This window comes from Carcharhinus amblyrhynchos, chromosome 1 (genome assembly GCF_965287045.1).
Source record: "Carcharhinus amblyrhynchos chromosome 1, sCarAmb.v2.hapA, whole genome shotgun sequence".
Classification (NCBI taxonomy): Eukaryota; Metazoa; Chordata; class Chondrichthyes; order Carcharhiniformes; family Carcharhinidae; genus Carcharhinus; species Carcharhinus amblyrhynchos.
Window position 1 is genome coordinate 37,150,449 of NC_137324.1, and position 567,676 is coordinate 37,718,124.

General features: G+C 42.0%; 4 protein-coding genes and 1 pseudogene across 12 annotated transcripts; 2 read left to right on the forward strand and 3 right to left on the reverse strand.

Moving 5' to 3' along the window:
• Positions 1 to 9,101: 9,101 nt before the first annotated feature.
• LOC145351113 (U2 spliceosomal RNA) lies at positions 9,102 to 9,243 on the forward strand (annotated as a pseudogene).
• An 85,450-nt stretch (positions 9,244 to 94,693) lies between these two features.
• Positions 94,694 to 391,177, forward strand: LOC145356518 (putative E3 ubiquitin-protein ligase HERC1). Of its 7 annotated transcripts, none has more exons than XM_080209293.1 (78): positions 94,694 to 94,905; positions 130,278 to 131,219; positions 132,996 to 133,091; positions 138,186 to 138,365; positions 145,263 to 145,574; positions 153,002 to 153,098; positions 157,582 to 157,725; positions 158,971 to 159,098; positions 161,161 to 161,305; positions 164,489 to 164,660; positions 168,862 to 168,996; positions 171,997 to 172,162; positions 177,530 to 177,655; positions 179,908 to 180,117; positions 180,207 to 180,359; positions 181,962 to 182,094; positions 183,525 to 183,716; positions 188,936 to 189,148; positions 191,205 to 191,378; positions 193,705 to 193,816; positions 197,443 to 197,569; positions 199,664 to 199,814; positions 201,631 to 201,913; positions 202,331 to 202,424; positions 203,899 to 203,950; positions 205,080 to 205,315; positions 206,272 to 206,481; positions 206,710 to 206,830; positions 222,526 to 222,763; positions 223,797 to 223,969; positions 238,260 to 238,415; positions 239,165 to 239,262; positions 242,198 to 242,293; positions 244,372 to 244,539; positions 249,443 to 249,682; positions 254,869 to 254,952; positions 261,797 to 262,329; positions 266,073 to 266,857; positions 273,329 to 273,542; positions 279,199 to 279,359; positions 282,093 to 282,194; positions 286,701 to 286,914; positions 287,645 to 287,772; positions 292,966 to 293,198; positions 293,847 to 294,112; positions 294,815 to 294,870; positions 296,663 to 296,851; positions 297,715 to 297,886; positions 302,197 to 302,467; positions 303,443 to 303,656; positions 305,521 to 305,774; positions 308,304 to 308,428; positions 310,375 to 310,502; positions 311,118 to 311,324; positions 312,845 to 312,975; positions 315,053 to 315,252; positions 318,871 to 318,979; positions 322,608 to 322,754; positions 323,073 to 323,174; positions 329,134 to 329,307; positions 333,730 to 334,014; positions 337,955 to 338,020; positions 339,310 to 339,435; positions 343,581 to 343,719; positions 350,250 to 350,431; positions 350,869 to 351,024; positions 353,543 to 353,665; positions 356,371 to 356,473; positions 358,691 to 358,860; positions 361,712 to 361,850; positions 364,056 to 364,225; positions 365,020 to 365,189; positions 372,826 to 372,991; positions 373,219 to 373,295; positions 376,523 to 376,775; positions 378,320 to 378,472; positions 381,333 to 381,638; positions 390,267 to 391,177. In XM_080209293.1, exons 2-78 carry the CDS (start codon positions 130,293 to 130,295, stop codon positions 390,450 to 390,452), a joined length of 14,427 nt encoding a protein of 4,808 aa, XP_080065419.1. In that variant the 5' UTR covers positions 94,694 to 94,905; positions 130,278 to 130,292; the 3' UTR covers positions 390,453 to 391,177. The 7 variants fall into 7 exon arrangements, with proteins under 7 accessions (XP_080065419.1, XP_080065880.1, XP_080065491.1 ...); XM_080209754.1 differs by having other exon boundaries at positions 305,569 to 305,774; XM_080209365.1 differs by having other exon boundaries at positions 287,645 to 287,766.
• Positions 391,178 to 396,248: 5,071 nt separating this feature from the next.
• Positions 396,249 to 501,062, reverse strand: LOC145356878 (long-chain-fatty-acid--CoA ligase ACSBG2-like). Its single transcript, XM_080209887.1, has 14 exons — positions 500,861 to 501,062; positions 486,413 to 486,727; positions 478,311 to 478,570; positions 477,809 to 477,897; positions 451,446 to 451,566; positions 446,316 to 446,402; positions 445,839 to 445,988; positions 440,465 to 440,635; positions 437,128 to 437,309; positions 433,289 to 433,522; positions 421,140 to 421,357; positions 411,697 to 411,836; positions 404,505 to 404,751; positions 396,249 to 396,640 (listed from the first exon to the last, which is right to left on the reverse strand). Exons 2-14 carry the CDS (start codon positions 486,642 to 486,644, stop codon positions 396,564 to 396,566), a joined length of 2,208 nt encoding a protein of 735 aa, XP_080066013.1. The 5' UTR covers positions 486,645 to 486,727; positions 500,861 to 501,062; the 3' UTR covers positions 396,249 to 396,563.
• Positions 501,063 to 507,915: 6,853 nt separating this feature from the next.
• Positions 507,916 to 518,587, reverse strand: LOC145357113 (adenosine 5'-monophosphoramidase HINT1-like). The gene is made up of 5 exons (XM_080210296.1): positions 518,395 to 518,587; positions 517,002 to 517,157; positions 515,186 to 515,290; positions 509,586 to 509,658; positions 507,916 to 508,206 (listed from the first exon to the last, which is right to left on the reverse strand). Exons 1-5 carry the CDS (start codon positions 518,494 to 518,496, stop codon positions 508,115 to 508,117), a joined length of 528 nt encoding a protein of 175 aa, XP_080066422.1. The 5' UTR covers positions 518,497 to 518,587; the 3' UTR covers positions 507,916 to 508,114.
• An 18,971-nt stretch (positions 518,588 to 537,558) lies between these two features.
• taf1c (TATA-box binding protein associated factor, RNA polymerase I subunit C) lies at positions 537,559 to 563,777 on the reverse strand. 3 transcript variants are annotated; one of them, XM_080210086.1, is made up of 14 exons: positions 563,580 to 563,777; positions 560,313 to 560,409; positions 557,870 to 557,979; positions 557,364 to 557,459; positions 551,481 to 551,551; positions 550,279 to 550,526; positions 548,627 to 548,755; positions 546,350 to 546,458; positions 544,978 to 545,049; positions 544,259 to 544,394; positions 543,235 to 543,363; positions 541,489 to 541,666; positions 540,696 to 540,833; positions 537,559 to 539,177 (listed from the first exon to the last, which is right to left on the reverse strand). In XM_080210086.1, the coding sequence occupies exons 1-14, from the start codon at positions 563,718 to 563,720 to the stop codon at positions 537,937 to 537,939; spliced, it is 2,895 nt and encodes a 964-aa protein (XP_080066212.1). In that variant the 5' UTR covers positions 563,721 to 563,777; the 3' UTR covers positions 537,559 to 537,936. The 3 variants fall into 3 exon arrangements, with proteins under 3 accessions (XP_080066212.1, XP_080066133.1, XP_080066296.1); XM_080210007.1 differs by having other exon boundaries at positions 546,350 to 546,467; XM_080210170.1 differs by lacking the exon at positions 563,580 to 563,777 and adding an exon at positions 562,695 to 563,328 and having other exon boundaries at positions 546,350 to 546,467.
• Positions 563,778 to 567,676: the final 3,899 nt, after the last annotated feature.

The following is a 567,676-nucleotide window of genomic DNA, read 5'->3' on the forward strand; positions in this document are numbered from 1 at the left end:
GGCTTTCTCAAAATTCAGGTCGACCTTTCAATTCCAGATATATTAATTCCACCAGCTGCCATGGTGAGATTTGAACTCATGAGCCCAGAGCATTAGTCCCAGCCTCTGCACCACCATCTTCCCGCACATTTATCTGGCAGTCTCCCCACATGGTGATGGTGCCACCTAATGCCCAGCTTAGAGTCATAAAGGTTTACATCATGGAAACAGGCTCTTGGGCCCAACTTGTCCATGCCGCCTTTTTGTTTAAAGCCCTAAGCCAGACCCAATTTCCTGCATTTGGCCCATATCGCTCTACACCCATCTTACCCATGTAACTATCTGAACACCTTTTAAAAGACAAAATTGTACCCGCCTCTACTACTACCTCTAGCAGCTTGTTCCAGACATTCACCACCTTCTGAGTGAAAGAGGGTCCATGGAGGATATAGAGAGTTCAGAGCATCATAGGGAAATGGCCATCAAATTGGTCATTTAATTAGTTTAGTTGGCCACCCACTTCCAGCTGGTGGACAGCCACATCATTGAAGATCCCACCTAAGATTATCCAGTGGTTGGTCTCCCATTCCAGCCTTCCCCCACCATTACACTGTGTCTCCTGCCTCACATTCTCCAAAAGCCGGTGAAATCCAGCCCATTGATTTAATAGATGAAATGAAAAGAAAATTCAGAGACATTGGAAGGGAAAATACTGAACGGGAATCAAGAGTAAAAGGGAGGAAAATGTGATGCCAAAAAAAAAAGTGTTTATAAAACTAGTTTCTTTTGCCCATTCAAATTATTCACCAAGAAGGACTGGAAAATGATTAGATGCAATACCCTTCAATTTTAGTTTCCAAAAGGAGTTCTGAATCTTTTTCAAGTCCTTACTGAGTTATGAGTGCAATGAAAATGATTAGTACATTGAATTGGCATCATCAGCCCACTGCAAAAGCAAGCCTTCTGCGGAAAGGATTCCAATCACAACTCTATTCGCTCTTTTAAAGATCTATGTAGCTGTTCATGATATTCAAAACTTTTCCGTTTTTCTTGTATTAAGCTTGTCTTGCAGATAATTATATTAAGTTATCAACACCTGCCTAAACAAATGGCCTCTGCATCTTAGTGAAGGCTGTGTTGATGTTTCCACTAAGCCAGTGAGTAGTTAAAAGCTGCAGGCCAGAAAAGCCCTAGGGCCCCATTTGACCATTATGATTCTAAGTACTGGGAAAACTTGAAACTGGGAGTGTTTCAGATCCAACTTACAGACCCGCTCTCAGGCGCCTCCATAAGCACTCTGCCTGTAAAAATATCAGCGAGTCCAAATTGCGCTGCACAAGCCTGTGGGTGGGGCTTAATGTGCCCAGAATCCTGCAGCTCTGATAGGTGCCTCCAATTGCATCTGCGCAAAAAAGAAATGATAGAAATCTGCTCTCCTGTCACATCCCTCCTGGGTGGGATAATGCCTCCCTTTGACCCCCACAGACATTGCCCCATCCCCACAACGTTACTGACCCCCACATCCCCCACCACCCAGATCGAACACAGACCACTCCCCTCCTCACCAATCTCAGGCAGAGTGATCCACTGTCCCCGTTCCTCCTCACTGATCTCAGGCAGTGAGCCACCCCCCTCCCCGATCAATTGATCACAAGCAGAGTTGCAGCGGACACCCCCTTCCCCCCTACCAATATCAGGCAGAGTGATCCACCATCCACATTTCCCTTCACACTTCTCAGGCAGAGTGATCCACCTTCCCACGTCCCTCCCACTGATCACAGGCAGAGTTGCAGAGGACCCCCCTTCTTCCTTCACTGATCACAGGCAGAGTTGCAGCGGGCCCCCATTCTCCCCTCACTGATCACAGGCAGAGTTGCAGCGGGCCCCCATTCTCCCCTCACTGATCACAGGCAGAGTTGCAGAGGACCCCCCTTCTCCCCTCACTGATCACAGGCAGAGTTGCAGAGGAACACCTCTGCTCCCCCCCGCCCCATTGATCACGGACAGAGAGGCAGTGACTCCCCTTTCTCCAACACCACCCCCCCCAACCCCACAGATCCCAGCAAAGGGGCAATAGAACCCTTCCTCCCCCACTGATCACAGGCAGGGTGGCAACGGACCCCCTTTCACACTCACGACCGTTCTCTGCTTGAGATCAGTTGGATGTTAGGCACTTACTTCCTCACTAACCCTCACTGATGGAGCGCCCAAATCAAACTTTTGTGGAGCATGTCTGTTTCACACCGATTCCGGAAGGGAGAAGGCGGTGGTAAAGGGGGAAGTGCAGGTAAAGCTGGGCGTGCAGTTCATTAAGTCAATTTAAATGCATGCAAATGCTACACTTAGCCTTTGTGTGCTTAAGTTTGGTACGTGGTAGTGGCTGTCACTGACGGTGTGGACGTGTGGATGTTAGCTTAATGATGCAATCACAGTTGTGACACCCCAGCAATTAAATTGCTGACACCTCAGCTCAGCTCAGCTGCTTCACAGCTCCAGGGACCTGGGTTCAATTCCCAGCTTGGGTCACTGTCTGTGTGGAGTTTGCACATTCTCCTCATTTCTGCATGGGTTTCCTCTGCCTGTTCCGGTTTCCTCCCACAGTCCAAAGATGTGCGGGTTAGGTTGATTGGCCATGCTAAAGTTGCCTTCAGTGTCCTGAGATTCATAGGTTAGAGGGATTAGTGGGTAAATATATAGGGATATGGGAGTAGGGCCTAGGTGGGATTGTGGTCAGTGCAGGCTCAATGGGCCAAATGGCCTCTTTCTGTGCTGTAGGGATTCTATTCTGTTCTATTAAAATAAATTACTCTGTTTCTATGTTAACAATTTCAAACTGATTCTCAAAGGACTCACACCTTCAATTGTGGATAAAAGAAATGTAACCCAACACATCACATCATGGAGGATCAGCCTGCCTGGGATTTTAGAAAGTGAAAGGAAAAATGGCTGGAATTTAATTCCCTCCCGTCAATGAATTTGGTAGCAGGGGTGGGGATGGGAGGGTGTAATTTAATCAGATAGGTGGGCGGTGGGTGGGGTCCCCACTGACTTCCCACCTCCACCCCAATTAAGCCTGTGGGAGGAAGTCCAGTGGGCGACATTCCTCTCCTCCCTCCCCCACCCCCACACCCCCAGCCATCGATTACTGCCATGGTGGTCAGGGAGCTCACCATGTAGAGGGTATGACAAGCAAGCCCATGATTGCATGTTCTCAGGGGATGTCCTTCTGGTTGAGGGGTCCAGCATCATAAAGGGGGAGCCCTACCAAGAACCACAGAGAAAATGCTGGGAAATCTCAGCAGGGCCTGACAGCATCTTTAAGGAGAGAAAAGAGCCGACACTTCGAGTTAGGCGACACTTTGTCAAAGTTCAAATTTCTTTTGGTTTCGATTCCAGCATCTGGAATAATTTCCTTTTGTTTTCTTACCAAGAACCACCCTTGCTGCCGACTCCTGACCTTGTGACCTCCCTTCCATCTCCCCATCACTCACCTTTGGCCTGTGAGAACATAAGGCCTCAGCGTTTTGTTCTGGAGCTTTCGCCTCTTCTACAAGAAAGAGCAAAAGAATAGCTGCCTGAGTGGCATTAATACAGTAGGGCTTCCCCATAGGATGCAAAGTACCCTTGCTGGTATTCAAGATCCCTGTCACCTGCATCAAATATTGCCCCTTATATCTGTCGCATTATAAAACTTCATCAAAAGGTAATTAAATAATAAGATGACAAGAGTGTTGCAGAGTAAACTGGTAGATCATTAGATGTCAACTTTGGATCTAGGTCTGATTTGAATGTTGTGTGCTTAAGGCCAACTCCAAAGTGTTAACACATAATCCAGGCTGGCATTTGACATTTCAGTGCAGATGAAGAGTGGGCAGCACAGTGGCATAGTGATTAACTCTGCTGCCTCACGGTGCCTGATACTCGACTTCAATTCTGGCCTCAGCTGTCTATCTCTGTGGAGTTATAGGCCGGGGAATTATAGGCCGGTTAGTTTAACGTCTGTTGTAGGTAAAATGTTAGAATCCGTCATCAAGGAGGAAATAGCGAGGCATCTTGAGGGGAACTGCTTGATAGAGCAGACGCAGCACGGTTTCGTTAAGGGGAAGTCGTGTCTGACAAATTTACTGGAGTTCTATGAGGATGTGTCTAGGGCAGTGGATAGAGGAGAGCCGGTGGATGTGGTCTTTCTTGATTTTCAGAAGGCATTTGACAACGTACCTCACAAGAGGTTATTGCAGAAGGTCAGGGGACATGGAGTTGGGGGTAGGGTGTTAGCGTGGATAGAGGACTGGTTGTCAAATAGGAGGCAGAGAGTGGGGGTCAGTGGGTGCTATTCGGATTGGCGGATGGTGACTAGTGGAGTGCCCCAGGGGTCGGTGCTGGGGCCTCAGCTTTTTACCATTTATATAGATGATCTAGAGGAGGGAACCGAGTGTATGGTGTCGAAATTTGCTGATGACACCAAGATTGGTGGAACGCCAAATTGCGCAGAGGGTGTGGAGAGTCTACAGAAGGATCTAGATAGGCTGGGCGAATGGGCCAGGAAATGGCAAATGGAATTTAATGTTGGCAAGTGCGAGGTGGTCCACTTTGGTAGGAATAATGGTAGGAAGGACTATTACTTACGTGGAGAAAAACTGCAGCAGGCGACGGTGCAGAGGGACCTCGGGGTCCTTGTGCATGAGTCGCAAAAACCCGGCTTGCAGGTGCAGCAGGTGGTCAGGAAGGCGAATGGGATGCTGACCTTCATAGCGAGGGGGATTGAATATAAAAGTAGGGAGGTCTTGCTGCGGCTATATAGGGCATTGGTGAGGCCGCAACTGGAGTACTGTGTGCAGTTTTGGGCGCCGTACTTACACAAGAATATTTTGGCCTTGGAGGGAGTGCAGAGGAGGTTTACTAGGCTGATACCGGAGTTGAGGGGGTTGAGCTATGAGGAGAGGCTGAATAAACTAGGCTTGTACTCGTTAGAGTTTAGAAGAATGAGGGGAGATCTCATTGAGACGTATAAGATGATGAATGGGATGGATAGGATAGAGGTGGAGAGACTCTTCCTGCTCAGAAAGGACAATAGGACTAGGGGGCACACCCTCAAGATAAAGGGGGGGCAGTTTAGAATGGAGTTGAGGAAGAACTTCTTCACTCAAAGGGTGGTGAATCTCTGGAATTCTCTGCCCGTTGAAGTGGTGGAGGCTACCTCGCTAAATATTTTTAAGAAGCGGGTTGATGGGTTTTTGATAAGAGAGGGGATTAAGGGTTATGGGGAGAGGGCGGGAATGTGGAACTGAGCCACGACAGATCAGCCATGATCTTATTGAATGGCGGGGCAGGCTCGAAGGGCCAGATGGCCTACTCCTGCTCCTATTTCTTATGTTCTTATGTTCTTATGAGTTTGCAAGTTCTTCCCGTGCCTGCTCAAGTTTCCTCCCACAATCCAAAGACGTGCGGATCAGGTTGATTGGCCATGCTAAATTGACCCAAGTGTCAGTGGTACTAGCAAGATAAATATGTGGGGTTCTGGGAATAGGGCCTAGGTGGGATTGTGCAAACTCGATAGGCCGAATGGCCTCCGTCTGCATTGTAGAGATTCTACGGGCCCGATTTTACCATCAAATTGTGCCCATTTTTGGGTGCAAAAACTTGGTAAATTCAGGCATGAGGTGAGTAGCATGATCCAGGCCCACCTCCGCGCTGATTTCCCCCTTTATCAAGGCCTGAAAATGGCTGTGATGTGCATACATTTAAATTGACTTAATGGGCTGTACGCCCAACCTTACCAGCACTTCCCCCTTTACCACTACATTCGTCCATCCAGAATCGGCGGAAAACAGACATGCTCCACAAAAGTCTGATTTGGGCACTCCAGTCAGTGAAGAGGTAAGTGTTGAGCGTCCAACATCTCTCTGCTTGAGACCAGTGAGGCTGGAGGAAGCATAGGTCCAATGGGCTCTTTGCTTTAGATCGGTGGGTGGAGGTCTGCTGCCACTCTGCCTGTGATCAGTTTGAGGGAAGGAGGGTCCACTGCCCCTCTGCCTGAGATTGGTGGGGAGAAAGGAGGGGAGGGTCCCACAATCAATTTAGGTGGCAGAGGGGGTGGGGCGATAAGGGGGTCAGTAATGCTGTAGGGATGGGGCAATGTCTATGGGGGCCAGGGGGAGTCATTGTCTGGCCCAGGGGGGATGTGGCAGGGGAGCCACATTCTATCACTTTTTTTTTGTGCATGTGCAATTGGAGGTGTGGATTGGAGCTGCAGGTTTTTGGGTGCATTAAGCCCCTCCCCGGGCTTGTGCAACATGATTCAGAATCGCCGATATTTTTGCAGGGTGTGTATAAGAGCACTTCAGAACGGCTCTAAAAGTCAGATCTGAAACACTCCCAGTTTCAAGTCCGCCCAACACTTAGAATGAAAATGGTAAAATGGGACCCTATGATTCTATAAGAGTGGGATTCTCCGACCATTCACACCAGCAAGATTCTCCTGTCCCAATGCAGTGAACGCAGATTAGATAAAGAGCCAAGTTCTCCGTCCTCTCTGGCAGAGATGACAGGGGTGTGAATTCTGGCCATGGTCTTTTGGTTGAGCTATTAAAGTAAGATTTGTGCTTTAGTGTGGCTATAAAAGAACCATGGCACTACTGAGGCAAGAACAGGGCAATTATCCCAGTATCCTGGCCAACATTTATCAATCAACCAACAGCTAAAACAGATAAACGAAAGCAAAACAGATGATCTAGTCATTTATTTTACTGCTGTCTGTAAAACCTTTAGCGTGTAATTTGGCTGCCGCATTTCCCCACTATAGGAATTCTAAAGTACTTAATCGGATATCTTGATATTGTAAAAGTTGCTATATTCCTTTTTATTTGAACAATACTGATTAAAATGAGCAGAGTTGTTTTAATGCAATGTCATTGCAAAGGCAGTTTGACAAAATTACTCAGCCTGAGCTGGGAAATGGGAATCTGCTCCAGGAGGAAAAGATTCGTACTTACTGTGTTGCAACATATTTTCAAGCATTAAATAAACACCACTGACATGCTGATTCATTTAAGAGCTTTCTGTTTGGACATTTGACCTGACCTATGCCCTGAAATTATTCAGGGTCAAATTATTGTGCGCTATGGTTGACAATTTCATCATAAGACAAGGGATTGTTGTTTATGAAATTTACTAGTTTAAAAAAACACACAAAAAATTTTAGTTTTGATTTGCAATATTATATTTGCATTCATTTGGGTTTTTCTGCATGTTTTGTTTCTTGTGTGAAAACTGCCTGCTGCCCTAACTTTAGCATTAAAATGAGATAAAACTCAGGTATGGCTTCAATTGGGAGAAGGTTTATTCCATAAAACCAAAGCATTCCTTTACCAACAGTCTTGTGAGTGACAAATTTTGCCTTATCCATTCTCATTTCTTGTTAAATTATGAGAACAGATTGCATTAACTCAGTTTGCATTGCTTTAAGTTTAAATAGTTGTGGGGTTATCATGTTGAGATTTTTTAAATGTTATAGAGAGCTGATTTACTCTGATTGCAAATCTAAAACAATGAGACATAATTCTAAAATGTTAAACAATACAGGTGCAAAATCCGGAAATATTTTGCTCTTTAAAGAGTAGTGGAAATCTGGATCTCTCTCCAAAAGGGGTGGATGGTGGATCCTTTGAAATTTCCATGACTCAAATCGACAGATTCTTAGTTAATGATGTCAAAGGAAATGGACCAAATGGAGGTAAATCTCTTTGAGGTGTATATCAATCCTCATCTCATTCAAGGCAAAACAGGACCACGGAGCTAAATAGCTTCCCCATATTCTTGCGTTATTATAAACCCTTTAGTCCTCTCAATGAGGGTGCATTGATGTTCGGTTCTTTACATTCAGTGGGCTCATGAACCATCAAACCAATGCATATGCCTTATCTCCCAGAAGTCATCCTGGCACTTCACTGCCTTCCCCTCATGCCAGTGTTCCTCATTATAAATATGTTGCGACAATTCACTGACAATTGGTATTGCCATGCAGGATTCATTTCATTATTCACAGAAAATTCAAACATTAACATGAAAATCATCTTCCATTCAAGAAATTTAGTGGTTCCAAATAGGACCAGTGCAACAATGGTGTCCTGGTGATGAGTGGCTGGGCATACTTCGGCCTGGACAATTTAAGTTCCTGGTTGGAGATTAAAAAGTGCATGCGGCATTCAAGTTGAGAACTTTATCGTAGAATCATTACAGTGCAGCAGGAGATCATTTGGCCAATCAAGCCTGCACTGACAACAATCCCACCCCACATATTTATCCTGCTAGTCCTCCTGACACTAAGGGGCAATTTAGCATGGCATCATCTTTGGACTGTGAGAGCAAACCAGAGCAAACACACGTAGACACAGGACAAACGTGCAAAGTCCACACAGGCAATGACCCAGAGTGGAATTGAACCCAGGTCCCTGGCAATGTGTGGCAGGAGTGCTAACCACTATGCTCCCATGCCGCCAGAGGACAGAGTCATCCTGTTACTTGCTTGGGGCTGCAATTCACCATTCAGATGGTGACACAGCTCAACTAAGGATTCTTCAACAAAGCAAAATTGCCAAAGCTAAACTCTTCACTCAATCTCCTTGAGGACAATTTGCTCATTGTGAAGAAGACCTGGTTGATTTTTCTCCAATGTTGTCTCAGTTTGTGTTCCCTTCTCTTCCTCAAGCGTGAGTTAGCAAAAGAGCAAATTCCCACTGGGAAATTCATATTCCACATAATTTATGCACCTTAACAGTTTCTTCAAAAAAATTATGCGTTCTCCACATGCAGGAGTAAGGGACAAATGTTTTTCCAGGTAGTAAGCACCTTTACGTGAATCATTTTCACTAAAGGGGTGTGCTCATGATCCAGCTTTCTCCCTTTGTCTCATTTATTAGCATGCAAGTTACATTAACGTCCTGTGTAACGGGGCTAGAATTAACAGGAATTTGAACAGCTATTCACATGCACCTAATCTGCATCTTTCTACCAGTGAAGAGGCTGACAGAGAAAGAGGCTACTCCAACAACCATTGGAGATTTCAGTAGGATTTCAGAAATAAGCTTGATACCTTCAGAAACTGCTCCATTTAGTATAAGGGTCTGTCTTCTCGGCCTTTTGGCTAAGATCAAGTGTCGTATCACCATGCTGTACTTGGTTGAAGTCATTAGGTTACATTTTAGCTTCATTTGAAGAAATTTTTAAACACTGCATCTCGGCCTTTTGGCTAAGATGCAAATGAGATCAAGCATTAGAAGAGGAGCATTGCCTACTCCAATCAACTTGGATCATGTAGATCAAGCCCAAGACAGCAAGTGAGAGCCCTGTCTTGTCAGCTTGGATCAGGAATGTCTCACTTGTTGAGACTCTGAATCGGACTTGATTTGAATGAATTGGATTTAAAAAAAGGTCTGGCACATTCAGGGATAACATGGGACTAAGTACAGTACCACCCACACGGTGATATTAGAGAAAATACATGACTCACACCTAGGCATCAGCCTCATGTTGGACAGAGCTGTATGCACAAGAAAGCATGGAGGCAAATCTTACTTGAACAATTTATTCTATATATGTACATAGATCTTGCAGTTAATAAATACATACAGTTAACCTACTTAAGTTCACAAAGACTTCATTAGGACCTACTGAATGGTATTCAACACCCTACCACACTCACACCCAAAAATACAATCACAAAATCTGGATACACCAACATTAGACCAAAACACAGTATAAATTCGCTTTGCTCTATTTCTATTGTTGGTATGCCTACGATGCCACTTAGTTCATTTTGAACGAGCAATTCTCATTTTGAATGAAGTGGCTGAAAGCTATGAAAATTGTAAACAGAAGACCAAAAGTTGAATTTTTAAAGTATAAATCCTTTTGCTTTTTCCAATGAATTCTGTGCCTATTTATCTCAGTACTGGGATTGTTTGAGAGGGAAAAAATGATCCTTTGAACCTTCGAAACACATCCTAAAAGTGCTGCGCATGAATTACTTTGAAGTACAGCTAAGATGATATGTAGGCAAACACAGTAACCACTTACTTGCAGCACGATTCTGCACATAATATCTTGCTCCAGAGCCAGTTGATCTCTCTTTCTGGTAATGCTAGTTGAACAGGGCACTCAGAAAACTCACTTTTCAGAATAGTACAATAGGAACTTCAACATTCATTGACTAGGTAGATGCAGCTACATTAGAAACACGTTAGAAACTCAGTGGCAAGTGGTTAGCACTGCTGCCTCACAGCACCAGGGACCTGGGTTTGATCCTAGCTTGGGTCACTGTCTGTGTGGAGTTTGCATGTTCTCCCCATGTCTGCGTGGGTTTCCTCCCAGTCTGAAAGACATGTATTGACCCAAACAGATGCCAGAGTGTGGCAACTAGGGGAATTTCACAGTAACTTCATTGCAGTGTTAATACAAGCCTTCTCAAGGATGACAATCACAGCTTCTCCAATCTATTCATTATCGAAGCCCTGGAATCGTTCTTGTAAATCTTTTCTACTCCTTCTCCAATTCCTTTTTAGCATTCCTGAAGGCCCATGTGTGGAATTGGACACAATACACCAGTTGAGGTTCTACCAATTGCATAATAGTTCAACATAACTTCCTTGTTTTTATACTCAATACTTCTTTTCAGAAAGGCCAGAATCCCAGATGCTTCTTGACCACTTTCTCAATCTTCCCCTGAACCTTCAAAGAGTTGTACACTTCCAGGCTTCTGTTCCTGCACCATTTTAGAATTGCAGCCCTTAGTTTTACTTGCTTTCTGTATTCTTCCTACCTGGCCTCACAGTGCCAGGGACACAGGTCCGGTTCCTGGTTTGGGTTACTGTTTGTGTGGAGTTTGCATGTTCTCTCCGTGTCTGCGTGGGTTTCCTCCGGATGCACTGGTTTCGTCCCACATTCTGAAAGATGTGCCGGTTAGGTGCATTGACCCAAACAGGAGTTGGACTGTGGCAACTAGGGGAATTTCACAGAAACTTCATTGTGTTGTTAATGTAAGCCTTAATTGTGACTAATAAATAAACATTTTGCTCTTAATTAAACAGGACTTTGTTAAATAATAAAATTGAAATCAATTTTTAAAGTATTGGAATTTCTTTGTTTAAAAAAATTCTATTGTGGTTGGAGGTTAACTATAGCCAGATAGTTTTGTTCTCACTGAAGGCATTACTTTGGGGTGATCAGACAGACATGGACAAATGTAGGATTATGGTGTTATGGTGTTATAGCCCCATTTCGGCTTCAGCTAGGTTCCTCTCCTGCAGCACCATCTTCCTGAATTTGTTGTATAATCTCATATTTTACTAGTTGTCAGATGCAAGAGATTCATTGAATTTCCAATCAATATTTACTTAGATTTAGAACAAGGATCCTGATGCCAATAAGATCCAAGCTTGGCTTGTGTAGTCCTGTAGCTTCTGGTTTCTTTTTATTTGAGAGGCACCACGTAAAATGAAATATTAAAATGGATGAAAGCAACATATGTTTCCAAAGCTATTGATGTTTTGTGATTTCATTAAAAATTAAATTGTTTTATGCATTATTCATGAGAGCAAAAATTCCACTTTTGCTTTCTGCTAAATCTTGATAATGTCAAGTGTTATGATGGCCCTACTTTGGCCAACAGTGAGAATCTTTGCAGTGTTTTGGCTAACTTTGGTTAATAGTGATAAGTTTTGCGGTGCACTGCAATGTTGTGTGATTTTAATTGATTAAAATCCAACAATATCTCCATGTATACTTGAGAGTCTAGGCCTTAATGGCTCTCGCCAATGAGTGCTGGAGTTCATTTGATCAGGTAATTGGGTACATTGCTACGGGTGATATCTGATTAGACAAATTGAAACTCCACTTATGTAGATTTTTTACTTGTTTAGCTTCAAAATTCATTAAGCATTTTCATACACATTGGCCTAGATTCTCCGGCATCCCAGCATGTTTCCCACTGACTGAAAGTGGCGAGCCTCCCATCCATTGACTCTCTACACTTCCTGCTGACTTGGCAAAGCAGCCAGCATAATTAAAGACTCCACCCATCCTGGATATTGTTTCTTGCACCTTCTTCCGTCGGGAAAAAGATACAAAAGCCTGAGATCACGTACCAACCGATTCAAGAACAGCTTCTTCACTGTTGCCATCAGATACCTTGTATTAAGCTGATCTTTCTCTACAACCTAGCTATGACTGTAACACTACATTCTGCACTCTGTCGTTTCCTTCTCTATGAACGGTATGCTTTGTCTGTATAGCGCGCAAGAAACAATACTTTTCACTGGATGCTAACGCATGTGACAATAATAAATCAAATCAAATCAAACCAAATCAGCTATTCGCTAGTGGCAGGATTCTCTGGTCCCACCACTGTCAATGGGAAACTCATGACTGGCACTGGCAGCGGGTCCGGAGAATGCTGCTGGTGTGAAGAGCTGGAGATATCTGGGCGTTGGATGCCTAGCTGATCACAAAAATACAGTGAGGGTGATTTTGAGCCCACCCTGTCCTTCTGAGGAAATGGCAGTGCGTGCTAAAAATCCATAGAGTGTGATTCACATTGGCAAGCTTTCAAGTTCCAATCTCACCGGCCCCTTGCTGGTGGAGTGGTGCCAAACACACCGCAGGACCTCAAAGATATTAAACTGCATGTTTAATACATTAGCATGTCATTAGCAAGCACTCTGTCCAGGACATCCCCCATTACCAGATGTTCAATGAGAACCTAGATGTGAACATGTTGAGTGGGTCTCCCTGGGGTTGTAAAGTTAAGTAAAAACCCCGGGGGAGAGGGACACGGCCAGGCAGTGGCCACACCCCTTGGCACAGATTGGCACTGCATGTTTAACATGGTGCCAACTGGTGGTGCCAACCTGGCAGTGCCAACCCATGTCAAGGGACAGGCCCCAGTGGAAGTTTCATGGTGGGCAGTACTGTGGAGGGGCAGGGGGGATTTCATTTAGCTGAGGCAGCTGGGGCAGATGGAGACGTTGGGATTGCTGATAATGGCAGTTGGGGGAAGGGGGCTTGGGGGGGGTTATCAGTTCAGATTGTGGGCATGAGTGAAGAAGATGCTGATGATCGGAGGTAGGAGAGAAGGGGCCTGTGATCGGGTTTGGGGATTAGAGAAGTGCCGATTGGGATTGGGAGGAGGGCTCGATTGAAGTTTTAGGCAGGTTCTGATTGGGGTATCCTTCCTGGTATCCCAATTGTTTTTTTGCCAGCATGCTGCACCCCCATCTCCCCCTCCTCCCCCCCCCCCCCCCCACCTCTCTTCATGACATAGTGATTTTCTTTTGGCATAAGTGTTGCAAGATCTAGAGAAAAAAACCAGCTGTTTTTTCTGCAGAGAAACACGTTGGTTTTCTCACTGGAAACAACACTCTGCCATCTTTCGGTAAGATTTTGCCCAGTAAATGGAAGATCATGGAAGAACCAGTTTAGCTTACTATGTAGATTTTGCCTTCTCACTCATGTCATTCCGAAATTGTGACAAAGGAATTATCATGCTGGCAAAAATAATGCTCATAAGCAAAGAATTTTTGCAGAATGTTAGAAGACTTCAACATTTTAATTTGCTTACATTATTCCTGGCAATAGAATGAATTGGAAAATATTGAATTTTTCATAAATGTTGTTCCTCTCCTTAATTAGAAAGAAATAATGGCTGCCTTCAGTTGCAAATTTTTGCAACCTCGCCAGACTTATTTATGTAAATGTGAACCATCATAAATGAACATTCTTCCTTACTGACGGCCCCAGGAGACATTCTCAATTACCTTTCATATCAAGGCAGGAAACTCGACAGAAAATACATTTCTAGAGAATTACTCAGGCACATTTTCAATTAGGGAAATCTTCATCATTGCAAGACACTTTTCCACCTTCTATAATCCACAAAGAAATATGCATGTTGAAGATAATGTCAACCATTAATAGGAGTTAAATGTTTATGGTACTGCTTTATAGCAGGGTGAAAAAAAAATCTACGTCAACCCACAAATCAAAATATTCAGCCGCTTCTGCACCAATGGGCACGATACAAGGAGTGAGGTCGCCATATACACTCATGTTTAATTCAGGGATATCAGACACAGGAGAGTTGCAACCTTTCAACATACTGTTCAAGAATTGAGGAAATAATCTGTCAATTTAGTGAAAGGTTTGGTTCAGACATCAAGTCAATAAATCCATTCTTAATTAGTGAGGCCTGCACAAAACAAAATGTCAAAGCTGCTTGCAAAAAAAAATCAATATTAAATCTGAAACCTTTGGAGATTGACTTGGAAGTGCAAAACACATCCACATGCCAAGCCTGCCCCCAGCAGGTTATTGACAGATTACTGTTTACCAATTGCAACTATTTTGTCAAGATTTTTGACTTTAATTTTACTGTGCACTTAAATGTGCTTAAACGCTGAAATAATGCCTAATCACATTGATTATCTAGCTATAAGTCAAAGAAGCCCTTACACACAGCAGTACAGATTGCACAATCAATGACTCAATGTAAAGGGGTCCATTTTGTTTCAATGTACAATTAGTAATCATGGTTTATATTTACTAATTAGTTCTTTCTTATTAGTGGACAGCACGATGACACAATGGTTAGCACTACTGCCTCAGTGCCAGGGACCTGGGTTCGATTCCCATTTGGGTCACTAGCTGAATGGAGTTTGCATGTTCTCCCCGTGTCAGCATGGGTTTCCTCCCACTGTCCAAAGATGTGCACATTAGGTGGATTGGCCATGCCAAATTCTTCCTAAGGAGACCCAAACAGGTGCCAGAGTGTGGCAACTGGGGGATTTTCACAGTAACTTCATTGCAGTGTTAATGTAAGCCTACTTGTGACTAATAAATAAATAAACTTTATTAAAGTTTTCAATTGTACCATTAGCCATCAGATTAAGAAATGTTCACTGTCTTTGAAGAAAACACAAGGTCTCATAATGAGTCAAAAAGGTGTTTGCTTAATGAAAAAGATCCTGAATTCCTGATACTTCCAACCACAGAAATCTACTGCAAATGTATCACTTTATCTATTGTAAGTGTGGATGTCGATCTAAATATTTAAGTAAGAATATTTCTAGGGCTCAAAGACCTTTATGGCAATAAGACTGTGTTTAGTATGAATCAGAAAGGTATTCTGCAGGATTACTTGATTTAGCTGAGTAACTCATACAGTTAAATGCTTCGGGAGAATATTAAATACTTCCATTAACAAAATGAAAAATCAGAGGTCTGAAGATTGTGCAAAGTAACTGAGCACACAATGAACTGAAGATAATCAGACAGAGATCAGACAGAGAGAGATAACCTTCCCCCCCTCTGTCTGATTATCTGGGACTGAGGAAAAGGAAAAATAAAAAATAGAGAAGGTTCCGATCATAATGTTGGAGAAATTGGATAACATCATGTGAAAATTGGGAAGGGAAAATGTGGCTACAGGCCAAAATGAAGAAAACAAAAGGATGAGAAAGGATAAAATTAGAAGATGAGAGAGGAAAGTTGTTCTGGAATCACACGCAATTATAAATACATTACAAATTCTAAATGAGAGTTGTTGCAGGAATCTCTCAGCCCTCATATTCTTATGTTCTAAATTCTAAATTTGATTTGATTTATTATTGTCACATGTATTAACATACAGTGAAAAGTATTGTTCCATGTATGCTGTACAGACAAAACATTGTTCATAGAGAAGGAAACGAGAGATTGCAGAATATAGTGTTACAGTCATAGCTAGGGTGTAGAGAAAGATCGACTTAATGTAAGGTAGGTCCATTCAAGAGTCTGACAGCAGCAGGGGAGAAGCTGTTCTTGAGTCGGTTGGTACATGACCTCAGATTTTGTTTCATTTTCCCGAAGGAAGGAGGTGGAAGAGAGAATGTCCGGGGTGCGTGGGGTCCACAATTATGCTGGCTGTTTTGCTGAGGCTGCGGAAAGTGTAGACAGAGTCATTGGATGGGAGGGTGGTTTGCATGATGGCTTGGGCTACATTCATGATCGTTTATAGTTCCTTGCAGTCTTGGGCAGAGCAAGACCATACCAGGCTGTGATACAACCAGAAAGAATGCTTTCTATGGTGCATCTGTAAAGCTGGTGAGAGTCGTAGCTGACATGCCAAATTTCCTTAGCCTTCTGAGAAAGTAGAGGCGTTGGTGGGCTTTAGTAACTATAGTTAAATTGCCAATCAAAGACAGCCAAGAAGACGGTATCATGGTGCACATCTTCCAAATTCACATTCAGAGAGAAGCTTTATCTGTGGAGAGTGAAGAATGAAAATTCTGATCTGTGCTGTGTGCACTTTTCTGACCAAAATAGTTTAACATCATTCAAGCAGGCATTTGTACTTTTGACATGGACTCTTTCGACATGTGCTTTGGGAGAAAGGTACCCCTTCAGGGTGATCTTATGAAGTTGATTTCCAGTTTTCATGTAAATAAAAACAAGCTCGCAGCAATCTACTTTGTAGCTACATTGTTTCAGCAGAGCAATTCCCCCAGTGCCAGTACTACCTGAGGGTTCTGAGCAGAGTACAGAATTAGCAACTGTAAACTCAAAAGTTCACTATAATAAGTGCTGCAATTGAAAATAATTAATCTGTTAATTACTGGACTGGCATCAGTAAAAATGACCGTGACAAATGGTACTATTAAACTGCTCACTAATGCCCTTTCGGGGAGAATGGGGGGCGCGGTGGGGAGTCTGCTACTCCTACAGACTGACCTCGTGTGACTACACTCCCACACGATGTGGTTGACCCTAAGTGTTTTCAGTGCCACTAGGGATGGGAAATAAATACTGCCTTGTCAGTGTCATCCCACATCCCAGGATTTGAAAATAAAATTCCCATGCCTGGCAGTGAAACAGAGCACTGATAAATCCCACAGTTGGATCTAAGTGTGAGAACAGGGAAAAAGGAGAAAATTCATGCATGTGCGTAGGGTTCTGCTGACCAGCTTCCTGCTGGGACTGATGAGGTAGTCAGCTAATACATATCATTAAATTATGAATAGTGAAATAGCAAAGCACCAGGGTTTGATTTTGACTTTGAAAACTTACCTTTTTCCATTATGGCCTCAGTAAGTTTCTCTCTCCAATAAGAGAAACATAGAAACAAGAAGCAGGAGTTGGCCTATCAGCCATTTATTTTGATCATGGCTGATCATCAAATTCAATACCATGATCCCTCTTCCCCCCACACCTCCATATCTCTTGATCCCTGTAGCTTCAAGAGTTTTATCTCATCTCTTCTTGAAATCAGACAATGAAACAGTGTACTGATGTACGTCCGCCCACAGACTGCAATGATGGGGTAGCAATGAGAGTGGTTTTCTGGCAAAGTGATCAGAATTTCTGCCCAATATCATCAGCAAGAGGTCAAAACCATTTTGGTGGTCCACTCTCATTTAAATTTATTGCATTCCCACACATTCCCAGGAGTGATGTTCAGCCCAACTAACTGGAAGGTGTGATCTCCAATGGGCCTAACATATGAATCACAAAAGTTTAGTATGTAGAATTAGGAAAGCTAATAGAATGTTATTGTCTATTGCAAGGGAAATTAACTATAAAAATAGCGAGGCTGTAATGTGGAGCTAAAAAGTTTGCAAATGGATATTGATAGATTATGGGAGTGGATCAGAATCTGGCAGATGGAGTTTAATGTGGATAAGTGCGAGGTTATCTATTTTGGCTGGAAAAATAAAAAGGAAAATTACTATCTAAATGGGAAACCGATTCAAAAGGCATCTGTGCAGAGGGATCTGGGTGTCCTTGTTCATGAGTCTCAGAAAGTGGATATGCAGGTGCAGATTGCTAAAAGAAGGCAAATGGAATCTTGGCATTTATTGCAAAGGGTTTAGAGTATCAAAGTAGAGAAGTGTGGTTACAATTGTATAAGGCATGGGTAAGACCACACTTGGAGTATTGTGTCAAGTTTGGTCACCTTCTTTGAAGAAGGTTGTGATGGCACTGAAAATGGTTCAGAAGGGGTTCACTATATTGATTCCAGGTTTGAAGGGGCTGTCAAATGAGGAGCGGTTGAGTAGCTTGGGATCGTACTCATTGGAGTACAGAAGAATGAGGGGGGATTTGATTGCTCAGTGGGATTGTTGAAGTAAACGTTAACCAAATGTTCCCCCTTCTAGAACAGTCTAGGACAAGAGCTCATCATTGTAGAGTAAGAGGGGGAGATTCAAGACAGAGATAAGGAGAAGCTACATCTCACAGAAGGTTGTGAACCTATGGAACTCACTGTCCAGTGAAATCATCATGTCTTGTCCTTGTCGATGGAAACCAGCTTTAATCCCTGCTGGTGGGAACCTCCCCTAGTGGAGGCAATACCTTTCCAGGCTCACTATTGAAATTGAAATTTAAATTTCTATATGATAATCAATTTCACACTGATTTCCAGCACAAGGCTGATTACATTGTAAAAAAATGGCTTGGGAAATTCGTGATTGACTGGACGCTGGTTGCGAATCCCACTGCAGCCCCCCGCTGAGAATTCCCATTCCACTGCACCACCCGAGTAGTGCAGCGGGCTGAGAAAATAATTCCCAACATGAATCTACTGCAGTGGAGGGAACGTAAGCTCGTCTTGTTCTCTTTCAATAGCAGGAAGGTAGACAGTGCACTCAGCCTGAAGGAAGGTGACAGACAACGGCAACTCCCAGACCATCATTGCCGGGCATGGCGTTAGTATTTCAAGCACTTCAACAACCTGACCCAGACAGGCAACCTGAGAACTATGTTTTCCAATCTCTATTTCTCTGCATATAATTTTGGCACAATTCTTCCCATTCCTGCCATAACCCACCATCTTCCCACACCTCCCCCACAACAATAACCACCCCCACCCCTGCAGCACTTGAAACATACCCCTTACAATTACAAAAAGAAGCTTTTCAGCGAGAAGCCATTAGTACAGACCAGCACCATGGTCAAAAAAGAGCAATAACTCGGCTAATCAAAAATTGCCTAGCATGTGCTTGCAACACCTACATATTGCAGCAGGAAGTTGGGTTCTGAGAAGAATTAATTAGAATAGGGCTGCAATAGGGCATTTATTTCAACATAACACCAGTGCAGGAAGAATACATAAGACACTATTGGGTCAGTCAACTCTGTTTCTAAGTCTGAATATATTAGATTGGTTGTGCAGTGCGTTGAGGAAAATTGGACAGACTGGAATCAATGGGGCAGCACACCTAATTTTCCAACTATTAATTTAAGTGAATAGCAAATTGGCAGAGTCCATTACACTGGCGAGATCCTCTCTGTTTGAGTCCTCTAAGAATACTTAAACGGTTAAAGTATCCCAGCATCCTTTCTCATAGCATTATTACTGTTCGGGGAAAAGGAAGGAAAATCTGTCTTTTATCTCTCGGTATGAAACAAATGACAGTTTGAAAAAGCAAAAGCTGTAAAGCTAAACACCGAGATCAAGAAGACTCACATCCTGATTAAAAAATAGCTGCCAAGCCACCAGACACCACAATAAAAGATGAAGATTTCTCCTTGCACGAACAATATAACAAACAGATTTTGTAGGAAAGAGTCAGATACCGAAAAGATTAGTAGAGTAAACAGCTATACTTGACCTCAGAAAACATGGAACTACATATAAAATTATTACAATATTGTAGTCTGCCTATGTTATCCGACTTTTAATTTAAACACCTTGCAAGCATTCCAGTTCAGTAAGACAAACAAGGACAATACTTGATTCTTTAATTCATTCAACTATATTTCTTTATTTAATACTTCTGGTACCAACTCAACAAACAGTTGCAACTCATTAACTCTTTACTGGACTTTAACACTTTACTGAACATCAACTCTCAAGTGAACTTTAACTCTTAACTGCACACTAACTTAACTGAATATCAACTTTAACTATTTAATAAATATGACAGAATTTAGGGAAAACCTTGGCCAAGAAATATTCTTGAGGTAGAATCTGTTTTCTTCCTTGAAGCATCCTTCAGGGTACATGACTTGTGATGGTTAGTCTCTATCGAGTTATCATTGCGAAACAAAGGACTGCACCTCTTTTATCCACAAACCTTTCACTTGCTTCCAGAAGATTCTCTATGCAACCAGAAATCGATCACATGGCCCAAACAATTAAATTACTTGCAAATGACACCATTACTCTTAGCTCACTTGACATGTTTCGCACATAACAGCAATAAACTGAAACCACAATGTCTAAATCAAATGTAAACAACTCCCCTTATTTGGCCAATACTGGAGGCTTCATATCACAGCTTCCAGACCAGAGCCTTACTCAGAGCAACTTTATGACCCATATGTGGTTTTAATTTAAAGTTGACCAAAAATCCCAGCATGTTTAACTCTCTGCCAAAAAAGCCATTTTAACGCCATTATTGCTGTTAAATCATTGTTGTAGCCATTCTTTCTCCATCCACACCTAACGTTAATACCCAGCGCTATCCCCAACCAAGTACACAACATTCTTGAAGTGGCTGGGAACCATGCAGTCAGTCTAGCGGGTGGAACTAATCAGGTTGGGTATGGGAACCAAATTGTGTTGTTTGCATGTCATTTTTTTTGTCATTGAATATAGTACTGTAGAATTGTTATATAAACTTAACATAGATATTAGTTAACATAAATAAAAGCTTGTTATAAAAGCCACTTGGCTTACAATCATGAGCAGTTACCAAACCAACAATCCTTTGTTGCAACAGTAATCATGAGAAAATCCACAAACATCCTCCATGTATTTTTATTACCATTTTTATTGTTTAGGTAATGCTATAGGTCAGCTTTAAGTAAAGTTTGTTTTGCTCAGAGGAAAAATCTTCTTCAATGTTAATTGCTACATTTATTCTCCTTTTTCACCAGAAAGTGGTGTGTGCCTAAGGATGTTAAAGGTGTTACATGAATGAATGTCATCATAGTTTTAAGAAGGCTGGAATAGAATATTTTCATTTAGGTCAAACTAAATCACTGGGAATGAGTACAAGTGGGTTTGCCTGTCACTGAATCCAATCATGGGCTCTGCTATGTATCACCAGTCACATGCAGCATATTAAACAAAGCTAAATAATTATAAGTAACATATGCTGTTTGATACGCCTAATTTTATGATCTGTGGCTCATTTCACTTATTTTGCATTTCATTGGCTAGTGTAACATAATAACAAAGTTTGCTAGTTATTAAAATAAGAGGGCCAATTTTACAGCAGGAAGCAGTGTGTGCCAGTAATATATAATCAGAAAAAGCAAGCACTCAGCCCAGAATTGTCAGACCATTGATGAAATAGCATAGACATCATAAAAGTCACCTTTTTAAATGTGTCCCGTTGACTGCTAATACCCCATGCTAGAGTCATAGAGGCTTACAGCATGGAAACAAGACCTTCAGCCCAACTTGTCCATGCCACCCTTTATTTTTAAACACAAAGTTGGTCCCAATTGCCTACATTTGGCCCTTATTCCCCCATACCCATCTTACCTATGTAACTTATTAAAGGACAAAACTGTACCTGCCTCTACTACTACCTCTGCCATCTTGTTCCAGACACTCACCACCCTCTGTGTGAAAAAATTGTTCCTCTGGACAGATCTGCATCTCTCCCCCTCACCTTAAACCTATGCCCTTTTGTTTTAGACTACCCTACCTTTGGGAAAAGATGTTGACTATCCAGCCGATCCATGCTAGCAGCATGCATTTAAAAAACAACCTTACGATATTAAGTTGGAATATAATATTTGTTGCAAAATTCAAAGCCTTTCAATCTATTTTTAAATTCATTTACAGGTGTAGGTGTTACCAGCTAGGCCTGCATTTGTTGCCCATTTGTAATTACCCTTGAGAAGATGGTGGTGAGCTGCTTTCTTGAACCACTGCCGTCCATGTGGTGCAGGTACCTGCACAGTGTTGTTAGGAATGGAGCTCCAGGATTTTGACCCAGCAACAGTGAAGGAATGGTTGGATATATGTCCAACAGATTAGCAAACCTCCTGTTATAATGGTCATAGTGAGTGAAAAATTGGATGGAAATTTCCTTTTTTGACGCTGAGTACTGACTTGGGCAAGGAATTCAGTGTGTAGCCGTAGCTGGCTTTTCTCACCATATTGCCCAGCACTTAGAAGAAAAATATCCCAGAGGTGTGATCCATACCATCTTGTTGGCAGGACAGGGCCTGAAAAAGACTGCAACATCCAGGTTTCCAGAGATCCACACATCCTTTTTATTGAGCACTCCAACCTTTGGTTAAGAACAAAGAAGAAACCCTATCCCCATGCATACGGAGACTCCCCATGTACACTCAGTGCCCCTCCCCCACCCATGGGGAATACCCTACATACACTGAAAGCCCCTCCCCATGCTCTGGGGCCCGGCCATACACTGGTAAGACCCTCTTGCTGGGAAACCCCTTCTCATGGGGCTCCACAGAGGCAGCCTCAGGTACTGTTCCTTGGCACTATCCCCGAGCATCCTGGCATTTCCCCTTGGCATTACTGCCTAGATTGCAATGACAAGATGCTGTGAGCAGTGCAAGGGTACTGACCTGGTATGTCCTTCTCTTCCTGGGAGCCTTATTTACACTTATCTATCTGTTCTTGCAGCTCCCTTCTCCTGGTTCATATATTTTAAAACCAGGGAGATCCCAATGTGGGGGCGATGACACAGCAGGGAAGTGCACTGATGACATTTAAATGATGTTCCCAATTTTCCTGGGCAGGAAATCCATTATACCGATGGCAGGGTGTGAAGGTGATCTCGTTTTTGGTCTCTTGTGGGATTTTGTACCCATGTTGCTGTTTATGCCCACGTCACTCTTGTACCCACATTGCTGTTGGTAGCTATATCACCGTTTGTGCCCATGTTTGTCCTGGGGGCAAAATCCCAAGATTTATGTTTTGACGGAGGCGAGCATTGATGTGTGAATATGAGGGAGGTGGATACTCTCAAACACTTTTTTTTAATAGTTTTTTTTACGTTTATTTATTAGAGTCACTAGTAGACTTACAATGAAGTTACTGTGAAAATCCCTAGTTGCCGCATTCTGGCGCCTTTTCGGGTACACTGAGGGAGAATTTAGCATGGCCAATGCATCCTACTAGCATGTCTTTTGGACTGTGGGAGGAAACTGGAGCACCTGGAGGAAGCCCACGCAGACACATGGAGAATGTGCAAACTGACGTGACCCAAGCTGGAAATCAAAGGCGGGTTCCTGGTGCTGTGAGGCAGCAGTGCTAACTACTGTGCTACTGTGTCGTCAGCATCACAAGAATAGATTACCTGTTCAGAATATGATGAAGAGCTCCAATTGAATGTTTTGACCACACAGGGTGAATCATATTGATTCTGGGTGATTTTGAAGTGTTGGTGTGTCATTATGCCACAAGTGAAAAATGGTACCAGCCATGGTTTTAGCAAAAAACAGGTCCCAATTTCTTACATGGTTCAAACCAAAGGTGAACTAATTTGGCAGTACCATGCTGACCAAATAAATGATTTCTCTGCATCATCTCCAGAAGTATCAACTTCTTTAGCCACTCGTGTTATGAGTGCTACTATGGAAAACATAGTTGAATTTGAGTTGCCTGATAATTGTGTCTTTGCTGCTATTTTACAGTAATGCAAAATTAGTTTGAAGCAAAGAAATCGCTATTGAAGTTCCAAATCGTACTCCTTGAGTTAAGAATAACCAAATTCCAGAATACTGTAAACAACTGAAGAGGAATATATGCCCTCCTGATTGACTTTCTTATTGACTGTGTATAATGATTAATGGTGCATCGTATTGTGTCTAGAGTATTCTTGATGCTATGTATAACATTGTAGTAATGTGTTGTCATGGCCACAGAAGAGGGAGGGATGTTAAATATTCAAGTGACTGGATGATTGCTTTAAGAGCTGGTCACATGATTTGATGGTGATGTCATTGGGTGATTTACAGACTCTTGTTTAGTTTCATTTTCTGCTCCGTACATGCAGGAGCTCCTAGAATGAACCTCTCATTGTTAGCTTGAACGTGCAAACCACATCTTTTCTTTTTGTTTAAAACCCGCAACCACAATCACACTTAGGTACACTTATGCCAGGATATCCTATGTGTGGACTAGTGCTTCAGCCTTTTGAAGGATGCCATGCCCACTGACTTATTGATGCCATGGTTGAAAGGACTAGACTATGTGTAGTTGCTTAAGGATGTGCGCTAGTGGAGTGATGATGATCACATTTTGCAGCAGCCACATGTTCCCTAGGCTACTGCACCTTCCAAGGATGACCCCATCATAAGGGATGAAGGTGACTTATGCCGCCGCCTTGATAATTATGAGACTGATGACCTTTTGTGATATGTTGACACTGACAACAAAGGTTTTGTTGTGTTGCCTGCATCAAAGCATGAAGAGAACATCATGAAAACTTGTCTTCACCTTATTCACCTTGAAATCTTGTAGCTGTCATGCTGTCGTGGGCATTTCTGCTAAATCATGCCCATGTAATGGCATCCTCACTTGGCTTGTCTGAATCATTGTCTCCTTCAGATTCATTCCCTTCCAAGTCCTCCTCATCCAAGGAGACATCTAGTTGCTCCATGTCTCCCTCTGGCAACACATCCTCCCTTTGCAGAGGACAATGATGATGCTGAATACTGTGGTGAGTATTGGAGAGCCCCCCACCTGGCCAGCCCAATCATCAGAATCACATATTCAAGAGGCCAATAGTCTGTTCTAATAGGACATTGTGGTTAAATGCACATCATTGTATCTCTCCTTAGATCCACTCTGTGGCTAATGAGCAGGCAGCAATAGCCACATCATCTGGGTGGACATTCCTTATCACCAAGGAGTCTACCCTCTAAGCATTGAACTCCCTCAAATATTTCTAGTATCTGTGAATGATTTAAAATGTATGAGTTGTGTGTGCTCCGTGGGTACCTTGCAGCAACATGCTGCATCTACTTTCTGTGATCATAAATCAGCTGGACCATCAAAGAGTGAAATTCTTTCCTATGAATGAATCTCACTGGCTGCTGTAAGGAAGCCCTTGAGGTCAATGGCATCCTGCAATTGTGGGGAACTCTGAGATCGTAGCCAATCCCACAGCTCTGGCACCCCAGCTTGCTTTATCCATGCAGAGCTGCACATGGTGACTTTAATGGAAAGGGAATCTGTCAACTTCCTTATGCATTTGAGTGTCACTGATTGTGAGATTCTGCAAAGGTCCTGGAAGAATGTGCTTGCAAAAATGTTCAATGCAGTGGTAATCTTCAGATCAACCTGGAGAATGTGGCAAATATGAGCTGCCACAACCCTAGACAAGCCAAGTTGCTGGCAACAGCCTTTCACTCATAGAAAAGTAAACATAGAAACATAGGAACGTGGAAAATAGGAGCAGGTCCTTCAAGCCTATCCCACCATTCATTATGATCATGGTTGATCCTCTAATTCAGTAATGTGTTCCCGCTTTACCCCATATCCCTTTATCCCCTTTATCCCAAGAGATATATCTAACTCCCCTTGAAAACAAACAATGTTTTGGTCTCAACTACTTATTGTGGTAATGAATTCCACAGGCTCGCCACCCTCTGGGTAAAAATATTTTTCCTCATCTCAGTCCTAAATAGTTTTGCCTGTATCCTCAGACAATAACCCTGGTTCTGGACTCCCCCACCATCAGGAACATTCTTTCTGCATCTGTCCTGAATAGCCCTGTTGGAATTTTATAGGCTTCTATGAGATACCCTCCTACATTCTTCTAAACTCTAGTAAATACAATCCTAACTAACTCAATCTCTCCTCATACCATCCCAGGAATTATCGCAATGTATGAGCTTTATCTTTTGTAGACTGTCCTGTCAAACATCTTTGTTTTGGTTCCTCCTTGTTGACATCTAGATCTTCCTGACTCTTGTGAAAAGTGTTCTCTGATCTGTGCCAGTCAGCCATTGGCTGCTCTTCTCCTCATCCTATCAAGAAGGTGGCATTGGCTGTAGGCTGTATTCTGTACTCCTGCTTGTATCTGTGAAAGGATACAATTGAGCTAGTTCCCATTGAATGGTCTCCCTCCATGTTCAAAGCAGGAATGCAGTCTCTAATCCACTGCAACATACCAAGGCCACTCCATGGAGGACAACAGGTGGCTGAGCTTTCCGGGAGATTGTCATCGACTTCAGGAAGCGTAAAGGAGAACATGCCCCTGTCTACATCAACAGGGACGAAGTGGGAAGGGTCAAAAGCTTCTAGTTTTTAGATGTCCAGATCACTAACAACCTGCCCTGATCCCCTCATGCTGACTTTATAGTTAAGACTGCCCACCAACATCTCGACTTTCTCAGAAGACTGAGGAAATTTGGTATGCCAGCTACAATTCTCACCAGCTTTTACAGATGCTCCATAGAAAGCATTCTTTCTGGTTGATTCTTGGTATAGTTCCTGCTCTGCCCAAGATCACAAACAACTACAAAAGGAGGTGAAAAAGGAGGTCCAATCCATCAGACAAACTAGCCTCCCATCCATTGACTTTGTCTACACTTCCTGCTGCCTTGGAAAAGTAGCGAGCATCATTAAGGATCCCATGCACCCTGGACATTCTCTGTTCCACCTTTTTCCGTCAGGAAAAAGATACAAAAGTCTGAGGTCATGTGCCAACCGACTCAAGAACAGCTTCTTCCCTGCTGCTGTCAGACTTTTAAATGGACTTACCTTGCATTAAGTTGATCTTTCTCTACTTTCTAGCTTTGACTGTAATGCTACACTCTGCACTCTCTTGTTTCCTTCTCTATGAACGTTATGCTTTGTCTATATAGCGCACAAGAAACAATACTTTTCACTTAATACATGTGAAGATAATAACTCAAATCAAATCAAATCACATTTATAACAAGGATTTTAATTAAAGTCCAAAGACCCAGTTCCTAGGATCTACTGTCAGTTGGTTACCCTAAAGGACCTTGAGAATAACTATTGATACCGATCCTTATGTTTATGTCATGACTACACACGTAGTCCTTTGCCATGGCCAGGGCACTGGGAACGTGTAGGACATTTGGGCCCATACTGTCTCTGCGCAGAAGACATGGCCATTTATTGTTTGGTCCTACATCCATTCTGACATGCCTGTCTGAGGATCGGATGCCAATTGAGACTATGCACCACAATATCTAAACTTATTGGCCAGAAGTTTATCTTCCCACCAACCACAGAAGTCAGAGCAGGCAACGGGCAGACCATGGAAAGGCGCATTGACCTTGGGTGAGATTTTATGGTTTTGGAACAACCGAGGCCAAAAAGTCCCACCCACTGTATTTCACCTGAATGTGCACCAATAATAAAGGAGCCAAGTTTGCTCATTATGCATTAGATTCTCAAATCTAACACTCAGTTGAACGGTGGTCTCCATGGTTTGAGCAGGACATTTATAAGATGCCTCTGAAGACTTTGGCAGATAGGATTAAGGAGAATCCTAAGGCGTTCTATAGGTATGTCAAGAACAGAAGGTTGGTTAGGGCAAGATTAGGGCCAGTTACAGACAGTAGAGGGAAATTGTGTGTGGAACTGGAAGAGATTGGTGAGGCATTGAACCAATATTTCTCTTCGGTGTTCACGCAGGGGGACATGAATATAGCTGAGGAGGACACTGGGTTGCAGGGGTGTAAAATAGACAGTATTGCAGTTGATAAGGGGGATGTGCTGGATATTCTAGAGGGTTTGAAAATAGATAAGTCCCCTGGTCCGGATGGGATTTACCCTAGGATTCTCTGGGAGGCAAGAGAGGTGATTGCAGAGCCTCTGACTCTGATCTTCAGGTCGTCGTTGGTCTCTGGTATAGTACCGGAGGATTGGAGGATAGCGAATGTTGTCCCATTGTTTAAGAAGGGGAACAGACACTTCCCTGGGAATTATAGATCGGTGAGTCTTACTTCTGTTGTGGGCAAGGTTTTAGAAAAAATTATTAGGGATAGGATTTATAGTTATTTGGAGAGTAATGAATTGATTGGAGATAGTCAGCATGGTTTTGTAGCGGGTAGGTCGTGCCTTACTAACCTTATTGAGTTTTTTGAGAAAGTGACCAAAGAGGTGGATGGGGGTAAGGTAGTTGACGTGGTATATATGGATTTTAGTAAGGCGTTTGATAAGGTTCACCATGGTAGGCTTCTGCAGAAAATGCAGATGTATGGGATTGAGGGTAGTCTAGGAAATTGGATCAGGAATTGGCTAGCAGATAGGAGACAGAGGGTAGTGGTTGATGGTAAATATTCGTCATGGAGTTCGGTTACGAGTGGTGTGCCTCAGGGATCTGTTTTGGGGCCACTGCTGTTTGTAATTTTTATTAATGATCTGGATGAGGGTATAGTTGGGTGGATTAGTAAATTTGCTGATGACACCAAAGTCGGAGGTGTGGTAGATTGTGAGGAAGGGTGTCATAGTTTGCAGGGAGACTTAGACAGGTTGCAGAGCTGGGCCGAGAGGTGGCGGATGGAGTTTAATGCGGACAAGTGTGAGGTGATTCACTTTGGTAGGAATAACAGATGTGTTGAGTATAGGGCTAACGGGAGGACTTTGAATAGTGTGGATGAACAGAGGGATCTAGGTGTATGTGTACATAGATCCCTGAAAGTTGGGAATCAAGTAGATAAGGTTGTTAAGAAGGCATACGGTGTCATGGCGTTTATTAGTAGGGGGATTGAATTTAGGAGTCGCAGCGTCATGTTGCAACTGTACACAACTCTGGTGCGGCCGCACTTGGAGTACTGTGTGCAGTTCTGGTCCCCACATTACAGGAAGGATGTGGAGGCTTTGGAGAGGGTGCAGAGGAGGTTTACCAGGATGTTGCCAGGTATGGAGGGGAGGTCCTATGAGGAGAGACTGAGGGATTTGGGGTTGTTTTCGCTGGAAAGAAGGCGGCTAAGAGGGGATCTTATTGAAACATATAAGATGATCAGAGGTTTAGATAGGGTGGATAGTGATAGCCTTTTTCCTCGGATGGAGAAAGCTAGCACGAGGGGGCATGGCTTTAAATTAAGGGGGGGTAGTTATAGGACGGATGTCAGGGGTAGGTTCTTTACCCAGAGGGTGGTGAGGGACTGGAATGCCCTGCCTGCTGCGGTTGTAAATGTGCCTAGTTTGGGGGCGTTTAAGAGATCCGTGGATAGGTTTATGGACGAAAAGGGATTGGTTTAGATTAGTGGGTCATTGTCTTTTTTTAACTGGTCGGCGCAACATCGTGGGCCGAAGGGCCTGTTCTGTGCTGTAATGTTCTATGTTCTATGTTCTATGTTCTTCAAATGGTCAAGAATTGCTATGCATCAGCCTCCCTACATGCCCAGAGACTTCTCACTGATTAATTTCTTTCTAGCTTGTTTTCCTACCTGCGTCATTGTAAGATGAGATTGAAAATAGTATTGTGGAAATTCATCCTGGGACCAGCTTCCAATGCTCTTCCCATCACTCAACAATTTCCTCCCATCCTCCTCCATACTCACCACCTTTAATTCCCCTTCCTCCTATCTAGCCTCCCCCGATACGCTTGAACCCATCATTGTTCATATGGATATTTTTGTTCTACCCCTTGAATTCTTTGATTTGATTTATTATTGTCAAATGTATTAACATACAGTGAAAAGTATTGTTTCTTGCGCACTATACAGACAAAGCATACTATTCATAGAGAAAGAAAGGAGAATGAAGAATGTAGTGTTACAGTCATAGCTAGGGTGTAGAGAAAGATCAACTTAAAATGAGATAGGTCCATTCAAAAGCCTGATGGCGCAGGGAAGAAGTTGTTCTTGAGTTGCTTGATACGTGACCTCAGATTTTTTGTATCCTTTTCCTAACAAAAAAAGGTGGAAGAGACAATGTCCAGGATGCATGGGATCCTTAATTATGCTGGCTGCTTTGCCAAGGCAGCAAGAACTGTAGTCAATGGATGGGAGGCTGGTTTGCATGATGGCCTAAGCTTCATTCATAACACTTTGTAGATTCTTGCAGTTTTAGACAGACTAGATACCAGAAAGAATGCTTTCTATCGTGCATCTGTAAGGGTTGGTGAGAGTCATAGCTGACATGCCAAATTTCCTTAACCTCCTGAGAAAGTAGAGGCGTTGGTGGGCTTCCTTAACTATAGCGTCAGCATGGGGGGATCAGAACAGGTTGTTGGTGATCTGGACACCTAAAACCTTGAAGCCCTCAACCACTTCTACTTCATCCCCATTGATGTAGACAGGGGCATGTTCTCCAATACGCTTCCTGAAATCGATGACAATCTCCCTCGTTTTGTTGACATTGAGGGAGAGATTATTGTTGTCACACCAATTCATCAGATTCTTTCTCTCATTCTTGTACTCTGTCTCATCATTGAGATTCGACCCATTAACATGGTGTCGTCAACAAACATGAAAATCAAGTTGGAGGGGAATTTGGCCACACAGTCATAGATGTATAAGGAGTATAGTAGGGGGCTGAAGTTACAACCTTGTGGGGCACCAGTGTTGAGGATGATCATAGAGGCGGTGTTGTTGCCTATCCTTACTGATTGCAGTCTGTCAGTTCAGAAGTTCAGGATCCAGTTGCAGAGATGGGGTGGAGGGGAGCCAAGTTCCAAGCCATGGTGCTTAGAGAAACGTTTTGTAGGAATAATAGTGTTGAAGGCTGAACTGTAGTCAATAATAGGAGTCTGACATTGTTATCTAGGTGTTCCAGGGTTGAGTTCAGGGCCAGGGAGATAGCATCTGCTGTTGACCTATACAGATGAACTGTAGTGGATCCAGGCAATCAGTGAGGCAGGAATTGATTAGTGCCATGACTAACCTTTCAAAGCATTTCATAATGATGGATGTCAGAACGACTGGGCGACAGTCATTAAGGCACATTGCCTGACGTTTCTTTGGTACCAGGATGATGTCCCCACTTCCTTTGTCAACCAGACCCCTTTGCTCCTTGAGGCTACATGCACCTTACTGCCACTGGTCCCCATCTCAGCCCCCATGCCTGCCTCACCATTATCATCTACCAGCTTACAGAGCCCAGGTGTCTCTGTCTCACAATACCACGACTCAAACTCCCATGACAAATGCCTTTGGTAGCTGGCCACACCCTCCACAGCATACTGTGCATGACTGTCACTGCCGACTCCCCCAAGACTGGGACCAAGAGATGTGTGCATTGCCGAGCCCTCTGACATCATCTGTAAAAAGCATTCTGTTCTATTCCCCTGAAAGTGCGGCCTCAGCCCCAGGACAGTCTATTCAATGAGTCTCTGACAGTGTGGTCCCAGTCTTTGACTCTTCCTTGGACAGTCTTATAACTCTTGCTCCAGGGCAGTCTTCAAATTTTCTGTTCTCTTCCTTGGGCACACACACACACAGACACACACAGACACACACACACACACACACACACACACACACACACACACACACACACACACACACACACACACACACACACACACACACACACACACACACACACACACACACACACACACACACACACTGTCCTGCCTCCATCTCCCCCTCCCTGATAGTCTGGCCTCTCATGCACAGCCTTGATGCAACTTGTGCTACAGGGATCCATTACTCACTGCAGTGCTCCTATAGGTGGGTGAAAGCAGCTCTCCTGAGGCTTGCCAAGTGGACATCACCTTTGTACAGTTTGCTAGCACGAGGGGGCACGGCTTTAAATTAAGGGGGGGTAGTTATAGGACTGATGTCAGGGGTAGGTTCTTTACCCAGAGGGTGGTGAGGGACTGGAATGCCCTGCCAGCTGCAGTTGTAAATGCGCCTAGTTTGGGGGCGTTTAAGAGATCTGTGGATAGGTTTATGGACGAAATGGGATTGGTTTAGATTAGTGGGTTAGTGTTTTTTTTTAAAAGCTGGTCGGCGCAACATCGTGGGCCGAAGGGCCTGTTCTGCGCTGTAATGTTCTATGTTCTATGTTCTATGTTCTATGAAACAAACCAGTTGGTAAAGCATTTAATTTGGAGGGGAATGTAACTCCAGTAAGTTGGCCAATTATTGAACATTTAAGAAATGCAAATAAATGGAGATGTGATTCCCCAACATGGATCAGTGAGAAAGTTTTAATCCACCATCAAAGTGGGAGAACAAAATTCCAAACTAATTTCCTGTGGCAGGAAACTGACTTTTTCCATCATGACAAATTTAGTACGCTTGTCCACTAAAATTCCTGCTGTTGGACGGACCAGAAATTTCCTCCCAATATCTGGTTAGATGGACAATATTAATTGGTTTGTCAGTATTTCCAACATTTCAAGAATAGATTTAGAAAACTGCTGGCTACAAACTCATTTACAATGATTTTGGGGCATGGGTCATAATTTGCACATGCACTTAGATTGAGGTGGGCAACTTACTAAATCCTGCACTCACCTTATCTGAATGATTGCACTGTTTGACCACATGTAACAGGCAGTCTGCACTTTCTTAAGGACAGTGTTTTAAAGGTAACCTGACTAAAAAGATTGCTGCAATGGAAATTCATAGAAACCGGACATCAGGGCAGGTAGAGGATCTTTAGTGATGAATGTGGCAATAGATGCATAGGTTACTATAAATATCAATTTTTCAAGCATAATGCCATAATTAGTTCACAGTTTCTGTTATGCATGTTGGGGCTGCAGCCCTTTTAAGGGAATGGGTCATGTGACCCTGGGTGTCTGGCGATCCATCGGGGACCGCCCTGGAAGGGCAACAGGAGTTGGAGAGTGGAATGAGTGAGACCTGCAAATAAATACCTGAGTTCCCCTATATTTGTCTGTGGAGTCAGTTCTTGGGATACACCCCAATAGCCGAATGCACAACAGTTTTAGGTGCACAGGATTGAACCTTATTCAGACAGAGGACCCTTTCTGTTACATTTAAATGATGGCTTATGAATCACTCAGAAAGCTCTGTCGTCATTCATATCCAACATCTTTCTGGTGTGGGACACCCCGCTGCTTCATTTCTGCCCTCCATTTTGGATCAGCAAACCCTGCAAAGGCATCGCAAGTCCTCTCCTCTTGTTCTTCTAAAGTTGTTAACATCCAGAAGCATTTTTAATCAATTAATACCAATTTAATCTTCAACGGTGATTTGGGGAATGATTGTGTCTCAAAGTTCAGGTTGCATTTTACATGAATATGCATACAAAGATATTAATGGCATTACAAATTGTACACCTGGCTGAATCTTTATATGGTCTTTTGGACACTAAAAAGACTGGAAAATAATAAATTCCATTCTTCAAGGGGGGATTGGCACAACCCTGGAAATTGTAGACCAGTTAACAGCATGTCAACAGTGACAAAATACAGGTGCTTACTGTAATAGAAACTATTTTTAGATGGTTTAGTAAGACTGAGGAAATAAACAAGTGTTAGCATATATTCCATAAAAGGGAAACTAGGTTTAGCAAGCTGATGCAATACTTTGGAAGGTAACAGTCGGCAATATCTGCATTGAATTTCTGGAAGCATTGCACAGGTTCAGAAATTAGAGTGTGCATTGCATATTCTTTTAGGTTCAACATCAGCTGTCACGTTACATTCTCAACAATAGGGAATGTATTTCCATTGCTGAAAATCCAAAAAGGCCTGTGAAAACTGTCTGCAGCAAGAGTGGAGCCGATATTTACAGTGGCAGCGATATCTGAATCATCAACAACCAGAGGTGAGATGCCTGAAGATTGGAGGATGGCAAATGCCATGCTTTTGTTTAAAAAGGGCTGCAGGGAAAAGTCTGGGAACCACAGGCCAGTGAGCCTCAAACCTGTAGTGGGTAAGTTGTTGGAAGGTATTCTGAGAAACAGGATCTACAGGCATTTAGAGAGGCAAGGACAGATTAGGGACAGTCAGCATGGTTTTGTGAGTGGAAAATCATGCCTCACAAATTTCATTGAGTTTTTTGAAGGGGTAACCAAGAAGGTCGATGAGGGCAGCGCAGTGGATGTTGTCTACATGGATTTTAGCAACGCCTTTGACAAAGTACCACATAGTAAGTTGTTGCACAAGATTAAATCTCAAGGAATCCAGGGTGAGGTAGCCAAATGGATACAAAATTGGTTAGATGACAGAAGACAGAGGTTATAGAAGATTTTCAAACCAGAGGCCTGTGACCGGCGGTGTGCCTCAGGGATCAAGTCCACTGTTTTTCATCATTTATATTAATGATTTGGATGAGAATTTAGGAGGCATGTTTAGTAAGTTTGCAGACGGCACCAAGATTGGTGGCTTGGTGGATAGTGAAGAAGGTTATCGAGGATCGCATCATGATTTTGATCAATTGGGCCAATGGGCTGATGAATGGTAAATGGAGTTTAATTTAGATAAATGCGAGGTAATGCATTTTGGTAGATTGAACCAGGGCAGGACTTAATCAATTAATGGTAGGGCACTGGGGACAGTTATAGAACAAAGAGATCTAGGGGTACATGTTCATAGCTCCTTGAAAGTGGAGACACAGGTGGACAGAGTGGTGAAGAAGACATTCGGCATGCTTGATTCCATTGGTCAGAACGTTGAGGACAAGAGTTGAAACATCTTGCTGAAGTTGCATAAGACGTTTGTAAGGTCAACTTGGAAAACTATGTTCTGGTCACCCTATTATAGAAAGGATATTATTAAACTGGAAAGAGTGCAGAAAAATAACAGCTAGATTGCTGTCAGGACTTGATGGTGTGAGTTATGAGGAGAGACTGGCTAGACCGGGACTTTTTTCTCTGGAGTGTAAGAGGCTGAAGGGTGGTCTTATAGACGTCTATAAAATAATGAAAGGCACAGATTAGCTTGATAGTCAATATATTTTCCCAAAGATAGGGGAGTCTAAAATTAGAGGGCATAGGTTTAAGGTGAGAGGGAAGAAATACAAAAGGGTCCAGAGGAGCGATCTTTTCACACAGAGTGGTGAGTGTCTGGAACAAGCTGCCAGAGGTAGTAGTAGAGGCGAGTACAATTTTGTCTTCTAAAAAGCATTTAGATAGTTACATGCGTAAGGTGGGTATAAAGGGATCTGGGCCAACCGCAAGCAATTGGGAGTAGCTTAGTGGTTAAAAACAAAGAGGCAGCATGGACAAGTTGGGCTATAACCCTCTATGATTTTATGACTCTGTAGCAGGATTTTTAGCTGGGGTGCAGTTCTGGTCTGGGTTGCCTTACGCACCGTGAAGTTTTCAATGCCTTTATATTTAACAGGTTTCCCTGTCCAGAAAACAGATTTATTGGTGGGTTTGGTGCCCTGTTAGACAGGGGGATACTGCAGCAAAGGGCACAGCCCGAGACTAGGTAGGTTTTCTGCTGCTAGGTGATCATAATGAGATGTTTGGAGAGCCAGGGGCTGATTGTGGGTTCAGAAATGGAGGACAGAGATGGAGCTTGGGGAGCAAGTGATCATGGGAAGAGGAAGTGATAATGAGGAGGGGGTCAATAATTGCAGCATTGGCTTTAGTCATCACAGACTCATCATCATAGAATCCCTATTGTACAGAAGGAGGCCATTTGGTCCATTGTTTTGCACGGTTCTATCACAAGGGTATTTTACCCAGCCCATCTGCCCCAGATGAATACCCGTAACATTCGTCATGGCTAATCCATCTAACCAACACATCTTTGGACACCAAGGAGCAATTTAGCATGGCCACTCCACCTAACCTGTGCATCTTTGGACTGTGGGAAACTGGAGCACCCAGAGGAAACCCATGCAGACACAGGGTGAACATACAAACTCCATGCAGTCATCTGAACTTAGGTGCCTGGCCATTGTATTTTTCAAGTTTTACCATTTGCAGCAGTGAATTTTTAATGTATTCATTTTTTTCTGAATCAGCAAGTTTCTGCAGTCCTCTGATGCAGTGAATGAGCTGGCTACAAAAATGATTATACTGTTAAGTCTTACTTACACAAATAAGGTGATGCTGACTGCAGAGTGAAGGATTCTGCTTGGATAACCTCAGAGTTTCACAGATCCCTCGGGTCTTTTTTGCGACTTCTTCATCAAGATAAAAACACAACTTTCCTAAGTGACATATACGAAATAAATGAAAAAAATCCTATAAGTAAAAGCAAAAAATTATGCAAATGTTGCAAAAAAAACCTCAATGAGACAAATATTAGCCTATAAGAACATAGGAAAATGTAGCAACAGGCAAAATACTGGCATCCACTTGATTAGCTGCAAAAACTAATAATCTATGAAACTAAAACTCTAGCTTGCTCCATCCATATTAGTTGCATTACATTGATGACACTAAGCTTAATAATACAGGCAGAAATACCACTAGGCCATTGCCTTCCAGCTGTTTAATGACAATTCTGCAACATTCACAAACAATCCATGCCCTGCACTGTTCTTTCAATTGGACTATCCAATGGATTTTACACAGGTCAGATTTCCAATACCAGATCCCATTGAACAAACTGTGCAACTGAAAACAAACACTTTTGAATATATCTTTCAGATTTCTCACTGTTATATCATGGCTGCCTCCTCTGCAACACCACTCTTTAACCCGTGTAAGGTTCTTTTACAAGTGATGCTAAAATGATTTTCCATGTTGCCTGTACTACGGTGTGTTTTTCCTATTGTTGCTTCAGGGGTTGCTGTTCCTGCATTAGAATTAGTGCTTAAGTTGCTTTCATTGGCCTGTTTCTTCTAAGAATATTTTTTCCCTTTATCTCAGCCTTTTGGCTAAGATCAAGCATCAGAGTAAGACCAAGATGGGGAGCAATGCAATGCCTTATCTGTCAGCTTGGATTTTGCTTGTCTCTCTTGTGGGGACCATGAATTGGATTCAATTGGATTTTGAATTTGGTTTTTAGAGCAAGCAAGGAATGGATTCAGGTTTGCCCAGTCCACTCTGAGCATTAGCTTTGTAACTTTAAAGATGGAGTGTCCCAGTTTTCTCCCACAGTCCAAATGTGTGTGGGTTAGGTGGATTTAATAATTCTATGATTCTATCAACACTCCAATAAAATGCCTGAATAGCTTAGGTCAATATTATGGGGCAGAAATGACCACTGGAAATAATCAAGGATGATCATTTGATTTGTCATATCCTTATAGTCCATAGAATCCCTACAGTGGAGAAGCTGGCCATTCAACCCATTGAATCTGCACAACTCTCTGAAAGAGCCCTTTACCCAGTCCCAACACCCATCCCCATAATACTGCACATTTACCATGGCTAATCCACCTATCTTGCACATTTTTGCACTGTGGGAGGGAACCAGAGCACCGGGAAAAAAAACCCAGGCAGTCACAAGGAGAAGGTGCAAACTCCACACAGTCACATAAAACCGGGATTGAACCTGGAGTAGTGCTCATCACTGTGTCACTGTGCAAACCTCTGTCTGTTACTTTAACAGAGATATTTACCTCTGCATAATAAATGAATTGTCTTTTTAGACAAAAGACTGATCAGAGGAACATTGCCTGAATGTTTTGGGCATATTCCCACTGTTGTTATAAGCAGTAATCTTTGTGCTAAAACCTGCTGGATTATTTGCAAAGGCATTTTCTTTTCCATTTTAGTCCTAAATTAGAACTGAAACATTTTCAAGGCACATTACAGTTGCCAATGCAGTTCAGGCATTACTTCGCCAATCATATCACTATATATTCCATTGTTGAAGTGACTCATAACTCCTTTTCCCAAGTGGCAAAATTCCTGGAAGTGAAACCTGAACTGGTAACAGGCAATGAAAATGGTGCTTCAACTGCTTGTAATTCATTTTTTAAATGTTTTCTTTACTTCCATTCCGATTTTAGTTCCTTAGATTCATTGGATTCACACCATTTATTTGCAATTACTAGGCCTCCATCCTTTAAATCATGAACCTTTATGGGAGATTTCCAGAATTGTATCTTTGGCAAGAGTCTTTACAGTACAGTACAACTGTCCACTACACAGAACTGAAGTACAACATAATGCGTCATTTTGCAAAAAGCAGACCACGTTCATCTCCTAAAAAGGGCCATAACTGGATTTTAATTGAGTTCTTTTGTTAACAATTTTCAGATACTCCATCTAGAAGGTTAATATTTACTTAAAAACATGGCAACATACGAACTCCTTATTCTCACTAAAAGGGACACAATCCCGTTATGAGGAATTTTGTTTACTGACAAGGTGTTGAATTGTTTCAATAATTTATCCCAAACATTGAAAGAATAATCAAATGATCTGATAAAATTAATTTGTTTTGAGCAAAGTTGTTTTAGTAGCTTGGAAAATTTTTAAAAAGTGACCTTTGCCACTTCCTGACTCACCTTAAGAAGGAGCAGCGCTCCAAAAGCTCATGATACCAAATACCATGAATGGCACGGTAGCACAGTGGTTAGCACTGCTGCTTCACATGCTCCAGGGACCTGGGTTCAATTCCCAGCTTGGGTCACTGTCTGTGTGGAGTTTGGCCATTCTCCTCGTGTCTGCGTGGGTTTCCTCCCACAGTCCAAAGATGTGCGGGTTAGGTTGATTGGCCATGCTAAAAATTGCCCTTAGTGTCCTGAGATGTGTAGGTTAGAGGGATTAGTGGGTAAATATGTAGGAGATGGGAGTAGGACCTGGGTGGGATTGTGGTCAGTGCAGCCTCGATGGGACAAATGACCTCTTTCTGCACTGTAGGGTTTCTATGATATCAAATAAACTGGTGTTGTGAGAGTTCTTACTCTCACAACACCAGTGGCAGAGGTATTTTGCAAACTAATCTTTTTGGAAATGTGTGAATCAGCATTATCTTATAGTTGTTTTATGATCGCAGAGTAACTTAACTGAACGTTCGTGACCCAGAGCGCAAGGGGACATCATTAATGTTGAATACAATATGTCTTAGAATGAGATGGCAATATAAAATGTTTAAGCTATTCGGCAGCTGAGGTGGAGAAAACAGATGAGTTTACATTTTGGGTGTGGGACTGGCTTTAATCTTCTGTTTTTGTTTCAGATATCAAGCATTTAAAAAAGGTTTTTTTTTTGCGGGGGGCTAGTTGCTTTTTGTTCATAGGATTTAAGATTAAGTGATTAGACAATGGCTGGATAAAGCAAGCTTTATTTGAAAAGCTTGCAAATCGAAGGCAAGGAAAGCAGGAGAGGTACAGAGCTTTTCAGTTTTGGGAGAATGGGCTAAAACACAGGACAGTGCAACATGTCCAAAGCAAAAATATGTCTAGAAGCAAAAACAAGGCTGAAGATCACTACCTGAATGGCTGTAAATTGGGAGAGGGGAGTGTGCAACGGGACCTGGGTGTCCTTATGCACCAGTCACTGAAGGTAGTCATGCAGGTGCAGCAGGCAGTAAAAAAGACAAATGACATGTTGGCCGTCATTGCGTGAGGTTTTGAGTACAGGAGCAGGAATGTGTTGTTATAATTATACAGGGCCTTGGTGAGACCACACCTAGAATATTGCGCGCAGTTTTGGTCTCCTTTTCTGAGGAAGAATGTTCTTGCTCTGGAGGGAGAGCAGCGAAGGTTTACCAGGCTGATTCCGGGGACAGAGGACCTGATGTATGAGGAGAGATTGACTAGGTTAGGATTGTTTTTGCTGGAGTTCAGACAAATGAGGGGGGTTCTCGTAGAAACTTATAAAATTCTAACAGGACTAGACACGGTAGATGCAGGAAGGATGTTCCTGATAATGGGGGTGTCCGGAACCAGGGGTCAAAGTCTGATGCAGGATAGACTATTTAGGCCGGAGATGACGAGACATTTCTTCACCCAAAGAGTGGTGAGCCTGTGGAACTTATTACCACAGGAAGTAGTTGATGCCAAAACATTGAATGTATTCAAGAGGATAGTTGAATAACATCCTACACAATAAATTGAATGGTATAGCACTTGGGGCGAACGGGATCAAAGGTTATTGGGTCAAAGCAGTATTAGGCTATTGAATTGGAGGATCAGCCATGATCGTGATGAATGGCAGAGCAGGCTCAAAGGGCCAAATGGCCTTCTGCTTCAATGTTTCTATGTTCCTACATCTGATTTTAAAACAGTGAGGCTGCAGCATGAAGGAAGATTATGTAGGAATTGGTGTATTACGGCAGAGGTAAAACAAGAGTGAAAAGCACAATACAACAGATTAAAAACATGTACTAATGAAGAATATATTGTGACCTTATTATTTTCCAGTAGTCAAATAAATAAGAAATAACCATGGCACATTTACCAATCCTTTAGTGAGGGTTCTATATATACATTGACTAGAGATGAAAACCGCCGGTGAAATAACAAGGGTTGAAATCAAATAAAGCCACAAACTCCCTGAAATGATTTTAAAAAATCAAAACATGGTGAATGAAGCTAAGGCTTTAATATATTATTTGTCAACTGTTATTGTTATAAACCATTTAATTTATCATGTATGATGTCATTCAAATATCCTGAATCCAGTTACAGAATCTAATCACTTCCTAGATATCCATTAGTCTCTATTAAATGTTGCTTGTCAAAGGTAACCTGGTGAATTTACAGGTTCTGTTCTATAATCTGTTGTTGAAATTAATTATGCTGTTGGTCTGACATTTCCAACTTCAATCCTCATCATGAATTTTACGTCAAAGAAACAGACAACAAAGAGTGAGGAGAACTAATTTCAAGCAATGATCCAATATTGGGAAAGATAAGAGACCCTTCGGTATTGATCATGGTAATGAACTCAAACTTGGCCCAAGTCAATTTCATCGCCTATGCCCTTCCATCAGTAGATTCTCTATGGCCTTCTTTCACTCAGAAGGATGGATTATCCTTGATGTAAAGGTGGTGTAGCAACTAACAAACAGTCCAAATACAGATTCCGCATTTGGAGACTTAGTCCAATTGCTTTTATTACCATTTTATTCTGTTAACCCATCTATTGCCAATCTCCAATTTCAATATTTGTGAAAGCTAGCCTGTACAAAAATAGACAGAATTTAATGGAGCGGGGGTCTGGCATCCTCCATAAAACCAGGCAGTACACCCACCAACCCAACCTCCAGGGCCACCAAGGGAATTAAGTCCATAATTGACATCAAGAGGTCTACCTCTAGAGAGCACCATCGCATGCTGGACATTTCATTGTAACACTTCCCACAAAAGGATGGAAATCCTGCCTCAAATCAAATCTGTAACGTGTTTCACCTTCTTCAGGGATTCATAGAATCATAAAATCCCTACAATGTAGAAGAAGGCCATTCGACCCATCGATTGGCCACAATCGCACACAGGCCCTATTCCCGTAAACCCACTCATCTTAAAAGTTTCTTTATTAATTACAAGTAAGGCTTACATTAACACTGCAATGAAGTTACTGTGAAATTCCCCTAGTTGCCACCCTCCGGCAACTGTTCAGGTCAATGCACCTAACCAGCACGCCTTTCAGAAACCTACCTTCTACCCTCTAACCCCCTACATGAAGAGGCAATTTTCCACAGCCAATCCACCTAACCTGCACATCTTTGGACTGTGGGAGGAAACCAGGGCACCTGGATGAAACCCACACAGGCATAAGGAGGAAGTACAAACTCCACTGAGACAGTCACCCGAGGCGTAAATTGAACCCAGGTCCCTGGTGTTGTGAGGCAGCAGTGCTAACCACTGTGCCACCATGCCGCCCCCTGGACCCTTGAAGAAAGCAAATTGCAGGTGGGGCAAAGGGTGCAGGGAGGGGTTGCTGGTGGGAGGAGGGCAGAAGGGGTTTTGGAAGCGAATTAATTCTTCACCCACACCCCATCCCACCACACACTCTACCCCAACCTAATGCTGATTCCCTCAATTAGTCCAACATGTCTCTTTGAAAAAGCAACCCGACCATTGTGGTCTGCAGGCAAACTGGACAATATTAGCTTGTTAATCCTCCCTCACCCACCCCATCCTGCTGCCTATGGCAAGACTTCTGCCTGCCACGAGTGAGTATTGGATTTATTCGGTGGGGAGTAGTCTGAATCCCCATTTGGTACCATTTTGCCCAATAAAATTTCTCTGGACTCGCCCAACATTTTCATAACTGTTCGAATTGTATTTAAATTAATCAATGCTATTTCTCAACAGATTAGTCCTGTGCAATTTCATATCCAGAATGTTTTAACATTACTCCTGGATAAAATAGGTATTTAGGGATATGGGCCAAATGCAGGCAATTGGGACTAGCATAGTGGTTAAAGAAAAAGGGTGACATGAAGAAGGTGGGCTGAAGAGCCTGTTTTCATGTGTAAACCTCTGACTATTCCAATGTCAAGTTGTAAATTTCAGTAAGAAGTTACTTATTCCCCAAATTTACACCTTATCATCTGCTTTGACCAATGGAAGTGCTTCTATAACCATTCAACCCAGAGGGAAGATGGAACTAAAGAAAAGACACACTGTGGCCTCCTGTCATTGACAGAAGCAATTTTTAATTATTATTTTTAATCATAATATCTCAATGTAAACTAAGCATCCAGTAAAGCTGACAAAGTCATTTGGAAATGACCAAGAGGATTAGGAATCTTCATTAATTAAGCCCCGAAATAAAAGTGTTTTACTGGTCAAACTGGAAGAGGTAAGAGGTTTGACCTTCCAAAAGACAGGCATGGGAATATGCTCAGCATAGGCTGCCCTATTGAGCAAATAGTGAGCCGTACCGTTCACTGAAGCCATTTCCTGAGAGATAAAATATAGTAAATGTAATCTTTTCCTGTTCTGTAGCTAAATTTAGTTAAACACTTCATCGTGGAACTTGACAGTGACATAATGGCAAAGTAGCACTACCAAACAAACCATGAAAAATGTCCTGTTTCTAATTAATGGAGATTCAGAGAACTCAAAATTTAGCTTTAACTTAAGTGATCACCCAAAAAGTCAATCAAAACGGCGGAACAGTGGCTAGAACTGCTGCCTCACAGTGCCAGGGACCTGGGTTCAATTCCGGCCTCAGATCACTGTCTGTGTGGAATTTGTACATTCTCCCTGTGTCTTCATGGGTTTCCTCCGGGTGTTCTAGTTTCCTCCCACAGTCCAAAGATGAGCAAGTTAGGTGGGTTGGCCATGCTAAATTGCCCCTTGGTGTCCCAATATGTGGAGGTTAGAAGGATTGGTTATGGGAAATGTGTGGGGCTTAACAGGGATAGGGTGGGCGGAGGGCCTGGGTAAGATACTCTATCGGAGAATTGGTACAGACTCAATGGTCTTCATTTTACCAACATGGCCGCCCTGAGATCGGGGCGAGCAAGGCTCACAGAACAGCATTCCCCGTTGGCCTCAGCCACGATCTTATGAACCTTGGCACAGTAGCACAGTGGTTAGCACTGCTGCTTCACAGCTCCAGGGTCCTGGGTTCAATTCCCAGCTCAGGTCACCGTCTGTGTGGAGTTTGCACATTCTTCTTGTGTCTGCATGGGTTTTCTCCGGGTACTCCGGTTTCCTCTCACAGTCCAAAGATGTGCAGGTTAGGTTGATTGGCCGTGCTAAGAAATTGCCCCTTAGTGTCTAGGGATGCATAGGCTAGAGGGATTAGTGGGTATGATATGTAAGGATATGGGGGTAGGGCCTGGGTGGGATTGTGTTCAGTGCAGACTCAATGGGCCGAAGGGCATCTTTTTCTGCACTGTAGGATTCTATGATTCTCAGCTGTGCTGGGGTAACGGGCCATATGGCCTCCTTCTGCATTGTAGAGATCCTATGGACAAAGTGAAGTTCCAATCACATGATTGGAATTTCAAACTGTTCCCCCATCCGTCACTTAAACGCAGCACAGCCTAATACCATTGGCTCACACCTGAAGAGGTCCCTGTGTGGATCACAAACTTGGGAAGGTGGGTTAAGTATGGAAGAGAAACACATCAGCACAATGATCTTGTCAGGCCTCCTAGCCAAGAATTCCTGATGGCTAAAGGGAGGATATATCACAGACCAAAGCGATGCAGCAAAACACTAAACTATTAAGAAGGCCAATCATTAAATCAAGCCCTTTCCTTCCAGACAAGCAGAATGAAACTTTCAAGGCCATGATTTCATTCTAACTCACTTAGTGTGCGCGTAGAGGTGAGTAACCATGGATTAAATCTCCCAAAACATAAAGCCATTAAGTGTCAAGAAGAACAAATTACAACCATTTATCTGAGAGTGGAATCTATATGAGATAGAACCATAAATGCTGGAAATCTGAAACAAAATACGCAAAATCCTGGAATTAAACAGTAAGTCAGTCAGTATCCTAACAAGAAAATAGGTCAATATTTCCAGTAAAGCTGAACTCTGTGGATTGTTTGTCGATAAATATTTAGTTACAGTTAATCCAATGGCACAGAATGCACTGAGAGTCAGCATCCACATTATGGCAGAGACCCAGGGATAGACCACAATAAATAAAATAGAAGCAACAACATGGGTAATTTAAACACAATGCCAAGAAGTGAACACAAGAAACTGAACATACTGGAAAACCTCAGCAGGTCTGGCAGTAAACATGGAGAGAGAATAGAGTGAAAGTTTCAAGCCTGGATGACTCTTTGTCAGAGCGGATAGTGTGGCTTAGAATAAAGTTCTGAATGACTCATAGAATCATAGACTCAGCCTACATTTCTGTGGCTTGTGTATCACATGAACATTTCAATGCTCTGCCCATCAGGGACGTAATTGAAAGGCTCGGTCAATGCCATGGAAAGCACAAGAACAGAGATTGTGTTTTATAACCAGCATTTTAATTCCAAGATTAGATTCCAGCCCTGAAATCATCCCCTGCTGAGGGTTATTATTATGTATAAATCTATCATTTCCAAATGCCCACTTCTTTCACATAATGAAGAACATTTAACAAAAATGTGACTGAAGTAGACCAGCAGAACAGCAGTCACTTTCTCATATCGGTGCCCAAGGACAAAGAGAAAGGCACTAACATTATATTTCTATAACCGTATGGCATATCTATATCAAAAATAACTACAACTGTCATGTATTCCTGCTCCAATAACAAATATTTTCCTGTTCTTACGTCTGAAGAACCTATTAATGGTACACGTGGCCATTGAGAAAAGAGATCTTTCTAATTTCTAAATTTGTTGTGGTTTTTCATAAGGTTTTAATGAGTAATTTAAGTGAAAATAACCCATCGGGGCACCCAGGAAATAAAACTCTTTAACAGAGGAAGGCATTAGCTTAGCAGCAGTGACATCTGGTGGCCAGAGCATGTAAGTGCTGTTTTCCACGCTACACAATAATTTGCTCAGGATTTTCAATATAGTTTCTGCATAATCTGCATCTGTCTGTTTTGATGGACAATGAACAGATGTGACAGGACGCTATGGTGGCACAGCAATTGGCATTGCAGCCTCTCAGCGCCAGGGATATGAGTTCAATCCTGGTTTTGGGGTCACTGTCTGTGTGGGGTTTGCACATTCCCCTCCGTACCCCCCTCCTACCCTCATGTCTTTGTGGGTTTCATCCAGGTGCTCTGGTTTCCTCCCACAGTCCAAAAATGTGCGGGTTAGGTTAATTGACCAAACTAAGGTGCATGCTTGATGGGCTGCATGGCCACTTGCTGCACTGTAGAGATCCTGTTTCTATGATTCTAAATACTTTGTCTGTTCTCGTGCCCATTGATCAAACAATTGGTTTCAACGTAATTTTGCTGCAGCTATGGTAGAAACCTAAATAAACGCTGGAGGCACATTCACCCAGGGCAGACACCACTGATTTCACCATGTTCACAGGATTAGGGTTTATGGGACCAGAGAAAGCGAGCTTTTGGCACCGTGGTGGAGTGTCTGGAGTTTCTTTCCGGTTTCAATTTTTGGCTGAGACATTAAACCCAAGACCTTTCTGCGCTCAGATAAAAGTCCCAAAGCACCATTTCAAAAAGAAAACCAGGGAGGTTATATCGTGTCCTGGCCAATAACTATAGCTCATCCAGATTCTTTAAAATAGATTATCTGCTCACTATCACATTGCTGTATGTGGGGGTTAGTTGGGCACAAAATGGCTGCCCTGTTTCCTACACCACGATAGTGACTACGCATCAAAAATCTCTCATTGGCTGTCAGGTGGGTCACCCCAAGGAAATGAAAGGGGCTATATAAAAGCTGGTCAGTCTTTCCTATTCTCTTTCAACAGGCTGCAGGGTGGAGTCTAGCTGGCCCCCAAGGATCAGGTTTATGAAGAGCTAATTTGAGTAACTTCTCTTGTAATTACGGGATGTAAACAACATTTGGGGCCTAGGAAAGCAAAAGTAGTTCCAACCTATAAACAGAGTTATAGCTGGGGGAAAGGAAATTATGATGCGGTTAGGCGAGACTTAGGATGCATAGGTTGTGGAAGGAAACAGCAGGGGATGGGCACAATCGAAATGTGGAGCTTGTTCAAGGAACAGTTACTGCATGTCCTTGATAAGGGTGTACCTGTCAGGCAGGGAGGAAGTGATCGAGCGAGGGAACTGTGATTTAATAAAGAAGTTGAATCGTTTGTGAAGAGGAAGAAGGAGTCTTATGTCAAGATGAGACGTGAAAGCTCAGTTAGGGTGCTTGAGAGTTACAAGTTAGCCAGGAAGGACCGAAAGAGAGAGCTAGGAAGAGCCAGAAGAAGACATGAGAAGTCTTTGGCAGGTAGGATCAAGGAAAGCCCTAAAGCTTTCTATAGGTATATCAGGAATAAAAGAATGACTAGGATAAGATTAGGGCCAGTCAAGGACAGTAGTGCGAAGTTGTGTGTGGAGTCCAAAGGGATAGGAGAGGCGCTAAATGAATATTTTTCATCATTATTCACACAGGAAAAAGACAATGTTGTCAAGGAGACTACTGAGATACAGGCTATTAGAATGGATGGGATTGAGGTTCATAAGGACGAGGTGTTAGCAATTCTAGAAAGTATGAAAATAGATAAGTCCCCTGGACCGGTTGGGACTTATCCTAGGATTCTCTGGGAGGCTAAGGAAGAAATTGCAGAGCCTTTGGCTTTGATCTTTAGGTCGTCATTGTCTACAGCAATAGTGCCAGAAGACTGGAGGATAGCAAATGTTGTCCCCTTGTTCAAGAAGGGGAGTAGAGACAACCCTGGTAATTATAGACCAGTGAGCCTTACTTTTGTTGTGGGCAAACTTTTGGAAAGAATTATAAGAGATAGGATTTATAAACATCTAGAAAGGAATAATTTGATTAGGGATAGTCAAAATGGTTTTGTGAAGGATAGGTCGTGCCTCACAAACCTTATTGAGTCCTTTGAGAAGGTGACCAAAGAGGTGGATGAGGGTAAAGCAGTTAATGTAGTGTATATGGATTTCAGTAAAGCATTTGATAAGGTTCCCATGGTAAGCTTTTGCAGAACATATGAAGGTATGGGATTGAGCATGATTTAACAGTTTGGATCAGAAATTGGCTAGCTGTAAGAAGACAAAGGGTGGTATTTGATGGGAAATGTTCATCGTGGAGTTGAGTTACTAGTGGTGCACCGCAAGGATCTGTTTTGGGGCCACTGCTGTTTATCATTTTTATAAATGACTTGGATGAGGGCATAGAAGGATGGGTTAGTAAATTTGTGGATGACACTAAAGTCGGTGGGGTTGTGGACAGTGCGGAAGGATGTTGCAGGTTACAGGGGGACATAGATAAGCTGCAGAGCTGGGCTGAGAGGTGACAAATAGAGTTTAATGCGGAAAAGTGTGAAGTGATTCACTTTGGAAGGAGTAACAGGAAAACAGAGTACTGGGCTAATGGAAGTTACTTGGTAGTGTGGATGAGCAGAAATCTCAGTGTCCATGTGCGTAGATCCCTGAAAGTTGGCACCCAGGTTGATAGGGTTGTTAAGAAGGCGTACGGTGTGTTCGCTTTTATTGGTAGAGTGATTGAGTTTCGGAGCCATGAGGTCATGTTGCAGCTGTACAAAATTCTGTTGTGGCCGCACTTGGAGTATTGTGTACAGTTCTGGTCACCACATTACAGGAAAGATGTGGAAGCATTGGAAAGGGTGCAGAAGACGTTTACAAGGATGTTGCCTGGTATGGTTGGGAGATCTTACGAGGAAAGGCTGAGGGACTTGACGCTGTTTTCATTCAAGAGAAGAAGGTTAAGAGGTGACTTAATAGAGGCATATAAGATGATCAGAGGATTAGATAAGGTGGACAGTGAGAGCCTTTTCCCTCGGATGGAGATGGCTAGTACAAGGAGACAGAGCTTTAAATAGAGGGGTGATAGATATAGGACAGATGTCAGAGATAGGTTCTTTATTCAGAGAGTAGTAAAGGCGTGGAATGCCCTGCCTGCAACTGTAGTGGATCCTCCAACATTAAGGGCATTTAAATGAACATTGGATAAACATATGGATGATATTGGAATAGTATAGGTTAGATGGGCTTTAGACTGGTTTTACAGGTCAGTGCAACATCAAAGGCCAAAGGGCCTCTACTGTGCTGTATGTTCTATATTCTAACTTAAATAACAGTAAGAAGTCTCACAACTTTTAGCTTTTGGAGTGTGAAAGCTTGTGATTACAAATAAACCTGTTGGACTTTAACCTGGTGTATTGAGACTTCTTACTGTGTCCACCTCAATCCAGTGCTGGCATCCACACATCATGCGACCTAAAAAACTGCACAGCAATGTCTAGAGCATTTATGATTTTCAATCTTCACGGCTCAAATATATTTTTCCTATGGAGACCTAACCTGCAAATGTAATTGAAAGATAACATTTAATATAAAATTTTTATTCTTTATGGTACTTCATGAAATCACTTAATTTTAATTCATTCTGAGAATGATTTATGACAGGCTATTTCTACAGCACAGTATGTTATCCACTGGCCAGTAGTAACACTTAAAATGGAAAAACTCAAGGGAATCATTCAGGCAGTGTAATTAGAGAAATAAAACACAAAGGCTGAAGACCTGAATGACCCACAGTATTCTATGTCAGGAATGGAAGAAGTAGGGAGACTGCTCCAGACATTCTTTCTGGTTGTATCACAGCTTGGTATGGTTCCTGCTCTGTGCAAGACTGCAAGGAGCTACAACAGGTCATGAATGTAGTCCAATCCATCACACAAACCAGCCTCCCTCCCATCTATTGACTCTATCTGCACTTCCTGCTGCCTCGGCAAAGCAGCCAGCTTAATTAAGGACCCCACCATGCACCCCAGACATATTCTCTTCCATGTTCTTCTGTTGGGAAAAAGATACAAAAGTCTGAGGTTATCACCAACCAACTCAAGAACAGCTTCTTTCCTGCTACCTTCAGACTTTTGAATGGACCTACATTGCATTAAGGTGATCTCTCTACACCCTAGCTATGACTGCAACATTACATTCTGCACTCTCGTTTCCTTCTCTATGAACAGTATACTCTGTCTGTATAGCATGCAAGAAACAATACTTTTCTCTGTATACTAATATATGTGACAATAATAGATCAGATCAAAATCAACAACTCGACAAAATTTAGTTTGATGAAAAGACCGCTGTGTTTTCCAGCACCTAAAAAGTGAGTATTCAATTGCAAGTATTCAGCAGTATTGACAAAATAATCTCCTTCATTTGGAATAATATTGTAAACATAGTACAACAATTGTTCTGTTTCTATAACTAGAAAATGCAGCAATGTCAATCAGCTGCAACATTTTTATACATTTGAATCATGAACAACAAGGTTGGAAAATGCTAGGACATTGACACATTGATGCATGGAAATAATCTGCCCACAGATCATTAACTCAAGCAGTAGAGTAATGTAATATATTTAAGTGGTTGCATGATTACTTTAAGAGCTGCTTGCATGATTTGATGGTGAAGTCATTGTGTGTTTCACATGCTCCTGTCTTAGTTTCATTTTCTACTTTGTACAGGCAATAACTCCTGCAATAAACCTGTTATTATTTTGAATATATGTATGAAAACCACATCATTTTCTTTTTGCTTAAAACTCACAAACCCTAACATAGTTGGGACAACCCAAAAGTAAAATTGGCGATGAGTCATGATTTTGATTGTTGAGAACCTCAGGAAAAGATCCTACCTTAAGGAAAAAAAAATTGCTGCTCCTCAGAGTTCTAATATTAGGAACCTACCTCTCCACTCCCTGGTAAAGAGGCAGCACTCCAAAAACTCATGATTCCAAATAAATCTGTTGGACTTTAACCTGGTGCTGTGAGACTTCTTACTAATATTAGAAGGCCAGGCAAAATCAACAACAGGATTAAAGATTGACGTGCCAGTGAAGGAAGGCCAAATAAGGAAAGAAAAAGGAAAAACAAATTTGTGCATTTATCGGGAGAATAATACAGTTAGACTCCTCTAAGCTGCAGGGTCGGATAGCACTGGGTAGCAGCAGAACAGGAGACTCACTATGCAAGTGAAAAAGGGTGGAAACTCTGTGTGGAGTTTTCTCCTGATCAGAGAAGGGTGAGATTCCATGCAGTAAATGCCATATTTGAAAAGGGATGATCTGCTGGAGCCACTTGGGAAAAAAAAAGTTTATTTATTTGTGTCACAAGTAGACTTACATTAACACTGCAATGAAGTTACTATGAGAATCCCTGAGTCACCACAGTCTGGTAAATACAGTAGGAAGTCTCACAACATCAGTTTAAAGTTCCACTGAAGAAATCAAGTGGCGGGCAAAAGCATTGCCCAGCTGATGGCAACCTTCAAAAGGCTGGCACAGTGTTAGGAATGTGCAGAATCATTAGAAGATACTCTTCAAAATCATCAGTATGTGAACTCCAAAATGAGGTTCTTATCTAAAGATGATTGCTTACTGAGCATGCTTTGTCTTTAAAGAAGCAGTAGAAATCAAGTGCCGATGGAGATAGCTGCTAAAAAGGCTTCACAATTTGGTGAAGGAATGAAGATCTTACAAATTGGGAACTGCCCATAAGAAGTCAAATCATCAATAAGCACATCACAGATATGTCAAAATGGGTCATTCAGTGAGTGAATGCTGGAGCAAGGATAATCAATGCAATAGCTCTGGCAGATGGGTCAAATAGGGCTGGACCAGCTTCCCTTGAGAAGAATATTCAGAAGAAGAATCTGGATGCCTTCATGAAGAACAAGATGCATTCTACAAAAAGAATTTTCAACATGGAAGAAAAGAATTATGGTTGTGAAGAAGACAATGTCCAGAAATATGATGAAGGACTCAAACTGAATGTCTTACCCATACAAGGTGAATCACAGATTCTGGGTGATTCCAAAGTTAAGCTAAGATGAAGGCCAATACTGGTGCTGCTATATATTTCATTGCTGAGATTACATAATAAAAACTGAAGCATCTTCATTTAAAACCATTTGGTGTAACTTTAAGAGCATATACACAGTTGAGATTGTGCTAATAAAAGATTACATCATGGTCATTGTGGCATTGAGTGGACAAACAATAGTGTTTTCTGTTCATTGTAATTTTCCAGCTCTATCTGAGAGATCATGATTGGAGAAGACAAAGATTAACTGGAGCGCTGTCAGACCAGCTAATGTCAAAACAGACCAACAATACCTTTTGATAACTACAAGAATGTATTTGAAGACACTCTTAGCTCAATGAAGGAAGTTCAACTGAAACTCAAGATAAAGCCTAATAGTCAACCAAAGTCTCAAAAGCAAGTTCCATATGCAATTCATCCAAGGTTGAAGAATAATTAGTATGACAAATTAAACCTGGTGTGTTGGAGATGGATATAACGAGTGACTGGGCTACCCCTATTGTACCTGTCATGAAATCAAATGTTTCAGTTCGTAACTAAAGTGATTTTAAATAAACATAAATCTAGTGTTGTGTGCTGATCAATATCCACTTCCATTAATTGGAAGTTTATTTGCTGGGTTATCAGACGGGCAGAAAAACAGCAAGATTGATCTTTCACAAGTGTATTTACAGAGTGCTGTAACCATTGACTCTGAACCATTGTTAACTATCATTGCTCATAAAGATCTTTTTCATTTTAAAAGATTGCCTATTGAATCAACATTTGCACCAGTCCTATTCCAGAGACTGATTGATGAGATTTCAAGAAAAACTGCAGCAGGCCACGGTGCAGAGGGACCTTGGGGTCCTTGTGCATGAGTCGCAAAAACCCAGCTTGCAGGTGCAGCAGGTGGTCAGGAAGGCAAATGGGATGCTGACCTTCATAGCGAGGAGGATTGAATATAAAAGTAGGGAGGTCTTGCTGCGGCTGTATAGGGCATTGGTGAGGCCGCAGCTGGAGTACTGTGTGCAGTTTTGGGCGCCGTACTTACACAAGGATATTTTGGCCTTGGAGGGAGTGCAGAGGAGGTTTACTAGGCTGATGCCGGAGTTGAGGGGGTTGAGCTATGAGGAGAGGCTGAGTAAACTAGGCTTGTACTCGTTAGAGTTTAGAAGAATGAGGGGAGATCTCATTGAGACATATAAGATGATAAATGGGATGGATAGGATAGAGGTGGAGAGACTCTTCCCGCTCAGAAAGGACAGTAGGACTAGGGGACACAGCCTCAAGATAAAGGGGGGGCGGTTTAGAACGGAGTTGAGGAAGAACTTCTTCACTCAAAGGGTGGTGAATCTCTGGAATTCTCTGCCCGTTGAAGTGGTGGAGGCTACCTCGCTAAATATTTTTAAGACACGGGTTGATGGGTTTTTGATAAGAGAGGGGATTAAGGGTTATGGGGAGAGGGCGGGAATGTGGAACTGAGCCATGACAGATCAGCCATGATCTTATTGAATGACAGGGCAGGCTCAAAGGGCTAGATGGCCTACTCCTGCTCCTATTTCTTATGTTCTTATGTTCTAAGTGGTCTCTCTGGTGTACAATGTTATTCTAAATTACAGGATCCAGTGAACAGAGCACTTGAATAATTTGGAAACATATTGTAATTGTCTTCAAGCACATGGTCTGCATAACAAGAAATAAAAGTATGACTTTTTCTACATATTGGTCCAGTATTTGAGTGACATTATTGATAGTAAAAGCCTACATGAAACATTTTTGAAAATGGAAGCTCTTTTAGAAGTATCATACTTAATGAATGTGATGCAGTTGAAGTCCTTTCCAGGATTAGTAAATTATTCCAGCACATCTGTCCTTAATGTAAACATATTATTGAAGCCATTGCGTAATCTACTATGTGTGAAACAGTCATGGGACTGGACAACAGAATAAGAGAAAGCATAAAAGGACGTCAATGTTTTGCAGAAGTCTGAAGTATTGGATCATTTTAATCTGAAGCTACTTTTACTGCTTGCTTGTGATACTTCACCTTACGGAATAATGCCTTCAGGAGAAGAATGCTTCATGTACTCTGACTAGTGCTGAATCTAATTTTGCTCAGCTGGAAAAAGCAACATTGAGTATAATTTCTGGTGTAAAAAGGTGTCATTATTTATATGGTCATCATTTCACATTATTGACTGATCATCAACCCTTAACTACTAGTTTTGGCTGGCATAAGGACAAACATTTGCCAGCTGTTAGTTAATTGCAAAGTTGGTCATGGACTTTATTTGTGCACTCCTACAATAACTGGAACTTATGGTATGCACCTTGATTTGAAACCATATGTGTCAAGAAACCTTAAGTTGACTGTTCAAGGTGGGTGTCCATTGGGGAATTTGAATGATCATTCCTCCTAGTCTGCATGAAAGAGTTCTTGAACAACTATATGAATCATGGAATTCTACAGTGCAGAAAGAGGCCATTCAGCCCAATGAGGTCTGCACTGACCACAATCCAACCCAAGCCCTATTCCCATAACCCCATGCATTTAGTCTAGCTAGTCCCCTCTGACACTGAGGGGCAATTTAGCATGACCAATCAACCTAATCCGCACATTCTTGGACTGTGGGAGGAAGCCGGAGCACCTGGAGGAAACCCACGCAGACATGGAGAGAATGTGCATACTCCACATAGCCAGTGGCCCAAGCCAGGAATCGAATCCGGATCCCTGGTGCTGTGAGGTAGCAGTGTTGACCACTGTGCCACCTTATACCAGGATGAAGGATATCCTGGTATAGTCCAAATGTAGGAATTAACACAGTTATTTTTGGTGGCCGGGTCTGGATGCTCAGATTGAAGAAAAAGTGAGATATTGTCAATCCTGTACACAAATAATAAATACATGACCATTATCTCCTTTACACCCTTGGGGGTGGTTTAAAATGCTATGGCAATGCTTGCATATAGATCTTGCTGGTTTGTTTGATGGTTACATGTTCTTAGTCATAATTGATGAACACATACAAAATGACAAGAAATTATCATGAGACAGATTATAACTAAACAACCCATTGAAAAACTTGACAAAATTTCTGCGCAATTTGGTAAACTGGAATAGGTTGCTAATGATAACGGTTCACAGTTTACTTCACAAGATTTTGAGGATTATCTCAATGTAAAATGGTAGTCAGCGTATAAAATCCATACATTATCATCCATCAACCAATGGATTAGCTGAAACATTTATACAATCCTTAAAACATTCTTTAAATGATTCAAGGGAACAAGATTTTTTATCACATTGTGTGAATAGCTTTTGGGCTACTCATGCAACTACCCAACGTCCACCTGCATTATTATTCATAAAGAAAACAGTGAAAACTATGTTTGATTTGTTATTACCTCGATAGTCCTATGGTTCCTGTTTTGCAGAGCCATAAATCCAATTACTGCCTTCGAAGTATCACTTGTCTCAGGCTGACACTGATTTCTGGTGTTAAGGAGAAACATTTGCCCTCTGAAATTATTGTAGTTATATCTGATGAGGATTTTTACAAAATAGCTTTCAGGTGCCCAAGAGTTGACAGCTGGCCCACCATTGCAGCCTTTGAAGAGCATGAACAAGGGCAGATGGTTGTATAATAAAGGATTAACTCTAACAATAGCGACTGAGCATGTGTATATGGAGCTATGTCACAGTGTGGTCGCTCATTGAGAGGAGATGAGTGTGAAACATTTCAGAGAGTAGCTCCAGCTATGACTTTGCGCAAATAAGCATGTTGTACTGGTGGCAACCCTTCTGAAAGTCGGTAAAAGTAACATTCATGGACATTCCCCTGTCTAATATTTTGCGACCTCTTCAAAGTCCAATCAGATTTTGCAAACATAATGTACAAGTGCCATTGCTAACATGTCAGTGTGCCTTGTCACCAGTGAGATGACAAGAGACAGGGCTTCATCATCTTCATTAGTGAGTGGAACTTGGCTTTGACAAAGTACTGGGATTTCCAGTGTTGCAGGGGGACTAGTGACTGCACTCACATGACTCTGAGCGGCACTTATCATCATGGAGATTACTGAAAAACCAAAGGCTACCAGTTCCTGAATGTATATTTGGGGTGCGGTCACAGTCAGAAGATAAAATTTGTAAATGTCCGCTATCCTGGTGGCAACTGCAATGCTTTCATCCTTCAGCAGTCCTTCACCATATTTGATCAAATTTGACAAACCAGAGACTGGCTGCTTGGTAACAAGGGCTTCCTGCTCCATATTTAACTCATGATCCCCTCCCTTCAGCAATTATACATGTCCAGCAGTGCATGACAAGAGCCATGCTGCTGCCAGGAATGTTAGAGAAACCACTGGCATTCTGAAACCACTGCTTGGATCTGACCTGATGATGGAGCAAAAGTCATTGATAAAGCAGGTGAAGATGGTTGGGCCTAGTTCACTTTTGAGGAGCTCTTGCACTGATGTCCTGGAACACAAATGACTGACCTCCAATTACCACAATCATCACCCTTTGTGAAAAGTAAGACTCCAATTAAAGAAAGGGTTTTCCCCAGTGATATCTATTGACTCCAGTTTTGCTAGGGCTCCTTGATGCCACACTTGGTCAAAGGCAGCCTTGATGTCAAAGGCAGTCACTGCCACATTACCCCTGGCACATCCACCGTGCTATTAGGAAGGGGGTTCCAGGATTTTGACCTAGTGACAGTGAAGGAATTGTGGTATCTTTACAAGTAAGAGTGATGTGTAGTTTGGAGAGAAACTTGTAGATGGTGCCCAGGTCTGCTAGGTAGAAGTCATGGGCTTGCAATGTGCTGTTGAAGGAGCATCTTATAGATGGCACATGTTGATTCAGCAGAAGGAACTCTTCAGTTATAGGCAATAAAATGAAACATAGATGATAGGAAGAGGCCATGTGACTCTTTGAGCCTGTTCTGCCATTCATTAAGATCATGGCTGTTCAGTTCAATAGCCTAATCCTGCTTTTCTTCCTAACATTTGATCCCATTTGCCGCAAGTGCAATCTCCAGCTGCCCCTCGAATACATTCAATGTTTTGGCATCAACTACTTTCTAAAGTAATGAATGCCACAGGCTCACCACTTTTTGGGTGAAGAAATGTCTCCTCATCTCCATCCTAAATGATCTGTCCTGAATCTGCAGACAGTGATGCCTGGTTCTGGACTCCCCCACCATCAGGAATACTCCCTCACTACCCTCTCTAGTCCTGTTAGAATTTTATAAGTGTCTATGAGGTTCACCCCCTCATTCATCTGAACTCCAGCAAAATCCTAATGTAGTCAATCTCCTCATACATTAGTCCTACCATCCCTGGAATCAGCCTGATAAACCTTCGCTGTACTCCCTCAAGAGCAAGAACATCCTTCCTCAGAAAAGGAGACCAAAACTGTGCACGATACTCAAGGCATAGCCTCACAATGCCCTGTATAGTTGCAATAACACATTCCTGCTCCTGTACTCAAAACCTCTCGAAATGAAGGCCAACATGCCTTTTGCCTTCTTTACCACCTCCTGCACCTGCGTGCTTATCTTCAGTGACTGGTGCACAAGGACACCCAGATGCCATTGCACACTCCCCTCTCCCAATTTACAGCCATTCAGGTAGTAATCTGCCTTTTTGTTTTGCTTCCAAAGTGAAAAATCTCATACTTATCCAAATTATACTGCATCTGCCATTGATTTGCCCATTCACCCAAACTGTCCAGATCATGCTGAAGGATCTCTGTATCCTCATCACAGTTCACCCTCCCCCATCTAAGTTGGTATCATCTGCAAACTTTGAAATGTTATAGTTTGTTCCCTCATCCAAATCACTAATATACATTGTGAATATCTATATCAACTGGTTCCCCCTTGTCAACTCTACTAGTTATATCTTCAAAGAATTCTAACAGATTTGTCAAGCATGATTTCCCCTTCATAAATCCATGCTGACTCTGCCTGATCCTGCCACTGCTTTCTAAATGCTCTACTATAAAGTATTTCATATTGGATTCAAGAATTTTCCCCTTTACCAATGTTAAGGTTACTCGTCTATAATTCCCTGCTTTCTCTCTACCTCCCATTTTGAATACTGGAGTGACATTAGCTACCCTCCAACCTGCAGGGACTGTTCCAGTGTCTATAGAATCCTGGAAGTTAATCATCAATGCATCCATAATTTCTACAACCACTTCCTTAAGAACTCTGAAGTAGATTAACAGGCCCTGGGGATTTATCGGCCTTCAATCCCATCAATTTTCCTCGCACCATTTTTCTGCTAATATTGATCTCCTTCAGTTCTTCCCTCTCACTAAATCTTGCATTCACCAACATTTCTGAAACAAAATCTACTCCAACTTTAAAAGTCAAAGACAAAGGTTTAATAAAGAAACATCATTACTCCAACTCTTGAGACCTCCCTCCTAACCATTCCAAGCTCTGACAAATACCTCCAGCTTCTTATTTATACTGAGTCAGTTGGACAGCTGACTGCCACACCATTATGTCGTTGGTTACATACTTTGCTGGGTCAGCTGACCCTTACAGCATGTTACCATTGGTCACTACAACAGATCCAAGACTACATTTTCTAATAGTACCCACTGCTGCCACACTGTGTATTGGTAGTGGAGGGAATAAATGTTGAAGATGGTGAAGGTGGTGCTGTGTCACTTTATCCGGGATGCTGTTGAGATCCTTGAGTGTTGCTAGAGCTGCACTCATCCAGACAAATGCACAATTCTATTACACTCCTGACTTGTGCCATGTAGATGGTGGACAGGCTTTGGGGAGTCAGGAGGTGACTTACTCATCACAGAATTCCCAACCTCTGACCTGCTCTTCTAGCTCTTCACTCTGTTGGTGAGCAGGTTATGGCTGAGTAAGTGTGACTTGATAATTCTGTCAAAGACATTTTGCTAATAATTGAGAGTAGATTGAAGGGGAGATAATTGGCTGGGTTGAATTTATCCCTGCTAGTTCACCTAAATCTAGGGGTAATTTAGCACAGCCAATCAACCTAACCTGCAAATCTTTAGGCTGTGGGAGGAAACCGGAGCACCCGGAGGAAACCCCACAAACATGGGGAGAATGTGCAAACTTCGCACAGACCGTGACCTGAGGTTGGAATTGAACCTGGTTTCCTGGCGCTGTGAGGCAGCAGTACTAACCACTGTACCACTGTGCCGCCCCCAGTGCTGAGCCTAGTCAGGAAAGAGTTTGCCACAGTGACATCGCTTTAATTTAAATTCACCATAAAATATGTATGTACAACATAATCTCTCAAAAAATTTCTACAAGCAGTAGAAAGAAAATAATTTAGATACATCAGTTAGTGTGTTCTGACTGTGTGTCATTAGCACCTCCCATTTTATTCAACATACTTGACCCACAAGTGATTTAAGCTAAAGACATTCATATAAATTCTTGATCAAGTTCCCCAGGGTCAAAAGGTGGTGAAAAATAGAAATAATTGTGTTGAAACTTAGGACATTTTTATGATTTAAGAATTTTCTATTAAAAAATTATAACTTTGATTTGATTTATTATTGTCACATATATTAGTGTACAGTGAAAAGTATTGTTCCTTGCACGCTATACAGGTAAAGCATACCTTACATAGAGAAGGAGAGGAGAAGGTGCAGAATGTAGCAGTACAGTTATAGTTAGGGTGTAGAGAAAGAATAACTTCATGCAAGGTAAGTCCATTCAAAAGTCTGACAGCAGCATGGAAGAAGCTGCACTTGATTCGGTTGGTTCAACAAGGTTCTTCACTCTGATCGGTGTGTAGATGGAGGATTGATTAAATGCTATGATCACTTAAATAGCTAGTGACACATTTTGTACATATGTTCCTCCAAATGAATATATAATAAAAGCAGAAAAGAGCGGTGCAAACAACCAAATCTCAGGAATTTTACAAGAGTTGAGAGTTTGATATGATGATTTAAATAATACTGATTTTTTTTGGAAAATAACAATCCAAATTTTTTTTTGAAATAACATAGAAAAGGTTTTTTTATTTTCTGAATCACCTGGGGCATTTTACATTTAAACCCCTGGAAAACAGCAAAACATTTGGTAACTGCTCTATTAAAGTTTCCATGTTCAGCAAAAATTTTCTCAAGTCCTGTAAAACTGTCACTGTTGCTCTCAGTTGCTCCCACACAAACTTGGAATATATATTTGCTAAAAAGCAGGAATATACTCATGAGACAGAAAACTTCAAACAAAAAATTTGTAATTATTGCTTCCGTGATTAAAGCAATCCCCCGTAATAACATCTTGCACTGTCTAATTGCCAGGAATGAATTGAGCAAGGCTCACTACAAAGTGGAATTATGTTCTGTTTTGAAAAGCAGTCGTTGTTCTACCCTTAGGAACACAGGGCTTGTAAACTGTGACCGCCATGCCAGTCTTTTTACTAGCAAACTCATAAACCATGAAGGTGCATGTTCCTATGTTTATTTAAAATAGAATTAAAAGTTAACTGTGATTTCTGTACAGCTTCCAGCTGGTGGCATGTTTTAACACCTGAAAAGGACACTGCAACTTTTTGTTTCCAGTAAGAGTATAATTTTCCTAAATCTAACCTGAAAAAAAAATTCTAACCAAATTGAAACAAAGCCAAAGCTGTTCAAGTGTGTCAATGTGTACTTTATGGTTTGGGTACAGAGTTTAGAAGGGGGAAAAAATGTAATGGTGGCACAGTGGTTAGCATTGCTGCCTCACAGCGCCAGGGACCTGGGTTTGATTCCCAACTTGAATCACTGTCTGTGTGGAGTTTGCACATTCTCCCCATGTCTGAGTGGAATTCCTCCAGATGCTGCACTTTCCTCCCACAGTCTGAAAGGTGTGCTGGTTAGATGCATTGGCCTGTTATATTTTCCCTCAGTGTACTTGAACAGGTGCCAGAATGTGGCAACTAAGGGATTTTTTACAGTAACTTCATTGCAATGTTAACGTCAATCTATTTGTGGCACTAATAAATAAATTTTAAACTCATCTGAAAAGATTACAGTCTTCAATTTGAAGACTCATCCTTATTATTTTAAGTGTAATCACGGGCAACAATTCCTTCCTATTGTTCAGTCTCTGCAATGCAAACTCAACCTATTTCATTAACAGCAATAATTCAAACTGTACTATACCAGCTCCCATTTCTTATGTTCTTATATTCTGTTGTGGTTCTGAGTTCACAATATACTTTTGATGAAGAAGCTCACTTTTTCAATCTTTATTGATCCATTCCATATTGTTCTTCACCTCATTCATTTTTTCTTTCATTCCGGTGGCATGGATCAGGAGCTCAAGCAACTCTTGCCTGGCAGATAATCCCTCAATTCCTCTTCCACTTCAATTTCTTCTGATCCTCCCTCTGCTACTTTCACCCAATGCCAGATTTTCAGCATCATCCCACTTTTCCTTCTCTGACCATGTAGTGTCTTTCAAAGATGGACAACCATAAAGTAGGTTAACACATGAATATTTTATTAAGCTAAGTAACTATGTACAGAGCGTGATATAAAGGCCGCTGTAGTCCATGATTCCAGACTCCCATCTGGCCAGGAAAACTTGTGCTCCAGCCCTAGGGTTTGTGCGTTTCAGCCAGATTAACCCAATGAGTTACAATACCCCTACATCAATAAATAAGGGCATTCAGTCTCCGACCTTCGGGTAAGCATTCTCCAAGGTGGCTTTCAAGACACATGACAATGCAGAATCACTGAGCAGAAACTGATAGCAAGTTCCGCACACATGAGGACAGCCTCACCCAGGATCTTGGGTTCATATCACACTATGTGTAACCCCCAACATATGACCTGGGCTTGCAAAATCCTATTAAGTGTCTTGGCTTGAGACAATTCACACTTCTTTAAACTGTGATTAAACCTCTCTCTATTCACGTTGCCTGCATCTGTAAAGACTTGATTACCTGTAAAGACTCACATTCCAACCATTATCTTGTAATTGCATCTTTGTCTGTATATGCCTGTTTGTGAACCCAACTCTCCACTCACCTGATGAAGGGGCAGCACTCCAAAAGCTCGTGCTACCAAATAAACCTGTTGGACTTTCTCTTGGTGTTGTGAGACTTCTTACTGTGCCAACCCCAGTCCAATACCAGCAGCTCCACATCATCAATAAATTCTGACATTTGATGCAAGAACAGAAAATGCTGGAAAATCTTAGCAGGCCTGATAGCACAAGACCATAAGACCTAAGAGCATAAATAGGCCATTTGGCCCATCAAGTCTGTACTGCCATTCAATGAGATCATGACTGATCTGACAACTCCACTTTCCCGCCTTAACCCCATAATCCTTGATTCCCTTACTGATGGAAAATCTATCTCAGTCTTGAACATACTTAATGGCCCAGCCTCTATAGCCCCCTACAGGAAAGAATAACACAGATTAAATATAGTCTGAGAGAAAAAAAACCTCCTCACCTTTGTTTTAAATGGATGAGGTGACTTCTTACTGAGTGACTTCTTACTTGGAGGAGGGGGGAGGTGGGGATTGGGCTGTGTCAGGTCACTCTCATGCCTGTGTGGGTGGGGGTGGGGGTGTGACCCATTATTTGGATGTTGGGGGGGATGATGCCCCCTTTGCTGAAGAGCTGGTGGTGCTACCTGGATCCTCAGGCCCTACACACCAGATCCTAGCTGGTGATAACCAGGAACAACCAACCACCACCCCCCCCACCCCCCACCGCCACTAACCCCTGGTGCATTTCCCACTGAAGATGCAAGTGAGTGGTGGGTACAGTGAATGGGCCATCAAATCTGCTAATTGAATTACGATGAGCAGGTTTGCATATTTATCAGTTTGCCGCCCCCTATGTTTTGCTCGATTCACTGGGCCATCGTGATTCTTGCTGGCAGTGAGTGAGCCCAGTGGATCCCCTCCTCCCGCACCTTCTTCCACCATCTTCACCGTGTGCCTTTTCACCAAGTTTTCTGTCATCTGTGAACTTGGCAATAGGACATTTGTCTAAATCATTGATAGAGACAGTAAATAATTGTGGCCCTAACACAGATACCTGTGGCACTCCATTACAGTTACAGATTGCAACCCCTGAAAATGCCTCTCTTTTCCCAACTCTTTGGGAAGACTCTTACCAAAAAATATGGCAAAGTGTTTGTTTTGGTGAGAAAAGTGGCATGTTTCTCTTCAGATCTTACCACAATCTGTCACAAAAAACACACTGTCATACGGGGGGGTTGGGGCCTCAACACACCATCACAGCTGAGATCAGGGCACCAGGTTTAAAGGTTGCCCCAATCAAAGCAAAAATAACCTTCGCCAACTCACCCCCATCCCACCTCACCAGGAGGCCTCACGGCCCCACCTTTACCTGATCGGAGCCAGCATTTACCCTCCCCCCCCCTCCCAATTGGAGCCAGCTTTTATCACCCCCTGCCCCTTGGCACAGGGTGGCATTACCAGGTTCGCACTCCAGGGTGACATGAACACAGTGCCAACCTGGCAGTGCCAAATTGTACCAAGGGGCGATGCTGGGGGCATTGCTAGGCCACTGCCTCTCCCCCAAGGACTATGTTCACTATTATGCCCACAAGGAGACCCCCACGACGATCTAATGAAGCTGACACTAAAATACCTTCCACAGGAGTTCACCCCCATTGTGCTGAGGGCTCTTTACATCCCACCCCATGCAGATGTGAAGATCGCACTGGACGAAATCTACACCACTACAAATAGCCTTCAGAGAAACATCCTGAGGCCTTGTTCATTGTGGCCAGGGACTTCAATCAAGTTAAGTTCAAGAGCTACTACCAAGTTACCACCAACACATCTCCTGTTCCACCAGAGGCCCAAACATCCTAGATCACTGCTACACAAATATCAAACATGCTTACTGCTCTATCACCCACCCACACTTTGACAAATCAGACCACAAAGATGTGCTCCTGCTCCTGGCTTACAAAGAAAAGCTGAAGCAGGAGAATCCATCAAAAAAAGTCAGCTAATGTTGGTCTGAGGAATCGAATGTTCTCCTACGGGACTGCTTGGAGTCAGTGGGATGGTCGGTGTTTAAAATCTCTTCGACAAGCCTGAACGATTACGCCATTACAGTAACTGACTTCATTAGTAATTGTGTAGAAGACTGCATGCCAAAGAAGCAAATTCGTGTGTTCCCCAACTGGAAACTATGGATGAACAGGGATATCCACTGCTTGCTCAAGTCCAGGCCTGAGGCGTTCAAGTCAGGTGACCCTACCCTATAAAAGAAAGCCAGATACGATCTAAGGAGATCCATCAATGATGCCAAAAGACAGTACCGGACCAAGCTAGAGTCCCAGGCTAGCCACACCGACCCCCGTCAACTATGATAAGGACTGCAAGGCATAACAGGCTACAAGATGAATGCTTGTAAAATTGCCAGCTCCAGTGCTCCCCTCCCTAATGAGCTCAATGCATGCTACGCCATTTGAGCAAGAGGTCAACAAGAGCATGCTCTTAACCCTGGAATCCCTGGATGAATCTATATTTGGGGTCACCATTGCAGATGTCAGAGCAGCTTTCTCGAAGGTCAACCCACGGAAAGCAACTTGCTCGAAAGGAGTACCCGAATATGCACTCAGATCCTGTGCGGATCAACTGACATTCATAGCTGACATTGTATTCATAGACATCTTCAGCCTTTCTTTACAACAATCTGAGGTCCCTATCTGCTTCAAGGAGATGACCATCATCCCAGTACCTAAGCAAAACTAAGCAGCTTGCCTTGATGGCTATCTTCCGGTGGCTGTGACATCCATCATTATGAAGGGCTTCGAAAGACTAGTCATGGCACAAATCAATTCCAGCCTCCCAGGTTGCCTGGATCCACTACAGTTCGCCTACCGCCGCAACAGGTCCACGGCAGACACCATCTCCCTGACCCTGCACCCAACCCTGGGGCACCTAGATAACTAAGACACCTATGTCAGACTCCTATTTATTGACTGCAGCTCAGCCTTCAACACCATTATTCCTATGAAACTCACCTCCAAACTCAGTGGCCTGGGCCTCGGCTCCTCCTTCTGCAACTGGATCCAGAACTTCATATCTCAGTTATGAAGTTTATAAGATGTTAGGAGGTATAGATAGGGTGGATTCTCAGAGGCTATTTCCCAGGGCTGAAATGGTCGCTACGAGAGGACACAGGTTTAAAGTGCTGGGGAATAGGTACAGAGGAGATGTCAGGCGTAAGTTTTTCACTCAGACGGTGGTTAGTGAGTGGAATCGGCTGCCGTCAGTGGTGATGGAGGCGAACTCATTGGGGTCTTTTAAGAAACTTCTGGATGAGTACATGGGATGTAATGGGATTGAGGGTTATAGATAGGCCTGGTAGGTAGGGATATGATTGGCGCAACATGTGGGCTGAAGGGCCTGTTTGTGCTGTAGTATTCTATGTTCTATGTTCTATACTGCCAAAGCTTTAAAGTTCACTGGTAAACTCATTTGAGATTTTAGGAATGCAGTAAGCAAATCTCCATTTTCCCCAAATGGAAAGTGTTACCATTCTAGGAGCAACGATGAAGTAATGGTCCATTCCAGAATGAACTGACACTCCACAAACTCACCATGAGACACTCAGAAACTGCATTCCACAAAGTGTCACTCATAAAACTGATCACAGATTTGAAATATATCATGGGCTAAATTTTACCAAAAAAGGCAGCTTTGCTTCCATGAGAAAACATGTCTCTCTCAAAGAAACCGGTCAGTATACTCTCCAGATCTTACGACACCCTGCCAAAAAAAATCAAGGGAGTGTATTTCACGCCATCATATGGGAGGCTGCAGGGGACAGTCCTCAACACACCAGTGAAACCCATCTGCAGAGTGATCAGGATGGTATCTTCATCTGAGTAAACCAAGTCACTCCCCACTCCCTAGACCTTCACGGAGGTCTCGGGGCCACCCTCCCCACCCCTGATTGGAGTCAGCACTTGGAGTCTCTCCCCCTCCCGATCATTGGCCTCCCCTCCCCATCCCCACCCCGATCATCAGCCCCTTCTCCCCGATCATTGGCTCCTATCTTCCATGACTTCCACCCCCCTCGTCCAACAGACTGAGTCTGCATTCACCTCTACCACTTTGAGACCAGAAGACCATAAGATCTAAGAGTAGAATTAGGCCACTTGGCCCATCAAGTCTGCTTTGCCATACAATCATGGCTGATTTTTTCTTATCCCCATTCTCCTGCCTTTTCCCCATAACTCCATTCTAAAAGTAGAGGGCGTGGGTTTGGGATGAGAGGGGGTAGATGCGGGGGTGTCTGCAGGGGCAATTTTTCCGCGCAGAGTGTGGTGGGTGTCTGGAATGGGCTGCCAGACATGGTGGTGGAGGTGGCTGCAGTTTTGTCTTTTGAACGGCGTTTGGACGGTTGGATGGGTGGGGTGAGTGCGGAGGGATGTGGGCCAAATGCAGGCAATTGAGATTAGCTTTGGGGTTTAAAAAAAAGGGTGGCATGGACAAGTTGGGCTGAAGGGCCTGTTTTCATGCTTTATACCTCTATGACTCTCACAGACCACAATCAGTAAGGATAGGCAACAACACCTCCTCCACGATCATCCTCAACACCGGTGCCCCACAATGCTGTGTTCTCAGCCCCTACTATATTCCTTACACATCTATGACTGTGTGGCCAATTTCTCCTCCAATTCAATTTTCAAGTTTGCTGATGATACCACCACAGTGAGTCGGATCTCAAACAATGATGAGATAGAGTACAGGAATGAGATAGAGAATCTGGTGAACTGTGCTTCGACAATAATCTCTCCCTCAATGGCAACGAAACGAAGGAGATTGTCATCGACTTCAGGAAGCATAGAGCAGAACATGCCCCTGTCTACATCAATGGGGACAAAGTGGAAAGGGTCAAGAGCTTCAAGTTTTTAGGTGTCCAGATCACCAACAACATGTCCTAGTCCCCCCCCGCCAACACTATTGTTAAGAAAACCCACCAACGTCTCTACTTTCTAACAAGACTAAGGATATTTTGCATGTCAGCTACGGCATTCACCAACTTTTACAGATGCACTGTAGAAAGCAATCTTTCTGGTGTATCACAGTTTGGAATGGCTCCTGCTCTGCCCAAGACCACAAGAAACTACAAAAGATCGTGAAAGTAGCCTAATCCATCATGCAAACCAGCCTCCCATCCGTTGACTCTGTCTACACTTCCTGCTGCCTTGACAAAACAGCCAACATAATTAAGGACCCCATGCATCCTGGACATTCTCTCTTCCATCTTCTTCCATCGGGAATAAGATACAGAAGTCTAAAGTTATGCACCAGCCGATTCAAGAACAGCTCCTTCCCTGCTGCCATCAGACTCTTGAATGGACTTACCTTGCATTAAGTTGACCTTTCTCCACAACTTAGTTATTTCTATAACACTACATTCTGCACTCTCTCGTTTCCTTCTCTGTGAGCGGTATTCTCTGTCTGTATAGCGCGCAAGAAACAGTGCTTTTCGCTATATGCTAATACATGTGACAATAATAATTCAAATCAAATCAAATTTGTTGTAAATGGCTGGCGCACTCTGAATATCTGATGGGGATGGGGGCATATCCTGGAGACAGTGCTTGCAAATGCTGATGTATTAAAATGAGCATCCTGGGGTCCCATGGCATATTTTACACTATTTTGGAAGATTGGATCTCAGAAACTCACTAGCGCAAATCGCACTTTCTACGTCTCTCTGGATTTTGAGTGAACATCACTATTCCTGCGGACAGACAGCGGACTCAAAATCACCTCCAACATTTTTGATCTGATTTAGTGTTGGATATTAGTACAGACAGTGCGGAATCTGTATGAATCGAGTTATTGATCTCTACTAAGATCGTAAAACAATGCTGTCTTCTGTGTTCAGAGAATACTGACTTGGAACAGTTGATTTTAAAAACTACAAGGAAAACTGAGACTTTTGCAACAAAACCACAGGCATTTAAAAAATGAAGATTGCATGCTAACTTAAGAAATTGTCTCATAGCTTTAAAATAAATAATATGTTTTGTGTTTCACTCATCATCTATGGCCTCCAGACTTTCCAAAGTGTTTTACTGTTGATGTGCTGTATGTGGGTTTGAAGAAGTCTTTTGATAAGGTCCCATGCAAGAAGTTAGTAACCAAAATTAGATCACATGGGATTGAGGGAATTATATTGGTTTGGAATAAGAATTGATTGATGGCTGAAAACAGGCAATAGGAATAAATAGGTCATTCTCAGGGTGGCAGGCTGTCACTCGAGGAGTGCTGCAAGGATCAGAGCTGAGATGACTGTTGTTCATTATTGATATGAATGATTTGAATGTGGGGACCATTGCAACATTTCCAAATTTGCCAATGCCACAAAACTAGGTGGAAATGTAAGTTTCTGAGGTGGAAACAAAGAGACTTGGACAGGCTAAGTGGGCAAGAACATGGAATATAATGTGAATGAAGGTGAAATTATTCACTTTGGTATAAAAAAAGAAAGGCAGAGCTTTTCCTAAATGGTGAGAGGTTGGGAGGAGTCAATGTCCAAAATAGATTTGGGTGTACTTGTCACTAAAGCTAGGCACGGTGGCACAGTGGTTAGCCCTGCTGCCTCACAGCGCCAGAGACCCAAGTTCAATTCCTGGATGAGTCACTGTCTGTGTGGAGCCTGCACATTCCCCCCGTGCCTGCACGGGTTTCCTCTGAGTGCTTCCTCCATCCACAAGTCCAAAGAATGTGCTGTTTAAGTGCATTGGCCATGCTAACTTCTCCCCCCAGTGTACTCAAAGGAGCGCCAGAGTGTGACAACTAGGGGGTTTTCACAGTAACTTCATTGCAATGTTAATACATGACACAAATAAATAAATAAACAGGTGCAGCAAGCAACTAAGAAGGGAAATGGTATGTTGACTTTCATCACAAGGGAATCTGAGTGCAGGAATAGTGATGTTTTGCTGCAATTATCTAGAATCTTGGTGAGATCACACCTGGAGTAATGTATACAGTTTGGTCTCCTTGTCTAAGGAAGGATATACATACCAAAGAGAGACTGCAACAGAGATTCACCAAGCCAATCCCAAGGGTGGCCATATTTTTCTAATAAGGAGAAGTGATGAAACTGGAGCTGTATTTTCTACAGCTGTCATTGAAACTTACAAATTTCAAAGACAGTATAACAGGATTAACGTAGATCGGATGTTTTCCTGGCTGGTGAATCTAGATCCACGGGACACAATCTCATGATAATGAGCAGAGCAGTTAGGACTGAGATGGGCCAACCGTTCACGTTTATATATTAACAGCTGCAAGGTTTTGAATTTCTATGGGGTGATTCTCCCAAGAGGGTTGAATTGGTGAGAAAACGAGTGTAAACTATGTGCAATGCAGAGGTCACCATCGTGAATGTCATTAAACATTTGGGGGGACCAAATTCACACCAAAGAGCCTGAAATCAGCAGGATGAGCAGGAACCCTCGCACGCACGCATCGCTGGGAGATTACTGAAAAGACCTCCCAGCATCCAGGTCACTGCCCTTCAACCTCCACAGGCATCACTGGCCTTGTTGCTGTCCCCCCCCAACACCCCCACAGACATTGCTGGCATCATCGTTGGTCCCCACAATTCCCCCACAGACATTGCTGGTCTCATCACTGCACCCCCCATACAAACACCACTATCCTCCTATCTTCCCCCCCACAGACATCGCTGGCCCCCCTCCCTCCACAACACACAGACATGGCTGCTGGCTCACCCCATGCCCCCATGGATATGGATAACATGAGTGCCCCATCCCTCCATCCCTTGAACATACTGACTTCATTGCTGCCCTGCAGAGAACTTGCATTACGCTGACATGCACAAATCCAGCTTGCAAGCATTCCCTCTCTTGAATGGGAGCCCTGAGTATAGCACCCTCCCTGGACACAACAACTTATTGAATGGCAGCCGATCAGAGCTGTATACAAGCTGCAGGAATGGACAAACAGCCAGCCACGCCACGAAGATGTCTTTGAGGAAAGCAGCACCAAGATTCACTGAGGCCAAGCAGGACCACCTGCTTGATGGGGTGGAGGAGAGGTGTGAGTGGATCGTCTCTGGCTAGAGCCCTCGCACAAGGGCTGCATCTGCCATGGCATTATGGGAGGAGGAGGCAGAAGTGGTGAATGCCAGGAGCCTGATATCGCACTCTGGCCAACAGTATCACAAAAAATTGTGTGATCTTTTTCAATCAGCAAGGGTGAGCGAGCATCCCATTTGGAACCTCGTACATGCTTGGCACCTGAAGGGCAGGCAACAAGGCACCCTTCTTCCATGAACAGAATCTAACCCCTTTCCCGCGCCGTTCAACGAGCACCTTTCAGTGGTGACTTATTTACCTGAAACTGCCATCACAATGTCTGAGACACAGACATGCATTGCACACCATGCACTTCAATATATTAATGCCAGCTATCCACCTTACGTTCCCACAAAGAAAAGCATACATAACAAGCGGGAAACGGCACAGACTGTTGGTGGTGTTGACCAGCATTGAAGAATATGCCATGGAGCTGGCAGGGAGAAATAGGTCATCCTGAATGGTGATGGACAGCCAGGCTACTGTCCAGCATGCAAGTGAGCATCAGCATAGCCCTCAGCCTAGGTCCTCCTTGAAGTAAGTGCAATGCTGCATAGAATGTTTTACCTCCCTTCCCCTAATATGTGCTTTTTATTGCAGCTCTAGGCCCAGAGGAACCCGATCCTTCAGGTACTGGCGCCCCCTTGCTGTTTCTTCAGAATGGACTCTTCAAATGTAGATAATGAGAATATAACAAAACTTACACCAACTTTTAAATCAAAGAAAGGGTTTAATAAAGAAACTTCATTTCTCTCGACTTGGGCCTTGTCCTGGACCACTCCAAGCTCTACACAATTCCACACAGGTTCTTATCCATAGTGAGTCAGCTGACATTACATCATTCTGTAATTGGTTCCATGGTTTACTGAGTCAGCAGACCGTAACATCTTGTTACCATTGGTCATATGATATCCAATACAAAGTTGTCATCAGTTACATTCTAATAGATTCCCTTTATTTTTAATTTAATTTTTTTCAAAATACTTTAAGACAACCATTCTCCAGTATTGTTAATAACTTTGCAGTACCTGCACTCCTTTTTATTAAACACTTGGATACCTGTAGGTTTGCACCATCACAGTTAAGTTTGGAAATGTTCTTGTTTTCCTACATTTGTTTAATGCTGGCCAAATCAATTCTTAGTCATTTTTCTATTACACTTTTTGTTGAGTGAACAATGTCCCATTAAGACCGATTGTCCACACTGGTACTTTCTTACCCAATGTGCCCATTAAAAAAATTCTGTTAATGTGTAAGACAAATGTATCCTTATATCCAATGCCTCCACTGTCGCTAGGGTTTCAACTGTCAATTTGCTTTTGACTACCCTTTTTGTTTTCTTTGCTTCCCAGGCCAAGAGACAACATTTTCCTTCCTTACCTACTAGGAATATTATGAATCCAGTACCGCTTGAGTGTCCATCTGACAGGTTGGCATGTGAGGCATCACTAAACACAACCAACTTCATATCTTCCAGTTCTCCTAGTGCTGGGAATTTAATCACAAATTCCTCGAATTTTAGCTTTTTAAATATTTTATTAGCTTGCAAGATCTCTCTGTGGCACGCCTCAACATATTACTGAGCTCTTGGACATTATAGCTCCCATCTGGTCTTGTCTGTGTGCATAGCCAATTTAACTGTCCCATCATACTCCTCAACAACTCTGTTTCTTTTTCATTGGCCTGTTCCTCTTTTTCCATTGACCTTTCTCTGGTGATGGGAATAGGATCAATACTGTTTAGATATTCCTGTTGACTCACCGTTATACCAGAGGTACTTTGTCGGATATCAAGACCAAGAAATCGAAAGGAACGAGCTGCTTGACTCCCTACTTTAAATTCTGTTTTCAGCTTCTCCATTATCCTTTTTTCAAATTCTCTGTGCCACCCCATAGGAAATCATCCACATGCATCACAAAAATTCCAGTTAAATCTTCCTTTAGCCTTCCAGTCAAACATTGATGAATCTGCTTTTAACTGGACACAGTTAATTTTCAGCAAAACAGATCGTACAGAGAAATACCAAACCCTTGAGGCATCGCTTAACCCATATATGCATTTGTTCAATTTCCACAAATATCCCATTGTTTTACTTGCCTCTTTGGATGGCCTGAAAAATATTTTTCTCTGAAATGTTTCATGCTGCAGAAATGCTGCTTTGATATCAATTGATTTACACATCCAATTATTAGATGCTAGAACAGCAAAAAAAAATTCAGCGTCACTTCCCCTGCTGTGGGTGAATCAACCCTAATGTCTGTCCCATCCAAATGTTCCTCATACCCACAGACTACTAATCTGACTTTAGCTTTATATGTTCCATCTTGCAAAACTTTCTCTGTGCAAACTCACTTATGCGACAAAGCAGGCTACCCTTCATTTGGTACCTCTCCGTACACCCCAAACTCCTTCCAACTGTCCAGCTGTCTTTGTTTGGTCTTTCTTACTTCCATGAGCTCCATTGTGTTTGCAGCTATCAATACTTCCTTATCATGGGGGTTCCTACTCCTATTTTATCATTGGTTTGATTTCTAGCCTTCCTCGTTAAGCTCCGGCCTCTACTGCTGTATCTGTTTCTGTCAGGGCTGCTACTCTCTGACCACTGTTTTCTGTCGACACACCTTCAGGCACAGATTCATGACATTTTCCTGGGTTCACGAGTGCTTAGTGTCTCATCGTCAGGACTTAAGTCTCACTTTTTTTGCTTCCATCTGTCCACCACATTTTCCCAATCTATAGCTTTGGCTTCTTGCCCTCACCTCTGGATGTTAAGCCAATGTTTGTACTTTCCTGAGGCCTTTCCTGTTTCCCGATTATAGTGACATCGTTCCACTCACTTGACCCCTTCAGGTATGTATGATACCACTGTGCCTACTTTGGGTAGCTGGACCTTTGAAGTAGCAGCTTCATTCCCTGCTTCACTGGTATTTTGTTGATCATCAGATTCCCTCTCATCTATTGTTGACTGATCCTCATAATAGCTCTGGGTATGTGCATGTGAGGTACAAGGTGCCTCCTGTACTTCTGCATCTTGCTCAGACGCTCCAAATTCATACCTGAGTACACTACTCTCAAAGAGTGGGCTCATACTGTCTGGTTACTGTGTTGTAATATAACTACTTTGCTGTCTGTTCCTATCACTTTTCCAGATCCTTTACACCCCTTTTGCCCCACTTTTATGGGAGATCCTAACCCATTAAAGTATACCCCCACTGGTATTATGTGATGTCTTCGGCTCTTCTTATCCATTCTGAAACCTCAGCCTTATCAAAGGCCTTTCTCCCAGCATGCCTAGCATTTAAGTGTGCAGAAAACATGGAGCTAATGTTTGTCCCTTCTAGCATGGGGGACCATCTGTTAATACTGATGGCAACTTTGGATTCCTCCCATATACCAACTGTCAAATAGGAGGCAGAGAGTGGGGGTCAATGGGTGCTATTCGGATTGGCAGTTGGTGACTAGTGGAGTGCCCCAGGGGTCGGTGCTGGGGCCTCAGCTATTTACCATTTATATAGATGATCTGGAGGAGGGAACCGAGTGTATGGTGTCGAAATTTGCTGATGACACCAAGATTGGTGGAACGGCAAATTGCGCGGAGGGTGTGGAGAGTCTGCAGAAGGATCTAGATAGTCTGGGTGAATGGACCAGGAACTGGCAAATGGAATTTAATGTTGGCAAGTGCGAGGTGGTCCACTTTGGTAGGAATAATGGTAGGAAGGACTATTACTTACGTGGCGAAAAACTGCAGCAGGCGACGGTGCAGAGGGACCTCGGGGTCCTTGTGCATGAGTCGCAAAAACCCAGCCTGCAGGTGCAGCAGGTGGTCAGGAAGGCAAATGGGATGCTGGCCTTCATAGCGAGGGGGATTGAATATAAAAGTAGGGAGGTCTTGCTGCAGCTGTATAGGGCACTGGTGAGGCCGCAGCTGGAGTACTGTGTGCAGTTTTGGTCGCCGCACTTACACAAGGATATTTTGGCCTTGGAGGGAGTGCAGAGAGGAGGTTTACTAGGCTGATGCCGGAGTTGAGCTATGAGGAGAGGCTGAATAAACTAGGCTTGTACTCGTTAGAGTTTAGAAGAATGAGGGGAGATCTCATTGAGACATATAAGATGATGAATGGGATGGATAGGATAGAGGTGGAAAGACTCTTCCCACTCAGAAAGGACAGTAGGACTAGGGGGCACAGCCTCAAGATAAAGGGGGGGCGGTTTAGAACGGAGTTGAGGAGGAACTTCTTCACTCAAAGGGTGGTGAATCTCTGGAATTCTCTGCCCGTTGAAGTGGTGGAGGCTGCCTCGCTAAATATTTTTAAGACGCGGGTTGATGGGTTTTTGATAAGCGAGGGGATTAAGGGTTATGGGGAGAGGGTGGGAAAGTGGAACTGAGCCACGACAGATCAGCCATGATCTTATTGAATGGCGGGGCAGGCTCGAAGGGCCAGATGGCCTACTCCTGCTCCTATTTCTTATGTTCTTATCATATGGAGTATAGTCCCTCACCATTTGTAATGAATTTTTCGTGTGCCCTGCCAATGCTAATGTAACTTGCAATTTACAGCCTTGTTGATCTGCCAAAATTTTATGCAACATGTCATCTACAACTGCATGATTCCCTTCATAGAGGCCATTGCTAAATGAGTTCTCTGCTGTAGCATTATTGCAATATTTAAATTTTTGCACATATCTTGAAACTCATCACTTGTGAATTTGCTCCCATTGTCCATCAAAAATGTAGATGGTGCCCCCAATTCTATTCCAATCCGTGGATCATAATTTTATCTATAATGGTTTTTTTATCTTTGCTGTATATCACCATGGATATGCTAAACCAGGTGGCCAAATCCACAAAGTGAAGTAAATAAATGCCTTTGTCTTGTCCCATATCTTTAGATCCATTGTCACTACATCATTGAAACCTCATGTTAATGGTAGACTGACGACTGGACGTGGAGGTGTCCTTCTATATTTTATGCAAATTTCACACTGGGCTGATGATTGCTTTATGAGATCATCATATCCTCTATCCAGCACGCCTGCATCTTGCAGCAGTGCTCTCAGTTTCTGGATGACCAGCCTGCTTATGGAGTTTTAGAATAATCTTCTTTTTGTCCATTCTGTTGTTGTCTGTTAGCAATACTAATGTGTCATGAATCCTTTGGTCTGATCATTTTGATTTGGTTAAAAGAAGCCAATAATGGCCAGATCTTGTAAAATATAAGTCCAGTTTTCCCAAATATCACAGCTTTTTCGTGTTTCAAATTGATGGTCATCTGAGCTTTCTTCGTCGCACATCTGTTTAACAACAAAGATATATCACTGGAAATTCTTGCAATCCTACAGGGAAGTATCACCGTTTTGGAGGACATTAGAGTGTTGTCATCTCCAAATCTAAAGCAGATGGAACTATCATGTTCTTTTGCTTTCTTTTGGTCTTCATGATTAAGAGGCCCTGAATAACAATTTAATCTTGGCTGCTGACAGTGGATGTACATCCACTACTTAAAACAGCTTGGTTGAAAGAGTCTATCATCAGGATGCTCAGTATGGGATTCAACATTTCTGCCACCTGATCCTTATCCTCATCACTGTCGGTTTCCACATGTTCTGTGTTACATGTGGTTTCAAAGACACGATTTCTTCTTTTCAGGCAGTTTACCATGTAGTGGTATGGGGAAATTGCATTGGAAACAGCGATTCATAATCCCTCTAGCATTTCTTCAATTTAAATGTCTTTTATCAGTTTCCCATGTACGTCTTCTTTCCCCATTTGCAAATCGGTTATAACCATTCTCAACACTAGGTCTGTTATTAACATAACTGTCTCTGTTTAAAGGTCTTCATGTACCATTTGGTCTGGTATGCAGTTGAGCCACCATTGAGCCACCATTGACTCCTCTGTTCTGGGTGCTATGGCATTCCGGTCTGTATTGAACAAGGTGGTGGGGAAGGATTGTTTCCCAAATAAAACTATTTTAATGATACTGCCATTTGATCAAAAAGGGGCTCTGTCCCCCTTAATTGTATTCCAGTCATTATTTAAAGCATATCCATTTGTGACAGATGTGCACAACGCAACAACTTAAAGGTCAATACTGCATCTGGAATCTCCAAATTAAATTTCATTAGCCTGTTACAGCCCCAATCAAAATCCATGATATACTCTTCCATGGACAGGGTGTCTTGTCTCCTAACCCTGTCAAGTATCCTTCATAATTCTCCAAGAACTCATCTTTCTGGCAAAACTTATCTAAGTATTGTAGCAGGAGCTGTAGCCCTTTTTCTTTATTCAGGGCATCTGCTGTCCAAGTGGAAAATACTTTTCTTCTTATCTTGCTCCTAACTGGAAGTGACAAAGCTAATGCCATACCATGCTTTTTTATTCGGTATTGTGGTGACAAGGGTCCACATTTCCATCTCTGCCATCCATTGTTGATATGGTTCAGCATCTGAAAAGACAGGGGGGCAATCAAACAATGTCAGTTTATTTCTACCTTCTGCCATGGTTGTAGCACTTCTTCAAAAACAAACACCAAATTACGATGGGTTTTCCTCTGCTACCAATGTTTCTTCAGAAGGAACTCTTCAAATGCATATAATGAAAATATAACAAAACTTACTGTAATTTATAAATCAAAGAAAGGGTTTAATAAAGAAATTTCATTACTCCCAAATTGGGGCCCCACTCTGGGCCACTCCAAGCTCTACATAATTCCACTAAGAAGTCTCACAACATCAGGTTAAAGTCCGATGGGTTTATTTGGTAGCACAACCTTTTGGAGCACTGTCCCTTCATCAGCTGTCCCCAAGCCAGAATCCGGGCTTCAGGGTTCTATCATCCTGGTGGAGGTAAATCAGGAAACACAGGGAGTTGTAGAAAAGATATCAGCAACCATGCTGCGACTGCAAGGCCGTTTAGAGGAATCCAACAGAGTGCTGATGCAGAAGATGGTGCTGACACAGCAAGGTGACTGCAGTGGAAAGTCTGGCTCAGGGATCTGCTTTCATGGGTGACAAGGTTCAGGCCATTTTGGAGACACAGCAGGCTATAGCCATAGTTTCAGGGGCATGTGGGAGACATTGCTGGCCATGGCTGGGACTCTTGCTGGCATTCTGGAGACACAGCAGGCTGTGGCTGTGAGGTTGACAACTTAGGCCAGTCGCAGGGAGCTACTACTGAGTGGTTCCGGCATCCAGGATGCACAGCATTCCATGGCCATGGTCTCAGGAGCTTGCAGGAGACATTGCTGGCCATGGCTGGCTCTCTCGCTGGCATTCAGGAGACACAGCAGGCCGTGGCCGTGAGGTTGACTTAGCCCAGTCTCAGGGGCCTACGGCTGAGGGGTTCCAGAGCCTAGCTCGCTCACAGAATGCTGTAGCAGAGGGGCTCCAGATCTTAGCCTGATCTCAGAGGGCTAGGGCTGAGGAATCATAGATCATGGGATTGATGCATCTGGGCCTCTAGGACAGACAGAGCCAGATGAGCTTCTGGAGCTCAGTCCAGCTACCCCAGTGTCTCATGGAGTTTCCCTGGGGCCTCTGGGCATCCCAAGGGAGGAAGAAGGGCTCAAGCCCCTGCTGGAGTCTTCCACCCACGAAAGCTTGGGTGTGCCAATTCTCCCTTCCTCATACTGGGGCATCTCAGGGCCAGCTAGCTGAACAGGGTGGCACAGAAACAGTGCCATCCACAAGTCAGTCAGGCCCTTCCAGGTCTAGATCACCCAGGGAACGTCCATCAAGGGCACCACAGCAATGGGGTGCGCATCACAGCTGGACACCTCCACTGCCGATGTGCATCCTGGGGTCACACCTAGAAGAAGCAGTAGACTGCACAAAGTTAGAAGGTTGTAGTTCACTTAGAGGGCATGGGTGAAGGTGTAGTCAGGGTTTATTCATCACTAATGTTAAGAGCACAATAAACTTTTATTTGCACCTCACAGCTGTAACTAATGTGTCTCTGATTTCCCACCCACCCCCTCCCCCAACACAGCTGACTGGCCTCTATTCCCATGCATTCTCAGACTCAGCCGCATGTTACAGAATCCCTGCCCTATCTTCCCCAATATCCAATAGACCCTTGGTGCAAGTGCGCCCCTTCCCCCCACCCAATTGGCCATCAAACATGTGTACCCAACCCTTACAGCTAGGGTGGTAGCGTGCATTCGGAGTACAGGTAGGAGCGGCACAAGGGTCAGGATCTCAGTGCACAACAGCGAGTCGTCATCATCCTCCAGCCTTCAACCAAGACTCATAACCATTGCCTGCCCAGGCCCATTAACACGTTTGGATGTTTCTGAGGGATAGGGTGGTGGGATGAGAGGGGCTGGGGAAAGGTGATGTGATGCTTTGAGGCCCAGGTTGGTTTAGAGGGGGAATAGCAGCTGCACTTGCTCCTGGGGTGTGGTGGATATGTGGTGGTTGCAGTCCCCTCACTGCACAGCATCAGCTCGGTGAAGCGGACTGCAATCAAGAATTCCCTCACTGCCCTTCCCTGCTGGGCACCCGCCATCGACACCCACCCTCTTTCTTTCAGCTCTTCATAAGGCAGGACATCCATTTCAACCCCTCACCGCTCCTCCTCCTTCTCCTCCTCCTCCTGCTCCAGCTGGTCTCCCCGCTGCTGGGTGATGTTGTGCAGAGGGCAGCAAACTATGATTATGCGTGAAGCCTGCACAGGGTCATACTGGAGAGACCCCCAGAGCGGTCCAAGCAGCGGAACCACATCTTCAGCAGGCCGATGCACCGCTCCATGATGGACTGAGTGACTACATGGGTCTCATTGTACCGGGTGTCCGCCTCAGTCTTGGGCCTCTGCACAGGCATAATCAGCCATGACCTTAGCACCCAGTAGCCATCCTGGGAGACTGGACTGGTCTTCGAAGAGCCCAGGGATGTCCGACTGCCTGAGGACAAAGCTGTCATGGATACTCCCTGGGTAGCGTACATCGACCTCCATGATGTGCATGAGATGGTCACATATGATCTGTACATTGAGGGAGTCAAACCCCTTCCTATTCACAAGTTGCTGTGTTCCTGCACATGGGGCCCCCAAGGCAATGTGTGTCCTGTCCACTGCTCCCTGGACATTAGGAATCCCAGCAATGGCAGTGAAGCCTAGAGCCCGGTCCTCCTGCTGAGCACGGCCCACATCAAACTTTGTGTACTGACCTGCCTGGGTATGCAGGGCATCTGTAACCTGCCGCACACATCTGCGCACTAAGTCCTCGGAGATCTTGGCTAGGTCGCCACTGGGTGCCTGAAGTGAGCCAGAGGCGTAAAAATCCAGGGCAGCCATCACCTTCACGTTGTCAGGGAGTGGGTGACTGCTGTCCCCTCAGGTGCCAGGTGTGCAAGTTTGGGTCAATGCACCTAACCAGCACGTCTTTCAGACTGTGGGAGAAAACCGGAGGAAACCCACGCAGACACGGGGAGAACGGGAAACTCCACACAGACAGTGACCCAAGCCGAGAACTGAACTCAGGTCCCTGGCACTGTGAGGCAACAGTGCTAACCACTGTGCCACTGTGCCGCCCAATTGAATAGCAGAGCATACCTGATGGCACAAATGGCCTACCCCTGATCCTATGGTCCCATGTTCCTACAGCCAATGAATAAGTCTTAAAATGTAGATTGTATTTTTTTTATTCACTCAAGGGATGTAAGCTTCGCTGGCTAGGCCAGCATTTATTGCCCATTCCTAATTGCCCTTAAACAGGTGGTGGTGAACTGTCTTCTATAAACACTGAAATCCTCCTATTTCTATATTCATTAGTACATAGCACTGTCAGTAATCCAGAGATTACAACCTTTGAAGTCCTGCTTTTCAATTTGTCAACTAGCACCCAAAACTCTTGATGCATGACCTCAATCATCTATTAATCTATGTCGTTGGTAGCAGTGTGACCTTTGAATGTTCATCCTTTCCTTCAAAATACCCTGCAGTGTTCTGTGACATTCTGAATCCTGGCATAAGGGAGGCAACACACCATCCTGAAGTCACATCTACAGTCTCAGAAATGCCTGCCTGCAAACCTCACTATTGAGTCTCCAATCACTGTTGTTCTTCCATTCTTACTCCTCCCGCTTTATGCAGCTGAGTCACCAATAGTGCCATGAACTTGACTCTGGCATCACTCTCACAATTTTCCAACACAAGAAAAGTGATAACATAAGAACATAAGAACATAAGAAATAGGAGCAGGAGTAGGCCATCTAGCCCTTCGAGCCTGCCCCGCCATTCAATAAGATCATGGCTGATCTGTCGTGGCTCAGTTCCACTTTCCCGCCCTCTCCCCATAACCCTTAATCCCTTCTCTTATCAAAAACCCATCAACCCGCTTCTTAAAAATATTTAGCGAGGCAGCCTCCACCACTTCAACGGGCAGAGAATTCCAGAGATTCACCACCCTTTGAGTGAAGAAGTTCCTCCTCAACTCCGTTCTAAACCGCCTCCCCTTTATCTTGAGGCTGTGCCCCCTAGTCCTACTGTCTTTTTTGAGCGGGAAGAGTCTCTCCACCTCTATCCTATCCATCCCATTCATCATCTTATACGTCTCAATGAGATCTCCCCTCATTCCTCTAAACTCTAACGAGTACAAGCCTAGTTTATTCAGCCTCTCCTCATAGCTCAATCCCCTCAACTCCGGTATCAGCCTAGTAAACCTCCTCTGCACTCCCTCCAGGGCCAAAATATCCTTGCGCAGGTGCGGCGCCCAAAACTGCACACAGTACTCCTTGAGTGAAATGCACTCTGAGGCTATCCTGACTGCCTGTCTGTCACCTTCCTCTGATTGATCACCCATTCCCTCTCTGACTGCACTTCCTTACATTGCAGGGTGAACATGTCTAAAAACATGTTTTCCTATTACTCTTATGTGGTGCTAAGCCTGTGGCTTCAGCAGAGTTAAAAACAGGCTACTCATTTCCCTATTCTGACTGTTTAGATGACTATGGTGAACATCCTATGGATTTTGGATTTGGTGAGCTCTCCACTAAAAGTTGTAGTACCTGCATTGTTCAAGGCCAGACTCGGCCATCAGAACATAGAGTTTCACAGGTCTCTTCATTGGGGGAGGGGTGGTGCAAGGGGAAAGGAGGAGGAATATATTGAGCAGAGTTCCCACTTCAATGTCTCCCTGCTTCCTCTTGCCTACTCAGGCCTATTCACGATTCCTTGCTAAGAGCTGGAGGGCATTTGTGCAGACCAATATCTTCATAGGGAGATTTGCAGGTAGTGTTGGGGAGGGTGTAAAGTAGTTGGCAGGGGGTTGTGAACCTGAAAGGGAATTCAGATAGGAACTCAGCAAAGCCTTGCTATATGTGGCACTGACTGCTTCAGCATCTGAGGAGCTGCCAAGGGATTCTAGGATTCTAGGTTCTGAATACTGTGAAATCAACAACACTAACAACTTATATTTATATAGCAAGTATTCCCACTTCTGGCCTGTTGATCGAGGGAAGGTCACTGATGAAGCAGTTGAAAATGGTTGGGCCTAGGACACTACCTTGTGGATCTCCTACAGTAATGTCCAGGGGTTATATTTTAATGCCTCCGAGATCCACAAGCATCTTCTTTCGTACTAGCTGTGACTTCATGGAGGCTTTTCCTCTGATTCCTATTTATTTGAGTTTTGCTAGAAACTTGTGATACCATACATAGTCAAATGCTGCCTGATGCCAGTGGCACGCACTATCGTCTTGCTTTTGGTTTTCAGTTGCTTTGTCCCTCTTGGGATTAAGAGTGCAATGAGGTCTGAAGCTGCGTGCAGCGCTGGCACATCCAAAACTGTACATCACTGAGTAAATTCTGCTTGACAGCACTGCCAGTATCACCTTCCATCGCTTTACTGTTGAGTTAGAGCAGACTGATATAACTGCTGGATTAGAATTGTCCTGCTTTTTGATGATAAGACGTACCTGGGCAACTTTCCTATTACTATCCTTTATTAACTTTCCTTTTCCTATCTGATTACTATCAAATAAACTGGTTGGACTCTAACCTGTTGTTGTGAGACTTCTTACCGTGTTTACCCCAGTCCAACGCCAGCATCTCTACATCACAACTTTCCTATTGCCAGGCTGATGTCAGTGTTGTAGCTGTACAGAGACAGGGCCTTCTAGAGCATAGGCCGGCATTCAGACCCATGCTGATGTTAAATGTGAGGGTATTCCAAAACCCAGAAGGATAATTTGGAACACTAGTTCTTCGTGATGTATATTTTTTATTTGGTAAATGTGAGGAAAAACATGCAAACAAGTGAGGAGCAGTCCAGTGTTGCTGTAATCAATTAACAAAGAATATTTTTAACTTAAAAGAAACAAACAACAAGAAAGACTGCAATACAAGACAACAGTACACTTAACTACAATAATGATTATACCCACATAACATCTTATGAAATTAACTGCTAATTTCCAAACAATGACACGTACAGCTCAATTTCCAAACAATACCTTATAACTCTGTGAGCTAAATCAAACATATAGTTATCACCCAAAAGTTATCTTCCAATATGGGAAATCCATTCTTCAACTCAGCATAGCAATTCTTCTTTCTGAGGTTTTTTAAACAGCAGCTTTCAGGAGACAACTATCTTTGCAGCTAGATATGGCTATCGTTGGAGATGCTGTAAGAACATAAGAAATAGGAGCAGGAGTAGGCCATCTAGCCCTTTGAGCCTGCCCCGCCATTCAATAAGATCATGGCTGATCTGAAGTGGGTCAGTTTCACTTTCCCGCTTTCTCCCCATAACCCTTTATTCCCCTGTCTATCAGAAACCTATCTACCCATGACTTAAATATATTTAGCGAGGTAGCCTCCACCACTTCAACAGAAAGAGAATTCCAGAGATTCACCAGCCTTTGAGTGAGATCCTCAACTCCGATCTAAACTGCCCCCACCTTATCTCGAGGCTGTGCCCTCTAGTCCTGCTATCCTTTCTAAGCAGGAAGAATCTCTCTACCTCTACCCTATCCATCCCCTTCATTATCGTATACGTCTCTATAAGATCCCCCCTCAGCCTTCCAAACTCCAACGAGTACAGGCCTAGTCTATTTAATCTCTCTTCATAGGCCAAACCCCTCATCTCCGGTATCAGCCTAGTAAACCTCCTCTGCACTCCCTGCAAAGCCAATATAAACTTCTGCAAGTGCGGCGACCAAAACTGCACACAGTACTCCAGCTGCGGCCTCGCCAGTATCCTGTACAGTTGCAGCAAGACCTCCCTACTTTTATATTCTATCCCCCTCGCTATAAAGGCCAACATTCCATTCGCCTTCTTGATCACCTGCTGCACCTGCAGACTGGGTTTTTGTGACTCATACACAAGGACCCCCAGGTCCCTCTGCACCATAGCATGTTGCAGCTCCATCTGCCAGGTCCTCGCCCACTCGCTCAGCCTATCCAGATCTCTCTGCAGACTTTCCACACCCTTCACGCAATTTGCTTTTCCACTCATCTTCGTGTCATCAGCAAATTTCATCACCCTACACTCAGCCCGCTCCTCCAGATCATCTATATAAATGGTAAAACAGTTGAGGCCCCAGCGCCGATCCCTGCGGCACTCCACTAGTCACCAACTGCCAACTAGAATAGCACCCATTGATTCCAACTCTCTGCTTCCTATTAGACAGCCAATCCTCTATGCATGCTAAGACCTTACCCCCAACTCCGTGCACCCTAACCTTCTGTAGCAACCTTTTGTGAGGCACCTTATCAAATGCCTTTTGAAAATCGAGAAACACCACATCCACCGGTTCCCCTCTGTCTACCTCTCTTCCTCTGTGAATTCAAAGTTCAGGGAGAAGAATACAATATACACCTATCTGCTAAAAGCCTGGTTCAAGATGTTATTTAGATAGGGTAACATCAAAGGAAGAAAACAGTATACTCATAAAAGGGTATTCTTCGACAGTTCTAACACTTATTTCTATACATCATTGTTCATCCCCTAGTCACTTGTTTTCCTGGTGCTATGCTAATTTGCAAATCAAGTAATGCTTTCAAACAGGTGCACTCTTATCAATCCCATTCTTCACTTCATTTTATCTAGTCTTATCTTGTTTCACTCATTTCCCGGATCTCTCTTTTACTCCAATATCTTGATACCCATGCCACTTACTGCCAGCTTGCCCCTCTAAAGGAGGTGTACTTTGACTGAAGATGGTAGAAGTTATACCAGAAGTGAATTTGACCTGGCAAAGATACAGAAATTGCACAACATGACAAAGCGTTGGATCCTAGATTCTCCACTGTAGCACTGAAGGATATGGTGCAGGAACTGAACAGGAGAAGTAATAAAAGCAAAATATTGTGGATGCTGGAAATCTAACACAAAAACAAAAAATGCTGGAAAAACTCAGTGAGTCTAGCATCAACTGCAGAGAAACAGAGTTAATGGGTAGAATTTTCCCCTCCCACCCACCATGGGAGTCCGAGCGGGCAGAACAGAACTGTACAAAGGTCTGTTGATCTTGGGCGGGAATTTCCTTGGGGTGAGCATGGCTGCAAAATCCCACCCAATGTTTCAAATCTATAGGACCCTTCTTCAAAGAAGTCAACACAGCAGAAGGCCTCTTAACAGACACTGCAAAGACAGTCAGTGTAGATACCCGCCACAATCAATGCCAGCACAATAAGCCGGAAGACCTCAATGCGATTTGTAAGAAGTTCACACCTCATACAGTATCAATTACAATACATACCTCACATTCAAAGCTTCACCTTACCCTCCAGCACTTAACATTACTGCAAGCCTCACACCCACATCTCACAGTTTGAACAAACTGCCAGCTGTCTAACCATGACAATGCCATCACCCAAACTAATTGCACCTTACAGACACACTTCCTTTTCTCATGCAGAATCACAAGCAGCAGCACTAACCAGCGGGAACAGGGGCAGCTCCAATGTCCTCACTCCACTGGAGGAGATAGTGTCCAGGATAGTTGTCGAAGCTGCGACTGAGGACATGGCCAGTTGCGGGGCTGAAAACTTCAAAGATAATAATTTTCTTTCATTTGTTCATGTGTTGTGGGCATCACTGGCTAGACCAGTATTTATTGCCCATCCCTAATTGCTCTTGAGAAGAAGCCTCTTGAACAACATGTTGTCGGAACACCCACACTGCTGTTAGGAAAGGGTATATAGTCATAGTTAATCTTCTCAAATCCCATTTCCCCTTCATCCCGCCTCTTCAGATTTATAAAGTGCAGATTATTTAAGAATGATTTGATTTGACTTGATTTATTAGCATACAGTGAAAAGTATTATTTCTTATTCGCTATACAAAATATACTGTTCGTAGAGAAGAAAACGAAAGAGCGAAAAATGTAGTGTTACAATCATAGTTAGTAGAGAAGGATCAACTTAATGCAAAATAGGTCCATTCAAAAGTCTGACAGCAACAGGAAAGAAGCTGTTCTTGAGTTGGTTGGTACATGACCTCAGACATTTTGTACCTTTTTCCCGATGGAAGAAGGTGGAAGAGAGGATGTCCAAGGTGCATGGGGTCTTTAATTATGCTGACTGCTTTGCCGAGGCAGTGGGAAGCGTAGACAGAGGCAATGGATGAGAGGCTAGTTTGTGGGATGGATTGAGCTACATTCACAACCTTTTGCAACTTCTGGCAGTCTTGGGCAAAGCAGAAGCCATTCAAGCTGTGATACAACCAGAAAGAATGCTTTCTATGGCGCATTTGTAAAAGTTGATGAGAGTCATAGCTGACATGCCAAATTTCCTTAGTCTTCTGAGAAAGTAAAGGTGCTGCTGGGCTTTTGGAACTATAGTGTCGGGATGGGGAGACCAGGACAGGTTGTTGGTGATCTGGACACCTAAAAACTTGAAGCTCTTGACCCTTTCTACTTCGTCCCCGTTGATGTAGACAGGAGCATGTTCTCCTCTCCGATGACAATCTCCTTTATTTTGTTGACATTGTGGGAGAGATTATTGTTGCAACACCAGTTCACCAGATTCTCTACCTCATTTCTGTACTCTGTCTTGTCGTTGTTTGAGATCCAACCCACTGCAGTGGTGTCATCAGCAATCTTGAAAACTGAGTTGGAGGGGAATTTGGCCACAGTCATAGGTGTATAAGGAGTATACACCTGTGTTGCTTCTGCTTGTTCTCACTTCCATGGTAGAGGCCAACAGAGATAGAACCTACGGCACCAGTGAACTAAGTTTCTTGCAGGAGAACCAAGACCTTCACCAGATGCCACACCACAACCTTTGGACTTCACCAACTTTAACCAGTAGTACAAACATCTAAGCAATTCTACTAACTCATTAACCACCAGTAAAAATCAATCCACAACTAAGTTAAAAGTAGTGAATGGTCCATTCATTTGGCGGTGGGAGGGCTTCCTGCTGCTGAACAGATGTTCTGTTGTGTGAGGTTGAGAGAATGCTTGGGTGTTCAAATTGAAAATGCAACACTAAAGCAATCAGTGCTACAGGCTGATGTTATGATCTATCCTGTGTACTTCTGGTGTATGATCTGCATTTTCTTTTATACATTTGTGGGGCATGGGTGTCACTGACTGGCCAGCATTTATTGCCCATCCCTAGTTGCCCTGGACCTGAGTGGCTTGCTAGGCTATTTCAGAGTGCAATTGAGAGTCAACCGCATAGCTGTGGCTCTCGAGTCACATGTCGGTCAGACAAGATAAGGACAGCCAATTTCCTTCCTTAAAGGATATTAATGACCCAGATGGGTTTTTTCTGACAATGGTTTCATAGTCATCAGAAAATTCTCAATTCCAGATTTTTAAAATTGAATTCAAATTCCACCATCTATTGTGGCGGGATTCGAACCTAGGTCCTCAGAGCATTAGCTGAGTTTCTGGATTAGTACTCTAGCAATAATACCACTGGGCCATTGCTCACGCTTTGCATGCCCATGGTAGTGATCTACCCAAGATGGCATCTGATGTAACATGAAGTGTGCGTACATAGCATGGATATTATTTTGGACTTGAATTAGCCTTCATGGCATCAAAAATACCATTCTTTCAGAAAGCCCACCAATGCCCCTATTTTCTCAGAAGACCAAGGAAATTTGGCACATCAGCTATGACTCTCACCAACCTTTACGGATGCACCATAGAAAGTATTCTTTCTGTGTCACAGCTTGGTATGGCTTCTGCTCTGCCCAAAACCATAAGGAACTACAAAAGGCCGTGAATATAGTCCAATCCATCACGCAAACCAGCCTCCCATCCATTGAGTCTGTCTACACTTCCCGCTGCCTCAGCAAAACAGCCAGCATAATTAAGGACCCTACGCACCTTGGATATTCTCTATTCCAGCTTCTTCCGTCGGGAAAAAGATACAAAAGTCAGAGATCATGCACTAACTGACTCAAGAATAGCTTCTTCTCTGCTGCTGTCAGACTTCTGAATAGACTTACCTTGCATTAAATTGATCTTTCTCTATACTCTGGCTATAACCGTAACATTACATTCCGCAGTCTCTCCTTTCCTTCTCTACAAATGCTATGCTTTGTCTGTATAGCGTGCAAGAAACAATATTTTTCACTGTATGTTAATACATGTGACAATAATAAATCAAATCAAATCAAATCAAATTCCTCACACACTCTCCACCACAAAAAATTAACAGTGATTTTCATACTTTAGGTAATCAAATTTTCAGAGCGATAATAAAATATCAGTAAAAACTTGTTTCTTCTGGTAATCGAGCACCCACAATTTAGAACGTTATCAGATTGCTTTAAGTCCAGTCATTCATTTTGAGAGATGGAGCAGGGAGCCTACCAGGAATTCCAACAGTGAAATAAGGAACTAGCTTCAGAGCTAAACCTTGTCCTCTTTAGTGAGAATTTGAGTAGTATCTAACTTGACCCAGCATGATCCCAGAAGGTAATCGGATATCTATAAGCAGCTGATGTGAATGAGGCACTTCTTATGTGCTACCTATAGTTAGAAAGGTGACGCTGCCAACTCTTGGCACATCAACTATTGTGAGATTCTTATGACCGCAAAGGGAAACATGAATTTACAAATTATAAAAATATATACAGAGGTGCATTTATCTTCAGAGCAAGGGACAAACTGAAACAAGTTACATTTTTCAGCCAAAAAGAGTAAGATTTGGCAGGTTTCAGAAAGGCATGACACTAGGAGAATGAAACCCTTGTATCTTTACTTAGCCACGAATGTCTGTAGCTCTAATACTTGTTCAGTGCTCCTATTAAGTCATCTCTAATGAGAATAATTTCAAATAATTGCTGCCAATCATCTATTTCTAGCTGTTAGCTAATTTTTCAGATCAAAAACTAATGTAATTGGATTCATTCTTCTTCTTTGACTAATGAGCAATTTTGCATTTATTTTTATATAAACTGTTGACAGTGATCTGAACTTAGCAAAACAGTGGCTCTAATTGCCTTAAGAAGTAATTTCATCACCAAAGATACTGAAACAAAAGGTTTTGGTATTAGGTGGCACTTACTTGAAAATATTCCAATGGTAATTCATCTTGAGAATGCTGGCCAGCCTCAAGCTTGCAAAAGTACAATTGTGAAAGGTGCTTATCCGACTGAGGGTGGCACAGTGGTTAGCACTGCTGTCTCACAGCCCCAGGGACCTGGGTCCAAATCCTGGCTTGGGTCACTGTCTGTGTGGAGTTTGCACATTCTCTCCTTGTCTACGTGAGCTTCCTCCAGGTCCTCTAGTTTCTTTCCACAGTCCAAAGATGTGCTGGTTAGGTTGATTAGCCATGGTAAATTGCCCCTTAGTGTCCGGGATGTGTAGGTTAGAAGGATAAGTGGGGTAAATTTGTGGGGATAGAGCCTGGAGTGGGATTGTTGTTGATGCCGAATGGCCTCCTTCTTCACTGTAAGGTTTCTATGAACTTCTATTCTATGTATTACACATTGTACCTTATTATTCTGCTCTTTTAACAGGTTTGTAGCCATACAATAACATGAATGGAAACACAATTTTATAATTGTGTCAAACTATGTTGTGTGTAAACAAAATGAATTTTATTCATAATGACTCAAACTGCATTAACTTCATGCAAAATTTCCTGGCACTTGTAGAGTATGTTATTGAGCATGTTTATCTGGATGTTTCAGGAAATTATATTCCAAAGATAGTCCACCAGGTTAGGTGGATTAGTCATGTTAAATTGCCCCTTAGTGTCCAATGGAGGTTGATTGGCCATGCTAAATAACCTCTTAGTGTCGAGGGTAGGGTTAGCAGGGTAAATACATAGCGTTACGGGGCTGGGACCTGGCTGGGATTGCTATCAGTGCAGTCTCAATGGGCCAAATAATCTCCTTCTTCAACTACAGAGATTCTATGATTCTAAATGAGGCCACTTGAAAAGTCTCTAGAAGTATAATAACCTCTCTTTAATATCATACACTTGCTCTCTCACCAGATACCATCACTGTTATAATAGATATTATAGTCACCCAGATTTGTACTTTAATTTATTTTGATCCACTGATTAACATAATGGCACAAGAAATAGAAACGGTAGACCATTTGGCTTGTTGAGCTTGCTCTGCCGTTTAATCTTATAGTGACTAATCTTTCGCTTCAACTCCACATTTTTGCCCACTTCCAACATATCCCTTGACTATCTGGGATCAGGATTTTGCCTATCTCATAATTAAATATATTCAACGATGAAGCATCCACCTCTTGGGTAGAAAATTCCAAAGATTCATAGATGCACCATTGAGAATACATCATAGTCTGTAGCCGGAATCTTACCCATCGTTCATGTCGGCAGGATTTTCCCATCCCACAGCAGTGAATGGAGATTTGGCTGGCTTCTGAATTCTCCAATCTTACTGCAGGAGCAGTGTGGCATGAACAGCAGGTAAGATCGCCTCCTAAATGTTGGAGACTGAGATGGAACAGGCATCCAGCAATGGGGGAATGCTGGAAGTGACCTAGTGTTGATCCCTTTGGGGTCATCTGTCAGGCAACAGCAGTTGAACCCAGAATATGAAGTCTGTAGAGATGTGGAATATATCTGAGATGTTTTATGTTTTAGCACTGGCATTGGAAGGATTCATCAAACAGCACTGTGATGGCCCATTTGACAGAATGCATAGCTTCCTCTATTAACAGACTAGTGACATGGAGGGCCAAACTGAGATCACAGATGCAACAGAATATTCATTCTAACTTCCATTCCCTTGTTTTGTCTCTGACCTCCAGGCTCCAGAACCAGGATGACAGGACAATGTGGAGCCTGCAATCATATACAGCTCCCGGTCTCTCTCAGGAAATCAGAGACAGCCAAATGGACCCATGGCATTGGAGCAGCTGCTGATGCCATCAGAGGGAGAACCTCTCAGGGTGCTTCAGATTGCTACAGGCCCTCCTCTGCTCCTGTGCCATTAGTGCCATTGAGTGTTGTAGTGACATGAGCCATCTGCCACTGTACAGAAGACTCCCATAATGCTGGCACCCTCAGGACACCAGAGAACAGCCACCAAAGTCACCCAGGCAAAGGGGTATAATGGTCGGCAGTCTGTCTCCATCACAGCTGCCAGCAAGGAGGGAATACCACACCTCAGCAAGTGGGAAGGAGTCAAGAAAACCCCACATCAGTCATATTTGGATGCAGATGTGTGCTTTTATTTGTGAAATTTGATCATTGATATGACTTCTTCTGTACATAAATTATTTTCCAATTATTATCTGCCTGCATTCATTTATGATCTGTGTACGATATGTTTGATGATGTAATGTGAATATGTGCATTCTTCCAAATGAAAGCATTTGGCTGAGTAGCTTTTGAGTGTAGGAATTGGGATGTTTTACTGCAATTGTAAAGATCCTGAGTGAGGCCACACCTGGAATATTGTGTGCAGTTTTGATGTCCTTATCTGAGGAAGGATGTCCTTGTTGTAAAGGGAGTACAGCAAGGTTTACCAGGCTGATTCTTGGCATGGCAGGTCTCTCATGTAGGGATAGACTACGTCGGCTTGGATTATATTCATTGGAGTTTAGAAGAGTGAGCGGGGATCTCATAGCAACTTATAAAATTCTAACAGGATTAGACAGGATGGATTCAGAAAAATGTTCCAGATGGTGGGGTAGTACAGAACCAGGTGGTCATCATTGAGGATAAGGAATAAACCCTTTAGGACTGAGGTGAGAAGAAATGCCTTCACCCAGAGAGTGATCAATCTGCGGAATTCACTACCATAGAAATTAGTTAAGACAAAATGTTATGTGATTTCAAGAAGAAGTTAGATATAGCTCTTGGGGCTAAAGTGATCAAATGAGATAGGGGGATGATGGGATCAGGATATTGAATTTGATGATCAGTCATGATCAAAATAAATGGAGGAGCAGGCTCAAATGGCTGAATGGCCTACTGCTTCATTTTTCTATTTCCATTACCCATATAAAGCACTGGTTTTCATGTCATTGAGCTGTGCGAAGGTGCTGATGGTCATGAAGGTGATACTATGTTGGAGAAACCCACCAAATGGTATCTTCTGATGATCAGAACTTCCCGTTTTCACAAACATCCAGACCTTCCCTTTGACTGGCTTGTTCAGTTGCCTTCTAAAGATCACCACCCCCCCTTCTCTTTTGATTCCTCATCAAAGGACCAGCCTGTCCCTCTTAATTCCTCCTCTGACAAGGTTTACCCTCACTGGTGGCCAGATTGTGAAAAACACAACAGACCTACAACCTTGAGGGAGTCTCTGGCTAGTTCACCTTGCAATGACCCACCTGGCATTGGAATCTCATCCTGAGTGGACTAATACCCTGTTCAATGATGGACCGGGTTTTTGCATGGCTTTTGTTGCAACAATGCGCAGGGATTCTGGGTTATTTCTATTTCATCCTAATTGACATCTCATCATTTTGCCAGATATCCGCCTCTAATCAACTCCCTATTTTATGATTTTTTGTCCATTGTTTCATTTTGTTTTTAATTTTAATTTTACTCAATTCTTAACACTGCTAATAGCCTGGCTATCTTGACATCCAACATGGATGATATTTTCTGATTCCTTTTACATTTCCTAACAAACTTGATAGCCACCAGATTTCTTTGTAAATTTCCACATCAACTCCAAAGCCGACAAACCAGATGTCATCCTAATGTTGGATAATTCACAGCGTCTTTCAGTCTGAACAAGGGTTGAGTTCCTCAAACCCTCACCTATTGGGGAATGGTATTACCTTGCCTTCTGACTAAGTTCAGAAGGCTGCTAATGAATGAGATTTGTCAAATGTTCCTAGCAAGAATAGAATCCCAGCTGACAAACTCATACACAGAAAGTTATGTCTATTGCCATACCTTTACAACTCACTTGTTCTCTGCTGTACAGTACGGTCCTTTCCACAGGAGATGTATAATACAACAATTCTCACACTATTCAAAAACAAAGGCGACAAAGAAGACGAAAAAACTATAGGGGCATCTCACTCTTCATGTCACTGAAGAAGCCTTTACTAAGGCTATACTTAAGACTCCATATACTTGCAGACTGAGTGTACCTGGAACCTCCATGTGGTTTATGTTCTGGCATATCTACTGTGAATATTATCTTCACCATATGCCAGCTGTAAAAGAAGTTGAGTAAATTTCTTTATCTCACTTTACAGACCACAGTAAGGCATTCAACACTACCAGCAGAACAGAACTCTCCAGGATTTTGGGGCAAATTGGCTGCCCATCAAAATTCAGTCTCCTTCATTGGTTCGATGACATACATGTATCTGATTGTACAGTTTGACAGAATGACTTAAGACAGTTTCAGAGTGAATGGGGAGGATCAGAATTGTGCCCTAGCTCCCAATTAGTTTGGGATCCCTTTTCACCATGCTCCTGACCTTTGCCTTCCCTTCAGATGTAGAAGGACTCTACTGCAGACAAGGTCAGACAGCAAGTTCTATCGAGACAGTGAACGAAGACAGAAATACATCATATTAAATCCTGATCAGATTAATCCTCCATGCTGATGAATCACAGAATCCCTACAATGCAGAAGGAGGCCATTCTGCCCATCCAGCCTGCACCGACAAAAATCTCACCAAGGCCCTATCCCGAAACCCCACAAATATACTCCTCTCGTCCCCCTGACACTAAGGGTCAATTTAGCCTGGCCAACCTAATCCTCGCATCTTTGGAGCATGGGAGAAAACCAGAGCACCCAGATGAATTTCACGCAGAAGGAGAACGAGCAAACTGCATACAGTCACCCATGGCTGGAATTGAACCTGGGTCCCTGGCATTGTGAGGCAGCAGCGCTAACCACTGTGCCATTATACTCTGATGCTGTGCTAGTTTCCCAAATGGAAACTCAGTTCCAAAGACTCATGGACTGTCTCTCCCATACCTCCAACTTGTTCTCCCTAACTATAAGCAGCAAAAAAACCATGGTCATGAGACAAGATGTTGCAACTCTGTTCAATTATACTAAATAATACCATGTTGGAAGTGGTTAACAAGCTCTGCTACCTCAGATCCACAGTGACAGACCTCTGTCCTTCGATGCAGGATTTGATGCATGTGTAGGGAAAGCAGCTACCAGCCTTAGGCAATTCATGAGATGTGCATGGAATAACCTCAAGTTGACTCTTAGAACTAAGCTGAAGGTCAGTCCCTTGTGGCTATGAAACATGGACAGTTTACCGATATCCAGAGAAGAAGCAGAGCAATTTCCATTTTGCGGTATGCGGTGCATTAGGAACATAACCTGGCAGGACAAACTCACAAATGCAGCACCTCTGTCAAATACAGAGCTCCGTAGTTTGTTAGCAAACAGAGGTGGCCTCAGATACATCAGCACTTTGGAAGCTGATAGCATACCCAAGGACATTCTGCATGGTGAGGTGGTGTGATCGAGCTGACCAGCGGGCTGTCCCAAAGTTCTGATTTAAGGATGCTTGCAAGCATGGCATACAGGATCTATATATTGACTATTGTACCTGGGAGTGAATAGCTGACAAAAAAGGGAAATGGCAAGACTTCCTGGGGGTTGGTGTGTATCATCTTGATGATCAGTGGCTTCAGCATCTTGGAAACAACCATTAATACTAAAAACAACAATCCATCCAACACTTGGTAGCTTCATGAAGGACACTTGTGGCAAGGCCTGCTTTTCAATCTTTGGCTTCTCCTGCTGGCAACTTCACAACATTTCCCTTCCGAAGTAATTAATGGGTTTTAATCCATCCTGAGCTTCCAATGAAAGCACCTCATGTACATTTGTTGACAGCTTGATGTACTGATATTTTAACACTAGGATGGGCATTAAAAACAAAATGCAACCATTAATTGCAGTGGCCTCTGGCACAGATGGATGGGAGGGTGACTATATGAATTTCATAGCTCCAAGGATTACTAGAAAGTAAAGACATCAAGGGATATGGGGATAGTGCAGGAAAATTGCATTAAAATAGATCGAGGATGATCTAATTGATTTGGTTTATTATGGGCACATGCATTGGAATACAGTGAAAATTATTGTTTCTTGCAGGCTATACAGACAAAACATGCCACTCATAAGAGTACACAGAGAAGAAGGAAAGAAGGTGTAGAAGAAAGTGTTACAGTCACAGAAAGGAGGTGGAGAAAGATCAGCTTAATATATTGTAGGTCCATTCAAAACTCTAATGGCAACAGAGAAGAAGTTGTTCTTGAGTTGGTAGTATGTGATCTCAGTCTTTTGTATCTTTTTCCCGACGGAAGAAGATGGAAGAGAGTATGTGTGGTATGCGTTGGTCCTTGATTGTGCTGGCTACATTTCTGAGCTGTTATATAATCTGAAAAAGATGCTTTTTATGATGTATATGTAAAATTTGGTGAGGATTGTAGTGGACATGCCGAATCTCCTTTGCCTCTTTAGACAGTAGAGGCATTGGCGGGCTTTCTTAAACTATAGCATCTGCATGAAGGGACCAGGACAAATTGTTGGTGTTCTGGACGCCAAGAAACTTGAAGATCTCAACCATTTCCACTTCATTCCCATTGATTTACACAAAGGCATCTCCTCTACTATGCTTCCTGAAGTCAACGACTATCTCCTTTATTTCGCCAATATTGAAGGAGCAAATATTGTCATTGGACCAGTTCACCATCTCTTTCCTGTACTCCATCTCGCCATTGTTTGAGATCCGACCCACTAGGGTAGTGTCATCAACAAACTTGAAAGTGGAATTCAATGGCAGAATAGTCTCCAGAGGAAGAATGGTCACCTACTACCTTCCTCATGCCTGGACATGGTGGGAAGGAGTGGAGGGAACGAGCATGCGCGTTTCAAGTAGCGCCTGGTGCGGAGGAGGAGGGGGCGTGGGAACGCGTTGACGTCACAATCAGCGTGTCCCCGTGCGCCGGGTGGTGGGGGGGGCGGGGCGATCCATTGTGCCGTCGCAACAGTCGGCACTGTGACAGCCAATGGTGGAGTGGGGCAGGCGGCGGTAGTGGCTTAGCGCCTGAGGGCAGCCACTCACACTCAGTGTGGAGTCGGAGCGGGCGCTGGGGGCTGAGGCCGAGCCGTTGGTTGTTAGCCACAGCCAGAGCGGAGGAGGAGGGCTGAACATCGGGCCCGCATGCGGGGGAACTCCAGTGAATCCGTGCCGTCGCCAGCGCCATCAGCCGCTGCTCGTCTTCAGTAACGCTTTGGGGGAGGAAAGCGGAGAGCGGTAGGGCTGTGTTGGAAGGGCCGGGTTGCTATGGACCGGGTGTTGTTGTTGTTGTAGAAGGGGTAGGGGCTACTCCCTCCCCCCCCCCCCCCCATAGAGTGTGAGGGTGACAGGTTGGAGCTGATCCGATTATAACCGACACACAGCGTCGGATAGAAACGCATATGTATCGGTTAGAGACACATACCTAATTATCTATCTCGAATTATTCGAGCTGAGAGGGCTCAGTAAATAAAACTCCCCTTGGAAAACAGTGGGGTGTGATTGTCAAACACTCATTAATTTGCAAGTGTCACCCCACCTTTTATCCATTGCAGTGCTGTCAGAGCGGGGGGGGGGGGGGGGGAGGGGGAAACCACTTCAGGAAGCATAGTGTCCGGGAAACCCTATCATTTCCCTGCTTTAAGGACCTAATGTTGTCACGTTGTGAAAATTTATAATGCAGGATGATCGGGTGCTAGGAAAGTCCAGATTAAATCCAATTTCTTATCTGACAAGATATATCATCTGATCGTGATTTTTTTGCAGGAGGTGCAAGGCACCTGCCGTGAGCGTTTGCCCGATTGCCCAAAGGGCATGGGTTAATTGTGGATCTCTTTCTTGCATGGTTATTCAGCACAAGCAGTGTCAGTTTCTCTTCAGTTGCACCGCACCCATGTAAGGTGAGGTGACATGGCTTGACACACCCTGGTACCGAAATCCTATCGTGCTTGCAGCTGGTGCCTTTCAGTGCCCGAGCTGGATCTTGCTCTCCGATGTTTTGGAAGGTAGTCAGTGTCTTGGTGAAAAATTACCTTTTGCCGCACCTTCAAAATTCAGCATTCAATACCTGTAAATCTTCCAGCAGAGATGATGCTGAAACCAGAACATTTGGCAGCTGTTTAATGATAGTAATGTAGCTGATCGTTCACTTCTATGTGGAGAATTAGTAACAATGTCATAGCATTGTGCTATTGTCTACTGAAATGTTTTTATCCTTGGAAAGCATCAGAGAATAGCAATCATCCTAACAAAAACTTGCATGAAATGTGTTTTAAGCTGCCTATATACACATTAATAATCAAGATCAGCACATGACAGAGTACTTTGGCTTATTTCTGCACGTTCTACATAAGAAATGGGATGAAAGGAAACTGGATCGCCCATCCTTGATTTCCTTACATATACTGGATTGGGGTTCCATGTTACTAGTGGTCAGTGGCAGATATTAAAACATCAAAGTGTATTGTTGTCTTCTTTGTGCTGGAGTGGCAGTTTAATTAGATCAAACTCCAAACCAGGGGGTTATGTTCTTAAATTTCAGAATAGAATCATCCCTACAGAGCAGAGGAAGGCCATTTGTCTGCACTGACCACAGTTCCATCGAGGCCCTATCCCAGTAGCTCCATGCATTTACCCTAGCTAGTCCCCCTAACCCGAAGGAGCAATTTATCATAGCCAATCCACCTAACCCACACGATGTTGGACTGTGGGAAGAAACTGGAGCACCTGGAGGAAACCCATGCAGACATGAGGAGGACGTGCAAACTCCACACGGACAGTGATCCAAGCTGGGAATCAAATCCAGGTCCCTGGAGCATAGTGCTAACCACTATGCTACCCCAAAGCTTAAAATCAGGGTGTGCGGTTTTGTTCAAGATGCCATCCTTTGCGTTTGACATTTAATCAAGATGGTTCAGTTCAGTAGTGTGAGGCGCAGAGAGTTTTCTGTTATTCTGACTGGTCTTCTTCTCTGAAGCAATATTAATAAAAATAGAATAATTGGTTATTCGTTGTTGATTTTATAGAATCCTGCTGCAAACAAAATAGTTACTGCGTTTATTTATTCTGTTGCTGTGCTCAGATTGTCATTATGAAGCATTTTGAAGAACGTACTAAGGTGCAATATAAATGCAACTCTTGCTACATATTGTGATTGTGTCCTATTTCTTGTTATTGAATGTATTAGCTGCTGTCAACCAATTTTGTATGGAGTGTCCAGCTAGATATTGTCGGATGACTAATAGTCATACTCGTGCTAGTGTGTGGGACAATATATACAATTACATTTATCACCAAATATTATCTTGTTTAGTAAACGAAGTTGTTTGAATCACTGAATTGCTGGTTTTTGTAAATCTTGTTTTATTCTGTTTATACTGTAAACAGATTAGTTTACCTCTATAAAATGATGTAGCAGCACTTTTGATTTACTATTTGTGCTCTCCTGGTAGTATGTTTCTAATGATAAAATTCTCATCTAGATTTCACCAAATCGATCAACTGCTTTTGGTCAGGAAACTGTCAGATTTTGCTAATATCACAGTAACAAGAAAAGGATCGTCTGTGCTTGTCAGTTTTAATATTGATTATGTGAACTTTTTGAATTTGTTAACATCTAGTGCTATTTTATCTAGTGCATATCCCATTTATTAGGTCTTTGGTGTGAATGCCAGTTTCTATTACGTTGGCACCCACAAAACCATATATTAACACCTAAGAGGAAATACTTCCTGCTTTTTAATTAAAACATTAATTAGATTGATATATCATCGCTGGGATAAAAGTAAGTTTACATCGATCATTTTACTAATGGAACAGAAAATTAGGAATTCAAACTCTGCCCGAGAGGAGGGGCAGAGAGTACTTCTGATCATAAAGGATAGTGGGTGAAAGTGACCTTTGGTTATAGGGAGGAGTTGCAGTATTATTGCTAAACTATCAATCCAGACCTGGTTCAAATCCTGCCATGGCAGATGGTGGAATTTAAATTCAATAAAATTAATCTAGAATTAAGAATCTACAGATGACCATGAAACCATTGTTGATTGTTGGAAAAACCCATCTGTTTCTCTAATGTCCTTTAGGGAAGGAAATCTACTGTGCTTACCTGGTCTGGCCTACATGTGACTCCAGAGCCACAGCAATGTGGTTGACTCTTAACTGCCCTCAAACAATTAGGGATGGGCAATAAATGCTGGCCTGCCAGCGATGCCCATGTCCCATGAATGTATATTTTAAAAAAGTTCAGATGATTGGGTTATGAACAAAGACTTTATAACCTGACCTTTCATCCAAATTTGCTGTGATAGATGGCAAAATTGGGAGCAATTTCAGGACATTCTTAACATAGTGAACTGTATATAATCTTCTGAACTCTTCTGAATAAATAATAGATACAAAAACCCTGGATTGAGTCTAATGCCTTCTTTGGGAGGTGGGCAGTGAGAGGTTTTCCCTGGCTGGATAAGTGACAATCGCCTTCCTCACCTGTATTTATCTTGTATTAAATGCATTATTCTAGTAATGGAACTTTTACTGTTTTCACTGTATTATTGTCAGTGATCAAAGTCCTTGTATGCGTCAGCTTAGCAGGCACCAACACTTTTTTAAAAAAAAGGTTCTGAGGTTAGATGTGGTGTTTAATGAAATGAAATCAAAAAACAATTAAAATTGAGAGCGAGTAGTGGAGCAAATACGATTTCTGTAAAAGTTCCATTAAAATGAAGTCAGATATTCAAGTGAGTGCTACAGATCAAATGTTCCATTAAAAAGGAAGAAATTGGAATCCAAAGACACAAATGATAATTATAATAGGTGGACTGCTTTCTTAAGGAAAAAAACACTAGTTACCCTAAGGATTTATTGCTAACTTTTATATATGTTATTCCAGGTGAGGTCCTGATCAATGGCCAGCAAATAAATGAGGATATCTAGAGAGGTTTTTGTTTTGAATAATGGAAGAAATCCTGTAGAACATTCACAGCATCAAAATTAACCTAGCACTAGACAACATTCATAACATTCAGGCAAACTGCACCAGCCTTTTCTTGGAAATGTAAAGAGGGGAACTTTTTATGATAGGTAAGCATAATACAGATGAAGCAATTAACGGTGACTTAAGAGGACATGTAGGCATACACAAAATGTAATATTTTATAGATGCAGCAATAGAAATGACATGCTAATCAGTGCATACAAACATCTGGTGCTGCAAAGCCTAGTGGCATTTTGGACCCTCAAGGACTATCACAGATTTCCACGTGCATTGTGCTAATTCTTCTATTTCTCAATTTGTTGTTATAAGCTTAGTCCTGATATTAAAGCAAAAAATTCCAAAAAATACTGAAATAGGAAGAAAACGCAGGAGTTCTTTTTTAACAATTTGATTTGTAGAGTTGCTGGTGGCCAATTTCTACTCATGGGATCAAATTGGCCACGTTTAACTTCTGTTCTACTTGGACCTTTTTTGCTTCATTATGTGCCAGCTTGGAAGTGGGTTGCATATGTGAATGGACAGTTCTCAGTAGTCAGTTAGAAGGTGAAAATATGTTGATTATTTTACCTGCTCCATGTTCTCCCGTGCTAATAGGCAATCATGTGCACCTTTAGTTTCTGTAGAGACATAGAGCTAACTATTATTGTTTAATCTTTTTATATTTTTAGAAAAAGTAAGTTGTATCTACTGTTTAATCTTAGGACTATTCTACATCAGAGTACTGCTAAGATTTAATGAGATAATTATTAGATCTCCTATCACTGATAGACAGAACTTTCCAGTGTTCTCTCTGCATAGTACATTTCGGCAGAATTAATTGGAATTGCATTAAACTTTTAAATGTGGAAATGGTCAACGACGAGGTCTTTTTTTAACTTGCGTATGTGACTAAATTTAAAGGCAATGATTTGTAAGAATTCAATGTTTCACTTGAATTGAGAATGTGCACAGAAGATTCACCGGGGTGATAAATCTGTTTGAATATATTTAATTTCATAAGGATACTTTTAATGTTACCTCTAACATTAAAGCATCCTATTTCCTTGATGTAAATTGGCAAACTCTTTGGTACACAAGGTGTTATAAGAACGGAGTAACATTTACGATGTATAATGTCAGTTGAGAATTTAATGATTTAGTTTAATTATTTGATTTTTGGTTCAGGAGGAGAAGACACACTCAAAATATTGTTAGAAAATGTAGAAACTCTTGAGTAATCGCTCATGCTTTATTGGAATGGAAGGGCATTTAATCCACCATGCCTTTGAACCTAAGAACATAAGAAATAGGAGCAGGAGTAGGCCAACTAGCCCTTCGAGCCTGCCCCGCCATTCAATAAGATCATGGCTGATCTGTCGTGGCTCAGTTCCACATTCCCGCCCTCTCCCCATAACCCTTAATCCCCTCTCTTATCAAAAACCCATCAACCCGTGTCTTAAAAATATTTAGCGAGGTAGCCTCCGCCACTTCAACGGGCAGAGAATTCCAGAGATTCACCACCCTTTGAAGAAGTTCCTCCTCAACTCTGTTCTAAACCGCCCCCCCTTTATCTTGAGGCTGTGCCCCCTAGTCCTACTATCCTTTCTAAGCGGGAAGAGTCTCTCCACCTCTATCCTATCGATCCCAGTCATCATCTTATATGTCTCAATGAGATCTCCCCTCATTCTTCTAAACTCTAACGAGTACAAGCCTAGTTTATTCAGCCTCTCCTCATAGCTCAACCCCCTCAACTCTGGCATCAGCCTAGTAAACCTCCTCTGCACTCCCTCCAAGGCCAAAATATCCTTGCGTAAGTACGGCGCCCAAAACTGCACACAGTACTCCAGCTGCGGCCTCACCAATGCCCTATACAGCCGCAGCAAGACCTCCCTACTTTTATATTCAATCCCCCTCGCTATGAAGGCCAGCATCCCATTAGCCTTCCTGACCACCTGCTGCACCTGCAAGCTGGGTTTTTGTGACTCATGCACAAGGACCCCGAGGTCCCTCTGCACCGTCGCCTGCTGCAGTTTTTCGCCACGTAAGTAATAGTCCTTCCTACCATTATTCCTACCAAAGTGGACCACCTCACACTTGCCAACATTAAATTCCATTTGCCATTTCCTGGCCCATTCGCCCAGCCTATCTAGATCCTTCTGCAGACTCTCCACACCCTCCGCACAATTTGCCGTTCCACCAATCTTGGTGTCATCAGCAAATTTCGACACCCTACACTCAGTTCCCTCCTCCAGATCATCTATATAAATGGTAAATAGCTGAGGCGCCAGCACTGACCCCTGGGGCACTCCACTAGTCACCATCCGCCAACCCGAATTGACCCCCACTCTCTGCCTCCTATTTGACAACCGATCCTCTATCCACGCTAACACCCTACCCCCAACTCCATGTCCCCTGACCTTCTGCAATAACCTCTTGTGAGGTACCTTGTCAAGTGCCTTCTGAAAATCAAGAAAGACCACATCCACTGGCTCTCCTCTATCCACCGCCCTAGACACATCCTCATAGAACTCCAGTAAATTTGTCAGACACAACTTCCCTTTAACGAAACCGTGCTGCGTCTGCTCTATCAAGCAATTCCTCTCAAGATGCCTCGCTATTTCCTCCTTGATGACGGATTCTAACATTCTACCTACAACAGACGTTAAACTAACCGGCCTATAATTCCCTGCCTTTTGCCTGGCACCCTTCTTAAACAACAGCGTAACATTAGCCGTTTTCCAATCTTCCAGCACTTCCCCGGAATCCAGCAACGTCTGGAAAATAACCACCAAGGCATCCACTATCACCTCCGCCATTTCTTTCAGAACCCTCGGATGCATTCCATCCGGTCCTGGGGACTTGTCCACAATCAGCCCCTCCAGTCTGTCGAGCACTACCTCTCTAGTAATAGTAATGTCATTAAGACCCACCAGTCCTACCACCTTTCCATCTCTAACACCCGGCAAATTATTCACGTCCTCCTCCGTGAAGACAGAAACAAAAAAGTTATTCAAGACCTTAGCCATATCCCCATCTCCTATCACTAAGTCCCCCTTCTCATCCTCTAAGGGACCAACGTTCACCCTAGCCAGCCTCTTCCTTTTTATATATTTATAAAAACTCTTGCTATCCTTTTTTATATTAAGCGCTAGCCCAGCTTCATAGTTTCTCCTACCCTTCTTTATCAACTTCTTTGTCAATCTTTGCAATCTGTCTGCAAGAATAGCTCTATTAGTCCAGCTTACTTACCCTTTCTCCATAGCACTACAGTTTTTTTTTCTCTTCAGGTGCTTATCCAATTTACTTTTGATGACTTTGATTCAGCTTCCCCACTACACTCTGAGGCAGTGCATTCTAAGTCCAGACACTCAGTGTATATTTAAGTTTTGCTCATGATCTTCTCTACCAGTTGCCTTAAATCAATGCCCTCTGGTTCTTCATCCAACCATCAGTGGAAACAACTCTCTGTACAGCCTAGGCATGATTTTTTTTACATTACTAGCAAATTTCTTCTCAACCTCCTGTAAGGAGATCAGCATCAGTTCTCCAATCTTTTATACAAGTTGTCTAAAGCCTTCAAATTATTCCCAAGGTGTGCTTCTCACAGCTTGTGTTGCTTGCGACTGTTATAATCTAATAATTCTAACCCAAGCCAGCTCTTATTCTTATGTAAAATGCTATATTTTGTGTGTATTCTTAGAGCTTATTCCTCACAATTCCACAGTTTGTGTAACCAATGCACTCCATGTATTGGAACTCTCAAATTGGCTTTGCAGGCAGAGGATGTGGTTAAGAAGGCGTATGGTGTACTGGCCTTCATCAATTGAGGAATTGAGTTTAGGAGTCGGGAGATAATGCTGCAGCTGTGTCAGACCCTGCTTGGAGTTCTGGTCGCCTCATTACAGGAAAGATGTGGAAGCCATTGAAAGGATGCAGAGGAGATGGTGAGGGATTGGAATGCCCTGCCTGCTGCGGTTGTAAATGCGCCTAGTTTGGGGGCGTTTAAGAGATTTGTGGATAGGTTTATGGACGAAAAGGGGTTTAGATTAGTGGGTCAGTGTTTTTTTTTATAAAACTGGTCGGCGCAACATCGTGGGCCGAAGGGCCTGTTCTGCGCTGTAATGTTCTATGTTCTATGTTCTGTGAGATTTATGAGGATGTTACCTGGATTGGGTGGCATGCCTTATGAGGATAGGTTGAGAGAGCTTGGTCTTTTCTCCTTTGAGAGACGAAGGATGAGAGGGGACCTGATAGAGGTGTATGAGATGTTGAGAGGCTGTTCCCCAAGGCTGAAATGGCTGCCACAAGAGGACACAGGTTTAAGGTGCTGGAGAGTAAGTACAGAGGAGATGTCAGGGGTAGGTTTTTCACTCAGAGGGTGGTGGGTGAGTGGAATCGACTGCTGTCGGTAGTGGTGGAGGCAAATTCGTTAGGGTTTTTTAAGAGACTTCTGGATGAGTACATGGACTTAATAGGATTGAGGGTTATAGGTAAGCCTAGTAGGTAGAGATATGATTGGTGCAACTTGTGGGCTGAAGGACCTGTTTGTGCTGTAGTTTTTTTATGATTCTAACACCAAAAGAAAGCGCTACAGAAGTAGGCAATAGAAGTTTGATTCCTTCTTTGCAAAATTTTTGACCTGAGTTGAAATGCTTAGTGGGGCATGGTGAGGAAAGAGGGTAGAGATAAATTGACATTTTTCTCTTGACCTATATTGTGAACTAAGAACAACCCAGCACGGGAAACAGGCCCTTCGGCCCAACGAGCCCGTGCCGCCGCATCACCCTACACCTATTCTACCCTGCGTGTCTACGAATGGAACCCCTAATTTAGCCAGATTCAGGGGAGAATAGTGTCAATTTGGTACACCAATCAGCCTAAGAGCACATCTTTGGGGTGTGGGAGGAAACCGGAGCGCCCGGAGGAAACCCACGCAACCACAGGGAGAATGCACAAACTCCCACAGACACAGGCCCAAATCCATGTATCTGCACAGCCAGCAGTGCTAGTCACCGAGCTGTTGCGGTGCCCATCTACCGGTCCAGGATCAAGCACACACACCGACACGAAGTACTAGGCCACTCCCGGAACCTCCAAGAGCAGCCCATGCACGACCCACTGTGTGCATGCCCCTCGTTTGACAACGAGGTGGACCTCCACCTGCGAAATAAAAAGACAAAAACGTTAACTTACAAGTCTGCATTTCCGGTGTCTCCCGAGGTTCTGACCTTATTTAATAGCCCCTACTATAACCCTCCATCCTCGTTTCACTCGTGTCTGTCTAACTGAACCTTAAACGAGTCCAACGTTCCTGCCTCCACCACCCTACTCGGTAGCGCGTTCCATACCATTGTGTATATCTAGCTCCCAGAAAATACAACATTAGAAATTTGTAAATAAGTATTAATCCTCTCTCTTGATGACGTGCAGCTTAGGATGGAGTTGGGTAGAAACTAAAGGACTTGTGTCATTATAAAAGTTACTCCAGCTCGGTTCCCTTATGTATGCTGAGAATGTCCAGCTATACCTCACTTCCATCTCTCCTCATTTCTTCCTCCTCTTTCTAAATTGTCTGATTAATTTTCTGACATCCTGTCTTAGGCTGAACCAGATGTTTTGCAACCTTTCATTTATGGCAAGTCAGTCTCCCATCCATTGATTCTGTCTGTACTGCCCACTGCCTTGTCAAAACAGCCAGCATAATTAAGGACCCCACTCACCCTGGACATTCTGTCTTCCATTGGGAAAAAAATACAAAGGTCTGAGGTGTCATGTACCAACTGGCACAAGAACAACTTCTCCCCTGCTGCTGTCAAACTTTTGAATGGACCTACCTTGCATTAAATTGATCTTTCTCTACACCTTAGTTATGACAGTAACACTACATTCTGCAATCTCTTGTTTCCTTCTCTATGAATGGTATCCTTTGTTTAGCGTGCAAGAAACAATACTTTTCACTTTATGCTAATACATTTGACAATAATAAATCAAATGTTTAATCCCAAAATGAGCTTCGTACCAGATATCTGGACCATTAATAAGACTGTCTTTTTCCACTTGGTAACTGCATCCTTGCTTCAGTATTTTTGCTGTTGAACTTCTTTACACAGAGGGTGGTGGGTATCTGGAATTTGTTGCTTGAGTTGGTTGTAGATATGGAGATGCCAGCATTGAACAAGTAAGACTTCTTACTTGGTTGTAGAAGCAGAGATCCTAAACTCACTTAAAAAAAAACCTGGATATGCACCTTCAAGGCTATGGGCCATGTGCAGGAAGATGGGATTAGAAAGGGCATCTGTGTGCCTTTGGGCCAGCATGGACAAGATTGGCCAAATGGCCTCTTCTCTGCAGTATCATTTCTATGGCTTTAAGGGACAAAAATGAAATTTTATGCATTATTTTAATTTTATATGCATCATTCTAATTTTATACTATGGTATCATAGATCATAGAACCCTACAGTGCAGAAAGAGGCCATTCGGTCCATCAAGTCTGCACCGACCATAATTCCACTCGGGCCTTACCCCCATATCCCTACGTATTTTATCTGCTAATTCCTCTAACCTACGCACTCAGAACACTAAGGGGCAATTTTAGTATGGCCAATCAACTTAACCCACACATCTTTTGGACTGAGGGGAAACCGGCACACTCAGAGGAAATCCTTGCAGACGTGAGGAGAATGTGCAAACTCCACACAGACAGTGACCCGAGCCCAGAATCTAACCCATATTCCTGGAGCTGTGAAGCAGCAATGCTAATCACTGTGCTACCGTGCCACTTAATTCAACAAAAGTTGTTCAGATGTCACAAGATGGAAAACAGAATATACAAAATGGGATCAAAAATGTGAAATGTTTCTTAATATATATTTTGTTGTTCTTCAAGGCAACATTAGTGAGATTTGAATAATAAATTGCATACCACATCATTCAATGCCTTAAAGAAAGCCAATGCCTACTTGCCCTTTTTATAAGTTAACCCGTCTCTCTTGACCTTGTAGTAGATTATGTAAAAGTTCAATACGTTCCCCAAGTGGAGGCAACAGTGAGGATGCACCAGTTATGGGCAGCACAGTGGTTAGCACTGTTGCATCACAGCACCAGGGACCTGGATTTGATTCCTGGTTTGGGTCACTATCTGTGTGGAATTTGCACAATCTGCCTGTGTCTGTGTGGGTTTCCTCCCACAGTCTGAAAGACGTGCTGGTTAGGTGCATTGACCCGAACAGAGCGTGGCGACTAGGGGAATTTCACAGTAACTTCATTGCGTGTTAATGTAAGCCTTACTTGTGACTAATAACTAAACTTTTAACTGAAAGTGTTTCATTGATTGCCTGTGTGACATTAACAGAGTAGAGACACAAATCAATCAGGATGTAATTTCCACTTTGATTGCAACATGTTAATTACAGAAATAAATAGATTAAAGAATTTATTTGTCTGAAACGCAGTGGATGGCATTTTCTGCTTGCCCTGATGGCATGTTTCATGGAGCGGCCTGCCAGAGATCCTACCTCTTTCATTTGAGGTTTGCTGTTCTATGCATTCCCTGCCGCTGGGAATCCTGTGGCAGGGGTTCGCCACCAGCGAGAACGGCTGGAAAATTCTGGCCTATGTCATAAAGACTTGGGAAAAACTAAGGTAGCAAATATTGTATTGGAAAAGTGTGTCGGACAGCAACTGAACGTTGATGCATGTGTACAATATTGGTGCCACTAATCTGACATGGTGAGGTTACCAATAATCTTGCATTGTAAGATCACCACTGACATGGCGTCAAGAGGTCAAAAGTAACATCAGAAAGTTGGAACTAGGCACCAATTTGCAAACATAAACACCTGTTTGTCGTAACTTAAATGTTGTAAAGTTGAGGACTGCCTGTACTGTAATTGTATCACAGAAGCTTTTCTCTTTCCTGTGTGTTTTTAATTAAACTAATGTGTTTATTTTGGTTCTGATAATTTTTTTTAACTTTTGGTAACAACTTTATTAGCTCACTGCTATTTTGCATGGAAGTGAACCTTTGGTTTAGTAGTAGCAACCTTGCGTTTTAGTCAAAATAAAGTGTCTGATTCCCAGCCAAACATCCTCCACAAGTGAAGACTATAATAGAACATGATGTCTAAATACTTGGTAGATACCCAGTGGGATATTCACAACAGAATGAGTGGCCACTGGCTCACTTCCTCTCGATGGGAAAGGTTAGCAAAAGGACATGCTGCAAACAGCCCTGAAGTGGAGACTCTCAATACTACGGTTTTAAAATGCCTACCCCCATCATAAAAGGTACTTGGAGTTTTTGTTTACAGCCTTAATCACTGCCCTGTTTAGATATTCCCAAATGTCAAAGGTCAAAGATACAGTAGGAAATTGGATCAGGAGGAGGCATTTAGCTCCTTAGGACTTTGTCACCATTCACTAGATTATGGCTGAAAATTACAGTATAAATCTAAGATATGGACAATCATTTTGTTGACTGTAGTATAGCAGGATTTCTCAAATCCAAGAAAATTCTTTGTGAAACAGTTTTAAGATGATACTTTTTTCAGTAGGTAATAAGTAAGAATGTTTTACAATGTTTAATGTGTAGGTTTTGAGCTTGAATGCTGAATCCAATTTGATTGCTTTGTAGCTTGTGATCTAGAACATTCAATGGACTCTAATCTGCTGTCACAGCATCAGCAGTTGTTTTGGACTGATTTTGTTTTTTTTTTAAATTCCCACTAAGTATAATTATCATATGACATATGATAATTACACACGTCAGTTTGAAATTCTATGTTGATGAAAACAATTCTAGAAAATGACACACAATTTTCTGATGCAAATCGTTTCCCATTTAAAGTTGGAAAATGTCAGGTTTTATTCATTTATTCAGGGTGGCATGTTGGCACAGTGGTTAGCAGAGCTGCGCACGATGCTCAGGACCCAGGATCAATTCGGCCTTGGGTCACTGTCTGTGTGGAGTTTGTATATTCTCCTCATGTCTGCATGTGTTGCCTCCAGGTGTTCTGGTTTCCTCCCACACTGCAAAGATGTGCAGGTTAGGTTGATTGGCCATGGTAATTGCTCCTCTGTGTTTCTGGGGATTAGCAGGATGAATATGTGGGGTTACAGAGCTCGGGTCTGGGTGGGATTGTTGTTGGTGTGGGCTTGATGGGCCAAATGCCCTCCTTCTGCACTGTACGGGTTCTAGGATTCTATTCAATTCTCAAACACCTGCTTCAAGTTTTGGTCTCTGCTGTTTTACTCTGTATGAGGAGATGCCAGCGTTGGACTGGGGTAAACACAGTGACTCACCTGATGAAGGGGAAAAGCCCTGAAAGCTAGTGGCATTTGCTACCAGATAAACCTGTTGGGCTTTAACCTGGTGTTGTGAGACTTCTTACTGGTTTTACTCTGTATACAGAGTTGGGCAATGGGCTGAGTCACAGCACAGTGGCCTCGGAAAGTTGACAGTTAAGTTCTCCAAGGAGTAAATGAAAAATGAAGGATTTTTTTGGTTAGAAATCTAGGCTCGATTTTTACATTGACTATCCATCGAGTGCATATGGGAAATTCATTTTTCCTTTCTAATTTATAAAATAACTTTAGGGTAAGTTCATTTTCATCTGAATATAACCATGATGTACAAAGAGAAGGTGTAGCCACACTTGTGCGATGATCCACAGTCTGGGAGAGAGGACTTACTCCGAAGGAATTCAGTTCAAATAACAAAATACTACAGATGCTGGAAATCTGAAAAAAAGGAATTCTATTCATACTGTTATAAGCATAAATATTCAGTGTTTTCTGCCTTTTGAACTTATAAAGATTAGGCATCCATTCCTTAAGTTAAAATAATTTAACTTGAATTTGATTTTGATATGGTTAATTGGTTGATTCCTGTTGAGCTATAACTGGAGGGCTCACATCCCTGCATGCAAAAGTTTTTATTAATTCTTTCATGAGATATGGGCATCACTGGAAAGGGCAGCATTGGTTCCCATCTCTAATTACTTCTCAACTGAGCAATTTGCTAGGCCATTTCAGAATTACTGTACTTAACACTGAAATCATTAGAATCATGGCACCGTGCAGTGCAGAAGGAGGCCATGTGGCCCTGCAAGTCGGCACCAACCTTTTGATAGAGCAGCTTACCCAGGCGCTATCCCTGTAACCCCATGTATTTATGCTGCTAATCCACACATCTTGGGACACTAAGGGGCAATACACCATGGCCAATCTACCTAACCTTGCACATCTTTGGACTGTCGGAGGACATTGGCACATGTTGAGGAAACCCACGCAGGCACAGGGAACATGCAAACTCTGGAATTGACCCCGGGTCCCTGGAATTGTGAGACCGGTACTGTGCCACTGTGCTGCCCATATAACTTTCAACCCCAGATGACACTCAATTTAATCTTTCTTCTTCCCAACTTTCATTCCTCTCTTTCTTTCTTCCATCTTGTTTCTACTTTTCCCCTTTCCCTTTTTGCACCTCTTTCTCTTATTGCTTTTTGTACCAAAGATGGCCAAAAATGGTTGATTAGTGTTTATCACAAGTTGTCAAATTTGTTGGCACAATGGTTAACACTGCTGCCTAACAGTGCCAGGGACCCAGGTTCAATTCCTGGCTTGAGTCACTGTCTACGTGGAGTTTGCACATTTTCCCTGTGTCTGTGTGGGTTTCCTCCAGGTGCTCTGGTTTCCTCCCACAAGCTAACTACAATTTAACATCCAAGTTAAATTAAATGCTAAGTGCAAAGTTGACCAGATTTTAGAAAGGGATCAACACTTAACATCCCCTCATTCGCCAAATTTCCAAGTTAAGCAAGTACTCCGTCCAGCAGTAGTTGGCAACAGACGTGCTGGTTAGGTGCAGTGGCCCAAACAGATGCCAGAGTGTAACGACTAGGGGAATTTCACAGTAACTTCATTGCATTGTTAATGTAAGCCTTGTGACTAATATTAACTGAATAATCTAGACATCTTTCAGTAATTTGTGGGCTCTTAAGATATTGCAAAAATTCAACTGGCTGATCAAATAATAAATATGCAATATAAATTAAGAATTATTCATATCTTTAACTGTTTGCCATTGCTCATCTGTTGTACCTTTTTAATCTAATTTCCCAATCTACTTTAGCCAATTCATCTTTGATGTGTAATCAGCTTTACATTCAGTGCTCTAGTTTTGTACTCATGTATGTAACTCTCATAGAATTATAGAATTTCACTGCAAAAGAGGCCCTTTGAGTCTGTACTGACATGTGAGAAACACCTGACCTTCCCATTTATCCCATTTATCAGCACTTGGCCCATAGTCCTGAATGTTATGATATGCTAAGTACTCGTCCAGATACTTTTAAAAGGATGTGAGGCAACCTGCCTCTATCAGCCTCCCAGGTAGCACATTCCAGACTGTCATCACTCTGAGTAAAAAAGCTTTTCCCCACATTACCCCTAAACCTGCTGCCTCTCACCTTAAGCTCTGTTGCTGGAGTACTGCTGGATAGAGTACTTGCTTAACTTTGAAATTTAGTGAAAGAGGGAGTATTAAGTATTGATCCTTTTCTAAAATCTAGTCAATTTTGCACTTAGCATTTAATTTAACTTGGATGTCAAATTGCAGTTAGCTTGTGGTAAATAAACTACTTGCAAGCAGCAGTTGCACAGTTAGTTAATTGGGTGATTAATTAGAACTTGTTCCCTAGAAAGCAGGCCTGATTTTGGTCTCTGGAATCTTAACTGGTATAAATACAGGAGATTTTGCTAATGCATGAAGTAGGTAGTATGGAGTCCAGCTTGACAGAGTGCTGCTAGTACTGAATTTGGTGTCTGAGGAAAATTGGTTCAGGGAGGGAAGAGAACAGATTAGTTTGAGAGAGGGAATAGAAGACAGTGAGACCTGAGAGTTCCAGTCCAGAGGCAGTAACTAAGTAAACAGGTAGGCAATTGGCTGGTGAGTTTTAAGATTTATTTTTCTCTCTGAACTGGGACAATAGTTCAAACTTGTTTGAGGGAGATGCAAGCTATGTATTACAGTTTTTGCTTAGCTAGTTAAATTACTTAACTATGCATAATTGTTGGGTGATATTTCTAAACTTGAGATTCTGATTACTGAAATTAAACATAATAGAAAATGGCAGAGCAGGAGATGTGTTGCAGTTGTGGCATGTGGAAACAGGCGAACACTCTGCAGTAGAGAGTCTGTTACATAGGCTGTGTTACTTGTCTCATCTCAGAATTGGGGTGGCATTCTGGGATTGGAGAGGAATGTTAAGTGGGAGGGGAAGAACTTAATTGTTCTAATACAGATGAGGACCACTAATATGAGTAGATTTTAATGAGTATGAACAGTGAGGGACTAAATTAAAAATCAGAATGATAAAGGTAATGATCTCTGAATTACTACCTAAACCATGAACTAATTGACATAGGGTAAGTTAGATCAGGAAGTTGGATATGTGTTTCAAAGATAGTTGTGAAAGAAATGGCTTTTGATTCATGGGGCACTGACAGCAGCACTGGGGAAAGACCGAGCTGTAATGCTCTTGGGGCAATCTTCACAAATCTCACTGGAACCAGTTTGGACAGAGGATTTTAAGTGGGCAGGAGGGTTCATGTGATGGGAAATTTGATAAATGATCAGGAAAGGAAAAGGCAATAGTGCAGAGTAGCATTATGGATAATGATGATCAGAAGGTGACAGGAAGGCACGGAGTATAAACCTAAGAATTCAGCAACAAATAGGGTTAGAGATGGAATAAATGTTAAATAAAGGCTGTTTATCAGAATCATGTGGCATCAATAATAAGATGGATTAATTGATAACATAAATTTAAATAAATGTGTTGCCATTACAGAGCTGTGGTTGCAAGGTGACCAAGACTGAGAACTGGATATTCAAGGATATTTGACGTTTCTGGTAGAAAAATGAGGTGGGGAAACTCTATTAGTGAAGAATGAGATTAGGTCATTAGTGACAAATGATCTTGGTTCAGAAGTCTATGTTGTAGAAATAAAGGACGGGATTTTATGGCCTCACCCCGAGACCGGAAAAAACCCATCTGAGGTCAGTGGCTTTTCCCATTGTCTGCCCCTCACCTCCTCCAATTCTTATGGTAGGTGCGGCAGTAGAATTCCAGTGACAAAAGAGAGTAGTTTATAGACCCCTGAAAAGTAGCTATATTGTAAGACAGAGTGTAAACCAAGAAATGATATGAGCTTGTGAGGAAGGCGCTGAAATAATTGTGGATGACATTAATTGTCATGTAGATTGGAAAAATCAAATTGGCAATAGGAACTTAGAAGCAGGTGTAAGCCTGCTCATCCATTTTATTCGATCATGGCTGATCATCTACTTCAATGTCACTTTCCTGCACTATTCTAAAATCCCTTGATCAGTATATTGAAATATATTGATTTCTGTCTTGAACATGCTCAGTGATTGAACTTCCATACTCCCCTGGGTTAGAGAATTCAAAAGATTCATCCCCCTCTGACTGAAGAAATTCCTTCACTAATCAATCCTAAAAGCCTTTCTGTTATTCTGAGATTGAGCTCTCTGATTCTAGACTCACGAGTCAGGAAAAAACATTTCATATCATCTACCCTATCATGCCCTCTCAGAATTTTGTAAATTTCAATGAGGTCACCTCACATTTTTTGAAACTAGAGAATACAGGCCCAGTTTCCTCTATCTCTCCTCCTCAAATAATCCTGCCATCCCAGTGTTATGTTGTGGCTGTTATGGCATCATCAAGAGATTTGAGTTTTCGTTGGGAACAAAAGGTATTTATTAAGAGAAACTTAGGTTCAGAAGGTTTATGCAGCACCAAGATGCAGAGCCCCAGTTCTGCATGCTTACAACATGGTTCCAGAAGCAGTTCCTGAGAGAGGACTGTCGCGCTCTCTCTCTCTCTGGTGTGATCACTCGCTCTCAGTTCCCATTGCTCCCTCAGATCAGGTGACTGACTTCTACTGTACTGTCTTAAAGAGACAGACATCACATACACAACACCCAGAGATTGACCTGATGAACTTCCTTGCACTTCCTCCATGAAAAGTATATACTTCCTTAGATAAGGAAGCCAAAACTGCACAATACTCTTTGCACTTGTACTTGAATCCCCTTGTGATGAAAGCCAACACACTGTTTGCTTTCTTAATTGCGTGCTATATTTGTGTGCTATTTTCATGACTCGTGCAAGGACAATCGGGGCCCGTTGGATATCAGCACTTGCCAACCTCTTGCCGTTTAAGAAATACTGTGCCTTTCTGTTTTTCCTACCAAAGTGAATAGCTTCACACTTGCTCACAAGATGAGTTCCCAGAATTTATTCCAGAGAGTTTCTTAGAACAATATGTTCTGGAACCAAGAAGGCAAGAGACTATTTTTGACTGGTTCATGTGTAATGTGACAGAATTAATTAATGATCTCATAGGAGACTTGCAGTTTTGATCTCCTTACTGAAGAACATATCAGAGAATGTTCATTAGGGTCTGCACTCATTGGCATTTAGAAGAATAAGAGGTGATTTTATTGAAACATGTAAGATCCTGAGAGGGTTTGACCAGGTAAATACTGAGAGGATATTTGTCCTCATAGGGGCATCTGGAGCGAGGAGCCACGATTCAGAATATGAGGTCTTCCATTTAAGACAGAGATGACAAGGGTTATTCTATTTCAAAGGGCCACCAAACTTTGGATATCTCTACCCAGAGCACAATGCAGGCTGGATAATTAAATAAATTCAGGGGGACTCCTCGGCAGATTTTTGATCTACAAGAGAGTCAAGCATCATTGGAAATGGACAGGAAAATGGAGTTAATGTCACAATCAAATCAGCCATTAATGAGGAGCATAGATCAGCTAGATAGTCAAAATCTTTTCCCAAAGGTAGGAGAGTCTAAAACTAGAGGACATGGGTTTTAAGGTGAGAGGGGAGAGATACAAAAGGGTCCAGAGGGGTATTTTTTTTCCACAGAGGGTGGTGTGTCTGGAACAAGCTGCCAGAGATAGTAGTAGAGGCAGGTACAATTTTGTCTACAAGAGCAGGTCAGAGGCTAGGAATATTGTGGCGAGTAACTCATCTCCTGACTCCTTAACGCCCATTCACCATCTACAAGGCACAAATAGGAGTGTGATGGGATACTCCCCACTTGCCTGAATGGGTGCAGTTCCAACAACACGAGAAACTTGACGCCATCCAGGACAAAGCAGTCAGCTTGATTGACATCACATCATTCGATCCCTCCACCACTGACACTCAGTAGCAGCAGTGTGCACTATCTACACGATGCACTGCAGCAATTCACCAACGATTCTTACAAAGCACCATCCAAACCCATGACCATTTCCATCTAGAAGAACAAGGGCAGCAGATCAATGGGAACACCACCACCTGCAAGTTCCCCTCCAAGCCACTCACCATCCTGACTTGGAAATATTGCCGTCCTTACAGTCACTGGGCCAAAATCCTGGAATTCCCTCCCTTACAGCATTGTGGGTCAACCCACAGAACACGGACTGCAATGATTCAAGAAGGCAGCTCACTCACCTTTTCAAGGGCAACTAGGGATGGACGATAAATACTGGCCAGCCAGTGACGCTCATGTCCCACAAATGAATTAAAAAAAAAACTGGGTAAGATGGGTGTAGAGGCTTATGGGCAAAAGCGGACAGTTGGGACTAGCTTAGTGGCTTAAAGAAAGGGACAAATGGACAAGTTGGGCTGAAGAGCCTGTTTCCATGCTGTAAACCTCTGACTCTATGATCTTATTCAATGACAGAGCAGGCTTGAGGGATGGAATGGAGCTACTTCTATTATGTTCTCTTAAATTGTGCTAAACTATCATTATGATCACTGTTTTTTGTAAACCCTTTACTAAAAGATTATGAATTAACCCTGTTTAGTTACATAGAATGGGATACAAATTTAGCCTTTTCCCTTTGAGTCTATACCGCTCTAAACGTTCTCGAATGCATTCAGTAAGCTTGTCCCCCACATTACTTTCGCCGATTTCTATTTGTCCTTTTTATGGTTGTAACATTGCCTTTGTTTCTTTTTTTGTTTTTATTCCAATTCAGTCCAATCAAGTTCAACTCAGAGTCTGAACAAGTTGAGACATTCCCAATCCAAGCTGATAAGACAGGACTCTCACCTCCTGTCTTGGGCTTGATCTACATGATCCAAGCTGATTGGAGTAGATATAGCTCCTCCTCCTCCAAGGCTTGATCTCATTTGCATCTTAGCCGAAAGGCTGAGATGCCCCTTTTTAAAAATTGCTTCAATTGAAGCTGAAATGTAACCTAATGACTTCAACCAAGCACAGCATGTCAATACTACACTTGATCTTAGCCAAAAGGCTGAGCCTTTGTTATAAGCACCTCATATTTCTTGATTAGAGGTAAAGTTGTCATAGTCCCAGCTGACCATAGGCTTCCCTTCCCTTTGTGAGGGAGAGCTGACAAGTCATAGAGTCATAGAAGTTTACACCATGGAAACAGGCCCTTTGACCCAACTTGTCCTTGCCACCTTTTTTTAAAACCCCTAAGCTAATCCCAGTTGCCCACATTTGGCCCATATCCCTCTATACCCATTGTACCTATGTAACTATCTAAACGCTTTTTAAAAGATAAAATTGTACCTGTCTCTACTAGTACCTCTGGCAGCTTGTTCAAGTGGTGATTTAACCTGGGGATCACCACGCCTCAGGCGAGGAGCAAAGTTGAGAAGGTGGTCCTTCATGAATAACCTTAAATAATTGCCTGTTACAGTGGTACAACTACTAATAGGTGGCTTTTAATCTACTTTTTACAATTATTTCCTGGTTTGACTGTATTAGTGCTTTGGGGAATTAGGCAGGAAAATGGAGAGGAGCAATGTTACCAGAAAATATCTTATTGCAGTGTGCTTACCTTACCCAACATGTAACACTGCTCTGTGGCTTTGATTTTTTTATCTTTTGGATTTTTCCTTCACTTGAACTCACCAATAGCTGACCCTTGCCATGCCCTTTCAGTTAAAGCATTATACAACAAAACACTGGTCTCAGGGTGGTTTACTTGGAGCCTGTCGCACCAGAATCGCTCCTGCTTTCCCCAACTCCCTAGCTCCTCAGACTGCCCTGGTAGATTCTCATCCCTCATGTTACCTACATCTTTGATTCCAACCTGGACCACAACTGGATTCTACCCCTTGCACTCCCAGCTCTTTCCCAGACAAATACAAATATGTATTTGACCTTGGCAATAGATAGAGAACACAACCCAGAATGCAGAGTACCGTTTCTACTCTGCTGGAGATACTTTCCCCATTGTCTCCTACTACTACCGCATTCCTCCTTATTCCTGCCACCTGAATATCTTTCTGTATTGTGGCGCTGTGGTCACCCGCATTTTTATTAATTTATTCTTTCACAGAATGTGGGTGACACTGTCTGGGCCAGCAATTAATGCCCATTCCTAATTGCCCTTGAAAAGATGGCAGTGAGCCCATTTCCCGTAAATCTTGAACCTCAATGTGATGTAGGTACACCCACCATGGTGTTAAGAAGGAGTTCCTGGGTGTTGATCCATCAACATTGAAGGAATGGTGAATCCAGTTCCAAGTCAGGATGATGTGTGACTTCAAGGGAAACTTCCAGGTGATGGTATTCCCATGCACCTGCTGCTCTTGGCCCTCGATGGTAGAGGTCACAGATTTGGAAGGTGCTGTTGAAGGAGGCTTGATGAGTTGCTGCTATTGTGCATTTGTGCTGTAGGGAATGCATGTTTGATGTGATGTCAGTTAGGCAGTATTCTTAATTCTGGATGGTTTCAGCTTCTTGAGTGTTGTTGAATCTGTTCGATAGAAGTTTTAAATTATGGATGTACTTCTTGATGAGAAGAGAGTTGGTCAGCAATGGAATTCCTTGACAAGAGTCAGAAATTCTGGACAAAGTATCATTCAACCATTAGTCATGTAAATGATTTATGTGTTGCTGCATCAAACATTTGTGTTGAAGGTAAATACGATTAATGTTTGAAGACATTGTAGACATTCCAAAGCATGCTACATTGTAATTGAGATGGCTGTGGGACTAGAAGATTCTTTAGTGCAGTGATTTGGGTGTTCGCTTAGAAAGCAGGAAGTTGCTGTTTTTGGTGTGGACTGCATCTTGCTAGATTAAGGGAGCTAATCAGTGATGATTATTGGGCAGGCTTGCACTTTAATAGAGAAAATAGGTGCAGCAGGTGGTCAGGAAGGCGAATGGGATGCTGGCCTTCATAGCGAGGGGGATTGAATATAAAAGTAGGGAGGTCTTGCTGCAGCTGTATAGGGCATTGGTGAGGCCGCAGCTGGAGTACTGTGTGCAGTTTTGGGCGCCGCACCTGCGCAAGGATATTTTGGCCCTGGAGGGAGTGCAGAGGAGGTTTACTAGGCTGATACCGGAGTTGAGGGGATTGAGCTATGAGGAGAGGCTGAATAAACTAGGCTTGTACTCGTTAGAGTTTAGAAGAATGAGGGGAGATCTCATTGAGACGTATAAGATGATGAATGGGATGGATAGGATAGAGGTGGAGAGACTCTTCCCGCTCAAAAAAGACAGTAGGACTAGGGGGCACAGCCTCAAGATAAAGGGGAGGCGGTTTAGAACGGAGTTGAGGAGGAACTTCTTCACTCAAAGGGTGGTGAATCTCTGGAATTCTCTGCCCATTGAAGTGGTGGAGGCTGCCTCGCTAAATATTTTTAAGAAGCGGGTTGATGGGTTCTTGATAAGAGAGGGGATTAAGGGTTATGGGGAGAGGGCGGGAAAGTGGAACTGAGCCACAACAGATCAGCCATGATCTTATTGAATGGCGGGGCAGGCTCGAAGGGCTAGATGGCCTACTCCTGCTCCTATTTCTTATGTTCTTATGTTCTTAAAATATTATTGTTCACCCTGTGGGATGTGGGACCGGCTCATGCTCAATTTGGATGTCAGGAAAAGAAAACGCAGCTAGATGATTTGTATAGTTTGCAGTTGGATGGAAAATAACTACAATGGTCCATGCAACCTTGGGGCAGGAAGCAGACAGCATAGTTAGCATTAGCTTGGGTAGCTGTGAGAACGCAGTTGGTATCTGAGGCATCCACAGTTGCAAGATAGGAAATTACAGTTGGAGGGCAGCTTAGCTACAAAGCTCGTGAAAGGATCTCCATAAACTTATCTTGGAGAATAGCTGGAATACCATGGAGAAATCAAAGTGACTTCCTAAGGACTGTGACGTACTTTTGTTTTGGCCTCAGGAAAGTGAATGAATCCTCAATATCCTTGTAATGTATAAGAGAATTCTTGCGGGCTAAAGTTGAACTGAATTTATGACATGAGTAATTATTAGCTGTAGTGTTAAGTGTTTGCTTTGTTGCTTTGAAATAATTGGAACTTGTAGCAAAGGTAAGGTAATAAACACGGGGGACTTTAATCTCCCAATCAAATTGGCAAGATGAGTTTGTTGAATGCTTTTGCAACCGTTTCCTGGCATAATAAATACATGGTAAAATTGAGTATGGATGAAGCTATTTTTGATTTTCTGTTATGGAGTAAGGCAGTTAATTAATAATGTTTATAATATAAGATCCTCAGGTGTAAGGTAGCTGTTGAGTGCAGTGGCAAATTTATCTTAATATCGTTGAATTTGTGTTTGAGGGTGGCATATTGGAGCCCAAAACAATAATCTTGTGTATAAACAAAGCCGGCTACGTATTATGAGGGAAGAGCTGACCAAGGTTTATTGGGAAATAGACCAAAAAGATATTATGGTAAATAGAGGGAAATATTTACAGAATTCAAGATTTTCAAAAAGTAATACACTTAATTAAAAAACAAACATTAAAAAAATTAAAAGAAGAACTTTATTATGTTGTGAAGAATAGTAATCACCTTGAGAATTGGGAGACTTTTTGAAACCAATAGTGGGTACCCAAAAGGTTGATTAAAAATGTCAAAAATACAACAAGAGTAAACTACCCAGGAATACTGATGGTAAACTTTTACAAATATATAAAAGGAGAGTATAAGTAAATGTTGGTTTAGTGCAAGGAAGGGACAAGTGTCTGGACAGATCAGAACTCACCTGAGACTAGTGATATGGATGAAGATTCTGTGGATCCTTCTGTAGCACAAGCTAGCTTAACGGGCATTTACGGCTTGGAAGGGGTTGTGATGAGGAGTACCAAAGGGAATTGAGGAAGATGCTGGGGGGCTGTCGGACTGGATTAATGTGAACATTCCACGTGTGACAGGTGGTCTTGCTCGAGAAAGGATATACTGGCACTGGACGGGGTGCAGAGGAGATGCACCAGGTTGATTCCATAGTTGAGAGAATTGGCTTATGAGGAGACACTGAGTAGTCGGGAACTATACTCATTGAAATTCAGAAGAATAAGGGAGATCCTGTAGAAACATAAAAGATAATGAAGGGAATAGATAAGATAGAAGCAGGGAGGTCGTTACCACTGGCAGGTGAAACTAGAACTGGCGCACGTGGCCTTTAAAATATGGGAGAGCAGATTTAGGACTGAGTTCAGGAGGATCCTCTTCATCCAAAGGGTTGTGAATCTGGAATTACCTGCCTGGCGAAGCAGCTGAGGCTATCTCATTGAATGTTTTGAATCAAGGATAGATAAATTTTTGAACAGTAAAGCAATCAAGGGTTTCGGTGAGCAGGGTGGGTAAGTGGTGCTGAGTCCACAAAAAGATCAGCTGTGATCTTATTGAATGGCGGAGCAGGCTCGAGGGGCCAGATGGCCTACTCCCGCTCCTAGTTCTTATGTTTTTATGATGCCAAGATGTGGCAAATGATGCCCACTCTTGCAGCTCGAATGAGATCATTCATTTTCTTGCGGCATTGCATGGCAGTGCTCAGTGTCAGTCCGCTGGCACTGACCGCTGCAGCCACCGCATCCCAGGCTGCATTTGTTTCCCTGCTTCTGGGTCATGTACCCACTCTGGGGTATAGAGTGGCCCTGCCTCTCCTCCACTGTGTCCAGAAGTCTTGCGAGTTCTGCCACCATGAAGCGTGAAGCTGCTGTCTGTGCTGCCATCTTCCTGGTTTGACTGGCTTTGAGTGCAGAGGGAGTGTTTAAATGCAGCTCCTCCTTACGAGCCAGTTTGGGCAAGTCACACACCTGGGGACTCCATACCAGCGTGTTTAAGTGGGGGGTTCTTGTAGTGCATTGTGTGGGGTAATTGTAATCCAATTCACATCAGACAATCGTGGTGCTGATTGCACTAATTTTTTCGCTGAAATGACATTTAGTCGTTTTTCGGAAAATGCCGTCCAGAGGATTTTAGGTTACTATTAGATCAGTCGTGATGCTATTAAATGGTGGAGCAGGCTTGAGGAGCTGAATGGCCCACTCCTACTCCTTGTTTGTATGCTCTTGTAAGCAAGGACTATTATGAGTGAGAAATTTAATATATTTAAAGTCAGCAGAGAGCGATGTTCGATAAACTTAAGAGATGACCATTCCCCAGGATCTGATGGCCTACATCTTAGAATTCTAAAAGGACTAGCTGCAGAGAGCATGGATGTTCTGACTGTGATTCTGCCAATTTTGTGGATTCGAGAATGGAGGGTGAAATAAAACAAGGAGGTAGAGGCCAGTTAGCTTGTTGTCAGTCATTGGAAAATTATTGAAATCTATTATGAAGGACGTCTTAACAATATGCATTGAAATTATCTTAATACAATGTATATTAATAACCTAAATGAAGGGACTTACAATAATATAGGCAATGTTTGTTGTGGGTATAAAACTTGTTGGGAATATGCTCTGAGGTGCACATAACCTGTCTATATCGTTTTGCAGCCTGTTTTAAGTGAGAGGGCAACAAGTTGGTAGACGGAATATAATGTGAGATGATTCACTTTGGTAGTAAAAATAGAGCAGCAGAATACTTTTTAAAATCGTGTGAAAGTTTTAGATGTTATTTTTCAGAGAGACTTGTTTGTACTCGTACAAAGAAAACAAGTTAGCATATAGATACAACAAGCAATTAGGAAGGCAAGAGAGAGCAAGAAGTTCTTGCTAGTTATTTAGGGCTTTGGTGAGATCACACCTAGAGAACTGTGCAGTTTTAGTCTACATAACTATAGATGGGTACATTTCCCTTGAAGCTGGTACAGCAAATGTTCACTAGATTGGCAAGTGGATGAGGGGGCTGTCCTGTGATGAGAGAGTGGTTGAATTGGCCTGCACTGTCTAGAGTTTGGAGAAACGAGAGGTGATTTCATTGAAACCTACAAAATTTGGAAGCGGCTTGACAGGATTGATACTGGGATGACATTGAGAAATATGGACAGATTCTCTGGATAAAGGACCAATCATTTAGGACTGAGATGCAGAGAAATTTCTTTGCTCAAATAGTTGTAATCTTTGGAATTATTTTATCTAAGAGAGTTGTGGATGTTCCATTGTTCAGCATATTCAAAGCTGGAATAAATAGATTTTTGGTGTCTCAGGGAGGCCAGGGATATGGAGAGCAGGAGAGCGACTGGAGTTGAGGCAGAAGATCAATCTTGATTGTATTGAATGGTGGAGCAGGTTTGAGGGGCTGAATGGCCTAAAATTTGCCTGGTATAGTAGATAGTTCTGAGGACCAAATGAAATTGCAAAGCAATATTCGTAAGATTTGGAATGGCTCATCAAATTTAATAAGGTAACACATTTTGTTTGTTTAAAATCAGCATTATACTTCCAATGGGAAATACAGTGATCTGGAACAGCAAAGGGAGTTTGGGGTTCAAGTTCACAAGGCACTAAAAGCAGAAATGGTCATTTAAAAAAAACACTGACAATGCTAATATATGTAAAATTCTGCAGCTATTGCGATACTAAGTTTTGTGGCAAGAGGTATAGAATATAAAAGTTCTAATGTAATAACGAACCTATTTAAAACCTTCGTAAGTAATATGTCCGGTTTTGGGTTACACGCTATAGGAAAGGCAATGAAGATATACAAGGCTGCAGCTGTGAGGAAATACAAATATGATGAAAGAGTGGAAACATTAGGAATGTTTCCAATCTAACCTAGGATGTTAAAGGGCCATTTGATGTAAGTGGGTAAAATTATGAAGAGATGGAACAGAGTAAGTAGTACAGAATTGTTACCACTGATTTGAGGGGTCTAAAGCAAGAATATATACAGTATATACTTGTGTAAAAGTTGACCCTGTCTTTTGGCTTAAAAAATATAATTTTTCATGTACCTTCTGTAAAAAATCAATCTTAATTTTTCAGGCATAAAATGATTATTAATTACTATTGGTAATTTCAGGGTTCAGTAACTTAAAGGCAGGTGCAGGAACCAATAGATTTTCCCTTAGCCAATTCTAGCAGCATTCTCTGTGGAAATCAGGCTACTGTGTACCGCATGATTTATCGCAATGTCTTTGAGCAACAATAGCACGTATGCAGCTCGATTTAAACAAGAGAAAAAGTGGCAGGCAGTGTTAACGAGCATTGTCAAAATGATCATATCACCAGCGATAGCCACCTAACTCTACGCCCTCTGAAAACTGAAGGAAGATGTTATTTCAGAATTCGACTTTGTCAGGTAGTGCAAAACTTCATGAAGAACCACAATTTCATATTCCCATCAGAAAACAAAAAATTCTGTTTGCCACCTGAACCCTGCAATGAAATCCAAATTCTACCAAGTTGTCCTCCACCCTTGAGAGAAAGTGTGTATTGAGTGCCCTGCATTGATAACCTGGAGGAAATATTGACGAACATCAATGTGCCAGCAAACAACACTGTTGTTAGCTAGACTGGTGAAAAACCATCATTGTAAAGGCAGCTTGATGGTGCTACTCACATTGGTCCCATCTTTTAAAGTAAGTAATGCAAAATTAAAGCTGGTGATGGTATTCAAGAGCAAAGCTGTCTCCAGAGAGAAATTGGAGAAAGATATGTTGTCCATGTTCACAAAGGCTGGATGGATGCAGTTGATTACACCTCTTTGCTTCATTTCTTGTAATGTGGAATTTGAGTCCAAGAGGAGGGTGACACAAGAAAATGTTTATACATCTGGGGCATGTTTAAATCCCACCTCATTGTTGATATAGTCAGTGATGCAAAATCAACCTATACCAATGTAGCCATTACTCTTAACAATTTTATGAGTATTGTTCAACCCTTGAATATGTATATAAGTAAACCTGTCAAGGGTGGTTTCCAAATGTTATGGAACAGTTGCATATTGGAAGGCAAAGAAACATCCACTAAACGGGATTGGGGGTTATAGGTAAGTCTATAGATTGGTAGGTGTTGATGTGATCGGCGCAACTCGTGGGCCAAAGGGCCTGTTTGTGCTATAGAACAAAGAACAACCCAGCACGGGAAACAGGCCCTTCGGCCCAACGAGCCCGTGCCGCCGCATCACCCTACACCTATTCTACCCTGCATGTCTACGAATGGAACCCTACTCAGTCAGATTCAGGGAAGAAATAGTGTCAATTTGGTAAAAACCGATTAGCCTAAGAGCACATCTTTGGGGTGTGGGAGGAAACCGGAGCGCCCGGAGGAAACCCACGCAACCACAGGGAGAATGCGCAAACTCCCACAGACACAGGCCCAAATCCATGTGTCTGCACAGCCAGCAGTGCTAGTCACTGAGCTGTTGCGGCGCCCGTCTACCGGTCCAGGATCAAGCACACACACTGACATGAAGTACTAGGCCACTCCTGGAACTTCCAAGAGCAGCCCACGCACGACCCGCCGTGTGCATGCCCCTCGTTTGACACGAGGTAGACCTCCACCTGTGGAATAAAGACAAAAATATTAATCTTACAGCCTGCCTTTCCGGTGTCTCCCGAGGTTTAACCCTATTTAATAGCCCCTACCATATCCCTCCATTCTCGTTTCACTCATGTGCCTATCTAACTGCATCTTAAACGAGTCCAACGTTCCTGCCTCCACCACCCTACTCGGTAGCGCGTTCCAGACCCCCACAACTCTCTGCGTAAAGAACCTTCTTCTCACCTCCAAATTATACCTCTCCCCCCTCACCCTTAAATGATGACCACTCGTGTTCGTACCCAGTCTAGGGAGCAGTCTCTCACTATTAACTCTATCTATTCCCTTCAGTATCTTATATACTTCTATCATGTCCCCTCTCAATCTCCGTCTTTCCAAGGAGAATAGTCCCAGTTTCTTCAACCTCTCCTCGTAACCCAGTCCCCCCATGCCAGGCAACATCCTGGTAAACCACCCTTTCCAGAGACTCCATGTCCTTCCGGTAGTAAGGTGACCAGAACTGGACGCAGTACTCCAAATGCGGTCTAACCAACGTTCTGTACAGCTGAAGCATTAGACGGCAGCTTTTATACTCTATGCCCCTTCCTATAAAGGCTAACATCCCATAAGCCTTCCTAACAACCTTCTCCACTTGTGACGCAACCTTCATGGATTTGTGAACCTGCACTCCCAGGTCCATCTGTATGTCTGTACTCCTAATCGCCCTACCTTTTATCACATAGCTCCTCTCTGCACTATTCCGTCCAAAATGCATCACCTCGCATTTGTCAGGATTAAATGCCATCTGCCACCTATCTGCCCACTGCACCAACCTATCTATATCCTGTTGTATCACCTGACAATCCAGTTCAGTACCCGCCAACCCTGCCATCTTGGTGTCATCAGCAAACTTGCTGATCACACCACCTACGCCCTCTTCCAAGTCATTTATGTAGACTACAAAGAGGAGAGGCCCCAGTACTGAGCCCTGCGGCACACCACTGGTCACTGGCCTCCAGCCCGACAAGGTCCCCTCCACAACTACCCTCTGTCTCCTATTTCCCAGCCAGTTCTCAATCCACCTAGCTACCTGGCCTCGTATCCCATGCGCCTTAACCTTATAGTGTTCTATGTTCTATGTCCTAAATATGTGACTACCCTCACTACCAATTTTGTGCCAATAGGCTTGCGGATTCATGGAATTAACTTGATTCTTATATTGTCAAACGTCATCTCTAAACTGTGGAATTTCAAATGTGCTTTCATCAATACAGACTATTTTGATTAATTGTTTATTGATTCAGATGATCAGAGTGATTTTGAAGGATTTCAATGCCAGATGTTAGACTTAATTTGTTACGTATTTGTCTATATTATGCTGAATGAAATGTATATTGTTTTGATGTTATGAAGTAAGTAAATGCTGGAGATTCTAGTGAAGGTGTTTGTTTTATTTTGTTTCTTAGATATGGTCTTTTTGGGCCCAAATTAAGCATGCATGCTAATTTCTCAAAAACATAACTTGAGTAAAAATTGGCTCGTGACCTTTGGCCTAAAAATGTTGGTCTCGAACATTCTACTTTTACACTATTGTATATGATAGGTACGAGATTAAGTATGAGAGATTCAAGACAGTAGCAGAGCTTTATTTACACAAGTTTGTGAGGCTGTAGGCTGTTCTATTGGACTTAATAATTAAAGCAGAAATTATGTCAACTTTTAAGAGTAGGTTAAATGAATGATTGTAGCAAATGGGAATAAAATGAACAAGGCCGGAAATGGGATTAGGACTTGATAATTTGAAAGATAATTATCAACATAGACTGGTTTCCAAATGTCCTGTTTCAGTGGATAGTTGCTGCTGTCTCGGAGCCAGTCTGGTACTGTGTAAACAGCTCTGTTGGTTATATGAATTTATGTTGTAATAGTTTGCTATTTTTATGGCTGTAATTCAATCAGTCACATCATCTGATAGCAAATGATTTTCATGTGTTTATACATAAACTGTTGTGTGTTTAAATATTTCTGGCTGCTGGAATAGTACAACATGATTTGCCACCATGAATAACAATCTTAGCTGCTCTATTGGATTGATGCCAAGTTATGGCTTGCAGTCCTCCGTAGGAATGAGGGGAAATTTAGTGGTCGAGTCACTTTTGTTCAGCAATCAGTTTCAGAATGAAATAGCAAAGACCCGGACAGTTTGATAGTTATCTTGAATGAAAAAATATTGTGTGTCAATGACCAATGTATGAATGGAATCACTTTTTTCCCCTAAAATAAGCTACTGAATAATTTTGATAATGAGAGCCAGAACATTCTAATGAACAAATGAATAAAATTGAGTGCATAAGAACAAATGAACAAGAACCGATAATTCAATCCAGTAAGGCTTTCTTGCTTTCTGTTTCCAGAAATGTATCCCCATCACATCTGCCCATTTATATAACTTTCTGGTAAATTGTTCTGTAAGTTTATTTCACCTTATGTGAAAAACCATCTGATTTTCTTTACTCACAACGTTTTAACTTCATTTTTTTTCCTGTGTAAACAATTTTGTTTTAAATTGGTTTCTTAATAGCTCTAAAAAGTTACATTTGGTGACCTAATAGTCATATCATTGTGAATAAGTGTTTACTTTTCTTCTAAATCTAATTTCTGTGGAGTAATGCCATTTCGTCTGTATTGGATCTTCCTATTCCCTCACACTTCTCTGTATTAATTTCATATGCCTACCATTTTGCTAGCCTGTCCATGTCCTGTTGTAGTTGTGTGGTATCATCCTCCCTGTTTGTAACCCCTCTAAGTTTGATATCAACAGTAAATTTTGAAACTACTGTATTTCATTATTCAAGTCATTGATATATTTCAGAAAAAGCAGTGATCCTCACATCGACCCTGAAGGAACACCACCATCCACTGTCTTCCAATTTGGAAAACAACCTTTTTCTTTTTTTTTTGCATATGTGAGATTTGTTTTTTTTGTCTTAAGCAAAATCACAGTGACGAAAGATAGTAACATACATAAATGATTAAACCTTGTCCATTGTTTCATCAAAAATACAGTTGGATTAGTCAAGCCTCTTACAAATCTGTGCTGACTGTTTTTAATAAATCAAACCTCTGCATGTGTCTGTTAATTTTTTTTCTGAAACCATACCTACCATTAATGTTAAACTGAATGGTCTCATTATTATAGATGTCCTTAAACTCTTCCTTGAATAAGGGCGCTGTGCTTACCAAATTCTATGGTACCTACCTTATATCTAGAGAAAGGTGGAAGACTATGGCATGTGCAAACACTATCTCCATCCTTAGAAGTTTGGAATGCAAACTCTAAGCTTAGACAGCTGTTCCAGTAACTGCCTGTCACTTTTCACCCTGTCTATCACATCTCTGCTTCCTGAGATATTTGGTCAGCATCATCATCTTTGTAAACATCAATAAAAAGCATGCATTAAGCATTCTAGCCTTGCCCTGCACCTCTAAACCTATGTCCTCTTTGTTCCTGAAGGCCCCATCCATTATGAAGGGTTTTGATACAGTATGTGTAGAGAAGATGTTTCTATTTTTATAGGAATTTAAAAATGCAAATTAGTCACCCTAAATATAATAAAGACTTCTTTATCCAGAGTGTGTGGTTAAAATGTGTAAATTGTTACCAAAAGGAGTAAAAACAGAAAATGCTGGGAAAACTTAGCAGGCCTGACAGCATCTGTTAACATTTCAAGTTTAATATGATTCTTCATTGGTACCACAAGAAATAGTTGAGACAAAAAGCCCAGATGCATTTAAAGGGATGCTTAGACAACTGTATGAGAAAGCAATAGAAAGATGCACCCGAGAGAGTTGGGTGAAGTGGAGTGGGAGGAGGAATAAAGGATCCTTTAAGTAAGAATGATCATAATATGATAGACTATCACACTCAAATTGAGAGTGAAAACTTTGGGCCTGAAACTAGTGTCTTCACCTCAAATAAAGGCAATTATGAGGTTATGAAGACAAAATTACCTTGGGTGGAATGGGAAAGCAAGTTGAGAGATAAGATAGTAGAGAAGTAAATGCTCAAAAAAGATGCGTTCTGCTGAGAGAGAATAAGAAGAATGCACCACCTGTGGCTACCTAAGGAAGTTAAGGATAGTGTCAAATTAAAAGATGTATAATGCTGCAAGGATCAATATTAGGCTACAGATTAGGAAATTTTAGAAACTAGCTATTAATGGCTAAAGATATGATTAAAAATTGAGACATTGGAGCATGAGAGAAAACAGATAGTAAAAACATTTACAAGTCTATAAAAAGAAAGAGTAGTAGCAGTAGGCATTGAACCCTTAGAAGTGAGACTGAGGAGTTAGTGATGGGAAACAAGGAAATGGCAGATTCTGAACAAGTATTTTATATCTGTCTTCACAAAGCACCCCAAGAATAATGCAACAGGTGTGGCAAAAGGAGGGAGGAAATTAAACAATCACAAGCACTGGAGCAAATGTACTAATGAAAACTGATGGGGGCTAAAGGCTGAAGAAGCCCCTTGGAGCTGGTGGCCTACGTCATAGAGTCTTAAAGGAAGCGGCTATAGAAATAGTGAATGCATTGGTTGTAATCTTTCAAAATTCCCACGATTCTGAAAATGCCCCAGAGGATTGGAAATCTTAATTCAACTATCCAAGAAAGGGGGGAAAAAAGAAGCATGAAACTGCCAGTTAGTCGAACATCTGTTGTTGGGTAAATGGTAGAATCTGTTATTAAGGAGGTGGCACTGATGAGCTGTTAGGACGGGGGGGGGATGAAGAGTAATGAGAGTGGGGAGTGGAGGGCAGTGAACAGGTACGTTGTTGGTGAACTCAATGAGGAGGGTTGCAGAGCTGTGAGGGGACACTGTTTGAACTGCAGTATTTCTAAATATAAAGCACATACTTTTTCACCTTTTTAAGAACAGGAATCCCTCTTTGCTTCTTTTATTTGCTTTTTCACTTCCTCTCTATACCTGCAAATCAACCTGGTTCGCAATTGAATTTCCCATCTGACATCTGTCTCATTGCAAGGGGAATGGAGTATAAAAGTAAGGACATCTTGCTATAGTTGTACAGGGCATTGGTGAGACTGCAGCTAGGGTATTATGTACAGTTTTGCTCTGTTTACTTGAGGTCTATAGTTACACTAGAAGCATTTCCGGGAGGGTTCAATAGAATAACTTCTGGATTGAAGGGATTTTCCTGAAGAAAGTTTGCACCCAAGATCATTGGAGTTTAGAAGAATGATTTGATTTATTATTGTCTCATGTATCAGGATGCAGTGAGAAGTATTGTTTCTTGTGCGCTATACAGACAAAAACATACCATTCATAGAGTACATAGGGGAGAAGGAAGGGAGAGGCTGCACAACATAATGAATGTTAGTGTTTAAGAGAGAGTTCATTTTTAAGAGCATAGAACAAGAGTGAAAGAATTAGAGGGTATGCTGGCGACAGCTCGCAAGACATCGCTTCTCTGGAGAGGTGATCTTATTGAAACATTTAAGATTCTGAGGGGACTTGAAGGTAGATGTTGAGGGAGTTCAAAGCTGAGTTAAGGAGATTTTTGATTGATAAAGGATGATAATAGGGATAGATGGGAAAGTGGAGAAAAGGCCATATTTGACCAGCTGTTATCTTACTGAATGGCAGAGCAGGCTTGATGTCTGAATGGACTACTCATAATTCCAATGTCAAGGAGGCTTGTGTGGTGCATAAATGCTGGCATAGATGATTGGGTAAGAAGTCTCTCAACACCAGGTTAAAATCCAAAAAGTTTATTTGGTAGCACAAGCCATTTAGCTTTCAGAGCACTGCCCCTTCATCAGGTGGGTGGGAGTTCTGTTCACAAACAAGGCATATAAAGACACAAACTCAATTTACAAAATAATGTTTGGAATGTGAGTCTTTACGGGTAATCAAGTCTTAAAAGTACGGACAATGTGAGTGGAGAGAGGGTTAAGCATTGATTAAAGAGATGTGTATTGTCTCCAGCCAGGACAGATAGTGAGATTTTGCAAACCCAGGCAAATCGTGGGGGTTACAGATAGTGTAATATGAACCCAAGATCCCGGTTGAGGCTGTCCTCGTGCAGAACTTGGCTATCAGTCTCTACTCAGTGACTCTGCTGTGTGTCATGAAGGTTGCCTTGGAGAATGCTTACCCGAAGATCAGAGGCTGAATGCCTGTGACTACTGAAATGTTCCCCAACAGGAAGAGATGGCATCGACACAGAGGTTATCATCTCACATGAGAACACCATCCACCAGATACATGGCCCATACGCTTGCAACTCGGCCAATGTTGTCTACCTGATATGCTGCAGAAAAGGATGTCCCGAGGCATGGTACACTGGGGAGACTATGCAAACACTATGACAATGAATGAATGAACACCGCTCAACAATCACCAGGCAAGAGTGTTCTCTTCCTGTTGGGGAACACTTTAGCAGCCATGAGTATTCGGTTTCTGATCTTCAGGTAAGCGTTCTCCAAGGCGGCCTTCACGACACACAACATGATGAAGGGGCAGCACTCTGAAAGCTAGTGGCTTGTGTTACCAAATAAACCTGTTGGACTTTAACCTGGTGTTATGAGACTTATTACTGTGTTTACCCACAGTGCAACGCCGGCATCTTCACGTCATGGATGATTGGGGCAGGATGAACTTTTTCTGTTTTTAAATTCTCTGTAAACAAAATGCAGTTAACTTAAGATAGAGTTGCATTCAAACTTTTTCAACCCTTGATTTAACTTGTGGATAATTGTACAGGGTACCACATCTTACTTTATAGGCATTGTAGAGAGACTTATAGATGGTGATAACAATACCCAAAAGACTTACGTTTTCTTTTTTCTTTTTTCCAGATTCAGCGTTATAAGATGGTTACATGTCCCACAAATGTAATACTCAAGTGGCTTGAACACCTGAATAGTTCCTGGGCCTTGGAAGATAGTGAATCTGCAGCCACGAGGGAAGGTGCCTCTGCATTATATGAAAAACTACTCCAAAACAAAGAAGTGGTCGGGATATCTCAGCAGGCCCAACATCTGATAGGTCCTCGGTTGCCAGATTTTGAACATGAGTCTTCAGCTGTGGAAGAGCGTGAGCAGTATCTCTCAGCACTGCTCCACAGCCAACAGAATTTGGCCAGGACAGTTTTTGGAAATTCCCCTTTTGCTGTTGCCTTACACATGCGATTATTGTCACTTCAGAGAATATTCCATGCACTTTCTAACAAATATCACGATCGGTTCAGACAAGGGCATCCAGTACAAAGGCAGAGTTCTGACAGCAGGTTAGATCTGGGTGATGCCTTGGCCAGGAATACGAGAATAAAATCAGGCACTGATGTTCTAATTGAAATGGGAGTGAAGACTGGCCTAAGTCTACTCTTTGCACTAATTCAACAAAATTGGCAACAGTCAAGGTTAGATCCAAGCTTGAGCCTGTGCAACGATGTTTTGTGCACAGCCTGCACGATTATCAATTCCCTACCTCCACTTTCTCTAGCAAATGAAAATAAAATCCCCCAAGTTGGTTTGGACTGCCTTGCACAAGTGACTACGTTTTTAAAGAAGATGACCATGCCCAGTTCTGGAGCTGACAGTCAGGGTCGAAGATTGGCTTCAGAGCTGCTATTGGGTCTTGCAGTACAGCGTGGGTCTTTGAAATTCCTACTTGAATGGATTGAAATAGCGTTAGCTGCTTCTGCAGCTGCTGTTAACGCGCCTTTTGCACGAGAAAACGAAGGAATGATTGGATATGATTGTTTTTTAAAATCTTTGGAGCAACTGAAACATTCTTCAGTGAGTTTGATTTACCAGAGATGGACTTTGTTTTTAAATGTGATTGCATAGCATGTGAATACTTGATATCCTGTTTTATTGCTTTCATTTGCAAAATTTACTGTTTCCTGCACTTAATTGGTAGATGTTCTCCATGTGTTGTACCAGTAAAGCAGAAGATTGTGTAAACTGATTCTGTGGTGAATTGATGCTTTTAGAAAAACTGAAAAGCAAATTAATTCAAACCAAGAATGTAACATGACAGCAGTATATTAAATTAAAATTGAATAGTACTATATTGGTATCAAACTCACCCTCTCTTATTTGCAGTCTGTTCCTATACAAAAGTTGATTTTAGCTTAAAAGAATCTCTAATAATTCATAGAGGGAACTTAAGTGGGCAATGACGAAGCTTTCTCCCCACATGCTATTGCAAAGCAACTTAATAAATAACTCAAATGAAGGAACTTTAAACTCAGAGTGCGGGCTATCATTGATAACATGAAGTTGAGTTTTTCATTTTGAAAAATAAACTGTTCAATCATTTGAATGAAACCAAATAAATATCTCAGCAAGTAAATTTACTGTACTCAAATTATGACTTTGTAAAACTTAAAGCACTGTAAAGTGGATATATTATTGGTCATATTCTAACCAACAAAGGGAAGGGAAGGATGAGAAGAGAATGATTTTGTTTCCATTTCCTCATGTATTCATCGCTGCTGATATTCCTTCATACTGTTCTTCCATCATTCCTTTTGAGCCTGTCTTTCCCCATTGAATTTAATGGTTTTGCCATGGAACATAGAGCTCATAATTTCTTTTGTTTTATTTAACGAGAAAATCCTTTGCTCAATCTTGCAAACCTATCTGTTATTATAACTAATCATTTTCACCAAATCTTCCCTGCTAATTCAGAGAGTGGGATTTTCTGGCTGTTCCTGCCAAGTGGGATCTTATAGTCCTGCCAACCATGACCCCCGGTCGCTGGGTTTCTCGGCAGTGGAGGGTGAAAACAACTGGAAACTCCATTGACAGCAGCGGGATGGAAAGGTCCTGCGGCTGGCCAATGATGGGCTGCTGCTGCTAAACACGCCATGGGGGATGCAAAAAATCTGCTCCAAAGTCTTAAAGACAGAACTTAGCCTTTGTCCATTTCAATAGTTTACTTCTGTGATCATGTATTTCTAATGAAAATGAGCCAAAGTTGGGCCTCGTCTGGGCACTGCGTCCAATTCTGAGCGTCATACTTGTGGAAGGATGTGAAAACGTTGGAGCAAGTACAAAGGGAATTCACAAGAGTTAATGCGGGGATAAGCAACTGTGGCTGAGAGGATAGATTGGAGAGGTAAAGTCTGTTTACCTGGGAGAAAAGGTTGAGAGGAGACTTGATTGAGTTGCTCAAGATCTTGAGGGGTATGGAAAGGGAAAATAATGAAAAACTGTTCCCTTTCAGTTACATCAAGAATGAGAGGACACAGATTCAAAATACTGGGCAAAAGAATTAGAAGTGATGAGGAAATTTTTTTCACCCAGAAGGTAGTTGGAGTCTGAAAGAAACTTCCTAAGAGGGTGGTGGAGGCAGGTTCGAAGAGGGGATTAATAAAAGGATTTGGATTGCTATCTAAAAAGAGAGCATGTGTAAGGTTACAGGGTTAAAGCAGGGGAGTAGGATTGGGTAGAATGACCTTTCGGAGAGCCAGTGTAGACCCAATGAGCTGAATGGCCTCTTTCAGCACTGTAGGGATTCTGCAATTCAATGGAAATGTTGATTATTTGATCTGTTTTAACTTTTAGAATACATATGTAGATAATGTACAGAATCAAGAGCTCAAGAAGACTCCAGATGGATTGTGTTCTCTTTCTAATGCAGCAATTTGTCTTTGTGAAGAGGTTTGTCATTTTTATGTTACTTATATTTTATATTTCTATTTGATTAACTGACAGTATAACTCTAAACTTCATACTAATTGTACCAATTATTTGTTTAGTGATTATTTGTTCTTTTAACATGGATAATTTTAATGTTGTGTCTATTTTTTTAATCTTACTTTAGCTCATATAATGGTTACAGCACAGAAGGAGTTTCTCAGGGTAGTGTCCTAGTCCCGATCACCTTTAGCTGCTTCCCCAATGACCTTCCTTCTGTCGTTAGGTCAGAAGTGGGGATGTTTTCTGATGTTCAGCACTATTTGCACCTCCTCAGATACTGAATCGTCTCTGTCCAAATGCAGCAAAACCTAGACCATATCCAGGCTTGTGCTGACAAATGGCAATTAGCATTCTTGCCCAAGAAGTGCCAGGCAATGGCCATCTCCAACAAGAGAGAATCTAACCATCCCCTCTTGACATTCAGTGACATTAACATTGCTGAACCCCCCACTACAACACTCTGGGGGTTACCGTTGACTAGAAGCTGAATTATAGTTTTTTAATATTCGCTCATGCTATCTGGACATGGATGGCTGGGACATTTATTGCCCATTCCTAATTGCCCTTGAATTGAATGGCTTGCTAGGCCATTTCAGAGGATATTTTTAAGAGTCAATTACTTATTTCCAAAATTTTTATATGACATAAAAATTGAAAGTATTGTGAACTGTGTGGAGGTGGTAATAACGTGCAAGAGGACATTGATAGACTGGTGGAATGGGCAGAAAAGTGGAATTTCATACAAAGAAGTGTGAAGTGACTTTATTTTGATAGGAAGAATAAGAAGCAGAGTATAAAATAAAGATACAATTCTAAAGGGGGAATAGGAACTGGAGGAAATGGCCATTGATGTGATTTGATTTATTACTATCACGTGTATTAGTATATAGTGAAAAATATTGTTTTTTGTCCACTATACAGATAGAGCATATCATACATTGAGAAGGAAATGAGAAAGTGTAAAATGAAGTGTTATGGTCATAGCTACGATATAGCGAAAGGTCAACTTAATGAGAGGTAGATCCATTCAAAAGTCTGATGGCAGCAGAGAAGAAGCTGCTTTTGACTAGGTTGGTACATGTCCTCAGACCTGTGTATCCTTTTTCCCAATGGAAGAAGGTGGAAAAGAGTATATCTGGGGTGCATGAGATCATTGATTATACTGGCTGCTTTTCCGAGGCAGTGAGAAGTGCATACAGTGGGAAGCTGGTTTGAGTGATGGTTGAGTGATGTTTGCAACCCTTTGTAGTTTATTGTGGCCTTGGACAGAGCAGGAGCCATACCAAGCTGCGATGCAACCAGAAAGAATGCTTTCCATGGTGCATCTGTAGAAAGTGGTGAGAGTTGTAGCTGACATGCCAAATTTCCTTAGCCTCCTGAGAAAGTAGAGGCATTGGTGGGCTTTTTTAACTTTAGTGACTGCATGAAGGGACCAGGAGAGGTTGTGGGTGATTTGGACACCTAAAAACTTGAAGGTGTCATTTGCGTGCAAATCACTGAAGGTGGTGGATCAGTTGAGAATGTTAAACCATCTAGCATCTATATAAATACAGGCATAGAGTCCAAAAGCAAGGAAATTATAGTGAAACTGTATAGATCTGTCATTTGGCCTCAACTGGAGTACTGTGTCCAATTTATGAGAATTGTTCAGAGATGAGAAACCTCAACTAATTGATAGATTGGAGAACCAGAGTTGTTCTCCTCAGAGAAGATCAAGCATAGGTCTGATTGAGACTTTCAAAATCAATAGAGATCGGGGCAGGGTGAATAGGGATGACAGGTGAAAGGGTGGTGAACCAGGGAACACCGATTTAAGATGGCCAAAGAGAAAGTGGTCACCAAAGGAAAAGCTATTTTTACACAGTGTGTAGTTAGAATCTGGAATGTACTGCCTGAGAGGATTTAATGGTGGCAGATTCACTTGAGGCCTTCAGAAGAGAATTAGATAATTACCTGAAGTAGAAGGATTTGCAGGGCCATGGGGAAAAGGCAGGAGAAGGAGGACTGGGTGAGTTGCTCTACCAGAGAAGAGACCCAGACACACATCAAGCTAAACTGCCATCGAAGAACATAAGAGGCAGGTAGAATTAGGGATCTTCTTGTGAGGGATCCTCTTGGGACGAGTGATCATAGTATGGTTGAATTTCTGATGCAGATGGAGGATGAGAAAGTAGGGTCCCAAAGCTGTATCCTCTGTTTGAACAGAGGAGAGTATGATTGATAGGATGAGAGCGGAATTGGCAAATGTAGATTGGGGGCACAGTTTGGTTGGTAGAACAGCTGAGGAACAGTGGAGGATTTTTAAGGAGATCTTTTTTGGTTCTCAGCAGAAATATATTCCGATGATAAAGAAGGACTGTAGGAGAAGGAATAACCAGCTGTGGTTATCAAAGGAAATGAAAGAGAGTATTAAATTAAAAGCTGATGCGTTCAGAGTGGCTAAAAATAGTGGGCGATTAGAAGATTGGGAAAGATTTAAAAATCAACAAAGAATGACTAAGAAGGTGATAAAGAAAGGAAAGATAGAGTATGAAGCTAAACTAGCACGAAATATAAAAAATGACAGTAAAAGTTTTTACAAATATATAAAGAGGAGGAGGCTGGCTAGAGTGAATGTTGGACTAGATGGCCTACTCGTCCTATTTCTTATGTGAAGGCAGACTCTGAATCAAGAGGTGTGCTTCATGGCTAAATAAGAACATAAGAACATAAGAAATAGGAGCAGGAGTAGGCCATCCAGCCCTTCGAGCCTGCCCCGCCATTCAATAAGATCATGGCTGATCTGTCGCTGCTCAGTTCCACTTTCCCGCCCTCTCCCCATAACCCTTAATCCCCTCTCCTATCAAAAACCCATCAACCTGCGTCTTAAAAATATTTAGCGAGGCAGCCTCCACCACTTCAACGGGCAGAGAATTCCAGAGATTCACCACCCTTTGAGTGAAGAAGTTCCTCCTCAACTCCGTTCTAAACCGCCCCCCTTTTATCTTGAGGCTGTGCCCCCTAGTCCTATTGTCTTTTTTGAGCGGGAAGAGTCTTTCCACCTCTATCCTATCCATCCCATTCATCATCTTATACGTCTCAATGAGATCTCCTCTCATTCTTCTGAACTCTAACGAGTACAAGCCCAGTTTATTCAGCCTCTCCTCATAGCTCAACCCCCTCAACTCCGGCATCAGCCTAGTAAACCTCCTCTGCACTCCCTCCAAGGCCAAAATATCTTTGCGCAGGTGTGGCGCCCAAAAATGCACACAGTACTCCAGTTGCGGCCTCACCAATGCCCTATACAGCTGCAGCAAGACCTCCCTACTTTTATATTCAATCCCCTTCGCTATGAAGGCCAGCATCCCATTCGCCTTCCTGACCACCTGCTGCACCTGCAAGCTGGGTTTTTGCGACTCATGCACAAGGACCCCGAGGTCCCTCTGTACCGTCGCCTGCTGCAGTTTTTCGCCTCGTAAGTAATAGTCCTTCCTACCATTTTTCCTACCAAAGTGGACCACCTCACACTTGCCAACATTAAATTCCATTTGCCATTTCCTGGCCCATTCGCCCAGCCTATCTAGATCCTTCTGCAGACTCTCCACACCCTCCGCACAATTTGCCGTTCCCCCAATCTTGGTGTCATCAGCAAATTTCGACACTCTACACTCGGTTCCCTCCTCCAGATCATCTATATAAATGGTAAAAAGCTGAGGCCCCAGCACCGACCCCTGGGGCACTCCACTAGTCACCATCCGCCAATCCGAATAGCACCCGTTGACCCCCAATCTCTGCCTCCTATTTGACAACCAATCCTCTATCCACGCTAACACCCTACCCCCAACTCCATGTCCCTCGACCTTCTGCAATAACCTCTTGTGAGGCACTTTGTCAAATGCTTTCTGAAAATCTAGAAAGACCACATCCACCGGCTCTCCTCTATCCACCGCCCTAGACACATCCTCATAGAACTCCAGTAAATTTGTCAGACACAACTTCCCTTTAATGAAACCGTGCTGCGTCTGCTCTATCAAGCAATTCCCTTCAAGATGCCTCGCAATTTCCTCCTTAATGACAGATTCTAACATTTTACCTACCACAGATGTTAAACTAACCGGCCTATAATTCCCCGCCTTTTGCCTGGCACCCTTCTTAAACAACGGCGTAACATTAGCCGTTTTCCAATCATCCGGCACTTCCCCGGAATCCAGCGACGTTTGGAAAATAACCACCAAGGCATCCACTATCACCTTCGCCATTTCTTTCAGAACCCTCAGATGCGTTCCATCCGGTCCTGGGGACTTGTCCACAATCAGCCCCTCCAGTCTGTCGAGCACCGCCTTTCTAGTAACAGTAATGTCATTAAGACCCTCCAGTCCTACCACCTTTCTATCGCTAACACCCGGCAAATTATTCACGTCCTCCTCCGTGAAGACAGAAACAAAAAAGTTATTCAATACCTTAGCCATATCCCCATCCCCTACCACTAGGTCCCCTTTCTCATCCTCTAAAGGACCAACATTCACCCTAGCCAGCCTCTTCCTTTTTATATATTTATAAAAACTCTTGCTATCCTTTTTTATATTAAGCGCTAGCCCAGCTTCATAGTTTCTCCTGCCTTTCCTTATCAACTTCTTTGTCAATCTTTGTTGACATTTAAACCTCTCCCAATCCTCTTCTCGCCCACTACTCTTAGCTACTCTAAATTCCTCCGCTTTTAGTTTAACACTTTCCTTCACCTCCTTCGTTATCCACGGCTTATTACCTCTCCTCCTACTATCCTTTTTGACCATCGGAATAAATTTCCGTTGAGCACCAAGAAAGATCTCCTTAAAGATCTTAAATGATCTAATGAAACTTGGTTTGGGAAGTGTGGCCATTTGTAAAAGGTGCTAGTGGTTTGTTCGTGGCACCAGGAACCTGGGAGGAAAAAGTAAAGGGGAGAATGACTAAAATCTGATTGTAACAAAGGGTTCTTGCTAGTGAGAAATAAAATGTTACAACAATGCAGATACAGTATTAAATGTATTCTTGATTAGGTACTCTCATTCTAACACACGTGTTTTCTGCCTACAGATTTGTAGGTTAGCCTTGGACTGCCTATGCAGTACCAGTTCTCAGAACTCTCAAAGCCGAGACAGTGAAACAAGTGCGGTGTATGTTTGGGGTAGTAACAGTAGTCATCAGTTGGCAGAAGGAACACTGGAAAAAATTTTACAACCCAAATTAGCTCATGGATTTGCTAATGCCCAGACGGTAAGTGAAGGGAGAATTTGTAGTTAATTTGTTAATAAATAAGTAATTATCACTGTTTGGGAGTTAAAATAAAGACAATCTGTATTAGCTTTGTTTTTAGATATGATTTTGAAAGCTGTTATATATTCAGTCAATGGATTTGAGTTATTTGAACGTTGCGTTGTAAAGTAGTGATGTAGAAATGCAGTGAGTTTGATCACTACAGGAAGGGGTCATTTGGGATAGCTTTCAAATCGCTTCTTAAAATACACTGTTTATTTTAACTGTTTTTACAGACTATTAATGGGAAGATGCTAGAGCCTATTATATAAAAAAGAGTGATAACAGAACACTGGGTAAGCAAATGTTACCAAATTTGCTTACCAAATGGATTGGACAAAGCTAGCATGAGTTTATGAAAGGCAAATTATGCTTAACAACTCTACTGGAATTTTTTGAGGATATAACTAGTAGAATACATGAGGGATGTGGAATATCTGGTCTTCCAGAAGGCTTTTGATAAGAGGTTAGTGTGCAAAATTAAAGCACATGGGCTAGGGGGTAATGTATTGGCATAGATTGAGAATTATTGATCTGGACAATGGAACCAAATGTAACATTTCTACGTTCGCCGAAAACATAAAACTGGCTCCATGTCTTGGCGTTCAATTAACCTTTTTAATTGCATCATCACATTTCCTGCACATTTAGAAGTTGAATTGTATCAATATCCCTTTTTAATTGTGAAATAAAGATAGCGAAGGCTGGAAAAGCTTAGTAAATCTGTAGTATCTATAATGTTTTGAGCGCATATCATACTTCTCCATTTTTAGTTATTCCTGTTTTCATTAATTTCTGCATTACATTTAAATTTTCTTTGTTAAAATTATTTTTGTAATTTAGTTTATTTCGAAGTTCAGATACACCACATCCACAGGTTCCCCATTGTCCACTGCACATGTAATGTTCTCAAAGAATTCCACCAGATTAGTCAAACATGACCTTCCTTTTATGGACCAATGCCGCATCTTACCAATGAGACAATTTATATCCAGATGTCTTGCTATTTCTTCCCTGATGATAGATTCAAGCATTTTCACTACTACAGAAGTTAAGCAAACCGGCCTATGGTTGCCAGCTTTTTGTTTACTTCCTTTTATAAACAGTGGCGTCACGTTCGCTGTTTTCCAATCTGCGGGAACCACCCCAGTGTCCAGTGAATTTTGGTAAATTACCACTAGTGCATTTGCTATTTCTCTTGCCATCTCTTTTAGTACCCTGGGATGCATTCCATCACGACCAGAAGACTTGTCTACCTTTAGCCCATTAACTTGCCCAACACTACATCTTTCGTGATGATGATAGTTTCTAGGTCCTCACCTACCGTTGTTTTCCTGTCATCAATTTTTGGCTTATTATTTGTTCCGTTATGAAGACCGACACAAAATACCTGTTCGATGCCTCAGCCATTTTCTCATTTCCAGTTATTATATCCCCCTTCTCATCCTCTAAAGGTCCAATGTTTACTTTAGCCACTCTTTTTTATTTTATGTATTTGCTGGAACTTTTGCTATGTTTTTTATATTCTGGGCCAATTTAGAACATAGAACATTACAGCGCGGAACAGGCCCTTCGGCCCACAATGTTGCGCCGACCAGTCTTATTTTTTAAAAAAAACATTGACCCACTAATCTAAACCAATCCCTTTTCGTCCATAAACCTATCCACCAATCTCTTAAACGCCCCCAAACTAGGCGCATTTACAACTGCAGCAGGCAGGGCATTCCAGTCCCTCACCACCCTCTGGGTAAAGAACCTGCCCCTGACATCCGTCCTATAACTACCACCCCTTAATTTAAAGCCATGCCCCCTCGTGCTAGCTTTCTCCATCCGAGGAAACAGGCTATCACCATCCACCCTATCTAAACCTCTAATCATCTTATATGTTTCTATAAGATCCCCTCTTAGCCGCCTTCTTTCCAGTGAAAACAACCCCAAATCCCTCAGTCTCTCCTCATAGGACCTCCCCTGCATACCAGGCAACATCCTGGTAAACCTCCTCTGCACCCTCTCCAAAGCCTCCACATCCTTCCTGTAATGTGGGGACCAGAACTGCACACAGTACTCCAAGTGCGGCCGCACCAGAGTTGTGTACAGTTGCAACATGACGCTGCGACTCCTAAATTCAATCCCCCTACCAATAAACGCCAAGACACCGTACGCCTTCTTAACAAGAACTCTCATAATCCATCTTACTTTTCTTTATAGCTTTTCTCGTGGCTTTCTGTTGAACTTTAAGGATTTCCCAATCCCTTAGATTCCCACTAATCGTTGTCACTTTGGTATGCATTTTCTTCCAATTTCATGCCCTCCTTTATTTCCTTAGATATCCATGGCTGAATATTTATTTTTCTACGGTCCTTCCTTAACACTGGTATATAAGTTTGCTGAGCATTATGAAAGATCACTTTGAAAGTCCTCCACTGTTCCTCGATTGTTCCACCATAATTGTCCCTCCCTCATCCCTTTGTAGTCTCCTTTGTTTAAGCACAAGACACTGGTATTGGATTTTACTTTTTCACGCTCCATCTGTATTTTTAAATTCAACCATATTGTGATCGCTTCTTCCGAGAGGATTCCTAACCGCAAGATCATAAATTATTCCTGTTTCATTACACAGGATCAGATGTAGATTTGCTTGCTACCTCGTAGGTTCCATTATGATGTCTTGCCTCATCATGATGCCATTATTTGGTGCCTTGTAGACTTTATTTGCCTTGTGGTCGGCGCAACTTGTGGGCCGAAGGGCCTGTTTGTGCTGTAGTGTTCTATGTTCTATGTTCTATGTTCTATGCCTATCAGTCCATCTAAATGGATTCAACCTTTTTTTTTCATAGAACTTGTATCATCTCTCATAAGAACATAAGAAATAGGAGCAGGAGTAGGCATCTAGCCCTTCGAGCCTGCCCCGCCATTCAATAAGATCATGGCTGATCTGAAGTGGCTCAGTTCCACTTTCCCGCTTTCTCCCCAACACCCTTAATTCCCTTGCCTACCAAAAACCTATCTACCCGTGTCTTAAATATATTTAGCGAGGTAGCCTCGACCACTTCAACGGGCAGAGAATTCCAGAGATTCACCACCCTCCTGAGTGAAGAAGTTCCTCCTCAACTCCATTCTAAACTGTACCCCCCAATCTTGAGGCTGTGCCCTCTAGTCCTGTTGTCCTTTCTGAGTGGGAAGAATCTCTCTACCTCTACCCTATCCATCCCCTTCATTATCTTATACGTCTCTATAAGATCCCCCCTCATCCTCCTAAACTCCAACGAGTACAGACCCAGTCTATTTAGTCTCTCTTCATAGTCTAACCCCCTCATCTCCGGTATCAGCCTAGTGAACCTCCTCTGCACTCCCTCCAAGGCCAAAATGTCCTTGCGCAAGTGCGGCGACCAAAACTGCACACAGTACTCCAGCTGCGGCCTCACCAATGCCCTGTACAGTTGCAGCAAGACCTCCCTGCTTTTATATTCTATCCCCCTCACTATAAAGGCCAACATCCTTCTTGATCACCTGCTGCACCTGCAGACTGGGTTTTTGCGACTCCTGCACAAGGATCCCCAGGTCCCTCTGCACCGTAGCATGCTGCAGCTTTTCGCCCTTTAAACAGTAATCCCTGCTACTATTATTCCTGCCAAAGTGGATAACCTCACACTTGCTAACATTGTACTCCATCTGCCAGGTCCTCGTCCATTCGCTCAGCCTATCCAGATCCCTCTGCAGACTTTGCACACCCTCCGCACAATTTGCTTTTCCACTCATCTTTGTGTCATCAGCAAATTTCATCACCCTACACTCAGCCCCCTCCTCCAGATCATCTGTGTAAATGGTAAATAGCTGAGGCCCCAGCACCGATCCCTGCGGCACTCCACTAGTCACCAACCACCAATCAGAATAGCACCCATTGATACCAACTCTCTGCCTCCTATTAGACAACCAATCCTCTATCCACGCTAACACCTTACCCCCAACTCCATGCCCCCTAACCTTCTGAAGCAACCTTTTGTGCGGCACCTCATCAAACGCCTTTTGAAAATCAAGAAACACCACATCCACCGGTTCCCCTCTGTGTACCGCACTAGTCACATCCTCATAGAATTCCAATAAATTTGTCAAACATGACTTCCCCTTAACGAATCCATGCTGCGTCTGCTCTATCAAACAATTCTTCTCTAGGTGCCTCACTGTTTCTTCTTTGATGGATTCAATCATTTTTCCAACAAGACGTTAAACTAACCGGCCTATAATTCCCTGCCTTTTGCCTGCTACCTTTTTTAAACAACGGCGTAACATTAGCCGTTTTCCAATCTTCCGGCACTTCCCCGGAATCCAGCGAAGTTTGGTAAATAATCACTAAGGCATCCACTATCACCTCTGCCATTTCCTTCAGAACCCTGGGATGCATTCCATCCGGTCCTGGGGACTTGTCCACCATCAGTCCTGCTAGTCAATCAAGCACTACCTCTCTAGTGACAGTAATCACATTCAACTCCTACCATCCTTCTATCTCTAATATCCGGCAAGCTATTCGCGTCCTCTTCCATGAAGACCGAGGCAAAAAACTTATTTAAGGCCTCAGCCATTTCCTCATCTCCCACCACTAAATCCCCCCTCTCATCCTCTAAGAGTCCAACATTCACTCTAGCCAGCGTCCTCCTCTTTATATTTATATTTAAGGATGACATCACAATGCTCTGATGTCATCCTTAAATATCAGAACTACACCACTTCCCTTATCTTCCTGTCGGTCCCTCCAAACAGTCTGATACCCCTGGATATTTAACTCCTAGTCGTGGCCATGCTGCAACCATGTGTCTGTAATGGCCACTGAATCATATTCATTAGCAATGATTTGTGCCGTCAACTCATTTACTGTGTTTCAAATACTGTGAGCATTCGGATAAAGTGCCTTTCTGCTAGTTTTTGTACACCTCCTGAGTTCTTCCTTTTAACTTTTTTCCTGATCTTTGATGTAGTTGAAACATTCTCCCCACGCTTTGTCCTTGCTCCATACTTCTTGGACTCCTTGCATAGTTTCCCATCCCTTCACTTCACAGTCTGAAAATTTTCTAATATTTTTGTATGTATATGTTGCAATCTTCCTCATTATTTGCTGCATCCCATTAATTCATAACTATTTTAATAGTTACTTATTACTGATTTCAATATAGAAACGTGAATTATGAACAACAGCACTGATACTTGTGACATACTACTTACCTTCCTACAATCTGAATAACTACACGTTATCCCATTTGTCTCCTCACTTCATATGACACAACATTCATTATAAACTTGCTGTGTGGTGTCTTATCCACTGATATTGATATTAGCATCATAATACAGAAGATAAAATTCTTAAGAGAACCGATTAATCCAATGGAAAGAAGAATTTCTTTGGACCTACTGACAGTTGTTTCTCCGTTATTTAATTGCTGGGCCACATGTTACCATCTCCATATAGATTGTTAAAAATAATTTCAAGCTTTCAGTTAATAGCTGAAAAGATTTCATAAGAACATAAGAAATAGGAGCAGGAGTAGGCCATCTAGCCCTTCAAGCCTGCCCCGCCATTCAATAAGATCATGGCTGATCTGTCGTGACTCAGTTCCACATTCCCGCCCTCTCCCCATAACCCTTAATCCCCTCTCTCATCAAAAACCCATCAACCCACGTCTTAAAAATATTTAGCGAGGTAGCCTCCACCATTTCAACGGGCAGAGAATTCCAGAGATTCACCACCCTTTGAGTGAAGAAGTTCCTCCTCAACTCTGTTCTAAACCGCCCCCCCCCTTTATCTTGAGGCTATGCCCCCTAGTCCTACTATCCTTTCTGAGCGGGAAGAGTCTCTCCACCTCTATCCTATCCATCCCATTCATCATCTTATATGTCTCAATGAGATCTCCCCTCATTCTTCTAAACTCTAACGAGTACAAGCCTAATTTATTCAGCCTCTCCTCATAGCTCAACCCCCTCAACTCCGGCATCAGCCTAGTAAACCTCCTCTGCACTCCCTCCAAGGCCAAAATATCCTTGCGTAAGTACGGCGCCCAAAACTGCACACAGTACTCCAGCTGCGGCCTCACCAATGCCCTATACAGCTGCAGCAAGACCTCCCTACTTTTATATTCAATCCCCCTCGCTATGAAGGCCAGCATCCCATTCGCCTTCCTGACCACCTGCTGCACCTGCAAGCTGGGTTTTTGCGACTCATGCACAAGGACCATATTTTAAGGTTTTCACTGTAACAAAAGACTAAAAGCACCAGTGACTAAACACTGTCTTTAGCAGCAACTTTTGCTTCGAACTGCAAAACAACATTCTTAGTTTTATTTTAATACAAGTGAAAGCACACTTCACAGATGTACTTTAAACTCTCGTTTGTCAGCATTCAATTCTCCCCCAACCCCGCCCCCCCCGCCACCAATCCAAGATGATTTTTACCTTCTGAGAGTTTACTTCTGTTCTTTTCCTTTCTCAGTCAAGGAACTTTTAATGTCAGAACTGTCTTTCGCAATGAAGTTTTATCCCAGAGATTCCGACACGAGTATAAATCTTCAGTCTTGTTTTAATTCGTCATGAATTTGGTCTTTTCAGGTAACATCTTTGTTGAATGCTGACTTAGTGGAATCACTGAGGGAAAAACAATAACAAATTTCTGTTTCAGTGGAGTATAAAGGAGAATAGTTTGTAATTTCTGAAAGATTGATGTGATGCTGTAACTAGATGTGTTCTGTCATACTTCTGGAGTCAAAATACAGTAAACTCCTAGAAACCCTTCTTAACAATTGTGATCTGCTGTTTATATGTATGAAGTGCTGTCTGAAATTTAGAAAACTCCCTTTGATTTTATTTTTTCAGATTGAGGCTGGACAGTACTGCACGTTTACAATTTCAGAAGATGGCTCTGTAAAAGCTTGTGGGAAAGGTAGCTATGGCAGACTTGGACTGGGTGACTCTAACAATCAGTCAGCACCAAAAAAGCTCACCTTTGAACCTCTTCGCAGTATCCGTAAAATTTCATCCTCAAAAGGTTCGGATGGACACACGCTAGCAGTAACTACAGAAGGAGATGTATTCAGCTGGGGAGATGGCGATTATGGGAAGCTTGGGCATGGAAATAGTGCAACACAGAAATATCCAAAACTGATCCAAGGACCATTATTAGGAAAGGTACTGGTTAAAAATGAAAGTAAAATCAGAGAAAATGTTTCTATTGTACATTTTTCTGCATTTGGTATAGATGTCATATGAAACGTGTATCAAAAATCATAAAATGGTTACGGTATAGCACAAGGCATTTGGTTCATCAAGCCTGTGCTGTCAAACTGCAAGCCAAATTTTTCTGCAGATCTTTTCCCTTTGGGTGTTCATCCAAATCTTTTTGAAAGTCATAGTTTAATTCTCTGCCCATTGAAGTGGCGGAGGCTACCTCGCTGAATATATTTAAGTCACGGGTAGATAGGTTTCTGATAGACAAGGGAATTAAGGGTTATGGGGAGAAAGCGGGTAAGTGCAACTGATCCACTTCAGATCAGCCATGATCTTATTGAATGGAGGGGCAGGCTCGAAGGGCTAGATGGCCTACTCCTCCTATTTCTTATATTCTTATTGAATCTTCCTCCACTTCATGCTCTGGCAGTGCATTTCCAGATCCTTAACCGCTTTGCTGCGTAAAATGGTCTTTCCTCATGTTGTCATTGTATTTTTTTTAACCATTCATCTTAAATCTGTGTCCTCTGATTCTCGAGTCTTCTGCCAATGAGAACAGTTTTTCTCCATCTACTCGGCCTAACGACAATCGTGATTTTGAACACTTCAATCAGACTCCGTCTCACGCTTCTTGAAGGAGAACAATCCTAGTTTCTTCAATCAATTTGGAAACTGAAATCCCTTATCTCTAGAACTATTCTTGCAAATCTTCTCTGCTTCCTAAGTGTGGTGCCAAGAATTGGACACAATGCTACAATTGAGGCTGAACCATTGTTTTAAAAAGTTTTTATCACACTTTCCCTGTTTTTACTCTTTGACCTTATGGATTCTGTATCACAGAAGGATGTAGAGATCAAGTCACTGGGTGTACTCATGAAATACTTTTTTTAGATTTTAATGGCATCAAAGGGTACGGGGAGAAATTGGGAATATGGTATTGAAATCAAGGGTCAGCCATGATTCTGTTGAATGGCAGAGCACACTTGAAAGGCTGAAAAGCTTACTCCTACTCCTACATAGAACATTACAGCGCAGTACAGACCCTTCAGCCCTCCATGGTGTGCCGACCAGTGGAATGAATCTAATGACCCTCTAACCTAAACTATTCCAATTTTATCCATATGCCTATCCAATGACCATTTGAACGCCCTTAAAGTTGGCACGTCCACAACTGCAGGCAGGGCATTCCACGCCCTTACTACCCTCTGAGTAAAGAACTTACCTCTGCCATCCGTCCTATAATTATCACCCCTCAATTTAAAGCTATGTCCCCTTGTGTTAGCCATCACCATCCGAGGAAAAAGGCTCTGTGTCCGCCCTATCTAATCCTCTGATCATCTTGTATTCCTCAATTAGGTCACCTCTTAACCACCTTCTCTCTAACGAAAACAACCTCAAGTCCCTCAGCCTTTCCTCATAAGACCTTCCCACCATACCAGGCAACATCCTGGTAAACCTCCTCTGCACCCTTTCCAATGCCTCCACATCTTTCTTATAATGTGGCGACCAGAACTGTACGCAATACTCCAAGTGCGGTCGCACCAGAGTTTTGTACAGTCTCAACATAATCTCACGGCTCCGAAATTCAATCCCTCTACCAATAAAAGCTAACACACCGTACGCCTTAACAACCTTATCAGCCTGGGTGCCAACTTTCAGGGATCTATGCACGTGTACACCAAGATCTCTCTGCTTGTCGACACTACAAGAGTCCTTCCATTAATCCTATATTCTGTAGTCCTGTTACTCTTTCCAAAGTGAATCACCTCTCACTTTTCCGCATTAAACTCCATTTGCCACCTCTCAGCCCAGCTCTGTAGCTTGTCTATGTCTCTCTGCAAACTGTAACATCCATCCCCACTGTCTACAACTTCTCCAGCTTTAGTGTTGTCCGCAAATTTACTAACCCATCCTTTTACACCCTCGTCTAGGTCATTTATAAAAACGACATACAGCAGTAGCCCCAAAACGGATCCCTGCGGTACACCACTAGTAACTGAACTCCAGGTTGAATATTTCCCATCAACCACCACCCTCTGTCTTCTATCAGCTAGCCAATTCCTGATCCAAACTGCTAAATCGCCCTCAATCCCATGCATCCGTATGGGATGCATTTTAATTTTGTTTCTAATTTTAAAATGTAGGATCTTGTATGTCTTTTCCTCATCCTTCCCTACACATTTGACAATTTTTGCGTGAACACCCAAAGGTCGTTTTGTTGCTGTACCCACTTTAGAATTGTAAATTCTGTATTATTTTGTTCTATCTCTCCTTATTTGTCCAATCAAAGTGTGTATCTTCACACTTTTCTGCATTAAGTTTCATCTGCCACGAATCTTGTCCTTTCCACCAGCCTAGTTATCTCCTTTAGAAGTCTATCACTACCCTCCTCACAATTAACAGTACTACCAAATGCTGTAGCATCCACAGATTTAGAAAATTGTAGCTTTTACACCCAAGTGCAAGTAATATAAGTAATAGATCAGAAAAACAGTGGGCCTAACGTTGACTCATGCGGAGCCCACTGTAAGCCTTCTTCCAGCCTGAGAAATAATTGTTCCCCATTAATTTGTTTCCTCTCACTTAGTCAACTTTGTGTATTCAGTGCTACTGCCCCTTTAATATTATTTGCCAACCTCTTAGATTCTCTCTTTGCCTCTCGTATTTCCTTTTTCATTTCCCCTCTGAATTCTCCATATTCAGCCTGGTTCTTGTATGTATTATCTACCTAGCATCTGTCTTACATACCCTTTTTCTCCTTTTATCTTAATCTGTAATCATCCACGGAGCTCTGGCTTTGGTTGCTTTACGTGTCCGTCTTGTTGGCAAGGTACCCAAACTGTCTTCTCTTTAAAGGCAGCCCATTGTTCTGTCACAGTTTTGCCTGGTCTTTAATTTACACAGGACAAATCATTCTCAACCCATTGAATTTGGCACTGCAGCAGTTCTGTATTTTACTCTCATTACTTTTTATCCTTCTCTTTAGTTAGAGAAACCAGACAAAAATCAAAAAGGGTCATATTGCACCATATTTCTAAGAGGGCAATAAATTCCAAAAAAGGGCCTGAAGTCTCTGTGTCTCAATGCGAGGAACATTTGTAATAAGGTGGATGAATTAACTGCGCAGATCGTCATTAACTGATGTGATGTAATTGGGATCATGGAGACCTGGCTCCAGGGTGACTAGGGATGGGAACTCAACATTTAGGGGTATTCAGGAAAGATAGACAGAAAGGAAAGGAGGGGTGGGCATAGTGATGCCGAATAAAGAGGAGATTGATGCAATAGTAAGGAAGGGCATTAGCATGGACAATGTGGAATCTGGATGGGTGGAGCAGTGGAACACCAAAGGATAAAAAACTGCTACTGGGAGTTGTGTACAAACCACGAACGGTAGTAGTGAGTTTGGGAATGGCATCAATCAGTAAGGGTACAGATGTTACCGTGGTGACTTCAATCTGCATGTTGATTGGGCTCACCAAACTGGTAGCGATGTGATGGAGGAGGATTTCTTGGCATGTATAAGGGATGATTTTCCCAGCCAATAATCTGGAATTAAGTATCTACTGATGACCATGAAATGATTGTTAGAAAAACCCGTCTGGTTTGCTAATGTCCTTACCTGGTCTGGCCTATATGTGACTCCAGAGCCACAGCGATGTGGCTGACTCTCAACTGCCAGGGTAACTAAGGATGGGCAATAAATGCTGGCCAGCTAGCGATGCCCACCCATGACCAGAATGAATAAAAAAAGTGTTGAGGAATCAACTAAAGAGCAGGTCATCCTAGACTGGGTATTGTGTAATGTGACAGGATTAATCAGCAACCTTGTGGTCTGAGATCCTTTGGCCATAATATGGTTGAATTCTTCATTCAGATGGAGAGTGACACAGTTATGTGTGAGACTAGATTCCTGAACTTGAAGAAAGCCAGCTTTGATGATATGAGACATACATTAGCTAGGATAAGCTAGCAAAGGATACTTAAGGGATTGTCAGCGGCTAGGCAAACATTTAAAGACCACATGGATGAACTTGAACTGTACATCCCTGTCTCGTGAAAGAGTAAAGCTGGGAATCTTGCTCATCCATGGTTAACATGGGAAATTAGGGATAATGTTAAAGCCAAAGAGAAAGCATGTAAATTGGCCCAAAAAAGCAGCAAACCTGAGGACTTGGAGAAATTTAAAATCCAGCAGAGGAGAACAAAGGGTTAATTCAGAGGGAAAAATAGAATACGAGCGTAGGCTTGCAGGAAACATTAAAAACTGCAAAAAGCTTCTCTAGGTATATGAAGAGGAAAAGACTGATGAAGACAAATATAGATCCCTTACTGTTTAAAATTGGGTGAATTCATAATGGGCAGCAAAGAGATGGCATACCAGCTGAACAAATACTTTTGATCTGCCTTTTACAAAGGAGGACACAAATAATCTTCCAGAAATACTAAGGGACAGAGGGTCTAGCATGAAGTTGGAACTGATGGAAATCATTAGTAGTCTGAAAGTTGTATTGGAGAAATTGCTGGGATTAAATCCTGATAAGTCCCAGGGCCTGATGCTCTGCATTCCAGAGTACTCAAGGCAGAGGCCCTAGAAATAGTGGATGCATTATGATCATCTTCCAGCCTTCCATAGACTCCGGAAGAGTTCCAATGGATTGGAGGGTAGCTAATGAAAAAGGAGGGAGAGAGAAAACGGGAAATAATAGACTGATTAGCCTGACATCAATGGTGGGGAAAATGCTGGAGTCAATAATTCAGGATGTAGTAACTGAGCAATTGGAAAGCGGTGACAGGATTGGTCCACGTCAGCATGGATTCACTGAAGGGAAATCATACTTGATATATCCTCAAAAAAATTCCACAAGATTTGACCAGTAGAGAGGACATGGGTGAACCAGTGGATGTTGTATCTGGACTTTCAAAAGGCTTTTGACAAGATGCCATACAAGAGATGAGTGAGCAAAATGATAGCTCATGATGTTGGGGGTAAAGTATTATTGTGGATAGAGAACTGGTAGGCAGACAGGAAGCAGAGAGTGAGTATAAATGGCTCCTTTTCCGAGTGGCAGGCAGTGACTAGTGGGGTACCAGAGCATTCAGTGCTGGGATCCCAACTGTTCACAATATACATTAGTAATTTGGACAAAGGAATTGAATGCAATATCTCCAAATTTGCAGACAACACTGTGTAGCAGTGTGTGCTATGAGGAGAATGCTAAGAGGCCGCAGGGTGATTTGGACAGGTTGGCTGAGTGGGCAAGTACTTGGCAAATGCAATATAATGTGGACAAATGTGAGGTTATCCACTTTGGTGCCAAAAACAGGGAGGGAGATTATTATCTGAATAATGGCAGCTTAGGAAAAGGAGAAGTGCAATGTGACCTGGGTATCATGGTGGAACAGTCGCTAAGGGCATGCAGATACAGCAGGTGGTAAGGAAAGCTAATGGCATTATTAACCTTCATAGCAGGAGGATTTGTGTATAGGAGTAAGGATGTTTTGCTGCAGTTATATAGGGCCCTTGGTGAGGCCACATCTTGAGTGTTGTGTGCCGTTTTGATCTCCTAATCCGAGGAAGGACATTCTTGCTATTTGGGGAGTTCAGCAAAGGTCATCAGACTGATTCTTGGAATGGCAGGACTGACATATGAAGAGAGACTGGATCAGCCGGGCTTGTACTCACTGGAATTTAGAGGAATGAAAGGGGATCTAATAGAAACGTATAAAATCTTGATGGGATTGGAAAGATTAGAATGTTCCCGAGTTGGGTAAGTGCAGAACTAGGGGGTCATAGTCTAAGAATAAGGGGTAAGCCACTAAGAACTGAGATGAGGAAGAACTTTTTCACTGAGTTGTGAACCTGTGGAATTCTCTACCACAGAAAGCTGTTGGGGCTAATTCGTTAGATATGTTCAAGGGGGTGCTGGGTGTGGCCCTTGTGGCTGAAGGGATCAAGGGGTATGGAGAAAAGGTGGGAGTGGGATACAGAAAGTGCATGATTAGCCATGATCATAATGAATGATGGTGCAGGCTCAAAGGGCCGAATGGACCACTCCTGCACCTATTTTCTTTGTTTAAATCTTATGATCCTGTGACCTCTGTTCCCTAAATGTGCCCCTACTGACAGTTGATCCTCTGACACTTGATCCTCTGACACTTGGTCTGCCTCACTCACCTCATTCCCTGTAACCTGATCTGGCAATTCCTGTTTCCCAGTTGGACTGGAAACAGTGATGTAGAAAATGCTCCTGAGTACATTTCAGAAACCCTTTCCCATCTCTGTCCTTTATGCTATTATTCAGTTTATATTAGGATAATCTGAAGGTCCCCATAATCGCTACTCTATAGGTTTTGTATGTTCCTCTATATCTTTCCCACTAATTGGTGGTTTATAGATTGCATTCAGTAGTGTTGTGCCACATCTACTGTTCCTTAACTCGAACCAAATTGATTCTGCCCTGATCCTTCCAGAACATTGCTTTCCCCAGCACTGTCATATTATCCTTAATTAATACTATCATTTTTCCTTCCTTCTTTCTTTTCCTATATTTCCTGAAAACCTTGCATCCTGAAATATCCAGAATTCAGTTCTTCCTTTTTGAACCAGATCTCCATTATCACCATAATCTTGTATTCCTGTATTTGCACCTGCTGTTTATCAACTTTAATTATCATAGTCTGTGTTTACAAATTTGCATGGTAGATATAATTTAGATGTATTATTATTTCTTGTATTGTCCCTTAGTCTGACCTCACCTTACTATTTCTTTCTCTATTCTTAGCTCTCTCCCAATCATTTGTGCATCTTGTTTATCCTTTGTAATGCCAAATCCTGGTCCCCATCCATCTGACAAATTTGATTAAAGCCTTCCCAACACTAGCAAGCCTGTCCTTAAGGACGCTGGGCCCAGCCTTATTGTGGTGCAATCCATCCAGTCTTTACAGATACCACCAATCTCAGAACAGGTTTCAATAGTCTGAAACCTGCCTTCCTGCACTATTTTTCCAGCCACAAGTTCATCTGCTCTATCCTTTTTGATACTCATTAATGCCCAGCACTTAGAGTTTGCTACTTTTATGGTTCTGCTTTAATTACTCTTCCTTAGCCCCTCAAGTCTGCCTGTAAGACCTCGTTCCTTTCTCCACCTATGTCATTGGTACTGATATAGAAAAAGACCTCTGGCTGTTCACCCTCACCGATGAGGCCAGAAAAATAAGCCCTATTTTACTAGCTTGATTATCAAGTGATATCGTTGTGATTCCCATGACAGTTTAAAGTGATTTAATTATGGTACATGATTATATTTATTAAAAATATTGATATGCATGACAGCCTAATTGGAACAAGGCAGCTATTAATAATGCATATGACTTTTCTATCATAGATTGTGGTCTGTGTGTCAGCAGGATACAGACATAGTGCGTCAGTTACATCTGATGGAGAGCTTTATACTTGGGGAGAGGGAGACTTTGGTAGACTTGGTGAGTACTTACTGCATCCTGGAAAGTTCACTTAGTTATTGCTGTGCAATGTGATGAAAAGCTATCAATCCTTGTGTAAAAAAAATCAAAATTAAATGCCCAGTTTTCAGCCAGACAGAGGACAGTCTCTGTTCAGATACTTAGAATTTTTCTGATGAATATCTGAGGACATTTGAGTAGCCTGCAAGTTAACAAAAATGTATACTGATTTATTACATGAAAATTATTGACATGTTGTTTATAGAGAATTACTTTTTTTATTGAGAAGTGGATAGTACTGGCAAACACTATTTCTTGTCTAATATGACTTCATCAGAACTGATGAGGTTGGAAAGAGTCATGTTACACCCAAAATGTTATCTCTGTTCCTCTCCATGGATGGATCCAGACCTTTGGAGTTTTTCCAGTATTTTTCTGTTTTTATTTCATACTTCCAGGATTTGCAGCATTTTGCTTTTACTTCAGCATTTGTCATCTGTTTTCCCCCATTGCCCTGTCAGCATTGAAGCAGTAAAAAGTCTCAACACCAGGTTAAAGTCCAACAGGTTAATTTGGTAGCACAAGCTACAAGCTTTCAGAGTGCTACTCCTTTATCAGGTGAGTGGGAGTTCTGTTCACAAATAGGGCATATAAAGATACAAACTCAGTTTATAAAATAATGGTTGGAATGCAAGTCTTTGCAGGTAATCAAGTCTTAAAGATACAGACAATATGTCTTTATATGCCTTCTTTGTGAACAGAACTCCCACTCACCTGGTATGGAGGGGAGATCCTATGAGGAGAGACTGAGAGATTTGGGGTTGTTTTCGCTGGAAAGAAGGCAGCTAAGAGGGGACCTTATTGAAACATATAAGATGATTAGAGGTTTAGACAGGGTGGATAGTGATAGCCTTTTTCCTAGGATGGAGAAAGCTAGCACGAGGGGGCACGGCTTTAAATTAAGGGGGGGTAGTTATAGGACTGATGTCAGGGGTAGGTTCTTTACCCAGAGGGTGGTGAGGAACTGGAATGCCCTGCCAGCTGCAGTTGTAAATGCGCCTAGTTTGGGGGCGTTTAAGAGATCTGTGGATAGGTTTATGGACGAAATGGGATTGGTTTAGATTAGTGGGTTAGTGTTGTTTTTTTTTAAAGAGCTGGTCGGCGCAACATCGTGGGCCGAAGGGCCTGTTCTGCGCTGTAATGTTCTATGTTCTATGTTCTATGTTCACCTGATGAAGGAGCAGCATTCTGAAAGCTTGTGGCTTGTGCTACCAAATAAACCTGTTGGACTTTAACCTGGTGTTGTGTGACTTCTTACTATGCTTACCCCAGTCCAACGCTGACATCTCCACATCATAGCATTGAGGCAACTATATGTGTGAATAAGAAGCAGGAATAGACCAATTAGCCCCTCAAACCTGCTGTGTCATTCAATAACATCATGGTTGATCTAATTGTGATCTCAACTCCACATTCCCATCTATCCCAGTGCCCTTTGACTGTCTTGTTGGTCAAGAACTTATCTTTCTTTACCTTTAAAAATATTCAATGAACCTGCCTCCACTACTCTTCAGGGAATAAATTTCTACATGCTCTCACCTTCTAAGAGAAAAAAAAGTGAAACAGTATGAAACTGCAAATCAGGTGACCTGAACTGGAGCAAGATGTCCAACGGAGCAGGACATGGAGAAGGAGGCAGGAGGAGGTTCCAGAAGTAAGTTTCCAGCAGGGACAATGACAGCTATCGGAAAAGGCCCCAGAGGAACATTCCAGGCAGGGACAAAGACAGCAACCATCAGAAAGAGGTCCCAGAAGAAAGCTCCAGGTAGAGACAAAGACAGCAATCAGAAAGAGGTCCCAGTTATAAGCCTGGAACAGAGCAAAAGACTCCGAGTTAAAGTGAGAGCCACGAGAAGCAGATTTGAACTGAGGTGATGTTAAGAAAGGCCCTGAAGTTCCTAGGAAGCAGCCTAAGATTGGTGACTTCTTACTGCAGGCTTTTTGGAGCATGATGTTCTGCTGGCATGGCCAAAGATTGAAATTGAGCTTGAAGGGTGAAGTTTGAGTATACTTGAAAATCCAGGGGAAAGAAATCTCAAAGTGAGAGTGAACTCTGGAGATGGATCCTTGTGGAAACGACATTGGAAGAGAATTCCAAAGCACTATTTTTAAAAGTGGAGCTTGAAAATTCTTGTGAGAAAGACAACATTGTGTGAATTGTTGAAAAATCCACAGAATGTGCGTTGGTCGCATCCATTGTTTATTTTGAAAGATGGTTTATCTGACTACATTTCACCTGTTAATTCACATACACTTCATACTTACATTCAGTATTGTAAATTGTTTTATTGTATTAATTTGTATGTGAAGACATTGGTAGGGAAAAGGAATAGTAAGTACTTGAATCATCTTCTTGTGTTTGTATTGAGATCTTTTCAACATTTCTGTCAGGTGTAGTATAGGGGGCGATCTTGAGTCCATGCTTTCCATCTGTAGGATCAGCAAATGGGGGCTCAAGATCTGGCAAAACCCGGAAATCATGAAAATCTCTGGTCTAATGGGCGTGAACACAAATACAACATATTTATGTATATTTCAATATAATTAAAGACCCCCACCCCCAGTGACATGAGGTTTACAGCGCATTCACCTGATCTATGCTCTGGGTCATTGACCTCCAAGCTAAGGGAAATACGTCTTTCCTATCCACCCTATCTAGGCCCCTCCTTATTTTCTACACTTCAGTTAGGTCATAGTTGAACCTCTTTTGTTTGAAGGAAATGGGTTAATGATGTGCTTCAATTCCATGGACTTCAACTATAAAACTAAAGAAAATTTGCTAGGATAGTATGAGGAAGTCATTCAGGTAGTTGTGCTGGCCATTATGTATTTTTTAATTGAATTTACTGATGAATATTAATATTTATCTACTTAAAGTTAAAATGTCTTTATTAGTCATGAGTAGGCTTACATTAACACTACAATCAAGTTGCTGTGAAAATTCCCTAGTTGCCACACTCTGACACCTGTTCGTGCACTGAGGGAGAATTTAGCATGGCCAATGCACCTAACACATCTTTTGTGGGAGGAAACCGGAGCACCCAGAGAAAATCCATACAGTTACAGGGAGAATGTGCAAACTCCACTCAGACAGTGACCCAAACAAGGAATCGAACCTGGGTCTCAAGCACTGTGTACCGACCCACAATTACTTGACTTTTCTGTACCAACATAGTTGCTAACATCATTCAGATTCAAAGATTTGGGTTGCTCATTAGTTTTACTGTGTGGCTTAGCTTACAACTGCATGTGGAATTTCCAGATATTTTAAATACTATTGATTCTGTATATAATGTGATATTTAGTGCATCTAAATTGAACAGGATTCTGCTACTAAATAACAAGTTTTATTATAATTGATTTTGCAGCAGACTTTGGAGTCTAGTTTGAAATGAAATGTTGCAACCCATTAAAATTTTAATATGCAACAAATAATTAAATCGAGGAACTGCCATCAGTAATGTTCAGAATTAAGCATATAGAGCAATATTTTAACTTGCTTAAAATCCATTCTGGGTCTGGCAAATGGAATATGGTGTTGGTAAATGTGAGGTCATCTGTTTTGGTAGGAAAAACAGACTATTATTTAAATGGTAAAAAATTACAACATGCTGCTGTGCAGAGAGAGCTGGGTGTCCTTGTGCAGGAATCTCGAGGAGTTGGTTTGCAGGTGCAGCAGGTAATTAAGAAGGCAAATAGATTATGAAGGGAATAAGATAGAAGCAGGGAAGTTGTTTCCACTGGCAGGTGCAACTGAAATTAGGGGGCATGATCTCAAAATAAGAGGAGGCAGATTTAGGATCGAGTTGAGGAGGAACTTCTTCACACAAAGGTTTGTGAATCTGGAATTCCCTGCCCAGTGAAGCAGTTAAGGCTACCTCATTGAATGTTTTTAAGGCAAAGATAGATAAATTTTTGAACAGTAAAGGAATTAAGGGCTATGGTGAGCAGGCGGGTAAGTGGATTTGAGTCCACAAAAAGACCAGCCATAATCTTATTAAATGAAGGCAGGCTCGAGGGGCCAGATGGCCTGCTTCTGCTCCTAGTTCTTATGTTCATTCACTTGCACAGAATTAAAATTAGTTCTACAGAATCAGAGTGAGAATAGTCTTTTGATTTCTGCTGTTAGTATTTAGTTCCTCTCCTGAAGTTGGAAGACTGTGCTTCCTGTTGGAAAAAGCCAGAGTGATGTGATTAAGGAATTCAGCATCTTGGGAGAATTAGCTGACTTGAATCCGTGTGTTGCTGTCCATTCATATTCCAGTGTGCTGGGCTTTTTTTTGTTGAATTAAAATAAGTTATATTTGCTAATGTGGAAATGTTTGCCATTTTCTCAAAGCACGTTTTTTGATTTTAAATTTGTTAAATTTTCAATTGCAGAATATGTCTGTCAATGCAGCATAGCCTGGTGGTAAATAATTTGCTTGTTTCTTGTAAACTTTAGGACACAGTGACAGTCATAGTCGTAATTTACCAACTCTTGTAAAGGATATCAGTAGTGTTGGTCAAGTAGCTTGTGGCAGCTCCCATACTATTGCTGTGTCTCAGGATGGACGGACGGTGTGGTCGTTTGGAGGGGGAGACAATGGTAAGCTAAATCCACCTTCACTGTTTAGTTAAAATGTTGGAACATTTCTAACTTGTGCACGTAAGTTCCTAAATACTTCTGAAGGTTGCTGGAGAAGTTGAGGAGACTATTTAAAATACAGATTGGATCATTGATCACAGAATCATACAGTGTAGAAGGAGGACATTCGGTTCATCGAGTCTGCACTGACCACAATCCAACCCAGGCCCTATCCCATTAACCCCATACATTAACCGTGTCTAGTCCCCCTGACTCTGGAGGGCAATTTTGCATGGCCACATCTTTGGATTGTGGGAGAAAACTGGAATACCTGGAGGAAATCCATGCAGATACGGGGAGAATGTGCAAACTCCACAAAGACAGTGACCCAAGCTGGGAATCTAAACCGAATCCCTGTGCTGTGAGGCAGCACTGCTACCCCTATTGTGCTACCCCTAACACTTCCTTGGCTTTAAAGGTAAAGGTATGGAATGCTACACAAAGGAGGTTTTGCTGGACGTTTTCAAATCACCAGTTAGTTCCTAGCTGGAGTATTGTGCTCAATCCTCAGCACTATCTTTAAGGAAATTCCACCTGCAGCCTATTAATGATCAATTAATTGACAGTTAAATGGCAGTTCTTCCATAGGCAGGCACTCCCCACCTACATTTAGCTGGGGAGAAGGTATGTGGGCATGATCTCGAAAAAACCAACTGCTTGTGCTTATCATCGTTGCTTTATGTATTTATATGTAGATGTATATTAAAAATAGTTTATTATTTTGTTGATCAGTGCCACAAGCAGGCTTACGTTAACAGTGCTGAGAAATTCCCTAGTTGTCACATTCCGGCATCTGTTCGGTACACTGAGGGAGAATTTAGCATGGCCAATGAATCTACCCAGCACGTCTTTTGGACTGTCAGAGGAAACTGGAGCACCCAGATGAACCCCTGCCTGGGTTCTACTAAGGCAGTTTTCATTTCACAAATTTAGTCTCAGTTAGCCACCATGGTGAACGAATTTAATGGATAGCTTGTTCAACAAAATGTACCATTTTACTTGTAGGAAGAATTCTTGCTCTGCCCAGCTCCCAGAGGTACTATACATTTAAAATTAATACTGTGTGTGATTTCAAATGTTAAAAATGTGAACAAAGCTAGAGGGTTGCTCAGAAATAAGCGCAAAAAATTATTTGATATACTTGATGTTATGTTGGAATTTCATTTCCTGATTCGTATTCTAATTGGTATAATTCTGTAAACTTAGGTAAACTTGGTCATGGGGAAACTAACCGAGTGTACAGACCAAAGGTAATTGAATGTTTGCAAGGACTCTACATTCGGAAGGTGTGTGCTGGAAGCCAGTCTTCACTTGCATTGACTTCTGCTGGACAGGTAGGGGACAACTGATTGTGAATAAGGAATGACTTAGTGATTGCTCACTTAATTGTGTGGATATCAATAGATGATGAAATAGCAAAATCTGTTGAGAATCACTATCATGGAATGGAATCATAGAATCCCTACAGTGCAGAAAGAGGTCATTTGGCCCACTGAGCCTGCACTGACAACGATCCCACCCTGGCCCTATTCCCAAATATTTACCCTGCTAATCCCACTGACACTAAGGGTCAATTTAACGCGGCCAATCCATCTAACCCGCACATCTTTGGACTGTGGGAGGAAACTGAAACACCTGGAGGAAACCCGCACAGATGCTTGGACAATGTGCAAACTCCACACAGTGACCGAGGCCAGAATGGAACCCGGGTCCCTGGTGTTGTGCTAGCCACCGTGCCGCTCAATATAGGTAGAGCCAACAGAAGAGGAAAGCTAATTTCACAGAAATTTGTTTATGAATGATAAAAATGATGTAGTTACACTATGTAGCAAGGGTGTTAACCACTTGTATATAATGTTCACACATTTAAATACACTGGCAATTATTTCATGTCTCCTTGTCTATGCCTCCTATGTATGAGCAGAGTTGATGTAAATTGGCTTTTGTGTGAAACCTTGAGCCACCAATGGCAATTGCTTGTGTCCTGGGCACCTCTTCTGTGCAATGTGTTATCATCTGACCACAGCAGATGTCTTGTTTCAACTTTGCTCTCCATGTCTGTTTTGCCTGCACCTTAATGTAAAGTGTGGTTGCTACAAGAAACTCAAACCCATGCAATGCACAGCCCCGTGATGTACTTTATTGGCTCTGCACCATTGAGGCAGAGGTATTCCGCATCTCTGCATTCTTGAGAGATGAAGTGTGATGTTTAAGGGACAAGATGATCATACCTACAGAAGGCTCATGTGTTCTCAAACTCCATTATCTCTCAATGGGGTCTTGATATGAGACTCTGCATAGGGCACATGTTTACAGCCCTTCAAGTTATACTGATGCTTCCAATTAGTGATTTCTGAAGGCCACAACATTGCGCAGAGGAGCAATGGGATAGAAGCAAGTATGTACTGAGCCAGAACAGGGCTCCTCATAAGCAAGGACGCATGACCTTGTGGGTTTCATGTTGTCTGAAAACCTTGCAGTTTGCAAGGAGTGGTCAGAGGAGGCATCTCAATGTCATGCAACCAAGTGTCTGGCTTCATCATTCTGAGATGTCCTGCTTCCATTGTGGACTGACAAGAGGAAGGAGCTAATAGTGAACCTTGATAAAACTCTGATTCAGCCTTAAATGGGGTATTATGTTATTTCTGAGCACCACATTTTTGGAAGCATTTTGGCAGGAGAGAGTGTGCAGAAAAATTCACAGGGAGTTACAAGGATAGATTGGAGAAACTGTGACTTTTCTCCTTTTGAGAAGAAAATGTTGATAACAGGTAGAGTAGAATGAGGCATCTGGACAGAACAGAAATGGATTAACTTCTCTATTAATAGAAGGGTCAAGACCTGAAAACATGGATGAGTGGCAAAAGAATCAAAAGCAACATAAAGAGAAACATTTTTGTGCAGCAAATGGTTATGACACACTGCTTGACAATGTGGTGTAGGCAGATTCCATTATGGCTTTTGAAAAGGAATTGGATAATTATCTGACGAGAAACCATTTGTAAGACCATAAGAAAAAGGTGGCAGTGTGGGACTAGAAGAGTTGTTGTGGAGAGCTAGCATGGGCACAATGGGATGGAATGCCATCCTGTACCGTAACCACTCAATTCCTTCTCATTTAGAATCATAAAGATGATTAATGGATTTGGTTGGGCAATTGGACCATTCTGCCGTTATTTATGGCACTGTCAGCTGTTCATACCCTCGTATTATTGTAATTGTATTTTTATGCAGCTACTTAACTTTTTTTAAAAAGTAACCAAAAATTCAAATTAAACATTTTTTAAAAGATTAGCTTTGTCAAAAATGATGTGGATTGTCTATACTCAAAGCATTATATGTACTGCAGGGTATTAGTTCAACTCTAGGCTAACTTATGTTTTTCTCTTGCTGTAGGTATTTGCTTGGGGCTGTGGCTCTTGTCTGGGAAGTGGTTCTTCAGAAACCACGGCTCTTAGACCACGACTCGTTGAGGAACTGAATTCAACAAAAATCATTGATATTTCTTGTGGAGATAGTCACTGCTTGGCTCTAACCCATGGTGAGTTACAAATTAGGCCACAGTTATACTCCGGAATTCTGAAAAACATCCCTACAAGAATTGCATGAGTGATAATCGCAAATATCAAATGAAAATTTGAATTCCAGATCAGACACAATGTGAAAAATTTAAGAATAGGTTAGGCGTGATCAAAGGATAAGTGGGTACAGCCTGAAGAAAACAAGGTGGTTACATAAAATTAGGACTATTCGTAGTATGGAGGAGAGACATCAGTGTGGCCTGGTTGGGCTAACCCAATGAGCTTTCACAAAGCAATTTCTTTGTAACCGTATGCCTGTGATATTGGGGAATGAATTTAAGTGAGATCACCCATCCAAACATGAAGCATTTTCCAGTTTACTTAATGTATTTATTTCTCATGTGATATCAAATTTAATTGGGACACAGTATGGACAGATATGATCATATGAATTTTGAGAAGAAAAAAGACATACAATTCCTATTCAAGGAAATGGTGCACATATCTATTTTTTGTCTATTAGTGATTAATAGTACATGTGAATTTTGATTTTGATGTTTACATTAAAACTTTAGTTATTCTTTATTTCCATTTTAAAGTTATTTTCTTATACTTATGGTCATGAATGCAAACAGGCAGCTCAGACCTTTGCACATGGTTGACCGCAAATAGGCGGCTAAAATGTGTCCTTTTTTCCCTTGAAAAAATATCTTTCTTCTGTTGTTCTTCTCTCCATGATTGGTTCCCTCCCACCAGCCTGAAGTAGCCTTATGGTAAATCACTGCGTTATATGAAAAACAGTGAATTTGTCTCAAAGTTCTAAAGAAACAGGTTAGGAGTGTGATGGAATGCTTGCCACTTGTCTGAATGAGTGCAACTCCAACAATAGTGAAGGAGCTCAACATCATCCAGGATAAAACAGCCCATTTGACCCACCCCCACCACCGTGTGGCTGCAGTGTGTACCATGTATGAGATGCACATCTGTAATTTAACAAGGCTTCTTCAGCACCTCTTTTAAACTTGTGATCTGGACTACCTGGAAGGGCAGGAGTGGCAGGTAGAAGGGCAAGAGTAGCATGGAATACCACTACCTACCAAAGTCACACATCATTCTGACTGGGAAATATATTGTTGCTTCTTCTTTTTATTTGGGTGAAAATCTTGGAAGTCTCTAACAGCATGGTGGGAGTACATCCATCATCACATGGCCTACAGTGATTCTTGAAAGCAGCTCATCATTACTTTCTGATGGGCAATTAGAAATGAGCTGCAAATGATGTCCACATCGTGTGAATTAATCTTTAAAAAGTACTGCTGCTGTAGGTAACATATGAACATCTCCTCACACAAATCTTATAATTAAAGTATTTTCCTCAAGACAGAAATTGAGTGAGTCCCAAAATATATCCAAATGAGCAGAAAATGTGTAAAATATAAAACTGGTTAGAAGGCATGTGACAGGTAAAGGAGGATCAGCAAATGGCATATCCGTGGGCCGCATTGAATTGACAGATAAATCCAGACAGTGGTCTTTGGAAGATGAATTTCCAAAGCGGAATATTACATCAGGGCAACGGGTTGCACGTTTTTTTCATTAGTTCAGTCAGCAACAACAACAACCCACATTTGTATGGTATCTTTAATATAACAAAGCTTTTAATTCGTGGAATCAAAAAATAGCCACTTAGCAACATATGGTGAAGGAACAGGGTTCAAAATACATGGAGGCCATGGAAAATTTGCCCTTGAATATGCGATTCCAAGGGGGCAAGGTCACAGATTTGAAACCATGGATGAGAATTTTAAAATCAAAACAGTTTGCTTGATTGGGAGCCAACATTGAGCACAAGGGTGATAGTGGAATGAAACTTTATGCAAGTTAAGACAAAGGGTGCAGAGTTTTGGATCACTTTAAGATTATAATGTAGGAAACCAGCTGGGAGGGTGTGGGAATAATTGAGCTTAGAGGTAATGAAGACATGAATAAGAGTTTCAGCAGATTCCAGATTTAAATGATATAGGGTGCGATCTTATCGGCTGTTCACGCCCCACTCCTGCTGCAGCGAAGACGAAGAATTTGGCGTTTAGCCAGATCTGTTCACTGCAGCAGGACCAGAAAATCCCACCTGCCTGAAGGAAGGTAAGATTCTGGCCATAATGTATTGTCTTTGGTACATGTAGTACTTTATCAATCGAAACGTGGGAACGCTGAAAAAAGTCTCAACTACGAAAGTAATGATACTGTGTGATTGCGTTATCTAATAAAGGAGTTAGAGTGAAAATGGAGTAAAAAGTCTGACAACACCAGGTTTTAGTCCAACCTATTTATTTGATAGTAAACTCACAAGCTTTTGGGTTAGCCCCTTTGTCAGGTGAATGAAGAGTCCTGGCCTCAGACAGAGCATACAAAGCACAGACAGTTTAGAGATTACTGATTAGAATGCGAATCTTTACACCTAACCTGCTGTTCAAGTCCTGAAGTGGCTGACAATGTGTGTGGAAGGAGCATTGATCACAGGTTAAAGAGATGTGTATTGCCTCCAGACAGTACAGTAAGTGAGGTTTTGCAAACCCAGGCAAGTCACGGGGGTTACAGATAGTGTGACATGGAAATGTGAAAATCAGTGAAAATGGAGCCAGAGGAAACCTAAAAGTAGCCCCTTGAGAAAATCTCCGCGGGGAGAACAGAAGATATTTTATCAGAAGAAGAGACCAAGGGATCAGTAAAAGTGGTAGCTCTGAGGCAGGAGAGGGAAGTGGACACACAGAGGGGTTTAGAGAGGGTGTTTTAGAGAACAGAACTTGCGTGATTAAAGTTATATCTATTAATAATAGGATGGAGGCGTGGAATGCGCACAAGAGTTGAGTGTTTTGGTGGGGATAACATTGTAAGAGGTTACAGTAATAAGAACGGGTGAGAACATTGGAGATTTAAGGTTTTTTTTAATTAGATGGATTGAAGGACTGGGGCCAGTGCTCACTGAGGCCTGAAGTGATAAGCAAGTGATAAGTGGGATTGGTGCAGAATGACGATCATGATGGTAAAAGCCAGTGCGACCAAATTCTGACCTGTGGAGGGCTGGCATGCCTGCCCAGACTCCAATACCTTACTCAGAGGGCACAAAGACATTTAAGCTGCCCCTTTATACAATCTATAACTGTAGTTTGTAACAGAATATCTCTTTGTACTTATTCTAATAGATAATGAAGTGTATGCTTGGGGTAATAATGCAATGGGCCAGTGTGGACAGGGGCACACATCAACTCCAATTGCCAAACCAAAGAAAGTAATTGGTTTAGAGGGAATACCGATACAGCAAATCACTGCAGGAACTTCCCACAGTCTGGCTTGGACAGCTGCACCAACTGATAGGTAATGAAGTAACTTTACAGTTGTATAAACCATAACGTAAAAAAAAATGTGAGCACAATTTTCAGTTTCAAAATATGCTTATAATTCTGGACGCTTACATAAATTATATTTTTGAATTTACAACGTGAAAACTTAATAAATGTAGGAAAAGCCTAGAAGAAAACTCTACTGATAATCATCCCTATAGTACCCTAACAGCCTTGTTTTGGATGTTCTTTGCAGTTTTTTTGTTCCTTCGTACTTAAGATCTGTTTTTGTTGCTTTTCTCTGTTCGGCTCTTGTACACGAGTTTTGTGCTAAGGTGACAAGATGGGTTGAGTTTTCCTGCGCCTATAGGAACAGTGTGGGAAATGGGAATTTGGCATATGGTCATGCTGCCATCCCCCTCTGGCAATGGCTGGACAATTTGTGCACGTCCTCCCATCCAGAGCCCAATTGAGCCACTTAAGTTGTCAATTAATGGCCTTTTCCTGCCTCTGCTGCCATTTTACCAATATTTGGAGGCCTTCAGCTGTTTGGGGAGACCACTAGGTAAATTTTGTGACCCATGGAGGGATGGCATGCCTGTCCTAGTCTCCATTTACCTGATTTTGAGACACATGGTCATTGTGAAAGGAACATGCGAGCAGGAAAAGACCATTCAGCCCATTGAGCCTGCTTTGCCACTTATCTAGATCATCTTCCTGCATTATGTCTGTATTCCTTGATGTCATTGCTATTTAGAAATCTTGCTTACAAGGAGACTTTCACCAAGACTTTTATCTCATCCAGCAATTAAAGCTGACTAACCAATTCTACTTCACGACTAGCACTTAATTACTCAACTTTTTTTTAAGATATGTAGTGAGTTATCTAAGTCCCAAGGGTCATTTTCTTTTATTACTCAAAATGCCCAGTAATAAATTGTTCAGCATAATTGAGGATACCAGTATTCAAACTCTCATTATTGCAGGCACCTTTGGTAAGATGCTTTAATCAATCTTAGTTGCGTATAAAAACATTTTTATTACTTGACATACTATTGGTCAACATATTCCAGTTGACGTAAGCAGGATTTGTCTTATCTGCAGGGAGATATCTAAACATTGTTTTTTTTTACTGTGTTTAGTGTAGCAGAGTCATCATCACAGAGGTTTGCAGCAAGGAAACAGGCCCATTGGCCCAACTTGGCTGCGCTGCCCAGTATTTACCATTAAGCTGGTCCCAATTGCCCGCATCTGGCCCATATCCCTCTATATTAATCATACCCATGTAACTGTCTAAATGCTTTTTAAAAGACAAAATTGTACCCGCCTCTACTACTATCTCTGGCAGCTCATTCCAGACACTCACCTCCTTTGTGTGAAAACATTACCCCTCTGAACCTCTGCTGACTAGTTTTAGACTCCCTGCTTTTGGGAAATGATGTTGCCTGTCTATCTTATCTATGCCTCTCATTATTTATAGACATCTATAAGATCACTCCTAAACCTCTTATGTTTCAGTAAAAAAATGTCCCAATCCATCCAGCTTCTCCTTTAAACTCAAACCATCAAATCTTGGTACATCCTTGTAAACATTTTCTGTACTCTTTCTATTTAATATCCTTTCTATAATAGGGAGACCAGAACTGTGCACAGTCTTCCAAGTGTGGCCTTACCAGTGTCTTGTACAGTTTCAACAAGACGTCCCAACTCCTGTATTCAATGTTTTGACCAATGAAATCAAGCATGCTGAATGTCCCCTTCACCACCCTGTCCACCTGTGACTCCATTTTCAAGCCCAATCCAACACGCAAACCAGCCTCCCATCCATTGACTCTGTCTAGAGCAAAGCAGACAACATAGTTAAGGACTTCACCTACTCTGGGTATATTCTCTTCCACCTTCTTCTGTTGAGAAAAAGATACAAAAGTCTGAGGTCACATACCAACCGACTTAAGAATGGCTTCTTCCTTGCTACCATTAGACTTTTGAATGGACCACCTTGCATTAAGTTGATCTTTCTGTACACCCTGGCTATGACTGTAACACTACATTCTGCACTCTCTCGTTTCCTTCTCTGTGAACAGTATGCTTTGTCTATATAGCACGCAATAATCAATACTTTTCACTGTAAACTAATACATATTGACAATAATAAATCAAATCAAAAGTTACTTATCAGTCTGTACTCCTATATCTCTTTGTTCTATAACTCTCCGCAATGCCCTACCATTAATTGGGTTCAATCTACCAAAATGTATCACCTCGATTTATTTAAATTAAAACTGCATCTGCCATTCATCGGCCCACTGGCCCAATTGATCAAGATCCCATTGCAATCCTAGATATCCACCTTTGCTGTCCACTATGCCACCAATGCTGTGCCATGTGTAAACTTACTAACCATCCTCCTAAATTCTCATCCAAATCATCAATATAAATGACAAATAGGAGTGCACTCAGTACCGATCCCTGATTGACACTGCATGCCACAGGCCTCCAGTTTGAAAAACAGCCCTCTACAACCACCCTCTGTCTTCTGCCGTCAAGCCAATTTTGTATCCAATTAGCTACCTCACTTTGATATCCTGTGATATTTAACTTATGCAACAACCTACCATGTAGTACCTTGTCAAAGACCTTGCTAAAGTTTGTGTAGACAACATCGACTGCACTGCCTTCTTGGTTGCCCTTCAAAAAAAACTCAGTCAAATTCGTGAGGTATGAATTTCCACTCACAAAGTCACGCTGACTGTCTCTCATCAATCCTTGCCTCTCTAAATGTCCGTGGATCCTCTCAGAATACCTTCCAACAACTTACCCACTACTGACATTAGGCCCATCAGTCTGTAGTTCCCAAACTTTTCCCTGCAGCCCTTCTGAAACAAAGGCACAACATTTGCCATCCTCCAATCTTCAGGCATCTCATCTGTAGCTATCGATGATTCACATATCTCTGCTAGGGGACCCACAATTTCCTCCCTGGCCTTCCACAATGCTCTAGGATACACTTCTTCAGGTCCTGGGGATTTATCTACCTCAATGCACTTCAAAATTTCCAGCACCATCTTCTCTCTAATATGTATGCTCCTCAAAGCATCACAATTTATTTCCCCAAGTTCCCTAATATCCATGCCTTTCTCAACAGTAAACACTGATGGGAAATATTCATTTATGATCTCACCCATCCCTTGTGGCTTGGCACACAAATGACCTTATTGATCCTTAAGAGGCCCTACTTTCTCCATAGTTAATCTTTTGCCCTTTATGTATTTGTAAAAGCTCTTTGGATTTTCCTTTGCCTCATCTGTCAAAGTAATCTCATGTCCCCTTTTTGTCCTGATTTCTTTCTTCACTCCACTCTAATACCCTTTATACACTTCAAGGGATCCACTTGATCCCAACTGCCTATGCATGTCATTATTGCCGCCTCCTCCTTTTTGACCAGGGTCTCAATATCCTGAGTCATCCAGCCTTGCCCTTCACTCTAAAAAGAATGTGCTTACCCTGAATCTTGGTTATTACATTTTTGAAAGCTTCCCACTTACAGCCATCCCTTTGCCTGCCAACAGACTCCCCCCAGTCAACTTTTGAAAGTTCCTATCTAATACCATTAAAATTGGCCTTGCCCCAAATTAGAATTTTAACTTTGAGCCAAACCTATTATTCTTTATAGCTATCTTAAAACTAATGTAATTGTGGTCATTGGTCTCAAAGTAATCCCTCACTAACACTTTGGGTACCTGCCCTTCCTTATTTCCCAAGAGAAGATCAAGTTTTGACCGACCGCCCCCCGCCCCCCCCCTCTCTCTCTCTCTCTAATCGGGCCAACCACACACTGAATAAGAAATTCCCCCTGAATACACACAACAAATGTTCCCCCATCCAAGCTCTTAATACTATGGCTGTCCCAGCCAATGTTGGAAAAGTCAAAGTGCCCTATTTTTACCACCCTATTTTTCTTGGGGCTATTTGTAATCTTAGATATATACTCCTCAATTTCCCGTTGACAGAGTAACTTGGATAACTGCTATAAGTAATACGGTTTTAGTTACAAAAGCATTAAACTGAAGATAGTCTGGTATCCTTAAAACACTTCTGGTATGGGCTGATTTCTTTGAATCAGCAGTATTCTTGTGAATAAAATATTTGAACATTTATACTGTGTTGTTGCTTAATAAACTGAAGAGTTGATCTTTTATTGGAAGTGTTACTTATTTTCATGCTTATCTTTTTAGACAGCTGGTAGCTTGGCACAGGCCTTTCTGTGTTGATCTGGAAGAAAGTACATTTAGTTATTTGCGAACATTTTTGGATAGGTACTGTGATGGTATTAACAATGAGGTACCTCCACAACCTTTCTTCTCTCAAAGGTAATAACAAATATTTTTTATGTAGATCTTTTAGACTATGTAAACATTGATCTGGAAATGTCTTGGTTATATACTATAAATAACATTCTGATAATTACCACTTACACTTTCATTCTGGACTACTTTTGATTAAAAATAGCTCAATGTTATTGTTGCCTTATTCTTATCATTTCATGTCTGACTTGGCTACAAATCTCCTGTTTGTAGGAGGGAAGAAATCTTAAATGAATTAAAAAGACTTAAGGTAGACAAATCCTCAAGGCCAGACGGCATCTCTCCCAGATTACTGAGGGAGATGAGAGATGAAATTGCTGGGTCACTAACAGAAATTTTTGTTTCTTTGTTGGCCACACGTGAGGTCATGATGTGGAGATGCCAGCATTGGACTGGGGTAAACATAGTAAGAAGCCTCTCAACACCAGGTTAAGTCCACCAGGTTTATTTGGTAGCAAAAGCCACTAGCTTTTATCTAGATCTAGTGGCTTTTGCTACCAAATAGACCTGTTGGACTTAACCTGGTGTTGTGAGATTTCTTGCAGTTGAGGTCTGAGGATTGGAAGAATGCCAATGTTATCCCGTTATTTAAGAAGGGTAGCAAGGATAACCTGGATAATTATAGACCAGTGAGCTTGATGTCAGTGATAGTGGAAATATCGGAGAAAATTCTTAGGAATAGGATCTATAGGCATTTGGAACTGCAAGGTCTTGTTAGTGATAGCATGCTTTTGTACGAGGGAGGTCATGTCTCCCTAATTTAATTGTTTTTTGAGGAGGTGACAAAAATGATTGAAGGAAGGGTTATGGATGTTGTCTACATGGACTTTAATAAAGCATTGGACAAAGTCCCTTATGGCAGGCTGGTACAAAAGATTAAATCTCACGGGATCAGGGGTGAACTAACTAGATGGATTCAGAACTGCCTTGGCCATAGAAGACAGAAAATAGCAGTGGAAGGATGTTTTTCAGAATGGAGGTCTGCAACTAGTAGTGTTCCGCAGGAATCAGTGTCTGGACCTCTGCTGTTTGTAATATATAAATGACTTGGAAGAAAACGTAGCAGGTCTGATTAGCAAGTTTGTAGATGATACTAAGATTGGTGGAGTTGCAGATAGTGATGAAGATTATCAGAGAATACAGTAGGCTATAGATAGGTGGAGAAATGGTAGATGGAAATTAATTTGGACATATGCGAGGTGATACATTTGGTAGATCCAATTCAAGTGGGAGCTATAATATCAATGGCAGAACCACCAAAGGCAGAGATGCACAGAGAGACCTGGGATTACAGATTCTTAAAAGTGGCAGCACAGGTGGAAAAGGTGGTGAAGAAAGCATATAGCATGATTGCCTTCATTGAATGGGGCATCAAGTATAAAAGTTGGCAAAAGGCAGATGCTGAGGGGTGACCTGATAGAGGTTAATAAAGTTATAAGGGGTGTGGATAGGGTGAACAGTTGAAGCTTTTTCCCAGGGCAGAAATGACAGTTACAAGAGGGCACAAGTTTAAGATGTTGGGGGGGAGGGTTCACTGGAGATGTGCAGGGGAATGTTTTTCACACAGGGTGGTGGAGACTTGGAATGCGCTGCCAAGTGAGGTGTTTGAGGTAGCTATGTTAGCCACATTTAGGATTTCTCTTGATAGGCATATGAACAAACGGGGAATAGAGAGATACAAATGATTGGTCTAGATAAAACAATATGATCGGTGCAGGCTTGGAAGGCCGAAGGGCCTGTTCCTATGCTGTACAGTTCTTTGCTTGGCTTCGCATGCACAACAGAAACTACTATCTCCCTTCCTGTGTCTTCATTCTATCAATATGGATTCTATCTTGCTGAAATCCTTTTGAATATCTTAACGCTCAGGCTTTGTAATGCTATTTAAAATTGATGTTATTCAAACTTTTTTTCCTGTCACTCATCTGAACATGCTACTACAAGGAATATTCAGTTAGTACTCCTGTTCAGACCTAATTCTCAGCTCATGCTTAATGTTTCTCAACCTTAGTTTTTGTTGGCATTGTTTAATTCAGAAACATGCACTTAATCAGGAGTCAGACTTCTTTGTAATTAAGCCTTTTTGCAACTTATCTTTTTATGACCTCACCTACGTTATTTTCTGGTATATAAGACTAAGACGACAGTGGGATTTCCTGTCTTACTCATCCACTGCCAATACGTGAATAGAATCATCTTTTTGCTGATGCTAATCTCTCCATCTTATTCTTTCCATGAAATAAGTTTTATATAGAGTTCAAGTTATTATTTTCCTCCTTGTGTCTGTTAATGTAGTTTCCTTCCTCCCAGTAAAATAACTTTTTCCTATATAATGTAAGAAGGAGTCTCATCAGTAACACCAGGTTTCTCTTTTGGTATTTTTTCCTGTTCATTCTTTTGTGGGATGTAGTTATCGCTGGCAAGGCCAACAATTATTGGTCTTGAACTGAGTGGTTTGGTAAGCCATTTCAAAGGGCAGCTAAGATTGCTTTGGGTTCATAGACGAGACTAGCAAGGACAGCAGATCTCCCTTACCTAAATAATCAGGCAGGATTATATGATAATTAGCGAGCTTCATTGCCCCTATTACTGAGATTGGCTTTATATTCCAAACTTTTATTAATTGAATTCAGTTTTGACCAGCTGCTCTGGTGCAATTTGAACCCCTGACTGCATTGGCCTTAGTTTCTGGATTGCTAATCTAGTGATGTTGCTGCTATGCTACCATCGCTGAGCCCCTCCACACTTCTGTCTATAATGTAGCTTTAAGGATTGATAATAAGGCTCCAGCCTATTCTTTTTGTCATGATAGATCCATGAAATTGGAAAGCTGTATGAAAATATAACAGATAATGGTCTACACTTCAGATATGTTGGATACATATATATATTGTTTAGTTGAAGGTGAAATGTGGATTGATGGAATACTAGAATTGTTATTTCAAAGTCTGTGATTTGAAATTATAAAGGTCTCAGTAATGGGTTTTGTGTTTTCTTTTAAAACAGGGAACACCATCACTTTGTGTTTCTTTGTTTGAAGTTGCTTTCCACACATCTGTCCCTGGCTCAAGCTGGAGGAACTGGAGCTGCTGTTCTCGGACAACAGGGTAGACCACTAAGGAACTTGCTTTTTCGGCTAATAGATTCAGATGTTCCAAATTCTATTGAAGAGGTAAATTTTGAAATTTAGCAGTGTTAGTATGATCATTAGTTGTCCCACAATGTTTGCCATGTTTCTGTGAATGCTTTACAATGATTGTCTTTTCGAGTGATATTGAAAGTTTTGGAAATTGGCATGTTTTACTTCGAACATAGAACATTACAGCGCAGAACAGGCCCTTCGGCCCACGATATTGCGCCGACCAATTAAAAAAGCAATGACCCTCTAATCTAAACCAATCCCTTTCCATCCATAAACCTATCCACGGATCTCTTAAATGCCCCCAAACTAGGCGCATCTACAACTGCAGCAGGCAGGGCATTCCAATCCCTCACCACCCTCTGGGTAAAGAACCTACCTCTGACATCCGTCCTATATCTACCACCCCTTAATTTAAAGCTATGCCCCCTCGTGTTAGCTTTCTCCATCCGAGGAAAAAGGCTATCACTGTCCACCCTATCTAAACCTCTAATCATCTTATATGTTTCAATAAGGTCCCCTCTTAGCCGCCGCCTTTCTAACGAAAACAACCCCAAATCTCTCAGTCTCTCCTCATAGGACCTCCCCTCCATACCAGGCAACATCCTGGTAAACCTCCTCTGCACCCTCTCCAATGCCTTCACATCCTTTCTATAATTTGGGGACCAGAACTGCACACAATACTCCAAGTGCGGATGCACCAGAGTTTTGTACAGTTGCAATATGACGTTGCGGCTCCTAAATTCAGTCCCCCTACCAATAAACGCCAAGACACCGTATGCCTTCCTAACTACCTTATCTACTTGATTTCCAACTTTCAGGGATCTATGTACACATACACCTAGATCCCTCTGTTCATCCACACTATTCAGAGTCCTACCGTTAGCCCTATACTCTACACATCTGTTATTCCTGCCAAAGTGAATTACCTCACACTTTTCCGCATTAAACTCCATCTGCCACCTCTCGGCCCAGCTCTGCAACTTGTCCAAGTCTCTCTGTAAACTATGACACCCCTCTTCACTATCTACCACTCCTCCGACTTTGGTGTCATCAGCAAATTTACTGATCCACCCAACTATACCCTCATCCAGATCATTTATAAAAATTTCAAACAGCAGTGGCCCCAAAACAGATCCCTGAGGCACACCACTTGTAACTGAACTCCATGACGAATACTTTCCATCAACCACCACCCTCTGTCTCCTATCTGCTAGCCAATTCCTGATCCAATTAACTAAATCACCCCCAATCCCATACATCTGCATTTTCTGCAGAAGCCTTCCATGGTGCACCTTATCAAACGCCTTACTAAAGTCCATATATACCACGTCAACTGCCTTACCCCCATCCACCTCTTTGGTCACTTTCTCAAAAAACTCAATAAGGTTAGTGAGGCACAACCTACCCTTCACAAAACCGTGCTGACTATCTCCAATCAATACATTACTCTCTAAATAACTATAAATCCTATCCCTAATAATTCTTTCTAAAGCTTTGCCCACAACAGAAGTAAGACTCACCAGTCTATAATTCCCGGGGAAGTGTCTGTTCCCCTTCTTAAACAATGGGACAACATTCGCTATCCTCCAATCGTTTGGCACTATACCTGTGACCAACGACGACCTGAAGATCAGAGCCAGAGGCTCTGCAATCGCCTCTCTTGCCGCCCAGAGAATCCTAGGGTAAATCCCATCCGGCCCAGGGGACTTATCTATTTTCAAACCCTCAAGAATATCTAGCACATCCTCCTTATCAACTGCAATACTATCCAGTTTACAACCCTGTAACCCAGTGTTCTCTACAGCTACATTTATGTCTCCCTGCGTGAATACCGAAGAGAAATATTGGTTCAATGCCTCTCCAATCTCTTCTGGTTCCACACATAACTTCCCACTGCTGTCTCTAACTGGCCCTAATCTTGCCCTAACCAATCTTCTGTTTTTAACATATCTATAGAACGCCTTAGGATTCTCCTTAATCCTATCAGCCAAAGTCTTCTCGTGTCCTCTTTTAGCTCTTCTTAACTCACTCTTTAACTCCCTCCTAGCCAATCTAAAGCTTTCCAGTGCACTACCTGAGCCCTCAAGTCTCATCCTGACATAAGCCTCCTTTTTCCTTTTAACCAGCGCAACAACTTTTTTAGTGCACCACGGTTCCCTTGCTCGACCATTTCCTCCTTGCCTGACAGGGACATACATATCAAGGACTCGCAGTAGCTGCTCCTTGAAAAAACTCCACATTTCGGACATTCCCAGCCCCTGTAGTCTCCTAGTCCAACCTATGCTTCCTAATTCTCTCCTAATAGCCTCATAATTACCCTTCCCCCAGCTAAAACTACTGTCCCGAGGTTCCAGTCTATCCCTTTCCATCACGTAAACCGAACGTAACCGAATTGTGGTCACTATCACCAAAATGCACACCAACTTCCTGGTCTGGCTCATTTCCCAGCACCAAATCCAATATAGCCTCACCTCTAGTTGGCCTATCTACATACTGAGTCAAAAAACCTTCCTGCACGCTTTGTGCAAAAACTGACCCCTCTAATGAGCTAGAGCTATAGCTATTCCAATCAATATTAGTAAAGTTAAAGTCCCCCATAACAATTACCCTATTACTTTCACTCCTATCCAGGATTGTCTCTGCAATCCTTTCCTCAACCTCTCTAGAACTTTTAGGAGGTCTATAAAAGACTCCCAACAGGGTGACCTCTCCTCTCCTATTTCTAATCTCAGCCCATACTACCTCAACAGACAAGTCTTCATCAAACTTCTTCTCTGACACTGTGATACAATCCTTGACTAATAATGCTACCCCTCCCCCCCCTTCTACCTCCTTCTCTACTCCGACTGAAGCATTTGAACCCTGGAACCTGCAACAACCATCCCTGCCCCTACTCTATCCATGTCTCTGAAATGGCCACAACATCAAAGTTCCAGGTACTGATCCACGCTGCAAGTTCATCCACCTTATTGCGAATACTCCTCGCATTAAAGTATACGCATTTCAAACCATGCTCTGCTCCACCCCCACGATGCCGTGCATTGCAGTCCTCATCTATGCCCCCCTCACTTTTATCCCTGCTACTCAGGATTCCCCCCCCCCCCCGCATAGCCTTTGCAAATTTTCCCCCCAAGATATTGGTTTCCCCTCTGATTCAGGTGCAGACCATCACTCTTGTAGAGGTCCCACCTTCCCCAGAATACTTCATACTTCTTACTTCATAATAAGATTAATTTCTACACCACTGTCCATCTTGTTTTAAAACTTGAGCATGGCGATGAGCTTTCATTGGGCCAGCTGGGTACACTCTGTCCACAAAGATTATTGCTGTGGTGATGCAGGTTTTGTTTTTCTTAATGTCAGTGAACCACTGAACTGGTAGGCACTGCTGGAGAGATCCCAGGTAAAGAATGTGAGAAAGGTGCGAGCTAAATAAAAGTCAGAGCAGGTTTTGTTCAAATTACTTTTTTAAGTCTTAGTAACTAAGACAGAAGACATTGTGGAAGTAAGCTACCTGTCCATTCTTAGTTGCAGGAATTGCAGGGAGACCTGATGATAACATTGCCTGTGCCAAACCATTGTAATATTTTCAAACTTATTTTAGGCTTTAAATGCTCAGGTATAATTTTGCTTGCATTTATTACTTTGGAGGGTTCTGATGTTTGTGTTAGCAACTAAAGGACTTTCACATTTTGATAAATGAAGGCTAATTCCATGATCTTGATCCCAGTAGCGACACTGTGCTTGAAGATGATGGGAGCGATTCGCCAGCACGTTCTGCTACAGCGTTAGCAGATTGTGCTGATCCCAGAGAATAGCTTAAGGATCTAAAAATTTGTTTTGTTCCTGGCGCCAAACATATTGCTGATCTCCTGGCCCCTTCCTAATGGCGCTAACCAGGGTGCGAGGCCAGTTAACACCTTTAAAGTAGCATTTCAATATACATAGTTACATAGTCCTTTCAAATCCCAGCACATGGATCCCCCACCCTAGTATCAGTGTGAAACTCCCAACTCTACAAAATGTGACTGAATGTGGAAGTATTGCAATGTGGAGCATGCCTGACAGATCGGTGTGGATCACCCCATTATTCTCGCCATCATGGCGCTTAGAAATGTTTGGGAGAATTCGGCCCACTATAGTGGCTAGGAATGACCCTGGTGATTCCAGGTCAGTGACCCTAAAGTCTGTTGTGATTAAAGTATTAGAAGGCATACTGAACAAGAGACAGTGAAGTGCTAGATACAAAAATGCAAGAGACGGCATCAGTTATAGTAGGAAGTCTAGCCTAACTAATTTACTAGAGTTTTTTGAGTAAGGGGTGAACACGTTCCTGGCTTGGGTCACTGTCTGTGTGGAGTTTGCACATTCTCTTCGTGTCTGCGTGGGTTTTCTCTGGGTGCTCCGGTTTCCTCCCACAGTCCGAAGATGTACAGGTTAGGTTAATTCGCTATGCTTAAATTGCCTCTTAGTGTCCTGAGATGTGTATGTTTGAGGGATTAGTGGGTAAAATATGTAGGGATATGGCAGTAGGGCCTGGGTGGGATTGTGGTCGATGCAGACTCAATGGACCAAATGGCCTCTTTCTGTACTGTAGGGTTTCTATGATTTCCATATGTTTAGATTTCAGAAATTTGATACCGTATCACACAAGCCATCAGTAAACAAAGCAAGAAAGTATGGAATGAAGTTATAGACATGTTTCTGAGGCGCATTGGATTTGGAAACGAGAAAGCAAATAAAAATCAATGGAACTGGCCCAACTCATGTCACTGCCCAGAAATTGCTATGATTTGGGGCTGAGAGTATAGGGAAAAAAAACATGGGAAGAAAGAAACCTGAACCATAATGATGTGTTTGAGTTTGCTACAAACTCTAGAATCAAGTGATGCAGGGTGAAGGTTTAGAGGAGCAGATGATGTGGACCACATTGGGAGCATGGGAAGTAAATTGAAGAGCTTTAGTGAGAATTAGATGGATATTTGAGGGAGTTGGATGATTAAGAGTTTTGGGGATTTGCAAGCATGAGCTATTTATGATCCTAATCCTAATTTCATGAGAAATATAACATGGCAAAGAACAGTGATTTTAAAATAAATTGCCAGGAATTTTCTGACCGTTCTTACTGGCACATCTTTGAGTCCTGCCAACAATGAACCCTGCCGCGGGTTTCCCAGTGGCAGGATGTGCATGCAGTGGGAAACCCAATTACGCTGGCTAATGGGGGGCTGCCTTTGCTGTGTGAAACATGCCGTGGGGAGCATGAAAATCCAGTCCATTGTATTTTTAGACAAAAGAACACTGATCTATTTAATTATTTCTGTAATTAACATGATTGTGATCAACAAATCAGAAATTATGTCCTGATTGATTAAAAGCTCTTTTTATGTCACACAGGCAGTCAACGAAACACTTTCAGTTGGTGCATCCTTATTGTTGCCTCCGCTCAGGGAACGCACTGAACTTTTACATAATCTACTACCTCAAGGTCCAGAGAGATGGGAAAGCTTATCAAAAGGACAAGTAAGCATTGGCTTTCTGCAAGGCATTGAATTATATATAAAATTATTATTCAAATCGCATTAATATTGCCTCAAAGAACAATAAAATGTATATTAAAATTTTCACCATTTCAGATCCCATTTAGTAGATTCTATTTTCCATCTTATGACAGTTAAACAGTTTTCAGTACATTGTGATTAAACGATTACAGTGTAAAATTAAAAATGCATAAAATTCCATTTTGTTAGCATTTAAACGTCATCAGTTATATTTTCTTCAGTGTTATGCATGATTTCCCAAGTAGGAAGTCATGTTAATGCAGATGCATTATTAAATTGCACAGGTGAGCAATAAATTTGATCACCCCCATTTTCTCCCCTTCACTGCCATCATTCCTTGATGTTCTACCAAGATAAGGCACTTGCTGTATAAGAAATTGGAGGGAGAAACTGGATAATACAAATGAATCACAGAAATAAAATTTCAGTGGTTTGAAAATTGGAAGTGTTTGGCAACTTTGACATGTTATGGAACTTAAAATTATTTGGATTTAATATTTAATTAAACTAAACATGTATAACATATCATAAAGTAATTTAATTATTGTCGAGTGTAACTCTACCCGAGTCAATTCCAAATGCTTATAGCTTGCGGAAAATTATAGTCATTTTAATCCTTTTTACGGTTTTTCCACTTGAGGTGACAAACCTTTGCTATCAACCTATTCTCCACAATGCATTCATTTGTCGTGTTTAATGACTTCATACTGTAGGGATGAAACATGTCTTAGGGATTCTACCGGTTCCACGCTGGTTCTAACTCCTGATTGTTGTATGGTTAAGTTCACTAGTTAGAAGAAGCTAATTAGTTGCTATCTCTATTTTGTAGCAACCCAACTATTCAATTCCACTGTATCCTAATTATGTAACTCAATTTTTTTTGAGCAGTTGGCACCCTTTGTCACTACAACCAGACACTCACAGTATAAAGGAAGTGTGGTGTGTCACATATCAGAATAGAAAAACTGAAAAATTTTTGTTTTCAGTTTTCTGCTGAAGAAGCATAGACATTTATTGCAGCAGAGGCAGACCTTGAATTTATATAGCACCTTTTGTGACCTCAAGATGTTTCAAAGCATTGTACAAATAATTAAGTACTTTTTCAGCATAGTCACTGTTGTAATGCACTGGAGTGTCAGCTGAGATTTTTGCATTCAAGAATCTAGCCTTAAGACTTGAACATACTGCACTCTGACTCAGATGCCAAAGTACCACCAGCTGGGCCACAGCTGGCACCAGGCGACCATTAGGCGTATAATTTCAAGTCATGATTTGCTGTAGCAATTCAGGATAAATCCAGAACAATGCATCCTTCCCTGCTTTAAATATTCATTAATTTGCAATTAAGATTCAAAGTCCTGAATTAATAATGCTGTCTTGTAATTTTATGTTTCCCGTTTATATAGCACCTTCAATGTAATAAATGTCCCAAGATGTTTCATAGAAATGTAATCAGATCAAATTTGATGCCAAAAATACGTGACCAGATGTTCAGAGAAGTAGATTTTAAGAAATTTGGAGGGGATTAGGAAGACCATCCAGAGCTTTGTTGAAGACAGCCAAAGGTAGTGTGAAGGAAGGTCAAAAGCCAAAGTTGGAAGAACACCGGGTTCTCTTAAGGCATGTCTGGCTGGAGGAAGCGACCACTCTTCTTATACGAATCTTTAGTATAAACATCGGCACTTGTAAATTGTTGGAGGCATTTTACCTGAATCTGTTACCTTTATCTGTCCTTGCATAGCACTCGCCAAATAAATGTCTAGACCTTGTGTCATTTTTTTATTCTGTTTCCTCTTGTTAGTGATGATGGTGCACCTTCAACCTGAGACAAGCTGAGAAAGGACACACCAAAGGCTAAATTGTAGAACTTTGCAATTTCTGACTCATGTAATATGTTGCCTCTGTGAGCTTAAGCTGGAACACATCTTGTGTTGAAGGATTAAATCTTGACAGTATAAGCGTTTGCCTTGCAACCAAGTTCCCCTCTAATTCATTTTATTAGTCTCTTTATTTCTAAATTTTAAACTACTAATTGTTTGTTGTGATAACTGAGCAGTGTAATAAGTAACAAACCTTTATCCAAATTCTTTGATCATATCTCATCACTTGAACAGTTATATATTTTTTAAATACATTGTAACCGAAAGGGGCTTAGTATATCTGTAAAATTAATGTTTAACTATATTTTAATCAACCTGTCATTCTTTTAAATAGAGAATGCAGTTGGATATCATCCTGACCAGCCTACAAGATCAGTCCCACATTGCATCCCTGCTAGGTTACAGCTCACCTGCTGATATATCAGAAGGCTTCTCACAGAGCTACTCTTCTGATCAGGACTCATCCAAGTTGGGGAATATTGACCACTTTCACTTAGCAGAAATCCTTTTGAAAACTCTCTTGAGGAACATTGGTTTCTATACAGTAAGATTTTTTTTTGAATCTTTTAAGTGAGAAATTGGTATTTTCTTTTGAACTATTGCTGCAATTTTCTTGATTGCTTGTTTTAAAAGGAGCGAGCTTTTGGTGAGTTGGAGAAGAACAGTGATAAACAACAAAGTAATACAACACATACAGAAAGTGGACCACCTTCCCATGTCCGTCAGCTGCTCTCTGCACTGCATAAACATTTACTAGCCCACTGTTACTCAAATTCTACTGCTAAGGTAATATCAGTGTGAAAATCATAATGTAATTTATCAACTCTTTTTGTAAAAGCATGGCAATGGCATACTTGAGAAATTGTATTTTAGTAGTCTGATCTCTGGATTGGTGAGGAGTATCAAAGAGCCTACCAGGAGCAGCACCAGACATACCTAAATACGAGGTACCAACCTGCTAACACTACACCGTACGACACATACTTGCTAAACAGTGGAAGTAGCATGCTTTATACAGACTAAATGCTCCTGCAACTAAAAGATCATATTAAGTAACTGCAGTCCTGCTACATCATGAATTGTGGTGGGCAATTATCACCTGTCTGGAGGGAGAGGTTTCACGAATGTTCCCATCCTCAACAATGGGCGAACGTAACACATCAGTGCAGAACACAAAGCTCAAACATACAGCAATCTGAGTGTGAAACTGATTTTGCCAGCTAATCAATGCCAGGAACATCGCAAGAGGTGAAAAACTGGGTATGTTTTTTTGACCCACACCTGATATTACAGGCTCGCCACACTGATCAGTGACATACAGCTGTGTTTTTTTAGGAATTGTCTTAAAAGAGAGGTTGAAAGCTGGAAAGGTGTGGAGGGAATTGTGAGCTTAGGCCCTAGCAACTTGAAGCATGGTCACTAATGGTGAAGTAATTAAAATTGGGGATGCTGAGGAGACCAGAATTTAAGAAGCCTAGATATGAGCAAAGAGCAAGAGTATGTCAGTCAGCCCCTCAAGCCTCATCTGACATTTAATAAGATCATGGCTGATCAGATAGTAACTTCAAATTGGTATTCCACCTACTTCTGATATCGCCCCCATACTTTCAAAGAACATCTTTCAAAGAATATCTAAAACATTCAAAGACTGGTTTCACAACCTTTTCAGGAAGATGTCTTGGTCAGTTATGGGCTGGAGGAGATTGCAGAGTTAAGGAGGACCACGGAGGGATTTGAAAATTAGAATTTTAAAATTTGAGAATTTACTTGACTGGGTGCCAATGTAGATCAGCAAGCACAGAGGTAATAGGAAAACGGGACTTCCTGTGAGTTAAGACATTGGCAGCAGAGTTTTGGATGATCTCAATTTTATGAAGGTGACAAAGTGAGAGACCAGATAGGAAATGTTCAGCTGACTTTACCAAGGGCAAGAGTAAGGAGGGGAGGCTACAGTTGTATGTTTTAAGGCCCCTGTCCTACAGAAGGGCTAAAAATTTTTGGATTCTTTCTTCTAATTGTTTTCCAGTCATGACTTCCTCTTTCCACACCCTTCCTCTTCCCCACCCCACGACTGCAAAATGTGTGCCAGGATAGAGTGACAGGATTAACCTGTTTTAGTACAGCTTTGATTGACATTTTTGCTAATTAATGGGAAACCCTTAATCTTCATTTCTCAAAGTATTTAATGGTCAAAGTGCATTGTGCAGAATATCAAAGGTTGAGTGGAATGAAAGACATCAAGTATGTTAGTCATGATTGATTAAGTGATGCCTAGCTCTGTTTCATCAGAAACTTGTGAAGGTGACCAAACAGAAAGGGGAAGTCAGTATTTTGATAATTTTGACTGTGTTTTGGCAACCAAACATATTGTGATGTTCTTCATTTTAGGACCATTTAAGTGTAGATTTGTTGCATAAACATGTACACTTGCTGCTGCAATATGCATCCGATACTTACAGACGATCTGCTGTTCTGCTGAAAGAAAGCTTGCTGGATAAAAGTGTTACAGAAAAATTGCATGGTAAGACCCTCCCCTTGGCCTGTGCGTTTGTCTTTGCAAATATGTAATTTGTCTTTTCCACTGTGTTAAAAACAATTCTTTGGCCCCTGTGCTGCTGTACTTTTGCAACTAACTACATCTCAAACATTAACCAAGGTTAAATCAAGAAGTTTAGAACCTTAGTCTGTTTCTTTCAACAGTGTATGCTGATCACTTCATTTACAGTTAATATTTGTGGTATTCTTTTAATTTCAGACATATAGCCAGGGGGCGTTTAAACAGCCCCTCAGTTGTATTATAGTAAGAGCATCTTAGAGAATCACCTTTCCCCATTGCATTTTGTGGCAGCCATCGTCAGCTTCAGTGCGTTCTTCAGCGCATAGTCCTGGATTATGGAATGTGTCAGTGTCCAGCACTTGTTTTTTTTTTAAGTTTATTTATTAGTGTCACAAATAGGCTTACATTAACACTGCAATGAAGTTAGTGTGAAAATTTCCTAGTTGCCCCACTCTGGCATTTGTTCGGGTACACTGGGGGAAAATTTAGCACAGCTAATGCACCTAACCGGCATGTCTTTCGGACTGTGGGAGGAAACCGGAGCACCCAGAGATAACTCGTGCAAACATGGAGAATGTGTGGACTCCACACAGACATTGACCCAAGCTGCGAATTGAAACCGGGTCCCTGGCATTGTGAGCCAACAGTGCTAACCACTGTGCCACAATGGTCATGGGCAACTCTGTAAGATCAACAAGCTTTGGGCAGATCAGAAAGTGTCTTTCTCCAAGTTGATGTTCCTCCAACATCAAATGAAATTTGATTAAGGGTTATGGGGAGAGGGCGGGAAAGTGGAACTGAGCAGCGACAGATCAGCCATGATCTTATTGAATGACGGGGCAGGCTCGAAGGGCTAGATGGCCTACTCCTGCTCCTATTTCTTATGTTCTTATTATGTTCTTATGTTCTTAGTGTGCCTCTCTGGGAACAGCCAATAGAATGCAGAGTCTTGTTGAGTTTTGTTGAGATGCATCCTGAGCAGTGTTACAAGCTACTCAAGATAAATCTCAACAAAAACCGCTGCATCTTTTTCCAGAGCAGCTTTGCAAAAGCACATATGTTCACAATAATACTTTCGGGAATTATTTTAAGCAAATAAGTGACTCTTTTGAATGCAGCTTTTGTATTCAATATTCAGTTGGCACTAATAATTCATGTGGTGGAATCTAAATGTGTATATATTTTTTGTACATTACTAGATTACACTTCTGTGTGAAACACTAGTTGAATATTTGATGTCATCATATTTTCAATACAAACTTAACATCTTAGTCGTTAGTATAATGAAAGAAAAAGAAGTCAGCAGTAGATATAAAAGTCAAAATCCTGATTGACTTTTAAAAGCTTGGTTCTTCAATATCTTGTTCTTATTTAAGTTTTTGATTTCTTTTTAGGAATTCTTTTTAGCTCTGCAGCTGGAAGTATTTTGTGTCAAGTGATCTACTCCCTCCTGTTGTTACCTGTTAGCATTGTACGACCTTTGCTGGGCAATCTTCTAGATCTCCTTCAGCCTCTTGATCACCTAAATCGGCTTTTACCAGCTGCTATGATACTGGAGGAACAGGAACTTGAATGGGCAATGCATGGTTAGTGTGGTTGTTAATCTGGTTTCTCCCGCACTATTGAAATATTCTGTTCAAAAGAAATTCGAAGCCTTTGAAATTAGACTTGTTTTTGCTATGTTATTAAAAAGAAATTAAGTTACGGACTGAAAATAAGTACTTTTTTTAACAGGTCAAAAAGCAGGTTCTTACACTGAGCAATCAATTTAAGTTTCCTTAAGCTGCAGTTACTACTCTATGACAGCTGTAGTGAGCATTCTGAACAAGCAAGACACACTGCCACTTTCATATTCCTCCTGCTAGGAATATGAATTGTCTAATCATTGACCTGAAACCAAGGAGATGTGTCATAGACTGTCCCCTCGTGGAGGCGATATCAGATGTGGTTGCTCCAACTGTAACAAATTAGGAAGCAGTATTGATAGTGCAGGGAAAGTAAACCCAATTATCAGGTATGTGGTGCTGGAGTTTGCAGAAGCATCTAATGTAAGTTGCATTCGGCATCCTTGCACTCAGCTTGGAGAACTAATAGATTGTTATCCAAAGATATACAACTCCAAAACAAGATCCAGAATGTCACTTTTTTTGGGGAGCAAAATCTTAAAAAAAAGTTCATTTATTAGTCACAAGTAAGGCTTACATTAACGCTGCAATGAAGTTACTGTGAAATTCCTCTAGTTGTTACACTCTGGTGCCTGTTTGTGTCAATGCACCGAACCAGCACATCTTTCAGACAGTAGGAGGAAACAGGAGCACCCAGAGGAGATCCACACAGACACAGGGAGAACGTGCAAACTTCACACAGACAGTCATCCAAGCCAGGAATCGAACCCGGATCCCTGGTGCAAACCACTGTGCTGTCCAAATTTCTTCTTTTCGATTTTTGTTGGGAGTGATTTGGATGATAATCTTATGGTTCCTGTGGTTTGGAAGGAGAAAGTTTCTGTGGCTACTTATGCTTCACTTTTTGGTTATCACTTTATAGAAAGGGAGAAGGGAAGAAGCAGTAGCATAGTGGTATTGTCACTGGACTAGTAATCCAGAAATCAGGATAATGCTCTGGGAGCCCAGGTTTGAATCCCACCATAGCAGCTGGTGATCTTCTGAATTCAATAAAAATCTGAAATTAAAAGTATAATGATGATCATGAAACCATTTCCAAATATCATAAAGATCAATCTGCTTCACTAATGTCCTCTAGAGAAAGCCTATATGAGACCCCAGAACCACAGCAATGTGGTTGACTCTTAATTCAGTCATTGAAGGACAATACATTCTGGCCCAGCCAGCAATGCCCACATGCCAAGAATGAATCTCTCCCTCATGTCAACAAAACAAAGAAGATAGTCATCAACTTCAGGAAGCATAGTAGAGAACATGCCTCTTTCTATGTCAATGTGGATGAAGTAGAAATGGTCGAGTGCTTCCAGTTTTTTTCGTGTCCAGATCACAACAATCTGTCCTGCATAATACCTCCATGCAGACACTATAATTAATGAATCCCACCAATGCCTCTACTTTCTGAAAAGGCTAAGGGAATCTGGCATGTCTGCTATAACTCACTCCAACTTTTACAGATGCACCATAGAAAGCATTCTTTCTGGTTGTATCACAGCTTGGTATGGCTCCTGCTCTGCCCAAGACGGCAAGGAAGTACAAAAGGTTGTGAATGTAACTCAATCCATCACATGAACCAGCGTCCTATCCATTGATTCTATCTATGCTTCCCACTGCCTTGGCAAAGCAGCCAGCATAATTAAGGACCCCACGCACCTCGGACATTCTCTCTTCCACATTCTTCCTTCGGAAAAAAGATACAAAATTCTGAGATTGCATACCAACCGATTCAAGAACAGCTTCTTCCCTGCTGCTGTCAGACTTTTGACTGGACTTATCTTGCATTAAGTTGATATGTCTGCACACACTAGCTATGACTGTAACACTACATTCTGTACTCTCGCGTTTCACGATACCAAGGTCTGAGGAGGTGTACCAACTGACTCAAGAACAGCTTCTTCCCTGTTGACTTGTGAATGGACATTAAGTTGATCTTTCTCTACACCCTAGCTACGACTGTAACATTACATTCTGCAGCGTCCTTTCCTTTTCTATGCATGGTATACTTTGTATAGCGTGCGAGAAACAATACTTTTCACTGTTTACTAATACATGTGACAATGAATCAAATTGAATTGAAAAAAGTAACACTTGCAATGTATGTATGAAATAAAGTTAGAAGGTGAAATATCTTTTATTTTACAAATTTTGCAATTTTCTTTAATATAAAATTAGATTTCAGGGCCAGAGAGGCTGTTTAGCAATAATTATGAACTTAGTACACCATTTAAAAACCCGATTAGTGTTTAATTGCACATGTGGACTCCAGAAGATGATATCAGCTTCAAAGAAGTAATAACAGCAATCACAGATTTTTGCATTTATTGCTATTGAAAAATGTAGCCATTGGGCTAGGATTTTGTGGTCAGGATTAAAGCAACAGAGTTTATGGCTTACCTCAAGGAAAGCTGCCCACAAAAACCTAGCAATCTCTGGTATCATTTTCCTCTTTCCTAGAGGCAGTTTAAATTTGTGCCAAGTCAAGGGGATGTCGTAGTATTGCAGTATCAGTGACATCAGCAATCAGGTATGCAGCCAATCACATTGAAGTAATCTCGCACAGTAAACCAGGAAGTTAAAAAAAAACATTTACATTAAAAATGAAGGGTATTGAATATTTAGTCAGTGAAATAAATTAATATAATTGAATTCAGGTAGAAGTTAAAATATAGATGCTAAAATGAAGACTTAACTTGTAAAATTATTATTTTAAGAATTTGCAAGTGTTTAGCAATAAATCTAAAATTATTATACTGCTGAAAACCAGCTGCAACCCTTTCAATAAGCTGTAACTTTTTTCAAAGATTTTTGCTGCAAGTTTAACAACATAAAGATGGCCATCTTGGTCAATTTGATTGATTTTTTTTCCATTGATTGCACTTTTACATACTCTATAATGCACCCTTTGGAGAAGTATAGAATCACTGATGACAACTTCTGGATTCTTGAATTAGTCTGCATATCTGTGGTCTGCAAACATTACTGTCAGTTTCTTCGGAATGATAATAGATGGTAGGCTGACATTTCTGCTGCCATTCCCACACAAAATCTGGGCCCACCTAATGTGTCAGTGGAAAATATTTATTTCATTATATCATAATGATTACTGTTGCTATGCACTGAAATGCTGTTAGGAAATCCTAGAAATTCAGAGATCATGATTTGTCAGGTTGGCACAGTGGTTAGTACTGCTGCCTCACAGCGCCAGAGACCCAGGTTCAATTCTGGCCTCGGGTCACTGTGTGGAGTCCACACGTCCTCTCCTCGACTGCGTGGCTTTCCTCCAGGTTTACTCCCACAGTCCAAAGATGTGCGGATTAGGTTGATTGGCCATGGTAAATTCAGAGGATTACCAGGGTAAATACATGGGGTTAAGGGGATATGGCCTCGATGGGACTGTGGTTGGTGCAGGCTCGATGGGCTGAATGGCCTCCTATACTGTAATAATTCTATGATTTACTCTGCCATGACATCTAATAGCTAAAGTTTATTAGTTACAAGTAAGACTTAAATTAACATGGCAAAGAAGTTACTGTAAAATTCCCCTAGTCGTAACATTCCGGTACCTGTTTGGGTCATTGCTATTGGTTAGACTGACTCTTGCACATTTGGGTTTTAATATTTTTGCATGGTAAGTTGCTGAAAATGCAAATTAATAGCATCACTGTGAGGGAAACTGACTACTTAGGATGTACGTGAATGAGGCAATCAACTGTATCTTACTAACTATTCAGATTGAAGGATTGTGAACAAAGTGGCGCAGAGATTGAGAACAAAAGGTGAAATGAAGAGTTGTGTATGTTCTCTGGCTAGTGGTGTACAAAAAGAAATAGAGGAAGGGAAAGAAAAAGAGAAAAAGAAGTGGCAAAGGAACTTAATTTTCAAATTTTTCATTTTTTAAAACCCCCTAGAGCGTGAATGAATGAAACTCAACCCCTAACTTTTACTGCCATAGAGGTTGACTGGCAGTAATTAATACTAATTGCATTGTTAGACGTATAGTTAAGTATGAAATGGGCAAAGGTTAGTTTCTGATCCCCATCAAAGTACCGCAAAGTTTGATTTTGATTTATTATTGCTACATGTATTAACAAACAGTGAAAAATATCGTTTCTTGCGCACTATACAAAGCATACCATTCATAGAGAAGGAAATTAGAGAGTGCAGATGTAGTGTTACAGTTATAGTTAGGGTGTAGAGAAACGCGACTTATTGAAAGGTACATCCATTCAAAAGTCTGATGGCAGCAGGGAAGAAGTTGTTCTTGTATGTGACCTCAAACTTTTGTATTTTTTTCCTGACACAAGAAGGCAGAAGGAAGAATGTCCGGAGCGCATGGGCTCCTTAATTATGCTGGCTGCTTTGCCGAGGCAGCGGAAACTGTAGATGGAGCCAATGGATGGGAGACTGATTTGCATGATGGACTGGGCTACGTTCACAACCTTATGTAGTTTCTTGTCGTCTTAGGCAGAGCAGGAGCCATACCAAGCTGTGATACAACCAGAAAGAATGCTTTTTATGGTGCATCTGTAAAAGTTGGTGAGAATCGTAGCTGACATGCCAAATTTCCTTAGTCTTCTGAGAAAGTCGAGGCATTGGTCGGCTTTCTTAACTATAGTATCCGCAGGGGAAGATCAGGACAGTTGGTGATCTGGACACCTAGAAACTTGGAAGCTCTCGACCCTTTCTACTTCAACCTCATTGAAGTAGACAGAGGCATGTTCTCCTCTACACTTCCTGAAGTCAATGACAATCTCCTTTGTTTTGTTGTCGTTGAGGGAGAGGTTATTCTCACTGAACCAGTTCACCAGATTCTCTATCTCATTCCTGTACTCTGTCTTGTCATTGTTTGAGATCTGACTCACTGCAGTCACACTGTTAAATGCATTTCAATGATGAGCCAGGCAGGGAAATGCTAATTTAACAACGTAAATGGCAGACCACCACATCCTGGATACCAGCTTTTGGATTTCCACATTTAACCTTGCATCTGAATTCAGCTATTAGCATTGTTGTTATTATTATTATTTCCATTTAAAATATCGTCCAATGTTATGAGAAATTTAGCAGAATGCATGTATTGTATAATGCTGTGAAATGAATTGCGAATAACTTGCATTATTTAGAACCTGGAAACAGTTCGGAAAAAGCCATTTCGTCAGATGTTAAATCCTGGATTTGGCTAATAGACATGGAACGAACCATTTCCTTTACTGTTGGACAATGTCTTGGAGAAATGCTACAAGGCCCCATTTGCTCAGTGGAAGAAGTGAACTCGGCGTACTGGTTGCAAAGCCAGCTCCTCAGCAATGGCCTTGAAATTGACTCTGAGCAACTAGGTAGGCGAATGCTTTTACATAATTCGTATCAAGAATTGGCTAAGCTTCTATCAAGGTGTTGAATCTAGTACTGTAAATGCTGTGTGTTTTTCTTCACACTTTTAATCCTAGTTACCTTAGGGATTCTATGTCCAGAATTTTAAGCTCCCTCTGCCCTATTAAGTGGATTTTTGAGGCAGTAGGGGAGCGTAAAATTGCATGAACAGCATTCCCACTCCGAAATGGAAGCAATTTCACATGGCAGTGGTTACTTGCCCTTGCCCCAGTGAAGTGACCACTGAATTTTAGACTGGCAGAGGGACAATGGCAAAATGACCAAATCTACACCTCAAATGAGAAGGAATTATTGAGACACCTCAGATGGCCCCTTCTACTGGAGCTCCTTCCCCCTTGAGCCCTAGAGACCTCCAGACTTCCTTCTCCCTGCCATTATTGCCAGGATCCCAAACAGTCCCCTCAAGACCTCCCAAGCAGCCTCTCCCCGGGACCTGTACCATATACCTGCACTCTGCCTCCCTGCGCTTAGTTCCAGGCATGTTGCTGCGGAGTTTTGTCTGGCTACTACACTGCTGTGCCTGGAGTGACTGCAGAGCTGCCGGACAATCAGATTGACTGGTGGCTTTCCAAGGTGGGAGTTCTGCCCAAGTGAGAATGGAAGTTCTGCCTTTTCCTGATGAGGGCCTATTGAGCTGCTTCTTAAAGTTATTGGAATAAATTTCAAATGCAGTATATATGTTTTCCTATTTGTGCTAGAGAAAGGTTTGAACAAAAACATTTAGCTTGTGCATAACTCCATTGCTGACTATGGAACTTTGTCACGAATTAGCTGTAATGTTTGCCTACAGCTGAGAGTAAAAGCAGTCAAAAATAAAATGCTGTGAAGTGCTTTCAAAGTAATTTTCTGCAGTTTCTATTGTTATTGCAAACAGTAGGTATCGAAAAAGTTCATACTCCTGCAGCTTTCCTGAATGCTGCTTTTAAAAATGTATTTCATGGGATCAAGGCCAGTATTAGTTGCATATCCCTGATTGCCAAAGAAAAGATGAGCTTACCATCTTCAACTGCTTTTGTCCATTTGCTGTAGGTGCACCCAAACTGCTGTTAGGATGGACTTTCCAGGATTTTGATCCAAACACTGTGGGGGAATGGTGATATAGTTCCAAGTCGGGATGGTGTGTGGCTTGGAGTATTTGTAGGTGCCCTCATCTGCTGCCCTTATCCTTCAAGATGGTTTAGGTTGAGGGATTGGAAGGTGCTGTCAAAAGAGTTTTTTGGTGACTACAGTGCATTTTACTACAGTGCATTTTGAATATAGTATGCATTGCTACCACTGTGGGTTGGTGGTGGAAGGAGTAAATGTTTAATATGGTGGATGTGATGCTGATTAAATGGGCTGCTTTGTTCTGGGAGTTGTCAAGCTTCATGAGTGATGTTGGCTACAGTCATTAAGGCAAATGGAAAGTATTCCATCATTCTCCTAACTTGTAGATGATAGACTTTTGGGAGGCAGGAGATAAGCCAGCCGCCTCTGTTAGTCACTGCCCTGCTCTGACTTGTATTTATATGGCTGTTTCAGTTCAGTTTCTGGATAATGGGAATTGGTAGTGCCATTGAATGTCAAGGGGAAATGGTTTGATTCTCTCGTTGGTCATTGCATCTCACTTGGTGTGGCATGAGTATCACTGGTTTAGTTGCCCAACACCTTTCCTCCTTAGTATTATCCAATTCTTATAACTTTGTTTGTCCTTTCAACTGAGACAACTACCTTTGCGAACAAACCTCATTTGCTGTGTACATCCAGAATAAAACCTCACTTCTCATTTATTATTTTTTTTCTGAAGCATGTAAGCTTTCCCAGCTATGTATTTGATTCTGGAATATATCAAATGAGGAATAAACAAATCTTTATTAACAGGTCTGAATCAAGAAGATGCTTTTACTTATCTATATATGATACATTATTTAAATATGTTTACGCAATTTTTACAAAGTGCATATCTTTTACACAGGAAAAATTTTTATCTTATGACCTTCAAAGATCTTTCTCTTACTGCAGATTTACTAATGAATTGTCTGACTGGAAAAGCATTGGCTGGCTCTGTGGAACGGAAGTCTTTTGAGTTCCGAGTTTCTGAAGATGCTGCAGCACTTATTGACATTGCATTGGGTACTTCAGTGGAGCCAGGTTACAAAATCTGGAGCAGAATGCAGGCTTATGCCAACAGCAGTGGTAATTTCCAACTGTTATGTAATTTCATCCAATGCTGTTTTTTCACTTTTTTCTGAATGTTAGTTTTAATACTTCTGAGGTGATACACTGTAAATCAAGCAATTGGTTGACATGAATTTTACCATCATAGAATCATCATAAAATCCCTGCAGTGCAGAAGGAGCCATTCAGCCCATCACGTCTGCATTGACCACCACCTCACCCAGACTCTACCCTCATACCCACATGCATTTACCTTAGCTAGTTATCTTGACATTAAGGGACAATTTAGCATGACCAATCAATCTAACCCGCACATCTTTGGACTGTGGCAGGAAACCAGAGCACCCGGAGGAAACTCACGCAGACCCGGGGAGAACGTGCAGACTCCACACACACGGTGACCGAAACTGGGAATTGAACCCAGGTCCCTGACACTGAGGCAACAGTGCTAACCACTGTGTCACTGTGCCACCCCAACAACATGATCATGGTCAAAGTGCAAAACACAAAGCTGAAGCATTTGTAACTGGCTTCAGTCAGATGCACTAACTGGATAATCCTTCCTAACTTCCTAGCGACACAGATGCTAGTCTTCAACCAATTTGATTTACTTCACCTGACTTAAAAATGGGTGAAGGCACTGGGTACAGTGAAGGCTATGGTCCCTGACAACATCCAGGTTATTGCCCATGAGTCTTATGCCCAAACTATCCTTGGCCCTAGCCGAACTGTTTCAATAGTTACGTATATTGCACCTCACCAATGCAGAAAATTGACCAAGTGTAACCTGTCAACAAAATATAAGACAAATCCAGTGCAGCTATTTGCAAAATCAACTTATTCTCAATGATCTGCAAGATAATGGAAGAGACTTGTCAGAGCTATCAAGAGCACTTACTCGGCAGTATACCTCTTACTAAAGCTCAGTTTGGGTTCTGTCACCACCACTTGGCTCCAGACCTAATCATAAGATTATAAGAAACATATGTCTCAACATCGGGGAGGCAGGGGGAGAGGAATCAGAACCCCTTACTTCAGCGAAGAAGAGACACATGAAAAACAAAGCACTCATTTTAATGGCCATGCCTGTGCTGATTTTAATTCTCACATACTGGAATTAATTATCCTTCATGTCTCTTTTTCTACCCCCCCCCCCCCCCCCCCCTTTCCTATATCGATGCACCTCACACCCTATTTAAAATGAGAACGATCAATCATATTGGTTTAATAACACTTGTAAGTGAAAACTTTATTATTTTTATTCATGCAAGGTGGTACAACACTCTTCAATAACACTTTGAACTGACTTGGGCCAGTTACAAGGAGACAACCAGTGCCCATGGAATTTTAAGAGTTTTGTGAATTGATTGCAATGTTTGAATTTAAGTCTGAGTTTCTATTGGATGGCCTTAATCACATCAAAACTCAATGTAGAATAGAGGAATAGTGTAGTGTAGAGGATTGGATATGTGTCCTGATCCCAAAAACAATACATATCAAAATATTCTCCCTTATTGGATTCTGCAAGAGCTTTTTGTTCAACCATCCCTGCCACAAATGTGCAGGAAACATTAGGTGTGCAAAGCTTCACTGATGTAGCATCTCCCCAAACTTGTGTAAGCCCAGTTGAGTGAGGTCAAGTGTTGCTAAGCCATTCAAAACTTCAGCTGTGCAAATAACATGGCATGTTATTGTGCTGACTCAGCAACTTGTCAAACAAGCTGCAGGAGCAGAAATAAACTCTTCATCCATCAAACTTGTCCTGCCATTCAATAAGATCATGGCTGAAGTGATTGTGACCTAAAATTCACTTTCCTGCCTGCATCCCAGTTTTGCAGTTGTATCCTTTAAGGACTTTTCAGCCTGCCAGTTTCATTGCTCAGCGACTCCCCATTGTGCTCTTGACTTGTTGGCCCACAGCTTGGGAAACTCATTCGCTGGCTGTTAAATCCAGAATGCTGAGTTAAAGTCACAATGAATTGATTATTTAAAATACTGACCTGACAACTCATCAGGGATTTCTGCTTTGCGAGGATGAAGTAGATGGCGACATGCTGAGTTTCCATCCCACCAACATTTTCACAGATTTAATCCCCATGCCATCCAAACCCAACCCCCACTTTTTCTTGGTTGTTAATAGTCTTGAGTTTAGATCCTGCCATGGTAAACTGTGAAATTGAAATTGAATTTGTAGGCTGGCACTAGAAATTTACCATGACAGCTGTACAATAGAAGCTGCTTTTTAACAATTTGCTTGACTAGCATGAAGTGATTCTTTTTCAGTAAAGGATCATCGAAGTAGATTTGCCTACATTCAAAATCTTTGTGAATTGCTTTGTTTTAGAATGGGAACGTGGTACAAGTGGAGACCATTTGTTGGACACTGTGTCCCGATTTGTCCTTGCTGTATTACTCAAGCACACAGGATTGTTTCAAGAGGCCTGCAAAGATGACCGGTAATTTTAAGTGAATGTTAGGAACAATAGACACATTCACACAAGGTGGGAGAAAGAAAGGGAATTAAATCTGAAACTCCCTGGTTGACAAAAGGTATAGCAATTAAAATGAAACAGAAAAGAGAGGCTTTTGATAAATCGTTCGTTCGTAAAACAGTAAACCAAGATGAATAAAGGAAATGTAGAGAACTGAACAAGGCAACAAGAAACATATGAGAATAGATTAACAATAATATAAAATGGAAGAGGATGCTGCCAAAGTCACAGTTTTAAAAGATTAAAAAGTTTATTTATTAGTGTCACAAGTTGGCTTATATAGATGATCTGGAGGAGGGGGCTGAGTGTAGGGTAACGAAATTTGCTGATGACACAAAGATGAGTGGAAAAGCAAATTGTGCGGAGGGTGTGGAAAATCTGCAGAGGGATCTGGATAGGTTGAGCAAGTGGGCGAGGACCTGGCAGTTGGAGTACCATGTTAGCAAGTGTGAGGTTATCCACTTTGGCAGAAATAATAGTAGGAGGGATTACTATTCAAAGGGAGAAAAGCTGCAACATGCTACGGTGCAGAGGGACCTGGGGATCCTTGTGCATGAGTTGCTAAAACCCAGTCTGCAGGTGCAGCAGGTGATCAAGAAGACGAATGGGATGCTGGCCGTTATAGCGAGGGGGATAGAATAGCAGGGAGGTCTTGCTGCAACTGTACAGGGCACTGGTGAGGCCGCAGCTGGAGTACTGTGTGCAGTTTTGGTTGCCACACTTGCGCAAGGATATTTTGGCCTTGGAGGGAGTGCAGAGGAGGTTCACTAGGCTGATACAGGAGATGAGGGGGTTGGCCTTTAAAGAGAGACTAAATAGACTGGGTCTGTACTCGTTGGAGTTTAGAAGGAGGAGGGGGGATCTTATAGAGACATACAAGACAATGAAAGGGATGGATAGGGTAGAGGTAGAGAGATTCTTCCCGCTCAGAAAGGACAACAGGACTAGAGGGCACAGCCTCAAGGTATGGGGGGAGCAGTTTAGAATGGAGTTGAGGAGGAACTTCTTCACTCAAAGGGTGGTGAATGTCTGGAATTCTCTGCCCGTTGAAGTGGTGGAGGCTACCTCGCTAAATATATTTAAGTCACGGGTAGATAGGTTTTTGACAGACAAGGGAATTAAGGGTTATGGGGAGAAAGCGGGAAAGTGGAACTTCAGATCTTATTGAATGGCGGGGCAGGCTCGAAGGGCTGGATGGCCTACTCCTGCTCCTATTTCTTATGTTCTTATACTAACACTGCAATGAAGTTACTGTGAAAATCCCCTAATGGTCACACTGAGGGACAATTTAGCATGGCCTGTGCATCTAACCAGCATGTCTTTTAGACTGTGGGAGGAAACCTGAGCATTTGGAGGAAACATGCAGACACGCCCCAAGCCAGGAATCGAACTCGGGCCCCTGGCACTGTGAGGCAGCAGTGCTAACCACTGCCACTGTGCTGCCCCAATGAAAGAGGAGATAATAGTACAATTTGGATAGGATGAAAGTAGATAAAGATGCACTACTTAACAGATCAGCAGTGCTCAAAATAGAAAAGTCACCTGATTCAAATGGGATGCATTCAAGATTGCTGAATGTAGTAGTGATGGAGATAGTGGAGGTTTACCGCAATTAATCAATCCCCCTTAGATATGGGCGCACTAGAAGATACAGAATTGTAAATGTTACACCTGTGAACAAAAGGGTAAGTGATAAACCTGACAAAAAGAGGCCAGTTAGACTAATGTTAGCCATGGGGAAAACTTAAATTAATTATATACGAGAATACAAAATATGAGCAGGAGCAGATCATCTGATTCCTTGCCATTCAATAAGATCATAGAACGTAGAACACCACAGCACAAACAGGCCCTTCGGCCCACGAGTTGCGCCGATCACATCAACACCTACCAATCCATAGACCTATCTATAACCCCCAATCCCACTAAATCCCATATACTCATCCAGAAGTCTTTTAAAAGACCCCAGCGAGTTCGCCTCCACAGATCGTGGCTGATCTGTTTGTATCTTGTCATTTACTGTTTGCCATTATTGATTTGTTAAAGTTCAATCATGATAAAGTAGTGGAGAGGAGATTGATGAGAGTAGTGTAGGTGATGTGTATATGGACTTTGAAACCACTTTTTTTAAAGTACTATATATTAGACCTGTTAGTAAAATTAAATATAATGGGATTAAAGGGATAGCAATGGAGGGAGTTTTGGGGGGAGAGGCATGATAGGGTTGGGATATAAGAAATTCACTGAGGGATAATAGAAAGAAGTCATGCTAACATGTTTTTGCAGATCGAAAGGATGCTTAGCATCCCTCAGGGATTAGAAATAGACGCACTGCTCTTTTGGATATATATATTAATGACTTGGATACACAGGGAAAAGTTTCAACATTTACAGATGACATAAACCTTGAAGATTTAATAAATAATGCAGAGGATAATAGGAGGTATCAGGAGAACATAGACTAATGGGGAGACAGGTGGCAAATATAATTTGGCCCAGAGAGGCGCAACTGCATTCAGTTGTTGGAAGAATGAGAGACAAATAGAAATGAAATAGTAGAATTTTAAAAGGGATGCAAACACAAATTGTTGAAAGAAAGAGAAGCTAAAGAAGCTATTTAAAAGCACACAAGGATCCTTGCTTTTCATATAGAGGCATGGGGTATAAAAGCAAGCAGATTTTGCTAAACCAGTATAAATAATTGGCTGAGCCCCTGCCATGGTACCATGTCCATTTCTCTCTCTCTCTCTCTCTCTCTCTCTCTCTCATGTGCTCTTTCTCTCACCTTCCCACTCTCACAGTGTATTGCTATGTCTCACTTTTGTTCTCTGGTTTGTTGCTGGCGTTCTTACAGAAGACTAAATTAACATTAGGTGTCAAAGCACTATTTCCCCAAGACAGTATGAGTGGGGAGAATTCTAAAAACATACATATTTATGTGTATGGCATCTTCTCATTCTTTTCACAATTGGCAGGAAAGTAATCATCTGTAAAAAATGTTTAATCATAGGCATCTGTTTGCTGCTGTGGGTTGTGGTTTTTAAAACAGGTGCATCAAAAGTAGGTGGGAAGTGGCAATGTGATACTGACACCATGGCTGGATACCAGCCCCAGGCTGCCTTAAGAAACATCCCACCACATCAATCTAAACATGTTGTGGAGCAGCACGATTTCTCATTCGTGGTGTGGACAATCAGGCATGGATGGGTGATTCCAGTCAGGCCTTCATCTGCATCTCATTAGCAGGACACAAGTCCATTTCACACTGACCTGTGGTGGGAATTGTAACAAGACATGACAAGGAGCAGTGGGAGATCCTGCCATCATGTCATGTTGGCGTGAAACCAATTTTTCGATTCCTCCATCCTCCACACTGCATTCTCAAACCCCAACCTGTAATTAAAACCACCGCAGAGAATATGGGAAAATTCCACCCATCAACTTTATTTCATTTAGTGATCTGTCTTTGTGTCACAAACAAATGTGATACAAGCAGACTTATTTTCCACACTGCATTCTTTGGTATATATTGGATTTGGCGTTTCATTGGAGGCAAATAATTTGCCAGATGCTCCTTATTGTTTTTGCAGATGCCAACCCAGTGAGAGACTAGTGGAAGTATATCAATGTGTCTACAAGGTTAGAAGTACACTCCTGGCTCAAAAGAACGTTGTCTACAATACTGTAAATGTGCAGCTGCCTGCTTGGCCCAAACAGGTAATGACACATGTCCTCCAAATTAATCCCCCCCCCCCCATGTACCTTTTTGCACCTCCTATAGATCAGTCTTAGATTTTACTTCTGATTACTCCTCTATGGTTGAGTTTTATGTTTGTTTCCACTTGTGGAATGCTATGAAATATTGTAATTGTAAAAAATGCATTTTGTTATTTTGCAGGAGCACTTTTTCCATTTTAAAAAAGGGAATAAATTTCTTTATATTTGGACAAAAGTTACAAATGTTTATGGTTCTGAATGTTCTTCTAATGCAAAGCATCCTGATGCTGTTAGTTTTCAAGGCTTCCATTATTTGAAGTAAAATGAGTGGGCCTATAATTCCTCAACACTGACAGATTAAATACTTGAGTTAGAGTTTCACAAATCATTAGCATCCAAGTAAAAGCTACAATAGCACACAGCTGTATTCATAGCAAAGCAGAGCAGGCAAGTTAGCTCTGCTATCAGAAGTGATAATTTGAGTTTTGTTAATACACATCTGATAAATGCTGAGTTGTCCAAATCATAAAGGGAAATGTGAAATGGCTGCCAAAATGATTTTTTTTTCAATGTGTACATTATGATGAGGTGTTGTCTCTCTGACCAATTATATTAAAATAAACATTCTTTTTTTAAAAAAAACTAAAGAAATAAAAATTACTTAAACACAAAAATAGTTTCACACAGTTAACGTTCTTTAAAACAGCTGCAAAGGATCTCAATTTAAATTACACTCGGAGCTAGTTTAGACTCACTTGTGGATTTCCTGTCACGTTGCTCATGAGAAGCGAAGGGATACATTTGACCTCTTGCTACTTAGTCGTGTGCCATTTTACGCTCGTCTTTATTTTTTGATCTTTAGTTTTCTTCCAGCTTGTTTGCAATTTACTGATTCTCTCTCTTTTTTTTCAACTTCTCTTTTGTGTAGGAGAGAATCAAGTCATGTTTGCCATGTCGGGCTTGGGTAACTTACTACTTGTAGGCATTCACAACTCCACCACTTCACTGCCATTGCTGCGGCTCCGTTAAATTTAATGGATTTATTGGAGCCGCAATCCAATCCAATAAAATGAGCGTCAATTCTCTACTGTTCCTTTTGTACTCTGGCTAATGTTTGGGGAGTTGATTAGCTCAATTGGCTGGACGGCTAGTTCATAATGCAGAGCAATTCCAATAGCGAAGGTTCAATTCCTGTGCCAACTGAGATTATTCATGAAGGCCTGCCTTCTGAACTGTACCCCTGACCCAACGTGTGATGATCCTCAGGCTAAATCACCACCATTCAGTTTTCCTATTTGAGGGGGAGAGCAGCCTATGGTCATCTGGGACTGTGGCAACTTTATCTTTTACTCCAAATGTTGAATTCCTGTAAATAAATTATAATATTTTCTCTTGGTAATATTGCTGCCATTTTTCTCATGTAATGAAAAACAGGCTAGTGGGGATGTGATTGTTGGAACTCGATTAAAAATGGCTGCAAGGGTCTGAATCAATAATGAGTGGTTTTGATATGTTAATGAACCAAGAGGAACTACAGTACGACAATAAAATAAGTAGTTTCAAAATGGGTTATTTTAGGGCAAAAGGGGACACATCCAAGTTGTAAAAACTGTAAATAAGTGAGGCAATGATAGGGTAAGTTTACTTTTTTAAAACGTAGGAAAAGGGCACTTCTGAAAAATTGGATGAAAACAACAGATTATAGAGAGTTCAAAGGGAAAGAATGAATTTAAAGTGACACTGAAACCTGTGTGAGGATGGAGCTGATTAGATGCCCCAAACAGAGAGGGAACAAGGCTAGACCTAGAGAACCAGTTTCTATAGGTCTCAAAGGCCATTCCAAGAGCAAAAGGGCACTGCATGGTAAAATTACTGGAATTCTATAGATATGAAAAAATTGTAAGGACTGTTGTCAAGCAGAAAAGGGAAGATTTTTCTTCTTTAATGCAAAGCAATCTACTCAAAGATTGAGAAGGGTATTTGTATTCTGAGAAAGAATGTTAAACCTGAAGAGTAATACTAATTAAATGCACCAAATTTGAAAACAATAATCATTTGTTCTTGTACTAATGAATCAGCATATTTTCTTTTTAGCCTTCAGATGCCTCCGATAATGTCGAGGATGAGCCACGAGAAAGCACTTCTACTGAGCAAACTGATGACGTTAGACAATCAGAGGAACCACAGTACAATATGGAAAGAGAGATTGTATTACTGGACACAGAGGATTTCCCAAAGATAAGCAGTGTGTAAACGGAGATTGTGTTACTTTTTCCTGCAGTTTAACATCTGTTGTAGGTAAAATGTTAGAATCTGTCATCAAGGAGGAAATAGCGAGGCATCTTGAGAGGAATTGCTTGATAGAGCAGATGCAGCACGGTTTCGTTAAAGGGAAGTCGTGTCTGACAAATTTACTGGAGTTCTATGAGGATGTGTCTAGGGCGGTGGATAGAGGAGAGCCGGTGGATGTGGTCTTTCTGGATTTTCAGAAGGCGTTTGACAAGGTACCTCACAGGAGGTTATTGCAGAAGGTCAGGGGACTGGGAGTTGGGGGTAGGGTGTTAGCGTGGATAGAGGATTGGTTGTCAAATAGGAGGCAGAGAGTGGGGGTCAGTGGGTGCTATTCGGATTGGCGGATGGTGACTAGTGGAGTGCCTCAGGGGTCGGTGCTGGGGCCTCAGCTATTTACCATTTATATAGATGATCTGGAGGAGGGAACCGAGTGTAGGGTGTCGAAATTTGCTGATGACACCAAGATTGGAGGAAAGGCAAATTGTGCAGAGGGTGTGGAGAGTCTGCAGAAGGATCTAGATAGGCTGGGCGAATGGGCCAGGAAATGGCAAATGGAATTTAATGTTGGCAAGTGCGAGGTGGCCCACTTTGGTAGGAATAATGGTAGGAAGGATTATCACTTACGTGGCGAAAAACTGCAGCAGGCGACGGTGCAGAGGGACCTTGGGGTCCTTGTGCATGAGTCGCAAAAACCCAGCTTGCAGGTGCAGCAGGTGGTCAGGAGGGCGAATGGGATGCTGGCCTTCATAGCGAGGGGGATTGAATATAAAAGTAGGGAGGTCTTGCTGCGGCTGTATAGGGCATTGGTGAGGCCGCAGCTGGAGTACTGTGTGCAGTTTTGGGCGCCGTACTTACGCAAGGATATTTTGGCCTTGGAGGGAGTGCAGAGGAGGTTTACTAGGCTGATGCCGGAGTTGAGGGGGTTGAGCTATGAGGAGAGGCTGAATAAACTAGGCTTGTACTCGTTAGAGTTTAGAAGAATGAGGGGAGATCTCATTGAGACGTATAAGATGATGAATGGGATGGATAGGATAGAGGTGCAGAGACTCTTCCCGCTCAGAAAGGATAATAGGACTAGGGGGCACAGCCTCAAGATAAAGGGGGGTGCGGTTTAGAACGGAGTTGAGGAGGAACTTCTTCACTCAAAGGGTGGTGAATCTCTGGAATTCTCTGCCCGTTGAAGTGGTGGAGGCTACCTTGCTAAATATTTTTAAGACGCGGGTTGATGGGTTTTTGATAAGAGAGGGGATTAAGGGTTATGGGGAGAGGGCGGGAATGTGGAACTGAGCCATGACAGATCAGCCATGATCTTATTGAATGGTGGGGCAGGCTCGAAGGGCTAGATGGCCTACTCCTGCTCCTATTTCTTATGTTAACGTTTTAAGCAATACGTGCCTTCCAGTAGGACTGTAATTATAAATCTACATATAAAAACCAAATCCTGTAAATGTGTTGCAAGTTTTGTCAAGCTTTAAAAAGGCATCTTGTAGATGAGAGAAGTAAGTCAGTCTTAACGTTTCTCTAAAACATGGTAAGCATTTTATTTTCTTATTGTGCGTTGTAATAGTGACGTACCTTGATCAGGCAAAATGTGTGTTTGTTCATGTAGAAAATCCTGAAAGCCGTTATGTGAAATATGCAGTAAGGTTTTCATGATTCTGATATAACTATTTAAAATGGGGACAATCATGAAAACAGAGCTGTTTATTGATTCCTGTTACAAAATAACCTGGTTTTAAGGTGTGAATTCTTCTTTCCCCTTGTGGCAGAGGTTTTGGAGTGTTTCCTGTCTCGAAAGGCTGCTTGTCACCATGAAAATGAAACCGTGTATGAATATTCAGGCACAAGTAGCCGGCCAAACAGCACTGGCAGTGTGGAAGTTCCAGAAACTGAAATAGCTCTAAAAGAAAAAAGAAAGGATTCAGAAGAGCAGTATTCCTTTATCTCCATGTGCCACCAAGTGATTCTACGCTCTGCCTTCCTCATTCTTGGAGTAAAGGCGGTGTGGCTGGGGAAAGGATGGCAAGAAGACCCAATAATTGTTAAAACTAGGTCAGTCATTAACGTTATTTCTTTTTCCATCCCCCACTTAATACTTTCCTTCCTTCCATCCACTTCCTCCTCTTTCCACCTGTGTACACTTCCTAGCTCACTTTATTCCTCTCAGACCAATCATGGAGGGTGCTTCCTTTCAAAAAAAAGTGAAAACAACTTCAAGATGCTGTGTATGTGTAATGTCAAAAGTAGCTTTGAGTTCTATTGGTTGAAAGCGGATGAGCAGGCTGGAGGAAGCAAGAAGTTCCATAATTTTGAAGGCACTGAAAAGAATGTGTTTTAGTTCTGCTGACCTCTACTCTTTTTTCGCAAAATGTTTGTTATTTGGAAGATATGAATCTGAGGCATTTGTCTTTTCTTCTTCTTAAATTCAAAAAGTGTTTTAAATAACGTTGTCATGTTCATTGTTCATAGGAAAGGAACTTCTCCACAAGAGGAACAGTCATCTCGGGCAAGACTCAGACAAAATCAAAGTGACTCTGATGCAAGGAAGCAAGTGAGTAAAGAAGTATGTGTTCCATATTCCTCGGTAGTTGGACACCAAAAGGTCTTTGAATACTGCCTTACTTACGAAACATGTAATCGAACTAATGAACTGTCTGTCCAAATGCTTGACTATCTCCTTTAATTTACTGAGCATGCCTCAACATCAAAAAATTCAAAAAATTAATGGTCATATTGTTGTGAAGTATCTAAAGACACTCGGCATAAAGTCAGGCAAGCCCTGGTGGGTCTGGCAGCATCTGTGGAGAAAGAAACAAAGTTAATATTTCAAGCAGTTTATTCATAAATAGTATGCAAACAGAGTAGCCTGAGGCTATTCAAAGCTACACAGTTTCTTCCAGATGATTATATCTCCCCCCCCCCCCCCCCCCCCCGCCATGATACTTTATTTGTGCCACAAATAGGCTTACAGTAACACTGCCATGAAGTTGGAGTGGCACGGTAGCACCGTGGTTAGCACTGCTGCCTCACACAGTGCCTGGGACCCGGGTTCGATTCCCGGCTTGGGCCATTATCTGTGTGGAGTTTGCATGTTCTTCGTGTGTCTGCATGGGTTTCCTTCGGGTGCTCCTGTTTCCTTCCACAGTCCAAAGACGTGCTGGTTAGGTGCATTGACCATGCTAAATTCTCCCTCAGTGTACCCAAACAGGCGCCAGAGTATGGCAACTAGGATTTTCACAGTAACTTAATTGCAGCGTTTATGTAAGCCGACTTGTGACGCTAGTTTATAAACTTAAATTAAAGTTGCAATGAAAATCTCCTAGCCACCACTGGCCGATGCCTGTTTGGGTACACTGAGGGAGAATTTAGCGTGACCAATGCACGTAACCAACGTGTCTTTTGGACCATTGGAGGAAAACCATGCAGACATGGGGAGAACGTGCAGACTCTGCACTTCATCATTGACTTACGTTGTTCTTATCTCACATGTCTAATTCTGTACGTCCACAATTACAAAGATACAAAATGTCATAGAATGCCCTGATCTTTACCAAAGGTATCAGCAATTAATTCAGAAACACAAATTTACCTTTTAGCCAGACGATTTACTGCAATGTCCAGTCATTCCCCACTTATGGCCTGACCCTGCTCAGTCATCCAGTTCCTAATCTGACAACATGGCATATTTCTTATTACATCTGTTCTCTTAGCTTTTTTTTTACTAGAGTCGTCAAACCTGTGCAATCCCAGGGTCCACCACTCCAATATATACAACTGTCTTGTGCTCATCGTTTGGTTCAGCTCCTTTCTGTATTGTTTATGTTCCTTTATTACTCATCTGTAGATTCATTACATTAAATACCTATTTCCTTGTACATATTTCTGCAGTGTGAATATGATTTATATTGTGATTTGTAAAGTGAAGTGTCAGATCTCAACCTTCCCTTCCATCTAGCTTACAAAAATAGTTAGTTGCTTGTTGCAAAATGTTCATTTATCTATGTCACTCTGAATTTATTTCTTGTCTTGCATTCTAGTTTTCCGAAGGCCAATCGAGAATGCAGCCAAGATCATCTGATCACTCGTTAGGTATGATTTCCAGATGCTTGACAACTGTATTGCTTCATTATCCACGTAGTCTCCAACTAATTAGCTGTTGTCAGAAAGTTTGATGCAATTACTTGTGAATCATTAAAAATACCCAATCACTCAGAAGATTCTCCCAACCAGATTATATAAGCACTGGCCTTTTAGTTAAGATCAAGCCCAAGATTAGGAGCAATGCCTTATTTTGACAGCTTGGGTCTTGTTTGTCTCCCTTATGGGGACTATGAATTAGATTCAGTTGGAATATGAATTTGGTATTTGGAGCAAGCGAAGGATGAATTTGGGGTTCCCCAGGTCACTCTGCATATTGGCTTTGTAACTTTAAGGATGAAGTAAAAACTTTTTTAAAAAAGATATTTCAAGATTATAAGACTTCATAGGATACACCTGCGAATTGTATTACCTATGCAATAGATATCCACAAAGCTAGCCAGAAAAAGTTGTGGCTTATCCAAACCAGTATAAATAACTTTTTAACTGAGCTATTGCCATACAATTTCTCTGGCACTGAAAATTGACTTAAAATTAGATTTTTTTTATTTCTTCAGATTTAATAAAAATGCATATTTTACCCCCTGTCTCATCTCTAAATTCCATTTTTGTTACCCTCTCTTATTTATCTTTCTGTACGTGATTTATCATTGAATTAATATTTCTGACAAATACTTCCTTAATTCCGCACACCTTATTAAGACATCTTCAACCTAATTGGGTACTGAGGCTATCACACCTGGTCCCTATTGATACTGTACATGACCCTCGCCAGAGAGAACATTTCCCTGCGAGGCCACAGAGGCAAGTGAGTCAGGATGATTCCATCCCAGACTCATTAATTCCATTCAGATTACATTTAAAATATATTTAAATATTATAATTAGCCTCGTGCTGGATGTCCCCTCCCGGTAAGATTGAGAGAGGCAGGCAGCTGATTTCTTGGCTCTTCCATGATGTGACTGGCTCATCCTGCCTTTGGCCGGCGGGACGCAATGGGAAGATCGCCCCATAGAATTTTACCCCTTGTACTCGTGGAGCATATTGGAATCATCTTGTTCAGTCGTGACAGTGAATTACAGCATTGATGTTTTGTTGGATTATTTTTCTTTTTACCTAGGAGTGCCATTGTGTTCGTTGGGCATTATGAAAGATGCATGGCAGCTGCTAAGGCAGTGTATTAGCCCACCAGAAAATACCCAGGCTACCACATTTGCACCTTTGCTGAATGATATCTTTCAATTCCTTTGTGGACATCTTGCTCGAACTTCAAACCTGGTAGAACAAGAAACAGGCAAGGAATCTGACCCTAAGGCAATTATCACAGCAATGAGTCATCAGCAACAAAGAGCTGAGGTGCGAATATTTATTTATTCGGTGAGACCAGCACGTGTAATAATGTAGTTGTAAGAATTCATCTTTGTGCAGGTATTATGAACATATAACTATAATGATTGGGGAAAAACTGGATTAATATTGTAATAGTTAAAATTATTTGAGTAAACTGATCCATTTAATTTAAATATAACTTGATTGATGATTCTTGGGTTGGCAGGTGGCACAATGGTTAGCATTGTTGCCTCACAGTGCCAGGGACCCAAGTTCGATTCCTGGCTTGGGTTTGTGTGAAGTTTGCACATTTTCCTTGTGTCTGTGTGGGTTTCTGCTGGGTGCTCTGGTTTCCTCCCACAGTTCAAAGATGTGTGTGTTAGATGGATTGGCCATGCTAAATTGCCCCTTAGTGTCAGGGGGACTAGCTAGAGTAAATGCATGGAGTAATGGAGATGGAGCCTGAATGTGATTGTGGTCAGTGAAGTCTTGATGAGCCAAAAGGCTTCCCTCTGCACTGTAGGATTCTATGATAATGTGCCATGGCAGTAACTGGCTATGAGCATGATTTCATAGAATTAGAAAATTTATTGACAGAGCAATCCATTTGATCTACTGTAGCTCTACCAGAAGTTAAATAGTGAGAACCTTGCCCTTTCCCATTCCCTTCAATATTTCATTCTTTCAGATAGTTCCCTTCCTCCCATTTAAAAGCTATTATGAATTCTGGTAACACTGCAGTTTCTCGAGCAACATTTCATGTCCTCACGTCCCTTTGCACAAAAGACAGTCAGCCAACTTTCGCTTTATCTTTCATGGTCTTAAATTTATGCTCTCTAAAAATAAAATTTTCCTCATCGTAATTCTGAACATGATTATCCAATATTGTAATTTTCCTTAGATAGAAAACGTGTTTTAATTATGGCAGCCTAGTGCCAGTCTTTCTCTCTGAAATCCAAAGTCTTACTTTTACTCTGTTATAGCTCCGCCTTGAAGCCCTTTGCCAGATTTCATCTTTTCTTTCTGAAATGGAGGGTAAAGGTGGCAACTCATTGGATAGTTCTGGATTGTCACTGAAGTCGACAGGTCTTCTACTGACAGTACAGTTGCAGTTTCTAACTGGCTGCTTTGACCTAGGAACAGCGAACACAACAAACATCAAACGGAATTGTGGAAAGCTCCAGCATTACACGGTAAACGAACAATGCTTTTCCTCCTCAAATTTATAATGAACCAAAATATATAAAGGGTTTAAATATAATTGTTTTGCACAATTATTGTGTTGAATGAGATTATAAAGATTATTCACCTCTACTAAAAAGCACCCAGTAAGGCATAAGTATAATGCATTCTTCATATTTGTTCTGATTTACAAGGGAAATACAGATGATCTCCTAACATGTTCTTTTACACCACCTTAGGATGTAACACAGGCTGCCCATGGAAATACACAGATGGAGCTCCAGGCTGCAGCGCACAAACTTTACCAACATTTGGTTTCATCTCTGAAACGGGGACTTGCAACTGGAAAGGAATTCTCAGGTTTAAAAATAATTGTGTTAATTTGGAGATAAGGATTGTTTAATAAATTAGAATAATTATATTCACTAGTGTCATTATTGATAACAGGGAGCCTTTTGATTAGTTCCTTCTTTCCTGACCCCTCAAAAAATTGAACAGAGCCATCAGAGAATGTATATCTAATACACCAGGAAAGTAAATAGTTTGGATGGTCTTAAATGGCCACAAGACCTCTTCCTGTACAAAATGCACAGTCTAGATAAATGATTAATAACATAAGTTCACTTTCTTGACCTTGACATAACATGTGTTGGCCACATGCTTCTAGCTGCCAACAACAAGAAATTGCAGAATATGGTTATATGTACTTTAAAATTATAAAATCACAAATGTAGGACTGTGGGAAAAGTGGTGAATGTGGCCCACTATACTTGAATGGCACCAATTTCAAGAAACTGTAACATTTCACAGAACAGAAGGAGCTTACTTTTCCCTTTTTCAATCGAAAGATTGAGAATTCAATCATGTATTTCCTAAACTGTGTTTGGGTTTAAGGGTATTTTTAAAATATAAAAGCTGCAAGACTGAAATACTGTTGATTTTAATTGTTTGATAACCTTCTGTTTATTAAAGATTGTGAAAGCCATGAATAGTGCCTTAAATATTTTTAGGAAGGATGTAAAACATGTGATTATGTTGTGGGTCACAGCAAAAAGAAGGCTGCATATGGATTGAGGGAGGAAGTTTAACAGGCAGAATCCCACTGAGGGTATGGTGAGGTGAAGACCTGATCGTTCAGAAACAAAAACAGAAAATGCTGGAAAATCTCATCAGCTCTGACAGCATCTGTGGAGAGAGAATAAAGCCAATGTTTTGAATCAGGATGACTCTTCGTTAAGTTAGGTTTGGGTACCTTCCACCTTGGGTTTCCACTGCACAATATTGTCATATCTTGCATCTATCAAACTCTTCTCTATTCCTGCCTGAAGCTCCTGGCTATTCTCCAAGTTCTGTTACACCCCAGCTCCCTTTTCACCAGGATTCTTTCTTCCACCCAAAAACCCCCTTCCTCCCCCACAATCCATCCAAAGCTGCTGCTGTGTACCCAAATTGGAGAAGAGGTGGGGGAAAAGGCTGCATTGTTCATTGGAACCTTCTGCCAGCATTCTCAAATTTGAATCCTCACTTGATGTACTCCACTACCATCTCATCTTGTTTCCTGGTGCTTCATGGCCCCCGAATTATCGTGTCCCATGTGATAAATGGCATGCCTTTTTTTTCCTGTAAAAGCTCTGATTGATGATGGCAGCACAGAAACCTGAGATCATAGAATGATTATGGCACAAAAGGAGACCAACTAGCTCTTGGTGCTCCTGTCAGCTCTCTGCAAGAGTAACACAGTGTCCCATGAACCCATAGTTTCCCCCATAGCACTGCAATTTATTTTTCTTCAGATAATCATTGAATTCTCTTTTGAAAACCATGATTGAATCTGCCTTCACTGCACTTGTAGTGTATTGCAGGTCCTAACCATTCGCTACGTTTAAAAAAAAAAAATTCTTGTCACTTTTAGTTCTTTGTTCATTCACTGTAAATTGGTACTCAATCCTTCTGCCAATGGGAGCAACTTCCCCCATCTACTCTGTTCAGACTCATAATTTTGGACATCTCTATCAAATATTCTCTCAACTCTCTCCTTTCTAAGGAGGCAGTCGATGGCCCACTTTTGTGGGTCTATTGAGAATGGTAAAAGACTAATTAATGTTCGCTTCAGGGTTTTATCCTGCTGCTGCTTTAATCTGAGGTGGCAGGGGACTGTGCTAAGTGTCCATCCTTGCAGATTTCCCAATGCACATTGGTCAACAGGATTTCACATTTAATGCCCCCACACAAGGTGTATCTCTCCTTCCTGAGTCACCCACCCAACAGAATATGTGAACCCCGCTAGGTCCTCTGACATAACTTAGACATCCAAGAATCTTGGGTTGTGGTCTGAGCCTTCAATTTCACAATAACTTTCCGCATTATCCAAGGGTGCTCTCCATAAGGGTGCATTGTATTACCATTTTACATTCCAAGCTTTCTTAGGATTTTCCCTCAGATTTTCTTCTTCTATTAGTTCTTTTCCAGTACACATTTCAGTGAAGACAGAGGAAAATACTGATTTTGTTTCTCTCATCATCCATAGAATGATAAAGTTCCACCAACAACAAAAATTCTGTATTTCTTCAATGTCTATAAATAGAAAAATACCCAAACATGCTTCACCAGTATATTAGAAAAAAATAGATATTCAGCTAAAGGAGGAGGAATTTGGAGACATGACCAAAAGAACAAGATTCTGTGGCTGTTGGAAATCTGAAATAAAAACAAAAATGCCCAAAGTGTTTAAGTCTGACAGCTTTTGAGGAGAGAAACAGACTTAATGGGTGGAATACTACAAGAATTTAGCGAAGTGTCAGTACTGGTGAGAAAACAGGTGTGGAACTCTCCCACTTCTCTGGCCAGTTTTCTCTCCAAATTAATTAAAAAGAATGGCAGAGACACTTAAAGCCAGGAACTGGCTCCACTTAACAAAGGGTGCTCTCCTCACAGAAATAAATATTAATTGCCACACCTCCCACCCCAACAACAAAGGTATCTGTAAACCCCCCGCTTCATTTCCATTTCCATCAATGTCTGCTTTCTCTCATTTACCCCCCGCCAGCACCAGCACCAAGAATAGATGTCTGTACACACAAGGCTCCCCCAGCCTGTCAGTGCCAGCCTGTGCTGGGGAAGTGCCAGGGTACTGCCTGGCAATGTTCCTCTCCCTCAGGGACTGTACTGACTTTTGCACCCCCAGGGTGATCCCCCTCGATTACATCTGTACGAGCCTGTTGTAAAATGAGCCAGTGGGAGGTATGAAAATCTTTTGGTGGATAGAGAGAGATGTTTAATTAGATTTAAATTTATTAAATCATATTGAAAACAGATTAATGCCCACTAATTACATTATTGGCTAGGGGTGGCAAAAATCAGAGATTGCAATCTTTGTGATTTTTGAGTTTTGCTGGATCTTGAGTCCTGACTGTCGGTCTTGCAGATGGTGAGTGTGGGCTCAAGATCCCCCAATATTTCTAGTCAGTGACCTTTGATCACAATTCTGAACTCTTGAGGTCAGTGACAGGGGAATTGTGGTAACATCACTGGATTAATAATAACAAAACCCAAGCTAATGTCCTGGGGATACAGGTTAAAATCCCACAGCAGCTAAAGTTCCATCTTTACACTTAACATACCCTCCATGTATTGTGTGACTCTACCAACTATCACGCCGAATGGGATAGAGTCAGAACAGATCTAGCATCCATGAAGCAGTGTGGACCATCAGTAATAAAGTACCACATCAAAAGTTATTGTGGAAAATAATGGTAAAGGAGGTAAACTGTTGGCACAGATAGAAGATTGACTCACTGACCAGCAAAAAGGTGGCATAAATAGGTTAGTAAGATGTAACAAATGGTGTGCCACAGGGATCAGTGCTAGGACTTCAACTATTAACAATATTGATGGGATGGTTACCAAATTTGCTGATGACACAAAGTGATGTACAAAAATAATTTGTGAAGAGGACATAAGGAGACTACAAAAGGATGTAGATAGGCTAACTGAGTGTAAAATGTGGGAAATATGAAATTGTTTGTTTTGGCAGGAAGAAAAAAAAGCAGCATTTTTGTCTAAATAGTATAGCTCTGAGTTGCAGAGAGATCTTTGTATCTTAGTGCATGAATCACAAAAGGCTAGTATCCAGGCTTAGCAGTAATTAGGAAAGCGAATAGATTGTTATTTTTTATTGTGAGGCAAATTGAATATAAAAGTGGGGAGGTTATGCTTAAGGTGTGTAGAGCACCAATGAGAACTGTTAGGATCCTGGACCAGAACCCCAAGGTTTATTACAAAGCCAGACTAAACCCTAACAGTTGCTCCAGTTTGGCAGAAACATGAGGAGAGGATGCTTCGCTCCAGGAAGAATTTTGCTGACAAATAGGGATATATTATTAAAACAAGCTTTATTCATAACACAGTTTAAGCATAACTTAAACAAAATGAAGCAGTTTAACTATTAACAATTTTTAAACATGAAAAGAGGTACGGTTGGACAGGCTAGGCTTGTGTCTGCTGGAGTTTAGAAGATGTAAGTGCTGACTTGATTGAAACATATGATCCTCAGGGATCTTGACAGGGTGGATGTGGAAAGAATGTTTCATCTTGTCAGAGAGCAGAACTGTGGGTCCCTGTTGAAAAATAAGGGGTCATCCATTTACAATGAAGATGTGGTGAAATCTTTTCATTGAGGGTCATGAATCTTTGGAACTCTCTTCCTGAGAAGGCATTGGAAGCAAGTCTTTGAATATTTTTAAGCAAGTGGATGCCTTCTTGGTAAGCAAGGGGTGACAGGTTATCAGACGTAGGTGAGAAGAAGATTTGAGATTACAGTCGGATTGGCCATGATCTTAATAAATGGCAGAGCAGACTCGAGGGGCTGAATGGTTGACTCCTGCTCTTTATTCGTATGATCAGCAGCAGCAAAATTGCATACCTCATGGCCCAGTATATCCCTCATTCCATCGAGCCAAGGGATCAACCTTGGTTAAATGAGTCATACAAGAGGGAATTCCAGGTTTACTACCGGTACCCCTTAAAATGAGGTGTCAAACTGGTGAAGCTACAACATAGGACTACTTGCAGCAGAAGCAACAAGCGATTGACATAACTAAGCAATTCCGCAACCAATGGATCAAATCGAAGCTTAGCAGTCCTGCCACATCCAGTCACAAACAGTGGTGGACAATTACAAAACTAATTGGAGGAAGGTCCACAAATAGCCCCTTCCTCAATGATGGGAGTGCCCAGCATATCAGTGAAAAGTAAATGATCTCCCTCAGCCTTTTCCTGAGGAACCCCAGCATCACAGATGTCAATCTTTAACCATGGTTCAGACTATGTGATGTCAAGAAACCGTTGAAGGCACTGAATGCTGCAAAGGCTATGGACCCTGACCACATTCTGGCAAAAATAGTGAAGATTGTGCTCTTAGACCTAGCTGTTTCTTTGGCTAATCTGTTGCATTACAGCTACAACCTGACAATGTGGAAAGTTGCTCAGGTATGTCCTGTCCATAAAATGCAAAGCAAACCCTAACCAGCCAACTTCTGCCCCTTCAGCCATTCTCAATCATCAAGAGCGTCTTGGAAGTTGTCATTAACAAAGTTTATTTATTAGTCACAAGCAAGACTTATATTAACACTGTGGTGAAGTTACTGTGAAATTCCCCTTGTCATCACAGTCTGGCACCTGTTTGGATCAGTGGACCTAATTAGCATGTCTTTCAAAATGTGGGAGAAATCTGGAGCACCTGGAGGAAACCCACGCAGACACGGGGACAATATGCAAACTCCACACACACTGACCCAAGCCAGGAATCGAACTCGGGTACCTGGCGCTGTGAAGCAACAGTGCTAACCACTGTGCTACCATGTTGCCTCAGTGCTATCAAGTAGTACTTGCACAACAATTACCTGTTTGCTGATCCAGTTTTGGGTTCTGCCTGGGTAGCTCACCACCCTATCACATTACAGTCTTGTTCCAAATTTGTACAAAAGGGCGGAACTTGAAGGTTGGTGAGAGTGACTATCCTTGTCATCAAGATTGCATTTGACTGAATGTGGTATCGAGGAGTCCTAGCAGAACTGTAGTTAATGAGAATTAGAAGTCTCTGCAGGTTGGAGTCACCGCTTGCTTAAAGGGAAGATGATTGTAGCTGTTGGAAGCCAATCGTTTCAGTCTCAGGACATTGTCACAAGAATTACTTAAAGAAGTGTCCTGGGCACAGCCATCCCCAGATGTTTCATCAATAACTGTCTGTTAAAAGGCCAGAATTGAGGATATACACTGCTTGGAGCAAAGAATGACTGAAAAAAAAATAAGGTGGGAGAAATTGAAAGTGTGAGGGAGAATGCTGGCTAGGAATATAAAAAGAGATAGTAAGAAATAAGAATTTAAAAAGGAAAAGAATAATTAAGATGTGTCTTGGTCCCTTAGAGTGAGATTGGGTAATGATGGAAAATGAGGAAATATCAGCGTGTTGAACAGGATTTTTATTTGTCTTCACAGTAAAAAAAAACACAAAAAAAAACAAGAATTCTTGAAAATCAAAAGGTAATTGGGAGGGAGGAATTTGAAACCGTCACAAGGGAAGTTACTGGGATAACTATCAGAACTAAAGGCTGACAAGTCCCCTGCACCTGATGGCCTGCAACCTACTGTCTTAAAGAAGTGGTTGCAGGAATAGTAGATGCATTGGTTATGATCTTTCAAAATTCTGGAAAGGTCCTCAAATTGAAAAATAGCCAATAAATTCAAGAAAATAGGGAGACAAAGCAGGAAACAATAAGTCAATCTAACATCTGTTATTGGGAAAATGCAAGAATCCACTATTAAGGAGGACGTTTTGAAAATACAATCAAACAGTCAGTATGGTTTTGTGAAAGAGAGGTTAATCAGACTGATTGCTGGGGCGGTAAGATCATCGTAAGAGGAGAGATTGGATTGACGATTGGATTTAGAAGAATGGGAGAAAACATCTAAAATTCTGATTGCGTCCACACTCAAGACCTAAGGGGATGTTTCCTCTGGCTCGGTCTAGAACAAGGGGGTGACAGTCTCAGGATATGTGGTAGGCCTTTTGGACTGAATTAAAGAGAAATTTCTGCATTCAGAAGATGGTGAACCTGTGGAATTCTGGAAACAATGGAGGCGAAGTCACTGAATATATTTAAGCAGCAAATAAATTCTTGACACTAAAGATTTCAAGGAGAATGAGAAGAGAATACGCCATTTAGATAGAAGATCAGCTATGAGCAAATTAAATGGCAGAAAAGACTTGAGGGGCTGAATGGCTGACCCCTATTTTCTATGCTTAAATCATGTTTGACTAATGTATTCTAACTCACTAATGAAAGTTATTTAAGAACATAAGAACATAAGAAATAGGAGCAGGAGTAGGCCAACTAGCCCTTCGAGCCTGCCCCGCCATTCAGTAAGATCATGGCTGATCTGTCGTGGCTCAGTTCCACATTCCCGCCCTCTCCCCATAACCCTTAATCCCCTCTCTTATCAAAAACCCATCAACCCGCGTCTTAAAAATATTTAGCAAGGTAGCCTCCACCACTTCAACGGGCAGAGAATTCCAGAGATTCACCACCCTTTGAGTGAAGAAGTTCCTCCTCAACTCCGTTCTAAACCGCCCCCCCTTTTATCTTGAGGCTATGCCCCCTAGTCCTACTACCCTTTGAGCGGGAAGAGTCTCTCCACCTCTATCCTATCCATCCCTTTCATCATCTTATACGTCTCAATGAGATCTCCCCTCATTCTTCTAAACTCTAACGAGTACAAGCCTAATTTATTCAGCCTCTCCTCATAGGTCAACCCCCTCAACTCCGGCCTAGTAAACCTCCTCTGCACTCCCTCCAAGGCCAAAATATCCTTGCGTAAGTACGGCGCCCAAAACTGCACACAGTACTCCAGCTGCGGCCTCACCAATGCCCTATACAGCCGCAGCAAGACCTCCCTACTTTTATATTCAATCCCCCTCGCTATGAAGGCCAGCATCCCATTCGCCTTCCTGACCACCTGCTGCACCTGCAAGCTGGGTTTTTGCAACTCATGCACAAGGACCCTGAGGTCCCTCTGCATCGTCGCCTGCTGCAGTTTTTCTCCACGTAATAAGTAATAATCCTTCCTACCATTATTCCTACCAAAGTGGACCACCTCGCACTTGCCAACATTAAATTCCATTTGCCATTTCCTGGCCCATTTGCCCAGCCTATCTAGATCCTTCTGTAGACTCTCACCACCCTCCGCACAATTTGCCTTTGCACCAATCTTGGTGGAATTTGCGGAAGTAACCAGCAACATGTATAAAGGGGAACCTGTTGATTTGGATTTTCAAAAGGCATTGATGAGGTGCCATATTAAAGTTTATTACACAAAATAAGAATTCATGGTGTAGGGATAGCATATTGTCATGGATAGAGAATTGGTTAGTGAACAGGAAATGGACAACAAGGATAATTGGATAATTTTTGTGTTGGCAAGTCGTGAGTGAGTGTCACAGAGGAATCAGTGCTGGGGCCTGAATTATTGACAATTTATGTATGTGACATGGAAGAAAGGAAGAAATTATTTAAGCTAAATTTGCTGATCACCCAGAGTAGGAAAGTAAGTTAATCAAGAGGACAAGAAGACCACGACCATATCATTTTGCTTCACCGGCCAATGGACAGCACCAGCTTTTAAGATCGGGAGAGAGCCAAGATTTCTCGCTTCTTGTGACCTTAGAAAGCAGTCTCATGCCCGAAAATAGAATTTAAATATGACGCAATAATTCGGGCTCACTTGCCTCTGAGATCTCAATGGTGAAGGTCCTTATTGGCAAGGATCATGTATGGTCCCCATCAGCAAGGACCAGATATGATGGCCTTGCTGGTAAGACTGGAGGCCATTGAGACCCTCCCAGTCTGTATGTGGGGCTTTTATTGGAGAGCCTGTGCGTGGGAGGAGGGAATCTGATGGCCCATGTGCCGGGGGGAATTGGCTGCAGAGTCTGGCAATGGTGGTGGGGGGCATCAACCTTGGCATCCACAATATCTGGTTGGGGGGCTTTGGCTATGAAGGCCAGCAGTAGCTGGGAAGTTGCAGTGACTGATAAATCTGTATTCACAAACAGAGATCTGAACTTGCGCAAAAGCACCCACTGCTGCTATCTGCTGGCTTTTGACAAGCTTAGGCCTCACCCCCTCTTGCTCATCCTGCTGATGGGGAACAGATCTTGCATTTTTTTTTGCAGAGTGAATAAGATTTGATTTTTTTTTTTCTCCTCTTCCCCGCCTCAAATACAATTCTCTCCCATTTTCAGGCCTTTTGGGCACTGAGAATTTTTTTGTTAAGATTGCCCCCAAAAAGTCTACAAAGGGATTTTGATAGGTTGAGTGAGTTTGGAAAAGTTTGGCGGATGTAGTATAATGTGGAAAAATTTCAGGCTGTCTGCTTTTTCAGAAAAAAATAGATAAGCATTATTATTTATATGGAAAGAGATTGCTGAACTCTGTGACACAGATGGACCCCAATACTCAGCAATGACTGTCTCACCATAATATTCAATGGCATTACCATTGATGAATCTCTTAATATCAAACATTGACCAGGAACTGAAATGGACCAGCCATGCAAATACTGTGCCTACAGGGAGGCGATGGCCTAGCAGCGGGATCACGAGACTATTAATCTAGAAACTCAGCTAATGTCTGGGGACCTGGCTTTGAATTCCACTACGGCAGATGGTGGAATTTGAATACAACAAAAAAAATTCTAGAATTAGGAATCTACTGATGGCCGTGAAACATTGTCAATTATTGGAAAAAAACCCATCTGCTTCACTAATGTCTTTTGGGAAGAAAATCTGCCGCCCTTGCCTGGCCTGGCCTTGATGTGATACCAGAGCCACAGCAATGTGGTTGACTCTCAACTGCCCTTGGACAGCTAGGGATGAGCAATAAGTGCAGGCCAGCCAGCAACACCCATGTCCCATGAATTAATACGAAAAAAGAACATGTCTGAGCCTGGGAATTCTGAGTTGCATAACTTGTCTCCTGACAGCCCAAAACCTGTCCATCATCTAAAGCAGGGGTCTCAAATTACGGCCTGTCGGCCACATCCGGCCTGCAGTAGGCCACATTCAGATCAGAGTTTGGAGACCACTAATCTAAAGGTTCAAGTAAGGATTGTAATAGAATAATATGCACTTGCCTGGATGAGGCAGCAACACCCTAGGAGCTCATCACTTTCCAGGATAAAGCCTGATTAGACCTCATCCACTAACTTAAACCTTCACTTCCTCTACCACTGGCACACAGTAACAGAGGTGTGTATTATATCCAAGATGCACAGCTGCTTTGACAGCACCATACAAACCCATGTCCTCTACCACCTAGAAGGACAAGGGCAGAAGATACATGAGGAAACCACCACCTGCAAGTACCCCTCCAAATCATACACCATTCTGACTTGGAAATATATCACTGTTCCTTCACTGTCACAGGATCAAATTGCTGGAACTTCCTTCCAAACAGCATTACAGGTGCACCGGCCCCAGATGGTCTACAGCAGTTCAATAAGGCAGCTCACTACCACTCCAAGGATGATTAGGAATGGGTAATAAATTTTGGCCTTTGTCCATGTACCATGAAAAAAGTTTTTAAAAGTCTGCTTTCGATAAGTTCTCTGTCATTTTTCTACTTCTGTTGTGGCATTTTTAGTCAATACTGTCCCTCCATTCTCTTTCCACTTTATCCCTTGTCAGTATTTTGTTATTAGAAATTATCTCCCATTCTGTATTTGCATACAGACAATCAAATCTGCTTTTCGTTTTGATAATGTCGCTCTCTTGCACTTCAGTTCATCTTAGAAGTCTTGAAACACCCTTATTGGTTTGAACAGGAAATACGAATGGAATTTAATGCTCTCCTGGGCCAAGTTTGAAAGTGAATGGAGAGAGACCATGCGATCATCACCCCTCCACCTCTCTCCACTTACATTAGGGTGGGAAACCTGCGAGTGGCCTTTCTGCTCAAATGCTAATTGGTACTTAAAGGCCTCACCAACCGCTGCTGGTGTTCAGACAATGGTGGGCAGAGAACTATCGGGTTTACCTGTGACCTGTGGGTAGGGTCGGGGGGGGGGGCTCCATCGTTCAAAGGCATTCTGTGCCCGATCGAGGGACCAGGCATTGGGGCGAGCACACAGGAAGTCATCTCTCTTTCATTGCTGCTGACCACCCCTACCCCTACCAGTATTGTAAACTCCATTCCACTTGCGTCATTCCGAAGTATTAATCTTTGCTCCTTTATGTCCAGTGCAGTAGCAATAGTGGCTTCCGCTCCCAGTGAGGCTGCCCATACTACTGGGTTGCAAGCCCCTGTTGGCTGGCAGCTCTCAGGTGGGATTTTCACCTTAATTGTAACATTAATTTAGTGGGAAGCCCAGTGCTTCCCATGTAAGAGCCTAAACACCTTGGAATAACACCAGGCCTCATGTGGAAAGGTGGTGAGGAGTTCCCACTGGTTCTCAAACCAGTGGGTGGGATTCATGTTATCTTCTCCAACTTCTGCCCTGTGACTACTTTGTCCTTTTTCCTTCACAAAAACCGTTTTTATTAAGTCATTTTATGCTTTGCACCGAGAGGCTGCATACCATTCAGAGCCACTGCCTAGAACCTCAGAAGCAGAAGATAAAAAGGAGTGGGGAGAGACTTCACCACTCCCTCACTAACCCCTCAAATCGTTCTGAAATACCCCTATTTCTATTCTAGAGAGAAGTACTCGGGCCGGCTCCATAGCTTTGCTATTGTTCAAACACCGATTGGACTCAAATCCAGGCTGGCTAGAGAAAAGAAAATCTAAAGTAAAAACCACCCACGGCAGCTAGGATTTTAAACCCAAAATGATTCTAAGCACAGTCCACACATAACAGAGCGGTGGCTGGGAAGGAGGAGCAAGGCAACAATGCAATGAAATTGAATTGTTGCCTTGTGCTAGGGATATTCTGAAGCACAAGAGTGGAACTAGCCCACAATATATATAGAATCTCTTACTAGTGTTGCATATTGACGTTTCAAACATTTTTAAAAATTCATTACGGGACATGGGTGTTGCTGACTTGGCCAGCATTTATTGCCCATCCCTAGTTGGTTGCCCTTGTGAAGGTGATGATGGGCTGCCTTTTTGAACCTGCAGTCCCTGAGGTTATGTTCCCCCACAATGCTGTTAGGCAGGGAATGCCAAGATTTTGACTCAGCTGACAATGAAGGAATGGCAATATACTTTCGGATTAGGATGATGAGTAACTTGGAGGGGAACTTCAAGTGATGGTGTTCTCACATATCTACTGTGCTTGTCACTCAGATTAGTTGTGGGTTTTGGAACGAGCTGCTTAAGAAACCTTAGGTGAGTTCCTGCAGGGCACCTTACAGATATTTAAATATTTACAATGTCATATCATGTGATACACAAAACTACTTTTTTTTCTATTAAGAGCGTATTATCTCTGATTTCCACAATTTGCTCAAAATGCCTACATTATGGGATTTGAACCCATATCCCCAGAGCATTAGCCTGGGCTTCTCAATTGCTAGTCCTGTGAAGTTACTACTATGTCACCATCTTGCCTTAAATTGAACAACTCAAGCTTTCTGTTTTAGCTTTCAATGCCTTCATTTAAGTTTTTGCTTGAAGGCCTCCACCTCCTAGAAATACTTAACTTGTTGCTAATGCAATGCTGAGCTGAATTTGGATTGTTCCCTCGGAACATATGCAGTGTCACTGCTTTACCAGGATGTATGATTAGCTGTGCCAATGGCACGTTACTTTTAGATACAATATGGACATGCTGTGTTATAGTTTTTATTTAACCTATTTTGAGGGGTTGAGCTATGAGGAGAGGCTGAATAAACTAGGCTTGTACTCATTAGAGTTTAGAAGAATGAGGGGAGATCTCATTGAGACGTATAAGATGATGAATGGGATGGATACGATAGAGGTGGAGAGACTCTTCCCGCTCAGAAAGGATAGTAGGACTAGGGGGCACAGCCTCAAGATAAAGGGGGGCACGGTTTAGAATGGAGTTGAGGAGGAACTTCTTCACTCAAAGGGTGGTGAATCTCTGGAATTCTCTGCCTGTTGAAGTGGTGGAGGCTACCTCACTAAATATTTTTAAGATGCGGGTTGATGGGTTTTTGATAAGAGAGGGGATTAAGGGTTATGGGGAGAGGGCGGGAATGTGGAACTGAGCCACGACAGATCAGCCATGATCTTATTGAATGGCGGGGCAGGCTCGAAGGGCTAGATGGCCTACTCCTGCTCCTATTTCTTATGTTCTTATGAAAAATGGTGGTAATTAATTTTACCAGCTATATTTGATATCTCACATAAATTCAGAGGCTCTATCAGTGAGTACAAGTGTCATGATTGCACATCAAAGATGATACTATTGTCTTGTGCCTAAACAAAGGAGACTACAAAGAGGTGAGGGACGAGTCGGCTGAGGTAGACTGAGAGCGAAAACTTTATGGTGGGACAATTGAGGATCAGTGGAGGACTTTCAAAGCGATCTTTCATAGTGCTCAGCAAAAGTGTATACCAGTGATAAAGGAAGGACTGTAGAAAAAGAGATAATCAGCCATGGATATCTAAGGAAATAAAGGAGTGTATCAAGTTGAAAGAAAATGCATACAAAGTGGCAAAGATTAGTGGGGACCTAGAGGATTGGGAAATCTTTAAAAGCCAGCAAACAGCCACAAAAAAAGCTATAAAGAAAAGTAAGATGGATTATGAGAGCAAACTAGCTCAGAATATAAAAACAGATAACACAAGTTTTTACAAATATATAAAATGAAAAAGAGTGGCAAAAGTTAACATTGGTCCTTTAGAGGATAAGAAGGGGGATGTAATTATTGGAAATGAGAAAATGGCTGAGGCACTGAACAGGTATTTTGTGTCAGTCTTCACAGTGGAAAGCATAAATAACATGCCAAAAATTGATGACAGGAAGGCTACGGCAGGTGAGAACCTAGAAACTATCATTATCAGGAAAGAGATAATGTTGGGCAAGTTAATGGGGCTAAAGGTAGACAAGTCTCCTGGTCCTGATGGAATGCATCCCAGGGCACTAAAAGAGATGGTGGGAGAAATAGAAAATGAACCCAGCTGAGAGAGATTTGCATCTTAGTTCAATTTTCAATTAAAAACCCCACTTGAATTTTGAAGCCACTTCCTTATCCACTTGTATTTTGTTGCCCATAGAGGATAATTAGTGATTTATAAGACAGAGATCCGGACAGAAATGCTAACATATGTGGACTTAGTAAGAAGTCTCACAGCATCAGGTTAAAATCCAAAAGGTTTATTTGGTAGCACGAGCTTTCGGAGTGCTGCCCCTTCAAGTGAGGACACTTACCTGATTGCATGTGGACTTGACTTTAACTCACTCAGAACCCATTCACAGTTAAAATTGGAGCTACAAGGCAAAACAACAATTGGGCTGGGTGGAGATAAATGATATAAGGTATGCACCATTTCTCATTCTGATTTGATTTTCCAAAAATAAGTTGTTTTTTGAAAGCAAATAAAGCCTCTGATGGAAATAAAGGGAAGATAGCCTCAACATGAAAGGGCAGCTGTCTTCTATCACTTTGGGGTAAAGGAGATATATAAATAAGGGTGATGTTTAATGGAGTTGTAAAGGGTGTGAGCAAATAGTGCAAAAGAAAATATGTAGTGTATATAATATGTAATATGTACATGTGTACATGGCAGCAGGAGGAAGAGATAGAGGGAAGGTGAAGGGATAGGGGACCTGATGGAAATGAGTGGACAGGAAGAAACTTGTGATTGGGAATGAGATGCTGACCACTATGGTTTCCCCACAATCCCATCATAAGGGCAGTGTGCACCCATTGACAGCTCCTTTCCTTGCCATCCCACCAATCATCTCCATCTCAAAGGAAAAAGAAACAGAGGAGACAAAGCAGATGAGTTGAGACAGAGAAAAACAGCTACAAGACAGAGAGACAGGTAAAAGAGTAACTGTGACTTTGACTCACCATGTGCAACAATGTAGAAAAGCAAGTAGCAATAAAAATTCAAACTTGTAATACAAAGCTAAGTGTTTACTGTACCATTTTGAGAACCTGCCTTTGCTCTGGATGTTCTGCAGTAGCATCAAAGTCACTCATAATGACATTTGAAATTTCAGTGAGAAATTAATGAAGTATCACCTAAAAATGCATTTAGTTTTATAGGTACATTGTACCAAACGTATCAAAATTGATATTGTTCATACCTTTAGTGTTACAATATCTAATTAACCAATCTGGCACTTTGAAGAGTGCCAAGTGCAATGATTCATCACTTCAACCAATCATTAACCCTCGCACTTCCTAAAACAAGATCCCATTATCCAACTGAAACTGTCTTTTTGTCAGTCTCTCTGTCCTTCAATCCCTCGGTGAGCCTATCCAATCCTTAGTTGAGTCCCACTCCTCTGTCTCTGATCATTCTGTGTGTGCCTCTCCCTCCCTGGTTTACACACAAGCACAGCCACAGGGCTAAAGTACAGGAGTTGGTTAGTTATAGATAGAACTTTATTTCAGCGTCGCTCTGCAGCTAAAGACAAGGAAAAAAATGGAGTGTATGTAATGCTGTCTCACAATAGCTGACACCAAAATTTGTATCATTCCTACAATTTCCAAACCCATAGGTGGGAGGGGGAAATGGATAACAAATTGAAACAGAAATGATTGGAATATGCTCAGAAGACTGAATTGACAAATTTATTTCCTGTTAAATTTTTATGACTTCAGATTTAATATAATGTTTATCTGAATCATTATAGTGTATATTTATTTAAAACAGAGTGTTGCTTAAATTGGCTTATTGTACATTTTGAAACATTTGACAAAAGTGCAAGTTTTGTATGCATATTAAAATTTAAAGGGTTGACAGAAGTGCTTTATGAAATTATTTTGGACTGGTATCAGCGAAGATGAATCCTCTTTAAATGCAATTGGGCGGCTTTTCACTAGTTCTTTAAATCCTATAAAATGTTATTTGTTGTTGCAGGAGCACAGCAGCATCTTCTATTGGCTACAATGTTTGCCTTAAACATCCGGTACCAGCCTGCAGATTTATCAGTGGTCATTCACAGTGGTCTTCTAGAAGCTCTTTCAAAGCTGACAAACTCCTGCCTTCTAGTGAACCAGCGTTGGATGATGGCATCAGTGTCCGGCCATTCCCATTTAAATATTGCATTAAAACTGGCCGGTGCTCGACTTCTGCAAATTTTAGCGATCACTGCGAGGTTAGTAGTCCATACAAGGTGTTAAAACTAAAGAGTGAAATTGAACTAAATAATATGTCAAACTTGTTGACAGCAAAATTCAAATGCAATTGGATTGTAGCCATTGCAGTAATGGGGATTTATATTTTTGTTTGTAACACAAAAGGCACCAATAAATTAACAGCCACTTAACTTCAATAATTCTCAATCTGTGGTGTTTTAATTACACAGTTGCATTGAAGCATGTTGAATCATGGTTTACAAGTTTTGTTATCTCCAAGAAGGAAATCAAATATTTTGAATTGTAATGCAAATCTTGATGTAGGCTATTGAATTTGTCACGAACCTTCAATACTTCCTTTTACCATGAATGTTTGTATGCATGTTAACTAGTTGACAAAAATGCCTAAATATCATTATCATTTCTTTCTTTTTTCCCCTTTTCCCCTCAGTCATTGCAAATTGTGCTTCATTTCTCTTTTTCGTGAAAGTCACTATTTGATTCAATAGATAGTGTCTAATCTTCAATAGTGCAATTCCTTCCAAAGGATCAAAGTCAAAATGTATTTATTGTCATAAATAGGCTTACATTAACATTGCAAAGAAGTTACTGTGAAAGTTTTCTGGTTGCCACATTCTGGCATCTGTTCAGATACACTGAGGGAGAATTCAGCATGGCCAGTGCCACTAACCAGCATGCCTTTCAGACGGTGGGGAGAAACCAAGCACCCGAAGGAAAACCATACACACACAGGGAGAACGTGCAGACTCCGCACAGACAATGACCCAAGCCGAGAATCAAACCCAGGTCCTTGGTGTTGTGCTGACCACTGTGCCAATGCAAAAATCAGAAGTCTTTTTTACATAAAGGATTTGTATTGGACACAACTTAATATTTCTTGATTGAAAGACCCACAAGCTGATACAATTGGATAGAATATGATGCTTTATGAACACAAAATTTTAAGTAATAGGGTTTAGTCTTTACCTGTCCTTAGTTTTTAAACTCAATGCTCTCTTTGATTTTTCTGTTGTTGTTTGCTATATTTTGCAGTTCCTATGCAGATACCTTGTGCCCTGAGGTAGTTCAAGCACCAATGGACGTATTGTGCTGCCAGTTGCAAAGTTTTTTGCATGCAATGTGTGGAAATACAGAATGCGAATTAGCTGAAGAGGAATGTACAGAACAACGTAGCTGTGGATCCAGCATCAGATCAGAAAGTAAAGGTGGGAATAGAAAATTAATATGTAAAATAAGAACGCTAATAGAATTTCTTTATCAAAGTAATTAGATCTCACTATTTTAAGAGCGGAGGCCTCACAAAACTTCTGACTTTGGTATCAGGAAAAGCATATTAGAATATAATGAATTGGTAATGACTTGTCAACATGTTCAGTTTAACATTTTTGAGAAGTATCATGAAAGGGCAATGTCAATAAAGCCCTTTAAATACATGGGAAGCACTGCCAAGTGCAACAAGGATGCTCAAAAGGTGCTAGGCAAGGGATCCCTTTGCGATGTCTGCCTGGTACTACTGGTGACATTGTGTTGGATCACCTTGTAGACATTTTGATGAAGTTGTGCAGCTTTTTTTTTCAATCTCTACAAGCCATAAGCAGTTATTGTTATCAAGAAGTAAAAGTTGTATGTCATGATTTGATGAGTTGTGACTGCTTAAATGTATACATTGCTATGACTTCAGCATTATTGAGAGATTATGGGCGGAATTTTCCCATCCCACCTGTAATGGGCATCATAGTGGGCAGGGGCGGACCATGCAAAGATCCATTGACCTTGGATGAGAATTTCTGGCCTTAGGGCGAGCACGGCTGGAAAATCCCGCCCTTTATCTCTGCCGTAACAAAATACAGTAGATAAAATGAGAATTGTTGATTTTAAAGTTTAAAAAATAATTGTGGAATAGAGAGGGTGCTCCATTGGTTCTGATTCCAATGTACGTGTAGATGTATTGGTATGTTTTGCACACCACTTTTCAGTCAGGACCATTTTACACATTCACATTTCAGAATACCAGTTCTCTCCCTGTCATTAGACTTCCTAGAATGTAATGCCTGACTGAAAAGCAGAGCGTAAATGGATAATAGACAGGATTTTAGATGTTAAAACACTTGGGTATTGCTTACTTGAGAGATCCATTGAAGGGGACAATTCATTCCAGACTCTCAGCAGGAGGAAACCGGATTGAAAAAACATAAAATTCAACCCTTTCTGCTGAAACCTGAAAGACTATGAAGCAACGAAGCAATGGATGGAAGAAAACAATTTACTGATGTATAATAAAGCAAGGAGCCCCAAGAAGCAAGAGGTGGATTGTTATTGTTCTGTTCTGGAATAGATGAGATATTCTGTTAATTAATTTTTTAAAATAAAGTTACATTTTTAATAAATAAAGCTTAGTGACTTCTAAATTCTTTGAACATTAGTAGCTGGACAATTAAATTGATTTGGGAATGGAAATTTGCATAGGGAACGTGTCTTCACTCCAGATCATGTCCTGATAATACCGGAGTGAGATTATTAATTTTATGGAAGCTACCATAGAAATACCATTTAAAAACTTATTATTAAGAATCATCAGTACTCAAATTTGATGACAAGATTTATCCCTCAAATTTTGAGGCTTTAAATCACACTCCCAATTTTGCGATGTTAACATATATCTAAACATCTGTACCTTTTATCAGGCAATTGAAATGCAATAAGATTAGTTTCAAATAAAACACACTAAACAATAAGGCATTATGGCACAGAAGGTAGCCATTCATCCAATCCAGTCCCTACTGGCTCTCTGGAATAATTTAGTCAGCCCCATTCCCATTGTGTTCCCTGAAGGCTTATTTCCCTAATTATCTGTCCAATTTCTTGCTGAAATTGTTGATTCCCTCTAGTTCCACTACCTTTGTAGTCAGTGAGTTTGATGTCATTGCCAGTTATACCCTCCTACCTTGCCCAAAATCTTAAATCTGTGCCCCGTAAACCTTGTATCATCAGCTAATAGGAAGAGCTTGCCATTGTCTGTCTTAACTAAACCTATCATAATCTTGTACAACTCTATCATAATCTTGTACAACTCTATCAAATATCCCTGATTGAACGGCAAAACAGACTCGATGGGCTGAGTGGCCTTATTCTGTTCCTATGTTTTATATCATCCTCAGTTTTTGCCACACCTCCAAGTTTGAAAATTTTGTCAAATTTTGAAATTGTGCTTTGTAACCCAATACCCAAGTGATTTATATTTATCAAAAAAAGCTGTGATCTCAGTATTGAATCTTGGGAAATACAACCTGCTACCCTCCAACCTGTAAAGCAGCCATTTACTGTGAGTCACTGCTTTCTGTCCTGAAGCCATTATCCAAGCTGACAGTGACCCTCCTATTCAATGTGCCTCAATTTTGTTAACCAGTCTTTTGTTAGTAATTTTAAAGTGCTCTCTTAAAATCCATGTAGACAGCATTCACTGCATTCCCTTCATCAATTTTCTCCCGTTACTTCATTAAAAAATTAAATTAGATCAAGCAATCCACCTCTTACAAGTCTGTGATGGCTCTCAATTAACCCAAAGCTTTCTAGATGCCTGTTGATGTTTTTTTAAACTGATTATTATTTCTAAAACCTTGCCATCAGTAATGTTAAACTGACGGTCTGCTGTCACTAGGAATGTCCTTATGCTGGGTTTTGAATAAGGGTGTCACATTTTCCATTGTCCCATCCTCTGGTACCTCCGCCATATCTCAGAAGGATTGGAAGTGAGCCGTCAACTATTTAGTACAGTACAGTAAAACAAGAACAGGCTCTTTGGCCCACGATGAAATTAAATGTTTGAATGCCACCAGCAGCCAGGTGGGATTTGAACCAATGTGCCCAGGGTATTGGTCTGGGTCTCTGGATTACTAACCCAGCACCATTTGCACAACTCCATCATCCCTCCATCATCTTCTGAACCCTCTTAAGGACCCCTTTGTTTCTTCCCCATTTGTTTAAGTATGCTGGGGTGCAAGGCATCCAGATCAGGTCAATGAATTATGTACTCGAAATGTAGCCAGCCTTTCCATTTCATCCTGCCCATCGGTTTTTGGATCATCTGTTACCATCTCTGCTTCTCTTGGTATTTTGTCAATATCATCTGCCTCATATAAGAGGCCTCATATAAGAGGCCTCATATAAGAGGCCTCATATAAGAGTCCTCATTAAATTTTCTAGCCCTGCCTAGCCTCTAAACATATATCGCCCTCCTTGTCCTGAATAAACCTTCCCCACCTCTTACTACCCATTTACTGTTTACGTTTTGATATTGAACTGTTGACAACATGTATCCTGTCACTTTCACTTTTTAAATTTTGTAGGAAATCAAGTATTATTTCTGTTGAAAAAGTACCAATTTAAAATATGCTTTTGATTTTGTACTTGGTAAAGTATTTATTTCCATCTGTTGTTCTAAGTTTGAACTGGTTTGGATTTCTGAACCAATAAGTTGAGAAACCAACTGGAGAATAGGCCATTCTGCATTGAGTGTTGTGTAACGAAAAGGAATAATTAGAAATCTAGTTGTGCGAGACCCCTTGGGGATGAGTAACCATAATACGATAGAATTTTTCATCAAGAAGAAGAATGATGTAGTTGATCCTGAGACTAGGGTCCTAAATCTTAAAAGGAACTACAATGGAATGAGATGCAAGTTGGCTATGATGGAGTGGGAAACGTTACTTAAAGGGATGATGGTAGAAAGGCAATGGCAAACATTCAAAGAGCGCATGGATGAACTTCGATAAGTGTTCATTCCTGCCTGGCACAAAATTAAAATGGGGAAAGTGGTCAAACTACGGCTTACAAAGTAAATTAGGTATAGTTTTAGATCCAAGGAAGAGGCAAACAAATTGGCCAGGAAAAAAACAATGGACCTGAGGATTGGGAGCAGTTTAGAATTAAGCAAAGGAGGACCAAGGGATTGATTAAGGAGGAGAAAATAGAGTATGAGAGTTTAAGCTTGCTGGAAACATAAAACTGGCTGTAAAAGCTTTGCTACGTGTCAAAAGAGATTAGTGAAGACAAATGTCTCTTACAGTCAGAAACAGGGGAATTTCTAATGGGGAACAAAGAAATGGCTGACCAACTAAATACATAGTTTTGTTCTGTCTTCACACACAGCACATGTGACTCCTTCCAAGAACGCCAATAAATTGGTTAAACTTGATTTCTCTTTCACAAAACCAGGCTGACTCTGCCTGATTGCCTTGAATTTTTCTAAGTGCACTGCCGTAATATCTTTAATAATAGTTTTCAACATTATCTGTCAGAAACTTTTATGTTTAAGAACCAGTATTTTGTTACACTAATGGCAGCTCAATATATCAATGTGTCTACAGCTGACTAGTGTTCTGGTAATTTCTCCACTTTTACTGGCATATTATATTTGCTCAGTTAGTAACTCTCACCTAATTCAGAACTGTGTGGGTTCAAGCTTCTATCATGAAGTCAAGGACATACCAAAGACTGACTCCTCAGTTCAGTGTTGATAGAATGCTGCATTGTTGAACATGCACTGTCATTTTACCTATTAAGATAAATGGATTGGGAAGAGGCAATGCAGGTTGGGTCACTGGCAAGCTCTCATGCTGGCACTGCCTTCCAAACCCACAACCTTTACTACCTAGAAGGACAGGAGAGCAGATGCATGAGAACACTACCACCTGCAAATTCCTTTTCGGCGACAGAATCACAGAATTTCTATTGCCAAATGAACATTATGACTTTATGCTAATCTCCTGCCTTTTCCCATATTCCTGCACAGTTTCTATTCAAATAACCATCTAATTCCCACTTGAATGCCTCAAATGAACCTGTCTTCACCGCACTTCCAGGCAGTATGTCCCAGACAGATCCCAACCACTTGTGCGAATTGCATCTTTTGCAAGTAACTTTAAATCTATGCCCCCTCATTCTTGCTCATTTTACAAGCGGAAACAGTTTCTCTCTATCTGCTCTCTCTAGACCTTCATGATTTTGAACATCTCTCTTAAATCTCGTTTTAGCCATCTTCTTTCCAAGGATAACAGTCTTAACCTCTCCAATTTATCCTACAACTGAAGTTTTCCATTCCTGGAACTATTCTTGTAAACCTCTTCTGCAATCTCTCCAAAGCGCTCACATCCTGCCTGTAGTCCTGAGCCTAGAACTGTACACAATACTCTAGCTGAGGTCTAACTTGCTTTTTGTATAAGTTCAGCAGAACCTCCTTGCTTCTTGTACTCTGTACCCCTATTAATAAAGCCCAGAATACTATATGCATTATTAACTACTCTCTTCACCTGTCCTACCACCTTCAGTGATGTCTGCATATATACACTCAGGTCACACTGCTCCTGCACCCCCTTAAGAATTTTAGCCCTATTTAAAGTTTATTTATTAATTACAAATAAGGCTTACATTAACATTGCAATAAAGTTACTGTGAAATTCCCTTAATCGCCAAACTTCAGCGCCTGTTCAATGCACCTAATCTTTCAGGCTGTGGGAGGAAACCTGAGCATCCAGAGGAAACCCACACAGACATGGGGCATATGTACAAACTCCATACAGACGGAGAGCCAAGCTGGGAATCGAACCCGGGTCCCCAACGCTGCAAGGCAGCAGTGCTAACCACTGTGCCACCATCCTGCCCCAGCACTGTAGTGGATTAATTAGTAAGTTCAGAGAATGTGGAAACAGGAAAAAGTAACAGAATTGATTGCTAGCTCATTTTAAAACATCCAGCTAAAAATGGGAGAAAGGGAGTTATTCAGAGATGTTGGTTGGAGAGCAGGAACCCACTGTTGATGGTTTAGACATTGGAATCAAAAACACAATTTCTGACATTTGAGAATGGCACCAAATGTGCAGATGATTGCGGCGGGGTGGGGAGAACCAGTGGGAAATAGTCACTATTGAGGAGGATTGCAAGACAATGTTAAAAGACTTGAATAACAGATGATCAGTGAAATTCAACACAGATAAATATAAGGTTGTACGTTTTGGTACTAGAATAGGAGTCGTACATTACTTCAAAAGTACATGTTTAGGTGGCATAGAGAAATGAAGGAATTGTAGAGTATGAATAGACCAATCACTAAGAATTAGCAAGGCAGCAAATAAAGTAAAAACCAAACACTAGGTTTTATTTCTAAAAGGATAGAATTGAAACATAGCGTACAATCTGGCAGGTGTGCGCCCAATCAGAAGTACTTAAATAGTGCCTAATGACGTTGAGCATGTATCCCAATGTCATATTTTGGTTGGTGAGCATGGGCACAGATCAGCAGTGCATCTGCCGACAAGTATGATTCTTGTTAAAGGGATTAAATCCCCAATTTCAAGATTTTATGTGCCCTGTGTGATTTCAAGTTGGGAGAATGGGAAACTTGGGCAGGCAGGCCAACCATTTTTTAACTTTTTGGATTCAAGGGTGGAATATAAGAGGAGTGGAGGGAATGCTGGGTGAGGTGGGAGTTTCAGGTGGTTTCAGGTGGGAGTTGAGGTGGTGTTTTGCAGTTAAAGGGAGTGTGTTCTGTTTTGGGCTCAGCACAATATGGAGCTTTCAGGATATTGCTGTCCTCTGGCACTGGAGATACCTGCAGATGGGTATAGTTTACTCAGCAGGGAGCACCTCCTGCTCTGAGGAAGAAGGGGACAAAGAGGGAAGAGGCCTGGAGGTCATATGCAACCACCATGACCAGAAATGCAGGCACGGGATCATGAATGACAGGGCAGAGGACAAGGTGCTCTACCCTGCACAAATGACACCACCCAGCTGACAGCTTATACAGGTAGCATTGAAATACTTGGACGTGACAGAAGTCAAGTTACAGCTTTCAAGGGAGGCTGTGATGAGCATGTGCTAGATGATTGGCTCAGAGATAACCTCCAATTGTGTCGTTCTGAAAGTCACTGGCAATAAACTTTTTTGGCTCTGAATCATTCCAGGGCACAGTGGGTAATCTTTGGCAGAGTCCCGCATTAGGCTGCACACAGCTATGTCAAGCTGGTGACTGATGTTTTGTTCAAGTATATTGGAACATTCATTCATTTCAGGAAGGACAAAGTCAGCGGTGTCAAAGGAGGTTTGTCAGCCTCTTGGTTGGCTCTCCTTTCATCTGAGGGATAAAAACAAATGTTCAGAGCCAATTTTTTTATTAATGATCTGGATGAGGGTATAGTTGGGTGGATTAGTAAATTTGCTGATGACACCAATGTTGGAGGTGTGGTAGATTGTGAGGAAGGGTGTCATAGTCTGCAGGGAGACTTAGATAGGTTGCAGAGCTGGGCCGAGAGGTGGCGGATGGAATTTAATGCGGAGAAGTGTGAGGTAATTCACTTTGGTAGGAGCAACAGATGTGTCGAGTATAGGGCTAACGGGAGGACTTTGAATAGTGTGGATGAACAGAAGGATCTAGGTGTATGTGTACATAGATCCCTGAAAGTTGGGAATCAAGTAGATAAGGTTGTTAAGAAGGCGTACGGTGTCTTGGCGTTTATTGGTAGGGGGATTGAATTTAGGAGTTGCAGCGTCATGTTGCAACTGTACACTACTCTAGTGCGGCTGCACTTGGAGTACTGTGTGCAGTTCTGGTCCCCGCATTACAAGAAGGATGTGGAGGCGTTGGAGAGGGTGCAGAGGAGGTTTACTAGGATGTTGCCTGGTATGGTGGGGAGGTCCTATGAGGAGAGACTGAGGGATTTAGGGTTGTTTTCGTTGGAAAGAAGGCGGCTAAGAGGGGATCTTATTGAAACATATAAGATGATTAGAGGTTTAGATAGGGTGGATAGTGATAGCCTTTTTCCTCGGATGGAGAAAGCTAGCACGAGGGGGCATGGCTTTAAATTAAGGGGGGGTAGCTACAGGACGGATGTCAGGGGTAGGTTCTTTACCCAGCGGGTGGTGAGGGATTGGAATGCCCTGCCTGCTGCAGTTGTAAATGCGTCTAGTTTGGGGGCATTTAAGAGATCTCTGGATAGGTTTATGGACGAAAAGGGATTGGTATAGGCTAGTGGGTCATTGTTTTTGTAACTGGTCGGCGCAACATCGTGGGCCGAAGGGCCTGTTCTGCGCTGTAATGTTCTATGTTCTATAACTCATATCACACAGGCTTATTTTCAGAACATGTTGCCCACTGCGATTGCTCTCAGTTGCATTGAAGTTTCTCAAAGACTGGTGCATAACTGAAGCCATTCTGAGGGATGAAGCGCCCATTCATCACTTCCACTCTAATCCTGTCATGATTCTACCCACTGGCCTCTAGCCTTCCTCCAAGACGCAGCCTGATTGCAGCATGATGACCACCTTCCCCACTTGCATGAGAGCTACAGTGCTCCGATCTCATGGCTGGTGAGGATAGCCAGTTTTGATATCCCACTACCAGTGGTGCTCTGTAAATCTGGTTACGTTTTTCCTAAATGAATACAAAAAACACTTCCAGTGGTGGCGAGTTCTACATTTTCATTATTTGGGTGAAGATGGTTGTTTCTAAATTCCCTACTGGATTACCTGATCTTATGCTGATGGTCTCTCGTAAGGTTTTTCCCACAAGAGGAAACATTCCCTCTGTATCCACTCAAACAAAACCTTTCATAATTGTAAAAACCTCCATTAGATCATCCCCCACCTTTCCTTTTCCAAGATAATATGTCAATCTTTTCCTGTTGGATTTAGCCATGTATTTTTGGCATCATCTGTCTTCACCCAAAGAGCGAGAATGTAGAACTCACCACCACATGAAGTGTCTTTTGCATTCATTCAGAAAATTGTAACCACATTTACAGAGCAGCCACTGGTAGTAGAATATCAAAACTGGCTATCCTCACCAGTCATGAGATCGGAGCGCTGGAGCTCTCATGCGAGCAGGGAAGGAGGTCATTGTGCTGCAAAAGATAAAAGAGCTCCTTTGAGTACTCAACCATTAAGCCGCTGTGGCTTCCCATGCTGCCCTTCCAACACAGGTCACTCCCGAGAGATGAGAGATTGTTACAAAATGAAAGCAAATTACTGCGGATGCTGGAATCTGATTGTGGTGGTTGGGGGTTTGGAAGGCACTGTCCAAGGAACCTTAGTGTATCTTGTAGACAGTATACATGGATGTCTCTGTTTGTTAGTGATGGAAGGATTGGATGTTTGCTACCCCTTCCACAATCAATGGAGTTGCTTTGTCCTGGATGGTGTCAAGCTTCTTGAGTGTTGTTGGAGCTGCACCCATCCAAGTGAGTTAAGAGTATTCTATTACACTCCTGACTTGTGCTTTGTAGATGGTTGACAGGCTTTGGGGAATTACACACCACAGTATTCCTAGCCTTTGACCTGCTCTGTAACCACAGTATTTATACAGTTTCTGGTCACTGCTAAACAGCAAGATGTTGATGGGGGGGATTTAGTAATGCAATACCATTGAATGTCAAAGGGCAATAATTAAGCCCTCTCTTGTTGATGATGGTCTTTGCTTGACATTGTACGCCATGAATTTTACTTGCCACTTGTCAGTCCCGGCCTGGATATTGTCTGGGACTTCTGAGTTTGGACATGAACTGCTTCAGTATCTGAGGAGTTGCAAATAATATTGAACTTTGTGCAATCATCAGCAAACATCCTCATGTGATCTTCTGATGGAATGAAGGTCATTGATGAAGTAGCCCAAGATGGTTGGGCTACTCTGAGGAACTCTGCAGCAATGCCCTGGAGCTGAGGTGATTGACCTCCAATCACCACAACCATCTTCCTTTGTGCCAGGTATGACTCTAACCAGCTGAGGGTTTTCCCCCTGACTGCCATTGACTCCAGTTTTACCAAGGTCCCGTGATGCCATAATCAGTCAAATGCTGCTTTGATGTCAAGGACAGTCACTCTCACCTCAAGGCACCTGAAAGGATAAAGAGAAGATTTGCAAGGATAATGCCAAAAATACATGCCTAAATACATACCCTCTTTACTCAGAGGGTACTAAGGGCGTAGAATGCCCTGCCTGCAGCAGTTGTGGACTCGCCAACTTTAAGGGCATTCAAATGGTCATTGGGTAGGCATATGGATAATATTGGAATAGTTTAGGTTAGAGGGCCATTAGATTGGTTTCACTGGTCGGCGCAACATCAAGGGCCGAAGGGCCTGTACTGCGCTGTAATGTTCTATGTTCTAAATGTAATAGGAAAAGATTGACGTATTATTTTGGAGAAGGAAAGGTGGGGATGACCTAATGGAGGTTTTTAAAATTAGGAAAGGTTTTGTTTGAGTGGATACAGAGGGAATGTTTCCTCTTGTGGGAAAAATTTAATGAGGCCATCAGCAGAAGATAATCACCAGGTGATCCAGTAGAGAATTTAGGAAGGACTATCTTTGCCCAAAGAGCGAGAATGTAGAACTCGCCACACAGGAAGTGTTTTTTGTATTCATTCAGGGGTTGGGCCTACCTTTATTTCCCATTCCTATTTGCCTTTATTTCCCATTCCTATTTGCCTTTATTTCCCATTCCTATTTGCCTTTATTTCCCATTCCTATTTGCCTTTATTTCCCATTCCTATTTGCCTTTGAGAGGTTGATGGTGAGCTGCCTTCTTGAACCGCTGCGGTCCATGTGACGTTAGTTCACCCACAGTAGTAGTACAGAGGGAATTTCAGAATTTTGACCCAGCGACTGTGAAGAAACAACAACATATTTCCATGTCAGGATAGTGAGTGACTTGGAAGGGAACATCCAGATAGTGGTGTTCCCATGTGTTTGCTGTCCTTGTCCTTCTAGATGGAAATGGTCATAGGTTTGGAAAGTGCTCTCTCAGAAGCCTTGTTGAGTTCCTGTGGTTCATCTTGTAGATGGTACACACTATTGCCACTGTGAATCGGTGGGGGAAGAAGTGAATGTTTGTGGATAGGGTGCCAATCAGGTGAATTGCTTTTTCCTGGGTGGTGGCAAGCTTGTTGAGTGTTGGAGCTACACTCATCCAGGTAAGAAGAGATTGTTCCATCAGACTCCTGACATGTGCCTTGTGGGGATTCAGGAGGAGAGTTACTTGCTATAGGATTTCTAGTGTTTGATCTGCTCTTGCAGACACAGTATATATGGCTCATCCAGTTCAGTTTCTTGTCAATGGTAACTCCCAAGATGTTGATGGTGGGGATTCAATGACGTTAATGCCATTCAATAAGAAGTCTCGCCACACCAGGTTAAAGTCCAACGGGTATATTTGGTAGCAAATGCCACTAGCTTTCGGGCTTCTAATCCTTCATCAGGTGAGTAAAGAGTTCTGATCACAAACAGGGGATGTAAAGACACACACTCAGTTTACAGAATACTGATTAGAATGTGAGTTGTTACAGCTAATCAAATCTTAAAGGTGCAGACAACGTGAGTGGAGATAGCATTAAGCGTAGGTTAAAGAGATGTGTATTGTTTCCAGAGGACAGTAAGTGAGATTTTGCAAGCCCAGGCAAGTCATGGGGGTTACAAATAGTGTGACATGAACCCAAAATCCCGGTCGCAGCTGTCCTTAGGTGCAGAACTTTGCTATCAGTTTCTGCTCAGCGACTCTGTGCTGTCATGTGTCGTGAAGGCCACCTTGGAGAACGTTTACCCGAAGATCAGAGACTGAATGACCATGACCGCTGAAGTGTTCGCTAACAGGAAGAGAACAGTCTTGCCTGGTGATTGTCGAGCGGCGTTCGTTCACCCATTGTCGTAGCGTCTCCCCAGTGTATCATGCCTCAGGACATCCTTTCCTACAGTATATCAGGTAGTCAACATTGGCCGAGTTGCAAGAGTATGTACTGTGTACCTGGTGGATGGTGTTTTTACGTGAAATGATGGCATCCGTGTCGATGATCCGGCATGCCTTGTAGAAGTTGCTGTGGCAGGGTTGTGTGGTGTTATGGTCACTGTTCTCCTGAAGGCTGGGTAGTTTGCTGTGGACAATGGTCTGTTTGAGAGTTGTGTGGTTGTTTGAAGGCAGGAAGTGGGAGTGTGGGAATGGCCTTGGCAAGATGTTCATCTTCTTCAATGACATGTTGAAGATTCCGGAGAAAACGTCATAGTGTAACACAACCTAGTGTTGTGAGACTTCTTTCTGTGTTTACCCCAGTCCAATGCCGCATGTCCACATCATCATGAATGCCATCCAGTGTCAAGCAGCATTGAAACGTAGAAGCATAGAAAACAGAAACAGAGTCAGCCATTCAGTTCTTCGAGCCTACTCCACCATTCATTGTGATCACGGAATATCATCCAACTCAGTAGCTTGATCCTGAATCCACCCCCAGCAAACTCCCCAATATCCTTTGATGATCCCCCTGGCCCCAAGAGGCATATTTAACTCTTCTTGAAAACATTTGAACATGGACTTTTCAGTATCTGAGGGGTTGCAAATAGTGCTGAATGCTGTGCAATCATCAGTAAACATCCTCAATTCCGACCTTTGATGGAAAGAAAGTCATCGGTGAAACAGCTGAAGATGGTTGTGCCCTGAGGAACTGTTGCCCTAGAGCTGAGATCATTGACCTCCTACAGAAATCTTTCTTTGTGTTAAAGACCTTTTCCCTCGATTCCCGTTGACTCCAGTTTTGCTAGGGTCTCTTGATGCCACAATGCTGCCTTTATGTCAAGGGCAATCACTTTCATCTCAGGCATTCAGCACTTTTGTTCGTGTTTGAACCCAGGCTTTAACGAGGTTAGGAGTTGAGTGACCCTGACGGCATCCAATCTGAACATCCATGAGCAGGTTATTGTTGAATAAGTGTCACTGTTGATGATCCCTTCCATTACTGATGATCGAGAGTAGATTGATGGGGTGGTAATTGTCCAAGTTGGATTTGACCTGTTTCTTGTGCATGGGACATACCTGGGCAATTTTCCACATTCAAGTTTCCATTGGGTCATCGAGAAAAGGCTCTGATGAAAGGTCATTATAACTCAACATTGGCTCTATTCTTTCTCCTTACAGATGCTGTCAGATCTGCTGAGATTTTCCAGCATTTAGTTTCAGATTCCAGCATCTGCAATATTTTGGTTTTTATCAATTTTCCACAGTGCTAGGTAGATGCCAGTGTTGTAACTTTACTGAGATGGGTTGGCTAGGGGCACAGGTCTTCAGTACTATTGCTGGAATATTGTCAGAGTCCATAACCTTTGCAACATCCAATGCCTTCAGCCATTTCTTAGTGTCACATGAAGTGAATTGAATTGGCTGAAGAATGGAGTCTTGTGATGTTGGGGATTTCCAGAGGAGGTAAGGATGGATCATCCACTTGGCACTTCACAAAGGAAGATGGTTTTTGTTGAAGGTCAATGATTTCAGCTCTAGGGCATCAGTGCAGGAGTTCCTCAGAGTAGTGTCCTGGGCATAACCATCTTCAGCTGCTTCACACCTTAACCTTTGCACTGATGTGCTGGGCTCCCCCATGGGATATTTGTAATCTCTGCTTTAGTGAGTTGTTTACCACCATGCATACCTGGATATGACAGGACTGCAGAAACAAATAGTATGGATGTTTTAAGGGGAAGTTAGGCAAGTATATGAGGGGATTAGAGAATTGAAGCCTACGGTTGTAGATTTAGATTGGGGAAAATTAGAGGAGACTCTAGTGGAGCATAAAAGCAGGTATAGACTGGTTGGGCCATATATCTCACGAAATTCTATGCAACCTCCCTGGAAAACATGACAGTCAAGGAATACCAAAGCTGATGTATTCAACAGCTCTATTTTTGTGAATGATGTACTCATGAAGGTGGAGAAAAATTGATGATGGTATTGCATATTTACGTTTGAGAAACGATTCTGTGATCTGCCAATGTATATAGTTTTTAATGAATGAGAATAACAGGCTGAATATTTGCAACATCCTGGAATATTATCCCAGTGCACGGTGTTGCCAGCTCCTGGAATCATTCTTGTAAAACAAAATTTCTTGTACTGTTTCAACAGTGTGTCTCAGCCTCAACTTCTCAACATCAAATTCAACAGCACTGGTGTGTTTTTTTTGATTTCTCACATCGTCTAGCCTGTGGTCTTTCTCAGTTCTGAACTAAGGGCAGTGTTGTGGTGTGTCTATACAGATTCGGAACTCAGTCAAACTCTTGTTTATTTGCCCAGTGGATTCCTTGCCATCAAAGGGAAGGCTTCCATCTTTTTTGGACTGAGTTTGAATCTAGACGTGGAGATGCCAGCATTGGACTGGGGTAAAAATAGAAAGAAGTCTCAACACCAGCTTAAAGTCCAACAGGTTTATTTGTGGCAAACGCCACAAGCTTTCGAGACGGGCTGTCCCTACGAAGGGAGTGTTCCAAAAGTTTGTGGCGTTTGCCAGAAATGAACGTGTGGACTTGGTGTTGTGAGACTTCTTCCTGTTTGAATCTAGATCCCAGAAGTTGACTGACTTTAGAACAAAATTAATAATAATAATTAAGCATAAGTCTTTGTGTGCTTTTTTTTCTAGATTTATTTTCAGCTGTTGATAATGACTGATTTTGTATGTCTTTTTCTCTTATAAACAGAACATGGCAAAAGCAGACGAATTGTAGAAATCCAATTGGGAGACTTTCTTGTTTTTTTGCGTCGTGTTATCTCCTACAAAAATGTACGGAACAATATTGTTTCTGTGAAATGGATTGATCCACTTTTGTTGATAGCAACACGGATGAACGAAACAGGTGAAATGATTAAATCAATCTCTTAAGCTGATAATTACTATAGATAGCAATAATTGAAAACATTGATCGACATGCAGCCTTATTGTAGCAATATAATTCATAATGTATTCAAGTATCACCTAGCCAGTGCAGCTTTTAAATTTTCATAAACTTTTTATGAACATCATTGGTCATCAGAAAAGTACTTTCCTCTTTTTAAGTAAAGTTTAGAAACAAGATCTTTTTTGATTGTTGGCAAGTATTGGTTAATCATGTGGAAAAGTTGTTTGAAGTGACTAAAATTGCAAAATCAAGAATAAAAAAATTGGCTTGCATATAATTGCAAAGTACGCAGATACTTTGGTCAAATGGTTGTGGAATGCACTTAGCAATTAACCTGTGTCTGTTTACATTCATCAGTCCTATAGTTAAGTGCATTGTATGCGAGAGACTCATTGTTTAATACCATAATAACCATGAATCAAAAAGCTGTGGAATTGTCATCTGAAGCCTTTGACAGGCCTTTTTGAAAATGGTTTGCAGTCCTGTGATCAAGGAGTTGCTTGCTTGTTTTGTTATTTAATTTGTGACTTATGACTTATGATTTAAATGTGACTTACATTGATTTCACTTATTCTTGCTCAGATTGGTATCACAATCTAAAAATTATACTTCTTGAAACAGAACTTCCAATCTCTCAATTTATTATTCATTTACTTAATGAGGTGACAAACTAGCAATAAAACTTGTACAATACCATTTTCCCCCAGGTGTTCCACTTGTACGCAATTTGCGTACCAAGCTCCTAGCATTACATATTTTGGAGTCCCTACTGCCTGCCTGCCTTGAGCCAAATCAAATTAAAGAGGTAAGATTTATTGGTGCTCTTAACAATTGTTAGAAGAAAAGATTAGGAAATATGTATAGTTCAGTGTGACTGTGGATCAAACCTTCCCTGAATTAAGTCAAGCTAGGTATAACAGTTTAATCCTGGAAATTATTTTTGCAACTTTCACATTAAAATGTCAAGGATGGCAATGGTGAACAATATCATTTCATAAATACTTTCACCATTATTAAACTCGTAATCAAACATGTAGAAGCTTATTGAACTGTGGACAGATGAACTTCTCCCGAGTATCATCAGTTATCCTCTCAATTGTTGTTCTCAGGATAACTCTCCAATTTACCCCTGTTGGTTTTTAAAAAAGACTGTGGGGAGGATTTCCCGCCCCACGTTTGGTGGCTGGAAGTGGCAGCAGGGGCAGAGAGGAGGGTGAATCCCAAACTGGCTTCCACACCAGCGGGATTTTCCTGATTGATTGTGATGGAATGGGAGTCCTGCTATGCAATAACAGAAATCCCATTTGGATTCAGTTGAATACAATTAGTGAATCTCCTCACCAAAAAGCGCCCCCACAAACGAAAGTCCTCCTGTCAGGGCTCCCAGCAGGTTTCTACAAACAGGAAACTGCTGAACAGAAGTCATCAAATTCACAGACAGACCCCAGCAGGGAAAGGGTCACACTTAGTACTGTACCTAGGTCGTGCTGGTAGGTTGGGGGCTGGGGGCGTCCTGTGTTCATTGGGTGGGTGGTTCATTTATTTATTGTTATTTTCTTTAGATTGGGATGCCCTTTTGGCGCCCAGGTTGACAGTGGGGCAGGGTCGCTCGGAGCTCCAATCATTGTTTTGTGTCAAAAAAGCAATGGGAAAAGGCGGCAGTGAAGCTGGCAATTAGAATATTCGCCCCATGTGCGTATTTAAGAATAAATCTGTAGTTTTGGAGTCTACACAAAGGAAGCTGATTTTTCTTTTTTCAAAAGAATTGATTCTCCTCCTCAAGCTTTGAAGTCCTCCAGTCTTGACTTGAGCTACTTCATTGAATCTAAGGAATAGGATGAAGGTCAGGATATTGCAAGCCACTGCATTTCTAGCCTTCATAGAACAAAGAACAATACAGCACTGGAAACAGGCCCTTCGGCCCAACAAGCCCTCACCTCCTCTACCTATCTTCTGCTAACCTAGTATCACTGTAGCAAACAAAGCTGGCCTGCTCAGCGAGTTGCTTTGGGCCATATTCAAGGAAATTCCAGTTTCACTAATTATTTCATTGCCTTTTTTTTCTGGAACTCAATGGTTTTATAACCAAATATTCATTATAGTGCAGATGAAAAGTGTGCTTTAATTAGATTGATACTAGTTTGATGAAGACTAACTTTGCAGTAGGGAATACTTCATTTTGCAAATCTAGACAGTTCTTTGTGCCAATGATGCATGTGATTGGTAACAATTTTAGATATTTGCTAAATGACTAGTAGACGGCATCTTCTTCTGTTCCCATTTGGATGGAAGAAAATTGATAGCTAGTAAATCTATTGGTATTGCATGGAATGTATCTATAAGCCTGCAACTTGGAACATCATTAGCCCCTTCACCAAGCATTACTGCTTGACTGCCATGAAAGTTCATCACTAAATGTATCTTAAAGGCAAGTGCTATATTTTACCCCAGAAAATTTGCCATCTTTCTCGTAAGTATTGCTTAAGCAGAATTCTAACAGGTTTATAATGGATGTGAATGAGGTAAAATAAGATAATACTGATTCCACTCAATCCCTTCCAGAATGAAGAAAATTATTTGTTATAATTATTTTATGAGAAACGTCAATAGGCTTCTTTGGGTCAACTCATAACTGTTGATATGAGGGAGAATTGGAGCTTGACAAAAATAGAAGAATATGAAAGGAGACAGAAGAATAAAGCAAAAGGAGCAGGGATAATTGACAATTCAGGAGGAGCAAATCTTTTGTATGTTGCAAAGGAAGTAGCAGAATGTGTTCTGCGATATAACTGATGCCCAAAATTCCTTAAGGGATGTTACTTGTGTAGTTGTCCTGGTTTGCAATCTGATTTACCCTGAGTATGCAATGCAATATCAGGTAGATAATCCATTATTTTTCAACGTTTTCTTTGAATTTGGAAAGGAGAAAGATAAAACATTCACAATGAATATGCTATTGTTCTTGTTAAACAAAATAAAAGTCATTAAGTATAGCAAAGATTTATGATTTTAAAAATGTTAGTGTAAAAATGCAGCAATGTAAATCTACCGTAGATTTCAGCATATAAATTGACTGTAGAAGCCTCAAGAAATCTTCCAAAAACAGGAGTCGAATTGTACACCAAGTATTAAGTAAACTGTTGGTGCGGGTCATTGCCAGCTTTGTTGTTTGCCATGTGGGGTCTATTCTATGTAGACATGTCTTAAATTTCTGAGCATCTTTGTAACACAGTCTGTATCACCTATTTGATATCTTGGACCCGCTTAGAGTCATAGACTACCGTGCAGAAGAAGGCCATTCCACCCATCAAACCTATACTGTCAACAATCCCACCTGGGCTCCTTCCCTGTAACCCCATATATTTACCCTGCTAATCCCCCTGATGCTAAGGGGCAATTTAACATGACCAATCAATCTAACCCGCACGTCTTTGGAGTTTTAAGATACCAGTTAAGTAAAACATGCATTCTGTATAGCTGCAAAATTATGTGTCACTACAAATGCGAGTATAGACTGATGTAGCTGAAAGGTGGGGGGATGGTTCACCGTACGTGTCCAATATATGTAAAAAAAATTATTTCTGGTGCTTAAAAGATTGGGATTATTTTATGTACCAGGATATCTTGTATGCAAAGACCCAAAATGATTTGTGTACAGGCTACGACTGTGACTTCCTGACAATCTATTATGCCTTGAGTATGATTATACCAAAAATATTAATAAAATCTCTTTTTTCCAGATCTTGGAGGGCCTCTTCAGTTCTCTTTCTGCTTGTATGTGGGAAATGCCAATTGCTTTAAGCAAAAAGGAAAAAGAAGTGGATAAGGCAAATGAGGTAATGAAAGAGGAAACTAAGGAACAAAGAAAATTACAGCACAGGAGCAGGCCCTCGGCCCTCCAAGCCTGCACCTACCATGCTGTCCCACTGAACTAAAACCCTCTGCCCTTCTGCAGACCATATTCCTCAATTTCCATTCTAGTCATGTATTTGTCCAGATGCCTATTAAAAGTCGCTATCGTATCCGCCTACACTACCTGCCCGGCAACAAGTTCCAGGACCCACCACCTGTGTTTAAAAAAAAAATCTCCTTTAAACCTTGCCCCTCGCACCTTAAACTTATGCCCTCAATTAATTGACTCTTCCACTCTGGGGGAAAAAGCTTTTGTCTATCCACTCTGTCCATGCCTCTCACGATCTTGTAGGCTCTATTAGGTCGCCCCCTCAACCTCCATCGTTCCTTGAGAACAAACCAAGTTTCTCCAACCTTTCCTCATAGCTAATGCCCTCCATGCCAGGCAACATCCTGGTAAATGTTTTCTGTACCCTCTCCAAAGCCTCCATCCTTCTGGTAGAATTGAGCACTATATTCCAAGTGCGCCCTAACTACGGTTCTATAAATCTGCAACATGACTTGCCCATTTTTAAATTCATTGTCCTGGCCGATGAAGGCAAGCATGTTGTATGCCTTCTTGACTACCTCCTCCACCTGCATTACCACTTTCAGCGAGCTGTGTAACTGTACATCCCGATCCCTCTGCCTATCAATACTATCAAGGGTTCTTCCATTTACTGTGTGTTTCCTATCTGTATTAGACCTTCCAAATGCATTACCTCATTTCTCAGGATTAAACTCCATCTGCCATCTCTCCACCCAGGTGTCCTACCGATCTATATCCTGTTATACCCTCTGATGATCCTCATCACTATCCACAAATCCATCAACCTTTGTATCGTCAACAAACTTACTAATCAAACCAGTTACGTTTTCCTCCATATCATTTATATATATTACAAACAGTAAACTAGCTCTGAATCCTATCAGAATAGGCACTGTTTACAGAACACAACAATGGTTTATATTTGTATGGCACCTTTATCATAATGAAATGTTCTAAGACAGGTTACAGGAGCATTTAAGAAATTACAACACAAAACCTGACCATTTAATTCAACCAATCAGCATATTGGGAAATGATGATCAGAGCAGGGGTCTCTTCTTTTGGAAAGAGAAGGCCAGGGGATGGCCTTAATAGTGGACCTTTGCATTATGGAAGGTTTTGATTAGAATAGACAGAGAATGTTTCCACCTTTGGGGAAGCAAAAAATTAGACACCATCACCAAAATAAATCAAACTGAGTATTCAGAAGAAAATATTTTTGGCCAGAGAATGGTGAGAATGTGGAACTCCCTAACACAGGGAGTGGTTGAAGTGAATATATAAATGCATTTAATGGGAGACTAGGTAAGTATTTGAGGGAGAAGGGATTATAAGGTCATGGTAATAGTTAAATGAAGTAAGGCAGGATGGAGCTCTATTGGAACATAATGCTAGGTGGAATGAATTGGTTGGACCAAGTGACCTGTTTCTTTGTTGTATTTTGTGGGGTAGTCAAAATCACTTCCAGAACGAGTGTTTGAAGCAAAATCAATACTAAACTAAACCAGCTCTGATGCAGCATCATCCAGACTCGAAATGTTGGCCCTATTCTCTCTCCACAGATGCTGGCAGACGTGCTGAGATTTTCCAGCATTTTCTGTCTTTGCTCACTGAACCTCTCTGCTTCTATACTCGTTTTCCTCCTCTAAAGCTCTTCAAACCATTTTAACGAAGTCTTCAGTCATCTGAGGCTGGGTATCACATTTTGCTTTTTAAAGCTCCCATGAAACATGTTGGAAATTTTTAAATGTTAAAAAATGTACGTACACAATTTGAAGCAAATTTTAGAGTTTTCACTGTTAATTTTATTACACGTTCACCAGTTTACTAACTGTCATAATTTAGACATTAATTGAAGTTCTTGAAGCAGAAGATATCCAAAACACATCAGGAAGCAATTCTCCAATTATAAAGATTTAACCATACGAGATATGTTTTACTTTTAATAGTTCTGAATGTGAACTTTTGTTTCAGACAGAGGATAAAGAGGATGACAACATACCTATTAAAGAGTTTTCATTTGATCCAGATAAAATGGTTTCCTGTGTTATGGAATCTGGAAATGTTTTATCACATGGTGCAGGAGGCAAAGGATATGGCTTAGCAACAACTGCCATAACATCTGGCTGCTTTCAGTGGAAGGTAAGTGTGATATTTAAAATGACCCAGAAAAAATAGATATTAAATAGTCTGAAATCTAGTTTTTGGTTGTACCTCCATCAGTCAAAGGGTTTCCATCTTTTTAAAGAATAGTTGCACTCAACTAGTTTTTCAAAAATCAAATGAGTAGTTTTCAGTACTGTTAAGATAAGATCCAGTAGCTATAAGATAATAGTACATTTAAGATTAATTAAGAGCAAAGTGTCCGGAAGCTTACATATTTAACTTGTAGCTTTTCCTCTTCAGACTGAAAGTTTTCTGTTCTGCAAACAAGGGAAACATTTTTTTTGTAAAATACAAGATCGTTGCTATCTATTCCTTATCATAAATAAAACAATAATAAATAATAATAAGTAATAAATAAATAAAGCAAAAGGCGGGGAATTATAGGCCGGTTAGTTTAACATCTGTGGTAGGTAAAATGTTAGAATCTGTCATTAAGGAGGAAATTGCGAGGCATCTTGAAGGGAATTGCTTGATAGAGCAGACGCAGCACGGTTTCATTAAAGGGAAGTCGTGTCTGACAAATTTACTGGAGTTCTATGAGGATGTGTCTAGGGCGGTGGATAGAGGAGAGCCGGTGGATGTGGTCTTTCTAGATTTTCAGAAAGCGTTTGACAAAGTGCCTCACAAGAGGTTATTGCAGAAGGTCGAGGGACATGGAGTTGGGGGTAGGGTGTTAGTGTGGATAGAGGATTGGTTGTCAAATAGGAGGCAGAGAGTGGGGGTCAACGGGTGCTATTCGGATTGGCGGATGGTGACTAGTGGAGTGCCCGAGGGGTCGGTGCTGGGACCTCAGCTTTTTACCATTTATATAGATGATCTGGAGGAGGGAACGGAGTGTAGAGTGTCGAAATTTGCTGATGACACCAAGATTGGGGGAACGGCAAATTGTGCGGAGGGTGTGGAGAGTCTGCAGAAGGATCTAGATAGGCTGGGCGAATGGGCCAGGAAATGGCAAATGGAATTTAATGTTGGCAAGTGTGAGGTGGTTCACTTTGGTAGGAAAAATGGTAGGAAGGACTATTACTTACGAGGCGAAAAACTGCAGCAGGCGACGGTGCAGAGGGACCTCGGGGTCCTTGTGCATGAGTCGCAAAAACCCAGCTTGCAGGTGCAGCAGGTGGTCAGGAAGGCAAATGGGATGCTGGCCTTCATAGCGAAGGGGATTGAATATAGAAGTAGGGAGGTCTTGCTGCAGCTGTATAGGGCATTGGTGAGGCCGCAACTGGAGTACTGTGTGCATTTTTGGGCGCCGCACCTGCGCAAAGATATTTTGGCCTTGGAGGGAGTGCAGAGGAGGTTTACTAGGCTGATACCGGAGTTGAGGGGGTTGAGCTATGAGGAGAGGCTGAATAAACTGGGCTTGTACTCGTTAGAGTTTAGAAGAATGAGAGGAGATCTCATTGAGACGTATAAGATGATGAATGGGATGGATAGGATAGAGGTGGAAAGACTCTTCCCGCTCAAAAAAGACAATAGGACTAGGGGGCACAGCCTCAAGATAAAAGGGGGGTGGTTTAGAACGGAGTTGAGGAGGAACTCCTTCACTCAAAGGGTGGTGAATCTCTGGAATTCTCTGCCCATTGAAGTGGTGGAGGCTGCCTCGCTAAATATTTTTAAGACGCGGGTTGATGGGTTTTTGATAGGAGAGGGGATTAAGGGTTATGGGGAGAGGGCGGGAAAGTGGAACTGAGCAGCGACAGATCAGCCATGATCTTATTGAATGGCGGGGCAGGCTCGAAGGGCTGGATGGCCTACTCCTGCTCCTATTTCTTATGTTCTTATGTTCTTAATTACAAGCAGAAGGTGTAAATGTTTATTACTTTGTCAAGTTGACAATAACTCTATGAATGAAGCCAACACCCGTTATTGCTGGAAAGAATGACTGGAATCCTTTCGTGTTGTGCAAAAGGATCGGTTTGTCCATCACAAGCATAGTGGTTAAAAACTCTGTAGCTGATTGATGTTAAAAGATTTTGTGCTTTATTGCTCCATTATAGTAAAGAATAAATGAAGTTGCTAAATATTAGTGACTTGATTTTAAGTCCGTTTGGTTCCTGTGAAATTTAAGCAGTCTTGCGGGCACATTTAGAGTATATCAGTTGATATACAGTTGAAACCCTGATCCTGCTTTCATTTTCAGGAATGCTAAGCTCCAGAAAAATCAGCTGATCTACCACCTTGTGCTGAGTAAGCCTAAGCACCTATCTAAAATTCCTCTTCGTGCTTGACAGCTGTACTCTGCTGAGCCTTTGGTCCAGAAGTTAGGTGTGGCACAGGAGCATGCTGGAAAGTCCAATAAAGTTGGCAGAGCATGTGTGTCACTATGTCTCATTGAAATGATGGCCTGGACCTGCTGGAAACCTTTGCAGGTGTAACTTTCAAAATAGATTTACATCGATGCAGTACCGAGCAAAAGTTCAATATGATGTGATTAGGCAAGAATTAGGGAGCATAAGATGGGAACAGAAACTGTCAGGTATAGGCACAGAAGAAAAGTGGAGCTTTTTCAAGGAACAAATACTGCGTGTCCTTTATAGGTATGTCCCTGGCAGGCGGGGAGAATATGGCCAAGTGAAGGAACCATGGTTCACAAAGGAGGTTGAATGTCTTGGCAAGAGGAAAAAGGAAGCGTATGTAAGGATGAAAAAACAAGATTCAATTGAGTCGCTTGAGGGTTACAAGGTAGTTAGGAATGAGTTTAAAAAAGGGTTTAGGAGAGCTGGGAGGGGGCAGGAGAAGTCCTTGGCGGGTCGAATAAAAGAAAACCTCAAGGCTTTTTACTCTTATGTGAGAAATAAAAGAATGACCAGGGTGAGGTTCAGGCCAGTCAAGGATAGTAGTGGGAACTTGTGCATCAGAAGAGATAGATGAGGTGTTCAGTGAATACTTTTCTTCAGTGTTCACTAAGGAGAGGGGCCATGTTTTTGAGGATGAGTGTGTGATACAGGCTGATAGGATGGAGGTAGATGTTCTGAGGGAAGATGTATTAGCAATTTTGAAAAAGCTGAGGGTCGATAAGCCCCCTTGGCCAGATGGGATACATCCTAGAATACTTTGGGAGGAAAGGGATGAGATTGCGCAGCCGTTAGCTTTGATCTTTGGGTCCTCACTGTCCATGGCAGTTGTGCCAGAGGACTAGAGAGTGGTGAATGTTGTTCCTCTCTTCAAGAAAGGAAGTCGGAATGACCTTGGTAATTATATGCCAGTTAGTCTTACTTTGGTGGTCGGTAAGTTAATGGAAAGCGTCCCGAGAGATAGGATTTATGACCATTTGGAAAGATTCAGTTTAATCTGGGATAGTCAGCACAGTTTAATGAGGGGTAAGTCCTGCCTCTCAAATTTTATTGAATTCTTTGAGGAGGTAACTAAGTGTGTAGACAAAGGTAGAGCAGTTGATGCCATATATATGGATTTTAGTAAGGCGTTTGATAAGGTTCTGCATTGTAGACTCATGAAGAAAGTAAAGAGGTGTGGGATAGAAGGAAATTTGGCCAATTGGACAGGTAACTGGCTGTCTCATAGAAGACAGAGGGTGGTGGTGGAAGGAAAATTTTCAGACTGGAGGCCAGTTACCAGCGGTGTACCACAGGGATCAGTGCTGGGTCCTCTGCTATTTGTGATTTTTATCAATGACTTGGAAGAGGGGGCTGAGGGGTGGGTTAGTAAATTTGCTGATGACGCCAAGATTGGTGGAGTAGTGGATGAGGTGGAAGGTAGGCTGCAAAGAGACATTGATAGGATGCAGAGCTGGGCAGAAAAGCGGCAGATGGAGTTTAACCCTTTTGGTAAGACAAACTTGAATGCGGATTACAGGATCAACAGTAGGGTTCTGAGGAATGTGGAGGCACAGAGAGATCTTGGGGTTCATATTCACAGATCTCTGAAGGTTGCCACTCAAGTAGATAGAGCGGTGAAGAAGGCTTATGGTGTATTAGCATTTATTAACGGGGGGGGGGTTGAGTTTAAGAGCCATGGGGTTACGCTGCAACTATACTGGACCTTGGTGAGACCACATTTGGAATATTGTGTGCAGTTCTGGTCACCTCACTATAAGAAGGATGTGGAAGCATTGGAGAGAGTGCAGAGGAGATTTACCAGGATGCTGCGTGGTTTGGAGGGTAGGTCTTATGAGCAAAAGTTGAGGGAGCTGGGGCTTTTCTCTTTAGAGTGGAGGAGGATGAGAGGCGACTTAATTGAGGTTTATAAGATAATAAGAGGGATAGATAGGGTGGACGTGCAGAGACTATTTCCTTGGGTGGAGGTAGCTGTTACTAGGAGGCATAACTATAAGGTTCATGGTGGGAGATATAGGAGGGATGTTCGAGGTAGATTCTTCACTCAAAGTGTTTGGGGTATGGAATGCACTGCCTGCTGTGATAGTGGAATCGGACACTTTTTAGGAACTTTCAAGTGGTTATTGGATAGGCACACGGAGCACACCAGAACAATAGGGAGTGGGATAGCTTGATCTTGGGTTTAGACATAGCTCGGCACAACGTAGAGGGCTGAAGAGCCTGTACTGTTCTGTGTTCTAAAATGTCCCAAAATCAATGAAGTTTTTTTGAAGTGTAGTCACTATTGTAGTGTAAAAAAAACCTGAGGTGCAAGGGGACCAGAGCTAAAAAGAACTCCCCTCTTTCCCTTTCTCATTAAGTTGAAATTACCATGTAGATTTGCCAGGCTATTCCACCTTTTTTAAGGAAGAGGTGTAACAATGGATATGTGCAATACCAGTAATTATCTAATTAATAAGTAAACAATTTTTAAAGTAAAACGTAATTTTATTCCAACTTCTTTGTTTTAAAGCAGGGCACTACGTATCCTTTTGCCTCGGATGCAGTTGTTAAATGCGTATTTTTTCTTGTTAATTTGTGCACAGTTTTACATAACCAGAGAGAATAAAGGTAATGAAGGTACATGTGTCGGAGTATCACGGTGGCCCATCAGAGATTTCAACCATCGCACAACATCAGACATGTGGCTTTATAGAGCTTATAGTGGGAATCTTTATCATGGTGGGGAGCAAGGCTGTATCCTACCCAGCTATACACAGGGTGACTGTATAACCTGTGTCCTGGATGTGGAAGCAAGAACAATCTCATTTGGAAAGAATGGTGAGGTAAGAAAATATGTCAATCATCCAGCATTCAGACTTATTAATTAATATGGCAAGAAATAGGGCTCATTTCTTGATGCACTGATGCAGCAAAATTTTATACTATGTAATAATTTAGGCATGAGATTAGAAGAAAATGCTGTGGCCCTCAAGTGTCTGAGACACAAAAATGAAATTATGCTGTGTAATGTCTATGGAGTTCGTTAAACTTCAAATACTTTGCAGAAAATATGATAATGCAAGAATTATGTAAATTTTTTCTCATCATAGTTTTTCTGCTGTAGTTTAATTGGTCGGAAGGAAGTTTAAACATCAATATTTCCTTCATTGTCATGTTATTAATGAACCAGATTTTGTGGTCAGCAGCCACCGGTTATTACACTTGCACTTGTTGATAGCTTTTCCAGGGGTGAAGTTCTTTTAACCAGCCATCCAAAAAGATGATATCCTTCAAAGAGCACATGTAAATCTGTACAAATAGAGACTATAACTGTATCACTATAAGCAATCAAATCGAAGAATTGTTGATGTGCAGCACAACCACTAAGCCAGGGAGTAAAAACCAAAAATACTGCATATATCTGGCAGGTCAGGCTACAACTATGAAGAATGAAGCAGAATTAGAAGTTCAGGTCAATGAGCTTGCATTAGAACTGGAAGAAATTAGAATTGCAACAGGTCTTTAAGTTTGTTCAGCAGAGCAGGGCATGGCAAAGAATGAAAAGGAAGGGTAGAAAGTTAGATAAAAGACAAAAGGAGTCATGGCACAAAACAAAAGATAATTTAACAAAAGATAGGACAGAGGAGCTGTAAATGGGTAAGAACAGAATTATTTCTATCAGCTGCTATTCAGAAATAAAGTTAGGGCAAAGGTTATGACCTGAAATTGTTCAGTTCTGTATTGAATTGATCAGGGGGTCAAACCTGATTGAAGGACGTGATGGTGTTCCTTGAGTTCATGTTAAAAATCATTGGACAAGTGTGAGAGGCTGAGGACAGCGAGATCAAAGTGGAATGGCTTGGACAATAAAAACAATGGACAATAAGAAGTTCAGGGTCATGCTTGTGGACTATTCTTGTGTGCTATTCCACAAAGCATAGACCCAATTTGCGCATGATCTCTCTAATGTAGAGGAGACCCTCAGTGTGAGCTGTGAAAACTGTGTGCTAAGTCGGAAGAAGTACATGTCAATCAATGTTCTTATTAAGCAGTGTTTGAGGCCTTGAACAGTTGTAAGATATGATTGCATGGGAAGGTGCCATGGAAAGAGGAAGGAGTGTTGAGGAGTGGACAATAGTTTCACGGAGGAAACTGTCCCTTCAGAATGCTGAGAGGGGAATAAGTGTTTGGTGGTGGCATCATGCAAGTGGTGGAGGAAATGGATGGAAATAATGCAATGAATACAGAGACTGGTGGGTTAGGAAATGAGGACAAGTGGAACCTTTTCTTCATTCTGGGATGGAGGACAAATTATTGAGATTAGAAGGTCAGGAAATGGAATGGACACAGTCCAGGGCTCTGCTAACCATGATGAGAGATGGAAGGTGTGGAATCCTTTGAGGAAAAATAAAGATCTATCTGAAGCATGGACATGGAATGTGATATCATTAGAACAGAATGAAATGGAGAAACTGGGAGAATAGAATTGCTTCCTTAATGGTCTTGCTGTATTTGGACTTCTTCAGTATCAAGAGTCACAAATTCAGCTGGACATTGTGTAGTCATTAGCCAACGTCCACACTTCTGACCTTAGATGGAAGGAAGGCATTGATGAAATGGATGAATATAGTTGAGCTTAGGATTCTACCCTGAGGAACTCCTGCAGTCATCTTAGAATTAAAATGATTGACCTCCAACAAGCACAAACATCTTCCTTGGTGCTAGGTGTAACTGTAACCAGCGGAGAGAATTTATTCCGATTCCCATTGACTCCGGTTTTGCTAGGACTTCTTATTGCCACACTTGGTCAAATGCTACCTTGATGTCAAGGGCAATTTCTTGCCCCCTCAACTCTGGAGTTTGGTTCATTTGCTCTATGTTTGAACCACAGCTGTAATGAGGGCATGAACTTACTGACCTTGGTGAAACCCAAACTGAGCATCTTGGGAAGGTTTTCCTAAGTAAGTGCTACTTTGTAGCGTTATTGATAATCATCTGTAAAGTAATGGAATGTGTCAACAGTAGACTGACAGAGGCTTAAGGAGCAGGAGTAGGCCAGTCAGCCCTTCAGGATTACTTCACCATTCATTATTATTATAGCTGATCCTCCAACTCAGTTACCTGTTCTTGCTTTTACAACATTTCCTTTGATCCTTTTAGTTCTAAGAGCAACATCTAACTCCTCCTTGAAAATATACAATGTTCTGGCTACCAGCAAACTGCTTTCTGTAGTAGTGCATTCCACAGGCTTACCACTCTGAGTGAAGAGATTTCTCCTCATCTCAGTCCTAAATGGTTTACCCCATATCATTAGATTGTGGCCTCTGGATTTAGACTCCTCTGCCATCGGAAACGTCCTTCTTGTCTGTTTCTGTTTGAATATAATAAATGTTTCTATGAAATCATCCCCCCCCGCCACCTCCCCCCCCCCCCATTCTTCTAAACTCCAGCAAATATGATCCTAACCATCTCGATCTCTCCTTTCATGTCAGTCCTGCCATTTCCAGGAATCAGCCTGATAAACCTTTGCTGCATTCGGTCACGACAGTCATATGAGGAGAGTCTCAACTTGATTAGAATTATTTTCATCGTCGTTTAGAAGAGTGAGAGGGAATTCCGTTAAAAACTCTCAAAATTCTAACAGGATTAGATAAAGTAGATTCAGAAAGAATATTCCCTATGGTCGGGGAAGTCCGGAACTAGAGGTCATAATTTGAGGATAAGGGGTAAACCTTTTTAGGACTGAGGTGAGGAGAAATCTTTTCACCCAAGGAGCAGTGAATCTGTGGAACTCATTTCCACAGAAAGCAGTTGAGGCCAAAACATTTTGTGATTTCAAGGAGGAGTTAAATGTAGTTCTTGGGCTAAAGGAATCAAGAGCTGTGGGAGGAGGTGGGAAGAAGCAGGATCAGGGTATTTGATGATCTGTCATGATCATGTTGATTATCAGAGCAGACACAAAGGGCCAAATGGCCTACTCCTGCTTCTATTTTCTATGTATATTTCTTTGTAGTCCTCAGATGTTAGTAAGGAGCACTTTGCAAGGTCGACGGAGCTGAGTTTGCCATAGTCATTACCTTTGCCTAGGTCGATGCTCGGTAGTCTACCTGGTTTTATTCCTTACTGACTTTTCATTGGCTTGCTAGGCATTTCAGAGGATATTTAGAGTCACGTTGCTATGGGTCTGGAGTCACATGTAGGCCAGACCAGTTAAGAACACTAGATTTCCTTCTCTAAAAGACTTTAGTGATTACAACAACCGATAGTGGTTTCGTGGTCATCATTAGAGTTTGAATTCTAAATTTTTGAGTTAAAATTCCATCATCTGCCATGAGATTTGAACCTGGATCCCCAGAGCATTACCCTAGGCCTCTGGATTACTGGTGCAGTGACAATATCACAACGCCACCAACTCCCCAAGTTAAGTTACTTTCCTTGTTAAAAGGGCGATTTTATTAGAATATATTTTCTGACACATGTAAGTAAAGCAACTTCATGTTGTTCCACGGATAGAGTTCAGCTTCTTGAGGAGCAGGACAATATGGATAGCAACTTTCAAAAACCACATTTAACTGTTCAGCTGTGGCCATCGGAAGCTACTGCTTAATTTACGGTTTAATAAAGGTGGGTGCTGTTAGCCTCACCCTTATTTCTACCACAATATCCAGCCCAATGTATCTGTTCTGAATTATTTGCTAAAGCTCAGTGACTTAAAACATTGAAATTCATCATTTCCTTACAATAGATCGAAGAAGCACTGCGTGTCTCTTTCAGGTCACGTATGAACTCATATGGAAATGTTTAGGATTCTTAAAAAATATATATTTTATATGTTTGTTTAAAGATATTTTCCTTCTTGTCTATTCTTTCCTTTTTCAGTGTCGTTTATGAATGACACCATTTCTGCCCAGTATTCAGTTTATGGAACTTTACTTTGTTTAATAGTCAGAGTTAAAATTGACAGGTTTATTTTTCTTTAGGTCCACCACTGCATTTATTTATAGGACTCCAAAGGCAATTAGAAATGGCAAAATTTCCTCCATGAAAAACAGTTGAATTTGTGTGTTGGGTAACCATGGGAGGAGTACATTGTGAAAGATTGTAAAACTAACCTGAATATGGTTTGCACTTGCTTTTATTTCTACAGTGCAGAAGGAGGCCGTTCAGCCCATCAAGTCTGCACCAACAACAATCCCACCTAGGCCTTGCCGAGTAACCCCACATATTTACCCCACTAATCCCTCTAACCTACGCATCATGTTGTAATCATTAAGGGGCAATTTAGCATGGCCAATCCACCTAACCCGCACATCTTTGGATTGTGGGAGGAAACCGGAGTACCTGGAGGAAACCCAGGCAGACACGGGGCAAATGTGCCAACTCCACACAGACAGTGACCTAATCAGGTGTCTAGCGCTATCAGCAACAGTGCTAACCACTGTGCCTAATCCTGTGTTGCCCCTAATCCTGTTTCTTATTCCCACACAGTGCTTCTTCCAGGTTCTCTGTTAACTAAACAAATCAGCTAGTCAGATCCAGAGATTTATTCATAACCTGCAACATTCTTATCTCATTGACCAGTAGGGGCTTGACTAAGACGTGTTGTGCCTGCCTCTCGTCACCTTCCCCACAAGCAGGAGATGGATCATCTTCCAAATACTATTCCTTCTATTAGCGAGGATATAGTTACCCCTTAAACTTGGATTCAGGCTGTAGAATCTATGGATTGGGAATTGTTATAGCATAGAAGAAGGCCTTTTAACCTATTGGATCTATGTTGGCTTTCTGTGGAGCAATCCAGTCAGCCCCGTTCACACATACTTCTCACCCTCTTAGTCCTGCAAGTCTATTTCTCTTGGGTGTCCGTCCCATTCCTTTTGCAATCATCTATAATTTCTGCTTCCACCCTTCTCGAGCAGCAAGTTCCAAGTGAGTGGATTGGAAACTATTTCTTTTCTAGGCTGTGTTGCTTTTTCAAAAAGGACATTGGGCATAAATAATTATATTTTTTCTATTATATTTGTCTTAGGAACCAAAATTAGCGTTTGAAGATATTGATGCAACCGAGCTGTATCCTTGTGTGATGTTTTACAGCAGCAATCCTGGAGAAAAGGTAACCAAATTATCTATTTTCACTGATTCACGCAAATTGTTAAGTTTTAAGACAAAGATCTTGATCAAAAAGGAAGGTTTAAGAGAAGAAAGATTCAGGGAGGGAATCTTACAGCTTAGGGTCCAGTTATATAAAGCCACAGTTGTGAGTGATGATGAGATTAAAATCAGGGATGTGCAAGAATCCAGGATTAGGGGAGCTAAAAGGCACCAGAGGCTTGTAGGGCTAGAGAAGGTTGCAGAGATGGGTGTGTGAGACCATGGATCAGGGTTTCCCAAATTTTGAACTGCAAACTCCTGGTGACCTCCCAAGAGCATCAGGGAACACCAAACATTTTGTCGACGCTTTTTTGTCACAAAACAGGTGTAAACACAAAAATAGAGCGTAAACAAGTCTTTGAGCTATATCTATGCATTTATTACCAATAAAACAGGATTATTTTATTCAAGAAAACTGAAGACTGACTTCCTGTCATCTTCAGTGTGAGGAGTGTTGCTGCCTCCTTTGCTCACACCATTTTATGTCAATAACCCCTGGTCACTTAACATTAACCCCTAGAAGCAGTGCCCACTTCAGGATACAATTCACTTCTGTCAGCAGGTAGCGAAAACATGAAGGAATACTTCCCTCTTCTTAGATGCCGCAGTCACTGCAGCTGACCTTAATTGCTGCTTAGGTCATTGCTGTAATCGCCCCTCGTTGCTTTTATGCCCAACAACAAAGCAACGGAAAAAAATCAAATTAGCCAATCAGAGCCCAGCCTGAGAATTGGTTGCTGAAAGGCTGACTGACAGCCAGCTCAGGCTGGACTCTGGCCAAATCCAATATTTTTCTTGCTTCCTTTGTGTTCCGAACAGCTATATCAACAGTTTTTGCCTACTTTGTGATTGTTGGTGACATGTACACCATGGTCCCTACAGAAATCTTGGGGGCTTCTCATGGTGTGATGAAGGAGCAGCACTCCAAATGCTCATGATGCCAAATAAACCTGTTGGATTTCAATCCAAAGTTGTGAGACTTCTTACTTAGAAGTAACATATGTACGGATTAGATTTTCAGCAACAGCTGTGTAGAGGAAGGATAGAGTTGGACACAAACAGCGGTGGAAGTAGGCAGTCTTGGTGATAAGAGTGGATATTTAATCAAAAGCCTTGGTCCAAACATGGACAAGAGAGCTGAATGCAAAAAGGAGAGTGACTTCCCTTGACATCAAGGTAGCCTTTGACAGGGCAGTATCAAGGAGCTCCAGACAAAATTGAAGTGATTGGAAATTGGGAAAAACTCTGTACTGATTGAATTTGTACCTAACACAAAGGAAGAGTTTGTGGTTGTTGGAGGCTAATCATCTCATCCCAGGACATTGGAGTAGAAGTTCCTCTGGATGGTGTCCTGGCTCCAACTATTTTCAGTGTTTAATCAATGGCCAACACCATCACAGGACCAAAATCCTGAACTCCTCCCCAGCAGCACTGATCGTGCCTTCACCAGATAACCTGCAGTAATTCAAGAAGGTAGCTCACCCATCACCATGTACAAGTTTCCTAAGAAAAATCTACCAGCAGGCATCCTTTGGATCAAAGAATTGTAAACATGGGAGGTCACTGACAGGTACTGTGTGACAAAACTCACCTATTGAACGGCAGGCTTTGAACAACAACGGTGAGAGGTGGTCCTTGCTAAACAGGTTCAGGACAGGCTAAGAGCCCCAGTGCAGCCAACTTCCATTGCTAGAGCCTCAATACGACCCCCTTAGAAACTTGTGGCGAAAGACAATACTGCAAGGAATGGAGGTGGTGGAGTTTCAATGTTGATTAAAGAAGATATTGAGGAAAGAACAAAACAAAGAAAATTATGGCGCAGGAACAGGCCCTTTGGCCATCCAAGCCTGCACCGATCATGCTACCCGACTTAACTAAAATGCCCTATCCTTCCAGGGACCATATCCCTCTATTCCCATCCTATTCATATATTTGCCAAGACACCCCTTAAAAGTCACTATAGTATTCGCTTCCACTACCTCCCCCAGCAACGAGTTCTAGGCACCCACTACTCTATAAAAAAAATCTGCCTCGTACATCTCCTTTAAACTTTGCCCCTCGAGCCTTGAACCTGTGCCCCCTAGCAATTAACTCTTCCACCCTGGGAAAAAGCTTCTGACTCTCCCGCCAGTTCATGTCCTTCATAATCTTGTAGACTTCTATCAGGTCGCCCCTCAACCTCTGTCGTTCCAGTGAGAACAAACCAAGTTTCTCCAATCTCTCCTCATAGCTAATGTCCTCCATACCAGGCAATATCCTGTAAATCTTTTCTGTACCCTCTCCAAAGCCTCTACATCCTTCTGGTAGTGTGGTGACCAGAATTGCCACACTCTATATTCCAAGTGCAGCCTAAGGTTCTATAAAGCTGCAACATGACTTGACAATCTTTAAATTCAATGCCCAGCCGATGAAGGCTATATGCCTTCTTGACTACCTTCTTCACCTGCATTGCCACTTCCAGTGACCTAATACTTAATAGTATGAAAGATATTGGCATATGTAATCTGGAGTGTGTGTGGGTCGAGTTGAGAAACAACAAGGGGCAAAAACATTGGTGGGGATGGTATAAAGACCACCAAACTGTAGTGGTAATATTGGGGAAAGCATTAGACAGGAAATCAGAGATGCTCGTGTTAAAGGAACATCTGTGATTATGGGTAATTTTAATCTGCAGATTGGGAGAGTGAAATTAGTTGCAGTTTGGAGGAGAAATTTCTGGAGTGCATATGGGATGGTTTTCTGGAGCAGTACATTGAGGAATCAACACTTGGACAGGGTCTTGAGCAATGAGAAAGGATTAGTTGACAATCTAGTTGCGAGAGAACTTGGGAATAAGTAACCATAATACAGTAGAACTCTTTATTAAGGTGAATAATGATGTAGTTGATTCTGGGTTCTGAATCTCAATAAAGGCAATGACAGCCTGGGTAACTTTACTGAAAGGAAAAACAGCGGATAGGCAATGGCAGACATTTAAAGAACAAATAGATGAACTACAGAAGTTGTTTATTCCTGTTTGGCACAAGAGTGATAAGACAATTATGGCCAAACTATTACGGCTTACAAGTAAAATTTGAGATATGTCAGATTCAAGGAAGAAGTATACGAATTGGCAAGAGAAAGCAATAGGCTTAAGGATTGGAAGCAGTTTAAAGTTCAACAAAGGAGGACCAAGGGATTGATTAATAAGGGAAAAATAGAGTATGAAAGTAAGCTAGCGGGGAATTAAAAACTTACTGTAAAATATGTAAATCTGACTAGATATATAAAGACAAAAAGATTGACAAAAACAAATAATAGGTTCCTTATTCAGAAACGGGTGAACTCATAATGGGGAATAAAGAAATGGCTGAGGCATTAAACTTGTACTTTGTTCCAGTCTTCACTTCTTCAAAGGAAGACATGAATTTTGTACCAGAAGTGCTGAGAGATACGTTTTAGTGAGGAGCTAAAGGAAATCGGCATTAGTAGGGAAATGGCTTTGGGGAATTTGATGGGATTGAAGGTGGATAAATCTCTAAACCCTGATAATGTTCATCCCAGAGTACTTGAGGAAATGGCTCTGGAAATAATGGATCCACTGGTGGTTATTTTCCAAAATTCTTTGGAGTCTGGAATAGTTCCTACAGATTGGAGGATAGCTAATATATGCCCAGTATTCAAAAAGGGAGATAGAGAGGGAACTATAGACCAATGAGTCTAACATCGATACTGGGGAAATTGCTAGAGTTTATTAACAAGGATTTCATGACTTGGCACTTGGAAGTCAGCATGAATTTACAAATGGAAAAATCATGTGTGACACATCTATTGGAATTTTTTGAGGATGTAGCTAGTAGAGTTGGCTGAAGAGAACCAGTGGATATGGTTTGTTTAGACTTTCAGAAGGCTTTCAACGAGGTCTCACATAACATAAAAGCTCATGGGATTGCGGGTAATGTCCTGAGATGGATAGAAAGCTGGTTGGCAGATAGGAAGCAAATGGGACTTTTTCTGATTGGCAGTCAGTGACTAATGGGGTGCCAAGGATCTGTACTAAAACCTCAACTGTTCATGTTATATATTAATGATTTGGAAGAGGGAACTGAATGTATTATTTCCAAATTTGCAGCTGACATAAAGTTGGGTGGGAGGGTGAGCTATGAGAAGGTTCATGCTTCAGCATGATTTGGACAGGCTGAGTGTGTGAGGATCTGCATGGCAGATAATGTGGATAAATGTGAGGTTATCCACTTTTGTATCAAGAATAGGAAAACAGATTACTATTTGAAAGGGTGTAACTTGAGAGAGGTGGCTACTCAATGAGACCTTGTGAGGTCTTCATGCATGTTTCCCTGAAAGTAAGCGCACACGTACAGCATGAGGTAAAGATGGCAAATGATATGTTGGTCTTCATAGTGACAGGATTTGAGTATAGGGAAAGGGATGCTATGCTACAATTGTATAGACCATTGGTGAGGCCATATCTGGAATAATGTATGCAGTTTTGGTGTCCTTATCTGAGGAAGAATGTTCTTGCTACAGAGAGAGTACAGCAAACGTTTACCAGGCGAATTCCTGGATGGCAGGTCTGTCGTATGAGGAGAGACTAAGTCAGTTAGGATTATATTCACGTGGTCTTTAGAAGAGTGAGAAGGAATCTCATGGAAATTTATAAAATTCTAACAGAGTTAGACAGGATAGATTCAGAAAGAACGTTCCCATTTGGTGGGGAAGTCCAGAACTAGGGGTCATAGTTGGAAGATAAGGTGGTAGACCTTTTAGAACTCAAGTGAGGAGAAATTTCTTCACCCAAAGGGTGGTGAATGTGTGGAATTCACTACCACAGAATGTAGCTGAGGCCAAAACATTGTGTGATTTCAAGAAGAAATTAGATATAGATCTCGAGGCTAAAGGGATCAAGGGATATGGTCGGGGGGGGTGGGGGTGAGGCAGAATCAAAATATTGAATTTTATGATCAGTCATGATCAAAATGAATGGCGGAGCAGGCGCGAAGGGCCGAATGGCCTCTCCTGCTTCTAGTTTGAGTGTCCCCCTCCAGACTAAGTCGTAGACTAATCACTTTAAACTCAGCAAATGAGGAGGCTAATCAAGGATTTACGTTTGTTAAATACTAATAACCACCACTCTCTCAAGCGCAAGTAGATATGGGCAAGAAATGCTGGCCTTGTTCTTGACATCCATGTCTCATGGTAGGATGAATATAACCTCATCTCAGTCCAATCAGGTACCAAGGTGAACGTTACGTGTTATACTATGAGGTGTGCATACTTTAGAGGGATACATCTTAAACCATTGTCATTCACTACCACAGAGATTGAATGTGATGCAGCAGTCCCATATCTTGTAAAAGTGGTAATCAGACTGTGGCAGCAGATGGTCAAAATCAGAAATGTATGCTGAGCTTAGCAGTATTTGTATTTAGCCTTATCTTCAAATAAAGAACCCATATTATTTAGTTATAATAGAAGAATGTAACTTGGTGGGGGCAGTATGGTTTTGAAGATTTGACTGAACAGTATACAAGCATCGATCCTTTGAATAAAACAGAAGGAACTTACTATTTGTAAGTGAAACTGTGGCTGCGGAGCAATCCTACACACTATACTTTCATCCAGGGATTGCATCTCACTACAGCCAGCAGGTATCGAGTCCCAGTAAGATTATTTAAATTTAAGAGAGTTTTAAATGGTATAAGTTTAGCTGCTGTGAAGTTTGTGGGGGAACAGAGATTAACCAGCAGACTCTGGAGGGTCTATCTTTAAGCAGAATTCTACATACAGAGTATCCATTACTGCTGCTTGCTATCTTTTCAGAAGATTAGAAGAGGTTAAGCACTAAAGAATGAGCTGGGAAGAAGAATCCATCCAGTAATAACACCTAACAGCTCAAAAAAAAGCCGTAAAAAGTCTTTTTGCAGTTTGATGTCATATTTTGCACCTAAAATCACTGTTTTGTGGGAGAGCTTAAACAGTAATGAAGCAGAAACTGCTCAGTAGCACCATGATTGCTGTTGGGCAATATCTTTTGACAAACTAAGGCAGTGGCCATTAAACGTATAGCTCAGCATGCCCAAAAGTCTAAATAACAATCAAAACTTCCAGATAGCATTAAAAATACTACAAAAAGGCTCAAGATATCGCACAATTTCCAACACAATTGGAAGACAGCAAACCTGAGTTTACTTTGTTCTAATAAAATGTAGAGCTGTGTTTCCTGGACTTTAGTATTCCTGAACCAGATATAATTGCTACAGGCAATGAGGGCTTCTGCAGACATTCCACAATATTCTGTCTTTCAGATGCTGGCCAGAGGTCTTGCGGTGATGCACTCTGGCCCATGAGCAGGTGTAATTTAGTAGCCCATTTATTTTGGGGGCTGTGGGCCATTGTAAATTTTGAATTATATAAATGTCTATATATATTTTGATTTTAATTGCATTGCTATTTATTTAATAACTACAATTGCCACTATACTGTGGTCAGAAATATTAATATTTAGACTATTATGTGATCTTTGAAAAGTCTCATTTAGTTATCGCTTTTGCTATCTGCATTTCAGTTTAGTTCTTGGATGAAGGGGGGAGTAATTTCTGGTTATACACAAGATTTATGAGGAAACTGCTTATGAAAAATATGCATAATGTAAGTGCCATTGGATGCAATATCATATTTTTATTTGGAGTTATGTAAACCTAGCAGACTAATGAGATCATCAAAATGCCGATATTTTCTTGAGCAGTTACGTTTGTGCAACCAATTTACCGTGCTTTCTCTGAAAAGTCTCGATTTCCCATATATTTCAGGTGGCACTTTGTGACATGCAGATGCGTGGAATTTCTCCGGACCTTCTGCCTGGTGAACCACTTTGTAGTCCTCTTATGACTGTACTAGTAGAAGCAACTGTGCAATTGATCCGAAAACTCCATAGCCATGACAACTGGATGTCTGCAATTAACCATCACATGCTGTGTAGGCTTGAGCTAATTGGTTCAATAATGAAAGAAGCAAAAGTTTTGAAGCTGAGTAAAAGCCGAAGTAAACATTCTGTAAAGAAAAACACCTTTGAAGAAAAGGAAATAAGAGGGCAAGAGGAAAAGATATTCAAGGCTGAAGATAAGGCCCAAGGCATCACAGACTTGGCTGAACTACAGCTCAGAATGTTATGCAAGGAAGTATGGCCTGTTCTGGCAGTTGTTGGTGGAATTGACTGTGGACTCAGAGTTGGGGGTTCTTGTGTACATAAGCCTTCAGGGCGCAAAGCAACCCTTTTAGGAGTTACAAAAGAAGGAGGCACCTCAGCAAGACTACAATGGGAAGATGTGGAAATCACAATCAGGTATGAATATTGCATCAATTTAGAAATTAATCTTATTCTGAAATGTATTTTTCTTCCTATATATACTTCATCAGTTTGAGGCTATCCTATTTGTCATTGAAGAGTGGGAGTGTAGTCAGATACAGCAGAGTGGGAAGGTAGAAGAGAGATTGGGAGAAAATACAATCTTAACATGTGCTTTTTTTTTATATGATGAATGTTGTTCCACATATTTGAACGCCATATACAGATAGGAATTTGCTTCAGCTGAAAAGGAAGAAAAGTAATCATTAAAATCATGAACATAAAAAAAAAATAGTGATCCAGATCTTCCAGTCGCCGGATCATTAGAGACTGGACATATAGCCCAATTTGCTCATCGGGAGTCTGGACGCCTGATGCGTTGACCTGCATGGTAAGTACCCAGGATGTATGAACGTCCTGCAGGCAATTCCTTTACCCCACGAGACTCTCCATGAATGTCTCTCACTCTGAGCTAGAATTGGAAAGTCCAGATAGTTCAGTGGGAATTTCACATACAAACATGAATTGTGAGTAGGGATTAGACCATTCGTCCCTTCAAACCTGCTCCACTGTTCAATAAGATCATGGCTGATCTGAGTGTGATCTCAACCCCAAGAATCTACCTATCTCTGCCTTAAAAACGATTAAATGAGCTGGATTTTCTGGCTGTTCCTGCTGGCAGAATCTTTCAGTCTATCAAAGGTGACCCATCATTGGCAAGTTGCCTAGGGCAGGACAGGTGAGCTATGCAAAATGCTGTAGTTGGCAGCACTGGAAGATCCTGCTGGCACCCAATAGAGAGCTGCCTCTGCCACTGGAAAGCATGTCTCAGATGCTGGAAAATCCAGCCCAATAATCCTGCCTCCATTTGGGAAAGATAGTTCCAAAGATTTTCAATCCTGGGAGACAATTTTTTTTGTCTCATCACCATCCTAAGTGGGAGACCTCTCATTTTTAAACTGTCTCTCTGGTTCTGGTCTCTCCCATAAAGGGAAGCATCCTTTCACGATCCATCCTATTAAGTCCCCTCAGGATCTATTATATTTCAATAAATTCACCTTTCATTTTTTTGAAACACCAATGGATACAGGCCCAGCCTGTCCAATCTTTCCTCAGATAAACTTCTCCCATCCCAAGTGTCAGTCAAGTGAACCTTCTCTGAATTGCTCATAACACATTTATCTCCTTTATGAAATAGGAATTGTATACAGTACTCCAGATTTGGTCTCAACAATTCTCCATAAAATAATAGCAAAACAATTCAGTTTCCCTTGCAATAAACAATGACATACTATTTGCATTTCTAATCAGTTGTTCGAGCTACAAAACAACTGATTCATGAACTAGGACACCCAGATTCCTTTATGCAATCTCTCTCTCTCTTGATTTGAATAATATTTTGGATTCTTCCTGCCAAAGTGGACAAATTAGCATTTATTCATACTCAGGAAGTATTAGACAGAAAAATTATAGGGCAATTCTTGGATAACTACAGAACTGACCCCCCAGTCACTCACTTGACTAACCTCACCACTAAACTATCCTGCCTGGAGCTGACCTATCTAGCCCCAAACCCGACTAGTGCTCTTGACTCTACCCAACTGCTCCCCAACCCACATTCGTTGCTATCCATTTGGCCTCCCACAGCTACCCTACCAATTCATTAATGTTCACATCAAATATGCCATATGGCAGCTTGTGTTGCTATAGCACTACAAGGGAGCTCAGGGACACTGCATTCCTCATTTTTGAAGAAGCTGGGCTTGGAAATACTGTATAGTTGGTATGCTGCGGAGTGGTGTGGAAAGGTTTGAACAGAGACGCAATCCAATATTTGCCACCTCATGGTTGATCCAGGCCTATGTGTAACTACTTAGGCCAAGTGAACTTCCGTTAACTGTGCTCTACACAAAGCTTTGCTTTTAGCAATTATACTGTAGGAATATAACAGTTTTTGTTCCTACAATACAAGGCAAGATGTAGTGCCACTGGGGGCAGTCCAGGGAAGGTTTATTAAGTTGATCCTGGGTATGGAGGGATTTTCTTGTGAGGAGAGGTAGAGTATGTTGGGCCTGCACTGATTTGAGTTTAGAAGTATGAGGGGCAACTTTATTTAGACATATAGGAGCCTCATGTTCCCACATTCCCTCCTGGGTACAGCTGAGCCACCTGTGGCGCAATGAACTTGACTCTGACTGCACTGATCTAAGGAAACAACACCCTTACCCAAAATGGAAAATTGATGAGCAAGCGGTGCTTCAGGAAGTTCCTGAACTATCAACTGGTTCTCTGTGACTGAATGGTACCCATATTCCCTTTCTACCTCTATGCTCCTAGCCTGTAGTGTGACAACCTCTCTGAACATGCTATCCACATAGCTGTCAGCCTCATGGATGTGCCACAGTAATTCCAGCTGCTGCTCAAGCTCCAAAACCCAGAGCTCAAGTTTCTGTAGCTGGTGACACTTTCTACACACATGGTTGTCTAGACCACAGGCAGCATCCACGGATTCCCACATACTACGGGCACATGACCAAGCTGCCCAGTTATGTCTTAACTTGCTTTACTTGCCTTACCTTAGTAAACTTTACAACTATTGATAAACTTTTTTAATACTGACAAACCTAATACTTAACACACTTTGAGTTGCAGTAAACTTTACTTAAAGCACCTCTTGCCCTGATGTACTGATTTCCCAGTAATTCACTACTCACTTCGTTTCCATTTCACTTACTTGAAGGTTGTTAGTTCTATGTCAGAGCTTGACTCTTGATCTATATATAAGCCTGAAAAATACTTACCACATGAATCGAATTTGATATTCACTCAGACATTGTCTCCTTATATATCCCTTACTAGCATGCAGTTTGAAGAGCCTATGTAGCCTCTCTGATGAGTCATTAGTTAGTTTAGCTTCCTGCTCTAGTAAGTAATACCAATTGAACCAACTCCTTTCAATTGATTAACAGTAACTGGCAGTACCAGGCAAGGCAGTTCCCTATTTAACAAGATAGTCTAATTTACTTGAAGGTCATCAGAGCGTGACTCTTAATTTATGTATGAACCCTGAAAAAGACTACCAGAACTTACGACATGAACCTAATTCACTAATCACTCAGTCATCATCTCCTGTCCTGTAAAATGCACCTTTTACTCCTAGAAGCTGAATTCCTGCTGGTTATTTTAATACATTGCCAAGTACGAGCTGCACAATTTTAATATGCTCAAAGGTAAATTAAAATATTGTGAAGAAATTAGCTTTCAGTTGCAGTGAGTCAGGAATAGTGAAAAAATGTGTCTGCTAGCTGGTATTATTTCTAATTGCATTTCACTTTAGGATTGGATTTTCCTGTCTCTGCTGTTTTCCCTGATTAATTTTCTCCAATCTGCTCAAGCAAACTTTGAGTGAATTGAAGGAGGCATGTGGAATCCAAAATGATCTGTGTGGAATTGATTGCATAATCTTAGCAACAGGCTAGGAATTGACAAAAATTGTGATTATTTACTCGTGTAAATCTAATTTTTTTAATGACATTATGAATAACTAATAAGAACATTGTTTCTGTTTAATTTTGATTCTTCCTTTTACTTCTGTCCAATTTATCTATTTTATTTCTGTACATTTTTTCATCTACTTTCTTCTTGCATATCTGTTTTACTTTCTCTTTTACACATCTTTTATTTTTCTTTTTTGCTTTTATTCGCCCTTCATCATTGTGTTATAACATCTGCTAATAAAGCTTCCTGAATTCTTGGTCTCCCAGTGACACGCCACTCTCTACGCTGGAACCATGCAGGCCTTATGACTTTGATATCACAAGACTTCATGGTCTTAAACCGTCCATGTTATTGGACCTGACCTACTTGACAGGAGTACACGAAGAACCTGAAATAAGCAGCAAGATGACACAAAATAAAGACTCCCCTGAGAAAGTTGTGAAGACTGAACTGGAAAAAAAGCTGGATGATGACATTGCAAAATTTATGGCAGATGATGACCACAAGGACTCCTCCAATTTACAAAACCGGGAATCTTCAAATGCACTCACTAAAGATTTACTGGATCGTAATGAAGAAAATGAGTCTCAAAAAGGGTGTGCATTAAAAATGGACACTGACTTGATTGAAAACTGCCAGAGTTCATCTGACAAGAGTATACAAAGCTATGAATCATTCCTAGCTGAACTACGTGCTGTGCAACTTTCATATATCTCTGTGGGGGCCATGAAAACCCTTAGTGTCATACTCAGTTATGGCAAATATGCAGACTTACTCCTTGTTCCACATATCCCTGCACACGTTCCGAGTAGTTCCGAATGTACCAAATCTTCCTCCAGCTCCTTAGAGAATGTTGAACTTAGAATGGTCCTTCATTACTTAATGAGGTGCATGGTAAAATGGGCAGTGCGGCCATGTCCAATTAAACGAGTAATTTCGCTCGCTGATCTAGAACGTGCGCATGTCATGATCTTCAAGGGTGCATTGGATTCCCTAGTGGAAGATTGTGCAACCAAAGAAAGTAAAGGTAAGGAACATTCAGTTAGAATTGCCTCTCCTCGTTATTGCAGTGTAATACTCCGGGATGTAGCCCCTTAAAAACGTGTTCTTATGATTGCTTCATTAAAAGAGTAATTCTGTTTAATAAATAAGAAACGTAATTTTATTCTTGGTGTTTTTGATATTTAAGAGAACCAAGTATTTTGGTCCCAACTGCATCTGGATTATTAAAAATGAATCCAGCAAGTGAGACTTCATTTGTCAGAGGCTCCCTCCTGTTAAGGCAATTATGTTGGTCGAATGGTGTTGGGAAGAGTTGGATTTAATCTGTTTAGCATGCTACATTTTCTTCTGTTAAAATCATATCACTTCAGAGTTGGCATATTGATTGTAGCGCTTGAGGGTTGGCGTTTTTCTTTATAAATTACATGATGAAGGTATATTGCTCTAAAATAGAGTAACCGCATAAAATGTTTATAATTGGAATAATGCAATGAGTAACTGCCAGAAATTGACCTGGAACTTAAGTTACACTGCATTTACTGTGTTCATTTGAACATAACCTCACTTGTAGTTGTGTTGCACTTTACAGATTGTCAACAGTGCTCTGCTTTTGAAGGTTAAACATAGAACATTACAGCACAGAACAGGCCCTTCGGCCCACGATGTTGCGCCGATCAGTTAAAAAACAATGACCCACTAACCTAAACCAATCCCTTTTCGTCCATAAACTTATCCACGGATCTCTTAAACGCCCCCAAACTAGGCGCATTTACAACTGCAGCAGGCAGGGCATTCCAATCCCTCACCACCCTCTGGGTAAAGAACTTACCCCTGACATCCATCCTATAACTACCCCCCCTTAATTTAAAGCCATGCCCCCTCGTGCTAGATTTCTCCATCAGAGGAAAAAGGCTATCACTATCCACCCTATCTAAACCTCTAATCATCTTATATGTTTCAATAAGATCCCCTCTTAGCCGCCTTCTTTCCAGCGAAAACAACCCCAAATCCCTCAGCCTCTCCTCATAGGACCTCCCCTCCATACCAGGCAACATCCTGGTAAACCTCCTCTGCACCCTCTCCAAAGCCTCCACATCCTTCCTGTAATGTGGGGACCAGAACTGCACACAGTACTCCAAGTGCGGCCGCACCAGAGTTGTGTACAGTTGCAACATAACGCTGCGACTCCTAAATTCAATCCCCCTACCAATAAACGCCAAGACACCGTATGCTTTCTTAAAAACCTTATCTACTTGATTCCCAACTTTCAAGGATCTATGTACACATACACCTAGATCCCTCTGCTCATCCACACTATTCAAAGTCCTCCCGTTAGCCCTATACTCAACACATCTTGTCATACATGCTTGGTCAAATTTGCCAATTAAATTGGCAAAGTAATTCTACCAACCATGACTGAGTGTCAGCCATAGCTTAGAATGCAACATTCTCGCTTCTGAGCCATTAGGTACTGGGTTCAAGTGCTATTCCAGAGACTTTGTACGTCCCTGATTAGCGTGGTGTTGCACTGTTAGAGGTTCCAGATCCTGTGCACTATTATGAAAAAGAGTCTGTGAGTTCTCCCCAGTGTCCAATGTTAATAATATTTGCTTGGGAGTACACATGAGTATTACTGAAAGAAAAAATGACATACGAGAGTGCCAAATTTCAGATCAGCAATTTATATTGCATGAGAAAAGAATGCTGATTCATTGGTGAGTTGAAATGTTAAATAATAAATCCTTTAGACTCTTAGAGTACAGGAGGCTATTCAGCCCATCAAATCTGTACAGACCACATCCCACCCAGGCCCTATTCCTGTAACCCCATGCATTTACCCTGCTAATCCCCCTGACACTAGGATTAACTTAATCAACCTAACATGCACGTATTTGGACGGTGGGAGGAAACCCACATAGACATGGGGAGAATGTGCAAACTCCACCCAGACAGTGATCCAAGACCAGAATTGAACATTGGACATTGATGCTGAGATGCAGCAGTGCTAACCTCTGTGCCACTGTGCTTGTATGATGTCAGTTATGTAGGTCATACATCCCAATGACTTGTGGATTGTATCAAACAGCACTTCCTTCGGCTGCTTGAAGTAATAGGAGTATTGACCACACTCAGTCACCTTGTGCTCAGTAAATTTTTCAAATGTTAAATGTGATTCCACAATTGAACAGCACTTGCTGAACAACCCTGAGTGTGTCAGGAGTTACACTAACAATCAATTTAAGACTACCTATCAGGTTTTGTAATGTGCCTCATCTACACTTGATAGAAGCTGTATGTATTCAAATACACGGACCTGTCCTCTGCCAGCAAAAGAAACATACCCAGGTGTTGCACTTTTTTTTAAACAAAAAAACGGAGACAATTATTTTCTGATTCATTCGCCGTGGCAATGTTTCGACTAATCAGAGTTAACTTGCCAAAAAATCAGCACACCTTTTCTCCTGCAGTATAAATTGTTGTTCCTTCTGAAATTTGGTATTCTTGCATCAGTCCTAATGAATGCAAAACAAAAATACTACAACAGTTTATCTCTTTTTTTGCTGTAAAACATTAATAATCCGAAAATCATGTCTTCCTCAGTGTGCCAGCATCAATTTGCATTCTGCAAACTCCCATGCCTAAATATTTGTGAGGTGTAGTTTTTAATAGTATGAGAATTTTGATAAGGATCAAGCACGCACAAAGATATCCTTGCAGTCTCAAAATTGTATATAAATAATAATGTGCTAATATTGGTGTAAAATCCATAGTGTGCAAATAAAACTTGAGGCTTTCGCACTGATTTAAGGGTTAACAAATTTTACATCTAGCCACATCCTCCATGGTATCTTTCAATAATGAAATGGTGTTTAAGGTACATGCACTGATGATGGTGTGAATATGATCCAAAAATGTCATTTGATGTACAGGTGATAAGAGATGATAATGGTGATTATTGGTTCAATATGTCAAATATTAAGTTGCAACAAAAAAAAATTACAAGACTTCGTTTATATGAGCTATCCACCATTAGTTTCTGCAGTGAGTGTAGAATCATAGAAACTGTTATACCAGCACAATAAGTAGAAGAAAAAGTAGTAATGAGCAGGGAGAGAAATTGAATCAAGCTAGAGTCAAATGAGGATGAACACAATTTTTTTTAAAGGACACTGTCTTGAAAAACAGAAATTTATAGGAGAAACTTCTATGTTATTTCTTAGAGTCGTAGAGGTTTACAGTGTGGAAACAGACCCTTCGGCCCAACTTCTCCATGCCACCTAGTTTTCACCATTGAGCTAGTCCCAATTGGCCACATTTGTCCCATATCCTTCTATACCCATCTTACCCATGTAATTGTCTAAACACTTTTTATAAAAGACAAAATTGTACCTGCCTTTACCACTATCTTCTGGCAGCTCATTCCAGACACTCACCACCTTCTGTGGGCAAAAATAATTGACCCTGTGGACCCATTTGTATCTCTCCTTAAATCTATGTCCTTTAGTTATAGACTATTCTATCTTTGGAAAAAGATGTTGACTATATAGCAGATCTATGCCCATCATTATTTTATGCACCTCTTTACGATCACCCCTAAGCCTCTTACGCTCCAAGGAAAAAAGTTCCAGTTTATTCAGCTTCTCCTTATAACTCAAACCATCAAGTCCTGGTAGCATCCTAATAAATTGTTTATGCACTCTTTCTAGTTTAATAATATCCTTTCTATAATAGGGTGACCAGAAATGTATCCAGTAACCCAAGTGTAGCCTTACCAAGGACTTGTACAACTTCAACAAGATGTCCCATAATGTTCTGACCAATGAAACCAAGTATGCCAAATGCTGTCTTTACTATCCTGTCCACCTCTGACTCCACTTTCAAGGAGCTATGAACCTGTACCCCTAAACCTCTTTGTTCCATAACTCTCCCCAGCACCCTACTATTAACTGAATAAGTCTTGCCCAGGTTCGATCAACCAAAATGCACATTCATGCATTTATCTAAACTAAACTCCATCTGCCATTCAAAAGCCCACTGGTCCAATTGACCAAGATCCAGTTGCAATCCTAGACAGCTTTCTGTCCACTATGCTGCCAATCTTGGTGTCATCTGCAAACTTACTAACAATGCCTCCTAAGTTCTCATCCAAATCATTAAGTTAAATGACAAATAACAGTGGACCCAACACCAATCCCTGAGGCACACCACTGTTCACATTTTGAAAAATAACCCTCTGTAACCACCCTGTGTCTTCTGTCATCAGACCAATTTTGTATCCAGTTGGCTACCTCGCCCTGAACCCTGTGAGATTTAACCTTATGCAACAACCTACCATGCAGTACCTTGTCAAAGGCTTTGCTAAAGTTCATGTGGACAACTTTGATTGCACTGCCCTCATCTACTTTCTTGGTTACCCCTTCAAAAAAACTCAGTCAAATTTGAGAGATATGATTTTCCACTCACAAAGCCTTTGTGACTGTCCCTAATCAGCCCTTACCTCTCTAAATGCCTGTAGATCCTGTCCCTCAGAATACCTTTAAGCAACTAACTACAGATATTAGGCTTACTGGCCTGTAATTCATAAGAACATAAGAAATAGGAGCAGGAGTAGGCCATCCAGCCCGTTGAGCCTGCCCCGCCATTCAATAAGATCATGGCTGATCTGTCGTGGCTCAGTTCCACCTTCCCGCCCTCTCCCCATAACCCTTAATCCCCTCTCTTATCAAAAACCCATCAACCCGCGTCTTAAAAATATTTAGCGAGGCAGCCTCCACCACTTCAACGGGCAGAGAATTCCAGAGATTCACCACCCTTTGAGTGAAGAAGTTCCTCCTCAACTCCGTTCTAAACCGCCCCCCCTTTATCTTGAGGCTGTGCCCCCTAGTCCTACTGTCATTTTTGAGCGGGAAGAGTCCACCTCTATCCTATCCATCCCATTCATCATCTTATACGTCTCAATGAGATCTCCCCTCATTCTTCTAAACTCCAACGAGTACAAGCCTAGTTTATTCAGCCTCTCCTCATAGCTCAACCCCCTCAACTCCGGTATCAGCCTAGTAAACCTCCTCTGCACCCCCTCCAAGGCCAAAATATCTTTGCGCAGGTGCGACGCCCAAAACTGCACACAGTACTCCAGCTGCGGCCTCACCAATGCCCTATACAGCTGCAGCAAGACCTCCCTACTTTTATATTCAACCCCCCTCGCTATGAAGGCCAGCATCCCATTTGCCTTCCTGACCACCTGCTGCACCTGCAAGCTGGGTTTTTGCGACTCATGCACAAGGACCCCGAGGTCCCTCTGCACCGTCGCCTGCTGCAGTTTTTCACCACGTAAGTAATAGCTATTCGGATTGGCGGATGGTGACTAGTGGAGTGCCCCAGGGGTCGGCGCTGGGGCCTCAGCTTTTTACCATTTATATAGATGATCTGGAGGAGGGAACCAAGTGTAGGGTGTCGAAATTTGCTGATGACACCAAGATTGGGGGAACGGCAAATTGTGCAGAGGGTGTGGAGAGTCTGCAGAAGGATCTAGATAGGCTGGGCGAATGGGCCAGGAAATGGCAAATGGAATTTAATGTTGGCAAGTGTGCGGTGGTCCACTTTGGTAGGAATAATGGTAGGAAGGACTATTCCCAAGTTTTCCCTGCAGTTCTTCTTAGACAAAGCCCTTCTTGCGTTTAATATCGCTTCCCTCAGCACAAGTTGTGTGTACAAAAGCTCCATATATACTCCATATATTGAAAATACTCTGGTCAAACAGATATTTGGAGAGAGAATTTGTTCATCTTTCAAGCCAATAATCTTTTGTTAGACCTTTGAAAAATTAAAGAAATTAACAGATTTTAAGTAGGAGGGATTTATATAATTAAAAGAAATGGTGTGATTGAAACTAATACAAAAAGGAAGTGCATCGGTGTCAAATTAAAGATTGATGTTAGAGGTAATAGTAAGAAGGATAAAACATAAGGGCATGAGGGAGTAGTTTACAATAAACAAACTATCATGACATAATTAATACAGAAAAGGAGATGGTTTGTAACAGTCAGAAATAATGCAAATTAGATTATTGTCATTAAAATTAGAAACAAAATGGAGAAGTCACAGATAAATATGCTTAAGCTAAAGAAAAATGAGGGGAGAATTTTTTCTTTTTAACTTCACTACATTTGAACAACTTAACTAAAATGTTCAATATTTTAGAATTTTACTGGATCTGTGTCCATTCACTGAATTTAAATTGTCCACAGAACACATTTGGGGTTATTGAATACCTCTGGTAAATGATTAATGACACTATGCCAGAGTTTGATAGGAGGAGAACACACATCATAAAGGCTCATAGCAGCAAATCTGTCATGAGCTTTGCACATGTATGTAGCTATCAAACTTCAAATTAATTGATTTTTTTTTTCTTCGGTTGAATGTGAAGAACTTCATGTACCATTCGTTTAGAAGAAATATTAACTCAAATTGTTTTTTTAAATCCTACTTTTAGATGCTTCATTACCAGAAAATGCAAGACTTCACTCTCAAGCAGCATCAAGTTCATCTAGTACAGTTTCTCTCTATAGTAACTCCTCTGAGGAAAGTGTGGGCATCCCCTTCTCAGTGCCAGCTTCAAACTCCTCTTCAACAACTAATTTGGGTTCTTTAGTGTCTACTAATGGACTAGAAAATTTTAACCCTTTCTTGCCTGTCAACGTCTTACAGTGAGTGAAATATTGATAATGCATTTCATATTTCAGTGTCTCCTGTTTTATTAATAAATAGACAGTATTCAGTCTGTACTTGGGAGGCCCCTTAAGGGGCTTTTACTAATGAGTCATTCTATAAGATTTTCAATCAATTGTGAAATTTCTAGTATTAGCACAGTACTAGATTCGGACAATCTGAATACATTTCCCTGGCATATGTGCTATCTCTGTTGGTGTGCACAAGTGCAATATATTTTAATGGAGGACAGCAGCTTTAATGTCAAACATGACTTCCAGTAAGGGTCTTCAAGCTTTCTTCAGTTGTAATTTACTATATGACCTGCAATTTTGATCATAAGCTTAATTTCAAGTTTCAACATTTTTCTTTAGGTCTGTGGAACCAGTGACACCTGAGGCAATTCAGCTAGGCAAGTCAGAGGCAGTAGTGCAAACTGGTAGCTTTGTAGTACTGCCTACAATTATTTTTATACGGGATAAGTTGTTTTCCTTTTTTTTAAAAAATGGCAGCAGATACACTAAGAGCAGTAAGTTAAAATTTTATGTTGTAATTGGCCAGTAATAGTGAGTTGCAATAGGGAAAATTGTCCGTAGTTTTCAATGATTGAAAATCTTTTGAAAGTTGGGGGCACCCACGTAACCAATTAAAAGCTTCAAAATGAAATTCCATTCAAATATTTCTGGTAACTCTAAATGGAAACTTAGATTTTTTGATCAAAAGGTACTATAGATTTGAATCACAGCCTTGGAAGCAATTGCCCCTGCTGTTTGATGTGATGGTATTTGCATTTCCACATGTGCAGCTCTATTCTGCATAATTAACAAACTGTTAAGAGCTGTCCCAAACTCCAAGGTAACAGAACTTACACTTTTTAAAATGCCCAAAAAATGCCCAAGCAGAAAATTCAATCAAAACTTTGCTTACTGAGGAAGTTTGAAAAATGGTGTATTTGACTGTTTATTGAAAAGGATAAATTTGTTTGTATGATTGATCTGGTTAGTACAACCAAATGTTTTCATTAAAAATTAGGTTCTGAAATCACATTGAAATGTGCAATAAAACCAGCTAATTTCACTGCTTGTATTTCATCAAAGATACCCTTACTTTGTCACAAATTATCTCAACAAGTGCTATAAATAAATTGCAGCCTTACATATAATTCCCTTTGAAGTTCTAACTGTTAGAACTCAACAAATGCCACATCTAGCAATCATGCCAAACTGCATAAAGTATGCTTGAGCTAAAATATCATCCATTTGTGCTATGTCTTCTCTCAGATGTCAACCTGTCAATCATAAGTCATTAGGTACAATCCTTAAATGTGTTTTTTGACTAGAAGAGGGAACATCATCAGCCCTGTTACTGTTAGAGCAAAAAACTTGGCAGAGGTAGTAAAGTAGTGTAAAGTTCCCCACCTGTTGGTTGACCTGTCGTCTATGACCCATCTGACTAATATAAATGAGAAAATGCAGCTCGTATACCTTTAGGTCATTAGATTTAGCTTGTTTATTGATTCTTCAAAGATAGTGTGTTGTCACCGTTTAAATCGGGAATTCATAACTGATCCATTAATCAGAGTAGCATAACTTCCCTTAATGCTTTGCTGATTTTGTCTCAATAGTTTTGCTCTCTCATCTCACCATTTCTTTATCTTCTCCCTCCTCATTAGTATAAATGGATCATTGTTATTTTCAGAGCATATCTATAAACTATAAGCTATTTACCATTTATATAGATGATCTGGAGGAGGGGGCTGAGTGTAGGGTGTCGAAATTTGCTGATGACACGAAGATAAGTGGAAAAGCAAATTGTGTGGAGGGTGTGGAAAGTCTGCAGAGGGATCTAGATAGGCTGAGCGAGTGGGCGAGGACCTGGCAGATGGAGTACAATGTTAGCAAGTGTGAGGTTATCCACTCTGGCAGGAATAATAGTAGGAGGGATTACTGTTTAAAGGGCGAAAAGCTGCAGCATGCTACGGTGCAGAGGGACCTGGGGGTCTTTGTGCATGAGTCGCAAAAACCCAGTCTGCAGGTGCAGCAGGTGATCAAGAAGGCGAATGGGATGTTGGCCTTGATAGCGAGGGGGATAGAATATAAAAGCAGGGAGGTCTTGGTGGGATTTGAACCTTGGTCCCCAGAACATTACTATGAGTCTGTGGAATACTAGCATGCTGAAGGCTGTTAAGTGTGATGACAATTTTATAATCCTTACCAAATATATTTTGCCTAAGCCTGTGCTGAGAATTACTTTATCTCGGGAATTATAATGTATTAATTGTTATAATCCCATTGCGATCGAATACTTTTAAAAAAATGACTTGAATTCCCAGTGGCAAACTGTCTAAAAGCAACATTAACTAAACGTTACCTTCTTGTGTTACAATCCAGGGAACTGTAAATGCCATATTAAGCACATGATCCCAAAGAAGAGATTTCATGTTTGTAAAAATGTAAAATTAAACCGAAATTAACAGACAAATGATACTTTAAAGGAAAAGGTTAATTTCATTCCAAATAATCACTTAAACAAAGTCTTACAGGCACCTACTTCACCCCCCCATTCAAATGTGGCACCTTTAGCTGCATAGTTTTGCATAGTTGCTCTTTGTTAGTGCTAGGTAGGTCGAAAGTTCTAACCGACAACAGCGTTCACCCTCTGGTTTCATGGATACTATTGTTAAAAGCAAGACACACTTCTATGAACTGTATTGATGGTGTAGCTTTCCAGAGTTTATTTTCAGTCAGTCAACAAAACAACCAATTATACCCTGGTTCGTTATTTGGCCACTCAACTCTTCAGTGTCACTGAGCTATTCACACGGCTTTTTTGGGTTTTTTTAGACTTTTTCAGCCAGACATTGCATTGCCTTCCAGAGCGCCTTTCTCCACTTCTGCCAAACAGAAGAAAAAGTGATAAACACTTTCTGAGTAGAGAATTGCTGCTTCTCCTCAAGAATTCAGTGTTTTCCTCTATCAGTCTTTTCCTGTGTGTCTGCCTCTGTGACTGCCTTTTCTTTCCAGCTCTCCTGCTCGTAATCATCCTGTGTCTTCAGCTCTCCTTTATGACTGCCAGCCATACAACTTCTGCCTTAACTTATGACTCGTTGGTACTTCCAGGTCAAGGGTTTCCCGGTGACATGGAACAGTATTTCTTATTCAAAAAAATTGCAGTTGATCCCCTTACAATTCATGCAAACTCTCAAGAACATACAAAATAGGAGAAGTAAATCATTTGACCCATAAAGCCTGCTCCATCATTCAATGAGATACATAGAAAGTAAAAGCAGGAGTAGGACATTCAGCCCCTTGAGCCTGCTCTGCCATTCATTAGGATCATGGCTGAACATCAAGTTCAATATCCTGATCCCACCTTTTTAAAACAGTGCCCTTGGTTCTGGACTCAGCCACAAGAGGAAACATCCATTGCACATCTGTCTTGTCAATACCATTCAGGGTCTTATATATAGTTTAATCAAGTCACCCCTCACTCTTCTAAAATCCAGTGGAAACAATCTTTCTAACCTTTCTTCGTAAGACATTTAAAAAAGAAACTATCTTATAAAACATCTCACTAATAATTTTAATTATAGGGGGTATGGTGGTGATTTGCTCAAGAGCAAATCTTCTGCTTGTCTACGTGCACTATATTGTTTAATGTTTTCCTCTTTAGTTGCTTATAGAAGCCTCCCATTTTCAATTTCAATGAGAAATATGACTAGGGAAAATAATATGAGCTGGTTTTCCATTATCTTCCTCGTTATATTTTAAGGGAACACAAGTCCTCTTCCTGTAAGTAGCTGTTCTTCCTCAAAGTTCTTAATCTTCCCTATTACTACTAAATATTTTTCAGTTTTGACATTGCCATTGCTCATAACCCTGAACATGGGACACTCTGGACACACCGGGATGACTGGCAAAAGGATAGGGATGATCACCACAGATCTCAAATGACCCCTGCCATCATTGTTAATACAAAGACGAATATAGATAAATACAGGTTCCCTTATGTCTTTGTTTTCTGTGTGTGGAACAAATGGCATATCTTACTCAATGGAATTGGATACTGAAAGTTGAAGAAAACATAATTTCCAATTAGGGAATGGATGTGAGAATTTACATCGTTTTTGTAATTGCTGGTTATGGACATCTAGGCTGAATAAAATGCATCTACTGCAATAACCGTACATGACCAACATGGACTTTTCCTAATACTAAATGAGTTCATGGAGCAACCTCAACACTTTTTTCAAACATTATTATTTGGATTCATCAGGTCAAAAGAATATACTTTTTGTCAAAATTGTGTGAAGCTGGAATAAGTTGCCTATCGCTTGCCTCTTTGAAATTAATTACCTTATTGTGTACTAAGAAGTAATGAGAAGCTCAACTACAGTTAGCTTTCCACATACCTTGATATCTAAATAGCTGTCCTTATCTTTGATACTCGTCTCCCTAGTCTTCAAAGTCAATAGTATCATTTCATATGATAAGATGACCAGAACAGCATACAGCATTGCAATTTGGATTTGGTGGATCCCTTATGCAGGGGCTGTGTACACATTTTGTAGTTTACTCTCTCTCTGCTCATCAACTATCTTTTGTCATCTTATTATAGTATAGGCTGACTAGTTTGCACATTATTTTCCAAAGGTAATAAGGGATGTAGAGTGAGTATACTGGCATTCAATCACAGATCAGCTAATGATCTAATTAAGTGGCAAGCAGGCTCAAAGGACTAAATGACCACCTCCTGTTCTTCTCTTTGTCCACAATTATCCAGAATTTTTTTTTTCCACTCAGCATATTGCTGTATTATTCCATCTAACAAATTATTTTTCTAATAAAATTCATCCTTTACATCACAAGCTTACTTGCTTTCCTCTTTGCCCTTCCTAATTTTGAATGCTTGCAGCTCTTAAATTTGTATTTTACATGTTCTCACTGGTTTGTTTCTATTTTGTAATCAAAATGAGGAGAATTGAGGAGAGAGAACAGTAGTATGCAGCAGGAGAGCTTCTATGGATCTCTTGAAATTGCCATGAACGTAAAAGAATAATGTTCTGAGATTTTGCATTTCAGTGGTAGCATCAACTTCTTCAAAGGAAAAGTGAATTCACTTTTTAAAAAAGGAGGATAGAGCAACTTTGAAAATGTCTTTCTGTATCTAACTGTATACTATTTACCTGTATACCACATACCGTTCAGTTTAGTAGCGAGATGATGTATTCTCAGGCCTCAGCTGATGCCACTCTGAACATTGTTGATGTCCTTGCATGACTCCCATTCTGGTTTCCTTCTCCTGAGGAAGCACCTAACCTCCAAATGGCTGAGACTAATTCAGTGATGGGAAATATGAATCTGTGTGCTGCCACTTTATGCATCATGTTAGATTCCCTTAGTGTTAATGGTGGATTATATGCCGGAAATATTTTGAACTTCTGAGGTCAAGTCTCAGTCCTCTGGTCTTCTAACAGCAAACTCTAAGGGGTTCAAGACTGCACTATTAATTTTAGTGCCAAAAAATAATGCAACAAATTGTTTAAATACAGTAGTTTATATATTAAACTTGATGTGGCATTGTTTTATGTGTGCATTATTTGTGAGATTCTAAAGGATTGACTAAATTGTATTACGTTTTGTTTTCCCTTCATAGACAAATGGTTTTTGTACGATTTCCTTCACTTTCTGGATTGATTAACAATCCTTTATTACTCCCTGGGTTGAATGTGGTACCCACGATCTCAGATGATGATGGAGAGCAAAGAAATTACTTTTCGTTTCCTTCAGTATCTAACAGACAACACAGCTCACCAGGTAAATGTACATGATAATTTTTAATTGCAGTTATATGCATCTCATTATTGTCTAATTTCGATATACTTCGCTTTCCTTGAATATTCAATGTACTTTCTGTGAAATATATTTAAGTGTCCTCTTTTCCTTTTACGACTCAAAGCAATTAGGCCACCTCCTAACTTTGTTTATGTGTTACAGTCCTATTAGGGATCATTAGCACTTAAAGAAGAAATCAGATCACCCAGCAATTAAACAACAGAACTATGTCACAAGATTTCACATTTTTTAACAAAAACAAACTTTATTACATGAACAAAGGGAAATTAAACAAAGTAAGCATAATTAACTTAACACTTGAGCTTATAGAGACTCAGTTCACTTTCTATTTCTCCCAAGAGTTCTCTCATCTTACAAAATCTTTAAGGTTTATTCTTTCTTCCAATTCAAAAGGTATGTCACCGCTGTAAGGAATTCACTCTAATTTCTGTTTGGTGTGCCAGCTATTTTTCAAATTGTAAAATTTCATGAGGATCCCTACATTAGCTTTTGACTAAATTTCTTTACTGACCTCAACTCTAAATTTTCCAAACCTCCCTTCCACTCCTGAGCAATAACTTAAAGCATCAGAAACATATCCTTGGCTTCTGTTACCCTGCTGCTACGTTTTCAAACTGCAACCAAGCTGATTATTTCCAGAACTCTGACTCCAACAATGTTAACTGCCTTTTATTGAGAGGGTTACTTGTTCATTTCTTCGTTTAGCTTCTAGCTGAACATATCTTCCAGTCATTGTTCCCTCTTTCCAACTTTATCATGTACTGAATGCTGCCTCCCCTTTGAGGTGGCACAACATGAACGCTAGCTGTAACATTTACTTCAAGTGGAAGCCTGACTTTATCTTTCTACTTTACCAAAGTTTCACACATGAGGACGGCCTCAACTGTGATCTTGGGTTCATGTCACAGTATGTGTAACCTCCACCATGTGGCCTGGGCTTGCAAAATCCCACTAACTGTCCTGGCTTGAGACAATTCACACCCCTTTAACCTGTCTTTATCCTTCTCTCCAATTGCCTTGTCTGTACCTGTAAAGACTTGATTACCTGTAAAAACTCACATTCCAACCATTATCTTACCATACATAGACAAAGATTCAATTGTATGTTTGTGAATCCAGCTCTCCACTCACCTGATGATGAAAGCTCGTGACACTCAATAAACCTGTTGGATTTTAACCTAGTGTTGTGAGACTTCTCACTCTACCAAACATTAACTAGTCTTAAGTGCTGGCTATGGGCAAAGAATTCACAGTAATAAACTCAAAGCAAAGAATCTCTGAGTTCCACCCATCTCACAGCCACATACTGATCCATACAGCCTGATCCTAGATAGAAATGCAAATAAACCACCTCATAATTGCAAAGCTTTCTTATTGTGGGAAACCATGTAATTACTTAGCCTTTACCGTTCTTTAGTTAAGTGAGCCCACTAATGTTTTATGACCTGACCCATCTAGCTCTTAACCTCAAGTCAACGTGGCCGCAACCTATTAAATGTAATAAATTCAATCTTTTTTTAACTGCATTTTCTTCAGAATTGCTTAACAGTTTCTTAACCAGATGCCCTATTTACTATAGTTAAAACTTTATTGACTTAAACATATTCTAAAAAAGATTAATTATAAACTCTATATTCACAATATTGGTCAATAATAAATTGATTAATATAATTAACTGAACTAGTGGGGGGAAAAAACTGTCTTGATCAGGATGATGATTCTTGCCTGAAATAGCATAAAACCAGCAACACCTGTAATATTGCAAGAAAATGATACCTCTAATCAAGACAGGTTCTTTCCCACTAGGTAGTCAATCTTTATTCACTAATTCTATCATTCAGGTAGATCCTAGACTTCTGATATTCTGCCTGCTTGCTTCTACCACCTTATTTAAACATCCACTTGTTTTTATCATAAGAACATAAGAACATAAGAAATAGGAGCAGGAGTAGGCCATCTGGCCCTTCGAGCCTGCCCCGCCATTCAATAAGATCATGGCTGATCTGTCGTGGCTCAGTTCCACTTTCCCGCCCTCTCCCCATAACCCTTAATCCCCTCTCTTATCAAAAACCAATCTCCCAAGTTATCTCCCAAGTTATACCTTATATGCAGTATCATTCCCAAAAAATAGATATTTTAACTTGTTGCAATTAGTTTCTAAGTGATCAAAAGCTGCATGAGCAATCTAATGTTTGCATTCACTAAAAATATTGACTTTTAGGTTGATTTGTATGTTGGCTCATTTCCATGACGCATCAAAAATCACTTTCAGAAACTCCTTTTTAAATTCACAATATATTATGTCTGAGATGTATGGAAAGAGACAATTCATTTTTGAAGTTAATAATCAATACAGAATATTAGTGATTGGGTTATTGGCATATCACTTCTGCTTGATAGCTCTGCTGATGACATGTTTCACCATTTTGTTGGCGACTGAAAGTAGGTGAGTTGGGTGACAATTGGCTGGAATGGATTTGTCCTGCTTATCATCAACAGGGCATACCTAAGCAATTTTACACTTTTTCAGGTGAATGCCATTTGTGTAATGACTTTGTGTATTTGTTCCGCAACAACAGGGGAGCACTTTTTCCACATGCATAGTGTCAGAGGACAGAATTGTCCTGTCCTGTCCTGTCTGGGTGGGTTAATATTGAAAACCTAATACCATAATTTTTCCTTCATTTTCAATAGATTGTAGAAGTGATCCTCCTGAACATCCACCTCCTGTTGCTGTTCCCTTGCTAGAAATGGGGTTTTCTTTGAGGCATATTTGCAAAGCAGTTGATGCTGCAGGTACAGTAAATCCATTTGCGATGGTGATGTTTGTATATTGATGGCAAATTAGACTCTTTAGGACAATGCTGCTCTTGCAAATGCAGTGATTTCTTGAAAATAGGTTGGGCACATATAATTTTATTGTATGAAGCATTTATCAGGTGCCTATAAATTCCTAATATTTCCAATACTGCAACACTGGCGTAACCTCTATGCCCGTTTGTTCAACGCATTCTGTGCCCATTTTGGGCAAGAGGACAGCAAGTACATGCTCTCTACACCGGAAACCTCTAAGACGAACCTGTAAATGAGGTCACTGTTGCAGACATCAGAGCAGCTTTCTCAAAAGTCAACCCGCAGAAAGTGACTGGCTTGGATTGGGTACCTGGAAGAGCACTCAGATACTGCATGGATTAGCTGGCAGAGTTTTTGCAGACATCTTTAATCTTTCCTTACACCAATCTGAGGTCCCTACCCACTTCAAGATGACCATCATCCCGATATCAAAGAAAAGCCAGGCAGCATACCTTAATGGCTATCTTCTGGTAACTCTGACATCCATCATTACAAAGTGCTTTGAAAGTTAGTCATGGCACAAATTAATTCTGGCCTCCCAGATTGCCTGGATCCACTGCAGTTCACCCATTGCTACGACTGGTCCACAGCAGACACATCGCCCTTGTCCTACATTCAACCCTGGAACACTTAGATAACAAAGGTACCTATGTCAGACTCCTATTTATTGATTACAGCTCAGCCTTCAACAATATTATTCAGACAAAACCCATCTCCAACCTCCGTGGCCTAGGGCTCAGCCCCTCCCTCTGCACTGGATCCTAGACTTCCTAACCCACAGACCACAATCATTAAGGATAGGCAGCAACACCTCCTCCACGATCATCCTCAACACTGGTGCCCCACAAGGCTGTGTCCTCAGCCCCATACTATACTCCTTATACATCTATGACTGTGTGGCCAAATTCCCCTCCAACACGGTTTTCAAGTTTGCTGATGACATCATTGTAGTGAGTCAGATCTCAAACAATGATGAGGCACAGTACAGGAAAGAGATAGAGAATCTGGTGAACTGGCGAGATGACAATCTCTCCCTCAATGTAATCAAAACAAAGGAGGTAGTCATCGATTTCAGGAAGCGTAGTGGAGGACATGCCCCGTCTGTATCAACAGGGACAAAATGGAAATGGCCAAGAGCTTCAAGTTTCTAGGTGTCCAGATCATCAACGCCTCTATTTTCTCAGACAGCCAAGGAAATTTGGCATGTCCACTATGACTCTCATCAACTTTACAGATGCACCATGGAAAACATTCTTCCTGGTTGTATCTCAGCTTGGAATGGCTCCTGCTCTGTCCCAGACTGCAAAAAACTACAAACATAAGAACATAAGAAATAGGAGCAGGAGTAGGCCAACTAGCCCTTCGAGCCTGCCCCGCCATTCAATAAGATCATGGCTGATCTGTCTTGGCTCAGTTCCACATTCCCGCCCTCTCCCCATAACCCTTAATCCCCTCTCTTATCAAAAACCCATCAACCCGCATCTTAAAAATATTTAGCGAGGCAGCCTCCACCACTTCAACAGGCAGAGAATTCCAGAGATTCACCACCCTTTGAGTGAAGATGTTCCTCCTCAACTCCGTTCTAAACTGCCCCCCCTTTATCTTGAGGCTGTACCCCCTAGTCCTACTGTCCTTTCTGAGCGGGAAGAGTCTCTCCACCTCTATCCTATCCATCCCATTCATCATCTCATACGTCTCAATGAGATCTCCCCTCATTCTCCTAAACTCCAACGAGTACAAGCCTAATTTATTCAGCCTCTCCTCATAGCTCAACCCCTTCAACTCCGGCATCAGCCTAGTAAACCTCCTCTGCACTCCCTCCAAGGCCAAAATATCTTTGCACAGGTGCGGCGCCAAACTGCACACAGTACTCCAGCTGCGGCCTCACCAATGCCCTATACAGCTGCAGCAAGACCTCCCTACTTTTATATTCAATCCCCCTCGCTATGAAGGCCAGCATCCCATTCGCCTTCCTGACCACCTGCTGCACCTGCAAGCTGGGTTTTTGCGACTCATGCACAAGGACCCCGAGGTCCCTCTGCACCGTCGCCTGCTGCAGTTTTTCGCCCCGTAAGTAATAGTCCTTCCTACCATTCTTCCTACCAAAGTGGACCACCTCACACTTGCCAACATTAAATTCCATTTGCCATTTCCTGGCCCATTCACCCAGCCTATCTAGATCCTTCTGCAGACTCTCCACACCCTCCGCACAATTTGCCGTTCCCCCAATCTTGGTGTCATCAGCAAATTTCGACACTCTACACTCGGTTCCCTCCTCCAGATCATCTATATAAATGGTAAAAAGCTGAGGCCCCAGCACCGACCCCTGGGGCACTCCACTAGTCACCATCCGCCAATCCGAATAGCACCCATTGACCCCCACTCTCTGCCTCCTATTTGACAACCAATCCTCTATCCACGCTAACACCCTACCCCCAACTCCATGTCCCTCGACCTTCTGCAATAACCTCTTGTGAGGCACTTTGTCAAACGCCTTCTGAAAATCTAGAAAGACCACATCCACCGGCTCTCCTCTATCCACCGCCCTAGACACATCCTCATAGAACTCCAGTAAATTTGTCAGACACAACTTCCCTTTAACGAAACCGTGCTGCATCTGCTCAATCAAGCAGTTCCCCTCAAGATGCCTCGCTATTTCCTCCTTGATGACGGATTCTAACATTTTACCTACAACAGACGTTAAACTAACCAGCCTATAATTCCCTGCCTTTTGCCTGGCACCCTTCTTAAACAACGGCGTAACATTAGCCGTTTTCCAATCTTCCGGCACTTCCCCAGAATCCAGCGACTTCTGGAAAATAACCACCAAGGCATCCACTATCACCTCCGCCATTTCTTTCAGGACCCTCGGATGCATTCCATCCGGTCCTGGGGACTTGTCCACAATCAGCCCCTCCAGTCTGCCGAGCACCACCTCTCTAGTAACAGTAATGTCATCGAGACCCTCCAGTCCTACCACCTTTCCATCTCTAACATCCGGCAAATTATTCACATCCTCCTCCGTGAAGACCGAAACAAAAAAGTTATTCAAGAAATTATTATGGTCGTGAAAGAAGCCCAGTCCATCATCCAAACCAGCCTCTCGTCCATTGACTCTGATCATACTTCCCGCTGTCTAGGAAAAGCAGCCAGCACAATCAAGAACTCCACACACCTCGGACATCCTCTCTCCCACCTTCAGTGGGAAAAAGATACAAAAGTCTGAGGACACGCCCCAACCAAACTCAAGAACAGCTTCTTCCCTGCTGCCATTAGACGTTTGAATGGACATACCTTGTATTAAGTTGATCATTCTCTACACCTTAGCTATAACTGTATCACTACATTCTGCACTCTCTCCTTTCCTTCTCTATGAATGGTATGCTTTGCCTGTATAGCATGCAAGAAACAATACTTTTCACTGTATGTTAATACATGTGACAATAAGTCAAATCAAACTGTGCCTAGGAATGCTGAACCCAAAAGTTTATCTCCTGTTTTTCTCAATTTTAATTGAAAAAATGGGATGGAAAACATTATGCAAATCAACCAGAGTTAGATGATGCGGTTAGTTACACTAGAGAGACTAAGGAAGATGGATGATTCAGGAGTAGCAAATGTGGTGGGGGGCTGGGAAGAGTAAAAGCTGGCGAATTACTGCAGCTGGATAGAGGCCCTTAACAATTTGGATGGCAGATATTCCAGTATTTGTTTTTCTTATCGCTGTTGTCAATTGTTGAGGGGTGTGTGATCATCCTTTTCGGTGTTGCTTTCCGCCTTTCAAGAACATACCTTTTCCTCTATTGTAAGTAAATGTACTTCCTGACTCCCTGCGAGCAGATTTTCTCCACAGCAGAGAGAAAGGCTTCACCTTTTACTCCTCTAGAAAGAGAGAGAGTGGGTACTAGTGTTCAATTTCTTTGTTCCACATATCATTGGGGCCAGAGGGCAGGCAGCACACTTCAAGGCCTATCAAGTACAGCTGCAAAACAGGCCATGGGCACAATATCATCAAGTACATTCTCAGTGGGAAGGCATTGAATCAGGTAGGAGAGTGGAGAAGCAAAGTATCAGGCTGTATTGTTCAAGGACCTGTGGAGCTGGAGACCAAGGAAGGAGTGGAAACTAATGGACAAGGTAGCCAGAAGATCACAGATATCAACGGAGCAGCAGGGGGAGGGAAGGGCTTATATATGGGCTAAGGTCTGCACAAGCAAGATACAATTTAGGATCCTATGCCCCTTTGTTCTTAATACCTTCATTTAATTAGTTAGGATGGTTTATCCAGTAGTATTGTGAATATCTGATATCAGAAGATGCAATATAAATGCTACAATTATGGGATAATTACTTTTTAAATGTGTACATCATTCATTTAACTTTATTTTCAAGTTTATCGAGTATATTTTTGATGAATATAAATGGATGTTGCCAATTTATTTTCTACAGGTGTTTCTGGGGATGCAGATCCACAATCAATTGAACAACTAGCCAGTTGGATGCTAGAACATCCACTAGCAGAGGAACAGGAAGTCATTGTCTATTCCTCCGCAACTGTGGACAATGATTTGGAGACATCTGCAGAGTCTGAAGTTATAATACACAATCGGTCAACAACACTCATGTCTCCTGAACGTGTTGAGAGGGAAGATGCAATTGAAGAGTAAGCAGCAAGTCTGAAGAAATTAGTGATAATATTTGAACCTTCCCCCAAAAAAAACTTGTTGCCAGTGTCAGTTAGATTTGGTTTGAGAGTCATTCACAAGATAAAGACCAGGATTCTCCCCAAAAATAAACTATGTGCCCAACAGGCAGAAAAACAAGAGAATTTCCCACCTGTTTGGGGCATATTTAGTATCATGAATCTCTGGCACTTTGTGCATCATTGATAACATTTTGAATGTCATATTAGATACAATACAGAAATAAGAGATGCTGCCATTAGAAATGGCTCTTCAAAAAGACTGATCCCAAGCATAAAGGAGATGAGTTGTGAGGAAAGTATAAAGAAATTCACACTTAGTCTAAATACAAAGAGGCTTAATAGAACATCATCTAAGTATTAAATGGTGTAAAGCAAATAAATATAATTAAGGAATAGCGAATATCTCAGAACAATCTTTACTTGAAATGTGGAATAACCTACAAATGAACGTAGCCAAGTCAGTAATGCTATTTAAAACACAGTGGTACGTTGGCCCAATTCTGTTTCCCTCATGTTCACGTAGTCAACAATCAAGAATCCTTGAGGCTGTTAAAATTGCCAGTGGTTTATTAGAATAATATTTTGCATAAAATTAAATGTAGCTGTCTTAAACTATCAATGATATCTCTGAGCTGTTATTATCTTGACTTTTTGCTCTTTCACAACTTCCTCCCCCATTGATAAACAGAACAACTGATGGCCTGGATCAGATAGAAAGAGGAAACTTTATAGATGTGCATTTGACTAGAAATAGGCCTCCACCTGCTCGAAGGCGTAGAGCAAGTCAAGGACATCGATCCACATTGAGAGGTACTGGTAAGATGCAGTTAAATATGCCAATAGTACAAGTTGTGATTCTACTGTTGCTGTTGTCAAGTTGACCTAGAAAACTGAATGCATTACCACCAGTGACAGGCAAAATGTGTGAATGCATAAGATGCCATAATACCAACGAGGCAGGCATTCATGAACTACCACGGCTGGTAGGGGTGGTAGTCATTGGTATCATTCTGCATCACACTCCAGCCTTCTAGTCAGCTGAGCTAATTGACCCCATAAGTGAAGACAAAAGTCACTGGAAATGTATGTGTAAATTTCAGAGGGGTTTTGAGGTATAAAATCCTTTTACTTAATATCTCTTTTCTGAATTCTTGTAACAGTGGCATCTAAAGTTGTGCCTGACCTAACAAGATATGAATAACTAGTGTTTTAAGTTCAAGTAGAATTTATTAAGCCAGATTTTACTTAACAAAAAGCAATGAAGGTAACCTGGAAGTTTCTTATTCCTTTCCTTGAGTGTTGCCAGCACAGGACATGCCTTCCTTTTACTTTGAGGTGACATGACGTGACATTGAACTGTTTCTCAGAAGAAGAAGCCATGGTGAAACTGTGTCAATGCAGACTTTGATTTTCCAACTTTTATTTCCACTTCAGGTTGATCCTCATTCCTTATTTCAAAACAGTCTAAATTAATCTTTCCCATTGGCTTAGAGTGAGGGTCATCTGCTAAGTTCACAAGATAGGTGGCCCATCAAGTCTGCTCTGCCACTCAGTCATGGCTGATATGTTCCTCATCCCCATTTTCCTGCCTTCTCCCCATAACCCATTACCAATTAAAAATCTGTCTATCTCCCTCTTAAATTTACTCACTATCCCAGCATTCACTGCACTTTGGGATAGCAAATTCCACAGAGAAGTAGCTTCTCCTCAACACTGTTTTAAATTTGCTACCCCTTATCTTGAGATTATGACCTCACGTGCTAGAATTCCCCACCAGCAGAAGCACCTGCTCCTCTTCTACTTTATTCATACCTTTCATCATCTTGTGTACCTCAATTTGATCTCCTCTCATTCTTCTAAATTCCAGAGAGTATAGGCCTAAACTGTTCAATCTCTCTCCATGTGACAAACGCCTCATCTCTGAAATCAATCTAGTGAACCTCGTCTGAATTGGCTTCAATGCCACTACATCTTTCCTCAAATAAGGGGACCAGAACTGTGCACAACACTCCAGGTATGGCCTCACCAATGCCTTGTACTGTTACACCAATACTCCCTTATCTTTATATTTTATTCCTTTATCTATAAATGCCAACATTTCATTCGCTTTCTTTATTATCTGCTGCACCTGCATGCCAATTTTCTGTGACTCATGAACGAGGACATCCAGATCCCTCTGCACGGGAGCACCCTGCAGTCTCTCCCCATTTAGATAATAAGTTGCTTTCCCATTTTTCCCACCAGAAGGCACGATTGCACACTTAACCACGTTAAACTACATCTGCCATCTAACCTATCCATATCCATTTGTAAATTGCTTATTTATTACAATGTACTATCCCGCCTATTTTATTGTCATCTGCAAATTTGGCTTTAGTACCTTCTATCCCTGTGTCCGAGTCATTAATATAAATTATAAATAGTTGGGGCCCAAGGACCGAACCTTGTGGCACCCCACTAGTTACTACTTGCCATCCAGAAAAAAAAATTATCCTGACTCTGTCTTCTGTAAATAAGCCAGTCACCTATCCAAGCTAATAAATTACCCCAATCCCATGTGATCTAACCTTATGAATTAACCTTATGTGCGGCACCTTATCAAACACCTTCCGGAAGTCCAGGTATACTACATCTACAGGATCCCCATTATCCACTTTGCTTGTTACAACCTCAACAAACTCTAGCAAATTAGTCAAACATGGTTTGCCTTTCATAAAACCATGTTAACTCTGATGGATACTGTTTTGACTTTCCAAATGTCCTGATATTGCTTCTGATATCTATTGTCATCTATTGTTATCTATACACAGAGTTGTGTAGGCTGAAGATAAATTTCCATCCCTTATTCCCTGGGCCTCCGAGGTACGTTCTGTTTTTAACAAAGATCAATTGTATAAACAATGGCCAAGAATTACTGGCTCTCCCTGCTAGCTGGGATCTCCCAGTCCCTCCAAAGACAACCCCCCTACTCAGGTTCCCCAGCAGCACAGCTAGTGAGCAAAACAAATGGTTTTTGACTTCCGCGGGACTAGAAGATCATACTGATGACCAATGGCTAGCTGATTCACTACTGGAAATCCTGCCCATCACAAACATTCACATCATCATGTTTTTCACCCAATTCCATTGGGATGCTAAAGCCATTGAGAACTTTGAGGCTAATAATACTTGCTGTCATAATGGCAAGAAAAGGGAAGGTTTTCCTACAATATAGATATGTTTAATCCACCTGATGATAGCTAGAATAATACCTCGATAAAACCATAAAACTCTAGAATTATCTATCTATATCTCCGTCTATTATACCTAGTTTTGAGAAACAAGCCTGGACAGGTGACTAATGTCTCAGTGGGGGACCATTTTGGGAACAGTGATCACAATTCTGTAAGTTTCAAAATACTTGTAGAAAAGGATAGAAGTAGTCCCAAAGTGAAAGAACTAAACTGGGGAAGGCTAACTACGACAGTATTAAGTAGGAGTTGGGGAATGTAGACTGGGGGCTTCTGTTTGAGGATAAATCCACATCTGACATGTAGGAGTCTTTTAAAAGTCAGTTATTAACAATTCAGGACAAGTATGTCCCTGTAAAAATGAAGGATAAAGATGACAAGATTCGAAAACCCTGGATGACAAAAGAGATTGTGAACTCAGTGAAAAAGAAGAAGGAGGCATACATAAATTTAAACAACTTGAAAATGGATATGGCTCTTGAGGAATACAAAATGTAGGAAAGAGCTTATATGGGAATTAGGAGGGCAAAAAGGGGCCATGAAGTGTCCTTGGCAGGCAGGATTCAAAAGAATCCTGACTTTTTACGCGGATATAAGGAGGAAGAGGGTAGCTAAGGAAAGGGTAGGTCCACTCAGGAACATTGGGGTGAATTTGTGTGTGGAGCCAGATGAGGTGGGTGAGGTCCTTAATGAGTACTGTGCATCAGTATTCGCAAAGGAGATGGATGTGGTGGATGGCAAGTGTAGAAAGGAGAATGTTGATATTCTAGTGCATGTTGAGATAAAAAGGGAGGAAGTATTGGAGATTTTCAAAAACTTTGAGATGGACGAATCCACTGGGCCAGATAGGGTCTATCCCAGAGTACCGAGAGATGCAGAGAAAGAAATTGCTGAGGCCTTGGCCAAAATCTTTGTTTCACTTTAGCTACGAGTGAAGTACTGGAGGATTGGAAAATAGCTAACTTCGTTCCTCTGTTTAAGAGGACAGAAGAGACAATCCAGGAAATTACAAGCCTGTGGGCCTTCCATCAGTGGTGGGGAAATTATTGGAGAAGCTTCTCAGGGACAGGATGTACTCACATCTGGAAGAGAATAGGCTTATTAGCGATAGACAGCATGGTTTTGCAAAGGGAATATCGTGTCTCACGAACTTGATTGCATTCTTTGAGGAAGTGACAAGAAAAATTGATTAGGACAGTGGGTGCTGTATACATAGACTTTAGTAAATCCTTCGATAAGATTCCTCATGGCAGGTTGATACAGAAGGTGAAGTCATATGGGATCCAAGCTAAACAGGTAGATGGATACAAAGCTGGCTTGGTTGTAGAAAGCAGAGGATAATAGCGGAAGGATACCTTTCTATCTGGCCTGTGACAAGTGGTGTTTCACAAGGATCAATGCTGGGGCCTCTGTTGTTTGTAATACATTTAAATGATTTGGAGGAAAATGTAGATGATCTGATCAGTAAATTTGCAGATAATACAAAAAAATGGAGGAGTAGTGGATAGAGAGGAGGATTTTTAGATGAGACAGCAGAATATAAATTGGCTGGAGACCTGGGCCAAAAGATGGCAGATGCAATTTAACCTGGACAAATGAGGTGATGGGATTTGGAAGATCTACTGCAGAAGGAAAGTACACAGTAAATGGTAGAGCTCTCAGAAGTATTAGCATACGGAGGGATTAAGGCGTGCAGGTCCATAGTTCCCTCAGGTGAACAAGGTAGTCAAAAGGCCTTTGGCATGCTGGCCTTCTTCGGTTGGAGCATTGAGTATAGGAATTGGAAAATCATGTTGCAGCTGTATAACACTTTGATTAGGCCATATTTGGAGTATTATGTACAATTCTGGTTGCCACACTACCAAAAGGATATTGATGCATTGGAAAGGGGGCAGAAGAGATTTATCAGGATGTTGCATGGTTTAGAGGATAGGTACTATGAATAAAGGTTGAACAAATTTGGATTGTTTTCATTGGAGCATCAGAAGATGAGGGGGGACCTGATAGAGGTTTACAATATTATGACAGGCTTGGATAGAGTAAACAGTCAGTCTTTTTCTTAGGGTCAAAGGATTGATTATTCGGGGTCATAGGTTGAAAATGATGGGGGAAAGTTTAAAAGAGCTGTAAGGGGCAAGTTTTTCACACAGGGTAGCGAATGCCTGGTACGTGTTGCTGGGGGAGGTGGTGGATGTAGTTTCTATAACAAAGTTCAAGAGGCATCTGGATAAATACATGAATAGGCAGGGAACAGAGGGATCTGGACTACGTAGAGGCAAGAAAATATTAGGTTAGAGAGGCATCTATGTTGGCACGGACTTGGTCGGTCAAAGGAACTGTTCCTATGCTGTACTGTTCTTTGCTTTTTGTATTTAATGGCATGAGCAAAATCTAACACAAGTTAAAAGAAAATTTAGATTTAGCTCAGATAAAATTGTCTTTTCAGTTTGTGGATACTGAGTGACCCTATTGTGTATTCCATTATTATATATTGTAAAAATGGATTGTGAGAATTTGTTAACCACTACATACATTATCTTCTTAACAAAAATCTAAGATAGCTTATGGTTTTATATTGTTGTTTGATACAGGTTGATAATTGTGGAAAACACAGCACAAATGATTTTAAAGTAAAGTTTTAAAGTTTATTTATTTGTCACAAGTAAGGCTTATATTAACACTGCAATGAAGTTACTGTGATGTGCATCATTGTTCAGTTCTGTAAGGAATTATTTAACATTCTTGATGAGTAAATATATAAAATGTTTATTCTGTGAAGGATCTAGATCTCCTCAGCTTGTACAGCCATCATTAAGAAGGGAGCATGGAACTGCAGGATGGCAGGAGACTGATGCTATGTCTGACCGCAATCTGGATGGAGAGTTGGAGCTCTGTTTTTCTGAGGATCCACTATCTGAAGGTTCTGTTGAAGATATGTTTCCTTCTGAATGTGGTACTGAAAATGAGACACAGGGCATGTGGTTCTCTGAGATGATGGATTGGCCTAACATGGTAAAATGATAAAACTTTTATTTGTGTTGTTTAATTCCTTCCCCTGCTTCTAAATGCTTAGGTTTACATGTCCATTCTTTCATTTCATGTTGGGATTATTATTGTTGATTTGCAATATAGAAAAAAAACTAATTTCTGATTTTAAAATTACCTGGAATTCTGCTTACCCTTATATTTCTCCCCTCCCCACCGCTGCCGCCACCACCGCCACCCCTCATATACCATGAGGGATAGTTGAAATGTTCTAGTTAACTCAAAACTCCATATGGATGTGCAGGATATGAATTCTCGGTATTGGTAGGTAGAGTAACATATGCCCAAGAGTGAAACAAGGATCTAAAGAACAGTATTCATGAGAGTGTGTGTGACAAATATTCATTCCCCTGGCGCTTCCAGATGGCAGAGGAAGCAGGGACAGATATAGTTCCAGGAAGGAGGCTAGCAGGATTTGTTAGAGGCAATGGAGTTCACTCAATATATGAATAATCTCACTTGCTCATGATGATGCTTAGAGAAGAGGGATTATTGTTATCATACTATCTTTAACCCATGAGCCTTTGTTCTCCAACTTCTCACTGGGCTTGCAGAAATCGCTCATAATTTATTAACTTTAACTTTACTTACCTATTGCTTTGTAAATTCACTCAGTGCCAGGATAGCTCGGACGCAGAGGAGATTGTTAGTTGTGAACTATGTGATACCCACACAATGCAGTTCAACAATCACATGAAGAGACATCACCCTGGTTGTGGAGAGAGTGCAGGCCACATGGGATATCGGAGTAATGGAGCCTATGTTGATGGTTGGTTTGGAGGAGAATGTGGCACAGGAAGCCCATACTACCTGATGTGCAACAGTTGCCGTGCAAAATACCTGGCTGAGAAACCAAGACACAAGCAAGCCAAATTAAGTCGGTGAGGATCATTTTAATAACCTTTTTGATTTTAATTTTTGGTGAGTTTTAGTATTTTAACCCAATTAAGAGATACATAATACCATAAGACTAAATCTTTTCAAAAACAAAACTTAACGTTTTCATAAATTACAAATGTGCCAAAAAGGAAAATTGAATTAACATTTTACTTTAAATGTTGTGGACAGATTGATCCATCTAAATTGCTAAAAGTTATCACCCTTTATTTATATTTTATGTTATTAATTTGTGTATAGGTGACTTAACTGCAGTGTGCCCGTAAATATGGCTGCAACAGGGACAAATGTGTCATTACATTAGCCCCAGTTGCTGCCAACCTCTGATTCTCCTAATAACACAATCTTTTGACTATGGCTAACAGTCCATCTCTGCAAGAGCTCCACAAAATATTTGTTCCTAGGATATCTCCCGCAGTTTGAAAACAAAGGGACATTGTACACTAAAGAGCAGTTGAGTCACTACTATCGATAGGTATTTATTATATTTGAAATTTTGTAGCAAGTCAATAAAGTTGTATTAATTTAAGTAGTAATTCTCATTTTAAAAATTAACTTTAGGAAGAAATAGTCGCAAAAACATGTTTCATGTGCAACATATGCTGTTTCAATGTTCTCAAAATGTGTTTAAAAAATGGCATCCAATTCCTAGCAATGTTATGAGCATATTTTTTTTCTCCCCCCAGCAAAAACAAAGGATTAGCACCAGATTTAACCAACAAGCATGAAAATACACATGAAGGTATGTGAAACCATAAAGGATTCTGGCATAGTAGGAAGGCATCAACCCATCATGGCTATGCTGGCTCTGTACTCGAACAATCCAATGTCATAATGTCATTTTCTTCCCAGAGTACTGATTCTTTGATTAAATTCTTTTTCCCCTGATGATATAATCTTTGCCTTCAATACTCCACGTGTCAAACTATTCGAGGATCAAATAATCTGGCATGTAAATAAATCTATTCTAACTTCTACCCTCATTCTCTTAGTGATTTTAATGCGATGACTGGTTGGGCTGGGGTTAACATTTGATAGGATTTATATGAACGTAGAAAATAGAAGCAAGAATAGGCCATTTGGCCCTTTGAGCCTACTCTGCCATTCACTTTGATCATGGCTGATCATTAAAATCAGTATCCAGATCCTGCCTTCCTCCTAACACACTGCAGGAATTACTCAAGACTACTTAGGTAGCACCTTACAAATCAACAATCACGACCTTCTAAAAGAGCAAGGGTAGCAGATGCATGGGAATATCACCACTTGGAAACTCCCCTCCAAATCACTCATCTATACCACTATTCCTTCACTGTCACTGGGTAAAAATCCTGGAACTCCTTAGCAACATTGTGGGTGTACCTACACCTATTGTAGCAGTTCAAGAAGGCACCTCACCATTACCTTCTGAAGAGCAATTAAGGATTTCATCTTATCTCCATTTTAAGTGGGCTACATTTATTTTTAAACAGTGACTCCTCGTTCTAGATTCTCCCACAAGAGGAAGCACCTTCTCCATGTCCACCCTGTCAAGACCCCTCAGGATTTTGCATGTTTCAATCAAGTTGCCTCTTTTGAACTCCAGCAGACACAAGCCTAGTTTTTTAGTCATCCTTTGCTATTCCTTATATTATGTCCAATCTTCTAAACTTTCACCTATATTTGCTTTTTCTTTTACGTTTGATGCTATTTTTAACTTCTCTCCTTAATCATGGATGGTGGGATCCATCTTTTGGACTTTTTCTTACTTGATGGAATGTATTTACTTTGTGTATTCTGAAATATTCCCTTAAACTTTTACCAGTGCATCACTATTGACCTATCCCTTAACCTAATTTGCCAATTTACTATACCTATATTACCCCCAGTACCAGAAGCTCTTAACCTCTTATCTTGCTTTGTGGCCTCTTATGTGGCACTTTATTGAATGGCTTTTTGGAATTCAAATAGACTATTTCTACTAATTCCCCCAACCGTTCCTTTTCTTTTAATCTCCAAATTACTGCAAAAATAATTTCTGTGGTATTAATTACTATAAATTAGTCTTTATTCTTAGTAGTGAGTATCTTCGACAAAATTAAGTAGAGCTATTACTTTGGAAAAAAAACAATGATTTAATATGGAGTACAAAAGAAATGAGGATGAGTTTACTTTAAAAATATCATTAAAGGCTCCTCAGGTTATTATGTGATTATATAAATTGAGATTTTAATGAGACCCTTGCCTCAGATTCTCAAATATGTTTGTGTTAGTTCTATCAGCTGTTGACTGGCAAGTTACAAAGTTAGATTGAAAACAATTAACTTTTGTTAATTGAAACAATTTACAGAAACAAATTTGAGGATTAAACATCATACATGGCTTATCTGTTTCATAGATTGTGTGGAAATAAAATATTGATCATTTTTTGATAGATATCCAATGTACTGTCGTTAATGTATATCTTGTTGGTTCTTCAGTGAAAAATTAATTTCAATGTTTTATATAGCATATTGATGTATAAAGCTTTGCCATTTATGCATTTTGTCTCACAGAGGACTGGGATATATTAGATCCTGAGGGAACTGAGCGACTTACAGGACAGGAAGACTTTGCTGCATTAGCTGGGCCACTTGGGTTGAATGACAGCAAATTGATTCCAGAACCTGTCCAATTTCCGGAACAAGATCCTCTTGGAGCAAGAATTGCCAATGATAACACACAGGACTTGCTTTTAAAAAAAGGTAACAGTAGCCATATTCACACATCTGTTTTAGAAGTCATGAGTGCCTGACGGTACCATGCTATCCCTATCAATGGAGCACGCCCACAATGCTCAGATATCATGCATTTATCAATTAAGTTGAGAATCAAGGATATCAAATAAAGACCACAGAGAGATGTGGAAGCCGCTATGAGTTGCCTCAGGTGACTTGTGGACACCTGTTGGTTGCAAGCATGGAGCAATCAGGAAGTTACTTGCATGCTTTCATAATGAGACGTGGTATATAGCAAGGTCACACCACAGAAGAAGAATGTACTTGTCATCTTATTTTTAAAAAATAACATTTTACTGCATAAAGCCATTTTATTATATTCACTGTTTTTGTTCTGAAGCAGACCAAAGCATTATTTAGAATGCTAGACTCCCTCTTTTCCCCTCCCAGATTCCCCTAAACCAGCCTTACCCAGTCTTTTTGGATAGAGGGCCACAATTCAGTTTTATTCCCACTAAAGGAGTCAGTAATCAAATTTCAGTAAAATAAGGCTTCATACAACATTATCATGAAATTCAAAAATACCAATGTCGAAGCAATACAAAGGCTTTGGGGGTCTGGCTGGAACCCTTGGACCAGGAATCTAACAAGCCTGTCCTAAACTATACACAGTGAGCAATGTATTCCCAAGCCAATTGCTCTGAACTGGGTGTGAAAACTATGTAAAACGTAAAGATTTTCACTTGTGAGAATAAAATGCAACTGAATGAGGTTTAGTTTTTATCTATTTAGCAGGAAAATTGACTGATTTTAGTTCGTATTTGTTTATCTTGACTATGTTCTGTTATAAAATAGAACCTGTGAATGTTTGTAATATCTTTCATCTTTAGGTATAAATAAGTCTGATGAGAAATCAAACTCCAAACTGACTTTGGCTGAACAAGCTGTGTCTCTCCGAGATACCCAGGAAAGAGTTTTTGCTCTTCAACGTATCACAATGGCTATGCAAATTCTTTTGGCACATACCATGATTATGAAAGCTTTATCACTGATTTCTGTGAGGTACGTCAGAAATTAGATTGTAACTACTCGGTAACCTGACTGTTGGCATTTAAGCAATGAATCAGTTAAACGACATGATGGAGGATATCGTCAGTGTCAAGATAGGATATTGTCTCCACCAGAACTGTAGGAGGTCATTTCTACCTGTCATGTAGATGCACCTGCAACAGAGGTGATAAGGATGAAACCATTAACGTGCAGGGATCTCCTGTGCTGGGTAGGGTTAGTGATCAGAGTAGCCGATGAGGTTTAATCGAGGCATCGCGTGATGGAACACATCAAAGCTATCTCAACATTTTGGTTAAGTTAAAGAGTACAGTGCCTCATCCTCTACCATTCCAGTTATAATGTCAGTAAGAAGCGCATCTTCCCATCAACTCTGTCAGCATTCCTCAGGGACCGCTTCATCCATGACGTTCTGATCCACTTCTCTATCATGTTCAACTCCCCATCCTGTTCCAGTGGCGCCATACCTTGCAATTGCAGAAGATGCAACATCTGCCCCTTTACCTCATCCTTTCTCACCATTCGAGCCCCAAACACTCTGTTCAGGCTAAGCAGCATTTCATTTGCACCTCCTTTAATTTGGTATACTGTAGTTACTGTTCTCAACCTGGTCTCCTTTATACAGGGGAGACTAAATGCAGGCTGGATGACTGCTTTGTGGAATACCTCCACTCAGCCCACAAGTATGCCCCAACCTTCCTGTTGTTTGCTATTTTAACTGAGTACCTTGCTCTCATGTGCACGTCTGTCCTTGGCCTGCTGCAATGCTCCAGTGAAACCTAACCCAAGCTAAAAGAGAAGCATCTAATTAATCTTCTGATTAGGCACATTACAGCCCTCATGATTCAACATTGAATTTAACTATTTTAGATTGCGACATTTCCCCTCCATTTTCAACCTTTTTTTACGGTGGAGGTTACACTGAGTTGTCTCAGTGTAACCTCCACCCCCCACATACCAAGCCATCTGCCTCTTATTCTTACGTTTACTACATCTTCGTTGCAATCTATTATACAGTTTTTAATTTAAACACCTCCCAAGCATCCAGTTTAATGGGACAAACAAGGACAGTAATTCAATAATTTTATTTAACACTTATAATGCCAACTCAAACATGAATAGTTCAACTCATTAACTCTCTACTGAACCTTAACTGAACACCAACTTTCAATTAAACTTTAACTCTTGAACTGCACATACACTTTAACTGAACATCAACTTTAACTATTTAACTGAAAATTAATGCCACCAAGTTTAGGAAAAACTTGGCCAAGAAATATCCTCGATGTAGAACCTATCTTCCCCTTCTCTGAATCTTCCTTCAGGGTACAAGTCTTCTTGTCATGGCTGGTCTCTTCGAGTTATCGCTGGCAAACAAAGCTCACGTGTCTTTTTATCTATGATTCTCCACCTGCTTCCGGAAGATTCTCTGTCATCACGTCAATGATTAATCAGAAACTCCAATTGCATTGTTTGATTAGGCCCATCAAATACAACCAGTGCAATGGCGTTGGTCACTCCTGACCCCATCATATTTAGGCCCCTTAAGTGCATAATGCTTACATTCCAATGCCCAGATAAGGAACACTGGCTCTAAAGGCCTATAAAGAACTTTTCCCTGCCAAGGACAAGCTGTTAAATCTGAAAACTTGTATCCTTTGACAAACCCCAGACTGGCCACAAGAAATCCCATCATAGTGAAAGAATAACTTTCACCAAAAATCAAGTTTGTTTGATTGAAGATCTTTCGATATATTAAAAGTTAAATCTTTACAAACCATTCAGCCACAAATCCCTTCCAAGTATAGTATAATATCCAACACATTTTCCCTTGTTTAGTTCCAATGAAGAGGCAAACAGACTCAAAATGTTAATTCTATTTTCTCTCCCTGCAGATGTTACCAGGCCTGCTGAGTTTTCCAATATTCTCTGTTTTTGATTCAGATTCCAGTATCTGCAATATTTTACTTATTTTTATGTATTGATCCAGTTTCCTCTTGAAAGTTATTAACTTATCAACGTTCCAAGCAGTACACTCAATCATCATAGCTACTGTGTAAAGTAATTGGGAAGAGTCAGCATGGTTTTAGAATCGTAGAGTTCCACAATGCAAAAGGAGGCCATTCGGCCCAGCAAGTCTGCACCAACCACGATCCCACCCAGGCCCTATCCCATAACCCCATGTATTTACCCTAACTAGTCCCCCTGACAGTAAGGGGCAATTTTAGCATGGCCAATCCACCTAACCTGCACATCTTTGGAGTGTGGGAGGAAACTGGAGCATCCAGAGGAAACCCACACAGATTTTTTTTGTGAAAGGGAAGTCACCTTTAACCAATTTATTGGATTTCTTTGAAGAAAAAAATTTGTGCAGCAGATAAAGGGGACCTGTAGACATGTTGTATTTTAATTTCCAGAAGACGTTAATAAGATGCTAATTCAAAGTTATTGCTGAAAATAAAAGCTGATAGTGTAGCAGGTAACATATTAGCGTGGCTGGCCGAAAACTGAAAGGAGACATATAAGAAGTATTTTTTAATTGGCTGGATTTATCACACATGGGGACTCTGTTGGGGGCCTTTTCTGTTTACAATTTATATCAATGATTTAGATAAATGGTGCAAAGTCATGGTCATTAAATTTGCAGATGACACAAAGATAGGTGGGAAAGTATGTTGTGAAGAGGACATAAAGTTGTAGATAGAAGAAGATAAGTTGAGTGAGTGGTTAAAAATCAGGTAGATAGGAGTATTATGTGGAAAAATGTAAAATTGTTTACTATGGCAGGCAAAATACAAAAGCATGGTGTTCCTTAAACAGAGAATGGTTGCAGAATTACAAGATGCAAAGGGATTTGGTGTTCTTGTGCACTAGTGACAAGAAGTTAATATTAAGGATGTTATGTTTCAGTTATATTGGGCATTGATGAGATCACGTCTTGCAAACTGTGTGCAGTTTTGGTCACCTTATTAATATAAGAATGCATTAGAGGCGGTTTGGAAGAAGTTTACAAGAGTGATATCTGAAATGAGTGAGTGCATTGTCTTATGAGGAAACATTTCACAGACTGGGCTTGTTTCCATTGGAGTTCAGGAGAGTGAGGGGTGACTAGATTGAAGTATGTAAGATCCTGAATGTTCTTGATAAGGTGGACGCAGAGACTATGGGCCTGGTTCTGCCACTGCATTGCGCCTGTTTTGGGCATGTAAACTTGGCAAAGTCAGGCGTGAGACAAGTAGCATGTTCTGTGCCCGCCTCCTCACTGTGCCCCCCTTTACCAAGGCCCGAAAATGGCTATAATTGGGACCATGCCCAAATGCACTGCAAGTATTTAAATTGACTTAATGGGCTGCACACCCAACTTTACCACCGCATTCACCCATCCAGAGTTGACACAAAACAGACATGCTCCATAGAAGTCTTGATTCAGGTGCTCCGGGTAGTGAGGAAGGAGGTACCAAGCATCCAACGGCTCTCTTCTTGAGATTAGTGGAGGGGTTGGGGTTCTGCAGCCATTCTGTCTGAGATTGGGGGGTGGAAGGGGCTCGTGGTCGGTCTGGGTGGTGGGGGTATAAGGGAGTCAGTAATATTGTGTGGGGGTGGGGCAGTGTCTGTGGGGGCCAGAGGAGGCGTTATCCGGGAGCAGCATTCTATCATTAGTTTCTCTGCGTGTGCGCATTTGGAGGCACAGATCAGAGCTGCAGGGTTTCGGTTGCATTAAGCCCCACCCACTGCTTTATGCAGCGTGATTCGGACTCGCTGATATTTTTGCAGGCAGAGTACATGTGGAGATGCCTGAGAACAGGTCTAAAAATCAGATCTGAAACACTCCCAGGTTCAAGTCCGTCTAGCACTTAGAGTCAAAATAGTAAAACACGGCCTATGTTTCCTCTTGTGAATCCAGAACAAGGGAACACCTTTTCAAAATTAGTGCGACTTTTACTCTGTACCTCAGAAAACGGTGGAGATGGGGATCATTAAATATCTTTAAGGCATAGATTGATAGATTCTTGTTAGTCAAGTGAATCCGAGATTATCGGGTAGATGGGAATGTGGAATTAAAAAGACAAACAGATCAGCCGCGATCTTTTAGAATAGCAGAGAATAAGTTTGAGGAGATAAATAGCCTGTTTCTGCTCCCATTTCCTATTTCATATATTTGAAAACATAGGATTTTAATTCAGTCTTGACATGTTTTACTTTTGCTGCTTTAAATTATTTTGAAATGCAATTGGGGAACAAAATGTAGCTGTGACTATATGTTAATGTTTTTCTTTTTCTCTTTCAAATGATTAAAATTATAGTGGTTCCATGTGCAGTCAAACAAGTGGCCTGGAAGCTCTTGGATTAACTGATATCCGTATCTTGGTTCGATTAATGTGTCTTGCCGCTGCAGGAAGGGCTCAGCTGGCAAATAATGAAACACAACATTTTTACTCAAACAATCAGTTTGGACCTTCAAAAAGAACAACATGGAATACGACCTCCTGTTTGGTTTATATGAGTTCAGCTATTGGCTGTCTAGTGGCAAACAGTCCAACTGCTTACAGGGTGTTAGTTGATGTCTGTACTCAGGTAAGCTGAGGAATAAACCGATCTGTGATAAAAATAGAAAATGCCAAAAACTCGGCACAGGCAACAACTAGTTTCATGTTGATGATCTCTAGGCTTCTGATGAAAGGTCATTGATTTGGAATGTTACTTCGACCTTTCTCTTTCCACAGATGCTACTGTTTTTTTAAAAGCATTTCCAATTTTACTTCAGATTTCCAGCATCAGCAGGATTTTGCTTTTTGTTTTCATAAAATCATGCAGTTGTTATAGGACAGAAGGCCATTTATCCTGTTCTGTCTGTGTTGGCTATCTGCAACAGCTACTCACCTGATCCCACACTTCTGCCTTTTCCCCACAGCCCTCAAATCTTTCATTTTCACCACTTAAATTCTTCTTTGAAGACCTTGATTGAATCTGCCTACACCACAGTTTCAGGCTGTGCATTCCACTAGCAACTCGCTGCATAAAGAAGTTCTTCTTCATCTTGTTGCTTCTTTTGCTGATGACTTCAAAGTTGGTGTCCTCAGCTTTTGGTTCCATCCACCCATGGGAACTGTTTCTCCCTATCTATTCTATCCAGATACCTCTATCAAATCTCCTCCAAATCCTTTCATCTCCAAACTATCCATGTAACTGCAGTTCCTCATCCCTGGAACTATTCTAATGAATCCTTTAATAATGATTTCAGGTCCTTCTTAGCGTACAAGACCAACGATTTGCTGTGCCTTCTTATGTTATCACATAACCACAAATACATTAAATTGTATATGTGGATAATGTTACATTTGTAATTGGTTTCTGTAGCTAGTTGCTATTGCAGATCAACTGATCTACTTCTACCAAAGCAAAAACTATAATTTTCTCTGAATAACTTTGAGGCTTGAATATTGTAATAAACAGTATACCCAAACAATATCTATGTGAAAAGTAGTATATCAGTCCAGATGGAAAATTTTGTACGTGAATTTAAATCGCTCCATGTTATTTCTTCCCTAGGATTTGATTGCTGCTGCAACAGGGCTACACATAGGCATGATCCGGGATGTGCAGCAGAAGAACCGTGTGCTTCACCTTTTCCACAGACCAGTAAAAGACAACAAACTTTCTGGTTCTCCCAACTTTCTGGTAACTCAAGCTTTGGTTGAGCTGCTCACAGAAAAAGGTTTCCGGCACCAGTCCAGCCGTGACAAAGAAGAGACCGAACCCAAAGGTAGGCAAATTCAAATAACAAATTAGTTTTCTGGTTTGTGAAGGAGTTTTAATCAATCCCTTACTAATTCGTTCAACAGCCTAATTCTATTAGGACAGGGACTATAAATTGATGTTCTGTTTAAATAATCAAATCTATGTTTACTAGAATGGAATACAAAAGTAGGGAAGTCTTGCTACAACTTGTACCGTGCTTTGGAGACACCACACGTAGAGTAATACTGTGTATGGTTTTGTTCTTACTTAAAATGGGATATACCTACATTGGAAGCACTTTGGAGAAGATTCACGAGGCTGATTGCTGGGATGAATAGTCAGGCCTATACGCTTTGGAATTTAGAAGAATGAGAGGTGATTTTATCAAAACATGAGATTTTGAGGAGGCTTGACAGGGTAGATGCTGAGAGGATGTTCCCCTCATGGAGGAATCAAAAACTAGGGGACACTATTTATCCTAAAGGGTCTCCCATTTAATTTGATTAGATTTATTATTGTCACATATATTAGTATACATTGAAAAGTATTGTTTCTTGCGTGCTTTACAGACGAAGCACACCGTACATAGAGAAGGAACGGAGAGGGTGCAGAATGTAGTGTTACAGTCATAGCTAGGGCGTAGAGAATGAGCAGCTTAATACCAGGTAGGTCTGTTCAAAAGTCTGATGGCATCAGGGAAGAAGCTGTTCTTGAGTCGATTATACGTGGCTTCAGACTTTTGTATTTTTTCCCAACGGAAGAAAGTGGAAGAGAGTATGTTTGGAGTACGTGCAGTCCTTAATTATGCTGGCTGCATTGCCAAGGGAACAGGAAGTGTAGACAGACTCAATGGATGGGAGACCATCCATTTAAGAGCAAGATGAGGAGAAATTTCTTCTCAGTAATTCGTTAAACTTTGGAATTCACCTCTACAGACTGTAGTGGAGTCTGGGTAATTTAGTGTACTGAAGGCTAAGCTAGACAGATTATTGATCTACAAGGGAGTCAAGGGTTACAGGGAGTAGGCGGGAAAGTCAATTTAAGGCCACAATCCAATTAGTCTTGATCACATTGAATGGTGGGGCAGAATCAAGGGTCGAATGGCCTACTCATTTCCAGCGATTTTTATTGCAAGTTGATGTGCCTACTTAATTGTAGGCTTATGCCAGTGAAAATGTTCCAGGACAATAAATGCACACAATATTTGACTCAAAATGTTAAAATTGCACTGAAGTAAATATTTAGCAATGGTAGAAAACAAATGTCTAGCTTTATAAAATAACAGACAGGCTGGTTAACATATTTCATTAGCAAAGTAAGGAGTCGAGTTTGGGCAACCTTCTAAATGCATTTATTTCAGGTGATGGTAGATGGACAAATGTTACTAGTTGTTAATCATGCTGCCATTCTTTGTAGGATATGTCAATTAATACTAAATATATACAAAAACCAGCTTTAGTGTATGGTGAGTATCACTACATTTTTTGAATTTCAAAGGTGCCTGCATAACTAAGGTAGATTTGAAGAAAGAATGAAGTGTAGTCACCAATAGGCCTAACACATTTGTAAAATTAGTAACTTCACAAATAACTTCTTGTCTGCCTCTAAATTAAGTTTGGATTATTACATTTCAATTGCTGTTCACTAGCCAGTGTACTATTTCTGCCAACATGTTTGTTTGATTCTCACTTTCACTTCACATTTAGTTCAATAAATCGAAGTAGCTGTCATAAAGATACCTTATGGTACAGAGCGTACTAATTTACTGACAGAAGAGCATTACATGCCTGCTAATGGCTATGTTAGAAAAGTGGGGAAGAATGCATAAATGTAAATTGAGATTCAGAAAATTGTTGAGGACATCAAAACAATTTTCACCTTTTTTCCAGATGTTGCTCCAAATACTTCTTCCTCTTATTATTCATCATCGCATGTAGGACCCTTGGAATTGGCCAATGCACTTGCGGCATGTTGCCTGTCAGGAAGACTGAGTTCTAGACATCGTCAGTGGGCTGCACAGCATCTTGTACAGGCCTTGTCTACATCAGAAAGGAGTAACCAGTTCAGACCTCAAACCTATGCAGATTTAGCAGGGGATCTCCGGAAATGTCCCACTGTTAAGTTGGAAGCACATGAGAACCGGGTATAGTTCTGTTTTTTTTTTGTACCTTTGAAACATTTCAGTATAACTTCTAATACTGATGTACATAAATTAAGAAGTTGAATGTTAGAAATAGAGAAGCTAAGCAGGGTGTCATACTAAGTGAGAAAGTTACATAATGTTCAGGACAAAACTGTGATGGAACAAAGGTCTGCCCTTAAACAGGAGATGTTCAAATACAGTTAAGGTATGTAGCTGCAAGGAGGAAAGGTAGAGCAACCAGATCTCAGACAATGAAGAAAGTAAGCTAATCAGAAAAGAAGACATTACAGATGTTGGGTTAACAATATAAATAAGAGCTAGGCTGAATAAAGAAAGTTCAGGGGACAGTGAAATAGGAAATCGGAGAGGCAAAGAGGAAGTTTGAGAAAAGCCTGGCAGATAAAACAAAAGGGAATGTAGACATGTTCCATAGACATATAAGTCGGAAAAGGATCGTAAAATGAGGTGTAGGGTCAATTAAGTGAATGTACGTGTTGAGGCTGTGGTATTAAGTGAGTATTTTGCATCTTTCTTTCTGAGGAAGAGATGCTTCCAGAGACATAGTGAAATAGGAGACGGTTAAAATGTTGGATGGGATAAAAATTGATTTTAAAAAAAGAGGAGGAATTAGAAAAGCTGGTTGTTCTTAAAAGTTGATAAGTCACTTGGATCAGGTGAGTTGCATCTGAGAATTCTGAAGGAAGTAAAAGTGGAAATTGCAGGGGTACTGGCTGTAATCTTCCAATCCACCTTGGATATAGGGGTGGTACGAGATGAGTAGAGATTTGGAAATGTTTCACCTTTGTTTAAAAAAAAGTGTAAGGACTAAAGCCCAGTCAGCTTAACCTCAATGGTATAGGAATGCAATTAAGAGGCTTGGATAACACTACGGGTCATTTGAACCACTGAGGATTACTTAAGGAAAGCCAGAGTGAGTTTGTTAAAGGCAGATGATGGTTAACTAACTTGATCCAATAAGGTAACAGAACTGGTTGATGAGGGTAATTTGATTGATGTAATGTGTATGGACTTCCAAGGAAGTTAGCCCATGGAACAAAGGGGAAAGTGGAATCATAGGTAAGAAATTAGCTGAATGGCAGTAAACATAGTGGATAAATGGGCTGTTCGGATGGGTAGAGACGTGACAGAGGAAATATGATGGAGAGAAGAATGAAGTGTTACATTTTTTGTAGGAATGAGGAAATATAAATAATAGACAGAATTCTAAAGGTGAGTACTGAAGTACCCTTTAAAAAGGATGCCCTGATCTCGGGATTCTTGACATTGCCAGCTTTTTCCAGCCCCGTCCCACCAGCCTGACAGCATGGACCGCACCTTGATTATTTTTGCAGACAGTGCTGTACAACATGGTGACAAATGTCGACTGTGCAGCCAGTGAGCTGCATGTCGCTTTCTCATCTCCACCAGTATTCGGTGCAGAAATGGAAAAATTCTGCCCACTATTCCTGTTGACGCAAGAGTCAAAAGCCAGAGAGTACTAATTTAAGTGATTATCGAAAGAATCAGCGGTGACATGAGGAAAAGCCTTTTTATATAGCGAGTGCTCAGCATCTGGAAGGCACTACCTGAGAATGTGGTGAAGGAAGATGCAATTGGGGCTTTCACAAGGAAATTGAGTAAACAAGTAAAGTCCTACAGTCCTAGGTGACCATACTCTGATATCCCTTTTGAGGGGAAGAGCTGGTGGTGATTTTTAACCTGTGGATCATTACACCTCAGGTGAGGAGCCAGGGTTGAGAAGGTGGGGCCTTCATGAATAACTTTGACTGGCACAGGAATTGAACCCATATGCTTTTATTTTGGGTTGGGGGGGTGTGGAGGGAATTGTCCTGATGCTTGTTGGGGGGGCGGTATTCCCTGGTATTTGTTGACAGGGTAGGGGTGAGGGATGGATTGCCCCGATAGGTTGGGCGAGAGAAAATAGATTTCTAGACTCTGAAGACTCTGGGGAGAACAAGGGAGTGTGGCGTTGAGATAGAGGATCAGCAACAATCATGTTGAATGACAGGGCAGGCTCACTGGGCTGAATTTCTGCATTTCCTCATACAATTCTCTCTGAATATCAACATTTACATCTTTTAAAAAAAATTCTGCCCTTCTATTCTTATGTGAAAGTGAAAAACTTCTCACTGCCCCACATTGTTCTCCATCACCCATTTCTTTAATTTGACTATATCTCTTTGCAGCCTTCCTGCTTTCTGTGTGCCACCTTTCTTGAATAATGGTGTTATATTTGCTAACTTCCAATAAACTGGGACTTTTGTGTTTTTGGATTATTGACTAATCTGCTCTCGTATTCTATTTTCTATCATCTTTTTAGTGACGCTGTGATGGTTTCATAAATGTTCTCAATTTTCAGACTTGCTACTATTCTTTGCAACCTTATTTTGTTTTATTCTGATGCTATCCTTTATCTCTTTAGTAAACCACAAATAGATAATGGTAGTAATTATGTTCTTATAGTCGTAAGAAGTGTCTAATCTTTGTCAACTTTGTATTCAATAACAGGTCGTAAGTTCTTCCTGGTCAGCCAAGGGTTTGTTAGCCACAAGTGCTCTGGATGGAACCGTTCGCCTGTGGACTTTAACAAAAAACACAGTTGCTTTAATGCAAACCATTTGCTTTAAAACTTGGTATGTTTACATAGGTTTTGCAAACGTATCTTGTTCTTGTGATACATAGTTAGGTAATATTGAGAGACTTGTTGGAAGTTCAGCAGCTGGTGTATGTCCTAAAAACTGTAAAACACTCCAGAAATGAGTAGCAGATTCATCAAAAATTTTGTTTCAGTATTTGCAAGGAGGCTGAAGGGGCTGAATTGCCTACGACTGCTTCTTGTTCATATTGTTGTATGTCCAGGCACCAGGACCACTTGTGGCAGCTTTGTTTATTGAAGTACTGATGCTCCTTTCCCCCAAAGTAAAGCTTCCAAAAATGGTGCTAAACACTCCTTCCTGATTTCCTCACCTGATCCTCATATCTCATTGATCGTGTTGATATGCGCAATCTTCTTGGAGATCCTTTCCACTTGGTCTTGTGAGACTTTTTACGTGCTTATCCCAGTCTAACGCTGGCATCTCCACATCGTCTCATTGATCCATAGTTGATGGTTCAAGTGTTAGACATGGGAAGAAAGTTAGGGATGAAGAGAAAGTATCAGTCTTAAGAAAGAAAAGGGAAATTAGAACATGACAATCAGAGGGCTAAGTGACTACTGCTATTTGCCTGTTGTTTTCACCAGTGATCTGATCCAGTTCTGAAGAAAGGTCATTTGACCTTTAACGTTAACTTGTTTCCTTTGCTGTAGATGGTGCCAGATCTGCTGAAAATTTCTAGGGCTTTTATTTTAGATTTCCAACATCAATATTTTAGTTTTGTGGTTAATCTGTTCTGATGGTATTGGTTGAAAGATAATTGCTGGCCAAGTCTCCAGAACTCCGCTGCTGTTCTACAAATCCTTTATGTCTAGGCAGACAAAAGTTGAATGTCTCATTTGTATGACAACTCTCGAGACAGTGCATTACTCCATCAATACTGGACTGAAGTATCAGGTTACATTACATGTTGAAGTCCTGGAGTGAAGTTTGATCATAAAGTGCTATCATCAGGCCAAGTTGAAAGTTTGTTTATTAGTCACGAGCAAGGCTTACATTAACACTGCAGTGAAGTTAGTGAAATTCCCCTGGCCGCCACAATCTGGCACCTGTTTGGGTCAATGCACCTAATCAGCACGTCTTTCTGACTGTGGGAGGAAACCAGAGCACCCGGAGGAAAGCCACATGGGAAGAACATGCAAACTCACACGGACAGTGACCCAAATGGGGAATCAAATCCAGGTCCCTGGCACTGTGAGGCAGCAATGCTAACCACTGTGCCACATGCCACCAAGCTGACGTGGGTGAGAATTTTAACAATGGGTGAGTTTGGATCAGGTGGGATGTAATAATATTAAGAATCTAAAACTCAACTTCAACTCGCCTACCTCTGATTTTAATTGAGGCGCGGGAGGGGGTGGGACAGGAGGGGCAACCAACTTGCACCAAGAGATGTATTATAACAAGGTTGGTTCCTCAGATGTAATTTCTACTTTAAATTTTACCCTGGCCGGTTGGGCTTCTTGACCTTGGAAAATTCAGCAGCAAGCAAGAGGTAAAAACTGCTGGATCCATCGCTTTCCAGCTCTCTGCTGGGTCAAGCTTATCTGCTAACCTTCATCCTCTTACAAACAACCAATAGACCAACCCCACCATTCGGCCACAATCTCTCACTGACCTGATCCTTCCAGTGCACTCTTCTTTTTTTCCGATCTCCCTTTTCTGTTTTTTGCTCACCATCTTCCCCAATATGTCTCAGCCTGGTCAATAATCCCTCTTCTGCCCACTTGCTTGAGGGGGAAAAAATTGATGCCCGGTTATTCAATTTTTGTCTGGGACTGAGGGAAGCCTGGTTTCAAAACAGCCTCCTGTTTCCTCTCCCGTAATTATCATGCTTGTGTAGTTTTATGTATATATTTAAGACAATGCAATTTTGGTAATAATTGTGAAATTTCCATTTATTGCTCTATTTATGGTCCCGTCAGCGAGAGCTCAGACAAGAAGCCATGTACGCCTACAAATGATGTCAATTTGTCTCCTGTGCACTGGAGTGCAAGTGGTGAATTCTTGGCAGTTTCACAAGACAAAATGATCAACATATATCTAGTGGATGGTAAGAAACCAATAATAAACATAATTCATTATATACACACCCTCCCGTTTTTGATTTTCATTATATTGCTGTGTGTTAACGTGTCAAAATGTCTAAAGGCCAAATTGGTTGCAAAGTAGTTAGGAGTATTTAATGCACAGAAATAGTCGACAAGTGTACCACACAAGGCTCTTCCCACCCTTTTTTAACTAACCCCATCCACACATCCTTCAACTGCTTTCTCCTTTGTCTACATACCTAACTTCCCCTCTGGGTAAAGGGGCTTCTCCTGAATTCTCAATGGATTAGTAGTTATCTTAAGCTCATGGCTCCTAGTTCTGTCTCATCTGCAAGTGGAAAACATATTTTCAGCATCTGCTCTCGCAAATCCTCTCATAATCTTAAGGACATCTATCAGCTCTCTGGAGAAAAATAGTAAGACTCTTTCCGTCCTGATATTGTTTCAGTAAGCCTGTTTCGTACTAGTACCTATATTTTTTCTCATACTATAAAGGCTAGAACTGGTAACCTAACCTGTTCCTTATTGTCTCTATTCCACAAATTTTTGCCCTCTGTCAGCTTCTTCTATACTTCTGCTTTCTGTAAGTTGATAAAACTTTTTTTTTCCTTTCAAAGGGAACCAAATCCACATGAAGACCCAGCCTTCCTGGGTAACTGCTTTAGCCTGGATGGATGTTCAAACACCATTTTTAAGCAAAGGGAATAACGGACAAACTGAGTTTCTATTGGTGGGTCGACTGGATGGATCGGTTGGCTGCATTGAAGTTACAGAAACATCAGTTTCTGACACGATTGACTTAGTGCATTGTCAGAGGAAAGATGGTATGTTCAAATAATGACAACTTTAACCTACATCCTATCATTTCATGGCATCGTGTTGACATTCCAATGACAAAAGTCTTAGCAATTCTCATCAAATATTTTCCAATTGGTATTTTGGTTGCATTTACTCCAGGTGTTACCATATAACGTTCACAAGCTTAGCTTGGCCTTCCATGAGGTACTTTAACTTACGACCCATCCCATAATTTCTTAGGCGAAATTTATCTTATAGTGTATGGATGACACCAGTGTAGCAGTAAAGGAGGAGTTGGGGAGGGTGCTGGGGGAGATGGGTTGGAAATAGACAATTCAGGGACATTTAACTTGATTTGTTGCACAGGATATTCCTAAAATTATTTCGTTTTCTGCTTTTACGATCTATTCTGAAGTCAGCTAAACACAAGTTTCACATGACTACTCCAAAGTTCACGGGATAATTTTTTTTTCAATTAACGTTTTTCAGACTAACTATTTTGAGGCGTTGAGCAGTGATGTCACATTGTTTACACCTGTATTATGTTCTGCATGATTTGTTGTACAAACCAATCTGTTTTATAGTTACTACACCACATCTTCAAGTTCCTTCTTATACATATTGCATGAAATGTTCACCCTCAAAAGACTTCAAGTATAATACTAAAGCAAACCAGATTAAAGCTAACCCTGAAAAGCTTCATTTAAAATAAAACCCTAAATAAAATTATGGGATTTTACATTTTTCAGTGGGAAGTGCATGATTCACCAACTCCCATCCTCCCAACTTTTAAAGATACCGAATAAAGCATCCATTAGGCAAACAGCAGATGCCTGGTGGGACACTGGTCAACAACCCAGGGTGAACAGCACGCTAACTTGGGACTCCAGAGTTGATCATTTGGAGTTAGGGATCAGACTACGAATAGGAAATCAATCACAACCACCCATTTTCATATATTTTAATTCTGCAGAGAAGGTGACTTAATGCAGCAGTTTGTAAACTGCTGCCTGAAGCATGTTTGCCTATGTCATTTCCAGCTGCTACATTTCCAACCTAAGCTAATTGATTGTGGATATGGCACATTTTCACAACAAGAATCAACAGAAGCCTGTGTCATTTTAGCAGCCAGGAGCTGACCACGTTTGCAGAATCTTGGAAATAGGCCATGTGTCCATCCTCTCAACTGCATTGATTCACACTCGCAGTAGTGAAATCTTCAGTGGCATGAACTTGGTGTTTGATATTGAGGTTATCATATTGAACAAAATCTATCCCTTTGCTTTCTAAATGAAGTTCAAGTACTCATTTCATAAGATACATTCAGGTGGGCAAATTACTGGGTTTCCTTATTTATCAAGTAATTCTGATGGGTATAAAACTGCTTAACACCAAGTACTTACACTCCCCTCCCCAAGGAAAAGTAGCATTGTGTATATCCAATTGTGCCAGTTATCAGTGCTTTAATAGATTTAGATTGTTCAGTTCTGTTTTATGCATTGTGCTTTTTGGGCTGTAACTCAATAGATGTCTTAATTATTGTCAGTTGCTGTTCAGTGCATTGCCTGGTACAGTGAAGACAAACCAATTGCAGTTGGATACTCTGATGGGAAAATTTTACTTACGACAAGAGAGCCACATAATCCAGAAGAGCCTGTGATACTTGATTCATTTCAGGTAAACCATACATTCCTTAAAAATGTTCACAGAAGAACAATATCAAATGCTTGGGAAATTACCAAAAGATTACAGTCACTCTTATGGTCAGCCATACTCAGCTTTTTAATTCTTTTGTGTATGTTGTACAGGGGAGGCGATAGCCTAATGATATTATCGCCATATTATTCACCTAGAAACTCAGCTAATGTTCTGGGGACCCTGATTTGAATCCTGCCGCGGTAGATGGTGGAATTTGAATTCAATTTAAAAAATCTGGAATTAAGAATCTACAGTTGACCATGAAACTGATGTCGATGGGCAGAAAACCCCATGTAGTTCACTAATGTCCTTTAGGGAAGGAAATTTGCCATCCTTACTTGGTCTGGCCCACATGTGACTCCAAAGACACAACAAATGTGGTTGACTCTCAACTACCCTTGGGGAAATTAGGGACGGGCAATAAAGCTGGAAATGTGGCCCTTGTCTCCCAGTTAAATTTTTTAAAAATTCTGTTCTCCCTTTCACGGCTGCCATTTGATTTTTTTCCTTCCCATCCCCCTTATTCATCATGGGTTACCCCATCATTCACCATCGATGCCTGCCCCAATGCCTTCCCCACCCACTTCATCACTGACTGCTCCACCACCTCACTCATCACACATCCCCTTGAACTTCACACATCTTCCCCTCAGTCCAGCTGTCAGCATTCTGCAGGGACCGTTCCTTTTAGGACAACTTGGTTCACTCCTCCATCACACCAACACCTCACCCACTGCCCACAGCATCTTCCTGTACAATCATACAAGGTGCAACACCTGTCATTTCTCTCCCCCATCCTCCCCCAAACCCCCAGCTCACATTAAGGCTCAAACACACTTTCCCTGTTATTATTCTGACTATTAGTCTGATCTTTCGCGAGACTAAATGATTTTCAATTACCTAATTTCTCATTTATATGAACTGAGATGTAACAATTTGCATTTCCATGAAAGATATGGCTCCTCTCTAACTTCCTTCACCTGCCACCAGGACCCTTAATCTTCCTTGAGCTCTGATGATTTACTTTTTCAAAACCATTCCTTTTCCTTTGGTAATTCCCTTTGGTACATATTGGCTGCCAATCTTTCAGTGCCAACAGCAGCAATGCTGAAGTGTTCGCCATGTTGCACTTTGGGATCTTTCAAAAGTCTTGACCTATGCACAAGCGATAAGCAGAGAAGCACTGTCCCAACCCCTCTGAAAATGGCCATAATAGTGAGATCAATGTTGGAGACTTGGTCCTTTATGCGATACTTACCATGGTGTTGTCCTGCTATTAATTGCTTGTTTAGGTCAATGATTAACAGTGGATCCCATCCCCGTCCCAAGTAGCCCCAACCAAACTACCCAGCCACCCTGAACCAACCATCTACTGCCAAACCACCACATCCAACCTTCTTGTATCCAGCCCCAATTCCTTGGAATCCATTCACACTCTCATCCGCTTACCCACTCACTCACTTACCCACGTACCCACCATGTCACTAATCTCACCAAAAATCCTCAGGACTTCAAAAAGCTTACGTGAACATTATAGCCGATATTGTAAAAATAGGGTGTGTCCTCTCAGCTGCTCCTTTCTCTCTGGATGGTTCCTAGATTTCCCACCACTGTTCTGCTATATCGTTACTGTTGATAACGATGATAGAATGTTTTTAGATCTGCGCAATCCGATAGATAAGCTTATTTTTGAATGTAGACCTGTTTTCTTTATTAATTTCACCCAGTTACGTTGTAGTCAGTATTTTGTAATTGCTTTCCTATTCACGCGATCAGTATATGTCCCAGAATGAAATTCAGCAAGACCATTTTCCATGTTGGAGTAGAAACTAGGAAGTAGAGAATGCTGAACATGTGGAGTGAAGTATCCACAGAAAAAGATAATGTGGAAAATTTAAGAATTGGATAAATGTCGAGGGAGCGGAGTATTGTGAGATATTAGATTTTAAGACCGACCATACATGAGTTTTTCTGTGATTCAGACATAATTTCATTTTTAACACTGAATTCTTGTTACTCAATTTACTCTTCCTTGTCTGTTCTCATTTTGATAAAGGAAAGTGTAACCAGTTTGAAATGGGACCCAACTGGGCATCTGTTGCTTGCTGTTGCCAGAGAAGAGATGGTGAAAATCTGGGGGAGAATAGGCAGTGCCTGGCTTGCAGTCCAAACTCTCTTCCACACAGCATTGGTCAACACTTCAGCATGGTGTCCACTTCCAGGAAAAGGCCTGGATCCAAGATTAATGCTTGCAGTGTAAGTAATGTTTCTTTATTTATTATTGTCACAAGTTGGAATGCATTAACACTGCAATAAAGTTACTGTGAAAATCTTGTAGTCACCACACTCCGGCGCCTTTTTGGGTACATTGAGGGAGAATTTAGCATGGCCAATGCACCTAACCAGCACGTCTTTCAGACTGTGATTGGAAACTGGAGCACCCAAAGGAAACCATGCAGACTCCGCACAAGCAGTGACCCAAGGCTAGGAATCAAATCCTGGTCCCTGGTGCTGTGAGGCAGCAATGCTAACCTACAAGCATCAAAGGAAGCAAAAATTTTCTTGTCTCACATATTATTGTGTTTAAAAACAAAGTTAAAATGCCATCTATAGAAAACCACAGGTTGATTTTTCCTTCAGCAGGTTTGAAAGCAAAGTAGGGCATGTGGAATTGAGCAGATGGCCTTCCCACTGCAACCTGCCCATCCCCTGACCTGAGGTTGGGGAAAGCATTTAGCAACTTGCCCATCCTTGGGCCTATTCAGACTGTAAATAGCCAGTAAATGGTCACTTGAAAGCCTCATCCCACCTCTGTTGATATTTTCCAGCCCTTGCCAAGCAGGAAGCTGCATAGGCTGATGTCAAGGTGAGGGTGGAAACCTCCTGTATGAGTTCCCTGGGCTCATCAGATCCACTGCCTCTTAAACCCTTCCCCCAACATGTTGAACCCAGCCTCCCCCCACCGCTGAGATCTCTGACCTCTGAGGAGCCCAGGTAATTCAATGTGATGGCACTGCCTTCAGCATCAGCAGTGGCCGCCACTACTTGATGGCACCACTGGAATTACAGACTGCCAGCTATCGGATTGGTCGACAACTTTCTAAGATGGGACTTCCTCCTGTGATAAGGGTAGATGTCTTGCCTTAAAACAACTAACACCACTCTGTTGCCAATCAGTCTACTCTCAATCATCAGTAAAGTGATGAAAGTGGTCACAATAGTGCTATCAAACTGTTGCCGGGCAGCATGGGTTCCCTTCCAACCTTCCAGCTGAGAGTTGGGGGCGGGGAAGGTGCTGCAGTGTCCCATAAAATCCAGTCCCTCAAGTCAAAACTCTGATGCAGATATTTGGGTAACAGTACTGGAGCTGGAGACAGGTAAATGGAGTTAAGGTGAATATCATTCATGATTTAACTGAACAGTGGAAACAGTTAACATTTCAAATTGATATTTTTCCTGAAAATATACTTTATTCTTAAAATTTATCGAGGTATATTATGATGCTGTCCAAATTTGGCGTGATGTAAAATGCTTCTTTCAATGCAGTTTGAGGTACTTCATTATCTTTGCTGTAACAAGTTGTATTTCTACATTTAAGAACATAAGAACATAAGAAATAGGAGCAGGAGTAGGCCATCTAGCCCTTCGAGCCTGCCCCGCCATTCAATAAGATCATGGCTGATCTGTCGTGGCTCAGTTCCACTTTCCCGCCCTCTCCCCATAACCCTTAATCCCTTCTCTTATCAAAAACCCATCAACCCGCTTCTTAAAAATATTTAGCGAGGCAGCCTCCACCACTTCAACGGGCAGAGAATTCCAGAGATTCACCACCCTTTGAGTGAAGAAGTTCCTCCTCAACTCCGTTCTAAACCGCCTCCCCTTTATCTTGAGGCTGTGCCCCCTAGTCCTACTGTCTTTTTTGAGTGGGAAGAGTCTCTCCACCTCTATCCTATCCATCCCATTCATCATCTTATACGTCTCAATGAGATCTCCCCTCATTCTTCTAAACTCTAATTTCCATTTCATGTTAAATTATCTCTAGTGTGTACAGTCTGATGAGTTTGAGTTTCCAGTCCCTTGGTGTAATACTGTGGGACAGCCGTAGACAGTGCCCCTTCCCCATTGTGTCTCTGGGGCAACTGTCCCTGAGTATGTATTGAATAAGCCAATCTACAGCACTTAGGAGGCTTAAACCAAAATTTGGAGAGCTTTCTCACGGACTAGTCAAGCAACAGTCTGACATGGTCATACTTTTAGAATTATACCATACAGATAATGGCCCAGACATTACCATTGCCATTCCTGGGTATGTCCTGTCGTAACAGCAGGACAGACCCAGCAGGTCAGATCTAAGTTCTGCAGTCCTGCCACATGCAGACCTGAATGTTGGTGGACAATTAAACAATTCAGTGGAAGGGAGGCTCCACAAATATCCCCTTCCTGATCTTCAGCCAGAAGTGCTGAGTGGATGATCCATCTCAGCCTCATCCAGAGGTCCCCACTATCACAGATGTTAGTCTTCAATCAATTCGATTCACTCTGCGTGATAGCAAGAAACTGCTGGGAGCACTAGATACCGGAAAGTATATGGGCCCTGACAATATTGCAGCAATACTATTGAAGACTTGTGCTCCAGAACTAACTGTGCACCTAGCCAAGCTGTTTCAATACAGCCACAACACTGGCATCTACCCAGCAATGTGGAAAATTGCCTAGGTATGTCCTGTACACAAGTAACAGGGTAAATCCAACCCAACCAATCAGTTTACCCTCGATTATCAGTAAAGTGATGAAAGTGGTCATCAATAGGGTTATTAAATGGCACTTGCATAGAAATAACCTGCTCACGGATGCTCAGATTGGGTCCATCAGGGCACTCAGCTCCTAACCTCATTACTATGGACAAAACGCCAGAGGTGAGTGACTGCCCTCGACATCAAAGCAGCATTTGACTGAGTAGAGTATCAAGGAGCCCCAGCAAAGCTGGAGTAACTGAGAATCAAGGGGAAACCCCTCTGGTAGTTGAAGTCGTAGTAAAAAGTCTGACAACACCAGGTTTTAGTCCAACCGATTTATTTGATAATACTCACAAGCTTTCGAGGGGACTGCCTCTTCGTCACATTCACCTGACGAATTCATTTGCCGTTCCTTCCCTGTTGCTGGGTCAAAATCCTGAAATTCCGTCCCTAACGGCACTGTGGGTTTAACTACACCTTGGGGACTGCAGCACTTCAACCACACAGCTCACCACCAGCTTCTCAAGGGCAATTAGGGATATGCAATAAATGCCGATCTATCCAACGATCTGTAAATGAATAAAAATAAACTCAGTCGTTGACAGGTCTTTGCGCTGACATGACAAAAACAATTGCCACTCTTTCCAGATCTGCTCTGGAAAGGTGCAGTCTAGAAGAAGATAGATAATGGTCTCTTGCCTACCCTCGCCACCTCAATGGCTTTGCTGAGAGACAGTGAGACTACAGGTGTACATAGAGGGCCTGGTGTTAGGGCCCTTCTCAAGCTACATATTGGTACATGTTCAAAAATCTTGGTGATGGGACATTCTGCCAAATGACTTTGACAAGCTTCTCAGGATACCACCTGATAGGATCCATTTTTTCCCATAAGGCCTCAAGGACGTTACATGCAGAATGCAATCAAAGGTCAACCCTGTGGTCAAAGGGATTTTTCTGTCTCTTTCCTCAAGGAAAAGGTTTCATCGGTGTAAATTTCAAGCATGTGCAATAGGTGGCTTTTCAGAAGATTTTTGCTTAGCTGCCCCACCCCCACCCCCACTAATGCATACACACACATTTTTATCTTAAAAAATTGTTTCAGAATATAAAAATAATTTTTTAAATGTCTCGCTTCTAGAGGTTGTCAGAATGGATTAGTCTATGTTTGGACATTACCACAAGGTGGCACTGCTATATCATTACCTAACCTCTTGCAGTCTCCTGATGTGCAAGGAAGGCATTCTGAGGTAAGAGGAGTAATTAATTTAGGAAAAAGCCTATGACCGCGATATTAAAAAATGTGTTCTGTAAATTTTAGATTGCTTTTCTATCTTGCATTTTGAATTATCTTAACCTTAGAAACAAGGCAACAATTAGGAAGCGGAGAGATGGTATCAATGGGTGCTATTCTGGTTGGCGGTTGGTAACTAGTGGAGTGCCGCAGGAATCGGTGCTGGGGCCTCAACTATTTACCATTTATATAGATGATCAGGAGGAGCAGGCTGAGTGTAGGGTGACAAAATTTGCTGATGACACAAAGATGAGTGGAAAAGCAAATTGCATAGAGGCTGTGGAAAGTCTGCAGAGGGATCTGGATAGGCTGAGCGAGTTGGCGAGGACCTGGCAGATGGAGTACAATGTTAGCAAGCGTGAGGTTATCCACTTTGGCAGAAATAATATTAGGAGGGATTACTATTTAAAGGGCGAAAAGCTGCAGCGTGTTACAGTGCAGAGGGACCTGGGGGTCCTTGTGCACGAGTCGCAAAAACCCAGTCTGCAGGTGCAGCAGGTGATCAAGAAGGCGAATGGAATGTTGGCCTTTATAGTGAGGGGGATAAAATATAAAAGTAGGGAGGTCTTGCTGCAACTGTACAGGGCACTGGTGAGGCCGCAGCTGGAGTACTGTGTGCAGTTTTGGTCGCCACTCTTGCGGAAGGATATATTGGCCTTGGAGGGAGTGCAGAGGAGGTTCACTAGGCTGATTCCAGAGATGAGGGGGTTGGATTATGAAGAGAGACTGAATAGACTGGGTCTGTACTCGTTGGCGTTTAGAAGGATGAGGGGGGACCTTATAGAGACGTATAAGATAATGAAGGGGATGGATAGGGTAGAGGTAGAGAGATTCTTCCCGCTTAGAAAGGATAGCAGGACTAGAGGGCACAACCTCAAGATAACAGGGGGGCTGTTAAGATCAGAGTTGAGGAGGGGAACTTCTTCACTCAAAGGGTGGTGAATGTCTGGAATTCTCTGCCCGTTGAAGTGGTGGAGGCTACCTCGCTAAATATATTTAAGTCACGGGTAGATAGGTTTTTGATAGACAAGGGAAATAAGGGTTATGGGGAGAAAGTGGGAAAATGGAACTGATCCACTTCAGATCAGCCATGATCTTATTGAATGGCGGGGCAGGCTCAAAGGGCTAGATGGCCTACTCCTGCTCCTATTTCTTATGTTCTTACGTTCTAATTACATAATTAAACTTGGGATAAAATCAGGTTGACCAACTCTCAGGAATAAATTAACTTTGACATCCGGGGGTGGGGGGGAGTGATGTCGAGTCTGCAGTAACGTGGGAGCGTGCTGCCAGGAGGAATACACAGGTGTGTACTGCACAGACACAAAACTCATTGAATATAGGACAGTCAGCATCCCTGATGCAGACTATCAGAACATGGGACAAGCGCCTCAAGAATAGGACGATCCCAGAAATCCAGGATAATCGGTCACCCTGTTTGAAGTAAAGCATTAAAAGAAAGCATTGCTTTTGTATAGCGCCTTTCAGATTACCAGACATCTCAAAACACTTCACAGCTAATGATGTACTTCTGAATTTTAATCAGTGCTGTGATGCAGAAAACATGCAGCCAATTTTCACACAGCCAGCTCCTGTAAGCAATGTAATGATGACCAGATAATCTGTTTTTGTGATGTTAACTAATCGAAGGATAAATATTGGCCAAGACACCAGAATAAGTTCCATGCTCTTTTTTCAAAATTATGCCATGGGATCCTTTACACCTGCCTGAGAGGGTGGACATGATATCAGTTTAGTCTTTCATCTGAAAGACAGCACTTTTGACAGTGAAGTACTATCACACTTGGCACTGAGTGTCAAACTTGATAGGCTTGGTCTCCTTTTAAAAATCCATGAAGTGTCCCAGACTCCATGGACCTTTAAAAATACATAATGAGGCTTGGCTGAGAATCAGGTATCCACTAGTCTATTAAAATAGCTGTCCCCAATAGAAAATACTGCTTGATTCATTGTTTTCTCTCTCACATTTATTTCTCATTTGCTGAATCTTCATTTACAAAAGATTTTTTTAAAGGTTATTTTTTAGTGTCACGAGTAGGCCTACATTAACACTGCAATGAAGTTACTGTGAAAGTCCCCTAGTCCCCACACTCTGGCACCTGTTCGGGTCCATTGAGGGAGAATTTAGCATGGCCAATGCCCCTAACCTACACATCTTTCAGACTGTGGGAGGAAACCGGAGCACTCAGAGGAAGAATGTGCAAACTCCACGCAGACAGTGACCCAAACCGGGAATGGAACCCGAGTCCCCTAGCACTGTGGGGCAGCAGTGCTAATCACTATGCTGCCCCAAAGATAAAGAAGTGCTTGCAGTTTTTCCTATTGATAACTTAAAGGCCATTTGACTAACACCTTTATAGGACAGTAAAAAAAGCTATTTTATCAGAAAATTATGAATGCTTGGATTTTAAAAGTTTTTACAACCATGTCATTGTTACTGTAGATTTCGTTAGTTCTATATGGTGTCTACTGGTAAATAGACGTTGAAGTGCCATATGTTTGCATGGAGAGTATGAGTAGCCATTGGGGATGCATAGAGTCTTAGGTTGACAAGGATGGTTGAGAGGCAAATGGGGGTGTGTGGGATACATGAATTGTCATTGAGAGGACATGGGGACTGTGAGGGCTAAAGAGTTGTTTTCTGTTTTTCTGTTCTTATTGCAATTGGAAAGAAGACCTAGAATCCTACAGTGCAGAAGGAGGCTATTCAGCCCATCGAGTCTGCACCAACCACAGTCCCATCTAGGCCCTATTCCCATAACCCCATGCATTTACTCTGCTAATCTCCCTGACACTAAGGGGCAAATTAGCATGGCCAATCCACACATCTTTGGACTATGGGAGGAAACTGGAGCACCCGTAAGAAACCCATGCAAACATGTGCAAACTCCACACAGACAGTGACCCGAGCCAGAAGTCGAACTGGGGTCCCTGGTGCTGTGAGGCAGCTGTGTTAACCACTGTGACGCTGTGCTGCCACCTAAAGCACCAAGGCCCACCTTTTCACCCAGCAGCCACTATGGCTGCCTTTAGATAGTTTCCTGAGGCATTGGGCCTTAGTCCTGTTTGCACGTGCCTCCGTCACCGCCACACCACTGAGTGGGCCAGTATTTGCTGCCCATTCCTAACTACCCTTGTACTGAATGGTTTGTTCAGAGGGCATTTAAAAATCAACCACATTTGCTGTGGATCTGAAGTCACATGTAGGCTAGACCAGGTAAGGATGGAAGATTTCCACCCCTAAAGGGTATTAGTGAACCAGATGGGTTTTTGTGACAACAATGGATTCATGGCTCTTAATTCCAGACTCTTAATTCCAGATTTTTATTGAATTCAAATGCCATCATCTGCCATGGCAGGTCCCCAATTATTACCTGGGTCTCTGGATTACTAATCCAGTGACAACTCCTACCTTCTGACTTGCAGGCAAAAGTACCACCAACTGTGCCACAGCTGACACCTATAGTGGAAATGCATACATCTAAGTTTCTTTCATTTCATCTGAATGAGAAATATTCTCTATAGCAGAAGTACCTTCTAATCTCATGTTCCATTTGGTGTAGGAGAAGTTTCAGTTCAGAGGTAGAGCCAAGTGTGTGTTTCGTCTCAATGCTCATATTACTGCAGTGATGCTGGTATCCTTCAATTCTGATGGTTTAACCCTTTTGTCTGGAGGAATCGGGGGATTGATAAATATCTGGTCTCTGCAGGTAAGAATTTTTACTGTATACCATAAATCACAAATGCAAAGGAGATATGCCGAGGGTTAGGAAGCTTAAGCAAGTAAGAAATATGATGCTACTGATATTGTCAAATTCATGTTCTGTTAATGTAGTAAATCAGGTCCTGTCAAAGGTAATTGAAGCAAATATGATAGGATGATTTAAATTTTGAGAGCCTTTAATTTGTTGTTTCTGAAACTTCATTTTTGAAGAAATTTTTCTATTTATCAATTTGTTAGTGGATGAAACGAATTGAATGTTACAATTTTATATTTGTAGCTGTCGTCTTTTATGCTTTCTTCTCAGGATGGTTCAGTTCTACAGACAGTGGTGACTGGTTTAGGGTCAGTTGTTGGCATAGCCTGGATTCCAGATATTGGAGTGGTAGCTTGTTCCAGCAGATCAAAGGTCAGTGGTCATTTTTTAATTGTTAAAACAAGAAATAAGACAAGTGATAGCTCCTTCTGAAACTTCATGTCAACAATCAAAAATAGCCTAAGAAGGAGCTTGCATTTGTCCTGCCATTCTCAGGCCATCCCAAATACTTTTTGAGATATATTCATTGTTCTGATGTGGGGAAATCTGGCAGCTGATTTTTCACACAGCAAAGACCCACAGGCAACAAGATAAATGGCCAGGTAATTTGTTGCAGTAATTTAAAAAAGCAAAATATTGTGGATGTTGAAAATTTGAAAAATAATCAGAAAATGCAGGATAAACTCAGCAGGTCTGGCAGCATCTGTGGAGAGAGACAGAGTTAACGTTTCAAATCTAAATGACCTTTTTACAGAACCTGCTGCAATTTTCAGTGTTTTCTCCAGTGAGGTTTTTAATTATCCAGCAGCATTCAGGACTGGATGTGACTACAGCAGAGCTTTGATCTGGTCAGATGGTTGTGAGATCAGTTAGCTCTGTCTATTGCATTCTGTCTCACTGTTTGCAAGTAGTCAGTCCTCTGCTGCAACTTCAGCAGGTTGACACCTCATTTTTGGATGAAGTTAAAGTTTATTTATTAGTCACAAGTAGGCTTACATTAACATGCAATGAAGTTACTGTGAAAATCCCCTAGGCCTTGTGTGGCTCTTGGCATGACTTCTTGCACTCTTTTTTTGAACTAGGGCTGGTCCTGCTGGGCCATAAAATTATAGATTGTGGCTGAATACAGTTCTGTTGCTGCTGATGACTTATCATGCCTCATGGATGCCCAGTTTTGAGTTGCTAGATCTGTTTGAAATGTACCCCATTTATCATTGTGGTAATGCCACAACATATTGGAGGTTTCCTCAGTGTAGAAATAGGCCTTAGTCTCCCCAAGGACTGTGCGATGGTTGCTCCAACCACTACTGTCATGGACAGATGCATCTGCAACAGTGGATTAGTGAGGATGAGTTTGAGTTGCTCTTCCCTCTTGTTTGTTTGCTCACCATGCTGCAGACACAGTTTAGCAGCTTTGTCATTTAAGGCCAAGGCCGTTTGTTCAGTAGTGGTTGTGAGCCACTATTGGTGTTGGACATTGCCCCTTAGAGAACTTCCTGTGCACTTGCTACCCTCACCGCCTCTTTCAGTTGGTGTTCAACATGGCATCTGAGGGAGGTGCAGGAAATTTTCTTCCCCTGTTTGACCTGACGCCATGATGCTTCATGTGTTCTGGAGTCAATGTTGAACACTCACAGGGTAATTCCCTTCACTGTACCACCACCTCTAGTAGGTTATGTCCTGCCAGTGGGACAGGACATATCCAGGGATGGTAATGGTGGTAGCTGGGACACTAAGTATGACTCAGTGAGTATAACCATGTCAGGCTGTTACTTGATTGTTGTGTGTGACCACTTTCCCAATTCTCATACAAACTCCCAGATGATAGTAAAAAGGACGTTGAAGGGTCAACAGGGTTTGTTGCTGTCCTTTTCCGTGCCTAGGTCAATGCCGAGTGTTCTGTCTGGTTTATTCCTTTTAGACTTCATAAAGGTTTGATATAATTGCTGGGGCCTTGAGAGAAATCCTTGTATCCTCACTGGCTACAGGAAAGGTCATGATGTGGAGATGCCGGCATTGGACTGGGGTAAACACAGTAAGAAGTCTCACAACACCAGGTTAAAGTCCAACAGGTTTATTTCGTAGCAAACTCCACTAGCTTTCGGAGCGCTGCTCCTCCATCAGGTAAGTGGGAGTTCCGTTCACAAATAGGGCATATAAAGATACAAACTCAATTTACAAAATAATGGTTGGAATAAGTGTTCTCCAAGGCGGTCTTCATGACACATAACGCAGAGACTGATAGCCAGGTTGCGCACACATGAGGACAGTCTCAACCGGAATCTTAGGTTCATGTCACATTACCTGATGAAGGAGCAGCGTTCTGAAAGCTAGTAGATTTGCTATCAAATAAACCTGTTGGACTTTAACCTGGTGTTGTGAGATGACTTACTGTACAAGGGAGGTCCCAGAGGACGGGAGAATAGCCAATGTTGTACCTTTGTTTAAGAAGGGTAGCAAGAATAATCCAGGTAATTGCAGGCCGGTGAGCCTTATGTCAGTGATAGGGAAATTATTGGAGAGGATTCTTCGAGACAGGATTTACTCCCACTTGGAAATAAGTGGACACATCAGTGAGAGGCAACATGGTTTTGTGAAGGGGAGGTCATGTATCATGAACTTGATCAAGTTTTTCGAGGAAGTGATGAAGATGATTGACGAGGGCAGAGCAGTGGATGTTGTCTACATGGACTCCAGTAAGGCCTTTGACAAGACCCCTCATGGCTGAGTGGTGCAGAAGGTGAAGTCTCATGGGATCAAAGAAGACAGAAGATAGCAGTGAAAGGATGCATTTCTGAATGGAGGGCTGTGACAAATGGTGTTCTTCATGGATCAGTGCTGGGACCTTTACTGTTTGTAATATATATAAATGATTTGGGGAAAATGTAACCGGATTGATTAGTAAGTTTGCAGACGACACAAGGGTTGGTGGATTTGCGGATAGCAATAAGGACCATCAGAGGATACAGCAGGATATAGATCAGTTGGAGACTTGAATGGAGAGATGGCAGATGGAGTTTAATCCGGGCAAATGTGAGGTAATGCATTTTGGAAGGTCTAATACAGATAGGAAATACACAGTAAATGGCAGATCCCTTGAGTATTGATAGGTAAAGGGATCTGGGTATACGGGTACACAGGTCACAAAGTGGCAATACAGGTGGAGAAGGTAGTCAAGAAGGCACATGGCATGCTTGCCTTCATCAGCCAGGGTATTGGGTTTAAAAATTGGCAAGTCATGTTGCAGCTTTATAGAACCTTAGTTAGGCCGCACTTGGAATATAATGTTCAATTCTGGTTGCCACACTAACAAAAGAATGTGGAGGCTTTGGAGAGGGCACAGAAAAGATTTACCAAGATGTTGCCTACTATGGAAGGCATTAGCTATGAGGAGACTTGGTTTGTTCTCACTGGAGCGACAGAGGTTGAGGAGAGACCTGATAGAAGTCTGCAAGATTATGAGAGCATGGACAGAATGGATAGTCAGAAGCTTTTTCACAGGGTGGAAGAGTCAATTATTAGGGGGCATAGATTTAAGGTGTGACGGACGAGGCAGATATTTTACACAGAGTGGCGGGTACTTGGAACTCTTTGCCGGTAGTGACTTTTAAGGGGCGTCTTGACAAGTACATGAATGAGATGGGAATAGAGGAATACGGTCCTCGGAAGGGTAGGGGTTTTAGTTAAGTCAGGCAGCATGGTCGGTGCAGGCTTGGAGGGCCGAAGAGCCTGTTCGTATGCTGTAATTTTCTTTGCTGTTTGTTCTTTGTTCATAACTGAGTGATTTGCTGGGCTATTTCAGAGGACAGTTAAGAGTCAGCCACATGGCTGTGGGTCTGGAGCCACATGTAGGTCAGATTAAGTAGCTTTAGTTACGTCCATGACTGTAAAAAAAAACAAAAAAAAACTGCCTGTAGCTGTGACTCTAACACTACATTTTGCACACTCTTGTTTCCTTCTCTATGAACGGTATGCTTTGTCTGTATAGCACTCAATAAACAATACTTTTCACTGTATACCAATATATGTTGCAATAATAAATCAAATCAAAAGTAAGGACAGCGGATTTCCTTCCCTAAAGAATGTTGGTGAACCATTCACACAAAAAGTATCACAGACTTCTATCTAAACACTCTCAAAAACATTTTCTCCCTTATTTATCAAAAAATGATTCTTTAAACACCACACCCTTTAAATCACTTCCTGCTCCAGCCATACTTAGAAATTGTAGAATCATGCAGTGCAGAAAGAGGCCCTTCGGACCATCGAGTCTGCACTGACCACAGTCCCACCGAGGCCCTATCCCCATATCCCTACGTATTTTACCCACTAATCCCTCTAACCTATGCATCTCAGGACACTAAGGGGCAATTTTAGCATGGCCAATCAACCTAACCCGCACATCTTTGGACTGTGGGAGGAAACCCATGCAGACACGAGGAGAATGTGCAAACTTCACACAGTCAGCGACCCAAGCTGGGAATCGAACCCAGGTCCCTGGAGCTGTGAAGCAGCAGTGCTAACCACTGTGCCACCGTGCCGCCCAACCACTGTGCCACCGTACCGCCCATGTTTCATGTTGCCGTGTTTCAGAACCAAATGATTTTGTTCAGCAGCCTAATGAAAATAGACAAATAGTATGCTTGATGTTTAAAGGAAACAGCTCCCAGATATCTTTGATTTCATTTATTATTGTCACATGTATTAACATACAGTGAAAAGTATTGTTTCTTGCGTATTGCCTTTACAGACAAAGCATACCGTTCATAGAGAAGGAAAAGAGAGAGTGCAGAATGTAGTGTTACAGTCATAGCTAGGGTATAGAGAAAGATCAACTGAATGCAAGGTAAGTCATTAAAGGATTGTTAGAGAATTTAAAAGGGTTAGAATGAAGTTTTAGAAGCATAGAACGAGAGTAAAAGATGGAATTAGAAAGTATGCTGGGCACAGCTAGCAAGAAGTTGCCTCACTTGGGCGCCATCTTGGAAATTTGATATCATCAAACAGCATAAAAACAGGCATATTAGTGAATATAATGGCCTGGATTATACCAAGGGTAGTTCCCCACACCTCATTGTTCATGTCAGAGGATGATGCCCTTCTCCACTTACTGACTCATTTTAGTTTTCTGGGTGATATCCCTTGAATTAGTATTCACCGCCTGCAGAAGAAAGTCTGCCTCATAATGCTGTCATCCAGTGGAGACCCAAAGCTTTGCACACCAGACAGAGCAATAGCCACTGTTGGTAATGCAAGTAGGACAAGGAGATGATATTTAGTGATGGGCCTGGACATTTAGGGTAGACTTGAGGCAGAATTAAGGGAGAGCCTTTGGTTGGCATTGGGTGCAGCATGAGGTATCCCGCAGGGTTAAACCTCGCAGGCTACCTGTTGAGTACCAACATCTTCCCCTGCCCATTAAATCAGAGCAGCAGTAGGACGAGGCCCTTAACTGGATATTAATTGTCCACTTAAAACCTTCAATTGGGCTCAGGTGGAGGGCTCACCTAATGCCTCCTGCCACTTGTAAAATCATGGGGGAAGGCACACCTCCAATGACAATGGTGTCCTAATCTATATCACCACCTGTCTGCTTTCAGCCCAATGTTTTCACATGTTACTAACAATGGCCTTCATAGCCATGTGTAAAAAAATTGGTCTCAAAACAAATGACAGACTTATTCAGTTTCTGGAGCATTGGAACTCTGAAAACAGAAAAGGGGAAGACAAATAACTATTACAGTGAAGGAGGGAGAGAAATCACCTTGGTAATAGAAGAGAAAGGAAGATGTGAGGGAAAGAAGAGAGAGACTTCAGAGGGTGGTGGGAATTAAGAGGGGGGACACAAGTTAATGAAAGGAAATCAGTCATAGAAAATATGACGACCCTAAATGAGAGTGGGAAGGGAAAATAAGAGACTGAGACACATCTCATTGGTCTCCATTTGGAGAGGCAAAGAAAATGAGGTTATGTGAAGGACAGAGAGATAATCTTGTAACCAGAATATTGGAAGGTAATTTTTTTGATAGATAATGCTTCTGTTGAATAGAGAAGGCTGTTGAGACTAAGAGGGAGATTAAGTAACACCCTTTTGATTGAAAGATGAAATTAAATGGTTATGCAGTGATCTCTGATTTCCCCGGGGCATGGGAAAGATGGTGCAAAGTGCACTACTATTAACAACACATAAGAAAGGCTTATTTAAATATATATCAATTGTGATGTACTATTGGGGTATACTAGACATTTGTTATGATAATATTCACTTGGGAAGAAAAGCTTGTTTTGGAATGAATTATAAATTTTCTGAATATGTTTCCCCTCCTGCTAGGATGCCCTTTTAATCAGATGTTGCCCAGAGTGGATCTCTCAAAACCACATCTTAGCATCCTGTCGAATGGCTCTCCGAACACAGGGTATTATTGGATTGAATAAGGCTCCCTGTATGAAAGTATTTATTGAAAGATTGCCTTTGTTGCTGCGTACACAATTTGCATATGAAAAGGTAATAAATAACACATGCACGATTGGGAATAAAGTATAAGAATGGAAGAATTAAGCTACCAATTTTTCAAATCTTTTAATGATACTTGCAGATAAATAAATCTGCATTGCTATCTGCTTCCAATCTTGATATTCTTTCCCTTTGCTAATCTTAATGTATTTAAGACTGACTACTGTTTCTAAGTTTCACTTTTTACTAATTTTGCAACGTTTTTGCTTCTCTAGCAGCATTACTCGCTTCTAGATATTCCTGTGGGCATCTGATCTATGTAATATACATAATTGATATGGAAGATTGTGTTGCGGTAATATCAATTTCAGATTGCAATTCCAGATGCGTTAAAATCTCCTGAATCAAGCTCTATGGTAGAATCCATTTTAAAATGTTAACATTTAACTGGAGTTTTGTCAATAGGTGACAGTGATTGACATTTTCAGTGTTAATTAACTCCCTGAATAATATTGGATGCTGTGTTTTGACCATGAGAGTTCCCTTACAGTTTCATTACAATATCACTAAGTGTATGAATGTGCAAGCTGTACTCATAAAAAGCACAGTAAGAGGACAAAATGCAACGACTGTCTTAACCTGAAGATTACTTAAGCAGAATATCCAAGATCTTTTTGCTAGACTAAACCATGTGGATATTGTTTTCCAGAAACACGCATTTTCCCCTTCCCAAGAGTACATTCTCTCCTCATCCAAATGTACAACCAACAGCCTTGGGGCACCGCAATACAGCCGATACTCAAAAATCCAATCAACATTGTACCCATGTGCGAAAGTCTCCCCTAGATGCACCCTTAGATATATTAGTAACTTCTGTGAGTTTATTCGTAATTCGCAACATTTAAAATTTGAGGTACAGTTCTGAGCATGCTACCTACAATCAAAGATTACAACAAGTATAGACATAGATTCTCAAATAATTTGTAACCACTATAGGGATCATTTTTGGAGTTCTTGCTACTTTCAGGAAGCCTTGACCATTGTTTACACACCAAAAAAAGTTAGATTCTGCATGATGTTGCATTAGTTGAATGAAAGAAAAACTATAGGAAATGTGTTGTGACTTTCCTATGCTCCTCACCAAGTCCTGTAGCTTGATGTCAGATATGACAATTAAGTAGAGTTAGATTTCCATGAAGTTGAGACAGCTCTAGAACCATTCAAAAATGGCAGGTAGGACCTGATTCCAGGATTCCTGCAGCCATTCCCCGCATTGGCAATTTTGACCAGTATTGGATAAAGGTGTGTGTAGTGAGCTCACACCCTGCACTCCCAACAGGCCAAATCCATTGGGGAGTCAGCCCTTGGAGTTGGGTTCACTTCTCCATGATACAGCCCCTCGATGGAGTTACCTCATCCTGGAATCCCGTGAGATTTAACTTTATGCAACAACTTACCATGTGGTTCCTTGTCAAAGACCATGCTAAAGTCCGTTTAGAAAACGTCGACTATGCTGCCCTCATCTACCTTCTTGGTACCTTTTCAAAAAATTCAGTTAAACTCACAAGACGTGATTTTCCACTCTCAAAGCCGTGGTGACTGTCCTTAATCAATCCTCACCTCTCTAAATGCCTGTAGATCCTGTCTCTCAGGACACCAACTTACACACTACAGACATTAAACTCACCAGTGTGTAGTTCCCAGGCTTTTCTCTGAAGCACTTCTTAAACAAAGGCACAATATTTGTTACCCTCCATCTTCAGCAATCTCACCAATGGCCAATGCAATCTCATGTTCCCTTTTTGCCCTCCTATTTCCTCTCTTAACTCTACTCTGACAATCTCTATATTCTTCAAGGGATCCCTTTGATTCCAGCTGCCTATGCATTTCATATGCCGCCGCCTCCTCCTTTTTGACCAGTGCCTCAAAATCCTAAGTCTTCCCTATGTCTACCAATCTTGCCCTTCACTCTGAAAGGAATGCGCCTTCCCTAAACCCTGGTTAACATACTTTTGAAAGCCTCCACTTACCAGTCGTCCCTTTGCCTACCAACAAACTCCTGAATTCAACTTTTGAAACTTCCTGTCTAATACCATCAAAATTGGCCTTACTCCAATTTAGAAGTTTAACTTTTTGGCCAGATCTATTCTTCTCTATGGCTATCTTAAAACTAATGGAATTATGGTTACTGGTCCCAAAGTGATCCCTCATTAACACTCCTGTCACTTACCTTCCTTATTTCCTAAGAGGAGGTCAAGTTTTGCCCCCTCTCTAGTTCAACCAGCCGCATACTGAATGAGACGTCCCTCCTGAGTACACTCAACAAATTTCTCTCCGTCCAAGTCCTGAATACTGTAGCTGTTCCAGTCAATGTTGGGAAAGTTAAAGTCCCCTACTATTACCACACTATTCTTCTTGGAGCTATCTGTAATCTCCTTAGATATTTGCTCCTCAATTTCCTGTTGACTATTTGGGGGCCCGTAGTACATTCCTATCGAAGTAATCTCTCTCATTTCTCGGTTCTATCTTTATAAACTCAATCGGCAAACCATCAGATAAATCCCCTCTCAGTACTGCTGTGATGTTCTCCCTAAAGTAAAATGCAAGTTCCCCTCCTCTCTTATCTCTTGTTCTATGTTCCCTGAAGTATCTGTACCCTGGAACATTGAGTTGCCAATCCTGCTCCTCTCTTAGCTATGTTTCAGTAATAGCTACAATATCTTAGCCCCATGTGCCCATCCATACCCTGAGTTGTCTGCCTTGCCTTTCACGCCTCTTGCATTGAAATAAATGTTGTTTAATCTAGACTTTCCTTGCTCTCTGCCATGCTTTCTCAGACCATCTGTCCTGTCATGTTTTACACATACTCCCTGTGTTTTATTTCTCTTAGTCTAATTGGACCCATTCACTGAGTTCTCCACTGTTTCTAATACTGTGGCATATTTTAATTTTTGTCTTCTGTTTCTCAGCCTTCCACTTTTTTCCCTTTACTGCCTTTTGTTTCTGTCCCCATTTTACTTCCTTCTGACTTCCTGCATCGGTTCCCAACCCCTGTCACATTAGTTTAAATCCTCCCTAGCAGCACTCCCTCCAGGACATTGGTTCCAGTCCTGCCCAGCTGCAGACTGTTTGATTTATACTGGTCCCACCTCCCCCAGAACTGGTTTCAATGTTCCAGGAATTTGAATCCCTTCGTCTTGTACCACCCCTCAAGCCACGTATTCACCTTAGCTATCCTGACATTCCTACTCTGACTTGTCAGTGGCACTGGTAGCAATCCTGAGATTACTACCTTTTTGAGGTTCTACTTTTTAGTTTAACTCCTAACTCCCTAAATTCAGATTGTAGAATGTCATCCTGTTTCTTACCTATATCGTTGCTGCCTATATGACCATGAAAGCTGGCTGTTCCACCTCCCCCTCCAGAATGTCCTGCAGCTGCTCCAAGACATCATTGATACTTGCACCAGGGAGGCAACAAACCATCCTGGAATCGTGTTTGCGTCCGCAGAAAAGCCTGTCTATTCCCCTTAGAATTGAGCCTCCTATTGCTAAAAGTCTGCCACTCTTTTTATTCTGCCCTCCTGCACAGCAGTGCTGTGCTCCTGGCTGCTGCCATCTTCCCTTGGTGTGCCAGCTCCCCAAAGTATGAAAAATGGTATATCTGTTTGGGAGGGAGATAACCGCAGTGGACTCCTGCACCTTTCCTATTCTCCCTCTGTCTGGTGGTCACCATTCCCTATCTCCCTCAGTAATTTTTATCTGCAGTGTGACCAGCTCATTAAACACACTATCCACGACTTCCTCAGCATTGTAGATTGTCCATATTGAATCCATCTGCCGCTTAAAAACCGTCAAGCAGTCTAACAGGAGCTGCAGTTGGACACACCTCTTGCATGTGTGAGAGCCAGGGGCACTGGAAGAATCATAACCTTTGCAGTACTGCTGATTGAGGTTGAATAATGTGGACTGATTTAAAATTAAGATTCTGGAGATTTTTGCTTGATGATAAGGGAATAATTTCAGAGTTTTATCTTCAGAATTTTAGCTATGATTATTCACTTCTCCAAATCGCTGAGTCAATAGCAGGGCAAATTGTATAGAAGCAATGAATTTCAAGAATCTTTCTTCTTTTGCACACATCCCATTCTTATCTCTGCTTACTGAAGATATGTCTTCAAAAAGACAAAATAACGTATGCTGACCTGTTTCTTAAAAGAGAGGCTGGACGTTCCTATTTATTGCTATCATTTAATGATGATAATAGAATAATTAAACTGTACAGCAGTTTGACATGATTGTGTGATAATACATGTAAATAGGTGAAAAATATACATTGTTCATAAAAGGACAATATTAAATAAATATGGATCTTCCAGTAAACACTTGAATACAGTGACAGCAGATGAGTAACCAATCAAATGTTAATCTGTCAGAATCATACCTACATAACTCGTTTCTTTTAATTTTCCAGTTGCATGTAACCTGTGGAGATCAACTGGTACACAGCACCTTCCTGCAAAGTTTGGCCTCTCTTACGGTTGGCCTATGTCTGGACCAATTTCTTACCAGAACAGCAGATCCACCTCACCACAAAAACAGTACCCAGGAGCCACCTTCTTCAGAATGGGGTTGGTTAGCAACTTTCTCAGCTACTATTAAAAGTGCTGAAGCTCTGGCAAAAGGAACAGACTTCCCAGAAACCTTTAGTGTTCCAGATCTCAAACAGGATTCAGAGTCAGATGTCATCAAAGCACTGGTAGGATTTTAAAAATGTATTTTTATATGCATGCTTTAAGTATTAATATTCGGTTCCTCCCTCTCCAAAATAAACTTGAGGTTGGATAATTATGCCTATCAGTCCATCTTTGATCGCTGTTAGGTAATTGCCACGTAACCAACTAAATCCAGAGTTATTGGCTGGGCATTTATTATTCACCATGCCTAATTGTCATGAGAAGATGATATTGGACTGCCATTTTATTTGCTGCAGTGGTTTGATGTAACTAACTGGCTTGAAGACCAACGTTTCATGGCTTATCTTTCCACCTGACAAGTGAATATATTTGTTTAGCTGTGTGATGTAAAGATGAATGTTTTGCGCATCTGCAATCTAGAGTTTTTTAAGCACTGTATCTGAGTGAGTAAAGAAAAGAACTTCACGTTGAATTAGTTCCATTTCAAGTCATTACACTTATTATGTAGGACTGCAAAAGTTTATACAGCAAAATTCCGTAAAAACAATTGTATAAATTATCAGTTAATTTTGGGCTTTTTTGGTAATTTTTTTTAGGGATAAATCTTGGGCCTGTACAACAGGAAATTCTCTTCTTCCTTTTTGAATTATGCCAAAAAATGTTTTATATCACCTGGGAGGAAAGGTGAGACCATGAGAAGATAGCACCTCTGACAATGCAACATTCCCATTATAATGCCCTTGATAGCAGTCTAGATGATATGTTAAAGTCCTGGAGTAGAGTTTCAGACCACAGGCTTGAGTGCTACATACCACTAAACCAAGCTAATACACTTAATGTGAGCTACAGTAAAAAAAATGAGAAATATGAAGATATTTGATACTTGAGAGAGATTTAATCAAGTATTGCATTGATAATACAAGGCTGAAAATGGCACTTTCTATGTACATTAATATTATTCCATGTTGTATCAGTTTACATCTTTCCTCAATTGAAATTGTTGAGATCTGCATTAGTGAGTTTCCATTGACACCTGTCTGATGTTTTGAGTGGACTTAGCAGTAAGTGTTAGCAAGCTTCTCAATTAAGTTGGACGACACAGTTAAGTCTGATTGAGTTCCCACACATATAATCTCCACCAGAACTGTGACTAGAGGAAGATGCTTGACTACTTTTTTTAATCTCTGTCACCCAGAGCATTGAGGCCAGTTATAACACCCCAAATTCCATCCAGATCAGTTAACTCAGCACAGACTAGCAATCGAACATGGAGCTTGAAGACCACTGCTTTTCTGCTTGAAGTTTGAACTTCGGATATATAGAAATGTGCTGCCTGGATACCTGCTTGGATGCATTGACACATCATGGGATTAATTCTGACATCAGAGACTTGGGCTAAATGTCCTGGACTTGCCCAGAAAGTCATTGCAGGATACTTACCCCTGTTAGTCACAGGCGTAGGACTTGGGTTAGATTTACAGCAGAAGTTATATCAGGAAGGTTTTTTTTCTTATACACCTCAACCTTTTCCCTCCCTATTCGCTTACACCTCTTTCCTACCTCCACCCCCACTCACCAGCATTAATTTAGTATTATAAATACTGGAATGAATCAAAAAGCTCTATATAAACAATTTAATCTACTTAATTCCACTTAATAGCAAACTTAGAAAATAAATCGATAGTGTTTAAAGATTAGATATTATTACTTTTTTTATCGGACCACACTTACAGTACTGTAAAATGCACTTTACCAATGTAAATGTGTTTCAAGTATTCTCTTGTGGGTGAGTCCAGAACCAGAGGGCACTTTTTTAAAATTGGAATAGCCCTTTTAAGACAGAAGAGGAGAAATTATTTCTCTGAAGGTTGTGTGACTTTGGAACTCTCTATGTCGGAAGGCAGTGAAGGCTGGGTCATTAAGTATTTTTGAGGCAGGTAGATTCTTGTAAAGCAAATGATTCAAAGATTACCCGGGGTAGATGGGAAAGTCAGACTTGAAGCATAAACAGATCAGCCTTGATCTTATTCAGTGACAGAGCAAGACGCAAGTGGCCATATGTCCCACAACTGCCCCTTTTTCATTTGTTAATAAGTACTTTTTTAATTCTTTTAAAGAAGTTTTTACATTTGTATCAAATTAAAGGTCATATAACCACAATAAAGGTCCTTGAAAGGTTAAAAATAGTTTTAAAAATGTTTAAGAACTTAAAAAAAATTCACCACAACACTGCATGGCTGCTGCCTTTTGTGCTCTTCCCCTCCCTTACCAACATTAAAGGAAGTGCAACGTCAGTACTTCTGTATTGTACTCCTCATGGCTTTTTCCACAGATGACTGTGTCTTCTAACCTGGACAGGAAGTCCCTAAAGCTTGAATACAAACAGGCAAGGCTGCAGCTTCTTAATCACAGTCAGCCATTCCCACTGATGACCCTTCGAAGATCTGGTTCATTAGGTCACGTATCCAACAGCTTGGTCAAAGGAGTAGGTTTTGAGGAGAGTCATAAAGGAAGAAAGAAACATAGGGGGCAGAGCTCGGGGCCTAGATAACTGAAGGCAAGGCCACCAATGATGGGATGATTAGAATCCGGGAATGCTCAAGAGGCCAACATTAGTGTTGAGATTATCAGGCTGTTGTAGGACTGGAGGTGATTGCAGAAGTAGGAAGGGGTGAGGATGTGGAAGGATTTGAAAACAGTGAGAATTTTAAAATAAACACATTGCTTGACTGGGAGGCAGTGTTGATCAGTGAGCACAGGTTGATGGGTGAATGGAACTTGGTGTGAGTTAATACATAGGCAGGAAAGGTTTGGATGACATCAAGTTTACACAGGGTAGCATATGCATCCAAGAGGTTCAGCACTGTATCAAAGAAGCAAATCCATGAGTTTCTCAACCTGAAACCATGGATGAACAGGGATATCCACTGCTTGCTGAAGTCCAGGTCTGAAGCATTCAAGTCAGCCTCCCATCCATTGATTCTGTCTACACTTCCCGCTACATCGGAAAGGTAGCCAGCATAATCACCCTGGGCATACTCTCTTCCACCTTCTTCCTTCGGGAGAAGATACAAAAGTCTGAAGTCACGTACCAACTAACTCAAGAACAGCTTCATCCTTGCTCCATCAGACTTTTGAATGAACCTACCTCATATTAAACCTATCTTTCTTTGCATACTAGCTATGACTATAACACTACATTCTGCACCCTGTCCTTTCCTTCGCAATGTACAGTATGCTTTGTCTGGATAGTGCAAGAAACAATACTTTTCACTGAATACTAATACATGTGACACTATAAAACAAATCGGATCATCTGTGCATTTTTTAAATTAGGTTTTACACAGGATTTGAGTTATGGACAATTTATAATGTTAAAATCCCAAGTTGTTGTGGTACTTCACCCAGTGCCTGCAGCCCCAATTGTATTGCCACTTTATGTCCCAAAATGACTTCCTGTTAATGCAAAGGCAACTCTGTGACTATAATTTAAGATATAAAAATTTACTTTTCCTAAACAAAATTGGGCCAAATTTTCTGAGGTTGCCAATTACCGTCAGATTGCCACTCTGCTCCTATTTCCTTAACTTTGCACTGGAGGGTACAACCATCTAGAGAATGGAAGATCTGAACCTCCAGCCTGATACAGATGGCACAGAATAACCTACTGGTTACAAAAGTGATTTATCCCTTCTTCAATCCAATTAAATAATCTATGCTCGTATATGCATGAACATTGCCCAAACCCGAGCACGAGTTGGTGTTTTTGGAAGGAGGGAGAAACATGGAGAGTAAATTAAGTAAACTATGGATATTCTATTGAGAACAAAATCTTCTCGCCTCCCTATTTGTAATAGAGGCAAAAATGAAATTTAATGTTCTTATCCTGAGATTAATACCTAAAGCTTTTGAAGTACAAAACTAAAATTGGTAATAATGGACTGTGACTTATAAAGAAATCTTTTACTTTGTCAAATTATTATAAATGTTTTTATTTCACAGGAGAACAATAAGTGGAGTTGCTTAATGGATGAGCAGCTTATGACTTGGGCCACATCTAAACCAGAGGTAAAGAATTAGCACATTTACAAGATCCTGCAACAAAATGCTTTCACTGGTATAATAACAGCAAAATATTGCAGATACTGGAAATCTGAACTAAAAACAAAAGCCGCAGTTCTCCCTTCCCACTATGCTGATTTTTTTTTAGTGCAGTGGGCCAGGAGATCTAGGCGGCGCCCGATCAGCGAGATCCACACTGGACGTCCAGCCCTGAGCACCAGCCCCCAGCATGGGGATCTCCAGCGCTGTCAGCACCGCACCAGAAATCAGCATGGAACTGCATAAATTATACAGATGCTAATCTCAATACTATTTCAATGGCATTAGCAGGCCCGGGATTGAAATCTGGAGCCCGCTAGCTTCTCCATACCTCCCCCCACCAACACACCTGCTGTTTGCAGGGAGCTGGCGGCCCAACTCCAGAGTGGAAGGGGGGGCAATTGAGGCCTTTAAGAGGTACAGGTGCCTGGGCATTGGTACCTTGGCAGGGCCAGCCTGGTCCCTTTGGCTTTGCTCATTGGGCCTGCGGTGGGGCCTAAAGGAGGCAGGTCCGGCAGTCCAGCAATCAGACCGTACGGGGGGGTGGGGGGACAGCCAGTAATGTGGCACCAGAACCAGCAATTGGGAGACCAGCAAACAGAGATCGCTGTACATGTGCCAATCTTGGCACCGACAGATCGGCGCGTGTGCAGTGTCCCGCTCAGCACTGTGCTGCCGGCCACTCCAGTGGAAATAGGCCCCATCCATTGAATTTTTACATGATTCATGCTAGTGCAGTCTGCTGTGCACAGAGTGTGGGAGATTCTTTTTTTAAACTCCCACTGAAAAAACCAGCGTTATTTACTCCAGTTTTCATGCAAATTCGACATTTAGAATTTTTTTGTGAGAAAACTTGGGTCTGGCAGCAATCCCTAAGTGGTTGATGCAGACTGAGTGAGCCGAATGGCCTCTTCTTCATTGTAGGATTCTATGCTCCTAAATCCCCTTAACATCAGCCTCAAAGGAGTAAGCCCTCATCATTTGAATATCACTCAGGCTGTCTCAAGCGAGATGGCCAGTTTTTTTGCAGCATTATCTGTAATGCCATGTTTCTAGCATTTACGCATCAGGAATTGCTTTGAGGCTGCCAAGTCTAATTTGTTTAGGGGCCTTACAAGCAGGGCTTCTATATGGATTGTATTCAGCCCTATATCCTGGGGGTAAATAAACTGGTCTTTAATCCATTGTTTCACATTGCCTGTTAATATCTTGTGAGAATTTTTGTATCTCTGTAAAACAATGGTTGTTTTGATTAGGACTGGCAACTTGGAGGTAAAAGTGATGTGTTCCTGTGGGGAGGCGGACGGCATGGGCAGCTGGCTGATGCTGGAAACAGTGCTTTAGTACCAACACTTGCTCCATCGCTGACACAAGCTTTGCAGGTATTTATTTTCCTGAATTCAGTCAGAAGTGGCAGAAGAACAACAAGTTGTATATAATTCAGATTCAAGCGTAATGTGTTATGACTACACCACATGAAGCAACAGAAGGTTTTTAAATTGCCCTGTAACATTATGTGTAAGTTCAGTTATAGGAAATGATTTTAATTGAAATACTAATTCTGATCCGAAAATAAATTTTGTTTTAAGTGGTAAGGTTTTGTTTACTTTGAATTTCAGCGAATTGAGCTGATCTGGTTAAATTGGAGTCAAAAAACCAGCAGGCAGAATTGTAATCGAGCAATTTGCCGTGTTTTTAAAGTTATGATTGTTTGACAGCAGTCTAAGTACATTCTCATGGGGTGAGGGCGGAGTGAAGGGAGAAAAGCCAGTGCTCCTGGATATTGAAGTTAGAGAGTAGGGTGAAGCAGTAAAGGGGCTCATATGGCAGCGGTACGGTATATAATATGAAAGAGAATCCAACTGAATGTAAAAAGCACAGATATCAAGTGAAAAAGGAAATGGAAGGGACAAAGGTACAAGAATAGATTAGCTGCTAATTTATAACAGAATCCAGAGGCGTCCTGTGGGCATGTTAATGGTGAAAAAAGGTTATCAGAGGAGCATTGAGGCCAATTAATGACCAAAATGGAAACTTATTGGTGGTGGCAGAATGTGTGCTTACCAAGGAAGAGGACTTTTCTGAAGCTGCAGTACAAAATGAGGTTGTCAGCAGACTGGATGATATAAAAATGGATGAAGGAGAGGTATTAAGATGGCCAGTCCAGGTGCAATGCATCCTAGATTGCTAAGGGCAGAAATTGCCAAGTTGCAGGCCACAATCATCCAATCCTCCTTGGATACAAGGATGATGCCAAAGAACTGGAGGATTATGAGTGTTACAATGCTTATTCATAAAAGGGGAGCTGGAAAAGCCTGGCAATGACAGGACAATCAGTTTAACCTTAGTGGTCGGAAAAAATAATCCAGGAGAAAATTAACAGCTGCTTAAACAAGCATGGAATAATAAAAAAAGGACAAATTGTGTTTGCAGGGACGGAGGCAGGCTTTCCTAATAAGTGTTTTAGGGTATTTTACTGCTTTAAATGTGTTATATAAATGCAAGTTATCTGACAAGTAAGGAAAAATGACAGCTGACTACAATACAGCTTAGATACATACATTCCCAGTACAATCAAAAGATTGGTGTTTCAGGTTTAAATAGGCATAGAGCAACTACAATTGTGTTTATAAAGAAGACAGTGAAGAAAACCGTGCTAAGGGAAGCATAATTCGGAATGAAACTACTGAGCACTTGGACAAGCATGGACTAATCATACACAGTTGACATGAGGGTGCAAAGTCCATGATAAACTTAAGCAATTTAATTGATTTGTTTTACACAGCCAAAAAGTAAAGAATGTGATATTAGAGGATCCATTCGTGGATAATCAGGAAGCTTGGGGACAGACTGCAATGAGTAGTGATATCTGATTTATCAATGGCAGGTACAGATGATCTAAGCTATAAATGTTAAATGATTTGAACGTATAGAAGAAATGGCATTGGCATTTGCTTTCCTCAAATTAAGAGGAAGAATACCAGAGGACATGGGCTCACAGGGTGTACCCTAGAACAAGGGAAGGAAATATATTCTAAATGATACGCTTCTGAGCAGAGGCATAGTGAAAAAAAACAGATCTAGGGCTGCATACACTTAATTTCCTGTAGAAAGATGGGAGTGCAATGAGAAATACAATAAGTAAACCAGTGAGATTGAAATTTACGCATGCGGCATTGGAGATAAAATCAAGGAAGTAATATGGGTGGCACAGTGCTGAGCACTACTGCTTCACAGCACCCGGGACCTGGGTTCGATTCCCAGCTTGGGTCACTGTCTGTGTGGAGTCTGCATGTTCTCTCCACATCTGCATGAGTTTCCTCCGTGTGTTTCAGTTTCCTCCCACAGTCCAAAGATGTGCAGGTTAGATGGCTTGGCCATGCTAAATTCTCCCTCAGTGTACACGAACAGGTGCCGGAGTGTGGTGACTGGGGGATTTTCACTGTAACTTAATTGCAGTTCATTGGAGTTGGGGACCAAGTGTTGTGTGTCAAAGTTTGTAGGTGACACTAAGATGAGTGGCAGAGCAAAGTGTGCAAAGGATGCTGAAAGTCTGCAAAGCGATTATAGATAGTCTGAGTGAGTGGGCAAGGATCAGACAGATAGAATACAATGTTTGTAAATGTGAGGTCATCCGTGTTGATTGGAAAAGCAGCAAATTGGACTGTTATTTAAATGGTAAAAAATTGCAGCATGCTGCAGTGCGGAGGGACCTGGGTATCCTTGTGCATGAATCACAAAAAGTTGGTTTGCAGGTACAGCAGGTGATTCAGAAGGCAAATGGAATGTTGCTCTTTATTGCTAGAGCGATGGAGTTTAAAAACAGCAAGATGATGTTGCAGCTGTATAAGGTGCTGGTGAGGCCACACCTGGAGTACTGTGTACAGTTTTGGCCTCCTTACTTGAGAAAGGATATACTGGCACTGGAGAAGGTGCAGAGGAGATTCACTATGTTGATTCCGGAGTTAAGGTTGGCTTATAAGGAAAGATTGAGTAGACTGGGGCTATACTCATTAGAATTCGGAAGAATGAGGGGAGCTCTGATAGAAACATATAAGATTATGAAGGGAATAAGTAAGATACAAGGAGGGAGATTGTTTCCACTGGTGGGTGAAACTAGAACTAGGAGCATAGCCTCAAAATAAGGTGGAGTAGATTTAGGACTGAATTGAGGAGGAACTTCTTCACCCAAAAGTTTGTGAAACTGTGGAATTCCCTGGCTAATGAAGCAGTTGAGGTTTTCTCATTGAATGTTTTTACAGCACGGATAGATAATTTTTTTGAACAGTAAAGGTTATGATGAGCAGGTGGGTAAGTGGAGTTGAGTCCACAAAAAGATCAGCCATGATCTTATTGAATGGCTGAGCAGGCTCGAGGGGCCAGACGGCCTACTCCTGTGCCTAATTCTTATGTTCAGTGTTTATGTCAGCCTACTTGTGACTAACAAATTAACTTTAAACTTTGGAACTTGTGCACGACGTTGCTAGACCACATTGAATTTTATTTCTTGTAGTTCAGGATGCAGCACCGTATAAGCAAAATTGGAGCCATGGGTGGTTCATTAAAATGATAGCAAGAATGGAATAATTAAATAGTTGTAAAGAAAAGCTCAAAATATCAGATAAGTTACTAATTATGTCTTTCATGTTAGATATATATCCATGCAATGATGCAAAAATTGTGGTGTTATGATCTAGTTAGGGACCAGTAACATTAAAATGGGCAACATTTGAAATCCCAGTAGCTCACTGAGGGTATAAAGCTACAAGATTCTGCAGTTTTAAACAAACAGGAAAAAAAATACAAGTGTCAACAAAACAAACAGTCAATACTATCTTGTATTCTAACATCCAGAAATGAGGTAATGGCGAATCAACAAACAAACTGCAGTCAAACACAAAACCACAAACTGCACGTTAAATGGCAATCACAACTAAGATAGATTCCACATGTTTCCCAGCAACCCACCAATAGAATTGAAGAATAAAGCAAAGACAGTTGCGTATTTGAAGGAACTTTGGATCCATCCTAGGTTTAGCCAATAGAACAACTTATTAGAATCATAGAATCTACAGTGCAGAAAGAGGCCACTTGGCCCATCGAGTCTGCACTGACCACAACCCCACCCCTATACCCCCACATATTTTACCCGCTACTCCCTCTAACCTACACACCTCAGGACACTAAGGGACAATTTTAGCATGGCTGATCCACCTAACCTGCACACCTTTGGGTTGTGGAAGGAAACCCACGCAGACACGAGGAGAATGTGCAAACTCCACACACGACAGTGACCCAAGCTGGGAACCGAACCCAGGTCCCTGGAGCTGTGAAGCAGCAGCGCTAACCACTGTGCTACCGTGCTATTCCTTTGCTGTCTTGATTCATATATTAATGTCAGATAAACAGTATTTTGATTCAAATCCTATCACAGTTATAGAGAACTACTTCATAATTTTAGATAGGTGCTATTTTTAAATGTAACTCTAACAAAATAATTGAATGAATGTTGTCTTTTTGCGACTAGGTGGTTTGTGGACAGAACTGTACCTTCCTCGTTCAGGCCAATGGGACAGTTGTAGCTTTTGGGGAAGGCAGCTATGGACGCCTGGGTCAAGGAAACTCTGATGACCTCCACACTCCTACTGTCATTGCAGCATTGCAGGGTAAGTTCATGCAGAATTGCGTATATCCTGTTAACATTTTGCTTCATACTCCATTAATTTCCAATGCAGAACATAATTAAATACTGAAAACTGTTTTTATATGAAACTTAAGATTCCTGCAAAGGCCTAAAGTGCAGTGCACGTGAAACAACAGTGAAGAGATTAATATTTAGTTTACTGGAATGTAACCTAAACCTGACACTTCTATTTTGGAAACTGTGTTTAATGTTTAACTTAGTGGACTCTATGTTGGATCATCAGTAATCATGTTATATCATCGTGTTCTCATTCAATGCTTTAGACCAGTGAAGCAAGCATGCCACCTTCCACAAGTCATGTTTGCTAAAGATTAATCATATCTGACATCTATGTTGAATTATTGGATGTTATGTGTATTTCCAGGTGGGGAAACTTCAGTTTATATCAAAGAGAATAAGTATATGTGAAGCTAATTGTAACATTTCGGAATTATCCATTTCTTTCTGCAGCCTGAATTACAAAAAAGTGTTGGGATAGTTGCCAATTTTTTTTATTTTATTGGATGGCATCTTTTACAAAGGAAGCACAAATAAACAAGAAAGCAAGATTAACAATTGGGAAGCTATCTGTATGTAAGCAATGAAAATATTGGGCAGAATTTAGTGCAGGTGATGGGGATCTCAACTACTGGTTGGAGAACCAGGAACGGATTCTACATCATTTTTCTCCATGAGCCCCGATGCAGTTACCAGGCAGTCAGGCATTTACCTGGGGAGGGCCTGGCCTCCTGTTGGATTGAGACCCCCAACAGGATGGAGATCCTGGCCCATCAGAGACTGGCAACCCTCCAGTACCGGCAGCACTACCTGCAGCGGTAGCCACTGCCTACAACACATTGAAGCCTTCACCAGAAATCATTGCTGAATCCCTGGAGAGAGCTGAATGATGCTAAATTAGGATTCTAGCAAGGAAGAACTGTCAGCATGTCAGGGTATTAAATTAAAACCCAGTTTATTTATGGTATACACTTAATGAGTTGAAGGGAAGGCATATTTCTCTTCAAGGCTATCTGTTTGCTGCCTATAGAACCTAGCACATGACTGCCTGGCAATGCCAGATCATCATGTGCTCTATAGATTAAAGTGTATTTATTAGTCACAAGTAAGGCTTACCTTAACATTGCAATGAAGTTACTGAGAAACTCCCCTAGTCACCACAGTCCGGCGTCTGTTTAGGTCGATGCACCTAATCAGCACGTCTTTCCGAATGTGGGAGGGAACCGGAGCACCCGGAGGAAACTCATGCGGGCATGGGGAGAACGTGCAAACTCCACACAGTCGGTGACCCAAGCCAGGAGTCGAACCCGAGTCCCTGGCACTGTGAAGCAGCAGTACTAACCAGTGTGCTACCATGCTGCCATATCCAAACTATTAATCCTTATACTATACCACCCCCAAATACACTATCATCTTTCCAACAGCAATATGAAACTATGGCCGCAATCTTTCTTTCTCACCCTGCCAGTCGATGGCCAGGGCTAGCCGCTAATATTGCAAGAGAGCCGAGAAATTGAATGGTAATTAATGCAAATGACAGAGTGACTGTGTGAATCTAAACTGGGATTTGATATGGTAAAAGGGCTGGGAGAATTTCAAACAGATGTTTATGGAAGGTAATTTAGTAAGGATGGTTACAAAACAGATTTGAATGGATTATTGTGATTCAAAGGAGAAGATAGCAAAGTGTGAAAGAAAAGGTGCCGTAAATAAAGCATGGACAGAGTGAGTTTACTTTTCTTTTAAATTCTAAAAGCTAAAGTTAAGACACTAAATGAGTCAATTCTGGGCAAGAGCAGTTCAGAAGAGGTTAGCTGAAACCATGGAGAGATCAATGGGAAAGGAAGTATTTAAGAAAATACTGAAACCTATGAAAGAGGCTGCTTTTTAGGTCTCAGTAGACAGCAGAAAACGCTGGTTAAACACCCAACAAACGATGTGAATGAAGCCAGATCTGAAAAGCTAAGTGCTTTTAATCTCATCTGCTGTGATCAAAATGATTGAAGGACCGAATGGGTTATTCCTACTTCTATTTTCCATGTATGTTAAACTCAAGCGGACACCCCAAGGAAGAAATAAAGGCACTGTATGGTAAAAATTTTAAATGTAGTTCTTGCACATGGTGTGGGCATTGCTGGCAAGGCCAGCATTTGTTGTCCATCATTAATTGCCCTTGAGTAGCTAAGAGTAGTAGGCGAGAAGAGGATTGGGAGAGGTTTAAATGTCAACAAAGATTGACAAAGAAGTTGATAAAGAAGGGTAGGAGAAACTATGAAGCTGGGCTAGCGCTTAATATAAAAAAGGATAGCAAGAGTTTTTATAAATATATAAAAAGGAAGAGGCTGGCTAGGGTGAATGTTGGTCCTTTAGAGGATAAGAAAGGGGACCTAGTGGTAGGGGATGGGGATATGGCTAAGGTATTGAATAACTTTTTTGTTTCTGTCTTCACGGAGGAGGACGTGAATAATTTGCCGGGTGTTAGCGATAGAAAGGTGGTAGGACTGGAAGGTCTTAATGACATTACTGTTACTAGAGAGGCGGTGCTCAACAGGCTGGAGGGGCTGATTGTGGACAAGTCCCCAGGACCGGATGGAATGCATCCGAGGGTTCTGAAAGAAATGGCAGAGGTGATAGTGGATGCCTTGGTGGTTATTTTCCAAACGTCGCTGGATTCCGGGGAAGTGCCGGATGATTGGAAAACGGCTAATGTTACGCCGTTGTTTAAGAAGGGTGCCAGGCAAAAGGCGGGGAATTATAGGCCGGTTAGTTTAACGTCTATGGTAGGTAAAATGTTAGAATCTGTCATTAAGGAGGAAATTGCGAGGCATCTTGAAGGGAATTGCTTGATAGAGCAGACGCAGCACGGTTTCATTAAAGGGAAGTCGTGTCTGACAAATTTACTGGAGTTCTATGAGGATGTGTCTAGGGCAGTCGATAGAGGAGAGCCGGTGGATGTGGTCTTTCTAGATTTTCAGAAGGCGTTTGACAAAGTGCCTCACAAGAGGTTATTGCAGAAGGTCGAGTGTCATGGAGTTGGGGGTAGGGTATTAGCATGGATAGAGGATTGGTTGTCAAATAGGAGGCAGAGAGTGGGGGTCAACGGGTGCTATTCGGATTGGCGGATGGTGACTAGTGGAGTGCCCCAGGGGTCGGTGCTGGGGCCTCAGCTTTTTACCATTTATATAGATGATCTGGAGGAAGGAACCGAGTGTAGAGTGTCGAAATTTGCTGATGACACCAAGATTGGGGGAACGGCAAATTGTGCGGAGGGTGTGGAGAGTCTGCAGAAGGATCTAGATAGGCTGGGCGAATGGGCCAGGAAATGGCAAATGGAATTTAATGTTGGCAAGTGTGAGGTGGTTCACTTTGGTAGGAATAATGGTAGGAAGGACTATTACTTACGGGGCGAAAAAGTGCAGCAGGCGACGGTGCAGAGGGACCTCGGGGTCCTTGTGCATGAGTTGCAAAAACCCAGCTTGTAGGTGCAGCAGGTGGTCAGGAAGGCGAATGGGATGCTGGCCTTCATAGCGAGGGGGATTGAATATAAAAGTAGGGAGGTCTTGCTGCGGCTATATAGGGCATTGGTGAGGCCGCAGCTGGAGTACTGTGTGCAGTTTTGGGCGCCGCACCTGCGCAAGGATATTTTGGCCTTGGAGGGAGTGCAGAGGAGGTTTACTAGACTGATACCGGAGTTGAGGGGGTTGAGCTATGAGGAGAGGCTGAATAAATTGGGCTTGTACTCGTTAGAGTTTAGAAGAATGAGGGGAGATCTCATTGAGACGTATAAGATGATGAATGGGATGGATAGGATAGAGGTGGAAAGACTCTTCCCGCTCAAAAAAGACAGTAGGACTAGGGGGCACAGCCTCAAGATAAAAGGGGGGCGGTTTAGAACGGAGTTGAGGAGGAACTTCTTCACTCAAAGGGTGGTGAATCTCTGGAATTCTCTGCCCGTTGAAGTGGTGGAGGCTGCCTCGCTAAATATTTTTAAGACGCGGGTTGATGGGTTTTTGATAGGAGAGGGGATTAAGGGTTATGGGGAGAGGGCGGGAAAGTGGAACTGAGCAGCGACAGATCAGCCATGATCTTATTGAATGGCGGGGCAGGCTCGAAGGGCTGGATGGCCTACTCCTGCTCCTATTTCTTATGTTCTTATGAGATTGTGGTGATGAGCTGCTTTCTTGAATACTGCAGAAATTGTGGTGTAGGCAGCATGGTGGCACATTGGTTAGCACTGCTGCTTCACAGCACCAGGGACCCAGTTTGATTCCTGGCTTGGGGCTCTGTCTGTGCGGAGTTTTCATATTCTCCCTGTGTTTGCATGGGTTTCCTCTGGGTGCTCCGGATTCCTTCCACAGTGCGAAAGATGTGCTGGTTAGGTGCATTGGCCATGCTAAATTGTCTCTGTGCACCCGAATAGACGCCGGAGTGTGGCGATTAGGGGATTTTCACAGTAAATGTAAATCTATTTGTGACTAATAAATAGACTTCCCTTTAAAAGATACGCCTATCATGTTATTAGGAGGGATTTCAAGAGTTTTGACCCAGTGATAGTAAAGGAACGGTAATATAGTTCCAAGTCAGGATTGTGTGTGAAGTCTGCAAAGGGAGTGAGTAGGCGAGGGTCTGGCAGATGGAGTACAATGTTGATAAATGTGAGGTCGTCTATTTTGGTAGGAATAACAGCAAAATGGACTACTATTTAAATGGTAAAAAATGGCAACCTGCTGCTGTGCAGAAGGATCTGGGTGTCCTTGTACAAGCATCTCAAGGAGTTGGTTTGCAGGTGTAGCAAGTAATTAAGGCAAGTGGAATTTTGTCCTTCATTGTTAGAAGGATGGAGTTTAAAAACAGCGAGATGATGTTGCAGCTGTATAAGGTGCTGGTGAGGCCACACCTGGAGTACTGTGTATAGTTTTGGTTTCCTTACTTGAGAAAGGATATACTGGCACTGGCGAGAGTGCAGAGAAGATTCACTAGGTTGATTCTGGAGTTGAGAGGGTTGGCTTATGAGGGGAGGCTAAGTAGACTCAATGGCTATATTCATTGGAATTTGGAAGAATGAGGGGAGATCTTATTGAAACGTATACTCCCTTCAAAATCTTATATAAGATAGAAGCAGGGAAGTTGTTTCCATTGGCAGGTGAAACTAGAACTAAGGGGCATAGCCTCAAAATAAGGGGGAGCAGATTTGGGACTGAGTTGAGGAGCAACTTCTCCATGCAAAGGGTTGTGAATCTGTGGAATTCCCTGCCCAGTGAAGCTGCTGAGGCTACCTCATTGAATGTTTTTAAGGTAAAGAAAGATAAATTTTTGAACAGTAAAGGAATTAAGGGTTATAGTGAGTGGGTGGGTAAGTGGAGCTGAGTTCATGAAAAGATCAGCCATGATATTAGCGAATGGCGGAGCAGGCTCGAGGGGCCAGATGGCTTACTGCTGCTCCTAGCTCTTATGTTCTTATGTGAATTGGAGGGAAACTTGCAGGTGTTGCTATTCCTATGCATCTGCCACTCATGTTCTTCTAGGTGGTAGAGATTGTGCATTTCAGATGCACTGTGGAAGAAACCTTGATGAGTTGTTACAGTGTATCTTGTGTATTTGGTACACATAGCTGCCACTTAGCATCGGTGGTGAAAGAAGTGAATATTTAAGGTCATGCCAATCAAGCTTTGTCCTGGATGATGTTAAGCTTCTTGAGTGCTGTTGGAGCCACATGTGGAGAATATTTTGTCACATTCATGACTTTTGCCTTGTACATCATAAACAAGCTTTGAGCAGAGATAATTCCCAGCCTCTGATTTATTTTTCTAGCCATAATATTTATATGGCTAGTCCGGTTCAGGTCTGGTAAATGGTGTCCCTGAGGATGTTGATGATTGGGAATTCAGTGATGGCAATGCCATTGAATGTCAAAGAGTAGGTGATTCTCTCTTTTTGATAATGGTTGTTACCTGGCTGGTTAGCAGTTCCCATTATCTTGACCGAATTGCCATTGATGGAAGTCCAGCAATTTACATCTTTAATGCCTTCCTTACAAAGGTTCATCTTAAAGTGGACCTTGACACTTCTTCTAGGTGAGAAATTCCATGCAATATGACAGCGCAAATCTGCAGTACAATCCATATGAGAACTTTCCAGAGGCATGGTCAGTTTACAATACCAGGTATCAGGTGACTGGTGGTGACCATCTTTTGTCAGTGTCTTGTATTTTTTTTGAAAGATTTGGTCCTCTCTGAACAACTCAATATTTTTTGGTTAGGTAGTACACTTATAGGTAGATCTCAGTCACAATTTCCTGTTGTCATGACAATATTATGTTTCCAAATGTTTTGGATAAACAATCTAATGCTTTTCCTTCATTTAATATACAAAAATGTTTATTACATGTCATAAATGTATTTATGAATGAATATTGTTTCAGAGCAGGTTTATTTTGTGTTGCTTCATTGTCCACCTTGGTTTCAGCAATACTCATCATTTTTGTTTCTTTTGCAGGTTACGTTGTGACACAACTAGCCACTTCATGTGGATCTGATGGCCATTCTATGGCTCTAACTGAGAGTGGGGAAGTTTTTAGCTGGGGAGATGGTGATTATGGAAAACTAGGGCATGGAAACAGTGAAAGACAGCGCCGACCTAGACAAATTGAAGCACTGCAAGGAGAGGAAGTTGTGCAGGTATACCCACATTATTTGATTAAAAGAAGAAAGTAGCATTTTTAGTGGGATGCTTTTATATTTTGCATCTACTTCCAGGTATCCTGTTATTATATGTGGCTAAGAGTAGGTGCAGACTTACTTTTAATGCCAGGGTTGTGCCATAGTGGCCTGGAATAACTTCCCTTGAGCTTCTCATTCCACCTTCCCCCAAATCTTCCATCTCTATGAAGTGATAATATCTGGCTCATGGCTGAGATAATATAGCGTATTTTATGAGCAATTGCAAAATATGTTTGATCCTATGTGCAACAATTCCAGCCCCACTATCCATCAAGCTGATTAAAATTTTTTGCAACCTTTGTAACTGCAGTATTTCAGCAAATATGTCCAATTATGTTTTTCTCCACCCCCCCCAAAAAAAAATGACTGAACGGTTTGCCCTTCTGTTTGGATAGCTCGCCTGTGGATTTAAACATTCTGCTGTGGTAACAGTTGATGGAAAACTCTTCACATTCGGGAGTGGCGATTATGGAAGGTTGGGCCTCAGGAGCACATCTAACAAAATGCTACCTGAAAAGGTGACTGCACTGGAGGATTATTCAATAGGACAGGTACTGTTAACTGTACTCATTTGATCAAAAAATTCTATATAAGGCGCCAATAAAACCTATCATTTTGGCACAGAAAGAAGTGCTTTGTTTTTATACATTGTGATGGAACCTGAAGTTATTGCTCACTGCTTGTTAAGTCAAAGCTTAGCCTGCCTTTGGTCATGTGACCTATCTTCAACTCGCATGTTTTTTGCAACGTGGCTGGAATATTTGATACCTGCCATGCTGTGGAATTCATTCCTTAACTCTCCTTTCCTTTCAAGATCCTCCTTGGAACACACCTTTCTTATCAAGGTCTTAATAGTTCCTTCTTTGGTTTAATGTTCATTATTTTTTCCTTAGACCACTGCAATTTTTTGACATTTCTTTCCTACTCTGAAGGAACATAAATGTATGTTCTAATGATTGTGTAGTAAAGGGAGGCTGAACTTGCATGATTCAGGCCTTTAATGAAATACCTAAATTACAACACGTATATGTTTTTCAATGCCTGCAATGTAGGAATGGTTTATTCATTAGTAATTTTAATATAACTTGAATTCAATTAAATACTTCACCCACTACTTCCCTGTTGCTGAATTTGTTTGTCTATTTTGTTGCTACATGACTACTACATAATTGCCTGTTTTTAACCTGACTACATATATGAACTTGATTCATATATGAATTTTTCAATATAAGCGACCCTGCAATTCAACCCTTGGGCTACAAATGTGTGTATTAAATCAAATACCATTAGAATTTTCTAAAATCATGAAAAAAGTAAAGAGCCCCACAACCTATCAAGTATTTTTGAAGTGTAGCCACTGTTCTAAGATAGGCAAGCATGGCAACCAAGTAGTGTACAGCATGGTTCCACAAACAGCAGATCATCTATTTAAGAGATGTTAGTTAAAGGATAAAGACATTTCAAGAACTTCTCTGGTCCTCATTAAATACTGTCATGGAATCTTTTGTCCAGCTGATTGGACTCATGAAGCCTCAATTTCGCAAAATCTCTAACAACGTCACACCCCCTCAGTTTCTGCACTGAAGTACTAACAAAGATTATTATACTCAAGTCTCTGGCACATGATTGGAACTTAAGATCTTCTAACGTGAATTAGCTACCACAAGCCAAAGCAGACATCAGGAACTAACCAGGTGCCATTCCTTTCCATTTGTTCAGTCTGTGGCTATGCTAAAATAAGACGCATGGGAGCCTTTGCCCAATTTAACCTATAGACATTCCACTAAGGATGGTTACTTTATTTGACAGGTGAATATCTCTATCCCTTAAATGGAAAAGAGGAAGTTTGTACTTTCTAATTCTCACTGTCTGCCTTCCTCCTCCATCAACTCCAACTCCTCCCCGCAACAATACTTTTTAGTCCAGCTATGTAAATAGAAGTGAAAGAACAAAATTTTGGTTTGGGTTCTCTGTTCAGTTTCCCAAATCATGCGATCACTTAACTAAATATTGCACATAAAAATGTGTACTCTGGATTATCGGGATGTGTAGATCATGCATTGTAATAACTGGTATCTCTGAGGCAGGAGGTCGAATGTAAAAACCCAAAATATGAGAGTTTGAATTGGCGTCACCTTTGTCACTAATTGCAGAAAATAGACTTTCTTTATTCAGTATATCAAAAGTTCTAATCATTATTTTTTGCTAGTTTCAGTCATAGTGCAGCATCATAATAGTATTCGCTCTTGTATAGTCCATATAACTGAAGTTTCTTTCATATTTCCTTTTTATTTCATTGGATATGGGCATCACTGGCTAGGCCAGCAGTTCTATTGCCCAAACCAAATTGCCTCTATAAAGGTGGTGATGGACTGCTGTCATCCATGTAGTGCAGTTATACCCTCAATGCTGTTAGGAAGGGAGTTCCAGGATGTTGACCCAGCAACAGTGAAGGAATGGCAATATAGTTCCAAGTCAGGATGTTGAGTGGCTTGGAGGGGAACTTGCAGTTGGTGGTGTCCCCTTGCATCTGCTGCCCTTGTCCTGCTTGGTGGTCACAGGTTTGGAAAGTGCTGTTGAAGGAACCTTGGTGACCTTATGATCACTGTAAGGCCTTGAAACCTTGTGCCCCAATTCTGCCGTATTTGGACATTGAATGCAGGTGAAATGGCCAACAAATGAGAGGGTGCTTCCTACTATTTATACCTAATCTCAGGCTTTTGTCAACTGAAGTTACTGGTCAAGAATTTCATAGAAGTGGTGAGACTGGCACAAACCACACAATTTGTTTGTCTTTCTTTAAAACATCAGCCTTGTTCAGACCCCAACCAGTGTATTGCATTCAGTTCTGGGCACCAACCCTAGGGAATGATATACTGGCTTTAAAAGGAGTGCAATGCAATTTTACTAAAATCATACTGTGGTTTAGAGGCTTTGATTGAAGGATCCAGGGGTTGTTGAGAAACATTGTACAGAGACTTGATTGCTGGCCGTATTATTTATTCATTCGTGAACTATTTCCACATAAGTGTCATAAAATAAAGTTGGAGATTTCCTTTATTTCCTCAGGTGGCTTGTGGGTTGAATCACACCCTTGTTGTCTCATCCGATGGAATGACAGTCTGGTCTTTCGGTGATGGAGACTATGGAAAACTGGGATTAGGAGCTTGTACTGTTAAATGCTGTCCCCAGGTAAGAATATAGGTCATATTTTAACTACCACACAAAAAACGTGTATACTATCTACTTGTTTAAGTTTGTAGGATGAATACCAGCTTATGTATTCACAATAAAGTATTTACAATATATTTAATCTAAGTTGGGAAGAAGTTTAGTTTGTTTATCATATCTTAGATATTTTAATGTAATGTAGCATCCAATAGTAGTAATGAATTTATAGTATAAAGCCAATATTTAAAGTTTGCCTGGTAGTATTTTAGAATAGGGTTAGGATTAGTTTTGACATCAGGTTTATTGACTACCTGGAAACTGCCTCTCAATAGGAAAAATACAACAGCTTGGAGGGTTGGATCATGTTGTAATTTATTAACATAACAGACAAAAAACACGTGAAATGGGGCATAAATTGAAAGCACAGAGTTATTCATATTTGCTCAAATTTCTAATCCAAGTACCATAGTGTACCATAATCATATACCATTCACCTACTCTATCTCATCATGAAAGACTGGTAGTGTGGATTAATTATTTGGTAACTATTGTTGCTTGATTTGAATAAAGTAGTTGTTCACAAATTAAACCTAACAACATTGTCAGGATGTCATACAGAATGCCACGATTCTGATGCTCTTTGAAATATGTGTCACGCTTTCTATGTATTGGGAACTTTAGGTTATTGTGTCACTTGTTAAAAATCTTGACTATTTGGTGGTCTCACTCATTTACAGAGCGTGAAAACTGGAAAATGTTTAGGGCTAATTATTTTGCTTAAATTGAGAACGTAATTAGCTTTTGATTCTTACTGTGATAAGTAATTTATTCACCAGTTATGATAGGTGTCAGCCATGGCTAAATTGGTAGCAAGCTGGCCTCTTAGTCAGAAAGTAATGGGCTCAAGAGCTTGAGCACAAATCATAGAAATCACAGAAATGATCAAAGAAACCCGACAGTACAGAAAGAGGCCATTTGTCCCATCAAGTCCACACTGACAATCCCACCCAGAACCTACCCCCATATCCCTACATATTTTACCTACTAATCCCTCTAACCTACCCATCTCAGGACCCTAAAGGGCAATTTTAGTATGGCCAATCGACCTAACCCGCACATCTTAGGACTGGCTTTGGGCTAGTGTTCCAGTGCAGTCTTCCAGATGGTACATTAAACTGACACCCTGTTTGCCCTGGAGTCATAGCCATAGCTGGTGTTGTTTTCCTTCGAGCAGAGATGGTTGATTGAGGTGTACAAAATTATGAGGGCTATAGATAGGGTCGCTTGGGACCTCGGGGTCCTTGTGCATGAGTCGCAAAAACCCAGCTTGCAGGTGCAGCAGGTGGTCAGGAAGGAGAATGGGATGCTGGCCTTCATAGCGAGGGGGATTGAATATAAAAGTAGGGAGGTCTTGCTGCAGCTGTATAGGGCATTGGTGAGGCCGCAGCTGGAGTACTGTGTGCAGTTTTGGGCGCCGCACCTGCGCAAGGATATTTTGGCCCTGGAGGGAGTGCAGAGGAGGTTTACTAGGCTGATACCGAAGTTGAGGGGATTGAGCTATGAGGAGAGGCTGAATAAACTAGGCTTGTACTCGTTAGAGTTTAGAAGAATGAGGGGAGATCTCATTGAGACGTATAAGATGATGAATGGGATGGATAGGATAGAGGTGGAGAGACTCTTCCCGCTCAAAAAAGACAGTAGGACTAGGGGGCACAGCCTCAAGATAAAGGGGAGGCAGTTTAGAACGGAGTTGAGGAGGAACTTCTTCACTCAAAGGGTGGTGAATCTCTGGAATTCTCTGCCCGTTGAAGTGGTGGAGGCTGCCTCGCTAAATATTTTTAAGAAGCGGGTTGATGGGTTCTTGATAAGAGAGGGGATTAAGGGTTATGGGGAGAGGGCGGGAAAGTGGAACTGAGCCACAACAGATCAGCCATGATCTTATTGAATGGCGGGGCAGGCTCGAAGGGCTAGATGGCCTACTCCTGCTCCTATTTCTTATGTTCTTATGTTCTTATGTTCTAAATTTTTCCCCTTAGTGGAGAAATCAATAGGGGACATAGGTTTAAGGTAATGAATTGATTTGATTTATTATTGTCACATGTATTAGCATACAATGAACAGTGTTGTTTCTTGCACGCTATACAGACAAAGCATACCGTTCAGAGAAGGAAAGGAGAGAGTACAGAATTTAGTGTTACAGTCATAGCTAGGGTATAGAGAATGATCAACTTAATGCAAGGTAGGTCCATTTAAAAGTCTGGCAGCGGGGAAGAAGCTTTCTGGAGTCGGTTGATATGTAACCTCAGACTTTTGTATCTTTTTCCCAACGGAAGAAGGTGGAAGAGAGAATGTCCGCAGTGCGTAATGGGCAGTAGATTTGGAAGGATTTGAGGAAACACATTTTTATCCAAAAGGTGGGTGGGAATCTGGAACTCACTGTCTGAAGGGGTGACAGAGGCAGGAACCCTTGCAACATTTAATAAGTATTTAGAGAGGTACTTGAAATCCAAAGCATACAAAGCTATGGACCAGTTGAAGGGAAATGGGATTAGAATAGATTGATGATTGATGGCCAGCACTGACACAATGGACTGAGGGGCCTCTTTCTGTTTTGTAAAACTATAACTCTATGACTTCATTGCTTGTAAAGTGCTTTGGAGTGTATTGAGGTTGTGGAAGGTATTATAAACGTAAGTCTTTTTTAAAATCTGATTTTTACCATGCAGAAAATTGAAAGCCTTTGCAACAAAGGAGTGAAGAAAGTAGCTTGTGGAACCCAGTTTTCTGTTGTCCTGACAAAGGATGGGCATGTATACACTTTTGGGCAAGGTATCTTCCTTCCTATCTCGCACAGTAATGGTATTATAATTATTAAAATGTTGATATGCTAATTACAGAAGTTGTTAGGGGCAAATGCAGTATACTCCAAAGCTATCATGTGAGACATACCTGCACTGTGGTGCAATTGGAAAGCATTGGTTATACTGACATTATATATATGTATCAATGGTGAAGCCAATTCTGGATGCTATGTGGAGAGGTTGTCTGGTATACTCTGGTGGGCATGCTTGCAGTTTGATGTGGAATGCCCTCCTGTTTGGCACCCTATGTCCAACAGAGGGACCCACCTACAGCAGGGCTGCCCCCACAAGAAGACATCGCCACCCAATCTCCCCAGGGCCTACACAACTGGTGGTGATTCTTCTGTGGCCTTTGACAGTAAGAAGTCTCACAACACCAGGTTAAAGTCCAACAGGTTTAATTTGTTGCAAATGCCACTAGCTTTCGGAGCACTGCTCCTTTGTCAGGTGACTGGGGAGTTCTGATCATGGATAGGGCATATAAAGGCACACACACAGTTTACAGAGTACTGATTTAGAATGCGAGTCTTTACAGCTAATCAAGTCTTAAAGGTGCAGACAATGTGATTGGATATAGCATTAAGCATAAGTTAAACATATTAACCATATAAAGAATTTACAGAATACTGATTAGAATGCGAGTCTTGGACAGTATCAGCAGTGGCCACTGCTCCTGGTGATTCGGCCCATCGAGTCTGCACCAACTTTCCAACAGAGCATTCCACTCAGGCCCTATCCCTGTAACCCCAAATATTTATTCTGCTAATCCTCCTAACCTACACATCTTGGGCAACTGAGGGATAATTTAGCATGGTCAGTCAACCAGACCTGCAGGTCTTTGTGATTGTGGGAGGAAGCCAGAGCAAACCCAGAAAGATACAGGGAAAATGTGCAAACTCTATACAGCTCGTCCAAGTTCCTGGCACTGCGAGGCAGCCATGCTAACAACTGTGAACCGTGTCACCCAAGAAGCTGATGGTACCTAAGAGCTGCTGGATTCTGACTGGTTGACAGTTCTCAACGGTGAGACATCTGCCCTGCAGGCCCCGACGACAGGCAGCAGACTGCCAGATTGAATATTGTGCCAGGGCTCCGGGAAATGGCTGTGGCTGTGTTGCCACCGGCTCCCCAGCCAGTGGATGGGCCCAATGCCACAATCAGTAAATTCTGCCAATTCTTTCAGCTCTCTGCAACCACAATCTCTTCCCCCTCCACCATGCTATGGTGCAGAGGGACCTGGGGGTCCTTGTGCATGAGTCACAAAAACCCAGTCTGCAGGTGCAGCAGGTGATCAAGAAGGCGAATGGGATGCTGGCCTTTATAGCGAGGGGGATAGAATATAAAAGTAGGGAGGTCTTGCTGCAACTGTACAGGGCATTGGTGAGGCCGCAGCTGGAGTACTGTGTGCAGTTTTGGTCGCCGTACTTGCGCAAGGATATTTTGGCCTTGGAGGGAGTGCAGAGAAGGTTCACTAGGCTGATACCGGAGATGAGGGGGTTAGACTATGAAGAGAGACTAAATAGACTGGGTCTGTACTCGTTAGAGTTTAGAAGGATGAGGGGGGATCTTATAGTGACGTATAAGATAATGAAAGGGATGGATAGGGTAGAGGTAGAGAGATTCTTCCTGCTCAGAAAGGACAGCAGGACTAGAGGGCACAGCCTCAAGATAAGGGGGGGGGGTGCAGTTTAGAATGGAGTTGAGGAGGAACTTCTTCACTCAAAGGGTGTTGAATCTCTGGAATTCTCTGCCCGTTGAAGTGGTGGAGGCTACCTCGCTAAATATATTTAAGACATGGGTAGATCAGTTTTTGGTAGACAAGGGAAATAAGGGTTATGGAGAGAAAGCGGGAATGTGGAACTGAGCCACTTCAGATCAGCCATGATCTTATTGAATGGCGGGGCAGGCTCGAAGGGCTAGATGGCCTACTCCTGTTCCTACTTCTTATGTTCTCCCTTTATAATACATGAAAAATCTTGAAACCTAAAGAGAAAATGCTGGAAAATCTCAGCAGATCTAGCAGCATCTTAAAGGAGAGAATCTGAAAAACCCAGCTCACCAATCCTGAGCCCAAACACAAATTCATAATCTTTATGAGCAACACCAGAGATCAACTAGTTTCAAGTTTAAACTATTGAGTCATCAAGGAAGATTTATTTTTCAGAATGCTTTTTTTTACCTTTAGAGCGTCTTATAGGTTTGCCGGACTCAATGCTGCGTAATCACAATCGCCCACAGCAAGTTCCCGCGTTGGAAGCAATGTTTGTTGAAGATATTGCAGTGGGATCAGAGCATACGCTGGCTTTGTGCTCTACAGGGGATATGTTTGCCTGGGGATGCAATGCTGAAGGCCAGGTAAAACAGCCAAGAATAATAAAAGGGCATTTATTTAATTCATACACAATAATTCCTGCCTTAATTTTGCTAATTATGTTTTAATTGAACCAAAATAATATCAAATTCATCAAAATGATTTTTGAGTTTCTATAAATTCAGGTTTTGTGCTGTTTATTTGCTCATCTGGTCTGTGCATTGAGGCACTCTTCACTGCATGAAACCACATCCAACCAGAAAGACTAGATTTGACTCTTTGAGCTCAATTCTTCCAAAAAAGTTTGAAGTGTCAAATTCGTGGGAAAACTGGTGTAAATCACGCTGGCTTTTCAGTGCAACTTCAGACAAGGATCTCCCACACTCTTTGTAATGCAGAAGTCACAATTGTAAATATCATTGAAAGCTCAGGAGGGGCTGATTCGTGCCAGAATCTGACAGTTTCAGAACTCTGTGCATATGCAGTGGCCCTTATTTGTCAGATCGCAGTTTGCTAGCCAACCCAGTACCCTCACAGTGCTGCCCCTCCACCACCACCACCCCCCCCACAGCCCAATTGCAGCCCGCATGACCATTCCAGGGCCAGCCCCTCCTGTCCTGGAGTGTCCTGGTGATGCACCCCAGAACCCCCAGGCAGACCCCCCTCCCGCAATGATCACACCTTCACCCCCTTTCCCCCCACCCCATTGCCAACCCCCAACCCCCACTGCCAGCCGCCCCAATCACTGGCTTCCCTTCAGCCCTGACTGATCCCAATGCAGAGTGGCAGCAGGACCACCCACCCCCATGGATCGTCCCTTAGACCCTGCTCATGCCTTTGCCCCTTTGGCAGTGCCAAGAGATACAGGCTGGCACTGCCAGATTGCTGATGCCCAAGGGGCGACCACCCTACCAAGCCCCTGAGGGGCCTTGATTGCCCCTCTTTACTCCAGCTAGGTCTCCCTAGTTCTCTGAAAGTGGGAAGCTAGTCTGAACCCTGCTGGAGTGAAATGTCCCTGGCAGGGAGAGAGATGCTTGTGGGCCCAGAGAATTAAGACCCGGACCACTAATTACATTTACATTACATTTAAAACATATTTAAATATTAGCCCCACCTCCCAGCAGATTTCCAGCGCCGCGCAGATGCTGCCAAAAATCCAGGCCAGGGAGGAGTAATTGCGCGCAAATGCTCGCGGGAATCCCGCCAATCAGCCGACGCGCAATTCTCCTGGCCCGCCACGCTAAAGGATTAGCACAGCGGGATGAGAGAATCACCTCCTTAGTCTGTTGAGGTAGCTGATCTCACTGTTGCAGCAATATGATTGACTCAACACCTCCGCAATGAAGAATCTGCCACAGTTTCTACTGCTCACCACTCTCCAGTGACTGAAAAACATATGTTGGCGATCATCAATTTAATATATTTTAATAGATGTTGCTTTATTTTACTGGAAACAGAATGATTGGCCTTTCCTTCTGCCTTTCAGCCACTCTTCGCATGAAAAATATCATTTTTCTGTGTTGAAGAAAGAATGAGCCACATGACATCAATAACATTAATTAGCCTGGAATATTTTTCTTCTGCCAGTATCTCCTTTAGTAACCTGAGGTTATTTAGGTAGTTTACTAAATGTATTTTCAATTCAAAGAATGATGAAGAAATCGCCGAACAACATATTCGGTTTAAAACTCATCAAAGTGTCTTAGACGAAAAGAGGAACTGGCTAGGTACATTGGCCATGCTAAATTCTCCCTCAGTGTACCATCAATATTTTATTAGCATAGGTCAGATGAATGATGAATAATCCCAATATATTTCAATTGTTCAAAAGTCATTTCTTTCCATGATTAACTTCAGATATGATATATAGTAGTTGAAAGGAAAAGTTGACTTGGGACACATGGGCTGGAATTTTGACATCAGCCTACTATTCCCAATGTTGTAATTAGAACTGTGTGCCACTTCCACTTTCTTCTTGCCTTTTCCCACATGATTATCATTAATATTTTAAGAGCCAGTTGTGGACATGCAAAACACATTTGATTTTGTGGCAGGGAAAATTTGCTGCCTCTGTGGACAGCCAATTAATGAATCTTGACAAATAATGAGGCTCTGCATCTCCACCACAGTTTTCCCGCTGTGGCTTTGTTGCTGTTAACATATAACTTGAGAGCATATATATTTCTAAACTTCTGACTGTGGGCTTCAGGTTTGCTCTGTTTGTTTCTGAGGTCTGGCAATATTTAAACATCTCACTATTCACACGTCTGACCACAGGCAATGTCTTTATTACCAATACAATGACGCACACGACGGACTTCATCAGGAACGCAAGTGTATTTATTAACGAGGAAATGTTGTACAGAACCCGCAGGAACCAACTTTCGGCAGCACTAGAGCAGCCCACCTTAAAGCGGCAATCCCCAACACACGGCATGCAAATCGATTACAAGTATGAACCCACCATAGACCAGGAGCAAACATGTTGCTGATTTCATCTCTGCATTTCAACCCACTGTTGGGAAATTGAAAATTCACATTCCACAAAGTCATGGTTTCTGCCTTTGTAGGCTCAGTAAATTCATCCCTCTTTGTCACCAAAGTTTGTACATCACTGAGTTTCTTTTATGTTAGTTAATTCTATTGTTACTTTAATTAGTCAACAACTCCAATATCATTTCATCCTATGACTACCAGAATAATAGAAGACAAATTAGATGTGCCCCTGGTTGTAATCCTCTTACTTTCTTTACATTTCTAGCATTTAGAGTTTTAGGAATCCAAACTGCGCAGCTAAAGCCTTGTTTAATATGTCATAAAATTTACTCGTTTGTCTTGTGTCTGCATAGTTATATTGTGAGTTTGTGCCACACATCTTGCATTTCCTTTTTGCAGCTTGGTCTAAACCATACCAACCAAGTAAAAGAGCCAACATTGATTGCTACACTTCAAGGGAAGAATATTCATCAGATTTCAGCTGGTCGATGTCACAGTGCTGCATGGACCACCCCACCTCTTTCACCATTAGCTCCAGGTGACATTACATCATAATCTTATAGCACAATTAATTAAACTTTTTTTCCATTCGTGGAGCATGGAGATCGCTGGCTGACCAACATTTATTGCCTATCCCCAGTTGCACTTAAAGTATGGCTTGCAAGGCCATTTCAAAGGACAGTTGACAGTCAGCCACATTGCTGTGGCTCTGGAGTCATGATGTGGGTATGCCGGCGTTGGACTGGTGTAAACACAGTAAAAAGTCTGACAACACCAGGTTTTAGTCCAACCTATTTATTTGATAATATACTCGCAAGCTTTCGGGTTAGCCCCTTCGTCAGGTGAATGGAGAGTTCTGGCCTCAGGTCTGAGGCCAGAACTCTCCATTCACCTGACGAAGGGGCTAACCCGAAAGCTTGCGAGTATATTATCAAATAAATAGGTTGGACTAAAACCTGGTGTTGTCAGACTTTTTACTGTGCTCTGGAGTCACACATTGGCCAGACCTGTTAGGGACAGCAGATTTCCTTCCCTAAAGGACATCACTGAACCAGATGGGTTTTCTGACAACTAACAATGTTCATCAGTAGATTCTTAATTCCAGATTTGTGTTTTTCATTGAATTCAAATTCCACCATCTGTCGTGGCAGGTTTCGAATCCGGGTCCTCCCAACAGTGGCTGAGTTTCTGGATTAATAATCTAGTGATAATACCACTAGGCCATCACCACTCCACAAAACTGCACACAATCATTTAAAGTGTTCTGTAGGATTAGTAAGAGATTTACAGGTGTTTAGGAACCATTATGCTGTCAAATATAATAAATTATTCTGGTGCATGTATGTAATAACTTTTAGCTGTGAGGCTAATTCACTCTTATCTCACTAAAAGAACATTAGCTTTGAATTATGTTCCTTTTTCCTCAACGACCTCTCTCCCATTCTGTCTCCCTCACTCTCAAGCACACACACATGTACACACATGCATGTTAACCTGGGTAGATATTATGTCACATTATTGAAGAAAGATCATTAAATTTGGCAATAAATGCATGCTTGCAGGTGTGATCGACCTTCTGAAATTATTTCATTTTAAAGTAATGATGACAGTATGCAGGCTTTTTGGGATGTTAGTTACTGTTGATGTAACTGGAGTTTTATCATAAGTGGCACCGTATTTTGAAATTCCCATGATATAGTGAGCACACAGTGGATACATTAATTTTTTTTAATCAGCCGTTGTACCAAAAACAGTAATTCTTTGCAGATGATAGAGGTGACCAAACATTTTTTTGAAGCATTTTGAATTCTGAATTAAACAATGATTTTGACTTGGAACCATTAGTTAGAATTAATGCCAAGTTTCTCCCAAGCTGAGTTTGGAGGTTAGGAACCATTTGATTAGGTGGAAGAGCCTTCTAATCATGCAGGAGAGCCTGGGGTGGAGACACAGCCATTTCCCACCTCTCCCCAAACCCCCTGCCTCCTATCAAGTCAGGATGGTGGGTGACTTTCCTGCCCAGAGGTCTACTGATGCTCTTAAGTAGCTAATCAAAGGCCACAGATGGCCTCACACTGTCGCCACTGGTATTCAACCCCCGTGCATGGAGGATTCAGCTTGCAAGGAGACCTAACTGGTTTGCCTGCAGCCTACCGGCAGGGGAGATCCTTCATTCACAAGCATTCTATGACCAGTCAAGGGAACTAGCTTCCGGAAGGTGGAGCGACCTACTGAGTGCTACTCTGTGCCCTTGCTTCTGAGCCCCTGCTTCTGAGCCCCATTCTCTTTCCTGGCCTGTGACCCCCATTCCAGCCACACTTGATTCTGCCAGGGGATCCAGCAGTAATCCTGAAGGTAGACCCAAGTGCTGAACTGGTAGTGGCTACTATTCCTGATGACACTACCTGGAGGGCTGCTGGCCTCTGATTGGGTAGCAGCTTACTGTGGAGGGGATAGGATTGCCACCATCTGGGGGCTTGATCATATGGGAAGCTCAATACTGTCCAGATAAATGCCTGTTTGTTAATTCCACCACACCCCCCAGAGACAGCCTACGAGGGCTCTCATCAGTTCACCAACTGGTGCCTCCATAGCACACATTAAATTCTGCCCATTGTTCTGCAATTGTAAACACAATTTCTGCCACATAATAGGTATAAGAGATGTATTTTAGAATTTGTAAGCAATTAAGCTGTATTATCTTTGAATCTAGAACCGTAATTGATTTTTTTTTAAATCAAAGGTAGTACAATACCTGTTCAACTCGGTACACCACAAATGGTACCTCCACGGTACAATGTGCTAAAAGACTGCAGCCCAGAAGTCCTTACAGATAGGTTGCGTGTTCTGTTTCACTTCTCTGACTTGATGTATAAGTCTTGGCGACTACTGAATCTCAATTCTAACCATCAGGTAAAGTATTTCTTTCTTTTCCTGGTTAAAAGTACAGCTTTTCTTCTCACTGTGGAAAGGCCAAAGCAAGTTAGAAATCATTAAAAGACTAAGCAAATCTGAGAGTAATAATTCAGCCAAACCCCTGACTTAAAAACCAAATGACGACAGAAGAAAAAAAAAGTGTTCAAGAAGATACAAACTACTTGGGAAGGATAACTGAAAGCTGGGATCAATACAGTAAATCTTGATTTCAGTACTGAGACATAGAAAAAAAGAGAATGTAGGATAGGTTATTTAGCCTTGTTGAGGAGAGAGACAGGTTGTCAATTTAGAGGTCAGTTTCTTTTTCTAGTATCCTTTCAGGAGTGCAAGAAAGAAATAGCGGAAATTTGGCCTGTTATTTGAGAGTTGCAGGACAGTAAGTGTTTGGCACAAGAAAGGAAACTAAGCATCCAAGATGTAGCTTTAACAGTGGAAGTGGTGCAGTTCTGTTTGAGTTATGGAGAGATAACAATGACAGAAAAGTTAATAGATAAAGAACAGCTAAAAATGGAGCCTTAAATAGTAAGTTGTTAATGGGATTTGAACACGGCAGTCTTTGTAATCGCACAAAGTGATGTGAGAATACGAGCGCCTTGTGAAACAAGTGTTAAGTTGGGAATTTGGTGCAATGGGATCTTTCTGACCAGTATATCCCAAGCTGCCATTTAGATTAATTGCAAACTCTGACTTAGAACTTTACAACTGAAAGCTAGTTAAGGTATTTGGTGTTTCAAGTTAATTAAAAGTTTTTCATTAACTCTTTCATCCAGACCAATATTTCGCGGTATAATATTGGAACTTCAGCAATAGCTCAAGGTCGGTTGCGAGGCCTGCTGTCTCCAAAAGTCAACATTCTCCCACTGGTGCGATCAATAGGAAAAACTATGATTCAGGGAAAGACCTATGGACCTCAGATCACAGTGAAGAGAATTTCTGCAAGGTATAGTAATCAAAGAGCAACTCTGCAAATTGCTGTTAAATACTATGAAATTGTGTTTTTAAATCCTCTGATGGAGAAATTCTAGAAATACAAAGTATAGAGCTAATTGCTTAACACCCAATCCCTCAGAACATTTCAGTTCATATTAATTTGTTTAAAAAAAGGCAATTCATTTTTTACTGCAGGGAATGCCCTTGAACACATATGAACTAGAATATGATAAATAAGGTTAGTGAGCTGCAAACATAGATAACCATGTAGAAATGTGGTGGCTCAAAGAAGAGCAGAACTAGATACTAAACATTCCTGGATGCCAGGGGGTTCAAGAAAGACAGTAAAGGAATGAAAAGGGATGGGGAGGGGAATGGTATTATTGATTAACGAGAATATTTCATTTTTGACGAGAGACCATGTTCAGATGGGTCAAAGACAAACCTATTTGGCTTCAGCTAAGAAACAATAACTATACCATTTTGTTGCCAGCGTAGTCTATAAGTCACCATATAGTGGGAAAGATGTAGAAGAACAAATTTGTAAGGGAATTACATAAGTTCAAGAATTACAAAGTAGTTATGAGAGGGAGTTTTCATAGATGAGACTAAGATAGCAGTAGTGTAAAGGGCAGACAGGGGCAAGAATTCTGTATTCAGGAAAATTTTGCTACAGCAGTATGCTTCTAATCCAACACAAAAGGAGGCATTGCTGGACCTAGTTCTTGGGCAATCCAAATAGATGAATTGTCAGTAGGTGAACATTTAGAGAACAGTGATCACTGTATCATAAGGTTGGCTGGAAAAGGACAAGAAGCAATCCAGCACAAGAATAATTAATTGGGGGCAGGCCAAATTCAATGAGGTAACAATGGAACTATCCGAAGTAAAGTGGAATTAAAGATTGGCAAGCAAAACTGTAAGTGAACAATGGACTGCCTTTAAAGAAGAGAAAGTTTAGTTACAGTCGTGGTACATTCCCACGCTGGGAAAGATAGGATAAACAAATCCAAACCTCTCGGCATGACGATAGTGATATGGGATGAATTAGCAAAGGGCTTTTTTATGATAGAAATCAAATGTTTAATACAATTGAGAATCAAGCTCAATGTAGAAGGTTCGGGGAGAATTGAATAAATAAATAATAAGGGAAGCAAAGTAAAGGGGAAGTATGAGAAGAGACTGGCAGCTAACATAAACCAAATATATTTTCTAATCATATGAATAGAATGATACTAAAAGAGGAGGGGGAAGTAATTAGGGCCTTGAAAGAGTTTTATACGCAGAGGCTAAGGGTATAGCTGAGATGCTAAATTAATACATTGCATTTGTCTTTACCAAAGAAGAAGATAGATGTTGCCTGGGCCATGATGAAAGAGGAGGTAGCTTAGTCACATGATGAGTTTAAAATTGATATTAGATGAGCTGTACTTGAAGTTGATAAGTCATCAGGACCAGCTGGGATGCATCAAAGATTACTGAGGGAAGTAAGAGTAAGAATGGCAGTGGCACTGGCCAAAATATTCAAATCCTCTTTAGATGTAGGGGTGATGCTAGAGGACAAGAAAATTGCAAATGTTCCACCATTGTTCAAAAAAGGATGTAAAAATAAGCCCAGCAACTGCAAGCCAGCCAGTTTAACCTCAGTGATGGGGAAACATTTAGCCATAATAATTTGGAACAAAATTAATGGCCGCTTGGGGAAATGTGTGTTAATTGAGGAGACCAGCATGTATTTGTTAAACAAAAGTCATGTTGAACTGAATTACTTGAGATTTTGATGAGGTAACAAAGAGGGTTGATGAGGTTAATGCTGTTGATGTGGTGTACAGGGACTTCCAAAAGGCTTTTGATGCAGTACTGCACCACCAAACTCGTGAGCAAAGTTAAAGTTTATGGAATAAAAGACAGTTGCAGCATAGATATGATATTGGCTCAATGACAGCAAACAGTACAGCTCTGACGAAGAGTCCTGCAGACTTGTTAGTTCTGTTCTCTATACTGATACTGTCAGATCTGCTGAGATTGTCCAGCATTTTCTGTTTTTGTTGTTGCGGTAAACTTTTTTTTTCAAATTGGAGGAAGGTCTGTATTGGGGTTCCCGAGTGGTTGGTGTTAAGAGTCTGCTCTTCCTACTTTATATTAATGACCTAGGCTTTGGTGTACAGAGGACAATTTCAAAATTTACACATGAAACAAATCATTGGAAGTATGAGGCGAATAATGTTAAATTTCAAAAAGACATGAATGGATGGGCAGATGAAATTTAATGTAGAGGTGTGAAGTGATTGAGAGAGTATAATTCTAAAGGGCATGCAGGAGCAGAGACACTTGGGTGCCCATGTGTATAACTCATTGAAGATAGCAGAATTGGTTGAGAGCGCAGTTAAGAAGGCATTCAGCATCCTGAACTTTACAAATAGGAGCGTGATGAACAAAAGCAAGGGAGTTGCTTTTGTAACTAAACATTACATTGAGTTCTGTGAACCACACTTTACCAAGTTTGTGAAGGCATTAGAGAAGATGCAGAAGGGATTTACTGGACTAGTTCCTGACTCAGCTCCTGATGTCATTACAACCTTCAGACAAGGAGAAAAATGTTGAAACTCCAGAGGTGAGGTGAGAATAACTGTCCTGACATCAAGGCAGCACATGACCAAGTGTGGTGACAAGGAGCTGTAGTAAAACAGGAGTCAATGGAAATCGGGGTTAGAGTTATATCGAGCCCAAAGGAAAATGGTTGTAGGTGTTGGAGATCAATCATCTCCATTCCAGAACATCACTGCAAAAGTTCCTAATGGCCCTAGACCCAACATTTTCAACTGCTTTTTCAATGACCTTCCTTGTATCATAGGGTCAGAAGTGGGGATGTTCACCTACAATGTTTGCCAATTAGTCCAGCACCATGCACAACTCCTCGGATACTGAGGTAGTCCATGTCCAAATGCAGTAAGGCCTGGGCAGTATTGGGCTGACAGGTAACATGTAACAGTTGTACTATACAAGTGCCAAACAATGACCATCTCCAACAAGGGTGAAATTGAATGACATTACCATCACTGAATCCCACATTATTAGCACTCTTGAGGGTTACCATTGACCAGAAACTAAATTGGACTAACCATATAAATATTGTGGCGACAGTGAAGGTCAGAGGCTAGGAATCCTGTGGTGAGTAAGTCACCTCCTGTCTCCCAAAAGCCTGTCCACTATCTGTAAGGCAACGTTAGAAGTGTGTTCCATCATACTCATCTCCACTTTCCTAGATGAGTGGAGAACTCACCTCCACTTTCCTAGATTAGTGCAACTCCAGCAACGCCTAAGAAGCTTGACACCATCCAGGACAAAGCAGCCACTTGATTGGCACTGCATGCACAAACATTCACTCTCTCTCCACCACTGACACACTATGGCACGGTGTGTACCATCTACAAGATGCATCACAGGAACTCACCAAGCCTCCTTCGCAGATGACACTAAGGGTGGAAGAGCAAAGTATGCAGAGGACGCTGAAAGTCTGCAAAGGGATATAGATAGTATGAGTGGGTGACTGTATTCCATCTGTCAGACTATGTTGATGAATGTGAGGTCATCCATTTTGGTAAGAATAACAGCAAAATGGACTGTTATTTAAATGGTAAAAAATTGCAGCATGCTGCTGTGCGGAGGGACCTGAGTGCCCTTGTGCAGGAATTTCAAGGAGCTGATTTGCAGGTGCAGCAGGTAATTAAGAAGGCAAATGGAATTTTGTCTTCATTGATAGAAGGATGGAGTTTAAAAACAGCGAGATGATGTTGCAGCTGTATAAGGTGCTGGTGAGGCCACACCTGGAGTACTGTGTACTGTTTTGGTGTCCTTACTTGAGAAGGGATATACTGGCACTGGAGGGGGTGCAGAGGAGATAATAGATGAGGTAGAAGCAGGGAAATTGTTTCCACTGGTGGATGAAACTAGAACGAGGGGTCATGGCCTGAAAATAAGGGGAAGCAGATTTAGGTCTGAGGAAAAATTTCTTCATACAAAGGATTGTGAATCTGTGGAATTCACTGTGGTCAGTGAAGCAGTTGAGGCTACGTCATTGAATGTTTTTAAGGCAAGGTTGGATAAATTTTTGAACAGTAAAGGAATTAGGTGAGTGGGCAGGTTAGTGGAGCTGAGTCCACAAAAAGATCAGCCATAATCTTATTGAATAGTGGACCATACTCGAGCAGCCAGATGGCCTACACCTGCTCCTAGTTCTTAAGTTCTTACGTTCTCCTTCGACAGCATCTTCCAAACCCATAATTGCTAGTATCTGGGAAGACACATGGTCCCCCGCCAGGCCACTCACCATCTTGACTTGGAAATAATCACCATTCCTTCATTGTAGCTCCTGCACCGCCCTCCCTATCAGCACTGTGTACCATGTGGACTGCAGTGGTTCAATGAAAGCAGCTCACTATCATTACCTCAGAGCAATTAGAGATGGGCAATAAATGCTGACCTAGCCAGCAATATTCACATACCATCTATGAATTTTAAAAATGTTCCTGGAATAAAAAAACTTAATTTACTTAGAAAAATAGAAGCTTCTCTCCTTGGTGAAGAGGAGGTTCAGAGTGGATTTGATAGTGATATTCAAAATCATGAAAGGTCTGGACAGAGTAAATAGGGAGAAACTGTTTCCATTGGCAGAAGAATCAAGAAGCAAAGCACACTGAAACAATGGCAACATGAGGAAAAATGTTTTTACATACAAATGGTTGGGAACTGGAATTGAATGCCTGAGAATATGGTTGAGGAAGCTTCAATCTTGACTTCCACAGGGAATTAGGTCATTGTCTGAAGAGGACGAATTTGCAGGGCTATGAGCAAAAAGCAAGGGAATAGGTGCAGCTGTTACATGCCACCTATCAGCCCTATACTGCCCAGGCTGAAAGGCTTCTTTCTTTACTGTAACCGTTCAATGATTCTTAGGTCTTAAAAGTAATTAAAAAGGTTTATAGAATGTTGATGCTAATCTCACAGCTGGGGTGCAAATAGAGTAAAAGTTTTGTTAGATTTTTGACAAGCCAGTGGATGAAAATTTATCAAAGGTAGATGGGAATATGGAGTTGAGGTTCCAGAAAAGGTTTATTGGCCTTGGAAAGGGTGCGGTACAGATTCACCAGAAAGGAAAGTTTAATTGTGAGTACAGATTACATAAATTAGTCTTGTAATCCCTTGAGTCTTAAAGATTTTGGGGTGATATGATTGAGGAGTTGAGAGGGTAGATAATGAGAAAACATTCCCTCCAATGGAGAAGTGCAGAACAAGGGATATAACTTGGAGATGAGAGGTAAGGAGTTCAGGGATGATGTCGGGTTGCACACCTTCACATAGAATCAGAAATTCTTCCTCCCTGTTGAGGTCAGGTCAATTGAAAATTTAAAACCTGTGATCGATTGATTTTTGTATGGTAAGGTTTTGAAGGTTATAGTGCAAACAGAGTTGGGATATAGAATCATAGAACCATAGAACATTTACAGCACAGAAACAAGCCTTTTAGCCCTATTTGGCTGTGCCGAACCATTTTTCTGCCTAGTCCCACTGACCTGCACCTGGACCGTATCCCTCCATACCCTTCTCATCCATGTACCTATCCAAGTTTTTCTTAAATTTTAAAAGTGAGCCCGCATTCACGACTTCATCTGGCAGCTCATTCCACACTCTGTGTGAAGAAACCTCCCCCCCCCCCCGCCAATATTCACTTTAAACTTTTCCCCCTTCACCCTTAACCCATGTCCTCTAGTTTTTTTCCTCCCCTAGCCTCAGTGGAAAAAGCCTGCTTGCATTCACTCTATCTACACCCATCATAATGTTATACACCTCTATCAAATCTCTCCTCATTCTTCTACATTCCAGGGAATAAAGTCCTAACCTATTCAACCTATGTGTGGAAAATTAAAATTCCTTACTATCGCAACTTTGTTTCCTGCAGTTGTCTGCTGTCTCTCTGCGGATTTGCTCCTCTAATTCTCGCTGACTATTGGGTGATCTATAATACAATCCCATTAATGTGGTCATACCTTTCCTGTTTCTCAGCTCTGCCCATATGGCCTCGGTAGAGAAGCCCTCTAATCTGTCCTGCCTGAGCTCTGCTGTAACATTTACCCTATCTAGCAATGCCACCTTACCACCACCCCCCCCCCCCCCCCCCCCCCCCCGCCCCCACACCCTTCATCCTTCTGCCTCTATCATGTCTGAAACATCAGAATCAGCAATGATCTAATTTGATGGTTGAACAGGCTCAACAGGATGGATACCTCATCCGTTACCAGTGATGATTTCTTCTGAAAGAAATAATAGATTTACAGGGAAAGCAAAATTTGGTGGATGCTGGACATCTGAAATTAAAATAGAAAATGCTGCAAAAGCTCAGCACATCTGATATCATCTGTGGAGAAAGTTAATGTTTCAAGTGAAATATGATTCTACTTTGGAGAAGAAGAGCAAATTCATAGTGTTGAACTTAATGGGGAATCGTTTTCCAATTGAAAAGAGGACAGGACAATAATGAATGATTCTGAGAAAAACCACAGAAAAGCCAATGACACCGATATTACTAAAATATGGCAGTTTGAGTTCACTTCTAATCGCTGGTGATAGAGCGCTAAATTACAAAATAGTAAAGTGGTTTTTCAGCTGTGAAAAGAGGATCTCAACAGGCAGCCAGATATATATCAGGCTCACAGGACAGAGAAAGCAAACTCAGGAAAACACTCTCAAAAATGTCAGCACAGCAGGATAAGAGGGTGAAGTTCAGGGTTATGGAAGGTGCTGATGTCAGAAAGTTTTTCACATGAGCGAGCAATTGACAACAAGTTATCAGGAAGGGCAGTTGAGGCCAGGACACAAGTTAATACGATCAAAAAGTACCTGCCTGCTGTAATAAGAAGGTAGCTGTCTTGGTATTCGTGAAGAATGAGATGAACTAGGCTGACTGCAGATCATTTTATAATCCTATAGGTTTTATAACCCTAATAGGTTTATGGACGGAAAGGGATTGGTTTAGGTTAGAGGGTCATTGCTTTTTTAATTGGTCGGCGCAACATCGTGGGCCGAAGGGCCTGTTCTGCGCTGTAATGTTCTATGTTCTATAGCTGCAATGCTATTTTAATTCAAACAAATTTCACATTCCAATACCTGTATGAAGATCTTGTCATGTACACTCCTTGAAACAGCCCAAGTTCTAGGAGTGAAACTTTATCTGAAAATCTGTATTGCTTTTGCACAGTAAATAAACTTGTTATTTACATAATGGAAGTGGATAAAACCCATCTCGGGGTATGTCTCACCTTGAAGTTTATTACTTACTTGCTAAGTTCTCCCAGTATTAAAAATTAGCTTCCTATTGTTGCTGTTCTGATGTTACAACAGTGCCAGGACAAGGCGGGTCTACAGCAATTAAGTCAATTAACACCCCAAAACAACCTTACTTAGGAATCTGAACTACATTTGTCAATTTGAAAAATGAACTTTTAATCACGTTTTTGGAACGGAAATTTTTCTCATATACTGCCCACATATCAATATTGCATGATGGATTGCTAGCGTCAACTCTTTGATTTTTAAATTTGCAGCAAATGTCTTACCATTATGGTCATTTATGTGTATTTGACATGCAGGGGCCGATCAACCAAGCCTATCTTCATTCAGATTGCCAAGCAAGTTGTACAGCTCAACGCCTCAGAACTGAGGCTTCCATCACGAGCTTGGAAAGTCAAGTTGATCGGGGAAGGTGCTGATGATGCTGGTGGGGTATTTGATGACACAATTACAGAAATGTGCCAGGTAAATTTGCATATACATAGAATTCAGAATTTGAACATATTTATGGATTATTTTTTGGCTTGTGCATTTTGATTCATTTTTGGAAATCAATTCATTGAGAATCGCCTTTACTAACAAAGTTTTCTCGATTTGATGTCATGGGGAATGTAAATGGAAGAGAATAAGTTACGGGAAGAACTATAGTTTCTATTATTTACTAATTAATTTCAACCTTTTTTCTTTTCCAGGAATTAGAAACAGGAGTGGTTGATCTTCTAATTGCAACACCAAATGGCACAGCTGAAGTTGGTAGCAATAGAGACAGGTGAAACAGATACTTTCTTTTAATTATGAAAGAAAGAACTTGCAAATTATTATGTTTATGTATGTTAGTAATAACTTCTGTCAGGAAACATGTAAACCAGTTTGTAAATAGCAACGTCCCACAATACGCTGAGATTTAATGAGCATATTGTTATTTATTTTATTGATTTGTGAGATGTGGGCATTTCTGCCAAGGCCTACATTAATTATACGTCCCTAATTGCATGTGAGATGATGGTGCCTTGAACAGTGAAGATCCATGGAATGTAGGTACATCCACATTAATGTAGGTAGGAAGTTTCAAAATGTTGTTCCAACAAGTGTATGACTTATGATTGTGCAATTAGTGATATTTCCATGAGCCTGCTGCCCTTGTTCATTTAGGCGCTAGAGATCATAGATTTGGAATATGCTGTTGAAAAAGCCCTGTTGATTTGCTGAATTATATCTTGTATATCATTTGTATTGCTGCCATTGTGTACTGGTGGTGGAGGAAGTGAATGTATAAGGGGGTAGACGAGGCACCAGAAGAAAGACCTGGTTTGCTCTGGATTTTGTCAAACATCTTGAATGTTATTGGAACTCATCCAACCAAGTGAAGAGTATTCTATCACGCTTCTGATCTATGTGTTGTATATGGCAGAAAAGCTTTGGGGAATTAGAAAATGACTTAGCCACCCCTGAATATCTGGCTTCTTACCAGCTATTGTATGCAGTTTTTATATGGTTGGTCCAGTTAAGTTTCAGGTCAGTGATGATCCCCAGAATGTTGTTGATGCTGGTTGCTGGGGAGGAGTCATCAATAGTACTATATTTGAAGTAAAGCAAAGCTCTCTCTTGTTGGAAATGGACATTGACAGTCTGGCATGAATGTCGGTGCTGGGGCCTCAGCTTTTTACCATTTATATAGATGATCTGGAGGAGGGAACCGAGTGTAGGGTGTCGAAATTTGCTGATGACACCAAGATAGGGGGAACGGCAAATTGTGCGGAGGGTGTGGAGAGTCTGCAGAAGGATCTAGATAGGCTGGGCGAATGGGCCAGGAAATGGCAAATGGAATTTAATGTTGGCAAGTGTGAGGTGGTCCACTTTGGTAGGAAGAATGGTAGGAAGGACTATTACTTACGGGGCGAAAAACTGCAGCAGGCGACGGTGCAGAGGGACCTCGGGGTCCTTGTGCATGAGTCGCAAAAACCCAGCTTGCAGGTGCAGCAGGTGGTCAGGAAGGCAAATGGGATGCTGGCCTTCATAGCGAGGGGGATTGAATATAAAAGTAGGGAGGTCTTGCTGCGGCTGTATAGGGCATTGGTGAGGCCACAGCTGGAGTACTGTGTGCAGTTTTGGGCACCGCACCTGCACAAAGACATTTTGGCCTTGGAGGGAGTGCAGAGGAGGTTTACTAGGCTGATACCGGAGTTGAGGGGGTTGAGCTATGAGGAGAGGCTGAATAAACTGGGCTTGTACTCGTTAGAGTTTAGAAGAATGAGGGGAGATCTCATTGAGACTTATAAGATGATGAATGGGATGGATAGGATAGAGGTGGAGAGACTCTTCCCGCTCAAAAAAGACAGTAGGACTAGGGGGCACAGCCTCAAGATAAAAGGGGGGCGGTTTAGAACGGAGTTGAGGAGGAACTTCTTCACTCAAAGGGTGGTGAATCTCTGGAATTCTCTGCCCGTTGAAGTGGTGGAGGCTGCCTCGCTAAATATTTTTAAGACGCGGGTTGATGGGTTTTTGATAAGAGAGGGGATTAAGGGTTATGGGGAGAGGGCGGGAAAGTGGAACTGAGCAGCGACAGATCAGCCATGATCTTATTGAATGGCGGGGCAGGCTCGAAGGGCTGGATGGCCTACTCCTGCTCCTATTTCTTATGTTCTTATGTTACTTACCATGTATTAAGCCAAGATTCAACGTTGTCCAGGTTTTTACTGTATGTAGTCATGGACTGCTTTGTTATATGAGGAGTTGCAAATGAGCTGAGCAATAAGCAATCCTAAATGAAATTTGAATTCTGACATAATGGAGGAAAGTCTATTGAAAAAACAACTGAGGATGATTGGGATTCATATACTGTTGTGAAGATCTCTGCAATGATGCCCTGGGGCTGAGAAGATTGCCATCTTCCTTTTATGCTAGGCATGACTCAAGCTAGTAGAGTTTCTTCCTTTTCCCATTGACTTTGATTTTGACTGGAATTTAGCTCTTTCATCCATGTTTCAGTAAAGGCAAGAAATAGAGTCTGAAGTGAAGTTTACTTGGCGGAACCCAAACAACATTGGTGAACAGGTTTTTGGAAACAAAAAGTTTTTTAGTGAAATTGATTGAAATAAATAGATTAGCCTAAATACTGGGAGATCTTTCCTTATCTTTGAATAGTTCAGTGTTACTTCTGCCTCAGACTGGGTATAAGGCTTGGGTTTTGTATCTAATCTGTAGAACAGTAGGGTACTATGTGCTCAAGTTCTGGAATGAGGCTTAAATCCCCAAACTTATGGGAAAGGGAAGTGTGCTATCACCAGAGTTGACACAGGGCAGCATGGTGGCACAGTGGTTAGCACTGCTGCCTCACAGTGCCAGGAACCTGAGTTCAATTCCGGCCTCAGGTAACTGTGTGAAATTTGCACCTTCTCCAGTCTGTGTGAGTTTCCTCTGGGTACTCCGGTTGCCTGCCACAGTCCAAAGATGTGTGGGTGAAGTGGATTGGCTAAATTGATCCTTACTGTCCCAAGATGTGTAGATTAGGAGGATTAGCGGGGTTATGGGGATAGGGTCTGGATGGGATGCTATGTTGGAGAGTCCATGCGGACCCGATGGGCCAAATGGCTGCTTCCTGCACTGGATTCTGTGAGGGATTCAGTGATCACCAGCAGGTTGATTAGCCATGATAAATTTCTCCATATTGTTAGGGAGATTAGGAGGGGTTACGGGGATAAGGCCTGGGTGGGATTGTCGTCAGTGCAGACTCAATGGGCCAAATGGCCTCCTTGTGCACTGCAGTGATTCTATAATTCTAGGATCTTGGCCTTATCATGATGTTAAGAGAAGACGTCCAGAAAATGAAGAGAATCTCAGACAGGTGAGCTTGCATTTATCTTGGGATTGGGCTTGGTGCCATAAAAAGCAAATGGCATGGTTACACAAGTGGCCATTAAATGCACATGGTGGTTGGAAACTACGTATTATGGGTTCAAATTCAAATGCCCAAATTAAACCCCTGTTTTCTTCCAGATTCTTGCTTAACCCATCAGCATGTACTGCTGAGCATCTCCAGCAGTTTAAGTTTTTGGGAATCCTGATGGCTGTGGCTATTCGGACCAAGAAACCATTAGACTTGCACCTGGCACCATTTGTGTGGAAACAGCTTTGCTCAATCCCACTCACTTCTGAAGATTTGGAGGAGGTTGACTTGCTTTATGTTCGGAACTTGTATGGAATCTTGAATTTGGACAATAGTGGGATAACAGAGGAAAACTTCCTGGAGGTAAGGGATGAGCGGAATTTCTATTTAAATTTAGTGATTTTCTTTGACACAGAAAGATATGTGTTAGGATATTCAATCCATTGCAAACAGGAATGAATGGATCTGGTTGTGTCAGTAAACTGTACAATAGAATAAAGGACATAGACTGTCACTTCTCAATTTCTAGTCTCCCCTTAACTTCTGTTAAAACTCCCCTTAACCATCTCTGCTCCAAGAAAACAATGATGTGGAGATGCCGGCATTGCACTGGGGTAAACACAGTAAGAAGTCTCACAACACCAGGTTAAAGTCCAACCAGTTTATTTGATAGTAATCCCACGACTAAGACAACAATCCCAATTTTTATTGTCTCTTCACACAACTTAAACCTGCACTCCTAGTGACAACCTCTGTTCTGAACTCTGAAGATATTGACACCCTCTCTAAAGAATGGTGACGTCAATGGAACACAATGGCTAGATTTTCAGGAAGACTCCAGGGAGGATTCTGGCATTTCTGACCCCATTCCAAAGGATCGGAAAATTCAAAAAATCCAAAAATCTGTGCAGTCCTGACCTAGCTGGCTGCACGTCTAGTTCTTTGCAATGTTTAGAGGGTCGGGCCAGTTTTTCAAGCAGACATGGTTTGCGGCCATTCAGAGATGGACCATTGTATACATGAAAGAGCCCTTTGTTAGATAGATTTAAGAACTCCTCGTGCATCCATGCTGAGGAATATCCCTCACCTGTCCCCTATGGTGCCTCAGGACACCCATGCCATCCCAAGTATTTTCATGCCCATTCAACCACTATACACTGTATAAGGACAATGAACTCTATAGTGATAATGTATGTATTAAAAATGTTGTGCTTAAAATAGTTATCTATTGATAATTTTCCACGTTCTTAAAAAGCACTTTTAACTGCAGCCCAATAAAAGTGTTAATCGTTCAGACCCTTTAAAGTATCAATAGCTAAAACTGCAAGTACATTAAACCTCACTATCTTGTATAAATAAGTATTGCTTGATAAGCAGCTCTGGCTCTATGATTTTGTTTCTGTCAATTGCACAATGTCTTACCTGGGTTTCAGCACCCACTGAAGAAAATCACATTTGTTTTCAGTGCCTTTTCAAAGATTTGTGCGTGCACTCCCAGTTTTCAGCACCCACTAATTGAGCCATTTAATTTATAGTCCCTCTCATTATTCTTCTTACTCAATGCATTGCCTCACATTTCTCTATATTAAATTTTATCTGCTTTCTTTCAATTTTATCTCTGACATCCATAAGCCTACTACTATCTGTTTAGTGTCAGGATTTGTGCCATCCACAAACTTTGAAGTTATGTTCTTTTTACCCAAGCTATGTATATGTGTCAAAGGGAGCACATGCTCTAATACCATTGCTCAAGAGACTCTTGCTTCCCAGCCAAAAACCAGTTGATCACTATCACTGTGCCTTTTGTCTTCCAGCCAGTTTTGCTTCCATCTTGCTATTTTGCAGTACTTTAACAAACACATTCTGAAAGCCTGTACACATCTCACCTATCTTGAATTATTTTCTAGATGATTCCTTTGGATTCTTTTGTTGGTCAGAGTGCAAATGGTAAGGTTGTTCCAATAATTCCTGGAGGAAGTAGTATACCATTGACTTTTGGAAACAGGAAGGAGTATGTAGAGAGAGCGATTGAATATAGATTACATGAACTGGATCAACAGGTGAGCATCAAAATCCTTTCAAAAGGTTTTAATTTCTGTGTGAAGCTATAACTGGTTACCACCCAGGCACTTGCAACTAGACTGCATAGCTAGCTGCATCTGACCACTGACTAGTGATCTCGATCGAAAATTGTACATTTATTGTGTGTTTGTAAATGATTAGCAAGGACAAATGAAACTCATTATTTTGTCAGTTTAACCACCCTTTTGAATAGTTTTCTGGTGCAGTTGCTTGAATACCAAGAGGTGTGATGCTGGAGAGGCTATCAACAACATAGGCAAGAGAGAAAAAACTAAAAGGAAGTAACTTGTTAGTATAGGTTATCTGCACACTTCAGTAGTTGCAATACTGGCCAGTACCCCTGGCTTGTGTCTATTTATAACTTAATTCAAAGAAATATTGACATTAAATGTAGTGGGAGAGTCCATTTGAATCATTTTGTGGCTTTATTCATAATTGTCTGTAATTTGAATCTTAGCATTCAGTGTACAGCTACTGTTTGCAATTGGAGACATTGGGCAGATCTGGCAGCAGCTTTGGAGAGAGAAGAATAAAGGGAACTCTCCAGGTCATTGACCTGAACCACTAACTCTGTTTCCTCTCTCAAAGAGCAAAGATAATTACAGCACAGGACCAGGCTCTTTGACTCTCCAAGTCTGCACCAGCCATGCTGTCCGACTGAACCAAAACTCCCTACCCTTCCGGGGACCGTATCCCTCTATTCCCATGCAAATCATGTATTTATCAAGACTGTATCGTATCTGCTTTCACTACCTTCCACAGCAGTGAGTTCAGACATCCACCAACCTCTGTGTAAGAAAAAAACTTGCCTCATACATTTCCTTTAAACCTTGCCCCTCGCACCTTAAATCTATGCTATGCCGCCTAGTAATTGACTCTTCCACCCTGGGAAAAAGCTTCTGACTATCCACTTTGTCCATACCTCTCATAATCTTGTAGATTTATATCAGATTGCCCCTCAGTCTCCGTCGTTCTTGTGAGAACAAACCAAGTTTCTCCAACCTCTCCTCATAGCTAATGCCCTCCAAACCAGGCAACATCCTGGTGAATCTTTTCTGTACCTTCTCCAAAGCCTTCACGTCCTTCTGCTGTGGCGACCAGAATTGAACACTATATTCCAAGTGCAGCCTAACTAAGGTTCTGTAAAGCAGCAACATGATTTGCCAATTTTTTAAACTCAATGACCCAGCCGATGAAAGCAAGCATGCCATATACCTTCTTGCCTACCTTCTCCACCTGCGTTGCCTCTTTTCAGTGATCTGTGTATTTGTACACCCAGATCCCTCTGCCTATCAATACTGTTAAGGGTTCTGCCATTTACTATATACTTCCCATCTATCTCCACAGATGCTTCCTGACCTGCTGAGTATCCCCAACATATTCTGTTTCTCTTTCAGGTTTCCAGCATCCGCTATTATTTAACTATTTAAAATTAATGCAATTACATTGATGTTTTGATTCCTTTTACATTTATAACATAAAACATTTGTAGTTTGATAGTCGATATATGTTCCAGACTGAATTATACTGCTGTTATTCGAATCTATACGTTAATCCCGATTTTTCACTATATTCCAATGGGATATCTCAGGAAAGGCCTGCACCTGGCTTCATGATGTCATACTCCCAGAATTCCCTGCTTTACACAAATCTGTGTAACGTGATCAAATACTATTATAAAAATGGAGTTTGCAACATTTTCATGTTTAGAATAAGATCCTTAAACTTTCTCCAGATTACTAGATTGGTTTGCATTGTTTCAAGCAAAGAGTTTAGAAAAATATGTATGTATTGCTGAAAAATGTCAAAACTTTTTATTTTGTACTCATCAGGATACCACAAGAATACATATAAGAAGAAAACATCCATTGATTTCTGTTTGAGAAGAAAATGTTGTTTTGTCGCCAATTGGTCTCTGATTGTTAGAGATATTGTATAAGGTGCTGGTGAGGCCACACCTGGAGTACGGTGTACAGTTTTGGTGCTTACTTGAGAATGGATATACTGGCACTGGAAGGGGTGCAGAGGAGATTCACTAAGTTGATTCCAGAGTTGAGAGGGTTGGCTTATGAGGAGAGACTGAGTAGACTGGGGCTATACTCATTGGAATTCAGAAGAATGAGGGGAGATCTTGTAGAAACATATAAGAATATGAAAGGAATAGATAAGATACAAGCAGGGAAGTTGTTTCCACTGGCAAGTGAAACTAGAACCAGGGGGCACAGCCTCAAAATAAGGGGAAGCAGGTTTAGGACTGAGTTGAGGAGGAACTTCTTCACACAAAGGGCTGTGAATCTGTGGAATTCCCTGCCCAGTGAAGCAGTTGAGGCTACCTCATTGAATGTTTTTAAGGCAAGGATAGATAAATTTTTGAACAGAAAAGCAATTAAGGGTTATGGTGAGCAGGGAGATAAGTGAAGCTCAGTCCACAAAGAGATCAGCCATGATCTTATTGAATGGTAAAGCAGGCTTGAGAATTATCAGTTGATGGTGACTGACAGTTAACTGCCAAACGTTGTTTGAAATTTAAACCAGATAGCTTGACCCTGATTGGCCAAGGCATTGCTCTGAGGAATGAATCATTGAATGACTGTCATTTATTTTGTTTGGATGAAACAGGTGCAATGTGTGTACATGTGCTTTCTTCTGCAAAGAACAGGCCCTTGTGCATAATCCATGTAGCTTCCAATGCACGCACGTGAACATGTAAGATGTGCTGCATCATTTAAAAAATAAATATTTGGCTTCATATTAACCATTGGTCATTTGCCAAGAAAGCATCCCAGTAACGAATTAGTTTACAATTAATGTGTTCCCTTTGTATTTGTTCATTTTCAGATAGCAGCAATCAGACAGGGGATGTCAGCTATTGTCCCTGTACCTCTTCTGTCTCTACTGACAGAAAGACAGCTTGAACAGCTCGTGTGTGGGATGCCAGAAGTGAATGTAGATACTTTAAAGAAAATTGTACGTTACCGTGACATTGTCGAAAACCATCAATTACTGAGTTGGCTGTGGCAAACGCTGCACGAGTTTTCGAATGAAGAGAGGGTGCTGTTTCTTCGCTTTGTCTCTGGCCGCTCCAGGCTGCCAGCCAACCCTGCAGACATCTCTCAGAAATTTCAGATCATTAAAGTGGATAGGGTAGGTATTCCAAATTGACAAATTCAATTAATGACTTTGTATGATTGTCTTTTAACTAAATCTTGTGCATTTGAAGACCAATAGAATTTGATACTCAGATTTGCCTACAGTGTAATGCTGGGAACGAAATTATCTTTCTGCCCTGAAGCTTAACCCAAAGAAATTCATTTATGTCAAGGATAAATATCACAAAGTTTGTAAGCACTTATTGGCTTGCACACTTTGGTCATACGTTGGTTTATACTGGCTGACTCTTTTTGGTCTCTTGTCCTCCTATCAGCTGTCCATGTTGACTGCTTTGTCTCCTCCACTCTTTCACTGGTTGAACATTATCATGATAACCTTTCTTGTCCTGGCTGCCACTGTAGATTTAAACCATTTTTCCCAGCACCTATATGCAGGCTGTCTCTGATTGTATGAGAATCTGGACTGAAAAGTGTAAAAATATTGTTGTAGTGAAGGAACATTTCTATTAGTAACTGTTACTGTCAGCTGGTACTCCACTTCTGCAACACGGTCATATTTACACACAGTCTAGCTCTAACTCCAGTTAGGTCCTAGTGTTGATTTAAGATTGAAGGTTCATTGGAGTAGTGTGCATCATTAGTGATTACTAACTGCTGTGAAAATGCAATATTCCAATTACAGTGGCGGGGGGGGGGGGGGGTGGAGACACGATGGCACAGTGGTTAGCACTGCTGTCTCACAGTGTCAGGAACATGGGTTCGATTCCCATTTGGGTCACTGTGTGTGTGGAGTTTGCAAGTTCTACCTGTGTCTGTATGGGTTTCCTCCGGGTGCTCCAGTTTCTTCCCACAGTCCAAAAGACGTGCTGGTTAGGTGTATTGGCCATGCTAAATTCTCCCTCAGTGTACCTGATCAGGCACTGGAGTGTGGCAACTCGGGGATTTTCACAGTAACTTCATTACAGTGTTAATATCAGCCCACTTGTGACAGTAATAAATGAACTCAAAACTTACGTTTCTGAAACCATGAATCTATTGATTCCAAAATGCCAGATTGGTGTAAAATCGACAATAGGAGGTTGGAGAGTGAATACATAACCTGCAAAATGTGTTGTATTAGTTAAATAGGATGTAAAATGGTTTCAAATTATTTTGATATTTACTGTTGCTACATCATTGTTAGCATTGTAAACTGTGAGGACAGTGTAGAACTTCAAAAGGACATAGAAAAGTTTGTGGAATGGGTTGATGGACTGACAACTGGCAGATGAAATGGGAAGAGATTTATTTTGATAGGAAGAACATGCAGGGACAATATAAAATAAAGCATACAGCTCTAGAGAGGAGGAGCAGAGGGACCTGGTATAGGACATAAGTCATTGAAGGCAGTAGGACAAATTGATAAAGTAGGCATAATCCTAGGCTTTGTTCATTGAGTATAAGAGTAAGGAGGCTGTGTTAAACTTAAGACACAAGTTTGGCCTCAGCTGGAGTATTGTGCCCAGTTCTGGACATCACACTTCAGGGTGTTGAAGACATTGGAGAAAAGATTCATGAGAATGGTTCCTGCAATGAGAAACTTAAGTTATGAAGAAAGGATGCAGAAGTTGGGGCTGTTCTACTTGGCGAGAAGAAGGCTAAAAGAAAACTAGGTAGTGATGCTCAAAACTAATGAGGAAACTTAATAGAGTAGATGGGGATAAACTGTTTCATTTATGTAAGGATTGAGAATGAGAAGGCACGGATTTAAAGTAATTGGCAAAAGAAGCAAGCAATATGAGAAAATATTTTTCACACAGTGAGATTTTAAGGTCTAGAATGCACTACTTGGAAGTGTGATGGAGGTTCAATCAAACTTCCACCTAATTCCATTTACCAGCACTTGGGCTATTGCCCTGAATGTTATGACATGCCAAGTGCTCATCCAAATACTTTTTAATGGATGTGAGGCAACCTGTCTCTAGCACCCTGTCAGGTAGCGCATTCCTGACTGTCACCACCATCTGGGTAAAAAAACATTCCTCACGTTATCCCTAAACCTCCTGTCCCCTCGTGACTGACCTTTCAGTGAAAGGGAACAGCTGCTCCTTATCCATTCTGTCCATGTCTCTCAACCAACTCAAGAACAGCATAGAGTCATAGAGGTTTACAGCATGGAAATAGGCCCTTCGGCCCAACTTGTCCATGTCATCCTTTTTTTTTTAAACGACTAAGCTAGTTCCAATTGCCCACGTTTGACCCATATCCCTCGATAGCTATCTTAACCATATAATTGTCTCAATGCTTTTTAAAAGATAAAATTCTACCCGCCTCTACTACTAGCTCTGGCATCTTATTCCAGACATTCACCACTGTTTGTGTGAAAAAATTGCTCCTCTCGACCTTTATATATCTCTCCCCTCTCACTTAAACCTATGCCCTCTAGTTTTAAACTCCCCTACCTTTGGGAAAAGATATTGACTAGCTGATCTACATCCCTCATTAGTTTATAGACTTCCATAAGATCACTCCTATGCCTCCCACGCTCCAGAGAAAAAAGTTCCAGTCTACCCAGCCTCCTCTTATAACTCAAACCATCAAGTCCTAGTAGCATCATAATAAATCTTTTCTGCACTCTTTCTAGTTTAATAATATCCTTTCCATAATAGGGTGACCAGAACTGTACACAGTATTCCAAGCGTGGCCTGACCAATGTCTTGTACAACTTAAACAAGACGTCCCAACACCTGTATTCAGTGTTCTGACCAATGAAACCAAGCATGCTGAATGCCGCCTTCATCACTCTGTCCACCTGTAACTCCATTTTCAAGGAGCTATGAACCTGTACCCCTAGATCTCTTTGTTCTGTAACTCTTCCCAGTTCCCTACCATTAAGTGAATAAGTCCTGCCCTGATTCATTTGACCAAAATGCATCACCTTTCATTTATCTAAATTAAACTCCATCTGCCATTTGTCAGCCCACTGACCCAATTGATGAAGATCCTGTTGCAATCCAAGATAACCAACTGTCCACTATGCCACCAATCTTGGTGTCATCTGCAAACTTACTAATGATGCCTCCTATATTCTCATCCAAATCATTAATATAGATTTATTCCGATGGTTAAAAAGGACCGTAGGAGGAGAGGTAATAAGCTGTGGATAACGAAGGAGGTGAAGGAAAGTGTTAAATTAAAAGCGGAGGAATTTAGAGTAGCTAAGAGTAGTGGGCAAGAAGAGGATTGGGAGAGGTTTAAATGTCAACAAGGATTGACAAAGAAGTTGATAAAGAAGGGTAGGAGAAACTATGAAGCTGGGCTAGCGCTTGATATAAAAAAGGATAGCAAGAGTTTTTATAAATATATAAAAAGGAAGAGGCTGGCTAGGGTGAACGTTGGACCCTTAGAGGATGAGAGGGGGGACTTAGTGGTAGGGGATGGGGAGATGGCTGAGGTCTTGAATAACTTTTTTGTTTCGGTCTTCACGGAGGAAGACGTGAATAATTTGCCGGGTGTTAGTGATGGAAAGGTGGTAGGACTGGAGGGTCTCAATGACATTATTGTTACTAGAGAGGCAGTGCTCGACAGACTGGAGGGACTGATTGTGGACAAGTCCCCAGGACCAGATGGAATGCATCCGAGGGTTCTGAAAGAAATGGCGGAGGTGATAGTGGATGCCTTGGTGGTTATTTTCCAGACGTCGCTGGATTCCGGGGAAGTGCCGGAAGATTGGAAAGCGGCTAATGTTACGCCGTTGTTTAAGCAGGGTGCCAGGCAAAAGGCAGAGAATTATAGGCCGGTTAGTTTAACGTCTGTTGTGGGTAAAATGTTAGAATCCGTCATCAAGGAGGAAATAGCGAGACATCTTGAGGGGAATTGCTTGATAGAGCAGACGCAGCACGGTTTCGTTAGGGGGAAGTCGTGTCTGACAAATTTATTGGAGTTCTATGAGGATGTGTCTAGGGCGGTGGATAGAGGAGAGCCGGTGGATGTGGTCTTTCTTGATTTTCAGAAGGCGTTTGACAAGGTACCTCACATGAGGTTATTGCAGAAGGTAAGGGGGCATGGAGTTGGGGGTAGGGTGTTAGCGTGGATAGAGGATTGGTTATCAAATAGGAGACAGAGGGTGGGGGTTAATGGGTGCTATTCAGATTGGCGGTTGGTGACTAGTGGAGTGCCCCAGGGGTCGGTGCTGGGGCCTCAGCTATTTACCATTTATATAGATGATCTGGAGGAGGAAACCGAGTGTATGGTGTTGAAATTTGCTGATGACACCAAGATTGGTGGAACGGCAAATTGCGCGGAGGGAGTGGAGAGTCTGCAGAAGGATCTAGATAGGCTGGGCGAATGGGCCAGGAAATGGCAAATGGAATTTAATGTTGGCAAGTGCGAGGTGGTCCACTTTGGTAGGAATAATGGTAGGAAGGACTATTACTTACAGGGCGAAAAACTGCAGCAGGCAACGGTGCAGAGGGACCTCGGGGTCCTTGTGCATGAGTCGCAAAAACCCAGCTTGCAGGTGCAGCAGGTGGTCAGGAAGGCGAATGGGATGCTGGCCTTCATAGCGAGGGGGATTGAATATAAAAGTAAGGAGGTCTTGCTGCAGCTGTATAGGGCATTGGTGAGGCCGCAGCTGGAGTACTGTGTGCAGTTTTGGTCACCGTACTTACGCAAGGATATTTTGGCCTTGGAGGGAGTGCAGAGGAGGTTTACTAGGCTGATACCGGAGTTGAGGGGGTTGAGCTATGAGGAGAGGCTGAATAAACTAGGCTTGTACTCGTTAGAGTTTAGAAGAATGAGGGGAGATCTCATTGAGACGTATAAGATGATGAATGGGATGGATAGGATAGAGGTGGAGAGGCTCTTCCCACTCAGAAAGGACAGTAGGACTAGGGGGCACAGCCTCAAGATAAAGGGGGGTGCGGTTTAGAACGGAGTTGAGGAGGAACTTCTTCACTCAAAGGGTGGTGAATCTCTGGAATTCTCTGCCCGTTGAAGTGGTGGAGGCTGCCTCGCTAAATATTTTCAAGACACGGGTTGATGGGTTTTTGATAAGCGAGGGGATTAAGGGTTATGGGGAGAGGGTGGGAATGTGGAACTGAGCCACGACAGATCAGCCATGATCTTATTGAATGGCGGGGCAGGCTCGAAGGGCCAGATGGCCTACTCCTGCTCCTATTTCTTATGTTCTTATGACAGTTAACAGTGGGCCCAGCACTGGTCATGGGTCTCCAGTTTGAAAAACAACCCTCTATAACCACCTTTTGTCATCAAGCCAATTTTGTATCCATTAGACTACCTCACCCTGAATCGCATGAGATTTCATCTTATGCAAGAATCTACATGCGGTACCTTGTCAAGAGCCTTGCTAAAGTCCATGTAGGCAGCTTCAAGTGCACTGCCCTCATCTACCTTCTTTGTTACCCCTTCAAAAAACTCAAATCAGATTTGTGAGACATGATTTTCCACTCTCAAAGCCAAGCTGGCTGTCCCTAATCAGCTCTTGCCTCTCTAAATGCATATAGATCCTGTCTCTCAAAATATCTTCTAACAATTTACCCACAGATGTGAGGCTCACCGGCCTATAATTGCCCTGCAGCCCTTTTTAAACATAGGCACAACATTTTCCACTCTCCAATCTTCAGGCACCCCACCTGTGGCTGTCGATGATTCAAATATCTCTGCTTGGGGATCCACAATTTCCTCCCTAGGCTCCCACAATGTCCTGGAATACACTTCGTCAGGTCCCGGGGATTTATGTACCTTGATGAGCTTTATGACTTCCAGCATCACCTTCTTTGTTATACATTCACCCCTCAACACATCACTATTTATTTCCCCAAGTTCACTAACATCCATGCCTTACTCAACAGTAAATACTGATGAGAAATATTCATTTAAGATCTCACTCATCTCTTGTGGATCTGCACATAGATGACCTTGTTGATCCTTAGTTATGCTTTTGTATTTGTAGAAGCTCTTTACATTCTCCTTTGCCTTATCTGCCAAAGCAATCTCTTGTCCCCTTTTTACCCTCCTGATTTCTTTCTTTACTTCTACACCCTCCATACTCTTCAAGGGATCCACTTGATCCCAGCTACCTATGCATGTCATGTGCCTCCTCCTTCTTCTTGATCAGCTTCTTCCCTGCGGCCATCAGACTATCACACAAAATATGTAAATAGATATATACACACACATATATCTATACAAATAATTTTATTTTTATTTTACCTCTAAATAAGATTCATGCATTCACCTATGTGGCACTATCAGCAGCAGCTGAATCGTATTCAATCACAGTCTGTAACCTCATGACCCATACACACATATCCCTCATTCTGCTGTTATCATTAAAGCAAGTGATTAAGCCTGGTTCAATGAAGAATGCAGGGCATCATGCCAGGAGCAGCACCAGGCATACCGAAAAATAAGATGTCAAACTGTTGAAGCTTCAACAGACTACTGCTTGCATGCCAGACAACAAAAGTAGCATGCAATAAATGGAACTTAGCAATCCCACAACAAGATCATTGAATTGAATTGATTTATTGTTACGTGTGTTGGGATACAGTGAAATGTATTGTTTCTTATGAACTATACAGACAAATCATACCAATTTTAGAATACACAAGGGAGAAGGAAAGATTGGGGTGCAGAATATCGTGTGCAATTACCGATAGGGTGAGGAGAAAGACCAACTTAATGTGTGATAGGACCTTTCAAAAGTCTGATGGTAGCAGGGATGAAGCTGTTCTCGAATTGGTTGGTATGTGATTTCAAACTTTTGTATCTTTTTCCCCAGTGGAAGAAGGTGAAAGAGAGTATATCCGGGGTGCGTGGGGTCCTTGATTATGCTGGCAGTGACACGTGTAGACAGAGCAAAGCTCTGCAATCTGCCACATCCAGTCATAAGTGGAGTGGACAATTAAGCAACTAACTAGAGGAGGGTCCACAAATACCGCATCCTCAGTGGTGAGAGAGCTCAGTATATCAGTGCAAAAGACAAGACTGGAGCATTTGCAATAATCATCAGCCAGAAATGCCGAGTGGATGATCCATCCAGTGATCCCCAGGATCACAGCTGCATCTTGACATTCAATGACATTATCATTGCTGAATCCCCTACTAACAACATCCTGGGAGTCACTATTGACCAGAAACTGAACTTGACTAGCCATATATGTAAATACTGTGGCTACCAGAGCAGGTCAAAGGCTAGGAATCCTGTGGTGTGAATAGCTTACCTCCTGATTCCCAAGGCCTGTCCACCATCTACAAGGCAGATGTCAAGAGTATAATGGAATTCTGTCCACTTGCCTGAATGAGCAAAGCACCAACAACACTCATGAAGCTTGACATCATCCAGGATAAAGTAGCTCACTTGATTGCTACAAACATTCAATCCCTCCATAGAACTATAGAAAAGTTACAGCACAGAAGGAGCCATTCAGCCCATCTTGTTCATAGCAACTTGATGATACCTAGATGCCTTTTCTCATCCCACCTTCCTGCACCCAGCCTATAGCCCTGTATCTTACAGCATTTTATAGTATAGATCTAGGTACTCTTTTAAAACTTTTGAAAAGTGTTTATGGTGACTACCTCCACCACCAACTTAGGTAGCAAATTCCAGACACTCCCCACCTTCTGTGAAAAAGTTCTTTCTCGTGTCTCCCCTAAATCTTCCGCCACTTATCTTGAATTTTTGTCCCCTGGCTCTAGCGTTCTCCACTAAGAGAAACAAGTTTATTCTGTCCAATCGATCCCTTCCCTCATAATTTTGTACACCTCAATCAAGTCACCCCAAAGCCTCCTTTGTTCCAAGGAAAATAACCCCAACCTACCCAACTCACCTCTTAGCTACACTTTTCTTGCCCTGGCAACATTCTCGTAAACCTCATCTGCACACTCTCCAGAGCAATTACATCCATTCTGTAATATGTCCTTCTGCAAGTAAGAGCTGTTTTACTTGTGCTATTGTTTTCAAAGTTATAAATGTTCTGCTGAGTTATTGTTAAACTTTGTTTCTCATTTATGTGAAGATCATTCCTTTAAACAATGCAATCATCCACCTTATTTGTGGATCTCATGTTATGATATCTTTTGGGCAACGAGGAGAAAATGACAAATGAAGAGAAAAGCAAAGTTCTTTTGATTTTGAGCATGCAGCACAAAGTTCTGTACAGTGACCAGCTAGTTTATATCATGAGTTCACTCAGCAGAATTTCAAATTAGCAGCACCATGACTATGTTTGGGGCTGTCAGAGTTTGATGAGAGCATCAAGGACTGGACTGAACTGATGGAGAGGTTGCAGCATTTCATTTGAGCAAATGAAATAGAAGGTGAGGCTAAGCGATGCTTTTGCAACACCCATATTCAGTGGTAGAATAAAAAGTGTATGATCTTTCTAAACGCCCAATGCTGTTTATTCAGAAAAGTTAGTAGTTTGTCCCCACCAAATCTTCTACCCCACAAATGTACATCAGAGTAACTTCATTGTAGTGTTATTGTAAGCTCACTTGTGACACTAATAAATAAACTTTAAAGCCTATCCACTGTTATCCTCCACTAAAATTGAAAATATTTTAAACTGAGGCTCTTCAAAATTTCATGTTCTGTTTATAACATACACTCTCCTTTTGTTCTATTAATACTTTATATATTTTTTTGATCGTGCAGCCAGTCGATGGTCTTCCGACAGCACAGACTTGCTTCTTCCAGCTTCGTCTGCCTCCTTATTCAAGCCAACAGATGATGGCAGAACGTTTACGCTATGCCATTCAGAATTGCAGATCAATTGACATGGACAACTACATGCTCTCCAGGAATGCTGACACTGGAGAAGGTTCAGACAATGACTACTGAGAGCTGCTATTTCAATGCAACCACATCACCCTGAAAATCAATTTTTCAGTGCAAAGAATCTCAGGAGAAGAAAATGTGAACTAAGCAGCTTACAAATAGCCGAACATTTTTTTTAAATTTATCTTTTCTACTTTGCAGGATAAGTACTTGCTCCATCACAAAATTTTACACCAAAAATGCACCTGTGTTACTTTTTGAAGAAAACTGTTTAGTTTGACTCTGTGCACTACTTAAGATCAGGAATTAACTACATCCTGTAAAATTGTAAAATGACTTTTTTGTAGAAAGCATGTACATGTGGGACATTGACTAAGTGCAGCACTTTGCCTAATTGAAGCATCTTGTGTACAGGACCAGGGTGGATGATTGCCAAACCGTAACCTGATTATGGAAACTTGATTAAGTGAATCTGATTCTTTGGTACTAAAATAATTTTCCATACCACACTGAACAATAAAGAATCTGGCGTGTGCTAACAATATGCTTAGCGTTTTCTTCTGTGGCCAATGCACGGTCATGTTTGGTACTGACAGGAAATTATAATTAAATAATTGATGAGAAAAGCAATTATATCTTAGCACAGGAATTTAATGCATTCTATCATATAAAGTTAGTTGATTGGGAACAGAGAAGATTATTTATCCCTTTCAATTATTGAATTGATTACAAAAATATGCTGATTTTAGTTCAGTTTAGCTATAACGATAATGATGAAAAGTTAACTGATACAGTACCAAGGAACTGGTCTGGGAATGGTCGGGGGTGGGGTGGGGGTGGGGGGCGCAGTGATGGGGCTGTGGAAGGACAGGTGGGGGTGCTGCTGGCCAGCAACCAAGAAATCAGGAGGCCGGTAATCCTGGGCTATTGTGCATGTGCCAATTTCAGCACTGATAGATTAGTGCGTGCGCAGTGGTCCACTCAGTGCAATGCTGCCAGCCGCTCCAACAAGAATAGGCCCTGCCCCTTTATTTTTAATGATATATGTGCAAGTGACTTCTCCAGTGCACAAGATGGGAGATTCTTTGCTGAAGTCCCACTGAAAAAAACAGCGTGAATTACTCCCGTTTTCAGGTAAATTCGACACTTAATTTTTTGGCAGAGTTCCAGTCCTAATCTACCACTTCAAAAATGAGTAGTTTCAGAAGGATACCAAAGAATAATGGCTGATTATTATCATACATTCCCAGCAGCCTTTAACTCCACATAATCAGTGTCTGGTTAGCTTTAATAATTTGAAAACTGAATAATACATCAACAAAACATTCTTCCAAACTTGATCTGTTTATTATTAAAACATTTCTACTGACAGAGAAAAGCATTTTCTTTCAGAAACTACGAAATCTTTCAATAATGTTCAGTTGTTAGCAATCTTGTGATCTTACCAATGATTAAACATTGACAACAGCCACTGGTTAAATAGGGTGACAATACAGTCTTCAATTCAAAAACTAAAGTAGAGCACAAAGGTAAACTTCATTCAGCAGCTGACTTTATTTTTGGTATGTGTGACTCCTTACATTGTTTTCAGTCAGTTATCAACGATTAAAAAGTGAGTAATATTTTGGTTGAAAATTAATGAGAGGCTGAATAAATTAGGCTTGTACTCGTTAGAGTTTAGAAGAATGAGGGGAGATCTCATTGAGATGTATAAGGTGATGAATGGGATGGATAGGATAGAGGTGGAGAGACTCTTCCTGCTCAGAAAGGATAGTAGGACTAGGGGGCACAGCCTCAAGATAAAGGGGGGGGGCGCGGTTTAGAACGGAGTTGAGGAGGAACTTCTTCACTCAAAGGGTGGTGAATCTCTGGAATTCTCTGCCCGTTGAAGTGGTGGAGGCTACCTCGCTAAATATTTTTAAGACGCGGGTTGATGGGTTTTTGATAAGAGAGGGGATTAAGGGTTATGGGGAGAGGGCGGGAATGTGGAACTGAGCCACGACAGATCAGCCATGATCTTATTGAATGGTGGGGCAGGCTCGAAGGGCTAGTTGGCCTACTCCTGCTCCTATTTATGTTCTTATGTAAGCCAAGCGATTTCTCCCAGATTGACCAATGTTTGTTCGGGCCCCATATCTAGTTTTATCAGACTTACTCCCAGAAGCTACTACTTTATCCAAGGAAAATGTATTGTGAGGTGATTTGGGAAATTGAACTGGGATCAATTTTTGAAGTGGATTTGGGTTCATTCATTTCTTTCCTACCAATTTTGATCCTTCTGAGGTTTTTGACCATTTGTTCCATAGCTTGCTAGATGATTCAGCCATCTGGGAAATCATCCTCTTTCATCTTTTCTGAATCAGGCATGGGATCAAGAGATACTTGTTTTCCTCTAATGCAGTAGTTGGGGTCTTGGGGGAGGTAAAAAAAGGGGGTAAGGGAGAACAGCAATGTGGAGTTCAATTTTCCTAACTTTGAAAATGTTCAGGAGGTTGGACCATTTCCAGGTCCTGAGCCACTTGCCCACTGATGCAGTAGGTCTGCTGCAATCCAGCATTCAATCGTCACAGTGTCATTGTTCACATACAAAAAACAGTGATAATCATCACTGGAAGAGGGGGCTGAAGGGTGGGTTAGTAAATTTGCTGATGACACCAAGATTGATGGATTAGTGGATGAGGTGGCGGGCTCTCGCAGGCTGCAAAGAGACATTGATAGAATGCAGAGCTGGGCTGAAAAATGGCAGATGGAGTTTAACCCTGATAAGTGAGGTGATTCATTTTGGTAGGACAAACTTGAATGCAGATTACAGGGTCAATGGCAAGGTTCTAAGGAATGTGGAGGAGCAGAGAGATCATGGGGTTCATAGCACAGATCTCTGAAGGTTGCCACTCAAGTGGATAGAGCCGTGAAGAAGCATATAGTGTGTTAGCGTTTATTAACAGGGGGTTTGAGTTTAAAAGCCGTGGGGTTATGCTGCAACTATACCGGATGTTGGTGTTTGGAATTTGGAGTATTTCAAATGACATTTGGAATATTGTGTTCTGTTCCGGGCACCTCACTATAAGAAGGATATGGAATCATTGGCGAGAGCGCAGAGGAGATTTACCAGGATGCTGCCTAGTTTGGAGGGTAGGTCTTATAAGGAAAGGTTGAGGGAAGCTAGGCCTTTTCTCTTTGGAGTAGAGGAGGATGAGAGGCAACTTAGAGGTTTATAAGATGATGAGAGGGATTGATAGTCTCTGCACGTCCACTCTATTTCCTTGGGTGGATGTAGCTGTTACTAGGGGGCATAACTATAAGGTTCATGGTGAGAGGTACAGGAGAGATGTCCAAGGTAGATTCTTCACTCAGAGTGGTTGGGGTGTGGAATATACTGCCTGCCATGATAGTGGAGTAAGACACTTTAGGAACTTTCAAGCAGTTATTGGATAGGCACATAGAGCACACCAGAATGATAGGGAGTGGGATAGCTTGATCTTGGGATTGGACATAGCTTAGCACAACATTGAGGGCTGAGGGGCCTGTACTGTGGTGTTAAAGTTCTATGTCACATGAGACAGGAAAATTCTCATGGTAAATGGAGGTAAGAAATGGGTGCTTTGGTTAATATACATACTGGCATTATGAATCCTGTAAAAAGTCTAACACCAGGTGTTACCTGGTGTTGTCAGACTTTTTACTGTGTTTACCCCAGTCCAACGCCAGCATATCCACATTATGAATCCTGTCAGGTACAGGGAATTTTATGGATATTTTTAGTTTAAAATATGGTTGATAACCATCCTGTTTATACTTGATCTGAACTTTTTAGTAACTGCATTGCTAATGTTGCAATTCACTGTCTTTCTTTCTTTATGAAGTTTTAAAATAAGATGTGGAACACCACCATAACTTCCCAACAGTGAACTGTGTCTGTTATTTTGAAAAAAAGTGGCTTGATGCTTTTGGAGACAAGTGAAACTCTGGCTCATCCTCTATTAATGCTGAAAGGTGATGTACTCTAGCAGGATGAGAAAATGTAGTTATATAGGGTAGTTTTTGTTGGTTGCCAAGTCTACTAAAGTACTGTTCAAAAGAAACAAATCTAATTTTATAAGTTTTTTTTGCTGTAATTTTCCCTTTCCATGTGACAATTAGTGGACATAATTTAGGATAAAACATGCTCGTTATTACCGTTCATGAAGTACAAGTAAGCTTGTGATTTTTCTCATCCAGATTACTGATATGTGATGTGCAGAAAAGGTAAGCTAACACACAGATTCCTTTCACAGATGATCACTTGGAAACACCAGCTGCTATCTAACCTAGACTGCCTGAACTGTTAACCTCATATTTTTCCATTATCACTGGTTGCAGTTATGAAAGTGTTAATAATAATCTGAAGAAACAAATATTAAAAATGAACCACCCAAAGAAATGTTCATTTAAAAGGTCAGAGAGAGAACATCTGGGGTCAAACTGGCTTCTCAGAAAAGCAGTTAGGAGAGAAGAGAAAACAGAAGTACAGCATTTTAGCTGAATTGATCTGTGGTGTACCAGGACTATCTAACTAATCCAGCTTGTTAAGAAATAGGAGCAGGAGTAGACAATTCAGTCTGCTCTGCTATTCAATACAATCATGGCTGATCTCAGTTCCACATTCCTGCCCACTCCTCACAATTCTTCCATCACATTACCTAATTAAAAACCTATCTCCTCAAATTTCTTGTGTCTTGGCATCCACTACACTCTGGGGTAGAGAATTGCACAGATTCACAACCCTTTGAGTGAAGTCATTCTTCCTCATTTGTTTTAAATCTGCCACCCCCTTAGCGTAAAACTATGTCCAGCAAAGGGAAACGTCCACTCTACGTCTACCTTGTTGATCCCCTTTAGCATCTTGTGTATCTCAATTAGATCTCTTCTCATTCTTCTAAACTCCAGTGAGTATTGTCCAAACTGCTCAATCTCTCTTCATAACATAAGTCCTTCATCACTGGAATCAACCTAATGAACCTTCTCTGAAATGCATTTACAAGGGGACCAAAACTGTGTGCAAGTAAGCCAGATGCGGTCTCACAAGTGCCCTGTGCAGTTGCAACAGGACTTTATATATTCAATTTATTCCATGAGCAGCAAATGTGAAAGTTCCACTTACCTTCCTTACTACTTGCTGTACCTGCATTCTAACTTTCTGCACTTAATGTCCAAGGACACCCAGATCTATCTGCACCTAAGTATTTTGAAGTTTTTCTCCATTCAGATAATAATAGGAGCAAATAGATGATATGGCCTATTGAGTCTGCTCCATCATTCAATGTCTGATCTCAGGCTTCAACTCCATTTTCCCACCTCCCTTGACTCCATGTGAGACCAACAATCTATCCCAGTCTGAAACGTAGGAATTCTAAAGACTCGCAACCTTTGAAGTAATGTTTCTTCAACTCAATCCTAAATGATTGGCCCCCTTATCCTGAGACTGTGCCTCTATGTTTGAGATCCACCAACTAGTGGAAACAATCTCTCAGCATCCACCCTTATTAAGCACCCTCAGAATTCTGTAGCTTTCAACAAGATGGCCTCTCATTTACTTAAATTCCAGCAAGTAAGTCCAATTTACTTGGTCTTTCTATTATAAAACAATCTCCTCATCTGAAAGTATAAATTGTCGCATTGATTGAACCCAAAGTTTGGATTTCAATTCCAAATAACTTTTATAAATCAATACTTTGGATATCTGTGACCAGGGCATACTCAAATATCAGCCAAAGAATATCTACTTACCTTAACTCTTAGATTGTTTAGTAGTAGTTTAAATTAAGGATTAAGGAAAATTAGTTTAGGCAGCAACAACAAAAGGAACAGAACCACACTTAAAATGCAATGTTTAGATTATTCAATTTTAGCAGGCTTGCAGCGCAAACAGCAAGCATTCAAGCAGGAAGAAACCAATTCAATTTTATCCATGTAACAATATACAGAATAATTACAACTGAGTGTTCCTGTTATTAACACACATTGTTCAATCATCTCACTGCAATATTCATGTACTCAAATAAATCACAATTCATTTTAAAATAGAAAGCTTTGTCCGAATTGAGCATTGGACAATTACACTTAGAATCTGGCCATCTTTAATATTTAAAAAAAATTGGGATGATTTTATTAGAATTGACATCTTTCCATGGATAGTTAAAGATTATAAAGAGTTTCAATTAGATCTTTGTACATTTTCAACACAATGCCTCTTCTCAGTTTCATTGTTGGACCTGTAAATTTTAAAATTTGAAATATTAAAGAATGCAAAATTTATCACTCAAATTTAAAGCCAGTTCAATGTCTGGACAGTGACACAGACAGCTCTCACCTACCTATTTAGTATCAATTAGGGGTTGGTCTGGGTATAGAGCTGCCACAACCCAATTGCTAGAGAATGCAAATGCAGGATCAGCTCCTTAATTTGCAAGTGTTTTAAATCAGTAGTCTCGGGCTCACTGCAGATGCATCTATTATTGTTAAGATCAGTAGCTTTTTTATTTACTGAAAGAATTAAGCCACAAGAAAACAGCCTCATGGTCTCTCTGATGAGATTAATCACAGTCAAGTTAGTGAGATTTTGCAAACCCAGGCAAAATCTCACTAACTGTCCCAGGGGTCAGTGCTGGGGCCTCAGCTTTTTACCATTTATATAGATGATCTGGAGGAGGGAACCGAGTGTAGAGTGTCGAAATTTGCTGATGACACCAAGATTGGGGGAACGGCAAATTGTGCGGAGGGTATTGAGAGTCTGCAGAAGGATCTAGATAGGCTGGGCGAATGGGCCAGGAAATGGCAAATGGAATTTAATGTTGGCAAGTGTGAGGTGGTCCACTTTGGTAGGAAAAATGGTAGGAAGGACTATTACTTACGAGGCGAAAAACTGCAGCAGGCGACGGTGCAGAGGGACCTCGGGGTCCTTGTGCATGAGTCGCAAAAACCCAGCTTGCAGGTGCAGCAGGTGGTCAGGAAGGCGAATGGGATGCTGGCCTTCATAGCGAGGGGGATTGAATATAAAAGTAGGGAGGTCTTGCTGCAGCTGTATAGGGCATTGGTGAGGCCGCAACTGGAGTACTGTGTGCATTTTTGGGCGCCGCACCTGCGCAAAGATATTTTGGCCTTGGAGGGAGTGCAGAGGAGGTTTACTAAGCTGATACCGGAGTTGAGGGGGTTGAGCTATGAGGAGAGGCTGAATAAACTGGGCTTGTACTCGTTAGAGTTTAGAAGAATGAGAGGAGATCTCATTGAGACGTATAAGATGATGAATGGGATGGATAGGATAGAGGTGGAAAGACTCTTCCCGCTCAAAAAAGACAATAGGACTAGGGGGCACAGCCTCAAGATAAAAGGGGGACGGTTTAGAACGGAGTTGAGGAGGAACTTCTTCACTCAAAGGGTGGTGAATCTCTGGAATTCTCTGCCCGTTGAAGTGGTGGAGGCTGCCTCGCTAAATATTTTTAAGACGCGGGTTGATGGGTTTTTGATAGGAGAGGGGATTAAGGGTTATGGGGAGAGGGCGGGAAAGTGGAACTGAGCAGCGACAGATCAGCCATGATCTTATTGAATGGCGGGGCAGGCTCGAAGGGCTGGATGGCCTACTCCTGCTCCTATTTCTTATGTTCTTATGTTCTTATTCCAGAGTTTGAAACAATTTTTTTTAAACTAAAGAACAGAACACTAAAATATTATCTTGGGTAACATAAGTTAAACATGAATTAACAGGCAAATTGTAGTCAAATATAAAGGTAAATTACCCCATTAAATGGCAGATACAACTAAGATGCATCTTACAAATTTGCTCAGCAGTCTAATCAGCATTTATGTTATAAACACACAACCAACTCCAGATCCACAGGTACAGTTTTCACTAAAAATGGCACATGTTTATAGAGCCTCCTCAATTCAGTCTGGATGGTATAGCTCTGCCAATGTTAACTTTGGTAAAAAGTCTCACATCACCAGGTTTATTTGGTAGCACAAGCTTTGAGTGTCACTCCTTCGGGTGAGTAAACAGTTATGTTCTCAAACAGGTCATAAATAGACAAACTCAATTTACCAGATAATGGTTGAAATATGAGTCTTTACAGATAATCAAGTCTTAAAAGGTACAGACAATGTGAGTGGAGAGAGCATTAAGTACAGGTTAAAGAGATATGCATTGTCACCAGCCAGGACAGTTAGTGAGATTTTGCCTGGGTTTGCAAAATCTCACTAACTTGACTGTGATTAATCTCATCAGAGAGACCATGAGGTTGTTTTCCCTTGAAAGAAGGCGACTGAGGGGGGATCTAATAGAGGTATATAAGATTATGAAGGGTATAGATAGAGTAGACAGAGGTAAGCTATTTCCTATGTTAGAGAGACACAGTACAAGGGGCCATGGGCTTACGGTAAGGGGGGAGAGGTATACACAGATATTAGAGGGAGGTTTTTCCACACAGAAGGTAGTGGGGGGTATGGAATGCTCTGCCAAGTAAGGTGGTGGAGGCAAGCACGCTAGAGTTGTTTAAGAGTAACTTAGGCAGGCACATGAGTGGGTTGGAGATGGGTGGATATAGGAGATTGTTTTAAATAAGGTTCATTAGCATTGGGGCGTCCGTGGTAAGGTAAATGGATATGGTATGATAATAATGTTTTTTCTCTTTTCATTCACAGGTTTTAAGTCGGTCCGCCTTGTTGTCCAACAAGGGGCATACACGGGATGGGTCGTACTTGGGCTGCTCTTGATTGGCCTAGTGCTTCATGTCGTTAGTGTATGTTTAAACTAGACCAGATGCTGGGCAAAATGACAGCTCAGTGACTATCACTGTTTGCTGTACAGACACATGGATTTGAGCCAGTGTCTGTGGGAGTTTGCGCGTTCTCCCCATGCTTGCGTGGGTTTTCTCTGGGTGCTCTGGTTTCCTCCCACACCCCAAAGATGTGCTATTAGGCTGATTGGCAGTAATAAATTGTCCCTAAATTAGTTTCCCTCAATGTGGATGGTCATAAAACAATAGATAAGGGTCATGGGTGGAGGGGGGTACTGGTAGTGTTAAAATGGCGGCGCGGGCTCGTTGGGCCGAAGGGCCTGTTTCCCGGGCTGTTTTTGTTCTTTGTTCTTTATGAGTGGGATAAATTGAATACCACTTGCAAAAAACTGAGATGAATGGCTTCCTGTGCTGTATGATTAGCACAACTGAAGCTGATATTTGAGCAATTTAGAAAAGCATCAAGTGTTTATTACAGGAAAAGAGCACAGAATACACCAAAAGTAGACAGGCTCAGTGGCCTCCTGCATTCAAAGTTCAGTCATCTTATAAGATGCTGAAAAATGTATGGGATGGCATGGTTTGTAGTTTATCAGCATTTTTCAAAATTCTCTACCTCACTATTGTTCATTGGAGTAAGCTGAGAGGAGGAAGCCATTGACTATTTTTTAGTTTTTCGTGGGGTTTTTCTTTTTTACAAGTTACTTTATAAGAAAAGCGGAAGTGGGCCGCGGGGTGACTTGGGAAGGGTTTTTTTTAAGCTCAGAATGTTTAAAAGGCAGGCCATACTATACAGTGGGCAGCATCGGTAGCGAGCAGTGGAGTGAGCAGGTAGCAGAGTGACAGCTTTGGCTCAATGGGCTTAAGCGGAAATGGGCGAGGCAAGGTAGGTTTAATTCTTAGTTTCTTTTTCTGTGTTCTTTGAGTGTGAGGCCAGTTTGTTGCTCTCAGTGTCGGATATGAGGGGTCCTGGAGTCTCCTCGCCTCCCAGACGTCCATATCTGTGTCAGGTGTGACGAGCTTCAGTTCCTAAGTGACCGTGTTAGGGAACTGGAGCTGCAGCTCGATGACCTTCATCTGGTCAGGGAGAACAAGGAGGTGATAGATAGGAGTTACAGGTAGGTGGTCACACCCAGGGCCATGGGAGGCAGGTAAGTGGGTCACGGTTAGGAAGGGGAAAGCTCAGCTGCTAGAGAGCACCCAGTGGATGTGCCCATTCACAATAAGTACTCCTGTTTGAGTACTGTTGGGGGGGACAGCCCACCTGGTGGAAGCAGCAGTGGCCGTGCCTCCAGTGCAGAGTCCGGCCCTGTAGCTCAGAAGAGTAAGGAAAGGAGGAAGGGAGTATTAAAATCGGGGACTCTACAGTGAGGGGGTCGGACAGGCGATTTTGTGGAGGCAGCCAGGAAACTCAGATGGTAGTTTGCCTCCCTGGTGCCAGGATCCGGGATGTTTCTGGCCTCATCCAAGAAATCCTGAAGTGGGAAGGAGAGGAGCCAGAGGTTGTGGCACATATTGGTACTGCTGACGTAGGTAGGAAAAGGCAAGGGGTCACGAAAAGAGAATATAGGGAGTTAGGTAGAGAGTTGAGAAGAAGGAATACAAAGGTAGTAATCTCAGGATTGCTGCCTGTGCCACGAGAAAGTGAGAGCAGGAGTGGAATGAGGTGGAGGATAAATGCGTGGCTGAGAGATTGGAGCAGGGGACAGGGATTCGGGTTCCTGGATCATTGGGACCTCTTCGGGGCAAGTGTGAACTGTACAAAAAGGACGGGTTGCACTTGAATCCCAGGGGGACCAATATCCTGGCGCGAAGGTTTGCTAAGGCTACTGGGGAGACTTTAAACTAGAATGGCTGTATGGAAGGAATCAAAATGAAGTGACTGGGAGAGAGGAGGTTAGCTCGCAAATAGAGATTGTCGACAGTGTGAGAGGGAGGATAGGCAGGTGATGGAGAAGGCGAGTGCTCAGGCCAAAGATTTGAGATGTGTCTACTTTAACGCTAGAGTGTTGTGAACGAAGTGGATGAGCTTAGAGCATGGATCACTGCTTGGAAATGTGATGTGGTGGCCATTACAGAGATTTGGATGACTCAGAGACAGAACTGGATACTTCAAGTTCTGGGTTTCAGATGTTTCAGAAGGGACAGGGAGGGAGGCAAGAGAGGTGGGGGAGTGGCGCTGTTGATCAGAAATAGCATCACGGCTATAGAAAAGATGGACGCCATGGAGGGATCGTCTACGGAGTCTCTGTGGGTGGAAGTTCGGAACAGGAAGGGGTCAATAACTTTACTGGGTGTTTTCTATAGGCCACCCAATAGTAACAGTGATGTTGAGGAACAGATAGGGAAACAGATCGTGGAGAGATGTAATAATAAGACTTGTCGTGATGGGAAACTTTAATTTCCCAAATATCGATTGGAATCTCCCTAGGGTAAGGGGTTTAGATGGAGAGGAGCTTGTTAGGTATGTTCAGGAGGCTTCCTGACACAGTATGTGGATAAACCTACAAGAGGAGAGGCTGTACTTGATTTGGTATTTGGTAATGAAACTGGACAGGTGTCAGATCTTTCAGTGGGAGAGCATTTTGGGGATACTGATCGTAACTCTATCTCCTTTACACTAGCATTTTAAAGGGATAGGATCAGACAAGCTAGGAAAGTGTTTATCTGGAGGTAGGGGAATTATGAAGCTATCAGGCAGGAAATTGGAGGCATAAATTGGGAGGTTTTCTCGGGGAAATGTATAGAAGTAACGTGACAGATTTTCAAAAAATGTTTTTCTGGAGTTCTGCACGACAACGTTCCGATGAGAGAGTTTTGGTAGGTTACAGGAACCATGGTGCAAGAGTGTTGTAATGAATCTAGTCGAGAAGAAAAGGAAAGCGTACAAAAGGTTCAGGGAGCTAGGTAATGTTAGGGATCTAGAGGAGTATACGACTTGCAGGAAGGAACTTAAGGAGGAAATTAGGAGAGCCAAAAGGGGTCATGAGAAGGCCTTGGCAGGTAAGATTAAGGAAAACCCCCAAGGCATTCTCCAAGTATGTGAAGAGCAAAAGGATGACGTGAAGAAAGGACCTATCAAATGTGACTGTGGGAAAGTTTGTATAGAACCGGTAGAAATAGCAGAGGTGCTCAATGAATACAATACTTCAGTATTCACAGTGGAAAAGGATATTGGTGGTTGTAGTGTAGGCTTGCAGTGGACTGAAAAGCTTGAGTATGTTGACATCAAGAGAGAGGACGTGTTGGAGCTTTTGAAAAGCATCAAGTTAAATAAATCACTGGGATCGGATGGGACGTACCCCAGGCTACTGTGGGAGGTGAGGGAAGAGATTGCAGAGCTTCTGGCGATGATCTTTGTGTCATCAATGGAGACGGGAGAGGTTCCGGAGGATTGAAGGGTTGCGAATATGTTTCCTCTATTCACGAAAGGGAGTAGAGATAGCCCAGGAAATTATCGACCGGTGAGTCTAACCTCAGTGGTTGGTAAGTTGATGAAGAAGATCCTGAGGAGCAGGATTTATGAACATTTGGAGAGGTTTAGTATGATCAAAACTAGTCAGCACGGCTATGTCAAAGGCAGATCGTGCCTTACGAGCCTGGTTGAGTTTTTTGAAGATGTGACTAAACACATTGACAAAGGAAGAGCAGTAGATGTTGTTTATGTGGACTTCAACAAGGTGTTCAATAAAGTCCCCCATGCAAGGCTTACTGAGAAAGTGAGGGGGCATGGGATCCAAGGGGACATTGCTTTGTGGATCCAAAATTGGCTTGCCCACAGAATGCAAAGAGTGGTTGTAGCTGGGTCTTTGTCTGCATGGAGGTCAGTCAGTGGTGGTGTGTCCCAGGCATGTTCTAGGACCCTTGCTGTTTGTGATTTTTTATAAATGACCTGGACAAGGAAGTGGAGGGATGGGTTGGTAAGTTTGCTGATGACACAAAAGTTGGAGATGTTGTGGATAGTTTGGAGGAATGTCAGAAGTTGCAAGGAGACATAGATAGGATACAAGACTGGGCGGAGAAGTGGCAGATGGACTTCAACCCAGATAAGTGTGTGGTGGTTCGTTTTGGCAGATCAAATGGGATGACGGAATACAAGATTAAGGGTAACACTCTTAGCAGTGTGGAAGATCAGAAGGACCTTGGGGTCCGGGTTCATAGGACTCTCAAATCAGCTTCGCAGGTAGAAGATACAGTTAAGAAGGCGTATGGTGTACTGACCTTCATCAATCGAAGAATTGAGTTTAGGAGTTGGGATATAATGCTGCAGCTGTATAAGACCCTGGTCAGACCTCAGTTCTGGTTGCCTCATTACAGGAAGGATGTAGAAGCCATTGAAAGGGAGCAGAGGAGATTTACAAGGATGTTGCCTGGATTGCCTCATAAGGATATGTTGAGAGAGCTCGGTCTTTTCTCCTTGGAGAGATGAAGAATGAGAAGTGGCCTGATTGAGGTGTATAAGATGTTGAGAGGTATTGATCGAGTGGATTCTCCGAGGCTTTTTCCCAGGGCTGAAACGGCTGCCACAAGAGGACTTAGGGTTAGGGTGCTAGGGAGTAGGTGCAGAGGAGATGTTAGGGGTAATTTTTTCACTCAGAGGGTGGTGGGTGTGTGGAATCAGCTGCCGGTGGTGGTGCTGGAGGCGGGTTCAATAGGGTCTTTTAAAGAGACTTTTGGATGAGCACATGGGACTTAAGATAGAGGATTGCAGGTAAGCCTAGTAGGTAGGGATATGTTCAGTGAAACTTGTGGGCTGAAGGGCCCATTTGTGCTGTAGTTTTTCTATGTTCTTACTACTGAAAGCAATTGAGAATATCAAAGGGAATTTAAGTTTAATTCCTGCATGTGGGTGTGGGAAGGTTGAGAGAAAAAATGAGGAAAGGGAAGAGATTAGTTCGGACACAGAGGATCACTCCCTCAGCCAGTCTCAAAGATAGGTTTAATCAGATCTCTACTCTACTCACAACTCACTTTGCAGGGTGTATTTGCAAAACTCATGTACCATAGTATGCCCCAAACTAGTGAAGCAACAATTTTACAGTAAAACATTTTCCTTCCAAGTCACACATTGGTCTACTTTTATTGTCACTGGGTGAAAACCCAGGAATTCCCCACCAGAACCAGTATGGGTTTACCATTAATGACCATGTTTAACAAAGCAAGCTTTTGACCACATTCTTGGGGTAGCAAGGGTGGAACAATACTTGTAACCCTTGCCCACATCTGTTGAGCAAAAAAAAAATTATCTGATCACTCCTCATAATTGTGATTGTTCCAAAGAAAACAACTGCCCTTGTTTTACTTAATGTTTATATTGATAATGAATGAAAGATCACAATCTTCTTACCCAATTCTCCTCCAACAACTGAGAAGTCCTTTTCCAAGATGACCCACTTCTGAATTTTCTGAGCATTTGAAATGGCATTTTTATTGGCTTTGTCAATTCCTTCCTGGATGGCTTTGTCAAATGAAGGATCTTGATCCCTGAGAATTTCAGACACACGCTTTGCCGGGTTCCCAATTTTGCGGCAAAATGTAATAGATGGTGGTGCCAGCTCATCTAGTGGAAGTCCTGTTCCTTCATCCGTGTAACACTGGGAAAAGTAGGAAGATAAAGACAAGGTGATAATGGCTATGAAAAATACTGTTTACTATTTTCTTAAAAACAAATTGGTGGTGAATCTTGTATTTCTGATTCAGATATAGTTCTCATTCAAATATAGTATGGATGATAAGTATTTCGATAGGCACTTCCAATGGCTCATATCTATCCTGGTGACTATCTTAGCCGGAGAGGTCAAGAAATCCAAATTAATCCCCTGTCCGCTAAATTATTAAACTGACACACACTACAGGGTTTAGAAACACACACTAATCTGACGGTAATATAAATGGCCACAGCCCAGATACATATTCTGATTTCCTGAAGCATTCCAGATTGTCTCCCAAGTTTGAAGAGGTGGACGTGGAACATTTCCTTATAGCCTTTGAAAAATTGGCAACTCAAGCCACCACGATATTAGATTTTCATGAAATAAGGTCAGCTGGTTGGAAGAGCTGGTGGAATTTCTCCTGATGCTCCGATTTCCTCCCACGATCCAAAGATGTGCGAGTTAGAAGGATTGGCCATGCTAAATTGACCCTAGTGTCAGAGGGCTTAACAGGGTAAATACCCTGCTAATATCTCTGACACTAGGGTCAGTTTAGGAATAGGATCTAGGTGGGATTGTGGTTAGTACAGACTCAATGGGCCAAATTTCCTCCTCCTGTACTGTAGGGATTCTTAAGAGTCAGACAGACAGTCACCCAAGGTTAGAATCAAACAGATCCCTGGAATTGTGCTAACCGTTGTGTTACCATGCCACCCTTGTGGGCCATAGTGTTTCAAACAATACGGGGCAGATTAGGAACTAAATGAGACCAATATCCCTGAAGCTCACTCGCACTTCTGACAGGCACAAGGGAAGTTCAAGTGCAGCTAATTTTCAAAGAGAGTGCGGAGGAGGTTTACCAGGATGCTGCCTGATATGGAAGGACTGGGATATGAGGAAAGATTGGGTAAACTGGGGCTTTTCTCCTTAGAAAGACGGAGATTAAGGGGGGATCTGATAGAGGTGTATAATGAAAGGTATAGATAGAGTCAACAGTGGCAGGCTTTTTCCTAGATTGGAGACAAAAATCACAAGGGGTCACGAGCTAAGGGTGAGGGGGGAGAAGTATAATATGTTTACTAGAGGGAGGTTTTTCCACACAGAGGGTCGTGGGGGTATGGAATGCACTACCAAGTAAGGTGGTTGAGGCAGGCACGCTGGACTTGTTTAAGGTTTACTTAGGCACATGAGCGACACAGGGATGGAGGGTTACAGGCGACAGTTTTAAAAAGGGTCAGAGCCTCGGGATGATACTGGAAATGTAATACTACATGTTAACGTTTTGTCTCTTCTAATCCGCAGGTGTGTCAGTCCACCCTGTTGTCAAACGAGGGGCATGCACATGGTGGGTCGTGCGTGGGCTGCTCTTGGATGTTTCCAGAGTGGTCTAGTACTTTGTGTCATGTTGTGCGCCTAAACCTGGACCAGCAGATGGGCACCACAACAGCTCAGTGACTATCACTGCTAGCTGTGCAGATACATGGATTTGGGCCAGTGTCTGCAGGAGTTTGCGCATTCTCCCTGTGGTTGCGTGGGTTTCCTCCGGGTGCTCCGGTTTCCTCCCACACCCCAAAGATGTGCTTTTAGGCTGACTGGTGTACCAAATTGACCCTACACTATTCTCCCCTGAATCTGGTTACAATAGGGGTACCATTAGCATACACACAGGGCAAGGTAGGTGTAGGAAAATGCTTTGTTAAGATGGCAGTGCGGGCTCGTTGGGCTGAAGGGCCTGTTTCCCGTGCTGGGTTGTTCTTTGATTAAGTTCAAAATCTAAAATCCACCTGAACGCAGCAGTTCAATTTTCTAGGCAACTGTGCTAAAGTGATGGAGGAGGACCCATCACTCACAGAGGTGTACCATCTCACTAACCACTTCTTTAAGAACCGAGGTGAAATCCATCAGGAATTGATTTAACTATGGAATAGACTATGTGGTTCTATTCTATGGTTAAATCATAAACATTCATCTACTTCTAGTATGTTTCTCAGTGCCCTTTCCCTGGTGATTGTAATTATTTTAAATTCCTGCCTCCCTTTCACCTCCTGGTTCACAATTACTTTTAGGATGTTCTCCCAAGATCACTAGGATAACAAACCAAGCCCGGTCTCCAGCGTGAATTACTTTCATAACTTGCAACCATCATCTTTAGGCACCAGCTGCCCCGGTAGAATCTCAATTTCCGGACTAATAGTACAGCAAGGACCATTGGTTCAGATTCAACACTAAGAAATTCAAGTCTCTGCCAAAAATCATTCCACAATTTATGAAACACAACTTCACTTGGAGGCAATGTTAATTTGACTGCATGACCCTGCATGATGTCAAAGCCTAATAAGGTTGGGCAGAATCCTGTGCTGATTCCCTGGGCAGGAAGCAAGACCAAAGAGGAACTGATCTGAGCAAGAGGCCAAAAGTCAGATTCCTGATGGAGGATGAACGTTTATGATTTAACCATAGAATAGAACCACATAATCTATTCCATAGTTAAATCATAAATTATTTTATGATTCAGTTCAGGAAAATTTGAAAGCATACCAAGCTTCCTGACAGCTAACATTGGGAAGTATGTTTACATACATTTGCATGTTATGCACGTTCATCGAACGGCTAGCTCAACAGAATTAAGCTCCCCTTTCCGATAATATTATCAGCGAGTGAGGAATATGTGTGTTCAGATTTATCAATAATATATGTGGCTTGCAGGAGACAATGTATTCAACTTGCTGGAGGTGAAATGAGTATCCATTTTCTTCCTGTTTGGGGACAGTTGTTCAACAAAGCAATGATCAGGTGGCAGTCAAGGAGCATGGGACAGGGAAGCTGGCTGAAGAATGAGGGATATTTGGGGCAAGGACAGAATGCAAGTGGGAGGGAGGAAAGGGCCTTGAATGTTTCGTGTGGGGTTCCTGTGAATGGGTGGGAGGAGGGGTGTTTCCCTGCAGTGGGGTTGACCTCAAAACTCTACCTTATGGCTGGGCTGCCCATGCTTCTTCTTAATCATAGTGTTCATAATCAGGTTTGAACTTAACTGCAAATTACAAATAAGCTTGTACTTTGATCTGAAGACTTTAGCTGATATTTTTTCCCATAGTGAGTCTTCTTCAACTGCTCTTGCAGTTGAAGAAGACTGGAATAGCAAGAATAGCACTGCAGGCAGCTTTCAGCCATGGAAGAAGATGGCACCATTTCCCTGGCCACTGGCACCCTGGCACTGACTGAAATGTCAGGATGCCACTGCCAGGGGCCAGGGCAGGGTTAACATAGCCAAGATGGTGGCCTGAAAGGGAGGGAGAGCTCCCGAAGAGACCTAATGTCAGAGCGTCTCTCTTGTGCAGTAAGGTTTGGTGAGGCCTCTGAGTGCAGCGAATGGAAGGAGGGGAAGGAGAGGCGCGACAGGTCAGGTTACCCTCATACCTGCGTGGTTTGGCAGAGGATGCTTGGGGGGGGCGGGGGGGGGGGGTGGTTGGGGGGGGATGGTGGTGGTGGGGATTGGGTGAGGGGTTGGTGGGGTGGGGTGTCCTATCCTGTCCTTTCAGTAGTTGCTTGGGATGGGGGATGCAAAGGAGGATGCCCTTCCGTGAGAGGGATTGGGGTAGCCATGTCCACTGTGATGGTGGCGGATGGTGTGGAAAGAGGATGCCACTCTGTGCGAGGAATTGAATTCCTCCTCTTGTCAGTGGGAGGACCATGTCCATTGCGATGGTGGGGATTGCCTGTCAATTAACACTGAGACCTGGCACCCCAATCTCAATGAAGCCAGATATGCTACTGTGTTTCCCACAGGGGGGTTTTCTTCCCTTAAAAAGTGGTTGAAACCCACCTGGGAGGCATTGTAAATGCCAGAAAGAAACACACCAATTCCGCTGCTGGCAGGAGTGCTTACAACAAAAACAGGTGAATCATGTCCATAACATTTTTAAAGGGATTGACATAATAGATGCTGAGATGATGTGATGATGTATGCTCCGTTGGGAGGACTAGACTGCAGTCAGTTTTTCAGGATAAAGGATCAGCTATTTAAGACTGAGAAGAGGAAAAATTTCTTCAGTCAGAAGCTTTTGTTACCCTTGGAATTCTCATCCCAAAGAGTTGTGGATGCTCAGTTGTTTAATTGATTAATTGAGAAAGGTAGAGTTGGGATAAAGCTTTTGATAAGAGTAACAAGGGCAAGGGTAGAGCCTCTTAAGGATCAACAAGGTCATCTATGTGCCAATCCACAAGAGGTGGGTGAGATCCTAAATGAATATTTCTCGTCAGTATTTACTGTTGTGAAAAGCAATGATGTTAGGGAACTTGGGGACATGAATAGTGATTTCTTGAGGAGTGTACATATTACAGAGGAGGTGGTGCTGGAAGTCTTAAAGCACATCAAGGTAGGTAAATCCCTAGGACCTGATGAAGTATATCCCAGGACATTGTGGGAGGTTAGGGAGGAAATTGTAGATCCCCTTGCAGAGATATTTGGATCATCGATAGTCAGGGGTGAGATGCCTGAAGATTGGAGAGTGGCAAATGTTGTGCCTTTGTTTAAAAAGGGCTGCAGGGAAAAGCCTGGGAACTACAGGCCAGTGAGCCTCACACCTGTGGTGATTAAATTGTTGGAAGGTATTTTAAGAGACAGGATTTACAGGAATTTAGAAACTCAAGGACTGATTAGGGACAGTCAGCATGGCTGTACGAGTGAAAAATCATGTCTCACAAATTTGATTGAGTTATTTTGAAGGGGTAACCAAGAAGGTAGATGAAGACAGTGCAGTTAATGTTGTCTACATGAACTTTAGCAAGGCTTTTGAAAAGCTACTGCAGATACTGTTGTTGCATAAGGTTAAATCTCACAGGATCCAGGATGAGGTATCTAAATGGATTCAAAATTGGCTTCTTGATAGGGTGTTTGTAGAGAGTTGTTTTTCAAACTGGAGGTCTGTGACCAGTAGTGTGCCTCAGGGATCAGTGCTGGGTCCACTGTTATTTGTCATTTATTATTAACGATTTGGATGAGAATATAGGAGGCATGGTTAGTAAGTTTGCAGATGACACCAAGATTGGTGGCGTAGTGGACAGTGAAGAAAGTTTTCAGAGGGGCAATTTTTTCGTATAGAGGATGGTGATTATCTGGAACAAGCTGCCAGAGGTAGTGGGAGAGGTGGGTACAATTTTGTCTTTTAAAAAGCATTTAGATAGTTACATGGGTACATTGGGTATAGAGGGATCTGGGCCAAATGCGGGCAATTGCGATTAGCATAAAAGGTTTTTAAAAAAAAGAGCAACATGGACAAGATGAGCCGAAGGGTCTGTTTCTATTCTGTAAACCTCTATGACTCTATAAGGTCCCACTCAGCTGGTTAGTAAATTAAATTACAGTGCATAGTCAGGATTGAGAATTGACTAACAGGCAGAAAAGTAGAGAGCAGGAATTAAAGGATCATTTTCAGGATGGCTGTTACGAATGGGATACTGCAAGGATCAGGACTAGGCCCACAGCTATTCACAATCTATATAAACGATTTGTATGTGGGCAAACTAGTAATGTTTCTAAATTTACTGATGACACCAAACTGAGTGAGGAAGATGCAAGGAGTCTTCAAGGGGATTTGGACAGGCTAAATGAATGGGTTAGAATATGGCAGATGTAATAAAATGGGAATAAGTGTGAAGTTGTTCACTTTGGCAGATATAACAAAGACAGAATATTTCTTAAATGGTGAGAGAGAGATTGGGAAGTGCACGCAGGTGAAGCAAGAAATTAGGAAAGCAAATAGTACGTTCACCTTCATCGCAAGGGGATTTGAGTACGGCAGCAAAAGATGTCTCATTGCAGCTAAACAGAAGTAACCTTTCTGGTTCTACCTGCCACAGGAATCGTCGTGGGTGGAGCAGAAAATTTGATGGATCATTTAAAGGCTCATTAACCTTGGGTGGGATCTTCCAGCCTCGGGGTGAGCGGGAATATAAAATCATAAAATCCTGTCTATAACCTTGGTGACACCTTACCTAGAGTATTGTGCACAGTTCTGGTCACCATATCCCAGAAAGGATACATTTGCCATTGAGAGTGTCACAGAGGTTGACCCACATTAATCACTGGGATGGCAGGAATGTTCTATGAGGCTAGGTTGAAGAGGATGTATTCCCCAGAATTTTGAAGAATGAGGGGTGACCTCATTGAAACTTACTAAATTCTTACAGGGCATAACAAGGTGGGTGTAGCTAAGATGTTTCCCCTGGCTGGTGAGTTGAAAGTTAGGGGACATAATCTCAGGAGAAGGTATAAGCCATTTAGAACTGAAATGAGGAATAATTTCTTCACTCAGTTGGTGAATCTTTAGAACTCTCTACCAGAAGGTTATGGAAGCTCAACCATTGAGCATGTTCAAGATTGAAATCAATGGATTTATGGGGACTAATGACATCAAGGAATATGGAGACAGTGTGGGAACGTGGCATTGAGGTAGATGAGCAGTTGTTCGTATATTCCTGAATCAGCCATGATCTTATTGAACAACAGTGCAGACTCAATAGGCCAAATGGCCTAATCCTGCTCTTTTTTTTTTAAATTCTTGAGGTTGTAGTCAAGCAGTCCAAGCAATTTACTTGTGAGGTCCAAATTAAGAAGTCAAAAGTCAAAGATTTTAGCCTCAAATAACATTCATGCCTACCTGCCTTCATTAGACAATTTTTGTTTTGCCAAATCTTGTAGATAGCACAAAAAGAGTCATATGCTTTGATATTATGGTGTAGAAATTATTACCTTAACATCCATCATGTAATAACTTAGAAAATGGAAAAGCCTATGTTCTGGTACCCCCACGAAAGAACCATGAGTAAAGCATTGTAATATCCAATATTCAAGGGTAAATACATTAGAACCTGCACAATGACACTTACCTTCAGAGTAAGAAGTATAGAAAGAAACTTCCTTTTATCACCGATAAGCATGGCATTGCTTATGATGGGAAGTGCGGACTTAACGGCATCCTCAATGGGGACTGGAGCTATGTTTTCTCCACCAGCTGTGATTATCAACTCTAGAATAATAAAAAATCACAGATGCAGTAAATCCCCATTTTAAGTTGTGGTTGAGTTCATGGAATTCGGGATTTTAAGTGAAATAACTTTATATGAGCCATGGATTCCCATAGGACTCAATGTTAAAGCAAAGTTAAAGGTATCAGACATTATTTTTTACTGAGTGAAGCAACGTACAAGTTGGAATATTGTACCATCCATGTGCAGCACTGTGCATTCCTACCTGAAATAAATCACCAAATATAAAATAAATCCTGTATAAATTCAAATTGGATAACATTCACACACTTCAAAACCTTCCAAAATATCACATTTCTTTGCAGCAACCGGCAAATTACCGGCACTTATTAGGCACTTCCGGCTCGTGTTTTGAAAGTAAAATTATTTGTTCTAAAACTCATCTAGTTCACTAATATTCTTTGGGGCAGGGGGGAATCTGCCAACCTTACGTGGTCTGGCGTACATGTGACTCCAGGACCATAGCGATGTGGTAGACTCTTAAATGCCCTCTGAAATAGTCTAGCAAGCCATTCAGTTCAAGGGCAATTGGGGATGGGCAACAAATGCTGACCCAGCCAGTGATGCCCACATCTCAAGAATGAACCAAGACAAAACCTCCGGCAGTAAGCACGTTGGTATTGCACACAGTGCAGGAAACAAATGCAGAAGAGTGCTAGTTCAGCCCTTAACTCCTGGGAGTTTAGAATCATAGCATACTACATGTAGACATAAAGTAGAGGCCATTAATGTTGCTCCATATTTTTCTTAGCACATTAACAGTAGTACTGCCACCATCAGCAGTTTCCAGGCAATGAAATACATGCGATTTGTATTATTCATTTGTGGGACATGGGCATCACTGACTGGCCAACATTTAATGCCCACCTCTAGTCACCCTTGAATTTAGTGGCTTGCTAAGCCATTTCAGAGGGCAGTTGAGAGTCAACCACATTGCTGTGGCTCTGGAGTCACATGTAGGCCAGGCAAGAATAGCAGATTTTCTCCTCTAAAGGACATGAGTGAACCACATGGGTTTTTACAACAATCGACAATAGTTTCATGGTCATTAGTAGATTCTTGCTTCCAGATTTTTTTTTTAAACTGAAGTCAAATTCCACCATCTGTCCTGCAAGATTTGAACCTGGGTCCCCTAGGACTGGCTGAGTTTTTGGTTTAATAGTCTAGCAATAATACCACTAGGCCATCACCTCCTCTGTAGGGATGCATGGTAGGCTAGCATTAGAATCATAGAATCCTACAGCACAGAAGGAAGCCATTTGGACCAAGTCTGTATCAGTCACAATCCCAACCAGGTCCTATCCTCATAACTCCATACATTTACCCTAGCTAGTTCCCCTGACATTAAGGGGCAATTTAGCATGGCCAATCCACCTAACCCACACATCTTTGGATTGTGGGAGGAAATCGGAGCATTAGGAGGAAATTCATGCAGACACAGGGAAAATGTGCAAACTCCACGCAGACAGTGACCTAAGCTGGTAACTGAACCCAGGTCCCTGGCACTGTGAGGCAGCAGTACTAACCATTGTGTCACCATGCTGGGTGTATGTATGTGGGGGGGAAAGGAGTACTAAACTCATCAACAATAGCAAAGCAATTTGCAGACTTTTGGTTCAAAGATTTGCTTTCAGTGACAACACACCTTTGCTTGAAATGTTATTAGAACTTACTGGCCAATATTTCTTTAATTAATGAGTGCACTGTCAATTGGGCTAACATTTATTGCCCATCCTGAGGGCAATTACGAGTCAACCACATTGCTGTGGATCTGAAGTCACATTTAAGAGCGACATTTGAAGGTAAGCTACAAAAGGGCGATGTTGCTAAACTTTTGCCCACCTGATAGGCTCGCAAACAGATCCTCAAAAGCGGTGGAAGTGGGTACTGATTCATTCATAACACCAGGTTGGTGATCATCTTGAAATGTCCACAAATGCGGACGACACCATCCTGTTTCACGATGGGCACTATTGGTGTGGCCCAGTCACTCCTGCGAACAGATTCCAAAACACTAGTGTCAACAAGTCGCGCTAACTCCAATTCAATCTTCGGATGAATCGCATATGACACCGCTCCCACCTTGAGGATTTTTGATTGGCTATTTGGCTTAATTTTGAGTCTCACTTGCACTCCTTCCATGAGTCAAATGCATTTTTGAACACATCGTTCAGGATGTGCTGTAGGTTTACCTTGGTTTACAGCACTCTCAACCAGTTCAATTTTATCCAACCAACGAGAACTGGGAAGATTCCTCAGAAAACATGGAAAGGTAGCGCCACCATTTGTCCATTCAGCTCCACCTTGATGATGATGTAGCCTTTCAAAAGGCACTATTTCCTCTGTATAGGTTCTTCAGATCACATCTGCTCGTCTTAAGGGAAGATATTTTAGTTTCTGATGATATATGGTCTCAGGGATTAAAGACCATCTCTATCAACATCCATTTTTACTGGTTGTCCACTCAGCATAGGGACTTCCCAAAATTGGTGCAACTTCCCTTTGACCAATAACACATTCAACTCCTCATCAGACTCCTGAACCACCTCTTCCTCACTGCTGCTGCTCTCGTCAGCCATGTTATGAATCATTTTCATTGAATTTGTCTTAGTTTTCTTTATCTGTGTACCCAGATTCTTTTTCTGTCCGCTGTGTTCGGGGATCAACTTTGTAAATAAAGCCTGAGCTACTTGCTCAGCATGCAAGCTGATGCTGCAAAAGGCCTTCAAAAACCATCTGTCGGTTAATGGTCATCATCATCAGATCATTATTTGATGAATATCAGGTAAATGCATGAATGGGCTAAGGCTGCCGCTTTTGGTCCTGGAAAGTGCTTGTTCTCCCTCAGATTACCCTGAAAGGATAAACTGACTCAAACATTTGGCAGCAGATGAAGCTGGCTATTCTACGCTGCTCCTGGGAATTACTGGGATTAAGAATCTACTGATGATCGTGAAACCATTTGCAATTGTTGAAAAAAAAACCCATCCAGTTCACTAATGACCTTTAGGGAAGAAAATCTGTCCTCCTTATTTACCTGCTCAGGCCGACACGTGACTCTATAGCCACAGCAATGTGGTTGACTCTCAGCTGTCCTCCAAGGGCAACTAGCAATGGGGAAATAAATGCTGGCCAGCCAGCGAAGCCCATGATGCATGAACGAATAAATTTTTTTTTAAACTATGCAGTAAAAGTACAAGCGGTATTCTCCACCAACAGGATATTGCTACCATCAAATCAAAAAGGTGTTCTACCTAACACTCAAATGAGTACCGTGGTATATACCAATGGTATATGAACTCCATTGCCGGTCTAATACCCATAAGTCCCAACAATTGATAGATTATATCAAACAGTAGATCCCTCTGACTTGGTGCTTGTAAAACACAAAACATAAGGTGGGATGTTCTGGCTATTTCTGACAACAGGATCTTTTGATCCCACCAAAGTCAACCCCAGCCAACGCGTTCCCTGAAGGTGGGATGGGAGAGCCATGCTATTGACTTGGCGGGATAGGAAGATCCCAGCAGCAGCCAATGGCAAGCAGTCTCCACCACAGGAGGAGGGGTGGCTGAAAAATTCCAGCCACAGCCTCCAACATTAGGTGTGATTCCACGATTGGACAGCATTGGCTAAACAATGCTGATTATGCTAAGAATTACACTGAAAACCAATTCCAGAATATCAGTCAGGCTCGCAATGTGGCTCACCAAAGCATGCTAGAAGCCCTACATGTAGCGGCATTTAAGGGGCAACTAGACGAATACATGAATAGAATGGGAATCGATGGGTACAGACTCCATAAGTTCATCTGTTTTTAGTTTAGGCAGACATCATGATTGGTGCAGGCTTGGAGGGCTGAAGGGCCTGTTCCTGTGCTGTTCTTTGTTGTTTTATTTACACAGGGCTCTGCCTTTGCAAACAAAAAAAAATCTCCACAAACCACATCTTTTTCAACTAAACAAAACCTTACAGGGTAGCCATTTCCCGATTCATTCCTCATTGCAAAACTTTGACCAATCAGATCAAATAGCCTGGTTTGAATTTGAAACAAAAGCTTTGCAGTTAACAGCTAACGGTTCTCTACTGCATTCTCCAAAACAACCAGAGTCTATTTGTAAGCCAACGAACATTGTCTGGCAAGATTCATGCCACTCATGCCTATCTCCCTGATGCACTCTCCCCAAGGCCAGCCCTGACCCCTCCTTCCCTCCCATGACCAGACCCAATACCAGTGACCAGCACCCCTCCCAAACATGACCAGTCCAGATTGCTCACCCACCTCTCTGGGATTGCAGAGTGCCAGCAGCACCGCCCCCACACTGATCAGCCTTGCCCCTCCAGGCCCCACTCCCTTTGTACTGCCTGGTGGGCAGTGCCAGGGTGCTGGGCTTGTACTGCCCAAGGGCCACATCCCTGCCCCGGCCTCCCTTGGGGGAAGGTGGGGGGGGGGGGGGGGGGGGAGCAGGTGATGATGGTGGGTGGGCCTCAATGGCCTCTGTCCCTACCAGTGAGATGATTGACAGGTACCAGCTTTAACCTCCACTGATAGGAACCTCTCCCAGCAGCATGGGAAACACTAGCAAGCCCAGGATGGTATCATCCGGGTTCACTAATGAAATGTTTATGGTGATTTCCATATTGTAATCAGCCTCGTGCTGATCTGGCAGAAGACAAATGATGGTTAGAAAAATGGCCATGGTAAGTTGGCAAGATGCCAGTCATTATTTCCACTACAAGCCCCCTGCTGACATTTTCCACCCACTGAGCTCCTAGACCAGCGCAGCAGATCTGGAAAAATCGCGCCTATTATCTTTCTCCTTAGAACTGTACAGAGTGGAATTCAATATACTGCATAGTTTATATGGCTGATGTAGCATTTCATAGAATCCCTACAGTGCAGAAGGAAGCCATTCAGCTCATCAAGTCTGCACAAACCACAATCCCACCCAGGTCCTAGTCACACAACCCTACTTATTTATCCTGTTAATCACCTGACACTAAGGTCAATTTATCATGGTCAATCAACCTAATCCACACATCTTTGGACTGTGGGAGGAAACCAGAGCACCCGGTGGAAACCCATACAGACACAGAGAATGTGCAAACTCCACACAAACAGTGACCGAGGCTAGAATTGAACCCGGGTCTCTGGCGCTGTGAGGTTGGCCACTGTGCCACCATGCCACCCCCTAAACTCCAACCAAAGGGATTATTATTAATATTATTCTTTCCATTCACTTTTTTTTTTAAAAACAGCAAACTGGGCTTCACTCTTGGCGTAGCCATCTCTGGTACATTGATAAACGTGGGTCTTTTGCTATCTCATCTTATTCGCAGGATCTCCAACAAAAAATACAAGAATACGCAATTAAAAAAGTGTTAGTCCAACACTACCAAACTGTATGTGAAGAGATCCTGTCAAAAAAAATTATTGATCGCATAGTTTAATTTTTTTCTCTCACTTTCTCTGAAGGATTATCTTCGGCTGTAGTTGACAATTGCACATAGTGACATTCAAAATCATCAGCTCCTTGGAGAATGGAAGGCAAAGATCCTCATCTTTGCAGCTTTCCTTGCAGCCTTCCTTGCAGCCATATATCTTGCAGGTTTCTCAATAATAGCTGGCGTGCACAATATAGTCATAGAGGTTTACAGCATGGCAACAGGCACTTCAACTCAACTTGTCCATGCCGGCCCTTTTTTTTAAAAAAATTAAGCTAGTCCCAATTGCCTGCATTTGGCCCATATACCTCTATACCCATCTTACCCACGTAATTGTCTAAATGCTTTTTAAAAGACAAAATTGCACCCACCTCTATTATTATCTCTGGCAACTTGTTACATTCACTATCTTCTGTGCAACAAAATTGCCCCTCTGAACCCTTTTGTATCTCTTCCCTCTCACCTTAAACCTATGCCCTCTAGTTTTAGACTCCCCTACCTTTAGGAAAAGATGTTGACTATCTAACTGATCTATGCCCCCTCATTACTTTATAGACCTCTATAAGATTACCCTCAGCCTTCTACGCTCCAGAGAAAAAAGTCCCAGTCTACCCAGCCTCTCCTTAGAACTCAAACCATCAAGTCCTGGTAGCATCCTAGTAAATCCTTTCTACACTCTTTCTATTAAAGATTCTATTTAATAATATCCTTTCTATAATATGGTGACCAGAACTGTACACTGAATTCCAAGTGTGGCCTTACCAATGGCTTGTTCAACGTCAACAAGATATCCCAACTCCTGTATTCAATGTTCTGACCAATGAAACAAAGCATGCTGAATGCGTTCTTCACCGTGATGATCATGATTTTGGAATAGTGGCCCTCACAGTGGTACAGCGGTTAGCACTGCTGCCTCTCAGCGCCAGGGACCTAGGTTTGATTCCCGGCTTAGGTCACTGTCTGTGTGGAGTCTGCACATTCTTCCCATGGCTTGCAAGGGTTTTCTCTGGGTTCTCCAGTTTCCTCCCACAGTCCAAAGATATGCGGGTTTGGTTGATTGGCCATGCTAAATTACCACCTAATGCCCAGGGACGCATAGGTTAGCGGGGATTAGAGGGGTAAATATATGAGGTTACAGGGATGGGGCCTAGGTGGGACTGTTGTCGGTGCAGACTCAAAGGGTCAAATGACCTCCTTCTGCACAGTAGGGATTCCATGATTCCGTTCCATGACTCAATAAAAAAGTGGTTAATTCTGAATTTGTTGGACAAAAGTAACTCAGGTTATTAAGAGTTAACCTTTAGATTTCCTGCTGGCTCAACAGGTTTATTCAGTGAATAGTTGCATCATTCAGATTAGAAGGACTTTCACTTCATGTCATTTCATTTCAGTAAGGGAGCAGTTCAGGAACAGTAACCACAATTCAATAAACTATAAAAGGTACTGAAGGATAAAGATAAGTGTAGTCGTCATGAAGGTGCTAAATTGGGGGAAGGCTAATTACAACAATATTAGGCAGGAACTGAAGAATGTAGATTGGAGGCAGATGTTTGATGGAAAATCAACATCTGGCATGTGGGAGTCTTTCAAGTGTAAGTTGATAGGAATTCAGGCCTGGCACGTTGTTCTAAGGATGAAGGATAAGTATGGCAAGTTGTGGGAACTTTGGATAACGAGAGATATTGACAGCCTAGTCAAAAAGAAAATTGAAGCATTTGTCAAAACTAGGAGACCAGGAACACACAAAGCAAATATGGAATACAAGTAGAAAAAAAAACTTAAGTAGGGAGTAAGGAGGGCTAAAAGGGGTCATAAAAAGTCATTGGCCAGCAGGATTAAGGAAAGCCAGAGGAAATGGGGCGAGGTATTAAATGAGTACTCTTGCGTCAGTATTCATCAAAGAGAAGGACTTCTTGGATGATCAGTCTGGGAAAGGGTATGTAGTTTTAATCATGTTGAGATCAAAAAAGGAGGAAGTATTGAGGTTCTTGAGAAACAATTCCCCAGGGCCTGATGGGATATACCCCAGAATACTGAGAGAGGCAAGCGAGGAAATTGCTGGGGCCTTGAGAGAAATCTTTGTATCCTCACTGGCTACAGGTAAGTTCCAGAGGATTGAAGAACAGTCAATGTTGCTTCTTTGTTTCAGAAGGATAGCAAGAATAAGATGAGAGAGGATTCTTCAAGACAAGATTTACTCCCACTGGAAGTAAATAGACATATTAGTGAGCGGTAACGTGGTTTTGTGAAGGGGTGGTAATCAAGTCTCACAAATTTGATTGAGTTTTTCGAGGAAGTGACGAAGGTGATTGATGACGATAGGTCAGTGGATGTTGCTTACATGGACTTCAGTAAGGCCTTTGACAAGGTCCCTCATGGCAGATTGGTACCAAAGATGAAGGTGGGATTAGAGGTGAGCTGGCAAGGTGGGTACGGAACTGATTCAGTCAGAGAAGTCAGAGGGTAACAGTGGAAGGGTACATTTCTGTTTGGAAGGCTGTGACAAGTGGTGTTTCTCAGGGATCAGTGCTGGAACCTCTGCTGTTTGTAATATACAATTGGTTTGGAGGAAAATGTAATTGGTTTGATTAGTAAGTTTGCAGATGACACAAAGGTTGGTGGATTTGCGGATAGCGATAAGGACCATCAGAGGATATAGATTGGTTGAAGATTTGGACAGAGAGATGGCAGATGGAGTTTAATCTGGACAAATGTGAGGCAATGCATTTTGGAAGATCTAGTATAGATAGGAAATATACAAGAAATAGCAGAACTCTTATGAGTATTGATAGGCAGAGGGATCTGGATGTACAGGTACACAGGTCACTGAAAGAGGCAATACAGGTGAAGGTCATCAAGAAGGTACACGGCACGCTTACCTTCATTGGCTGGGGCATTGAGTTTAAAAATTGGCAAGTCATGTTACAGTTTTAAAGAACCTTGGTTAGGCTGCATTTGGAATATAAATGTTCAATTCTGGTCACCACACTACCAAAAGGATGTGGAGTCTTTGGAGAGGGTACAGATAAGATTTGCCAGGATGTTGTCTGGTAAGGAGGCCATCAGCTTTGAGAAGAGGATGGAGAAACTTGGTTTGTTCTCACAGGAATGATGGACATTGAGGTGCAACCTGATAGAAGTCAACAAGATTATGGGGAGCATGGATAGAGTGGAAAGTTAGGAGCTTTTTCCCAGGGTGCAAGACTCTATTACTAGGGGGCATAGGTTTAAGTTGTGAGGGGCAAGATTTAAAAGATGTATGAGGCAGATTTTTTTTTTTTTACACAGGGTGGTGGGTGTCTGGAACTCACTGCCAGGGGAGCTGGTGGAAGCAAATATGGTAGTGTCTTTTAAGGGGCGTCTTGACAAATATATGAATAGGATGGGAATAGAGGGACATAGTCCCCAGAAGAATAGGGGGTTTTAGTTCAGGTCAGGCAGCATGGTCGGTGCAGGCTTAAAGGACTGAAGGGCCTATTCCTGTGCTGTAATTTTCTTTGTTCTTTTTGTTCACTGGCAGGACTCCATCAGATTATCTGATTTCAGCCAGGATGGTTGCAGGATCTCAGTTAGGTTGGAAAACAAGATCAGTCAAGATTCCCAACTGTGACTATTACCAGTGACCACACCCAAAAAGTGTCAAAAAGGCAAAACTGGTGATTCCCCTGATATCAGATGGCCTCCCAAAACGTACATTACCTTCCCTCAGAAATGGTGAATAATCACTTCGAGAAAATAGGAATGACTAATGCCCCAAAACCATGACTCAGCAAAGAGTTAAGAATTTCAGAAAAGAATGAAGGGTAAAACTGCCAGAAAAACGGTTAAAAATAAGTTACCTTTTATTCTGCCTGTAATATACAGAAAGTCATCTTCATCAAATTTTCCTATGTCTCCAGAGTGCAACCAGCCTGTTTCATCTATTGCTTCTTTAGTCTGCTCGACCATATTTAAGTATCCCATGAAGACATGTCTTCCCCAGAAACAGACTTCTCCACTCCCTTGTTCATCCATCTTCTCAATGTTTGTTTTGCATCCAGTCATCATCTTTCCGCAGCTGGAGACATTGTAAAAGAAAAGAGTTTAAGACAATCACAGAGCTTCAAATTTAACAGCTAACAATTGAACATACACTGCTTGACCACCAGTTAAAAGTATCAAATGATGAAGAAGTTTTTGAATACAGAGTGGGCTAAGGTCAACAGGAAAGTAAATTCAGAGTCACTCACCTCACAACAAGAATTACCACATGATATCAGCACACTTGGCAAGGATTATTCCAACCCACAGGAAATATACTTCTGACAGCAGATAAACAACAATGCAACACGGTACAGAGAAACCTCAGATGAGATTTACAGACAGCCTTTTCAAAGGCAGGATTGGTAGATTGAAATGACAGTCAAAAAACCTAAAGCCAATTGTCACAAATTGTGCTTCCCTTACATTAGACAGACCCTAATGCTGACCCTAAGCAAACAGGGGCTGCACAGTGGCACAATGGTTAGCACTGATGCCTCATAACACCAGGGACTTGGATTTGATTCCTGGCTTGGGTCACTGTCTGTGCGGCATCTGCATGTTCTCCCCGTGTCTGCGTGGATTTCCTCCGGCTGCTCTGGTTTCCTTCCACAGTCCAAAAGACCACGGCCATGCTAAATTTGCCCTCAGTGTACCCAAACAGATGCCGGAGTGTGGTGACTAGAGGATTTTCACAGCAACTTCATTGCAGTAAGCCAACTTGTGATTGATAAATAAACTTTACTTTAAATTTTCCAAAGCGCAGCGTGAAAAACTGAAGTCCATGGCTGAGAAAGGAAAACCAAAAGACAAAGTATTACAGAAATAAATGACATAGGGAGATGATGATATAACAATGTCACTGGTCTAGTACTCCACAAGGATTTGCCAGAGGAATGGGTTCAAATCAGATAAGTCTGGTAGGATTTAAATTCAATTAATTAATTAAAAATCTGGAATTGAAAGTTAGTTTTAGTAATGGTGATCGTAGGTGGACTCTTCCATTCTATAAGCTGCTTGCTAAAGTTGGGGGCCTGGAGGTGGTGGTAGCACTGATTCATCTACCCACCATAACCTTATGAGTCCTCCATGCCTCAGTTCAGCCATGGCTCCCTGGTGACTCTCCTCCAGGCCATCTGTGAGCAGCAAGTGGTACTCTTCCCAAGGGATGGAGCCTCACGAGTAAATAGCCTGACCTCACCTGCCTGGAAGAATGGGAGGATGTTACACAGCATAGAATTGCACTGCAGTGCAGGAAGTGATAAAATTATCACATTCACTCCGCCATGGTGAGTCTACTCACTCTAGACTTACATCCTTATATGGGCAGCAAGCATTCAAAGAGTTTCAGTCCAAATTGATCTCACACATATGTAACAGAAAGAACATTTGCAGCAAATGTCTCTCACACACATTTTAACATCACCAACTCCTCATGCATTATCCTGCACGCTCAACCTCTTCTGCCCATGCTGGGGACGGTTCAGCACACGATGCAACCATGAATGTCCCAACCACCTGTTCTTATCACATTCTATTCATCTGTCTTTAAGCAAAGCACGCCCACAATAAGAGTGAGAGATCCCAATCGGGTGTGGGAACCCCCAAAGTATAGGAGGTGACTGCATTTGAGGACGCAGTTGTATTGGCTGGAGGAGAGGGATCACTCCTGTGCTGAAGGCAAGATTGGGCTCACCCTGCAACCCATTATAAATTAATGCTCCATCAGCCAAACACATCACAACCTTCACACTGACACACGTGCAATATACATAGAAACATACATAGAAAATAGAAGCAGGAGTAGGCCTGCTCCACTGTTCATTATGATCATGACTGATTATCAAATTCAATACCCTGATCCCACTACCCTCACCTCCCCCACTTACCCCCATGATCCCTTTCACCCCAAATGCTATTTCTAACTTCTTTTTGAAAGCACACAATGTTTTGGCCTCAACTATTTTTGGTGGTAGTGAATTCCATCAATTTACTATTACTATTAAAGTTTCCTTTAATAAAATTTAGGACCCGTGTCTCACAACTACATCACTCTCCATCTTGAAGAAGATTTCTATCATATTTTGATCACTCATACCCAAGAGGCCTTGTACAACTACATTGCCAATTATTTCTTTCTCATTGCACAAATACCCATTCTAGGATGGTCTATTCTCTAGTTGATTCCTCAACATATTGATCATAAAAACCATCCAATATACGGTCTAGGGATTCCTCCTCTTGATCTGCCCAATCTATATTTGTTCTCTCTGGAGCGACAGAGATTGAGGAGATTCCTGATAGAAGTCTACAAGACCGTGAGAGGCTTGGACAGAGTGGGTAGTCAGAAGCTTTTTCCCAGGGTGAAAGAGCCAATTACTAGGGGGCATAAGTTTAAGGTGAAGGGGCAAGGTTTAAAAGGAGATGTATGAGGCAGATTTTTTTTTTTACACAGAGTAGTGGGTGCCTGGAACTCGTTGCCAGGGGAGGTAGTGGAAGCGGATACTGTGGTGACTTTTAAGGGGCATCTTGACAAGTACCATATCCCTCTATTCCCATAGGATGGGAATAGAAGGATATGGTCCCCAGAAGAGTAGAGGGTTTTAGTTCAGCCGGGCAACATGTCGGTGCAGGCTTGGAGGGCCAAAGGGCCTGTTCGTGTGCTGTAATTTTCTTGTTCTTTGTTCTATGTGCAAATTAAAGTCACCCATAATTACAGATGTTCTTTTATCGCACATCTCTAATTTCCTGTTTAATATCATTCCCATCACCACCACGTCGGTTTGGGGGTCTATACAGACCACCTGCTAACATATTTTAGTGTTAGCTTTAGTGTTTCTCATCTCTACCCATAAAGATTCCACATTGTCAGTGCTAATATTTTACCTCATTATTACATTAATTTATTTTTTTTAAACAGCAATGCAACTCCATCACCTTCCCCTTTTGCTCTGTCCTTCCTAAATACCGAATTCCTGCCCTTGGTTACCCTGAAGTCAGTCAGGAATCCCAACTATATTGTAGCTGTTAACACCTATTTGCACAATTAATTCATCCATTCTATTACAGCTAGTACTTGTGCTAAGGCACAAAGCCTTAAAACTTGTCTTCTTGACATTACTTGTTCCTTTCCCACTGGTTTTCACCAAGGGCCTGTTTGATCCTGGCCCTTGATTTTCTTTTCCTATTACTTTTCTTATTCTCCTCTATATTTTGTTCTTGTCCTTGATTACCCCTCCTGTGACTTCTTGCATAGATTCCCATACCCCTGTCATTTTAGCTTAAACTCTCCCCAACCACGCTAGCAAATACTCCCCCATGATATCAGTCCCGGTCCTACCCAGGTGTAACCTATCCATTTGCACTGGCCCCACTTCCTGAAACCAGGAATCTGAAACCTGCCCCCTCATGCCATCTCTTCAGCCACACATTCATCCAATATATCTTGCCAATTCTACTATGACTAGCACATAACACTGGAATCAATTCGTTTGTGGTCCTACTTTACAAATTACTTCCTAGTTCCCTTATTCTGTTTTTAGGACCTCATCACTCATTTTACCTATATTGTTTGTACCAACGTGTACTACAGCCATTAATCACACTTTAAATGTGATTATCGGGCCTGGTGAATTCCGTACCAGGCCCGGTATCATCTCCCACCCCGCCAGGAGTATTTCACTCCAATAGGGTTGAGAATAGCTCTCCATTTGTGGGGAACAAGCAAGAAACCCTCCTGGATGATGGTGGTGGTGGGCAATCGGGGCTCCCCAGGGACGGTCAGGTGGCAGGGATGCGGTGCCCCCTGGGCATTGGCACCCTGGCAGTGCCAGCCTGTGCCCCCAGCACTGCCCAAGGGACAAAGTGTCTGTGCGGGTGCACGTTGTCACTGTCCACTGGGTAGTGCCAAGGGGGCATAACAAAGAACAATACAGCACGGGAAACAGGCCCTTCGGCCCTCCAAGCCTGCACCACTCATTGGTCCAACCAGACCATTCGTTTGTATCCCTCCATTCCCAGTCTGTTCATGTGGCTATCCAGATTAATCTTAAATGATCCCAGTGTGTCTGCCTCCACCACCCTGCTTGGCAGTGCATTCCAGGCCCCCACCACCCTCTGTGTAAAATACATCCCTCTGATATCTGAGTTAAACCTCGCCCCCCTCTCACCTTGAGCCTGTGACCCCTCGCGTTTGTCACCTCCGACCTGGGAAAAAGCTTCCCACTGTTCACCCTATCTATACCCTTCATAATTTTATACACCTCTACTAGGTCTCCCCTCATTCTCCATCTTTCCAGGGAGAATAACCCCAGTTTACCCAATCTCTCCTCACAGCTAAGACCCCTCCATACCAGGCAACATCCTGGCAAACCTTTTCTGTACTCTCCCCAAAGCCTCCACGTCCTTCTGGTAGTATGGCGACCAGAACTGGACGCAGTATTCCAAATGTGGTCCAACCAACGTTCTATACAGCTGTAACATCAGACGCCAATTTTTATACTCCATGCCCCGTCCGATAAAGGCAAGCATGCCATATGCCTTCTTCACCACCTTCAAGGATCCGTGGACTTGCACACCTAGGTCCCTCTGTGTCTCTATACTCTTGATGGTTCAGCCATTTATTGTATAGCTCTCCCCTACATTAGTTCTACCAAAATGCATCACTTCGCATTTATCTGGATTAAATTCCATCTGCCATTTCTCCACCCAATTTTCCAGCCCATCTATATCCTGCTGTATTCTGACAATGTTCATCACTATCCACAAGTCCAGCCATCTGTGTCCTCCGCAAACTTACTGATCACACCAGTTACACCTTCTTCCAAATCATTTATACATTTCACAAATCGCAAAGGTCCCAGTACAGAGCCCTGCAGAAGACCACTAGTCACAGCCCTCCAGCCGGAAAAAGACCCTTCCACTGCTAACCTCTGTCTTCCGTGGCCAAGCTGTGGGTATGCCGGCGTTGGACTGGCGTAAACACAGTAAAAAGTCTGACAACACCAGGTTTTAGTCCAACCTATTTATTTGATAATATACTCACAAGCTTTCGAGGGACACCCTCTTCTTCAGGTGAATCTCCATTCACCTGAAGAAGAGGGTGTCCCTCGAAAGCTTGTGAGTATATTATCAAATAAATAGGTTGGACTAAAACCTGGTGTTGTCAGACTTTTTTCTGTGGCCAAGCCAGTCCTCCACTTATCTAGCCACTTCTCCTTTTATCCTATGAGATTTAACCTTTTGCACCAACCTGCCATGAGGTTCTTTGTCAAACACTTTACTAAAATCCATGTAGACGACATCCACGGCCCTTCCCTCGTCAACTGTTTTTGTCATCTCCTCAAAAAACTCCACCAAATTTGTGAGGCATGACCTCCCTCTTACAAAACCATGCTGTCTATCACTAATGAGACTATTCCGTTCTAAATGTGCATACATCCTATCTCTAAGAATCCTCTCCAACAATTTCCCTACCACAGACGTCAAGCTCACTGGCCTATAATTACCCGGGTTATCCTTGCTACCCTTCTTAAATAACGGGACCACATTCGCTATCCTTCAATCCTCTGGGACCTCACCTGTGTCCAATGAAGAAACAAAGATTTCTGTCAGACGCCCAGCAATTTCATCTCCTGTCTCCCTAAGCAGTCTAGAATAACCTGTTGTGGGCAGGACCAGGGGTCAGAGCCTATTGTGGGTGGGGCCAAGGGGCGATTGGTAGGAGTGGGTAGTCCAGCTGCCATACTGCATAGGGATCGGTCAGTGCTAAGGGAAGCCAGTGCAGAGTTTGGGGGTTGGGGCTGGCCCAAGAATGCTTGTGAGGCCTGTGATTGGGACATGGCAGGACTGGAGGGGCAGTAGTGCAAAGGTCCCAGGCTGGCCAGTGATCAAGCTGGTCAGCAGATCGGGCCCACTGCGCATGTGCAGAGTTCTGGAGCTATCAGCCCCTGGCATGAATAGGCCCCACCCCTTGGGTTTTTAGTGAGATTCACGATTGTGCAATGCACAGGTTACAGAGTGAGGGGTCTGAAGTTGAACTGAAAAAACAGTTGTGATTTATGCCAGTTTTCTCGCCAATTCAGCACTTTCTGGGGAATCACCCCTGAGATTTCCATGAGGGGAGAAGAAGAATTGAGTTAGGCTTAAAGGTACAAGTCCTAATGGTTTGTAGTTTTAGTGAAAGCTAGAGCGCTTTCTGCTGCCACTTGCTTGATGGTGAGATCGCAGGCAGCACAGGCTACTCACCTGCAGCAATTATTTCTCTTTGGATGTCAAACAGTGACTGCCTACAGTTCAGCTGGCAGGGAAATAATGCAAGTTCTAGCTTGGGGACATCATGCGATCTACTGGGAAGGTAGTGGAGATGGGAAATCTTACAACTTTTAAGTAGTATTTAGATGAGAACTTGAAATATAACATTCAAGGATATGGAACAAGTTCTTGAAAATGGGATTTGTGTGACTTTAGTGAAAATTATTGTCAGACTCAATGAACTGAAGGGCCTTTTTCATGCTGGAAGACTCTTAACCTCCTTAGATGTTGGATAAAGGATGGGTTTTCCCAGGGCTGGAATCTTGAGGCGTTTAATGAGTCAGGATTCCTTTTGCTCTAACAGACACTGGTTTCAGATCATTAAACAAAGTCCGTGGTTGAAAGCCATTGAGTGCTGTAACTCTCGAGTAACTCAGACCATTTGCACCTGTTTGGAGACCAGGACTTGCAAACAGCTACCTTTGCTCATAGCTCACTGGGGCAGACATCTCATCTGTGAGACCATGTGTTGTCTTGGCTGGAATGCTCATATGATACAAGGCGTGTTACATTTCAGGACATGGGAGGTGTTAGACTTTCTCCACTTTCAAGCTGCTCAGAAGCTTCATGTAATCAGCTGGAGCCATTTTGTCAGCCCAGCAATAATCCATTTTGAAGAGGGGGAAGAAAATTTACAAAGTAGTCCTGCTGACGGAGGTATATGTATATTCCACCCTGTCTTGAATGGGACTATTAAAATTTATAAAAACACAGGTCACCAAACAGTAAAGTTTTGCAAATAGTTCGAAGAGAAGTACAAGAATAGGAGACAGTGAAAAACCGTGGACCCCTTGCTACAGCTCCAACCAACACCAGAGCTCAGAAATCAACCAGTTGACCAGGAAGACTCCAGCTCCAAACAAGTGCTTCCAGAAGTTAACACACCGACTAAGCCAAACCCTCAATCCGCATCTGTTGTCATCCCGATCCACCTTGCTTGTTCACCTCGAGCGCTTTTGTATTCAGAACAGCAAAACTGAAATGTACCAAATCTGTTGATCCCATTGATTGCATGCAGTTACAAGGACAGAACAATGTGATAAATCAAATAAACGTGCTTTTGACAAATGCTGTAATGCATTTCCAGCTTCTATTTGCAGCACTCACCATTTTGCTTTGTTCTCTATTCTGAAAAAAACATTTCCAAGTAGAGATTCAAAACTGCGGAAAGAAAAAAATCCTAGGACATTCCAAATCACATCCCTAGTCTGGCGCCTGTTTGGGTCAATGCACCGAGCAGCACATCTTTCAGACTGTGGGAGGAAACCCACAGATAAATTCCACATAGACAGAGTGACCCAAAACAGGAACTGAACCTGGGTCCCTGGCACTGTGAGGCAGCAGTGCTAACCACTGTGCCACCGTGCCGCCTAAAGGATAAATAAAGGGAAAGGCTGTGTTAAGGTGGAAAGCAGAAGCAATTAAATGACTAAAGGGATGTTGGTGCAAGGCAAAGGGAATGGTAATGAGATAAGTAAGGAAACGAGGTGTAAATTTAGGAAAGGTAAACAAGAATAGCAGGATCATTACCAATATCTCAGCTGCTGTCTGATAAAGTGGGGACAATGATTGTGATCAGTAATTGTTACACAATTCACCTGTAAGAACTCTCTTCCATTTCTCTGTTGCCTCTGCCCTGATGATGGCAATTTCCAAAATACTGCTTTGAAATATCTTCCTACTTCCCTAACCATAGCCATCAGGGCTCTCAACCATGCTGCACTTCTGCCCTCACACCATTCCTTCTTCCCGTTAGGACTACCCTCATCTTACACCCCACCAGACTCTATGATCAGTGGACCACCTTGAGTCATTTCCACCACCTCTAAGATAATACCACCACAAATATATCATTCCTTCCCTATCACACCACATCTCACAAGGGCTGTTCCGTCTATGGCAAGCTGGTCCACTTCTCAATTACCCCCAGTTCCTTCCTATGCCAGCACAGGAAAAGCAACCCCCCACCCCCAATCCTTTTACTTTCTCCTTTCCTATTATTCAAGACTCAAATGCTCATTACAGGTAAGAGTGTGATTTATGCATAATTCCTTCTAACGTGCATACTAGAGTCAAGGCACATGTGGCAGTTACCTCCGCATTGACAAGAATGAACACAGATTGTGTGACTGCTTTGCAGGACACTTTTATTCAGGCCACCTGTCCTTTTAAATTTCTGCCTCATTCTGACCACTTTCCTCAATATCCTATTTTGTTCCAATGAAGTGTACAGAACAATATTCAGATTACAATTAGGCACTTTATTGCCTTTTGGATTTAACATTCAGTTCAACAATTTCCAACCATAACTTCTGTTCCTATTTTATCAGAAAGCAACTGAACTGTTGGCAATGATTTTCCTATTCCTATTTGCACCTTTTCCAGGTTTGGTCTTTGTCCATCATTACCCTCTTTTGCACAGCACCATCACCCATCTGTCATTTAGTTTTTCCTAATTTATAGCTTATTGCAGGTCTTTCCCTTTGTTATTTCCTCCTTCCCCTTTTTCCCGGTTTCTGTGCTTGCTTAAAACTGTTCTGATCTTTAAGTCTTCCCAATTTTGATAATGTCATCAACTCTATTTCTCTCCACTTATGCTGTCTTATCAGCAGAGTATTTCCAGCATTTCTGCTTTTATTTCAGATCCCCAGCATTTGCAGTATTTCATTTTTTAATGAAATGTCTTAAATCCATCTGTGAGAAAGGTAACAGCTAACATTGTAGCACTGAAATGTCTGATATGTTTTCTGGAGTGGTCCTTGAATTCACAACTTTCTGATTTAGAGGCAAGAGCAAGACCAAGACCATTCAGCTCAACTGACAGAAGGCAGCAGGTTACAAAATTAACCACATGCTTATCTCAGCAATTGGACAAAGCAGTCTTTGGTACGAGCAGAGATAAGAACATAAGAAATAGGAACAGGAGTAGGCCATCTAGCCCTTCGAGCCTGCCCCGCCATTCAATAAGATCATGGCTGATCTGAAGTGGATCAGTTCCACTTTCCCACTTTCTCCCCATAACCCTTAATTTCCTTGTCTGTCAAAACCCTATCTACCTGTGACTTAAATATATTTAGTGAGGTAGCCTCCACCACTTCAATGGGCAGAGAATTCCAGACATTCACCACCCTTTGAGTGAAGTTCCTCCTCAACTCCGTTCTAAACTGCACCCACTACCCCCCCACCTTACCTTGAGGCTGTGTCCTCTAGTCCTTCTGTCCTTTCTGAGCGGGAAGAATCTCTCTACCTCTACCCTATCCATCCCTTTCATTATCTTATACGTCTCTATAAGATCCCCCCCTCATCCTTCTAAACTCCAATGAGTACAGACCCAGTCTATTTAGTCTCTCTTCAAAGTCCAACCCCCTCATCTCTGGTATCAGCCTAGTGAACCTCCTCTGCATTCCCTCCAAGGCCAAAATATCCTTGCGCAAGTGCGGCGACCAAAACTGCACACAGTACTCCAGCTGCGGCCTCACCAGTACCCTGTATAGTTGCAGCAAGACCTCCCTGCTCTTATATTCTATCCCCCTCGCTATAAAGACCAGCACTCCATTCGCCTTCTTGATCACCTGCTGCACCTGCAGACTGGGTTTTTGCGACTCATGCACAAGGACCCCCAGGTCCCTCTGCACCGTAGCATGCTGCAGCTTTTCGCCCTTTAAATAGTAATCCCTCCTACTATTATTTCTGCCAAAGTGGATAACCTCACACTTGCTAACATTGTACTCCATCTGCCAGGTCCTCGCCCACTCGCTCAGCCTATCCAGATCCCTCTGCAGACTTTCCACAACCTCCGCGCAATTTGCTTTTCCACTCATCTTTGTCATCAGCAAACTTTGTCATCCTACACTCAGCCCCCTCCTCCAGATCATCTATATAAATGGTAAATAGCTGAGGCCCCAGCACCGATCCCTGCGGTGCTCCACTAGTCACCAACTGCCAATCAGAATAGCACCCAATGATACCAAAGTCATTGATTGGTATACCAAAATACCATTGATTGGTAAAGACACCATGAGTGTCTTTACCAATCCAGATTTTGTCTTATCATTCATGCAAATAACTTGAACTTTTTAAGAAGACAATTGAGCTACTCTGAGTAGACTACCAAGTGATGTAACCGTTGATGCGTATGAGCAATTCATTAAAGGGAAGTCGTGTCTGACAAATTTACTGGAGTTCTATGAGGATGTGTCTAGGGCGGTGGATGTGATCTTTCTAGATTTTCAGAAGGCGTTTGACAAAGTACCTCACAAGAGGTTATTGCAGAAGGTCGAGGGACATGGAGTTGGGGGTAGGGTGTTAGCGTGGATAGAGGATTGGTTGTCAAATAGGAGGCAGAGAGTGGGGGTCAACGGGTGCTATTTGGATTGGCGGATGGTGACTAGCGGAGTGCCCCGGGGTCGGTGCTGGGGCCTCAGCTTTTTACCATTTATATAGATGATCTGGAGGAGGGAACCGAGTGTAGGGTGTCGAAATTTGCTGATGACACCAAGATTGGGGGAACGGCAAGTTGTGCGGAGGGTGTGGAGAGTCTGCAGGAGGATCTAGTTAGGCTGGGCGAATGGGCCAGGAAATGGCAAATGGAATTTAATGTTGGCAAGTGTGAGGTGGTCCACTTTGGTAGGAGTAATGATAGGAAGGACTATTACTTACGGGGTGAAAAACTGCAGCAGGCGGCGGTGCAGAGGGACCTCGGGGTCCTTGTGCATGAGTCGCAAAAACCCAGCTTGCAGGTGCAGCAGGTGGTCAGGAAGGCAAATGGGATGCTGGCCTTCATAGCGAGGGGGATTGAATATAAAAGTAGGGAGGTCTTGCTGCGGCTGTATAGGGCATTGGTGAGGCCGCAGCTGGAGTACTGTGTGCAGTTTTGGGCACCGCACCTGCGCAAAGATATTTTGGCCTTGGAGGGAGTGCAGAGGAGGTTTACTAGGCTGATACCGGAGTTGAGGGGGTTGAGCTATGAGGAGAGGCTGAATAAACTAGGCTTGTACTCGTTGGAGTTTAGAAGAATGAGGGGAGAGCTCATTGAGACGTATAAGATGATGAATGGGATGGATAGGATAGAGGTGGAGAGACTCTTCCCGCTCAAAAAAGACAGTAGGACTAGGGGGCACAGCCTCAAGATAAAGGGGGGGCGGTTTAGAACGGAGTTGAGGAGAAACTTCTTCACTCAAAGGGTGGTGAATCTCTGGAATTCTCTGCCCGTTGAAGTGGTGGAGGCTGCCTCGCTAAATATTTTTAAGACGCGGGTTGATGGGTTTTTGATAAGAGAGGGGATTAAGGGTTATGGGGAGAGGGCGGGAAGGTGGAACTGAGCCGCGACAGATCAGCCATGATCTTATTGAATGGCGGGGCAGGCTCGAAGGGCTAGATGGCCTACTCCTGCTCCTATTTCTTATGTTCTTATGTTCTTATGTTCAATTAAAGAAAAAAGAGGGGTTTAAATCAGAAGGAAATAAAGGAAAATTGTATTAGGTGGAAAAGATAAAAATAGTGCAAAAATCCAGAAAATAATCCTGTGTTAGAACGAGCTATTATTTAAAATATATTGGTTCTGCAAACTTATGATATAAATTAAACAATTGTTCTATTTACAAAGATACAGATGTGATTAAAGTTTGACCGCTTGACTATTAGTGTATTTACAGACCTTGGAATTCGAAAGAAGTCTTTGTGAGAGATTGTGTGGGGACCTGTACTCTCACTCATTCCATAGAGTTCATAAATTGGAATACGAAGGCTTAGGAAGAACTCCAATGTATCTTTGGTAATGGGTGCTGCTCCAGTGAAGAACTTTGTACATTGGTCCAGGCCCAGTGCCAAGCGAACTCTCTTAAAAACCAAGGCATTTGCCAATGTGAATCCGCAGGGCACATTTCTGTTTCTGTAACATAAATGGAGATATAAATAACCCCTTTGACTTCACTCCACAGCATAAAAACAAGAAAGAATTCATTGTTAATGGATAAATAAGTTCTTGATTTAGTTCATATATTTTGAGGATGGAGGAAAATTGTATAGTACAGGATCAGGGACTTAATAATTCCAAATAAGGCCAAAAGATTAAAAAAAATTCTATTGCAAATGGAAAATCTGATTATGTTACCTATTCAACATGCTTTCTGCATGCAGTCCTTATTAATTGCATTGTTAATTGGCTGCAAGCATAAACAGTTGACTCAATGTCACTGCTCACTAATGCTACATGAAGCTAACCTGTCCCTCTAAAAAAGAGATGCAATGTGGTTGGAATAGGTGAGTGAATTTGATCAGGGAAACAGAGAAAAATAAATGAGTAAAGTATAGAGAGCAAGCACCCATGCTTTCCCAATACTGCACTAAAGATATGCTGGAGGAGTTAGACAGGAAACTATTGGAAGGTGGATTAAGAAACCTGAATGCCCTAACACAGTGAAGTTGAAGCTGGCCGTTTTTGCAATGTCCAGTGTTAAAGCTGGCTACAAAGGGACTGAAATAATTGAATATGACAATACATTCATCTGTAATCCTCCTCACATTCCAGTTCCCCCTTATTAAACGACCACTTACACTACCTTTCGTTGTGCATCACCTTCTCCTGCATATGAGGGAAGTATCATGGAATTTGTTTGGATGATGTTGTAATTAAGGTTGAATAGCTGGTAATGTATATAAGCTGTGAGAGGCAGGTGTAAGAGTATAAACAATGTTTAAGGTCTTATACATATGCACTTCTTACTTTTCTTCCTTCCCTAATAGTCATATCCTTGTGCCTTGTTTCTTTCCGTAAGGAGTCTCACAACACCAAGTTAAAGTCCAATAGGACTTTGGAATCATGAGCTTTCTGAGCACTGCTCCTTTAGAACATTACAGCGCAGTACAGGCCCTTTGGCCCTTGATGTTGCGCCGACCAGTGGAACGGATTTAATGACCCTCTAACCTAATCTATTCCAATATTATCCATATGCCTATCCAATGACCATTTGAATGCCCTTAAAGTTGGCGAGTCCACAACTGCTGCAGGCAGGGCATTCCATGCCCTTTCCACCCTCTGAGTAAAGAATCTACCTCTGACATCCATCCTACAATTATCACCCCTCAATTTAAAGCTATGTCCCCTCGTGTTAGCCATCACCATCCGAGGAAAAAGGCTCTCACTGTCCACCCTATCTAATCATCTTGTATGCCTCAATTAGGTCACCTCTTAACCTTCTTCTCTCTAACGAAAACAACCTCAAGTCCCTCAGCCTATCCTCATAAGACCTTCACACCAAACCAGGCAACATCCTGGTAACCCTCCTCTGCACCCTTTCCAATGCTTCCACATCTTCCTTACAATGCGGCGACCAGAACTGTACACAATACTCCAAGTGCGGCCACACCAGAGTTTTGTACAGTGACTTTATCAGGTCATCAGGCCTTGCTGACCTCCCAACAACTTTACACGAAGAGATCATACTGAGCTGCTCAGGAAAAGTTTAATACGTCACCTCAACATCATGTACATCATAAGATACAATTTTGTATTTGTTTATAAGGTTTCAAATGTACTGCAGAAGGTTCTACAAACCATGGCAAAATTGCAGCAGTAAAACAAGTAATGGAAATGACCAGGATTGGAAATGAGTATCTTAATTTAAAAATTAAATTATCTCTTGCATTTCACCAAAACCTGCAAGTGTATATAAAATATTACTTATAACCACATACATATACACACACATATATATATTACTTATAAACACTATATAACCACATACATATACACACACACACACACACACACACACACACACATATATATATAAGAACATAAGAAATAGGAGCAGGAGTAGGCCATCTAGCCCTTCGAGCCTGCCCCGCCATTCAATAAGATCATGGCTGATCTGAAGTGGATCAGTTCCACTTTTCTGCCTTCTCCCCATAACCCTTAATCCCCTTGTCTATCAGAAATCTATCTACCCGTGACTTAAATATATTCTACGAGGTAGCCTCCACCACTTCAATGGGCAGAGAATTCCACAGATTCACCATCCTCTGAGTGAAGAAGTTCCTCTTCAACTCTGTTCTAAACTGCCGCCCCCTTATTTTGAGGCTGTGCCCCCCAGTTCTGGTTATCAAAGTACATCTGAATAAAAACAGATGTTCATCAGCATCTCAGGGCTTCACTGCCAGCCAAATACCAAGATGACTGGCTATTTAAATTATAGGAGAATGTATATACTGGAGAACATCTGGAAATGCGATTTCAGTCACAAACTATAGTTAGTTCCATCTGTCACACATATTAATAGCTACCCAAAATAAGTTACAAGAATTAAAACCATTTCTAGCTTCTTGGTAAGTAAGACCTACAATTCTCCCACTTTCAAAAAAAAACCACCAATGACTATACCCACCCACCCACCCTGACTATTCCCCAATATCGGCAGCCAACCCAATACCCCACCCCAAAGTGGGACCCCTCCCCCAACTGCTCACTCCCTCCTCCCATCAACCACCTGCATGACTACTCCACCTAAATTCTGTCCATCTACCTTCTCATTAATTTGAAAGTGGCTAGAGCTTTAAGCTCACCTGATACAAAGCAACCAACGTTGCTTAAAAACAGAGGGGGATTGGGGTATGGTCCGACTCTGCAACCCTCAACAGAAATGCACCAACCCTACACATTTCATACCCAGCCTGAGGCAGAAGGTCAGACAAGAAAAAATAAAAAGCTTTCTAAGGTAAGAAACTAGAAGTGGAGCAGCAATCCGACTCTGATTGCCATCGTGTGGAAGCTCAGCTCTATGATATATTAAGATAATACGAACTTATTCATCCACCTTAACTTCACAGTTATCACATGAATCAGAGTAAATGCAATTGTCAGAGCATTTACTTTCACTGATTGTTGACCCTTAAGAAAAATGGTTTTACTTACTCTTGTCAGTGATTATATATGTTAACTAAATCAGGAAAAAATTGAACAAATATTTGGCAGGGAAGGAGTTTGAGGGGTATACTAAGAGATACCTAATGTTTTAAAATCAACCTCTGGAACTAAACAGCCGGGCCTGAACAATCTCTTCAGTCTGTAGATCCCCATGTTGTCATGCATATTTGAAAGATGGAGCTGAGGGACAATCTCAAAGATCAACAAAATTATGAGATGCACAGATGGTGTCTATAGTCAGAGGCTTTTTCCCAGGGTGGAAGACTCAATTACAAGAGGGCATAGGTTTAAGGCAAGGAAAGGTAAGTTTCAGACATACAGGGAAAGTTTTTCGCACAGAGGGTGGTGGGTGTCTGAAATGCACTGCCAATGGAGGTGGGGGAAGTAGGCACGTTCGCAATGTTCATGGTGTATCTTGGTAGACAAATGAATAGGAGGCAAGCAGAGGGATAGAAACCACATATTGGCACAGGCTTGGTGCGCCAAAGGGCCTGTTCCTGTGCTGTATTGATCTTTGTTTTTTTTTTAAGCTATTGTACGAACTGCATTAAGAAAGTTCTTATCTGACATACCCGTACATCATATTATAACCTGCTTCCAGGCCAATACCCTTTGCCCAGATGGCTATCTTTCTTTTCAAAGCAGATGATTCAGCACTGGTAGCTTTCATTCTTTCCTCTATTTTCTCCCAAACACGAGGTACTCCTAAAAAGGAGGTGGGATGCACTACTTTCAAAGTGTTCGTTAAGGTACCCTAAGAAGGAACAAAATGCTAAACTTACATTAAGAAAGCTAACATTTAGTACTGTTTTTAAGAAAACTGGTAATTCAGATTTCAATTTGACAAAGCTTGTGCTTAAACAATGCAAAATCACAAGTAACTCAGATGGCCCAATGAGGAACATCCTGCTTGGTAGTTCTTTCATGTACCCAACAAGTAAAACAAACTCAAATTAACTTAGGGACAAATTAAGAGGGGCAGCCCCCCAAAAAGGAAGGGGGGATGGCCTAAACAGACACCAAAGTCCAAAGGAAACTTAAAGCATTAAATCAAAATGTGGTTGTAAGGGTCTATAACACACACCAACCCCCGCGGGCACGGAAGGCGTCAACTGCACCCGTGAACACCACATGCTCCTTCTCCAGAGACACCTGGCCGCGAACGTAGCCGCGGTAGAGGGGCAGGCAGTCAGGATGGACAGCCCCATCGATCATCCGCTGCCTGGACCTATTGATGACATCCTGTTTGGTACATCATCAAGAAACAAAAGATGGCAGGTCCAAATCAAAGTGTGGCATGATTATTTCATCTCAGCCAGGGTAATAATCACAGGGCTACAAATTGCACACACAGAATAGGGTGGGGTGAAGGAGGAGTGGGAATGAAATGCACTGGAGCTCCTTTTAGCCCACAAGTAATGCTGAAAAATGGCATGTGCCTCTTCCACAAAGCAGTCCTCACCTTTAACTGCTGGGGTGCTTGAGTCCAGGGAAACCCAGCTGGATAGGATTCAAGCTTGAAGAGGCACTCAGCCTCATTAAAGTATTTAAATGAATCACCTGCTTTGTGGGACTAAATGTCTAGGCTCTCACTCACAACTGAGCAATGACAACTGAGGGCGAACATAATTAGTAAAGTTAGACTTTTCAAAGAAATGGGAAGATTTATTTTTTTTAGATGAAGGATCAGCTTAAAAGTCAAATATATTCTCAAATCACAATAAGGAAAATGTGATACTAGCTGATTAAAAACAAAAGTCAAATGATTTAACCTTTTGGTAAAAGAACAGGCAGGTTTGGACTTTGGCTTATTGTTTCAGGCACTTGAATTTAGCAGGTTGATGGTAATAAAAGCAAAGCAATTCTGCCATTTATAATTAGTAGGCAAAAATCAACCCAAAATCCGAATGCAGCTTCTACTGCCAGAGTTAATGTTAAATATAAACAGGTGGGATTTTCCAACCTTGTTCACCTGAAACCAGAAAATCCCGCCAAAGGTCAATGGACCTTTCCATGGACCGCTCCTCACCTGCTCCAATTCCTGTGGCGGGCGGGATGGTAAAATTCATCTCAACACGTCAGCAATGTTCAGGAAGATGAGGCATTATATCTCTGTATTTTCCTCTTTCTCTCTCTATGATGGTGCATAGGTCAGAATTTGGATTGTTTCTATAGTTAATTGGAACAAGTCACTAGTCTGTCACCAACGGCATAAAGCTTGAGGGACACACCAAATCAAGAATAGCCCAACACTCAGTCTCACATTAACACAGGCAAACTAAGGAGAAATTTAGTAGGGCCAATCCACCTAACCTGCATTTCTTTGGATTGTGGGAGGAAACCAGAGCACCCAGCAAAAATCCATGCCAAAATAGGGAGAACGTGCAAACTCCATGCAGAGACACACCCAGACCGGAATCAAACCCTGGTGCTGTCAGGCAGCAATGCTTATCATCATACCCCTGAAGAATTACATACAGAGTTCGAAATCCAAACTTGCTCAATGTCACTTTTGCCTGGCCCACACCCTTCACCCGCATCATGATAGTCACCAAAACCACCTTGCACTTTACCTAAAGATTGAAAATGGACCACATCCTCGGGGCATGATGTACAAATCTCTAGATAAAAGGGCAATAACGTATTCCTAAATATAATGAAATAAGGGTCAATTGTTGCTGGGGGACCATCAGCTCTGTGCAAGACACTCTTTGATCTACGCAAATTTCATTTGTTGGGAGTGGACAGGATAGATTCAGAAAGAACGTTCCTGGTAGTGGGGAAGCCCAGAATTAAGAGTCATAGTTTGAGGATAAAAGGGTAAAACATTTAGGACTGAGGTGAGGAGAAATTTCTTTACCCAGAGGGTGGTGAATCCTACGAATTCATGACCACAAAGTGGAGAGGCCAAAACATTGTGTGATTCCAAGAAATTAGATACAACTCATGGGGCTGAAGGGATCAAGGGATCTGCGAGGATTTTCATGATCAGCCATCTCAAAATGAATGGTAAAAATGCTCAAAGGGCCAAATAGCTTACTCATGCTTCTATTCTTCTATGTTTCCAGTGTAGAGCTGTCAATGACCTTGTGTTGCAGATTGACACATTATGTTCTGAGGGATGCATTAAAGCTTGAGGCAGACATGGGAAACATTTCACGGGGAAAGGTCTGAAGCACTGCTGCCTCACAGCACCAGGGACTCAGGTTCGATTCCCGGCTTGGTTCACTGTCTGTGCGGAGTCTGCACATTCACTCTTTGTCTGCATGAGATCCTCCTATAGTATGAAAGATGTGCTGGTTAGGTGCATTGACCTAAAAAGTCATGGGAGTGTGACGACTAGAGGAATTTCACAGTAACTTCATTGCAGTGTTAACGTAAACCTTACTTGTAACCAATAGATAAACTTTTACTTTACGTTGTACATCAAGAGGCTGGAAACTGGAAAACCCCCCAGGTTGTTTGCTCCAGAGGATATTGACATGAAATGTGAATATGAATTGTAAACTTAATGTGCAATAGCAAGTGTAGTGTGGCACCTCATGTGCTCTGTTGGAAGAAATTGGATTGTTTGCATTTTATGTAATGTCAAATTTGAACTGTTGTTAATATACCTCTACAAATTTTATGAATCAAGTAAATTTTTGGAAAAAAGAATTCTGAATTCCTGAGAAGTGCTTCAAATCTTAACTCTAGCATTCTTCAACACTAAAATACAATGAAGACTAATAATGATTTTACTATATAATTGAGAAAACAAATAAGATAATTTGACCTGGATTGTATCAATCATTAGGGGAAAGAGATATGAATAATTAGGTGACAGTTTCGTACAAATTTCAATTACTCATGTTCAGACATATTTGAAAAACTAGAATAACTTTTACAATTTTTGAAACTCTAAATTACCTTGAGTGCATCTGGCCTGGCAAAGTAAGTTGCAGCTGCAAACTTCATTGGAATCCAGATATCCATCATCTGTGCTGCAACATGACTCAGTGGAAGAAAACTAACAACTTTTTCGTTTGTTTCAGGTTGAATGTCCACCATCTTCCCGGCTGCATTTGCAGTCCATGTCAGCTAAAAATAAGGAGAATTGTATAAGCAACATTCTTCCATGTAAGAGGAGCATACCAACATCCAAAGAGTTGTTTGATTTATGCCAGTTACTATGTCAAAACATTGAGATTTACAACCTGTGCCATCACCCTCCCACAAAATGTGCATTTGCCTGTGAAGAGTGAAGGATGTTTAGTTTGTTCCCTGCCAAAGGAAAGGTGACTAATCACCTTGCTGAAAACACTCATGACTTAGGCCTGTTGACAATCCACAGCTTTGATAAAGAATCCTCCCTTCCTTAAATAATAATAGACTGGAATATGGCTCCACAAGTATAAAAACCTTTCACTGAGAGGAATCGTTATCAGCTATGACACTTATTTAAGACACCGCCAGTATTCAATCTACACAATTCAACATTGAGTTGTGTTATGTAGTGGCATTCAGGTACTTACTGATAAAAATAAAGTTAATACAGAGGTTAGCAACTCTCAGCTGCCCTGAAGCAGCCTATCCAGCTTCTCTAGTCTTTCCCTGCTTACTACATGGCTGCGAGGTGTGTTGTGCCTGAGAGAGCACTTCACGCTGTGGTGTGTTTACTTAGTCTCAGTTCCCACGGGTTCCTCAAGTAAGGTGACTCTTCTGCTGTGCTGTCTTAAAGACAGTAAGAAGTCTCACAACACCAGGTTAAAGTCTGATCAGAGAACCTTCCACACACCTGACGAAGGAACAGTGTTTCCGAAAGCTTGTGGGATTACTATCAAATAAACTGGTTGGACTTTAACCTGGTGTTGTGAGACTTCTTACTGTGTTTACCCCAGTCCAGCACCGGCAGCTCTACATCTGTCTTAAAGAGACAGACGCTACAGGAGATTGTCAACTTCAGGAAGAGTAAAGGAAAACATGCCCCATCTACGTCTTTTAAGAAGCATTTAGATAGTTACATGGGTACGACGGGTATAGAGGGATATGGGCCAAATGTGAGTAATTGGGATTAGTTTAGGGGTTTTAAAAAAAAAGGTGGCATGGACAAGTTGGGCCAAAAGGCCTGTTTCCATGCTGTAAACCACTATGACTCTATGACATCAACAGTGACAAAGTAGAAAGCATGTGGTGTCCACGGGTGCAGTTGATGCTTTCCGTGCCCGCTGGGCACCGCAGGGGCTGGTGTGTGTTATAGACCCTTACAACCACATTTTGATTTAATGTTTTAGGTTTCCTTTGAACTTTGGTTTCTGTTTGGGCTGTCCCCCCTTCCTTTTTGGGGGACTGCCCCTCTTAATTTGTCCCTAAGTTAAATTTGAGTTTGTTTTACTTATTAGGTACATGAACATAAGAACATAAGAAATAGGAGCAGGAGGAGGCCATCTAGCCCTTCGAGCCTGTCCTGCCATTCAATAAGATCATGGCTGATCTGTCGTGGCTCAGTTCCACATTCCCGCCCTCTCCCCATAACCCTTAATCCCCTCACTTATCAAAAACCCATCAACCCGTGTCTTAACAAGAAAGAACTACCAAGCAGGATGTTCCTCATTGGGCCATCTGATGAGTTACTTGTGATTTTGCATTGTTTAAGCTTCAAGTTTTTAGGCGTCTAGATCATCAACAACATGTCCTGGTCCCCTCATGCCGATACTATACTTAAGAAAGCCCATCAACTTTCTCAGAAGACTAAGGAAATTTGGCATATCAGCCATGACTGTCACCAACCTTTACAGCTGCACCATAGAAAGCATTCTTTCTGGTTGTATCACAACTTGGTGTGGCTCCTGCTCTGCCCAAGACTGCAAGGAGCTAAAAAGGTCGAGAATGTAGCCCAATCCATCACACAAACCAGCCTCCCATCCAATGACTCTGTCTACACTTCCCGCTGCCTCAGCAAAGCAGCCAGCATAATTAAGGACCCCTGGCAGCCTGGAAATTCTGCCTCCCACCTTCTTCTGTCAGGTGAAAGATACAAAAGTCTGAGGTCACATACCAATTGATTCAAGAACAGCTTCTTCCCTGCTGCTGCCAGATTTTGAATGGACTTACCTTGCATCATGTTGATCTTTCTCTACACCCTAGCTATGACTGTAACATTACATTCTGCACTCTCTCGTTTCCTTCTCTATGAACGATATGCTTTGTCTGTGTAGCGCGCAAGAAACAATATTTTTCACTAAATGTTAATACAAGTGACAGAAATAAATCAAATCAAATATACAAAATATCCCTCCCCCTTAACTTTCTTTTACAATGTTCAAAATTGATTTACTCGAGCTTCATTTGAAATAAACATATACACAAGTTAGACCTTGATGTAGCAATTATTAAGTGGAGGGATCTTGAGGTTTGCATTTAACAGGACACTTCCACTAGTAGACTTAAACTATCTATACTTCCAAATATGGCCTTACATGGGATCTTCCATACAGGCTTGCTGCATCCAAGTTCTGTCCTAGGCTGTGCGCTGACCAAAGACTACATACTTCACTCTATGGACAGTGTCACTCTCCAGTCCACCGTTGAGCCTTTATTTTGTCAAGCGCTTACTCTACAATGCATTTCGATACCATCATTACAATACAACTGTCTTATGTTTTGACAGTTGATTCACAAATTTAGCCTGTTACTTGTCAAAGAATGGTCACGGTTCTCTGATTCTGGTACTTGGTTGTGTGATAAACTTCCTTCCCTTTCTAGTACTTATCATGTTGTGTACGTTTTCAGAGAACTGCCAGGTTTCCTCTTGTTGCAGTTATAATGAACTCTACTTCTATGTTCAACATTTCATCCTTCTATTTGTTATATTTATATAGAAGAATGAAAAAGGGAACACCCTTCCTGTCTGCAAGCTAATTCAAGTCCTTAAATAGTCAATTAATAGCATGTGAAACATGTGCTCCAAAAAGAAAAACTAGCTACTCCCCTAACAAAGCTGTTCCAGTACAGCTACATTACAGGGATCTGCCTGATAATGTGAAAAATTATCAGGTATGTCCTGCCCACAGAAAGCAGAACAAATCCAACCTGGCTAATTATAACCCCATCAGTCTACTCTCAACCATAAGCTAAGTGAAGGAAGATGTCATCAACCCTGCTACCAAATGCTACTTCCAAAACAATGACCTGCTCACTGATGCACAGTTTGAGTTCTGAAAGGGCTATTCAGCTCCTCACCACATTATAGTTTTGGTTCAAACATGGACAAAAGAGCCAAACTTCAGAGGTGAGGCAAAAGTGATTGCCCTTGATATCAAGGCAGTATTTGACCGAATGTGGCATGAAGAAGCTCTGGAAAAATTGAAGTCAATGGGAATCAGAGGGAAAGCTTTCCACTAGTTGCACAAAAGATGATAGTTGCGGTTGATGGAAGAGAATTATAGGGTGGCAGGCTGGCACAATGGTTAGTACTGCTGCCTCATAGTACCAGGGACCTGGGTTCAATTCCCGGCTTGGGTCTCTGTCTGTGCAGAGTTTTCCCGTGTCTACATGGGTTTTCTCCAGGCGCTCCAGTTTCCTCCCACAGTCTGAAGGACATGTTGGTTAAATGCATCAGCCATACTAAATTCTCCCTCAGTGTACCCGAACAGGCATTGATCGGAATGTGGCAACGAATAGATTGTCACAGTAACTTTATTTGCAATGTTAATGTAATTCCACTTGTGACATTAATAAACAAACTTCAAAAGTTTTAAACTTTAATGCCAGCCTCAGGGTATCACTGCAGGCACTTCTCAGGTTAGTGTCAGATAGCTTCCCCGGAGCGGAGAAGCCACGACATCTTCTCCGGAGTCTTCAACATATCATTGATGAAGACGAACATCTCGCCAGGGCCATCCCCACACCCCCACTTCTTGCTTTCAGACAACCACGCAACCTCAAACAGACCATTGTTCGCAGCAAACTACCCAGCCTTCAGGAGAACAGTGACCACAATACCACACAACCCTGCCACAGCAACCTCTGCAAGACATGCCGGATCATCGACACAGATGACATCATCACACGTGAGAATACCATCCACCAGGTACACGGTAAATGCTCTTGCAACTCGGCCAACATTGTCTACCTGATGCGTTGCAAAAAAGGATGTCCCGAAGCATGGTACATTGGGGAGACCATGCAGACACTACGACAACGGGTGAATGAACAATCGCTCGACAATCACCAGGCAAGACTGTTCCCTTTCTGTTGGCGAACACTTCAGTGGTCACGGGCATTCAGCTTCTGACCTTCAGGTAAGCATGCTCCAAGGTGGCCTTCACGACACACAACAGCGCAGAGTTGCTGAGCAGAGACTGATAGCCAAGTTCTGCACACGAGCACGGTCTCAACAGGGATCATGGGTTCATGTCGCACTATCTGTAACCCCCGTGACTTGCCTGGGTTTGCAAAACCTCACTTACTGTACTGTCTGGAGACAATACAAATCTCTTTAACCTGTGATCAGTGCTCCTTCCACTCACATTGTCATTAGGACTTGAACAGCAGGTTAGGTGTAAAGATTCGCATTCTAATCAGTAATCTGTAAACTGTCTGTGCTTTATATGCTCTAAGGCCAGGATTCTCCATTCACCTGACGAAGGGACAAACCCCGAAAGCTTGTGAGTTTACTATCAAATAAATCGGTTGGACATAAACCTGGTGTTGTCAGACTTTTTACTGTGTTTACCCCAGTCTAACGCTGGCATATCCACATCAGGTTAGTGACCTCAGCCAAATCACCTTCAACAATAACATTCACTCCAATAAGGTCAAAATTGGGGATGTTTGCTGACGGCTGCATAATGTTCACCACTTCCTTGAATTCACTACCTAGCAGCACTGTGTGTGTATCTGCAGCAAATAGGCAGCAATGGTTCAAGGAAGTAGCTCACCAGCACCTTGTCAATCAATCAGGTCTGAACAATAAGTGTTGCCCTTCTCAGCTTTGCCACATCCACTAAACAAAACAAATTAAAATGATTTCGTAGAAGCATAGTATCTGAAAACATTAAAAAGGTACAAATAACAACTTTAGATTCTTGTTCAGAAAGGAACTGAAAGACACACAAGGCTCATTAAAGAAAGTGAATTGGCAGTGTGAGAATTGCCACATTCTAAAAGCTCAACACATTAATCACAAAATTCCTTTAAAGGGCCAAAAGTCATTAGTTCTTTAGAAAAGAGATATTTTTGAACTTTGATATTAATTGTCCCAATAGTCACCAAGTACAGAAAAAAATGGACCAAAACTTACGTTATCTTGGCTAAGCATGACTGCTTTAGGAACCCCTGTTGTTCCAGACGTGTAGATTAGCGTACAACACTGATTGGCCATCTGAGAGTCTATGATTTCATCCAACTGTTTGTCTGGGACGCTTTCCCCAAGTTCCATAAATGTCTTCCACTTAAAGATTAAAAGGAAATTATTACATCTGGTCTTTTCTTGCGACAATGTAGTGCGCCATTTGTTGGTGGCAATTTCTTCTGGTCCCACCGCTATTCAATGGAATTTCCCTTTGACTGCACCCTGAGAAAGCTGTAGCAGGAGTGCACTGTTGGCTGGACCAGAAGATCCTGCTGGTTTGAACAGCTGGGAAATTCTGAATAATTACTTCAAATTTTAAACATTCTTAATAAAATTATGCAATATTATGCGCAATAACTTTTTGAGTTAATTGTACAAACGACATAATAAACAAGCTTTTGGAATCAATAATGTAGGAATACTTACCGTATAAATAGGTACTTCATTTTGTTTTACTTCTGGTACTAACTTATATTGAACAATTGCTTTCAGATGAGGCAATTGACTTTGAATCTAAACATAAAAGTCAAAAATAGTTTCAAATATTAATTGCAAGATTTAATTAGAAAATATAAAGCAAATAAAATTAATTCATCCAAAAGTTCATTCAACACATTTGTTAAAATGCACCATAAGCAGATAAATGTCCATTTTATCATGGAATTCTTGATTCATGAAGTCACAATGCATATTTTGGTTACATGTCTAATTCTCAAATTGATCTATTCATATAAGCAAAGAAAAGCAAGGTTTAAAAAGAAAGATATAGAGTGATGATAAACTAAAGATAAACTTAAAACCATTGTTCATTAAAATGTAAAAGATACAAGTCAAAGGGAAAAGAAGTAGGGGGTAAATCAATGGTTTTGTAAAAAAAACAAGCAATTCTGTGTGGGTTTCCTCCCAAAGCAGTGCAAGTTAGGTTCACTGGCCGTGCTAAATTGTCTCAGTGTTCTAAAATGTGTAGGTTAGGGGATTAGTAGGGTAAACAGCCAGGAGTAGGGCGGGGTGGGGGGGTGGGGAGCAGTTTACAGGGATAAAGACTGGACTGGGTAAGGTATTATGTTGAAGGGTCAATGCAGACTTGATGTGCTGAATGGCCTCCTTTTGCAACATGGGGATTCTATGAAAGGGTGTTGATTTGCTTCAAAAGGAGTTATTTCTCACCAGCCTTGTCAACCCTGCGCATTCCTCTTTAGTAACATCTAGGAGCTTGTGTAAAATTGGGAGAGCTGTCCCACAAGCTAGACAAGCAACAACCTAACAGGCATACTGAAACCAATGTCCCAAATACCAACTCTCCCAGCAGGATATAACCAGCAGAGGTGATGACATAGTACAGTTGAAAGAGAGTTGCCCTTACTACAGACAACATTGATTCTGGACCCCTGAAGTCTCATGGCATCATCAAACATGGGCAAGGAAGCCACCTGTTGATAGAATGGTAGGTGGCAATCTCCAACCCCTTCAGCTGATGAATCACTACTCCTCCATGTCAAACACAATGGAGGAAGGATCAAGGGGGTTAAGGGCACAGAATATACTCTGAATGGGGACTTCAATATCCATCACCAAGATTGACCTAGTAGCGCCAGTACTGCCTGAGTTGGTTATTTCTAAAGGACATAGTTGCTAGACTGGGTCTGCAGCTGATGATGATGAAAACAAGTGGGAAAAACCTAATTAAACTTACTATCAAACTACCCTGTCATAGACGCATTTGTCCGTACGGTATTGGTAGGAATGACTACTGCACAGTCCTTGTGAACAAAATCCTATTCACATTGAGGGTATCCTCCATCACGTTGGTGCCATTAACACTGTGATAAATAGGACAAATTTCAAAATGATCTAGCAACTCAAAACTGGGTGCAATTATTCAAAGAGAAAAGAAACTGAAAAATCCAACCAAACTTAATGTTAGATAATCACAAAAAGTGCAACATTGCTCCCTTCACCTTCTCCCTCTCACCATTCAAGGCCCAAATACTCTATTCAGGTTAAGCAATGTTTAATTTGCACTTTCTTCAATTCAATTTGGTTTATTGTATTTGCTGCTCCCAATGTGGTCACCTCTACATAGGGGAGACTGAGCACAAACTGGGAATCGCATGTGACAGTGGATGACATGCAATTAGTGAGGCCTTATCCTCAAGATACTTCCCTTCACTAATATTGAACAATTTATTTCCACCTCCAATTTGACCCATCTTACTGGGAAATTATGTTTTTCAGGCCAAATTCTCAGTTTGGCAGAATAAATTAAACGGTCAGGAATCGAATTGCGACATTCATGCAACACGATATAAAACCTTTGGTCAATCCGCGAACTAAACTTCAGCCTTCCTGTTGCTTGCCATTTTAACTCAGCACGTTGCTGTCATACCCACATGTTCACCTTTGGCTGTTGCAATGCTCCAGTGCAGACCAGCGTGCACTGGACGAGCAGCAACTCATCTTCCGGTTGGGCACGTTGCTGCCCTCGGGACTCAACATCAAGTTCAAGATTGTGACCTTTCTCCTCCATCTTAAACCACTCCTCCCCCTCCACCCCTTCCTCCATCTTAAACCCACTCTCTTTCTCTTTAATGTTCCAAAAATGTATTGCCAAAAAACATCCGCCCTCCCCCCCCACCCCTCAACTCCTCCTCAATCAGGTCATTTGTCTTTTGTTCTTAAAAGTTTCTACTTTTTGTTGTGGTTTCTAGATTCTCCCTCCTTTCAGTTCTGACAAAGAAAGTAGTCTATGGGCTCGAAACATTAATACTGTTTGTCTCCTGATAGATGCCGGAGGGCAGACCAGCTGAGATTTTCCAGCATCCTCTGCTCTCATTAATGCTTGAAAAAAAAATGACCAGGATCGGATTATTTAAAATTGAAAACCCAAAGGGAAGCTTGGAACAAAAGTGCATAATACCTATAGAAAAGAAAAATTGTGGTACTGGAAAGCAGGGAGATAAATTTGAATTTTCCCCCTTCAATAAACAAACCAGTTACATGCCAGAAAATAGACATAAAATGATATTACAATTAGAATGTTAGCTACTTTGGAAACACCAAAACAAACTGATTCATTTCTTTGGTCCTCTGTCCCAATATACAATTATTTGAATGTGTAAAGTTATGTTTAAAAATCTTCCTATGGAATCCCTTGGAATGCTTTACTATATTAAAGGTGCTATATAAATAGAAGCTATTGTTGCTGTCTTCACTTGTTGGTCAACCAATCCAAGATGAAAACAATAAGCCGTTAGGAGACAGAGGAGTTAATTAGGGCCATTGAACATAGATTTTCAAAAAAAAACCCAGTCAACAAACAGACTTGTCAAATATACAGATAATCAGCAAATGAATTTCAATATAAATGGGGTGTGAGGTGGTTAACTTAGATAGGATGAATAAGCAGGAAACTAAATGGGGAAAAGAAGCTTGGAGATCTGAGGCACAGATACTTAAATCAGGTCTTCAGCTTGGTAAGAGTTCAAAGTACTGGGGTCCGTTTCTGAAAGAATTTAATTTAGAAGCATGGAGATAATGTTAAATGTATGTAGAATCTTAGTGAGACCAGGTGCCATATTTTGTAGTATGAAGATCAGAACCCAAAGAATACTGAATCACAGGAGAAAGTGCAGGAAAAAAAAATATAAGGAAGCGACTCTCAGGAAAGAAAGAGCATGCTGGAAAGAAGGACAGAATTTTCCACTTTGGATTAGTGTGCTGATATTGGAGCAAAATATGGATCACAACTCTGCACTATGCTGGGAACAGTCATCCGATACAGATTGTGGAGGAGACTCCTTCACATGATGGCCTCAGCTATGTTGAATTGGGTAGTAAGGGGCCTCAAAATCTGCCCAGAATGTTGGTACCTGACCTGCCTTTAAGAATGATATGGAGATCCCGGTTTGGACTGGGGTAAACACAGTAAGAAGTCTGACAACACCAGGTTTAAGTCCAACCAATTTATTTGATAGTAAACTCACAAGTTTCTGGGGTTTGTCCCTTCGTCAGGTGAATGGAGTGAATGGAGACTTTTTACTGCCTCTAAGAAGCCATCTCCAAGCAGCTGTCATGCTGTTGACAATACGGTAGGTCCCAGACCGACTGGGAAATGTCAGTCGGTCTCTGATCTGTAGCCTTAACTTGTCTTTTAATGACCTTCCCTATTATTTCCACCCAATCTGGCCTTTAGCAAAATTGTTCGAAGGTGCCAGCAAAATAGGCATTCTGGCCAGTTGCACATAATTACCACCCACCCACATCCATTATCACATTCACATTGAGACAAAAACATGCCCAAGAACATATGTTAAAGTCTTTGAAATTATCAAGGAGTTTCATGGGATTTTCACAATAATTTCATTGCAGTGTTAATGTAAGCCTACATGTGATTAATAAATAAACTTAACTTTAGGATTCATGTAGAGAAGTTGTTTCTACTTTGGACAAGTCCAATAGGAGGAGAATTTCAAAACAGACACCAGCAGCTCAAACAAAGAACTTAAGATGAATTGCTGTACATAATGAATGACAAAATATCAATATAAATATGTGGAAAGAAGGAACAGTATAGTATGGAAATAGAGTGGGAAGAGGCAACTAGAGAGGTCAGATGTTTGTGAGACTCTGAAACAACAACGCAAACCAAAATAGGCCAGTTCGTCCTGTGGACAGGTAATACCACACTTAATAGAATTCCTTGAAGAAGTAACATTCAAATGAAAATGCAGTACACATGGTTTACATGAATTTTCAAAATTAACAAGGAACCAGATAAAGGTAATTTTGTGTGTGGAATCAAGGAGAATATGAGCACATGGAAGTAGAAAGTGTTGGAAGGCAGAAAAGAATAGAAACCAAAGGAAATTTTTAGACAGAAGAATGTGGAGAATAGTGTCCCATAAGTACACTGAGTAGGATGACTTATTTACTGTCCTGCATACATACATAAATGATCTAGAATTAGAAATTATAAGAATATAAAAAAATGAAGATGCCAAATAAAGCAAATTGTCTCTAAGATCATGAAGGTCATAAGGTCACAGATAAGTTAGTGAAATTAATATATAATTAGCAGATACAATTCACTGCATGGCAAAATGAACTAACATATTTTAATGTAAAAATAGGTAAAGGGAATATGCCAATGAGAGAAAATCCTGATTATTCTTATTCAACAGCAATGTGATCACTTTCACTGCACAGACTGCCATTTTCAAGAACATGGCCTACCATCATTTTCTCAAGTGCAATTAGTGATAGGCTACATATGAAGGCATTTCCAACAACATCCTCGTCTCAAGAATTAATTTCTAAAACAATATAAAATGATGGACTTGAAATGCAGGAAAGTAGCCTTAATGCAGATACATACATCACTAAAAAGATAGTATCATCTGTTTGTGCTGTGAGATTGCATTCAAGGATTCTGCGGTCCACATTCCTGCTTATAATGAATGGCTTGTAGCCATAAATGGAGTTAATCTTCTTTTACTTGTGAAAATCACATTATGTAATTGTTAAAACAGAATATAGTTTAAAATTAAAACACAGTACCTCCAGAATTTTATTTAATTGGTTCATGTTCTCCAACACTATAACATTAGCCTCACTGTGATGTGCCACATACTTGCATGCTTCTGCAGAATTTGTTGCATAAATCCCAACAGCCAAGCCTCTACGTTAGAGAGAAAACTACCATTATTACATGTATAATTTTTTAGCCAATGCTGAATTTGCATAACTGATGACAGAAACCTTTAATTTCACAAGCAACTCCGTAAGAAGCGACAGCAGTAGGACTGCAGCCTGTAACAACACAATTTACAATTCACCTTTTACAGATTAAAATTTGTTTTAACAGTTCAGTTGTTAAGCTAGCAAGTAACTGATTTGAATAACTGTGGAGTGAGCAGTGCTCAGTTGTGAGGGGGGCTGCAATGCCACCAACATCTTTGGATTAGAGTGCAAAATTAGCCAGCAGCAGGAGCTTTCTGCCCATTCACAGGAGTGGGATTTTCCGGTCCTGCTGACGCTCCACCCCCAACCGCAGGTTTCCCAGCCGCAAGGGTGCATCTAACGGGAAACGCCATTGACAAAGGCAGGACCAAAAGTCCTCACCACCAGGCAATGGTGAACCGCCGCTGCAAAAAAAATCCCACCCAATGTTCTTGCTCTAAGTTAGAATAGAGAGATTTCTCTATGATGGGGAAAGCAAGCTATAATGAGGAAATGTGAAATTTACAAATGGATACATTAGGTGAGTTGGCCAAAATCTGGCAGAAGAAGTTAACATGGATAAGTGTGAGGTTATCCATTTTGGTCAGAGGAATAAAAAGACAACTTTTGCCCAAATGGAGTTGATCTTCAGAGTGCATTGGTGCAGAGGGATTTGGGTGTCCTCATTCAGGAATCGCAGAGGTTAATATGTGGGTGCAGCAGGTAATAAGGAAGGCAAATGGAATTTTGGCATTCAACGTTAATGGAATAGAGTATAAAAGTAGCAGTATTGATGCCACTGTAAAAGGATATTTGTGAGGCAAAGGCTGGAATTCTCCCATCCCATCTGCCACTGGAATTCTAGTGGGCATGGGATGGGCCATGTAAAGGTCCATTGAAGTCGGATAAGAATCTCTGGTTTTCAGTTGAGCATTGCCAGAGAATACCACCCCACATCTGGAGTATCGCACACAGTTTTGGTCCCCTTATTTGAGGAAGGCTGTAAATGGCATTAAAGGTGGTTCAGAAAGGTTCACTAGGTTGATGTCAGGGATGAAAAACTTGAGATTGAGCAGTTTAGGTCTGTAAACACTGGAGTTTAGAAGAATGAGAGATCTAATTGAGGTATTTTAGGGCTGGTACATATGCAGTGGTACATACAGTGGTTGGCACTGCTGTCTCACAGCTCCAGGCACCCAGGTTCAATTCTGGCCCTGGGTGACTGTCTGTGTGGAGTTCGCACATTTTCCCTGTGTTTGCATGGGTTTCCTCTGAGTGCTCTGGTTTCCTCCCACACTCCAAAGATGTGAGGGTTAGTGGATTAGATTGGCCATGCTAAATTGCCCTTTCTTGTCCAAGGTGCATAGGTTAGATGGATTAGCCATGGGGAATTCATGGGTTTACTGGGTGAGAGAGAGGACTGTGGTGGGATGCTCTGCCAAATGACTTAATCTGCGTTGTGAGATTCTATGATTCTAAAAGATGCTAAAAAGGGATTGACAGAGTGGATGTTTTCCCTTGTTGGGCATTCAAGAATGAGAGGCCATAATTTTAGACTAAGGAGTGGCAGGTTTAAAAATGAGGAGGAATTACTTCAAAGTATTGTGAATCAGCGGAGTTCTCTATCCCAGAGTGCAGTAGATACTGGAACAGTTATGGGGAGCAGGCAAAAAGACGGAGGTGAGGCCAAGGTGAGATCAGCCATGATCGTATTGAATAGCAGAGCAGGCTCGAGGGCTGAATTGCCTACTCCTGCACCTAGTTCTCATATTCTTAGAATGAGGACAGCATTAAACTTGGCTATGATGTCCCCTTTAGGTGAAAAGACCGTCAATTCTGATTGCCTAGACTCTCTATTAAGAATGTGCTTCGACACAACAGTGTGTTACTGGTACCTGTGAAAATAATGCAAAAACATACAAATTAGAAGAAAGAATAGGGTATTTGGTCCCTTATATAAAAGGTATTGGTGAGACCACAACTGGAGCACTGTGTGCAGTTTTGGTGTCCTTATCTGAGGAAGTTCATCCTTGCTATAGAGGGAGTAAAGCAAAGGTTTACCAGGTTCATTCCTGGGGTGACAGATCTGTCATATGAGGAGAGATTAAGTTGGTTAGGATTACATTCACTGGAGTTTAAGAAGAGTGAGAAGGGATCTTGTAGAACCTTATAGACAGGGTAGACTCAAAGAATGTTCCTGATGGTGGGGGGAATCCAGAACTAGAGGTCATACTTTAGAGGTTAAGGGGTAAACCTTTTAGAATTGAGATCAGGAGAGATTTCTTCACCCAGAGACTGGTAAATGTGTGGAATTCACTACCATAGGAAGTAGTTGAGGCCGAAGTGTTTATAGGATCATAGAATCCCAACAGTGCAGAAACCTACCAAGTCTGCACCGACCACAATACTACCCAGGCCCTATCCCTGTAACCCCACATATTTATCCTGCCACTAATGGGCAATTTAGCATGGCCTATCAACCTAAACCACACATCTTTGGAGAGTGCGACAAAACTGGAACGCCCAGAGGAAACCCATGCAAACACGGGTATAATTTGCAGACTTCACACAGTGACCTGAGGCCGGAATTGAACCAGGGTCCCTGGCGCTGAGAGGAAACAGTGCTAACCACTAATTTCAGAAGAAATTAGATATCGAGATCAAGTGATATGAGAGTTGCAGGGGTCAGGATTTGATGATCAGCCATGATCATAATGAATGGCAGAGCATGCTCGAAAGGCCAAATGGCCTACTCCTGCTTCTAGTTTCTATGCTCCAACATTTAGTGCGATCATGGATGAGCTGACTTGTGGCCTCAACTCCGCATTCCACCTACCCCCGATAACCTTTCACTCCCTTTTTAGTCAAGAAGTTATTTATCTCTGCCTGAAAAATATTCAGTGATTCTGCCTCCACTTCTTTCATAGAACATAACTGCGCAGTACAGGCCCTTTGGTCCTCGATGTTGCCTGAAAGTTGGGAATCAAGTAGATAAAAGTGGTTAGGAAGGCATACGGTATCTTGGCGTTTATTGGTAGGGGGATTGAATTTAGGAGCCGCAACGTCATGTTGCAACTATACAAAACTCTGGTGCGGCCGCACTTGGAGTATTGTGTGCAGTTCTGGTCCCCACATTATAGGAAGGATGTGGAGGCATTGGAGAGGGTGCAGAGGAGGTTTACCAGGATGTTGCCTGGTATGGAGGGAAGGTCCTATGAGGAGAGACTGAGGGATTTGGGGTTGTTTTCGTTAGAAAGAAGGCGGCTAAGAGGGGACCTTATTGAAACATATAAGATGATTAGAGGTTTAGATAGGGTGGACAGTGATAGCCTTTTTCCTCGGATGGAGAAAGCTAGCACGAGGGGGCATAGCTTTAAATTAAGGGGTGGTAGATATAGGACGGATGTCAGAGGTAGGTTCTTTACCCAGAGGGTGGTGAGGGATTGGAATGCCCTGCCTGCTGCAGTTGTAGATGCGCCTAGTTTGGGGGCGTTTAAGAGATCCGTGGATAGGTTTATGGAGGGAAAGGGATTGGTTTAGGTTAGAGGGTCATTGCTTTTTTAATTGATCGGCGCAACATCGTTGGCCAAAGGGCCTGTTCTGCGCTGTAATGTTCTATGTTCTATGTTGCGCCAATCTGTGAAAACCAATCTAAAGCCCATCTAACCTACACTATTCCAATATCATCCATGTTTGTCCAATGACCATTTAAATGCCCTTAATATTGGCAAATCCACTACTGTTGCAGGCAGGGCATTCCATTCCCTTCCTACGCTCTGAGTAACAAATCTACCCCTGACATCAGTCCTATATCTATCACCCCTCAATTTAAAGCTATGTCCCCTCATGCTAGCCATCACCATCTAAGGAAAAAGGCTCTCACTGTCCACCCTATCTAATCCTCTGACCATCTTGTATGCCTCTATTAAGTCACCTCTTAACCTTCTCTCTAACGAAAATAGCCTCAAGTCCCTCAGCCTTTCCTCATAAGAACTTCCCACCATACCAGGCTACATCCTGGTAAATCTCTGTATCCTTTCCAATGCTTCCACTCCCTTTCTATAATGCGACGACCAAAACTGTACGCAATACTCCAAGTGTGGCCACACCAGAGTTTTGTACAGCTGAAACATGGCCTCATGACTCCGAAACTCAATCCCTCTACCAATAAAAACACACCGTATGCCTTCTTAACAACCCAATCAACCTGGGTGCCAACTTTCAGAGATCTATGCATATGGACACTGCGATCTCTCTGCTCATCCACACTGCCAAGTATCTTACCATTAGCCCAGTACTCTGAAGTCCTGTTACTTATTCCAAAGTGAATTATCTCACAATTTTCCGCATTAAACTCCATTTCCTACCTCTCAGCCTAGCTCTGCAGCTTATCTATGTCCCTCTGTAACCTGTAACATCCTTCCACACTGTACACAACTCCACCAACTTGAGTGACATCCACAAATTTACTAACCCATCCTTCTGTGCTCTCATCCAGGTCATTTACAAAAATGACAAACAGCAGTGGCCCCAAAACAGATCCCTGTGGTACACCACTAGTAACTCAACTCCAGGGTGAACATTTCCAGTCAACCATCACCCTCTGTCTTCTTACAGCTAGCCAATTCCTGATCTAAACCGCTAAATCACCCTCAATCCCATGCCCCCATATTTTCTGCAATAGCCTACTGTGGGGAACCTTATAAATGCTTTACTGAAATCCATATACACTACATTAACTGCTTTACCCTCATCCACCTCTTTGGTCACCTTCTCAAAAAACTCAACAAGATTTGTGAGGCACAACCTACACGTCACAAAACTGTGTTGACCATCCCTAATCAAATTATTCCTTTCTAAATGATTATAAATCCTATCTCTTATAAACCTCTCCAAAAGTAAGGCTCACCGGTCTATAATTACCAAGGTTGTCAGTACTCCCCTTCCTGAACAAGGGGACAACATTTGCTATGCTCCAGTCTTCTGGCACTATTCCTGTAGACAATGACGATATAAAGATCAAAGCCAAAGGCTCTACGATCTTCTCCCTAGCCTCCCAGAGAATCCTAGGATAAATCCTATCTGGCCTAGAGGATTTATCTATTTTCACACTTACCAGAATTGCTAACACCTCCTCCTCATGAATCTTAATCCCGTCTAGTCTAATAGCCTGTATCTCAGTATTCTCCTCGACAACATCATCTTTTTCCTGTGTGAATACTCACAAAAAGTATTCATTTAGCACCTTTCCTATCTCTTTGGACTCCACGCATAACTTCCCACTATTGTCCTTGACTAGCCCTAATTTTACCCTTGTCATTCTTTTATTCCTGACATACCTATAGAAAGCTTTAGGGTTTTCCTTGATCTTCCATGTCCCCTCCTGGCTCTTCTTAGCTCTCTCTTTAGGTACTTCGTGGCTAACTTGTAACTCAGAAGCACTCTAACTGAGCCTTCATGTCTCATCTTGATATAAGTCTCCTTCCTCTTCACAAGGGATTCAACTTCTTTAATGAACCACAGTTCCCTCGCTCGACCACTTCCTCCCTGCCCGACAGGTACATGTTTATCAAGGACTTATAGTAGCTGTTCCTTGAATAAGCTCCACATTTCAATTGTGCCCATCCCTGCAGTTTTCTTCCACATCCAATGCATCCTAAACTTCCCCTAATTGCATCATAATTTCCTTTTCCCCCAGCTATAACTCTTACCCTGCAGTATATACCTAACCCCTTCCATCGCTAAAGTAACCAAATTGTGATCACTATCACCAAAGTGCTCACCTACCTCCAAATCTAACACCTGGACTGGTTCATTACCCATTACAAAGTCCAATGTGGCCTCGCTTCTTGTTGGTCTATCTACATACTGTGTCAGGAAACCCTCCTGCACACATTAGGCAAAAACTGACCCATCTAAAATTCTCAAACTATAGTGTTTCCAGTCAATATTTGTAAAGTTAAAACCCCCCATAACAACTATCCTGTTACTTTCGCTCCTATCCAGAATCATCTTTGCAATCCTTTCCTCTACATCTCTGGAAATTTTCAGAGGCCTATAGAAAACTCCCAACAGGGTGACCTTTCCTTTCCTGTTTCTAACCTCAGCCCATACTACCTCAGTAGACGAGTCCTCATCAAACGTCCTTTCTGCCACCATAATACTGTCCTTGACTAACAATGCCACACCTCCCCCTCTTTTAATCACCTTCCCTGATCTGACTGAAACATCTAAACCCCAGAACCTGCAACAACCATTCCTGTCCCTGCTCTATCCATGTCTCCGAAATGGCCACAACAAAGTCCCAGATACCAACCCATGCTGCAAGTTCACCCACCTTGTTCCGGATGCTTCTGGCGTTGAAGTAGACACACTTCAAACCCCCTTCCTGTCCGCCGGTACACTCCTGCGACCTTGAAACCTTATTGACCTCACTACTCTCAACCTCCTGTACACTGGAGATACAATTCAGGTTCCCATCCCCCTGCTCAATTAATTTAAACCCTCCCAAAGAGCATTAGCAAATTTGCGCCCCAGGATATTGGTACCCCTCTGGTTGAGGTGTAGACCATCTCATTTGTAGAGGTCTCACCTACCCCAGAATGAGCCCCAGTTATTCAGGTATCTGAATCCCTCCCTCCTACACCATCCCTGTAGCCACGTGTTCAACTGCTCTCTTTCTATTCCTCGCCTTGCTAGCACGTAGCACAGGTAACAAACCAGAGATGACAATTCTGTTTGTTCTAGCTCTAAGCTTCCACCCTAACTTCCTGAATTTCCGCCTTCCAACCCCATCCCTTTTCCTACCTTTCCAGGCAAGAAAGTTCCAAAAGTTCAAACCCTCACAAAAAACATTCAAAATTTCATCTATTTGAAACTAGAAATTGCTTATTTCAAAACTGTGTCCCCTAGTTCTAATCTCACCCACAAAGAAAACAAGTTTTGGGCATCTAACCTGTCAAGTCCCCTTGTGATCTAATATGTTTCAGTATGATGACCTCTCAATTTTCTAAACTCCAAAGGATACAGACCCAGCCCATGCAACTGTTTCTCATAAGGTAATCACCACCACTTGCCCTCCCATCGAAGATATCAAGTGAACCTTCTCTGAACTGCTCCCAACACATTTATATCCTTTCTTAAATAAGATCAATACTGTACACTATATTCTAGATATGGTCTCACCAACTGTACATTTGTACTAAATCATTACCTAATTTTATATTCTATTCACCCAGATACCCCTGTACTGCGACTTCTCTCCATTTAACTAATATGATGCTTTTCTATTCTTTCTACAAAACTGTCATTTTTCCACATTATATTCCATCTGCCCCTCCCCTCCCCAGCTTCATCCTCTTATCACCTTAGTTCCCCCAACACTTCTGCCACCTCTCCACTCCCAGCTTCATCACCCTATGACATCTCCCCCCCGCCCCGCCCGAATGTTTGTCTAGAGTTCTGCACGACAACATTCCGATGAGACAGGGAGGTTTTGGTAGGTTAGTGGAACCATGGTGCATGAAAGTTGTAATGAACCTAGCCAAAACGAAAAGTAAAGTGTACAAAAGATTCAGAGAGCTAGGAGATGTTAGGGATCTAGAGGAGTATACGGCTTGTAGGAAGGAACTTAAGAAGGAAATTAGGAAAGTCAGAAGGCGTCATGAGAAGGCCTTGGCAGGTAAGAATAAGGAGAAGGCGTTCTACAAATATGCGAAGAGTAAAAGGATGAGATGTGAAGGAATAGGAACTATAGAATGTGAAGGTGGGAAAGTTTGTACAGAACCGATAGAAATAGCAGAGGTGCTTAATGAATACTTTACCTCGGTATTCACGGTTGAAAAAGATCTGGGTGGTTGTACTGCAGGCTTGTGGTGGACTGAAAAGATTGAGTACGTGGACATTAAGAAAGATGTGTTGGAAGTTTTGAATTGCATCAAGATAGATAAATCGCTGGGACCGGAGGGGATGTACCCCAGGTTACTGTTGGAGGCCAGGGAAGAGATTGCAGAACCTCTGGCGATGATCTGCAGCAGTTGTGGAAATGGCAACTTTAAGGGCATTCAAATGGTCAGTGGATAGGCATATGGATAACATTGGAATAGTTTAGGTTAGAGGGTCATTAGATTGGTTCCACTGGTCGGCGCAACATCGAGGGCCGAAGGGCCTGTACTGTACTGTAATGTTCTATGTTCTAGAAGCGTATAAGATGTTAAGAGGTATCGATCGGGTGGATTCTCAGAGGCTCTTTCCCAGGGCTGGAATGGTTGCTATGAGAGGACACAGGTTTAAGGTGCTGGGAGTAGGTACAAAGGAGATGTCAGGGGTAAGTTTTTCACTCAGAGAGTAGCAGGTGAGTGGAATTGGCTGCCGTCGGCAGTGGTGGAAGCAAATTCAATAGGGTCTTTTAAGAGACTTCTGGATGAGTACATGGGACTTAATAGAATTGGGGGTTATATATAAGCCTAGTAGGTAGGGATATCATCGGCTCAACTTGTGGGTCAAAGGGCCTGTTTGTGCTGTAGTTTTTCTATGTTCTAAAAAGGGCACCAGGTACTTTAATGGTTACTGTTAACAGGTATCTCTCAAAATTTTAGCAGAAGGGATATCTGCAGCAAAGATCTCACACACACACACACACACACACACACACACTTAACATCACCACTATCTCATGTATCATCTGGCACTATCAACATCTTCTACCTTTATTAGAAAGGACAGAGCACACACAGCAGCCACGCATGCTTCCCAACTTCTCTTCCATCCATTCCACCTTCTGCAAATTTCCCACTTCTAAAATTTCCATATTGTTTCCTCCCCCCCCCCACCCACTAAAGCCAACTACTGCATTTCTATACTCTGCACCTTTGTTTTGCTATTTACACATTTGGATCTCTTAATGGATGCTCTTAGCACCATTCTCGGACTTTATCATCATCATTCTCTTTTGTCTTTTTGGCTATGCCATACTCATTAATTACACCCTCCAACAGTAAAAATCTTGTCTGATTTTTCTTGTCTTCAGCCCTGAAGAAGGGTCCCAACTCAAAGGGTCACCCTGACTTGAAACATTAGCTCTATTCAGACCTGCTGAGACTGTCCACCACAATTGTTTCAGATATTGTCAAGTTCCCAGGTACGGAAAGGTTTTCACTTGGCACACAATTTGTTGTGGATTCTCAGTTGACTCTCTGGCAAACTATTCTAGTTGATAAAATTTGATCAGCATATCTTCTGCATCCTACATTGTCTCATATTTGTACAGTTTGTAGGAGACAGTCCATGGAAAAGGTATCCACTTTTCATTGCAGTACAGTTCCTTGCAAATATTTTTTGACCTTTCTAAAAAACACGCACTTAGCCCGGCTCTCACGTCATATGTATGACTTTGCTATTTCCTCTCCATAACTTCTCGTGTCTTAGGCTACTTCAGCAAATTAAATGCTGTATGAAACTTATGTTTTATCATTAGTAACAGCAGAGAAACTTGGGTTGTCCAATGTGTCATATTCCTTTACATCATCAGGAATTGGCTTAATCAATCATTGAGACAATGATCCTTTTGTTAATTTCTGAATTCTTGTGAAATGCTATGTGGCCCATTGTCACTAAACACATTGTTTAGAGTAACCAAATCGTGCTAAATTCTCTATCGTCTCTCTGAGGAAGTAATCTTCACAATGACAACTTCAGGCTGTTTTGAGTGCACATTGACTGCAATGAGGAACAAACCTCCTTCAAATGTTCTGGCATAATCAATAGGAACTCTGCCATAATCCTTCTGATGTGGGTATGCCGGCGTTGGACTGGCGTAAACACAGTAAAAAGTCTGACAACACCAGGTTTTAGTCCAACCTATTTATTTGATAATATACTCACAAGCTTTCGAGGGACACCCTCTTCTTCAGGTGAATGGAGAGTTCTGGCCTCAGACAGAGCATATAAAGCACAGACAGTTTAGAGATTACTGATTAGAATGCGAATCTTTACACCTAACCTGCTGTTCAATACCTGAAGTGGCTGATAATGTGAGTGGAAGGAGCACTGATCACAGTTTAAAGAGATGTGTATTGTCTCCAGACAGTACAGTAAGTGAGGTTTTGCAAACCCAGGCAAGTCATGGGGGTTACAGATAGTGCGACATGAACCCAAGATCCCTGTTCAGACCGTCCTCATGTGTGCGGAACTTGGCTATCAGTCTCTGTTCAGCGACTCTGCGCTGTCGTGTGTCATGAAGGCCGCCTTGGAGAATGCTTACCCGAAGGTCAGAGGCTGAATGCCCGTGACCACTGAAGTGTTCGCCAACAGGAAGAGAACAGTCTTGCCTGGTGACTGTCGAGCGATGTTCATTCATCCGTTGTTGTAGCGTCTGCATGGTCTCCCCAATGTACCATGCTTCGGGACATCCTTTCTTGCAACGTATCAGGTAGACAATGTTGGCCGAGTTGCAAGAGTATTTACCATGTACCTGGTGGACGGTATTCTCACGTGTGATGATGGTATCCATGTCGATGATCCGGCATGTCTTGCAGAGGTTGCTGTGGCAGGGTTGTGTGGTATTGTGGTCACTGTTCTCCTGAAGGCTGGGTAGTTTGCTGCGAACAATGGTCTGTTTGAGGTTGTGTGGTTGTCTGAAAGCACTTCTGGCCATTCCCATGAGTGTAAAGGCGCTAGAGGTGGCGAGTTCTGAACTTCTGCACATGACGAACACATCCCTGCCTTGTTCTCGATTTTGCTATCAAGCCCTAGAATAGCTTCACCAAAAATAACTTCTCCTTCATCCTTACTATCCTGCAATGACCTTCATGAAGTTGATTTAGGATGTATTTCCTTAATAATGATGGAATGCTGATCTTCTTTCCTCAGAGGAGACAACCAGCCTATGCAGATAATTTGAATCTTCAAAGAACAAAGAAAAGTACCGCACAGGAACAGGCGCTTCAGCCCTCCAAGCCTATGCCGATCATGTTGAGCTAACTAAGAACATACTGCCCTTGGTCCGTGTGCCTCTATTTCTTCCCTATTCATCTACCCATCCAGATGCCATTTAAATGTTGCTAATGTGCCCACTTCCACAATATCCTCTGGCAACATGTTACAGGGCACCCACCACTCTCTGCATGAAAATATTTCCCCACATACCTCTCTTAAACCTTCTCCCTCATCTTGAACCCGTGCCTTCTTGTGATGGATACTTCCACCTTTGGAAAAGCCCTGTCTATGCCTTTCATAATTTTGTAGACCTCTATCAGGTGTCCTGTCAGCCACTGTCTTTCCAGTGAAAACAATCCTAGTTTATTCAACCTCTCCTCTTAGCCAACATCCTTGAGAGCAGGCAACATCCTGGTGAACCTTCTTTGCACTCTCTCTAAAGCTTCACGTCCTGATAATGTGGTGACCAGAACTGCACGCATTACTCCAAACGCAGCCCAACCAAAGTTTTACATAGCCGCAACATGATTTCCCAACTCCCGTACTCAATGCCCCGACTGATGAAGGCAAGCATGCCATACGTCTTTTGAATCACTTTGGCCACCTGTGCTGCCGTTTTTAGGGAACTATGGATGCACACGCCCCGATCCCTCTGTATATTAATGTTTCTAAGGGTTCAGCCATTTACAGTATAATTCACACCTAAATTTGATCCCTCGCATTTATTTAGATTAAACTCCATCTGCTATTGCTTTGCCCAAGTCTCCAATCTATCTGTATTCTGTTGTATCCTCTGAAATCCCCGGCACTATCAGCAACTCCACCATCTTCATGTCATCTGCAAACGTACTAATCAGACCACCGTTTTCCTCCCGGTCATATATAACAGAGGTCCCAGCACTGATCCTTGCAGGAGGGTCTGCTGAGGAGCAGTGGAGGATCTTTAAGGAGATCTTTCTTGGTGCTCAGCGGAAATTTATTCCGATGGTCAAAAAGGACCGTAGGAGGAGAGGTAATAAGCCGTGGATAACGAAGGAGGTGAAGGAAAGTGTTAAATTAAAAGCGGAGGAATTTAGAGTAGCTAAGAGTGGTGGGCGAGAAGAGGATTGGGGGAGGTTTAAATGTCAACAAAGATTGACAAAGAAGTTGATAAAGAAGGGTAGGAGAAACTATGAAGCTGGGCTAGCGCTTAATATAAAAAAGGATAGCAAGAGTTTTTATAAATATATAAAAAGGAAGAGGCTGGCTAGGGTGAACGTTGGTCCTTTAGAGGATGAGAAAGGGGACCTAGTGGTAGGGGATGGGGATATGGCTAAGGTATTGAATAACTTTTTTGTTTCTGTCTTCACGGAGGAGGACGTGAATAATTTGCCGGGTGTTAGCGATGGAAAGGTGGTAGGACTGGAGGGTCTTAATGACATTACTGTTACTAGAGAGGCGGTGCTCGACAGACTGGAGGGGCTGATTGTGGACAGGTCCCCAGGACCGGATGGAATGCATCCGAGGGTTCTGAAAGAAATGGCGGAGGTGATAGTGGATGCCTTGGTGGTTATTTTCCAGACGTCACTGGATTCCGGGGAAGTGCCGGATGATTGGAAAATGGCTAATGTTACGCCGTTGTTTAAGAAGGGTGCCAGGCAAAAGGCGGGGAATTATAGGCCGGTTAGTTTAACGTCTGTGGTAGGTAAAATGTTAGAATCTGTCATTAAGGAGGAAATTGCAAGGCATCATGAAGGGAATTGCTTGATAGAGCAGACGCAGCACGGTTTCATTAAAGGGAAGTCGTGTCTGACAAATTTACTGGAGTTCTATGAGGATGTGTCTAGGGCGGTGGATAGAGGAGAGCCGGTGGATGTGGTCTTTCTGGATTTTCAGAAGGCGTTTGACAAAGTACCTCACAAGAGGTTATTGCAGAAGGTCAAGGGACATGGAGTTGGGGGTAGGGTGTTAGCGTGGATAGAGGATTGGTTGTCAAATAGGAGGCAGAGAGTGGGGGTCAACGGGTGCTATTCGGATTGGCGGATGGTGACTAGTGGAGTGCCCCAGGGGTCGGTGCTGGGGCCTCAGCTTTTTACCATTTATATAGATGATCTGGAGGAGGGAACCGAGTGTAGGGTGTCAAAATTTGCTGATGACACCAAGATTGGGGGAACGGCAAATTGTGCAGAGGGTGGGGAGAGTCTGCAGAAGGATCTAGATAGGCTGGGCGAATGGGCCAGGAAATGGCAAATGGAATTTAATGTTGGCAAGTGTGAGGTGGTCCACTTTGGTAGGAATAATGGTAGGAAGGATTATTACTTATGGGGCGAAAAACTGCAGCAGGCGGCGGTGCAGAGGGACCTCAGGGTCCTTGTGCATGAGTCGCAAAAACCCAGCTTGCAGGTGCAGCAGGTGGTCAGGAAGGCAAATGGGATGCTGGCCTTCATAGCGAGGGGGATTGAATATAAAAGTAGGGAGGTCTTGCTGCAGCTGTATAGGGCATTGGTGAGGCCGCAGCTGGAGTACTGTGTGCAGTTTTGGGCGCCGTACTTACGCAAGGATATTTTGGCCTTGGAGGGAGTGCAGAGGAGGTTTACTAGGCTGATACCGGAGTTGAGGGGGTTGAGCTATGAGGAGAGGCTGAATAAACTAGGCTTGTACTCGTTAGAGTTTAGAAGAATGAGGGGAGATCTCATTGAGACGTATAAGATGATGAATGGGACGGATAGAGTAGAGGTGGAGGGACTCTTCCCGCTCAAAAAAGACAGTAGGACTAGGGGGCACAGCCTCAAGTTAAAGGGGGGGGGCGGTTTAGAACAGAGTTGAGGAGGAACTTCTTCACTCAAAGGGTGGTGAATCTCTGGAATTCTCTGCCCGTTGAAGTGGTGGAGGCTGCCTCGCTAAATATTTTTAAGACGCGGGTTGATGGGTTTTTGATAAGAGAGGGGATTAAGGGTTATGGGGAGAGGGCAGGAAGGTGGAACTGAGCCGCGACAGATCAGCCATGATCTTATTGAATGGCGGGGCAGGCTCGAAGGGCTAGATGGCCTACTCCTGCTCCTATTTCTTACGTTTCTTATGTTTCTTATGAACACGACTAGCTACAGATCTCCACTGTTCCACCACTACTGTCTTCTATAATCAAGATGTGAAGATGCCAACGTTGGACTGGGGTAAACACAATAAGAAGTCTCACAACACCAGGTTAAAGTCAACAGGTTTATTTGGTGGCACAAGCCACTAGCTTTCAGAGCACTGCCCCTTCATCAGGTGAATGGGCATTCTGTTCACAAACAGGACATATAAAGACAAACTCAATTTACAAAATAATGGTTGGAATGATCCTCTCACATTATCTGTATCTTTAAGACTTGATTATCTGTAAAGGCTCACATTCCAACCATGATGAAGGGACAGCGCTCTGAAAACGACTGACTTATGCTACCAAATAAACCTGTTGGACTTTAACCTGGTGTTGTGAGACTTCTTACTGTGTTCTATAACTAAGCCAGTTCTGTGTACATTTAGCCAGCCCTCCCCAAATCCCAAGTGATTTTAGTTTTTGTACAACGTCAAAGGCCGTACTAAAGTCCATATAAACTACATCACAGCCCTCCCTCATTAATTTGCTTTGTCACCTCCTCAAAAAACAAGTTGGATTCATGACCTTCCCCATACAAAACCATACTGTCACTAACTAAACCTTTTTCTTCCAAATGCGCATATATCCTGTGCTTCAGTATCTTCCAAAATCTTTCCCACCACTGATATCAGGCTCACCAGCCTGTAAGTTGCTGGATTGTCCCTGCTTCTTTTCTTAAACAGGGGAACACCATTGGCTATTCTCCAGTACTCTGGAACCTCATCTGTGATCAAAAAGGATGTGAAGATATCTGTTAGGGCTCCAGTTATTTCTCCCATTGCCTTGTGCAGTAATCTGAGATAGATCCCATCCAGCCCTGGGGTCTTGTCTACCTTAATGCAATTTAGGATACTCAACATTTCCTCTTTTGATATATTGACGTTCTCAAGGGCATTCACACACCTAACCCTGACCTTAACATCCATCATGTGCTTCTCCTTGGTGAAAACCGATAAAGTACTCATTAAGGATTTCATCCACTTCCTGTGGTTCCACACAACTTCCTTTCCTTGTCCTTGAGTGGACCTACTCTTTCTCTTGTTCCTAAAGTACGCAAGTGAATTTATGGCTTTAACTCAGGGTTTATTCCCACAGTCTTACCATGAAGCACCATGTCCATAATTTCTGACAGAAGTGGATCAATCATCGTACACTTCTTAATTTGTCCTGCATTTACAGGAGTGTTATCAACTTCTTCACAATAAAAATGATACCATTCAAACTATTTATTGATGATGCATTAGGGAAAGGTAATCTGGAGAGTCCATCAGTGTTCCCATGAAGATTTGGCTGCCGAAATTTTATCATAGATGTGTGAGCTGACAATTGTAATGCCCATCTGTGTCCTGCTCACTGCTAAAAAGGGAATGCAGCCCGAATCAGTGATTGATAATCCATTAAGTATGATCGATAATCCATTAGTAAATGCATTTTGGAAGGTCTAATACAGATAGGAAATATACAGTAAATGGCAGAACCCTTAAGCGTATTGATAGGCAAAGGGATCTGGGTGTACAGGTACACAGGTCACTGAAAGTGGTAATGCGGGTGGAAAAGGTAGTCAAGAAGGCATACGGCAAGCTTGCCTTCATTGGCTGGGGTATTGAGTTTAAAAATTAGCAAGTCATTGTGCAGCTTTATAGAACCTTAGTTAAGTGTTCAATTCTGGTTGTCACACTCCCAGAGGATATGAGGCTCTGGAGAGGGTACAGAAAAGATTTACCAGGTTGTTGCCTGGTATGGAGGGTAGTAGCTATGAGGAGAGGTGGGAGAAACTTGATTTGTTCTCACTGGAACAACAGACCTGACAGAAGTCTAAAAGATTATGAGAGGCATGGATAGAGTGGATAATCAGAAGATTTTTCCCAGGATGGAAGAGTCAATTACTAGGAGGCATAGATTTAAGATGCAAGGGGCAAAGTTTAATGGAGATGTATGAGGCAGATTTTTTTTTTAAAAACACAGAGTGGTGGGTGCCTGGAACACGTTGCCGGGGGAGGAAGTGGAAGTAGTGACTTTTAAGGGGCATCTTAAAGTACATGAATGGGATGGGAATAGAGAGATATGGTCCCCGGAAGGGTAGGGGGTTTTCCTTAAGTCGGGCAACATGGTTGGTGCAGGCTTGGAGGGCCAAAGGGCCTATTCCTGTGCTGTAATTGTCTTTGTTCTTTGTAAAATAAATTTCCTTCTATATAGGTATTGATAAAAATGTTTGATCCCAAATACCATGCCAAAAGCCTCCTCCTCTATCTGTACATAGTTCATTTCTTTTTTTTTCACCCAGAGAACTTTGATGCAAACTTGATTGGCTTCTCTTCACCATTGGCAGTATGTGGGAAACTACTGCTCCCAAACCATAAGGCGGTGCATCACAAGCCAGTTGCAACGGTAACTTCAGATCAAAGTTAGTAATGGTTCCTTAATTTGTACAAAGGCATAATCAAGCTGGTTCTCCCATTTCCATTTCCTGTATTGACACAATAAGCTGAGTAAAGGTTTGACAATAGTTGATTAGGGACAAATCTTCCATAATAGTTTAAGCCCAAAAATGATCAAAGCCAATTTATATTTTGAGATACATTTTGAGCCTCAGATATGGCTTTTACTTTTAAGAACATAAGAACATAAGAAATAGGAGCAGGAGTAGGCCATCTAGCCCTTCGAGCCTGCCCCGCCATTCAATAAGATCATGGCTGATCTGTCGTGGCTCAGTTCCACTTTCCCGCCCTCTCCCCATAACCCTTAATCCCTTCTCTTATCAAAAACCCATCAACCCGCATCTTAAAAATATTTAGCGAGGCAGCCTCCACCACTTCAACGGGCAGAGAATTCCAGAGATTCACCACCCTTTGAGTGAAGAAGTTCCTCCTCAACTCCGTTCTAAACCGCCTCCCCTTTATCTTGAGGCTGTGCCCCCTAGTCCTACTGTCTTTTTTGAGCGGGAAGAGTCTCTCCACCTCTATCCTATCCATCCCATTCATCATCTTATACGTCTCAATGAGATCTCCCCTCATTCTTCTAAACTCTAACGAGTACAAGCCTAGTTTAGAACATAGAACATAGAACATTACAGCGCAGAACAGGCCCTTCGGCCCACGATGTTGCGCCGACCAGTTACAAAAACAATGACCCACTAGCCTATACCAATCCCTTTTCGTCCATAAACCTATCCAGAGATCTCTTAAACGCCCCCAAACTAGACGCATTTACAACTGCAGCAGGCAGGGCATTCCAATCCCTCACCACCCGCTGGGTAAAGAACCTACCCCTGACATCCGTCCTGTAGCTACCCCCCCTTAATTTAAAGCCATGCCCCCTCGTGCTAGCTTTCTCCATCCGAGGAAAAAGGCTATCACTATCCACCCTATCTAAACCTCTAATCATCTTATATGTTTCAATAAGATCCCCTCTTAGCCGCCTTCTTTCCAACGAAAACAACCCTAGATCCCTCAGTCTCTCCTCATAGGACCTCCCCACCATACCAGGCAACATCCTAGTAAACCTCCTCTGCACCCTCTCCAACGCCTCCACATCCTTCTTGTAATGCGGGGACCAGAACTGCACACAGTACTCCAAGTGCGGCCGCACTAGAGTAGTGTACAGTTGCAACATTACACTGCGACTCCTAAATTCAATCCCCCTACCAATAAACGCCAAGACACCGTACGCCTTCTTGACAACCTTATCTACTTGATTCCCAACTTTCAGGGATCTATGTACACACACACCTAGATCCCTCTGTTCATCCACACTATTCAAAGTCCTCCCGTTAGCCCTATACTCGACACATCTGTTGCTCCTACCAAAGTGAATTACCTCACACTTCTCCGCATTAAATTCCATCCGCCACCTCTCGGCCCAGCTCTGCAACCTATCTAAGTCTCCCTGCAGACTATGACACCCTTCCTCACAATCTACCACACCTCCAACTTTGGTGTCATCAGCAAATTTACTAATCCACCCAACTATACCCTCATCCAGATCATTAATAAAAATTACAAACAACAGTGGCCCCAAAACAGATCCCTGAGGCACACCACTCGTAACTGCACTCCATGATGAATATTTACCATCCACCACCACCCTCTGTCTCCTATCTGATAGCCAATTCCTGATCCAACTTCCTAGATTACCCACAATCCCATACATCTGCATTTTCTGCAGAAGCCTACCATGGTGAACCTTATCGAACGCCTTACTAAAATCCATGTATACCACGTCAACTGCCTTACCCCCATCCACCTCTTTGGTCACCTTCTCAAAAAACTCAATAAGGTTAGTAAGGCACGACCTACCCGCTACAAAACCATGCTGACTATTTCTAATCAATTCATTACACTCCAAATAACTATAAATCCTATCCCTAATAATTTTTTCTAAAACCTTGCCCACAACAGAAGTAAGACTCACCGGTCTATAATTCCCGGCAAAGTCTCTGTTCCCCTTCTTAAACAATGGGACAACATTCGCTATCCTCCAATCCTCCGGGACTACACCAGAGACCAATGACGACCTGAAGATCTGAGCCAGAGGCTCTGCAATCACCTCTCTAGCCTCCCAGAGAATCCTAGGGTAGATCCCATCCGGACCAGGGGACTTATCTATTTTCAGCCCCTCAAGAATTTCCAGCACATCCTCTTTATCAACCGTAATACTGTCTATTTTACACCCCTGCAACCCAATGTCCTCCTCAGCTATATTCATGTCCCCCTGCGTGAACACCGAAGAGAAATATTGGTTCAATACTTCTCCAATCTCCTCCGGTTCCACACACAACTTCCCCCTGCTGTCTGTAACTGGCCCTAATCTTGCCCTGACCAACCTTCTGTTCTTGACATACCTATAGAACGCCTTAGGATTAAGGAGAATCCTATCAGCCAAAGTCTTCTCATGTCCTCTTTTAGCCCTTCTCAACTCACTCTTCAACTCCCTCCTAGCCAATCTAAAGCTTTCTAGTGCACTATCTGAGCCCTCCAATCTCATCTGAACATAAGCCTCCTTTTTCTTTTTAACCATCGACTCAACTCTTTTAGTGCACCACGGTTCCCTAGATCTACCAAATCCACCATGCCTGACAGGGACATACCTATCAAGGACTCGCAGTTTATTCAGCCTCTCCTCATAGCTCAATCCCCTCAACTCCGGTATCAGCCTAGTAAACCTCCTCTGCACTCCCTCCAGGGCCAAAATATCCTTGCGCAGGTGCGGCGCCCAAAACTGCACACAGTACTCCAGCTGCGGCCTCACCAATGCCCTATACAGCTGCAGCAAGACCTCCCTACTTTTATATTCAATCCCCCTCGCTATGAAGGCCAGCATCCCATTCGCCTTCCTGACCACCTGCTGCACCTGCAAGCTGGGTTTTTGCGATTCATGCACAAGGACCCCGAGGTCCCTCTGCACCGTCGCCTGCTGCAGTTTTTCGCCACGTAAGTAATAGTCCTTCCTACCATTCTTCCTACCAAAGTGGACCACCTCACACTTGCCAACATTAAATTCCATTTGCCATTTCCTGGCCCATTCGCCCAGCCTATCTAGATCCTTCTGCAGACTCTCCACACCCTCCACACAATTTGCCGTTCCCCCAATCTTGGTGTCATCAGCAAATTTCGACACCCTGCACTCGGTTCCCTCCTCCAGATCATCTATATAAATGGTAAATAGCTGAGGCCCCAGCACCGACCCCTGGGGCACCCCACTAGTCACCATCCGCCAATCCGAATAGCACCCATTGACCCCCACTCTCTGCCTCCTATTTGACAACCAATCCTCTATCCACGCTAACACCCTACCCCCAACTCCATGTCCCCTGACCTTCTGCAATAACCTCTTGTGAGGTACCTTGTCAAACGCCTTCTGAAAATCCAGAAAGACCACATCCACCGGCTCTCCTCTATCCACTGCCCTAGACACATCCTCATAGAACTCCAGTAAATTTGTCAGACACGACTTCCCTTTAATGAAACCGAAGGTGATTTGTGCAGTCCCCTTGCATCTATGACATATTCAATAGAAGATTTGAAGGATACACGTTTATCCTTCAGTTATGATAGCCTGTCATCTTCTAGCCTCTGGAGTGTAGCATCTAAATTTTAGAGGTGCTCTCCTTCATTCTTTCCAGTAACTAAGATATCATCTAGGTAGCATTGGACTCCTAGTCCACTAAGAATTTTATCCATAATACATTGGAACAACACAGGTAAAGACATTATGCCAAATGGAAGTCTTTTATATCCAAAAAGTCCTGTATGTGCCATGATTAAGTCTCACAACACCAGGTTAAAGTCTAACAGGTTTATTTGTAGCAAACACCACTGGCTGTTCCTTCGTCAGGTGAGTGGGAGTTCTGATCACAAACAGGGCATATAAAGACACAAATTCAATTTACATGAATAATGATTGGAATGCGTGTCTTTAAAAGCTAGTCTTAAAAGGTACAGACAGAGTGGAGAGAGCATTAAGAACAGGTTAAAAAGATGTGTATTGTTTCCAGACAAGAATGTTAGTGAGATTTTGCAGGTCCAGGCAAGTTGTGAGGGTTAGAAATGTGTGACATGAACCCAAGATCCCAGTTGAGGCCGTCCTCACGTGTGCAGAACTTGGCTATCAGTCTCTGCTCAGAGACTCTGAGCTGTCGTGTGTCGAGAAGGCTGCCTTGGAGAATGCTTACTTGAAGATCAGAGATATGGTGGACAGAGGGTACTCATTGTCCAGTACTTCCCCGGAGTGGAGAAGCTACAACATCTTCTCCAGAGCCTTCAACATGTCATTGATAAAGATGAACATCTTGCCAAGACCATCCCCACACCCCCGCTTCTTGCTTTCAAACAGCCACACAACCTCAAACAGACCATTGTCTGCAGCAAACTATTCAACCTTCAGGTGAACAATGACCACAGCACCACACAACCCTGCCACAGCAACCTCTGCAAGACGTGCTGGGTCATCAACACAGATGCCATCAACTCACGTGAGAACACTGTGCATTAAGTATGCGGTACATACTCTTGCAACTTGGCCAACGTTGTCTACCTGATTCGCTGCAGGAAAAGATATCCCAAGGCATGGTACATTTGGGAAGACTGTGCAGATGCTACAACAACAGATGAATGAACACTACTTGACAATCGCCAGGCAAGACTGTTCTCTTCCTGTTGGAGAACATTCCAGTAGTCATGGGCATTCGGCCTCTGATCTTCAGATAAGCGTTCTCCAAGGCAGCCTTCACGACACACGACAGCATAGAGTCGCTGAGAAGAGACCGATAGCCAAGTTCTACACACAAGGACAGCCTCAACTGAGATCTTGGGTTCACATCACACTATCTGTAACCCCCACAACTTGCCTGGACTTGCAAATCTCACTAACTTTCCTGTCTGGAAACAATACACATCTTTTTAACCTGTGTTTAATGCTCTCTCGACTCACATTGTCTGTATCTTTAAGACTTGATTAGCTGTAAAAACTCACATTCCAATCACTATGCATGTAAATTGAGTTTGTGTGTCTTTATATGCCCTGTTTGTGATCAGAACTCCCACACACCTGACGAAGAAACAGCCAGTTCCAAAATCTAGTGGCGTTTGCTACAAATAAACCTTTTGGACTTTAACCTGGTGTTGTGAGACTTCTTACTGTGTTTACCCCAGTCCAACGCTGGCATCTCCAAATCATGTCATGATTGTCAGATATCATTGTGAATTTAAATCTACATTTAGCTGGAGATAAGCTTGACTAAGGTCAACTTCACTGAAATGCTAGCCTCCAGCTACTCCAGCAAATAAATCATTCATTAAAAGGCAGAGGGTACTGCTTTGCACAACACTGGACTGATAGTGATTTTAAAATTATGATATGTACCAATTCATCTTTCGTCATTGCACATAATATCGGCATGGCCCAAAAACTTAATATTAATGGGTTTGAGAACCCCCATCTTGACCAGGCTCTCTAATTCTCCCTCAGCATTAGGCCTGATGGTATCTGAGACTGACCTCACTTTTAAGCATTTTGCTTGGCTTTCACCTTAATCCTTAGTTTGACTGAGATCTCTCATGCTTCCCAGCTGAATGTTTCTTTAAAATCATTGGTAAACCTGCTGTAGACTCCAACCCAATGAGACTCGTCTCAACCCAGTTTAACTTCATTCTCTTCAGTCAGTTTCTCCTAGGGCTGGACAGTTACCTTTAATGAAGTGCAGGGAAAAGTCTGTAGTGTCTGTTTAGCTGTACATTTACATCGATTCAGCTCCTTAATGGGACTCTTCCAGTGTAGGTTTTGAGCATTATCTCTTTGACAGTTTCAAGGCAATGTGTGTAGCTTCTCTTGGTAAACAGTTTCCAATACATGCATGACCTCCTTCTGATGACTGCACATCAGCAGCTGCATGTTGAAGGAGTGAAATCCTTTCCTGTTGAAGATGATCAGCGGCCGCTGCCACAGAACTCTTAAAGTAACATGTGTACAATCTATGGCAGCCTGCACGTATGAGAAGCCGAAGGTTGCCACCAATCCTAAAAAAAATCAACAGTGTGCCTGGTTTCATCCAGTATGAACTGGATGTAATTAAAGTGTGTCACTATAAAGGGCCCCAAGACTCGCTCTCGTTCATCTCTAAAAATGAGCAGTGTCTTTGGTATACCCTGGGTCAGGCAAGTCACCTCCATGAAATAGGTTTGAGCTTCTCAGCCTCTAGTTCTTCTTAGGGGCCCATGGATCATGCATCTCAAGCTGAAGCTCTTCCTTAAACCCTGCCAGATGGCAACAGACCCTCTTCTCCTCCTAAGCCACATGGAAGCCATATGACTGCAGTCTCCATTCAATCTTGTTCTTGTAAAGTAAATGGAACAGATACCAATACAGCTTACCTTGCAATGATCACCCTCCATCGTCAAGCCAAGATGCCATGTCAAACTGTTGAGCTGCCCTCATGCCATACATGCAATTCCCAGTTGCACCCGAGACACATCTTCAATTCTCCCACCAACATGACAGTGCATTCTCAAAAACCTTGGAGAGGTGTGTGCACAGTTTCATGTGAGGCACTGTCAGGCTGACTCTTCTGGATGAGAGTAGAGCCTGTGCCTTATTCTGATTTAGTGATTGAGAGCATTGTGCTCTGCTCGCCAAGTAGATCCCAAATGCTATGTGCTGGCTTTCCTGGAGCACATTGCATATGGCCCATAGCTGTGCTCTGTTAATAGTTTGACCCTTCTCCCTTCCAAATGAAGTGAACTTGTGCTTATATCTGGTTGAATCAGACCTACTGGCATGAGGGAGGGAAGGAGAATATGACGCCAATAAATTCTTGTTTTAATGAATATTCATGCATGCATGAATAATGCATGCAGGTGGCTCAGCTGAAAAGTCGACCTGCCATTCAGCCTCTGTGATTGCTTTTCCAACAGTGGGAATCCAAATTTTGGCCTGTTACCCAATTTTGTGCTCTCATCCACCAGAATTTCCACTGCCATCAGAACAAGAAAATTATACCAAAAGTCCAAATCAAGTTTAGCCCTGCCCTCACATTGACTGCTGAACTTGTTTTCTCTGCTTACAGTGCACACTTACCAAACTGTCATTTACTTTGGCAATCTTATCTCAGTGAGTTGCACACACACAACCAAGCTGCAACTTGAACATACTTAGCAAAAACAACCCCAGATAAGGAGAAACCAGAAAGCTTCCCTCCACTCCATCCATCTCCATGATGGCACAGCATGCTCTGGGATGACCTCAAACAGACCTTGGAGTTAGGTACATCTTATTTAAAATTCCTCTTTGGATCAGAAGAAAGAAATGGATTTTATAACCCTTCAATGTTTGCCAAATGCTTTAAATTTAGCTCTAACTTCCAAAACAAAAATATCTCTCCAGACTGCCTTTACTGCAACAATTGCAGATAAGTTTTCTCAATTTTTTTAAGTAAGCCCACCTAATATTTTATTATCTTATCTTTCTGTTACCTATTAAGTCAACATAGCCCTGACCTTTCAGGTGTAACAGATTCCAAGCTTGCTTTACTGCATTCACCTCAGAACTGATTAGACCAGTTTGTCAACGAGCGCCCCATTTTCTACACTTAAAACTTTAATTCCTACAACTAAAAGTTATCTTCTAAAACATGTGAGCCATGGCTTGGAAATTCACAATAATTGCAATGAATACCTCACTGGACTAGAAGATCAAAGTGTAATACCTTGCTCAATGCTAACAGAAGGATGGCTATACATTCCTCCGGAATTTACCTTCTTCATACAATTACTTAAAATCATATTTACTATCCCAAAATCCAGGAGAAATGTCTGCAAGATGATTTGGTTTCCTTTGGGCAAAGTTTGTGATCACTTCAAAATTTCATTAGCAACATTAGAACAACTACACTGGCACATTTACTCAAGTCTGACCAGTCTGCAAAAGCCCCACAGAAAAAGTGGCATGTGTTCAGAACATAAGTAACTGCAACGTATTTTGAACTTTGCATTAATATGAACAAGCAGCCAATCTTTTGACATGTGGATGCAGGTCAACTTTTTATTGAAATGTATAATAAAGAACATTAGCACAATATTAAATGTACCATTTGTGCTGGGAAAAATGCAGGAGACAATTACTAAGGATGTAATAACTAAACATTTGGAAAGTGGTGACAAGATCAGTCCAAGTCAGCACGGATTCACTAAAAGGAAATCATGCTTGACAAATCTTCTGGAATGTTTTGAGGATGTGACTATTAGAGAGGACAAGAGTGAACCTGTGGATGTCGTATATCTGGACTTTTAAAAGGGCTTTTGACAAGGTCCCACTCAAGAGATTAGTGAACAAAGTTAAAACTTGTGGTATTGGGAGCAATCTATGGATGTAGATAGACTGGAAGCAGAGACTGGGAATAAATGGGCCTTTTTCAGAGTGCTAGGCAGTGATTAGTGGACTACCACAGGATTCAGTACTGGAATCCCAGCTATTCACAATATACATTAATGATTTGGACAAAGGAATTGAATGCAATATCTCCAAATTTGCAGATGACACTAAACTGCGTGGCAGTGTGTGCTGTGAGGAGGATGCTAAGAGGCTGCAGGGTGACTTGGACAGGCTGACTGAGTAAGCAAATATAACATGTGGATAGATAAAAGATTATCCACTTTGGTGGCAAAAACAGGAAGGAAGATTATTATCTGAATGGTGACAGTTTAGGAAAAGGGGATATCAACGTGACCTGGGTGTCATGATGCAACAGTTGCTAAAGGCATGCAGGTAATAGGAAGCGGTGGGGAAAGCTAATGACATGCCGGCCTTCATAGCAAGAGGAGTATAGGAGTAAGGATGTCTTGCTGCAGTTATACAGGGCCTGGGTGAGGCCACATCTTGAGTATTGAGTGCAGTTTTGACCTCCTAGTCTGAGGAAGGACTTGCTATTTAAGGAGCCCAGCCAAGGATTTCTATTCTGATTTATGTATTTATTTATTTATTTCTGATTTGTTCTGATTTCTGGAATGGCAGGACTGACATATGAAGACAGATTGGATTGACTGGGCTTGTATTCACTGGAATTTAAAAGAATGAGAGAGGATTGCATAGAAACATAAAATGCTGATGGGACTGGAAAGCTAGATGCAGGAAGAATGTGCCTGATGTTGGGAAAGTTCAGAACTAGGGGTTATAGTCTAAAAATAAGGGATAAGCCATTCAGGACTGAGATGAGGAAAAATATCTTCACTCGGGGAGTTGTGAACCTGTGGAATTCTCTACCACAGAAAGCTTTTGAGGACAGTTTGTTAGATATATTCAAGAACTTCAAGGGAGCTGGCCTGGTCCTTGTGGCTGAAAGGACCTTCTGGTCACCTCACTATGGCGATAAAGCAGGAGTGGAATACTGAAAGTGCATGATCAACCACATTCATTTTGAATGGTGGTGCAGGCTCAAGGGACCAAATAGCCTACTCGTACACCTATTTTCTATGTTTAATGGCATAATGGCATAAAATCTCAAAACATTGCACAAATATATCCAATTTTGTCTCTTTATCAATTAACTTTTTGTCAAAATATAAAAAAAAACTGAAGTTTATAAGCAATCATTGATAGTATAATCAAGTCCATTAGGTTTCTTAAGATCACTAGGTTGTTATTTTTAAAGGCATACCCTGCTAAAATTGCTCCTACATTTGCTATTAACCACTCTGGAGAGTTGAACCCCAAAATGCCAACTCCATGGAAGCGTTGGAGACCAAGCTGTGAACACAAAACAGACACTTCACTGTAACTCTCTTCCATATGTCCTATATCACAACAATTTCTACACTTCAAGATAATTGGTTGTAAAGCATTTTCAACTATCCAAAGATCTTGAATGGTACTATTTAAATATGTCTTCCTTTAAAATTATATACAAATATAATGGTAAATTTCTATAACAAATTGATATACAGGTATGTTTAAGAAAGCTGTTAAATTTGCAGATTTAATTTTAACATGGCAGTAAAATGCATAAGTCCCAAGAATAAAAATTAACTTCTTTCATCAGTAATATAGCTCACTAGGAAAGAATTGAAGATTAAAACAGAGCATCCTTGCATTTTGCAATTTTTTTCTACAAAGTACCTTACGCTTAGAGCATCACGTTAAGACAGACAGGAAATGCTTGCCTTAAGAAAGCTTTTTGCTGCTTTTCTGCAATTGTTGTAATATTGAGCATAGGTCATCGTTTCCCAACGATTATATTGCTCGAAACCTAAAGCAACAGAGTTACCATATCGTTCCACTGTCTGCTGGAACATCTGAGCAACTGTTAGTGGTGCCAGCCCCTCACAACCGGATTCCCCCATTCGGAGCCTAACCGCACCATTTTTCACCGTGGTCCACAACTCTGTTGCAGGAGTGAGTTTAACAGGATATGAACGCTTAACTGTAAACAAATAAAAAAGACACGTAAACAATAGTCTTCTCTGAAGATTTACTATTTCACTCTGTGGGATTTAAACAGCCCACCCTTGTCGGACATCTACATGGATTACCTCTTGCACACCTTTTACGTTGTCCCACGAATAATGTTCCATTGCCTAATGTACAAGCATAACTGGATAATAAGCTAAATTTAGCAAAATGTAAAAATGGGTGTTTAGTCATATGCAGCCCCAGTAATTTAGCTTTGCAACTGAACAAATGGGTGTTTTTCTGGTTGGCAGTGACAAATGGTATTTCTCAGGAATCAGTGTTGAGATCACAATTGTTTGCGGTTTACATAGATGATTTGGAATTGAGGACCAAGTGTAGTGTAAGATGAGTGGTACAGCAAAGTGTGCAGAGAACATTGAAAATCTGCAAAGAAAGGAGTGGGCAAGGGTCTAACAGATGGAGTACAATGTTGATAAAGGTGAGGTCATCCACTTTGGTAGGAATAACAGCAAAATGAACTATTACTTAAAATAGTAAAAAACTGCAACATGCTGCTATGCAGAAGGACCTGTGTGTCCTTGTGCATGAATCACAAGTAGTTGGATTGCGGGTGCAGCAGGTAATGAAAAAGGCAGACGGAATATTATCCTTTATTGCTAGGAGGGATGGAGTTTAAAAACAGGGAAGTTATGGTGCAGCTGTGTAAGGTGCTGTCTCCTTACTTGAGAAAGGATATACTGGCACTGGAGGGGGTGTCAAGGAGATTCGTTAGATTGATTCTGGAGTTGACAGCGTTGTCTTATGAGGAGAGACTGAGCAGGTTGTCATGATACGCATTGGTTTTTAGAAAAATGAGGGGGGAAATCATATAGAAACAAATAAAACTATGAAGGGGATAGATAAGATAGAAGCAGGGAGGTTGTCTCCACTGGCAGGTGAAACCAGAACTAGGGGGCATAGCCTCAAAGTAAGAGGGACCAGGTTTAGGACTGAGTTGAGGAGGAACTTCTTCGCCCAAAGGGTTGTGAATCTGTGGAATTTCTGGCCCAATGAAGCAGTTGAGCCTATCTCGTTGAATATTTTTAAGACAAAGATGGATAAATTTTTAAACAGGAAAGAAATTAAGGAATTAAGTGAGCGGGCGGGCAAATGGAGTTGAAGCCACAATAAGATCAGCTGTGATTTAATTGAATGGTGCAGGCAGACTCAAGGAGTCAGATGGTCTATTCCTGCTCCTAGTTCTTGTGTTTCTATGTTACTGTGACATGTGCTGCAGCTTAGATCAGAGAAGAATAATTGATAATGAAAATAAGGAGAGAAAGTTGACTGTAAAGTCATGTTACATCAAATTACTGCATTAGGACAATGTTATTACAAAAAAAAAGTTATTCCTCATTCTCCATGTCTGATTTTCTGCAACTGTTTCCTTATAGTCAGGAATTATGTAGCATAAATTGAGAATATTTGACTATCATGACTGTGCTGGTTCTCAGAGTTACTAGTTAATCCAACTCCAACTATTTATTACCCACAGCGCTATAATTCCTTCTCTTTACATTATCAAATTCCCTTCTAAAATTTATTAAATCTGTTTCCACCAGATTTCAGACAACTAATTTTCGATCACAGCAGATTACGTAAAACGTATTTCCTCATCTCCCTCTGTTTTTTTGTCAACTAAATAATGCCAAGTCCTCTGCTTACTAATCTTCTTGATGTGGAGATGCTGGCGTTGGACTGAGGTAAACACAGTGAGAAGTCTCTCAACACCAGGTTAAAGTCCAACAGGTTTATTTGTAGCAAATGCCACTAGCTTTCAGAACTGGCTGTTCCTTTGTCAGGTGGGTGGGAATTCTGAACTCCCACCCACCTCAAGGAGTCAACAAGGGGCCTTTGGGCTTCCACTGGGAATGGATAAGCATCTGGACACCCTGGGGCCAACAAATCATGTGGCTCCAGCAATGTCCAGCTGATCCCAATCCCCATTCTTGTAATCCCATCACGTCCAACTCCACAGGTCAAGAAGTGTGCATCTGCCCTGTGGTAGGAGACCCAAAGCAGGCTGGGGTCATTCAGATCTTGCCCATCAAGGGTACATCCTAAGTCATCACAGATAACAGGAAATAGCAGTCAGCAGGCTGCTTCCACCGCCACTGTGGCTGTTGGGGTTGCATCAAGACTTGGTGGCAGAGTTAGGGAAATTAAAAGTTAGGAACTCTACAATGGCACAGGTGTTAATCACATGTTGTATACTTTGCATCAATGCAATAAAATATCATCTAATTCACAACTCCTCTTTATCATCAGCTGTGTTGCTGTCCATTGGGTGTGAAACAATAGTCCCTACTGCCACTTACTGCAAATGTTAAAACCAGGGCCATAGATTGATGCTGTTAGCTTCCACATCATCAGTGTTTGTGTATAGTCATATCATTTCCAACATCATCTGCTATGGTGTTACATTGTCCAGGCTTGCGAACGGCCTTCACCCCAAACTCTGCAGGCGAGTCCCAACATATGCGCTTGTTCCAAATGTTGCAAACTGTTTGCCGACTCACCATGACAATAATCATGAGAATATACCACAGGAAATTCATGCAGACATGAAACTAATTTTTGCATTCCTGCCAAATTCTGTCACTCTCCCCATTCGGTGTTGAACCCGTCAGCAGGACCATGGGAGAATTCTGCCCCAGATTCCAGGGTTAAAACAGTGGAGGTACAGTGGTAGGCATTTAGAGATATTTTATAGCACTCTGAAAAGAAATATTCCAAAAAGAGATAGAAAAATTTTTGATCTACAAGGGAGATAAATGTTATGGGCAGGTGTAATTGTGGAGGCAGGCAGGCAAGTGGATTTAAATACACACAGTTATGATGTGGAAATGCAGGCATTGGACTGGGGTGGGCACAGTAAGAAGTTTCACAACACCAGGTTAAAGTCCAACCTGACTCACCTGATGAAGGAGCAGCGCTCCAAAAGCTCGTGATACCAAATAAACTTGTTGGACTTTAACCTGGTGTAATGAGATTTCTTATTAAATACACAGTTGGATCAGTCATAATTTTATTGAATAGCGGAGTAGGATGAAGGGGTTGAATGCCCTAGACCTGCTCTTAGTTTTTTAGAACATTTCCACTGAACCATCTAGGTACGCACTATGACTTGTAAGCAATGTTCAATAGATACATTACCTAAACCTCCTAGCTTGTGTTCTATAAAAATGTTGATCAAATGCAGACATAGAACATAGAACATAGAACATTACAGTGCAGAACAGGTCCTTCGGCCCACGATGTTGCGCCGACCAGATACAAAACAATGACCCACTAACCTAAACCAATCCCTTTTCATCCATAAACCTATCCACGGATCTCTTAAACGCCCCCAAACTAGGCGCATTTACAACTGCAGCAGGCAGGGCATTCCAATCCCTCACCACCCTCTGGGTAAAGAACCTACCCCGACATCTGTCCTATAACTACCCCCCCTTAATTTAAAGCCATGCCCCCTCGTGCTAGATTTCTCCATCAGAGGAAAAAGGCTATCGCTATCCACCCTATCTAAACCTCTAATCATCTTATATGTTTCAATAAGATCCCCTCTTAGCCACCTTCTTTCCAGCGAAAACAACCCCAAATCCCTCAGTCTCTCCTCATAGGACCTCCCCTCCATACCAGGCAACATCCTGGTAAACCTCCTCTGCACCCTCTCCAAAGCTATCTGACTGCTTTCCAGAATCAGTTCCGCAACGCCCCTACCTTCTGGGTGCCTGCCAGTTTAATTCACCACCTTGCTCTCACATCTGTCCTTGGCCTGCTGGAAATGCTTCAGTGAATAAAGAAAAGTACAGTACAGAAACAGACCCCATATGGCCCTCCAAGCCTGCGCCAATCACGATGCCTGCCTAAACTAAAACAGTATGCACTTAAGGAGTCCCATCCTATTTCATATATTTGTCTAGTTGCTCCTTAAATGCCATTATCGTACCTACTCCCACCACCTCCTTGGGCAGTACATTTCAGACATTCACCATCCTGCGTGAAAAAATTTGCCTCGCACATCTCCTTTAAACAACTTTTCCCCATGCACCTTAAACCTATGACCGCAGGAAAGAGCATATGACTATCCACTCTGTCCATGCCATTGATAATCTTGTAAACCTCCAGCAGATCACCCCTCAACCTCTTTGTTCCAGTCAGAACAAACCAAGTTTATCCAACCTCTTCTCTTAGCTAATACCCTCCAGACCAGGCAACATCTTGGTAAACATCTTCTGTACCCTTTTCAAAGCATCCACGTCCTTCTGGTAGTGTGGCGACCAGAATTGTACACAATATTCTAAATAAGGCCTAGCTAAAGGTACAGCTGCAGCATGACTTGCCAATTTTTATAGTCATTGCCCTGACTGATAAAGGCAAGCATGCCGCATGCCTTCTTGACCACCTCATCATCCACCTGTGTTGCCACTTTCAGTGACTGGTGGACATGTACGCCCAGATCTCTGCCTGTCAATAGTCCCAAGAACTCCGCCATTTACTGTACAATTCATACGTGCATTGGACCTTCCGAAATGTATTATCTCACACTTCTCTGGATTAAACTCCATCTGCCAGTTCTCCACCCAAGTCTCCAACCAACCAGTCTATATCTTGCTGTATCCTCTGACAATCCTCTTTGCTATCTGCAATTCCACCATTTTGTGTTTCTGCAGACTTACTAATCAGACCAACTAAATTTTCTTCCAAAATTACATGTAATTATGTATCACCATGAACAAGAGGTCCCAGAACTGATCCTTGTGGAACACCACTAGTCACAGCCTTCCACTCAGAAAAGCACCTCTCTACTGCTACCCTCTGTCTCATAAGGCCAAGCCAGTTCTGTATCCATCTTACCAGCTCTCCTCTGATCCTGTGAACTTCAGTGAAGTTCAGTGCAAGCTTGAGGCAGAACACCTCCATTTCCAAATAGGCACTTTACATCCTTCTGGACTCAACATTGACTTCAATTTCAGGTCATGAGCTTTTCCATTGCATTTGACTTGTTTTCCTTAGCCAAGTGTCAGCATATTCTTCTATTCATGTTTTTGCTCTCAGACAGAGCTGTTAATTATTCTGCCATTAACATTTACTCTGGACCAATGCTTTGTTTCTTTACTACAACCAATACTGCTCCCTTTGTTCCATTACATCATTTTTATTTGATTTATCTTGTCTTCTTCTACCCCAGGGCTTCCTGAACTGTACCAGCCACAGAATCCTTTGACCTCTCAAGAATACTGATGGAACACCTCATAGAATCCCTACAGTACAGAAAGAGGGCATTCAACCCATGGAGCCTCCACTGACAATAATTCCACCTAGGCCCTATCCCCATAACCCCACATACTAACAATGCTAATACCCTTGACACTAAGGAGCAATTTTACCATGGCCAATCCACCTAACCCACACATTTTTGGACTGAGAGGGGAAACTGGAGCACCCAGAGGAAACCCATGCAGACATCGGGAGAACATGCAAACTCCACACATACAATGATCCAAGCCGGGAATCGAACCTGGGTCCCTAGCACTGCTGAGGCATCAATGGTAGTCATGATGTGGCGATGCCAGCATTGGACTGGGGTAAACACAGTAAGAAGTCTCATAACACCAAATTAAAGTCTAACAGGTTTATTTGGTAGCAAATGCCACAAGCACTCTGCCCCTTCGTCAGGTGAGTGGGGAGTTCTGATCACAAACAGGGCATATAAAGGCACACATTCAGTTCACAAAATACTGATTAGAATACAAGTCTTTACAGCTTATCAAGTCTTAAAGGTGCAGACAATGTGGAGATAGCATTAAGCATAGGTTAAAGAGATATGTATTGTCTCCAGACAGGACAGTAAGTGAGATGTTGCAAGCCCAGGCAAGTCATGGGGGATTACAAATAGTGTGACATGAACCCAAGATCCCAGTTGAGGCCGTCCTCATGTGTGGGGAACTTGGCTTTCAGTCTCTGCTCAGTGACTCTGCGCTGTCGTGTGTCATGAAGGTCACCTTGGGGAACGCTTACCCAAAAATCAGAGGCCGAATGCCCGTGACCACTGAAATGTTCCCCAACAGGAAGAGAACAGTCTTGCCTGGTGATTGTCAAGTGATGTTCATTCATCCGTTGTCGTAGCATCTGCATAGTCTCCCCAAGATATCATGGCTCGGGACAGCCTTGCTTGCAGCACATTAGATAGAGAACGTTGGCCGAGTTGCAAGAGTATATACCTTGTACCTGGTGGATGGTGTTCTCACATGAGATGACGGCATCACGGCACATGATGGTGCAGAGTCACTGAAAAGAGACTGATAGCCAAGTTCCGCACACGAGGACAGCCTCAACCAGGATCTTGGGTTCATGTCACATTATTTGTAACCTCCGTGACTTGCCTGGGCTTTGTCGTTGTCAATGGGATTTCTTGGAGAACACACCCCATGCTGCCGGAAAACTGCAGTATTGGTGCGCCGTTAACTCTCAGCCTTCTCTGCTAAGACAACAATCCCACCTTCTGCAGCCTCGCCACATAAATTAAGTCTATAACAATAGTCATTGCACCCAGAGTATAGAATGCTGGGTGCAAAAGGACAGGAAATGAGAAGTTAAATCATGGAAGATTACACTCCTAAATGCCATGCCTTGTAAAAATGGCTTAAAGAGTAACAGTTTATAACAACATTAGGATAAGTGATATTGACTTCCCTTCCTCAACATTAAGACCGCCGACATTCACTTGCCAGGTAAAAATATAAAATGTAAATTTTGAGGCTAGCCAAGAATAGGGCTTGCCAGCTTTCATAAAAAACATAGAAAGTAGAAAACCACAGCACAAACAGGCCCTTCGGCCCACAAGTTGTGCTGATCATATCCCTACCTACTAGGCCTACCTATAACCCTCGATCCCATTAAATCCCATGTACTCATCCAGAAGTCTCTTAAAAGACCCCAACGAGTTCGCCTCCACCACCACTGACGGCAGCCGATTCCACTCACCCACCACCCTCTGGGTGAAAAACTTACCCCTGACATCTCCTCTGTACCTACTCCCAGCACCTTAAACCTGTGTCCTCTTGTAGCGACCATTTCAGCCCTGGGAAATAGCCTCTGAGAATCCACCCGATCTATACCTCTCAACATCTTATAAACCTCTATCAGGTCACATCTCATCCTTCATCTCTCCAGGGAGAAAAGACCTAGCTCCCTCAACCTATCCTCATAAGGCATGCGCCACCCAATCCAGGCAACATCCTTGTAAATCTCCTCTCTACCCTTTCAATAGCTTCCACATCTTTCTTGTAATGAGGTGACCAGAACTGCGCACAGTACTTGAAGTGGGGTCTGACTAGGGTCTCAAAGCTGCAGCATTATCTCCCAACTCCTAAACTCAATCCCTCAATTAATGAAGGCTAGTACACCATATGCCTTCTTGATCATATCCTCCACCTGTGAGGCCGATTTAAGAGTCTTATGGACCCAGACCCCAAGGTTCTTCTGATCCTCTACACTGCTAAGAGTTTCATTCTATAGTAAACTATATCGCAGCCACTGGGGAATGGAAAGCTATCATTCTGTACTATAACAAACAAAAGTTTATATATTCAACTCGGTAGCTATTATTGGGTTCCATTTGAAAAAGAAATACATTTACAACTGCAGATTGGGGATTTCCACCTAGATTTCATTAACTATCTTATAATTAGTGCGCTATTTTAAAACCCATCACAATATATAGTTATCTATTTGTGTACACACATGCTAAAAAGGAAGGGCAGATCATAATTTTATGCAGCTGGAAAGCATTCAGAACAAAAGTTACCTGAAGATTTCTTTCTCTGCTTGGCAGAATTTGAGTTGTTGAAATCTCCAGATCCGGCCACATCCACAGGATTCCCTTCTTTCTGAGCTGGAGACACTTGCTCGAGATTTTCAGGAGACTTGTTTTGGGTTTCCATTCCTAATGGTATTTCCACTGGACCTAGAAATTCCTGCTGTTTTTCATATACAAGCTGCTGGAGCCGTTCCTCAATTTGGCTCCCCTCCTGCATCATTCAGCCATGGATTACCATCAAGGACTTTGCCCACCAACAAGTCAGGAGGATCTTGTGTAGAACCACTTCTTAAAGGTAAAAGTCTACAGAACAGAAACATGCATAAATTACTTTGTGAAAGTACAATGGAAATCTATACAGCTCTGCTAATTAAACAGCAACAAGAATTTTTCAGTTATTATTACTTATAACATGAATACCACACACCAGTGTTTTAAGAAAGCACTCACTAATGTCCAACCAAGGAATTTAGAAACCATACTAAGAAAATTTCCCCTATTCAAAACTTAAGAAAAAGCATTCCCTATTAAATGCTATTTTCCTAATATGTAATTGTGTGTTGCCGGCTGATTGAGCTGGCCCTTATAATAGGTGCAGGAAGATGGTCCCCAACATAAAACTTGCTCTACACAATTTCTAACTTATATATTCAAAAAGCATATTTTAAAAATGCAAACATACTATTTTTGGGCAATGGCATAAAGTGTTACATGTAGACCAATACAGCTGCAATTATGCTAACAATTAACAGCGTTTACTAGTTACTCGTCCGGTACCATTGTCAGAATAAATCCAGGTTTATGAAGCGCTTCTCTTGTATACCAAAACTTATGAACCTTGCCAAAAATAGGATTTCTGACAGTGCACAATCGCATTCAGATGCCTTAACAACTTACTTCAGTGTCAATTAAAATCATGAAACTGGAAAATTGAATCTTTGTATTTGTATGAACAAATATGGTACTTTCGAAAGCATGAGGTTTCCACAGTTAATATGACGACTATATCCCCACAGAAGGAGGAGTATTGTTACTTACCATAGTGCAAATATCAAGACAACAGCAATAGAAACAGGAAATAGACTGGATGGCAATAATTGAATTTATATACTGTAACAAAATGTTGGGTTGAAAAAACTGCTCAAAAAGGGCATAGTGCCCACATTCCAGTTCTTTCTGACAGGGAATAGGAATGGGTGAGGGAAAGGAATGACAACTACAATGTCAATAAATTTTGTGACATCAAACCTACATTCCCCATTAAGCCCAGAGTGGCCATGAGTACTATTTTAAAATTGAGAAAGAAAAGGTTATCCCATTACCAATAATTTGTATATATCTATATTTGTATATCTCAATCATTTTGAAATGTATACTATTAAATTGATTAATCAGTCGTTCCTGTAAAAAAGGGGTGCAATAAATTTCTCAAATTCTTTAGTCTAGATAGAACTTGTGTACAATCTCTAGGGTGAAGAACACTAACCACAGTAGAATAAAGAATATTGTGATACATTTTGTATCATTTGCATTGAGGCAATGCAAATTATACAAAAATGTTTGAACACTGCAATAATGCAAATTATGCAGTGCAGCAAAATTGAGACAACCTTAAAAAATCCATTTTTCAAATATTTTGAGTTTTTGGAGAAAAAGAAAAGTCCAAAGAAGAGAAAAGGTAAGTAACCTGGAGAGTGCGCTTGTGTGAGCAACTGAGAAAGACAGAAACCATTTGAGGAGTGGAAAGCCCATTATGAAACAATAGCCCATCAACACCAATGCCAGAGTTTTACTGTCTCGCCTGCTGATGCCAATGGAGAATGCTGTTCTGCAGGCCTTGCCTAGCCTGATTCTGGGGTAGGCATGCCGGTAAAATTCCAGCACGATTGTCCAAGTACATAATTTGAATATCTAGGGCAAGCAACAATCACAATTTTATTGGGGCAACATAAAGACAGTTGCTTGTTCAAGAAGATTCTTCAAGGTGGAGGGAGGAGTAAAGTAGAATGTTGGACGACCCATCATCTTACATTATGTTATTGATTTAGATTCAGGAACATGGTGAAAATTAAAATTATTTTTTTCTAGAAAACCACATGCAACAATTCTACAAGATGCCAGCTTAGAACATATACCAATGTATGTGGAGGTCTTGTGGCATAGCTGGTAGCGTTGCTCCTTCATCAGGTGAATGACTCACCTGATGAAAGAGCTGTGCTCCTAAAGCTTGTGATTCCAAATACTTTAACCTGGTGTTGAGAGACTTCTTACTGTGACCACCCCAGTCCAATGCCAACATCTCCACATCACACTTAAAACGTACAGTGCTTTTGTCAGGCTATGCTTTAAGGCAATCCTTAGGGCCATCAGACCATAAGTCAGGGGACTTTTTTTTTAAACCCAAAAAAATTGTGCTTTTCAATCTTTTCCAGAGAGGACAGGTGTGTGTGATCTGTGCTGCATCTCTGCAAAAGCATTCAGCTAGTCACGGCTTTCCCAAACTTTCCCCATAATTTTGCACTGCTTTTATCTTCAACTGTTTATCCAATACCTTTTTCAAAGCAATAATTGAATCTGCCTCCACCTTCCTCTGAGGTAGAACATTCCTGATCCTAACCACTCACTGCTTTAAAAAAAATTTCATGTCAGATTTGGTTCTTTTGCCAACCTTCTTAAATCTGGCGTCTTCTGGTTCTCAAACTCTCTGCCAAAGTTTCTCGATCTGCTCTTCCATATCTCTCAACCTTGAATTCTTCTACCAAATCTCCTCTCAAACTTCTCAGATGATAACAACTCCTCCAATCTAGCCTCATTTCATTCTGATAAATCTTTTCTACACTCTGATTTCACATCCTTCCTGAAGTGTGACACAGAACTGGACTTCAGTTGAAGTTGAATCAGGGGTTTTATAAACTCAGTTTCAATGGCATCTGTTAATCAGAAATGTACAACTCTGATTACCCACTTGGGTGCCAGGGCAGATAAGTCATGCATGAAGGATGGGGAAATAAGAACATAAGAAATTAGGAGCAGGAGTAGGCCATCTAGCCCTTCGAGCCTGCCCTGCCATTCAATAAGATCATGGCTGATCTGAAGTGGATCAGTTCCACTTCCCCGCTTTCTCCCCATAACCATTAATTCCCTTATCTATCAGAAACCTATCTACCCGTGACTTAAATATATTTAGCGAGGTAGCCTCTACCACTTAAATGGGCAGAGAATTCCAGAGACTCACCACTCTTTGTGTGAAGAAGTTCCTCCAACTCCGATCTAAACTGTACACCCCCCTTATTTTGAGGCTGTGCCCTCTAGTCCTGCTATCCTTTCTAAGCGGGAAGAATCTCTCTACCTCTACCCTATCCGTTCCCTTCATTATCTTAGAGACATATAAGATTCCCCCTCATCCTTCTAAACTCCAACGAGTACAGACCCAGTCTATTCAATCTCTCCTCATAGGCTAACCCCCTCATCTCTGGTATCAGCCTGATGAACCTTCTCTGCACTCCCTCCAAGGCCAATATATCCTTCCGCAAATGTGGTGATGAAAACTGCACACAGTACTCCAGTTGCAGCCTCACCAGTACCCTGTACTGTTGCAGCAAGACCTCCCTACTTTTATATTCTATCCCCCTCGCTATAAAGGCCAACATTCCATTCGCCTTCTTGATCACCTGCTGCACCTGCAGACTGGGTTTTTGCAATTCGTGCACAATGACCCCCAGGTCCCTCTGCACCGTAGCATGCTAGGCCTTCATCTGGATTTGACGTACCCAATTAAATGCCCTCCTCATTCCAAATTCATCTAGATCAGGGGCATTGAAAAAAAGAAAACAAGGCTTCTATTATTTTACTGTGACACAATTTATTTTGCTGATGACACAAAAATGAGTGGAAAAGCAAATTGTGCGGAGGGTGTGGAAAGTCTGCAAAGGGATCTAGATAGGCTGAGCGAGTGGGCGAGGACCTGGCAGATGGAGTATAATGTTAGCAAGTATGAGGTTATCCACTTTGGCAGGAATAATAGTAGGAGGGATTACTATTTAAAGGGCGAAAAGCTGCAACATGCTACGGTGCAGAGGGACCTGGGGGTCCTTGTGCATGAGTCGCAAAAACCCAGTCTGCAGGTGCAGCAGGTGATCAAGAGGGCGAATGGGATGCTGGCTTTTATAGCGAGGGGGATAGAACATAAAAGCAGGGAGGTCTTGCTGCGACTGAACAGGGCACTGGTGAGGCCGCAGCTGGAGTACTGTCTGCAGTTTTGGTCGCCGCACTTGTGCAAGGATATTTTGGCCTTGGAGGGAGTGCAGAGGAGGTTCACTAGGCTGACACCGGAGATAAGGGGGTTGGACTACGAAGAGAGACTAAATAGACTGGGTCTGTACTCGTTGGAGTTTAGAAGGATGAGGGGGGATCTTATAGAGACGTGTAAGATAATGAAGGGGATGGATAGGGTAGAAGTAGAGAGATTCTTCCCACTCAAAGGACAGAAGGACTAGAGGACACGGCCTCAAGATAAGGGGGGGGGGCAGGGCAGTTTAGATCAGAGTTGAGGAGGAACTTCTTCACTCAAAGGGTGGTGAATCTCTGGAATTCTCTGCCCGTTGATGTGGTGGCGGCTACCTCACTAAATATATTTAAGTCACGGGTAGATAGGTTTCTGATAGGGGAATTAAGGGTTATGGGGGGAAAGCGGGAAAGTGGAACTGAGCCACTTCAGATCAGCCATGATCTTCTTGAATGGCGGGGCAGCTCGAAGGGCTAGATGGCCTACTCCTGCTCCTATTTCTTATGTTCTATGCACAACCTAACCAATGGAAGGACCGCTTGCTCAAAGTGCTGTCTAGACATTAATACCAGAAGCAATAATTAAACAACTAGTCCTACTTCCCTAGATAAGAACAGCTGAAGCACATTTTATAATATGCAGATACAAACTGGGGATCAGAACAGTCAAAACTGAACAAGCTCCACAACTGTTCAGAAATTATATATCTTAATAACTTTTATAGAAGGTATGCCAAAGTTGTTCATAGGGAAAAAACAAATGGCAGAAACAATGATATGGGAAATAGTGACAAAAGAAGAATAACCAAAATATGATCCAACAAAACAGAATCTAATCATCTCCCCTTGATGTTCAATGGCATTACCATCACTGAATCTCCCCCAATATCAACATAGTGTGGATTTACTATTGAGCAGAACTGCAACTGGACTACACAAGTACCATGGCTACAGGAACAGGTTGCAGGCTAGGAATTTGGAGGCAAATAACTCATGTCTTGATTCCCCAAAGTTTCTCTACCATATACAAGGCAGTGTGATGGATAATGCTCCACTTGCCTGAATGAGTGCTGCTCCACCAACATAAGAAGCTCAATACCATCCAAGTCAAAGCAGCCATTCAATTGGCACCCCATCCACCAACTTAAAAGTTGCACGTTGGTGGTGATTTTCACTCCTCTATCACCAACACGTAGTGTTTCATGTATATAAAGTTTCATCAGAACTGGAAGATGTTAGAAATTTACCACTTTTAATCAAGGATAGGCTTTGTTACCAATCTACAAGATGTACTGCAGCAACATGTCAAGCCTCCTTTGACAGAAGTGACTTCTACCACCTGGAAGAACATGGGCAGAAAATGCACAAGAATATCACCACCTGTGAGGTTTATCCAAACCATCACAACTTGGAATTAGATCACTATTCTTTCATTGTCACCAATCCAAAATTCTGCAATGCTCTTAACAGCGCTGTGGGTGTACCTACATCACCTGGGCTTCAGTAGTTCATTGAAGGCAGCTCATTGCTACCTTCTCATGGGCAATTTGGGATAGGCAATAATAAATGCTGTCCTAACCAGTGACATCCACATTCTGTGAACGAATATATAGATTTTAAATTAAAAAGGAGGTTTTGAATGACAATGGGAGAAGGAACAGGGCTGAGGAGTTTAAGAGTGCATTAAAGAGAATAGAACATAGAACATTACAGCGCAGTACAGGCCCTTCGGCCCTCGATGTTGCGCCGACCAGTGGAACCAATCTAATGACCCTCTAACCTAAACTATTCCAATGTTATCTATATGCCTATCCACTGACCATTTGAACGCCCTTAAAGTCGGCAAGTCCACAACTGCTGCAGGCAGGGCATTCCACACCGTTACTACCCTCTGAGTAAAGAACCTACCTCTGACATCCGTCCTATAACTACCGCCCCTTAATTTAAAGCTATGTCCCCTCGTGTTAGCCATCACCATCTGAGGAAAAAGGCTCTCACTGGCCACACTGTCTAACCCTCTGATCATCTTGTATGCCTCAATTAGGTCATCTCTTAACCTTCTTCTCTCTAATGAAGGTAACCTCAAGTCCCTCAGCCTTTCCTCATAAGACCTTCCCACCATACCAGGCAACATCCTGGTAAACCTCCTCTGCACCCTTTCCAATGCCTCCACATCTTTCTTATAACACGGCAACCAGAACTGTACGCATAACTCCAAGTGCGGCCGCACCAGAATTTTGTACAATTGCAACATGACCTCATGACTCCAAAATTCAATCCCTCTACCAATAAAAGCCAACACGCCGTACGCCTTCTTAACAACCTTACCAACCTGGGTGCCAACTTTCAGGGATCTATGCACATGTACACCAAGATCTCTCTGCTCGTCAACACTACTAAGAGTCCTTCCATTAGCCCTATATTCTGTACTCCTGTTACTCTTTCCAAAGTGAATCACCTCACACTTTTCCATATTAAATTCCATTTGCCACCTCTTGGCCCAGCCCTGCAGCTTATCTATGTCCCTCTGCAAACTGTAACATCCATCCTCGCTGTCTACAACTCCTCTGACTTTGGTGTCGTCAGCAAATTTACTAACCCATCCTTCTACACCCTCATCTAGGTCATTTTATAAAAATGACAAACAGCAGTGGCCCCAGAACAGATCCTTGAGGTACACCACTTGTAACTGAACTCCAGGTTGAATATTTCCCAACAACCACCACCCTCTGTCTTCTATCAGCTAGCCAATTCCAGATCCAAACTGCTAAATCACCCTCAATCCCATGCATCTGCATTTTCTGAATAGCAGAACACAGTTCTCAAAAGAACGTAGGCTCAACCATGTTACGATGAGATACAGCAGTAGCATGGATAAAAAGAGAAAAAATATTTTAACACAACTATTACAACCCAATATTCCTAAACCAGAGGATTGCAATCCAAATAGAACCAGTAAAATAACAGATTTCTAAATCTATCAGTAGGTTTAATACAGTATTAGAAAATTAAAATAAGCAGAAAATGCTAGAAACACTCACAGTTGACTTTTCACGTTCAATTTCCATCAGAACTGGAAGATGTTAGAAACATACACTTTTTAAGCCAGGATAGGCTTTATTATCAATTGTCCAGTCACACGGTATGATATAAAGACATTATTCCATCATAGAAGCAGATATTTGGTCACAATCAGTGAATTGAGGAGTGAGCAGCGAGAGATTTTAATTACTGTATTTTTCACGCAGATCTTGCACTAAAAAAAAAACACTGCAGACAAGGCTTGGGTCTGAGGGGGCTTCAACACTGGTCATAGCCTTCACGTCACCCCAGATAATTTAGCAAAATAGCTATACTTGGGGAAAACACCAGGTTTTTTTTTACACAAATGTGCCACTATTGCAAGTTAAAAATTACCTAAACAAAATTGAAAAAAAAATGGAGCCTTGGCTTTTAGCTCCAGGAGACCGGGACACAAAAAAATGGATGTTATGTTTGGAATGTTAGAACACTCATGGATAGCCTCAAGTAACTATCCAGAAAGAGGAACTACAATTGTAACATACGAGCTATCAAGTGGGCAGATTTAGGGCTGAGTTGAGGAGGAACTTCTTCACACAAAGGGTTGTGAATCTGTGTAATTCCCTGGAATTACCTCATTGAATGTTTTTAAGGCAAGGATAGATAAATTTTTGAACAGTAAAGGAATTAAGGGCTATGGTGAGCAGATGGGTAAGTGGAGCTGAGTCCACAAAAAGATCAGCCATGAATTTATGGAATGGCAGAGCAAGCTCGAAGAGCCAGATGGCCTGCTCCTAGTTCTTATGATAGAATGATAATGCCACACTCACTGGCCTTCTTAGGGAGGGCCAGTTGAAGGACCAAGCAGGGGGGAACGTCTTCTACAGAAAAGGTAAGGCTAGAGAGCCTCATGGCCATGGAATTGGTTTTAGTGGATTAGGATATTGACAGATGCATTGTCAGAATTCCCCAGTTGTATAAAAGAAAAATACTTCACCCAAACCTCAGCCACAATCAATATGCCACCTTAATGGGTGCTTATGCCTGACCCTTGCCTCCAATGAACGTGTAAAGGGAAAGTTCTATTATGAAGTCCTCATTACATGGGATTAGGATTATGTACTGTTCAGGCCAAAGATCAATGCTTTTCACTGTATGCGAGTACATATGACAATAACAATAAATCAAATCGCTGCCAATCCAAAAGAAAAGATCATCTTTCTGGGGAACTTTAATGCCAAAGCTCTACTCTAATGCCTAGAGTAGAACCATTGGGAAAAACATGGTGGAAAAAGTAAGTGCAAATAGAACATAAGAACATAAGAACTAGGAGCAGGAGTAGGCCATCTAGCCCTTCGAGCCTGCCCCGCCATTCAATAAGATCATGGCTGATCTGAAGTGGATCAGTGCCACTTTCCCATTTTCTCCCCATAACGTAGAACGTAGAACACTACAGCACAAACAGGCCCTTCGGCCCACAAGTTGCACCGATCACATCAATACCTACCAATCCATAGACCTATCTATAATCCCCAGTCCCATTAAATCCCATTTACTCATCCAGAAGTCTTTTAAAAGACCCCAGCGAGTTCGCCTCCACCACCACTGACGGCAGCCAATTCCATTCACTCACCACCCTCTGAGTGAAAAACTTACCCCTAACATCAACTCTGTACTTGCTTCCCTGCACCTTAAATCTGTGTCCTCTCGTAGCGACCATTTCAACCCGGGGAAATAGCCTCAGAATCCACCCTATCTATTCCTCTCAACATTTTATAAACTTCTATCAGGTCACCTCTCAACCTACGCCTCTCCAGGGAGAAGGGTCCCAGCTCCCTCAACCTATCTTCATAAGGCATGCCTCCCAATCCAGGCAACATCCTTGTAAATCTCCTCTGTACCCTTTCAATAGCTTCCACATCCTTCCTATAGTGAGGTGACCAGAACTGCGCACAGTACTCCAAGTGGGGCCTGACAAGGGACTTATAAAGTTGCAGCATTACCTCCCGACTCCTAAACTCAATCCCTCGATTAATGAAGGCCAGTACACCATACGCCTTCTTGACCACATCCTCCACCTGCGAGGCCGATTTAAGAGTCCCGTGGACCCGGACCCCGAGATCCTTCTGCTCTTCAACACTGCTAAGACTCCTGCCCTTGATAGTGTACTCGTTCATCCCGTTGGTCCTGCCAAAATGGACCACTACACATTTATCTGCGTTGAAGTCCATCTGCCACTTCTCAGCCCAGTCTTGCATCCTATTTATGTCCTGCTGCAACTTCTGACATCCTTCCAGACCATCCACAACACCACCGACCTTCGTGTCATCGGCGAACTTACTTACCCATCCCTCCACTTCCTCATCTAGGTCATTTCTGAAAATGACAAACAGCAAGGGTCCTAGAACAGATCCCTGGGGCACTCCACTGGTGACCGACCTCCATGCAGAAAAAGAGCCATCCACAACCACTCTCTGCCTTCTGCAGGCAAGCCAGTTCTGGATCCACAAGGCCAAAGCCCCTTGGATCCCATGCCCTCTCACCTTCTCAAGAAGTCTTGCATGGGGGACCTTATCAAATACCTTGCTGAAGTCCACGTACACCACGTCCACTGCTCTTCCTTTGTCAATGTGTTCAGTCACATTTTCGAAGAACTCAAGTAGGCTCGTAAGGCACGACCTGCCCTTGACAAAACTATGCTGACTATTTCTGATCATGCTAAACCTCTCCAAATGCTCATAAATCTTGTCCCTTAGAAGCCTCTCCATCAGTTTACCAACCACTGAGGTCAGACTCACCGGTCGGTAATTTCCCAGGCTATCCCTGTTCCCTTTCTTGAAAATAGGAACTACATCCGCAATCCTCCGGAACCTCTCCCGTCTCCATCGACGACGCAAAGATCATCGCCAGGGGCTCTGCAATCACCTCCCTCACCTCCCACAGTAACCTGGGGTACATCCCATCTGGTCCCGGCGACTTGTCTATCTTGATAGAATTTAAAAGCTCTAACACATCCTCTTCCTTAATATCCACATACTCAAATCTTTTCCATCTGCTGCAAACCTGTAGCAAAATCTCCCAGATCAGTTTCCACCGTGAATACTGAAGCAAAGTACTCATTAAGCACCTCTGCCATTTCTTCTGGTTCCACACAGACCTTTCCCCCTTCACCTTTTATAGGTCCTATCCCTTCTCTTCTCATCCTTTTACTTTTCACATATTTGTAGAAGGCCTTGGGATTCTCCTTAATCTTACCCGCCAAGGCCTTCTCATGACCCCTTCTGGCTCTCCTAATTTCCCTTTTAAGCTCCTTTCTACAATCCTTATACTCGTCTAGATCCTTAACATCTCCTAGCTCCCTGAACCTTTTGTACACCTTCCTTTTCTTCCTGACTAGGTTCACCACAGCCTTCGTGCACCACGGTTCCTGCGACCTACCAAAACCTCCTTGTCTCATCGGAACGTTGTTGTGCAGAGCTCCAAACAAACATTCCTTGAATATCCGCCACATTCCTTCTGTACTTTTCCCCAAGAATGCCTCCTTCCAGTTTATTTGCCCAATTAACTGCCTGACATCTTCGTATTTCCCCTGCCTATCAGAAACTTATCTAGCCACGACTTAAATATATTTAGCTAGGTACCCTCCACCACTTCAACAGGCAGAGAATTCCAGAGATTCACCACCCTTTGAGTGAAGAAGTTCCTCCTCAACTCTGATCTAAACTGTGCCCCCCCTTATCTTGAGGCTGTGTCCTCTTGCTGACAAAATGGACTCAGCATGGCCTTAATAATACATACCATTTTCATCAGAAGGCCAAATATAAAACCACATGAAGTATTCCATACATCAAAGGAATGGCAACTCCTGGATTATGTACTTTTCAGGCCGAAGGTCAAAATGCTGTCGGAACAATTTAATCCATGCGAGGTCTTGATGCCGGCTGCATATCGACTTGCTCAGTGATGAATATCCACCAAGCATCAAGATATCACAAGGCCCAAAAATCCAAGGGGAAGAAGATCAATGTCTTGGCCCGAAAGTAGTTGGAGCGCAGAGAGGAATTTCAAGTGCAACTCATGACAAATCTGGAAAATGACCACACATCCAACTTCAATCCAGGACAGTGAAATCAAATAAAGTCAGTTTTACTAGATTCCTGCACCCAGACCATTAGGTTCAATGCCATCATCACCAGAACTGGCTCAACAAAAACGATGCTCAAATATGTGACGCCCCTTGGCCTCCTGGAACAAAAATAAGCAACTTTCATCACCTGCCAGAACAACTCAAATGTTGCAAGTCAAGAAGGCAGCTTGCCAATAGTTCAAAGTTGGCACCCAGAGACAAATCATAGAATCCCTACAGTGCAGAAAGATGCCATTTAGCTCACTGAGTCTGCACCAACTTTCTGACAGAGTATCATATCCAAGTCCAATATCCTGCCCTATCTCCGTAATCCTACACGTTACCCCACTGATCCCCCTAACCTCTACATCTTTGGATACTAAGGGACAATTTAGCATGGTCAATGCACCTAACCTGCACATTTTTGGACTATGGAAGCAAACCAGAGCACCCTGAGGAAAATCACACAAACTTCACACAGACAGATATGTCACGGGAAAAGAAAGCCCAAGAAATCCAACAGCCGATTGATTATCATTTTTGAAGCATCCAGATCCAGTGTCCAGATGGCTGAGAACTGTCTCCTGCATCAGCTCATTTTTTCATCCTCAAAAGAACCAATATTCCATGGAAGGATCAAGGAAATGCAACAAAGATACTCTGGACCTCTCCCTGGAGAGGTGCAGCATTGATATTAATGACAGAAGAGCCTACTACAATTGATCAGGGTGACAACTGCTTCATGCTTTCAGTTTTAAATGATGAGGCAAAGCAGTGGCAGAGAAAATAAGTAGTAAGTCCTGCAACATAGATCACTACCTCACAGAATGCTGTAATCCATGTCTCCAGAGACTGACTGGGTCAAGAATCAACCTGTTTAGTCAGAAGACATATGGCAAAAGCTTGCTATCCTGAGAAGGCGATATCTTTGAATGGAGAGGCTGCTGTGATAATATTGTTACAGTTCTACAAAGCTCTGTATTTGTGCAACGTTCTGATGGTGAAAATGGAGGGTGGCAAACACCTGGCAGAGGGATGTGTGTTCATGGAGAGTGCTGTTACGATCCCACACGTGACTAGTGGACAAATCTGACACCAAGGTGGTAATCGGCTTGATAGATCTTAAGTTTTATCTTTTGTTTAAAAACATGGAAGGCAGCTATTGAACAGAGTCACAAAGACTGCTATGAACACAAGTTACAAAATTTAACTTACATTCTAATGTTCACAATAAGGGCATGTAATCCAACAAGTGGAATGTGGTCAGACACACCTCACTCTGAAACCAAGTGATAGGTATCACTCAGAATAGATGCAATACTTCTCCCATCAGCTCCTTCCAGATGCTTGTCACACCATGCCAACAAATCTCACTGAACTCTGAGGGCTTCCAATTGGTTCGCTGGTTAAAAAGAAAAGGGAGGCTTATGTCCAGATGAGACTTGAGGGCTCAGGTAGTGCACTAGAAAGCTTTAGATTGGCTAGGAGGGAGTTAAAGAGTGAGTTAAGAAGGGCTAAAAGAGGACATGAGAAGACTTTGGCTGATAGGATTAAGGAGAATCCTAAGGCGTTCTATAGATATGTTAAGAACAGAAGGTTGGTTAGGGCAAGATTGGGGCCAGTTAGAGACAGCAGTGGGAATTTGTGTGTGGAGCCGGAAGAGATTGGAGAGGCATTGAACCAATATTTCTCTTTGGTGTTCACGCAGGGGGACATAAATGTAGCTGTGGAGAACACTGGGTTACAGGGTTGTAAACTGGACAGTATTGCAGTTGACAAGGAGGATGTGCTAGTTATTCTTGAGGGTTTGAAAATAGATAAGTCCCCTGGGCCAGACGGGATTTACCCTAGGATTCTCTGAGAGGCAAGGGAGGAGATTGCAGAGCCTCTGGCTCTGACCTTCAGGTCGTCGTTGGTCACCGGTATAGTGCCAGAAGATTGGAGGTTAGCGAATGTTGTCCCATTGTTTAAGAAGGGGAACAGAGAGTTCCCCGGGAATTATAGACCGGTGAGTCTTACTTCTGTTGTGGGTAAGGTTTTAGAAAAAATTATTAGGGATAGGATTTATAGTTATTTGGAGAGTAATGAAATGATTAGAGATAGTCAGCATGGTTTTGTGGACGGTAGGTCGTGCCTTACTAACCTTATTGAGTTTTTTGAGAAAGTGACCAAAGAGGTGGATGGGGGTAAGGCAGTTGACGTGGTGTATTTGGACTTTAGTAAGGCGTTTGATAAGGTTACATCAAAACAGATTGCCTTTGTGTACACATTACCATGGCAACTCTTCTGATTTTCTCACTCTCCTCTTCCCTTACTGGGTGAAAGAAGTTTCCAAGCTACATGAAGACAGAAGTTTCCAAGCTACATGAAGACAGAAGTTTTTAAAGCTTGTAGCATCAGGTGTCTACTCATTAATAGCTTTCTTACTCTGCCCACACAAGAATCCAGGGTAATGTTGCAGCATAGGATTGGTGTCAAATTCATAGCATATCAGATTTTGTTAATGGAAGGGCATCAAATGAGTGTATTGCAAATCACACACCTGTTCCTGTACTTATTAAATACAAAGTGGAAGTGCCTTGGATTAATAAATAGATTTTTTAAAATGAATCCATTAGTTTATCATTGCTCAGCCCCACATGTGTGGCTTCTGGCTTAACAGAGAATGAGAAAATAGAGATGCAAACACCAATATTTGTAATTAATGACTGGAATCGTTCCTCTTAATGGGTTATTATTGGGAAATTCAATATCACCTGGTTACGAAGTCTCACAAACATTAATAAATAAAGTTAATAGATGACCTTTCAAACTTTATGAAGAATCAAATCGGATAAACTAAAATAAAACTCGCAAAGCACGAAGGAGGTAGAGGTAATGTATTTTTCCCCATACTGTATAGTGTTGCCTTGCCCCAAGGGAGGGATAGATGAGAAAACGCAATAAAAACAGTAACTAGGATACCAGAAAGCGAGAGGAGTAAGGAAAAATAAACAAAATCTTACCTCAGTAGAACGTGTACACAAGTTTCAAACTGAACTCACAACCGCTAAAATAAAATTGACAGCGTCCCAGAAAATCGGGTAGTTTCGTTAAAAAAAATACCTACAGCTATCTGAAAGCAACAAGTACTTTCGCGCGACAAGCAGACACCTGTACGTTCAGGTGCTCAGCTGCTCCAGGTGACAATCACATTCTGCTCTACGTTGCCCCACACACACACCTGCACGCGCTCCGAGCCCAATTCCAGCCGCTGTGATTAAACTGAGTTACAGCACCCAAAATCCTGGAACTCCACCGATCCCACGCTTCCACCTATCGGCGCAGCTAATTTACTCCCGACGCCCGCCCCCAAGCCAGGGCATTGGGGCGTGGCAACACGTTACAATTACCTGCTGCACGTCACCCTTCCCGCGCAGGTCCTCTGGCTATGTGGAGGTGCTGGCGTTGGACCGGGGTAAGTGGTCTCACTGCACCAGGTTAAAGTCAGGTTGGACTTTAACCTGGTGTTATGAGACTTCTTATTAATATGACTTTAAACCGGAGTGTAACAAACAACGGATTTCGTTTCCAACAAAAAAATAGAAAGCTTCAGCACGGAATTTTGCTTTGATTTGATTTATTATTGTCATATGTATTGGTATACAGTGAAAAGTATTGTTTCTTGCATGCTATACGGATAAAGCATACCGTTCATAGAGAAGGAAAGGAAAGAGTGCAGAATGTAGTGTTACAGTCAAAGCTAGGCTGTAGAGAAAGGTCAACTTAGTGCGAGGTAAGTCCATCCAAAAGTCTGATGTTAGGAGGAAAGAAGCTGTTCTTGAGTGGGTTGGTAAGTGTCCTGCTTTTGACAATCATTCAGCCCCCACCTGCCTTTGTGGACAACCCTGCAAGTTCCTGATCATAGAATCCTTACAGTGCAGAAAGAGGCCATTTGGCCCATTGGGTTTGCACTGACCACAGTCCCACAGAGGCCCTATTCCCATAACCCCTCATATTTACCCTGCTGATCCCCTGGCACTAGGGTTAATTTAGCATGGGCAGTCAACCTAACGAGCATTTCTTTGAACTGTGGGAGGAAACTGGAGCACCTGGAGGAAATCCATGCAGACATGGGGAGAACATGCAAACTCCACAAACAGTGACCCAAACCGGGAATCGAACCCGAGTCCCTGCACTGTGAGGCAGCAGTGCTAACCACTCTGCCACTGTGTTGCCCTAATTGTTGATTGAAACAAGTTGATTCTCAACTACCTTTCCAATTTCCCCTTTAAAATGATGTCCAGAACCAACTTTCAGGTTCTGAATATTGACAGTTCTCGAGTGAAATAATCAGTAATGGCAACCCTATTGTATCATGTAGCTGATAGATTCAAAGTAAAGTTTATTTAGCAGTCACAAGTAAGGCTTACATTAATATTGCAATGAAGTTACTGTGAAATTCCCCTAGTCACCACATTCCACCACCTATTTGGGTCAATGCACCTAACCAACACAGTTTTCAGATTGCAGGATGAAACTGGAGGAAACCCATGCAGACATGGGGAACATGTGACCTAAGCTGGGAATCGAGTTTGTGTCCCTGGCATTGTGAAGGAGCAGTGCTAACCACTGTGCTACCCCCTCTCTAGATGAGGAAGAAAGGAAAATGCCCCAGTGGAGCATAAATGTCAGCATGGACAGGTTGAGCCCATTGGCTTATGTGGATCCTATATAATGCTACGTATATTATGAGACAAACTCATAAAAATCATCAAACTTGGTATCAATCAATTTTTTTTCAAAACACAAACTGGTGTAAATTGTCAAATGATTATAATCTATTAGAGTCATAGAGGTTTATAGTATGGAAACAGGCCCTTCCATGCCGCCCATTTTTTTAAAACCCCTAAGCTAATCCCAATTGCCCGCATTTGGCCCATATCCCTCTGTACTTATCATACCCATGTAATGGATATTTCTCAAAATCTTTCAACAATTTAACCACCACAGATGTGAAGCTCACTGGCCTGTATTCCCAGGCTTTTCCCTGCAGCCCGTTTTAAACAAAGGTACAACATTTGCCACTCTCCAATCTTCAGGCACCTCACCTGTGACTATCGATGATTCAAATATCTTGGCTAGGGGACCCACAATTTCCTCCCTAGCTTTCCACAATGTCGTGGGATACACTTTATCAGGTCCTGGGGATTTATCTATCTTGATGCACTTTAAAACTTCCAGCACCTCCTTCTCTGTAATATGTACACCCCTCTAGCCATCACTATTTATTTCTCCAAGTTCCCTAACATGCTTTTCTCAGGAGTAAATACTGAGGCATGTCATTTGCCTCTTTCTTCTTCTTGACCAGGGCCTCAATATCCCAAGTCATCCAGGGTTCCCTACTTCTGCCGGCCTTGCTTTTCACCCTAAGAGGAATGCGTTTACCCTGAACCCTGGTTAACACACTTTTGAAAGTATGCCACTTACTAGACATCCCTTTGCCTTCTCACAGACTCCCCCAATTAACTTTTGAAAGTTCCTGCCTGATAGCATCAAAATTGGTCTTGCCCCAATTTAGAATTTTAACTTTTGGGCCAGAGCTATCATTCTCCATAGCTATCTTAAAACCAATAGAATTATTAGCAGGTCAGAATTCTTTACAGACAAATACTAATGCATCTGAGAATGCTTTACAAGAATATTTTAACCCTTCCCCTCCTTATCAAGATATGATTGTTGAAGTGGAAATTTTCCTGCTTCTTGACTGTGGTAGAAAGACTCAACAAAAGTAATTCTGACAAAATAAATAGTCTTTATTTACAAAACACTGCATGTAGTATTAGCAAAAACTTGAGTTCAGAGAGCCATCGTTACAACTTGTTAATTCTTTCTCAAGTGCGTGCTAACATAAAGAATCAGTTCAGTATTTATACATAATCATTGTCAGTTTGTGTGACCAGAGCTTATTCAGGAATTCGTTCAGTAATAGCATCATAAGCAACGTCATAAATCATGGTACAACCTGCAGACTTCCTAGAACTCTTTGTCTCATCAGTCATACCTTTATTTTGTCCTTTGATAGAACAGAAGAAGGTCGATGACTCCTTCATCCCTGACCTTATCTTGTCATACTCATACAGCTCAAGGTCATGTGGAGTCAGCCTTATCAGGTCTTACTGAGGTTAGGCACAGCTTAACCTTCTCTGGTCTTATTCATGTCTTAAGTTATGTGGGGTCAGTCTTATTAAGTCTTACAGGGGTCTGGCATTTTGGAATAGCTTGATCAGCTTTCCTTATTTTGTACCAAATACTTGACCAATTTTCCCATCATGCCACTACTTCATTCGTACAACTTCACACGATCACGGCTCCACCAAGTCAGAAGAGGTACAATGCCACATTATCTCCTCAGTGGCCAAGGAGCTTTCAACAATTGGATAGGGAGAGAAGAAAATTCATCACATTAAGGTACTTATATGTCTCAGTCTGTTAGTTAATGTTTGTCTTCTAGGCTTTTGGATACATTGTAAGAAATCTCACAGCACCAGGTTTAAGTCCAACCAGTTTAATTTGATAGTAATCCCACAAGCTTTCAGAAACAGTATTCGTCAGGTGTGTGGAAGGTTCTGATCAGAGAAAGGCATATAAAGTCACACACAGTTTTCGGAATACTAATTAGAATGCATTCTAATGCATTATTAGAGTGCAATTAGAATGCATTCTAATCAGTATTCTGTAAACTGTGTGTGTTTTTATATGCCTTTCTCTGATCAGAACCTTCCACACACCTGACCAAGGAACACCTTTTCCGAAAGCTTGTGGGATTACTATCAAATAAACTAGTTGGACTTAAACCTGGTGTTGTGAGATTTCTTACTGTGTTTACCCCAGTCCAACGCCGACATCTCTACATTTTGGATACATTGACCAGAGCCAGTCCATCATGGCAAAATATGATAGATGAGCCTAGAACCCTGAAAAATAGCATTTCCTATTTTCATGGGGTGGGTCGGTGAGCGGGTGGTGGTGGCGGTTGGGACTGGAGTCAGGCCAGGCTTTGAACATGTATGGTTTATAGAGGCAACCAGCCATTTAACTCACTAGCTGCCTGCTGTTAAGTTGGATTTTGATAGGCCAGGAGTGTGAAACCAAGAGTGTGTAGATTAAAAGACATTTCCGAGTTGGTCTGAACTTGATGAATTCATTTGGGTAGCAAGGGGATCCCTTTGGAGAAGTAGGGCATCCCTTTAGTTATGGTCTGGGGAAAAGTCTGGGAGATGTAAGGCACTTTACGATTGTTAAAAATAAACATGATTATGTGTAAAATTGCATGAACTTATTGAAACTATCAAATGCTTTTCAAAGCATAACAGGTGAGTTGGCCTAGAGGAGAGGCTAAGAGCAAAGGGAGGTTTGGACAGGCTCCTGCTTGGAAATAGTTTAGGTGCTATTTGATTCTTGTCTTGCTGTCTCATAGGTTCCATAAATCCCTCGCTTTTGATCAGCCATTCCAATTGTTTCTTCTTTGTCTCACTTCAATTTTCCTTCTGCCTCTGTGAAGCATCTTGGGACAATGTTGCTTATTTAAGGGCATTATTGAATAAGAAACAATGTGCCCGAAAATCTTTGTAACTGCTGTATGCAAAGTGCAAGTGTGGTAAAGTAGGCATCTCCCTTCCACATTTCATGACCTCAAATCATGACCTTACTGGAGCAACTACTGTTGCATTCAGTCACCTCATTTGAATAATGGTGCAGGTGCCTTCTCCCATGTCTGTGCATCACAGGAGACTGTAGTGGGAGATGCACGAAAAACATGAAGTACAACCACCGCCAGCTTTAAGACATTTTTAGGCTTATAATGAAGCCATTCCCCTATTGGTAATGGCATTCTTTAGGGTGGCCAGACATGGGATGAGGCTTAGGGCCACAGATAGTGACCCTGTAATGAGCTGGTTATCAGAACCTTCTAAGAGTGGAATTTTTTTTGCCCACTCCAGGCTCCATGGCAATTCCTATCTGTCACTGTTTTGTGTGGAGACCCAGTGCTTCTCTATCCTGTCAAAATTTCCACTGCCACTTGGTCTCCTGCATGGAGCAAAAATCCTGACGTAATTTGGAGCCAATTTGTTCACTAATCTTGTCTCAGATCTGCAATATTTCACGTAAATAATCTAAGGTTTAACTTTTTTATTGCACTCTTAAGTAGACATTGCCCTTAATGCATCCATTGTTTTTTTCGCTTTTTATTATATCAGGCAACTTATTCACTCTTTCTAATAGTCAACCTTTTTCTAATGTATCCTGCCAACAAATCTTTAACCCATCCGTTATCTCTACCATCTCTGCTTCTACTAATATGTTTTCAGCATCATTTTCCTTAATAAACAATGATACAAAGTACTCAGTAAGTATTCTAGTCCTGCATTTATGAGCATATTTTGTCCCTAATAGGCCCCATCCTGCTTCTTATTACTCATTATTTACATGCTGGTGTAAGATCTTTGGGTTACCTGTTTTGTTAATTGCTACTCTTTTCTTCTATTTGCCAGTCTTCATTTCCACTCTCTGTTTACTGCATGTGACCTGGTTCTCTCCTGAAGCATCCCCCTGAAATGCATCAGACATCCTCATTTTTGTTTCATCATATCCTCCATCTCCCTCATCATCAAGCAGGACCTGACTTCAGCTCCTCTGCCTTTCTGTCTTGTTGGAATATACCTAGCCTGTAGTTGAAACATGTCCTTCTTAAAGAACATCCATTGCTCCATTACAATTTTTCCTGTCAATCTCTGGTTTCATTTTAACCTGGCAAATAGTTAAGCACATTTAAAGTGGGAGATAGGATGAAATAACATTCCTTCTCATCAGGGTTAACAGTTTCAGTTGGATTACCATCTCAGTATGTACAGATTGTTCAATAATGATTTATGATATTCTAAGTACCTTAATATCCGAATCACTTGTTTATCTGCATGAATATTTACACTTCCTCAATATGTCATAGAAATCGATTTTCCCCTTTTGTTTTAAGTTGATAATGGAGGGGAAATTCCCTTTCCACTTCTTTTGTATCTGCTGTTAGTCATTTAGAAGAACCCAGCTAGTATAAAAAAAAACTTACTTTAGCTCTAAAGATGATCCCAAACTGGTTAAACCATTTCCATATTTCTGCATGCTTTGTATTTGGTTGAGCAACTGTGAAAATTCTTGCTATAAGTCAAAGGACATTCTATTTTTATAAAGATAATATTACATCCTATCATTGTAATATATAACTGATCTCCCTCAGCACTGATCACTTACAAAAAACAGTGACATATTTCTCATAAAGTAGGCTAACACTCCAGCGCATGATAAAATGGTCTCCAGCCACTTAATTTCTTTTGGAGTGCACCACCATTTAATTATTTTTGTGCTGCTGAACAATCACAATGACTTAGAGATAGGGTGGCCACTGCTGGAGTCCAAGAATATTGGACAATCAAAGAAGCAGCATTGTTGCAAAGGGGAAAAGACGTCACCATGCCCAGAGACAACCCAGAGAAAAGATTGGGGGGGGGTACCTTTGCTGGCACCACCAGTGCCAATTGAACACCCCTCTGCACATCCACCCACCCCCTCACCTTCTGGTGGTTGATGCCAAAACCCACCATTCTAGTCCCAGTGAGATCTCAGATTGACCTGAATGTCCTAATCCACTGCTGAAGCCACCTCCTTGCTTTGATGTGACACAAGGAGTGGCCACTACTCCTGCTGGCACTGCCGGTGTGCAGGGCGGCCAGCCTCAGGACTTCCTCTTGGAGAGGGACAGAAGTCCCACCCCATACTAATCAAAAGAGCCTTCACCTGAAAACACAGGACAAGCCGGCTAAGCACGCCCCTCCCCACCCCAACTCCTCCCACGATACACAGAGTTATGCTTGGGTGCAAAAGGACAGACTTCAGTATAAAATTCCAGTCCATATTAACTGACCCATAGTAGGGAATTGCAATGTTACTTTTCTAATTTTATATTCCAGAATTCTAAGATACATCTTCTGCAGCTGTAGAAAAATAATTTACTTCCAAGCAAGTGTTTCAAAGTAAATGCTTTAATAGAATGAAACAAACATAGTGGCTGGAATTTTACACCCCTCCTACCACGGGAATTGGAGTGGTGGAAGGGCAGACCATGGAAAGGTCCGTTGACCTTGGGTGGGATTTTGTGGTCTCAGGACAAGTGATGCCATAAAATCCTACCCAGAGACTGAAAAACTGGTTTGTGTCACATCCTTCTAACCAGGTGGCCAGTTCATCTGGCGTCCTCCAATTACGTGGATGTGTAGGTGGTATACAGACTGCGCTCCAAGCTTCCCATCGTTAATCACTAAGAAACAACAAGAAAAAAAGAGTTTGCTTTTAGAAAACTCACAAACAATGGGTGGACTTTAATTGAGCCTACCAGAGTGGGTACGTTAGCAAGGGGGATCGGAGAATCCATCAGGGGTGCCTGCATCGGATTCCTGGTGTTGTGAAAACTGTCCCCCAATTAAAGAAGGGTCTGACATAGGAATCAATATCAATTAGGCTCAATAGTGAGCCACTTAATGCACATTACCCCAAACCCAGAATTCAGTGAAAGCTCAAATCACTCCCATGCCTCCCAAAAGCTGCCCATTTAAACCTGTCGGATTTGCCTGTGACAGTGTTGGGGGAGGGGGGATCACTCGTTGTCAGATACTCAATGCCCCATCAAGGGATCAGTTGTGATTTGGGGGTATTGGGTATACATAAAGCTGACTACAATGCCACCTTGGCTATATGCAGGACTCCTAGATGCACTTTACAGCAGTCATGAATTAGTTAGTTTCCATTAGGACTTCCATCCGGACTTCCATCCCCTTCAAGGCCTACTATTCATCCTCAGTGGCTGGCCATTTGGAGAGCAGGCAGTTTCGCAGCACCACCAAGAGTAGCGCCAGCTGCTGGGATTGTGCCTGCAAGAATGCTGCCATCCCAACCAGGCGAGGAGGGTCTGGGGGCATCGATGCCAGTCAGGGAGGCCTTGGTGAGTTGAGCGGGAGTAGGCAGGTCGGTGTGGTTGCCTCGGGAGAGCCATTGCAACTGGGGTCTCTCTGTGATCCAAAGGGTTGTTTAACAGAAAGCCCCCAACCCGGAAGCCAGACCTCCAGGATGCACCCGGTAGTTTTCCCACCCAATGCCATAGGGCTGGTTAAGTCCCACCCTTTGTAATTATATATTTTGTTGTGAGGAAAGAGGTAAAGCAGTGTACTGGATGTTCTAGACATTTAGACACGTGTGCTGAATGGCAGGGGGAACATTTGCCAGCATCTTTTGCTGTCTGCGTATATTTTAAGAGGCACCACTAACTATCTGTATAAAGTCTGGGAATGCTGGACAAGCATTAGTGAAAACAGAGCAATTTCACTTAAATTTGACAAGTTATGATTGTTACACATCTTACCATTTTAACAAAATCACCAAAGCGCACTCTCCTCTTGGCCAGCAGCCATTCTGTCTATGTGCAGATGAAAAATACTCTCCCCATTAAATACAGCCTGACTACCCGTTTTCTAGGCAGTATAACCTACCAGGAGAGTACACAATAGGTACAACGGTGTACCTGTCATTATTCCTGAGCTGAGACCAGAATGGAAGTCACATCAAATTTATCACAACAGATACTGAAAAACACTATATCCCCATTCCTTGGGCAGAGACATATCAATTTATTAACAGACTCACCCAATCTGTACCCATCTGCAAGCCCTTCTTTCTTCGCCATATTTTTAGCTACTATCAGTAAATGTCCCAGCAGCTGTTTAAAACAAGGAGAACAAACTTCACATCACAGATCAAACATCCCCCCTTGGATCAGCTCGCACATGCAGGCTTTAATAGTGCCCAGTACAACATGGCCACTGCGCATGCTTTCAGATATAACCAAACCCACACAGACATTTCACATTGCTTTTTTCAATTTTTGAACACCTCAAGTTTATATAGCATCTTTAAAGTATTAAAACATCCCAAGATGTTTTAATACTTTAAAACAGAGTTTACAGCATGGGAAGAAGCCCTTCAGCCCATCGTGTCTCTGCCAGCCATCAATCACTTGTCTATTTGAATCCCATTTTGCAGCACTTGGCCTGTAGTTTTTAGGCTACAGCATATGCTCATCAAAATACTTCTTAAATGTTGTGAGGGTTCCTGCTTCTACTATTCTTTCAGGCAATGAGTTCCAGATCCCCACCACCCTCTGAGTGAAAAGGTTTATCCTCAAAACTCCTATAAACCTCCTGCCTCTTAACTTGAATCTATGCCCCTGATTATTGACCCTCTGCTAAGGGGGAAATGTTCCTTCGTAGCCACCCTATCTATGCCCCTCACAATTTTATACACCTCAATCAGATCCCCCCTCAACCTTCTCTGATTCAAGTGATACTTCCATATTATAATCAGCCTCTCACCAATTTCCAGCTGGAGGCTGATTACATCAAAAAATATGGCTTGGGAGCCTCACAATTGGCAGGATGCCAGTTGGAGTCCCGCTACAGGTCCCCCGCTGATATCTCCTGGCCCACTGAGCTACTTGAGTAGAGCAGTGGACTGGGAGAATCACCCCAGTGATCTCCTTTTGACAAAACCATGCTGCCTATCCTTGATTAACCATGCCTCCCCAACTGAAGATCAATTCTGTCCCTCAGAATATTTTCCAATAGATTTTCCAGTAGGCAGCATGTTGGCACAGTGGTTAGCACTGCTGCCTCATAGCGTCAGGGACCCGGGTTCGATTCCCAGCTTGGGTCACTGTCTGTGTGGAGTTTGCATGTTCTCCCCATGTCTGCATGGGTTTCCTCCGGGTGCTCCAGTTTCCTCCAACACTCCAAAGATGTGCGGGTTAAGTTGTGTCAAGGGGATAAGCAGGGTAAGTGTGTGGGGTTACGGGAATAGGGCGTGGGTGGGATTGTGGTCAGTACATACTCGATGGGCCAAATGGCCTCCTTCTGTACTGCAGGAATTCTATGATTCCCTAACATTGAATTATCTCTGGCCTGTAATTTCCTGGCTTCTCCATGTTTCCCTTCTTGAATAATGGTAATCCACTTCAACTGTCTTTTAGTCCTCTGGCACCTCTCCTGTGTGTGGAGATGCCAGCATTGGACTGGGGTAAACACAGTAAGAAGTCTCACAACACCAGGTTAAAGGCCAACCAGCTAATTTGATAGTACAAGCTTTTGGAAACGCTGTTCCTTTGTCAGATGTGTGGAAGGTTCTGATCAGAGAAGAGCATATAAAGGCATACACAGTTTACAGAATACTGATTAGAATGTGAGTCTTTACAGCTAACCTGCTATTCAAGTCTTAAAAGACGCAGATAATGTGAGTGGAGATAGCATTAGGCATAGGTTAAAGAGATGTGTATTGTCTCCAGACAGGACAGTAAGTGAGATTTTGCAAGCCCAGGCAAGTCATGGGGTTACAGATAGTGCGACATGAACCCAAGATCCCGGTTGAGACCGTCCTCATGTGTGCAGAATTTGGCTATCAATCTCTGCTCAGCGAATCTGCGCTGTCGTGTGTCGTGAGGGCCACCTTGGAGAACGCTTACCCAAAGATCAGAGGCTGAATGCCCGTGACCGCTGAAGTGTTCGCCAACAGGAAGGAAACAGTCTTGCCTGGTGATTGTCGAGCGGTGTTCATTCATCTGTTGTCATAGCATCGATAGTGGTCACAGGATCTTGGGTTCATGTCGCATCTGTAACCCCCATGACTTACCTGGGCTTGCAAAATCTCACTTACTGTCCTGTCTGGAGACAATACACATCTCTTTAACCTATGCCTAATGCTATCTCCACTCACATTGTCTGCAGCTTTAAGACTTGAATAGCAGGTTAGCTGTAAAGACTCGCACTCTAATCAGTATTCTGTAAACTGTGCATGCCTTTATGTGCTCTTCTTTGATCAGAACCTTCCACACACCTGACGAAGGAACAGCATTTCCGAAAGCTTGTGGGTTTACTATCAAATAAACTGGTTGGACTTTAACCTGGTGTTGTGAAACTTCTTACTGTGTTTACCTCTCCTGTGGCCAGAGAAGGGATGGTAAGAAGTTGCACAACACCAGGTTAAAGTGCAACAGGTTTATTTGGTACCACGAGCTTTGAGCGCTGCTCCTTCATCAGGCGAGTAGAGAGTTGAGAAGATATGAAAATTGTCAGAGCTGCTGCAAACCTTGCCTCCCACAACACCCTGGGATACATCTCATCTAAGCCTGGGGATTTATCCACTAAGTTCTTCAAGTAAATCTCAATGCCCTCCCCCGATTTCTATACCTACATCATCCTTCTCCATAGTGAACACAGATGCAAAGTATTAATTTAAAACCTCATATATGTCTTCCAACTCCATATACAAAATACCATATTAGTCCCTAATGGGCACCACTCTTTCTTTTCCTGGTCATCCTACTGCCCTTAATTTACTTACAATGCACCTTTGGATTTCTCTTTACTCACCAGTATTTTTCATGATCCCCCCCCCCTCTCCTAATTTCATTTTTTTTAAGTAACCCCTTAGACTTTCAATACTCCTTTTGGGCTTCCACTGTTTTCAGCCCTGGTATCTGCCTTAAGCCTCCCTTTTTTCCCCTTATCTAACCCTGGATATCCACGGACATGCAGGGTTCTCTGGACGTTTTGCTCCCACCCTTCACTTCCACAGGAACATGTTGAATGAATCCCACTGCTCTGATGTAGATTTTCCTACAAGTAGCTGCTCAGAGTTAACTTTGCCCAAATCCTGCCTTATTCTATTAAAATTGGTTCTCCCCTAATTCAGAAACTTTGCAGGTGATTCTCCCAAAGGTGCTGAATTGGAGAGAAAACGGGTCTAGATCACGACTATTTTTTCAGTTCAACTTCAGACCCAAATCTCCTGACTCTGTGCAATGCAGAGGTTACAGTCATGGATCTCATTAAAAACCCAGGGGGACAGGGCCTACTCGTGCCAGAGTCTGACAGCTCCAGAACTCTACGCATGCACAGTGGCTCCAATCTGTCAGTCTCCCCATCTGCTGGCCAGCTCGCTCGCTGGCCAGCCCAGGACCCCCACACTGCTGCCCTTCCCGACACCCCATGGCCCAATCACGGCCCACACACGCATTCCCGGACCAGCCCTGAACACCTAGTGTCCCAGAACTCCCCAGTCTCCAGACCCTCCCCCAAGGCAGGCGCAATCACCCCAAACCCCGCCACCCTGACAGACTCCACCCCAGCTTTTGCTGACCTCCCCACCCCACCAGGAGGCAGACCCCAGCAACCCCCCGCCCCGGTGCTGGGGGACCTCCCCCAGGAGCCAGACCCACCCCCATTCCAGCAGACCACCCACCCTAGCCCATCCGATCGCTGGTCTTCCTCCAGTTCTGACTGATCCCAATGCAGAGTGGTAGCAGGACCCCCACCCCCACCAATTGCCCCCTAAGCCAAATAACAATCGGCTCCACCTCCTTGACCCCCACCCACAATAGGCACCACCCCCCTTCGCCTTGCGCCTTGCCCCTTGCCCATGCTCCCTAGATCACATCCTGTTGGTCCCACCCCCTTGGAACTGCCCAATGAGCAATGCCAATCTCTCCTGGATGCATTTTAAGAATTCCACCCTCTCTAAGCCTGTCACACTTTGTCTATGATGTAGAGATGCCGGCATTGGACTGGGGTAAAGACAGTAAGAAGTCTCACAACCAGGTTCTTCCACACACCTGACAAAGGAACACCATTTCCCAAAGCTTGTGAGATTACTATCAAATAAACTGGTTGGACTCTAACCTGGTGTTGTGAGACTTCTTACTACACTTTGTCTATCCCAGTTAATACTGAGGAAGCTGAAATTGTCTACAATTATTCCTACATAGAGCTGTTATCAAACACCGGGTCACAGAAGGAGATAGTAAAACAAAACAGATGACAAAAAGCTTGGTCAAAGAGGTAGGTTATAAGGGCATCTTCAAGGAGAGTGAGATAGCAAGACAAAGAGATTTAATTTGGGAGTTCCACGGCTTACACACTAGGTATCTGAAAGTGTGGCTGCTGATGGTGAAGTGATGAAAATTAAAGGTTCAAGAGGCTAGAATTGGAGGGTGTGATGATTTTGGATGATTATAGAGCTGCAGAAGTTGCAGAAGAATGGAGAGGCCAAGGTGACGGAAGGAATTGAGGACATGGATGTTAAGTCTAAGACTGAGGTGTTGCGCAGCCTAAACCAACATTAGTCAGTGAGCATAGGGGTGATATATGACAAGGATCTGGTGCAAATTAGGATACAATTTGAAAAGATTTTATATTCAAATTGTCTAAAAGGCAGTTTATACCTGAAAAGAAGCAAAAAATTTTCCTACTGTATTTAATTAAACTGTTCCTTAGTTATCTTATAAAATACAACTGCAACCATTTAGTGGCTTTTTAATAACATTCTGAGCAACACTTTCCATTTTCTCCCTTCCCGAAGTGAAGGATTCATGCTACGATAAATCCTGATAGGTATCAGAATCCCTCCAAGTACCTTTTCCAAATGACATTTAGATAGAGTTTCAAGCACAGAAAGAAGCTCTTCAGTCCATTGTGTCTGTGCTGGCCATCAAGCACCCATCTATCCTAAGCCCATTTTCCAGCTCTTGGTCCATAGTCTTGTATGCTATCGTGTTTCAAATGCACATCTAAATGTTTTTTGAATGTTGTGAGGGTTCCTGCCTCTACCACCCTTTCAGGCAGTGAGTTCCAGATTCCCACCATCTTCTGAATGAAACATTTTTCCTCAAATCCCCTCTAAATCTCCTACTCTTTATCTTAAACCTAACCCTTGGTTTTTGACCTCTCTGCTAAGGGGAAAAGTTTATTTCTATCTAGCTTATCAATGTCCCTCACAATTTTGTACATCTCAATGATACCACCCTCCCCCCCCCACCCCTCACCCCTGCTCAGCAACACCTAACCAGTTGAATTCTTCACATGTAATCCAGATAGAATGTCAGCTGGAATACTGTAGGACACATCACAGATCAAAACAATTCTAACCTCCTCTAATTCCTCTTAACGTTCATATTCTAACAGTTATCACTGGGATTTTTCGAATGTGTTTTGCTGGATAATTTCAAAAGCAGAAACCCTGGCCAATTATTTCCCTCCCAGTTATAGGATGCTCAGGCCAACTGTACCTAACTGCCCCGCAGCCCTGATTGAGATCAGCTGATGTAACACAGACTGGGATCAAACTGTTCCTGTCTGAATGGTCTTACTATCAAACAATAAGAGTGGTACATACTATTTATAGTAACCATCCTTTCCTACCTCTTTGTCATCATCTGATGCAAGACTGATCCGTGGTATAGCAATTTTCGGTATCACAAGGAAATGAACTGGCCCCTGAGGATTTACATCTCTGAAAGAAAGGCACTGTACAGAAGAAAATGAGTAAGCAAAGAACCATAAAGCAACATTAAAAAGTCACGCAAATAGATAATTTAGAATCATGTTCCTCTCCCAACCTTTCGGGGCTAAGAAGAAAAGTAAGCCTTATTTCCCCTTCTTGTGTCTATGATGTTCTGCCCTCATTGGCCATTTCAGATCTCCTGCATGAAGTACATTTACATTGTTCAGTGAGTGTGCAGTGCAGTGAAATCATTTATAGCAACGGAATGAAGGGCACAGTACACATGCTAATTACTCTAGGTAGAAGTACAACACTGCACATGCTGGAAATCTGAAATAAAAGCAGAAAATAATGGAAATACTCAGCAGGTCGGGCAGCATTTGTGGAGAGAGAAATATGATTAATGCTTCAGGGCAATAACCTGATCATTAGATTGAAGATCGTCAACTTGAAACGTTGGGCAGAAATTTCCTGGTCCCATCGTGACGAGTTTGGAGGTGGAGGGGTGGAGTGCAGGAATGCTGAGGGAAACTTCAATGGAACGTGTCTTCAATGATGTCCTACCTCCAGATAACTTTTCCAGAAGCAGGATAGCATTGGGAATCGGCAACTCGCTTCACAGAGGCAGATAATGAAGACAGTTGAGGCCCCAATTAAGACACTAGCATTGCAACTATCTGACATCACATAGAATCCTCACTGTGTCAGGAGCCTAACAATGGATCAGAGTTAGCTTGTACTGGGGAGGTCCAAGCTGTGACTCTATTATAAAAGTTCATGTTTATTCACCAAGGGGATCTATCCCAAAATGACAGACATGCCCTTGCAACAACTTTATGGAGACTGATTTCTCTGCTAATGCCTGTCCTGCCTCAGTGGCAGCTGCCTCCCCCCATGGCACCACCTCTGCTACTGCTGATGGACAGATATCACCCACACTGAAGGAGCCTGACAGTCCTCCCCACAGGCCATGTTGATTGGATTTACTGATGCTGGAACCTAGCATTGAACAAAGCTCCCAGGCATAGTTTCCTGACGGGTGCCTCCAGGAAGATTATATCTGACTTGCTCTTCCAGGTTCTGACATGGTTAATTTTAACATCAGGGTAGGCACACTAATATCAAAATTCAGCCCATTAACTCTGTTTTTCTCTCTTCACAGATGCTGCCAGGCCTGCTGAGCATTTCCAGTATTTTCCACTAATTTAAAGAACAAAGAACAAAGAACAACACAGCACGGGAAACAGGCCCTTCGGCCCAATGAGCCCGCGCCGCCGGGCAAATTTGTCTCCATATCAATGTCTCAATTGGCACAGTGGTTTGCACTGCTGTCTCATAGTGCCAGGGACCTGGGTTTGATTCCCAGCTTGGGTCACTGTCTGTATGGAGTTTGCACATTCTCCCTGTGTCTGTGTGGGTTTGCTCCGGTTACCTCCCACATTCTGAAAGATAGGCTGGTTAGGTGCATTAACTCAAACAGGCATCAGACTGTGGCAACTAGGCGAGTTTCACTTCATTGTAATGTTAATGTAAGCCTTATTTGTGACTCATAAATAAACTTTACTTTAACAATTCTAAAGTAATTAACTAGCATATCCTGAAAACATACACAAGATTTTATGTGGATAGAAGTTCTTTCTTCTCTATATTAAAGATCTATAATTCATGGAAATGAGAATGCACCAGAAGGCCTTCATTACCACAATGAAGAAGCATTCAGTATAGTAAATATACCTGATCATCTTCGTATATAATGTCAGCTGGAAGCGACTTATCAATAATTTTTGAGAATAATGTAGGTGGTTGGTTTCCGTATTTCTTTGATGCATCATCAGCCAAAGTTGCTTTAAGAACGTTACTGCCATTGACTTTAGTTAAACAGTAACCAATCTAAATATTGAAAAAGAAAACGCTAGAATTTAATATGCAAACACATTATTGCAGACATTCATGCTGTAACCTGTGCCTGCAGCTTCATCACAACATTGTGATTAACCTGAAAATACAGAGGGATTTAACACGTGTAACTTAGGTGCAGCCCACGTGTGTCCTATCCACAAAAAGCAAGACAAATCCAACCTGGCCAATTATCATCCTATCCATCTACTCTTGGTCGTCAGTAAAATGATGGAAAGTGTCACTAACAATGTTATCAAACAGCACTTAGTCAGCAATAACCTGTTCACTTGTGCTTAGTTCAAGTTCCATCAGATCACTCAGCTCTTGACAGGGCAGAATGGTAGCACAGTGGTTAGTAGTGCTGCCTCACGGCGCCAGGGACTTGGATTCGATTCCTGGCTTGGGTCACTGTCTCTATGGAGTTTGCACATTCTCCCCATGTCTGCATGGGTTTCTTCCGGGTGCTCTGGTTTACTCCCACAGTCTGAAAGACATGCTGGTTAGATGCATTGACCTGAACAGGCACCAGAGTGTGGCGACTAGGGGAATATCGTAGTAACTTCATTGCAGTGTGAATGTAAGCTTTACTTGTGACTAATAAAAACTTGTTACAGACTTGGTTGAAACTTGGACAAAAATTCTTATTCTGGTTTTCAAATCCCTCTATGGTCTTACCTTTCCTTATCTCCAATCGTCCCTAGCCCTACAACTTTCCAAAATAGCTTCACTTCTCCAGTTTTTGAGATATTCTGTTAGAGAGTGAAGTGCAGACTTGATGGGCCGAATTGCGTCTTCTGCACTGTTGGGGTTCTATGAGAAATGAAAGTTTGGTTTCCTCTTGGGCACAGTAAGAAGTTCAACGGGTTTATTTGGTATTTTAACCTGGTGTTGTGAGACTTCTTACTGTGTTTACCCCAGTCCAGCGCCGGCATCTCCACATCATGCCTCTTGAGCACACAAGGCTAATTGGGAATGATGTCTTTGAGCAGGAAAGCAACATCTACAGGGAAAAGGTTGGGTTGTCAATGACCTGCCTTCACTATCTGCTGCTTTGCCCAGTGAAGCGCAGGAGCTGTAGCTGCAGCTTTGGAACTCCGAGACACAGGAAATGTAGCAATGTCAAAACCCCGCCCTCGGATTGGCTGCTGCGGTCTGATGGGCAGCTCGATACGGCTGCTGATTGGCCCCTCCAGTGTGGGCGCTGGGCCTCGGCCCCGGGGCTGCTTACCTGCCCACTGCACTCCCTGCTCTCCAGCAGCGCCGGCCTCATCCACAGCAGCCGTGCTACAGCGAAGCGCCTGGCCAGCAGCGGTGCCCACACTCCGGACATGCTACCCGAGAGAGGCTGCAGACTTCGGTCTTCCCCTGTCTCTCTTCACCCCCAAACTCCTCTAACCCCACCGATACAACCCACAAAACTGCTGCTGGTTGGTTAACTATAATCATGTGGTTTGTAACTGAGAGTTCAATGGTAGACTCCGTTGTGTAATTTATGGCCATGGCGGGTGAGACAATTAAGTTTTTAAAGGGTGTGCTACATTATACAATGTGGGTGCATTTGAAGACGCGTTTATATTTGTAATAAAACAAATTATTAGAAAAAACAGCTCAGGCAATTAACTACTTTAACTTTCCAGTATTTTGCCTTTAATTACTTCAACTGTTTGGGTCATACAATCATCATAAAATCGTTAAGGTACAGCAGGAGACCATTCAGCCAGTCGTGCCCCTTGCAAGAGCTTGCCCATCTCATCTGCATGTTGTCTGTACTCCTGCATGAAGTATAAATATCGAATGAAAACTGTTCTGGGATGTGATGCCCTCCACGATTTTTGCACAGCACTGGCGTACTGAGCACAACCTGGTTCGGGGAGGTTCCACCCAGGGTCATCAACTCTTATGGATCAGAATGAGAGACATTTTGACTGTGGGAGAGTTGCTGGTGACCTGAGGACAGGGAGGTGTTTAAAACAACCAAAATTTACAACTTGTCTTACGAAGTGCTAACCATTATGCCAATGTAGGTGGCACCAGGGACCCAGGTTCAATTCCGGCTTCGGGTGACTGTCTGTGTGGAGTTTGCACGCTCTCTCCGTGACTGTGTGGGTTTCCTTTGTAAAGAAAAGTATTTATTAGTCACAAGTAGGCTTACATTCACACTACAATGAAGTTACTGTGAAAATCTCCTTGTCGCCTGTTTGGGTACACTGAGGGAGAATGAGAATGGCCAGTTTACCTAACCTGCCCATCTTTGGGCTGTGGGAGGAAACCAGAGCACTTGGAGGCATTTCTTCACACACTCCAAAGACCTTTAATAGTACTTTATTGGCTGTGAAATACTTTGGGATGGCCTGAGAATGAGAAAGGTGCTACCCAAATGAAAGCTGATTCTTTCATTTGGATCATCTAAGTCAGCACAGACCTGGGAAGAGCTCCCTATGCGCTATGGTTAGGCACCAAATTACATAGAAACCAGAAGGAGGAGTAGGCCATTCGGCCCTTCGAATCTGCTCCACCATTTATTTTGATCATGGCTGATCATCGAATTCAGTATCCTGATTTCCCCTCCCCTTCCTCCCATATCCCTTGAACCCTTTAGCCCCAAGAGCTATATCTAATTTCTTCTTGAAATCAGACAACATTTTGGCCTCAATTACATCTGTGATAGTGAATTCCACACATTCACCATCCTCTGGGCGAAGAAATTTCTCCTCATTTCAGTTGTAACAGGTTTACCCCTTATCCTCAAACTATGGCCCCTATGCCCCCTATTCATTGGTGCGCTCTCACATCAACAAAAATGGAGCATACTCCAACTCCTCGACAGCTGGACATGTTTGAAACGGGGTAGACCATTCAGAAATAACATGCCACAGCTCCTTGGTAACCGTGAAAGGAGAAAAGGTGGAATTTTACTAATACTTAACGTGACTCTTTCATCAGGAATGTGCCTCTGGAAATTTCATTTTAATGATGGAAAGTTGCGTGAAAGCTGCTGGCCTCTGTGTCCAAATTTCCAATATGTGCGGCTGGGAGGCATTGGCTGAGTGGTATATTCATTAGATTATTAATCCAGAAACTCAGCTAATGTTCTGGGGACCCTCGCTCAGATCCCACCATGGCAGGTAGTGGAATTTGAATTCAATAAAAAATATCTGGGATTAAGAATCTGCTGATGACCATGAAACCATTGTTGATTGTTGATTGTTGGAAAAACCCATCTGGTTCACTAATGTTCTTTAGGAAAGGAAATCTGCCTTCCTTACTTGGCCTGTCCTACATGTGATTCCAGAGCCACAGCAATCCAAAGATATGCTGGTTAGATTGATTGGCCATTCTAAAAAATTGCCTGTTAGTGTCCTGAGATGCGTAGGTTGGAGGGATTAGTGGGTAAAAATATGTGAGGATATGGGGGGCGCAGTTAGGATTGTGTTCAGTGCAGACTCGATGGGCTGAAGGGCCTCTTTCTGCACTGTAGAGTTCTATGATCTATGATTCTATGTGCAAGTTAGGTTGATTGTCCACGGTAAATTGCCCTAGTGTCAGAGGGGGACTAGTTAGGATAAATATGTGGGGTAATGAGGATAGGGCTTGGGTGGAATTGTGATCAGTGCAGATTCAGTGGTTTAGTTGTGACTAACAAATAATTGCAATGAAGTTATTGTGAAATTCTCCTAGTCGCCACACTCCGGTACCTGTTCGGGTCAGTGCACCTGACTAGCGCGCCTTTCAGAATGTGGGAGGAAACGGAGCACCTGAAAGAAATTCACACAGATATGGGGGGAGGGGAGAACATGCAAACTCCACACAAACAGTGACCCAAGCTGGGAGTTAAAACCGGATTCCTGGCACTGCGAGGCCTCCTTCTGCACTGTAGGGATTCTGTGATTCTATGAAGTCACAATGTGCAAAGCCATCTCCCTGATTGGCCAATTCACAGACACGCATTCCGCTCAAATCCCTCAACTTGCACTCCAAGATTCAGCCTCTCCAATGCTGCCTTAGAGATATTGGACAAATTATTTATGTAAGGGATGTGTCCTTTAAAATATGGAATTTCACCAGTCTCATGCCAGTGTTGCAGTGAGAGATCGAGAAAACCCACATAAAATTTCAGAGCCTCACCATCTAAACTCGATTTTGAAAACTGGTTACTTAGGTGAGGCACCTCTGGGTTCTTGTAGTCCATAACTTTCAGGAGAGGAAAATTTAGAAGCAGATGCTTTCAAAGTTTTCCTCTCTCCTTGCAGGGTTGTGTTTTCAACAGATCAGTATCTGTCCAGGCAATGCAGATCACATCAAGAACAAAAACAGGTATTGCTGGAATTATACACAGCAAGACAACAGCAATCTGGGAAGCTAAATAAATGATGTGGGTATGCTGGCGTAAACACAGTAAAAAGTCTGACAACACCAGGTTTTAGTCCAACCAATTGGACTAAATCAGTTGGACTAAAACCTGGTGTTGTCAGACTTTTTATAAGCTAAATAAAGACAGGCTAACATTTTGGGTGTAGCCCTATGTCAGAATGCAAGAATTCTTGACCTCTCTTTCCTCTTTGCACATAGTACAGAAAGGCTGAATTGAGGATGGGAAGGTAAAGTTGAAGCCCAGGATCCGCTCATAGCTTATTGAATGGCAGAGCAAGCTCAAAGATCCACTCCTGTCCCTAAGTCTTGAGTTCTAAAACATCAGCCTGCATTTTAGTGAATAGACGAACAAGCTAAAAAACGTACTCCTGTTCTTATTTTTTATGTTCTTATGAGGCCGTTCAGCCCATCGAGTCTGCACCGACCATAATCCCATCCAGGCCCTATCTCCGTAACCCCAAAAATTTACCCCTCAATCCCTCTGACACTAATGGTCAATTTAGCATGACCAATAAACCTAACCCGCGCATCCTTGGACTGTGGGAGGAAACCGGAGCACCCGGAAGAAACTCACTTCGCAGACATGGGGAAAACATGGAAACTCCACACAGACAGTGACCCAAGCCAAGAATTGAACCCAGGTCCCTGGCACTGTGAGGCAATAGTGCTAACAGCTATGCCACCGTGCCACACACACTGATGTATCTATTGCATGCTCACAGAATTCTGTTTTGGATATCATTTATTTTCTTAAAAAAACCTTACACAAGCCTTATGTTAGAGAAGGCAGTATAGGACAAACAAAAATGCACATTCCTTCCTTGATGTGCCAGTCACTTTAATTTTTTTTGTATAAGATGTATGTTTCTCCTTTGCTCTGTAAGCTAAGCTTCAAGTGCTGGCTGAAGTCTGGGCAGGTACCAGGTCCCGACCAGTACTGCTAATGAACTAACTGTTAGGAAGTGGGAATTGAGGGTAACTCATGTAACTTTATGAAGAGAGGCGCTTGAACTCTAGATAGCAAGGTAGGTTGTGCTGTGATAGAAATCTGTATCATGTCACTTATCAGAGATCCACACTTCTACACCTTTCGTATATAGACTTTTAAAGGAAACATATGTTGGTTCTACGTTGCATCACACATTACACAGCATTTAATGAAAGTTGGGAGAATTAATAGATACATATTTTATTCCATTCAGCAGGCTACATATCACATGCCATTCAGCAGGCTACATATCACAGATGTATGAATGTAGTCCAGTCCATCATGCAAACAAACCACTCATCCATTGACTTCGTCTTTACTTCCTACTCCCTCAGAAAAGCAGCCAGCATAATTAAGGACCTCCCCACACCCTGGACATACTCTCTTCCACCTTCTTCCGTTGGGAAAAAGATACAAAAGTCTGAGAACATGTACCAAATGACTCAAGAACAAATTCTTCCTGCTGCCATCATACTTTTGAAAAGACCTACCTCATATCAAGCTAATCTTTCTCTACGCCCTAGCTATGACTTTTTTCGTCAGTATTCACGCAGGAAAAAGTCAATATAGTCGAGGAGAATACTGAGATACAGTCTTTTAGACTAGACAGGATTGAGGTACTTAAGGAGGAGGTGTTAGCAATTCTTGAGAGTATGAAAATAGGTAAGTCCCCTGGGCCGGATGGGATTTACCCTAGGATTCTCTGGAAGGCTAGGGAGGAGATTGCAGAGCCTTTGGCTTTGATCTTCACGTCGTCATTGGCTTCAGGTATAGTGCCGGAAGACTGGAGGATAGCAAATGTTGTCCCCTTGTTCAAGAAGGGGAGTAGAGACCATCCTAGGAATTATAGACCAGTGAGCCTTACTTCTGTTGTCGGCAAAGTTTTGGAAAGAATTATAAGGGATAGGATTTATAATCATTTAGAGAGAAATAAATTGATTAGGGATAGTCAACATGGTTTTGAGAAGGTCGTGCCTCACAAACCTTATCGAGTTTTTTGAAAAGGTGACTAAAGAGGCGGATAAGGGCAAGGCAGTTGACGTGGTGTATATGGATTTTAGCAAAGCATTTGATAAGGTTCCCCATGGTAGGCTACTGCAGATAATGCAGATGCATGGGATTGAGGGTGATTTAGCAGTTTGGATCAGGCATTGGCTAGGTGATAGAAGACAGAGGGTGGTGGTTGTTGGGAAATATTCAACCTGGAGTTCAGTTACAAGTGGTGTACCTCAGGGATCTGTTTTGGGGCTGTTTGTCATTTTTATAAATGACCTAGATGAGGGTATAGAAGGATGGGTCAGTAAATTTGCTGACAACACCAAAGTCGGAGGAGTTGTAGACAGTGAGGATGGATGACTAGTGGAGTGCCCCAGGAATCGGTGCTGGGGCCTAAGCTATTTACCATTTATATAGATGATCTGGAGGAGGGAACCGAGTGTATGGTGTCGAAATTTGCTGATGACACCAAGATTGGTGGAACGGCAAATTGCGCGGAGGGTGTGGAGAGTCTGCAGAAGGATCTAGATAGGCTGGGCGAATGGGCCAGGAACTGGCAAATGGAATTTAATGTTGGCAAATGTGACGTTGTCCACTTTGGTAGGAATAATGGTAGGAAGGACTATTACTTACGTGGCGAAAAACTGCAGCAGGCGACAGTGCAGAGGGACCTCGGGGTCCTTGTGAATGAGTTGCAAAAACCCAGCCTGCAGGTGCAGCAGGTGGTCAGGAAGGCGAATGGGATGCTGGCCTTCATAGCGAGGGGGATTGAATATAAAAGTAGGGAGGTCTTGCTGCAGCTGTATAGGGCACTGGTGAGGCCGCAGCTGGAGTACTGTGTGCAGTTTTGGTCGCCGCACTTATGCAAGGATATTTTGGCCTTGGAGGGAGTGCAGAGGAGGTTCACAAGGCTGATACCGGAGCTGAGGGCGTTGAGCTATGAGGAGAGGCTGAATAAACTAGGCTTGTACTTGTTAGAGTTTAGAAGGATGAGGGGAGATCTCATTGCGATGTACAAGATGATGAAAGGGATGGATAGGGTAGAGGTGGAGAGGCTCTTCCCACTCAGAAAGGACAGCAGGACTAGAGGGCACAGCCTCAAGATAAAGGGGGGGCAGTTCAGAACGAAGTTGAGGAGGAACTTCTTCACTCAAGGGTGGTGAATCTCTGGAATTCTCTGCCCGTTGAAGTGGTGGAGGCTGCCTCGCTAAATATATTTAAGACACGGGTAGATAGGTTTTTGGTAGGCAAGGGGATTAAGGGTTATGGGGAGAAGGCGGGAAAGTGGAACTGAGCCACTTCAAATCAGCCATGATCTTATTGAATGGCGGGGCAGGCTCGAAGGGCTAGATGGCCTACTCCTGCTCCTATTTCTTATGTTCTTATGTTACAGTATGCAGAGGGACATAGATAAGCTGCGGAGCTGGGCCGAGAGTTGGCAAATGGAGTTTAATGCAGAAAGTGTGAGGTGATTCACTTTGGTAAGAATAACAGGAGTACAGAATATAGGGCTAATGGAAGGACTCTTCGTAGTGTTGACGAGCAGAGAGATCTTGGTGTACATGTGCATAGATCCCTGAAAGTTGGCACCCAGGTTGATAAGGTTGCTAAGAAGGCGTACGGTGTGTTAGCTTTTATTGGTAGAGGGATTGAATTTCGGAGCCGTGAGGTCATGTTGCAACTGTACAAAACTCTGGTGCGGCTGCACTTGGAGTATTGCGTACAGTTCTGGTCGCCGCATTATAAGAAGGATGTGGAGGCATTGGAAAGGGTGCAGAGGAGGTTTACCAGGATGTTGCCTGGTACGGTGGGAAGGTCTTATGAGGAAAGGTTGAGGGATTTGAAGTTGTTTTCGTTAGAGAGAAGAAGGTTGAGAGGTGACCTAATTGAGGCATACAAGATGATCAGAGGGTTAGATAGGATGGATAGTGAGAGCCTTTTTCCTTGGACGTTGACGGCTAACACGAGGGGACATAGCTTTAAATTAAGGGGTGGTAATTATAGGACGGATGTCAGAGGTAGGTTCTTTACTCAGAGGGTAGTAAGGGCGTGGAATGCCCTGCCTGCAGCAGTTGTGGACTCACCAACTTTAAGGGCATTCAAATGGTCAGTGGATAGACATATGGATAACATTGGAATAGTTTAGGTTAGAGGGTCATTAGATTGGTTCCACTGGTTGGCGCAACATTGAGGGCCGAAGGGCCTGTACTGCGCTGTAATGTTCTATGTTCTGTATAACATTACATTTTGCATCTGCTCCTTTTCTTCTCCCCTATGTACTCTATAAACAGTATGTTTTGTTTGTATAGGTTGTGGGGAAAAAGCAGGATTAGGCTATTGAGTTGGATGATCAGCCATGATCATAATGAATGGTGGGGCAGGCTCAGAGGACTAAATGGCCTCCTCCTGCACCCACTATGTTTCTACAGCATAAGAAACAATACTTTTCATTAGATCCCAGTACATGTGGCAATAAATAGTTAGCACTGCTGCTTTACAGTGCCAGGGAACTGGGTTCAATTCCCGGCCTGGCTCACTGTCTGAGTGAAGTTTGCATGTTCTCCCCGTATCTGAGTGGGTTTCCTCCAGGTGCTCCGGTTTCTTCCCACAATCTGAAAGACGTGCTGGTTAGGTGCATTGACCCAAACAGGTGCTGGACTGTGGTGACTAGGGGAGTTTCACAATAACTTCATTGCAGTGTTAATGTAAGCCTTACTTGTGACTAATAAATAAACTTTACTTTAAATCAAATACATATAAATTGGAAAACATTAAGGCTGGTTTGACAATTAAGAATTTTGCCCCTGGAATGCATGAGAAAATGTTGGTCCTTATTCTGTATAGTTAACCTAATCCATAGGGGTCATGTATAAAATAAACTGCAATCCTTCAGACTGAAAGAAAATAAACTCAGCTATCCAATGTGATACTAATGTTTAGAGTCCAACTTACTTTTTAGACTTTTAAGTATTCACATCAGTGTGACTGCCTTGACATTAACCCTGATTTGAGTCTGCAGAAATTTGATCTTAAATGCGTGTGAAAATATATGTACATATTTTATATTCATATAAATGAACATATAATTAATGAGTTTCCTGAGTTCGGAGACTGCAGAAACATGTTTCATATCACCATCTAGTGGCTACAGTCTGTATTAGAAAATAAGCTATGATTTTATCAAATGGTCCAAGGGCTGAATGTCCTACGCCTGCTCCATTCTCTTAATACCCGACAAAGCAATTTACAATAGTATATTTTGACACTGCGTGAACAAACTTTATGTCAACAATGTACAAAGTTGGTAAATAGAAAGTACAAGATTTTTAAGATTATTTTTCTCTGTGTGGCCATTGTACATTATTGACAAAACGTTCAGTGATCATCTCCCTGATATTTTCAGCCAAATAGCTAACTACTCAGAGCTGAATGGACTTTAGTAACAGGAATAGATCAATTAGCTCAAACTTGTTCCAACTTGTTCCATACAAGTTGATGTGTACTTCAAATCCATTCACCAGCATTTGAAACATATCCCTTGATAGCATTATTGGATAAAAATGATGATCTTTAACTCAGGAAGTGTAATTTAAACGTTAAGACAAGACTATGACCAATTAAATTAAATGCAAATGTGTAGAAAAAACTGAATATATGAAGATGTTAAAATGGGTCAAACATAATTTCATGAATGGTTTTGAACAAGAGAGAAAACAAGCTTTAGTTGGGTCGCTTGAGGGCTACAAGGTAGCTAGAAATGTATTAAAAGTGGGCTTAGGAGAGCTAGGAGGGGGCGTGAGAAGTCCTTGGTGGGTCGAATCAAGGAAAACCCCAAGGCTTTTTACTCTTATGTGAGAAATAAAAGAATGACCAGGGTGAGGTTGGGGCCAGTCAAGGATAGTAGTGGGAACTTGTGCATGGGGTCAGAAGAGATAGGTGAGGCATTGAATGAATACTTTTCTTCAGTGTTCACTAAGGAGAGGGGCCATGTTTTTGAGGATGAGAGTGTGATACAGGCTGATAGGATGGGGGGGGTATATGTTCTAAGGGAAGATGTATTAGCAATTTTGAAAAACCTGAGGGTCGATAAGTCCCCTGAGCCAGGTAGGATACATCCTAGGATACTTTGAGAAGTAAGGGATAAGATTGCGGAGCCTTTAGCTTTGATCTTTGGGTCCTCACTGTCTGTGGGGATTGTGCCAGAGGAGTGGAGAGTGGCAAATGTTGTTCCTCTCTTCAAGAAAGGAAATAGAATGACCTTGGTAACTATAGGCCAGTTAGTCTTACTTCGGTGGTCGGTAAGTTAATGGAAAGGGTCCTGAGGGGTAGGATTTATGACCATTTGAAAAGATGCAGCTTAATCCAGGATAGTCAGCACGGTTTTGTGAGGTGTAAGTCTTGCCTCACAAATTTGATTGAATTCTTTGAGGAGGTAACTAAATGTGTAGACGAAGGTAGAGCAGTTGATGTCGTATACATGGATCTTAGTAAGGTGCTTGATAATGTTCCCCATGGTAGGCTCACGAAGAAAGTAAGGAGGTATGGGATAGAAGGAAATTTGGCCGATTGGATAAGTAACTGGCTGTCTCATAGAAGAGGGAAAATTTTCAGACTGGAGGCCTGTTACCAGCGGTGTACCACAGGGATTAGTGCTGGGTCCTCTGCTATTTGTGATTTTTATCAATGACTGGGAAGAGGGGGCTGAAGGGTGGGTTAGTAAATTTGCTGATAACACTAAGATTGATGGAGTAGTGGATGAGGTGGAGGGTCTTGCAGGCTGCAAAGAAACATTGATAGGATGCAGAGCTGGGCCAAAAAGTGGCAGATGAAGTTTAACCCTGATAAGTATTAGGTGATTCATTTTGGTAGGACAAACTTGAATGTGGATTACAGGGTCAACGGTAGGGTTCTGAGGAATGTGGAGGAACAGAGAGATCTTGGGATTCATATCCACAGATCTCTGAAGGTTGCCAGTCAAGTGGATAGAACCGTGAAGACTTATAGTGTGTTAATGTTTATTAACAGGGGGTTTGAATTTAAGAGTCGTGGGGTTATGCTGCAACTATACAGGACCTTGGTGAGATTACATTTGGAATATTGTGTACAGTTCTGGTCAGCTCACTATAAGAAGGCTGTGGAAGCATTGGAGAGAGTGCAGAGGAGGTATACCAAGGTGCTGCCTGGTTTGAAGGGTAGGTCTTACGAGGAAAGGTTGAGGGAGCTGGGGCTTTTCTTTTTAGAGGAGAGGAGGATGAGAGGTGACTTAATCAAAGTTTATAAGATGATGAGGGGGATAGATAGAATGAACTATCAGAGTCAGAGACTATTTCCTCGGGTGGATGTAGCTGTTACTAGGGGGCATTGCTATAAGGTTCATGGTGGGAGGTAGAGGAAGGATGTCCAAGGTAGATTCTTTACTCAGAGAGTGGTTGGGGTGTAGATCGCACGGCCTACTGTGATAGTGGAATCGGAGACTTTAGGAACTTCCAAGCAGTTATTGGATAAGCACATGGAACACACCAGAATGATAGGGAGTGAGATATCTTGGTCTTGGGTTCGGACATAGCTCGGCACAACATCGAGGGCCAAAGGGCCTGTACTGTGTTGTACTGTTCTATGTTCTATGAGATCTAGGCCTCATACTGAATTCAACAGAACATGGATCAATCAAATTAAGAGAATGCTAAATAAACTACTTGGCCAGAACCTGAACACACATAAAATTAGCAGCAAGCGTAGGACAGTCTGCCCCCCGACCATTTGATAAAATTGTAGCTTTTTTCTAATTCATTCATGGGACATGGGCGTCACTGGCTGGTCAGCATTTATTGCCCATCCTTGGTTGCCCAAGGGCAGGTTAGAGTCAACCACACCACTGTGGCTCTGGAGTCACAAGTAGGCCAGACCAGGTAAGGACAGCAGATTTCCTTCCCTAAAGGACATTAATGAACAAGATGGGTTTTCCTCGACAATGGTTTCAGTAGTAGATTCTTAATTCCAGATTTTTTTAATTGAATTCAATTTCCATCATCTATCGTGGCAGGATTTGAACCCAGGTCCCCAGAACATTAGCTGAATTTCTGGATCAATAGTTTAATGATAACACCATGAGGCCATCACCCTCCCTAGATCTGGGACCTAGGTTCAAATCATACAACAGTGTCTCATGGACTTTACACTCAGTTAATAAATCTGGAATTGAAAGCTAATTTCAGAAGTAGCGAGGAACAGGGCAACCACCATCGATAATTGTTAAAAACCCACCTAATTCACTAATACGTTTAGGAAATCTGCTATTCTTTCCTGGTCTGGCCTACATGTGACTCCACAACTGCAGCAATCTGGCTGATTCTCAACTTCCTTCTGAAATAGCTTAGCAAACTATGCAGTTCATGGCAATTAGGGATGGACAATAAATGCTGGCCTTGCCAGCAATGCCCACGTGTCATGAAAGAATTCCCCCTTCCTGTCACACTCTGATTGCTACCTCATGTGATTCCACCCTCCTCCTACTACTTTAGTTTCTCTACTGCCCTAGTCATACAGTTCACCAGAACACATCTATTTCTTACTACAGATCAGGTGAAGTCCATCCCCATAAACAGTTCCCAAGTAACTAGTGGGGTGCCATAGGGTTTGGTTCTTGGGCCCCAGCTATTTACAGTCTATATGAACAACTTGGATACAGGGATAGAAGGCTGTGTAGCCAAATTTGCACATGACACAAAAATAAGCGGGGCAGTAAATTGCAATGAGGAAATAAGAACCTTACAAATGGACATAGATGGGTAGGAGAGTGGAACAAAATGTGGCGGATGGATAAGTGTGCAGTCGTGCATTTTGGTCAGAAAAATGGGAAGGCGACTTAGTATCTAAATGGAGAGAGACTTTGGGGTGCTCCAGTGCAGAAGGATCTGGGTGTCCTCGTTCATGAGTCACAGAAAACTAGCACACAGATACAGCAGATAGTAAAGAAAGCGGATGGAATGTTGGCATTTATAGCTAAAGGAATAGAATATAAAGGTAAGGAATATTGTTGCAAAGCTTTGGTGAGGCTGCACCTGAAGTATTCTGCACAATTTTGGTCCCCTTATTTGAGGAAAGACATAGTGGCATTGGAGGCAGTTTAGAGAAGGTTCACTAGATTGATTCCAGAGATGAGGTGTTTTTCACATGAAGAGAAATTGAACAGTTTAGGCCTATACTTTCTGCAATTTAGAAGAACGAGGGGAGATCAAATTCAGGTATACATGATAAATGGTATGGATGAAGTAGGTGTGGAGCAGATACTTCCTCTAATGGGGCATGTGATGAGAGATCATAGTCTTAGGATAAGGGGTAGCAAATGGAGAAACTATTTCTCCCAAAGGGGCAGCATGGTGGCACAGAGTGGTTAGCATTGCTGTCTCACAGTGCCAGGAACCCAGGTTCAATTCCAGTCTCAGGTCACTGTCTGTGTGGAGTCTGCACATTTTCCCCATGTCTACACCTGTTTCCTCTGACAGTGCAGGTTAGATTGATTGGCCAGGCTAAGATTAGCAGGGTAGATATGAGGGCTTATGGGAATAGACTCTTGAGCAATAGATACTGTGACATGGTCGCCATGTGGATCAGACAGGTATTCACTTGAACAGGAATCAGAAGAACAGATAAACTGTACAGTGTTCTGGTCAGATCAGATCTCTAGTACTGAGGCTAATTCTAATTGAGGAGAAACAATCAAGCATTAGAGGCAGTCCAAGAGAACAACCACAAAGCTTAGTCCTGCTGTCAGCCATCTAATTAGACTGGACAAACCTGGTATCTTTTTTTTCCCCCCCAAGACTGAGAGTTGATTTTTATAATGATATGTAAGATAGTTAAGTTTCAATAAATCCAGACCACTAATTTAAACTGTTATAGTGGGATGAGGGTGGAGGTTCAAATTTATTTGAAAATTTGGAAAAATAATCTAGGGCTCTCAAACACACTTCTCCAGAGTGAACTATTTAGTGTGGTGCAGTGGTTTCAGGAGTGGCAACTTCCCATTAATGTAGCAAAGTGTTTGCCATTTCAGCCACAATAATCCTAATCCACAGTATCATACTGCTGTTTTTTTTCCTAAAATGGCACCGGAGCAAGGCGAATTCTTCCAAGTTGTGCCCAGCATACCTTCTAATTTTATCTTCCACTCTCGTCCTATGCTTCTAATTTCATTCTAACTCCTTTAAACTCATAACTAAGGACCCCACACACCCTGGACATTCTCTCTTCCACCTTTTTTCATTGGAAAAAAGATACAAAAATCTGAGAAAACATACCAACTGACTCGTTCTTCTCTGCTGCCACTAGACTTTTGAATGGACCTACCTTGCATTAAGTTTATCTTTCTCTACACCCAGCTAGGACTGTAACACTACATTCTGCACTCTTTTGTTTCCTTCTTACGAATGGTATGCTTTGTTTGTACAGCGCACAAGAAACAATACTTTTCACTGTATGCTAATACACGTGACAATAATAAATCAGATCAAAAATGATGGCCAGCCTTTAGCATGTTGAACTATTGGAAATGATTTGGGTGTGACTGTTAGAAGTAATCTGAAGTTTATAAATTATATGGCTCAGGCAGTAGTGGATAGAAAACACTGAGTGCATTCTTTCTGAGTGGAGGTGTCAGTGTTTATCTTAAACTCTATAACCAGCTGGTAGATCCACAACTGGAGGGTGAATCTACAGTTTGGAATACAAACTTTCAGAGAGCTATATGGCTTGTAGAGAGAGTGTTACCAGGAAAATGGAAGGCATGAAGAGAATACCTTATAGAATCATAGAAACCCTACAGTGCCTTTCCTGCAGAATCACCAGATAACAATAAACAAGAACCCTCTCCCAAATCCAGAGAACCAAAGCCATTGTGAAAGCAATACTAACTTGGTACATTAGGGGAAAATCAAACTTGATTTGTATGCTGACCCAACAATTCTTTTGCCAGTAGGTTCATCAGGGGACTTAGAAAATGTACACCTCAAACTCTCACGCCCATCATTTTTTAGTTCTAGGTCTTTGACATTAATTATAGAATCCCTACAGTGCAGAAGAGGCCATGCAGCCTACCAAGTCTGCACTGACTCAGTCTCTTACCCTGGCCTTGTCTCCTGCCCCACCCCCGTAACCCCATATATTTACCATGGCTAATCCGTGGTACCATCGAAGCTACACATCTTGGGACACCAAGGGCAATTTACCATATCCAATCCACCTAACCTTCACATCTTTGGACTGTGGGAGGAAACTGGAACACCCGAAGGAAATGCATACGGGCACAAGAAGAATGTGCAAACTCCGCACATTACAGTCATCCAAAGCTGGAATTGAACCCAGGGCCCTGGAGCTGTAATTGCCACCTAAACACCTCTTGTCCCAGCATAGGTCCAAACATCCTAGCCCACTGCTACACAAATGTCAAACATGTGTACCACTCTATCATATGCCCACATTTTGATAAATCAGACCACAAGGCTGTGTTCCTGCTCCTGGCTTACAAGCAAAAACTGTAACTGGAGAATACATCAAAGAAAGTCGTGCAATGTTAATGCAATCGGATGGTCTCCTATAGGACTGCTTCAAGTCAGTGGACTGGTCAATATTTAAAAACTCAGTGACCAACCTGAACAAGTACACCACTACAGTAACTGACTTCCTCAGTAAGTGTGCTGAAGACTGTGTGCCAAAGAAGCAAATCTGTGTGTTTCCCAACTGAAAGCCATGGATGAACAGGGATATCCACTGCTTGCTGAAGTCCAGGTCTGAGGTGTTCAAGTCAGGCAACCCTGACCTATACAAGAAAGTCATGATGTGGGTATGCCGGCGTTGGACTGGCGTAAACACAGTAAAAAGTCTGACAACACCAGGTTTTAGTCCAACCGATTTATTTGATAATACTCACAAGCTTTCGAGGTTTCCCTCTTCGTCAGGTGAATGGAGAGGGAAACCTCGAAAGCTTGTATTATCAAATAAATCGGTTGGACTAAAACCTGTTGTCATACTTTTTACTGTCTATACAAGAAATCCAGATATGATCTACAGAGGTCCAAAGATGCCAACAGGCAGTACCAGACAAAGCTAGGCACACCTCTCACTAACTATGGCAAGGTCTGCAAGACACAAGCTAGAAGATGAAGGCATGTAAAATCAGCAGCTCCAACGCACCTGTCTGTAATGAGCTCAATGCATTCTATGCTCGTTTTAAGCAAGAGGTCAGCGAGAGCACACCCTTCACCCAGGGAGCCTCAGACGAACCTGTAACCGAGGTCGCGATCACAGGTGTCAAAGCAGCCTTCTCGTAAGTCAACACATGGAAAGCAACAGGCCTGGACGGGGTACGCAGATGAGCACTCAAGATTCTTTGTGAACCAGCTGACGGGGATATTTGCAGACATCTTCAACCTCTCTTTACACAAATCAGAAGTCCTATCTGCCTCAAGAAGATGACCATCATCTCAGTACCAAAGAAAAGCCAGGCAGCGTGCCTTAATGACTATCATCTGGTAGCTCTGACATCCATCATTATGAAGTGCTTCGAAAAGTTAGCCACGGCGTGAATAATTACCATTACCATTTGCCTACCATGGCAACAAGTCCACAGCAACACCAGTGCCTTGGACCTGCTCTCAACCCTGGAACACTTGGATAGGAAAGGTACCTATGTCAGTCTCCTTTTTTGTTGACTCAAGCTCAGCCTTCAACACCATTATTCCAATGAAACTCATCTCCAAACTCCATGCCCTGAGCCTCAGCTCCTCCCTCTGCGCCCAGATCCTAGACTTCCTAACCCACAGACCACAATCAGTAAGGATAGGCGACAACACTTCCTCCATGATCATCCTCAACACCGATGTCCCACAAGACTGTGTTCTCAGCCCCTAACTATACTCCTTATACACCAATGCCTGTGTGGCCAAATTCCTCTCCAACTCAATTTTCAAGTTTGCTGAGGATACCACTGTAGTGGGTCAGATCTCAAACAATGATGAGATAATAAGAACATAAGAAATAGGAGCAGGAGTAGGCCATCTGGCCCTTCGAGCCTGCCCCGCCATTCAATAAGATCATGGCTGATCTGTCGTGGCTCAGTTCCACTTTCCCGCCCTCTCCCCATAACCCTTAATCCCCTCTCTTATCAAAAACCCATCAACCCGCTTCTTAAAAATATTTAGCGAGGCAGCCTCCACCACTTCAACGGGCAGAGAATTCCAGAGATTCACCACCCTTTGAGTGAAGAAGTTCCTCCTCAACTCCGTTCTGAACCGCCCCCCCTTTATCTTGAGGCTGTGCCCCCTAGTCCTACTGTCTTTTTTGAGCGGGAAGAGTCTTTCCACCTCTATCCTATCCATCCCATTCATCATCTTATACGTCTCAATGAGATCTCCCCTCATTCTTCTAAACTCTAACGAGTACAAGCCTAGTTTATTCAGCCTCTCCTCATAGCTCAACCCCCTCAACTCCGGTATCAGCCTAGTAAACCTCCTCTGCACTCCCTCCAGGGCCAAAATATCCTTGCGCAGGTGCGGCGCCCAAAACTGCACACAGTACTCCAGCTGCGGCCTCACCAATGCCCTATACAGCTGCAGCAAGACCTCCCTACTTTTATATTCAATCCCCCTCGCTATGAAGGCCAGCATCCCATTCGCCTTCCTGACCACCTGCTGCACTTGCAGGCTGGGTTTTTGCGACTCATGCACAAGGACCCCGAGGTCCCTCTGCACCGTCACCTGCTGCAGTTTTTCGCCACGTAAGTAATAGTCCTTCCTACCATTCTTCCTACCAAAGTGGACCACCTCACACTTGCCAACATTAAATTCCATTTGCCATTTCCTGGCCCATTCGCCCAGCCTATCTAGATCCTTCTGCAGACTCTCCACACCCTCCGCACAATTTGCCTTTCCCCCAATCTTGGTGTCATCAGCAAATTTCGACACCCTACACTCGGTTCCCTCCTCCAGATCATCTATATAAATGGTAAATAGCTGAGGCCCCAGCACCGACCCCTGGGGCACCCCACTAGTCACCAACCGCCAATCCGAATAGCACCCATTGACCCCCACTCTCTGCCTCCTATTTGACAACCAATCCTCTATCCACGCTAACACCCTACCCCCAACTCCATGTCCTCTGACCTTCTGCAGTAACCTCTTGTGAGGTACCTTATCAAACGCCTTCTGAAAATCCAGAAAGACCACATCCACCGGCTCTCCTCTATCCACCGCCCTAGACACATCCTCATAGAACTCCAGTAAATTTGTCAGACACGACTTCCCTTTAATGAAACCGTGTTGCGTCTGCCCTATCAAGCAATTCCCTTCAAGATGCCTCGCAATTTCCTCCTTAATGACGGATTCTAACATTTTACCTACCACAGACATACAGGAATGAGATAGAGAATCTGGTGAATTGGTATGATGACAATAATTTCTCCCTCAATGTCAACAAAACAAATGAGATAGTCATCAACTTCAGGAAGCATACTGTCCCTGTCTACATCAAAGGGGATGAAGTGGAAATGGTTGAGAGCTTAAGATTTCTAGGTATCCAGATAACCAACAACCTGTCCTGGCCCCTCCATGCCAACATTACAGATAAGAAAGCCCACCAATGCCTCTACTTTCCCAGAAGACTTAGGAAATTTGGCATGTCAGCTATGATTCTCACCAACTGTTATAGATGCACCAGAATACACACTTTCTGGCTGTATCATAGCTTGGTATGGCTCTTGCTTTGCCCAAGACAGCAATAAGCTACAAAAGATCGTGAATGTAGCCCAATCCATCACAGAAACCAGCCTCCCATCCATTGACTGTGTCTACGCTACCCACTGCCTCAGCAAAGCAGCCAGCGTAATTTAGGACGTCACTCACCCTAGACATTCTCTCTTCCACCTTCTTCCGTCGAGAAAAAGATACAAAAGTTTGAGTTCACATACCAACCAATTCAAGGACAGCTTCTTCCCTGCTGCCATCAGACTTTTGAATGGATCTATCTTGCATTAGAGTCTATTTATTAGTCATAAATAAGGCTTACATTAACACTGCAATGAAATTAGTGTGAAATTCCCTTAGTCACCACATTCCAGCATCTGTTCGTGTCAATGCACTAACAAAAATGTTTTTTAGACTGTCGGAAGAAACCAGAACATCCGGAGGAAACCCATGCAGACATAGGGAGAACATGCAAACTCCACACAGATAGTGATCCAAGCCAAGAATCGAACATGGGTTCCTGGCGGTGAGGTAGCAGTGCTAACCACTGTGCCATCCTTTCTCTACACCCTAGCTATGGCAGTAACACTCCATTCTGCATTCTCTCATTTCCTTCTCTATGAATGGTATGCTTTGTACAACGTGCAAGAAACTTTTCACTGTATGCTAATACATGTGACAATAATAAATCAAATCAAAAAGTGTGCCAATGGTGCCTGGTCACTGCTAGTGGAGACCAGTACTGACGCTACAATGTGACAATAATAAATGAAATCAAATCAATCTGATTCTGGAATGCCAAGGAGCCAAGTTGTGCATGAACTTTGACAAAAGCCCATATCATATGGTGCTGGCTTGCTGCTAAGTGGAGTACGAGTCTAATCTGATAGTGTCCGTCAGGCATCAATCAGTTTTCCATTCATTAGTTAAGACTGGAGAATAATTTCAGAGCACTGTTGGTATTTGAATAGTGGCATGGTTAAGATTCAGATGGCTATGGCTGCAGGCCTCACTGCAGAACTTCAGTGTAAATTTTAGCATGACTTCAGTACTGAGAGTATGCTGCTCAGTAGGCGTTTAAAAAAAGGCAGCATGGACATGTTGGGCCAAAGGGCCTGTTTCCATGCTATAAACCTCTACGACTATGCTCATCCAGAAATTACACTAGAAGCTCCGGCCTACACATCACAACTAAGATAATGAGGATTGTATTTAGTTACACCGAACATCACCAACATACATCAAAAGTAACAAACTTTAATAAATTCTCATCTTTTTGATTCCACGTTTTGAACTTTTATTGCAAATAAGGAAACGTTAAGAACTGGGAAAATAGTTTCACAGATTTTACAAAATACAATTAAGTATTACACACCCCAAATGTGTTTTCTTTATATTAGCCTCAGAATATTCAGATAGCTTGCCAATAACGCAACTGAAGAAAAATCTGGGCAGCACTAATTTAACAATTACTTCTTTTTTATAAATAAATATATGTTTTTTAATACACACACAAACAAACCATTCAGGTGGAAATGTGATCAATGTGATAGTGGAAACTTCCACAAGGGAATTAAGAATTATCTTGCAAAAACTGGTCAGAGTCAAAATCTGATCAAGGTGAATGGAAGTTCATTCCTTCCAAATTGACAGTTCAATATTTTTGGTGTAAAAATCTTTAAAAACCCATCCTGGCCCTTTTCTTCTTTGGCAGAGCTTGTCTGAGCTGACTGTGGCAGGATGGTCGCCAGGACATTTCACAAGTAGAAGGCACGTGATAAGATTCTGCCAAAGACGTCTGCGTGGACGAAGCTAATGGTAACGGAAAGTTTATTCCATCATCCTCCTGAGGAGGTTGGGGTGGATGGTCGTCCAATGCAGCCAAGTAATTCTGGAGGATTCTCTCTCGTTCCTTGGGAATACTGACTAACTGTATGTCTTGTGAAAAAAATGGTGCTGCTGCCTGGCTTTCTTCCACCACAAACACATTGGGCTGAGCTTCCTTTTCCTGTCGGGCGTCTTCGGAAACAGTCCTAATTGACTGTTCTACATCAGATAATGTATTAGATACAGCATTACTTTCTGTACCAGACAAATAATCACTGTGTTGCAAATCCATCACAGAGGATCTACTCCAATCTGAAAATTCACTGAAATCAGATAAGTTAGACACTGAAGATGTGAAGCTCCCCGACAGCTCTGTCCGTTGCCCCGCTCTAGCTAACTTTTGACGTCGCCTTTTTGCACGCAGTGCTTGGATTTTCTTACTCCGGTTCGTGCCTAACTTCTCCTCCCACCACTCACTCCACTTCCCTTCCCACGTGGCTGTAAGTCTTTGACTTAGTTCATCTCTCCACACCAAGGGATCCACGACATCTGGGACACGAACATGATCCGGTACTGGAAAAGTACTGTCACAAAGCACTTGCTTCTTTTCCATAATCGCGTGCATTTTATCCCACATTTCTCTGCACGTATCAGTTGATTTTTTGTCCTTCCTAAACGCCTTACCGGTGAACAGAAACTTTGTACTGAAGACAGCATGTTTGTGCAGCATATTGGAACCACTTTGAAACTTCTTTTGCTTTTTCAAAACTGAATTCATCCACCTCCGACACGTGGCAAGTGCAGCAGAACTGGGTGTTAAAGTTTCATTAGTGCTTTGCAATTTTTGTCCATCTACTCCATTTAGTGAAGGGTTTCCTTCTGGTCTTTCACTTTCCCCATGTTCCAAATCTTCTGCTCCTCCATCCCTAGGTTCTGCAGAATGGTTCAATTGTATCTCTTCACTCATCATGCTTTTTCTATTGGTTGATGAACTCGTAGGAATTAACATCTGGTAGAACAAGTCTCCCACCGCAGTGAGCTGAAACACAGACAGGGACTTTTTGCCACGACAATGGTAAAGTGTTGCAAGTCCTGCAAAATTAAAAACAAGGTTTGTCCCTCCTTTCAGTCACTCTGGTTTACCTAAACTAGATTGTAAATTTAAGCCAGACCTATCCCTCTCAATTACATAAAATGACTTACATTAAGGATGTTCAATTGCAGAACTGTTTATTTGATAAAGTACCAACTAGGTAATTGAGACAGAAAACGCCGGAAATTCTCAGCAGGTCTGACAGCATCTATGGGGAGATAATAGAGCCAACATTTCAAGTCTAGAGCTGATGAAGGCTCTTCTAGACTCGATAAGTCAGTTCTATTCTCTCCCCACAGATCTATTAGACCTGCTGAAATTTTCCAGCATTTTCTGCTTTTGTTTCAGATACCAGAATCCACAGCATTTTGCTTTTTTCTGAATCACTGAGTGTATTCACGACAGAGATAGATAGGTTCTCGATTGGTAAGGGGATTATGGAATACAGGAAATGGTAGAGTATGGGGCTGAGAAACTTATCAACCATAAGTGAATAATGAAGCAGACTTGATGGGCTGAATGGACTAATTGTGCTCCTATGATATCTTATAGTCTCTCCTGTGAGACAGCACCTTGTCACAAGTGAAATTACATTTTCCAAGATACAGCCAATGGTACATTAAGCCAATGGTACACTAGAAGTGTAACATACCTTTCTGCTACCTCAATACAATGTTTGTAAAGCAGCAGTGTGTACTATCCACACGATGCACTGCAGCAATTCACCAAAAGTCCTTAGATAGCGCCTACCAAACCCACGAACACTTTCATCTGGAAGGACAAGGGCAGCAGATAAATGGGAACACCATCACTGCAAGTTCCTCTCCAAGCCCACACCATCCTGACTTAGAAATATATCACTGTTCCTTCACAGTCGCTGGGTCAAAATCCTGGAATTCCCTCCCTGACAATATTGTGGGTCAACCCACAGAACATGGACTGCAGTGCTTCAAGAAGGCAGCTCACCACCACCTTCTCAAAAGGCAACTAGGGATGGGCAATAAATACTGGCCAGCCAGCGATGCCCATGTCCCACGAATGAATCAAGAAAGTTCTTTCAGGATTTCATAAATAAACTTTAAAATGGGAAATACAGCATTTATTAGTCGCAAGTAGAGTTACGTTAACACTGCAGTGAAGGTATTAGTTGCCACACTCCAACGCCTGTTTAGGTACATTGAGGGAGAAGTTAGCATGGCCAATCTACCTAACCTGCATATCTTTGGACTGTGGGAGAAAACCGGAGCACCCGCAGGAAACTCACGGGGACAAGGGAGAATGTGCAAACTCCACAGAGACAGTGACCCAAGCAGGGAATCTAACCCAGGTCCCTGGTGCTGTGAGGCAGCAGTACTAACCATTGTGCCACCTCATCTTTATACTCTATATAAAATTATACAAAGCAGAAATGGTGAAATGGTAATTACATCTTATGTTTATACAGCTCTGCAGTTTATACTACTTATCAGGCTGTTTCAACCATACCTTCTATTTAAAGAAAAAGAATCACATCTCACCTGCTCCAGCAGAGTGAAGCCTCTCAGCCACCACTTCATGTTGCTGAGGTAACTTGACCGGTAGGTGTTGCATCATATCATAAATACAGGAGAGTTTTTGGGGTGGACCAAATGACTGGCAAGGAAACTGCATCCCACCTAAATGGAGGTTGTAAAGGGTACGGTAAAATTCAGTATTTTTGAAATGAGTCACATTCCCACTTTATCACAAACGGCCTGAAATTTGTGGAGTTTTTGACAACGGACCATCAATGAGGTGTAACTGGGGTTTTAATGTGATCAGTGTAATAATTACTGACCAACCCAATCTGACCCTGAAACAAATACCATTATTTTTGTGGGAATGTTGCTCCATTAATTACAAGATTTGTAAATCATTTTTAAAAAACTTTCCTTATAAGTTAGTTCATTACAATTGCACCCACTTGTGGGCAGTGCTAGGGGGCCCAAGCTGGCACTGCCAAGGACACCAGTCTGACATTATTTATATATAGTATTTAAAATACTTATTGATATTGAGTCTATGAAAACCTGGACGAACCTGCCATGCACATGTACAATGTTGTTGTGCAGGGATTTGTCTTAAGTAGCCACCAATTCTCCTCAACAACTGCAGAATGCTGGGGGCGGGTGAGGAGGGAGGTGCTCCCTCTTTCCCCACCAGTCGCTCTGCAACCCCCTACATCCTCCATAAACATGCTATATTTCTCCTTAATTACCAGTACCTCATTACTATGAAGCAGGAAAACACAATCTCATTAACTAACAAGAACAGTTAGAAGTTACCAGTCACCTGAGTACTGCAGGAGTAACACTTCCTGTGTGCGTTGAGTCCCCAGGACAATCTTGTTTGTTCTGTTCTTGGCTGCCCCACATGCGACCTGTGCAAACAGTGGTGGTGATTCCAGCATGTGGGTCCACTTCAGGACTGGTAGGGTGGGAAATCGTTCATCTACAATGTAGGCAGAGTACTATATTTGAAAAGCAAAATATTAATTTAGCATTCAAGCAACCGCAAGAATAAATCATTACTGAATATTAGTTTCAAATCTTCCAAAGATTTCACAATTAGGTACAAGGTTTTAAAACATTTAAATCATGACAACCCCCCCCCGCCCCCCAATAATTGCCAAGCTGTGGAGCTGAAAGCATCAGAATTTCTTTTTTCCTGGACTATTTGGCACTCGTTTTCTTCCCTCCACTGATCCAGGTTGGAGAAAAGTCTCCTGGCATCAGCCACTCTCCAGTACATTAACAAAATGGTTGTATTTCATTGGTAAACTTCAACCGAAATACGAGTAGGCACCTGTGAAGTGTGACACACACAGACCTCATCTTGTTCCGAGCTGATATAAACTAAATCACGTCTTTACGGGAGGTGAATTCCAGATCATTTTTACTCTTTCCTAATTTTTGGATGCAGAAGTCAAATTACACCGTCAGTGCCGTCAGTTACCTCACAGACCTAGGAATCAAACAGGCTACTTGCCTGCTATCTGTCATACCATTTGGATGCTGTCAGGGAAACCTAATATTTATTAAATGCTGGAAGAACTATATAAAGCTTAATCAGTTCATTTAAACAAAAGAGGGTTGGTTCAATTCAGAAATGAACTAAAGTTGACTTATAATATAGAAGGGATCCATACTGGAGCTCAAAGTGCAATTCTGAAAAATAACTTGGTTACTTTCTCCACCTCCCCCAACTTGACGAAATTTCTGCAACATCCCCAAGCTCCAAAATGCAGACAGCAAAGTGGAGAAAAGTATGTGCACACATGTGCTTACACGCTAGTCTGAGAAACAGGGTGTTAAGACAAGAACAGTAGGGTATTTGGCCCATCGAGCCTGCTTTGCCATTTATTTGGATCATGGCTAACCATCCATCTTGGTTTCTTCTCACAGTCCAAAGATGTGCAGGTTAGGTGGATTGGCCATGCTAAATTCTCTCTCAGTGTACCCAAATGGGCGCAGGAGTGTGGCGATTAGGGGATTTTCACGGTAACTTCATTGCAGTGTTCACGAAGACTACTTGTGATTAATATAAGTAAACTTTATTTTTTTTTCAAACGCCCCATATCCTCAATGTCATTACCTATTAATTTCTGTCTTGAACATGTTCAATGATTGAGCTAAAAAAAATCATCATAGGACAACCTTGATTTATTTGAAAGTGCCCCACAACCAATGAATTAATTTTTAATGCGTAGTAACTCTTTTGCAGGCAAACAGTAGCTAACTTGCACACTGAAAAGGTCACTAATACCAAATGAGATAAATAGCCCATCAATCTGTTCTTAATGGGGAGGGAGGAATTTCTTGTCAGGATGCCAGAACTCTTCTTTGAATCTAACTATGGTATCTCAGTTGAACAGGAGTTTGTTTTAATGTCCCATCCACATGGTGATGAATCGAAGGTGACATGTTCACATCCTGGTGGACTGATCCATTCATTCATTTCATTTTCACTAGCGGACTGGCATAGAAGCAAAACGATGTCAGGTAATTACAAACCCCAAAAGTATTAAAAGGCACGAACCTGGGTAGTAATAAGATGATGGAATGGATTTACATCTCGTAGGTTTTTAGGAAGAATTACACGTTCCCCTTTCTGGCAGTCAGCAGCCTCTCCTATCTTAAACAACGTTTGGTTATAGGTCTCCCCAGCCTAAAAGTTACATATTGTGAAAAAGTTGAGAATCAGAAAATGGAATTCAGACAGGAACAATGTTCAGTATACTTTTGCATTATGCAGCAGGAGGTATTACTGCCTTGTACAGATAGCAAGAAAATACTGTGCACGGTGGCTATGTTTCAGCATTTAAAAAGTTACATTTCCCCAGAAAAGATTTAGACAAAAAACTTCTGAAATTGTGCTTTTAAAACTGCGTGTGCTCAAGATTACTATTTTGGATTACAGAAAGTCAAAAAAACTAACTGAATATTAGGTGAAACGGATCACATCTCTTGCTGTGTGAAATGGAGCATTTTAATGATTTGCATTTGATCACATCACATCAAATCCACCCTTGAAGAGAATCAAAGACACGTATATCTGCTTATGCTCCTGAGTTTGTTAGGTACAAGGCAAGAATGAATCAATTCCCATTCCACAGAAGTAAGAGATTTAAACTGCATACAGGAGTGACTAATGTTACTGAACCTAAGAAAGCATCCAAGTCAAGCTCAAATTCCCAACAACCATGCAACAGATTTGCTGTTTTCAGTAGAATATTTCAGTTGCTGCTACCATATGCTAAGGTCTACTGTTACACTGACATGCCCTTCTGCAAATGTTTGTGTTAAAGTTTGAATTATTTCTGCACAAAGCTGTCCAGACAACCCAGGAGTACAGCAATACACCACAAAGGTATTTATTGCATTGGCTTTAAAAACTCAATAAGTAACACATCCTAACATAAGTAGATACACTTCTCGCCATTTTTACTGGGAAGTGGGGAGGTGAGGAAAGAGCAAACAACAATCTCAATTTCTTAAAGATTACAGAACATTCCTGAACTCAACTCCCATAAACTCTACAAGTAGTTTAAAAAAAAACTTACCCTTATGTCAGTTAAATCAAGTCCAGTTCTATCAGCATACACGTAGACCCGTGGGTGAGCTGTGAAATCACACCATCTCCAAGGCAACTGAGCATTGAAGTAGAGGTTGTCCGTTTCCTTTCGGATTTTCTGAAGGCTAGGATAGCATTTTAACAAGAAAGAAAATAAAAATGAATAACAAAGGATTCCTTAGAGTGACGCAGTATTAACATATTGGTCTACCAAGCAAGTCCCATTGAGTAGCAACTCCACGGACTGCATAATATCAAATTTTACAAGACACGAAAGATTCCACAAACTTGAGGTTCAATTCCCTGTAAACTCATATTAAATGGAAGCTTTGCTTTGTCTCACATTTCTTAATCCAGAAATTACTTAGAATGATTTTGCCACCTATGCATGATGTGGAGATGTTGGCGCTGATGCCATACATCATGAGAAAGGGCACTTCCCGGATGCCTCACAGCACCAGGGACTTGGGTTCAATTCCTGGCTTGGGTCACTGCCTGTGTGGAATTTGCACTCTCCCCATGTTTGTGTGGGTTTCTCCGGGTGCTCCAGTTTCCTCCCACAGTCCAAAGATGTGCAGGATAGGTGAATTGGCTGTGCTAAATTCTCCCTCAGGTGCTGGAATGTGGCAACTAGGGATTGTCGCAGTAACTTTATTGCAGTGTGAATGTAAGCCTTACTTGTGACTAATAAATAAACTTTAACATTACCCTTTGTCCAGGATCCAGAGGTAGGCAGCTCCACACTCGCTGGCAATCACCAGTTCTCCAGGAACATGAGGGCTGAGGTAAAAAGAAAAGATCATTGCTGAAGTATTTTACAACTACTTTTCTAAACCTTTTGTATATAACCTCTCCAGTCCAGAATGCTCAAGATTAAATCATTTCTGGATTTTGGAATTTTCTGGATTATGGAATGACCATAGAATGTCTGACCACAAGTGTGCAAACCAGAAAACACCATAGATATAAATTGCCAAAAAAAAAAGAGATACACGTCGAAGATTTTCACCTGCACTCAACAGGACACTTACAATATGAGGGGAAAGCAACAATTTATACTGATGGTTGGCAAATAAATTCTGACTGGTGGAGGTGTTGCCATGGAGAACGCATCAGGTAACTGGCAAACATAGTTTGAAATTTAAACAAAGCCGTTTGACTCTGATTGGTCAAGGCATTACCCTGGGGAATGAAGTCAGTCAATGGTTGTCACTTATTTTGTTTAGCTGAAACAGGCACAATGTGTGTAAACTTCCTTTCTGTCAGCAGGGCCAGCGGGCTGCACCCTGATTTTCCCACCTAAATTGGCATTTAGTTACAAAATGATAAAATTCTGTCAAAGGTTTCAGATCCTAATTGGATGATCTGAGTTAACAAATAGGAACAGCTGTAGATCACACATGCCTTTGATCTGCTCTGCCTTTCAGTATGACCATGGCTAATCTTCTGATCAAAATCTCCATATTCCTATCTGTTCCCCATATCCCTCAATTTTCCACAAAATAAAAAAAATCCATGAATCCCAGCCTTCAGTATACACAACTGTGGAGCATCTACATAGACAGATTTCCGAAGATTAACAAACAACTGAATGAAGAAATTTATTCTCATCTCAGCCTCAAAATAAAGTGTTATTTAGGACTGTGACATTGCATCGTAGATTCCCCAGCAAGAAATGACCTCTCATTGTTTACCTTGTCAATCACTTTCAGAATTTTGCACAATTCAATGTGATCACCCCTCATTTTGAAGTAAATGTTGATCTCTTAGAATCATACAGTGATTCGGCCCATCGAGTCTGCTAAACTCTAGAAGATGCAGGCTCAATTTACTCAGCCTCTCACCAGAGGGCAACCCTCTCAAGTTGGTGCCCACCTTGTACACAAGCAAATAGGTTCAATTTCTCATACTCCCAATGCCACCTAAGATCAGAAAAGCTGACTTTCTTGACCCAACAACCCTACGCATTCTGTGCTTGAGTCCATAAATTAAAGCGATAATATTTTAAGTCGCAGAAGTAATTCCGATTGTGAAAGCCCAGGGTATTATGAGTCTGATAAATAGAGCATTCAGAACTTACCTGACGTTAATGCAGGTAGCCATATTGTCCACCTGAACCACCTGTAGGGCAGATGGATTCATTTCCTGCGATAACTTCCATACTCCACAATAATAGTCAGACCGAACTCCTACAAAAACTATCATTCAGAAAAGATTGGAGAATAAAACAGCACATTTATAATACACAGTAAACAAAATTTTAATATTGAAAAAAAAACTGCCACTGACATGCACAAATATCTTCCACTATCCAACGGATTTAATAACACCAGAACATGAATCTGCTCTTGTCCCTTTTAGTCACCTGAGCCCACAAAATGTTCTCAATGAGGGTAGAGTGGTTTTACACAGTTATAACCATGTGGGCAATAAACATCAAAACAAACGAAGTCTTCAAAATATGCATTTAAATGAAAATTAAATGCAGGATTTCAGACACTGGTCCCTTTCAGTGGCATTGGCATAGGTCCAGAACTCCCAAAAAGTTGGGAACTAATCAATGAAACTGGAGTTCTACGAAATTAACTTCCATTGCTGACTTAGTACGATAGAATCCACTTCAGAGACTTATGCCCATGATAAAGGCCGATATTTGAGATATGTGAATGTAGGAGCATGAGTAGGTCATTTGGTTCTTTGAGCCTTCTCCACCATTCAAAGGTCATGGCTGGTCTGATTGTGGTCTCACCTCCATTTTCCTATCTACCCCCCATAACTCTTCAGCCCCTAGATCATCAAAAATCTGTCTAACTCTACTTTGGATAAACTTAAAAAGGTCCAGCTTTCATTACTTTCTAGAAAACAGAGTTCCACACACCAATAGCCCTTTGGGAGAAGAAGATTCCTCCCTATCTTTGTCTTAAAGGGAGGCCTCTTATTTTTTAACTATGTCCGCAAGTTTAAATCTCCTCAAGACGAAACATCCTTCGGGTATGCACGCTTTCAACTGCCCTCCGGATTTTGTATGTTTCAATAAGATCGCCTCTCATTCTACTAAACTCCAATGAATAAAGGCCTAAACTGTTCAACATTTCTTCATAAGACAGTCCCTTGACCCCAGGAAGAGTCCAGTCAACCTTCTCTGAAATGTTTCTTAAGTGATTATATCTATTTTTAAATAAGGAGACCAAAAGTGCACACATCCAGATGTGATCTCACCAAGCTCCTGTACAGCTTTGGTAAAACTTCCCTACTTTTACATTTCATTCCTCTTGCAATAAATACCAACATTCCATTTGCCTTCTTAATCACTTGCTGTACCTCCATACTATGTGTGAATAATGGACCAGGACATCTAGATCCCTCTGTATCACTGAATTCTGCAACCTTTCTTATTAAAATAATATTCTGCTTTTCCATTCTTCCCACCAAAGTGAACAAGCTCACCTTTACCCATGTTATATTCCATCTGCCAACTATTTGTCCATTCATTTAACTTCCATCTTCTCTTGAAAAGTTACTTTCCTACCTCTGTTGTCACTGGCAAGTTTAGCTATGATATATTTGCTCCCTTCATCCAAGTCATTTATACAGATAGTAAATAGCTAAGCACTTAGCACTGAACCCTATGGAATTCCATCAGTTACAACTTTAGAAATGCTGCACTGCCAAGATGAGATATTTATCCAAACTCTCTGATGGACGTAAACTGCACTGTCCAAAGAAAAACTGGGCAGGACTCCTGACAGCTTAACCAAAATTTATTCCTCAGCCAGCACCATGAGAATTACACTTTGTGAAATTTGCTGTGCATAAATTGGTTGCCACAAACCCCCAGTCCCCAAATTAAAACAATGACTACTTCTATGTGAAATGTTTTGGGACATCCTAAATTTTTTTTTATTCATTCGTGGGACACAGACATCGCTGGCTGGGCCAGCATTTGTTGCCCATCCCTAGCTGCGCGAGAACAGTTGTGAGTCAACCACATTGCTGCGGCTCTGGAGTCACACATAGGCCAGATCAGGTGAGGAGGGCGGATTTTCTTCCCCGAAGTACACGAGTGAACCTGATGGGTTTTTCCAACAATCGACAATGATTTCATGGTCATCTGTAGATTCTTAATTTCAGATACCCTTTACTGAATTCAAATTCCATCAACTACCGAGGCAGCATTTGAACACGGATCCCCAGAACATGAGCTGAGTTTCTGGATTAATAGTCCAGTGATAATACCTCTAGGCCATCGCCTCCACCTTGTGCAAAGGTGCCATATAAATACAAGTCGTTTCTATTTAAAATAAATTCTAAATAATAAGCAGCGCTCCCGATCTCAATGGTTTACATACATAGTTACCTTCTTCTTCCACAGTACTGGAATCTATTTGATTGATTCTACCATTCAAGTTAAACTTCACTGGTTTAAATTTCACATTCAGATTGGGCATTTTATCATCATCAAAACCTAACTTGATTTTGCGAAAATCTGATATCAACATATTAAGGAACTTTGACAAAGTACTGATAAAATGTAGCCTTTAACAATTGTGCATTATTGATCACCAAAGCGACAGAGTATTGGAATGGTGATAGTAAACTTGTTGTTGGTACTATTTTTTTTCCCCAAATAATATTTCTTCAAAACTCAGAACATTCACGCATTGCAACTTTGTTGGTGCCTTGCATAAGCAGACATGTGTTTTTCCTTCAACTTGTGTTTGAAAAACCAAAATTCCAGCTGTGACAAACTTAACATCTCAGTTCTGAAACTATTTACATTTCCAGTAAATAAGGCTAATTAAAGAGAAATAATACAAGGGACATACATGTTCTATTAGCACATTAAAAATGATTTAGTCCAAGTCTCCATCACAAATTTCCCAGCTTGGGTCACTGTGTGTGTGGAGTCTGCATGTTCTCCCTGTGTCTGCGTGGATTTCCTTCCACAGTCCGAAAAGACGTGCTGGTTAGTGCACGGCACAGTGGTTAACACTGCTGCCTCACCGCGCCAGGGACCCAGGTTTGATCCCCAGCTGGACAGAATTGGACAGATTAATGTCAGTGCAGACTCAGTGGGCCAAATGGCTCCTGTTTCTCACTGTAGATTCTACGAAAGTAAAATAGAGGGCACGAGAAAGAAAGAAAAATCAAGGAAAACCCAGATTTATTTTATAAACACAAAGAGTAAAAGGGCTTGTCAGGAAATAGTGGGATCATTTAGGGATAACACATGCATGTAGGCAAAAGACATGAGTTCTGACTGAAGATTTTGTTTCTGTTTTCACAAAACAGACATTGTAATAAAGGAGGAGTATGAAATATCATACACCCACAGGGCTGTTTTACAGTAAGTTCCATATTATTTTATGGAGAGACAGTGAAAGAGTGGCAATATAGTTCCAAATCAGTGTGGTGTATGATTTGGAGAGAAACCCGTATATCGTTTAGAAATCATAGAAACCCTACAGTGCAGAGTCTGCACTGACAACAATCCCATTTAGGCCCTATCCCCATAACCCCATATATTTACCTCTATCCTATGCATCCTGGGACACTAAGAGGCAAGTTACCACGGCCAATGCACCTAATCTGCACATCTTTGGACTGTGGGACGAAATTGGAGGAAACCCACGCAGACACAGGGAAAACGTTCAAACTCCACACAGGCAGTGACCCAAGCTGGGAATCGAACCCAGGTTCCTGGAGCTGCGAAGCAGCAGTGCTAACCACTGTGCCACCATGCTGCCCCCGTAACTGCTGCTCTTGTTCTTCCAGGTGGTAAGAAGTCAGAGTTCAGACTACATTGGTCTCATCATAAAGACTTTTTCATTACATTGTTTCTGGAAGAATCAGGGGCAGGGGTGTTGTTTTTAAGGGGAAGTGAAGACAGGCTACTTTACAACCAAGTTGCCTCATTTGCAGCATAGATTTGAGCTAAAAATAAAAGTGCAAAGTATAACAATAAATAACCTTTTCATAAACAAGTGAGGCAAGTTACCCAAAGGATACGGAGTGAGTTCATGGATTCACTGCCAGGATAGATCAGACATCCTTCTTCTGAACGGGCTTCTTTGGAGAAAGGACAGTATACCAGGGCACCTCCAGTGGCCGAATGATCAAACAGCAGCTTGTTTCTTTGAATCTTCATTTCTTCATGAATATTTTCTGCCAGCAGGTTTGGTGGAATATCAAAAACAGACTCCCTCAAAAACAGATTTAAAAATCTGGCTCGCTTACTCCCACTAGAAAGTGGGCATCTATAAAATTAATGAAGAGCACGTATCAGAGAAATGCTAAATGGGCAGTCATCATCTGCACACTTTTGTGGGTCTATATGCAAAATACATACAATATACTATCGCAAATCACTCTAATATTATACTTGAGGTCTTGTGGTGCAAATGGTAGCATTCCTGTCTCTGAGCCAGTAGGTCCAGGTTTACAACTTGATAATCAGGCAAGGTGCATTCATGACATAGCCAAACAAGCTGAGCATTGACTCTGAGTCTCTCTAACATACAACAATAGCAGATGGTAGGAGCAGGAGAGATTCCTAATCAGCCTTGTTTGTTTTTTATTCATTTGTGGGACACGGGTATCGCTTAGCCAGCAATTCCTACATTCCATTAATGAATTTTTATAAAGGCTCTAAGTGACAAACATTGAGTTTCAAATTTTCCACACGCTCACTAAAACCCAAATTTCATTTGCTGGGCTAATGTAGAGTTGCTGGAATAGAATCAGTGCAGTGCAGGAGGCCAATCAGCCCATCGAGTCAGCACCAACAATCCCACCCAGGCCCAATCCCTGTAATCCCACATATTTACCCTGCTAATCCCCCGATGCTAAGGGTGGGATTTTGTGGCCTTGCTCAACGCATGACCGGAAAATACTGCCCGAGGCCAATGGAGCTTCCCATTGTCTGTCTGTCCACCTCCCTCTCCACCCCCCAACCCCCAACCCCTCCCCAACTCCCCCTCTCTCTCTGATTCCCATGGCGGGCAGGGTGGCAGAATTCCAGCAAAGGGGTCAATTTAGCACGGCCAATCAACCTAACCCACACAGCTTTGGATTACATTTTGTTTCAATAAATCATAATGTCACAAGTGAAATGTGACCTGGAGAACTGAATCTTACGTGAGGGATGCCTCTGGAAAGAGCAACATTATGGTACACATTCTTTGCAGGATGTAAATTCTGATGGTACTTACTCTCTCCGTTGTACTCGCTCTGTAAATGTCTTCAAATGTTTTATACTTATTGCTGTCTGTCTTGCCTTTCCCTTGGAGAAAGAACAGTGCAGCAATGAAACATTTTGGTAACCAAAGCTCTCTGTACTTACAATATTAAACACTGAAGGCAATTAAGCAATTCTAATTTGGAGTGGTCCGGGAGCCCAGGATAACTCGGAATAATAAGGGAATTTGGCAGTGGAAGGCAGAAATGCTCAAGCTGGCAGCCAGGCTGGTCATATACCACTGTCATAAGTCGTAATGAGGAACAGTTCTGAAAAACAAAGGCAAGGCACATTCTTAGCAGATCTACAGAAGCATCAACATTTGTGTCGATGGCAGACCAGCGGCAAGGTAATTTTTCTCATCCCCATGGACAAGAGAAAAGCTCTTCTTTAAAAAAATTCATTCGTGGGCAGGGGCATCACTGGCTGGCCAGCATTTATTGCCCATCCCTAATTGCCCATGGGCAGTTGAGAGTCAACTGCATTGCTGTGACTGTAGGCCAGGCCAGATAAGGACAGCAGATTTCCTTCCCTAAAGAACATTAGTGAATCAGGTGGGTTTTTCCGACAATCGACAATGATTTCACGGACATCAGTAGGTTCCTAATTCCAGATAGTTTTTTTAATTGAGTTCAAATTCGACCATCTGCCAATACAAGATTTGAACTCAGGTCCTCGGAATATTGGTTGAGTATCTGGATTAATAGTCTAGCGATACCACTAGTAGGCCATCACCTCCCCATCCATCCTGCATTTTTTCTGTTAATGCTATTGGTTCTTCACTTCTGCGCCTACCACCATTTGTCATTACAGATGCTGACTGGTGATGTATTATTGGCCAAAGTGACTATCTTCAGGTCAAGTTGCGAGGAGCGTGTGGAATTGCGTGGAGGGTGTGGAAAGTCTGCAGAGAGATCTGGATAGGCTAAGCAAGTGGGCGAGGACCTGGCAGATGGAGTATAATGTTAGCAAGTGTGAGGTTATCCACTTTGGCAGAAATAATAGTAGGAGGGATTACATTTAAAGGGTGAAAAGCTGCAGCATGCTACGGTGCAGAGGGACCTGGGGGTCCTTGTGCATGAGTCGCAAAAACCCAGTCTGCAGGTGCAGCAGGTGATCAAGAAGGCGAATAGAATGTTGGCCTTTATCGCGAGGGGGATAGAATATAAAAGCAGGGAGGTCTTGCTGCACTGAACAGGGTACTGGTGAGGCCGCAGCTGGAGTACTGTGTGCAGTTTTGGTCGCCGCATTTGCGCAAGGATATTTTGGCCTTGGAGGGAGTGCAGAGGAGGTTCACTAAGCTGATACCGGAGATGAGGGGGTTGGAATATGAAGAGAGACTAAATGGACTGGGTCTGTACTGGGTGGAGTTTAGAAGGATGAGGGGGGATCTTATAGAGACGTATAAGATAATGAAAGGGATGGATAGGGCAGAGGTAGAGAGATTCTTCATGCTTAGAAAGGTTAGCAGGACTAGAGGGCACAGCCTCAAAATAAAGGGGGGGGGGGCGCAGTTTAGATCGGAGTTGAGGAGGAACTTCTTCACTCAAAGGGTGGTGAATCCCTGGAATTCTCTGCCCGTTGAAGTGGTGGAGGCTACCTCGCTAAATATATTTAAGTCACAGGTAGATAGGTTTTTGACAGACAAGGGAATTAAGGATATGGGGAGAAAGCGGGAAAGTTGAACTGATCCACTTCAGATCAGCCATGATCTTATTGAATGGCGGAGCAGGCTCGAAGGGCTAGATGGCCTACTCCTGCTTCTTATGTTCTTATGCAAGTCCAGACATTTTCAAGCATTGAGGGTAGTAACCTTGCCTAACATCTAAACACATTTTCAGAGATGGTCACAGGAAGGTAACTAAGCAAAGGAACCTTGTTTATCTTTTTCCCCTTTAATCCAACTGGTTAGAATTTAAACTTGGGCAGCATTTTGACTTAGGTAAATTGAGGGCAGATCAGGTATGTTTTAGTCTTGATTATTCACATCTTAAAAATTGTTGTACATTAATGTTACAACCATTATCTGAGGAGGTTTCCAGAAATGCACAACGCTGACTTTTGCTTGGAACATGGTAATAGGCTTGAATAATTTTGGATAAACCATGTCACTTTCTACAACACACAATTCTATTCTAAATAATTTGGTAGATTCATCCCAGAACTGGGAGGCACAGTGGCTAGTTAGCACTGCTGCCTCACGGCACCAGGGACCCAGGTTCGATTCCCAGCTTGGGTCACTATCTGCGTGCAGTTTACACGTTCTCCCTATGTCTGCTTGGGTTTCTTCCGGATACTCAGGTTTCCTCCCACAGTACGAAAGACGTGCTGGTTAGGTGCATTGATTCAAATAGGTACTGGACTGTAGCGAATAGGGGAATTTCATAGTAACTTCGTTGCAGTGTTAATGTAAGCCTTATTTGTGACTAATAAATAAACTTTGGCTCCTTACTATTAACTGTTCCGAAGTACAATATCTACATTTAGCTACGTTAAAATTCAATTGCCTTAACTCAGCCTACATATAAAACATATAACAGGACTGTAGAATCATTATAACATTGTTACATGGACCATCTGTCCCTGCTGGTCCTCTTAGGGAGTTAGCCAGCAATACCCCCTTGTGCTCTCCCCACATTCCTCCTTTACAGATATTTAGAAAATTTAGAAATAGGCCACTCTGCCCATCACGTCTGCGCCAGCCAAAAAAAAATGAGCCCTTCCCTGCAACCTAATCCCATTTTCCTGCACTTGGTCCATAGCCCTGAGGTTACTGGACTTCAATAGCGTATCCAGACATATTGTAAATGAGTCGAGTGTTTCTGCGTCTACTACTCTTTCAGACAGTGAATTCCAGAATCCTACAAAACTCTGGGTGAGAAAAGTATTTTCCTCATATCTTCGCCTACCAATCACTTCAAATCCCTAACCACTGACCTTTCTGCTAAGAGAAATAGGCATTATCCATCCACTCTATCTAAGCCCCTCACAACCTTACACCTCAGTCAAATGTCCTCTCAGCATCCTCTATTCTAAGGAGAGCAACCCCAGAATATCCAACCTTTCTTCAAAGCTGCAGTTCTCTTGTCCGTCAACTTTTTCATGAATCGACTTTGTACCCACTCTAATACAAATAACATCCTTTCTCTAATGGGGCGACCAGAACTACATGCAGTACTAAGCTTTAGCCTAACTAGCATTTTATACAGCTCCAGCATAACCTCCCTGCTCTAATGCTCCATTCCTCAGCTAAAAATGAAAGGATTCCATAAACTTTCTTAACCACTTTATCAAACATTCCTGCTACCTTCAGAGATCTGTAGACATTCACTCAAGGTAGATAAGCCTACAAAAGGAGAGGGTGTACTTGATTTGGTATCGGGAAATGAATCTGGTCAGGTGTCAGATCTCTCAGTGGGAGAGCATTTTGGAGATAGCGATCATAATTCTATCTCCTTTATAATAGCATTGGAGAAAGATAGGATCAGACAAGTTAGAAAGTGTTTAATTGGAGTAAGGGGAATTATGAGGCTATCAGGCAGGAAATTGGAGGCTTAAATTGGAAAGAGGTTTTCTCAGGGAAATGTACGGAAGAAATGTGGCAAATTTTCAGGGAATATTTGTCTGGCGTTGTGCATAGCAACGTCCCAGTGAGACAGGGAAGCTGTGGTAGGTTACAGGAACCGTGGTGTACAAAGGCTGTATTAAATCTAGTCAAGAAGAAAAGCTTACAAAAGGTTCAGAAAGCTAGGTAATGTTAGAGATCTAAAATAGTATACGGCTAATAGAAAGGATCTTAAGAAGGAAATTAGGAGAGCCAGAAGGGCATGAGAAGGCCTTGGCAGGCAGGATTAAGGAAAACCTCAAGGCATTCTGCAAGTATGTGAAGAGCAGGAGGATAAGACATGAAAGAATAGGACCTATCAAGTGTGACAGTGGGAAAGTTTGTATGGAACCAGAAGAAATAGCAGAGGTACTTAATGAATACTTTACTTCAGTATTCACAGTGGAAAAGGATCTTGGTGGTTGTAGTGAAGACTTGCAGCAGACTGAAAACCTTGAGCATATAGATATTAAGAAAGAGGATGTGTTGGAGCTTTTGAAAAGCATCAAGTTAGATAAGTCGCTGGGACTGGATGGAATGTACCCCAGGCGACTGTGGGAGGCGAGGGAGGAGATTGCTGAGCTCCGGCGATGATCTTTGCATTATCAATGGAGTTGGGAGAGGTTCCGGAGGATTGCGGATGTTGTTCCTTTATTCAAGGGAGTAGAGATAGCCCTGAAAATGATAGAACAGTGAGTATAACCTCAGTGGTTGATAAGTTGATGGGGAAGATCCTGAGAGACAGGATTTATGAACATTTGGAGAGGTATAAACATGATTAAGAATAGTCAGCATGGCTTTGTCAAAGGCAGATCGTGCCTTATGAACCTGATTGAATTTTTTGAGGATGTGACTAAACACGTTGATGAAGAAAGGGCAGTAGATGTAGTATATATGGACTTCAGCAAGACATTTGATAAGGTGCCCCGTGGAAGGCTTATTGAGAAAGTGAGGGGGCATGAGATCCAAGGGGACATTGCTTTGTGGATCCAGAACTGGCTTGCCCACAGAAGGCAAAGAGTGGTTACAGATGGGTCATATTCTGCATGGAGGTCGGTCACCAGTGCAGTGCCCCAGGGGATCTGTTTTGGGACCCTTACTCTTTGTGAATTTTATAAATGACCTGGATGAGGGGGTGGAGAGATGGGCTGGTAAGTTTGCTGATGACTCAAAGGTTGGAGGTGTTGTGGATAGTGTGGAGGGATGTCAGAAGTTGCAGAGCAACATTGATAGGATGCAGACTAGGCAGAGAAGTGGCAGATGGAATTCAACCCAAATAAGTGCGAAATGGTTCATTTTGGCAGGTCAAATAGGATGGCAGAATATAATATTAATGGTAGGACTCTTGGCAGTGTGGAAGATCAGAAGGATCTTGGGGTCCGAGTTCATAGGATGCTCAAAGCAGCTGCGCAGGTTGAAGCTGTGGTTAAGAAGGCATATGGTGTACTGGCCTTCATCAATCGAGGAACTGAATTTAGGAGTCGAGAGATAACGTTGCAGCTATATAGGACCCTGGTTAGACCCCACTTGGAGTACTGTGATCAGTTCTGGTCGTCCCATTACAGGAAGGATGTGGAAGCCATAGAAAGGGTGCAGAGGAGACTTACAAGGATGTTGCCTGGGTTAGGGAGCATGCCTTATGAGGATAGGTTGAGTAAGCTCAGCCTTTTCTCCTTGGAGAGACGAAAGATGAGGGGTGACCTGATAGAGGTGTATAAGATGTTGAGAGATATTGATCGAATGGATAGCCAGAGGCTTTTTCCCAGGGCTGAAATGGTTGCCACAAGAGGACACAGGTTTAAGATGCTGGGGAGTAGGTACAGAGGAGATGTTAGGGGTAAGTCTTTCACTCAGAGAGTGGTGGGTGCATGGAATGGGCTGCCAGCAACAGTGGTGGAGGTGGATTCGATAGGGTCTTTTAAGAGACTTTTAGATAAGTACATGGAACTTAGTAAGATAGAGGGTTACAGAGATGCCTAGTAATCTCTAAGGTAGGGACATGTTCGGCATAACTTTGTGGGCTGAAGGGCCTGTGTTGTGCAGTAGTTTTTCTATGTTTCTACAGAAAAAGGTCCCTCTCAAGATCCTCCCATTTATTCTATAATATTAGATCAATAAAATAATATTGACATCTAACTACAACCTTCTGGGAACAACAATAAATCACACAATTCACTTAGATTATATAATTCAGCTGTTACAATTTCATGAGATTCTTGCAATTAGTTTACAGAAAGCAAACACAATCCTTACTCTGAGGACTGAATTTCCAAAATAAAAGTTCTCCTCTAGAAGTTTACCCATTGAACTGAAGGCATCATCAGGTTGATCAAGAAAGAAGTTCGCCATCTGCAAAATTATAAAAATGCAACAGTGACACAAACATGCAAGAAAGTAAATGCAATGCAAATAGTTATATCCTTCCTTGAATATTTTAGAAATGCATTTTACGTTATGCCATGACTTAGCATGTTGTAACTATCAGATCACATTCCAGTTAAAAAGTATACAGACCCCTGTTTTAAAAGTTTTTTAAACAAACTTCAATATCAAGCTTAGTTACAAATAATAAAGCCAGTGCTTGCAGAAAAAGACTTTACTGCCTTCAGTAAAAAAAAGATGTACATTTAATAACTATGGGGCCAGACAGAATCACAATTTTTATAATGAGTTTATACACTATAGGTACTTCAGGTCTTAATCTATATGTCAACATATGTAATCATGAAATAAGAAATAAAATGCTTCATGTATCATGCCTGTTCCGTGAAGTTAAGTGGATGCATTGTCATGTCATTTCTTAATCCAGCTGCCATTATCCTCCCTGTGTAAGAAAGATCTTCCAGGCTCACAGGGCGAAACTTCAACGCTAACAAAGAAAAAGAAATTGACTTCAGCAACAAACAAAATAAGGTACAAACCCATCACACAAAAATTAAGACTCCCAATAAAGGCCAGTTTCTGAACAAAATTGTTTTAATGGAATAAACCAAATAACAAAGCTTTGAAAATATGTTTTGTTCACTAATGATGCATATTTCATAGATAACAATGATAAAGATAGAGTCAACGCAGTTCTATGAAACAAAAATCACGTTTGACCTACTTTTAGAGTTTTGATGGACGAGCTGGGTAGATAAGAGGGAACCAGTAGATGTTGTATATTTGGATTTTCAGAAGGCGTTTAATAAGTTGCCACAAAATAAGTTGTTATACAAAATTAGGCCTTATGGTATGGGGTAATGTATTCACATTCTTTGTGGATTAATTGACAAACAGATACAGAGTATAGGAATAAATTAGTCAATTTCAGGATTGCAACAAGGTTAGTGCTTGGATCTCAGCTATTAGGTGTCAACCCATAGTTCAGTTTGTAGCTATAAGTTTAAGTCTTAGTCATCCTCATGACTTGCCTTCCCATTTATTTCAAATGAAGACTAACATTTTCCCAATGACGGATGTTAAACTAACTGGCCTACAGGTACCTGTTTTTTGTTTCCCTTTCTTTCTAAATGAGGGTGTCACATTGGCAGTTTTCCAATCCTTTGGGGCTTTTCCTGAATTTCAGGAATCCTGGAAGATTATGACTAGTATATCCACTGTCTCTGTTGCTACTTTCTTTAATATCCTTAGCAATAAAACCATTGATACATATTTTAAATAACTGTGGCCCCAAGCACTGGTCCCTGTGCCTCTCCACGAGTTACAGATTGTCATCTTGAAAATGCCCCTCTTTACCCAAATGGTATGCTTTGTCTGCATAATGCGCAAGAAGCAATATTTTTCACTGTATACCAATACACGTGACGAAAATAAATCAAATCAAATATATTACCCCCAGCTCCATGGGTTTTTATCCTATGAAGTAGCCTTTTTGTGTGGTACCTTATCAAATGCTTTTTGGAAATCCAAGCATATTATATCTACTGGTTCACCTTTAGCTGTCCCGCTTGTTATCACCTCTAAGAATTCTAATAAATTCATCAAGCATGAAGCCATGTTGACACTGCTTAAATGGACTCTGACATTTTCCAATGACAAATGTTAAGCTACCTGGCTTATAGTTACCCTTTTTGAACAAGGGTGTCACACTGGCAGTTTTCCAATCCTTTGGGTCTTTTCCTATATTTAAGGAATCTTGGAAGATTATTACTAGTGCATCTATTATCTCTGTAGCTACTCTCTTTAATATCCTAAGATGCAACCCATCAAATCCAGGGTAACTATTTGCTTTCAACCCCATTAGTTTCTATAATACTTCTTTTCTAGTGACAGTTATTGTATTCATTTCTTCCCCAACTTTTCCCGTTTGATTATTCAGTATTTTTGCCACATCAGTTTGATCAATCCAACCGCTCCCCAGTACCAAAGCATAGTGGTCATTCTTCATATGAGTTTACACTATGAATGATTCCAATTGTTCAACCACAGACTTATCCTCACCCAATATCCACAAATGCTTACTTTGGCTAACCCACTGTTTAAATGTTCATGCTTGAATATCTGCATTTTTGCCATACAAACGCGATATAAGCAATTGAGAATGTTACCAAAACAACATAATGGACGTCACGGTGGCACAGTGGTTAGTGCTGCACCAAGGACCTGAGTTCGATTCCAGGCTTGGATGACTGTCTGTGTGGTGTTTGCACGTTCTCCCTGTGTCTGCATGGGTTTCCTCCGGGTGCTCCGGTTTCCTCCCATAGTCTGAAAGACGTGCTAGTCAGGCGCATTGACCCGAAGTGTGGCGACTAGGGGAATTTCACGATAACTTCATTGCAGTGTTAACGAAAGCCTAATTTGTGACTACCAAATAAACTTAACTTTAATGCTGAAGCAAGGTTAATATTGTGTATTATGGATATTGCAGTTTCCAGGTCTGATGAAAGGTCGTCAACCTCAAACAACTCAGCTTCTTGCTCCAAGTTTTGCCTGCCCTGCTGATGTTTTTTGCCACACTCTCATTTTCATTTTAGATTTTCAGCATCTGAAGTGTTTTGCGTTAGTTCTCACAACAACCTGTTTATCACGTGATGGAAATCTGCCCAGCAAACTTCTGCTGTAATAGTGCTGGTGACAATGGAAAGACAACTGAATAGCAAAATATCTTCACTGGAATGTGTTTCATCCACGATCTCTCATTTGATCTACTCACAGTGTTACTAATAACTTAGTTAACACATGAAACCAATTTTGCATTACCTGATTTGGCTGGAAGAAGTGGAACTACAACAGGTTCCAATGGTTCCCAATTTTCTTGCTTCAGGCTTTTCAGGGCTGACCATTTCAACTCTGTTTCCTGCAACAACAGTTGTGTATGTATTATATATAAAATATCATAATTCAGGAATGGGTCCCCCATGTACAAATGTATATGTTCATATGAAGAGACTAGTTATCGGCAAACAAAAGGAATAAGATCAAGCCTTGCATTTTTTTTTTAATTACTCAAGTTTGGGGAATCTATAGTTCCCCATTATTTTCTCTATTGGAAACACCTTGGCCAGAGTCAACTTGTCAACTAATCAGCATCCTTTTATCCTATAACATAAACTGACATCATTGTTTGAAATTCAGCATTCTTTTGAGTAGACTGGGCTTGTACTTGTTGGAGTTTAGAAGAATGAGGGGAGATCTCATTGAGACGTATAAGATGATGAATGGGATGGATAGGATAGAGGTGGAGAGGCTCTTCCCGCTCAGAAAGGACAGCAGGACTAGAGGGCACAGCCTCAGGATAAAGGGGGGGGGGGGTGCGGTTTAGAACGGAGTTGAGGAGGAACTTCTTCACTCAAAGGGTGGTGAATCTCCGGAATTCTCTGCCCGTTGAAGTGGTGGAGGCTGCCTTGCTCAATACTTTTAAGACGTGGGTTGATAGGTTTTTGATAGGCAAGGGGATTAAGGGTTATGGGGAGAGGGCGGGAATGTGGAACTGAGCCATGACAGATCAGCCATGATCTTATTGAATGGCAGGGCAGGCTCGAGGGGCTAGATGGCCTACTCCTGCTCCTATTTCTTATGTTCTTATGTTTTTATGTTTTCGTTGTCCTGATGAGTGCAAGATGAAAAGCTTAGACAACATGTCTCTTTTCAAAAAGATTTAGGTTAATCAGTATTAATTAATGTTGCATCCTTTAAGAAGTGCCAACAATATTGCAAACTTCCAATTTACTGTCAGAACATTTAAACCTAAGCCCCTGTGAAAAGTCTTTTTTTTGAGCGATTTTTAAAAATTTTCAATTAACTTAAATATCCAATGTATTTGCACTATGTAAAGTAATTTTAACTTTATCCTGCCTACCTCTTCTCAGAACCATAATAGGACCCCTTCCCTTAGTCTCACTTTCCATCGAATCTAATAAGATCCTCTCCATGAAACATGGAGGTTTTCACAGTAACCTCATCACAGTGTTAACATAAGCCTATTTGTGACACTAAGAAAGAAAAAAGGCAGATTTTCCCTTGCCTGCGCATTTTTCAAAGAAAAATTTCCCTCATAACACCCTCATTCACCTTTTACCAACACATGAAATAGAAACCCAAGTAGGCCATTTGGCCCCTTGAGTCTACCCTGTCATTCAATAAGATCCTGCTGATTTGTTTGCGTTGAGTTCCACATTCCCAACTACCTCCCGAAAAGAAATGATTCCCTTGTCTGTCAAGAATCTACCCGCATCCACCTTAAAAATATTCAACAACTCCGCTTCCATCACTTTCCAATGCAGAGCTTTAAAAAAACTTCTCCTCATCACTGTCCGAAAAAACCTGTAATTTTAAAATCTGCTCTCTAATTCTGAACTCACCTACAAGAAGAAACATCCTTTCCAAATCCACCTGGCGGAGACAAACCCTACTAGAAACTAGCCCAACCTGTCCACCGTTTCCTCATCAGATGTGGAAGGGGATTTCTAATCAGCTAATAGATTTATAGGCAGAATGCAGTCTTTCAGAGGACAAAGAATTAATAAAGAGTTAAACTATTATTGGGCAAACTAACACAGCTTACACATATGTGAATGCAATAATTGAATCAAAACAAATAATTGATTTTAAACCATATATGCTGATATTTTTCAATATATTTCCATGTAAACATATGCTTTAATCAAGCAAAGGTACCAAAAGGCATGGCAGTTGGAGTCAGTAGTTTAAAGTCAAAGGCCTGGGAACAGACTAATCAGCAAGTCCTATTGGATGACATTCTTAAGAGGTTACACATTATGTGACATTAAGAATAGTTTTATTCATTGCCCAGACACAGAATAGATATGAACCTGGGTGCAGGAACACGTGTGTTCAACTTGACAGCGAGCCGGTGGAAACATCCATTGCAGTAGCATCTGCCGTTACTGACTGACAGAGATTTAGTTAATGACAAGGGGAGACTATGTCGGGAATCAGTTGGAAGAATAAGATATCACCATACTATTAAGTATCTTATGGTTGGCTGAGGTATCTGACAGAGTTTTGTATTTACGTATGAGTGTTAAATGGAATTGATTTTAAGCTAATGAAAGATGGAATTATTGATTATGAAAAAGATTAACTGATCTGCATTTTAATTACAGAGTAAATTAGAGTTACTTCTTTCAGAGACGTTCTGTTGCTCTGTCCTCAGAGCTATTTAACCCTTCGTCAGACTCTGGCAGGCCGTACACTTGTATTCTGTTCTACATTTCATAAATTTGTTATGTCTTTTATTCAGAGATATTTGCCTTGTAAGTATTGAATTGCCTTAGTTTAAGACACAATTGGCCACCTCTTAAAATTTCCCCACAATATAGGAGAACGCACTCATTCCAGTATCAATCCAGTAAACCTCCTCTGAACACTTTTGCATCCTTCCTTAAATCAGGCCAGAAGTGCATACAGAATTCAATCACTCTCCTTTCCCTGGCATCATCTCACATATGACACTGGCCTACAGGACCCGAAACATTCCTAGCTGGGACATCTAATTGCAGTTCCTCCAATATAGTAAGCAGTCCTCAACCTATCTGTGACTGCAGCACTACATTCTGCGCCCTCTCCTTTCCTTTTTCCCTATGTACTCTATGAATGGTATGTTTTGTCTGTATAAGCACACAAGAAACAATACTTCTCACTGTATCCCAACACATGTGACAATAATAAAGCAAATCAATACAGTATTCACCACTCATGGTGAGGTCTTCCCTGCAACAGTGAAACCAAACTAGGTGCTTGCTTTGTTGATCATGCTTGGTGCTGGTATTGATGTTGAATTCCCCATCCAAAGACTGACTGCTCAACTTTGTTTCTCTCCTCCTCCGTGAGAAGTCTCACCAGGTTAAAGTCCAGCAGATTTATTTGGCGGCACAAGCTTTCGGAGCACTGCCCCTTCATCACTCACTCGATGAAGGACAAACCTGTTGGACTTTAACCTGGAGTTGTCAGACTTCTTACTCTCTGCTCCTCACACAGGTGCTGCCTGATCTGCTACCCTCTCACCTGCTGCTGCTCCCCGCTCTCCACACAGAACGGCTGGACCTGCTCATATTTACCCCAGCCCCCTGGCTCCCGGGAGTTCCTGGCAGAGGGGCCGGGATTGTAGAAGCTGGGGAACAGGGAATAGGGAAAGGCGCTCGCCATGTGAGCTACACTGCCTTACACCCACGCGGCACCCGTCCCCATACAGGCGGCCGGCTAGGCCCGCCGCGCTACTGCGCGTGCGCCAGCGCCTGCCCGCGGCGGCCAATCAGATCACCGGAGGCCTTCCGACGGCCCCGCTGACGAGACAATGACAGGCGGGGCCTGCGGGCGGGGTTTGGCCAATTGGCGGCGGCGGCGGCTGCGGACTCCGAGCACGTGACCTTAGCGGGGTGATTAAAGACGCCATGTTGGTGAGGGCTAAGGAATAGCGGTGTTGCCATGGAAACCGGGTCTCGCACTCTCAAACAGGTCAATGTCTTCTCTGTCTCTCCAGTGGAGGGTTTTTGGTCAGCGTTGTCAGTTCAGTGGGGTGGCACCGGCCTGAAACCACCAGAGGGTTGCCAACTCTGGTCGTAGAATAAAAACAAATGCGGTAAATCTGAAATGGAAGCAGAAAATTGCTGGGCAAACCCCCGCAGACAAGGCAGCATCTGAATTGGTGACTCTTCCTCTCTCCCCAGGCGCTGCCAGGTCTGGTTAGAGACAAAAGCAGATTACTGCGGACGCTGGAATCTTAAACAAGGACGGAAATGCTGGAAAACCTCAGCAGGTGTGGCAGCATCTATGGGAAGAGAATAGAGCTGATGTTTTGAGACTGGAAAATTTTGGTTCTGTTCTCTTTCCACAGAGGTTGTCGGACCTGCTGAGATTTTCTGGCTGGAGACAACCCTGGATACTTGCCACAGTTGTGAAGGCAATAACCCACTCCCCAGGGGCTTGTACTCGTTAGAGTTTAGAAGAATGAGGGGAGATCTCATTGAGACGTATAAGATGATGAATGGGATGGATAGGATAGAGGTGGAAAGACTCTTCCCGCTCAAAAAAGACAGTAGGACTAGGGGGCACAGCCTCAAGATAAAGGGGGGGCGGTTCAGAACGGAGTTGAGGAGGAACTTCTTCACTCAAAGGGTGGTGAATCTCTGGAATTCTCTGCCCGTTGAAGTGGTGGAGGCTGCCTCGCTAAATATTTTTAAGAAGCGGGTTGATGGGTTTTTGATAAGAGAGGGGATTAAGGGTTATGGGGAGAGGGCGGGAAAGTGGAACTGAGCCACGACAGATCAGCCATGATCTTATTGAATGGCGGGGCAGGCTTGAAGGGCCAGATGGCCTACTCCTGCTCCTATTTCTTATGTTCTTATGTTCTTATGACAGGGATAAACCCAACAATTAATCAGGGAAACTTTCAGAGACAATAATCCAGGGCAAAATTTATTATTATTTTGAAAATGCTTAATAAATGAAATGATGTGGAGATGCTGGCATTGGACTGGGGTGGGCATAGTAAGCAGTTTCACAACACCAGATTAAAGTCCAGCAGATTTATTTGGTATCACAAGCTTTCGAAGCACTGCTCCTTCATCAGGTGAGCCACTGGATGGATGCATTGGATATATAGACTTTCAAGGCAAGTTTGACAACGTATCACGTGCTGAACTTTGAAGCAAAAGTGAAGTCCATGGGATGAAAGGGGCAATGGGTCTGTTGACTGAGTGGTTACTTGATGACGTGGCTACTAAGAAAGTCACATGACAGTGTGGGAGTGCAGCAAAAGAAAGATTTAACACAACAAACAGCCATTAGAATCTGCATGCAAAACGAATTTGGGCTGGCACAGTGTAAGCACTGTCTCACAGCCAGGGACTTGGGTTCAATTCTGGCCTCAGGTAGGTGTCTGTGTGGAGTTTGCATGGGTTTCCTCCCACATCCAAAAATGTGCAGATTAGGTAGACTAGCTATGGTAAATTTACATTTGTGTCATAGGATAAATACATGAGGTTACAAGGATAGGGCCTGGGTGGGATTGATGACCCCAGTCCAATGCTGGCATATCCACATCGGGATTGATGTTAGACAGACCCAACAGCCTCCTGCACTGTAAAGATTCTATTCTACGAGCAATCAGAAAACACAAGTTTTTGCCGTATAAGGGAACAGCCTACCCCAGTTGCAGTGGTCATCATCCTCAGAGCAGAATAACATGTTTTGTGTATGGTGAACATTGCAATACATGTGGCAAGTAGAATAATTTCACAAAATGCTGCAGATCGAAATCAATGCAACTTCCTTTGCCACCAGCTTCACTGGTCAGTCCTCCAAAATTAGAAGCATCGGCAAGATGAACGAACTGGAGCCTAGCCAAGGCAGTGAAACCAGTGATACTCCAACGGCACTGTACTGTGAGAATGTCAACACTGTCAAAGAAAAAGGTGCGATCTTCACTTTGAACATGATTTGCCGCAACACAAGAATGAAGGTAAAGACTGACACTGGAGCAAAGTGTAATGTATTGCCCACTCAAATACTAAGGGAACTAGACCCATATGCAGCACTGGACCCCAGGACCCAGGAAGAACTCATGGCTTACTACAGACAAACCATTCCCACAGAGTGTGTAGCCAGTCCCCACTAAACAGAGGGCAGGCAGCTTCAAGTTTCAACTGTGTCATCATTCGTTAGCGAGCAGTGAGACTCTGTAATCAGTGCTGGTTTTAATAAGTCTTATCTCTTTGGACTCTGTAACCAGAACCATTCTGTATTTAACTTTTGCTTAATTGTAATCAGTTAAGACATTGTCACGTGACTGGCTCTTTGCAGCTGCATCCTTATTTGGTAAGTGAAATACATCACATGGCCTGTGGATGATGCAAAGTTAGACTTTTTATGGTTTAATTACAGAGAAATTGCTGTGAATTCCATTAAGCCTGGGTGAGTTAAGGTCTGCAGCCATTAACTCCCAACCATTGACATTTAACAGTTATACTTGAGTTAGAGGCCCTGTTAAATTGAAACATACATAGAAACTAGAAGCAGGAGTAAGCCATTCGCCCCTTGGAGTCTGCTCCACCATTTACGATGATCACGAATCATCAAATTCAATGATCCTGATCCTGGCTTTCCCCATATCCCTTTTGGCCCAAGAGCTATATCTAATTCCTTCTAAAAAAAAAATCACAAAACATTTTGGCCTCAATTATTTTCTGTGATAGTGAATTCCACGGATTCACCACACTCTGGGTGAAGAGGTTTCTTCTCACCTCAGTCCTAAAAGGTTTTCCCTATCCTCAAACTATAACCCCTAGTTCTGGATTCCCCCACCATTGGGTACATTCTTTCTGAATCTAGCCTGTCTAACCCTATTGGAATTTTATAAGTTTCTGTGAGATCCCCATCAATAAAGCATCACGCCTACAATACTTTGTTTTAAATTTATATAATTTAGAAACTGCGCTTAAATAAAGATGAACAATAAGTAAATCACAATCTAATCCTGCAGCTCTGTAGTGACAGGAGAAAGTCTGTTTTCTAACTCCAGGATGAGGCTTTATAAGCTCTGAATGTTGATAATTACATGCAGGTTTGAACTGTTTGATAGGTGGCTATCATGGCTGTTAACTTGCAAATATTGAATAAATTATTCTGAAAGTAAACTCAACAATCGATCAGCTTAGACTCTGGTCCCTGTTGTAATGAATACTCAGCATCCATTAGTGCTAATTTACAGTGAATCACTGCTTCCTCACAGTGCCAAGGACCTGGGTTCAATTCCCAGCTTGCATCACAGTGTGGAGTTTGCACGTTCTCCAGGTCAGTGTGGGTTTCCTCTGGGTGCTCCGGTTTCCTTCCAGTCTGAAAGGTGCATTGACCAGAACAGGCACCGGAATGTGGCAACCAGGGGAATTTCATAGTAACTTCATTGCAATGTTAATGTAAGCCTTACTTGTGACTAATAAATAAATTTTAAAATTTAAAACTTTGCCATTTGAAGCTGACCAGAGAGAATGCACAAAGGGCAGCATGCTGTGGTTTTGCTGCATGCCTCACATTCTCCAACTATTCTCCAACGTCAGATTCAAGAAAATGGTATTTTCATTGATTAATAAAAAAAATTACAGCGT

What these genes read in the sequence shown, in the direction of transcription:
- LOC145356518 (XM_080209293.1), top strand. Translation starts at nt 130,293, where the DNA reads ATGGTTACATGTCCCACAAATGTAATACTCAAGTGGCTTGAACACCTG. An exon ending in GGAAGCAAGTGAGTAAAGAA is followed by an intron (nt 202,425 to 203,898) that starts GTATGTGTTCCA and finishes CTTGCATTCTAG; the next exon opens with TTTTCCGAAGGCCAATCGAG. An exon ending in GTGAAGAGAATTTCTGCAAG is followed by an intron (nt 365,190 to 372,825) that starts GTATAGTAATCA and finishes TTTGACATGCAG; the next exon opens with GGGCCGATCAACCAAGCCTA.
- LOC145356878 (XM_080209887.1), bottom strand. Translation starts at nt 486,644, where the DNA reads ATGATGCAGGAGGGGAGCCAAATTGAGGAACGGCTCCAGCAGCTTGTA. An exon ending in CCAGGCCAGATGCACTCAAG is followed by an intron (nt 437,310 to 440,464) that starts GTAATTTAGAGT and finishes GTTCCTTCTTAG; the next exon opens with GGTACCTTAACGAACACTTT. An exon ending in CTATACTTCTTACTCTGAAG is followed by an intron (nt 404,752 to 411,696) that starts GTAAGTGTCATT and finishes TACTTTTCCCAG; the next exon opens with TGTTACACGGATGAAGGAAC.
- LOC145357113 (XM_080210296.1), bottom strand. Translation starts at nt 518,496, where the DNA reads ATGTCCGGAGTGTGGGCACCGCTGCTGGCCAGGCGCTTCGCTGTAGCA. An exon ending in CATCAGATGATGACAAAGAG is followed by an intron (nt 509,659 to 515,185) that starts GTAGGAAAGGAT and finishes TGTTTTAAACAG; the next exon opens with CTGCTGGGACATTTACTGAT. An exon ending in TGCAGATGGGTACAGATTGG is followed by an intron (nt 508,207 to 509,585) that starts GTGAGTCTGTTA and finishes GTTGTTTCTTAG; the next exon opens with TGATTAACGATGGGAAGCTT.
- taf1c (XM_080210007.1), bottom strand. Translation starts at nt 563,720, where the DNA reads ATGGCGAGCGCCTTTCCCTATTCCCTGTTCCCCAGCTTCTACAATCCC. An exon ending in TGAATCCATGAACTCACTCC is followed by an intron (nt 548,756 to 550,278) that starts GTATCCTTTGGG and finishes TGTTGATATCAG; the next exon opens with ATTTTCGCAAAATCAAGTTA. An exon ending in GCTACCTGCATTAACGTCAG is followed by an intron (nt 545,050 to 546,349) that starts GTAAGTTCTGAA and finishes TTTTTACCTCAG; the next exon opens with CCCTCATGTTCCTGGAGAAC.